This window comes from Mixophyes fleayi, chromosome 8 (assembly GCF_038048845.1).
Source record: "Mixophyes fleayi isolate aMixFle1 chromosome 8, aMixFle1.hap1, whole genome shotgun sequence".
NCBI classification, from domain to species: Eukaryota; Metazoa; Chordata; class Amphibia; order Anura; family Limnodynastidae; genus Mixophyes; species Mixophyes fleayi.
The window spans coordinates 75,412,577-75,951,215 of NC_134409.1; the positions used below are offsets into that span (position 1 = coordinate 75,412,577).

The following is a 538,639-nucleotide window of genomic DNA, read 5'->3' on the forward strand; positions in this document are numbered from 1 at the left end:
GTCCCCAGTAAGCATATGAGTGGAGGGGATGTGTTTTTGAAACTGTCTGGAGACAGGTAATCTCATGTTAATTAGAACTTTTCATCACTGAAAGGCCAACATGTCTATTGATCCTGAAAGGATGGGTAATTAGACTGGCTGGTAGACTTTCTTGTGTGTGTGACTCAGGATGCAGGTGATCACAGATTAATGTGAAATTTGCAAGTTAACGTGCGTTAAAAGCAAGATTATAGAAAATGTTTTATCCTGATGGTAAACATTCAATATAAAAACTCAGACACTGTGGTGCTGTTAGCAGCAATGTAAAAAGGTGTTAAATCCCTCTAAGCTGAGTTATGTGCAGGCTGCATGAAGCACCTGGATTGGTTATAGGGACAGGAGGCTGGATTACCTATTGCCAGGGTAGCTGTGTAAATCTGTATAAAAAGCGGACTGTTTGACCATGTAATGTATTATTATACCATCCATAACTTCTGGAAAGATTGTTAGTTCCACAGACTGGTGTGTAACTTTCCTTATTAGGACTACATGAGCTAATAAAACATCACTGCTTCAAGATCCTGCTTTTGATGACTACTTACCTGTGCTGTAATTCCTGTGACCCACAGCTTAGACCAATATAATTCATTATCCGGTTGTTCGGAGGTTGGAAACCTGCATCCAGTACCAACGTTCTGCCTGCTTCCTGCACCTCTGACCAGTGTGATAGGCCAGGGGGAAACAATCTACAGCAACTTAGATCTTAAGGCAAGAGGTCAGGTGTACCAGCCCAGGTGCCCAGTAAGGGGGTACCATAGCAGCGAAAGTTACCCAGAAGGAAGCGGTTCTAGGTGCCGGTGAAGGAGCCTAATGGTGGCAGCAACAAAAACCCTGTGGCTACTGTGGTTAGAGGGTGCATTTTGGATAAAGAACAGGGGACTGTGGCAAGGCAAGCCAGCTGGTCCCTAGCAACACACGGACAGGGTGGCATAGGAGGTTCATCCTTTCACAGCTAACCTGGGCATTGTGTAAGCCATTACTAAGCAGGGTAAGTCTTTCCCCCTGGTAGCTAACTTGCTGCGTTGGCTGGTTCATTGTGCAAGTATTTTTGTATTTTAGCTTCCAGGCCACATGTGGTCATCTTTGCTAAGCTTCAAAGGCTGGTAAATGTGGCTCTGTAGTTTTTTCTCATTACCCAACATTTTTGCTGGGTGCGTGGTCGCCAGTACTCCTTGACCGGAATAGGGCAATTGGCCCATGATGTTGAGGGACCTATTAGAGGTGCTTGAAGGGGTAGTGCATTATGCGTTTGACTTTGCAATGTTTAGCACAGCTTTGTTAATGTTGTTTTGGTGCCTTCCAGGCAGGCAAATTCATGGCCTGTTTTAGATTTACCCCATCCTCTGTTGTGTTTGCTATGCGTTTAATTATTGCAAAAGGCTTCCCCAGTAGTCTGCAAGATATGCGTCTCAATGCCTTATCCTCTAGGCCAGGGGCAGTGGGTCCTATTGCTCCCTAGGAGGAATGACTTGGTTTACCCAGTTTAAAGATATTTCTGAGTGTATGAAGCACTGTTTGGAAAGCATTTATTTTGGCCACATCCGCAACTGTAGATGGAGTAGCAATTCATTGAGTCCAACTGTTGGGCAGGTGGAAGTCGATTACTTTTGATGTATCTGTGCGACTTCTCTGATATCTTGAATTTCGGTTCTTCCTTTCTGCTCTTTTCTGCTTTCAGGTGACACAGGGCTTTGGTCACTTGTTGCTTTTGGAAGCATGGGTGCAAAAGGATTTTGCCTAATTTTTTGTCTACAAGTGGGCTTGATTGGCCGTTGGTGATAAGTAGGGATGTGCACCGGCGACTTTTGAGGTCTCGTGTTTTGTGTTTTGGATCCGGATTTTCGTTATTTTTGAGGTTCGGATTTGTCTCGCAAAACACTTGACGAAAGGTCTCGGTTCGGATTTAAGGTATTGGATTCGGATTTTTTTTGAAAAAAACATAAAAAGTTTAAAAATCAAGTTTTTGGGCTTATTTTCACTCCTAGGCTATTATTAACCTCAATAACATTCAATAACAAGCATTTCCACTAATTTACAGTGTATTCTGAACACCTCACAATATAGTTATTAGTCCAAAACGTTGCAACAAGGTATCTTTCTGGACTGCGACGAGGAGTGGGTCACCACAATATATATTAAAAACCCTGAACTTTTATGATTCGCACCAATAAATGTACCTGGACTGCGTAGAGGAGTGGGTCACCACAATATCTTAAAAACCCCGAACTTTTATGATTCGCACCAATAATTGTACCTGGACTGCGTAGAGGAGTGGGTCACCACAATATATTAAAAACCCTGAACTTTTATGATTCGCACCAATAATTGTACCTGGACTGCGTAGAGGAGTGGGTCACCACAATATCTTAAAAACCCTGAACTTTTATGATTCGCACCAATAATTGTACCTGGACTGCGTAGAGGAGTGGGTCACCACAATATCTTAAAAACCCTGAACTTTTATGATTCGCACCAATAATTGTACCTGGACTGCGTAGAGGAGTGGGTCACCACAATATATATTAAAAACCCTGAACTTTTATGATTCGCACCAATAATTGTACCTGGACTGCGTAGAGGAGTGGGTCACCACAATATATTAAAAACCCTGAACTTTTATGATTCGCACCAATAATTGTACCTGGACTGCGTAGAGGAGTGGGTCACCACAATATCTTAAAAACCCTGAACTTTTATGATTCGCACCAATAAATGTACCTGGACTGCGTAGAGAAGTGGGTCACCACAATATATATAATAAGAAAACCATCAACTTGTATGATTCGCACCAATAAATGTACCTGGACTGCGTAGAGGAGTGGGTCACCACAATATATATTAAAAACACTGAACTTTTATGAATCGCACCAATAAATGTACCTGGACTGCGTAGAGGAGTGGGTCACCACAATATATTAAAAACCCTGAACTTGTATGATTCGCACCAATAATTGTACCTGGACTGCGTAGAGGAGTGGGTCACCACAATATCTTAAAAACCCTGAACTTTTATGATTCGCACCAATAATTGTACCTGGACTGCGTAGAGGAGTGGGTCACCACAATATCTTAAAAACCCTGAACTTTTATGATTCGCACCAATAATTGTACCTGGACTGCGTAGAGGAGTGGGTCACCACAATATCTTAAAAACCCTGAACTTTTATGATTCGCACCAATAATTGTACCTGGACTACGTAGAGGAGTGGGTCACCACAATATATTAAAAACCCTGAACTTTTATGATTCGCACCAATAATTGTACCTGGACTGCGTAGAGGAGTGGGTCACCACAATATCTTAAAAACCCTGAACTTTTATGATTCGCACCAATAAATGTACCTGGACTGCGTAGAGGAGTGGGTCACCACAATATATATAATAAGAAAACCATCAACTTGTATGATTCGCACCAATAAATGTACCTGGACTGCGTAGAGGAGTGGGTCACCACAATATATATTAAAAACACTGAACTTTTATGAATCGCACCAATAAATGTACCTGGACTGCGTAGAGGAGTGGGTCACCACAATATATTAAAAACCCTGAACTTGTATGATTCGCACCAATAATTGTACCTGGACTGCGTAGAGGAGTGGGTCACCACAATATCTTAAAAACCCTGAACTTTTATGATTCGCACCAATAATTGTACCTGGACTGCGTAAAGGAGTGGGTCACCACAATATCTTAAAAACCCTGAACTTTTATGATTCGCACCAATAATTGTACCTGGACTGCGTAGAGGAGTGGGTCACCACAATATCTTAAAAACCCTGAACTTTTATGATTCGCACCAATAATTGTACCTGGACTGCGTAGAGGAGTGGGCACTGGGCACCACAATAAAATATATAAAAAACCTTCAACAGATCTGCATTACACTACACATACGGCTGCTCCTCCATCCTCTCCATCATATACATGTTGGAGTTTTAGCGTGTGACAACCTCTTGTTTTTGATAATGTCAGTGCATTTTGAATATTTTTCAATTTGCCCCACACCACTGAATGTACTTTATCTATGATACGCAATACGCATCTATCTATCTTGACTGCGTAGTGTGGTGGCCCCGGTACACAATTTGGTACCGAGGCCACAATATAATTAAAAAACCCTCCACGTGTCTGAATTCCACCAAACAAGTATCTGGACTGCATAGTGGGGTGGCCCCGGTACCCAATTTGATACCGGGGCCACAATACCTCCTCCAAACATGGTACAGACAATTCGTCATTGAGAGACCCCAGACAGACAGGGTCGAAGTGTTATTGTTTGACTTTGTAAACCCAAAAAAATGTCCCTGTTGCACATAGTCGTGCAATGAAGACTGACTTTTTCATTTAAAGGCACGATCTTTAAAGTGTAGTGTTTGTAAGTCTAAGTCATATTATACTTTTGCTAAAATTGGTTTATTTTGTTCCTCTTTATGGTAATTAATTAGTAATAGAATTAAAGTAGGAAATAGAATTAAAGTATGAAATAGAATTAAAGTAGGAAATAGAGTGGTATAGAGTTGTAGTGTGGTATAGATAGAGTGGTCCACACAATATAATAATAAAACCCTCAACTGGTCTGAATTCCACCAAACAAGTATCTGGACTGCGTAGTGGGGTGGCCCCGGTACACAATTTGGTACCGAGGCCACAATATAATTAAAAAATTGGGCATCAACTGTCACCGTTGTTTAATATCTGATACACCTAAATATGGACTGCACAGTGGAGTGGCCCCGGTAGTAAATTTGGTGCCGGGGCCACAATACCTCCATCAACCCTCTAAATCCCACTCCACTGATGGCGGACACCGGGCGCACGTCTAACACCAACATTGCAGTTACAGCCGCAGTTATACGCTTTGCAATAGGGTGACTACTATCGTATTTGGTGGTCATGGCAAACGACTGTTGGACGGTCAATTGTTTTGTGAAAGACTTAGCGGTCTTACGACTTCCCCTCTGGGAAGATGACCGACTAACAGCAGCAACAGCAGCAGTGGCAGTAGTAGGCGTACCGCTGCAGGATTCCTCGGATGAATCCCGTATTGAGGAGGACTCAGTCTGGCTGCTGACTTGGGCTGCAGGACTGAATCTGATGGAGATTGTGGAGGAAGTTGACGAGGAGGGTGTTGCTGGTGTGTATCCAACTGGACCACGGGATTTAGGTGTCCCTGTACCGATGAGGGTCCTAGCCCCAGTTCCTGAACTAACCACTGAACTATGAAGGTTATTCAGGTGACGTATAAGGGAGGATGTTCCTAGGTGGGCAAGATCCTTACCCCTGCTTATTTGAGCTTTACATAAGCTACATATTGCCATACATTGGTTGTCTGGATTTGGATAAAAATAACTCCAGACCGAAGAGGTGCATTTTTTGGTCTTCTGACCAGGCATGACGATGGGCTTTTTCATCCCATGGACATCAGCTGTTTCCCCCCCTGGTGCCTCATTTACAATAACCACATCACCATCCTCATCATCAAGTTCCTCCACAGCGCCAGCTACATCATCAATAGCCTCCTCCCGAGCCACCTCTTCCCGTACAGTGATGGGAAGGTCAGGCTTGACAACCACCAACACCCTTGGACTCGCCTTGGGGATTTGTGATAATTTCTCTTTAGAAGGCAGAGTTGTTTGCTGTTTTGTTGCTGACAGCATAACTCTCTTCAATTTTTTGTAGGGGGGGGGAGGAGAAGGAGGGCTAAGATCCGTGGGTGAAGCTGAACCACTAGTCATGAACACGGGCCAGGGCCTAAGCCGTTCCTTGCCACTCCGTGTCGTAAATGGCATATTGGCAACTTTACGTTTCTCCTCAGATGATTTTAAGTTTCTCTTTTTGCTACTTTTTCTTAACTTGGGCTTTTTGGATTTTACATGCCCGGTACTACGAGATTGGGCATCGGGCTTGGAAGACGACGTTGATGGCATTTCATCGTCTATGTCATGACTAGTGGCAGCAGCTTCAGCATTAGGAGGAAGTGGGTCTTGATCTTTCCCTACTTTATCCTCCAAATTTTTGGTCTCCATTATATGTAGCACAAGATACTGCAGAATGTGTGAACTTGGTAATATTGCAGTACCAATGGACTTATACTGCTGGATTGGTTTTGCAAATTTGGTTATAATTATTATATATATTTTTTTTTTTTTTATTTTATTTTTTTTTTACTTTTTTTTTATTTTTAAAAAACTTGGGAATAGTGGGGAAATAACTATGCCCTTAGAAGCACAGAGCACAGGACACAGCACCACTGGACTGAACAGGACACGGCACAGGACCCAGCAGCACTACGGAACTCAGCAGGACAGAGCACAGGACACAGCACCACTGGACTGATACTGCAGAATGTGTGAACTTGGTAATATTGCAGTACCAATGGACTTATAAATTATAATGCTGGATTGGTTTTGCAAATTTGGTTATAATTATTATATATTTTTTTTTTAAAATTTTTTATTTTTTTTTACTTTTTTTTTATTTTTAAAAAACTTGGGAATAGTGGGGAAATAACTATGCCCTTAGAAGCACAGAGCACAGGACACAGCACCACTGGACTGAACAGGACACGGCACAGGACCCAGCAGCACTACGGAACTCAGCAGGACAGAGCACAGGACACAGCACCACTGGACTGATACTGCAGAATGTGTGAACTTGGTAATATTGCAGTACCAATGGACTTATAATGCTGGATTGGTTTAGCAAATTTGGTTATAATTATTATATATTTTTTTTTTTTTTAAATTTTTTATTTTTTTTTACTTTTTTTTTATTTTTTAAAAACTTGGGAATAATGGGGAAATAACTATGCCCTTAGAAGCACAGAGCACAGGACACAGCACCACTGGACTGAACAGGACACGGCACAGGACCCAGCAGCACTACGGAACTCAGCAGGACAGAGCACAGGACACAGCACCACTGGACTGATACTGCAGAATGTGTAAACTTTGTAATATTGCAGTACCACTGGACTTTTACTGCTGAATGTGTGAACTTGGTAATATTGCAGTACCAATGGGCTTATACTGCAGGATTGGTTGTGCAAATTTTGTGGTAATTAAAAAATATTAAAGTAGTTTTTGGTATTTTTTAAAAAAACTTTTTTTTATTTTTTTAAACACAATGGAATATTGGGGAAATAACTATGCCCTTAGAAGCACAGAGCACAGGACACAGCACCACTGGACTGAACAGGACACAGCACAGGACCCAGCAGCACCACTGACCTCAGAAGGACAGAGCACAGCACACAGCACCACTGGACTGATACTGCAGAACACAGCACAGCACAGCACAGCACAGCACAGCACAGAACTAAACAGCACAGAACTAAACAGCACAGAACTAAACAGCACAGAACTAAACAGCACAGAACTAAACAGCACAGAACTAAACAGCACAGAGGACCACCTAACACACCCTCCCTCTACCCTGATCAATGCCCGAGTGAAGATGGCGGCGACTAGCGGGGAATTTATAGGATCCGAGTATCGCGAGATCCGACAACGGGATTATGAGTCAGAGCCTCAGTTTCACTTTTGAATTTGGCGCCAATACCCGGATCTGTCTCGGATCCGACTCGGATCCGCAACGTTCGGGTGGGCTCGGATTTCATAAATCCGAGTGCGCTCATCCCTAGTGATAAGATATTATTTATGGTTTTACCTTCACAGGTGTCTCTTGTTCAATTTCTCTTGTTTCGTTCTCCTCCCCTTTTTTCCTTTCCCTGCCTTTTTTTTCCTGCCAGTTTCCTTTTGGGCCATGTCTCCTTCTGCTCTTTGCTCTGTGCCACTCTATGATGTGTTGGGCTCCTCCTTACTGACATACCCTAATACCTCCCTGATTGGATACAACCTGGCATGGATACATTCCTTATGGCCTGACTAGGTCCGCCTTTATGGGTTGGCTGGGGTTCCTTTGCCGATTAGGGCCTGATTTTGTTATTGGGTGGATTTAGAGGAGTTAGTGAGTGTAGGTTTAGGTATGGTGGTGGGCCTCGGTTCTTGAGGAACCAGACGTGGACGGAAAACACTGTGCAGTCAGTGGCCAATACTTGTGTTGGTTCTGAACCTGTTTGCCTTCGAAGAGTTGGCTATTGTTTCAGTGTAAGTATGGCCCTTGGGGGGTAGGCTTGTGGTTGCGCTCCTTTCAGTTCAGAAAGGTTGCAGGTTCTGGATTGCCCAAGATTATTGATCCCCATATGAAAGTGAAGGATAATATATTACCCACGGTGATTGATATCAAAAGGGTAATTAACCTGCATTGGGATATCCAGTTTTTGGGCCTTGCCATACTGCCTGCTGCTTTCTCCTCCACCATACAATTTTTTGGTCCTAAAATAAACTCCTTTATTTTGTCATAATTATGTCTAGTGTCAATTATTTAAGTAAAATGTTAAGCGGGTAAGAGAGGTTATTTAAGATAAGAACATCAACCATTAAGCAGTTTACATGAAAACTACATGATTAAATGCGACTTCACTGGTCATTATTAAGTCATAATTAACTGTGATGTACTGTATGGTGCTGCCTCCTTGTGGTTATTCATATAATGATGTTCCTATTTCACTTCGAGGAGACAATGTACAATTCAGTAGTGCAATGTATGATGAAGACTCAGTGAACTATCCTTTGAATTTGCTCAGCTCTCTCAACACTCCAGGAATACTGCTGAAATGCAGGCAAGTTGAGTGGTAACAACTGACTAGGCGGATCATGTGACTGCCTTTGTGATGTCACTCAGCTTTGTTATAAATGCCACTGCTCAGTATAGAACTCATATGAGTATGAGCTGTATAAACTAGAGATGGGTTGGGTCCGGTTCTCCGAGAACCGAACCCGCCCGAACTTTGGGTATCCGAGTACCGAGCTGAGCAGCTCGGTACTCTCCTGCCCGTTTCGAATCCAAATCGAGGCCGAACGTCATTGTGACGTCGTCGGATCTCGTGGCTCGGTTCTCGCGATACTTCAACATTATAAATACACGCCTCCACAGCAATCCATCGCCATTTGACAGAGGGAGAGAGCAGGGTGTAGTCACAGGCTGATTAGAGCAGGGACAGAGAATACAATATTCTTATTCCAATTGCTGTAACAAAAATCGCTAGAGAAGAGAGGAGGATAGAGGTTTATTTTATTTTTGTAATATTTGGCACTCCCCAGTGCTTTTGGGGTGTCCCCCATAACTGTGCATAAATATTTCTGGCTGTCAAAGTCATATCTGTCAGCAGTATCTACCAATTAATTATTAGCACTCCTCAGTGCTTTTGGGGTGTCCTCCCTAATTGTGCATAAATATTTCTGGCTGTCAAAAGTCATATCTGTCAGCAGTATCTACCAAATAATTGTTAGCACTCCTCAGTGCTTTTGGGGTGTCCTCCCTAATTGTGCATAAATATTTCTGGCTGTCAAAAGTCATATCTGTCAGCAGTATCTACTAAATAATTTTTAGCACTCCTCAGTGCTTTTGGGGTGTCCTCCCTAATTGTGCATAAATATTTCTGGCTGTCAAAAGTCATATCTGTCAGCAGTATCTACCAAATAATTGTTAGCACTCCTCAGTGCTTTTGGGGTGTCCTCCCTAATTGTGCATAAATATTTCTGGCTGTCAAAAGTCATATCTGTCAGCAGTATCTACCAAATAATTGTTAGCACTCCTCAGTGCTTTTGGGGTGTCCTCCCTAATTGTGCATAAATATTTCTGGCTGTCAAAAGTCATATCTGTCAGCAGTATCTACCAAATAATTTTTAGCACTCCCAAAGTGGATTCAAAGCAGTCCACATATGATCAGAATGAGCAACCAGGTTCTGTCACCAGTCCTGATGTTAATGTTCCCAGTACGTCATCTGGCCAAGGCGATGTCAAACAACAGAGTGTTTCCAAATCAGTGCAAAAAACAAAAACCCCCAAAAAATTTACTGTGTTGAAGCGAAAAAAAAGTGTTACTGAGCAAAAGTTAAGTGCTGATAAAAAAAAAATTGCCAACATGCCATTCTACACACGCAGTGGCAAAGAGAGAATGAGGCCTTCACCTTTGGCTATTAGTGGCAGATCCAAAAATGTTACTGACCCTACAAGTGGTGCACAACTACTGTTACGCGTCAAAGCCGAGCTGCAAGATAACAGTAAGGCATTGGAGAAAAATGTTTGCTCTGAATCAGAAATGACACGGATCCCTGTGGAGAGTCCATCCAACAGTGGTATGTCTAATTGTGAGCATTCTGTTAGTGTACCCATAAAGAAGGGCCTTTTCAGCAGTTCTGCTGATGTGTACCTGAACAGCCCGAGTGTAGCCGCTGATACACAAATTGAGGATGCCACTTTGGAAATAGAAGAGGATGAGGGGGAGATTTATGGAGGTGATGAGGGCGCTAATGAGGATGTTGATGATTATGATGCAGACAGATACCAATTTGCCTTTCTCAATTTCTATTTATATTCTAGATTATACAACAGCTGAATAGTTTTCTATTTTATTCCTAGTAGAGAGGGTATCTGATGCAGACAGATACCAAACTGCCTTTGTCCATTTCTTTGTATATTCAAATTTCTAGTTCTACAATCTATGCAGGCGGCTTTTTTTATATTCAACTACAAGTGGAGGGCGTGGGGGTGGGGGGGGGGGGGGCGCTGATAGCCACCAAAGTACCGTGGTCCATTTAATTCTACTTTCTAGCTCCACAGTCTGTGCAGGCTGCTTTTTTTATATTCAACTACAAGTGGAGGGCAGAGGGGGGCTTAGATAGCCACCAAAGTACCGTGGTCCATTTAATTCTACTTTCTAGCTCCACAGTCGGTGCAGGCTGCTTTTTTTATATTCAACTACAAGTGGAGGGCAGGGGGGGGGGCTTAGATAGCCACCAAAGTACCGTGGTCCATTTAATTCTACTTTCTAGCTCCACAGTCTGTGCAGGCTGCTTTTTTAATATTCAACTACAAGTGTAGGGTCTAATATACACCCAAAGATGATGGCTGCATTGCCAATAATCAAAGATGGAGGAGGTAGACAACTAGGTTTGACTGTATAATTTGCAGACAAGTGTTCGCATTAAGGACGGCCTACCAGGGATTCAACTGTTTTTTCATAATTTATTAGCTTTAGAATTACCTCACTTATCTAAGAAACTGGTGGAGCACAAAATTAGGTTATTTTAGACCCAAAATGTTTTATTTTTTTCAAAAATAGCAAAACAAAACCAAACAAAACCAAAACACACAAGGGCGGTTTTGCAAAACCAAAACCAAAACCAAAACACGAAGGTAATCCAGATCCAAAACCGAATACAAAACCAAAACACGGGGGTCAGTGACCATCTCTAGTATAAACACACATTTTTATTACTTTGACTGTATCTGCTTCCCTTTCAACGCCGACCGTTGTCAAGACAACGGCCGGAAGCCTCTTCAGTAGCGCTGCGTTCTGGCACTCCTAGAAGCCGGGTGCATGCGCGCAATAGATAGCCTGTGGGCTGATTGAATGAAGGGGGCTGAACTACAGGACATTAGCCTGCAACTATGTGTGTTTCAGGGACAAGCCCTGATTGGTCCTGCTCTGTACCAGCAATTACTCTGCAGGTGTGTATACAAGTTCTGATTGGTCTATGCCTGTATTTAAGGCAATGAGGTCTGCTACCTCATTGCCAGTTATAGTTTCTGTTCCAGTCTAATGACCTGCTCTGTGCCTTGTTCCTGTGTCTTGGAAATTCTATTGACTACCCGTGTATGACCCCTTGCCTGGATTTGGACCCTGCCTGTGTTTCTCGTGACCCTGACCTCTGGCTTGTATACCGACCATCCTGTCTGCTCGTGACCCCTGAGCCCGGCTTGTTTATCGGATCTGCTATCTGCTGCCTGCCCTTGACCTCTGCTTGGAATCCACTCCGCTTACCTGGGTTCTCCCCAGCCGGTACGCACTTCACGACCCTCTGTCAGTCTGCAGCCCAGTCTGTCCCCACCATCAGGGGCTCCAGTGAACACCTGATTGGCAGAGTAGACTCCGGGTTGTGTCGTGCCGGCTGGAGGGGTTCCTAACAATTAATTAATATTTTAAGTGATTTATGTGATTTAAGTGATTTATATCATCTTATATCATCATTTAATTAAACTATGTATTATGTAATATTTATTCTGTAGGAGGTGAGCACACTACACTTTTTCTCTCGGAGTATGTTTTGGTGCAATTGGGACTACAGCTCCATCAATTACAGAATAACACAATATTGTAGTAGTATTCAGTGCATCTGATTCCAATTTTCTATATTTAATTTAAAATATTTTTATTTAAAAACATATTTTTTTGTCTGCTTACTAGGGGAGATACAAGTGTGTACATAGAGAGATACTCTTGTAGGGCTGGTGCCAGCGCTCTGTGTGACTTAGATGACTAACCCCCTAAGGTACACCTTCTCCCTCAGGAACTGCACCCATTACCCCCAAGTTCTCACCCTAGGGGGATGCCAACAGTGATTCCACCTTCTGCTCCTTTGTGCCATGCAGGAATCATGGCTCTTTGGTTTGGAGTCATTGCAAAGGGTCCTCCTCCAAGTCTATCACTGTCACTGGGGAGCAGAAGCATTTGTGTTATCCACCTCTTCTGCCCTCTAGATCTATAAGGTAAGGGAGAGAAGGGAGCAGCCAGTAAAAAGTTTTTACAATAAAAAACACACCCTCTCCTCTCCATTCTAAGCCAGTGACTGAAGGGATACTTAATTGAAATCCCTGGATAGCCGGTACTTAGTGTGGGAGCTCTGGAAAAATAAAACACTGAAGAAGTGACCTCATGTCAATCATTCAGTGTTTTAGGAATCCTCTAAACCAGGGGTCCTTCACCCGGGTTCCATGGATAGATTTTAGGGTGTCTGTGAACTTAAATGGAAAAAATATCTTTATTTTCACTAACCTCTAACAGAAATATAACATTTACTTCAATTTTAAATGTAGGCAACAAACCACGGCAGTACTAACAGTACCAGTGACTTTGTCACTAATAGAAATCACAGATATTTTCATATCATATTTGGTGGGTATAGGTGTGCGGGATACCTTAGAGGATCTATAGTCTTCACCAGACTGCCAAATGGATCCATGGCACAAAAAGGTAAAGAACCCCTTCCCTAAACCCTGGTTCCTTTGGCGACTGCCTTGATTTGCCTAGGATTAACACAGGCCCACACTCTTGCAATACAAACAACATGCAGAAATCCTCAAAAAATATATAAAAATAGAATATATATTATTAATATATATATATTTTTTGCAGAACAGATACAAATGAATGTATAGCACTGACAAACTATTGTTTACTGTGCAATCTCCTATGTATACATGTGACCTGACACTTGGCACAGGGAAATGTATATGGCTTAATTTCAAAATTTTGAACTGCAAAACAATCAGTCTTTGGTGGTTACATTGAACTTCACTACAAAATGAAACAATTTTCTTTAAAAAAAATATAATTGGCTGTTGCTATACAGTTTTTTAGTTGGATGACTACAAGGCATATAACAGTGAAAGTCATATGCTAATACCAGTTTAGTTACTGCATGTATGTCATTGCTCAAAGCCTCACACTGCCATTTATTACATTTGTTTTATTTCTAACATTTTTAATGCTAGTAAAAATCATGTTACCAGGTTTGACACTGGAAGCTAGAACTATTGTCATACCACTGTTACTAGTGTTTGCTAACATTGTGCTAGGGTTCTGCTTGTGTTACAGTTTGCGGAACATATTGCATTCTATTAATCGCTGGTAAATGCATTGAGGAAGCCTACAATTACTTCCAAATGCTAGTAACAAATGCATGCTGAATATGTTTACATTTGACATTTATTTTCACTCACAGTTTTACTAGCGTTAACAAGTGCCACTGGGTACCAATCCTGAAAGAACTGGTACTCAAAATTAATTTATTGTAGTTTGCAGTGAAAGAAATGTTTGGGTTAGAGAAATGTCATCACCACATTTCCTACATTCTAATGCAACATGTTTTAAAAGATAGTTGGGTGTTTCACAACTGTGCTAGTGCAGGAAATGTAACTCAAGCAGTTGCAACAGTGACCTGTATTCTCCAGAGTATACAGTTTTACTAGGACCAATAACAGCTGCAAGACCGCCATGGTAAGCACATGTTTACATGCAGTAATTTATCATTTATTATTTAATAATAAGAAAATGCTGCAGATTCTAAAACAATTAACAAATAAAAAAAAAATTAACAATACAACACAATAAACTACTAGGTTATAAACTGAACCTGTTTTTTCTTGAATATTGACGTTAAAGGGAACTATTATTCTAAATATAGGTTAGTATTATTTTTCTATACATGTTCAGTAAAACATATGGATATAGTCTATTATTCACAGGGAATGTTATTACTGTGCATGTTTGTGCTTTTTATTTTCAGTGGGAACTACGGTGTTGCTTGCTTTGCTGAGGTTATATAAAGTAAATTCATAGACACCAATTCTCTTCATACTCAACAGTCAAAGCTAATTAATCTTTCAGTAATTTTGTCTGTACTCTCATCAAATTAACTTTCCCTCCACAAGTCTTAATTAATATTCCATATACACACACACACACACACACACACACACACACACACACACACACTACAGCACATTAATATACATACTGTACATCTACATAAAGACATACACACACTACTACTGATATTTCCAGACAGTGCCTTGTATGAAGGTTTTTGATTTTGTATTCTGGATCACACGATATGCTCAAGTAGAAAACTTTGGACCCCATTCTGGATTATAAGGAGGCAGCAAGTTCTGTTGTATTATAAGATGGAGAATTTTGTATAAGATGTATTAAACACTCGTAGAAGACACTCTAATATGGGATACTTTATAAAGTGAAGATCTATTTCTGGTTAATCTTTTGTGGCCGGTCGGCACTTTAGATTTGTGAGTAAAAATTTGCCATACATTGTTACTGCATCAGTGTACGGGGGGAATTTATTTGGTCACATTACTGTAAAAAGTAACGTGGTCTGTGCAATATTACCAATATTACGATAATAGTGCGCATAATTACCGTTAATACGGTAATTTCAACACTGGCTTTTTGCTTGCGGCTCCCTGTGTTAAAATTATCGTATTAACGGTAATACACTTAGCGCGGTGTTATTCTGGGGGGAATTGAATTCCCCCATAAGATGGTTAATTTGCACTGATTGAATACAATTGTTTTTGAACCTCCATGGTTTTTTTTTCATAATATATTTTATTGTGTAGCTTTTTATGTACTAGTATAAATAAATGCTAATTGTATGAAAGTTTGTTCATGTTATATGTTGACTGATTACTGTACTTGTTTGTGAGTTATTGCTTTTTTAGGCATCTGCTAAAACCCTAAATTAGAGCTGCTTCTTTACTAGCCCTATTTTAAATATCATTATAGCTAGAGCCGGAATATTGTTTGAGGTTTTTCAATGTTTCATACCCTAAAATAATTTTCTTTTCTTGGTAGACAAGTATGTATTGTATATGCCATTAGCCAGAGGGGTTAGAATATGCTATATGATCTGATTCAGAATAATTTAACAAGATTTTCTAAAATATTCTTGCCTACAGTATTTCTCTCTTCCATTCTGATTTTATAAGAATTGTATTACAATGAAGACTTAGATGAACTGCATTTTTTTATGAAGTGGAGTAGTGTTTACATAATGATACATTTGTTACCAGTGCATGCCAGTGTTGGACTGAAGCCTGAAGGGCTTGTATTTATCTAAAACATGAATGACAAAGTCTCTGCCTCTGAAGTAGGGTTAGGGTTTGAGGTTACCATATGTTAATATAAAAAAATGGGCAGACTAGGTGGGCCAAGCTGTTCTTATCTGCCATCAAATTCTATGTTTCTAGTAGAGAATTTGTCTTAGTTTTCAGATTCTTAGATCAATTGATCGACCAATATATTTGATGCATGGTAGTGAACTGAATGTGAACTTTGTTCTACTCTCTATAGCGGGGTTTTGTATTTGGTAATTCGTTCAATTGACTGATACAATATTAATTTTAAAATACAATACCAATTTTCTGTATCTTGTCTAGCGGCATTGGATTTATCAAATGATTTTCTGTCTGCGATGTCCGATGCTGGACTCTGTAAATGCATATGATCATCAGCTGTTGTGGTTTTTAAGTGATGTTTACATGGTATACTGCCCGTTATGAAGTAGGTAAATTAATTTGTGTATAGTAGTTGGTGGTTACCTTATTTTGCTGGTCTTTGATGGCTTGATTTATGGAATTCCCAGGAGGGGTGATCCATCCATCTCTGGAAGGGTTGCCTACCAGTCTTGTCGGTTCAGGTTCAAAATTTCTACAGCCTCCTGGTGCGTGCAGCGGTTTCCGACAACATGTTAATTATAGTGAGTTCTCTGTGTCCACAGCTCACACTGATTCCTCCTTACATTTTTCTGATGTTCCGCTCACAATTAGCTGGTAAGCAATGTTCAGTTATTTTGTCCTGTTAGGTATATTTGTATCCATTCTTCTTATGTGGATAGATAAAATTTGTTGTGGGCAGCACAATGGCTTAGTGGTTAGCACTTCTGCCTCACAGCACTGGGGTCATGAGTTCGGTTCCCGACCATGGCCTTACCTGTGTGGAGTTTGTATGTTTTTCCTGTGTTTGTGTGAGTTTCCTCCCACACTCTAAAAACATACTGGTAGGTTAATTGGCTGCTATCAAAATTGACCCTAGTCTGTCTGTCTGTGTCTGTGTGTGATTGTGTGTCTATATTAGGGAGTTAGACTGTAAGCTCCAATGGGGCAGGGACTGATGTGAATGAGTTAGTGGCGCTATATAAATAAATGATGATGATCGGTGTTAATGCCTCTGATGCATTTTGTCCTAGTAATATGGACTTTTTCTCCTTTTATTTTTTTAATATGAATGTGATGTTGCACTCTTTTAGTTTTCCTTATTTTCCACACTTCTAGGGAATATCTAGGGACTCTGTCATGTTTTTAATCTCTTCTCATCTGAAGGAATGTCATAGAACCTGGAACTCTTGGTTTTGAACTCTTTACCTCCTGGCATTTCCTTATGGAAAGCAGCAAGGCAGATAACACCACTATGCAAGGGTTTAGGAAAAACTAGCATTAGTACCCACTATGACAGGACACCTCATGGTGTCATTTTTGGGCACATTACAGTGACTAAGGGCAGAGAGAAAAAGAGTCCTAAGGTAAGATTAACTCTTGTAGCTAAGGCGCCACACTACTAGGCTGGATAAAGGATGTAGTTGGACTTTGGAGAGATGTCTTGCAAAATTGCTTCTCAAAGATAATTGATCTACTGTCCAAAAGGACCTCACATTGCTGGTAATGCTACTTCTCTAGGGGTTGGCCCCATTAAACATGCTGAAAGTCACTTACATCTCTTGACAAATAAAGGTTCTATTCAACATGACTTTTTTTCTTCAGTTTTGGGAGGGGCCAGGGCAATCTTTCACTGGCCCCTCTTCTATTTCCCTGTTTACCTGCTCATGAGACTCATGGAGACCTCATGATGGAGATCATTTATTTATTCTCATCACCCTCTTATCCCTTTTCCCATCTCTCTAGGGATATTTCTTTCTCCCAAGATATCCTATATCTTGGAATGTACTCATTGGGGGTTCACTGGACTCTACTGGTGTTGCATGCAGAGGAGTCAGCTGTTTTTGAAGGCATGCAAGCAGCTCCCCCTTTTCCTTGACCAGTTCTCTTAATACACTGATATTGCCAGAAGATTACACTCTGGCCACTGTTTATAGAGGGTTCCCTTTTTTAATTGACTCCTCCTGTCACACTTCCTTTTAGAAGCAATGTAAAGAGCATTACCACTCTTCCCAGGCAAGAACACCTGAATTTTGGGCCCAAAGATAATGCCCCCTTTAGTAACTGCTTCTTTTGGCTCTGGTCAGCTTGAGCTAGAGCAATCAGACATATTTTCGCCTTTGTTCTTGTATGTATGTCACTCTAGTTATGCATCAAATCCTCCACACATTTTTGGTAACCCATATACATTCTCTAAAGCTTCAATGTAGTCTTGCAACTTAGCAGCTTTGTTATTCCTCCTAGTGGCATGGATGATATTAGTTGCTGGACATATTTATTGTATGATTATGTCATGCCTGGATACATACTTCTCTTCTCCAGCAGGATTGGACTGTATGCTGGAGAAGATGTGTAGCTGTATGTACCTCTATCATGCTGCAGATGTGAATTTGTGTCAAACAACCTTTCTAGTATCTAATCATTATCTTAGCAGCCTCACTCAGCCTACTGGTTGGCTCTACTACAGCTCCATCTAATATAATCTTATGCTTTAGCTGTTGCTAATAGGTCACTATGATATAATTAGTTAATAAACTGCAAAATCTCACACAAGCAAATCTCTAACAATGCACCTCTTTCTGACTAAACAGTTTATGTAGATAACAACAGTGCAACTGCTCTTTTGTGGGTGCACTTTTTTACATTGGCATTTGTTTGATAAGAGTTCACTATAACTAGAGATGGGCGGGCTCGTTTTCCTTGAAACCGAACTCATCCGAACTTCGGGGTTCCGAGTACAGAGCCGAGTCGGCTCGGTACTCTTGAGCCTATTCGGATTCCAAAACGTGAGGCAAAACGTCATTGTGACGTCGTTGGATCTTGTGAGTTTTGGAATCTATAAATACCGCCCTCCATGGCGATCTAGCGCCATTTCAGAGAGGGACACAGAAGGGGTAGCATAGAGTGTAGAGCATTTGGGCAGACAAATAGATAGAATTGAAAGAGAAGGGGGTAGCAGTGTTAAAGAAAGTAATCAGGGACATTCAGGAGAGCTCCATAGCTCCAGTGTTAAATGTCATTGCAGAAAAATACAAATAATAGTGCTTACAGGGTTGATGTAATTCTGCAGTCCAATTCTACAGTGTTTTATAGGTAACACACAGAAAGGAGAGCTCCATTGGTAATTCTCATTGCAGAAATACAACTACTAGTCCTTGCAGGCTTTTCTTCTAAATTTGCACAAAAAAGTGTATGGTGTTATATACACCTAAAGAGAAGAGCTCCATTGCTAATTGTCATTGCTGAAATACAAATACTTGTCCTTGCAGGCTTTTCTTCTCTGCTGTGTGCCAATGTGTCCTAGATATGGTAGGAACTGCCATGTGTTTGAGTCATTGCTCTGTCGCTTACCATCCAGCCAGGTCGCTGCAGTATTTGTCCTAAAGTGTATGAAAATAATAATGTGACCTGTGAGGTGGTCACAATTGACTACAAATTACTTGAAATTAGTGTTAGGGAAGATTATAATAATGTTGGATCAAAAAAAGAGCAAAATTATGTGATTTTAGCATATTTTAGCAATTTTTCTATAAAAATACAAAACCAAAACCAAAACACACGAGTTTGGTTTTGCCAAAACCAAAACCAAAACACAAAGCTAATCCAGATCCAAAACCAAAACATGGGGGTCAGTGAGCATTTCTAACTATAACACAACTTAACCAATCTTTTACCTGGTTGTACCTGTCTTAATGGCATCTCCGCAGAACTCTCTGCTATGCAATACTGTTGATAGTTGTAGTTCTTATTCATATGCTGCTGCTATTTGATAGGCAAAAAGCATTACACAAACATTTGGTATTTCATATGTAATCTCAAAAACTACATCTTTCCAACAAAGCTTGATGATTCAAAAACCTGTGAAGTAATACATACTGTGCTAGGTGTAAATTGTTAATGGAACTGTAGAGTTGAGTGGGAAGTAATACCAGAATATATGCCTGGATACTGCACCTCTTCTAATGGCACTCTATAAATGTTCAGCTATTTTGCTTATTTCGTATTGCTTATTTATATAGAGTCAATCATATTACGCAGTGCAGGGTCCATTATGTCAGAAGACAAAAAAATAAAAAAACATTATTTTTTCGTGTGGAAGGTAACAAGAGCACTTAGTGAAAATCGATGCAAACAAGGGGAGAACATGAAAAACTACACCTAGATACCGGCCAGGCCAGCTATAAACTCCAGACCCTAGCACTGTGAGGCAGCAATGCTAACCACTATGTCACCATACTACCCTTAAGACATTAAGACAAATAGTCCTTAAAAAGACAGTTAAGTTCCTTGGGGATTGGCAGCCACTTTTAAAGGAACAGCACTCAGTGCAGAGAAGAATAATATAAATCGAACAACAATTAGAAAATACAGAAAAGAAGCTAGTATAAATAAAGTAAAATAAAGTAAAAAATGATATATAAAAATAGATAAATAACTATTGTCACCAATATAAATTGTCCGATGCGATTAGAAAGAGATTTAAGAGCAAATTATAACAAAGTATAACCAATACATACAAAAAGAAAAGAAAGAAAAGGAAAAAATGGGGATCCGCACTCCCTCAATGTAGATAGGATAGAGGCTGCCAGAGGGGACTAGAAATAATAAGGGAAGTTCCAGCCCTTAGAACAAACAATGCGAAGAATGGCGGAAGTCCCCTAGGCGCACATTTATAGTAGAGAGTTATGTGAAATAAGACCTTAAAAGTTTTATTGCTTATAGGTCAACATATAAAAACATTTATATACCTTTGTAACATAAGTGGCAACCTGTAATAGGTATAGGAAACGGATCTGTATAAATAATAGATAAATCAGCATGTGCACAATAAAATATAGTAAACATAAAGCATATATAGCATGGCAGTAAATAAACAAGAGCATTCCAGGGCTCTCAAGCCCAATAAATTAGTCCTCTATGTACGAATCAATCATATTCCATCTGAGAAAGTTATTGGTGACGGAAGGATTGATTCGTACATAGAGGACTAATTAATAATCAAGTGAGTAATCAAATGGTTCCATTCCTAGATCTGGAGATCTATATAGAGGATGATAGGATTGGAACCAAAACCTTTTCAAAGAAGTACATTTCAATTCCTATATTCCTTCAACGAGTAACCATCACAAGAATTGGATTCAAAATATACCAAAAGGTCAATTCACAAGATTACGGCAAAATTGTTCTAAGATAGATCAATATGAAATACAAGCCAATACCCTCAGGGACCACTTTCTAGAAAGGGACTATGATCAGAAAATCGTAGAAGATGCTTTCCTTGCTATTAAGAACACTAATAGGGAAGTCCTCTTAGATAAGAAAGCCAAGAAAAGCGAACTGGTTTTGGTCCCCTTCATATCTAGATTCAGGCGAGACTCTTCAAAAGTAGAGCGAATTTTCAGAAAGCACTGGAAAATTTTATTAGGAGATGAGAAGCTCAAAGTTCTCCTTCCAGACAGACCCAAATTTATATACACCAGAGCTAATAACCTCAAGAAACAATTGGTCAACAGTACCATTCCGCGCAAAACCACTGCCCCCACAAGTACTTGGTTGGGCGAAAAAGAAAAAAGGTTTTACCATTGTAACAGGTGCCATGCATGTAAAATAGGCCTTATTCACAGTACCAAACCCATCACCACCTACATATCCCACACCACTGGGGAGGAACATACTGTGGACAGCAAAAGGACTTGTGATACCACATGGGTCATATATTTACTACAGTGTCCATGCGGTCTAAAGTATATTGGAAGAACAATTAGACAACTCCATGTAAGGATATCAGAGCATCAAAGAAATATAAAGAAAGGGTTTGATAAACATAGTGTCTCAGAACATTTCTGTACCCATCATGCACAGGATCCCTCCTTACTCCAATTTATGGGTATAAAGAAAGTGGACAAATCATGGAGGGGTGGGGACTACAACAAATTGATCTCGCAAGAGGAGTCTCAGTTTATATTCAACCTGAAAACTCTGGCCCCAAAGGGTTTGAATATTGATTTTGAGTTGAGTCATTTTTTGTGATCTCTCCATTAGTTCTGAATAATTTCATTTATCACATCTGCAATACTGATTTATTTATCATTTGTATTATTTATTGCCAAGGTTATTTGAACCATCATACCTTTGTTTAGAGATGTCCCTTATTTGAAAGACCTTTACGATAAAGGTATCGGCATTCAAGAACCCACTTAATTTGGATATAGTTATTATTGGAATCCCTGCTCAATTGCCTTTCATTTATTTTTTCTTTAGTTTATGGATCAGTTATTTATTAGGGGCTATCTAATATCTTCATTGCAATTAACTGTGAGGACAACGTTCACCTTTATAACGAGTTGTTTACAGTGTTATTCTGTTTGACTTTTCTAAAATGCATTCTATCTGACAATCTCATTAATTGCTGTTTCCTATTAGGGATGTGCACCGGCCACTTTTGGTGTCTCGTGTTTTGTGTTTTGGATTCGGATTTGCTTGAGGTTTTGGGTTCGGATTTGTTTCGCAAAACACCTGACGAAAGGTTTTGGTTCGGATTTAAGGTTTTGGATTCGGATTTATTTTGAAAAAAACATAAAAAGTGTTAAAATCAAGTTTTTTTTGTTTATTTTCACTCCTACCCTATTATTAACCTCAATAACATTCATTAGCAATCATTTCCACTAATTACCAGTCTATTCTGAACACTGAACACCTCACAATATTGTTTTTAGTCCAAAAAGTTTCACCGAGGTAGCTTTCTGGACTGCATAGTGCAGTGGTCCCGGTACACAATTTGGTACCGGGGCCACAATATATCACCATCAACTGGTCTCAATTCCACCAAAAAAGTATCTGGACTGCGTAGTGGAGTGGTCCCCACGATATAATAAAAAAACCCTCAACTGGTCTGAATTCCACCAAAAAGTATCTGGACTGCGTAGTGGAGTGGTCCCCACAATATAATAAAAAAACCCTCAACTGGTCTGAATTCCACCAAACAAGTATCTGGACTGCGTAGTGGAGTGGTCCCCACAATATAATAAAAAAACCCTCAACTGGTCTGAATTCCACCAAACAAGTATCTGGACTGCGTAGTGGAGTGGCCCCGGTACCCAATTTGATACCGGGGCCACAATATAATAAAAAAACCCTCAACTGGTCTGAATTCCACCAAAAAAGTATCTGGACTGCGTAGTGGAGTGGTCCCCACAATATAATAAAAAAAACCTCAACTGGTCTGAATTCCACCAAACAAGTATCTGGACTGCGTAGTGGAGTGGCCCCGGTACCCAATTTGATACCGGGGCCACAATATAATAAAAAACCCTCAACTGGTCTGAATTCCACCAAAAAAGTATCTGGACTGCGTAGTGGAGTGGTCCCCACAATATAATAAAAAAACCCTCAACTGGTCTGAATTCCACCAAACAAGTATCTGGACTGCGTAGTGGAGTGGTCCCCACAATATAATAAAAAAAACCTCAACTGGTCTGAATTCCACCAAACAAGTATCTGGACTGCGTAGTGGAGTGGCCCCGGTACCCAATTTGATACCGGGGCCACAATATAATAAAAAAACCCTCAACTGGTCTGAATTCCACCAAAAAACTATCTGGACTGCGTAGTGGAGTGGTCCCCACAATATAATAAAAAACCCTCAACTGGTCTGAATTCCACCAAAAAAGTATCTGGACTGCGTAGTGGAGTGGTCCCCACAATATAATAAAAAACCCTCAACTGGTCTGAATTCCACCAAACAAGTATCTGGACTGCATAGTGGAGTGGCCCCGGTACCCAACTTGATACCGGGGCCACAATATAATAAAAAAACCCTCAACTGGTCTGAATTCCACCAAAAAAGTATCTGGACTGCGTAGTGGAGTGGTCCCCACAATATAATAAAAAAACCCTCAACTGGTCTGAATTCCACCAAAAAAGTATCTGGACTATGTAGTGGAGTGGTCCCCACAATATAATAAAAAAACCCTCAACTGGTCTGAATTCCACCAAAAAAGTATCTGGACTGCGTAGTGGAGTGGTCCCCACAATATAATAAAAAACCCTCAACTGGTCTGAATTCCACCAAAAAAGTATCTGGACTGCGTAGTGGAGTGGTCCCCACAATATAATAAAAAACCCCTCAACTGGTCTGAATTCCACCAAAAGAGTATCTGGAATGCGCAGTGGAGTGGTCCCCACAATATAATAAAAAAACCCTCAACTGGTCTGAATTCCACCAAACAAGTATCTTGACTGCGTAGTGGAGTGGCCCCGGTACCCAATTTGATACCGGGGCCACAATATAATAAAAAAACCCTCAACTGGTCTGAATTCCACCAAAAAAGTATCTGGAAACGCGTAGTGGAGTGGTCCCCACAATATAATAAAAAAACCCTCAACTGGTCTGAATTCCACCAAAAAAGTATCTGGACTGCGTAGTGGAGTGGTCCCCACAATATAATAAAAAACCCTCAACTGGTCTGAATTCCACCAAAAAAGTATCTGGACTGCGTAGTGGAGTGGTCCCCACAATATAATAAAAAACCCTCAACTGGTCTGAATTCCACCAAAAAAGTATCTGGACTGCGTAGTGGAGTGGTCCCCACAATATAATAAAAAACCCCTCAACTGGTCTGAATTCCACCAAAAGAGTATCTGGAATGCGCAGTGGAGTGGTCCCCACAATATAATAAAAAAAAACCTCAACTGGTCTGAATTCCACCAAACAAGTATCTGGACTGCGTAGTGGAGTGGCCCCGGTACCCAATTTGATACCGGGGCCACAATATAATAAAAAAAACCCTCAACTGGTCTGAATTCCACCAAAAAAGTATCTGGAAACGCGTAGTGGAGTGGTCCCCACAATATAATAAAAAAAACCTCAACTGGTCTGAATTCCACAAAAAAAGTATCTGGACTGCGTAGTGGAGTGGTCCCCACAATATAATAAAGAAAACCTCAACTGGTCTGAATTCCACCAAAAAAGTATTTGGACTGCGTAGTGGAGTGGTCCCCACAATATAATAAAAAACCCTCAACTGGTCTGAATTCCACCAAACAAGTATCTGGACTGCGTAGTGGAGTGGTCCCCACAATATAATAAAAAAAACCTCAACTGGTCTGAATTCCACCAAACAAGTATCTGGACTGCGTAGTGGAGTGGCCCCGGTACCCAATTTGATACCGGGGCCACAATATAATAAAAAAACCCTCAACTGGTCTGAATTCCACCAAAAAAGTATCTGGACTGCGTAGTGGAGTGGTCCCCACAATATAATAAAAAAACCCTCAACTGGTCTGAATTCCACCAAACAAGTATCTGGACTGCGTAGTGGAGTGGTCCCCACAATATAATAAAAAAAACCTCAACTGGTCTGAATTCCACCAAAAAAGTATCTGGACTGCGTAGTGGAGTGGTCCCCACAATATAATAAAAAAACCCTCAACTAGTCTGAATTCCACCAAACAAGTATCTGGACTGCGTAGTGGAGTGGCCCCGGTACCCAATTTGATACCGGGGCCACAATATAATAAAAAAACCCTCAACTGGTCTGAATTCCACCAAAAAAGTATCTGGACTGCGTAGTGGAGTGGTCCCCACAATATAATAAAAAAACCCTCAACTGGTCTGAATTCCACCAAACAAGTATCTGGACTGCGTAGTGGAGTGGTCCCCACAATATAATAAAAAAAACCTCAACTGGTCTGAATTCCACCAAAAAAGTATCTGGACTGCGTAGTGGAGTGGTCCCCACAATATAATAAAAAACCCTCAACTGGTCTGAATTCCACCAAACAAGAATCTAGACTGCGTAGTGGAGTGGCCCCGGTACCTAATTTGATACCGGGGCCACAATATAATAAAAAAACCCTCAACTGGTGTGAATTCCACCAAAAAAGTATCTGGAAACGCGTAGTGGAGTGGTCCCCACAATATAATAAAAAACCCCTCAACTGGTCTGAATTCCACCAAAAGAGTATCTGGAATGCGCAGTGGAGTGGTCCCCACAATATAATAAAAAAACCCTCAACTGGTCTGAATTCCACCAAACAAGTATCTTGACTGCGTAGTGGAGTGGCCCCGGTACCCAATTTGATACCGGGGCCACAATATAATAAAAAAACCCTCAACTGGTCTGAATTCCACCAAAAAAGTATCTGGAAACGCGTAGTGGAGTGGTCCCCACAATATAATAAAAAAACCCTCAACTGGTCTGAATTCCACCAAAAAAGTATCTGGACTGCGTAGTGGAGTGGTCCCCACAATATAATAAAAAACCCTCAACTGGTCTGAATTCCACCAAAAAAGTATCTGGACTGCGTAGTGGAGTGGTCCCCACAATATAATAAAAAACCCTCAACTGGTCTGAATTCCACCAAAAAAGTATCTGGACTGCGTAGTGGAGTGGTCCCCACAATATAATAAAAAACCCCTCAACTGGTCTGAATTCCACCAAAAGAGTATCTGGAATGCGCAGTGGAGTGGTCCCCACAATATAATAAAAAAAAACCTCAACTGGTCTGAATTCCACCAAACAAGTATCTGGACTGCGTAGTGGAGTGGCCCCGGTACCCAATTTGATACCGGGGCCACAATATAATAAAAAAAACCCTCAACTGGTCTGAATTCCACCAAAAAAGTATCTGGAAACGCGTAGTGGAGTGGTCCCCACAATATAATAAAAAAAACCTCAACTGGTCTGAATTCCACAAAAAAAGTATCTGGACTGCGTAGTGGAGTGGTCCCCACAATATAATAAAGAAAACCTCAACTGGTCTGAATTCCACCAAAAAAGTATTTGGACTGCGTAGTGGAGTGGTCCCCACAATATAATAAAAAACCCTCAACTGGTCTGAATTCCACCAAACAAGTATCTGGACTGCGTAGTGGAGTGGTCCCCACAATATAATAAAAAAAACCTCAACTGGTCTGAATTCCACCAAACAAGTATCTGGACTGCGTAGTGGAGTGGCCCCGGTACCCAATTTGATACCGGGGCCACAATATAATAAAAAAACCCTCAACTGGTCTGAATTCCACCAAAAAAGTATCTGGACTGCGTAGTGGAGTGGTCCCCACAATATAATAAAAAAACCCTCAACTGGTCTGAATTCCACCAAACAAGTATCTGGACTGCGTAGTGGAGTGGTCCCCACAATATAATAAAAAAAACCTCAACTGGTCTGAATTCCACCAAAAAAGTATCTGGACTGCGTAGTGGAGTGGTCCCCACAATATAATAAAAAAACCCTCAACTAGTCTGAATTCCACCAAACAAGTATCTGGACTGCGTAGTGGAGTGGCCCCGGTACCCAATTTGATACCGGGGCCACAATATAATAAAAAAACCCTCAACTGGTCTGAATTCCACCAAAAAAGTATCTGGACTGCGTAGTGGAGTGGTCCCCACAATATAATAAAAAAACCCTCAACTGGTCTGAATTCCACCAAACAAGTATCTGGACTGCGTAGTGGAGTGGTCCCCACAATATAATAAAAAAAACCTCAACTGGTCTGAATTCCACCAAAAAAGTATCTGGACTGCGTAGTGGAGTGGTCCCCACAATATAATAAAAAACCCTCAACTGGTCTGAATTCCACCAAACAAGAATCTAGACTGCGTAGTGGAGTGGCCCCGGTACCTAATTTGATACCGGGGCCACAATATAATAAAAAAACCCTCAACTGGTGTGAATTCCACCAAAAAAGTATCTGGAAACGCGTAGTGGAGTGGTCCCCACAATATAATAAAAAAACCCTCAACTGGTCTGTATTCCACCAAAAAAGTATCTGGACTGCGTAGTGGAGTGGTCCCCACAATATAATAAAAAAAACCCTCAACTAGTCTGAATTCCACCAAAAAAGTATCTGGACTGCGTAGTGGAGTGGTCCCCACAATATAATAAAAACCCCTCAACTGGTCTGAATTCCACCAAACAAGTATCTGGACTGCATAGTGGAGTGGCCCCGGTACCCAATTTGATACCGGGGCCACAATATAATAAAAAAAACCTCAACTGGTCTGAATTCCACCAAAAAAGTATCTGGAAACGCGTAGTGGAGTGGTCCCCACAATATAATAAAAAAACCCTCAACTGGTCTGTATTCCACCAAAAAAGTATCTGGACTGCGTTATTTAATTTCTTTTAAATAGAGAAAGAAAGAAGGTAGTAATAGAAATGGCAGTTATTTGAATCCCCAGGAGAGTCTAAGTGGGGTGAGCCACAGTGAGATTATTTCCCTCAGTTTCTCTATGTCACGGACTTACCTGATCCCCGCCGCTCCGTCCAGCCGCACTTCCGCATTCAGGACCATGTGACCACACCCGGAGGCGGTCACATGACCACAACCCTAGAGGCGGGGATTTTGAATCCCCTTCAGTATAAAAACCTCACTCTGACACTCGCTGAGTGTCAGAGCAACACTTACCTGTTCCTGGCTCCTGCTCTTCGTGGATTGCAGTGTCTTCCCGTTTCCAGTGTCTCCTGTGTGCTGATCTCTGCCTGTTTGACTTCCCTGGCTCTCCTATCCCTGTGTACCGACCCGGCTTGCTGACCATTCTCCTATTCTTGTGACCCGTGTACCGAACCTGGCTTGTTGACTCCGAGTTGCCTTCTGATTCTGCCTGACTCCATTCCTGTGTACCGGACCGGCTTGTTGACTCCGCTACCACCGCTTCACTCCGCTGTACTACATCTTGAGGCGAACCTGGGGACCGCGACCTGCGACTCCTGGCAGCGAAGCCCACCCCGCCTTGCGGCGGTTCTTGGTGAACACCGGGGAGATCGTTAGACTCCGCACCTCAGGTAAGCCAGTGCTAATCAAGATTAGTAATATTGTATCCAGAATCTGTTACAGTTTGCTCTGACCATGGATACCACAGCTAAAGATCTGTTGGAGCATTTAGTAGGAAGGATGGATAAGCAAGAAGCTAACCAAGAGCAACTTTTAAAATTCCTCAATAGTCTATCCACTCGGTTGGATGTTGTCCAGAACACCCTAGTGGCTGGTGGATCACCTGGGCCGGCAGTGGCCCCTGTACCTCAGGCCGCAGCAGCAGCTTCTTCTTCGCAGCTACGGTTACCTAACCCACCCAAGTTCGATGGAGACCCTAAAAATTGCAGAGGATTTTTAAATCAATGCTCCATACAATTCGAGCTTCTACTTGGGAACTTCCCCTCCGGAAAAACGAAAGTGGCCTATGTGATTTCGTTATTGTCCGGTCAAGCTTTAGCATGGGCTTCCCCCTTATGGGAGAGGGACGACCCCATTCTACATAACTTCAACCTCTTCTTGTCCACCTTCAAGAAAATATTTGATGAGCCAGGAAGGGTGTCCAATGCCGTTTCCGGCTTACTACGTCTCCGCCAGGGAAACCAGTCTGTGGGGCAGTATGCGGTCCACTTCAGAACCATGGCCTCTGAACTTCGCTGGAACGATGAGGCCCTAGTAGCTACATTCTGGCAGGGCCTTTCAGACCGAATCAAAGACGAATTGGTATCCCAGGAACTCCCTACGTCTTTGGACGACATTATCTCCCTCTGTGTCAAATTTGATTTGCGTTTCAAGGAACTTAATTCCGAGAAGGAACAGTTGCGGCGTAGTATGATTCGCTTGGCCCCCAACTTCCAAACCCCTGTTCTTCCCCCTGAAGAGCCCATGCAACCTGGGAGGACCCGCCTATCCGCCGAAGAGAGGGAGAGGAGATTTCGGAACAAGTTGTGTTTATATTGTGGAGAGAGTGGCCATCTTCTGAGTTCTTGTCCCAAACGCTCGGGAAACGACAGGGCCTAACGAGTTCTGGAGCTGTATCGTTGGGCCTCTTTTCTCAGTGTCAGTCAGTTCCCAATAGTAATGATTGCCTGTCTATTCCCATTTCCCTTCAGTTAGGACAAAAGACCCGCAGTCGGCTCTTATAGATTCCGGAGCTGCAGGAAATTTCATTTCTGCCACAGTAGTTAAACAATTCGCTATTCCCACACAAGCCTTGGAACAACCCATCTCTTTGATGGCCATTGATGGGGGAAGAATCCCTGAGGGGTCCATCTTGGTACGCACTATTCCTCTTCTACTTCAGATAGGAGCACTTCATCGGGAGAAGATTTCTTTTCTAGTAATACAGAGATCTACCAACCCAGTCATCCTAGGACTTCCTTGGCTTCGTGTCCACTCTCCCACCTTGGACTGGAAATCTGGTCACATATTGTCCTGGGGACAGTCCTGCTGCTCTCGCTGCCTACAGAGAGTGGTTCCCCCGAATAGTCCCAGACGTACCCAAGAATTTCCTGTGACTCTCCTGCCTGAGCCATACCAAACCTTCTCTGATGTTTTTTGTCAACAAGAGGCCACTAGACTTCCCCCTCACAGAATCTGGGACTGTGGCATTGATCTGATACCTGGTAAACCCATTCCCAGGGGCCGTGTTTACCCCCTTTCCCTCCCGGAGTCTAAGGCTATGGAGGAGTACATCCAAGAAAATCTAAACAGGGGCTTCATCCGCAAGTCTGCCTCCTCAGCTGGGGCTTGCTTCTTCTTCGTAAAAAAGAAAGATGGGGGCCTCCGCCCTTGCATTGATTACAGAGGCCTGAATGCCATTACCGTTAAAAATCGGTATCCACTGCCACTGATTTCTGAATTATTTGACCGGATTAAGGGTGCCACCATCTTTTCTAAACTTGACCTCAGAGGAGCGTATAACCTTATACGCATTAAGGAGGGGGATGAATGGAAGACGGCGTTTAACACCCGAGACAGTCACTTTGAATATCTGGTCATGCCTTTCGGGCTATGCAATGCCCCAGCCATATTTCAGAGCTTTATGAATGAGCTGTTTCAAGACCTCTTGTACCAATCTGTAGTCATCTACTTGGACGACATTCTCATCTTTTCTCAAGATCTAGCATCACATCGTACTCATGTATTGGAGGTCCTCTCTCGTATCCGAAAAAATCAGTTATTTTGCAAATTGGAGAAATGCACCTTCAAGCAGAGACAAATTCCCTTCCTGGGATATATTATTTCGGGCACCGGTCTACAGATGGATCCCACAAAATTGAAAGCCATACTTGACTGGCCCCAACCTTCGGGCCTTAAGGCCACTCGACGCTTCCTAGGATTCTCCAACTATTATCGTCAATTTATCAAGGGGTACTCCTCTCTCGTGGCTCCCATCACAGCATTGACCCGCAAATCTGCTGATGCTGGTATTTGGTCCTCTGAGGCTATACAAGCCTTTATATTATTAAAGTCTCTCTTTTCATCTGCACCCATTCTTCAACAGCCAGATTGTTCTCGTCCCTTTGTCCTGGAGGTAGATGTCTCTTCTGTTGGCACAGGAGCCGTACTATCACAGCGAGGTCCTTCTGGAAAACTTCATCCCTGCGGATTCTTTTCCCGTCGCTTTTTACCTGCTGAGAGGAATTATGGGATTGGCGACAAAGAGCTCCTGGCCATCAAATTGGCTCTCTCCGAATGGAGACATTTACTAGAAGGAGCGCAATTCCCTATCACCATATATACCGACCATAAGAATTTGCTTTACTTACGCACTGCTCGATGTCTAAACCCTCGACAAGCAAGGTGGTCCTTATTCTTCTCACGCTTTGATTTCAACATCACTTTTCACTCGGGATCTAAGAATACGAAGGCAGACGCCTTATCTCGCTCTTTTGATCCAGCTGACATGGAATCCTCGGAAGATAAGAAATTCATTGTAAATCCATGTCAAGTATTGGCAGCTACACACCTAAAAAAGGGTTGTCCTCCAGGCAAAACATTCATCTTGCCACATCTACGCACCCGGCTCCTTCACTGGGCTCATCACTCACTCTTCTCTGGGCATGCCGGCATTCGCAAGACCTGGGACTTATTGTCCCGAAGCTACTGGTGGCCTTCCTTGCTGGAGGATGTGAAGAGATTTGTTGCTGCTTGTTCCAAATGTGCTCAACACAAGACCTCTAGGAAGAAGCCTTATGGATGCTTGCTCCCATTACCCATTCCTGATTACCCTTGGTCACAGATCTCCATGGATTTTATCACGGACCTTCCCCCTTCCAAATCCTGTACTGTAGTGCTTGTGGTCACGTATCGCTTCTCTAAAACAGCCCACTTTATTGCTCTCAAAGGCCTTCCTTCTTCCTCCTCCTTAGCCGATATTTTTATTAAAGAAATATTTCTCCTCCATGGCTGTCCTCAACATATTGTCTCCGATAGGGGATCACAATTCATATCAAAATTTTGGCGGTCTTTTTGCAATAAATCCGGGATTAAGCTTGACTTTTCTTCCGCATATCATCCCCAGTCCAATGGGGCTACTGAGAGAACCAACCAAGAATTAGAGAAGTTTCTAAGAATATTTATCTCTAGTAACCAAGACAACTGGGTGGACCTTCTCCCTTGGGCCGAGTTCGCCCATAACAACCATTTTCATGAGGCCATCTCTAACTCCCCCTTTTTTGTTCTGTATGGCTGCCATCCTAGACTACCCACCTTCTCTCAAGTCTCATCTTCTGAAGTTCCAGCAGTGGACTCTCTGGTTCGTAACTTCTCTGATATTTGGGAACAAACCAAGACAAACTTAAAACAAGCAACTACTCGTTCCAAAAAATTCTACGATAAAAGGAGTAGAATGACTCCAAGTTTTGCAGTTGGTGACAGGGTATGGCTTTCCACCCAGAACATTCGTTTAAAGGTTCCCAGTAAAAAATTTGCTCCCAAGTTTATTGGCCCATTTGCTATATCTGAGATTATTAATCCCGTAGCCTTTAGATTGAGTCTGCCTCCCTCTTTACGCATACCCAATGTCTTCCATGTCTCCTTGTTAAAACCGATGGTAACCAACAGATTCTCCACCTTATCCAGAACTCCTCCTCCTGCTGTGGATCGGGATCAAGTTGAATACGAGATTAAAACTATCCTAGATTCTCGTAAAGTTCAAGGTGCCATACAGTTCTTGGTGGATTGGAAGGGTTACGGCCCTGAGGAGCGCTCATGGGTAAGAGCCATTGACCTACATGCTCCCCGTCTACTTAAATCCTTCCATAAAAAATTTCCTTTGAAATCCTATTAGGTGTTCGGAGTCCACCTTTATGGCAGGGGGTACTGTCACGGACTTACCTGATCCCCGCCGCTCCGTCTAGCCGCACTTCCGCATTCAGGACCATGTGACCGCACCCGGAGGCGGTCACATGACCACAACCCTAGAGGCGGGGATTTTGAATCCCCTTCAGTATAAAAACCTCACTCTGACACTCGCTGAGTGTCAGAGCAACACTTACCTGTTCCTGGCTTCTGCTCTTCGTGGATTGCAGTGTCTTCCTGTTTCCAGTGTCTCCTGTGTGCTGATCTCTGCCTGTTTGACTTCCCTGGCTCTCCTATCCCTGTGTACCGACCCGGCTTGCTGACCATTCTCCTATTCTTGTGACCCGTGTACCGTACCTGGCTTGTTGACTCCGAGTTGCCTTCTGATTCTGCCTGACTCCATTCCTGTGTACCGGACCGGCTTGTTGACTCCGCTACCACCGCTTCACTCCGCTGTACTACATCTTGAGGCGAACCTGGGGACCGCGACCTGCGACTCCTGGCAGCGAAGCCCACCCCACCTTGCGGCGGTTCTTGGTGAACACCGGGGAGATCGTTAGACTCCGCACCTCAGGTAAGCCAGTGCTAATCAAGATTAGTAATATAGTATCCAGAATCTGTTACACTCTAACAGGTTGTCAGTGTTGTGCCTCTTCTTAAAACCTGTGATACATAACTACACACACTCGGCAAAGCTTCTACAAATTATCTGCGGCACAGGAGAGTACCACTGGACTGTACTTTAATAGCAGTACCTATTATTTTTGGGTACAGCAACAGTGAATGATCGTAGTTAGACTTTTAAATAGCAGTACAAGCTAGATTTTTTAAAATTTTGTAATATTCTTTTCCAATTATTTTTGGAAATTTTTTTATTTATTTTTTTAAAATTAATTTTTTATAATTTTTTTTATAAAAATATATATATTTTTTTTTAACTTTTGGATAACTTGGAAATAACAATGCCCTTAGCAGAACAGACCACAGGACACAGGAAATACAGAAAGAAAGAAGGTAGCAATAGAAATGGCAGTTCCTCTTTTTTGGAACTGCACAAACAGTGATGAAAATGAAGGTGGAGCTGGTGGCATGTCACGGTCCTCTTCAGAGGACAATCTCCTGACCAGCAGGTCTTTGCACCACTGTAGACTTGTGTCCACCGGAAACAGAGACACAACATACGCTTTAAACCGAGGATCGAGAACGGTGGGCAGAATGTATTCCTCTGACTTTAAAAGACTGACCACCCTCGGATCCTGGCAAAGCGTACGAAGGGCTTCATCCACAAGAGCTACATGCTTGGTGGAATCGCAGAACCTTGCACAACACGGAAATCATTTTCCAGTGCGCTTGACTCAGGCGCATCCCCACTCCTTTTCCTATGTCGTAGGTGGCTGTGTAGGCTTGAATGGCCTTTTGATGCTCCTCCATCCTCTGCAGCATATAGAGGGTGGAATTCTAGCACGTCACTACCTCTTGTTAATTTAGATTGCAAGGCTTGTAAATACTTTGAAGATAAAAAAAGCAGGCTGCACAGACTGTGGAGCTAGAAAGTGAAATTAAATGGACCACGTTACTTTGGTGGCTATCTATGCCCCCCCCCCCGTCCTACACTTGTAGTTGAATATAAAAAAAGCAGCCTGCATAGACTGTAGAACTATAAATTCAAATATACAAAGAAATGGACAAAGGCTGTTTGGTATCTGTCTGCATCAGATCCCCTCTCCACTAGGAGTAAAATAGAAAACTATTCAGCCGTTATATAATCTAGAATATAAATAGAAATTGAGAAAGGCAATTTGGTATCTGTCTGCATCATAATCATCAACATCCTCTTCAGCGCCAGCTACATCAATATCCTCCTCCCGGTGTACAACATTCACACCTTCATTAGCCAAATCTGTAACTGGACTGTGGGTGATCTTTCCAGCATATGCAGAGGGCGTGCTGCAAATGCTGGATGGAGTCACCCCTTCCGTACAGTGATGGGAAGGTCAGGCTTCACAACCACCAACACCCTTGGACTCGCCTTGGGGATTTGTGATGTCATCTGTTTAGAAGGCAGAGTTCTTTGCTGTTTTGTTGTTGTTGCTGACAGCATAACTCTCTTAAATTTTTTGTAGGGGGGGAGGAGGAGGGCTTAGATCCTTGGGTGAAGCTGGACCACTAGTCATGAACACGGGCCAGAGCCTAAGCCGTTCCTTGCCACTACAAGTCGTAAATGGCATATTGCCAACTTTACGTTTCTCCTCAAATGATTTTAAGTTTCTCTTTTTGCTACTTTTTGAGAACTTGGGCTTTTTGGATTTTACATGCCCTGTACTAGGAGATTGGGCATCGGGCTTGCCAGACGACATTGATGGCATTTCATCGTCTATGTCATGACTAGTGGCAGCAGCTTCAGCATTAGGAGGAAGTGGGTCTTGATCTTTCCCTACTTTATTCTCCAAATTTTTGTTTTCCATTATATGTAGCACAAGAGAGCGTACCCCTAAGCCACACACACTCAGCAAAGCCTTTAAAAATTATATGCTGCACAGGAGAGTACCACTGGACTTATACTGCTGAATCAGTGAACTTTGTGATAAATCAGTACCACTAGACTTATACTGCTGAATCAGTGAACTTTGTAATATAGCAGTACCACTGGACTTATACTGCTGAATCAGTGAACTTTGTAATATAGCAGTACCACTGGACTTATACTGCTGAATCAGTGAACTTTGTAATATATCAGTACCACTGGACTTATACTGCTGAATCAGTGAACTTTGTAATATAGCAGTACCACTGGACTTATACTGCTGAATCAGTGAACTTTGTAATATAGCAGTACCACTGGACTTATACTGCTGAATCAGTGAACTTTGTAATATATCAGTACCACTGGAATTATACTGCTGAATCAGTGAACTTTGTAATATAGCAGTACCACTGGACTTATACTGCTGAATCAGTGAACTTTGTAATATAGCAGTACCACTGAACTTATACTGCTGAATCAGTGAACTTTGTAATATAGCAGTACCACTGGACTTATACTGCTGAATCAGTGAACTTTGTAATATATCAGTACCACTGGACTTATACTGCTGAATCAGTGAACTTTGTAATATAGCAGTACCACTGGACTTATACTGCTGAATCAGTGAACTTTGTAATATATCAGTACCACTGGAATTATACTGCTGAATCAGTGAACTTTGTAATATAGCAGTACCACTGGACTTATACTGCAGGATTGCTTTTTGGATATTTTTTTTTAATTTATTTTTTTTATAATTACTTTTTTTGTTTTTGTTTTTTATAGCTTTTTTTAAAAAAATTTTTAACTTGGGAAAAATGGGGAAATAACAATGCCCTTAGAAGGACAGAGCACAGGACACAGCACCACTGGACTGAACAGGACACAGTACAGGACCCAGCAGCACCACTGAACTCAGAAGGACAGAGCACAGGACACAGCACCACTGGACTGAGCAGAACACAGCACAGCACAGCACAGAACTGAACAGCACAGCACAGCACAGCACAGAACTGAACAGCACAGCACAGCATAGCACAGCACGAGATATAGCAGGACAGAGGACCACCTAACACAACCTCCCTCTACCCTGATCAATGCCCGAGTGAAGATGGCGGCGACTAGCGGGGAATTTATAGGATCCGAGTATCGCGAGATCCGACAGCGGGATTATGACTCAGAGCCTCGGTTTCAGTTTTGCAATTGGCGGGAATACCTGGATCTGTCTCGGATCCGGCTCGGATCGGCAACGTTCGGGTGGGCTCGGATTTCAGATATCCGAGCCCGCTCATCTCTATTTCCTATGCTATTCATCACTTTTATGAATGGATGAATTCATCCACTATTTACCACTAGCGGTATCAGCTGTGTAAACAACCAGCCACGGTCGGGAACAATCAGGGGCTACCATCTGTTCAACCAATCATTGAAAGGGCTTACCCTGTGGGCACCATTAAATACTCCTCATCATCCACACCCGTTTGATTATCCCTGAGGAAGCTACTAGCAAAATGCATTGGATAAGCTACATCATTCTGCTGCCCGTATCTGCTCCAGATCGAAGCTAAGAAAGGACAGTTCTATCTCACCTGCCGCATGCGCATGCGTAGACCGGACCTAGTCATGGCCGCGGTTTGTTCGGCACTTCTATTTGCAGAGAGGACTCGGATGAAAAGGATTATCAGAATGCAAGACACATCAGCCCTAACGCAGGGGCGGATCTAGAGAATACTGCTACCCGGGGCAATGTAGGGGGGGATTTAGGCCCCGCCCCCTTTTTTACATCTGAGGCTGCCGGCCTCAGAGCGGCCGGGCAGCACGCTGGCCCTGCCTGTCACTGCTGAATGGACCTGCACATAATGTGCAGCCGCCGGCAGCAAGCCCCTGGACATCCAAAATATTCAACTCCCGGAATGGCAGGACTACTTTGCGAGACTAAACCCTCTGTCAACAGATAGCTGGCAGATAGCTGGCAATCCGAGGACATCATCCGAGTGAAGACAGACTACTAGCCCTAAATAATCTCCTATACGACAGAATAAAATTAGATTACTGTAAATGCAGTAATCGATACATTCAGTGGGGCAATAATCACGGCTCTAGCAAAGTCCCAAAGAGCAAAATCTTTCTTTGCAGTTCTTCACTCTCTCAGACATCTTCCTATTGGAGCAACCTTTACACATGGTAAATTAGCGGAAGTAAACAAATTCACCCCCTCATGTAAAGGCCCCAGCCCCGCTGGATTTTTAATCTCTTATTACAAGCCTTTCAAACATAATCTTATCCCATGCTGGTGCTAGCCTCCAATGCGGTCTCAGAGGACGTCCCATTCTCCACACAATCCCTAGAAGCTCACATCATAGTGATACCCTAAGAGGTCAAGGACCCATCCCAGTGCCCAAGTTGCCCAAGTTACTGTCCGATTTCCATACTCAATGTTGATATTAAACTTTAAGCAAAACTCATTGCCAACCGACTGAAAACTCTACTCACGGGTTTGATTCATGCTGATCTGGTTGGTTTTGTCCCTGGCTGTGAGGCTAGGCACAACACAACTAAGGTCATCGACTTGGTTCATTCGACACTGTCCTCTAACACCCCAGCCTTGCTTTTATCCACAGATGCGGAAAAAGCATTTGACCATATTGATTGGTCATTTATACGGTGCATGCTTTCGCACATGGGTCTAGGTCCACCAGCGCTTCACAGGATTTTGACTCTCTACCGCTCCCCCACAGCCTGTATTAAAATTGTGAGGCTCTCGGAGCCGGTGTTGACTTTTAATAGCACTAGGCAGGGCTGCCCACTCTCCCTGCTAATTTGTGTGCTCTGTATGGAAGCTCTGGCAGTATTACAGATAGGAGGGGTAGAGTATAAATTAGCTCTGTTTGCGAACGACCTTCTAGCCGTGGTCACTAATCCGATTATATCAATTCCAAAGTCGGTCAAGGAATTTCAGCATTTTGGTTCCCTGTCTAGCTTAAGTCGAAATCGGTGACCCTCAACATCTCTCTACCTACTCATGTAGCTGAGGGTTTCCAACAAGCGTTTCCTTTCCAATGGCACCACCATCATATTAAGTGTTTAGGTGTGTTGATCCCTAGCAACCTGTCCCTTCTATTTGACCTCAATTTTGGCCCTCTAATGACATGGCTCCGAGTAGATCTGAGAGAGTGGAGGGGAAAGGCCTTCTCTTGGATAGGTTGGGTCAACATAATTAAGATGAATGTCCTTCCACGCGTCCTCTATCTTCTACAGATGCTCCCAATCCACATGCCCCATAAATGGTTCCTTGAGCTACAGAGACTGTTGAGAGACTTTGTGTGGGGGGGGACCCAGTTTCAAACATAATGTCCTGTACCGCCGCAGACAACTGGGGAATCTACAACATTTTCCTTCATACCACAATGCAGTCATTCTGGGGAGGATTGTGGAATGGACAATCTCTAATGGTGGGAAGCAGTGGATCAACTTTGAGGGTGCAACTCTGCCCTCTCTGCCCAGGATTACTCCATGGCTGAGCAAATTACCTACCATTAAACATCCCACTATTGGCCCCACCATTTCAAGGTAGTCTAGACTCCTATTACTCACTCACATTTCCTCACTTATATCCCCTTTGCTTCCCGTTTTTGACAATCCACTGTTTCCACCTGGCCAGCAATTCGGTCCATTCAAGACCTGGGCCCAAACTCCACTGGTGTGTCTCCATTCACAGTAATTCAGACCAAATGAAAACTGCTGAACTCAGAAATCTGGAGATTTCTCCAAATTAAACATATTCTGACTTCAGGACTTCAGGTACAGATGCCCAGTCCAATTTGCAAGAATATACCGGGAGGTTCCAAACATTGCTGTGAGGAGGAACCTTTCAAACCATGTAAATTAACCAAACTTTAAACTACACATAAGTCTTTACCTGGTTTATCCTCAATCTAGGTGCATAACTGCGCCAATTTTTTTTCTCTGCTTGTATGCTTTCTCTGCATCTTGTCAGATAAATGCCTCCCTTTGTTTATATCAGGAGGCCCCAGGCACCCCCCTTCATGTATGTTGGGACTGTGCAGTGCTTCGACCCTTCTGGACCCAGGTCATAGCAGTCTCTACAGATATATTGGGAGATGAGGTCCGTGGTAATCCTGCCTTTTGATTGCTAAACGAAACTATCTCTGGTTTGCAATTCAGGATGCGGGGAAACTAGTGCCGCTGAGGAGCTCAACTCCCATCTCCACAGCTGATAATGCCCCATCCTAACCATATTCACAATTAGGTAGCCCCCCCCCCCTGATCCCCAACCCCCTCCCTTTCTTACTTCTTCTTTGCCTTTACTGGCATCTCCTGAGTGGTTTCGCCTTCTGTCTTCTGCCTTTTTCTTTCTCTTTACTCCATCCTTTTTTTGGGAGGGATAAAAACCTATGCATCTGATATTCTTTGCAGAAAAACAGAACCACTCTAGTGAAATGTTCAACTTGACTATGACGAGGCAACCCATTGTTAACCAATTAACCATACTGTACAATTTAATTAAAAAAAAATACATTCATTACCCCAATCTGGCCATAGGCCATTTACGTGGAGGTTGAACAAGCTCCTGATCCAGGAAAATTATAGTAAATCCCAAATCGAGATAGAACTGGATGACTATATACTCCATAACGACATTCCTGACATATCAAAAATCTCACTATGGGAGGCCCATAAATGTGTTATTCGAGGTAAGATGATCCAGCTAGGCACATTCATGAAAAAACAAAAGATAGCATACCGAGACCTACTCCTGGAAAAAATTAAATCTCTTGAAATGAGACACAAAGTCTCTAGAGAGTCAGAAACTCTCGCTGAGCTAGCGGAAGTGAGAAAGACCCTCAATAGGTTGATGTTGGGTAAGATACAGCTGGACTATCGTAAATGCCGAAACAAGTTTTATCAGTGGGGTGATAAGCCGGGGAAACTTTTGGCCCGAGCCCTGCGAACTCAGAGAGCCCAGCTGTATATACCACACATTAAATCAGAAATTGGGAAACTATGCGTTACCTCCTCTGACATAGCTAAGACATTCCATATTATTCTAATCTCTATAATCTCAACAGTAAGGTACTGCCGACAGAGCGCTCTATTAAGCAGGAACGCATAGCTAACTACCTAGAGAGGGTTCAGTTTCCCACGCTAGATATAGACACCATACAAATGTTAGAGGCGCCTTTTACGTCTGAGGAACTAGAGGAAGCAATCAAAACGACACCCTCAGGGAAAAGTCCTGGGCCGGACGGCTTCACAATATCTTACTACAAAATCTTTAAAGCCAAACTGATACCAATCATGCTTCAAGCCTTCAATGCGATTTCCGCCCAATATCACTTTTCCCATCATTCTTTGTCAGCCCACATTACAGTATTGCCTAAAGAGGGAAAAGACCCAGCGCTTTGTCCAAGCTATAGACCTATATCTCTGCTTAATGTGGACATTAAATTATACGCTAAACTTATAGCAAACAGAATGAAGTCACTTTTACGTAAAATTATCCACTCAGATCAAGTAGGATTTGTCCCAGGACGCGAAGCTAGTGACAACACCACTAAAATAATTGATTTGATCCAGCATGTCACCTCTACCAGTACTTCAACCGTCTTACTATCCACAGATGCGGAAAAGGCATTTGATAGAGTCGACTGGGATTTTATGCAGGGGCCACTTAGGCATTTGGGTTTGGGGCCTGTGGGACTGGCAAGAATCCAAACATTGTACACACACCCGTCGGCCAGAGTTAGAGTTAATGGACATCTATCAGAGCCCGTTAAAATAACCAACGGAACGAGGCAGGGCTGCCCCCTCTCTCCCTTGATTTTCATCTTATGTATGGAGGCACTCGCGCAGTCAATTAGAGCAAACCCGGATATCTCCGGAGTCCGGATGGGAGGGAGAGAATTTAAACTAGCACTCTTCGCGGATGATCTTCTTGCAATGCTCACTAACCCAATTGTCTCTATTCCGAACCTAGTCTCAGAATTCCGTATTTTCTGAGAATTATCTAATTTTAAAATTAACTTCTCAAAGTCAGTGGCCCTCAATATTTCCTCTCCACCTCACGTAATTGAAGGCTTGAAGTTGGCTTTCCCCTTTGCCTGGCACCCCACACATATTAAATATTTGGGAGTGATCATAAATAAGGACAACTCAAAGATTTTTGCGGATAACTTCCTACCCATTACTGCAACTGTACGTTCCAACTTAAGGGACTGGCTTCAGAAGGACTTTTCCCTGATGGGTAGAGTTATTATTGTGAAAATGAACCTACTCCCGAGAGTCCTATATCTCCTTCACACACTCCCAATCCATGTCCCCACTTCATGGTTTAACGATCTACATAAGGCTATTAGACATTTTGTTTGGAGGGGCAGGAAACCTCGCTTGAAGCATGACATACTATATAGGCGCATATGTGACGGTGGTCTTCAGCTGCCACATTTTTCAACATATTATGACGTGGTTATGATGAACAGGGTTCTTGACTGGACAAGAGGAGGAGGGGACAGACAATGGGTTTGAATTGAGGATTATGTATAAGACACAGCTATTGATCTGGTCCCATGGCAGTCTTCTCTTCTCAGGACTAAACACCCAACTATCTCCCCTACCCTGGCTAGATGGTCAAAGCTGCGTACTACTCCAAATATTTCCAAAAAACACTCTCCCTTGACGGCACTTTTTGACAATCCGGATTTCCCCCCGGGCCTCGCAAGACAGTCTTTCCAACATTGGATCCAAGCGGGGATAACCCGTGTCGGCCAGCTGGTGGGCAGGTCTGGAGTCATACCTTTTGCCGATCTACAGGCAAAATGGGGCTTACCCAACGTGGAGATTTGGCAGCATATTCAATTGAGACACTTTGCAGGTTCTGGGGGAGTCCGCGAGGAGGCAGGTAGGACGTGCACGCAGTTTGAGACCCTTTGCACAGCGGCTCAGCGCCCCAGGCATACATTATCATCTATATATAAGATCTTGATCGTACATCTATTCAAAGCGCTACCCAAATTCACCAGGGACTGGGAGCTGGAGTTAAACATGGACATGCCTGAGTCAGAATGGGGAGTCATATTTCAGCGCACTCAAGCCAGCTCAATTAGTCTAAGAGTGGTTGAGACACACTACAAAATATTAACTAGGTGGTACCGGTGCCCAAGCCTCTTGGCAAAGATGTTCCCCGGGGTCCCAGACTTCTGCTGGAGATGTCAAGGAGCTTCGGGCACCCCTTTACATATATGATGGGAATGCTCGTAAATTAGAGCTTTTTGGGATGCGGTTATCCTCATCTCCAAATCAATTGTGGGAACTGATTTACCAAATTGCCCGAGATTTTGGTTACTCAACGATACTAATATGCCAGTCTCTCAATACAAAAAGTCCTCGGTAAAATTTCTCAACAGTGCTGCCAAGGCTGTGATACCGGTTCACTGGAAATCACCGCTGGCTCCCACTATAAAAGAATGGTTTACACGAATAGACTTTTATATGGTAATGGATGAGATAATATATTCGGCAGAGGATAAAAATAGAGCTTTCCACGTAATGTGGTCGGAATGGATCGAGTTTAAAGCCACGGGGTTGTTTTCTCAGTGGAATATATGAAACCCAATTGCCCATGCTCTTCCTCCCTACCTCCCCTTCTATCTTTCTATCCCCTATCCCCCGTACTTTCTTTGTTTTATTATTTTTATTTTTATAAGAAAGCTTAAGCAGATATACTCCACTCTAGGTGAACCTGCAATTGTTGATGTGCAACGAAATGCTTGAAGTAAGATATTTTTGTGTTATTACTGTTGCATACATATGTATATGCTGTTTCACTTCAATAAAAAGAGATTATATAAAAAAAAAAAAATATTACACAAAAAAACTGTAAGGGATTCACTTTGCAAGCAATAATCTACCGTGTGTAGACATTCCAACGTGTTTCATTCAAATGCCTGAACTTTTTCAAGAAAGCTATGTGTTCACAGAGATCTGTTTAAATACTGATCTGAATAGAGTGACCAGTTAGACCTGTGATAACAGGGTTGCTGTGGATTGTCATGCATTCACAGTTTTAAACACAGCCAGCACATGATAAAACAAGTTGTAATTAAATAGTTCAAGTGATATATATATATATATATATATATATATATATATATATATATTGTAACAAAGGGAGGCATTTATCTGACAAGATGCAGAGAAAGCATACAAGCAGAGTAAAACATTGGCGCAGTTATGCACCTAGATTGAGGATAAACCAGGTAAAGACTTATGTGTGGTTTAAAGTTTGGTTAACTTACATGGTTTGAAAGGTTCCTCCTCACAGCAAACAGACAGGGTGTGTCTGTTAGTGCAAATAGAAGCACTGATGGGAGTTTTCTCTTAAAGGGAAGGTGGGTGTGTCACCTGCCCATCAACATAAGGCTGGGGGAGGAGTATCATGTATAAAAGCTTGTTTGTATCATTTGTTCAGAGAGACCAACGCTGGGGAAACTGGCTGGTCTTGAGAGAGCTGGTCTATGTCTAGCTAGCATTTAGGGTCTCCATAATTGCTGTGAAAGTCATATGGTGTCAAATACATTTTAACCATCCTGACAATAAAGCTACATAAAAAGACGAAGTTGTTTGCGTGTGCTTTAGCAGTAGCGGGCTCTTGCTACAAGTGGTGTCAGAAGTGGGATGCTCTGGGAAGCAAGTTTCCACTACCCAACCCGCGCAGATGTCTACATGGAGGAAGTACTAAGAAACCCTCGTGAATGTGACCGCTGTGCAGCAAGAGCAGCAAGCTCAGATGCTACGAGTCGCCGAGGCACAGGTGGAAAACACAAGGCTCTTAAGAGAAGAGTTAAGCCAGGTGAGGAATGATAGAAATGAACCATCTGGTCCGGTTCTGCAGAAAATGTCACCAGCTGATAACGTAGAAGCATATCTGGTGTCTTTTGAGAGACTTGCAAAAAGGGCAAAATGGCCTCCTAAAGATTGGGCTGAGAGACTGGCGCCATATCTGACTGGGGAAGCTCAGCGAGCTTATATGGATCTAGATGAGGACCGAGTTTCTGATTATTTGTGTCAAAAGACTGAGATATTGGCTCGCATTGGGGTTTCTGGGCCAGGCTGAGCCCAACGTTATCACCAATGGCGCTATGATAAAGAAAAACCGGTCAGAGCGCAAGTGGCTGAGCTTTCTAAAATTCTAAAGAAATGGCTGCAGCCTGAGGAGAATTTGCCTTCTCGGATTATTGAAGTTCTGGCGATAGATCACTGCATCCGGGGGCTGAACCGCGATTGGCAAAGGTGGGTGCTGCAATCAGACCCACAAACTTATGAAGAGCTTGCCACCGTGGTAGAAAGGTTTTGTGCGCTACAGCAAATGACAGCCAGGTTTGACAATCCTTGCTACAGGACCTAATGGCAAAAATGCTACGTCATGTTTCGAATGTGGTGAGCCAGGCCACTTTAAGGCAGAGTGTCCTAAACTACAAGAATCCATGGACTGTTCCGTGGCACAAATTGGGCCTGCTTTTCTAAGCTGTTTTACCATGATTCCCACATCAGGAAGTCCTTGTTTGTTCCGGGTGACTGTGCTAATCAAACAAAACCTTGTTCTGGCCTTGGTTGACACTGGGAGTGAACTCTCATTGGCTTCCAGCTCTGCCTTACCCGAAACCATAACTTCTCGGTTGCCCAAGGTGAAGGTTCTTTGCGTATATGGCACGACAGAGGAGTATGAAACAACAATACTACCAGTCACACTCAAAGACAAAACCGTAATGGTGGTAGCTGCCATAGCACCTAAACTCCCATATCCACTCATTTTGGGGTGAGACTTCCCACTGTTTAATGAGGTCCTCGGTGAGCGGATCTGGCCGGACATGCCGGCAACTGATGCAACGGTCGGAAGCCCGGTCTTAAAGGAACCGCCTAAAAATCCACAACATCTGGACATCGATCTTTGGGAATCGCCAAACCGGAATACCATCCTGGGGGTCACAGCAGGAGTTCCACAAAAGCATCCACCTGCGGGGAAACATGGACAGTCCAAACTAGCATTGGTCGATGATGGTGCAGAAGAGCCCACCCCGCCTGTCAGTGAGGATACAGACTGGTCCGCAATACCAATTTTATTTCCTCTGCAGGACTTTGCTCGAGACCAACTTAATGATGCCACTTTGGAACATGCCTTTAAAAGTGTGACTGAGGTAAATGGGGTAGCGAAAGCTGCCCAGCCTGCAGAAGGTATGCCATATTTTATTGTCAAAAATAATTTCCTGTATAGAGTTGCTATTGTACAGGGGGAAAAAGTAGAACAATTAATGGTTCCTCAGGTCCATGTACCCCTAGTGTTAAAAGCAGCGCACACACGTCTGTGGGGGACACCTAGGGGAGGATAAAACACGGGAACAAGTTCTGCTTAGGTTTTACTGGCCCGGGGTACACATGGCAGTGAAAAAGTATTGCCGGTCCTGTCCCATTTGTCAGAGAACCTGTCCCCAACCCATGTACAGGGCTCCTATCATTCCAATACCAATAGTACAAGTTCCTTTTGAATGGATAGCCATGGACCTTGTGGGGCCACTGGAAAAATCTGCACGTGGGCACCAATATATACTAGTGGTGCTTGAATATGCAACCAGGTAACCAAAGGCAATTCTCCTACGAAACATAAAGTCCAGCACCATAGCTAGAGAACTTGTATTGATGTTTACACGCTTGGATATACCCAAGGAAATTCTCATAGACCATGGTACTCCCTTCATGTCCAAACTGATGAAGGACATGTGCCAGTTAGGTAGAAGAAGAGAGGAGCAAATATATCATGTTAACCTCCTTAAACCTTGGCATGATGAGGAAACCTCTCCTCAGGTAGTGAGTACTGCCATTGAAAAGTCTGAAGTGCCCATAGAGCCAGCTTTGTCCATTAAGCAGGACTCTATGTCTAACATAGAGATTATCTAAAGCCCATGGCAGGGGCCATCTTAACAACATTATGGGTCCCCGGGAAAAGCAGTGCACCGGGGCCCCTAGATATAGATATAGATATAGATATATAGATATATACAGATACAGATATAGATATAGATATATAGAGATAGAGATAGATAGATGTACTTACTCAGTGACCCTTGAAGGTTTTTTTTGCAGGTTTTTTTCTTTTGCAGGATTATTTATTCTCATTAAGAGCCATGCCTATGTGGCCCCCCTTGCCTGTGGGGCCCCTGGGCAGCTGTCCATCGGGCCCAATGGAAAAGATGGCCCTGGCCCATGGGGAAGCCTCTCATTAAAGGGTATAAAAAACTAAAAGCATTCTACCCTTCATTGTATTGGAACGTATTGGAAACATGTAAACTGGCATGTGACCATCTGATCCCATCTAAAATCCCAATACCCTCAAACTGTATCGATAGAGCTATCTAGCAATTACTACAAATCAATGTGTCAATTTTGAGCACATGTCAACCAAAGAAATGTATATTATGAACCACAAAATTTGCAAAAACATGTCAACAGTAAAACCATTGATATTAGCATGAATCCAACTAACATAATCCTATAGTCGATTTCAAGTGGAGAGTTCCTAAATTATAAATCCAATTCATGATTTATTTTAAGTAAAAAATCCCCTCCTCTCCAGTATTACTCAACCTTCCTAATAGCCAGCAATTTTAAACCCCTAGGATCATTATTGTGTATGGAATTAAAGTGTTGTGAAACACATGTTCACTAACTCACGTTCGCAATTTTCTAATGGTGAGGCCTATGTATTGTAATTGACATGAGCATTCCAGCAGATATATTACATTTGTGCTGTTGCATATAAGAAAATCCTCTATGTGGAATGTTTCATGTGTTGTCCTGAATTCAAAAGTTTTTATCCCTCGTGTATTAGTACATTGCAACATTCTGCAATTGATGCATTCCCCTCTGTGAAGATATGTGGTTCCCATATCACGCAGACACTGTATTAGGGGAAAAATAATAGGTTGATTTATTCTGCAGAACAGGATTAAATACAGCACGGCCCTGTAACGGTAGCAGGTCCAACAAGTGAAGAAATCAGTTCAAATAAATCCAGTGAGATATGTTCCACAGTGCATGTCTGGCAGAGCATCACCTCTTGGCCCAAAGTCATACATCTGTCCGGCTCCCAGGGTAGCCTCTTTTATCACCTCCTAATTCCACCTTGGGAGCTGCCTGCCCAGGGGATTGGTCGGCTGCTTGCGCTATCCAGCCCCCTTCCCTACCGCCCCAGGTGTCTTCCCTCAGGTGACCCCTGCTGGGTCGGGCTCCTGGCTGGCTGGCTGTAGACCTCACTAGTGGACAATAGGGAGCAAACAGAAATAACAATGGTAGCTTAATTCACTCAACTCCTGAGTGTTCCCTCTGGAGGTGGAATTTAACCCCTAAAGTACTTTTCCAAGGAGATGTTACAGTTACTTCACTGATACTTCCTGATAGCAATGTGGCTAAAAAGTGCAGTTCAGGCATGGATTAGATTAAGGGTTTGTAACACCATACACCATGCCTGTTACTTTACACCCTTAATAATAAAAAATAGCCCTATTCTGTTTCTGAAGGCTACCAAGCCAAGTATTGCTACCTGGATTAGTAGGAATATGATTTCGAATGAGTTTAGAATTTAAATTTGGAGCTTTCTTGTATTGCCATGATTGCAATGCGTGTGTGGTGTCTCTCAGATAACAAAGTTGATTTTGAACATAATCCTGAAGATAATGATCCAATATCAGGAAAGGTTAGATGTCAAGGATCCTATTCCCAATATGATTGGCCTTTCAGGAGGATTAAGGGGGTCTTTGTATATTTTGGATAGATAATAGAATACTGGGACTAACAAGTCTAAGGTTTTTCCCATTCTTTCTTTTTTAGAATGCCTAGCTTGTAACCATAATTGAGTAAATGGGTCAAATCCTCCTGAAAATTAGATGAGTGATCTTTATGTAATGGGAGATATGTATCTTGATCACTAAGGATTCTAGAAGTGTCTGTTTTATAATCACACATATTCAATATCACCAGACCTCCCCCTTTGTCGTCCAGTTTTATTATGATAGTGTCATGCTGCTTCAAATTGATTAATGCCTCACTTTCCTTCCTAGTAAGGTTGGGTGGTCTATGTACATCATGTACAGTGATTCTTTCCAAATTATCTGACACCATTTTCTCAAATGTGTCCACAAAATTACCCTTCACCTGATATGGAAAAAAATGTAGATGGTGGTTTTAAGTCTGTTTGCTTATACGAATCACCTTGAAAGTTCTTGTAAGTCTGGATCTGGGGTTGTGAAAAAACAATTTTATTGCAAATTTTCCTAATAAACCTCTGAATATTTAAATGAGTCTCAAATTTATTAAGTTTACAGGTTGGAGCAAACTTCAAATATCAGAAAAGGATTATAATCAATTTGAACCACTATATTTTTGCCAGTAATTACTGATATGGGACAATATTACTAGAATATCAACATATTTATGTAAATTTTTGCTTATTTGGAGGTTGTCTCCCCCTAAGCTGATTATTTAAGATAAGGTGTTCTGTTATTATATATAAGTAAGAAATAAGAGTCATGCACAAGTTTTAAAGTTTTAAAATACTTTATTTTCACTTTTTCACATTTATATTTCGCTGCTTTTTAGAATCAAACCTTTTATCTTTTACTAATAAAAGTTAAGTTTTATTCCAATTACTTGGTACATGTGCATTTAAAATAAGTGACCCAATACTACACAGTGCACCTTTTTAGATCCAGTTCTTTTTTCTCTCTTTTTTTGTTTACTTCTGATTATTTGGCTACTGGATGGTAGCACCTCAATAAAAGAATGATTGCAACATATACATAGAAATGTTGAGAACATGATACCGATAAAATCTATAAAGAGATGTGTAGTTTGTGTATGTAACTAGTGTGAAAACATCCTCCTTTTCTGAATCGAAATGTGGATTATTATAAGCCCAAACGTAATTCATTTCTTATGACCTGAACCTAAATATAAATAATGTAGGTTTACAATTGTGTAATAAATCTCTAAATGAATAATGTAAAGAATATGAATTGGAAACTTTCTTAAAAGTGAACTATTTACAAATGTGAGTGTGAATGTAAGTGTATTTACTGTGTTTTCCTATATGATTGTGTATTTAAACATTGTACGCCGATGTATGCTAATCGCAATCGCACAGGAAACTATTACAACCGATATTTATTAATTTAAAACTTCATCCAATTATTTGACTTCAACAAAATGTTTCAAATTATTAGTGGTTATGTATTGTATATTAAACAAGTATCGCTGGAAAAAGGCATAAAAAAAATCAAGAGAAAAATACTATAAAAAATTGACAATTTACAGTTAATATGAAGTCCATCTGTAGTGTAGCAGCCGTTTTTCTCGTAGAGCTAGTATTGCTCACAGGTACTCGGATGCCCCCAGGTCTTAAGTCTTAAGTAGTAGGAGCTTATGTTTAGGAGCCAATCCAGGAATGATTCAATAGGTTGAGGGTCCAAAGCAAAGTCCAATATTCAGGCAGAGGTCAGGGTAACAAGCAAACAGACAAAGTCCAGTATTCAGGCAGAGGTCAGGGCAACAAAGAAACAAGCAAGGTTCATTATTCAGGCAGAGGTCACAACAGAAGTCAGTCCAAAAATGAGCAGAGTATACACAGCGGTAACCCCTGGCAAGTCAGCAATGTGGATCACAGAAACTGTAACCGGCAGGGAGGCTAAGCCCTCCCTGCCTTAAATACTGCTGGTGGCCAATCAGTGATAATAACTTAATTAGTTCTCCACGCACGTTCCACAGCAGTCTACCCTAGTGCTGGGATGTGGCGAATTGATAGGAGTGTCCTAGCCATTGCTTAGGCGACTGGGACACCCTGGCTGGAAGTGAGTCCTGGGTGTCAAACAGGCAGCCAGGACGCGAGCAGGGGGAACAGTTAAGCTGTCGCAAGTAGTGCGGCAGCTCTTGAAATCATATGTATAAAAAGACAATAGGTCTGTCCATGTGTCTTTCAAGATTAATCTGTGTCCTCCAGGATGTCTGAGAAGACAGGTCAGAGAGGAGCTGCAGAGATGGCTTGTTTGAGGCAGGTAGGTGTAAATACAGAAGTAACTGGCTATGGAGGGAACCTCGGAAAATACAAGAAGGACTTTGCATACATGGGTGTAGCCACAAATGCAAAGCTGTATATGTTAAATATTATTGATCTTTCTTATTACAAAATATATACTACTATTTATTTATACTAGCTTCTTTCCTTATTATTATTATATTTCCTTCTTTGTCTAATTACTAAAAGAAATGCGTATTAAACACCTTCCAAATGCACAAAGTACAAATAGGGAGTATAAACCCTATAATAAGAGACATTTCATTTATAGTCCAAGATTAAGAAATCAATACAGCAATTTAGTATTTAGATCATTTACAGAAGGACCATCTAGTCAGACAGGGTGGCTCTCTGTGTCTGATTACATCATCTTAATTAGAAAATGTGTATTGTATTCCTATGCCTTAATATCCTAAGACACAGAAGAAAGCCAAACTCGCCCACACAGCCTAAGCCTATTCTGCCGGTATAAGAGGAGCAGTTTACTTATGGCGGATTGCTGGGCCATAGCAGATTGCTGGGCCATAGCAGATAGTGGATCCATAGCAGCTTGTAGAGTCTTTAAGTTTGTCCTCCTTTTCAGGGCACTGCAGCCTTTTCCCAGAGTCCTAACAAATGTGCATCTAGCCCTTTATCAGACATAGCTGCAGCATCTTGTAACAGCGGTTGCTTAATGGATGTCTGCTGGGCCGTAACAGTTTGTAGTAAGTCTTTATCAGAAACATCCTCCTTTTTCAACCTAGCACAATATAAAGGGTCATAAGCTACTGCCACACCAACGTGCTCCAAGTTCTGATTTTTGTCTCTCTCCATGTCCACACTTTGACACACCTGTATGCACTCTTTCTGGGTTGAGACAGTTGGCTTCTGCTTTTTCTTGCCCATTGTAACTTGAAAACACCTTTGCATGCTTCTGTTGTTTCAACACAGAAACATGCACTTTACACTGACAATGATTCTCAATAAACTTTTCTCTTTAATGTCTCTTACTTATGCACAGAACCAGGCCACACTCAACTTGTGCTTTGCAGAAATACAAATTCAGCAACATATACTTTTTTGGGTTATTTTCCTAGTCTTAATGAACACACCTGCTTTAGAGCAATTAAACTCAGTCCATGAAAATACTTGATTTCTTTGCCTTTAATCTGTGTCTCATTGGTCTTTGCATCATCATCATCATCATCATCATTTATTTATATAGCGCCACTAATTCCGCAGCACTGTACAGAGAACTTGCTCAATTTGTGCTTACAGTCTAAATTCCCTAACACACACACACACACAGGCACACAGACCAACACACACAGATTAGGGTCAATTTGTTAGCAGCCAATTAACCTACCAGTATGTTTTTGGAGTGTGGGAGGAAACCGGAGCACCTGGAGGATACCTATGCAAACACGCGGAGAACATACAAACTCCTCATAGATAAGGCCATGGTTGGGAATTGAACTCATGACCCCAGTGCTGTAAGGCAGAAGTGCAAACCACTTAGCCACCGTGCTGCCCTACACTTCTATTTTTTCAACACAGATAGCCAGTTTTCGCTGGCAACATTTAACCCCTGTCAAATCTTCATACATACAGCAAATCTGTGTAAATAGTATTTCACAGCAGGAATTATTACTCACATCCACGTGGTTCTTTTTTCCACTGTTGTTGCGTAAACACTCTGTACCTTTTTCAACTTTCATTTTATCCATATGACAAGACATGCACGTAGTTCTTCACGATGTCTGTCCCTTTTAACTTTCCAAGCACACACACAGAGCTGGTTTCTGCAAGTATCTCTAAAACTTCTGCTATTCTTCAAATGCACAGATCTTTGCTAGCCAGTAAATCACAGCAGCAGCAGTAAACCACACAAGTCCAGAGGTTTCAGGTTAACAGCCACAGCTAGTTTATTCACCAGCTTGCAAACAAAACAAATACATAAACAAACTCCTAGCCGTCTGGCTACTAGCTAATACATTTTAGCAAGACCCTCTCTCAGGTGTTGGACCTTGTGTCCAAACACACAGTCAATATATTATTGCTCACCATAGCAGAGTGTCTCAGGAGGCAACTCACCTCCTCCCCAGGTCTAAGACCATGATTGCCTATTCTAGCTGGCTTTTCACAGGCACCTCACAGGTGCCTCTTCTGATCAGTCTCTTTAGAGACTGGCAGACCAGAAGACCCGGATTGGGCCTTATGTATGGAGCTCACCCTTCTCTTCCTCCATACATAACACCAGGGACCCTTACCATGGTTTGTTACCACATGGAAACACTCTGTGGAAAGCTTTTCCCACACATCTACATTCTCCCTGGTGTTTTAAAGCACACAATGCAGGAAGCCTGGGACACATACCTCTGTCATTTATCCTCTTTCCAGTGACTCTGTCATTTATCCTCTTTCCAGTGACTCTGTCACATAATATAAACATTAATCAGGAAAAAGTTGAAAGCAAAAAAATGTTTTTATATATTCCCCTTCCCCCCCAGGAAATCCATTTGTTAGGATGATCCTAATGATCTTAATGTCTACTGGACATAAAATACATTTTAACAGTTGCTCTTGATTGCAAATACATCTTATAGCATGCATACGAGACTGTCAGACTGTGAGATATGGCAGAAAAACAAGTAACTTTGAGATCCTAGAAGCCTTATTCAGATGTGACTGCATGTGCTAGAGTTTGGCGCACCCTTACCATACATTGACTATGGACGAATGCCACTTCCCCACCCTGTTCACTCCCAGAAATTGTAGGTTGTATTCAGGGGAGGACTGGCAAATTTTAGCCCGGGGAGCAAGACTTGAATCAGCAGCCTATTAGGAACATTTTAAAGGAAAAAAAATGCAGGTGGCCCATGACCCAGCCCAAGCTAGCCCACTATGGAAATGGCCCTGCCCCCCAGCCCAGCCTGCCTCTGATTGTAGTAAGTGTCTTTTGTGTAGGTAGATGCAGAGAACATTGCTGCGTTTAATTGCGCATATCCCTGTTCTGGGCATGAATAGATTGATTTTGCAATGCGCACATTGTGTTTTGCATGATGATCAGGCCCGTAAATGCATCATGATATGTTTAGGGCACAAACATAATAAGCATATCATGGCAGTCATACAAGCATCAAGTACTGGCTAATTTTTTAAAATGTAAATATGGAAAGTAGAATAAGTGCATTATTCAATATGATACAGGTAAGATATTTATGAGAAATGAGAAGAGGCTGATGTTTTAACAAGCATTCAGGAAACTGTTTTATCAGTTCATCTAGAGTTATCTAGGGTACACACCCTTCACATTCTCAATAACTGCTGGGAACTTGGAAATAAATACTCTCACAATACAATCCATACTATGCAACATAACTAGACCAATTTTTATTTTTGTGTTCAATATTTGTATTGCTTATCTAACTAATTGCCATCCCAGGCACTGTATCCTTGTACCCGTAAACACCCGCCCAGTGTTTCTGGTATAATTCTCATTGCTGACAGCATAGTTCCCACAGCTCGTATATTTTGCCATTCAAGTTCCACCAGTGCTCAGTCACAGTTATTGTGAAATTAAGTTTATGTGCTCATTAGTAAAGACATCAACAGCATGCTAATAGGTCGCATAGACTTCCAATTCATAGCCTCGCATAATTTCTTCCCGCCCCTGGACTGGCTCAGTGCCGCACTCCCTTCAAACAGCTTCCAGGTATCCGGGATTTCAGACTGTGTACAGTGGTTCAAGTGGTGTATGTATAAATAAGTTCCAAGTAGCCTTTTAAAAAGTATTGCAACTTCAAACTAATAATAGTAGAGGTGATATGAAAATCACCCAATACAAATAGTGAGAATATAGATTAATTTATTTTTTAAAGTCTTAAAATTTTAATTTGAAACTTTTAGGGGTATATTTACTAAACTGCAAGTTTGAAAAAGTGGAAATGTTGCCTTTAGCAACCAATCAGATTCTAGCTGTCATTTTGTAGAATTTCCTAAATAAATGATAACTAGGGACTTGATTCATCAAGGATCTTAAATTGAGAAGTTTCTTATTTCAGTCTCCTGGACAAAACCATGTTACAATGCAGGGGGTGCAAATGAGTTTTCTGTTTTGCACAATACTGACTGTTTTTTCATGTAGCACACAAATACTTAATAGCTTATTTGTACACTGAAATTTAAAGTTGATATTTGTGTGCAACATGAAAAAACAGTCAGTATTTAACTTATGTGCAAAACAGAAAACTCATTTGCACCCCTTGCAATGTAACATGGTGTTGTCCAGGAGACTGAAATAAGAAACTTCTCAATTTAAGATCCTTAATGAATCAGGCCCTAGAATCTGATTGGTTGCCGTAGGCAACATCTCCACCTTTTCAAACCTGCAGTTTAGTAAATATACCCCTTAGTCTTAAACAATCATTCACATGTCAAAAAATAAGAAAAATAATATATTTGAATTATCATTAAACATGAACTCACATACAGCACATATAATACATAATCCATAAATGTATTACAAACATGATTTAAAATACTAATAAACATGTTAAAATAATATTTGGTTATTGTGTGCAAGCACATTACATTTTATGCAGTGTTATGGTTAAAAGCCCCAGCACTCTGCTGCAAACTATGAGTAGCCGACCCCCTCCTTACCTCCTTACTGATCATCATCATTTATTTATTAAGCGCTACAGATTTTGTAGCACTAAAAAATTATCTTACAGATATGACAAACATGAATACAATAAATGTAATGACAGATACAGAAAATAACATGGACTTGAATACAATTGAGTATAATAATTCCTACATGGATGGTCATGAACTAGCAACAATAGCATGAGGTAGTGGAGAATTCAGCTTAACGTTAACTACAAGCTAATACGAGTGAGGATAGCCATCATCATCATCATCACCATGAGACATAAGGCGGAGAAGACCGTGCCTATCATCATCATCATCATCATTTATTTATATTGCACCTGCATATTCCGTAGCACTTTACAATTTGAAACAAACACAGTAATAAAACAATACTGTGTAATACAGACCAACAGAGTGGTAAGAGGGCACTGCTTGCAACCTTACAATATATATAGCACATAAGAGGTTGCGTTCTATAGGGATGGGGTAATAAGAGAAAGTACTTGCTAATGGGGCAAGAGTAAATGTGGTGAATGGATGAGGCAGAAGGAGTGGACGTGAGGGTTTAGGAAGTAGAGTAGACAAGCATAAAGAGGTGAGATTTGAGGGATTATTTTAAGGTTTTAAGCAGAGTCTAGTAATATGAGGCAAATAGTTGCATTGGTGAGGAGCAATGCAAGAGAAGTCTTGGAGATGGGAGTGGAAGATAAATTTAGCCACAGCATTCAGGGTGGATTTAAGAGGCGAAAGGCAGATGTGGTGGAGGCCAATGAGGAGGTTACAGTAGTGAAGGTAGAAAATAATGAGTAAAAGGACCAGGGTTTTAGATGAGTGATCAAGGGGCATATTTTGGCAATGCTTCACAGGTAGATGCAGCAGGTAAGAGGGACTGGAGATAAGAGGTAACGTCAAGGATGACACAGAGGTAACACTTGTGGGAAACAGGGAAGAGAACGATGTTTTTGACTGTGATGGAGATCTGGCAAAGGGTGGTGTCATTAGCTGGGGTGAAATAAAAAGCTCTCATTTGTACATGTTAAATTTTAGGAAACATTGGGTCATCCAGTTGGAGATGCCACAGAGATGGTTAAACATGTGGGATAGGAAAGAGGGTTAGAGGTCAATGGAGGAAAAGTTGATTTGGGTGTCATCAGTATAGAGGTGGTAGTGGCCTCCGAAGGAGAGGATGAGTTCACAGAGAGAAAAGGTGTATATACATCTTAATAAAGAGACTGATACTCCAATTTTATTCTGATCTATGAAGACTGTTTATCATGGAGACAATTACAATTACTATTTACCATAGAGACAATTGAAGAGAAAAAATGCATGTAACAACAAAAGAATGGCAATGTCTCATCTGTCTGAGTTAACAAGCTTGTATTCTTGCACTACAGGGGCTTAACTAATAGGCTATAAGTTACAAGTTAGAAATAAAAAAATATTAACATATGTAACCAGTCTTGATGTGTGGGGGTAGTGTATCCTCCAAGCCCTGCATATGCAGGTGTGATAAAGATGGAGTAATGTTCATAAAGGCGGATGAAGTGATGCACAAGCACATTACTGGAAATAATGAGCAGCAGGTCATCTTTTCATTGTGAATAAATTGTTTGGATTAATTTGGAACCTCACATGTTCATATCTCTAAATATTAGCCCTTTTCTTTTGAAACTCCACAAAAACACTTGTTCTGCTCTCGCTCTCTGCCAAACTGTAACTGGTCCCTTCCGCCTGGGAATCACACATCCTTTCTCCACAAGGGGGTTTTACATATAATTTATAAGAATTACTTTTAAATAGTTAGTTGCTGTTAGATGCAGGTAGTAACATAACTGATCCATGCAACATTATTGTGTTGATATTTTCAAAAGAATATTGCAAGTGAATGCAACTTGAATTCCAATAATGTCACACATACTCCTTATCATTTGGACATGTGGATCTACCCTCTCAAGGCCCCTATGCTGCTCTTGTAAACATGCGTGGGGGCCAGCATAAAAAAGTTAAATTCCAAATGGGATTTTAATTCCTTAATCTTACATTAAACTTACAAAGACAAAATAAAAAATATTGGGTTAGAGTTTCACTTTAATCACGAAAATTTTTATTTTCTGGATTTCATCTGCAAGTGTGAATATTTATTTGCAAGTACACATTTGCTGGTTAGTATTTGAAGGGTGTATAACACAGATTACTCTAGATTAACTGATGAAAACATTTTCTGAATGTTAACTTTCGAACATAGAATTTGATTACAGATAAGAACCGTGCGCCTCATCTAATATGCCTATTTTATTCTTAACATCCTCAGACTCTATTTAATCCTTAGCTTTTTTCCAGCTTTAGGCTAGCCCTATTGTCCCCTACCATATTAGCCACTTCTGGAAGTCTATTCCCCATATCTACTACTATTTCAGTAACTAAATTCCTCCTCAAAGTTCCCCCTAAATCTGCTACCCTTTAACATGTCATTTTCTTCTACTACTTATCTTCCTCTGTTCCATTCTCCTGTATTTTGCTAAAACTATTGGTTTAATTGAAATATTCTATTATATTCCCCTCTCCTTTCTCTGCTTCAAGCTATACATATTGAGGTCCTTTAGCTTTTCCAGTTTTGTGATGTAGACCATGCACCATTTGCAAAATATCTAATTTATTTATACCTTTCTTTAGATATGGCCTCCAGGACTGAACACAATATTTTATGTGTGGTTTCACAATGACTCATATTGTAGCCCAGACACCTCTCTTTTCCTGCTACTAATTCTGTTAAAAAGCATAGTGTCGATTTCCCCTCTCATGTAGCTTTCCCCTTACTGGTAATAATGCCTATGAACCATAAAATAAAGACACGGACACCGACTTAAGTTTGGAATAAAAAGGTCCTTTTATTTATGTTATTATTATTATTTTTCTCTAAATTATTTTATTTAATTTTCTATTTTATTTTATTTTTTATTTTATTACTATCAAACGCAATTTGGACCTTTTCCTTTATATAGGTGGCGAAGAGCAGGGCAGCCAGCTAAAAACAACATAAGCCAATCAGGTGGAAGATCGTCTCCTTTCCACCAAACCATGTTACAACCCTATCTATTGGCCGGTACTTATCGTCTATAAATTAACTCAATACCCCCTGGACTCATACTGGTTAAGCCCTTTCAAGGCAAACCCTGATACTCCTTACTAGAGCACCAACGAGTCTGCTAACGACGAGGGAACCAACACTTGAGTACCGTACGTTTAACAACCATCTGACTGCCATGCTCTCCCACCACCGCCGTGTGTTCTATGGACCGCGCGGCCCGCCACCTAAAGAAAAAACTAACCCCCTCATCTCTGCTTCACCGTAAAACCTAGAACAAGATAGATATTTTCATCAAATCATAACTCTATCGGAGAACCGTAACGACCCCAACCAAAGTGACTGTATTCCCATCTGTTATTCACTTTCTGGAAGAGCCCCTTCCTAATAGAGGGGCCACCCCCGTTTAACCTACTTGCTTCATTAGCTTACCTTTACCCCTCTACGAGGGCCATTTGTTCACAATTTTTATTCATTACCTTTTTTAATTTTATTTTATTTAATTTTTATTTCATTTTAACTCTTAAATAACCTGGAATAGGAAAATTGGTAACCCACATGAAGGTAAAGACCCCTTATAACCCCGGGAGGCGCATACACTAATCAGGCCTTGCCAAGGAAACAAGAGGAGAAAATCCCTTCATGCCCCCGTTCAACACAGCGAGCAGCATGGCCTTGGGTCACCAAGTGATAGAAAAGAAAAGATAAGATGAGAGCGATAGAATAATACTGAAAGATGTGAGGAGATGGCATACTGCGTATAAGAGCCCCCTTCAAAGGCTCATTTGTCAGGTCGTATGTATTTCTTATAGGACTGCGACTTCCATCTCCCCAGCGCTTGAATCTCTGTGACGGATGGCCCTCTAACGGCAGCGGCCGTGGCGGCCCCTATCCTGAAGGAATGTGTACCATAGTCCCCTGGGTTCAGACCTATCTCCCCTAGGGCCCGTTTTAACAAGGCGTTAAACTGAAATTTGGTTAATGGGGTATTATCCCTATGAATTAACCACGAACCCTCCCCTGGGGGCCGGAGAGTAGCAAATTTATTGGCCAACATGACTGGGCATATAGATGTTCCTTGTTGCTCCGTAATTGTTAACCAATGGCCTCTGCCTAACTGATCCGTTTTTGACCGAACTATCTTACAGCGAATCACCTTAGGTTGTAAAACCACATTTCTAGACAGCAAAGCTCCTCGTAAGTCGTTCTTAGATCTGGCTACTAGCTCGCTAATACGAAAAGCACCGTGATACGCTACTGAGAAAGCTAAACCAAAAAGCAAAGCCTCGTACCCATCCACGGCTAAATTACGTAAGACCTCGATCAACCTAGCCAACATTTGGCCGTCAATAGGGCGGCGAGTGTCATTCTTTAAAGGCTGTATTCTGGACCAACCTTTCAACGCCTTAGCTATAATAAATGACTTCGTGGGATCCTGCGTACCATTTAGTCTCGCCATAAATTAAATACCGGCTAACAGGGACCCCATCCTAGCTCTAGAAACCCCCTCGTTATAAAGCTTCCACATAAAACCCATAATAGAGGGGATCTGACCTGAAGCGCCGCTGTAGCCGGAAGACTTGTAACACAACCACCGTTCCCATGCCCCTTGATAACACTTTCTCATTGCCGGAGCCAAGGATGCTTCCGCTAGCCACCTTATCCCTACCGGATCATTTGCCAAACACAAGGGGGACACTGTAAGCTGGTTAAACGGGCCTGTGGGGCCAGAGCTCTAAAACGTTGCCATTCAAACTGAGACAGAGCGTCCGCTATCTGATTATCCACGCCAGGAACGTGTCGTGCGCGAAAACTAATGTCAAACTCTAGACATTTCAACGCCAAGACCCGCAACAAGTTGATTGCCGGGCGTGACGAGGCGCTCTGCTTGTTGATAGCCTGTACCACCCCAAGATTGTCACACCAAAAAACCACACTCCTGCCGCGCAGCCGGCCGGACCACAACTCCAAAGACACAACTATGGGGAACAATTCTAACGCTAGCAGGTTCCGCACCAAACCCTCGGCTTCCCATGACTGCGGCCAAGGCGCGGCACACCACTCCCCCTGAAAAAACGCACCGAAACCCTTCGAGCCTGATGCGTCTGTATGTAGGTCCAGAGACTTATTGGATACTGAGGGAGCTGGCCATACTCGTATACCGTTGAAAAACTTTAAAAACTGGCTCCATATACCTAAATCCTCCCTGATTTCGACAGACAGTCGAACCTGTGAATGGGGACTGCGAAAACCTGCCGTCGCCAGTTGCAACTTTCTACAAAATACCCGCCCCATGGGTATCACTCGGCAAGCAAAATTAAACGAGCCTAACAAAGACTGAACTTTCCGCAAGGAGCAGGACGGAGACGCTATCACTTCCTCAATCAGGTATTGTAATTTAACAATTTTATCAAGGGGTAAACGACAACAACCTTCCATCGTGTCAATTTCTATGCCTAAAAACGCTAAGCATGTGGCCGGACTCTCTGTTTTATCTGCAGCTACCAGTACACCCATCACCCGAAATAGAGCCTGCGCAGCATACAGCGTGTCCTTACAACAAGGGGAGTCAGCTGGGCCTATAAACATGAAGTCATCCAGATAATGCGCTATGCCGCGGTGCCCCGTCCCCGCCCCTACACACCAGTGAAGGAAAGAACTAAACGCTTCAAAGTATGAGCATGAAACTGAACACCCCATTGGAAGGCATCTATCCACATAGTACTCGTCCTGGATTTTAAACCCCATAAATTTAAAGGACTCGGGATGCAAAGGGAGGAGCCGAAATGCGGATTCTATGTCCAATTTAGCCATTCTTGCTCCCTTGCCAAACTCCCTCACTATTGCTAAAGCATCGTCAAAGGACTGGTATACCACTGAGCTGATTTTAGGGTCGATCGCGTCGTTAACTGACTTGCCCGCTGGGTGGGATAAATGCTGAATCAATCGAAATTTACCCGGGGTCTTTTTTGGAACTATTCCGACCGGGGAAATAACTAAGTCTTGAATGGGGGGGATGAAAAAGGACCCACCATGCGACCCAGGCCTATCTCCTTAGCAACCTTCTCCGCCAGAATGTCATGGTGTATATACGCGGAGCGAAGGTTCCTGGCGGCGGAACCCGCCACCCCACTATCAATGGGGAGGCGTAAACCGTGGCGGAAACCCTCTCTAAGGAAAGAGGCCAGCGCCGCATCCGGGTAAAGCGCCAGCCATCTACAGAGGATTGGGAAGTTAATGGGAGAATCGGCCTTAGACAGGACCCCCCGGCCCTCCCCGCCCCCTGCCAATGCCCATGGTGCCCCTAGGGCAATCTTTGAGGGGGTGACTTCCCCTACAATTGGAGCAAACATGTTTGTATCTGCACCCCTCCCCCTCCCGCAGGAGGAATTGTTAAATGCAAAGCACCGGTTCCTTGAGGACTGGGGAGCACCTCGTCTCCCCCCGAACTGAAACCCAATTGATTGCGGAGGGTCATATCCCATTTGGACACCCCCCATTTGGGCTCTATTCAACCTCATCCAGATTTTGACGTCTTTAAAGGCTAGGGGCATATAAGGCTGGCCATGCACCTTCTCGCGAAAAAGCTTATCATACAACCTCCATGTCCCTGGACGCTTACAATTATGCATCTCATTAATCAAATGGAGATACTTCCAGACGTCTATAATTGCATCTGGTCTCGTTTCCAAATAACAGGACGAAAAAACAAAATATCCCGTTAACCAGTTGGAAAAATTTCTATACGCGTCCTCCCCAACTCCCCCCCGTGCACTTGCAGCCGCCAACTCCTTTTCTATGTCCTTTGTTAACTCGAATATATCCACATAGTAGCCCCTTTTAATCTTGTCCCTAACGCTGCGCCTAACTCCTATCATCAGCGCTGTGTTCTCACACTTAACCAGCGGACCTCCTGCCGGCGCTGGGGAAGAAGCCCCTAACCGATCTCTGTGTTTCCTCTTACTACCCCCAAAATGCTCGTTAAGTATTTTCACTAGCTTGCGCTGACCCTGTCTAGGGGAAGATGAAGTGGACTCATCACTTGTAGTTTCAACGGTTGCACTCGACAAAGGGGAATTACATACAGTGTAAGCCTCATACTCACCAGCTGCCCCATGCGCCTCCATTCGAACGGCTTACGCTCGTCCCTCACTGCCCGCTCCGATCTGTTGAGCACCTTGCTGCGTCTCTGCGTACTCTAACTCCTCCTCCCGCTGCTCGAAAAGCGCCGGGCCGCCTTTGTCTGCTGCTTCTGCCGATGAAGACAAGCGCACCTGCGGAACTGGATGAGAAAACACGTTAGCATTTGCGGGAGGCAGACCGTACCGGGTCTGATGCGGGACCCCCCGCTGAGGCACCCACCGAGGGTGCCCCCCCGTGATGTCCCCTGAGACCAGGGGGTGGGGGGACACCCCAGCTCCTATCACCTTGCTGCTCTAACAAGGCGGGGGGGCTGGGAATCCTTACGAGTCGCATTATAAACGGAAGGTCTGGGATGGGCGTGCATATATTGGCCTGATAAGGAAGGGTAAGGGGCCAACCAAATACCATCACCCTCTGGCGAGGTCCTATAATCCCTGGGGGGGTATGGCAGGGACCCATAGCTGTGTGGGTCGCCTACCCCGGGCTGATCGTGCGGCGGCGGACAGTAAGGACAGCTGCCCGATATGTCTGATGAGCCCAGGGCCCGACTAGACTGAGGACCAGGGGCAGGGTCCTGCTGTTGATGCGCTCCCCTGATCCCAGGGGAAAAACTAGCTGGGGCTGGCCCCAGCAACCCAGGGGCCTGATTGGAAGCTATACCTGACCCGACCTGATCACCGGATTCCCGTGAGAAGAGGAGGGGGGAGACCCCAGAGGCGGGGGGATACTTGGGCTGAGGCAAAGTAAGTGAGGGGTGGGAGTAAGTGGACATAACTTGAAGGGCAGGTAAGTGTGGTAATAAGCCCTGAAGACCCTTGTTGTGTGCCAGGGAACTGGAGAGATCTAACGGGATCTGTGTGGAAAGGGCTGAGGGGGAACTGCTACCTACCCCTCCCCTACTAATGCACTGAAACCCTGCTGGCACTATATCCAAAACGACGGGGCCCAAGCCCCTGTATGGGGAGCTGTGAAACTGTGACCTGCCCGCAGTGTAGTGCCCCCCTGCTATCCCACCACTGTACCGAGGGTGCCTCTGCCCGTCCTGCCCGCTTAACCCAGGGAAAGGATGGTTGTCCCCTATGAGCAGCCTTGTAGCCGCAGGAAGAGGGGAAGGAGATCCCCTTCCCCGCGCTAGTACTGCCCGACTGTGCCGCCCCCCATCTCCGGACACGAGCGGCCTGGCCGCCCGCTCCGGAGCCTTGGCCCTCCTGGCGTGACCCAGGCCAGCCCCGCGAGATCCTCTCGCGGCGGCCGAGTCACGTGCCCGCCGGACCACCTGATGGACCGCCCTGCGAACGGACCCACTGGCGGGACCCAAAGCTCCCTGCTGGACTTGGTGGGTAAGAGGGGAGGAGACCACAGGGACACTGAGGGGGAATTAGCGGCGGCTGCCGCACGATGAGGAGGGAGAGGGGAGAACCTGGCCGGGATGGACCTGGAGCGACGGGGTCGGGAGGAGGCCATAACAAAGGAAAGCACCAGACAGGCAAGAAAAAGAAAAAGAGAGGCAGGAGCAGACAACAGAAAATAAAAGACGGGTGGGAAGGGGAAGAGCGGATTCAGGGGAGAGATACAGAAAATAAAAACAGGGGAGTAGGAAAACCTAGGCTACCCAGATAAATGCAATTCCACAGACAACACTAAACAAAGGGGGAGATCCTATCACAAGGAAAGGCAAGACGGAGAAAAAACAAGAGCAGACAAAGGAGGAAAAGCGTAGAAGGAGAAAACAATATCACAGATAAATCAAAACAAAGGGAGAGATACTCAGCCTGCTGCTTCTCGGAATCCGGATCCAGGAAACAGGAAGCTCTCTCTTCCTCCACTGCTGGATACATTCTCTCCACGACCACTCCCACCTCATTCCAGTTGGCTGATTCCATCACAGACTTAACCCCCTGGTGGTAAGTATCATTTATCAGCTCACAACACATGTTTTTAAACTCCTTCGGCTTAATTGGCCTCTCTCATCCTTTTATGCAAACTAGTTATCCTACTGGTTGTTCCCATTGCTTTACTATATTGTCTGCCTAACTTTAAGTCACCTGAAATAGTGACACCTATATCCATTTCCTCATTGGTAGTTGCCATTTTTGTGTCTTTAATACCATAATCAACATTTTAATGTTTGAGACCCTTGTTCAAGATTGAACTATTCTGACATTGAACTGTAGTTAGCAAACATATTCCTCTAACCTGATGAATAAGTTTGTATTATCCACAAAAAGGAATTCTTTTGTTTCATATCATTCATTTTTACTCAAGGGTTTTAAGTTCAAGGGGGGGTGGGGGGGTGGGTTACAACAGAACAAAGAAAGGGGGAAGGGCTACATAGCAGGGATCAGACAGTACAGAATGTTCGAAACACTGATTACTACATTACAAATTGGTAAGCCACAACTGACACAATGTAAACAATTACAGATGACGAAGCTATTCAGACAAATTAAGGGATTTGGAGTCTACACCATCTGGTAAATATAGGAACCTGTATCAAACTCGTGCCAATTATGCCAGTTAAGCAGGGAGGATCCTGCCATGGAATAGGGGAGCCCTGTCACCTCCATTACAAAACTGAACTGGATTTTGCTGACAATTTTGTGGATAGTGGGAGCGGAAGGATTTTTCCCGTAGTTGTAGTATTACTGCACTGGCTCTTTCCTTTCAAGTAGTAGTAACATCAATAAAGATATAGAAGAGAATCAGAATCAGATCCTCGGTACTACACTGGAACCTCTCCTTCTTCTGAATTATTAATTTTGCTACAATTCACTATCATCTACCCTTTAACCACCTATGAATCCAAAAATCTTATTGTAAAATGTATGTCTTTCTCATGAATATTTTATATTTTTGCTAATTCTTCAGTTCTACTTTAAATATTTACATTTTGACAGTTTTAAAAAACTAAGCTTATTAAAAAGTATTAGCTGGGAACTATATGCAACAGTTGTTCGGGTACTATAGGATCCACAAACCTTTTTTGATCACCACATTAATATGGCTGCGGAGGGGATTGTGAGCAGAAGGACCCATAAAAAGTTGCAACCTGTCACATTACATACGTAGCTCCACAATGATTGAACCATGTCAGTTTTACCTGTTATTTTATTTTTATATTAATATAATTAATATTCTAAAGTAATATGTATTATTAATTTTTAGCACAGTACTATTTTTTGGTGATTATTTTTTTTATTGGAAATTAGTAAAATAATCATTATAATCAGCTTTATTAACTAATAGTTATTAAAGGTGTTTCTATACTTTAATGATGGTTACTACAAGCTAAAACCAGTTGTCTTTTTTATTGTTTTGCTTCGAAACTCTGGATTTTATTGGTGATCTACAGTCCTGCCTGATGTAATTTTCATGTAGCTTTTTATTTCTGCATACTGTTAGAATGCAAGTATTGTACTTCCTCTCACCTGCTTCACATAAAGCTTCACATAAAGCAGGAAGTGCTAAGAGAGCCGTGTACCATATAGTCCATGAGAGACAATGCTAAACTGTAACATCTCCCCGAAATTCGGGAGCCTCCCGGAAATTCCAGGAGAGTAGGCAAGTATGTTAAACTTAACAAGGCTTTGAGGAGATTAAATAATGTTTGAATCAATATTATATATATGTACAAATGAATCTGTTTATTACACATTGATACTTTAATCCAAAATAACGAAGGCATGTATATTATTTCTTTCATAGCATTCCAAAAAAAAGGATCAACCATGTATATTGATTTGGGTGAAACTCAGAGTGTTCACACTCATAGTTCTTTGCAATGGTAAGTAAATATTTTATTTTAATGATATAAAAGTGCATTGCATTTTTTGTGAGAGTTAAACATCATGCTATTGTACTGAAATATATGATATTGTAACGTTAAGCCTTAGCAGATTAGTTTTATATAGGAATGCACGGATAGTTTCAATTGCACCTCAGAATGCATTTTCCTGCTGCACTGGTTTCTCAAAAAAACCTATTTTATTTACTTTTTGTTTTACCCAAGCAAATTTTATATAGTTTCCTTTTGGTGGGGATAGGTTGGGATTTTCTTTGGTACCATAGTTGGATAAATACATAGTTGCCTACTCTCCCGGAATATCCGGGAGACTCCCGAATTTTTGGGAGTTCTCCCGGACTCCAGAGAGAGCAGGCAAAAATCCCGGATCCAGCTGTCGCCGTTGTTGAAGATGGTGGGGTCGGGGCTAAATGCGGCATCGTGTCCCTGCCCCCTGCTGCGAATGGCCAAAATTGGGCAAGATTGACAGGGGGTGGAGCCTAATGGCGCACCTCACATGGCCACGCCCCCCTCGACAGACCCCCTCCCGAACTGCTGCCTTCAAAAGTAGGCAAGTATGGATAAATACCTTTTTAATTTATGGAACTTATACAGAGGAAAAGTGGAAAATATTTTACTGACTACAAATTTTACCTTTTCATGATTCTTCTGTCAGCTACTTTCACCAAATTAACTCAACACATGAAATTTATCTCTTAATTTATGCTACGACTGACCTGTAACATTAATTATAGATACCACATTTGAGTATTTGGGTGGATATCCGGTATCTATTAGTACACACACATTATATATATATATATATATATATATATATATATATATATATATATATATATAGTATAAAAGACAGATAACTCAGCGCTAATTATCACCTCAAATGAGAGAATACAATATATAACCAGTCCAAGATAAAACAGTCCAAATCACTTTAGCTCCTGTAAGAGCGGCAGCCTATGAAAGCATGGAACCAGATGGTCAGTCCGGAAATGAAGTAGTAATCACTGCAACAGAAGACAGGCAGGGCACCTCATAGTGTAAAATCAAAATATAAACACTTGGAAGTGTATTAGCATGCGTACCGTAATATTTGGTAAGTAGATCTTATCATGTACTGGGTCATCCTTAGTAGTTGTACCTCCAGACCTCAGTTCAATGCAGAAAAATGCGGAAAAAACATAGTGTAATACTGTATATGTTATAAAACCACGTGTGAGAATGGTAACACCACAGTGTGTCCCAGCCACATATAGTGAAAAGGGTGTTTTTAACCCCAAAGAAGAGAGCCCCTTCACATAAAATCACCAAAGATAAAAATGCAATCTGCGTACCAGAGTCCCTGGAGAAGACAGCACTCTCCAACTCAGTAGCTAAACCAGGATTTCTTTAGTTTAAACTCGTGTTCCACAACCAGCAGTTCCCCCAAATGGCGGCAAAATAGAATTGGAGGAAATGCGATGTAGTATATAGATTGATTTAATAAACAAGGTAATAAAATAACTTACATCGGGTATAAGAAGCAGCATAGAAATAGCAACCAAGCTTGACGCGTTTCGTCTGGATCAATCCAGACTTCCTCAGGAGCAATTTAAGCAATCATGTGTATGATCTAAACCTCCAGTTATTTATGGACCGGATCCGCCATATTGGTGCATGCGCACACCCCGCCCTTCAGTGCGCAGGCACGAGAACCGCAACCAACTTTATTAGTACTCACAGAGATTGAACATACAGCATACCAATGCGCCTTATGTCCGGAGCTTGTGAATGAATTAAACTATACAGAACTTATGAATATATTAAGCAGTACAATCCAAATAGGAGAATATTGCACACAAAAACTCTAATTAAACAAGGACATGACAATTAAACACATAAAACACCAATCTAATAGAATATAAGGTATAACAACCTAGCCATTGTGTTTATAAAGGTGAAGTTTCAATGCATAACAATTATACATATAAAATAGTACCATTCTAATTATTAAGTGCAACAACGAGACAATTGTATTCATGTATAAAGTGCAACAGTATAGATGGAGCATATAAAACAACCAATTAATGTTTAATCTAGACAATGTGATTTATAAAAGTGCGGATTAGCAACTGCAATCAAATACATATATGTAATATACCTTAAGATGAACTATAGCTCATCTAAATCATACAAAATGTATGAATATTATACATCAATCCTATACTTATTAAAAATCATATAACTATAATGATAAAATTCCATAAAAATGTCTAAAAAAATACCATAGAAAACATATATATAAGAGGAGGAAGGGAAAAATGTTTATAGAAAAGGGGCTATTTCGTAATTCTCGTTTAAACCAACCGGGGTCATAGTTCCCACCTCAAAAATCCAAAACATTTCCCTTTGGTAAAGTTTTCTTTGTAAATCACCCCCCCTTGGACCTAATTGTACATGTTCCAGGGCCCTAAAAGTAAGGCTTTTTGGATCACTATTGTGTTTATGAATAAAATGTCTGGATACAGAATGGCTTTCCATACGGCTTTTGATTTTCCGAATGTGTTACTGGATTCGCAATTTAAGGGGACGTTTAGTCTTCCCTATATGCTTCAATTTACAGGAACATTCAAGCATATATAATACTGACATCGTTAGACAATCCATACGATGCCTGATACTAAATTTTTTACTGTTATCATAATTAAAGAAATGAGTCTTGACAGGATTCATGTATTTGCAAACGTTGCAATGATTGCATCTTACAGAACCATTTGTATTGATATGAAAACTGGAGAGTTTTTGAACATTAGGCTCTTTTTCAAGTCTACTTGGGGCTAGTACATCTTTTAGACTACGTTTTTTTCTAAATATCACCACCGGTTTATTCGGAAGGATTTTAGATAATATCGGATCCCTATGTAAAATACTCCAATGTTTATTAAGAGTGGACCTTATTCTGTCCTCACCACTATTGTACTCTGTGATGAAAGGTATCATATTGTTCTTAGTGGGTCTTATTGCATATTGTAAAATTTCGGTTCTATTCTTTTTGTTAATCCTCTTAGTAGCATCCTCTAATGATTTAGTAGGGTACCCCCTCTCTTGAAATCTCCCTGTATATATTGTTAGTTGTTCTTTGAAATTGGTTTCTTGACTACAGTTTATTTTAAGCCTGTTAAACTGAGAATAAGGTATATTATTCTTCCACTTCTTATGATGGCAACTTCTGTAGTGGAGGTAACTATTTGTATCAACTTGTTTGATGACATTTTTAGTCAATACTTTGATATTTACAGAGGTTAAAATGAGATCAAGATATTCAACCTGTACTTTACTAATTGTTGCGGTAAATTTATACTATTAAAGTTATACTCATTCCTACCAATAAAATCCAAGAATTCCTAAAATTCATCCGGGGTACCATTCCAAACCAACAATATGTCATCAATATAACGTTTGTATAGTTTGATTTTATCCAGATATATATTGTGTTGGTATATGCACTTGTTTTCCCAACTGCCCATGTGCAAGTTGGCAAAACTGGGCGCAAAAGTAGTGCCCATTGCCGTACCACAAATTATATATATATATATATATATATATATATATATATATATATATATATTGTGGAACCAACCCCAATATATATTGTGGCAAGAGCCCGCTACTGCAGAAGCACACACTAACAACTTCTTCCTTTTTATGTAGTTTTATTGTCAGGATGGTAAATGTTTTGACACCGTTCAGATTTCTCAGCAAATTTTGGAGACCCTAAACACTAGCTATACATAGTCCAGCTCTCTCTCAGGACCAGCCAGCTCACCCAGCATTGGTCTCCCTGAACAAATGAAACAAACACGCTTTTATACATGATGCTCCTACCCCAGCCTTAGCTTGATGGACAGGTGACACACCCACCTTCTCTTTAAAAGAAAACACCCATCACTGCCTCTGTTTGCACAACCAGACACGCCCTGTCTGTTTGCTGAGAGGAAGGATTTCAGAACATGTAAGTTTAACCAAATTTAAACTATTGCTTTTCATACATAAGTCTTCACTCTAGGTGCATTACTGCACAAATGTTTTACTCTACTTCCCTGCTTTCTCTGTATATTGCTAGCTAAATGCCTCCTTTTGTTACATAGCCCTCCCCCTAGCGTCTCCAAGTAGGGGGACGTGGACTTCGTGAGGAGCGCATATTTTCGTGACAATGCATCTGCATTTTTGTGTAGAATCCCAGGTCTATGTTCTACTGAGAACTTGAAAGGTTGCAGTGCCAAGAACCAGCGGGTAACCTTGGCATTTACCTCCCGGTTGTTCTGCATCCATCTCAATGGTGCATGGTCTGTTATTAAGGTGAACTCTCTGCCTAGGAGATAATAGCGCAGAGCTTCTGTAGCCCATTTTATGGCGATACATTCTATCTCAACAGTGGCATATTTTTTTTCCCTTGGAAGCAACTTACGGCTTAGGTACAGGACAGGATTTTCTACTCCATTCTTCTCCTGTGACAAGACTGCACCTAAGCCAACCCCAGAAGCATCAGTTTGGAGGAAGAACCTCTGGGTAAAATCCGGTGCTTGTAGAACTGGAGAGGAACAAAGAGCTAACCGAAGATCAGACCAGGCGGTTTCTGCAGAATCAGACCAGGTGTCAGGATCTGCTTGCAAGCCACTTGCAGTACATACTGCTTTGTTTGGCAGCTCCTGCCTTTTGACTTTATTAGTGTGTATTTGCAGCAGTACCTCTGATCATCATATCCTGTGGTTACACCTTGTGATTCTTCCTCCTGCATTGTTCCTGTGATTCTACTGCATTAGGATCTCATCATTCATTCTGCTGACCTGTTTCATATGTGAACCTGGGACTTACCTGTGCATTTCCCTCTATATGCTGCCTGGAATCTTCCCTCACCTTCCATTACCCTGCAACAGCTGTATATCTGGTAAACTCTGCAAGATATTAGGTCATCAACTGTTCTCCAGCAATAAACATTGTTTGTTTTTCACGTATCCATGACTCCTCAGCTGTATTTCTACTCTGATCCGTGACAGTATAACCAGCCTACAAAACAGCTTTGGAGTCAGGTGAAAGTTTTGTTTTATTCTGGGACCTTTTTCTGCAATCAAGTTTTCATTTGTTTTTAGCAAAATGTCTGTTTCACCAATCATGGAATTGCCACTGCTACAAACTTTACAGATGGACATTATCTTGCTACGTTCCCAGCTGGCTAAATTTTCTACCTTACTTTTGGACCCACTCAGGAGACTGTCAGATTCTGTCTCTCCTAATTCAGAAGCTGCTGAGCTGTCTCAGTCCACCTTCTCTGCTGATGAACCTGTGCAAACAGCACCTCTTAAAAATGCTTCTACAAATTTGCTGTTTTCTATGAACTATGGGGTAACAAATTCCCAGTACACAGGTGGTCCACGCCCCCATCTGACTGAAGAGGAACGGCGGCGCAGGATAACATACAAGTTGTGTCTCTACTGTGCCAGCAATGCACATTTCTTGCAGGACTGTCCTATCCGTAGACCACGTCGGCCTACTGATCCATCCCCTGTTGCTTTCCCTCTGTATTCCAAAATTGGTTATGCTCCACCATTTCTATTCTCTGGGAAGAGACCCAATCTGCCAGCTCCAGCCGCCTGTCCTGAGGCGCCAGCTCCAGCCACCTGTCCTGAGGTGCCAGCTCCAGCCGCCTGTCCTGATGCGCCAGCACCAGCCGCCTGTGCCGAGGTCCCAGCCTCTCTCTCCTGTGTCGAGGTCCCAGCCTCTGTCTCCTGTGCCGAGGTGCCAGCCTCTGTCTCCTGTGCCGAGGTGCCAGCCTCTGTCTCCTGTGCCGAGGTGCCAGCCTCTGTCTCCTGTGCCAAGGTGCCAGCCTCTGTCTCCTGTGCCGAGCTGCCAGCCTCTGTCTCCTGTGCCGAGGTCACATCTTCTGCCTCCAGCTCTGAGGTCACATCATCTGCCTCCAGCTCTGAGGTCACATCATCTGCCTCCAGCTCTGAGGTCACATCATCTGCCTCCAGCTCTGAGGTCACATCATCTGCCTCCAGCTCTGAGGTCACATCATCTGCCTCCAGCTTGGAGCCTCCTGCCACTGTGTCCGGTCCTGAGCCTCCTGCCACTGTGTCCGGTCCTGAGCCTCCTGCCACTGTGTCCGGTCCTGAGCCTCCTGCCACTGTGGCCGGTCCTGAGTCTCCTGCCACTGTGTCCGGTCCTGAGTCTCCTGCCACTGTGTCCGGTCCTGAGTCTCCTGCCACTGTGTCCGGTCCCGAGTCTCCTACCACTGTGTACGGTTCCGAGTCTTCAGCCGCTGTGTCCGGTTCCGAGTCTTCAGCCGCTGTCCCCAGTTCCGAGTCTTCAGCCGCTGTCTCCAGTTCCGAGTCTTCAGCCGCTGTCTCCAGTTCCGAGTCTTCAGCCGCTGTCTCCAGTTCCGAGTCTTTAGCCGCTGTCTCCAGTTCCGAGTCTTCAGCTGCTGTCTCTGTTTCTGAGCTTCAGCCTGCTCCAGAGGGGGCGCTACCCTTAAAGTCTGCTTCAGAGGGGGCGCTGCCCTTAAAGACTCTTCCAGAGGGGGAGCTGCCCTTACAGTCTTCTCCAGAGGGGGCGCTGCCCTTACAGTCTGCTCCAGAGGGGGCGCTGCCCTTACAGTCTGCTCCAGAAGAGTTGCCAGTTCATGCGGTCCAGCCCGAGTTGCCAGTCTATGCGGTCCAGCCCGAGTTGCCACTCCATGTGGTCCAGCCCGAGTTGCCAGTCCATGCGGTCCAGCCCGAGTTGCCAGTCCATGCGGTCCAGCCCGAGTTGCCAGTCCATGCGGTTCAGCCCGAGTTACCACTTGGTGCTGTCTGCCCTCAGGCTTCTCAAAGTGCTGTCTGCTCTCAGGCTTCTCAAAGTGCTGTGTGCTCTCAGGCTTCTCAAAGTGCTGTCTGCTCTCAGGCTTCTCAAAGTGCTGTCTGCCCTCAGGCTTCTCAAAGCACTGTCTGCCCTCAGGCTTCTCAAAGCGCTGTCTACCCTCAGGCTTCTCAAAGTGCTGTCTTCCCTCAGGCTTCTCAAAGTGCTGTCTGCCCTCAGGCTTCTCAAAGTGCTGTCTGCCCTCAGGCTTCTCAAAGTGCTGTCCCTGCCAAGCCTGCCACCCAGTCGGGGCTTGCTGGCAAGCCTTCTGGATACCTGGTTGCATAGTCAAGCATCACTAGTATATATTGGTGCCCACGTGCTGATTTTTCCAGTGGCCCCACAAGGTCCATAGCTATCCATTCAAAGGGAACTTGTACTATTGGTATTGGAATGAGAGGTGCCCTGTACATGGGTTTGGGACAGGTTCTCTAACAAATGGGACAGGACCGGCAAAACTTTTTCACTGCCATGTGTACACCGGGCCAGTAAAACCTAAGCAGAACTCGTTCCCGTGTTTTATCCTCCCCTAGGTGTCTCCACAGACATGTGTGTGTGCTGCTTTTAACACTAGGGGTACATGGACCTGAGGAACCATTAATTGTTCTACTTTTTCCCCCTGTACATTAGCAAATCTATACAGGAAATTATTTTTAACAATAAAATATGGTATACCTTCTGCAGGCTGGGCGACTTTCGCTACCCCATTTACCTCAGTCACACTTTTAAAGGCATGTTCAAAAGTGGCATCATTAAGTTGGTCTCGAGCAAAGTCCTGCAGAGGAAACAAAATTGGTATTGCGGACCAGTCCGTAACCTCACTGACAGGAGGGGTGGGCTCATCTGCGACATCACCGACCAATGCTAGTTTGGACTGTCCATGTTTCCCCGCAGGTGGATGCTTTTGTGGAACTCCTGCTGTGACTCCCAGGATGGCATTCCGGTTTGGCAGTTCCCAGTGATCGATGTCCAGATGTTGTGGATTTTTAAGACCGGGCTTCCGACCGTTGCATCAAATTCCGGCATGTCCGGCCGGATCCGCTCACCGAGGACATCATTAAACAGTGGGAAGTCTCGCCCCAAAATGAGAGGATATGGGAGTTTGGGTGCTATGGCAGCTACCACCATAACAGTTTTGTCTTTGAGTGTGACTGGCAGTATTGTTCTTTCATACTCCTCTGTTGTGCCATGTACGCAAAGAACCTTCACCTTGGGCAACAGAGAAGTTATGGTTTCGGGTAATGCAGAGCTGGAAACCAATGAGAGTACACTCCCAGAGTCAACCAAGGCCAGAACAAGGTTTTGGTTGATTAGCACAGTCACCCGGAACAAACAAGGACTTCCTGATGTGGGACTCATGGTAAAACAGCTTGGAAATGCAGGCCCAATATGTGCAATAGAACAGTCCATGGGTTCCTGTAGTTTAGGACACTCTGGCCTGGCTCACCACATTCAAAACACTTCAGATTAGATAGCTTTGCACCTGGCCCTCTGTCCATAGCAGTTTTGCCATTGGGCCCTGTAGCAAGGATTGTCAAACCTGGCTTTTGGCGTGGCAGCGGCTTTGGCACAAATGCAGGTTCTTTAGTCATTTGCTGTAGCGCACAAAACCTTTCTACCACGGTGGCAAGCTCTTCATAAGTTTGTGAGTCTGATTGCAGAACCCACCTTTGCAAATCGCGGTTCAACCCCCGGATGCAGTGATCTATCGCCAGAACTTCAATAATCCGAGAAGGCAAATTCTCCTCAGGCTGCAGCCATTCCTTTAAAATTTTAGAAAGCTCAGCCACTTGCGCTCTGACCGGTTTTTCTTTATCATAGCGCCATTGGTGATAGCGCTGGGCTCGGCCTGGCCCGGAAACTCCAATGTGAGCCAATATCTCAGACTTTAGGTACAAATAATCAGAGGCTCGGTCCTCATCTAGATCCATATAAGCCCGCTGAGCTTCACCAGTCAGATATGGCGCCAGCCTCTCAGCCCAATTTTTAGGAGGCCATTTTGCCCTTTTTGCAAGTCTCTCAAAAGACACCAGATATGCTTCTACGTCATCAGCTGGTGACATTTTCTGCAGAACCGGACCAGGTGGTTAATTTCTGTCATGCCTCACCTGGCTTAATTCTTCTCTTAAGAGCCTTGTGTTTTCCACCTGTGCCTTGGCGACTCGTAGCATCTGAGCTTGCTGCTGTTGCTGCGCAGCGGCCACATTCACGAGGGTTTTCAGTACTTCCTCCGTGTTGACGTCTGCGCGGGTTGGGTAGTGGAAACTTGCTTCCCGGAGGATCCCACTCCTGACACTACTTGTGGCAAGGGCCCGCTACTGCAGAAGCACACGCGAACAACTTCTTCCTTTTTATGTAGTTTTATTGTCAGAATGGTTAATGTTTTGACACCGTACAGATTTCACAGCAAATTTTGGAGACCCTAAACGCTAGCTAGACATAGCTCAGCTCTCTTAAGACCAGCCAGCTTCCCCAGCGTTGGTCTCAGTGCACAAATGACACAAACAAGCTTTTATGCATGATACTCCTCCCCCAGCCTTAGCTTGATGGGCAGATGACACACCCACCTTCTCTTTAAAAGGACACGCCCAGCCCTGGTTTTGTTTGCACTAACAGACACACCCTGTCTGTTTGCTGAGAGGAAGGATTTCAAATCATGTAAGTTAACCAAACTTAAACTATTGTTTTTCATACATAAGTCTTTACATTCAATCTAGGTGAATTACTGCACAAATGTTTTACTCTACTACCCTGCTTTCTCTGCATATTGCCAGCTAAAGGCCTCCTTTTGTTACAATATATATATATATATATATATATATATATATATATATATATATATGTTGTGCCCTTATATTAGGGTTGCATCTAATAAACGACTTTCCATTAGAAATCTGTGAGAGGGGGGGGTATGGTGTTTGAGGGGCTACATTTCAAAAAGCATTAAAGCTATTAAACTGAAATTTGGCATGCAAATGAAGAACTGTCCATAGGTGCCGCATGCCAAATTCCAGATAAAAATAATAAAAAATGACAAATTAGGAATAATCTAAATTCCAAAAATCTCTACGTTTTTTTCCACTTCCTGTTTTGCAAAAGTCACCATTTTTCTGGGGTTTTTTTGGAGAGCGTAACTCAGTGTACAGGAGGTTTAAAGACCTGGGGTTTGTTTTATAAGAAAGCTATTAGGGCTGAGGAGTGGCTTTGAGGGTTTAAAATTTTGAGAAAGTTATTTTTTTTTTATGATTTGGTAAAATATGCTCCATTTTAAAGATAGGGGATTTCATAAAATTGCACTTGTCAGTTAGAGGTTTGTGCTGGCTGTACTCAAACTGGCTTCACTTGAGAGCACAAACATAGCTAAGTCTCTGGCTAAGGGATTTTCATCTCTGAGCTGAAGAAATTACCCCCATTTTCTAGCCACAAGGGGGCTGGTTAGTGTTTGGGGATATGGGAGGGGCATCCTGTAGTAGAAATAGCCGAGGCACTGCTCTCAATTGAGAGTTTAATCTCTCCCTGAAATAGCTGTTAGTGAATCCATTGTAAACCTCCCGCTCCTCAGTGACATCAGTTAATTTATTCAAAAGTGCTTTTTGGTACCTGTACTGATCACACTCGGTGGTGATCACAGCGGGGAGTAGATGTGAGGTATCTGGACATAAGCATCTGACATGTCCATCTTTACAAGTGACATGTTCTGAAAAGAAGCTGCAGATAATCTAAACACCTCTCATTGCCTGCTGTGGGCTTTGTTTTACTCATTGGTTCTGATAGATCTAAAATTCTGACCCAAGTCTGCCTGTGGTGTCAAGTATATCTGGAAGCGCTTCAATCAGCTGGAGAGAATTGACACAGACCAAGTTCTGTATACAAGGAATATTCTCTAGTTTATTGATACAAAGATACAAGTTTTTATAGCCTACTGGATAAATGAATCCTACGTCATATGCATAAAATAGTTTATACCACTAGTTTATGAGAAGCGCTACTGATTAACTTTCTCACATATTCTTGAGGTGTTTATTTTTCTCCCCCTTCTAAGGACAAATGCGCCTATTGTTTTTATCTCAAGGGGAGCTGGGGGTATGCAACATCAAGGGCACAGCACCCATACCACCAGCTGGATTTGAAAATGCTCATTGTTTCATATCTTGATACATTTATTTAGGTGTTCTCTATGTCAGCTTAATTTCAAGGGCATAGGCTCACATCAGCAGAAAAATGAATAATCTTTTTTAGCAAATAATATTTCTATGCAAGTTACAATAAAAAGGCTGAACAAAGGCCTTATGAGGCCTTAACAAAAAAATCATATTTAACATTTCCCATCTGTTATTCAATTTTCGGCCCTTTCTCCTCCTATCTACCTAACCTGTCTATTGAACCACATTCTTATTAAGCATGTACATATACACATGTAGAAGGCCACATGTATAGAGTTGTTCCCCTTAGGAATCTGTCAACTCATCCCCTACCAATAACAAGCCTGTGATCCTCCCTGTCTTAACTTGATTTATGAGGAGATGCAATTTGGCAAATGTCCATGTCTAGAAAAGATGGTTTCTTAGTAGGTAGTTAATGAGTCTATAGTTCTGTAGGCCTTGCATGTTCTTCGTTCAGTCTTTAGTAGTTTCTTGTTGCAAACTGTGCAGTTCTTTGGCTTTGCTTGTCCAAATAATTCATGACGCTCATAGTCAGGTCAGGTTTCAGCAGTAATTTCTGTGATCATCAGAGGTTCGGGATTTTCAGTGGTTCCTTTTTGGAGAGACAACAGTTAAGTGTCAGTAACTTCTTAATCAGCCATATATTTAGTATCATTATCACATATACGATCAACAGGATTGCAAAACCCTTTGCTACTAATGCCAATATTTCCAATATCCAACATGAATCATTACTGACAGCTTTACCAATGAGGTTAAGCTTCTTCACAAAGGCATTTTCTGAGTTTACTCTACTATGAGTGCAAATTGTTGAGCACTCCTTCCCATATGTTTTTCACAGTGGCATAGGCAATTTGTCACTTATCTGTCTGTTTCATACTGGGTTAAAGATGCCTTGATCCCTACTTCAGTCACAATTATTCTGGCAAGACATATCAATACCATAAGACAGTCATTTCTATTTATCAGAACAAGACTCCCCTAATTTGAAGACTTTGCAGTGTGATGCATGAATCCAGGTGTCTCTTTCCTGTACTTTCACTGCCATGGGAGTCATCAACAGGACTTGATAAGGACCCTTGTATCTGTGTTCAAGACTTCTCCTGATGTGCTTTCTCATGACCACCCAGCCCCCAGGTTGCAGTTTATTACCTGTATCAAAATTAGGGTCTGGAATGGAGGAGAACATTTGACCATGTATTTCAGTTAGTTGTTTCTGTAATAACGCAGCATAATTCAACAAATCACTATATACATGCTATAGTTGCTATGGCAAATAACAGCCTGTTCTGTTTGCTGTGCCAAACAGTATCTCATTTGGTGTTAAACCTGTGTCTCTCCTAGCAGTGTTTTTTACTGAGTGCAGGTAAACATGAGATCCATGGCAGACCTGTTTCAGCCATTATTTTCTGCATTTTCAATTTCAGAGTACCATTAAGGCGCTCCACACATCCCGAACTTTGGGGTCTGTAGGGGGTGTAAAGGGCAGATATGATTCCCATGTCTTTTAATAGTTTCTGGAATCCTTGCCCCGTAAAGTGTATCCTTCTGTCACTTACAATGACCTCTGGTACCCGATATCAGCAGATTACCTTATTCGCAATTTTCTTGGCTAATGCTTTAGCATTTGCTTTTCTATACAGCCATGTCTCCAGCCAGTGACTAAAGAAGTCGACACAGACTAGCACATTTTCAAAGCCCGAGCATTTGGGAAGTTATATGAAGTCTATCTTTATCCTCTTATAGGGATACTATATCTGGGGTGTGCTTTTCCATGGAGTTGGGACAGACTTACTAGGGTTATTCTGTGCACAGACTAGGCATCCTGCCACTAACGACTGTGCTGCTTGGGCGAACCCTGCTGCTATCCATAACCTGTTAGTGAGTACAACCTTAGCATCTTTTCCCAGATGCACTTTCTCGTGTGCTATATTGGCCATAATGGGGTAAACTACTTTTGGCAGACACAAACATTGACCTTTACATCACTCTCCTTGCACTTCTAGTGCTCCATGTTTTGCCCAAGTCTTTTTCTTATTCTCTGTTGCTTGTCTTTCCATAAGTTGGAGTGTGGTCTGGTCAAACTTGGGGTCGGGGGGTCACCATGTAAATATACTCCCCTTGTGGTACTGGGACTATGGCGGCTTCTCGTGCGGCCTGGTCTACCAGTCTATTGTACTTAGCTTCGGGGGTAGTATCTCTGTGTGTGTCTTCACCTTCATCACTGTCTGGAGGACAGCTGGAATGCAGTGAACAGTTGCTTGTCTTTCCATAAGTTGGAGTGTGGTCTGGTCAAACTTGGGGTCAGGGGGTCACCATGTAAATAGACTCCCCTTGGGGTACTGGGACTATGGCAGCTTCTCGTGCGGCCTGGTCTACCAGTCTATTGTACTTAGCATCGGGGGTAGTATCTCTGTGTGTGTCTTCACCTTCATCACTGTCTGGAGGACAGCTGTAATGCAGTGAACAGTGCCCTGCTATGTTCATCATATTGACTGGTTTGCTTGCTGAACCCATAAGGTCCCTACTTTTCCATATAGGGCTATAATCATGCGCAATTACAAATGCATAACTTGAATCAGTGTAAATGTTTACTCTTTGTCCTTTTGTATATATGCATGCAAGTGTCAGGGCCTTTAGTTCAGCTTCTTTTGCTGATGTGACTCGGTAGAGTCTGTTGAATCACTATTTTTGTGTGTGTGGTTACAGCACACCCTGTATAAGGGACAGGATCTATGTAATAGTGTGAACCATCTACAAAAAAAGTGATGTCTGCATCTGGTAATGGTTTTATCTTTAATGTCAGATAAAACCAGAGATTCTTGTTTCATTAGTTCTATACAATCATGTTCAGAAAAATTTTGTGTTTGCATTTTTTCTTCCCGTTCAAGCTGGGATGGAATTCTCCCAAATCCTTAGGGGAACCCCAATATATACAGGTACTTCTCCCATCTTTTGAAACTTGCTGCAATAAGGCAGCAGGATTCAACATTGTGCACTGCTTAAATGTAACATTACTGGGAGTTAGCAGTGCTGCTTCATAAGGAAAGGCTTCACTAAGGAGCATGTGGCATCCAAGGAAAAGGTTCTTGGTTTCTGAGTTCCACAAGGTTTACACTCATTAGAAGACAGATGTGGTAGCTTTAATTTTTCTGGAAGAGAAACACTTAGCTTTAATACACCTGTTGATAAGCCACATCATCAGTTCTATTAATGTATATAATAAGGATTAATAACAGTCCTTGAAGTACAACATGTATAAAACCTGATACCAATCCTCCTATACCCTTGACCCAATCGGCCAGGTACAGCCATGAAAATGATCCTTCTAGATAAGCATCTCCAGTGTGCTCCTTTCAAAAATGTATATTTCATGTCTTATTTTTTTATAAGTGTTCATCGAACATTTTCTCTGGATCATCTGCATCACTAGTTAAAAAGGTGCAACCCTGTGCTTCAATTTAAATATTTAGGGTCAAGCAGAACCCTCCAGACAAAGCTGTCAGGTAGTCAAAAATTAACCTATTGTCTTGTGTAAATGTAATAATGTGTTGGGCCACAATACTCACAAATACATTTCTGTATTGGGTGTAAACCCCTACAGTCATGGGTTGCTCTTTTCTTTATTTGGTTGGGTTAAACTTTCATATAAGAATTTTCTAATTATGTATAACAAGTTACCCCGTGCATGATACTCATGCATTCTAGTCAAATCAAGCTACTTAAGGTGTTAAAAAGGTTCTTGTCATGCATTTGGGCCATAGCCCAGGCCTCAACCACCAACCACTCCCCACTGTCACCCCCGGCAACCACCAACCATTCCCAACAGTCACTTCTCCTTCAAGAAATATATATATATATTTTTTAAATCTTTATAAACACATTTAACAATTAACAAATTAAATTAAAAAATTAAAAACATCTTAGTATACCAAATTTCAGCCCTTTCTGAATTTTTTTTTCCACACACACTAAGAATTTAGTAGGTCAGTGTATAACTCCGCACAGCAGCTGTAGCTTATTGCTTTTACGCAGGTGGGTGCTGCTGGTAGTATTGGGTCTAATTGTGCAGAGTAGTATGCAAGTGACCTTAGCTTGCGACCATGTATTTGTGTCAGTACCCCTTGTACATGTACACTGACTTCATAACTTAATAACATGAAAGGCTTGTCATAATCTGGCAAAGCCAGTGCTGGCGCTGAAGTTACTTCAGCTTAAAATTGGTTAAACATTTGGTTCTGCTCAGAGGAGAGTATAAATGGCTTGCTATCATTCAGAAATGCTAATGCAGGAGCACATACAGTAAATAAGGATAGTAAATGGTCTTTACAACACTGATTGACTCAAAACTGTAATGAGGATACAAATGAAAACCTTTTCTGCTATGCAAATAGCACATAAACTCTATTATCTCTTTCAAAAACAATGCAATCATTACTCAGCAGAGTCTACGTTATTTAAATCCTTCATTAGTTTATACTTATGTTTGTTGTGGCTGTAAACCAAAACATATTGAAAACTTCTATTTATTGGAAGTTGGATCAATGCAATCTGGATTGCCTAATGGGTCTTTGCAGCTGTGAATAAAAAAAACTTTTGCATAGAGATTAACATTTATTCACTAGGAATTACTGTAACTGTAACATGAGTGTACACTGTTATCAGGTAACCAGTGAACAGCTGCTAAAAGCTTAACTGTGATGCTATGCGTTCCATGCCTTGATTTCCTCAAAGGGCAGTCCCTAATCTCACAAACAGGGAATGTCAAAATGACGAGGCCTGGACGAGTGTTCAAAGCCACTCCTTTCTCATCATCTCTTAGTACCGCCCTCTTGAATGTCACTAATTTGCTTTCCGAATTTACAAACATTCAATCTGGAATCTTGGTTCCAAGCATTCAGTCATTTGAAAGGAAAATTGCTTCTCTTATTGACTTACATTACTCCCGTTAGACACCTCATATTGTGTCTGTAAATCACTCAACATTTTCTCAACAAAATCTCCTGTGACCAAATATTCACACTTATTTCTAGATTCTGTGATTTCCAGGTTGAAAGTACATATATATTCACTTAAATCTTGCGCACAGATGACATTTTATCTCGTAACATTTCTTTAAAGGCATAACAAACCCTCCTGATTTCTGAGAATATTTATCAGCGCTATTTTAACACAGATAAAAACAGGTTTTAATATCTGCATGTAAGCTCACTCCCACAATTCTCAACTTCATTAAAGAGAAAGCTATTTTTCTCAACTTCAGAAACAAAATTACTTTGTTTAAATACAGAAACGGCTTGTTGGATCCCAGCCAGCTTTGTTCTGACGCTAGTAATAATAGTCATAATGTACATTATTTACAATCTTGTCCGACCACTAAATCCTGCAGTGACGGACCAAAGATTTTAAAACTTCTTTTGCATCTCTTTAAAGGCTTTACATTTACAACTGTAACATTTTTTCAACCTTGAAACATGTCTCTTGTAAAACGGTCAAGACAGACAAACACGGATCTCCCTCACACGCAGTAAGACGGAGATTAAACTCACATACAGAGAAAGAAAAATTAACTGCTATCTTCCAGCCTACTGCTGTGGAACTACAAGTAACAGCATTAGACTAAATGCAGATTAGCTTCAACCTGTTACTATCAGTCAGCACTCCGGACATATTTTTTCTCTTGAAATATTGAAGCATACTTGAAGAACCTTTTTATCAATATTACATACATTGCCAGATAACAAAATACAGAGTCCTTCTTATCTCAACACACTGAAATCTTTTACACAGAATAAGGGAGGGGCACATTTCACTCATTCAGCTGCGCAGGATCAAACATACATTTACAATATACAACCTACTTGATTCATTATTCAGCCTCCGATGCATTTAGCATATCCACATATCCAGATCTCTTAACTTTTCTGTGCCACCTCAAACAATCTCTTGGGGTTTAATCTCAATACCCCTTTGTTCTTGTCACATTACCACTTGCAGCACCTTTGTTTCTCCATCCACACATATCAATTCCTTCTTTGGCTATCCCCGCTTTCTTGAAAAATTCCCTACAGACCTTCTACTCCCCTATTTCCTAAAGTCTTTGTGCATCATATCTATGAGGGAGCTGCTGTCATCTGTTTACTATCTATATTACCCATATGGACAGTATTCTGTTGAGTCCAAATCGGGACGCTTATCTAGTTTCTGTGGGTTGTCCTTGCAGTGGACGTCCCGTTCTGTACTGGATGTCCGTGCTAAATAGCTTCTTTGACAGTATCTGGGACGAAGGTCTTTTGGAAATCTCTCCTACACAATTTGGGCAGATTACAGAATCTCCCCTCTTCGATATATCTCTGGGGATGGTGTCTAAAATGTTCACTCAATGTTCAAAACAGTAACTCTCTAAATCCCTCTATTCCATTACATGTTTCTTTGATCAATGTCTTTTGTGACTTTTTATCCTTTATACATCATACAATAGGTACAAACACATGCACTCAAAATTCACTCATCTTTTAAAAATATAATCAACAATACAATTACAGTAAACAAATTGGCTTAATACTGTATTATATTAATCAGATGATACTTGAGACTAGAGATGGTCACTGACCCCCGTGTTTTGGTTTTGGATTTGGTTTTGGATCTGGATTACCGTCGTGTTTTGGTTTTGGTTTTGGTTTTGCAAAACCGCCCTTGCGTGTTTTGGTTTTGGTTTTGGTTTTGTTTGGTTTTGTTTTGCAATTTGTTAAAAAAATTACATTTATTGGTGCTAAAATAACATAATTTAGGTATTATTTTGTAGCTACATTATTATTAACCTCAGTAACACTGATTTCCAGTCATTTTTTATTCAATTTTGACCACCTCCTATGTCACAATATGATTTTCATACACTTGAAAAGAAAAATTGCTGCAGTTCTTGCCAGTGATAACAAAAAGGCCATTGTCATGCCTGGGCATAAGACCATAAATCCACCTCTTAAGTGTGGAATTATTTTTACACAAATCTTGGCAAGAGTTGTCTATCCATTTGTAGCTTTTTTAAAGCCACACTCAGTAGAGGTAGGGACCTTAACCATCTGGGATCCTCATCCATGTTTCGTCATTTTTCAGCGAGTTCTTGGAAAACTGTTGGGAAAATCAGAAACTTAGGTTAAAAAAAATAACAACAAGCATTCCAGCATAATCTACCTCCCTTCTCTCATCTACATCCCAGCACCTGCAATCTTCCCCCCAACACCTTCATAATCAATATCTTCTGAACCAACAATTGGCAGTTAAACAATCCTCTGCAAGAGGAAGCAAGAATGAATTCTGTCACCCAGTCGCAAAGCGGAACACAGACGCCATGGGTACTATACTAGTGTTAGATCTGCGTCCAATGTCCATTATTAATACAGTTGGTTTAAGACATTTATTTGAGGTGTTATGTCCCTGTTAGCAAATGTCATCACTATACCATTTTACTAGAAAAGCTAATTCTCTCCTGTACCGGAAAGTTCCTAAAAATGTCATTATTGGGTGACAAAATGGTATTCTACCCACTGTACACTTAACCACAGATATATGTACAAGCGTAACTGGGCAAACAAACGATTATATGACTGTGAAAGCCCACTGGGTTGGTCAATCGCCTTCCCCAGCATGGACAGCAGCAGCATGTACCCAGGTACATCACATTTTTGAGAAGTAGGCTACTCTGTGTATCGGCAGCTTCACTAAGAGGCATACAGCTGACAAACTGTTCCAAAAACTAAGGGATGTCATTGAAAGATGGCTAATCCTGCTTGGAGTCTCCTGAGTATATGTCATTTCTGATTACGACCCCAATATTGGTCCAGCATTACAGCGGGGTTGAATTCCATCACATTTCCTGTTTTGCACACACTATCAACTTGGTGTTACAGAACTTTTGAAAAATGACATGCAGGAGATGCTGTTTGTGTCCATAAACATTTAGGGTCAATTTCTGGTTTCTGCAACAGCATGTAGGAGAATGCAGCAGCTGCAACAAGACTAGCATTTGAGGGGAATAGTAGTTACCTGTGAAGAAAGTGCAGACACGGTTAGCTTGAGTCAAGTGATTGCCTTAATAATAGATTTTGAAAAAGTGCTACATAAAATTATAGTGTGCAATAAAACAAAGTAAATGTGCTAACTATATTTTAATTGTAGATTAAATACTTAATTTTCTTTGCAAGGATCCCAGACTTATCAACATCTTGTTGGGACTTCTTCTCCTTCAGTTTCTCTGGCAACTGCTTGATGTAAAAGAAATTGCTTTCCCAAGACACCCAGTGGTGATGCAGATGAGTCCGCTCAACATTTTGATATTTACTGTGCTGTAAAAGAATTGCCCAAAAATCGTGACAGCTCTGCCCTAAAATCAACTAGTCATTCCCTTTGGAAGGCCATTATCAGCAATTACATCATACTACACAGACTTCTATGATATTGGGATGAATTAGTATTGCTGGAGGAAGATTATCACTCAACCCTGCCACCTCTCCAGTTTCGCAGTGAGCTATGGTACAATAAAATGTAACTGCAGATTTAGACCAAGACTGTCAGCCCTATTATTTCTATTTCAGCAATTACAATTAGCAATGGAGCAATGAAGCTCTTCTCTTTGGGTGTTACCTAGATAACGCAGCACAATTTGCCTGCAAATTCTACAGACAAGCCTGCTTGTCTTCCTCTCCATCAATGACTCTTAGCAATTGAGCACTCGTCTTTGGGTGTATATTACACCCAAACATTATTAGTGAAAATTATGAAAAATACAGTTTAATCCCCGATAGGCCCTCCACCATCCTTTGCATGACAGATATGACTTTTGACAGACAGAAATATTATTGCACAATTAGGGAGGACACCCCAAAAGCACTGAGGAGTGCTAAAAATTATTTAGTAGATACTGCTGACAGATATGACTTTTGACAGCCAGAAATATTAAAGCACAATTAGGGAGGACACCCCAAAATCACTGAGGAGTGCTAAAAATTGTTTAGTAGATACTGCTGACAGATATGACTTTTGACAGCCAGAAATATTAATGCACAATTAGGGAGGACACCCCAAAAGCACTGAGGAGTGCTAAAAATTATTTAGTAGATACTGCTGACAGATATGACTTTTGACAGCCAGAAATATTAATGCACAATTAGGGAGGACACCACAAAAGCACTGAGGAGTGCTAAAAATTATTTGGTAGATACTGCTGACAGATATGACTTTTGACAGCCAGAAATATTTATGCACAATTATGGGGGACACCCCAAAAGCGCTGGGGAGTGCCAATTAAGAAAAAATAATAAACCTCTATCCTCCTCTCTGCACTAGCGATTTTGGTTAGAGCAATTGCAAGAACAATATTGTATTCTCTGTCCCTGCTCTAATCAGCCTATGACTTCACCCTGCTCTCTCCCTCTGTCAAATGGCGATGGATTGCTGTGGAGACGTGTATTTATAAAGTTGAAGTATCGCGAGAACCGAGCCCCGAGATCCGACGACATCACGATGACGTTCGGCCTCGATTTGGATTCGGAACGGGCGGGAGAGTACCGAGCTGCTCAGCTCAGTACTCGGATACCCAAAGTTCGGGTGGGTTCGGTTCTCGGAGAACCGGACCCGCCCATCTCTACTTGAGACTCACAAATTCGCGTGTCAGGTGCCTCAGACAGACATGAGGTGACCCAGACTAAGAAGACCAACGAGTAGAAATCTACTGACCGCGGATGTTGGGGTTCAATGTGCTGGGAAACCTCCGTTGTCTGTCTTGTAGACTGCTGGACAGCGAATCTCGATGGCGACCTCCAAGTTGATAGATCTAAAATTCTGACCCAAGTCTGCCTGTGGTGTCAAGTATATCTGGAAGCGCTTCAATCAGCTGGAGAGAATTGACACAGATCAAGTTCTGTATACAAGGAATATTCTCTTGTTTATTGATACAAAGATGCAAACTTTTATAGCCTACTGGATAAATGAATCCTACGTCATATGCATACAATAGTTTATACCATTAGTTTATGAGAAGCGCTACTGATTAACTTTCTCATATATTCTTGAGGTGTTTTTTTTTTCTCCCCCTTCTAAGGACAGATGAGCCTATTGTTTTTATCTCAAGGGGAGCTGGGGGTATGCAACATCAAGGGCACAGCTCCCATACTACCAGCTGGATATGAAAATGCTTATTGTTTCATATCTTGATATATTTATTTTTGTGTTCTCTATGTCATCTTAACTTCAAGGGCATAGGCTCACATCAGCAGAAAAATGAATAATCTTTTTTAGCAAATAATATTTCTATGCAAGTTACAATAAAATGGCTGAACAAAGGCCTTACGAGGCCTTAACAAAAAATCATATTTAACAATTCTTCAGCAGAATGTTGTATTTTCACACACACTGCTCCTTCCCAGTGTTGTACTGTACTGCTGTGTGAGAACTCTGCTGCTGAAACCATGGAACTGATCTGACAGTCCGTTTCATCACCTCCTGTCTTGGAGGACTTTTCTGTTAGAATCTCTGTAAAGGTCTGCCTGCTTTCACTGGTGACCAGTATCAACAAGGACTCAAGTTTAAGGACTGGGGAGGTGATTACAGTGCTGCAGGTGCTGGTGGTAAGCACATAAGTACAATGTGGTACATACTGCACCACATTGCTGACTGTCAGAACATGCATGCTTACATACTGCATGCCGCCACTGACTGCCAGAACATGCATGCATACATATTGCACGTTGCCACTGATTGTCAGAACATGCATGCATATATACTGCACGCCGCCACTAACTGCCAGAACATGCATGCATACAAACTGCATGCTGCCACTGACTGCCAGAACATGCATGCATAGATACTGCACGTTGCCACTGTCTGCCAGAACATACATGCATACTGCACTCCACCACTGTCTGTCACAACATACATACTGCACCCTATCACAGCCTGCCATAACGAACATACGCAGTTGCTGGACCCCATCACTGCCTGCCAAAACATACTTAAATACATACTGCACCACATTGCTTTCTGCAAGAACATACATTCTGCACCCCAATACTTCCTGCCAGAACATATACATACATATATTCTGTACCCCACCACTGTCTGCCACAACAGACAGACAGACCCTACCACTGTCTGCCAGAACATACATACTGCATCAATGGCTGCCAGTACATACATACTTCATCCCATCACTGCCTGCCTGCACATACATACATGTGTGACATGTGACAAAAGCTGGTGCGCAGGGAGTGACATTTGAAAGATTCGTTGGTGCAAAGGGAGTGACAAGTGAAAATAGAGCTAGTGAGAATGGGGTGTCAAGTGAGAGACACTGGTACACAGGAGGTAACATGAGATAAAAACTGGTGCAATTGGCGGCGACGTGTGCATGTGGTCGCAAAGCTGGTGGGCAGTTGGGGATATGTGAAAAAAAGACATGCACTGAAAATGGAGGGTACTAGGTTTAGAGTAAATTTAAGAAAAAATTACTTTATCAAAACAATAAGGGACAGGTGAGATAGGCATCTAAAAGAGGTGGTAGAGGCTAATATAGTAGAGCAATGTAAACACTCTTGTTTATTAGGGATTAAGAAGAACCACTTGGCCCATTTAGTTTCCACTATTTTTAACTGCTATGAAATTCTAAGTTCATACATGTATTATCAATATTTTCACTTTACCAAAAGCCATGAAATTCCATAGACAAAAAACCTTATTGTTTAACATGTCCAATTAAGGTTCCTTATACACAATCTACAATGTAAGAAAATGATTGAAACACTTCAACTCAAACTGCAAAAAGCAATGAAATTACGACAAAACATTAATGGAAGTGTTCCTTGCGCAATACAGACATGATCGGCGCCGATTGCACCAGCTTTTATCTCATGTTACCTCCTGTGTATCAGTGTCTCTCACTTTCTTATCTGGATGGGCACTGAGGTGCAATTTCTTGAAATGATTGAATCTATTAATGTAGCAGCTTCACCAATCAAATTTACTTTTGAATATGACTTAAATAGTATCCATTTCTTGGACCTGGTGATCATGAAACAAGATGGACGCCTGACTACTACAGTGTATAAGAAAACGACTGACTGCAACTCCTGTTTGCATGCAAACAGTTTTCATCCTGTGCCATTCAAGAAGGGACTTCCATATTCCCAATTTCTGTGTATTCTCCGCATTAATTCAGATAGCACTCTAGCTGATAAACAACTCACTCAAAAGTCCTTTATACAGAGAGGGTATAAACAGGCGGATGTTTCCAACTGTTTAAATAGAGCACTTGCTACCTTTCAGTCTGCGATTAGTGACTCTAATAATAAGAAAAACAAGGGGGATCGCTTCCTGATTAACACTGGATACACCTTGGCCTCCAATACAATTAAGAAAACTATTCAAACTCATTGGCCGCTTATAGCCACAGGCAAAAATCTACCTCCATCACTGGCTTAGAAACCGATGTTTGACGAGGTAAAAATTTACGTGACTATTTGGTATATACGGACTGCAAAGCAGCATATACTCCAACGATCCAATCATGGTTGCCCCCTATGAAAATGGGATGTTTTAAATGTAGTGGATGTACCACCTGTAATAACTTATTGACTGGGACTCATTTTCAGGACCTTCACACAAACAGGAGATACGCTATTAAATACCGCCTCACTTGTACTTTAGAGTTTGTGGTTTATATCCTCTATTGCCCCTGTGGCCTAGCCTATGTAGGAAAAACGATATGTAGTTTCCAGGAGCGTTTTGCTAATCATAGGTCATCCATTAGAGCGGCCTATAGAGATCAAACATCAGATAAACCGGTTTCAAAACATTTTTACACCTATCACATCAGGTCACAAGTTTGAGGTGCATAATAATTGATCATGTGCCTTCACTGTCCAGAAGTGACAATAGACCCAAAATACTTTTACAACGTGAAGCCTGCCGGATTGCCAAACTGAATACGTTAGCCCCTGGTGGGCTAAACAATGAGAATTATCTTGCTTATTTTTTATAAAAACATTTACATTATGGTTATTTACAGTGCTCTAGTTGTTTGATCTTTGTTTTTATGCTTTCCTTATTTGGTGGTAATATTCTTTTACACTGTGGTTTCATCTTTCTTACTTTTCGGTTCACTATACAAAGTTAGTATATTTTTCGTTTTTTTGATTCTATACACCAGATTTGTGCATAGCTATTTTTTTGGGGATTTAGTGATGTATATTGGTTTGCTATAACAGACAGCATCAAACCTTTATATAGATAGTTTATGCTAATTAGTCAAATGTTTTGTATTATTCTTCCTTAGATTATAACTGAATATCTAATGACATATTAATATCTACTGTATGTAATATATTGCACTTTAATACTACAAAGTATTTTTTACTTATCTAATTTGTTGCAATGCTTAGTGAACAGTTATATATGGACCTATTATATACTAATTACTGCTTGCATATATTGCATCAGTTTTGTCTTTATAGGTTTCTCTGGTATTCTGCTAGCTCACTTAGCTCATGCTTTTAATTTGCATCTACCTTTATTCTTCCTCTAGATACTGTTTTGTTTTAGGGACTCTATATATAGTTGTTTTTTAACATAGCAGTTTAGTTACAGATTATAGTTCTGTGCTGCACTTCATAGCAAGTCTGCAGTATCTATTTCTTTTGCATATATACATTTCTCTATATACTGACAGCTACTTTAGTGCTCATTTGGATCACATATTCTGGCTTTTTTCAACATATGTTTAACTTCTATGGCCATTTTTTAACAAGCAACTTCACGTTGCCTAGCAACATTCAGAAGTTTGCTTTGACAGCATGTGTCAATAGAAGGATTTCTGCACAGCCTTGCAGCTGCATAATCAATCACATGTGATTCTAGATTATGTAAAACAATTTTGTGATATTCTCCCCCATAGAGGGTCTGCTTAGCAGCATGAACAACTTTTTCTGTAATGGTGAGTGACTGATTTTTACAGATAGTAGGTTGTATTCTCCCTGGTATATAGTACTCTGCAGATTTATTAGGAATATCCTTTTTTAAATAATGCTGTTTGAGCTGTTGATTTATTTAAAAAGTTGTTTCCTTCTTGGTGTGCTTTGCACCTTGTTTAGCCAATTTGCACAGCTGGTGATTGTCTGATTGGTTTACTCCCACTGTATAGGGTATACAAGGGTGTTTGGTTCACTGTGGTGTTAGTCTTGATAAAGGGCTGTGTGGAGACCGAAACGTTGACTAATTTTCTAATGGAATAAATACTTTAACAATCTGGAAAAGTCCTGTGAGTGCCTCCTAATTATACTATTCTATATATATATATATATATATATATATATATATATATATATATATATATATTGTAACAAAAGGAAGCATTTAGCTGGCAAGTAGAGTAAAACATTGGCACAGTTATGTACCTAGGTCAGGGGCGGGCTGGCCCGGGGGGTAGGGGGGCAACGGCCCCCCAGGCAGCTCGGTCAGGCCGCTATTAGGGCCGGGGGGTAGGCTGGCCGGCCGCCCCCCCGGCTGCAAAATACTATGCTTTCCCCCACGGCCGCATCCCTTTTCATGTGATGCGGCCGCCTGTGTGCCCCCCGGCCACGCCTCTCCCAGCCCGCGCCTGACCTAGGTGGAGATTAAACCAGGTAAAAACATATGTGTAGTTTAAAATTGGTTTACTTACATGATTTAAAAGCTGCTTCCTCTCAGCAAACAGACAGGGTGGGTCTGATAGTCTAAACAGAGCCAGGGATGGGCGTTTCCTTTTGAAGAGAAGGTGGGTGTGCCACCTGTCCATCAAGCTAGGCCTGTGGGAGGAGTGTCAGGTATAAAACCCTGCTTGTTTCATTGTTCAGGGAGATCAACGCTGGGCTAGCTGGCTGATCTGGACAGAGAGCTGGACTATGTATAGTAAGCGTTGAGGATCTCCATAATTGCTGTGCAAGTATACGGTGTCAAAACATTATTACCATCCTGACAATAAAGAACCATAAAAAGGAAGAAGTTGTACGCGTGTGCTTCTGTAGTAGCGGGCTCTTGCCACAATATATATATATATATATATATATATATATATATATATATATATACATAATATACATGCAAATACATATATATACACATATACACATTATGTATATATATATATATATATATATATATATATATATATATCTGCACATATATATATTAGTGAACCTCAGGCTTGGTTCTCCGAGAACCGAGCCCACCCAAACTTAGCAGATACTAGTACCTTTCGCGCACCCTCGGAATTGAAATCGAGGCAAAACGTCATTGTTACATTGTCGGATCTCGCGAGTTTTGGATTCTATAAGTGCCGCACTCCAAGGTGATCCAGCACCACTTTACAGAGAGGCACAGAAGGTTCTTGACAGTCTCTAGTGCAGTTAGGCAGCGTTATAGCTATAAAAGAAAGAGGAGGGGTAGCAGAGTTCTCTAAGATCTCCAGTGACATTCTACTGAGTTATAGCTCACACAGAAACAGGATAGCTCCATTTCTCCATTGCTAATTGTCATTGCTGAAATAGAAATAATAGGGCTGACATTCTTGTTCTAAATCTGCAGTCACATTGTATTGTGCTATATAGCTAACACACAAGGAGGACAGCTCCATTGCTAATTGTCATTGCTGAAATAGAAATAATAGGTCTGGCAGTCTTGTTCTAAATCTGGTCACATTTTACTGTGTTATCAAAATGGATTCACATCAGTACATAGTAAACAGAAGACCAGGAGCACCAAGCAGCTGCTGGCACTAGTCATTGTGATAGTAATGTCTCTACGTCATCTGCTAAAGCCTATGTTAAAGTGCATAGTGTTTTTAAGTCATGGAAACAAAAATGGAAAAAAACACCTTTTATCTTGGTAAAGAAGAAAAAAACTGTAATCCACGCAAAGTTATCTGCAGAAAAAAAAAAAAATTGCCAACATGCCATTCTACACACACAGTGGCAAGGCAAGAAGGAGGCCTTCGCCTTTCCATGTGAGTGCTAGTTCTGCAACTGTTACTGAGGCATATTTTTGTAAGGTCAGTCATGCCCAAGCAAGATCTTATCATTCTGACTCCAAAAGCGGTGTCCAAATACATTTATGTGTAAAAGCCGAGCTGGCATTAGAGGAAAATGTATGTTCAGATTCAGAAATGACACAAATCCCTGAGGAGAGGCTATCCACAAGAGCTATGTGTAAGCCTGACCTTTCTGATAGTGTACTCATTAAGAAGGCCCCTTTCAGCATTTCTGCAGATGTATGCATGAGCAGCCCAAGTGTAGCCGGTGATACACAAATTGAGGATGCCACTTTTGAATTGCAACAGAATGAGGGGGTTATTTTTGTAGCTGACGAGGACGCAATGAGAATGTTGATGAGGATGATGTTCTTTGTGTAAGAAGAAGGCCATTGTCATGCCTGAACATAAGATCAAAGAAGCCACTTCTTATGTGTTGAATTATTTCTACCCAAATCCTGACAACAGTTGTCTAGCCATTTGTAGCATTTGTAAAGCCACAGTCAGTAGAGGTAGGAACCTTAACCATCTAGGAACCTCACCTATGTTATGTCATTTCAAACGAGTTCATGGCGAGCTGTTAGAGAATCGGAAACTTATGCTAAAATAATAACAACAAGCAGTCCAGCATCAGTGCGGTCCCTTCTCTCAACCACATCCCGACACCTGCAATCTACACCCACAACACCGTCCTCATCAGTATCCTCAGTGATGATCGGAGTTAGTCCTGCATCCAAGTTGCTAAGGTTAAATGACTCCTTCACTATCCTGGATTCCTCAGAAGAATTCTTGAGCGTTGTTCCCACTGCTGCTGCTGCTGCTGCTGCTGGGGGTGGATCTTCATCCCAGAAGCAGACCAAGAAGAAGAGTTTACAACAATTGACTGTTAAACATTCCTTTGCAAGAGGAAGCAAGTATGAAAGCTATCACCCAGTCGCAGAGCGGATCACAGACGCCATGGCGACTATGCTAGTATTAGATCTGCATCCAATATCCACTATTAATGCAGCTGGTTTTAGACAGTTATTTGAGGTCTTCTGTCCCTGTTACAAAATTCCATCATGACACCATTTTACTAGAAAAGCTATTCCTCATCTCTACCAGAAGGTTCGTAAAAATTTAATTATTGGGCTACAAAATGACATTCTACCCACTGTACACTTAACCACAGATATATGGACAAGCGGACTGGGCAAACTAAAGATTATAGGACTGTGACAGCCCACTGGGTTGGTTATTCGCCTTCACCAGCAGCAGCATGTACCCAAGAACCTCACATTTTTCAGAAGCAGGCTACTCTGTGTATCACTGGCTTCACTAAGAGGCAACCACTAACAATCTGTTATAAAAACTAAGGGATGTCATTGCAACATGGCTTATCCCGCTTGGACTCTCCTCAGGATATGTCATTTCTGATAACACTACCAATATTGTTAGAGCATTACAGCTGAGTGAATTCCATCACATTCCCTGTTTTGCCCACACAATAAACTTGGTGATGCAGATCTTTTTAAAAAATGACAGGGACGTGCAGGAGATGCTGTCTGTGGCCTGTATAATACCTAGAAATTTCTGGTGTTCGGCAACAGCATGTAGGAAATTACAGCAGCTACAAGATCAATTTAGTTTACCCGGCCACCAACTGAAGCAAGAGGTGGTGAGATGGTGGAATTCCACCGTGTATATGCTTCTGATGATGGAGGAACAGCGACAAGCCGTCCATGCTTACTCCACAAGCCATGACATTGGGAATGGAATGAGGGGATGTATTTTACTCAAGCGCAGTGGAGAATACTTTCTGTGTTGTGCAAAGTGCTGGAACCATTTGAAGTAGTCACCTGTGAAGTGAGTTCAGACACCTCTAGCTTGAGTCAAGTTATTCCCTTAATTAGACTTTTGAAAAAGCAGCTTGAGAAACTGAAGGAGGAGACTAAACAAAGCAATTGCGCTAAGTATGTCGGACTTGTAGATCAAGTACTTTATTTGCTTCACCAGGATCCAATAGTTATCAAAATCTTGAAATCGGATCACTACATTTTGGCGACGGTGTTTGATCCTAGGTTTAAGAGCTATGTCTTCTCTTTATTTCCAACTGACTCAGATCTGAAGAGATGCAAGGAGCTGCTTGTGAGCATGATGACAGCTCAAGTGTTACATTTCAGGACAGCGTCTCCTCCTTCAATTTCTCACGCAACTGCTGCTAGGAAAAAACTCAGCTTTCCCAAGAGACCCAGGGATGATGCAGATGACTCAGCACAACATTTTGACATCTGGTCTGGTCTAAAAGAATTGACCAAAAAACATGACACCTCTGTCGTAACTCCACCTGATCCTACTATCAATATCCAAAGGATGGTGGAGGATTATTTTAATGACAGCATAAAAATAGACACATCAGACAGTCCGTTTACATAGTGGGAGGAAAAAAAAGGAATTTGGGGACTCATGTACAAACTCGCTTTGCACTGCCTAAGTTGCCCAACCTCCAGTGTGTACTCGGAAAGAATTTTCAGTACAGCCGGGAACCTTGTCAGCGGTCGGCGTTGGAGGCTACTTCCTCAAAATGTGGAAAAGATGATGTTCATAAAAATTAACTACAATTTCCACAAGGAAGGCCTTTCCCACCAAATACATCAAAATACAGAGACTTCTGTAAAGGTGGATTCCAGCAGTGATGAATTAATAATGTGTGAGTAAATGTACACACTGATGAGGGTGAGGATGAGGCTGAGGATGATGACAACAACATCTTGCTACAGTAGAGTTCATTAACAGCACTGTTACCTTAGGCGCCTTAAGCCCATTGTTAGCTTGTTTTGTGGAGGCCCAAACAAACCAAGCACATCAGCCACAAAAGTGGCAGTCCTTGTTGCTGAAGTGCTTGGTTTGTTAAAGTGTGCATGTCCTTGTTAAGATCCAACATAAGGGTGGGTGAGAGGGCTCAAGGATAATTCCATCTCACACCACTTTTCCTTTTAGCAACCGCTGTGTGCCAATGTTACCTACATGTGCTATATACTGTTGTGTGCACCCATTGATGATTCAGATGACTCAGCACAACATTTTGACATCTGATCTTGTCTACTGTAAGAATTGACCAAAATTAGTGACACCTCTGCTGTATCTCCGCCTGATCTTACTATCAACTATCAACATCCAAAGAATGGTGGAGGATTATTTTAAATTTTTTTGAACGGTGTAAAGACAACAGTTTCATTAACAAGGAACAACATTGCTTGCAGAAGTAATGTAAGAATGGATGTCTAAATAGAAGTGTATATGTTTTACCTTCCACTTTGCTGCTGTTTAATCAGTATTGTACTGTCACGGTCACTAGGAGTCTTGACCCAGAATTTACCAGATGTAGCTTTACTCACCAGAGGCGCGGAGTCTAACACAGTGGCTGGTCTTCCCCAGGAACTCCCGCAAGGAAGTATGGGTTTTAGCGGCTTCCACTGTGCAGGTCGCAGCCCCCTGGAGAATATGGTAAATAGACGGATACAGCTATACACAATGAGAGCAAGAGCCTCCTTGAGCTGGATAGGAGGAGGAATGCCAGAAGATTAGGTAGTCTCTGAGTAGTAGGAATAGTAATGACACAGCGAGAATGATGACCAGTAGTAACTGGGAATGAGAGGTTCTGAAGTGCCTAGAATGCAGGTCAATAGTAATAGACGAATACTTCACAACTGATGGCAAAGACTATACGAGCAGCCAATAATACAAAGTAGCAGAGAAGTCAGTGACTAGCAGATATACCACAGATGCAAAGGAGAAACTTAGTCCCGGTAATAAATAACATACAAAGTAGCGAGGAGTGGTCTGCGGCTGACAGGTATTACCACTGGTGTGGAGTAGAGACTTGTCCAGGTGCAGGTAATATTCGAGGTAGCGTGGAGCGGTCTGCGGCTGACAGGTATTACCACCGGCATGGAGAAGAGACTTGTCCAGGTACAGGTAAGATACGAGGTAGCGTGGAGTGGTCTGCGGCTGACAGGTATTACCACTGGTGTGGAGTAGAGACTTGTCCAGGTGCGGGTAAGATACGAGGTAGTGTGGAACGGTCTGCGGCTGACAGGTATTACCACCGGCGTGGAGTAGAGACTTGTCCAGGTGCCGGTAAGATACTAGGTAGCATGAAGCGGTCTGCGGCTGACAGGTATTACCACTGGTGTGGAGTAGAGACTTGTTCAGGTGCAGATAAGATACGAGGTAGCGTGGAGCGGTCTACGGCTGACAGGTATTACCACTGGCGTGGAGTAGAGACTTGTCCAGGTACAGGTAAGATACGAGGTAGCGTGGAGCGGTCTGCGGCTGACAGGTATTACCACTGGTGTGGTGTAGAGACTTGTTCAGGTGCAGATTAAATACGAGGTAGCGTGGAGCGGTCTGCGGCTGACATGTATTGCCACCGGCGTGGAGTAGAGACTTGTCCAGGTGCAGGTAAGTGTCCACAGCAAACAGGAACCACAAACAGGAACAGAGAACTCCTTGGTTACCTCAGAGGAATGAGGACCAAGAACAGGCAAAGGTAATAGGACAGCCGGTGTCTTAAATAGTGAGAAGTAATTAATTATCCAATGAGGAGAGGAACAAGGTTTTAACAGTCTGTAGGTGTGCACATGTGCAGAACCCTGGTCAAGATGGCGGGCGGCCGCGGCGCAAGACAGGCGCCGGCAAGGTGGAGAGAGACCTAAGTCTTGAACCAGAGGAACTAACAGTCCGGTGAGTGACATGTACAAAGTGTTTATAATCTGCACTTTACGTCAAAGGTACCTAAATATATTATAATTTTTTGGGAATTGGAGATGATTCGAAGCTCAATGATGACCTTGCTTTTTGCTGTGAATTTCAATGACTCTTTTTAGTGCATTGTCTGGAACAAGATCCGATATAGTCATGTCAGAGTGATCACAGCCAATTTTTGGACAACTATCGGATTTACCCTTCTGAAGTCTGTTTTCAATCATCCTTTCAATTTCTTGTCTCTCATACGTGTGACCACATACTTTTTTTTTCACTGGGTTCACCATCTCCAACCCGCCAGGGCATCCCGGGCGGGGGCAGAGCTCGTTGCCATGTACTAGCTGTAGAATTACCACAGTTTTCCAAGGAACAGGTAGAGTGATCAAATGAATCATAACTGATTTCATGAGCCATTCTCAGTTTCACTGTACCGGCCGTGTGCTCAGAATGACGGCGATCTCCTCGTCTTCATATTCCAAAGCTTAGTCTGCAGGGGCCGGTGACACACCCATTTGTTTTCTCAGGTCTCTTAGCTGTTCTTTAAACTTATTTATTATTCTTCTGAAGCGCAGTGTATCGCTCGTGTACAAGCTCTCTTAAATCCGGGATCTCATCCAGTGGGTCACGTTTTAACTTAAGTACGGTCTCCTCAACTGCGTCTATTTGTTGCTTTAAATCTCTGTTCAATGCAGCGTATTCCAACATGACAGATTCCATGCTGCCCACATTTTCCGTATCACAGTCTGTCTGAAGCAGATCTAATGACACTCCAGTTGTAATATCCATTTCTGTGTCTACATAAGTTGTGTGGCACTGTTTCCTAAATGTGCTATGACCTACCGTGTGCTTGTGTCGAGGTTCTGTCGCTTAGCATCCAGCCAGGTCGCTGTAATCTTTGTCCGAAAGTGTATGAAAATAATATTGTGACCTGTGAGATGGTCAAAATTGACTGCAAATGACTTGAAATTAGTGTTGTTGAGCTTAATAATAATGTAGGAACAAAAAAAGATAAAAAAATGTGATTTCAGTGTATTTTAGCAACTTTTCTGAAAAATACAGATCCAAAACCAAAACACGCGAGAGTGGATTTGCCAAAACCAAAACACAAAGTTAATCCAGATCCAAAGCCAAAACCAAAACCAGAACACAGGGGTCAGTGAACATCTCTAATGTATATACAGTATATATATAACAACACACAAAGACAGTTGCCAGCGCTTAACATTTACACTGCATATCTGTATGTATGTATGTGTATGTATATATATATATATATATATATATATATATATATATTTACACATATATCTACTATATAAATGCCTAGTGGCGTGTGTGAAAAAAAAAAACAAGCTGCAGCGCCATTTGCTGGGCAGAGTTATACACTGACCTATATATTTCTTGAAGGAGAAGTGACAGTTGGGAGTGGTTGGTGGTTGCCGGGGGTGACAGTGGGGAGTTTTTAACACCTTAAGTAGCTTGATGAAGGATGTGGCGATGAAGATGAAGGATGAGGTGATGGAGAAAAATGATGAGGTGGTGACATGTGGACAAAACCACGTTAAAAAAGGGCGCTTGCGTCGGGAAGTAACGCTCTTCCCCTGAGGAGGCCTGGGCTAGGCCCAAATGCATGACAAGAACCTTTTTAACACCTTAAGTAGCTTGATTTGACTAGAATGCATGAGTATCATGCACGGGTTAACTTGTATATATATATATATATATATATATATATATTGTATAAGTGAATTTATATAAGCTCAGACCTGAAATGTATCATCTCCCACGACAAGCAATCAGCTCATTTCCTTTGTAGCACCCTCTGACACTCTCTCTTTATTTGATCCCACAAATGAAGAGGAAGTTTCTACTCTCTTCTCATGTTCCTACTTAAATTAGTAGGTCCCTGTCTCCTGTGCTCATTCCCCCTCTAACTAAAATCTGTAATCTATCTCTTTCTACTGGTATTTTTTCATCACAATTCAAGCATGCAGTGATTACTCTCATTTTAAAAAAACAAAATTGCCTACACTCGCCTCACACACTTTCTTACATCAAACAACCTACTGGATTCTCTTCAGTCAGGCTTTCGCTCTCAACATTCCACAGAGACTGCGCTGACCAAGGTTGTTAATGACTTGATCACAGCAAAAAGTAAAAACTATTTCTCTCTTCTAATTCTCCTGGAGCTCTCTGCTGTATTTGACACTGTTGACCACTCTCTCCTCATACAAACGCTACAATCCCTAGGTTTTGAAGGCACTGTCCTATCCTGGTTCTCATCCTACCTATCTAATCTTTCACTGTTAATTTCTCTGGATCCACCTCTGCTCCGCTTCCTTTATCAGTTGGAATACCACAAGGCTCAGTCCTAGGTCCTCTTGCTATTCTCTATCTACACCACTTCTCCTTTGGATTTCAGTATCATCTCTATGCGGATGATACACAAATCTAATAACATGACCATAAATCCCACCCCGCAAGCTTACGCCCTAGGTGTAATCCTTGACTAACAACTATCATTTATTCCCCACATCGACTCTATATCTAAATCATTTTTTATATATTTTTTTTTATGCAGTTTTTTTTTTTTATGTATTATTATTATTTTTTTATTATTATTTCTTTGGAGATACATATATGCATGTTGTGTTTATGTATATTGTTTATTATAGAAAGAGATGAGAAGATTAAAACTCTATATAAATATAAAATATAAAAGATAAAAAATACAAATAATAAAAAATAAACAACAAAAATGAATAGAGATTACCCCATCATGATATTCACCGAAGGGGAGTGCTATCATTAAGCCTAATTAGGCAATGAATGTGCGATATCCAATGAGATTGGAATCAGAGATACATTTAAGGAATCAGAGACATGGAAGTTTAAGAGGCTTGAGAAAGTCCACATGTGGTGGACGAAACGCGTTGCCTACAATTCATCTGATTCTACACCTATCTACACTTATTGATTGTCTTCTGAATGAACTAGATGATTTACAAAAACTCTTTTCAGCCGTTTTTCTGCTACATGGAATTTATACAGGTGCGCACCTGCAACACCATTAGGAGCTCATTATAGCCAAACGTGAATCGGAGAGCCAGCGGAGAGCCAGCGAGAGTTTGTGGTCTGCGTGGAGCGACAACAGAGAGACTGTGAGTGCATATTTTGCTAATTTCTCCCGATCCATCTCAATTACTGGCAAATCTCCGTGGCTTCAGTAGTTTTATTTGTCTGGATGGCTACGTGTATATTTCATTAGACACATAGTGTCAGTTATCTGGAGGAGAGATATCGGAGTTACTGCGGGGAGTTTCTCCTGCTACATTACACACTTGATTGAACCTTTAGAAATATCTCCTAAGCTCCGTTTATTATATTTGCTTCATCTACGGCTATCATACACATTCTACCTGGAACGTTATTTGTCTTGTGGAGGAATTAATATACCAATCCTAAATGTCTACAGTAGAATTATGATATTCTAAACGCTTTTCCCTTGAAATGGGAACTAGCTAAGATCTGTCTATGCTTATAAATTCAAAGAGTTTTACTTTACTCCCACTACCGATTTTCATTAGTGGTCAATTGCTAATGGGATTGATGGTCCTTACAACCTTAATATTTCTATTGGCGTTGCACTTGATGTAACGAATAATGGTTCTCAATTAATACATACATCTCTCTACTGTTCATTTCTGAAGTTTTATACACCTTTTTATTGAAGAATGTGATTTTTTATTGTGTAATAAAACGTTGTACTGTATTCCATATTGCCCTGGATAGTTATTTACTTATCACTCAGATAAATCATCGAGGGAGATTCACTACTCTGGAATCATTTTTCAGCACTGTTTTATTTTTTATTTATTTGATATCCTCTGTTTTGGGATGTGACACCATCCTTGTACAGCTGTGTTATCTGATTCCACTGAGTGTTTTCTAATTTTTAAATGAAACTTTCTTAGCGCCAGGTGACTGTTTTGTTGGTTGTTATCTATATTTGTGTCATACACCAGGCTGCTTTGGGAAAGTTTTTTGCCAGGATCAAATATGGCAGATTTAACATGCTGTAAAGATAGATATGTAAGACGAGATCAATTTTTATCTACGCTTGACTTGACTAATTCTATGGAGTCAGAATCTGTGTATCATAAGGTAGACACAGATATGAATAAAGAATTCTTAAGATTAGAAACTTTATTGAAAAGTGAAATACGACATTGGTGGGATTCCGTGTTCCTTCAGAAATATATTGACCTTAAAACAATACCTAGAGGTCTTAGAATTATTAAGAAATCTTCTCTATATGATAATTCAGACTTGACAGCTGAATGGGAAGAGACTCTAGATAGATGTTCTCTAGATCTAAAGCGTATCTTGATTAGATATAGAGAGACTAAAGTGAAAAAAATAATAGAAGAAATAGAAGAAACTCGTGATAATTTGATTCAGTTTAAAGGAAACTCAGATTTCTCTGCTAGAGATGGAAGAATTAATAAACAGGTAGAAACCTATGAGAGAGAGATAGTAGAAAATAAGAAGCAAAAGCTATCGAGAGATCTTGCAGACTATAAAAACGATAGGATTAAGACCTATAATAATAAAAGAACGAGAACCTATCAGAAAGAACCAGGATCCATGGAGATCCACAGAAATAGGACATTTGAAACTGATAATCACGATAATTACTCCAGATCAAACTATAAAGATCGGAGAAGAGACAGAAATAAAAATAAAAATAATCACTTTGAGACTAATAATCAGTATAACCCTTCCAGATCTAATTTTAGGGGTGAGAGTAGAGATAGAAAGAGGAACTTCTATCCAGATAAAACCTCTTGCAGATTCTGCCTTATTCTTGAGAAATCCTCTCCATCTAGAGATGAACAGAGGCCAAGAAGAAAAGATAGCTACCAACAGTTAGAAGCTAGACCTAAATATCAAGAAAATACATCGAATAGGCATTTTTTAGAGAGGGAGGACCCATGGGGGACTTATGCACAGCGAAATCGCTACGAAACACTGACATACAGAACCCCAAAAAGGTCAAGAGATCGAGAGGAAACAGAGGAAGAAAGAGATCCCAAGAGACACCAACCAGCCAAACGAGCATAAAAGGAATTTTTAACCTCTCTAGTAAACCCCTAGATAGAGGTCAAATGAGTCTTCTGTCAAGGGGTCTGAAGTTTGCACCTAGTACAGACCCCAACTTATTTGACCTGTTTACAGAGCTCAATAAATACACTAGGGCTCTCTGTAGACAACGGTTCTTTGCATTCAAAAAGATTATACAAAATGGGAAAGAAGGTCATCCAATTATATTAGATACTGGGGATTCTGAAGGTCTAACCATCCTAGAAAATTTATGGGAAGAAAACAATGTAGAAGAAACCGACAATATACCCCTGTTTGACATTAATAGTCAGCTAGATCAATCTAAGAAAAAGAAATTTAGAAACAAATCAGAATTCTACCCCACCCATCAGAAAAGTTTATCTATTCAGGTTTTCTATCAAAATACCTTAAAAGATTTTAAGATGTTATGTAATAATGGTACCCAAGATAGAAACAAACCAATAGGGAGGAAAAATCTATCTAAATTAGAGAGAAAGGCCCTAAGAACTTTACAAAATGATACTTCGTTGATAATAAAACAGGCTGATAAGGGGGGTGGAGTTGTTATACTGGATAAGTCTGATTATATTAAGGAGGTCATGCGCCAACTAAAGAATTCTATGTTCTATTGTGTACTAAAAAGTGATCCCACTGGTTCTTATCAAGAACAGCTAAGATCCCTTTTGGATAATGTACTGATTGATAAGATAATTTCAAGAGACAAATTTGATTTTTTGTTTCATAAGTATCCTGTTATTCCCATTTTTTATTATTTACCGAAAATACATAAGTCCCTTACTCAACCCCCCGGAAGAACGATTATTTCCGGAATAGGTTCCCTTATATCTAACCTTTCCTGTTATGTTGATCATCATCTTCAGAAATATGTTACTGTATTAAAATCATATATTAGGGATACTATGCATATTCTTGAATTAATAAGACACATAAAATGGAAACCAGGTCTGGCATTTCTAACCTTAGATGTGCGGGCCCTCTATTATATCCAATAACTATAGTAAACCGGTGGATTCTAACTCATATCTGCACTACACCAGTGGCCATCACCGCCCTTGGGTGAATAATATCCCCAAAGGACAAATGAGTAGAATCCGTAGAAATTGTACCAGGTTGGAAGATTTTGAAACTCAAGCAAACATATTACAACAAAACTTTACAGATAGAGGGTATCCAATAGCATTGGTTGAAGAAGCGAAGAAATCTGCTTTTAGTAAAAATAGAGAAGATCTTCTAATCCCAAAAATAGAAAAGAAAGATAAGGGGAGAATTTGGGGACAGAATAATTCATTATGTTTTCTCTCAAAATTTAATAGTAAATCCATGACTATTAGGAAAATCATCGGGGATAATTTCAGGTTTCTAAAGCAAGATAATATCCTGCGGGACTTGATAGGAGAGAGACCTAATATTGTATTTAGAAAGAATCGTAATCTAAAGAACTTTTTGGCTCCTAGTTTCTTTAAACCTGAAATGAAGTTAAACATAGAACCATCCTGGATACCATCAAAACCTGGAGGTTGCTTCAGATGTAATAAGAAAGTTTGCCTTACGTACAAACATATTGTCAATGGGGCAAAAGAAGTTATATCCACCACTAACAAGACAGAATATAAAATCACCCAATTCATTAACTGTGAAACAGTTTATGTGGTTTACGTGTTGAAGTGCCTGTGTGGCCTTCAATACGTGGGAAGGACCACTCGCCCATTAAAAAATAGATTTAGAGAGCATCGTTTAAACATCATGAAAGGAGTTTTGACACATGTGGTTTCTAAACACTTCGCTGAGAAACATAATAGTGATCCATCCTATATCACTCTTATAGGATTAGAGAAAATAGAGTGTACTTTTAGGGGGGGTGATAGATATAGCAAACTGTGCCGGAGTGAGGCTATGTGAATTTTTAGACTACAAACTATGTATCCTGAAGGCCTCAATGAGACGATTGAATTTAATGATTGGCACTGTTAAAAAGAATGTACGAGAATTGGTATTATTTTATTTTAATTTTTATTTTAGTTTATACTATATATGCATATGTATGGTTTCATTGTATTATTGAATGTACTTTTTAGGTATTTATCCTAACATCCAGGGCAATAGATAACGATGCAGAATTCCCTCATGAGGAATTTATGAATTTATATATATTTATTTTATATATTTTTTTTATGCAATTTCTTTTTTTTTTATGTATTATTATTATTTTTTTATTATTATTTCTTTGGAGATACATATATGCATGTTGTGTTTATGTATATTGTTTATTATAGAAAGAGATGAGAAGATTAAAACTCTATATAAATATAAAATACAAAAGATAAAAAATACAAATAATAAAAAATAAACAACAAAAATGAATAGAGATTACCCCATCATGATATTCACCGAAGGGGAGTGCTATCATTAAGCCTAATTAGGCAATGAATGTGCGGTATCCAATGAGATTGGAATCAGAGATACATTTAAGGAATCAGAGACATGGAAGTTTAAGAGGCTTGAGAAAGTCCACATGTGGTGGACGAAACGCGTTGCCTACAATTCATCTGATTCTACACCTATCTACACTTATTGATTGTCTTCTGAATGAACTAGACGATTTACAACAGGAACTCTTTTCAGCCGTTTTTCTGCTACATGGAATTTATACAGGTGCGCACCTGCAACACCATTAGGAGCTCATTATAGCCAAACGTGAATCGGAGAGCCAGCGGAGAGCCAGCGTGAGTTTGTGGTCTGCGTGGAGCAACAACAGAGAGACTGTGAGTGCATATTTTGCTAATTTCTCCCGATCCATCTCAATTACTGGCAAATCTCCGTGGCTTCAGTAGTTTTATTTGTCTGGATGGCTACGTGTATATTTCATTAGACACATAGTGTCAGTTATCTGGAGGAGAGATATCGGAGTTACTGCGGGGAGTTTCTCCTGCTACATTACACACTTGATTGAACCTTTAGAAATATCTCCTAAGCTCCGTTTATTATATTTGCTTCATCTACGGCTATCATACACATTCTACCTGGAACGTTATTTGTCTTGTGGAGGAATTAATATACCAATCCTAAATGTCTACAGTAGAATTATGATATTCTAAACGCTTTTCCCTTGAAATGGGAACTAGCTAAGATCTGTCTATGCTTATAAATTCAAAGAGTTTTACTTTACTCCCACTACCGATTTTCATTAGTGGTCAATTGCTAATGGGATTGATGGTCCTTACAACCTTAATATTTCTATTGGCGTTGCACTTGATGTAACGAATAATGGTTCTCAATTAATACATACATCTCTCTACTGTTCATTTCTGAAGTTTTATACACCTTTTTATTGAAGAATGTGATTTTTTTTTGTGTAATAAAACGTTGTACTGTATTCCATATTGCCCTGGATAGTTATTTACTTATCACTCAGATAAATCATCGAGGGAGATTCACTACTCTGGAATCATTTTTCAGCACTGTTTTATTTTTTATTTATTTGATATCCTCTGTTTTGGGATGTGACACCATCCTTGTACAGCTGTGTTATCTGATTCCACTGAGTGTTTTCTAATTTTTAAATGAAACTTTCTTAGCGCCAGGTGACTGTTTTGTTGGTTGTTATCTATATTTGTGTCATACACCAGGCTGCTTTGGGAAAGTTTTTTGCCAAGATCAAATATGGCAGATTTAACATGCTGTAAAGATAGATATGTAAGACGAGATCAATTTTTATCTACGCTTGACTTGACTAATTCTATGGAGTCAGAATCTGTGTATCATAAGGTAGACACAGATATGAATAAAGAATTCTTAAGATTAGAAACTTTATTGAAAAGTGAAATACGACATTGGTGGGATTCCGTGTTCCTTCAGAAATATATTGACCTTAAAACAATACCTAGAGGTCTTAGAATTATTAAGAAATCTTCTCTATATGATAATTCAGACTTGACAGCTGAATGGGAAGAGACTCTAGATAGATGTTCTCTAGATCTGATGCGTATCTTGATTAGATATAGAGAGACTAAAGTGAAAAAAATAATAGAAGAAATAGAAGAAACTCGTGATAATTTGATTCAGTTTAAAGGAAACTCAGATTTCTCTGCTAGAGATGGAAGAATTAATAAACAGGTAGAAACCTATGAGAGAGAGATAGTAGAAAATAAGAAGCAAAAGCTATCGAGAGATCTTGCAGACTATAAAAACGATAGGATTAAGACCTATAATAATAAAAGAACGAGAACCTATCAGAAAGAACCAGGATCCATGGAGATCCACAGAAATAGGACATTTGAAACTGATAATCACGATAATTACTCCAGATCAAACTATAAAGATCGGAGAAGAGACAGAAATAAAAATAAAAATAATCACTTTGAGACTAATAATCAGTATAACCCTTCCAGATCTAATTTTAGGGGTGAGAGTAGAGATAGAAAGAGGAACTTCTATCCAGATAAAACCTCTTGCAGATTCTGCCTTATTCTTGAGAAATCCTCTCCATCTAGAGATGAACAGAGGCCAAGAAGAAAAGATAGCTACCAACAGTTAGAAGCTAGACCTAAATATCAAGAAAATACATCGAATAGGCATTTTTTAGAGAGGGAGGACCCATGGGGGACTTATGCACAGCGAAATCGCTACGAAACACTGACATACAGAACCCCAAAAAGGTCAAGAGATCGAGAGGAAACAGAGAAAGAAAGAGATTCCAAGAGACACCAACCAGCCAAACGAGCATAAAAGGAATTTTTAACCTCTCTAGTAAACCCCTAGATAGAGGTCAAATGAGTCTTCTGTCAAGGGGTCTGAAGTTTGCACCTAGTACAGACCCCAACTTATTTGACCTGTTTACAGAGCTCAATAAATACACTAGGGCTCTCTGTAGACAACGGTTCTTTGCATTCAAAAAGATTATACAAAATGGGAAAGAAGGTCATCCAATTATATTAGATACTGGGGATTCTGAAGGTCTAACCATCCTAGAAAATTTATGGGAAGAAAACAATGTAGACGAAACCGACAATATACCCCTGTTTGACATTAATAGTCAGCTAGATCAATCTAAGAAAAAGAAATTTAGAAACAAATCAGAATTCTACCCCACCCATCAGAAAAGTTTATCTATTCAGGTTTTCTATCAAAATACCTTAAAAGATTTTAAGATGTTATGTAATAATGGTACCCAAGATAGAAACAAACCAATAGGGAGGAAAAATCTATCTAAATTAGAGAGAAAGGCCCTAAGAACTTTACAAAATGATACTTCGTTGATAATAAAACAGGCTGATAAGGGGGGTGGAGTTGTTATACTGGATAAGTCTGATTATATTAAGGAGGTCATGCGCCAACTAAAGAATTCTATGTTCTATTGTGTACTAAAAAGTGATCCCACTGGTTCTTATCAAGAACAGCTAAGATCCCTTTTGGATAATGTACTGATTGATAAGATAATTTCAAGAGACGAATTTGATTTTTTGTTTCATAAGTATCCTGTTATTCCCATTTTTTATTATTTACTGAAAATACATAAGTCCCTTACTCAACCCCCCGGAAGAACGATTATTTCCGGAATAGGTTCCCTTACATCTAACCTTTCCTGTTATGTTGATCATCATCTTCAGAAATATGTTACTGTATTAAAATCATATATTAGGGATACTATGCATATTCTTGAATTAATAAGACACATAAAATGGAAACCAGGTCTGGCATTTCTAACCTTAGATGTGCAGGCCCTCTATACACATATTCCCCATGACAAAGGGTTAAAAGTTATTAAAGAGGTCTTAAGAGGAGATCAGGGCATCTCAACAGAGTGCAGTGATTTTCTTCTAGATGCCATAGAATTTATATTGACCCATAATTATTTCTCATTTGATTCGGTTTTATATTTACAGACCTTAGCTATGCCAATCTTTACATGGGGGCATTTGAAGAATGTCACCTGTGGGGTGGCCCGTTCGGGGCGAACTTGGTGCTCTATGGCCGCTATATTGATGATTTATTTATAATTTGGGAGGGTGGTTATGATTTGGCTTTGCAGTTTGTTAACTATTTAAATTCTAATGATTATAATTTAAAATTTACCCATCAGTTCAGCCCGGTAGAAATAATTTCTTGGATGTGACCTTCTCTTTGGAGGATGATAGAATTATATCCAATAACTATAGTAAACCGGTGGATTCTAACTCATATCTGCACTACACCAGTGGCCATCACCGCCCTTGGGTGAATAATATCCCCAAAGGACAAATGAGTAGAATCCGTAGAAATTGTACCAGGTTGGAAGATTTTGAAACTCAAGCAAACATATTACAACAAAACTTTACAGATAGAGGGTATCCAATAGCATTGGTTGAAGAAGCGAAGAAATCTGCTTTTAGTAAAAATAGAGAAGATCTTCTAATCCCAAAAATAGAAAAGAAAGATAAGGGGAGAATTTGGGGACAGAATAATTCATTATGTTTTCTCTCAAAATTTAATAGTAAATCCATGACTATTAGGAAAATCATCGGGGATAATTTCAGGTTTCTAAAGCAAGATAATATCCTGCGGGACTTGATAGGAGAGAGACCTAATATTGTATTTAGAAAGAATCGTAATCTAAAGAACTTTTTGGCTCCTAGTTTCTTTAAACCTGAAATGAAGTTAAACATAGAACCATCCTGGATACCATCAAAACCTGAAGGTTGCTTCAGATGTAATAAGAAAGTTTGCCTTACGTGCAAACATATTGTCAATGGGGCAAAAGAAGTTATATCCACCACTAACAAGACAGAATATAAAATCACCCAATTCATTAACTGTGAAACAGTTTATGTGGTTTACGTGTTGAAGTGCCTGTGTGGCCTTCAATACGTGGGAAGGACCACTCGCCCATTAAAAAATAGATTTAGAGAGCATCGTTTAAACATCATGAAAGGAGTTTTGACACATGTGGTTTCTAAACACTTCGCTGAGAAACATAATAGTGATCCATCCTATATCACTCTTATAGGATTAGAGAAAATAGAGTGTACTTTTAGGGGGGGTGATAGATATAGCAAACTGTGCCGGAGTGAGGCTATGTGAATTTTTAGACTACAAACTATGTATCCTGAAGGCCTCAATGAGACGATTGAATTTAATGATTGGCACTGTTAAAAAGAATGTACGAGAATTGGTATTATTTTATTTTAATTTTTATTTTAGTTTATACTATATATGCATATGTATGGTTTCATTGTATTATTGAATGTACTTTTTAGGTATTTATCCTAACATCCAGGGCAATAGATAACGATGCAGAATTCCCTCATGAGGAATTTATGAATTTATATATATTTATTTTATATATTTTTTTTATGCAATTTCTTTTTTTTTATGTATTATTATTATTTTTTTATTATTATTTCTTTGGAGATACATATATGCATGTTGTGTTTATGTATATTGTTTATTATAGAAAGAGATGAGAAGATTAAAACTCTATATAAATATAAAATACAAAAGATAAAAAATACAAATAATAAAAAATAAACAACAAAAATGAATAGAGATTACCCCATCATGATATTCACCGAAGGGGAGTGCTATCATTAAGCCTAATTAGGCAATGAATGTGCGGTATCCAATGAGATTGGAATCAGAGATACATTTAAGGAATCAGAGACATGGAAGTTTAAGAGGCTTGAGAAAGTCCACATGTGGTGGACGAAACGCGTTGCCTACAATTCATCTGATTCTACACCTATCTACACTTATTGATTGTCTTCTGAATGAACTAGACGATTTACAACAGGAACTCTTTTCAGCCGTTTTTCTGCTACATGGAATTTATACAGGTGCGCACCTGCAACACCATTAGGAGCTCATTATAGCCAAACGTGAATCGGAGAGCCAGCGGAGAGCCAGCGTGAGTTTGTGGTCTGCGTGGAGCAACAACAGAGAGACTGTGAGTGCATATTTTGCTAATTTCTCCCGATCCATCTCAATTACTGGCAAATCTCCGTGGCTTCAGTAGTTTTATTTGTCTGGATGGCTACGTGTATATTTCATTAGACACATAGTGTCAGTTATCTGGAGGAGAGATATCGGAGTTACTGCGGGGAGTTTCTCCTGCTACATTACACACTTGATTGAACCTTTAGAAATATCTCCTAAGCTCCGTTTATTATATTTGCTTCATCTACGGCTATCATACACATTCTACCTGGAACGTTATTTGTCTTGTGGAGGAATTAATATACCAATCCTAAATGTCTACAGTAGAACTATGATATTCTAAACGCTTTTCCCTTGAAATGGGAACTAGCTAAGATCTGTCTATGCTTATAAATTCAAAGAGTTTTACTTTACTCCCACTACCGATTTTCATTAGTGGTCAATTGCTAATGGGATTGATGGTCCTTACAACCTTAATATTTCTATTGGCGTTGCACTTGATGTAACGAATAATGGTTCTCAATTAATACATACATCTCTCTACTGTTCATTTCTGAAGTTTTATACACCTTTTTATTGAAGAATGTGATTTTTTATTGTGTAATAAAACGTTGTACTGTATTCCATATTGCCCTGGATAGTTATTTACTTATCACTCAGATAAATCATCGAGGGAGATTCACTACTCTGGAATCATTTTTCAGCGCTGTTTTATTTTTTATTTATTTGCTATTCTCTATCTACACCACTTCTCCTTTGGATTTCAGTATCATCTCTATGCGGATGATACACAAATCTATCTATCCTCTCCTGATTTTTCACCATCTGTGTTATCTCATGTTACTGACTGTCTTTCTGCCATTTCATCTTGGATGTCTTCTCGCCAACTCAAACTCAATCTTTCAAAAACTGAAATAATAATATTCCCACCCAAAAACAGAAGCTTGCTGCCTGACATTTCTATTTCTGTTGATAACATGACCATAAATCCCACCCCGCAAGCTTGCGCCCTAGGTGTAATCCTTGACTAACAACTATCATTTATTCCCCACATCGACTCTATATCTAAATCATGTTACATACATCTAAAGAACATTTCCAGAATAAGCACATATCTCACACAAGACACTGCAAAAACCTTAATTCATGCACTCATCATCTCCCACATTGACTATTGCAATTCCCTACTTACTGGTCTTCCCAAAGTCAGACTTGAAACCCTACAATCTATTTTGCACGCAGCGGCTAGATTGATTTTCCTTGCAAACCGTTCTTCCTCTGCTGAGCCGTTCACTCTCTACATTGGTTGCCTGTATTTCAACGAATCCAATATAAAATTCTTCTACTAACATAAGAGGCCGTCAACAAAATTGCACCAACATACATTTCCTCACTTGTCTCAAAATATCTCTCAACTCGACACCTCCGTTCTGCACAAGATCTGTGTCTCTCTTCAACTCTCATCACATCCTCCCATTCCTGGTTTCAGGACTTTTTTCGGGCTGCACCCACTTTGTGGAATTCCCTCCCTCGCACAGTAAGACTTTCCTCTAGTCTTCAAACCTTCAAGCGTTCTCTGAAAACCCACCTCTTCAGACAAGCTTATGATATTCCTCAACCACCATCTTAATCTCTCGAGGTTACCCTATTACCACCCTCTACACAGCTAACACAAGACAACAACCCTCTGACCAACATTGCTGATTGATCACACAGCCCAATCAATACTTTTACCTTTGCATTCTAGGTGGTCCAGTGGACAATATGATGTAGCACATGACCCTGTGTTTCAAACTCCCATTGTCCCATAGATTGTAAGCTTGCGAGCAGGGCCCTCTTACCTCTGTATGTATTACCCAGTATTGTTTTATTAATGTTTGTTCCCAACTGTAAAGCGCTATGGAATTTGCTGGCGCTATATAAATAAATGTTGATGATGATGATATATTTATATGTATATATATATATATATATATATATATATATATACACACTTATTAACTAATATGTGTCAGAATTACTCTGTGGAATTGATGATACCTGCCAGCAGTTGGCGCTACTGAGGCGCGGAGTCTAACATGCCCCTGGTTTTCACCAGGAACCCCCGCAAGGAGGTATGGACTTTGCTGCAAGGGACGCACAGGTCGCGGCCCTCAGTATCAGTCAGCTGGCGAGGTAACAATGGAGGCAGCGGTGACAGCCCACCAGGATGCAGGATGGAAGAGTAGTCAACAAGCCGGGTCACAACCAGAGGAACGGATAAAGCCAAATCACAAGCAGGAGAATGGTCAGGTAGCCGGGTCAATACCAAATATCAGTCTAAGCCAGAATCAGGAACCGAAGGAGAAGTCAGGAACAAGCCGGGTCTGAATCCAAGTAACAGCAACACAGGAACAAACGCTGGAGCAAGGCTGAAGACCACATACTCTGGCACTAGACATGTGTCAGAGGCTGATTTATTTCCTTAAGTGCCTCCTGATAGGGTTAGGGAGATTTTGGCGGTAACACATGCTGGCTGCAGACAGGTGAGCAGAGATAGCGTCCCGCTGCTAGGCAATGGGACGTGGTTGCTGAGAAGATGGAGGCGTCCGTTTCCTGCACCAAATGTCAGTGCGGAAACGGCGCCTGACAATATGTGTGTGTATATATATATATATATATATATATATATATATATATATATATATATATATGTACATATATATTGTAGTATAATCAGTGGAATAGTTACTATCTTCTTGGTGAATTGCAGCAGTAACCACACAAGTCCAGAGGTTTCAGGTTGACAGCCACAGCCAGTTTATTCACTAGCTTGTAAACAAAGAAAAAATCCTAGCCATCTGGCTGCTAACTTATACATTTATGGAGGCCCTCTCTCATGTGTAGGACCTTATGTCCCGCACACATCAAACCATATGTATATTGTTGCTCACCACAGCATAGTATCTCAGGAGGCAACTCATCTCCACCCCAGGTCTGAGACACTGATTGCTTATGCTAGCAGCTTTTTCACAGGCATCTTACAGGTGCAACTCTTGATCAGTCTCTTTTGAGACTGGTTTACCAGAAGACCCGAACTGGGCCTTATTTATACAATGCAGAAAACTTGGGACACATACCTTTCCCATTTAGCCTCCTTCCAGTGACTCTGTCACATATCCCCCTCCTTTGTTTCAACCTGCGGGTGGAACACTTGTAACCCTAAATACTCCTCTATTTCTTTTCAAAACGTTTAGCTTTATGCTGTAAACTAAATACGAGGGTATTGGCTACAGATCCCTACCAACCCAAAGGAACAATGGATAGTGGAGAAACTGGGGTAGTTGCCAGCAAATTTTTATAATGAGATGTGGAAACATGGCACCGACACTCAGAGCAGGATGATCAACAATCAAAGACCTCTTTTCGAACCTCTGGTTTATTGCCAAGTAAGGATACAACAATCTATTACCAGGTTCTACTGGCTCCTCATTAATAATTTTCACTCGCTCCTTGGCTTTTATTAGAGTGGGGTCTCTTAATTGCTCCGAGGCATAAACATCTTCTTTTACTTTAACACCAGGTGTAGAGTTAGCAGTCTTGACAACATTTCCCATCTCAATAGAACTTACACTCGCCTGCAGTCCATTGCTACCCTTGTCGTTTCCTGACTCGCCAACCACGTTTGATAAAGGGGACACTTCTGACTTGGGGAACACACCCCCTACCACTGTGTCAGTGACATTACCATGTGGGTCTGGGCTATTCACTTTGGCAATCAACTGGGTCTCCACAGCTTCCAAAATTGGGAACAATCTCTTCCCAATATCATATCAAATTTCAACCCAGGAACTAATCACATAGTGACTACCATTTGACCATAATCTGCTTCTACTTGTACCTCAGTAGCATCATAACGCAGTGTATCCCCGTATATGCAGGTTACGCCAACTGTTTTCCCTTGAAGCTTTAAGGGACTCGTCAACTCTGCTTTTACCAGAGAGACCATTCTGTCCAAATCTAGCAGTGCTTTTACTCTTTTACTCTCTACAGAAAGTTCACACATTAATTTGTCAGGCTTAGCCTGTCGGTCTGCAATACAGGCTAACTGGGCACATAAAGACCTTCTATGAGGTACATAAACATTATTACATTGCATAGATTAAAAGGTACATGAACAGTAAGCAGCAATATGGCCTAAGCCACCACATCTAAAACAGGTAATCACATTTCTGAGGCCGGAACCTTCTTGAAATAACTGGCCAATCTTCAGGTTCTGAGCCTACAGTCTCTGTACATTTCAGCTCATTCCACTGCCCAGCACCCTTTTCCCCTTGAACAGTCTTACCAGAATCCGCTGGAGATCGCCGTTTCCGAACTAGAGGCTGGTGGGGGGTGTATTCATTTATTTTGCTGCTGCATACTTGGTCTGTACCACTTTCAATGGAGCCATAGACAAGGACAGGAACTCAGCTTCCTGGCATGGCTGACTTTTCAACACCTTTAAATGTTGTCGAGGCAAGTGGGTATTAATTGTAGTCTGCGGTACCTTTTGAAGCATATTATTAATTTCCTGAATACTTGTAACTTGAGGCTCAGGTAAAATCTTGGATCATCCTAGATCATTTGATTGCTTTTCTTTTCCTGAAACCCAAGTGGAAGGGGTCTCAAAGCCATAGGCATACCTCTACCAGTTGTCCTTCACAGTTGTATTCTGCTGACATTGTCTTGAATAGCTTTAGTAGCGTACTGTAGTTCTTTTTGAACTGTGGACAACTTTGCTAGAATTGTTGGGGTTTGCTCCAGTTGACGTCTATCTTCATTTCCTTTTCCACTTATTGACTCTTGTTGGTCTGCCAGTGCAGATATCTCTATTTCAGCTGGGACATGGGACTCTCTTAACTCTTGTACTTCTGTTTGAGAAGCTCGCTCTTCTAATTGTGCTGTCTGAGCTAGGAGGGTTTCGGCAACCAGCTTAGCATGCTGAATCTTTCATTGTTCATATTGAGTCTTATATTGCTTTCCAACAATTTCATCAGGGGACATGATCTAATTTTCTCTTGTATATCTGGGACTTTGGCATCAAGTTCTTTCTGCAGACTTTCCTTTTCATTCCTCAGTTTTTCTGCTTCCTCTTTTGCAGTTTGACATTGACCTTTATTTGTATTATGGGCTGCAATTACCCTTGCAATATCAGTTTTTAACTTTCCATTCTCTTCAGTGAGCTGCTGTATTTGGGCCCTCCTACTTTTTACACCTTCCTCAAGAAACTTCTTTTCCACCAGCAATGTTTCTCTTTTCTTGCCCAGTTTAAAGATAGATTCTTGTAACAGTAACATATTTGCTTCAAGCTTCTGTATCTTACCTTGAAGATGGGCGATTTCACCGCTCACTTTTTCACTCTGATAATTGTCATGTGCCTTTATCTACTCTTGCTTCATCTGTTCTTCGCATTTCTGCAGCTCTGATTTTAGAGCCATCTCCCTGTCCAACTGAGCTTGAAGGGCAGCTTGCTTAGTAACCTCTCTCTGCAGCTCTGTCCGTATCTCAGTGAGGTCTTTTGTCTCACTCTCCAGTTGCTTCCTGATCACGGCTAGCTCAGCTTTAGCTTTCTTTAACTCTGTGGTCAGTGTGGCAGAGGCTTGCAGGTGTGTTGTCAGCGGTATGTGGTTTTCCTGTAGCCTGGCATTTTCTGATAGGTTAGAGTTTTCTCTGTTTGCCTCCTCTTCATATTTCTGTGACACATCTGCCAACTGCTTCTCCAGTTGTATGATCCTTAACTGCATATCCTTCATATCTATTCCAGCATCATTCTCTCCTTTAGTGTCTTTTTCTCACACAGTAACTTGCCCTGCTCCAGCTCAGCCTTCATGTGATTCTGCTCTGACTCTGCTTATTTTTTGGCTTAGTTAAGCAATGGTCTTCTCGCATGCTCTCTTGGTTTCTGCGTGCAGCTGTGTTGGGACATGACTACTTCTCATCTGCCCCTTTAACTCCTCAGTCTGCTGCTGCAGCATGACTTTCTCTGCCTTCAGCTTCTCCTTTTCCTGAGTAAGAGTACTGCTCTTTACTTTCATTTCATTAAATTCCTTCTTAAGTGTGTCCCACTTTGCATCTGACCTTTTCTTTTCCCTGTCTGCAGTTACCAGAGCTTTTTGCTGCTCTGTCTTCAGATTATCTTGTAGCTCATTTATTTCTCTTCCCATTTGCTCAATACGCTGCTGGTATTTCAAGCATTCTACCTGTGCGGCTTCAAACCCTGTTTCCGCAATTTCTTTTTCTTGTTTCAGCATTTCAATGGCTTGTTCCTGAGACTTTTCTTTTGCTTTAATAGAGCTCACATTTTTACGGAGGGCTTCAAGGTCATGTTGCCGTTCTCTCCGGTACTCCTCTAAATCTAACTGTTGTTGTCTGAAGGCTGCCTGTTGGTGTTGATTTATGGCGGATTGCTGGGCCATAGTAGTTTATAGAAAATCTTTAAGCAGGTACTCTTTTTCAGGGCAACGCATCACAGCCTTTTACCAGAGTTCAAACAAATGTGCATTTAACCCTTTATCAGACATAACTGCAGGATCTTGTAACAGCAGTTGCCTAACAGTTTGCAGTAAGTCTTTATTAGAAACATCCTCCTATTTTAACCTAGCACAATGATGAGGATCATAATCTACCGCTACACAAACGTGCTCCAAGTTCTGATATTTGTCTCTCTCCATATCGACACTTTGACACCCCTGTATGCACTCTTTCTGGTTTGAGACAGTAAGCTTCTGCTTTTTCTTGCCGAATGTAGCTTGAGAAGCAGCCAATTTTATCTTTACACGAAGAAAGCACTTTCTTCATAGAAGGTGCACCTCACTTGACTTAAGATGTGTGGCACTACAACACCCAGCATATGTCTCAAACTTTTCCTTTGCAGAACCAAAAGTTTTTTTTTCTTTTTTTCTTTTAACTTCTGCTCAATAGTTTTGCAAACACATTTGCATGATTCTTGTTGTTTCAACACAGAAACTTCCATTTTACACTGACAAAGATTCTCAATAAAATTTTCTCTTTAAAGTCTCTTGCTCTTTTCTTATGCTCAGAACCAGGCCACACTCAACTTGTGCTTTGCAGACACAACTTCAGCAACATATACTTGGGTTTTCTTCCCAGTCTTAATGAACACACCTGCTTTCCATCAATTAACAAAACTCAGTCTTTGCATTGTAGAAACATATCTGTGCCAATAATATGCTCATATTTCTGAGACATCTTTCTGCTCTTTGTGGAAGTCCCTTGGACACTGAGATAAACCACATCAACTGTAATGCAACAGTTGCACTAATCAATCTTTGTAAACATGGAGAATGACTTCACAAACAAATTTGTATTGACACTGCTTTAGAGCAATTAACAGACTCAGTCCATGAAACACTTCTGTTTTTCCAACACAAACAGCCAGTTTTCACTGACAACATTTGACTCCTCTAAAATCATCATATATGCAGCAAATCTGTTTAAACAGTATTTCACAGTAGGATTTATTACTCACATCATCGTGGTTCTCTGGACCCCACTGTTGCTGTGCATAAACATTCCAATTTTTAGCTGCTTTTATCCACATGACAAGACATGCACGTATTTTCCCACGGTGTCTGTCCCTTTTAAACTTTCCAAGCAAACACACAGAGCTGGTTTTTGCAAGTATCTCCAAGACTGCTGCTTATTCTTGACATGCGCAGATCTTTGTAAGCCAATTCTCCACCATATGTTGTATAATCAGGGGAATAGGTAATATCTCCTTGGTGAACAGCAGCAGTAACAACACAAGTCCAGAGGTTTCAGAATAACAGCCACAGCTAGTTTATTCACCAGCTTGTAAACAAAACAAAATATAAAAAACATCCTAGCCGTCTGGCTACTATCTAATACATTTATGGAGGTCCTCTCTCATGTGTAGGACCTTATGTCCCACACACACCAAACCATATGTATATTGTTGCTCACCACAGCATAGTGTCTCAGGAGGCAATTCACCTCCACCCCAGGTCTGAGACACTAATTGCTTATGCTAGCTTTTTTTTCACAGGTACCTCGCAGGTGTATCTCTTGATCAGTCTCTTTTGAGACTGGCAGACCAGAAGACCCGGACTTCTGTATACAATGCAGGAAGCCTGGGACACATACCTTTCCCATTTAGATTCAGATTGGACATATGTTCTTTTTAAAGTTATACTATTAATAAAGGCATTTGCCCCAACATATGATTAACCTGTTTATTTGGACTGGATAGGAGTGCTCTAGCAACCCATTGCTTTTCTCTCTTTCCTTTTTGTTTTCTCTTATGTTACAAATGGTAAGAGCACCCCCTCATTGAGATAGTGAATTGATATTTTAATGAGGTATATCCTGACTCAGTGCGGATGATTCCCCTCTCTCTCTAACATTTGATTACTGCGTGTTTTTTTTCAGTCTCTGTTATCCAGCACGAGTTTTATGATAGATTATATTGAAACATATCTAAAAATATACTAAGCATATTACAATATATTCAAACATATCTAAAATTAACATATATCAATAGGGGACACCCGTTAATTATCTCTAAATTCATCCTTTGATCATTATGGCTAATTTCAATCTTCAAGCAGATCTTGAAAAAGGGAATGAGAATATGACCATGTGAATCAGGGAGAAAGTGAGTGGAAGGATGATTTGGATAAATTAAAAATTCTATTATTAAAACAAAGTAGGGTATGGTGGAATCTAACCACCACACAGAATTATTTGAAACAATCTCTGACACCGCGGGGCCTTAGACCAAGAGTGTATCCTGCATATCAGCTGGCTACTGCTGAACTTAAAAATGAATGGGAAACCATCTTATTTAAATGCTCTAAAGATCTAATGCAGGTAACTCTTAAACATGACACTCTCATTTTAGATATGTACTCTAAGAAGACAGAACAAATTAGCTCTAAACTTAAAGAATTTGAAAATGAAATTAGTTTCCAAACGACTTATACTAAATATAAAGGGGATTTGGAACAGACTGAAAAATTAATAATGGAGAAGAAAAAGAATAAATTTGCCCAAGATCGTAAAGACTACTCTGAGGGGACCATTTTTAAATGGAATAAAAGAACATTTCAGAGGAACAATAAAGATCCCACTCATAGCTATAGCTCATCAGAGCTAGAAACTTCAGATAGTGAAACCAATAATGGTAGATCAGTCAGTCGGGGTAGAGATTTTTTCTCCAAGAAAAGTCATTTTTTAGAGAACCCCCACAGAATGGGAGACAAAGGAGGATCCATCCAAAAGCCACCAGGAGAGGGGGCAAGAATTTTAAGGGACAGATGACGTTGGGGTTGGAAGGACAATCGGAAATTCAACCAAAGACAATGGAGGGGAAAATAAATGAATAATCCCTACAAATCTATCAGATAAAACTTTAACAAGGACACATTTAGATCTTTTGGGTCGAGGCCTCTTCTTTTCTCCAACAACTCATTTTGATCGTTTTGGTTGGGAAAAAGACCTACATTTATTTATTTGAAAATTGAAGCTGTCTCTTTTTTACAATAAAAATGTATCGGAACTGTCTCTTGATAACTATAACACTGCTAAATCTGTCTCCTCACTTAACAGTATAGAGGAACTGGAAGAAGTTGATGTCTTAGAGCAACTCATGGAAGAACAAACTATAGAATCGAATAATTCTATATCTAATCAGAGACCTATCTGCAAGAAAAAAAATCGACTTTTTTCCCCAAGGATGTCAATTGTCCAGAAATCTCTGTCTTTGAAAAACTAGTGTCACGTGATTTAGACAATTTGAAGACCAATCGTCCTCACACTATCACAAATAATGTAACTAGAGAAGAATATTTATGTTTAAAAGAAATGGAGTTTTGGAATGATGTGGTAATCAAGCCATCAGATAAAGGCGGCAACGTGGTTATTTGGCCGGTAGATATGTATACGCGAGAAATGTACCGCCAATTAAAAGATACCAATTGCTATCGCCACCTTTTTTCTAATCCTTTAGAGGATTTTCAGAAGAAATATGACATTATTATTAGGAATGCTTTTGAATCACAGATCATTAGCAAAACTGAATACAAATTCCTACAAGTAACTAATCCAAGAACTCCAACCATATACCTTTTGCCAAAAATACATAAAAATAAAAAGACCCCGCCAGGTAGGCCAATTGTGTCTGGGATGGTCAGTGTTTTCCTGGATGTACATCTTAGGAAGTATGTCAACTGCCTACCCTCTTACGTAAAGTATACCAGAGATGTTCTAAAATTATTGGATGACATTATAATTGACTCAGACACATGGTTGATAACATGCGATGTGGAGAGTCTGTACACGAGTATTAGTCATTCAATGGGGATTCAAGCTGTGAGATATTTTCTACAGACTGATCAGGACATCCTTTTCAGTGATTTCTTAATTGAGTTACTGGAATTTATTCTGACTAAAAACGGTTTCATATTTGAGGATCATTTTTACCTTCAAACTCGAGGAACAGCAATGTGGGCGGCGTGTGCGCCGACCTTTGCTAACCTCTATCTGGGTCGGTGGGAGAAATAAATTGTGTTTAATGAGGATTTAAAGATTTTCTGACCACATATTAATGTGGGTTCATTATATTAACGATATCCTCATTTTATGGAGGGGAAACTCTTCTGAGTTTGAAGAATTTATTACAATCTTGAACACTAATGATAACATTTTAAGACTGACCCACGAGATCAGTTTGGAGAAAATTAATTTTCTGGATATTACAATCAAAAAAGGGATAGGAGGTGCGGTTGAGACAGACCTCTATCGAAAACAAACAGCCACAAACAGCATTTTGCACAATACTAGTTTTCACTATCCCCCAGTAGTTAGGAATATTCCTAAAGGAGAATTCCTACATATCAGACGGAATTGTACAAATATGAAAGACTTTATAATACGATCGAAAGAACTGAAAGAAAGATTATCTGAAAGGGGTTACAGTTAACGAACCATAAAGAGAGCTTTTTATCAATCCAAAATCCAAGATCGAGATCATCTCTTGTATCCAGTGAAACTGAAAATCAATTCCAATAAAATTAGGTTTATTGGCACCTTCTGTCAAGAGTGGAGAGATATACGGCAAATACTACAAAAACACTGGCCGGTTTTATTGAGTAATGATATTCTCAAAACATCCTTGGAAAAAAAAGTAAATCTAACATGGCGGAGGACTAGAGATTTGAAAGACAGGTTGGTTAGAAGTCATTTCTGTAAAACCAAGAGAACACCACCTACTACCATATGATCATTTAAATGTGGAGGCTGTAAATCCTGTGACTACATGACAAAAACCAAGGAGTTTAGGGATAAGTTTGGAGACAATCATAAAATCAATCAATTTCTCAATTGCAATTCAAGGTGTTATTTATGCCCTTAGGTGCCCGTGTAAAAAATATTATGTGGGTATGACTAGTAGGATCATGAAAACACACATCCTCGAGCAAGTAGGTACTGTAAGAAATGCCAAAACTGATAGAGAGAAATTTAAACAACTAACATCAGTAGCCAAACATTTCCTAAATGTGCATGGAGGTACAGCTCGTGGCTTGGAAGCATTTGCTATAGAACAGATTCACCTAGGTATAAGAGGAGGTAATATGAACAAACAATTACTTCAGAGAGAGAGCAGGTGGATCTTCCTGCTTGATTCCCTCATGTCTCATGGTTTGAATGAAAACACAAACTATACATGTTTTTTGGGTTGATGGGAACGTGATCTCCTATTTCTCACTGTTCTAGCACCCCTTTTTTATCTATACTTCCATACCCTATAAGCTGTCTTTGGGATAATTTTCCTTAAATAGGCCATACTTTCGATAGCTACTATATCAATGGACATCATAGAGCCAATGCTCTATCTATCTCATGTATAGATATATATCCTTATTGATTTTCTTTACCAATTCTTATGAACTACATTGAGGAATATGAACATATAATCCCTTTTAATATTCTCCTCCATTTTTTATGGAATATACTGTGAAATTAAATATTTATATCACTCATTATATGAACATGCTAAGGAATATAAATATTGATATTACGTACCTTATGGTGTTATTTTATTTTGTTTCTGCTTTTTGAGCATATGTACATCTTGTATTTTGGAACTCATAATTACTAATTATATATTATACATTGGGTACATGTAATGTTTATCATCTCATAATATCCCATTATACTATGTGGGGATATTCTGGACAAATTTTGTATTAGATATATACTTTTAAAATATTTTTTTATATTCATGGGACTACTTCATAATGGATCATGTTACATGATTATTAATTTTGTCTATTATATTGTGGTTAGCACTTATTCCATGAATCAATTCATTTTATATATCCCTTCTTGTTCTCTATTTAGTGTTATATGAAGATGCACATAATATATATTTTTTCTGTAGCCATAATCAACCTAATACTATTCCTTTATAGATATTGTTGATTTCCGGGTATCTATTACTATGCAGATATGTGATTGGCTGTCCCCGCTATAAAGACACTCCCAGTGTCTACAATCGGTTCCTCTTGATAAAGCTATTGTTAGTGAAACGTACGTTGGGGGGTTATGGGTAATTAACGTCAGCAGTGACGTCACACCTGTAAGTGTGAGCCAGCAAGCGGCGGTGCCGCCAGCGCTCACTGACCGATAACACTATGCGGTCAGTACTTTAACAATTATTCTCAATAGCGCTAGTTACTTAACCTTAACAGCAGGGTATTTGTTAGATCATTTACGGGACACTGAGAATCTATCTCTTTTCAGTTATCCTGGCGGGAGACAATTATGCTATCACTCATGGGGCAATATTTAAATAGACCAGACCCCGCTCTACTACAAGACTATTGGGTGATAAAGTAACATCATATAGTTCTGCTCTCTGTGACGATTATCTGGAACACTCTTCTATTTGCAGGCTAATGCAGTCCCTCCTTTAGGGAGCAGACAGGCAGTGATTCAGGATAGTCCTGTAGTATAAGTGATATCAGGTCAATCATAGGATTATTGAGATTCTACCTATTTACAGGCATACTAACAATGGGAGATAACATACCTTATCATCGATGGGGGCAATACTTATTAGACTAGACCCAGCTTTAACACAGGACTACTGATTAAACACAGCTCAGTTATGTTATATAGCTTTGATTTTTGTGAGCATTATTTGAATTATTTTCTGACCTGCAGACCTATGCAACCCATGCATTGGATGTACGTATGTGCAGTGATTTCAATAGTACTGTAATATTACACGTAATTGTAGATGCTTGTTTTTCTCCTGTTGGAAGAGATCTTGGATTGTTTCCTAAATATTTTTCCTTCCTTCCTATATAAGACCCTTTTTGTATGACATCTATTTCATGTGGATTATAGCATCTCTCCACCGTATATAATACATCAGGATTGGATTACTTTTGATAATACAATAAATTCCTGTTGTTTAGTTTGGCTCCACTATCCGTGGTATATTTTTTTTTTTTAACTCAAAATTTTATTGCAAATCAAAAAGAAAAAAAAACAAGAACATACGTGACATAAACAGAAAACAAGAAGCTTGAGCAAAACATTCGAGATACATGTATCCAGCAATGTCACCTTCATAACAGAGATATGCATTGCAATATAACAAGTTAGTAATGGGTAAGGAAGGGGAAGGTAAGGCAGTGGGCTTTAGAGGGGTATGGGGTAGGGAATGGGGAAAAGTACAAGATCGTCAGATGAAGTAAACTAAGAGAAGCGTACTTTCTCTCAAGAGAGAGCGCTACCTGGACTGTGAGGTGGCCTTTTTAGAAAAGTGATAGGCTAAAATTAATGTGGGGTTGTGCAAGAAGGAGATTAATCAGAGGGATACAGACTGCAAGACTCTAAGCATAGAGCCAGGGGGCCCAAACCTGGTGGAATTTGTCCTCTTTGTCCTGTAGTAAGGAGGTGATCCTTTCCATTTTGGCTATAAACCATATATATGATCTTAAAAAAGAGATGCGAGGAGGCTCCACCTGCTTCCAAGATTTAGCTATCAGGCATTTGGCGGCCGCCAACACGTGTGAAGCTAGCTTCGCTGAGTGGGTATCAAGGTCTTGTATAGGATAACAAATTAAGAATGACCAAGGGTCCTTCCTAATAGGGCATTGGAGAAGGGAGGAGAGAAGTCTCGCAACCCTATCCCAGAAGGAGGAGATGACAGGGCAGGACCACCAAATGTGTACGAGAGTGCCTCGGTGACCACAATCTCTCCAGCAGTCGGGAGAAGCCGACCGATACATCTTTGCCAGCCTATCAGGTGTAAGATACCACCTATAATATACTTTATATGCGTTTTCCTTGATAAGTGTGGAGATAGAACTAGAGGCCACATTCAGTCTAATGGTTTCCCAGCAGTCCTCCTCCGGGGGCAGGCCCAGATCCCTCTCCCACTCCCTCTCATGTATATTCCCGGCCGTCACCAGTTTCTCTAGTAAAAGACTATACAGGGAGGAGATCATACCTCTTCGCAGGGGGGAAGAGAGGCAAAGAGATTCAAATTGGGAGGAGAGATGGGGCGTACTGTCCGACAGGAGTGACAGGAGGAAATGCCGAACCTGCAAGTATTGGTAGAAAGGCGGATGAAAGTTAGGAACTCTAGAGCAAAGAACATCATAGGGTATAAGCCTTCCGCGTTCAAGGAGGCTTCCTGCAAATCGAAATCCCGCCCTGGTCCACAACCGGGAAAAAGATTGGGACATACCCGGGGGGAAAGAGGGATTATGCCAAAGGGGTATAATATGCAGAGGATTAGGAAAGATAGAGAGATGGCTCTTGCAGGTCTCCCAGATCCGGGCAGCAAATTCCAGAGTTGGAAAACGTTTAGTTAGAGCCTTCCGAATAATGGGAGGAATTCCCCAAAGGCCAGATATACCAGGTATGGAGAGATAGGCAGCCTCCAAATCTGCCCATGAGTGAGATGCGGGAGGAGCAAATGAGGAGACAATTGAGCTAAGCTGGGCTGCCCAATAATAAGCCTTGAGATCCGGAAAGCCTCTGCCTCCACAGCCTCTGGGTTTTTTGAGCACTGCCAGGCTGAGCCTGGGAGACCTGCCCCGCCACACAAATTTAGAAAGGTGTTGTTGCATGGAGTATAATTCAGCTAGGGGTATTCTCACCGGCAATGTCTGAAAAAGGTAAAGAAGTTGAGGAAGGATAGTCATTTTAACCGCGATGATCCTGCCCAGCCACGAAATGATTAGGGTCCGCCAGGAGAAAATATCTGACTTGAGTTTTCGGAAAAGAGCTGGATAATTCTCCTGGTACAGGGATTCGTATGAGGTGGTGATATAGACCCCCAGATATTTCAATTTTTTCTTCTGCCATCTGAAGTGAAAATGGGAGGTGAGATCACAGCAATCTTGTGAAGGCATATTAGGAAATAGGGCCTCAGATTTTGTTATGTTAATTTTATACCCGGACAGGCCGCCGTATCTCGAGAGGAGGCAGAAAAGGTTGGGAAAAGATGTTCTTGGCTGCCGGAGAGTGAGGAGTATATCGTCAGCAAACAAAGAGAGCTTACTCTCCAAAGACCCCATCTCGACCCCTCTAATGTCTGGGGAGGCTCGGATGGTAGCCGCCAAAGGTTCAATGACCAAGGCGAAAATTAAAGGGGAGAGTGGGCATCCCTGGCGGGTACCGTTTCTGATTGGGACTGGGTCGGAAGGAGAGCCATTAACCATGACCTTAGCAGAGGGATGGGAGTATAAGGCCTGGACCCCCGACAGGAAATCCCCGGAGAGGCCAAAGTGCTTAAGAGTATGAGTCATGAACTGCCAGGAGATCCTGTCGAAGGCCTTTTCCGCATCTAAAGATAAAATGATGGAGGGAGTTTTTCTGGTGTTGAGTATGTGAATAAGGTCAATAGTTCTCCTCGAGTTGTCCCTGGCCTGTCTACCGGGAACAAACCCCACCTGATCATAGTGAACTAGCCCAGGGAGCACACTGTTTAAGCGATTGGCCAGTATCTTGGCATATAGTTTCAGGTCATTGTTAAGCAGATATATTGGACGGTAGCTAGCACAATTATGGACATCTTTACCCTCCTTGTGGATCAGAGTTATCCGAGCCTCCAGAGATTCCTTGGGCCAAGAATTGCCCTTCAGGATAGAATTAAAAAGAGTAGAGAGGCGAGGGGCCAGCAGAGCCGCAAACTTTTTATAGTAAGCTGCCGAAAACCCATCCGGGCCAGGAGCCTTACCCGCTTTCTGAGCCTTAATAACCTGCCCTACCTCCTCCAAGGTAACGGGTTCATTAAGACCATCCGCGGCCTGAGGAGTAAGCCTTGGGAGTCGGGCGTTCTCCAGGAATTTGTCTATAAGTTCCGCCTGATTCCGTTGGGCCAAAACGTTGGGTGGTTGGGGAAGATTATACAGTTTCAGATAGTATTTCTGAAATTCCGAGCGGATTAATTTGGGATCATAAACCAGGACCCCTGATGAATCTCTAATAGCCATAAGATTGCGGGCAGAAATTTTAGTCCGCAGCCGAGTGGCCAGGAGCTTATCCGCCTTATCACCCTTTTCATAAAAGCGTTGATTCAGCCATTTCAGCTTGTTGGCCACTCGGTGGGAAAGGAGCAGGTTGAGCTCACCCCTCACAGAGAGAATCTGTTCAAGTACGGCAGGATCAGGGTTGGATTTATGTTGTTCCTCCAACTGCTGGAGGGACGTGGAGAGGCGCACAGTTTCAGCTAATCTTGCTTTTTTGGCATTTGCGGCCAAGGCTATTAGATGGCCTCTAATGACCGCCTTATGGGCATTCCAGAGAGTGGAGGGTGAGATATTTGGTGACTCATTTGTTTCAATATATTCTGATATTAGAGATTTAAGATGAGCTACCGTATTCTGGTTATGAAGGAGGGATTCGTTGATTCGCCAAGAAAAGGTAGTGGGGCAAGTAACTGTGGAGGAGAGGTCTGCCGAAACTGGGGCATGGTCAGACCATGTAATTGAGTGAATATTAGAGTTAGTGAGTTTAAGGGTCAGATCGTGGCTGAGCAGGACCATATCGATTCGAGAATGGGTATTATGGACTGGGGAATAAAAGGAATAATCCCGAGCCAGAGGGTCAGAGATTCTCCATGTATCGTACAGATTATGGAGCTTCATAAAATCCTGCAAAGCCCTGGAGTTCCTCCCATCCCTCCTGTCGGAAAGAACCGTTGAAGGGGCAGATCTGTCCAGATGGGGGTAAGAACTGTATTGAAATCTCCACCTACTATCAATTCTCCTCTACGGACCTGAGAGAGTATAGTTCCTAGGTGTTTAAAAAATTTGTGCTGGTCTTGGTTCGGGGCGTAAATATTCACTAATGTGCAGGGGAGATTATTCAGTTTACCCACTATAATAAGATATCTACCTCCTTTGTCTCTATACGTATCTGTAAGATCGAAAGCAAGACTACGGGAGAAAAGGATTGCCACCCCGCATCTCTTCTTAGTAGTGTCACAAGCATGATAGCTGAGGGGGAATCTTTTAGACTTAAGTTCCGGGTGTAGGTGTTTAATGAAATGGGTCTCCTGTAAGAATACTAGATCACCTTTAAGGGCCTGTAGCGAAGCATGGAGTTTGCCCCTTTTTTGAGGGGAATTGAGGCCTTTGACATTAAAAGATATCAAGCGAAGGGTCATGAGAAATTCAGGGGAGAGGAGTCAGGAAGAGAAAATATGTATAGGAAGTAGGACATCTGACTTGCTAGAGGAGTAGATACCGGGGACGACCAGAACTGGGGGTACAATGTAGAAGTGTGGGGAGGACAGGGGTAGGAGGGCGAGTGTGGTGCGGAACACTCGTCCAGGGTGCTGGTGGGAAAAATGGAACGGTACTCTAGGTACCCGGGGACCAGCTGAGAGCAAGCAAGCTCTATGGGGGGTATAGCTAGGGGTTAGCAGCCGAGAGGGCGACAGGTAAATTGCTGACGGAGGGGGGGGAGGTGGGGACACACCTCCCAGTGGGTCCGCGTGTGAAGGGGGCGGGAAGGGGATGGTGGGTAAGGGCACCTCCTAAACATATACAACAGCTATGGTACATTGTCTAGCTAGAGGGTTCAATGATAGCAGATGGATTATAACATATGCAATTAGGTACCCTTGTAAACATAGAAAGGGATCCCAAAAGAGGGAAAACAAGGAACAAGGATACAACAGACAGAAACATATACGATAACTATGGCACATATTCTGGCTAAAGGGTACAATGCTAGCAGACAGAATGTAACATATGCAAGTAAGTACCATTGTAAACATGAAAAGGAGTCCCAAAAGAGGAGAAACAAAGAGAGAGGAAACAGAAGACAAAAACATATACAATAACTATGGTATGTTGTCTAGTTAAAAGGTACAATGATAGCAGACGGGTAGTAACATATGCAAGTCATAGAATCACAAAGACACACAGACAGGCCTGTTAATGATCCAAGAGGATATATAGCCTTCCGAGGGAGGTCCATGCGGGCAGTCCACTGTGGAACTGAAAAGGCGTCAGGCGTGAGGACGAACCTGCAAACAGAAAGAGCAGAAACAAAGAGGGCAAACAGAGCCGGCCAACCTAGAGCCTGCCAAAATGACATTAGAAACTAGGCAGCATATAAACGTCACAGCAAAGGACAAGTCTCCATGTAAGCCCAGTTCCTTGGAATGCCACCTGCTAGGGTAGACAATAAACAGGCAGATGCAACTCTCATTAAACCCAAATCCCAATGCACCATCCCTGAGTGAGAAATTTCCCATCCTTAGGAAACAGCCAGAGAATTTTAATTTACAAAGTCTTGCGAGGAGTGGAAGACTTCTGGACTGTGGACCATTCACCTCGCGGTGCTCTTTGAGGTCGCGGAGTCGTATCCTGACTACCCGAAGTAGGAGATTGAGAAGTGCCTGCAGATGGGCCGGGACCAAGACCCAGCAGGTGGAGAAGAGCCTGAGCCTCCGGAAGTGTGCGGGCAGAAATCTGACGTTCCTGATGCCAAAGGAAGAGGTGGAAGGGGAACCCCCACCGATATCGCACATTATGATCCCGTAGAACTTGCGTTACCGGGGCAAACTCCCGTCGCCTGGCCAGGGTGGTTGGTGACAAGTCCTGGAAAATCTGAATGTTGTGACCTTCGTATGTTAGGGTATTTAGCTTCCTGGCCCCTCGCAAGACCATCTCCTTGGCCGTGTAGAAATGGAGCCGTAGGATAACATCTCTAGGCTGGTTCTGATCGGACGATCTGGGCTTTAGGGCTCTATGGGCTCTATCCAGTAGCAAGTGGTCCTCCGGGACCTCGGGGGCTAACTGGGAGAAGAGCTTCTTCAGGTATTGGTCCAGGTGGGCAGATTCAACCGTTTCTGGGATGCCCTTCAAACGTAGATTATTCCGCCTAGCCCGATTATCCATATCTTCCTGGTGTTCCTGTACAGATGTCAGATCACTTTGAAGGCGTACAATATCCTCCTCCATTCCTGTCTGAGAGGTCACCACCATTTCCAGTCTTTGTTCAACTTGGTCAGTACGAGCACCAATTGAAGCCACCTCCGAGCGTAGTGAGTGAAGGGCAGTTTGGACCTCTGAATGGACGGAAGATTTAAGCTCTTTCATTTCTTTGATTAGCGTTAAAAAGTCCCGCCTGGTTATCAGGGATGTGTCATCCTCGTCCGACTCAGAGTCAGCAGAAGTGTGAGGGGAGTCCGTCCTTCCACGATGCGGTGTTGAAGTCGATTGCTTTGAGAAATATTGAGGAAGTCCTTTAGGATGAGGTTTCTTGCCTCCCTTAGGCATTGCGAAGGACTAAACAGGAGTAGCGGTATGTCCAGACGGATTAGTAGAGTAAATTACAAAAAACGGACCCACGTAGGGAGGAGGGTTTACATGAATCTGGAGTTGAAAAGTAGTGTAGAAGAGGCTTCCCCCCCTGTCAGCATTCAGGGGACTATAGGGTCATTGAGCACCCCAGGAATCCCGGCACAGGGCCCAATAATAGGTAGAGTGTGGAACGTATGAGTCAACAGCCTAAGGCAACCCTTGCAGGGGAGGGCAGCAGGCCTGGCCGTGTGAGCTATTTTAAGGCACCAGAATTACCCCTGCGTCTATCGCTCTCAAATCCAGGGAGCAATTTTGCTGACTAAATGGTCTCTCAGCTCTTGATGGAGGTGGGCTGGGTGGGCAGATGGAGTTGGACGCGGGTAGTGGCCCTCCCACACTAACCTGCTTCTTTTGGCCTCCTCAGGCGGCTGTATCAACTTGGGACCTCCGGATTGATACACAGCTCTGCCGCTTCCAAAGGGTCCTGTGGCCTCTCCGCCCGTCACACAGGTCCGAACCGGAAGTCCGGGTCCCCGAAACCGGAAGTACGTCTGGCGGGATGCGGGCGGCACTGCAAGCCGCGGCTTCAAGGCCCAGACGTGGAGCGCCAGGCAGCACTAGTCCAGGTGAGGCTGTGGGTCCGCGATCCAGCGGGGAGATGTGCGGTGCCAGGCGGGGGGAGCAGCAGAACCAGGGCCGCAGTCAGGCCTCGTGTGCGCTGCGGGGATCGCGGCCGTCTCAACGGGGGTCCGCCTCGGCAGCAAAAGGGTCCCGCAGGTGCCTGCTTATGCGGGCTTCAACAGTAGCTGAGGTTGGTAGGTGTAGGAAGGGGGTTAAAAGGCTAAAATCGGCCACCTGTTCGGGAGCTCGTCGCACCGGCACCCTCTCGATATGGCTTCCAAGCCACGCCCCCCCTTATCCCGTGGTATATTTTTAATGCACTTTTGTATTTTCTTTTTCACATTTCATTTCTGTTTTCTCTTTTATATTTCGCTTTTTTTACCACAAGGTTTATAGTTTTTTCATCAATGATATGTTTTTTAATATTATACCAGTAATATAGATACTTACTTGAATACATGTACAATATCTGATTATTCAGATTGGAGATATGTTCTTTTTAAAGTTATACTATTAATAAAGGCATTTGCCCCAACATATGATTAACCTGTTTATTTGGACTGGATAGGAGTGCTCTAGCAACCCATTGCTTTTCTCGCTTTCCTTTTTGGTTTCACCTACCTATCATAGCCAGCATTAACTTTTTTAGCAGTTTATGCTACAGTTGCCGTTCTGTGAGATCTAACCAGATGAGTTAACCATCGCTCCCCACAAGCATCAATGAACCTTGGGAACCCATGACCCTGTCGCCAGTGTACCGGTTGTCCTTCCTTAGATTACTTTTGGTACATACTAACCACTGCATACCAGGAAGACCCCACAAGACCTGCTGTTTTGGAGATGCACTGATCCAATCATCTAGCCATCACAATTTTGCCAAAGTTGCTATTTGGGTTCCCAGTATGAAGACCTTGGAGAGTAGTGTCTTTATTTTACACACAGGTAACACAGGTATAAACTAGATGCAGTCAATGGAAAAAGAGCTAACATAAGTCCAATGAAATAACAGGAACAGGATACTAGGATTACCAGGTTTTACTTAGGAAGCAGGAGATGCTGGATAACAGGCACAAATGGAGAACTGCAGCTACAGGAAACTGTATTGTCCAGGTTTAGCTGAGAAGCTGGAGTTACTGGAGGGCAGGTACACTAGGATAGCTGCAGGTACATGATACAGGAATGACCAGGTTTAGCTGTGGTAGCAGGAGACACTGGATGATCCAGGAAAGACTTAGACTGGAAGAAGGTCAGGCAAGCTATGGGAAGAAGTCGGGAGGTCCACAACAGTTCCAGGGGATTAACAAGAGCAAAGTCAAGCAAAGTCAAGGTCAGGGTCACTAGAAAAGATGCACTACCATGAGACAAACAGGAGTCAGATATCAGGAGATGAATCAGGACCAGATCACAGGAGTTACTCAGAGAGACCAGCAGCAGAGAGATATTTGAACTGGCACAGTTTGCTGGAACAGGCCGGACACACATGATTAAACAGGTATTACAGAGGTATTGAGGACCTTATTCAAAATAAGGACAGAGTCCTACCATAGCCCCTCTTTAAGGAGGGGATTCCAGATGCTCTACAGACTCAACATTCAGGCTCTTCTCTTCTTTTTATGCTTGTACTTTTTTGAAAGAACCTTATGATCTGAGTTGGGCAGGTGGGCACAAGAAAAGTAGTTTTCTCAAGAAATGCAAGGATTGGAGATGGGTAGAATTTTTAATAACAGCGGGCCTGATTCATTAAGGAAAGTTAAGTAAAAAAAATTGAGTAAGTAGTCTCCTGGACAAAACCATGGTACAATGCAAGGGGTGCAATTTAGTTTTTTATTATTTTGCACATAAGGTAAATGCTGACTGTTTTTTCATGTAGCACACAAATATCAACTTTAAATTTCAATGTACAAATAAGCTATCAAGTATTTGTGTGCTGCATGAAAAAACTGACAGTATTTAACTTATGTGCAAAATAAAAAACAAATTTGCACCCTTTGCATTTTAACATGGTTTTGTCCAGAAGTCTACTCATTTTTTTTTACTTAACTTTCCTTAATGAATCAGGCCCAGCATCTTTAAAGGCAGTAAGATCCTGCAGTACAGGATCTTTGGAGTCTATGGGCCTGAGTCATTAAGGAAAGTAAGGCAAAAACAGGAGCAAATCTCCTGTACAAACCGTGTTAGAACGCAAGGAGTGTAAATTAGTTATAATTATTTCTGTTAGCCATGACTTCCAACATGCTGGTAATTACTGTAATTCAGCTGTCACTCACAAAACTCCGGTTGGCAGATTCAGTGTTATTAGGGCCTGTTAGAAAGCTTTGTATACTTCATTCTTGTATGAATGAGTCAATGAATTGATACATATTCCTCCAGCATCTTTCATCCCAGTGATTGGGACATTCTCAAGGAGGTGTTAATAGGTTTGTTCCTTTATTTGGATATATTCTTCTATTCAACCTAGCACCTTGTATAATTTTATTAATGTGTTTGCATTGCCTGAACACTAGTTACTTCCTAACCATTGCCGTATTGTGTCTTATATTGCGTATTATATTTTTATTATTGTGGCTTTTGGCCTTTGGTAAAAACTGGTAAAGGAATCCTGGGATTATGGATGGAGAGCAGGGGCGGATTGGAAATTTAAAGTAGCCCATGATTTTTTTTTAAGTGGCCTCATGTGGGCGGGAACAATTGGCTGTAGGTGGGGCAAACACAAAAGTAGGTGGGGTTTAGAGTTACTGGAATTTGGTTGTAGCAACATACACCTACATGTGATGACTTAATACACAGTGGGTCATTTCTAAAGCAATGCAGGAAAAAGGCTGTCAGTCCTGTATTATAATAATACATGAACCCTTTAGCATGATCTGCGACTGGTATATGCCTCTGTACTCAAACTTGTTTAGTTGCCTACTAATGTTTCCACCTGTTATAGGATTCATACATCCTGAACATTTTTTGTTCAGGATCATATCTGACATTGTTTAATAAGTTTAACTATTACAAAACTTGTTGGCATAATCCTATTTAATCAGTTTGCCAGAGAAGCATATGAATACCTCACCGCACTGTTGCATCTTTCCCTGACCTCATGAATGCAAATTACCAGTTAAATCTCTCTCTTTAATATAGAAATATGTGTACTATGAGTTTAAAAAAAAATCTTTTGAAAATAAACCATATAATAAATGGCTATCCATTGCGATCACCACAAAGGTGAAATGCTTCAAGCATCTGCAAGACAACAGCTCTTTTGTAATTTTGTATAAGCCCTAAATGTGCCCAAAGATTGGTGGTGGTTTGAGTTAATAACAGTGCAGGGAGGGTTGGCAGACAATAGCATAAGTGAAGGGGAGAGCTATTCCAAGGGTTTGTTGGTGATGTAAGTGCAATGGAAGAAGGATTAATTATATTGTCAGATCAATGGGGGCTGGCCATATGTTCAACAAAGTGATCTGAGAATGGGATCAGTGCAAGGCAGGCAATGGAATCAGTACAAGAACCACTAAAGCATCGCCAGAGCTGGAATAAGGCTCTGGGGGGCCTGGAGCAAATACACAGGCAAAACTGTGTGCACTACAGCTCTGCCTTCACAAGCAGTACAGTGTGAAGCAGGACATACCTCCCAACTGTCCCTGCAGTCGGACCAAATCCTGTCTAAGTGAGACAGTCACCCAAATTCAGGAGTAACCCACCAGATTCAGGACAGTTGACAGACTGTCCTGCTCTCTCCTACTTGTTCTTGTCTCTTTCACCACCTGTGGCTGCTGGTGTAATTAGCTCAGTTGCTGCTTGTCTGGATCTTGGAATGCTAGAGGTCCTTTTTGGAAAAAAAAAATGGATACATGAAATTTTGAAAACTCCAACCATCCCCGGCATTAAATCAATAGCACCCACATTTAATAATTAGGCCTCCCTCCAGACCAAACATTAAAATAATAGTACTCACATTTGATAATTAGATCTATTTCCCTCCAACCAGTCCCAACATTAAATTAATAGTATTCCCATTTAATAAATTAACTTATTTCTCTTTCTCCAAACAGCCCCAGCTATAAATTAACAGCATTTACGTTTAATATAACCATGTCTCACAACCATTCCCGGCATTAATAATTAATATTCACATTTAAAAAGTAGCCCTCCTCCCCAAACTCTGCTGCACATTCAATTACTAGCCCCAAACCACCCCAGAATTAAATTATGGGTCCCTTTAACCAATATTAATTTAATAGGCCCCAGTATTAAATTAAATTGCCCCACCATCACCCCACAAATAATAGCACACATTAAATAATTAGCAACAACCTAAACATTCCCTTCCCTCATATCACATAATATATTAAGATCCCCCATTCCCTCACACATTATAGCAGCATACACTCTCCTTTCCTCACGGATTTTAGCAGCCCCCCTCCTATCCTTCACACATTTTAGCAGTCCCCATCCTATCCTTCACACACTTAGCAGCCCCTATCCTATCCTTCACACACTTTAGCAACCCCCCATCCTATCCTTCACACACTTTAGCAGCCCCCCATCCTATTCTTCCCACATTATAGCAGCCCTCCCATATTTTCATTCAAACACTTTTGCAGCCCCCATCCTCTCCTTCACACACTTTAGCCGTCCCCCCATCCTCTCCTTCACACACTTTAGCAGCCCCCTCCCATCCTTCAGACATTATAGCAACTCCCCCATCCTATCATTTAGACACTTTAGCAGCCCTCCATCCTATCCTTCACACACACTTTAACAGCCCTCCATCCTATCCTTCACACACACTTTAGCAGCCCCCCCACACTTCATATTCTTTTGCAGCCCCCTCTCTCACCCTTCACACTCACTTTAGCAGCCTCTTCTCCCACCCTTCACACATACTTGACACACACTTTTGCAGCTTCACACTTACCTTGTTGTTCGCACTTGTCATGTGGTGCACGTCACATGTGACCGCTGCTGTACGGAGACTACAGCCCAGCCACAGAGGTAAGGGGAGGAGGGAGGGTGGGGTGGATCAACAGATCTGCGGTCACATTAAGGAAGGTGGCTGGTCCTGGATCCAGCCACCCACTGCCACACTGCCCCCCTAAAGATAGGCTGATTAGCACTTTCACCTGTCGTAAGGTGTTAAAAAGCAGTCAGGCTAGACATACTCTCTGCTCGGCCTGTGGGTAGGGACTGCAGAGTCTCTATAAGAGAAAGCCTGATATTTGTTGTGAATAAACTATACTTGCTGGAACTTCTAATATTTTCTTTTATAGTTTGACAGCCAGGAATGACTTGTGTTTAGTTAGTGCCAGACAGGCAAGGTGTTTATTTTGAAGTTTTATTTTTTCTGCTTAGTAAAACTGGCTAATGCTAGTTGTACCAAAACCGTGTGTGATTTCTTGGCTACTGTACACTACCATCTACCCCAGGAGATGGCATCCGTTCCCCTAACCCAGCTACAATATATATATATATATATATATATATATATATAGATAGATAGATAGATAGATAGATAGATAGATAGATATGCTATTAAGCTACTGAATTAATCAATATACTTGGTAACTTTTACAGCTTAAATCTACTTAAATGTTGCATATTTGAGCTGTATTCAAATATTTGCATGGCAGGGACTTAGGAATTCTGATTATTTCCAATACCAAAATGATTACTACCCGATAAATATCACCATGATAAAGATATTTTTTAGCAGTATAAACCTTTAATCTATGGGGTATATTTACTAAACTGCATGTTTGAAAAAGTGGAGATGTTGCCTATAGCAACCAACAAGATTCTATCTGTCATTTTGTAGAATGTACTAAATAAATGATAAATGCAATCGGATTGGTTGCTATAGGTAACATCTTCACTTTTTCAAACATGCAGTTTAGTAAATATACCCCCATATCTGGCTGAACTATGATCATGACAAAACTATAGTTTGTAAGCTGCAGTACTTTGTAAAATAAGGTTCAAAAATATGTTCGATTATATACTTTATGAAGTCCTATATCTTAGTAATTTTCTTGTTTGTTCCAGCTGCACTGGAGTTTTCTACTGTTCATTGCTGGACATATCACTTCTCAACAGAACCCATGGAATATGAGCATGCTCGAAAATTTTGTCAGACTAACTATACTGATCTTGTGGCAATACAGAACAAAAAAGAGATTGAACACCTTAAAAATACACTCCCCAAAACCCGACCTCACTATTGGATAGGGATCAGGAAAATCAACGGGGTATGGACTTGGGTGGGAACCAATAAAACACTTACAAATGAAGCAGAAAACTGGGGTGAAAGGGAACCAAACGATAAAGGGAACAATGAAGACTGTGTAGAGATATATATTTATCGAGATAAGGATGTAGGAAAGTGGAATGATGACACCTGCACGAAAAAGAAAAAGGCACTGTGTTACACAGGTAGGAATTGTTTTTCTATTCTATAAAAATAATAATGTTATGTATTTATAATTTTTTTATATTATAAATTACTCTTTTTCATTGATATACCACAAAAGGTGTGTAGGTGTGGTTTCAAATTAGTTTAATATACTTTATTGTTGTGAAAGAAAATGATCTGTCTTATAAACACATTTTATTCTTGCAAATAAATATTGCAGTAAGTGTAGTTGAAATTCTTTTTATTATATATCCCCTGGCTGTACAAAAAATGTGTCTGTCTTATAAAATATAAACTTAACTTATAACTAAATATCACATTTATTTATAAATTAGGAGCCTGAAGTAGAGTTAAATGCATTTTACGTAAAAAATGTAGACGTAAAAGGCACTCAAAAAAAGACGCATATGTGCCAGGTTGATATCAAGTGTATATTAAACGTACATGCATCCAACCCTGCATGAGACCAGAGCAAGATATGGCTGTGTTAAGATTCAGAGCAAGTTGTATGCTGTAGAACGTGTGTAGTATAGCTTGCTTGCAGTTGATGCATTATTGTCACTTATGTATTTAATGTTATCATACACAATGTTATGTACTAGGCTACTGCTTCGTCAACAGTGTGCTTTTCATGGGTCAGAATAAAAATATATCAGTATAACTATATATATATATATATATATATATATATAGATAGATAGATAGATATAGATATATATATTTGGTCATCAAGAAGCTGCAGTGAATCATATGAATCGGTGATCACAATGCTACAGGTATATGGGTCAATGGTAAACCTAAAAGTCAAGAGCTTTCATGTTCTAGGCAATAGTTCATTATAGAGAGCTGTAGTGTGTATAAGGGTAGGTATGTTAGTATAAAGTTAGTACTGCACAAGTATCAGATCTTAATGCTTCTATAATATGGATCATAATATTGCAATGTCAACACATGATTTTCATGTAAGCCCCCTCTGTTTACAACAGCATTAATCTTACACAAGGCCATATATTAGGAATTATCCTTTTAACTGGATTATACACAGACCTTGATTGTTGTGGTAAGATTGTCCAAGGCGTTACCCAATGCTGTAGCATAGATTGATGGGGCTCCATGGCAGCGCATTGGAATGGGGCTCTAGTAAGAAGTGCTATGCTGGTTTTTATAATACGTTACATTTTCTGTACTGCAGCTACTACATAAGATATAAGTTATGAATGAACTGCAAGAGTATTAACACTATCAGCTAGTCATGATTTTTAGAGCACACTTAAATAAATAGCAACAATAGGAAAGGCGCACACAGATTTTTACAATGTTGGTGTATTGTTTAGGCGTTGTAGTGACGATAACAGGATAGTTTAGAAATAACATAACAATAAATTAGTTGATGATATCCACAACCGCTGAGCAAAGGTGTCCAATCCCATAAAACCAAGAGTAATGCTAGCAGGTGCTAATTTCAAAAAATTTGCAAAATCGATTGCTTTTAAACATAAATAACACATGTAATCCATTTTTGTCTATTTGCATTAAAAGTGCTGGAGGATTTTGAAGTTCTGTCTATTGGGGGCCCTGGGGCACTACCCCTGCTGTCCCAGCCTAGATACGGCACTGCAGTTACCCCGTAATACACTTCCATCAGGCCAGCCTCCCCAATCGCAATTTTGGATAATTATTTGTGTGTCACACCAGACAATGTCAGTATTGTAATATGTAAGGACAAATAAGCATCAATAAAGTGAAGAACTGTTAAAAGAATGTTTATTGTTGTTTCAATAGGTAAATGCACTCATATTTTTCAGAGATTAAACCGCTTTTTAAGTAGTACTTTCTAGGACACAGCAAGTGTGCATCTTTTGCTGTCTTTGAGTCATGCAAAAATACAGCAAAACAGCGCTGGAAAAAGAGACACTGATCTCAAAATGATGAGTTCATGGAATTAAAATGTATCAACCTTTATTACATACAAAACTAACTATAAAGAACAAAACAATGAAAAGATAAAATACAGTTAAAAAAATAAACGATGAAAGTTTATGAATCAATAGTCAAAAACACACCACTTATAAATACGCATATGTTAAAAATTATATATATATATAAGCTCTGACCAGTGCACTGATCTATTTGTGGTTGAATTATCCATTGTATCCAAACTGCACATATATCAGTATAGTTGATAGTCAATCTGTGGCTGGATCACTTATAAATAAGTTATTGTAATAATATATTTAAATTATTAACACAGTGTGCCAATTTATATCGTTGCAAATGTACTGATTTTTGATACTGTGTATTAGAAATGTACTTATTCTATTATATCGTGTGGCACTGTGTATAGGAAATGTCTTAATTTCTGAGGTATTGATTTGTAACTTCTGAGACAGGATGCCATGATTGGATTTGTATAACTTTTCTAAAGAAAGTACCTCATGTTAATTAGACCTTTAAATCTCAGTGGCCAACACATTTGTTAAACCTTTATACACAGCAGTGGGAGCGCTGACTCTCTGTCTGTGTGGCTTGTATCATGCATCTCAGATACTGTCTGAATAATGCTCAGAAAAGGTTTTGTGATATCGCAGATAAGTGTAAGTTTTGTTAAGTATAAATTGCATTTAAATCCATGTTTGGGGAAACATATTGCATACTGATACTAAAAATAACTCAGACTTCTTGGGGTCAGCAAAGAGTTCAGGGGGCTGGCTTACCCCCTGTTAGGCTGTGTCCAAAACTGTACAAAACAGCACTGGTTTGTGCTGAAATGTATCATTATTGTTCCATCTGACTTTCTGATCACTGGTACCTTCAATCAGTGTGACCTGTCCTCGTCAGGACACTTGAGCTAAATGAACATCACTTGCTTCAAGACCTGGTTGACAACTTCTTCCCTGCTGTAATTTCCTGTGACCTACAGATTAGATCCAATTCTAAACCATTTCCGGTTGTTCTGAGGTGTGGACCCAGCTTTCCAGTACCACCGCTCTGCCTGCTACTCAGCAGCTCTGGCCAGTGTGATAGGCCAGGGGGATCCATCTACAGCTACCCTTAGGAAGAGGTCTGGGTTACCAGTCCAGGTGCACCAGCAAGGGGGTACACTAGCAGCAACAGTTATCCAGAAGGAATGCAGTTCTGGATGCCGTTAAGGAGTCCAGTGGTGGCAGAAGCTTAAACATCTCCTAGTGCGGTTAGGGGACGCATTTGGGATATGGAAAGAGAACGGTGGCAATGTAAGCTCGGTCGGTTCCCAGCAACAACAGACTGGGTGGCAAAGCGGTCCATCCTGTCACACAATCATTAAAACATAAATACTACTAGGGTCTCCTCCTTAATAGGACACAATTAGTTTGTTGTAATTGAACTGGATCTATTTAAAGATCTCGTCAACGTCAGTAATTACGTATTAGCTGGATCAATCAACATAGGTGTTTCACCATTTGAATAATGCAATATATCTTACAGATACATAGGTATGGTTCTATTTTCTTAAACCTTATTCCATGAACTCACATAAACAATAAAAAATATATATTTATATGCATATATGTGTCATGTTTGTAATAATAGAAGTTGCCACTGACTGGTATTGGAACAACTAGACTGAGAGGCACGGAGTCTAACGCACCCACAGTGTTCAACAGGGGCCTCCACAAGGAGGTATGGACTTTGCTGCGTGAGGTGCACAGATCACGGTACTCCCAGTTAGTCCGGGGACATCGCCTGACAGTGCCCCCATCCCCTCTCTCAGAAGCAGCTGTAAGGTTTTTCTGAAATTCAGCCATGAGACGGTGGGCATGGAGGTCTGCTTGGTTAACCTGAAATCTTTCTTCGGGTCAGTAACCTTTCCAATGGACCAAGAATTGGACCTTGCCCCTGAGGGATCATTTTTTAAGAATGGGTTCAACCTTAAATTTTTCAGCCTGGATGGTCTGAATGGAAGGAGGCGTTTTATTGCTGAATTTGTTGAGTAAGAAAGGTTTCAACAATGAAACATGAAATGAATTGTGTTCCCGGAGAGAGGGTGGTAATCGTAGTTTAAATGTTACCTGATTAATCACATGAGAAACAGGAAATGGAGCAATATACCGAGGTGCAAATTTCATGGATGGTACATTGAGCTTGAGATTGCGGGTAGACAGCCATACTTTATCATCAACATAGAGCACAGGGAATTTTCTCTGATGATAGTCTGCAAAGTATTTGTAGTGATCTGAAGTCTTCTGCAATTTTGTTTGTACCTGGGACCAAACTTGAGAGATATTGTGGACCATGTTCTGAGCTGCAGGTACCGAGGATTCTGGTAGCTCCGGCAGGGTAGATAGAACTGGGTGTCTTCCAAAAGCAATATAGAATGGAGTAGATCCAGAAGATTCATGTAAGTGATTATTGTGTGAAAATTCCGCCCACGGAAGAAAATCTCTCCAGGAGGTTTGTTTTTTGAAAAGTAGCAGTGAAGATATGTCTCGAAGATAGGTCCTGGTTGACCTGCTCAGTTTGCCCATTGGTCTGTGGGTTGTACCCTGAAGAAAACTTTACATTGATCCCAAGATGTCTATAGAAGGATCTCCAGAACTTAGAAATAAATTGCACCCTATGATCTGAAATTATCTTGCGAGGACAGCCATGGATGTGAAAGATGTGTTTAATGAATAGGCGTGTCAGGTCAGGGGCAGATGATAAACCCCTGAGGGGGACAAATTGAGCATATTTGGAGAATCGATCCACCACCACCTAAATAGTATTATATTCGTGGCTGCATGGGAGGTCTGTGATAAATTCCATGCTGATACTGGACTACGGAGCTTCAGGTACGGGGAGCAGAAGAAGGAGACCAGGAGGAGACCGTCTGGAAGTCTTATGTTGGGCACATACTTCACAGGTCTTGATTAATTTGCGGACATCCTAGGGCAAAGAAGGCCACCAATAATGCAGAAAGAGGAATGACTTTAAGAGTTTAGTGCGAAGGTGGACATCAACAAATGAATGACCAACAGGAGGAGACAACAAGTTTACCTGTTATTTAAGCATGCATTGAGTGAACTGGAGGTAAGTGAGGTTCTTATGATCTGTGAATACTGAGACTGGAAAGTGGGCTCCCTCAAGCAAATAGAGTGATTCCTCAAGAGCAACCTTAATAGCAAGGAGTTCCTTGTCCCCAATACTGTAATCGGATTTGTTAGATTTAAAGATCTCGTCAACGCCATTATTACATATCAGCTGGATCAATCAACACAGGTGTCTCACCATTTGGATAATGCAATATATCTTACAGAATACTTAGGTGTTGTTCTATTTTCTTAAACCTTATTCCATGAATGCACATAAGCAATAACAAAAATATATCTACTATATAAATGCCTAGTGGCGTGTGTGGGGAAAAAAAAACAAGCTGCAGCGCCACCTGCTGGGCAGAGTTATACACTGACCTATATATTTCTTGAAGGAGAAGGGACAGTTGGGTGTGGTTGGTGGTTGCCGGGGGTGACAGTGGGGAGTTTTTAACACCTTAAGTAGCTTGATGAAGGATGTGGCAATGAAGATGAAGGATGAGGTGATGGAGAAAAATGATGAGGTGGTGACATGTGGACAAAACCACGTTAAAAAAGGGCGTTTGCATCGGGAAGTAACGCTTTTCCCCTGAGGAGGCCTGGGCCAGGCCCAAATGCATGACAAGAACCTTTTTAACACCTTAAGTAGCTTGATTTGACTAGAATGCACGAGTATCATGCACGGGTTAACTTGTATATAAATATATATATATATATATATATATATATATATATTATTAAAGTAATTGTATCGCTTTCAAATGAGCATTGCCCAAGCGATTGTATTGTGTTTCTAACGCACAAAGGGGTTTATTTTAGCAGATGTAAATAGTCAACAGTTCAATACATAATTATATTATGATACAGTACAGTACAGTCAATACCAAAAGATAAATACATACCGCTTGCGCTACGCTGCGCTAACCACGGGCCCAGTGGACAGAATTTACCCTTGAATACTGTGATCAGTGAAGAATGAGGCTGGTGGGGGTGCAGCTATGATTATATATACAGTACAGTGTTACAGAGTGAACAATAGAGATGACGTAGCTTGTTTCTATAGGTCCAGACGTTGGGTGGGTCCAGGGTAAACAGGTCATAGGCTGATTCAATCTAAGGAATCCAAAGGTGGGGGTCGTCTCTCCAGGGGATGTGAGCATTTCATAGCCAGCATCATACAAAGGTTTATTCCCTAATATCAATAACTAAAGTATGCAACGTGCGATCTCTTTGCCGACTGCACTGGACAGTTGCTGATGAATAGGGTTTTAATATGATACTAGACATGCCACCTTTCCTATTATCTGAACCATATATATCAATGAAGTGCACATATAATCATATTATATAAACTAATAATAAACCAAATACTGTCTGCTCATAAATGACTGTGTAATGGATCCAATATGAATATGAATTACATAAATAACTAAATGTTGTCATGCGAGTGTGTGCGTGCGTATTTTACCATGCGATCGCCGTATGCCACGTGTAGCGTGGCATACTGAGTGCAATCGGCCAATAAAACAATATTAACCAATATACTTTAGTTCATCCAATTATACGACTTCGACAATATATATATATATATATATATATATATATATATATATGTACACACCAACAAAGAGGGCACAATGTGAGAGATCTCCCCACTCTCCCGGGAGTCTGGGAGAACTCCAAAAAATTCTGGAGCCTTCCGGACATTCCAGGAGAGTAGGCAACTAAGAGTTAATTATACAGAAGTGGAAGTTGCTTAGTCACTTTTATAGTCTCTTAGTAGGTGTTTGAAAGGCTGGGGTTATCCTGAAAGGAACAACACAGAGAAAAATCCCCCAGCACACTGCTATTGTCAGTCAGCAAAGGAGCTGCCATTTCTACTGTAAATAAAAATTAGAGATGGGCTGGCTCGGTTCCCCGAGAACCGAATTCATCCGAATTTCGCCTATCCGAGTACCCAGCCGAGCAGGCTCGGTACTCTCCCGCCCATTCAGAATCGAAATCGAGGCAAAACGTCATTGTGACGTATTCGTATGTCTGAGCTCGGTTCTCACAGGATTTGAAAAGCATAAATACCAGCCTCCACAGCAATCCATCGCCATTTGACAGAGGGAGAGAGCAGCGTTAGGTCAGAGGTTGTATTAGCGCATGGACAAAGCAGTAATTGTACACCTTATTCTTTCTATTATTCTTTCATTTTGAATCTATTCAATTCTATCATTATTAAATCAAAATCTATTTGCAATTGTTAGAGCAGCAAGACAGAAGGATAGAGGAGGCTTATTTTTCAATTTGTTTGCACTACAAGTGCTTTGGGGTGTTCAATATTACCCAGTGTTTTACACTAATTTTTCTGGCTATCAAAAAAGGTCATATTTGTCAGCCGTATCTATATAAGACAATATTTTGCACTACAAGTGCTTTGGGGTGTCCAATATTCCCCAGTGTTTTACACTAATTTTTTTGGCTGTCAAAAAAAGTCATATTTGTCAGCAGTATCTATATAAGACAATATTTTGCACTACAAGTGATTTGGGGTGTCCGATATTCCCCAGTGTTTTACACAAATTTTTCTGGCTATTAAAAAAAGTCATATTTGTCAGCAGTATCTATATAAGACAATATTTCGCACTACAAGTGATTTGGGGTGTCCAATATTCCCCAGTGTTTTACACTAATTTTTCTGGCTGTCCAAAAAAGTCATATTTGTCAGCAGTACCTATATAAGACAATATTTTGCACTACAAGTTATTTGGGGTGTCCAATATTCCCCAGTGTTTTACACTAATTTTTCTGGTTGCCAAAAAAAAGTCATAGTTGTCAGCAGTATCTATCTAATACAATTTTTCGCACTACAAGTGATTTAGGCTCATTAAAATGGATTCAAAGAAGTCCACATATGAGCAGAATCAGCAACCAGGTTTTGTCACCAGTCCTGATGGTAGTGTTCCCAGTACGTCATCTAGGAAAGGCAATGTAAAAGTACATAGTCTTTTTAAATTAGGAAAAAAACACACACCAAAAATATTTACTGTGTTGAAGCGAAAAAGAAGTGTAACTGAGGAAAAGTTAACTGCCGATAAAGAAAAAATTGCCAACATGCCATTCTACACACGCAGTGGCAAAGAAAGAATGAGGCCTTCGCCTTTCTCTATTAGTGGAAGATTCAAAAATGTTACAGAGCCGTCTGCTTGTACGGTCACTCGTGACCAAGCAAGACCAAGTAATTTGGAGTCTAAAAATGGTGAACAACTACTGTTACGCGTCAAAGCCAAGCTACAAGAAAACAGTAAGGCATTAGAGGACATTGTATACTCTGAATCAGAAATGACAACAATCCCTGTGGAGAGTCCATCCACCAGTGGTATGTCTAATCGTGAGCATTCTGTTAGTGTACCCATAAAGAAGGGCCCCTTCAGCAGTTCTCCTGATGTGTGCTTGAACAGCCCGAGTGTAGCTGGTGATACACCAATTGAGGATGCCACTTTGGAATTAGAAGAGGATGAGGGGGAGATTTGTGTAGGCGACGAGGGTGCTAATGAGGATGTTGATGAGGATGAGGTTGTTTGTGTAAGTCCTGCACCATAGGCAGCAGTTCTGGCACGTGACAAGAAAAACGCCATTGTCATGCCTGGACATAAAACCAAAAAATCCACTTCCTATGTGTGGAATTATTTCTACCCAAATCCAGACAACAATTGTATAGCCATTTGTAATGTATGTCAAGCCACAGTCAGTCGAGGGAGGGACCTTAACCATCTTGGAACCTCATCTATGTTACGCCATTTAACGAGAGTTCATGGCAAAGTGTTGGGAAAAGCTAAAGGTTCTTCCAAAAAAATTACAAGCACTCCATCATCAACTAGGACCCTCTGGTCACCGACATCCCGGCGGCTACAAAATACACCCAACACACCATCCTCATCAATATCCTCAGTAGCGCTCGGAGTAACCCCTGCATACCACTTATTAAGGCTAGATGACTCCTGCACTATAATTGATTCCTCTGAAGAAAGCGTTAGTCCAACTGCTGCTGCTGTTGCTGCTGTTGGGGGTGGAAGGCCAAGATAAAGAGCAGTCCTACATTTCAACAATTAACTGGGAAACAATCATTTGCTAGGGGAAGCAAATATGACAGCAGTCACCCAGTCGCCAAGCGAATCACAGACGCCATGGCTGCCATGTTAGTGTTAGATCTGCGTCCAATATCCACAATAAACGCAGCTGGTTTTTCACAGGTAATTGAGGTTTTGTGTCCGCGTTACAGAATTCCATCGAGACACCATTTTTGCACGTAAAGCTATTCCACAACTATACCAAAAAGTGTGTACAAATGTAGAGATTGCGCTGAAAAATGCCATTCTGCCCACTGTCCACTTAACTACAGATATGTGGACAAGTGGAAGTGGGAAAACCAAAGACTATATGACTGTGACAGCCCACTGGGTTGGTCATTTACCTTCACCAGCAGGAACAGCAGCAGCATGTACACCACTACGTAACATTTGTCACAGGCAGGCCACTCTTTGTATCACCGGCTTCCCTTACAGGCATACAACTGACAATTTGTTACGCAAACTAAGAAATGTGATTGATACATGGCTTATACCACTTGGACTCTCCCCAGGATATGTCATTTCTGATAACGCCAACAATATAGTGCGAGCATTACAGCTGGGTGAATTCCATCACATTCACTGTTTTGCTCACATCATCAACATGCTGGGACAGAGCTTCCTGCAAATTAACAGTGAGGTGCAGGAGATGCTTTCGGTGGCCTGTAAAATTTCAGGCCATTTCAGGCATTCTGTCACAGCATCTAGGAGATTGCAGCAGCTCCAAGAGCAGTTTAACTTGCCCTGCTTAAGCAAGAAGTGGTAACTAGGTGGAATTCCACCCTGTACATGCTGCAGAGGATGGAGGAACAGCGCAAAGCCATCCAAGCGTATTGCACAAGCCATGACATTGTGAAAGGAGGGGGGATGTATTTCACTCTTGCAAAGTGGGGAATCCTTTTAGTGCTGTGCAAGGTGCTGAAACCATTTGAAGTTGTGACGTGTGAAGTGAGTGCAGATTCTGCTAGCTTGAGCCAAGTCATTCCTTTAATTAGACTATTGGAAAAGCAGCTTGAGAACCTAAAGGAGGAGATGAAAGCAAGCAATTCCACAAAGTATGTTGGCCTTGTCGATCAAGTACTTCATTCGCTTCACAATGATCCTCGAGATATTAAGATCTTGAACTCAGATCAGATCGCTACGTTTTGGCCACTGTGCTTGATCCAAGGTTTAAAACCTACATTGAGTCTTTGCTTGAAAATGAGCAAGATGTGAACTTTTGCAAGGAGCTATTGCTCAGCAAGTTGGCCTCTGAACTGGGCCTTGGCTTGACGACGTGTCCTCCTTCAGTTTCTCAAGCAGCTGCTGCTCGTAAAATATAAAATTTCCCAAAAAGAAGCAGGGAAGAAGCAGGGGGCAGACCAGAACAGTTTAAGATCTGGGCTGGTTTGAAGTATTTTTCCAAAAAATGTGTGACCTTGCCCATAACTCCATCCAATACGAGTATTAACATGCAAAGGATGGTGGAGGATTATTTTCAAGAGGTAATTGATATGGAAATGTCAGACAGTCCCTTTCCTTACTGAGAAGAAAAGCAGGCCATTTGGAAACCCATGTACAAACTTGCTTTGCAATACCTAAGCTGCCCACCCTCCAGTGTGTACTCTGAACGAGTGTTCAGCACAGACGGGAACTTAGTCAGTGATCGCCGTAGATGGTTAAATGTGGAGAAAATGATGTTTATAAAAATGAACTACATCTTCCACGAGGAAGGCCTTCACCATCAAAGACATCCAAACACTGACTGTTCTTTAATGACGGATTCCAGCGGCGATGAATTGATAGTCTGTGATGATGATGTACACACTGATGAGGGTGAGGATGGAGCTCCAGATGATGATGATAACATGTTTTTAAAACTTTCATTTAAGTGTAGGGTGCAATCTACCCCCAAAGAGGAAAGGGACTCGGGGCATTTCTAAATCATGTACCATCTTGAAAGGCTGCTGTTTTGGCAATTTATCATTATGGGTAGGGTGTCATACATACACTGAGCCCAAACCGGCTTTGTCCATTTCAATTTATATTGTAAAGTCTATAATGGCTAAATTTTTTACTCTTTTCTACAAGTGGAGGGGGGCCTATAGAGACAGAAACCAAACTGCCTTTGTCCATTTCAATTCATATTGTACAGTCTATAACGGCTGAATTTTTTACTCTTTTCTACAATTGGAGGGGGGGCTATAGAGACAGAAACCAAACTGCCTTTGTCCATTTCTTTACATATTTATCTATAAGTGTAGGGTGTAATATACACCAAAAGACGATGGCTGCATTGCCAATATGCATAGATGGAGAGGAAGACAATTTGGTTTGTGTGTAGAATTAATGAAGGCCTACAAGGAATTAAACTGTTTTTTGGATAATTTATTAGCTTTACAATTACATTACTTATCCAAGAAACAGGTGGAGCACTAAATTTGGTTATTTTATGCCCAAAAAACATTGATTTTTAAACAAAATAGCAAAACAAAACCAAACAAAACCAAAACCAAAACCAAAACATGCAATGGCGGTTTGGCAAAACCAAAACCAAAACCAGAACTCAACGGTAATGCAGATCCAAAACCAAAACCAAAACACGGGGGTCAGTGAGCATCTCTAATAAAAATGCAAAAGTCTCAGTTGCATACATTTGCAAATGTATGTAAAGTGCTCACTGTGTATGTCACCATAAACCTCACATCACACCTTTAAAAATTACTTAAACATTTGCATGCAAATAAACACACGGAGACTTGGATAAGTTATTAAAAATTGAGAGAACTTTTATTATGAGTTTTAATTTTAACTAAACCTATGGTGGAGGAGAAAGGGCACTGCGAAACAGCTCTCAAGCTGGTAACACTATCACACAAGTGAACTGGCGCAAACCACCGTACGTCCACAACCACAGGGGAACAAATCCCGTCATCACTAGCGCTGAGTTGGCGTCAGAGTGACTGCCCCTTTAAACTCACGCTGCCCTCCCTCACCGAGCCGGACAGGGACCCTCCTCACTGAAGGACCAAAAAGGAGTTACTGGTGCCACCTAGGGGACAGTGACCTACGACCAACTACCTGTGCGCCCACAAATCAGCCGCTGAACGCAGTGCCTTCCTACCGCCACATAATCCGGAAAATGCAAAAAACCGAGGAGTGGGTGGGTGGGATCTCGTGCTGTAGGAATGAGGCAGACAGGAAGTGCAGCCTACTATATCAAACAAGGTCCCTCCCCCAGAAACTCACATTGGTCGGGCCCAACCCCAATGTTAACCCCTTCAGGTTAGTGTTCAGCTTATTACAAACCCTGTCACCCTTTAAGTGCGTTCGTCCCATGAAGCCTCACTTGTCATTAAGCCACCCTCCACTCCACAGCACTTTCCTAATAGGGTGGTCCTAACTCTAAACAGTGAGAGTCCCATATTTTCAGGCCATACATATGTGTTTTTAAATTGAGAGCTAACTTATCAGGAAGTACCCGAGAAGCCTCCAAATGGCAATACAGCAACATCACTCCCCATCAGCTGCTGATACCAACATGCTTCTCACACAAACAATACAGAAGTGGAAGTTACTCAATCAATTAATAGGCTCTTAGCAGGTCCCTGAAAGGCTGGGGTTATCCTGAAAGGAACAACACAGAGAAAAATCCCCCAGCATACTACTATAGCCAGCAAGGAGGTTTTCTTATCATGGAATTATATTACTACTATATTTATATGAATAGTATATGTACTATGAATTTTTATGGTTCATGCACTTTCACTTTATTCTGATCATGTTGCATGTTGCAAGCATAACTTGCGATTGAGACATGTGTTAAAAAAAACAGAAATGTCTTTTTCCTTGTTACAACGCACTCGGCAAATCTTAATCTATGTTCGAGCGACTATGACAGTCTCAATAAGCATCTGCAAACCATGTGCAAACCTCTAATTACAAGCTGTTACTATTTTGGTTGTTCGACATGATCATTTTCTACTAATTACACCTGCTCCATGCTTGCCTCAAAAAAAGTCAAATTTTTCAGTCATATCTGCAACTACGTCCCAGTCGAACACGCCCCTTACTGTACATTGAATACATTAGAACACCCCTTTCCTCCCCTGTCATGCTTCTTCAGGAGTAAGGAATCATAAGTGCCAAAAAGTTGCTGGTTTCAATTGCCACAGTTGTGTACATTCACTTTCTGAGCATGTACAGTTTGAAAAATGTACACAGACATTCCTGTTTTCGTTTTAGATTTTGTTCTAAAACCATTTTCATGTCTTCGTTTTTAAAACTTAACATGTGTTTTGGTTTTAGATCTTGATTTAGATAAAAATGGTTAAAAACAGGTTATATCTGGTCATTTTGCTCATACATTAGTTTTTATATTATTAACATTCATTTAAAGCCATTCACAGTCTATTATCTAATGACCATCTCACAACTTTCAATATTTTCACCAATATTGGCCAAAGGCTATAGCAAGCCTGGCTAAATATAGCGACAGCGCAGCAGCACAAACACATGGTAGTTTTAAAAATTATGCAATGCCTATAAAACATAGTGCCACAGCAGTGGCAGATAGGATGTCAGTTTAATAAAGTAAAGGACAGCTTTAAAACATACAGGCAGAGCTATCTTTTCTTATTATAGTTTAGCAGAATCAATTACTTTCATATCCTCCTTCAGCTTCTCTAACTGCTTTTATAGCAGTTTAATTAGTGGTATGAATTGATTCAGGTTGGCAGTATCTGAACTAATTTTATTTGTTAAAAATTCCAATAGTTGAGTATCCGACAGATCCAGGATTTGGGGTTCCGAGATGAACCTAAACACGACTTGATTCTTTGTGCCAAAATCGGATATGAAAACTAAACAAAACGTAATTTCTGGGAAAATAAATATACAAAACTCGCAAGAGTTTTGTATCAATATCTTCAATATGTATAACCCCCCCTTGTTGCCATTTTAGAATAGACAGCGTGTAGGGAGGAAAGGGGCTTGCAGGCTGTGCTCCTAAATTGGCATGTAGAGAGTGACTCGAGTGTTAGACAGGATGAAATATAGAATTTTATTTAGAAAACAATAGCTGTGATTTATCTTTAATGCAGTTTATTTCTGTAGCGGTCAGTCAGTTAGAATAGTTTTCTGATCGATTGAGTTTCAGTCTGTCAAAGCGAAATAAAAAAGTTATTTGTGTGTGCATCACCAGAAGAAGGGTTCCCTTACTATTATATTGTTATGTGTGTTTCTTTCAATACCAATAAAGATTGTCCGTTGTGATCCAAAACACAAAGAGATTTAATACCAAAAGAAATATATAACAGAGTATAACTGATATTACGCTTTCACCATGGATCCAGTAACATAGTAAGGGGTTCACTAACTCTGCTTTCACAAGAGAAATCGTACTGTCAGAATCTAGCAGAGCCTTTATCTTTTTACATTCTATGGTGACTTCACACATCAATTTGTCAGCCTGTTTGTCTGCTTTACAGGTTAGCTGGGCATACAAAGACCTTCTGCAAGGTACATAAATATTATTATTTTGCATAGATTTAATGGTACTTGAACAATTAGCAGCAATATGGCCTAAGCTACCACATCTAAAACAAGTAATTACATTTTTATCACATTTCTTACGAGGCCGGAACTTTCTTGGCATAACTGGCTAATCTCCAGGTTCTGAGCCTACAGTCTCTGTACATTTCAGTTCATTCCACCGACCAGCACCCTTTTCCCCTGGAACAGTCTTACCAGAATCCACTGGAGATCTCTGTTTCCGAACTAGAGGCTGGCGGGGTGTATTCTTCATTTCTTTTGTTGCTACATACTTGGGGCTAGATTTACTAAGCTGCAGGTTTGAAAAAGTGGGGATGTTGCCTATAGCAACCAATCAGATTCTAGCTTTCATTTATTTAGTACCTTCTACAAAGTGACAGCTAGAATCTGATTGGTTGCTATAGGCAACATCCCCACTTTTTCAAACCCGCAGCTTAGTAAATCTAGCCCTTGGTCTGTACCACTTTCAATGGAGCCATAGACAAGGACAGGAACTCAGCTTCCTAGCATGGCTGACTTTGCAACTCCTTTAACTGTTGCCGAGGCAAGTCGGTAGTAATCGCAGTCTGCGGTACCTTTTCAAACATATTATTAATTTCCTGAGTTCTTGTACCTTGAGGCGTAGGTAAAATCTTGGGTAATCCTAGATCACTTGACTGCTTTTCTTTTCGTGAAACCCAAGTGGAAGGTGTCTCAAAGCCATAGGCATACCTCTCCCAGTTTTCCTTAACAGTTGTATTCTGCTGATATTGTCTTGAATAGCTTTAGTACCGTACTGTAGTTCTTTTTGAACTGTGGACAACTTTGCTAGAATGTTTGGGATTTGCTCCAGTTGACGTTTATCTTCATTTTTCTTTTCCACTTATTGACTCTTGTTGGTATGCCAGTGCAGATATTTCTATTTTCAGCTGGGGCGTGGGACTCTCTTAACTCTTGTACTTCTGTTTGAGAAGCTCGCTCTTCTATTTGTGCTCTCTGAGCTAGGATAGTTTTGGCAACCAGCTTATTATGCTGAATCTTTACTTGTTCATATTGAGTCTTATATTGCTTTCCAACATTTTCAACCTGGGATATGATCTTAATTTTCTCTTGTATATCTGGGACTTTGGCATCAAGTTCTTTCTGCAGACTTAATTTTTCAATCCTCAGTTTAACTGCTTCCACTATTGCGCTTTGACATTGACCTTTATTTGTATTCTGGGCTGCATTTACCCTTGCAATATCAGTTTTAAACTTTCCATTCTCTTCAGTGAGCTGCTGTATTTGGGCCCTCCCACTTTTTTACTCCTTCCTCAAGCAACTGCTTTTCCGCCAGCAACGTTTCTCTTTTGTTACCGAGTTTGGAGTTAGATTCTTGCAACAGTAACATATTTTCTTCAAGCTTCTGTATCTTAGCTTGAAGTTGCGGTATTTCAGAGTCCACTTTTTCTTTATGCTGGGCCACTGTCTTTGTGGTTGCCAGAGCTTTTCCTCGCTCTGTTTTCAGATTATCTTTATTCATGGCTGTGTTCTTAGGCAAAATTGTGAGTGAGCCTACTCCCTTGGCTGAGAAGCAACCCCACACATGAATGGTTTCAGGATGCTTTACTGTTGGCATGACACAGGACTGATTATAGCGCTCACCTTTCCTTCTCCGGACAAGCAATTTTTCATATGCCCCAAACAATCTGAAAGGGAATTCATTAAGATAAAATGACATTACCCCAGTCCTCAGCAGTCCAATCCATGTATCTTTTGCAGAATATCAGTCTGTCTCTGAGTTTGTTCCTTAAGAAAAGTAGTTTCTTTGCTGGCCTTGTTGACACCAGGCCATCCTCCAAAAGTCTTTGCCTCACTGTGCATGGTGCCATTCCTGAGCAAGCTCTGCACTAGTGGTGCCTGGTGCCCCGATCCCGCAGCTGAATCATCTTTAGGAGCCTGGCACTTGCTGGAACATTCTTGGGTGCCCTGAAGCCTTCTTCACAACTATTGAACCTCTCTCCTTGAACTTCTTGATGACCTGATAAATGGTTGACTTAGTTGCAATTTTACTAGCAGCAATATCCTTGCCTGTGTAGCCTTTTTTGTGCAAAGCAATGATGGCTGCATGTGTTTCCTTGCAGATAACCATGGTTAACAGAAGAAGAACAATGATTTCAAGCACCACCCTCTTTTTAAAGCTTCCAGTCTGTTATTCTAACTCAATCAGCATGACAGAGTGATCTCAAGCCTTGTCCTCATCAAAACTCTCACATGTGTTAACAAGAGAATCACTGACCTGAAATCTGCTGGTCCTTTTGTGGCAGGGCTGAAATGCAGTGGAAATGCTGTTTTTTGGATAAAATTCATTGTCATGGCAAAGAGGAACTTTGAAATTAATTGCAATTCATCTGTTCACTCTTCATGACATTCTGGAGTATGTACAAATAGCCATCATAAAAACTGAGACTTTGTGAAAAATAATATTTGTGTCATTCTCAAATCTTTTGGCCATGACTGTACAATTGGAGAATTAGTATGTGATTCTTCCAATTAATGAATAATACAGATCTCAGATTGGTGCTTATTAGGGCTTGTAATATTAATGGGGAACATCTTTCAGAGGAAGGTAGTTGGGTGTTCATCAGCAGTTAGAAAAGGTAATGAGGTCATTCAGTGGCAGGCTGGGTGTCCGTTAAAGGACTCCAGCTTTGGCAGGAAAGCTTTTGCGGTCAGCAACTAATACATAAGGTGCTATCGCTGATTGGCTGCAGGTCACTGGCCCTTTTGAAGCAATGTGTCTCTTGCTTACTTTGTGTAGGGGATCCCTTTACCTGTTTTCTATGGGCACGTTATTGTGAGTCCAGAAGGGGAGTAGTTACACTGACACCAGATTTTGAACTGGCCAAATCGTAAAAGAGTATTACCTGGTACCAGTTGTTAGTGCCAAAAGGCCATACATTATTGCAAGAGCTTTCACCACCTCCATAATTTATACAATACATAAACTGTGACCTTTTGCCAAAAATCTATTTGTGTCAGTGCTTTTATCTATTGATGTGAGTATAAGTTTAATTAGGTGGAATAGTTTGTGCAATGAAGAGAGACATCAACAGTATGCAGTTTATAACTTGAATGAAGTTTATGCACTTAGCACACTAAGATAGTGGATTATACAGTTGTGCTGCTGCTGTTGATTTTATAAAAACTTAAGAAAGCAGTGTTTTATGATCAATTGTGTTATTGATATATGTATACATTTATATTTATATATTAAGTGTATGTGTTATCTTACAACATAGGTTTTAGTATTTTTTAGAGAGTGGTTATTATTTAGCTATGTCTAAATAATTTGTTACATTGTGAATGCCCAGTGACAAAGGGAAAGGAGGGAATGTTACCTTGCAATTCAGCCAGAGCTCCACATTTTATTTCAAATTAATACAGTTTGTTTGTTAAGAATACTTTTTCTTTTTTTTTTTTTATGGCCGCTTATGACACTGCCCCTCACACAATTTCTTTCAGATTTGAACACTTGAATTTTAAAAGCAAAAATCTGTGAGCCACACAAAATGATTGTGAGCCACACACACTTTTTGGAGTGTGTGTGGCTCACAGTCAAACACAGCACTCTGTCTTTTGGCCACTTGCTAGTACAGATGTGACACGGCGGGGGGGGCATAGCCGGATTAAGGGGGGGGCACAGGGGGCACGTGCCCCGGGCCCCCCTCTCTCCAAGGGCCCCCCGCCGCCGCATGAACTTTCCTGCTGTCAGTTTTTAACTGACAGCAACCGCTCCGGGCCCCCTCTCTCCGTGGCTTCCCCCCGTCGCCCGTATGACGGGGGGTTTGCGGGCGGGTTCTGGGCTGCTCCTCCTCGTTGGTGGGGGGAGCAGGGTAGCAAAAAAAATAAATAGAGATTTACTCACATGATCGCGGCCGCGCCGGAGTCCCTTCTTCCTCTCTGCTCTGTTAATGCTGAATGACAGGCGTGATGTCATCAAGTCACGCCTGTCATTCAGTGAGGAGCAGCGCGGAGAGGAAGCAAGAAGAGAGAAGACAGAAGAGAGGAGAAGAAAAGAAAAGCTAATAGAAAGGTAAGTGAAGAAAGGGAATTAAGCAGAAAGGCAAACTATGAGGAAAAAGGAGATGAGAGAGGCACAGTTAGGAATAAGGGGAGAGAGGCATAGTAAGGAATAAGGGGAGAGAGGCACAGTAAGGAAAAAGGAGATGAGAGAGGCACAGTAAGGAATAAGGGGAGAGAGGCACAGTAAGGCATAAGGGGAGAGAGGCACAGTAAGGAAAAAGGAGATGAGAGAGGCACAGTAAGGAATAAGGGGAGAGAGGCACAGTAAGGAATAAGGGGAGAGAGGCACAGTAAGGAATAAGGGGAGAGAGGCACAGTAAGGAAAAAGGGGAGAGAGGCACAGTAAGGAAAAGAGGAGAGAGGCACAGTAAGGAAAAGGGGGAGAGAGGAACAGTAAGGAAAAAGGGGGGAGGCACAGTAAGGAAAAAGGGGGGAGGCACAGCATGAGAAAAAAGGGGGGAGAGGCACAGATTGAGGAAAAAGGGGGAAACAGGTACAGTATGAGTAAAAAGTGCGGGAGAGAGGCACAGTATAAAGAAAAAGAGGGGGAGAGAGTCACAATAGTGGGGACTATTAATTTAAGATGGGGTAGTTTGGGGGTGAGTTTTGGGAGAATGAGGTCTCTATTAAATGTACCTATGAATTATTTAATGGCAGTGACAGGTTTGGGAAATAGGTATATTTCTGAAATGCAAATACTATTAATTTATTGCTGGGGCTGTTTGTAGGGAGGGAAATAGGTTTATTTATTAAATATGAATACTATTATTTTAATGTTGGGGCTGGAGGAAGGCTTAATTATTAATCATGGGTGGTATTGATTTAACGCCGGGGCTGGCTGTAATTTTCGAAATCCCCATTTTTTTCCCAAATAGGGCCTCCAACATTCCAGGATCCCGACAAGTCGCAACTAAGGAAACCTGCAGCACAGGTGGTTAAAGTGAGAAGAACAGGTAGGAGAGAGCAGAAGAGTCTGTGAAACGTTGTGATTCTAGTGGGACAATCCTAATTTTTGGTGACCGTTCAATGGTGTACACAACAATGCAGGTTTTTTTGTTTGTAGGAGGGTGCATCAACACACCCATTAGCAATTTTGAATAAATATTGAATAAAATTGTAGTACTATACAATTTTGACTAATATATATATATATATATATATATATATATATATATATATTTATATTAGTCAAAATTGGCATTATGTTATCAATGTTTATTTTTTATGTTAGTTTTAATGTGCGGTATCATTGCTAGTTTTAAATGTGCATTATCAATGGTATTTTTAATATGCGGCATTATTGCTAGTTTTAATGTGTGGTGTCAATACCAATTTTAATGTGGTGCTTTGATGATTGTTTTAATGGACAGTATTTTAGTTTGTGGAAACAATGATTTTTCTTATGCAGACAACCTAGGCGAGCCCTCTGGGAGAGCTGTAAGTGTCATACTGTGGGCTGTAGGTGATGTAACGCAGGATGTGTCACTATGCCCTTAATTTTAGATCTTAGGGGCCCCCCTGTCTTAAGTGCCCTGGGCCCCCCAAAACCTTATCTCGAGAGATCAGGAGAGGATAGATAGATTTGGGTATCATCCGCATAGAGATGATACTGAAAGCCAAAGGAACTTATTAGATTTCCAAGAGAAGCGGTATAGATAGAGAACAGCAGAGGACCTAGCACTGAGCCTTGTGGTACTCCAACTGATAGGGGAAGTGGAGCAGAGGTGGCTCCAGAGAAATTAACAGTGAAAGAGCGATTAGAGAGGTAGGATGAGAACCAGGATAGAGCAGTGTCTTGATGCCCTAGGGATTGCAGCGTTTGTATGAGAAGAGAGTGGTCAATGGTGTCAAATGCAGCCGAGAGATCCAGGAGGATTAGGAGAGAGTAATGGCGTTCAGTTTTAGCAGTGATCAGATCATTGACAACCTTGGTCAACGCAGTCTCTGTGGAGTGTTGAGAATGAAAGCCAGACTGAACAGGATCCAACAGGTTGTTAGCGGAAAGAAAGCGTGTGAGGCAAGTGTAGGCAAGCCTCTCTAGAAGCTTGGAGGGGCAAGGGGTAATTTGAGAGAGAGTTTGGGTCGGAGTTTTGTTTTTTTAGAATAGGAGTAATCACTACGTGCTTTTATAGTGATGGAAAGATGCCAGTAGAGAGTGACAGATTACAGATTTGAGTTAGAGGTGAAATGAGCACAGAAGACAGGGATCTACCAATTTGCGAGGGAATAGGATCAAGAGGACAGGAGGTAGAGTAGGAAGATAAGAAGAGAGTAGAAATTTCCTCTTCATTTGTGGGGTCAAATGAAGAGATGGTGTCAGAGGGTAATGGGAAGGAATTGAGCAGATTGCTTGTCGAGGAAGAGGATACCATTTCTAGTCTGATCTTGTCAATCTTGTCCTTAAAGTAGGAAGCAAGATCCTGAGCACTGATAGTAGATGGAGGGTTCGGGGTGGGAGCATTGAGAAGATATTTAAATGTATTGAAAAGGAGTTTGTGGTTAGATGCCTGAGCTTAAATAGGCTTAGGTGATGCCACCATGCAAATTTGGATACATTTGGCCCCCAGCAGCCTAACATTTTGTGCAAAATTATAATTATAAATATTAGATGTTATAAATTTATCTCATACCTCATGGTTAATTTAATTCAATGAATATGCATATTTTAAAAATTGAAGCAGACTTGTTTTTGGTTTAACAATGATTTTATATTAAACAAAGATGACCAACAAATACTAGTGTGTTTTTTCTTACTCTTTTAGCACCAGACTCTTGACTAAGCCCTTGTGAATCCACCTTACTATGGGTGATCCAAGCACGAGGAATCCAAAGCCAGATGCGCCCCTATGACAACATTCTATCTCTCTTGTTTGGTTGCTTTGTGCCACTAGTTGCTTGAGCAATGCCACCATTACTATGTTGGTGGCTATGATAACTGAAGTTCAAATCACTATGTATTTTGTTTTTTTGGCACTGCAGCTCAAATTGTTACTTGTGCACAGATATTAAGGGGGACAACCATGCGCACTTGCCCCATGCCCCTCCTCTCTAAGTGGCCCCTTATGCCTAATGCCAGAGACAGTTATTTGAATTTTTCAAAGCATAAGGCTAATGGGTTCACAGACTCTGTGGACTGCTGTTTGAGCGCTCTGAAAAGACGACAGACAGCCCTACAATCCAGTGATCAGATAGGAAGTGTATTCACTCCTTGCCTGAGCAACAAGGAGAGAGGAAGCTGCAGAACGGCACCGGAAAAGACAAATATAAGTAAGTAACTTGCACTGAAGCAAGGCTATATGGAGGGGGGGCTGTAAATAGAACTATGTTGAAGGGCTGTAAAGAAAACTATAAGGTGTTACGGACTTACCTCTCCTCCGTTCCAGCGTCGCTCTGTCTATGTCGGAAGCCGCACTTCCGGGTTCAGCGGTAACATTACCGCAACTCGGGGGGGGGGGGGGGGTTGGATTCAAATCTCACCTGGTATTTAATCTTCATTCTGACACTCGGTGAGTGTCAGAGCAACTTACCTGCTTCCTGGCTCCTGTTCCCTTCATGGATCTCTGTGCTTGCAGGTCCTGGCTGTGAACCCCTGTGTACCAGTACCTGCCTGTGTGCCTATTTTGCCTCTCCTGCCCCTGTGTACCAACCCGGCTTGCTGACTCTTCTTTGACCTCTGGTGACCCTGACCCGGCTTGTCTGACATTGAATTGCCTCTGTCCTGTACCTCTGCCGCCAGCCCATGTTCGGAACATGGATAATCTTCCAGCTGATTCTGTACTACATTGCTCTCCTGTGTACCAGTCCCGGCTGTCTGACTATGCTCTCTCTACTTGCTCCTCCTCCCGCTATACTACATCTTGAGGTGAACCTGAGGACTGCAACCTGGACTAAACCCATCCCGCCTTGCAGCGGTTCTTGATGAACACCGGGGAGTTCGTTAGACCAGTGCTAATCAAGATTACTATCAGATCCGGCTTATCTTTTACAGTTTGCTCTGACCATGGATTCAGCGGAAAGGGATCTCTTGGTGCACTTGGTAGGAAGAGGGAAGAAACAAGAGGCCAATCAAGAGCAGCTTCTAAAATTCCTCCAGAGCTTATCTGCCCGGATGGATACGATTTAGAATACCTTAGTGACTACTGGACCTCCGGCACCCGTGACTGCTGCCCATGACCCTCCGCCCACAGCAACAGCTGCTACTTCTCAGTTGCGGATACCTAATCCCCCTAAATTCGATGGGGACCCTAAACTATGTAGAGGATTCCTGAACCAATGCTCCATTCAGTTTGAGCTTGTGCCAGGGAATTTTCCTTCTGAAAGCCTAAGTGGCCTATGTGATCTCGCTCCTGTCCAGTCAAGCCTTAGCTTGGGCCTCACCCTTGCGGGAGAGGAATGAGTATCACGAAAAACAGAAAGGTGTGGTGGCACACAGGCGGGACTTATTATCTATTATTCATGGCAAAATATTGCATCCCAAACTAGATGTCACTGGCACTAGGAGTTCTGCCCAGGATTCACCAGTTGACAATGCTTACCAGAGGGGCGGGGTTTACACAGCGGACCTCTGGGCAGTAGGGTGAATAGTAGGAACGTATATAACAGCAGATGGAGAGAGAATGCCAATGGAATAGATGAGAGTCAGTGACTTGCAGCTATACTGGTAGGAGAGTCAGCGACTTGCAGCTGTACTGGTAGGAGAGTAGAGTGGATGTGAAAAGGTGAAGGAAGGTAACGGGAGAGTCAGTGGTCTGCGGATAGCAAGTTGTACCACTGCTGTGATGAGAAGACTTGTCCAGGTGCAGGTAGGTAACGGGAGAGTCAGTGGTCTGCGCATAGCAAGTTGTACCACTGCTGTGATGAGAAGACTTGTTCAGGTGCAGGTAGGTAGCGGGAGAGTCAGTGGTCTGCGTATAGCAAGTTGTACCACTGCTGTGATGAGAAGACTTGTTCAGGTGCAGGTAGGTAGCGGGAGAGTCAGTGGTCTGCGTATAGCAAGTTGTACCACTGCTGTGAAGGGAAGACTTGTCCAGGTGTAGGTAGGTAGCGGGAGAGTCAGTGGTCTGCGTATAGCAAGTTGTACCACTGCTGTGATGTGGTGAGGACTTGTCCAGGTGCGGATAAGTGGAGGAGTGATAAGAGTCTATAACTGTATAAATACAATTGGAGAGCAGAGGAGCTAGTCCCAAACAGATATGCAGCATCACAGCTAATAGTCTATAGCGGGTATGTATACCGCTGCTGAGTAGAGAGGATTGTCCAAAGAAGATATGCAGGATAACAACTGATAGTCAATAACCAGTATGCATACCGCTGCTGAGTGGAGAAGCTTGTCCAACGAGGATATGCAGGCACAGCAGGAGAGCTGAGAGACTGTAGCGGGTATGGGAACCGCAGGTGAGCAGAGCAGGTAATCCAGCAGACATCTGAAGACACGAGCAGGACACAGGAGTCAGTAGCGGGTATGGGAACCGCCGATGAGCAGAGCAGGTAATCCAGCAGACAGCTGAAGACACGAGCAGGACACAGGAGTCAGTAGCAGGTATGGGAACCGCGGATGAGCAGAGCAGGTAATCCAGCAGACAGCTGAAGAAACGAGCCGGACACAGGAGTCAGAAGCGGGTATGGGAACCGCCGATGAGCAGAGCAGGTAATCCAGCAGACAGCTGAAGACACGAGCATGACACAGGAGTCAGTAGCGGGTATGGGAACTGCCGATGAGCAGAGCAGGTAATCCAGCAGGAAACTGAAGATACGAGCAGGACACAGGAGACACCTTCAGAGACTCATAGTGAATGAGACTCAAGATCAGGCAACGATACCATGGCCACAGGTGCCTTAAATAAAGGAGAGGTGATTGATCCACCAATTAGGTTAAAAGCAAAGTCATAAGAGTTCATGGATCCTGCGCATGCGCAGACCATCAAGATGGCGGACGGCCGCGGCTCAGGACAGGTGCCGGCAGGAAGGATAGAGAACCACGCACCAGCGCAAAAGCACTCAAGGGCCGGAGAGTGACACTAGATAGGGTGCACTCTCATATGTTTTGAACAGTAGATGCACAGAGGGAGAAAAAGGAAACGTGAGAGGCACTCCAATCCCTCAAAAATAGATTTCAAATATAAAACTTCACTTTTATTATATTGCTTTTAAAAGAAAAAACAGCAAAATATTTTAAAATATGAATAATGTGTATATGATGTGTTAAAATTCAAAATAGGAAGTGTACCTCCAATAGAACGTTAAGAGAGTAATCCTCAATAATTGTCAATCTCTCTATTAAATCTTAATCATCAGCTCTCATAATATAATATATATAATACAGTCTGTCTCCAGTTGTCTCTGAAAAGGATAACCTTAAGGTGAGTCTCACTACTAGAATTCTGTTTGTCTCCAGATACAATTAAGCTAGATCATTGAATCCGGGGTATAGTTTCCGCGTGTACATCATGAATACCATTATAATAATACAAACAGATTAAACCTCACAACAGAGGGATAGATTGGTAGAGGCACACTATCATGTAAGACTCCAAGGGGTAAATGTATCATACTCCGGTTTCTTCAACGCTGCCTTGTAAAGGGAAACTTGCCTTTACAAGGCACCGCCGCTTTAAATTTTAGCTGTCATCTCGCGAACTCCCGCGAGTTGAAGAAAACTGGAGTATGATACATTTACCCCCGAATTTCTATCAGTAGAGGATCACACATATCATCTCATCAATACAAGATTAAATCAAATTGTCCCTCAGTTATTGTGTTTTAAATAATATCCCTAACTACCATTGGAGCATTATAGTGGGAATTAATTTTATAATGTCTCATCACATTACTAAGAGAAACAGAAAAACATAAGTTTTGCACTTCTGTCGTGGATAAATCTTTATTTTCTTTTAAATATACTGAATTAGCATTCTTGAAAGATTTGTGATGTTAACAGTGTCAGAGAGAGTGTGTATCATTTACCTCATACTATCTTGATAATAATATATGATAGTATGCATCTGTCTCTAGTCTTATATGTGTAAAGCGCTCAAACCCCTTCCTATATGATTCATAGATTCTCAAACAGTATGACTTCCCCTGCACTCTTTATGATATTATGATGTCCCCCTTGAGTAGAATACATAGTTGTAAGCAAATCATATGAGTAACTAGTGAGCGCATAGTATCGTGCTCATTAAAGCTAGTCCGTAGATCTCGAGTAATGTTATTACCCCTAGACTGCCCATAATGTTATAGTGCTCCCCTCGAGGGAAATAATGATTATACACAGGTCATATAAGCGACTAGCAAGCGCACAATATCACATCTCATAGAATACTGCAGCGTTACTTTCAGTAAGAGACACCAGAGCCTGTCGCCGCTGTCGGGTGTAAGTGACGTCACTGATGACGCCACATTACCCCGATGTACGTTTCGCTCATAGCTTTTTCAAGGTGGTAACCAGAGAGACCTACTCGGGACGTTAATATACCAAGTCCATCCAATCGCCTTACACATATTTGATTGGCAGGTTTGCCAGCAAATCAGAGAGTAGACATGTTAAGATTAACGAGAGAAGGGGGAGAGAAAGAAATAAAATTTCTCTCCTTAATTGCAATAAGCAAATGTATTGTTTTTACTCCCAGACTATCTAATTGTTTACCTCTAGTTATCATATTAAATTCTCAATATGTGTATAATTGCACCAGGTAAGTAGATAAACTCAGGATATCAAGTTCAGTTATGTTTTAATCCCTTCTATAATAAGAAAATAAGGATACACTGCACAAATCATATCTTCAGAGGGAGTAATTTACAATTCATTAGAGAGAGAATATCATTTTAATTAAAAACAATATCTTTCAAACATTGATAAATATTTACACATAAGTTCCATCATTTGTATCATAATTCCACAGCTTTCCACAGGTCGCTTCCTAATTATTACATCCCCAATTTTGAATATCATATTCTATAAAGGGGGGGGGGAAAGATTTTTGGTGGAAGTCCGCATTTTTGCTTATCGATATCAGATCCATGTCTAAAAAAGGGATATATGTCAGTAAACATTTATTTGTGTTCTTTCATATAGTAAACATTTGTTTATCATATGTCCAATATTTGTTGGATTCCTTAACCACAATAAGTGCCCATATAATTACATAAAAACATAAAACGTTACATCTTCATAAGAAGCTTGCATAGCTAGTGTACTTGTTTAATCCTTGTGGCGAGAGTGAGTTAAGCAAGAATATCCACTTACTCTCACGTTGTAGTAAGACTTTATCAAAATCTCCCCCTCTAATTCCAAAATTGACTTTTTCTACGCCATAGCATTTTAAACCCTCAGTGTTACAATTGTGCCTGAGGAAAAAGTGCTTAGCCACTGGGGATAATTTTTTCATATGCTCTTTGTCTCGTTGAGCGTTCCTAATGGATCCAATGTGTTCTAGGTATCGCAATTTTAGTTTTCTTTTAGTTTTTCCCACATAAACTTTAAGACATGGCACCTCAATACATATATGACTCCACTGGTGTTGCAATTAATGTATCCATTAACAAAATGTGTGGTTTCATATTTATCCATAACTTTTACTGTTTTCTCCATATGGACACATGCTTTGCAACTTCCACAACAGTAAGATCCCTTAACGACATCTTGGGATTTCTTTTCCCTAAACTGACTCTGGACTAATTTATCCTTAAGATTTGCAGCACGTCTCCAACTAAAGGACACTCTTTCCCCTAGAATATTTTTTAGGCCCTCATCAGATAGTAATATCGACCAATTTTTCTGAATAATATTCTGGATCTCCTTCCATTCGTCAAAGAAGTCCCCTATAAACCTAGTGGGGTTATGATTTGTTGGTATCTTTGAGGTATGAATAAGGGCCTTTCTCTCCTTTCTTCTCACATCATTCGCAGCTTTCTTTATAATTCTCTTGCTGTATCCTCTATCCCTCAGTCTGCAGGCTAATTCGTTGGCCCGAATCTCATAATCCATAGGATTAGAACAGTTTTGCTTTATCCTAAGGAACTCACATTTAGGAATATTGTGAACAACTGGAGGGTAGTGGAAACTGTTACAATGAAGGACACTGTTTGTTGCTGTACTTTTTCTAAAAAGATCCGTTTCCAAATAGCCATCGGGGGTAAATGTATCAAAGTCCGGTTTTGTCATCTCGCGGGAAATCTGCGATTTTTCAGCTAAAATTTAAAACGGCGATGGCTTGTAAAGGCAAACTTGCCTTTACAAGCCATCGCCGCTTTAAATTTTAGCTGAAAAATCACCGATCTCCCGCGAGATGACAAAACCGGACTATGATACATTTACCCCCAGATCTCTTACGAATAGTAATATCCAGGAAATCGATTTCTTTTTGGCTCATATTAAATGTAAGATTAAGATTATTTGAAGTATTATTCAGAGCCGAAATGAAGTCATGTAATAGATCTTGGTTACCCTTCCAAAAAATTAGAATATCATCTATGTACCTGACCCATAGTAGAACTTGGTCAGTATACATATCCAGATCTCCATTAAAAACAGTATCTTGTTCCCACTTGCCAAGATATATGTCCGCAAAGGTGGGGACACAAGCTGCCCCATAGCTGCACCGAATCTGCAGATAGAAGCGATTGGAGAAAACAAAGACATTTTTGGTAAGTATACATTCTAATAGTTCTACAAGAAAGGCACTAAATTCATAGTCTTGTTCAATACGCAAGAAAAATTTAACAGCTTCAATGCCAACTTTGTGGTTTATACTCGTGTAGAGTGATTCTACGTCCACCGTGACCATCCAAACATCATTCTCAAGAGAGAGATCTTCTACTAATTTAACGACATCCGAAGTTTCCTTAATAATTTCTGTTTCTCTTAGTAATGTGATGAGACATTATAAAATTAATTCCCACTATAATGCTCCAATGGGAGTTAGGGATATTATTTAAAACACAATAACTGAGGCACGATTTGATTTAATCTTGTACTGATGAGATAATATGTGTGATCCTCTACTGATAGAAATTTGTAGTCTTACATGACAGTGTGCCTCTACTAATCTATCCCTCTGTTGTGAGGTTTAATCTGTTTGGATTATTATAATGATATTCATGATGTACACGCGGAAACTATACCCCGGATTCAATGATCTAGCTTAATTGTATCTGGAGACAAACAGAATTCTAGTAGTGAGACGCACCTTAAGGTTATCCTTTTCAGAGACAACTGGAGACAGGCTGTATCTTATACATAATATTATGAGAGCCGATGATTACGATTTAATAGAGAGATTGACAATAATTGAGAATTACTCTCTTAACGTTCTATTGGAGGTACACTTCCTATGCCGCTGTCGGGTGTATTTTTAATCTTAACACATCACATACACATTATTCATATTTTAAAATATTTCACAGTTTTTTCTTTTAAAAGCAATATAATAAAAGTGAAGTTTTATATTTGGAATCTATTTTTGAGGGACTGGAGTGCCTCTCACGTTTCCTTTTTCTCCCTCTGCATGGGAGAGGAATGACCTTATTGTGCACAACAATGCTACCTTCTTGTCTACATTCAAGAGGATCTTTGATGATCATGGGAGGGTATCTAATACTGGCACGGGCTTATTGCGTCTACACCAGGGAACCCAGTCTGTGGGTCAGTATGCAGTCCAATTCAGAACTATGGCTTCTGAACATCGCTGGAACAACAAGACTCTCGTGACTACATTCTGGCAGGGCTTTTCTGACCGTATAAAGGACGAGCTGGTTTCACAGGAGCTTCTCACATCCCTGGATGATCTCATATCCCTCTGTGTCAAGATTGATCTACATTTCAAGGAACGTAACTCTGAGAAGGAGCAATCTCGTCGCAGTATGGTTCACCTGGCTCCTAATTTCCAGACACCAGTACTTCCTTCCAAAGAGCCGATGAAATAAGTGAGGGCTTGTCTATCGAGCGAAGAGAGAGAAGGTTTTGAGACAGGTTGGGTTTGTACTGTGGGGAAAGCGGTCACCTTCTGAGTTCCTGTCCAAAACATTCGGGAAACAACGCCTAACGAGTTCAGGAGAGGTTTCGTTGGGCCTCCCTAGTCAGTCTCCTTCTACCTGCCGTAGTAAAGATAGCCTTATTATTCCAATATCCTTACAGATGGGATCGACTACCTTTTCTAAGTCCGCAATCCTGGATTCTGGAGCCGCGGGTAACTTCATCTCAGTCGCTTTAGTAAAGCAATTCTCCATTTCCACTCAAGCCTTGGAACAACCTATCTCTCTCTTGGCCATTGATGGGGATAAATCTCTGAAGGATCTATTCTTGAGCGCACTACTCCTCTTATTTCAGATTTGGGCACTTTATCGGGAGAGTATTTCCTTCTTAGTGATTCAGAGATCTACGAATCCAGTCATTCTCGGTCTGTCTTAGCTACGTCTCCATTCTCCCACTTTAGACTGGCAGTCTGGTCATATCTTGTCCTGGGGGCAATACTGTCCTACACACTGTCTTCAAAGGGTGGTTCCTAAAGACTTCCCCACACGCCACAGAATATTTCCTCTGACATTTCTACCTGAGCCTTACCAAGTGTCACGGTTACATACAGGAATACAGCCTAGGAGCCACGAATATGGTGAAAACACTCTGTGTTTATTTGCAGAAATGTACAAATAGCAGGTAATCAAGTTTGTAGTAAATACCATGTGCAAAGCTGATGCAGGAAGCAGGAGGTAATATGAACAAATCCCAAGCAGCAAGTAACCAGAAGCATATCAGAAGGCAGGAACAAGTAATAACAGGATGTGACATCAGGATATGACAACAATAACCAGCAATGTGTGCTGGGAGTGACAGGTATATATGGAACACATCCAGGTGCAGGGGATTATGAGTGAGGCAATGTTAACTCCTAAGGAACTAGGAACAGGCACAATAGCAGCACCTCTGGTGATTAGAGGTACTGCTGCAACACACAAAATTAACACAAATAGTAAAGTCTGATAGTCCAGGTTAGGAGCTGCCAGGCAAAGCAGTATGCTGCAGGCAGATTGTGACACCAAGCCTTCACTGACATCTTTTGTAAACAAGAGGATACGAGACTACCTCCTCACAGAATTTAAAATTGTGGTATAGACCTCACTCCTGGTAAACCTGTTCTTCAGGGTCTTGTGTATCATCTTTCTGTTCTGGAATCTAATGCCATGGAGGAATATGTCCAAGAAAACTTAAGAAGGGGCTTCATTCTTAAATGTTCCTCCCCTGCTGGAGCAGGCTTCTTCTTTGTAATAAAGAAAGATGAGGGCCTTCGCCTTTGCATTGACTATAGAGGCCTGAACGCCATTACCATAAAGAATCGGTATACGCTGCCAATGATTTCGGAACTGTTTTACCGCATTAAGGGCGCCACCATCTTCTCTAAGCTTGACCTCAGAGGAGCTTACAATCTCATACGCATAAAGGAAGGGGATGAGTGGTAAACGGAGTTTAACACCCGGGATGGTCATTTTGAATATTTGGTCATGCCCTTTGGATAATGCAATGTTTCGGCTGTCTTTCAAGGCTTTATGAATGAACTCTTCCGAGACCTCTTTTATCAATTCGTAGTCATCTACTTAGACGACATCATCATCTTCTCCATGAACCTGGTATCTCATCGTAGACACGTGTTGGAGATTCTGTCCCCTATCAGGAGGAATCGTCTCTTCTGTAAATTAGAAAAATGTACCTTTGAGCAGAGGCAAGTACCCTTCTTGTGGTATATCATTTCCGGGATTGGGTTTCAGATGGACCACACTAAATTGAGGGCCATACTTGACTGGCCTCAACCTTCTTGCCTTAAGTCCACTCAACGGTTCCTAGGATTCTCTAATTATTATCGCCAGTTTTTTAAAGCTACTCTACCATAGTGGCACTTATCACTGCATTGACCCGTAAGTCTGCGAATGCTAAAGTGTGGTCGGCTGAGACTACCCAAGTCTTTGGTATACTGAAGTCTCTCTTCTCCTCTGCACCCATCCTCAAAGAACGTGATTACTCCCGTACTTTTGTCCTGGAGGTGGATGCATCTTCTGTAGGTACAGGAACGGTGCTTTCACAACAGGATATTTCTGGTAAACTTCGTCTATGTGGATTCTTTTCCCGTCGCCTATTACCTGCGGAAAGGAACTATGGTATTGGTGATAAATAGCTCCTGGCCATTAAATTGTCCCTTTCTGAATGGAGGCATCTCCTGGAGGGAGCACAATTTCCTATAACAATCTATACTGATCACAAAAAGTTTGCTATACTTACGTACAACCCGCTGTCTGAATTCTCGGTGAGCAAGATGGTGGCCTTCCTTACTTGAGGATGTAAAGAATTTTGTTTTAACTTCTTCTGAATGTGCTCAACACAAGACTCCCCTTCCCCCTATTGTTGATCAGGACCAGATTGAATATGAGGTAAAACAAACTCTCGTAAAATCAGAGTACAAATCCTGGTGGACTGGAAGGGCTACGGCCCTGAAGAACACTCCTGGGTAAGAGCTGCTGACCTTCATGCCCCCCGTCTACTCAAACTTTTCCATAAGAAATTTCCCCTAAAACCTTTTTAGGTGTACGGAGTCCACCTTTAGGTTAGTGGGGTACTGTTATGACCTTACCTCTTCTCTGTTCCAGCGCTGCTCTGTCTATGTCGGGAAGCCACACTTCCGGGTTTGGCGGTCACATGACCGCAACTCGGGGCAGGGGATTCAAATCATACCTTGTATTTAATCTTCACTCTGAGTGTCAGAGCAACTTACCTGCTTCCTGGCTCCTATTCCCTCCGTGGATCTCTGTGCTTGCAGCTCCTGTGTGTGAACCCCTGTGTACCAGTACCTGCCTGTGTGACTATTCCACCTCTCCTGACCCTGTGTACTAACCCGGCTTGCTGACTCTTCTTTGACCTCTGGTGACCCTGACCCGGCTTGTCTGACGTTCCATTGCCTCTGTACTGTACCTCTGCCACCAGCCCGAGTACCAAACCTGTATATTCTTCATGCTGAACCTGCCCGCTGAGGCCCGCGACTTGCGACTCCCGGCAGCTAAGCCCATCCCGCCTTGCGGTTCTTGATGAACACCGTGCAGTTCGTTAGACTCTGCATCTCTGGTAAGCCAGCGCTAATAAAGATTAGTATCAGATACGGTTTATCCGTTACATAAGGAGATGAATGCAATGACAACTATAGGGAGGGGGCTGTGAAGAGAACTATAAGAAAGGGCTGTGAAAATAACTATAGGTAGGGGGGATTTAAAGAGAACTATAGGGAGGGGGCTGTAATGAGAACTATAGGGAGGGGGCTGCAGTGAGAGAGACATTGGGCCTGATTCATAAAGGCACTTATCTGCTGATGCTGTGCGTATCGCATGCAAAATCACTCTGCGGATGCCCATAACCAGGCCATATGCAACTAAATGCAGTAATGTTCACTGTATCTACGTACATAACAGACATGTACTACAGCCTATGATTTCTGGGAGTGAACAGGACGTTGAATGGGTGTTCATCCATAGTCAATGTACAGTAAGGGCGTACGAAACTCGAGTGCATGCAGCCACATCCGGGTCAAGCTTTGGCCATCACAAAGTTACTTGTTTTTCTTGTGTATCTCTTGCTCCAGCTACAAGGCTAGTCTAAGTCCGAATTACTAGTTTGACAGTCTTGTATGCAGGGCTGCCAAGAGGGGAGGGGTGGGTACTAATTACCCGGGCCAGGACATGCCAGGGTCCAGGCCCTCACTGCGGATCGTTGTTTTTTTTCGTTTTTTTCATACTTAAACTGTTTTATGTTTTTTCTTCTTTTTTTTTTTTTATTATTTCTTGCGGGGGAGGGGTGCCTCTGCCCCCTTTGTTGGTGGGGGGAGCAGGGTATTTAAAAAAACAGCAAAAAAGCCAAAACAAATGCTCACATGATCGCGACTCTGGCATCCCTCTTCCTTCCTCTCTGCTCTGTTTGCACTGAATGTCGGGCGTTACGTGATGATATTCAGTGAGGTGCGGTGCAGAAAGGACCCAGACAGAAGACGGAAGACAGAAGAGAAGAGATGAGATACAATGGTAAGTAAATGAACGGAGACAAGGGGAGGAAAACAGAAAGGCACCAAGTGTTGAAGAAGGGGGCGGGGAGCAGAAAGGCACAGAGTTATGAAGAAGTGGGGGAAGAGAGAAAGGCACTGAGTGATGAAGAAGGGAGGAGGAAGTGAAAGGCACTGAGTGATGAAGGAGAGGGGGGCAGCATAGCACAGTGATGAAGGAGAGGGGGGCAGCATGGCACAGTGATGAAGGAGAGGGGGGGCAGCATAACACAGTGATGAAGGAGAGGTGGGGCAGCATGGCACAGTGTGATGAAGGAGATGGGGAGGCACAGGCGTGGTTGTAATGAAGGGGCACAGTGTGATGTTGAGGTGGCACAGAGTAATCATAAGGAGGCACAGCGTGGGGATAATGAAGGGGCACAGTAATGTGTATGTGATGACACAGGGGGCTTGTGGTAATGTGTGTGATGGCACGGGGGGCTTGTGGTAGTGTGTGTGTGATGGCACAGGGGGTTTGTAGTGCGTGTGAGGTAGGTGGTGGCTTATTAATGGGTGCTATTTTGTTTGTGGGGTGATGGTTGGGCAATTTAATAGTGGGGACTATTAATTTAGGATGGGGTGGTTCGGGGGCTATTGAATGTGAGGGTGAGTTTGGGGAGAATGAGGTCTCTTTATTAAATGTGAATATGAATTATTTAATGGGTGATGGTTGCGGGAAATAGGTATATTTATGAAATGTAAATACTATTAATTTATTGCTGGGGCTGTTTGGAGGGAGGGAAATAGGTTTTATTTATTAAATGCGAATACTATTAGTTTAATGTCGAGGCTGGAGGAAAGCCTAATTATTAATCGTGAGTGCTATTGTTTTGACACCAGGGCTGGTTGCAATTTTCTAAATGTACCCATTTTTTTTTCCCAAATCGGGCCCCCAACATTCCAGGACCCAGACAAGCCGCAACTAAAGAAAACTGCAGCCACAAGTGGCGAAAGTGACAAGAACAGGTAGGAGAGAGCAGGACAGTCTGTGAAATCTTGTGATTCCAGTGGGCCAATCGCAATTTTTGGTGACTGTTCTGCCCAATGTAAGGGGAGGCCAAGACTATGTACTCTTTACATACATACTGCATTCTTTATATATTACACTATGGTGCTAGATGTCCAGAAAGTCAGGAGTGCTGGGACATATGTCACGTTCCGGCGAGCGGGCACTGCACCTTTGTGCCAATGGTTTACACAACAATGCAGGGTTTTTTTCAGTAGGAGAGTGGCCTAGTGCTTTTCACCTGCTAGCCATGCCCCAATGATACATAACCACGCACTCAATTGAATGAACATAGCCACTCTCACTTTTGTGCTGCCGCTGTGTGGCGGTGCAATTTTTTTTTGCCATGCTCAACTATAAGAGGGGCCCGTGAAGTTGTTGTACCGGGGCCCTGAATTCCTCTTGGCAGCCATGCTCGTATGCATGCTATAATATGTGTTTGCAATCTGGAGCAACTGTAAAATTTTATTTTAGGTTCAGTAGACAAAAGGATCATGCTAATAAATGTATTTCATGGAAAACAAATATAAACAAATTTAATTAAAATACAGTAAAACAAAAAATTAAGGCGCTAGGAATCAATTAATAGTATATGGTGTTCGGACCGCAGCTCCCTTCAAGCAGAAATCTGAATCTGCTTCATAGTAAATAGTAACAAAAAGCAATAAGGGGCGCTGTATCCAACAGTTTCTATTTATTGAATATAATAGCAATACCAAAATCGTTAAATGCAATAAAATAATTATACAAAATCAACATTCAGTGGACATCAAGTGATCCCAAATACAAATCCCCTAAGGATCACAGTATAAAAATGCAACTCACGGGCAACAAATCAGCTGATGCACATGAGCAATAACTCATAGAAAAGGAATATATAACACACACTTGATAGTGGTTCACAGAAACACCTTGATAGATCCGTGTTATCTATATTGGCTATCAAGCGCTGGATCATTGCGCTAAAGACTTTAATTACTGTTGCTGCAGTTGTTGCATGCTAAAGTCTAACTGTGTTATCTTATTGGCTATCAAGCGCTGGATTATTGCGCTAAAGACTTTTTATTACTGTTGCTGCAGTTGCTGCATGCTAAAGTCTAACTGTTTTGCCGATTAATATTAACAGAATCTGGAGAGCTTACATCTGATATAAATCATCAACGCTTATCCATTACAAAGGACCCTCCATTGTAATTAACCGCCTCAGCGGCACTTCTGCACTTGATAAATCATTACAATTATACCAAAGGAATATTTTATTAATGAATGCTATACACCGTTTGTTGCATGAAAAGTTAAATCTGCCCTTGAAACAAGGAGAGTTTATTAGTGCTAATCTGGACATTGCTTGTTCCCTTTATTTTTAGGGATTTGAATCATCTACACCGCTGCAGCGGTTGTATGTATGTTATTAAGCACTACAAGTATTTGCATTTAACCATCTATCAAGGTGTTTCTGTGAACCACTATCAAGTGTGTGTTATATATTCCTTTTCTATGAGTTATTGCTCATGTGCATCAGCTGATTTGTTGCCCGTGAGTTGCATTTTTATACTGTGATCCTTAGGGGATTTGTATTTGGGATCACTTGATGTCCACTGAATGTTGATTTTGTATAATTATTTTATTGCATTTAACGATTTTGCTATTGCTATTATATTCAATAAATAGAAACTGTTGGATACAGCGCCCCTTATTGCTTTTTGTTAAAATTTAATTAAAAACTGTTTTGTCATAAATGCTTATATTATTAACAGGCAACATATATTCAATAGCTTTCTTTCTGTGCATTTGTTTGCAAATGTATATTCCACATAGGCATTGGATGTATCCTGCGGTGTCTTGTGTAGTAGAGCAGAGCAGACCTACACCCGAATTCATCAGCGAACATATTTTCAGATCTGTTCCTTGCTGAATTTGGGAGTATGCAGAGCCGATTTAAGTTTTTAAACAAACGCACGTTGCGCACACTATGCATTCCTTTATGAATTAAGCCCGTTGAGTGGGCTATAATGAGAGAGTGATGGAGTGGGCAAAGACAGAGATATGGAGAGCACATTAGGAGAGATATGGAGGGGCAATGGGTGAGATATGGAGGGAGCAATGAGTAAGATATGGAGGGGGCAGTGAGAGATGAGGGTAACAATACCACCAGTTTTCCTCTCTCTTTTCTTTAATGATAACATTATGCCCTTAATTTTAGAACATAGCCCCCCTGTCTCAAGAATCCAGGGCTACTCAAAGCCTTACTCCAGTCTTGCTTGTGCGTCTGAATTTGGTGGTGCAACAGCCCAATTTATTACCTGTGCATCTAATTTTATTGCTGTTGCTACTGAGTTTGTTGTCTCTGCAGAGAAATTTTCTGTTTGATAAGATCTCTGGCTGCAACCTTGTCAGCCTGAAGCTCATCAAACAGTTGTTTAAGCGGCGAGGGAGGTTGTGGTAAAAATGATGGACTAAGGAGTGGTGGTGGCTCCTCCACATCCTGTGTGGGTTTTCTCATCATTGGGTTTAGCATATACAGAAATGAAAGTGAAAATCACAATGTTTTAAACACTTACACTTAATATATAGTGAACAATATGAGTTTCACATAATTATTTATTAGATTTTCTTTCAAGCAAAGCCTCCACAACATTAGGCAGCACCTTACAGAATTATAATAGAGCATAGTGCATAAAACAGAGGTTAAACTAACACAAAATAAAACAACCAAAGCCAAAATGCAGAAAATTTTATGAAATAAGCAAAATTTGAAATACATATTTTGCTGCAGGTGAGAAAATGAGCCCTATGGTTTTTTTTCTAAATATGGTAGGGTGGCAAGGTAAATGTCAAATATAAAGCATATGTATGTACCTATAGAAAGAGACATGCTCCAAATGCATTACAGGGAGGATACTGTTGAACGGGTTAACCCAGTTCACACATACTTTTCTCCATGTTTGTAAGTGCACTGATTTCTTATAATGTTATAAATTTATTACAGCACATGTTCTACTTGAGAATTATCTTTACTAGAGCTTCACTCTCTCCACTCGCATTGCTGTAGTGACCAGGGTTCCTTCCATGCTGATAGGATCAGCTGACTTCCTGTCACGGGCACTAGGAGTTTTACCCAGAATTCACCAGGTGGAATTTCACTTTACCAGAGGCGCGGAGTCTAACACAGTGGCTGGTCTTCTCCAGGAACTCCCGCAAGGGAGTATGGTTTTAGCGGCTGCCACTGTGCAGGTCGCGGCCCTCTGGGAAGTGTGGTGAATATACAGAACTGTACAACTGAATAGGAAACAGAATGTCAATGATATAAATGCAGAGTCTCTGAACAATGGAAACAATGGTAACACGGTAGACTGATGAGCAGTAATAAAAGGAGGAGAAAGTTCCAAAGTGCATTAGCACACAGGTAGCATACAGCAGACCAATAATGCAGCAGGAGAGTCAGCGACTCGCAGCTATACTTCAGAGGCACGATAGGCTTTAGTCCTAATAACAGGTACCATGCAAAATAGTAGGGTAAGCTGCTCCTGACATATGTTCCCGCTGGTAAATGTAAAGACTTGTGCAGATGCTGGTACAATACTAGATAGCGTGGAGCGGTCTGTGACCGGTAAGTCTCACCACTGATATGGAGAGAAGACTTGTCCGGGTGCAGGTATGTTATAAGGTAGCGTGAAGTGGTCTGTGGCTAGCAAGTTGTAACACTGATATGGAGAGAAGACTTGTCCGGGTGCAGGTATGTTACAAGGTAGCGTGAAGTGGTCTGCGGCTAGCAAGTTTTACCACTGATATGGAGAGACAACTTGTCCAGGTGCAGGTATGTTACCAGGTAGCTTAGAGTGGTCTGCGACTAGCAAGTTGTACCACTGATATGGAGAGACGACTTGTCCAGGTGCAGGTATGTTACCAGGTAGCGTAGAGTGGTCTGAGACTAGCAAGTTGTACCACGATGTGAAGAGAAGGCTTGTCCAGGTGCAGGTATGTAACAAGGTAGCGTGGAGGGGTCTGCGGCTGGCAAGTTGTACCACAATATGGAGAGAAGGCTTATCCAGGCGTAGGTATGTTCCACAGCAAACAGAGAGCACGAGTAGAAACCGGAAACGCCTCGGAGTCACGAGGGAATGAGAACCAAGAACAGGCAACGTTAATAGAGTAACAGGTGCCTTAAGTAGTGAGAGGTGATTGATTGACCAATGAGACTATGAGCAAGATTTTAACAGTCCGTGGTTTCTGCACATGCACAATCCTTGTTCAAGATGGTGGACGGCCGCGGCGCAGAACAGGCGCCGGCAAGAGAGAGAGAGAACCACGTCCCAAACCAGAGGCACTAACCGTCCGGTGAGTGACACTTTCATTCAGGATATATTTTCTGAGCATGCTAACACCTCTCTACAAAAGAGAATATTGTATAACACATAGTATATAATATGCAAGAGCTGTAATATTAGTATGCACAGGTGGATAAAGTGCCAGTGACTAAGAATACTAGAGAAGAGAGTGCCCTGTTAGCGAGAGCTTAATTTGGTTGAGAAAAAATGACCTGCATCTCTGCTTTCTTGCTATGCTGATGTAGCCTATCTTAGTGCAAATCACCCACTCCCTCAAATTTCTGTGGGTAAATGCAGTACATGGTTGCCTGCTCCAGGCATGTCCACTAGAGCTGGCTAATCGCCATCCTCTGGCATATTATTATTTTTATTGTGACAGGATCACTTGCAAATAACTTATGGTATACATTTATTTAAAGGAAATAGCGCAGGGCGCTTATTTATATAATTGCCGATGCATTTATTTTTGATATTGTGTATATTGTGATATAGGAAATCCTTATTTCAGAGACCAGGGAAGAAACTCGTTTGTTTTAACCTTGCTAGAGGGAATGCATGATTTCTTAGGTATATATCTGATACAATGAGCCTTTGTTTAGAAATGACTTGTTTGGGAATATGTATTCTGCAACTGCTGGAAGAAAGGTCTCATGCTAATCAGGCCTTTTGATGTGTCATAGGAAGATGTAATTAGACTTGCTGTTCGCTGTAAGATGCAGGATATCACAGCAAGGTTTTAAGATAACACAGATAAGCGTAAAAATTGTTAAAGCTACAATTTACATGCAATGCATGTAAATCCATGTTTGTGTAAACACATTGCATCCTGATTCTAAAAATAGCCTGTGTCCAAATCAGTATAAAAAGCACTGTCTTGTGCACTGAAATGTATCATTCTGATGTGCCACTGATACCTTTAATCAGTGGAACTGTCCTTGTCAGGGCAGTTGAGGAAAATAAAACATCACTTTTTGCTTCAAGACCCTGCTTGACAACGTTTTCAATATTGTTGTAATCCTGTGACCTGTAGATTAGACCCTAAATCTAATCCGTTCTCCGGCTGTTTCTGAGGTTGGACCCAGCTCTCCAGTACCACTGCTCTGTCGCTACCCAGCAGCTGGCCTGTGTGATAGGCCAGGGGGATCCATCCACAGCAAACCTAATCCATAGTAAGAGGTCAGTGGTACCAGCCCAAGGGTACCAGCACGGGAGTACACCAGCAGCGACAGTTACCCAGAAGGAACATGGTTCTGGGCGCAATAAAGGAGCCCAGTGGTAGCAGCAGGCTCCTCCTACTGCAGCAGGAGTGGCATATTCGGAATAACAAAAGAGGACTTTGACAAAGTAAGCCCAGCCGGTTCCCAGCAACAACAGACAGGGTGGCATAGGCGGTCCATCCTGTCACAATTATTATTATTAGTAGTAGTAGTAGCAGTATTTATTTATAGGGTGCCAAAAAGTTCTGCATTAACCGTACATACTGGTAGTGCAAAAAAGGTAGACAGGTCACATAAGCAAACAAAAGCTCACAAAAATGTGCATAGTACAAGTAGAACTAAAATGCATGGGTCACAATTACAAGCAGTACAAGAAGGGTAACATAAATCAATCATATTAGAATGAGTAATTCTCAGTCAATTACAAGGATGGCAAGGATAGCTGAAGGAGAGGGTTAGAAAGAGGTAGATTAGTTCTGTGCTTGCAAGAATTTACAATCTAAAGAGGAGGGGTTGGAGAGGAAAAACGATGGGGTGACATGTAGAGGTGGTCTGAAATTTTACCCTTTGGCTGCTAGTTGCTGGCTGCTTGGTAGGCTCTGGTTGGCTGCTAGAACCTGGTTGGCTGCAACCATTTTTCTTGCTGTTTTTCCATTTTGCAGTTGTCAATATCTGTCCAAAAATAATCTGTCAAGGATTTAATCTCCTGAATTGACGGTTTTATATAGCAGAGTGTGAAATGAAACTGACCTCAACTGTTTTTTCCAGCTGATTTTTGGCATTTAATTAGCAGTGGCTCTGGTAACACCAGCCTAAGCTGTTTTTCCCCATGGGGAATGTTAGTGCATGAATCATCATCATCATCATCGTCAACATTTATTTATATAGCGCCAGCAAATTCCATAGCGCTTTAGAATTGGGAACAAACATTGATAAAACAATACTGGGTAATACATACAGACAGAGAGGTAAGAGAATCCTGCTCGCAAGCTTACAATCTATAGGACAATGGGAGTTAGAAACACAAGGGCATGTGCTACATCATATTGCACAATGGACCAGCGAGAACGCAAAGGTAAAAGTATTGAGTGGGGGGTGTGTGTTGCAGTTTTGGTCAGAGGGTTGTTGTCTTGCGTTAGCTGTGCAGAGGATGGTAATAGGGTAATCCAGGGAAATTAAGATGATGGTTGAGGAATATCATAACCTTGTCTGAAGAGGTGGGTTTTCAGTGAACGCTTGAAGGTTTGAAGACTAGAGGAAATTCTTACTGTGCAAGGGAGGGAATTCCACAACGTGGGTGCAGCCCGGAAAAAATCCTGTAACCGAGAATGAGAGGATATGATTAGAGTGGAGGAGAGACGTAGATCTTGTGCAGAACGGAGGTGTCGAGTGGGGAGATATTTCGAATCTTGCTTCATTTCAAATGCAGAACCACCATGTTGATTTAGGGACTTAACGGTTCCATGTGGCTAGTCTGTGGTTAGTCTGTGTAATGATATCACCAATCACAATCCCAATGTCATGGTCTTGATGGTTGTTGGGAAAGTACTTAGTCAGTTGCAGGAATGAGAACGAGAAATTTTTGAAAGAAGATGTGCAATGTGGTCAGTTGCCTTGCGGGCAGGGTGCCTATCGGCAATTCATTGAAGTGTGAGTTTATATGGTACCACACAAGTGTTAGTTGTTAATAATACAATCACAGTATGCAAGCCATACATACTGTTAATGTAGCATTAGCACATTTGTCCACAATGTAATTTAAGGAAGTGTCATATACCCAAAAATAGTATATTTACTGTGAGTTGCATTTTACACTAGCCGTATATGTATGCAGGTAAATAAGTAAGCTTTTTGCCTTTTTTTTCTTTTGTACTTCCTGAGTGCATATGTATTCATGTCTAAATAAGCCCCAATCTGTAGCTGTATGCATATGGAAAACTCAAAACAGTTCTGTGGCCGGATCCTGAGTTACTGGCCACTGCACATGTGCAGTGGCCATCTTGAAATTGGCACCAGAGGGGTTAAATCACTGGCGTTAGACTCCGCGTGAAATGGTATTAACGTTTAATATTTTCATTAAAATAATAATGTCTTGTGTGGACAAGTCAAAAGTGTCCATGGAAAGTTTTGACTTGTCCATGGAATTTTTGGTCTCTTAAAATGCTCCTATATTCCTTTCATTCTACATGTCACATGCAATTTTCACCAGCTATTCTTATTCTCCAGCATTTATAAACTATATATAAAAGAGGACTATTTAAAATACAAAATAAAGGAGTACATTGTAATTAAATTCAGTAAAAAACTGCTTGATCAGAAACAGTAGTGCTCCTTGGTCTGTTGCGAAAATATCATTCATGACATATTTACATCATCCGTATCTGCAGAAAAGTGTCCCTGGAAATTTTTTTCAAATGCTGGCAACTATGCACATTCTTTAGTAAGCGGCTGATAGAGCTGCAGGGTAGAATGGTAAGATGGAGGAAGCTTGTAGTCATCCCAGATCACATTTTGCTTATAGAATACGATTCTTGTGTAAAATTGGTACGATTGCCCTATTTATGTAATGTGGGTTATTAATAATAATAATAATAATAATAATAATAATAATAATAATAATAATATAGGGGTTACGTTTAATGTTCTGTTTACATTTTGCTTCATTCCCTTTTTAATTATTTTGTATACATTATTACATATGCTTACTTTTCTTGGATTTACTCTTACTCTTCTGAGATTTTATATTTGACTGCTGAGTAATGTATGTGTGCATTTCTGAATTGTGACTAGTTCCTGCAATCCGGTACCTATACAGCATTCCTGGGGGTAAATGTATGAATGTCCGATTTCTGCAAGTCGCCGGAAATCGGCGACTTTGCAGTGAAAATTTAAAGGGGCGGTGGCTTGTAAAGGCAAACTTGCCTTTACAAGCCACCGCCCCTTTAAATTTTCACTGCAAAGTCGCCGATTTCCGGCGACTTGCAGAAATCGGACATTCATACATTTACCCCCTGGTGTTTGTTCCTGCACTATTCTTGGTATCAGCATTAATGTTATTGATCTCTTTTTCTGCACTATTTTCCAATCTTACTTGATACCTGCACGGCGGGCAATGACCTGTATGGTGTTATCAACAAAGTCCATATTTCCTTGCGACGGTTCCTGCCAAAAACCTACACCATGTTAGATTCCACGCTTCCATTGTGGATAGCATTAAACAAGGCAGAGTGTTTTTCAATCCAGAAGTTCCAGTGCCATATTGAACACCAGCAATCATATCACTAGTACTTGTTGTAATACCATTTCTACTAGTAAAAATGTCCATTTAAGAAGAATGTTTCAGACAATGCCTTCTAAAAAATGCTTCACAAAAAAAACAAAGAACTCTTTGATGTGTTAAGGGAAACCATAATTATAATTATAATTATAATCACTATGACTGTGATGAATTTTGCACAAAAGACAAAAAGATTGGCAACATCCAATTTACCACCTGCACTGGCAAGGAAAAGCTCATACCATGGTCTCACTTCATTAGTATTTATTTATCCTGCTTGTACTAAAATTCTCAATGGAAAAATTAGTGCTTACCAAGATCATGCATCTACTGTAACTTCTAAAACATCACATTCTACCGCTAAGTATTGGTCTGTCATGTCCCAATAAAGCACATCAGAAAAAGAATGCTGACGCCTTAACAAAATGGTGGAGAGTGTGACAAGAGGCTGATGGCCTGATGCAGTGTTGACCTCAAAATGAGAGTAAATTATGCAAAAAAAGCCAGACATATAACAAATTTACGCCTATATGCTGAGCTGTACACATCTTAAGATCCATGCAGGTTGGCACCAGTAGGATAAGCTCACATTTTACACCAGTCAGACGTCACAGACACTGTTATGTCCCACTTATGCCCATGTTTTTATCCACTCTTTTTACGTGCAGCAAATGCATTTGCTATTAGACATCAATAAAGCTTAAAAAAAACTCTCTAAAACAGCAGAAGCAATTCCCTGTCTCATGTACAAAAAACAGTTAAATACGCACACAAGTGCATAATATATGCCCTAGCAACAAAAAAAGCACCAATTAGTGTCAGTGGTGCATTTGCAAACAGCTAATCACAAGCAGTTTACTGTCCTTGACCACAGCAAGTAATATTGATCTCTCAGGTGTATATGCATCTATGTCTTAGGGATATATTATATACAAACTGCAGGTTTGAAAAAGTGGAGATGTTACCTATAGCAGCCAATCAGATTCTAGCTAAATAAATGAAAGCTAGAATCTGATTGGTTGCTATAGGCAACATCTCTACTCTTTCAAACCAGTAGTTTAGTAAATATACCCCTTAGTCTGCATCCATTCGCAATTACGAAAACATGAACTTACTATACTCAGCTGACGTTATAATACCCCCATCCCACTCCATCCCGCCTTTCCAAACACAGGTTAGTGTAATTAGCAGACTGATGCAAATCAAGGACAGACCATGCCCATTTTTTACAAATATTGATGCCTGCTTGTACTAGAATACCCAATGCAAAAGTGAGGTCATTCATCTATTGTATCTTTTCATGTATCACCTTCTAGCTCTAAGTAAAAATCACTTTCCGATCAGGCACATCAAAGAATTAGAAATAGAAATTTGAGACTGAAAAAGAAGCAGTTAGCCTTTCAGGTTATAGTGCAGAGTCCGAGCAGAGGATATAGACAGATAGGGTGGGTTGCGCTACCTCTAGATATGTAGAGCAGCCAATAAACGAACCTGAAAATGTGCAGGAGGGAATCCCTACCCTCCCAAGGGGAAACAGGGTTTGAAATAAATAAATATCAGGTTCTGGGCGCTGATCAGTGTGGAATGTATGGCAGGATAGATAAGTGAAGTGGGATATAATAGATATTTATTGTAACATGGTTTACATGGAACACATTCCGGCCGGAAAAAATATTGTGCATACAATGAACTATATTGTGTTATAAAGGCACATGAAATCACAAATGTATCACAAAAAATAAAAATAATAATATATAACACAAAAAAGGTCACAAAAATTGTATGTATTGTATACAGGAGCTCAAAATTAACGAAAAACAAATGGAAAGTAAAAACACGGAAAAAGATGACAGTCCTGGCTTAACATAAAGCCCGCTATGTAGGCTATGAGCCCTTGAGGATATGGCGTTAATGAATAAGAAGTGTTGTCCAAAGAACCAATGTAAATGTCCAAAAAGGTCATACAAATGGTCCAGGGTGACTTACATATTTTCGTGACACACCATCCCTGAGGAAGCTCACCGGCATTCTAGCTACGAGCGAAACGCGTTGGTTACATAGCGACATATATCTTCCAGCTAAGGACTTTTTATCTAGCATGCTAGATTTTCATTCATTCATCTGAAACATCACTGATCAGGTATTGGTTGGGCGCGAAATAAAGAAGAGAGCGTGCATACGTTGCATACGCCACCTCCGTTGTATACACAGGCTGCGTGCCTGAGATTCTCTCAAATCCACAACCGAGGGACCACGAGACGCTGCCGCATCCCAGGAGGAATCCTCGCCCCGTGAACAACCCTTTCTGCCGAACGAAAATATGTAAGTCACCCTGGACCATTTGTTTGACCTTTTTGGACATTTACATTGGTTCTTTGGACAACACTTCTTATTCATTTGTTTTTCCATTTGTTTTTCGTTATTTTTGAGCTCCTGTATACAATACATACAATTTTGTGACCTTTTTTGTGTTATATATTATTATTTTTATTTTTTGTGATACATTTGTGATTTCATGTGCCTTTATAACACAATATAGTGCATTGTATGCACAATATTTTTTCCGGCCGGAATGTGTTCCATGTAAACCATGTTACAATAAATATCTATTATATCCCACTTCACTTATCTATCCTGCCATACATTCCACACTGATCAGCGCCCAGAACCTGATATTTATTTATTTCAAACCCAGAGTCTGAGCAGAGGCTAAGTATTTTTATGATTTGTATGACTGATATTTCAGGCAGCTTGCACTCAGGGCCGTCTTTCCCATTGGGCACAATGGGCAGGTGCCCGGGGGCCCTGCTTGCACTCCCTTCCCCAATTTACCCAAATGTTTGGAAATGGGAGGATGACTTGTTATGATGGTTTAGAAATTGAGGTTGCTTCTTTGGAAGTTCCTACTATGCTAGGGTTTGAGGAGGGTGATGGTGGAGATAATAATGAAGATGATGATAGTAATGCATGTTAAGTACTTGAGCGAGTTGATGAGGATTATTATTATTATTATTATTATTACTACTACTATTATTATTATTATTACCAGTGTTGAACAGTGGGGAAAAACATGGCATACATTAAACATAGAAAACAAATGTTAGTGAGAGCCATATTTATGAGAGAGCTTACTATGAAATGGGAAAAGGGCACAGCTGAGACAAGAGGAGCAAGTGTGGCTCAGATATATTGATGATTATGTTGCAGTTAGGCAGCCACCAGTACCACCAAATACCCTAGGTAAGTCCACTGTCATTCCCAGTTAAAAGACAAGCCCACCTCTTGGCTGTGGAAGTATTAATATCCCAAACCCAGAAAACATATGTCATGGCATCTGTAGCCTTTGTCAGGCTAAAGCAAGTAGAAGTACAAAACAACTTTCCATCTAACATTCAATAGGATAACTTAGAGGAAAACTGTCTTCTAAATCAATAGTGGTAATAGTAGTAATGGTCAAAAAACTGTCTGCTGCTGTGTCCACTTTTGGAACTGAACTCCATTTCTGTGCCTCTTCATCACTAAAAGTATAATTTTTCCGGTTAGACTTGGTCTCCTTCCCTATCCCCCATTCTTCATCAATTAAATCCCTTACTACCTGTTGCAATTTAAAATGATCCTCAAAGAAATACTACTGAGCTTCATATAAATATATATATATATATATATATATATATATATATATATCTATATAAACACAACAAATACCCAATGCGGGGGCGCGTAACCCACTTCTGTGTACAGAGTCACTATATAATGATGTTACTAATAGACATTAATGGAGTAAACACAAAGTCCAAATTGCAGGAGACAGCCAGTTCCAAAAAAGAGTGATATGTTCCGATGCGTGTCGTCCTTCAGAAACTCCCGAACCGGACGACACGCATCGGAGCATATCACTCAAATACTTCCGCATACCTACTGATAATTATTCTCCCTCCGAGTTTGCCAGCTGTGCGTGCGCGTCATCCGGCACGGAGTTGAAAACAGGTGACTGCACTAGAAGGAGACGACAGGAAGCATATAGCGAATGGTTGGAGTAGCAACACCGTGACACCATCAGAAGGGTCCACCACAGCACGATCAGCACCACCAGCGACATTATAACAGGGTTATTCCTACAAATTGAAGGAATTACATCAGGCGGCCACTGAGAAAGGTCCCGAGATCTCATCACGTCACGGCTTATCACACTCTAGCACACGTGCAGAAGTGGAGACAAGAAGTCAGAATGTTGGCTTGTGCAGTGCCGGATGAACAAAGGGAGATTCAAGTGGTTTTCCAGTGATTCCCCTTATTATCGAGGATTTGGAGATACCTAGAATTATTGGAAACCTCAGCAGTCTTATGGATATGCCTGAAAAGTTTTTTTTATCTGGTACGCTTTATAATTATTAGTGGTGATCACACCTGGGATATCAGTGTGTCGGCACAAGTGTCTTTTCTGATCACTATCTGAAAATCGCAATATATCTCTAATATATTTCTAGTGTGCCTCTATTTCTATCACACTCTATCCATCTCAAGCATTGTTTTTTATTGTGGTAATAGACTATGTGGCGCCCTGTTCCTTCTACCCTTCTTTTTTAGATATATATATCTATATCTATATATCTATCTCTATGTATGTATGTATGTATGTATGTATATATATATATATATATATATATATATATATATATATGTATGTATATATTTATAGATAGATAGATATATATGAAAATTGGAGAAGGGGACACCTGATAGTGCAGTTTTATTGGAAATATAAACCAAAAGTAAAGCGTGGTAAATATTCTGCATACCCCAAATAGGCGTAAGATAGACACATCAGTCAGTGGACGACTTCTTATCATCGCCTCATCAAACTATGTCAATTCTTGAAATCCCCTGATGACCGGTGCTCAATCTGAGTACCATGTGGAATGAATAGAGGTGCCAGAGATAGTGTAATACTTTATAATCAAGGTGACCCAGTGACAAAACACCAAAAGCTTATGTGTGTAAGAGATAGATAAATATATAGAGGCTTATCTGTTTTTGCAGGATCCTGGTATCCCCAGATACTTATGGAAGGCATCAGCTAAATTGTTTCATCTGTCCCAATCTTGCCTCTCTCCTCCAATGCCTTGGCTTAATGTCAAGCATCCAAACAAGTGGGTATACCCATAATGTGATTCACAAGTATATTTGAATCTTTCCAGTATGTTCAGCTAGGAGCTGTGTCTGCGAGTCTTATATATGTCTATATAAGACATGCAATCGCAAGATTGTGGTATATACAAATACAGCGCTGGAGAAGTGGTCAGTCACACACAGATATCTGTCAAATCAGTTATGTTTTATTGAAGCTTAGACACTATTATTTAAACAGATAATATTGCATACTTGGTTCATCTCACGGTTACATGTTTGTGTAATAATTAGCACATTTCTTTTCATTTGTATGTGTAACAGGATGGACCGCCTATGCCACCCTGTCTGTTGTGTTGCTAGGTACAGGCTGGGCTTGTCTTGCCACCGTTCTCTTTCGTTATCCCAAATGTGCCCCTCCTGCTGCAGTAGGAAAAGCCTGCTGTCACCACTAGGCCCCTTAACGGTACCTAGAATCGCGTCCTTCTAGGTAACTCTCGCTTGCTAGTACACCTGGGCTGATACCCCTGACTTCTTGCCTTCAGATCAGGATTGCTAATCTGTGGTCACAGGCATTAAAGCTGGTAAGGAGTCGTCAAAGCAGAATCTTGAAGCAATTATGTTTTATTAGCTCAAGCAGCCCTAATAAGGACAGTTAAACACGAGTTCTGGTACTAGTGTCTTTCAAGAGTTACAGCTGGAATGATGATACATGGTCAAACAGAGTTCCTTTTTATACAGATTCTGACACAACTGTTAGCAGGGGGTAACACCGCCACCTGATCCTAGATGGCTCCGCAAAGACTAATAAATCACATTCAATAATTACCATTAGGATGTAATATATCCTTTAACCATGGAGCTCACACAATTTAAAAATTTACATTAATCTGTTATATCCTAATACTTGTATCCTGAGTCTACATTGTTCAGACAGTTTTGTGTCTCTCTAACAAGGCATGACAACAGGTAACGATCTCTGGCTGAGCCTCCAGGCTAAGGGATGCGTTGGACATTCACACAGCAAAAGGTCTAATTAACATGGGGGACTTTTAGAAAAAATACTCAAATCCAATTTCTTCCCTGGTATACTGTCTCAGCAATAACTACATTTCCTATATAAAAGTGCACCACAATATAATAAAAATCAGTACACTTGCAATAATACTTTAAACAGTAAGAGTTTAAATTACATTTATACAATAAGTTATTTATAAGTGATCCAGCCACAGTATGATATGACCTTCAAACATTTCTGCAAAACACATCTGTTGAAGGAACTTTCTTATCTAAGTTTCTGTATACGTCCTCCTGAGAATATCCTGTTCTCTGAGTTTCCCTTTTGCTTAATATAAAAGATCATTATTTCTTTCACATTCTTAGTTGTTATTATGATTTTATGTATCAATTAACACCATACTTGCCTACTCTCCCGGAATTCCCAGGAGGCTTCCGAATTTCGGGCAGTCCGGAAGAGTAGGAAAACCTCCCGGATTTGCCAATAAATGGCGGGGGCGGGGCTAATTTCATCATTAAGCACCGCCCCCGCTATTCAATGCCGTGAATTTTAGCATTTTATAGTGGGGGTGGGGCTATGGTGACGCGATGACATCACCATGCCCCCTCCTACTCACTGTCACATAACTTCTCCCCCAGGAACTCCTGGGTGAGAAATTTTGAAAGTTGTCATGTATGATTAACACATTCCTTATTTTGTACATTATAACCTTCGAGGTTCTATACTATCTCTTAGTCCTTGGAGCAGTATCTTTCTGAGAGTATTTGTCTTTAACTATGTAGCCTTGTAGGCCTACTTTAAACTATGCCCTATTATCACTTGTTAATTAAAAATGATCAGTTCCATTTTCGCAGCATGCATTTATTTTGAATTAGAGGTGAATATGGATATGGGTGTCAATACTGTTTTATGACACCTCTGTCATAGAGAATTGATAGAACTTACATTTGGCCTTTAGAAGTCCATATTCATTTGCCTTGATACATCTGGCGGTGTGCTTCTCTATGCCCCAGGTAAGGTGGCTGATATGGTGTGGTGCTGTGTGCTGCAGAATTTGGGCCTAAACTAAAGTATACCTCAAACACCAGCAATATACAGTAATCAAGAAGGAGAGATCATTCCAGCAGCTGGTGTTCATAATACAGATGATGGGAGGAAGGTCATAGAAAGGATCAGCCAGACTTATTTTTCAGGTGAGAATGGTTTTAAGTAAGTGTAATTGTTGTGTAATTAGCAGTAACCTTCTTTTTAATTTTAACTATTCTTGTAGAGCCAACATCATTATCAACATCATATGCACAGGTGTTTTTTTTTTGCAAACACCAATAACCTTATTATACGTGTTATTGGTATTATATGGTGGTGTATGCTTTTGGGTGGACACTGTGTGTCCAAAAATTTGAAATGTTTGATATTTACCCCAAGCACTATACACAGGATATGTGGTCACCCCCTAAAGTTAGAAGAGAGGAAATTTCACAACCAGAAAAGGAAAGTGTTCTTTACAGTAAAGGCAGTCAAGATATGTAATTCACTGCCAGGGAAGGTAGTAATGGCATATTCAATTGATATGTTTAAGAAAGGATTAGACAAATTTTTAGTGGAAAAGTCTATCCATGGATATGGCCGTTAATTAAAATGAAGGATAGTAGTGGATACAGGGAAAAAATAGGACTGCAAAATTGGGTCTCTAGGGATTTTACCCGTTCGAAACAGATTGGCAGTTGGTTACTCTGGATCAATTTTCAAATATAAGTGAGGGATTGCAGGAGATCCAAAATAGCTTGAACTTGATGGACTGGTGTCTTTATTCAACCTCATCAACTATTTAACTATGTAACTATATTAATATATTTGTCATGTGCGAAAAGCTTTTGTCAAAAAAAAGAAAAACTACTTTTACAAATGCTCAAATTTCTGTTTACAATGTGCAGAAAAATCAAACATTTACATACTGCATGATTACTGTTTGAACATAAATGATAAACATTTACACCATTATACAGTACTCACCAGCCTTAGGTTGGTTCAGGACACCGACAGGTCTGTGGTGTCTCGAACGTTAACACCCTCAATGAGCTCAATAGGGATTAACTGTTTAAATTCCTCCTTGTAAGATGTGTAGGATATCACCAGAGCAGGACCACCACCTGTCCCTGCAGCTGCTTGCCTCTCATCTGCCATCTTCTCCTTCATTCTCCTTTTGATGTCAGAAATTCATTTTGTGCAGTTCTCTATTGTTCTCTTAATGGGGCCCACCACATTCACACCTTCACACAGGGCCATAACTAGACATTTTAGTGCCCTGAGCGAGAGAGACCACTGGTGCCCCCCCATCTTCATGGGTGTAGATGCTGCCTCCCAAGGGCTGTGGACTACCAAAGGAAGCGTCGCCATCCTACTCTGGGTGGTGTGCCTAGCCTCTTACAAGCGCTAGACCATTCACTAGACCGACTGAAATATATGCCTATTTCCCTGCACCCAGCCCTGATATTAAATTACTAACACCCACGTTTATTAATTAGTGAGTGAACACTTGAGAACACCCTACCCTTAGTCAGTCCTAAAATTGATTGAATAGCATTTGCAGTTCATAAATATGCATATTTCCTCCTACTTGCCCAACATTAAATTAATAGACAATAATTAGGCCCACTCTCTGATCATCTCTCGCCTGGACTACTGCAACCTCCTCCTCACTGGCCTCCCCCACTCTCATCTCGCTCCCCTTCGATCTGTTCTTAACGCTGCCGCTAGGCTTATTTTCCTTTCTTGCCGCTCCTCTTCTGTCTCCCCCTTCTACCTAGCCCTTCACTGGCTCCCATTCCCCTTCAGAATCCTCTTTAAGCTCCTCACATTCACCTACAAGGCCCTCGCCAACTCCACTGCGCCCTACATCTCCACCCTCCTCTCTATTCATGCTCCATCCCGCCCTCTCCGTTCTTCCTCTGACCGTCGCCTCTCTTCCCCCCTTATAACCTACTCCCACGCACGTTTCCAAGACTTCGTCCGCACTGCCCCCCTCCACTGGAACAAGCTCCCTCCCTCAATCAGAACTTCCCCTAATCTGTCCAGTTTCAAATGGGCCCTAAAAACCCACCTTTTTCTTCAAGCCTTTCAGTCTCCCACTTAACTTCCTACCTTATCTTCTGCCTCCGTCTCCCTACTCTCCCTCTCTCCCCTGCGTCTCTCTGTCTGTACACCCCTCCCCTTAGATTGTATGCTCCTCTGAGCAGGGCCATCTCTCCTCCTGTTTCCACCACTTCTAACTCTGCTCTCAGCTACTTAGCCCTCCTCCTCGACGGTCCTCCACCCCCCGTCCCCTCTCGCTTCCTCCTCCCCCCTCTGGGGGTCTCCCTGTCTTCCGCACCCTCTTTCTTGGGCCCCGTCATTTGCGGATACTCCCTCCCCCTTCCCCACGCTCTCTAGCTGTGCATTGAGCTTACTGAGTTACTGTGCTTACTGTTTACTGTACAGTGCTGTCTCCCATTGTATTGTAGTTCGTTTGTCCCTGTACGGCGCTACGGACACCTTGTGGCGCCTTATAAATAAAAATGAATAATAATAGCATTCCAAAGTTCTATTTCCCCAAACTAGACCCAATATCAAGCTATTAGCACACAAATTTCCAGCACATTTAATAGTTATTGCTATTACAGACATCACAGCCTCTTGACTATAATATCTTGTCATATTCAAAAAAAAAAATTTTTAACTATTTATTTTGAAAAATAGCAATGATGTACAGATAACAATCAACAATTAGTACATTTGCAGGAATAGAAACAAAAACAGGGAACAATACAGATCATGAGCATATGTCACTGGTGCTCAAAGTATTTGAGTAGCAAATATCAAAGACAACAACAGGTTGTCATTAAACAGACAGGTAAGTATACAATTGTTATCCAGAGTATTCAGGATACTATAACATTTTACAACAATATAGTCGGGGGGAAAGGGGGGGGTACTGGTCGTCACCGAGAAAGAAAGAGAAATAGCACACACATCCCTTTATCGTCACATTTCCTCATCACTATCCCTCCCCTTCCCCTTTTTAAGAACAGAGACAAATGAATAAAAAGGGAGTTCTTCTTAGAAGGGAGGAGAAGTTACACGAGGTATGGGGTTATAAGTAAAGCCAAGGAGCCCAAATCTGGTGAAATTTATCATCCTTATCATGTAGGTGGTATGTAATCTGTTCCATCCAGGCAATAAACCAAATATAGGATCGCAAGGCCGCCATAGTGGGGGGTTCAACCTGTTTCCAAGACTTAGCTACTAGACATCGCGCAGCAGCCAGGACATGGGAAGCCAATCTTACAGATTGTCTATCATCATCAATCAGAGGATAACAGAGAAGAAAAGACCATGGGTCTTTCCGGATAGGGCATGGGAGGAGGAAGGAGAGAAGGGTCCTAACTCGGTCCCAAAAGGAGGATATTTTAGGGCAGGACCACCAAATATGTAGGAAAGATACCATCTGGCCACAACCCCGCCAACATAATGGAGAACTAGAGGGGAAAATTTTAGTGAGTTTGTCAGGTGTGTAGTACCACCTATAGTATACTTTATATGCGTTCTCCTTCACCAAGGTGGAAATAGAGCTGGTGGCGACTTGGTCTCTTATGATTTCCCAATAATCCTCCTCTGGGGGGGGGGCAGATCCCTCTCCCACTCCCTCTCATGCCTGCCACCTGGAGGTAAGAGTGCATTAAGAATTAAGCTGTAGATAAAGGAGATCGTGCCCATACCCAAAGGTGAAGAGAGACATAGGGATTCAAAGGGAGACTTAAGAGAGGGGAGAGGAGCCCCCCCGAGGAGAGAGCCCACAAAGTGTTGTAACTGGAAATATTCATAGAATTTGGGATGGAGACTTGGATATTTAGAGCGTAGATCATCCCAGGAGATAAAGGCCCCCTGAAATAATAGGTCTCCGACAAATTAACTCCCACAGTGAGCCAGGGACTATAGAAGGCAGAGGAGAGCCCAGGAGGAAAGGCAGGGTTACCCCAAAGAGGTAGAATAGTAAGAGAGGACACTGGTATATTGAGATGGGGTCGGCAGGTCTCCCATATCGCAGCTGTGAATAATAAGGTAGGACATTGGGTGGTGAGGGGAGATCTAGTTTGTTTTGAGAGACCCCATATACTGGACAGAATTGGAAATTTAAGATAGGCAGATTCAATGTCAACCCACAACAGTGCCGCAGGGGGGGCAAATGAGGCTACAATCTGGCTCAGATGAGCCGCCCAATAGTAAATTTTCAAGTCCGGGAAACCCCTACCACCACCTCTGGTGTGTCTCTTTAAGAGAGCCAGCTTAATCCTGGGAGACTGGCCGTTCCAGATAAATCTAGACAGACATTTTTGTATAGATGAAAGGTCCGAAAAGGGGACTCGAACAGGAAGGGTCTGAAAATAATAGAGAAGCTTAGGAAGGAGGTTCATCTTGACAGAAATGATCCTGCCCAGCCACGAGTTGATCAATGAGCGCCAGGAGAGCAGTTCGGACCTGATTTTAGCAAAGTAGTTCTCCCGGTAGAGGGAATCATAGGAGTAGGTAATAAAAATACCTAAGTATTTGATTTTCTTTCTCTGCCACCAAAAGTTAAAGCGGGAGGTGAGTACCAGTCCTTCCGGGGGTCATATTCTAAATTTTAATTTTACTGTGCAGTTAAGATTATTACCAAAGTGTCACTTAAACTCCAAAGTTATATTTTGTATAGAAAATATTTGTTCAGATGTTGTTGGCAGTAGTGCCTCCCATGTTACAGTGTTTATAAACTATTAGAGAGCAGCAATGCTGTCACTCACTCTTGGCTTCTCCATATCACAAAGTAATATCTGCCCCTCTAGCATTGATTGTAGACATGCCACGGACTACATTGTACAGTCACAATCCAGCAAAACCTGGGATAATGTGGCTGATGTGTTAAAAGAAGTCTGTCACTGTGTGTCATATACTCTGTTGTTTCTCACAGTGCAGTATGAATTGGTACTCCCCATTCATCGCACCTAATGTACAATGTCAGACAGAAATCTTTCACCTTTGGATGGGTTGTTAGAGATTTGTCTGAAGGCAGATAATCCAGTGATTTAGTTGTTGCGAAAAATAAATATTTCATGTCTGATGATTGTACCATTTTTTAAACTCCTCCAGGGTCTACAGATCTCTTTACTGTCTTTGTAAGTGATGTCTTTTATGCAGAATCAGCAAAGTACAACAATGGGCTTTATTTAATTACATGAAACAATGAGGTACAGAAACAGATAACAACTAATCACATGTCTGCTAGTGTAGTGATGCAAAGAATAGCTAATATCTGAATTTGACAAAAGAATCAATGTATCAATAAGAATTGTCAGCTGCCATACCACCTTAAGCTTTTATGGTGTATTTTTTGAATTTTTTGTTTGTTTTTAATAAGTGAATGCTTTAATTTATTCATTATTTCTGCCTCAATAACCTTCCCCCCTTAGCTCATTCCACCCACACCCCCTCACTCACTCCCTCCCCCTTCAATTCTCTATACTTACCTTGGCTCTCTTCTCAGCATCCCAACTTGCTGGCTCCTCTTCACTGACAGATTTGTGACATTATCAGAGAAGCTGCAGTGAGCAGAGAGCTGCACATAGTTGCAGTCTCTTTTTAGGGGGCGGGCAGGTGCTGCTCCAGGAGGAAATTGGTTTTGGCAAATAGCGGGCAGCTGTGGCACCCCTTGGTCTTGCGCCCTAGGTGGTTGCACAGGCCACACCGCCCTCATTATGGATTATGGAACTGGCATCACATAATTGTGACCACAGCGGCTTTTTTCTTGCAAGCCTTCCCAAAATGCGCTCATACACTGGAACTAGATTGTGTATGGGGACACAATTCTAAAAAAAGCACGAATTGCGTCCGGTTTTAGCTTTACCCACAGAAGGCCTTGCCTCTTCCTCCTGCTCCTCCTTTATCTTCTCCTCCACACTGTCCCTAGCCTCCTAACCTCTCTTACCTCTCACCATGCTGACAAACACACAGGGGAAAGACAAACCAAAAAACAAATTGGCAAATAAAACACAGGGGAAATACAAAACGACAAACAAATATATTCACAATCGAATGACAGGATTAAAAACAGTAAATACCAAAAAAACAACACTCACCAAAACAATAATAATAATCAACACACAGACAATAAGACAAACAAGGGCAACTAAACAAAATTATACTGAAAAAAAGACACAAACCTCACTTTCCACACATCTTAACACAAACTAAACTCTCCCCTACACTTGCTCACTCTATGCTCCTGAAACCCCTATCAACTCAAATAAGGAAGTAGCCTGCTTTTTATAATGCTAGTAAGGTCAAAATTGTGCGATGTTTTTGCATGTAAAACTTGTAACCAATCAGAAAGGAGTATTGGTTTGAAAATGGCGATTTTCAGCTAAACATGGGTGAGTTTAAATAACCACAAATTACGTAAAGAGAGTAACATCGATTTGGTATTCCAGACTAAAACTCGCTACTTAATACATATGGCGACTTGGGAACTCAAATCGGCGGCTATTGTGATTTGCAGCAATTTTAAATCGCTGGAAAAAATCTCAGCTTGATACATTTAACCCTTAGACTTTTAATGAAAATAATGTTCCTATCATAGCCATTACAAAATTGTAACTTTTTATTAAAACAAAACAAAACAAAACAAAATGGACAATACATATAAAATTTAAATATTTGCAACCCATCCAGTCTGTTATAATGACACACAAGTGTGTCTTAACAAGGGTGGAACACAGCATTGTCAGGCCCCTTTTGAAAATCTGTTGGATGACCCAGCAATGTCGGTCTATTATTTCAAGGCACTTATAACCATACTTTTTACTCTAAGCAACCAGGATAGAAGGCAGCCATATCTGAATGGTAGAGGGATGACACCTGACAGTACTCCCCTCCGCCTTCTTTTTGTCGGGAGCAACATCCAAATGTTGGGCCTGATTCATTAAGGATCTCAAATGAAGAGGATACTCATTTCAGTCTCCTGGACAAAACCATGTTACAATGGAAGGGGTGCAAATAAATGTTCTGTTTTACACATAAGTTAAATACTGCCTGTTTTTTCATGTAACACAAAAATATTTGATAGCTTATTTGTACACTGAAATTTAAAGTTGATATTTGTGTGTTACAAGAAAAAACAGTCAGTATTTAACTTATGTGTAAAACAGAACACTTATTTGCACCCCTTCCATTGTAACATGGTTTTGTCCAGGAGACTGAAATGAGTATCCTCTTCATTTCAGATCCTTAATGAATCAGGCCCGTTGATTGTAGAATCTTCTTAATAATTGAGGAGCATGTAAATCTTGTTTGTCCACCCACAATCTTTCTTCAGGACCAAAACCTTTCCAATGAACAAAAATTTGTTTGCAGCCACGAAATGTACGAGGATCCAGGATTTGGCTAATCTCATATTCATCACCAGTGGCCTGATTCATTAAAGATCTTAAATGCAGAGGATCCTTATTTCAGTCTCCTGGACAAAACCATGTTACAATGGAAGGGGTGCAAATGAGTGTTCTGTTTTGCACATAAGTTAAATACTGACTGTTTTTTCATGTAGCACACAAATACTTGATAACTTATTTGTACACTGAAATTTAAAGTTGATATTTGTGTGTTACATGAAAAAACAGTCAGTATTTAACTTATGTGCAAAACAGAACACTCATTTGCACCCCTTCCATTGTAACATGGTTTTGTCCAGGAGACTGAAATAAGGATCCTCTGCATTTAAGATACTTAATGAATCAAGCCCCAGAAGAGGACCGGAGAGAAGCTGGGGTAGGAGGAAGCTGAAAAAATTAATTGAGAACCAATGGTCTAGAGACACATGGAAGGTGTTATAAACTTTAAGGGCGGGAGGCAGGAGAAGTTTATAAGTAACAGGATTTATGACATGGAAAATTCTAAATGGTCCAATGAAACACGGGGACAGCTTCATAGAGGGTACTTTCAGCCTTTGATTCCTAGTGGATAGCCAAACCTTATCACTGACTTGGAGGGTAGGTATGAGTTTCCGATGACGATCCTACAAGTGATTATAATGCTGAGAAGATTCCAATTAGATTGTGTCACAGAACTAGGAGTGCGTAGCTTACTGGGTTCAGCACAACTCACCAAAGAGGCGCAGAGTCTAACGTGTCCCAGGTCTTCGCCAGGGACCCCTGCAAGGGAGTTTGGACTTCGCTGCGAGAGACACGCAGGTCGCGGTCCTCAGAGGGAGTACCCAGTGAAGCGTGCAAGATGGAAGAGGAGTCAGGCGGTCCGGAACAAGCCGTGCGTATCTAAGAAACAGTAGGGTAATCTGAAGCATGGTCAAAGAAGCCGGGTCAGGTACCAGAAACACGGAGGATGGAGAGTGGTCAGGAACATAGCCGAGTCAATACACAGGAATCCAGAACAGGCGTAGTCAGGAACGTAGCCGGGTTAATACACAGGAGGTGCCAGAGTCTGGAATTTATAGAAGAAGGGGGCAGCGCTACCTACGGCGGTGGTGACGCTGAACACCACCGCCGGAGACTGTGGATCGCGTCCCGTTGCTAAGCCCCGTTGCTAGGCAACCGGACGTCTATGGGCAGAGACAGGCGTCCGTCCCTGTTCGGAGGACGCGGTACAGGGACGGCGCCTGACAGTACCTCCTCCCTCTTCTTGTCGGATAGATCTCCTTTTGAGGAATTGTTTCAATAGACGTGGGGCGTGGAGATCTTCTTTATTCACCCAGGATTTCTCCTCTGGCCCGAAGCCTTTCCAATGAACCAAGAATTGATGCCGTCCGTGAAGGATACGGAAGTCTAAGATGCCACTGACTTAGAATTCTTCGCCCACAGCAGTCCGAATAGGAGCAGGGTGATGGGGCAAATTTATTAAGGATCAGTGGTTTGAGGAGGGAAACATGAAACACATTGTGCATCCTTAGAGTGGGAGGCAGCCGGAGTCTATAGGTTACAGGGTTGATAACATGAGTAATAGGGAAGGGACCAATATAACGTGGAGCCAATTTCTGAGAGGGTGCTCGAAGTTTGAGGTTGCGGGTAGACAACCAGACCTTGTCATGGACCTGAAACAAGGGAATATATCTTCTATGACGATCGGCAGCTTGCTTGTAGCGTTGGGAAGTCTCCTGGAGTTTGGTTTTGGTCACTGACCAAATGCGAGAGAAGTCCCGAATAATGGTATCTGCAGCGGGAACCGGGGATGGAATATGGCTGGAGAAGTTAGGGAGGGTGGGCTGGGTTCCATAAACAACAGAGAAAGGAGTGGAACCTGAGGATTCGTGATGGTGAAAATTATGCGCAAATTCTGCCCAGGGTAGGAGACTAGACCATTTGGACTGGTTCTCTGATGAAAAACATTGTAGGAAGACTTCAAGGTCCTGGTTGACGCGTTCTGTCTGGCCATTGGTTTGGGGATGATAGCCAGAAGAATATTTGAGTTCGGAACCGAGTATCTTACAAAAGGCCTTCTAGAACTGCGACACAAATTGGACTCCACGATCCGAGACAATTTCACGAGGACAGCCATGAAGCCTAAAGATCTCCTTGATGAAGATGGTAGCCAGTTGAGATGCAGATGGAAGAGCAACCAAGGGTACAAAGTGGGCCATCTTTGAGAATCTGTCAACCACAACCCAAATAGTAGTAAACCCGTTGCTAGCAGGAAGATCGGGGATGAAATCCATAGATATGCTCTGCCATGGAAGATCAGGAATAGGAAGTGGTTGCAGAAGACCAGAAGGTGCTAACCTAGGGTTCTTACAACGGGCACAAGTTGCACAGGAAGCCACGAATCCTCGAACATCAGAATGTAAGGTTGGCCACCAAAATCGTTGACGTAGGAACTCATATGTCTTCTTGACTCCAGCATGTCCAGATAGTTTAGAGGAGTGTGCCCACCGTAGGGCTTTGGGTGGCAAATTTGGTTCCAAGTAGGAGCAACCTCTGGGGGTGTTTTAGCAAAAGTTCTGGTAAGAGCGATAATACTGGTGGGGGTAATGATGGGTAGCGGCTCCGAGGGAGAACATAGGTCAGTATTGTCGAATGAGCGGGAAAGAGCATCTGCCCGCACATTTTTGGACCCAGGATGGTAAGTCAAGATTAGGTTGAAACGAGAAAAGAAAGATGCCCATCGTGCCTGACGTGGGTTGAGACACCGTGCTCCACTGATGTAGAGCAGATTTTTATGGTCTGTAAAGACCGTCACAGGGTGACGGGAGCCTTCCAAGAGGTGACGCCACTCCTCCAGGGCTGATTTGATCGCGAGAAGCTCCTTGTCACCGATGCCGTAGCTCTTTTCATGACTCAGGAACCTCTTAGAAAAGAACCCACAGGGGAGGTGCGTGCTAAGTCCGGATTTCTGGAACAGGACCGCACAAATACCAACAGCGGAAGCATCAACTTCTAGAAAAAAGGGTTTCAGTTGGTCCAGCTGGGAGAGATCAGGGGCAGACGTGAAGGCCTGTTTCAGGCGATCAAAAGCCTCTAGGGCGTCAGGAGGCCAGCTCTTAGGATTGGCCGATTTTCGAGTCAAGGCAGTTATTGGAGCAATTACAGAGGAAAAGTTCTTGATGAACTGCCTGTATTAGTTGGTGAACCCAATAAATCTTTGGATGGCTTTGGTACCCTGGGGAAGGGACCAACTAGAAATGCCTGATACCTTTTGCGGATCCATGCGCAATCCGGAGCCTGAAATGATGTATCCAAGAAAAGGAATCTGTTTGACCTCGAAGATACATTTTTCTAATTTACAGTACAGTTGATGGGTACGTAAACGTGATAAGACCTCCTTCACATGACACCGATGGAAAATAATATCCTGTGAGAATATCAGGATATCGTCCAAATAGACAACGACAAAACGATATAAGATATCCTGGAAGACCTCGATGACAAAGGACTGGAAGACTTTGGGGGCGTTACAAAGCCCAAAGGGCATCACAGGGTATTCAAAGTGTCCGTCCCGCGTATTGAACACTGTCTTCCATTCGTCTCCTTGACGAATGCGCACAAGATTATAGGCCCCTCGTAAGTCCAGTTTTGAAAGGACTTGTGCTCCGCTGATTTTGTCAAAAAGATCGGTGATAAGGGGCAATGGATAGCGATTCTTGATGGTAATTTTATTCAATTGTCGGTAGTCAATACAGGGGCGAAGGCCCCCATCCTTCTTTTTAATGAAGAAGAATCCTGCGCCAACTGGAGACGAGGACTTTCTGATGAATCCATGGGATAAATTCTCGGAAATATATTGTGACATGGCTTGACTTTCAGGCAAGGATAGGAGATAAGTCCTGCCACAGGGAATCTGCTTACCCGGAATTCATTCAATCGGGCAATCCCAAGGGTGATGAGGCGGCAGAACCTCCGATCTCCTCTTAGAAAAGACATCTTTAAAGGCCTGATAGGCCGATGGGAGAGTAGTCTCGTAAGGAAGTGTGCGAGTAATACAGACTCGTGGGCGAGATGAGGAGATGCACTGGTTATGACAATGCGGACCCCAGGAGATAACCTCGGCTCGGGACCAGTTGAATTGTGGAGAATGGGCTCGAAGCCAAGGAAGGCCCAGAATTAGAGGATTCACAGATTGTGGTAACACAAGGAATTGGATCCACTCTTGATGTAAGGCTCCTACCAATAGCTGAACCGCGCTCGTGATGCTGGAGATGATACTGTTCCTGACGCAGTTACCATCCACGGCTGTGAGAGTAAGCGGTTGGGGAAGATCCTGGATGGATAATTGGAGCTGTGAGGCAAGAGAGGCCGAGATAAAATTCCCTGCGGCACTTGAATCCACAAAGGCAAAAGTTCGCTGGGGTCCTTTGGTGGTCACAAGCTGGACAGGCATCAGGAGCTCAGGGTTGGAGGTGGAATAGGGAGTGGAAACGGCAACTCCTAAGGCGGCCTCCCTCTTACCGTCTAGGAGGAGGCGTTCTCCGGTCTCCTAGGACAGAGACTTAATACATGACCAGCCTCACCGCAGTATAAACATCATTTCTGATTGAACCGTCTCTCATGTTCTTCCGGCGTCAATCTTGAACGGCCAAGCTGCATAGGCTCTTCCGTGGAAGATATGGGATTTTGAAAATGGTGAGCCAGTCGAAGGGTACGTCTTGTAGAGGATCTCTCTGAAGTTCTCTCCCTGAAGCGGATATTGATCCTGATACACAAAGAAATAAGAGAGTCCAGTTCCGAGGGGAGTTCCCTGGTGACAAGTTCGTCCTTGATTCGATCAGTAAGACCCTGCCAGAAGGTAGCAATAAGGGCCTCATTATTCCATCGAAGCTCAGAAGAAAGAGTGCGGAATTGTACCGCATACTGGCCGACAGACATGGAACCTTCTCGAAGATTTAGGAGGCTAGAAGCGGCAGAGGAGACCCGACCAGGTTCATCAAAAACCTTCCGGAACATGTCGATAAATGCAGCAGAATTCTCCAGCAAAAGATCATTGTGCTCCCATAATGGTGAAGCCCAGGCCAAGGCTTGCCCGCTGAGTAGAGATATCATGAAGGCTACCTTGGTACGTTCAGAGGAGAAGGCTGAAGAGTTGCACTCAAAGTAAATGGCGCACTAATTGAGGAACCCTCTGCATCTTTTTGGATCTCCGTCAGATTTCTTCGGAGGGGGAATCCGGAGGCCAGAAGAGGAAGGAACCACCGGAGCTGCAGCGGAGGGAGCGAGAGCTGCTGGAGTAGGGGGAGGTTCCATTGGGGGCGTTGTTAAGACCCCCTGCAAGGAATCTAATCGAGAGACCACACCTTGGACACACTGGAATAAACGGGCCTGATCCACCTCCTGCTGTTCGACTCGGCGTTCAAGATGAAGAAGGAGCTCCCGCGCAGAAGGCTCACCTGTTCCATCTGACGTCATGGCCAGAGTATATTGTCACAGAACTAGGAGTGCGTAGCTTACTGGGTTCAGCACAACTCACCAAAGAGGTGCAGAGTCTAACGTGTCCCAGGTCTTCACCAGGGACCCCTGCAAGGGGGTTTGGACTTCGCTGCGAGAGACACGCAGGCCGCGGTCCTCAGAGGGAGCACCCAGTGAAGCGTGCAAGATGGAAGAGGAGTCAGACGGTCCGGAACAAGCCGTTCGTATCTAAGGAACAGTAGGGTAATCTGAAGCGTGGTCAAAGAAGCCGGGTCAGGTACCAGAAACACGGAGGATGGAGAGTGGTCAAACGTAGCCGGGTCGATACACGTGGAATCCAGAAACAGAGGTGGTCAGGAACGCAGCCGGGTCAATACACAGGAATCCAGAACAGGGGTAGTCAGGAGCGTAGCCGGGTCAATACACAGGAATCCAGAACAGGGGTAGTTAGGAGCGTAGCCGGGTCAATACACAGGAAGCACAAGGAAAATACAAATAACGCTGGAGCTCAGGAGACCTAATACTCTGGCACTCATTAGGTGCCAGACTTTGGAATTTATAGAAGATGGGGGCAGGGCTATCTACTGCGGTGGTGAACACCACCGCCGGAGACTGGATTGCTGCCGTGACCCGGAAGTGACGTCTGGTTGCCTAGCAACCGGACGTCTATGGGCAGAGACAGGCGTCTGTCCCTGTGCGGAGGACAGATGAAAAACAACGCAGAAAAGTTTCAAGTTTGATTCACACTTTCTGTCTGCCCATTAGTTTGAGGGTGATAGCAAGAAGAAAACTTCAAATCCATACCCAAATTTTTACAAAAAGCTCTCCAAAAGCGAGATATAACTGAACACCTCTATCAGAAATAATCTCCTAGGTACAACCATTAAGTCTGAAAACTTCTTTGATGAAGATGAATGCTGATTGAGCAGCAGAAGGTAAGCCATACAGAGTAACGAAATGAGCCATCCTGGAGAATCTGTCGACGACTATCCAGATAGTTTTACAGCGAACACTCAGGGGAAGATCGGTAATAAAATCCATGGAAATTCTCACCCATGGAGAAACCGAAATATGCAGAGGGTGAAGAAGAAAGAAGCAAAAAGGTGGGCATCTGGAGTAGTTGTGCTGGGCACAGACCGAACAAGCTGCAACAAATTTGTTGACATTTAAGGAGAGGGTGGGCCACCGGAAACGTTGACACAAAAGGGCTTGAGTCTTTTTTACTCCGACGTGACCAGCAAAACGAGAAGAGTGGGCCCAGTGTAATGCCTTGGGTCTCAGGTGTGGTCCTAAGAAAGAACATCCAGAGGGAGAGGTTTTAGGTCTGGTTCTGGTTAAAGCTGTAATGTTGGAAGAATTAATAATTTGCTGATGTTCAGAAGAATCCAGGAGATCAGAGTTGTTAAAAGAGTGTGATAAGGCATCCACTCTGCAACTCTTAGCCCCAGGACAGTAAATAAGTACCAGATCGAATCAGGAGAAAAAGGATGCTCAGCGAGCTTGGCGGGGATTAAGGCAGTAAGCGTCACAGATGAAGATTAGATTCCTATGATCGGTGAAAACTGTAACAGGGTGAATAGTTCCCTCCAGCAGATGACACGATTCTTCAAGAGCAATTTTACAGCTAACAGTTTCTTATTTTTCCGATTCCATAATTGCTTTTGCACTGAGAAAAGCTTCTTGAGAAGAAACCATAGGATTGAGAGCCCGTATTTGTCGTTTGAAAAAGAACTGCTCCAATATCCACAGAAGTGACATGGACTTCTAAGAAAAATGGTTGTAGCTCATCTGGTTGAAAGAGGGCAGGAGAAGTAGAGAATGCTTCTTTCAAGGTAGGATCTTTCAGGAGGCCAAATCTTGGAATTAAATGATCTCCGGGCGAGTGCCTTGATCAGGGCAATAATGTTGGAGAAGCCTTTAATAAATTGATGATAATAATTGGTAAAGCCAATAAATCTTTGAATTGCCTTGAGCCCTTGGTGTTTTGGCCATTTAGTAATGGCGGAGACCTTGGTTGGGTCCATCTGTAGATCAGAAATGAGGAAAACGAGGAAGGAGACTTGTGGTACCTCGAAGATACATTTCTCAAGTTTGCAGTAGAAATGGTTTTGATGAAGACGTAGGAGAACCTACTTAACATGATCCCGAAGAGTTAAGAGATTCTGGGGAAAAAAATCAAAATATTGTCAAGATATACACCTAAAAAGATATATAAGAGATCCTGAAAGATTGTGTTCACACATGATTGGAAAACTGCCAGCGCATTACATAAGCCAAAAGGCATCACAAGATACTCGTCAGGCCAATCTCATGTATTGAAAGCAGTTTTCCATTCTCCTTCACGAATACGTATTAAGTTGTAAGCCCCGCAAAGATCAAGTTTGGTAAAAATCTGGGCACTGCTATCCTATCAAAAAAATCAGAAACTAGAGGAAAGAGGTAGCGATTCTTGATGGTTATACAGTTAAGCAGACAGCAATCTATGCAGGGTCGGAGAGAACCATCCTTCTTCTTTATAAAGAAAAAAACAGCTCCAGCTGGAGAGGAGGATTTCCTAATGAAGCCACGCTGCAGATCCTCAGAGATATATTAAGACATTGCCTTGGTCTCGGGTATAGAGTGGGGGTAGAGGCATCCTTTAGGAACTTGCTTGCCAAGAATTAAATCAATCAGACAGTCCCATGGACAATGCAGAGGCAAAACTTCAGATTCTGCCTTGCTGAACACATCCATAAAGGAGGCATACACTGCAGGTAAAGTAGATTCAGTAGAGGTATTTAAGCAGGATGAACAAGATGACATATGAACAACCTTAGGAAGACAATGTGGATGACTCAGGGAACCCCAGGAACTGAATTGAGTTCGGCCCCAGTCAAACTGGGGGGGAATGAGTGCGAAGCCAGGGCAACCCCAGGATTAATAGAGTGAGGCAGAACCAGAATCTGTATTCATTATTTATGTAATGCCCCTACCATCAGCCGAATAGGTGTGGTGATGCAGAAGATGGAACCGTTGCTGATGCGGTTAACATCTACAGCAGTGGGCGATAACGGACGAGGCAGATTTTCAAGAGGTAATCGGAGCTGAGCAACGAGACTGGCTGAGGTAAAGTTTCCGGATGAACCAGAATCAACGAAAGCTGTAGTCACCAGGGATCCAACACTACCCACATTAGGAATTCAGGGTTGGAGTTAGAATAGGGAGCAGGTGAGGGATCTGCTAGAACGGGATACCATTTACTGACTAGGAGGGAGAGTTTCCCGGCCTCTTAGGACAGGAGCTTAAAACCTGACCAGGAGTTCCGCAATAAAGACAAAGTCTCTGTTTAAAGTGCCTCTCCCGTTCCCATCACCTTGATGCAGGAGGTAATGCCTGCTCCTGGCATAGCTTTATAATTAGAGGGCCAGTAATGAAAGAAATTGACTACTTCTGTTTCCACCATCACTGTGATCCTCATTTTGATGCAGGAGGCATGTGTTAATTGGGTAACTCACTGGCCAATCATTGTGTACCTCCTCCTGCAGCAGACTGAGAAACTGTGACAGAAAATGAAAGTGGTCAGAGCTACTTAAAAGCAGTTTTGCATAGATGTAACCCAGCTAAAAACATTTCAATTAATAAAATAATTAAAACACACCCCATTCTGCTGCCTGAAGTGAAGGGCTCTCCTTGAGCTCCCTATCTTGCTGCAATGGACTTCTATGAGGCTTTTAGCAGCAGACTTTATTTCAAGAAACACAGACTTTCCTTCTAAGATAACCAAAAAACGGGGTGGGGTAGAGATCATTGTGTCTCGAGAAGACAAAAATAATAATAATGACCAGCTTGGGGAAATGCCACAAAAAATAAAAAGCCTACCATTTTAAAATCTACAAATAGCTTACATTTGAACACCTGTCATGTTTTTACTAATATTAAAAGTGAGCATTAATAGTCCATGTGTAAAATATATTTTTTTTAATTAACTCCCAGCATTATAACGCACCTTTACTTCATCATCTTTCTCTCCGATCTATCCCTTACTAATGCCAATGCACCAGTCTTTGTAATTGACTTCTCTGACTTGAAGTCATCTACCTCCCAGTTGTTGGTTTATGTTATGAATGTCTACTGTACATAAAATGCATTTTTACAGTTTCTCTTCATTCAAACACATGTTCTAGTATACATACACGACTGTCATCACTAGTAATGGGCACTTACACCCAACCTGCTGCTGATGCAAAGGATACAACAGAAAAACACATATCTTAGAGATACCCAAAGCTTGAATTGGATGCTGCTGCGTGCACTTGAGCTTGGTACACCCTGACTACTTGTGCCACAGGTGGTAGGGGAGACAAAGTCACACAAACCTCAATCCCACTCCCAACACCCCTGGTACTAACCCAATCCTGAGGGATGGCTAGAAGGCACACCGTGTTTTCCCCAAGATAATCTGGAACTCTCTCCTTGCGTTGGTTCTCCCTTCTGGTTACTGACATGACCACCTCACTTCTGACCTGTCGCATCCACGACACAGCCGCTCCACAGACCTCCACCTGTGGCCTGAACCCCAGCTTTTGAGCCCACCTACTGGGTGTCACTCACCGGACTGTGAGTACCCTTTCTCCTGTATTCAGGAACCGTGGCCGTCCGCCATCCTAAGGGTCTGCGCATGTGCAGCCCTTATGAAACCTTCAGTACCTGTTGCTTTTATTTAATTGGATGATCAGGCAACCCTCCCTATTTAAAGCACCTGTGATCATTACCTAGTTGCCTGATCTTGGAGTCTCATTCCCCATGAGCCTCTGAAGGTGTTCCTGTGTTTCCTCGTGTGTTCTGTTCCAGCTGATTCCTATCTGCTACTACTGTCGGTTCCCAGACCGCCTCAACTCTCCTGTGTTCTGAGTGTCTGCTCTCCGCTGCCTCCATTACTACTGCCGGATTCCAGACCGTCTCAACTCTCCTGTGTTCAGCGTGTCTGCCCTCCACTATCTCCGCTACTACTGCCGGATACCAGACCGCCTCAACACTCCCGTGTTCATCATGTCTCCAGTTTTATTTACTACTGCTTCCAGAGTATTACTCCTTTGATTACTGGTTACCTTTCGTGCGCTGCACCAACCTGATTACCGCTTACATCCTCCAGTGGTCTCTCCTACTGCCGGCGTTCAGCCATTCAGGTATCTCTGCATTTCTCCGTGACAGCCTGCTCTCCTGAACCGCGGTATGCATACTTTCTATTGACTTTGCTATTATATTGCATATCCGCCTGGACTGTGTTGTGTTCAGCTCCGGAGTTCTCCATCTATTGAAGCTATTGTTACTATTGACTTTGTTTCCTATTACCTGGATCTCTATAGTGACTTTGTATACTTCAAGCAGCGCTTGTCAGTTATTATTGTATTGTGGTTATCATCATGGGATCAAGTTCCTCGTGCCTCCCGTGTATCTTCTGTGTTCCATTCATCACCTCGTGCCCATCCTCACATATATATAGCAGTGGTACAACTTGCTGAACGCAGACCACTGACTTCTGTTTCCATTGGCACCTGTTACAAGTATCCTCTCACATAAGCAGTGGTACAACTTGCTGTACGCAGACCACTGACTTCCCCGTTACCTACTTGCACCTGGAATCCATCCCTTCACTATAGACAGTGGTACAACTTGCTACACGCAGACCACTGACTTCACTACCTCCTTTCTACTCCTGGACAATTCTTCTCACTATAGCAGTGGTACAACTTGCTGTACGCAGACCACTGACTCTCCTCACGTCTACTCGTCCATCTGGTTCCTCGTGTTAATTCATCCAAGTCATTACCAGTTGCTGCTAGTCATAGACTTTCCTTGAGCATTCTCTCACCATTTGCTGATTCTCCTGTTCCGTTAGTCACCCTGCTACCAGAGGACCATAGTACCAGCTATATTACTCTGGCAAGAATATCATCTGGTGATATCCTGGGCAAAGACTCCTAGTGCCCGTGACAGTAAGATCAGGCATTACAGACCCAGGATCGGAACCTACAGCTAAAGAGATGCTGCAGTATCTGGTTACCCATTTTGAACAATAGGATGTTCGCCAACAACAATTGCTGCAATGTTGCCAGGCGTTAGCCTCACAAGGAACTTCTGCGCAAAATACCACAGCTACTGTTGATGCTCCTGTGCCTTCATCCGTTTCCCCAGTGCCATCCCAGGTGTCTACTGCTTCCATGCTACACCTGCCTACTCCTTCAAAATATGATGGAGACCCGAAAACATTCAGGGGTTTTCTAAATCAATGCTCAGTTCATTTTGAGCTTCAACCTCACAATTTCTCTACTCATCGTTCCAGAGTGGCCTATCTCATCTCTTTGTTTTCCGGACAAGTTCTCGCATGGGCTTCCCCTCTGTGGGAAAGAAATGATCCATTATTACTAGATAGTGCTAAATTTATTTCCACGTTTCGAAGTGTATTTGATGAACCTGGTCGTGTTATTTCCGCTGCATCCAGCATCCTCCGTCTTCGTCAGGGTTCTCGTACTGTAGCTCAGTACGTCATTCAATTTCGGATACTAGCCTCTGAACTTCAGTGGAACACTGAAGCTTTATTTGCCGCCTTCTGGCAGGGGCTTTCTGATAAAATTAAAGATGCACTGACTACTCAAGAATTACCTACTTCTCTAGAAGATTTGATTTCTCTTTGCCATCGTGTAGACATGAGATTTCGTGAAAGAGAATCTGAAAAAACAACTTCATATAAAGCGCCTCTTCGCTCAAGTCCTCAAGTTCGCCAAGTTTCATCTCCGGTAGTACCTATGGAGATAGGTCGCTCCAAATTAACTTCAGAGGAGAGGGACCGAAGAGTAAAGAATAGACTTTGTATCTATTGTGCTGATTCTTCTCACATGCTCAATTCATGCCCTAAAAAGTCGGGAAATGCCAAAATGCCAGGCCCTAACCAGTTCTGGAGAGGTGAAGTTAGGGTCCCTGGAGTCCTCTCCATGTTCTACGAAATTAAAAGTTTGTGCTTTTGATGTTACTGTTTCCTTTGCTATCAAATCTTTTGTGTCCCAAGCACTTATTGACTCTGGAGCTGCAGGAAATTTTATTTCTAAATCCCTCGTGAATCAATGGTCTGTCACGGGCACTAGGAGTCTTTACCCAGGGATCACCAGGTGATAGGCTTACCAGAGCAATATAGGTGGTATTATGGTACTCTGGTAGCAGGGTGATCATGGAACAGAAAATAGCAGATGATGAGATGCTCAGGAAAGTCTATGACCAGCAGCACTGGTAATATGGAGGTAATAATACACGAGGAACTGTATGGACAAAGGACACGTGAAGGTAGTCAGTGGTCTGCGGTAGCAAGTTGTACCACTGCTATAGTGAGGAGGAATGTCCAACAGAAACGGGGAGGTGATGAGAGTCAGCGGTCTGCGGATAGCAAGTTGTACCGCTGTCTTGAGTGAAGGAATGGAATCCAAGTGAAGGTATCCGGGGAGTCAGTGGTCTGCGTTAGCAAGTTGTACCACTGCTATGTGAAAGGATACTGGAACAAGTGACACAGGGAACAGGGATCAGTGGTCTGCCTCTAGCAAGTTGTACCACTGAATAAATGTGAGGAGGAGCACGGGGAGAGACTGCAACACAGGAGATACACGGGCACCTTAAACTTGATCCACAATAATATGCACAATATATAAATGACTGAACAGCACTGTAATAATAGAAAGTCTCTTGAGGTAATCCGGCACAAGATAACACAGTCAATGATGGCAGTAGACTCAGCGGATAGCAAACTCCAGAGAAGAACCAACACAGTCCAGCAAGATATGCAATACACCAGCACAGTCAATGAGAAGTATGCATACCGTGGTTCAGAAGCAGGCTGTCAGACAGGAGTGCAGAGATACCTGAACGGCAGGAGGCCGGCAGGAAGCGAAGTCCCTGGATGGGTGAAGCGGTAGTCAAGTAGGTGCAGCGCACAGGTAGGTAGACCAGCAGGGAAACGAAAACACAGGAATCAGTAGAGTGTGGAACTGGACTCCTGGAGGACCCTGAAGAATAGCGATGGTCTAGCGGGGAGGTGAGTAGTGAGACACGAATCCAATGCTGACAGGCGGGTAGAGACCAGCGGGAACACAGGAAAGCATGGAGAGTGGATCAGCAGTTGAAGGACGAGTAGAGATGAGGAGAAGCGGCCGCAGGACTCTGCGGACACACGGAGGTAGCCAATAGCAACCAGCAGGTGCAGTAACGATGGCACACGGGAGAGCAGAGTTAAGCTGGTACAGATGATCACGGAGAGTAGCGGATAGCAATAGTAGTGGCAGTCTCGAGGAAACACGGGAGAGTTGAGATGAGCTGAAGACTGAAGCGCACAGAGGCAGCGGATAGGAATCAGCCAACAGTCACGATGAAACACAGACGAGTTGCAGGTTGAAGTCTGTAGTGCACGAAGGCAGCGGATAGGAATCAGCTAACAGTCATGATGGAACACAGACGAGTTGCAGGTTGAAGACTGTAGTGCACGGAGGCAGCGGATAGGAATCAGCTAACAGTCATGATGATGCACAGGTGAGTAGATGTAGATTGAAGACTGTAGTGCACGGAGGCAGCGGATAGGAGTCAGCTAACAGTCACGATGATATATGATAGAGTTGAAGTGGCTTGAAGACTGTAGTGCACGGAGGCAGCGGATAGGAATCAGCTAACAGTCACGATGATACACAGGAAGGTAGAAGTGGTATGGGAACCACAGTATTAGAAGTGGTTTGGAAACCACAGAGGTAGAAGTGGTTTGGAAACCACAGGAATCAGCAGCGCTGAATACACGAGGAAACACGGGAACACCTTTAGAGGCTCATGGGGAATGAGACTCCAAGATCAGGCAACGTGGTATTGACCACAGGTGCTTAATATAGGGAGTGTTGCCTGATCTGCCAATTAAGTTAAAGGAACATACACTGAAGGGTTAGAAAGGGCTGCGCATGCGCAGACCCTCAGGATGGCGGACGGCCACGGTTCCTAAATGTCCGGGAAGAAGCACTCACAGTCCGGTGAGTGACAGTACCCCCCCCTTTTAAAGGTGGGCACAGAACGCCTGGAACCGGGCTTGTCCGGATTTTTGGAATAAAACTTCTTCAGAAGAGCTGGAGCATTAAGATCTTCAGCTTTGATCCATGAACGCTCTTCAGGACCAAAGCCCTTCCAATGAACGAGGAAACGGAGAACTCCTCGCGAAATTTTTGCATCCAATACCTCAGTAATCTCGAAATCTTCCTCCTGATGAACTTGAACTGGCTGAGGTGCTGAAGGAGGAGTCGAGAAACGGTTGATGATGAGAGGTTTGAGCAAGGACACATGGAAGGCATTGGAAATCCGAAGATTCTTAGGAAGAAGAAGTTTAACACACACTGGATTGATTACTTGAATGATCCTATATGGACCAATAAAACGAGGAGCGAATTTCATAGATGGAACCTTCAAACGAATATTTTTGGTAGATAACCAGACACGATCTCCAATTTTTAGTGGTGGAATAGCCCGCCTCTTCTTATCTGCGAAAGATTTATATTTGTTAGGTGTCTTCTTTAAACAGGTTTTGACCTGAGACCAGATATTTTTGAAGGTCTGACAAGCAGTCTCCACAGCAGGAACTTGGGTGGGAGGGAGGGCAGGAAATTCCGGAAAAGACGGATGGTGACCGTAGACCACAAAGAATGGAGTTTTGGATGATGACTCATGGTACATGTTGTTATGGGCGAATTCAGCCCAAGGAAGCAATTCTACCCAGTTGTCTTGATTGGCTGAAGAGAACATCCTTATAAAGGTCTCGAGATCTTGATTGACCCGTTCAGTTTGTCCGTTAGATTGCGGATGGTAAGAAGATGAGAGTGCTAATCGTATGCCCAAGGTTTTACAAAGGGCCCGCCAGAATCTGGAAACGAATTGTACTCCTCTATCTGACACAATCTCAGACGGACATCCATGGATACGAAAGATTTCTTTAATGAAATGTTCAGCCAGAGTAGACGAGGAAGGCAAACCAGACAAAGGGACAAAATGAGCCATCTTCGAAAATCTGTCTACCACTACCCAAATAGTATTATAATTCTTACTAGGTGGCAAATCAGTAACGAAATCCATACTAATATGGGTCCAAGGCTTGGACGCAATGGGTAGTGGTCGCAGCAACCCTGCTGGGGTTCTGCGGGAGGATTTGAACTGAGAACATAAATCACAGGAAGCAATAAACTCTTTGACGTCTCTCCTCATTGAAGGCCACCAGTAACTTCGAGAGAGAATCTCAAGGGTCTTGTGTTCACCGGCGTGTCCAGAAAAATGAGAGGCATGGAACCACGAAAGGATTTTCCTCCTCAGAGTAGGAGGCACGAGGGTCTTCCCAAATGGTAGCATTTTGGTGGACGAAGCAGCCAGCGAGATACATTTGGGGTCTAGAATAGCATGGTTGGGAACCTCTTCAACGTCAGAGGACGTCACAAAAGCTCGAGATAGAGCGTCAGCTTTTTTGTTCTTAGCAGCTGGTTTGAAGGTTATAATTCAAAACGGGAAAAGAAAAGAGACCATCTTGCTTGACGAGGGTTCAAGCATTGAGCAGACTGTAGATATGACAGGTTCTTATGATCCGTGAAAATCGTCACCGGATGGCGAGCTCCTTCCAATAAGTATCTCCACTCCTCTAATGCAGCTTTGATAGCCAGCAACTCCTTGTCCCCGATAGTATAATTTTTCTCTGCAGGCAGGAGACCCCGAGAGTAAAAGGCACAAGGATGGAATTTTTGTTGCTCCGAGCGTTGGGAGAGAATGGCTCCTAAGCCCACATTAGAGGCATCTACTTCTAGGAAGAAGGGAAGTGTCACATCAGGCTGTCGAAGAACAGGAGCAGAGGAGAAGGACTCTTTGAGAATTTGAAAGGCTTGGAGAGCCTCAGATGACCATTGCTTAGTATTAGCCCCTTTACGAGTCAGGGCCACAATAGGAGAGGCAATGGATGAAAAGTCTTGAATGAAGCGTCTATAGTAATTGGCAAAACCTAAAAAACGCTGGATGGCACGAAGAGTAGTTGGCTGGGGCCAATGTAGTACAGCATTCACCTTATCTGGATCCATCTTCAGGCTAACTCCGGAAACTATATACCCCAAGAATGGAATCTGGGGCAACTCGAATGAACATTTTTCTAATTTACAGAACAATGAGTTTTTCCGTAGTCTGGAGAGGACCTCTGCCACATGTTGGTGATGAGAAGGCAGGTCCTGTGAAAAGATCAATATGTCGTCCAGGTAGACAACGACACATACATATAATAAGTCCCGAAAGATCTCATTGATGAAGCCTTGGAAAACAGCGGGGGCATTGCACAACCCGAAAGGCATTACTAGATACTCGTAATGCCCATCTCTGGTGTTGAACGCTGTCTTCCATTCGTCACCGGAACGGATTCTAATTAAATTGTAGGCACCACGAAGATCCAACTTAGTAAAGATCCGAGCTCCCCTGATGCGAACGAATAGCTCAGTGATCAGCGGAATGGGATACCGATTCTTGATAGTAATGGCGTTGAGTCCACGAAAATCTATGCAGGGGCGTAGTGATCCATCCTTCTTTTTAACGAAGAAGAACCCGGCTCCAGCGGGAGAGGTGGAAGGTCGAATAAACCCTCGCTGGAGATTCTCCTGTATGTACTCAGATGTGGCTTGAGTTTCAGGTAAAGAAAGTGGATAGACCCGACCCCTGGGAGGAGTCTTGCCAGGTAGAAGGTCGATCGGACAATCCCAAGAACGATGAGGAGGAAGACGTTCAGACTGAGCTTTATCAAACACATCGGCAAATGAAGCATACTGAGGAGGGAGTCCCGGTGAGGAAGATGAGATGGAAGATTGCTGTACTCTAAGAGGAATAACTTGAGAAAGGCAACGATGATGACATTCAGCTCCCCAAGACGTAACTTGAGGAGTGCGCCAGTCAATCTGGGGAGAGTGACACTGAAGCCATGGAAGGCCTAAGACAATCGGACTTGTCGTAACTGGAAGAATTAAAAACGAAATTTCTTCATGGTGCAGCACACCAATCTGAAGTGTTACTGGAGACGTACTCTGGGTGATGAGACCATTGATGAGACGTGATCCATCTATAGCAGTCACAGTAATTGGTGTTTTTAAAGTAATCACTGGTAGAGACCATTGATTCACTAGGGATTTAGAAATGAAATTTCCTGCTGCTCCAGAATCAATCAATGCCTGTGACTCAAAGGATTTGGTAGCAAAGGAAATCGTAACATCAAAAGCGCAGACTTTTAATTTCCTAGAAGATGGAGAGGACTCCAGGGACCCTAACTTCACCTCTCCAGAACTAGCTAGGGCCTGGCATTTCCCGATTTCTTAGGGCAAGAGCTGAGCATATGTGTGGAATCAGCACAATAGATACAGAGTCTATTCTTGACTCTTCGTTTCCTCTCTTCTAAAGATAATTTGGAACGTCCTATCTCCATGGGAATCACAGAAGGTGAAGCTGGACGAACTTGAGGGGTTGAACGAAGAGGTGCTTTAACAGAAGTTGTTTTCTCAGATTCTCTTTCACAAAATCTCATGTCTACACGATGGCAAAGAGAGATCAAATCTTCTAGTGACGAAGGAAGCTCTTGGGTAGTCAGTGCATCTTTAATTTTATCGGAGAGCCCCTGCCAGAAGGCGGCAATTAATGCTTCAGTGTTCCACTGAAGTTCAGAGGCTAAGATCCTAAATTGAATGACGTACTGGCCTACTGTATGAGGACCTTGTCGTAAACGAAGAATGCTGCAAGCAGCGGAGGTCACACGACCTGATTCATCGAACACACTTCGGAACGTAGAAATGAATTTGGCACTATCTTGTAGTATTGGATCATTTCTCTCCCACAGAGGGGAGGCCCAAGCCAGAGCTTGTCCAGAAAACAATGAGATAAGATAGGCCACTCTGGAACGATGGGTAGAAAAATTTTGAGGTTGGAGCTCAAAATGAACTGAGCATTGGTTAAGGAAACCCCTACAAGTTTTGGGGTCTCCATCGTACTTTGACGGAGTAGGCAGGTGAAGCGTGGAAGCTGTAGACACCTGGGATGGCACTGGGGAAACGGAGGAAAGCACAGGAGCTTCAATATTAGCTGTAACAGTCTGTCCAGATGTTCCTTGGGAGGTTAACGATTGGTAACATTGAAGTAACAGCTGTTGGCGAGCATCCTGTTGCTCCACACGGCTGACCAGATGCTGCAGCATCTCCTTGGCTGTAGGTTCCGTATCTGGGTCTGTCATGGCCTGATCTTACTGTCACGGGCACTAGGAGTCTTTACCCAGGGATCACCAGGTGATAGGCTTACCAGAGCAATATAGGTGGTATTATGGTACTCTGGTAGCAGGGTGATCACGGAACAGAAAATAGCAGATGATGAGATGCTCAGGAAAGTCTATGACCAGCAGCACTGGTAATATGGAGGTAATAATACACGAGGAACTGTATGGACAAAGGACACGTGAAGGTAGTCAGTGGTCTGAGGTAGCAAGTTGTACCACTGCTATAGTGAGGAGGAATGTCCAACAGAAACGGGGAGGTGATGAGAGTCAGCGGTCTGCGGATAGCAAGTTGTACCGCTGTCTTGAGTGAAGGAATGGAATCCAAGTGAAGGTATCCGGGGAGTCAGTGGTCTGCGTTAGCAAGTTGTACCACTGCTATGTGAAAGGATACTGGAACAAGTGACACAGGGAACAGGGATCAGTGGTCTGCCTCTAGCAAGTTGTACCACTGAATAAATGTGAGGAGGAGCACGGGGAGAGACTGCAACACAGGAGATACACGGGCACCTTAAACTTGATCCACAATAATATGCACAATATATAAATGACTGAACAGCACTGTAATAATAGAAAGTCTCTTGAGGTAATCCGGCACAAGATAACACAGTCAATGATGGCAGTAGACTCAGCGGATAGCAAACTCCAGAGAAGAACCAACACAGTCCAGCAAGATATGCAATACACCAGCACAGTCAATGAGAAGTATGCATACCGTGGTTCAGAAGCAGGCTGTCAGACAGGAGTGCAGAGATACCTGAACGGCAGGAGGCCGGCAGGAAGCGAAGTCCCTGGATGGGTGAAGCGGTAGTCAAGTAGGTGCAGCGCACAGGTAGGTAGACCAGCAGGGAAACGAAAACACAGGAATCAGTAGAGTGTGGAACTGGACTCCTGGAGGACCCTGAAGAATAGCGATGGTCTAGCGGGGAGGTGAGTAGTGAGACACGAATCCAATGCTGACAGGCGGGTAGAGACCAGCGGGAACACAGGAAAGCATGGAGAGTGGATCAGCAGTTGAAGGACGAGTAGAGATGAGGAGAAGCGGCCGCAGGACTCTGCGGACACACGGAGGTAGCCAATAGCAACCAGCAGGTGCAGTAACGATGGCACACGGGAGAGCAGAGTTGAGCTGGTACAGATGATCACGGAGAGTAGCGGATAGCAATAGTAGTGGCAGTCTCGAGGAAACACGGGAGAGTTGAGATGAGCTGAAGACTGAAGCGCACAGAGGCAGCGGATAGGAATCAGCCAACAGTCACGATGAAACACAGACGAGTTGCAGGTTGAAGACTGTAGTGCACGAAGGCAGCGGATAGGAATCAGCTAACAGTCATGATGGAACACAGACGAGTTGCAGGTTGAAGACTGTAGTGCACGGAGGCAGCGGATAGGAATCAGCTAACAGTCATGATGATGCACAGGTGAGTAGATGTAGATTGAAGACTGTAGTGCACGGAGGCAGCGGATAGGAGTCAGCTAACAGTCACGATGATATATGATAGAGTTGAAGTGGCTTGAAGACTGTAGTGCACGGAGGCAGCGGATAGGAATCAGCTAACAGTCACGATGATACACAGGAAGGTAGAAGTGGTATGGGAACCACAGTAGTAGAAGTGGTTTGGAAACCACAGAGGTAGAAGTGGTTTGGAAACCACAGGAATCAGCAGTGCTGAATACACGAGGAAACACGGGAACACCTTCAGAGGCTCATGGGGAATGAGACTCCAAGATCAGGCAACGTGGTATTGACCACAGGTGCTTAATATAGGGAGTGTTGCCTGATCTGCCAATTAAGTTAAAGGAACATACACTGAAGGGTTAGAAAGGGCTGCGCATGCGCAGACCCTCAGGATGGCGGACGGCCACTGTTCCTAAATGTCCGGGAAGAAGCACTCACAGTCCGGTGAGTGACATGGTCCCTACCAGTGATTACTTTGAAAGTACCTATTACTGTGACTGCTATCGATGGATCACGCATTATTAATGGTCTCATCACCCAGTGTACGTCTCCAGTAACCCTTCAAATTGGGGTATTACACCAGGAGGAAATTTCATTTTTAATTCTTCCTGTTACTACCAGTCCGATTGTTTTAGGCCTTCCATGGCTTCAACGTCATTCTCCCCAGATTGACTGGCACACTCCTCAAGTTACGTCTTGGGGGTCTGAGTGTCATCATCGTTGTCTCTCTCAAGTCGTTCCTCTCAAGATACAGCAATCCTCCATTTCACCTTGTTCACCGGGACTTCCTCCTCAGTATGCTTCTTTTGCCGATGTATTTGATAAAATTCAGTCTGAACGTCTTCCTCCTCATCGTTCATGGGACTGTCCGATTGATCTTCAACCTGGCAAGACTCCTCCTAGGGGTCGTGTGTATCCACTTTCGTTACCTGAAACTCAAGCCACTTCTGAGTACATCAAAGAGAATCTCCAGCGAGGATTTATTCGACCTTCTACCTCTCCCGCTGGAGCAGGTTTTTTCTTCGTAAAAAAGAAGGATGGATCATTACGTCCTGGCATAGATTTCCGTGGACTTAACGCCATAACTATCAAAAATCGGTACCCCATTCCATTAATTACTGAGTTATTTGATCGTATCAAGGGAGCCCGGATCTTTACCAAGTTGGATCTTCGTGGTGCCTATAATTTAATTCGAATCAGGTCCGGTGACGAATGGAAGACAGCTTTCAACACCAGAGACGGGCATTATGAATATTTAGTAATGCCCTTCGGGTTATGTAACGCCCCCGCTGTTTTCCAGGGTTTCGTTAATGAGATCTTCCGGGACTTGTTATATGTTTGTGTCGTTGCCTATCTGGATGACATATTAATCTTTTCTCAGGATCTGCCTTCTCATCATCAACATGTGGCAGAGGTCCTTTCCAGACTCCGAAAAAATTCATTATTCTGCAAATTAGAAAAATGTTCATTCGAGTTACCCCAGATTCCATTTCTGGGATATATTGTCTCCGGAGTTGGTCTTCAGATGGATCCAGAAAAGGTGAATGCTGTATTACATTGGCCTCAGCCAACTACTCTTCGTGCAATTCAGTGTTTTTTAGGTTTTGCCAATTATTATAGACGCTTCATTCAAGATTTTTCCTCGATTGCATCTCCTATTGTGGCCCTAACTCTTAAAGGGGTCAATACTAAACAATGGTCCTCTGAGGCCCTTCAAGCTTTCCAGTTTCTCAAAGAGTCCTTCTCCTCCGCTCCTGTTCTTCGACAGCCTGATGTGACGCTTCCCTTCTTCCTAGAAGTAGATGCCTCTAATGTTGGCTTAGGAGCCATTCTCACCCAAAGATCGGAGCAACAAAAATTCCATCCTTGTGCCTTTTCTCTCGGGGTCTTCTGCCTGCAGAGTAGAATTATACCATCGGGGACAAGGAGTTGCTGGCTATAAAAGTAGCATTAGAGGAATGGAGATATTTGTTGGAGGGAGCTCGTCATCCTGTTACAATTTTTACTGATCATAAAAATTTGTCATATTTACAGTCTGCTCAATATTTGAATCCTCGTCAAGCAAGATGGTCTCTTTTCTTTTCTCGTTTTGATCTAATCATAACCTTCAAACCAGCTGCAAAAAATAAAAAAGCAGACGCCCTATCTCGAGCTTTTATGACGTCCTCAGACGTTGAAGATGGTCCTAACCACTCTATATTAGACCCCAAATGTGTTTCTCTGGCTGCTTCTTCCACTAAGGTGCTACCATTTGGGAGAACTCTCGTGCCTCCTGCTCTTAGGAAGAAAATCCTTTCGTGGTTTCACTCTTCTCATTTTTCTGGACATTCTGGTGAACGCAAGACTTTTGAAATTCTTTCTCGAAGTTACTGGTGGCCTTCTATGAGGAGAGATGTCAAAGATTTTGTGGCTGCCTGTGAATTATGTTCCTAGTTTAAGACTCCCCGCAGAACTCCAGCGAGTCTGCTTCAACCACTACCCATTCCTTTCAAGCCGTGGACCCATATTAGTATGGACTTTGTTACTGATCTTCCTCCTAGTAAAAAGTGCAATACTATTTGGGTAGTGGTGGATAGATTTTCAAAGATGGCACATTTCGTTCCTTTGACCGGTTTACCTTCTTCATCTACTCTGGCTGATTATTTCATCAAAGAAATCGTCCGTATTCATGGATGTCCTTCCGAGATTGTTTCAGATAGAGGAGTGCAATTCGTTTCCAGATTCTGGCGGGCCCTTTGTAAGACCTTGGGTATCCGATTATCACTCTCATCCTCCTACCATCCTCAATCAAACGGACAAACCAAAAGGGTCAATCAAGATCTTGAGACTTTATTAAGGATGTTCTCTTCAGCCAACCAAGACAACTGGGTAGATTTGCTTCCATGGGCTGAATTCGCTCATAACAACATGTATCATAAATCATCTTCTTAAACTCCATTCTTTGTGGTTTACGGTCACCATCCGTCTTTTCCGGAATTTCCTGACCTCCCTCCCACCCAAGTTCCTGCTGTAGAGACTGTTTGTCAGACCTTCAAAAATATTTGGTCTCAGGTCAAAACCTGTTTAAAGAAGACATCTGCCAGGTATAAGTCTTTTGCAGAAAAAAAGAGACGGGCTATTCCACCACTTAAAATCGGAGATCGTGTATGGTTATCAACCAAAAATATTCGTTTGAAGGTCCCATCTATGAAGTTCGCTCCTCGTTTTATTGGTCCATATAGAATCATTCAAGTGATAAATCCAGTTTGTTTCAAACTTCTACTACCTAAGAATCTTCGTATTTCCAATGCCTTCCATGTGTCATTGCTCAAACCTCTTATCATCAACCATTTCTCGGTCCCTCCTTCAGCACCTCGGCAAGTTCAAACTCATCAAGAGGAGGACTTTGAGATTACTCACATATTAGATGCAAAAATTTCGCAAGGAGTTCTTCGTTTCCTCGTTCATTGGAAGGGGTTTGGTCCTGAAGAGCGTTCATGGATTAAAGCAGAAGATCTCAACGCTCCAGCTCTTCTTAAGAAGTTTTATTCCAAGTTTCCGGACAAACCCGGTTCCATGTGTTCTGTGCCCACCTTTAAAAGGGGGGGTACTGTCACTCACCGGACTGTGAGTACCCTTTCTCCTGTATTCAGGAACCGTGGCCGTGCGCCATCCTAAGGGTCTGCGCATGTGCAGCCCTTATGAAACCTTCAGTACCTGTTGCTTTTATTTAATTGGATGATCAGGCAACCCTCCCTATTTAAACTACCTGTGATCATTACCTAGTTGCCTGATCTTGGAGTCTCATTCCCCATGAGCCTCTGAAGGTGTTCCTCTGTTTCCTTGTGCATTCTGTTCCAGCTGATTCCTATCTGCTACTACTGTTGGTTCCCAGACCGTCTCTACTCTCCGGTGTTCATCGTGTCTGCACTCAGCTGATTCCTATCTGCTACTGCTGCTGGATCCCAGACCGCCTCAACTCTCCTGTGTTCATCGTGTCTGCACTCAGCTGATTCCTATCTGCTACTGCTGCCGGATCCCAGACCGCCTCAACTCTCCTGTGTTCAGAGTGTCTGCTCTCCGCTGCCTCCTTTACTACTGCCGGATTCCAGACTGTCTTAACTCTCCTGTGTGTTTAGCGTGTCTGCCCTCCACTACCTCCGCTACTACTGTCGGATACCAGACCGCCTCAACACTCCCGTGTTCATCATGTCTCCAGTTTTATTTACTACTGCTTCCAGAGTATTGCTCCTTTGATTACTGGTTACCTTTCGTGCGCTGCACCAACCTGATTACCGCTTCCATCCTCCAGTGGTCTCTCCTCCTGCCGGCGTTCAGCCGTTCAGGTATCTCTGCATTTCTCCGTGACAGCCTGCTCTCCTGAACCGCGGTATGCATACTTTCTATTGACTTTGCTATTATATTGCATATCCGCCTGGACTGTGTTGTGTTCAGCTCCGGAGTTCTCCATCTATTGAAGCTATTGTTATGTTAGGAACTTACCTTGTCCCCGTTCCGCTGTGCTGTCAGCGGGGACTGACAGCGGTGTCCATGTCTTCAGCGCTGCTCCTGTTAGCGCTGCCGCACTTCCTGCTTCTCTCTGCTGCTGATCATGTGACTCCTGGGCGGGGAATTCAAACTCCTATATCTTCCCTGCTCTGACACGCTGCCTGTGTCAGAGCAATGTGTTTCCTGTTCCTGGCTACAGTTCCTGTGTCCTGACTCCTGTGAGCCTGCTCCCTGTTAACCCCTCTATTCCTCCTACTCCTGTGTACCTACCTGGCTGTGTGACCGACTATTCTCTGGATCTCCCTCTGGCACCGTATACCTGATACCTCCTGTGTACCGACCCGGCTGTGTGACCGACTATTCTCTGGATCTCCCTCTGGCACCGTATACCTGATACCTCCTGTGTACCGACCCGGCTGTGTGACCGACTATTCTCTGGATCTCCCTCTGGCACCGTATACCTGATACATCCTGTGTACCGACCCGGCTGTGTTACCGACTATTTTCTGGATCCTGCCACGCACCCATTGCCTCCGTGCATCTACCGGTTACTGTTCCAGACCTACTATGCCTGGAATTCACGTAGGCTAATCTGGGGGCCGCGACCTGCGGTTCTTCGGCAGCTAAGCCCACACTACCTTGCGGTGGTTCTTGGTGAAGACCGGAAGGCCGTTAGACTCCGCGCCCTAGGTAAGCCTGTGCTAATACTGACTAAGGCATCAAGATCGTAACAGTTTGCTCTGACCACTATCTAACTGATGGAAGCGACATGGAATCCCACTGCGAGAGTGCTACTGGATAACTTAGCGGCTCAGGTTGAGGAACAGGGGAAAAATCAAGAACAGTTATTACAGATTCTGCAGACTCTGTCTAACAGGTTGGATACGCTCCAAGCAGCTCAGGTGGCAGCTCCTAATCCTCCACCTGCTCCGCCCCACAGCCTGCCCCCGCTCCAAGCGGTTCAGCTGTATCTGCCCCCACCACCTCTCAACTCCGCATACCTAACCCACCCAAGTTCAATGGGGATCCTAAGGAATGCCGAGGCTTCTTGAACCAGTGTGCTATTCAATTCGAACTTTTGCCCGGGAACTTTCCCACACAGAAAACTAAAGTCGCCTATATTATTTCCTTATTGTCTGGTCAAGCGCTTGCCTGGGCTTCTCCTCTCTGGGAACATGATGACCCCATTCTCCATAATTGTGCCACTTTCTTGGAAACCTTCAGACGCATCTTTGATGAACCCGGACGAGTCTCCAGTGCAGCTTCTGGACTCCTCCGTCTGCGCCAGGGTACCCTTACTCTGGGCCAGTATGCCCTTCAATTTCGCACTATGGCGGCCGAACTTCGTTGGAACAATGAAGCTTTAGTGGCCACCTTTTGGCAAGGCTTGTCCGATCGTATTAAGGACGAGCTAGCAGCCCGAGAGTTACCCACTAACCTGGATGCTTTGATCTCTCTCTGTAACCAGATTGATATACGTTTCCGTGAACGCACTCAGGAAAGAGAGAGTTCCCGTCGATCTACCTTCCGTTTGGCTCCTCGCTTCCAAAGTCCTATTACACCGGAGGAAGAGCCTATGCAGTTGGGAAGAGCACGTTTATCCCAGGAGGAAAGAGAGAGGCGGTTCAAGAATCGTTTATGCCTTTATTGCGGGGAACCCGGTCATGTCCTGAGTCAATGTGGGAAGCGCCCGGGAAACGATCGGACCTAACTGATGACGGAGAGACTATGTTAGGTATGAACATTCTCTCTCCTATGGATTCTAGTTTTTCTATCCAAGTTATTCTGCAATATACTGATAAACAATTGTCTCTTCCAGCGCTTATTGACTCCGGTGCAGCGGGGAACTTTTTACGAGCTGACATTGTAGAGCGGTTATCATTGCCTAGGCAACCCTTAGATCCACCTATTGCCATTACAGCTATAGATGGCAGTCGTATCATTGGAGGATCCATTAAGAACAGAACTGTTAACATGTCTCTACGCATTGGAGCCTTGCACACTGAGGAAATCTCCTTCTTAGTCATTCCAAAGGCTATCAACCCGTTGATCTTAGGCCTACCTTGGCTCAGACTTCACTCCCCCACTTTAGATTGGCAGAAACCGGAAGTTCTTGCATGGGGTTCAGAGTGTCATTCCCGATGTCTTCCCAGGATTCATAGACCCGCTATGGGTTGTCTCCCAACACCCTCCGGTATTCCTCCTCAATATCATTCGTTTTCTGATGTCTTTTGTGAAAAGGAGGCTTCCAAGTTACCCCCTCATAGACCTTGGGATTGCTCCATTGAATTGTTGCCGGATAAGATACCACCTAGAGGACGGGTATTTCCATTATCTCTACCCGAATCAGAGGCCATGTCCCTATATATTAAGGAGAATCTAAACAGGGGTTTTATCCGGAAATCCTCGTCACCAGCAGGAGCAGGGTTCTTTTTCGTAAAAAAGAAGGACGGCGGATTGCGTCCTTGCATAGACTACCGTGGCCTCAACGCCATAACGAAAAAGAATAGGTACCCCTTACCATTAATCTCTGAACTCTTTGATAGGATCAAGGGAGCTTCAATTTTTTCTAAGCTGGATTTGAAAGGGGCCTACAACCTTATCCGTATTAAACAAGGGGATGAATGGAAGACGGCGTTCAATACGCACGATGGGCATTTTGAGTATCTTGTCATGCCATTTGGACTTTGTAACGCTCCTGCGGTTTTTCAAAATTTTATTAACGAAGTCTTTCAGGATTTCCTGTATCAATTTGTTGTCATCTACCTTGACGATATTCTTATTTTTTCACCTGATATTATTACTCATCGCCATCATGTCTCCTTGATTCTTCAACGCCTTCGGTCGCATCATCTGTACTGTAATGTGGACAAGTGTGTCTTTGAAAAAACGCATCTTCCTTTTCTTGGTCACGTGGTTTCTGGCTCCGGATTACGTATGGACCCTGAGAAATTAAAGGCGATTTCTGATTGGCCCCAACCGGTTGGACTTAAGGCCATCCAGCGGTTTATTGGATTCTCTAATTATTATCGCCACTTTATTAAAGGGTTTTCGTCTGTTATTGCTCCCATCACTTCCCTGACCAAGAAATCTGCCAACGCTAAGACCTGGCCACCAGAGGCGGTAGAGGCCTTCAAGTATCTTAAAGAAGCCTTCATATCGGCACCTATTCTTCAACAGCCAGATTCTTCCTTCCCCTTTTTTCTCGAAGTTGACGCATCCTCCACTGGAGTAGGAGCTATTTTGTCTCAGAAGAATTCTACTGGAAAGTTTTCTCCCTGTGGCTTCTTTTCTCGTAAATTCTCATCCACCGAAAAAAACTACGGCATTGGAGACAGAGAACTACTTGCTATCAAATTGGCCTTGGAGGCCTGGAGACATCATTTGGAGGGAGCCAGATTTCCTGTTACTATTTTTACGGATCACAAGAACCTGCTTTATCTACAAACTGCATCCTGCCTCAATCCCCGTCAGGCCAGATGGTCGTTATTTTTTTCACGATTCAATATGATCATTACCTTCAGACCAGGGTCCAAGAACAAGAAGGCTGATGCCCTCTCTCGTTCCTTTGATTCTATAGATACCGAAGAAGAGAGTGTTAGGTCTATTCTAGATCCAGAATGTATTTTGGCTACTACTCCTACTCGGGTGATCATTCCTCACGGGAAGACTTTGGTTCCTCCACATCTCCAAACTAAACTCCTTAAATGGGCTCATGCCTCCCGTTTTTCTGGTCATGCCGGTATAAAGAAGACCTTGGAATTTATCTCCCGTAGTTATTGGTGGCCGGCTATCCGTTCGGACGTTCGACAGTTTGTGACGGCGTGTTCCACTTGCGCTCAGAATAAAGTTCCTCGTCAGGCTCCATACGGTCTGCTGCAGCCTCTGCCAATTCCGGATCGACCTTGGAGTCATCTCTCCATGGATTTTATCACAGATTTACCCTCCTCCAGAGGGTTCTCAGTAGTGTGGGTGGTCACCGATCGCCTTTCCCGAGCCGCTCATTTTGTGGCATTAAAAGGTCTCCCTTCTGCTCCTGTTCTGGCTCAACTCTTCATTAAAGAAATTTTCCGCCTACACGGCTGTCCAGATATTATCGTTTCTGATCGAGGAACTCAGTTTGTGGCAAGATTTTGGAGGGCCTTTTCTCGTCTTTGTGGAATTAAGTTAAATTTCTCTTCTGCATATCATCCGCAAAGTAATGGTCTCACGGAAAGGACGAATCAAGAATTGGAGAAATTCCTCAGATGTTTAATTTCAGCTAAACATGATGATTGGGTTGATTTATTACCTTGGGCAGAATTCGCCCACAATAATAATTCACACGACTCTACCTCCATTTCTCCCTTTTTTGCTCTTCAGGGATTTCATCCTAAAGTTCCACCCTTCAAAGAGTTAACGGCTTCTGGGGTTCCTGCAGTGGATTCCCTTCTATCAGACTTCTCGTCTAGGTGGGATCTTATCAAACGCAAATTACTTCACACCTCTGCCATCAGTAAAAAAGCATTTGACAAAAGAAGAAAACCGTCTCCACTACTCACTCCTGGTGACAAAGTGTGGTTGTCTACAAGGAATCTTCGCCTGTTGGTTCCTTCTAGGAAATTCGCTCCCCGATTTATCGGTCCCTTCAAGATCATTGAGGTCATTAATCCGGTGGCCTTTAGATTAAAATTACCCCCTACCTTGAGGATTCCCAATGTCTTCCACATTTCCCTTCTCAAACCACTTGTTGTTAACAAATTCTTCTCTTCAAGAAGACCTCCTGCTGCTATTTCTGCACCAGATCAGGAATTTGAGGTGAAGGAGATTCTAGATTCTCGGATTTCCAGAGGTTCCTTGCAGTTCCTGGTTGACTGGAAAGGTTACGGTCCTGAAGAGCGTTCTTGGATTCCTGCACGAGACCTTCATGCTCCGAGTTTGTTGAAGAAATTCCATACCAAGTTCCCTCTAAAGCCTTATAGGTTGTCCGGAGGCCACCCCTGAAGGGGGGGGTACTGTTAGGAACTTACCTTGTCCCCGTTCCGCTGCGCTGTCAGCGGGAGCTGACAGCGGTGTCCATGTCTTCAGCGCTGCTCCTGTTAGCGCTGCCGCACTTCCTGCTTCTCTCTGCTGCTGATCATGTGACTCCTGGGCGGGGAATTCAAACTCCTATATCTTCCCTGCTCTGACACGCTGCCTGTGTCAGAGCAATGTGTTTCCTGTTCCTGGCTACAGTTCCTGTGTCCTGACTCCTGTGAGCCTGCTCCCTGTTAACCCCTCTATTCCTCCTACTCCTGTGTACCTACCTGGCTGTGTGACCGACTATTCTCTGGATCTCCCTCTGGCACCGTATACCTGATACCTCCTGTGTACCGACCCGGCTGTGTGACCGACTATTCTCTGGATCTCCCTCTGGCACCGTATACCTGATACCTCCTGTGTACCGACCCGGCTGTGTGACCGACTATTCTCTGGATCTCCCTCTGGCACCGTATACCTGATACATCCTGTGTACCGACCCGGCTGTGTTACCGACTATTCTCTGGATCCTGCCACGCACCCATTGCCTCCGTGCATCTACCGGTTATTGTTCCAGACCTACTACGCCTGGAATTCACGTAGGCTAATCTGGGGGCCGCGACCTGCGGTTCTTCGGCAGCTAAGCCCACACTACCTTGCGGTGGTTCTTGGTGAAGACCGGAAGGCCGTTAGACTCCGCGCCCTAGGTAAGCCTGTGCTAATACTGACTAAGGCATCAAGATCGTAACATGTTACTATTGACTTTGTTTCCTATTACCTGGATCTCTATAGTGACTTTGTATACTTCAAGCAGCGCTTGTCAGTTATTATTGTATTGTGGTTATCATCATGGGATCAAGCTCCTCGTGCCTCCCGTGTATCTTCTGTGTTCCATTCATCACCTCGTGCCCATCCTCACATATATATAGCAGTGGTACAACTTGCTGAACGCAGACCACTGACTTCTGTTTCCATTGGCACCTGTTACAAGTATCCTCTCACATAAGCAGTGGTACAACTTGCTGTACGCAGACCACTGACTTCCCCGTTACCTACTTGCACCTGGAATCCATCCCTTCACTATAGACAGTGGTACAACTTGCTATACGCAGACCACTGACTTCACTACCTCCTTTCTACTCCTGTACATTCCTTCTCACTATAGCAGTGGTACAACTTGCTGTACGCAGACCACTGACTCTTCTCACGTCTACTCGTCCATCTGGTTCCTCGTGTTAATTCATCCAAGTCATTACCAGTTGCTGCTAGTCATAGACTTTCCATCTGCTGATTCTCCTGTTCCGTTAGTCACCCTGCTACCAGAGGACCATAGTACCAGCTATATTACTCTGGTAAGAATATCATCTGGTGATATCCTGGGCAAAGACTCCTAGTGCCCGTGACACTGGGGCTCAGGACTTTGGGTGCCTTTCCTGACCATAAAGAGGAGTCTGGTATACTACCTCTTGACAACCTAGCAGTAACTAAGATCAGGGAGCATATGTCCCTCTTGTCCCAGGGCTTAGTACCCTCCTACTCTATCAGGAGCATATAGCTCCTTAACAAAAAAAGCCTAGCGCCCTTCTACTCTATCAGGAGCCTATAGCTCCTCTAACAACCAGGGCCTAGTGCCACTCCTACTCTATCAGGAGCCTAGCGCTTCTCCTAACAAGCTCGGGACCTTGTGCCCAACTCCAAGTAAAGGGCCTTGTGAACAAACACCAACTAAAGGGCCTTCTGGCGTAACTAATGGGCCTGGTGCCCCACTTTAACTAATGGGCCTGGTGCCCCACTAACTCCTATAAGGGGCCTGGTGCCCAACAAAATCTCACTACTGTGGCCACCCTATCTGCTGCTCGGGCCTAATGCCCATTTTGTGGCTCAGGTCTAGTGCCCAGCGTAGAAAGGGGAATAGATGCAAGTGTGGGTGGGGGCCTGCAAGAAGGGCAGCCTAGCAGGACCCTACCTGATCCCCAGTCTCTGCCGCCGTCCACTTTACCCGCCGTGGAGATCTTCACCCAGCCAGGCTCTTTTACGCTTGTCTCTAGCATCTTCTTGGTAGGATAGCTCTTGACCCTTAACCGTTTCCCTGCCACTGCTCACCACCACCGCCATCATCGTCTCTTTCCTCTTCTTTCTTCTGCGCTTGATGACAGCATCTGTTTCTTCTGTCCGGCATCTTCTTTCTTCTTCCTCCGGCGGAGCTTCTTTTCCGACGTCTTTTTTCTTTTTCTGCTCCCAGAGACTTGACATGATGCCATGTGATGTCACTGCTGCGTTGCGTGATGATGATCAGGCTCACCACTTAGCCATTTGAATTTTGGCGCCACAATTGGTGCCGCCGGAGAGAACCGACGTAACCCAAGGTACTCCCCTGAGGGACCTGTCCAGGCAAGTTTCCCACACTTGCATACTCTCAGTTCACTCCCCGTTCCGCCCGAAATTGTATGTAGTAAGGGTCCTTTACACACGAAGATGAATTGGATACACTTGCATTCTCTGACATATAGTTAGTTTCTGGGCATGCGCAGAGAAATTGAACCCAAAATCCAGCACATATTGGCATTTGCGTTTCTTGATGAATCAGGTTCACTGTGTATAAATTACTCTGCAGCAACCCCTAATGACAACCACCGATCATTTACACAAACATAGTAGATAGGAAATTTAGACTGCAGTTGGTTAATCCCATACTCTCCAGGGTACCAGCTGCATGGCTATATAAATGGATACAAACCAAAACCCCATTGTTGTCAGTGCTTATCTTACTATTGCAAATCAGTCTGTTTTTAGCAAAAATTTAAGTTTGGGATATTAATTAATATTTGATCAAGCTATTTAAGTTCATAAATCAATGCAAAATATCCTTATTTCATACACTAGCATCTCTATATCTCCAACTACCTTGAATTGCAATTAAAATCACATGTAACAATGGGCTAGTTTTAAACCACACCCAAATAACCATTAATAGTCTGGATGGACATCAGCTAAGACAATATTAGGCAATATGTGGAAAATAAATAACCCAGCCTTTGGTTATTCCAATCTGACATTAGATTTTAACATAGGCCAGGTTCCCCTGTTTCTTAAGTTGCAGTGGCCAGCAGTGTTTCCTATGGAAGTAATGGGACTGCAGCAATAGTATGCAGTCCCAGCACACTCATAGGATTTAAACTGTTTAATTAAATAAATAAATGAATACATAAATAAGTATCCTGCCTGTCTGTTTTAGGGGTGGCTTAAGTAAACTGCCTATGTGGTTAGTGGGGATGAGGCAGATAAATTACTCTCAGCCTAGTCTTTTTCAGGACTATTTTGCTTGTAATTTATATTGTAGTTGCAGGTTTGGTTTCACAAGTGATGTGGGAACTAAAAATTTATGGTCTGGTGAAAGAAGGTATTAAGTCACCTTAACCAGTCTGCGCCTCGTTTCTCAAAAACTGTGAACTATAAAAACACATACTTTTTTTACCCCTCTAGTTCCCCATATTAACCAGTCATATTTATACTTGTATATATACTATTTTGTACGAAGTTAAAATGTCTGCCAGCATGGCTTTCTTATCTTGCAGACTAGTCCATTGTCTCAGCCTAGGTCCATTGTCTCAGGACTGGTGGATTATTGTCCACCAGTCCTGTATGAATGTCAATCACATCAGGGGGTCTCTTATCTTTGCGTGTGTGTTTGTGTGTGCTAGCATTTGGAAAAGGTCCACAGATAGATCTAGATGATTAATTACAGAGGACTGAATTGTGTATTTAAATGTAATGTGTCTGGATTGGGACCTCACTTGTTTAAACAACTTCTGCCATATAGCCACAGAACAATACCTGTCCCTAATTAAATCAAGGGTGGCTCATCTGCTATCCCTTTGTCTGTATGTTTACCTGTGAAAAGATAAACACAGAAAAGATCCAATCAGGCAGGTCCTTAAACTCTTAAGGAGGTAAATTTTGCCTTTAAAAAACAGTTCCAGAGAACAGCAAATTGGCATTCACTACTCAGAGATAGCTGAAGTCAGGCAGCCGTTGAGATATCTCTGCCCCTCACAGAAAAAGGAATAATCGGTCCCTGGAGTACTGCCTTTGCCCTGATCTACCTCTCCAGGATTTGGGGAGTTGTGTGTCTGCCAAAAGCGGAGTGACAGTGACTCAGGGCCACTACATTTGCAGGTAGCCTTAAAGGAGAGATGGGGAGAAGCATGAATGGATAGACAGCAGTCCCTGAGAGTGACTAGGATACTGGTGAGGTGTTTTCATTATACCCTGTATGTTGTCTGTGCCAGACTGTAGGGTTTCAAGTTATTATTTAAATATGTTTATTGCTTTTTGGTGCTACTTTTTTGGTGCTACCAATATACTTATTTATTTTATTTTGGATATTTGCCTGGATGATTTTGAACCTTGGGTAGGTACCGGGTAGGCCAGCTGTGCAGCGCAAAAGGTTACGTTAAATCCAGTATCCTCACACATGGTATCAATGTAATTAGGAGATATCAGCTTTTTAAAAGTTAAGCCGGTGGTCGAAGTGGACATTTAGAAGTGGCGGTATGAAAATTTTAATGGGAATGTAAGTGAATGGAATTTATTAGTTTTTCAATCAAGGCAGTAGGAGAAGTTGCGGTATAGCATACCACCATATAAACCCTCAGTTCGACCACTGAGTTAAGCAGATTTTAAACACTTCATATGTGTTACCCATATACATTCATATTGTCTTACATCATGAATGTAAAATTATGAATATGACACAATTTTTTTTGGGGGGGGGGTTTAAGTATTGTCATTTAAACCCTAATTTTACCTGAACATGTATTTGTGCGTGACCCAAAATAAAATTAAAATTTCAACTGCCCTCTGAGGTTCAAGTGCTTTGGCAGAACAAAAGATGCAACTAAAGTTAAAGCAGGAAATCCTTTCTCTTGCTCCAGTGTGACTTGTTCTGTGTTCTGTGCTATCAAAGTAGGATGTAGTTGAAATGTCTACATTCATAATGTCGACATTCAAAGTGTCTACACCATATTGTTGACAGTGATAATGTTTACACTGTTATACCTACAAGCTCTCTACATGTTCTTAATGTCTGCACATTTATAATGTCCATATGTAATTAGACATTAGACACAATGTCATAATGTGTACAGGGTTGTAATCAATGTCGACATTCAAAATGTTGACATAAATAAATAAATGTAAGCAAAAAGACAATAAATTATAAAAGAACGGTGTCGCAATTCCCATCCCAACAGCTTAACCAACGCTAGTGCTGCAGACCTAGGCTGGAACTAGCAACATTGGGGTGACAAAAAGCGTGGGGTCCCCCCGAATTTAGTATTACCAGCACTAGGCATGGCACTATAGCATGCATGGCCGGATTAAGGGGGTTGCACAGGCAGCACGTGCCCCGGGCCCCCCTCTCTCTGAGGGCCCCCCGCCGCCTGGGAGGAGCAAAGCGCAGTAGCTAGAAGTCGACGATGTCAAAATGTACACTGCTGGCAAAGAGTTTGTCCATCTGGAGGTGCGAGCCTGTGTTAGGGAGGGAGGGGGTCTTGACACTTACTGATAAGAGGAAGCCTTAGCATTGTAATAGGAGATGTCTAACTGTCGTAAATGCTGTACACTGATCTAATAAACCAGCACGGCTGCTTTGCAGAGCTGACTCCCAGGGTAAGGAGGAGGGGTGAGAGAGCTGCCCAGCATTTGTCCGGTTCAATATACAAGTAAGGAGAGTGTACAGCATAGGAAGGCAACAGAGCCAAGTCCAGGGGAGGCTTAAGTCTGTCAATGACAGCCTGAGAGAGAGAGGGGTTATTTGCTGCTCAGTGGTGCCTATGGTGATGCTTGTTATGACCAGTGGTTTCACAATCTGGCTCAGCAAGGCACCCTGCACCCCGAGGACGCTAGATTTCAGCAATTTGTCAGTGGCATTCATACAACAAACTCGTGCAGCCAGTATACTGGGGGGACAGTCAGACACTGAAAGCAGAGAACCCTTAGAGTGGATAGTCAGGGGTACAGTAGTCCAGTGGTTCCCAAACTTTCTAAGTTCAAGGCACCCTTAGGGTCACCATAATTATTCCAAGGCTCCCCTAAGCAAAAATACTTACCAGGTAGTCCCGTTTTTTAAGTAGTTGGGTCAAAATGACTTAAGATGTATTTAGACCCCTTCACCATCACATTGTGCCTCTGTATCATTGCGCCCCTTCGCCATCTCACACCCTGTGTCCCCCCCTTCAGCGTCTCACTCTGCCCCCCTCCTACAGCGTCACACTCTGCCCCCCCCTCCTTCAGCGTCTCATTCTGCCCCCCCTCCTTCAGCGTCTCTCTCTCTCTGTCCCCATCCTTCAGCGTTTCTCTCTCACTGTCCCCCTCCTTCAGAGTCTCTCTATCTGTCCCCCTCCCTCAGAGTCTCTCTCTCTCTCTGTCCCCCTCCTTCAGAGTCTTTCTCTCTCTCTCTGTCCCCCTCCTTCAGAGTCTCTCTCTCTCTTTGTCCCCCTCCTTCAGAGTATCTCTCTCTCTCTTTGTCCCCCTCCTTCAGAGTCTCTCTCTCTGTCCCCCTCCTTCAGAGTCTCTCTCTTTGTCCCCCTCCTTCAGAGTCTCTCTCTCTGTTCCCCTCCTTCAGAGTCTCTCTCTCTCTCTGTCCCCCTCCTTCAGAGTCTCTGTCTCTCTCTCTGTCGCCCTCCTTCAGAGTCTCTCTCTCTCACTCTGTCCCCCTCTTTCAGAGTCTCTCTCTCTTTCTCTCTGTCCCCCTCCTTCAGAGTCTCTCTCTCTCTCTCTATCTGTGTCCCCCTCCTTCAGAGTCTCTCTCTCTCTCTCTGTCCCACTCCTTCAGAGTCTCTCTCTCTCTCTCTCTCTCTCTCTCTTTGTCCCCCTCCTTCAGAGTCTCTCTCTCTCTCTCTGTCCCCCTCCTTCAGAGTCTCTCTCTCTCTGCCCCCCTCCTTCAGAGTCTCTCTCTCTCTCTGTCCCCCTTCTTCAGAGTCCCTCTCTCTCTCTCTGTCCCCCTCCTTCAGAGTCTCTCTCTCTCTCTCTGTCCCCCTCCTTCAGAATATCTCTCTCTCTGTGTCCCCCTCCTTCAGAGTCTCTCTTTGTCCCCCTCCTTCAGAGTCTCTCTCTCTCTGTCCCCATCCTTCAGACTCTTTCTCTCTCTCTTGTCCCCCTCCTTCAGAGTCTCTCTCTCTCTTTGTCCCCCTCCTTCAGAGTCTCTCTCTCTGTCCCCCTCCTTCAGAGCCTTTCTCTCTCTGTCCCCCTCCTTCAGAGTCTCTAAATAATTACCAGGTAGTCCCGTTTTTTAAGTAGTTGGGTCAAAATGACTTAAGATGTATTTAGACCCCTTCACCATCACATTGTGCCTCTGTATCATTGCGCCCCTTCGCCATCTCACACCCTGTGTCCCCCCCTTCAGCGTCTCACTCTGCCCCCCTCCTACAGCATCACACTCTGCCCCCCCCTCCTTCAGCGTCTCATTCTGCCCCCCCTCCTTCAGCGTCTCTCTCTCTCTGTCCCCATCCTTCAGCGTTTCTCTCTCACTGTCCCCCTCCTTCAGAGTCTCTCTATCTGTCCCCCTCCCTCAGAGTCTCTCTCTCTCTCTGTCCCCCTCCTTCAGAGTCTTTCTCTCTCTCTCTGTCCCCCTCCTTCAGAGTCTCTCTCTCTCTTTGTCCCCCTCCTTCAGAGTATCTCTCTCTCTCTTTGTCCCCCTCCTTCAGAGTCTCTCTCTCTGTCCCCCTCCTTCAGAGTCTCTCTCTTTGTCCCCCTCCTTCAGAGTCTCTCTCTCTGTTCCCCTCCTTCAGAGTCTCTCTCTCTCTCTGTCCCCCTCCTTCAGAGTCTCTGTCTCTCTCTCTGTCGCCCTCCTTCAGAGTCTCTCTCTCTCACTCTGTCCCCCTCTTTCAGAGTCTCTCTCTCTTTCTCTCTGTCCCCCTCCTTCAGAGTCTCTCTCTCTCTCTCTATCTGTGTCCCCCTCCTTCAGAGTCTCTCTCTCTCTCTCTGTCCCACTCCTTCAGAGTCTCTCTCTCTCTCTCTCTCTCTCTCTCTCTCTCTCTTTGTCCCCCTCCTTCAGAGTCTCTCTCTCTCTCTGTCCCCCTCCTTCAGAGTCTCTCTCTCTCTGCCCCGCTCCTTCAGAGTCTCTCTCTCTCTCTGTCCCCCTTCTTCAGAGTCCCTCTCTCTCTCTCTGTCCCCCTCCTTCAGAGTCTCTCTCTCTCTCTCTGTCCCCCTCCTTCAGAATATCTCTCTCTCTGTGTCCCCCTCCTTCAGAGTCTCTCTTTGTCCCCCTCCTTCAGAGTCTCTCTCTCTCTGTCCCCATCCTTCAGACTCTTTCTCTCTCTCTTGTCCCCCTCCTTCAGAGTCTCTCTCTCTCTTTGTCCCCCTCCTTCAGAGTCTCTCTCTCTGTCCCCCTCCTTCAGAGTGTCTCTCTCTCTCTGTCCCCCTCCTTCAGACTCTCTCTCTCTTTCTCTCTGTCCCCCTCCTTCAGAGTCTCTCTCTCTCTGTCCCCCTCCTTCAGAGTGTCTCTCTCTCTCTCTCTGTCCCCCTCCTTCAGAGTCTCTCTCTCTCTGTGTCCCCCCTCTCTCTTGTTAGTTTTTTATTTATTTTTTTAGAGGGTGATCAAGGCACCCTTGTGACAGCGCCGCGGCACCCCAGGGAGCCACGACACACACTTTGGGAACCTCCGCAGTAGTCTGTTCTCCCCATGATACGCAGGACTGAGCACCTCCTTCCGGGATGCAGCTTAAATACAGATGCAGATAAATGTTAGGTTTAAGCACCAGGCACTGGCTCGGCTCAGGAGCCTCGAATATGCACTTCTTAGTCACATCAGGATGCTCACTGTGGTAGAGGTTGATCTCTTTGTACGGGTATCTCTACAGTGCCCTTATTGCCACCACCAATGCATGGCTATCATGAACTAGGAAACCCTGATATTCCTGCCACCCTTGGTACCAGGTGTCACCAGTTGCTAGAGACACCACCTCATACATGTCAACATTCATCTCCTTGTCTGAGAGAGAGAGAGATGTTTTGGGACTATTTATTTATTTTTCAATGTGGGTCTAAGTTTGGGGAGAAGGAGGGTAAATTTATTAAATGTGAATATGAAATATTAATTGTCAGTAATGGTGTGAAATGGGTTTATTTGTTACATGTGAATGCTATTAATTTATTGCTGGGCTGTTTTGTTGAGGGGGGGAATACGTTTTTTAATTAAATTTGTATACTATTAATTTTATTTACTTTTATATTCAAGCCTATTTGCATGGAGGGAGGCCTACTAACAGTGATGCACACAGTATTGTCTGTGTATTTGTCTAAAATTATAGCCATAGTACACTTTAGGGCCCCCCCCTGTCTAAAGTGCCCCAGGCCCCCCAGAGCCTTAATCCAGCTCTGATAGCTGGAATCCCGCAGCGTGGGGTCCCCCTGTCATAATGTCAAATCAGGCTGGTCGGTACAGGGCTGGATTTCCTACGGAGATCGGGTCTACAAAAGAAAATGCAGGCCTCTCCCATCTAGGTGTGACCAGTCCTGTGCTGATAGCACTAGTGCTCATTCCACACTCATGGGGCTGTGGGGTAATATTAATTGGTTAAATGTATAAATTCATTTTGTCCATGGTGCATAACAGGTCTCAGCATGCCCAGGCTGTCATTAAGTGTTTGGGCATGCTGACTCATGTAGTACTACAAGCGCCAGCATAACCATGGCAGCTAGGGCATACTGGCACTTGGAGAACCACAAGTGCTGGCATGCCCTGGCACGCAGGGCAAGCTGGAACCTGTAGTGCACCATGGAAAAATGTAAATAAAACACAGACACAAGTATAAAAATGATTTTAGTTGAAATAAAAACACCCAAAAACATAGCTCATTCACCATCTTTATTTCCCACCTAGATCCATGCTCTTTATCTGTAATATATGCAGGGATCCATGGATTGGCAAAATAATAAACACTCATACACGATGCAATACTAGCTCCTAAGAGCTCCCCGCGCAAATTTGCTCTTAGCAGTGGTTCAGCTATATATATATAACATGGAGGATTTCCCATGACTTGAACTCAGGGCATAAACCCTAGTTTGGCAGCAATGGGGTTGGTTAAGCTGTTTGGGGGAAAGGGGCAAGCTTTTTTTTTCAACATTTATTGCCATTTTTTTACACTTATTGACATTTTTTTTTCTATTTATTAATGTAAACATTTAGAATGTTGATATTACAACCCAGTAGACATTATGACAATGTGTACACATTTTACATGTTGACATTTTGAATGTGTAGACATTATGTATGTTGCCATTTTGTTGGTCAACATTATAACAATGTAAACATTTTCACTATCAACATTATGGTGTAGACATTTAGAATGTTGACATTATGAATGTAGACATTTCATACCCAACCCATCAAAACCCCTCCCCTGTTGAACTTATCATTTTCATGACCAGCAGTGAGAATCTATGGGCTACAGCACAATTTTGCACATTACACTTTATCATTAAAGGAGGGGTTGTTGGATCAGACAGCAAAATAGTTAAAGGCCAAGTAGCCAAAACGTTGTGTGCTTGTGCTCATGGATGCTTGTGTGTGTGTGTGTGTGTGTGTGTGTGTGTGTGTGTGTGTGTGTATGTATGTATGTATGTATGTATGTATGTATGTATGTGTGTGTGTGTGTGTGTGTGTGTGTGTGTGTGTGTGTGTGTGTCTGTGTGTGTGCACATGCAGGGTTAAGCATTAGATGAGGAAAAAGCTTATTCTGTTTATCTTTTTTTGTTGTTTCATAGCATCATGCAAAAAACTATCATGCAGTGGTCATGGGGAATGCATTGAGACAATCAACAATCACACATGCGTTTGTGATGGAGGATTCTATGGATCTCAGTGTGAACACGGTGAGGCTTTCCTTATCATTAATTGCCTTTTTATCCTGTACAGCTATGTAAAGACTGTAATGATGACACACATAGAATCAATGTGCATGTATAATCAGGCATAGGTACTTGTCAGATCGGAAAATGTTGGATACAGGAGCAGGTGAGGTTTTGTAACTGATAAGGTCTTGTAAATCCCAATAGAAGAAAGACATCTTATAAGATTAAATATAACAATTCTCATAACAGGACAAGATTCATCTCTCATATGAGAGAAAGGTGAACTGTAGACATATGTTGGCTCGCCTTAACTACTTACGTTAAATTTTAGTTTACCAGCTAAAGATCTGGAGTAAATGTATCAAGCTGAGAGTTTTCCAGCGGATTTGAAAAGTGGAGATGTTGTCTATAGCAACCAATCCGATTCTAGCTATCATCTTGTAGAATGTACTAAATAAATGATAGCTAGAATCTGATTGGTTTTTCAAACCCGCCGAAAAACTCTCAGCTTGAGACAATTACCCCCTGGTGTGCAAAATAAAAATATTTATCCATGAAGCATGGCCTTACCTGAAATGCCTGAATTTTTGAAAAAGCTTCTTTTTTCTAAATTGTTGATGATAACCTGTCATGCACCAGACCGCAGATCACTTGGTCAGGGCCCAGCGCATTTACCTGTGTGCCCCCGTTGTCCTCCTTCTTTCCGGCACTGAGTGCCGCATCTTGCTCATGGAGACCGCCATCTTGGACTTGAGTCTGCGCATGCAGTCTTTTATTAATTTTGCCCACCAGCAATTGGCTAATTAATAAAATCTTCCAGATTAAGACAGCGCCCTTCCAATGGTGCAAAGTCGCTCTGCCTGATCAGAAGTGGTTCCTTGTGGCTCCATATATCCTATGCCTGCAGACTAATGCTACCACCTGGTATCCAGCACCAAGCTTCCCAGCTCACCTGGACCTCCGTGTTACCTATGCCTTCAGGTTATTGCTACCATTTGATATCCAGCTCACATGCTTCCCAGCTTTTCTTGGAAATCCGGACAACTCCTGCTGCAGATTATTGCTATTGCTTGGTATACAGCTCATAAGCTTCCCAGCTTTACTTGGACATCCAGACAATTTCTGCCTGTAGTTTATTGCTACCACCTGTATCCAGCTTTAACTGGTCATACGGGCAACCTCTGCCTGCAGATTATCTCGATTGCTTCTAGATTCCCTCATTATCTCCAACTGGTCTTGCTTGGTACCCACTCGGAGAACAGCCAGAAATAGCTTTGGCCAAACCTCTTTGTGGGGGTCCCCAGTGAACATCTTCACCCCAGTAGACTCCACGCCTCCCAGTAGGCTAGAGTTAAACTAAGCAGACCACAAGGACTTGAGAGAAACCCTGAATTGTGACATAACCCTTTATATAAAGTTGTATTCACTGATGTGTAGTGATCCTTCAACATATAAAGAACAATTTGTGGATTTAGCATAAAACACTACTAGTCCACCTACAACTTTGTATATTCTGAAAAGATCTGTGCACAAAGTGTATTTACATTATATCTCTTGAATAATGATCTGTCAGTTACACCTTTACACTCATGAATCCTCTTTGTTTGCGCACTAACCTCCTAAATAACATTATTTAACATTTTTCTCAATTTATGAGTGTGAAAAAATGCAGGCTGAAATTGCTTGATGTGTTTATCCTTTTTAGCGACATGCACCTATATCTATGGGTTGCACCTATTTGTACAGGTATACAAAAGGATTAGCTTGTCAGGATGATAGTGACTTTAAGAGAGCAAATATTTGCTCCTTCTTATGGTACAGTGTTCTTTGTTGAATTCAATCTGTTTTAAACATTTACCTAAGCTGGGTACACACTAAAGAATTGTTCAGACCCACATGCTATCTCAAACGATTATGCCTACGACTGAAGGTCCGATCAGTTTGACGATTTATGCATACACACTGACACGATTTACCTTCAGATCTGTGCTCTTCATCTGGTCCTTTGTCTGGTCCTCTAGTCCGGAGAATGACAGCACAATATTCATTCATTCACTACTGTCACATTGTCACACTGATTAAAACTGTCTTGTTATAGCTATCCCCATGTCCTAATGAATTTCGTTAGCTTCTGTGACTCTGAAACGAAATATATTGTCTCAGAACGAACAAATGAATTATTCCTTCTACAGCACTCTCTACGTTTATTCACTCTGACATTCAGTACTAACATTGGCTGTAAAGAGCCCAACTCTGTAAACTCGTCTGCATGAGTGCATACACACTACATGATCGTTAGGTGATTGATCGGAAAAAATTGAACGTCCAACCAAATGAGGCGATAATCGTCTATTTGGGCAGACTTTGGACCATCGTGTCACTACACACACTGACCCGACTTTCGAACGAGCTGTCGTATGTCGGCTGGTTGAGCCGATTATTGGACAAAAACCCTATAGTGTGTACCCAGCTTTATTTTGTAAGTTTAAGAGAGATGTGCTTTCACTTTGCACTGGGACACATAACAGTCCATCCTCATTTCTATGTGAATATGTTCTTTTACACTCAATAGCATAACCATAGCCTTCCAGAAATAAAGCCAATACTTGGTAGTACTTAATAGTTGTTTGTTGCCATGGAGTCTTAGGTGAAGTTGATCTTTATGTCCTGATGTGGCTTATGGTTTATTTGTTTTTCTTTGGGTCGGATTTCTTTTTTTTACCTGGCCTTATTAAGGTTTGTCACAAAAATATATTTTGGGAGCCAGTGTTGGTGGATGAATACAGGAGCAGGATGGTCAAATTAATAATTAATACAAACATATAATTGTAATAGAAGAATTATTTATGCAAATGACTCAATAGTTTATAAAAAAATAAATAAAGATGTACTGAAAAATAAAAGCTGAAAAAAAAAGTTAAGAATTTAAGGATTTAATAATATAAAGAATAGAAATAACAAATCTTAATAGGTGATGAATGGAGGAATAATATAAGAGTTGAAGAGTGGGATATATCAAACTGCAGTTGCAATTGCGCGGTTTGCAAACTGTCATAAAATGGATGCATAGAGCACAATACGTACATAATTTTATATGTACTATATGTTTTAGAGGTATAGTGCTACCTTTTTGCGTATTTGGCTGCACAGAAAGTGGAGCGCCATACTAAATGGTTTAATTTTTGTTTATTTTCCATCACATGGATGCAGTTTCCTGGCCCAAGTTGCAGCACATGAGTTGTGGAGTTTGCCATCTCCTAAAGCAGTGAAATATCCAGTTTTACTTTGCAGTTTGCATATGTGGAAGGCCTGGCAAGATGGACGGTTCTGGCTTTACAGGTTTGACAGGTGTCATTCGGCCAGGCTAACTTGTCTTGTGAAAATAAAAATAATGGAGTTTAAAAAAAGTGCCCTCTCCCTTACTGTTACTAAAGAGCCCAGCTCGTTTAGCATTAGTCATCAGAGGGGAACCGGAGAAAATGTGTTGGGGCTACCTCATCTAGAGAGTACTGGCCTATTGCTGATTAGCACTGGGTTATATTTCGTACTCCTGGCCATTCGGTAGCAGAAAATTAAAAAATTTAAAAATTAAGCTGAGCTCAGCCAATCACTGATGCTCTCAGCCTTTCACAGAACACTATGTATAACTGGCAGAGCGGTGTATGGGACCGCACCTCATTGGCTACCATGGGAGGGCTGGCAAACTTTAGCCCGGGGGGGAAGCACACAGCACTGGCCCATAAGTAACGGCCTATCCTTAAAGGGTGGTTTTTGGTACAATATATATTTATCTATAAAAAAGAGGGTATTTTAGTGTTGCTTAATCCATATATATATATTTTATGCCTAGGTGTAGAGCTGGATTAAGGCTCTGGTGGCACTGAGCACTTTAGACAGGGTAACCCCCAATGATGTAGCATAGTTATCATTTTAGGGAAATAAATAGGCAATACTGTGTGCACTACTGTTAGGTGCACACAGTTCTGCCTTCACGGACAGTAAATGTTGAAGCGGGGCATACCTCCCAACTGTCCTAAGCAAAACAGTCACCCAAATTTGGGACTGTCCCACCAGACTCAGGACAGTTGGCAGACTGTCCTGCTCTTTCCTACCTGTTCTTGTCACTTTCACCACCTGTGGCTACTAATGTGTTTAGATCAGTTGCTGCTTGTCTGAATCCTGGAATGTTGGATGCCCTATTTGGAAAAAAAAATGGGTACATGAAATTTAGAAAACTCCAAACAGTCCTGGTATTAAATCAATAGCACCCACATTTTATAATTAGGCCTCCCTCCAGTCACAATATTAAAATATCAATATTCCCATTTGCTAAATAGATCTCTTTCGCTCCAACCAACTCTGACATTAGATAGCAAACACATTTAATATATAAACCTATTTCCCTCCCTCCAAACAACCCCACCAATAAATTAAATTGCCCCCCACTACCCCAAAAACAAAATAGCACTCATCAAATAAATAGCCCCCACTGGCACTCCACCATTAAATAGCCTACCTCCCACACTAAATTAAGACCCCCCCTTCCCTCACACATTATATTGACATGCTCCACACACACACACACTTTACTGACATCTCACACACACTCTACTGACATCTCACACACACTTTACTGACATCTCACACACACTCTACTGACATCTCACACCAGGGCCGGACTGGACATCTGGCTCTTCTGGCAAATGCCAGAAGGGCCGATGGCCAGATGGGCCGGTTGCTAACTAGCCGGCCCCACTGCTCAGCGCACAGACTGTCATGCCGGAATTCCTGCATGACAGTCTGTGCGCTGAGAAATGGGGCCGACTCTACACTTACTTCCTGGTGGCCACGCGTCCTCTTCTCCCCTCCTCTTCTATGAATGGATCTGGCGATGTCACATGGGACGCGCACCACGTGATAGGTGCCGTCCCATGTGATAGGAGAGACTGCACAGCGCGCCACGGAGCGCACAAGGTAAGGAGGGAGGGAGGCGGTAGTTTATGTGCCAGGGTATGTAAAGTATATGGGTGCCAGGGTATGTAAAGTATGTGGGTGCCAGGGTATGTAAAGTATGTGGGTGCCAGGGTATGTAAAGTATGTGGGTGCCAGGGTATGTAAAGTATGTGGGTGCCTGAGTATGTAAAGTATGTGGGTGCCAGGGTATGTAAAGTATGTGGGTGCCAGGGTATGTAAAGTATGTGGGTGCCAGGGTATCTATAGTATGTGTGTGACAGTGTATCTATAGTATGTGTGTGACAGGGTATGATTATAGAGTGTATGTGTGTGACAGTGTAACTATAGTATGTTTTGTGTGTGACAGGGTATGAGTATTGTATGTGTGTGGGGGCCGGCGTATGACCATAATGTGTGTGTGTGTGGGGGTCGGTGTATGACCATAATGTATGTGTGTGTGGGGGCCGGTATATGACCATAATGTATGTGTGTGTGTGTGTGGGGGCCGGCGTATGACTATAATGTGTGGGGGGGGCGGTGTATGACTATAATGTGTGGATGGGGGGGTCTTAATATAATGTGGGAGGTAGGCTCGTTAATCTAATGGAGAATTGCAGGTAGGGGCTATTCAATTTGTGGGGGGATGGAGGGGCAATTTAATAGTGGGGCCTATCAATTTAAGATGGGGTGATTGGATTTTTAATTTACTGCTGGGGTGGTTTGGGAGCTATTAATTGAATGTGGGGCTGTGTGTGGAAAATGAGGTCTATTTATTAAATGTGATTGTGAGTTATTTAATGCCTGGGGTGGTTGTGGGAAATGGATATATTTATTAAACTTAAATGCTATTTCATTTCTTGCTGGGGTTGTTTGGAGAGAGGAAAATATTTTTATTTATTAAATGGGAATGCTATTTAATGTCAGGGCTAGTTGGAGGGAAATAGATGTATTTATCAAATGTGAATACTAGTATTTTAATGAGTGGCTGCAGTGAGGCCTAATTTTAAAACGCGGATGCTATATTGATTTAATACCAGGGCTAAATTTCATGTACTCATTTTTTTCTCCAAATAGGGCATCCAACATTCCAGGATCCAGATGAGCAGCAACTGATCTAAAGACACCAGCAGCCACAAGTGGTGACCATGACAAGACAGGTAGGAGAGACCAGGACAGTCTGCCAACTGTTTTGAATTTGGTGGGTGACTGACCCACTTAGTCAGGATTTGGTCTGACAGTTGGGAGATATGTCCTGCTTCACACTGTACTGCTTGTTAAGGCAGAACTGCGTGCACCTAACAGTAGTGCACACAGTATTGCCTGTGTATTTGTCAAAAATTTGTCTAATAGCCAAATTACATTATAGGAGCCCCCTTGACTTAAGTGCACGGGCCTCCCGAGCCTTAATCCAGTTCTGGTCAGCAGGAGGAATCTGTGCTCCCAGTTCCGCCCAGGACACAGCCTGCAGAGCAAGCCGAGGAACTCTAAGTCTCATGAGATTTATTAATCTTGTGAGACTAAGAGCTTCCCTGCTCACTCTACAGGAATCTCAGCAGCATCAGAAGCATAGATAAGTACAGTGGGCTGGGGGTGTCATAATGTATCTGGGGAGGTGGCGTAATGTGGATGGGGAGGGTCTGATAAATGTAATGTTTTATTATAATGTATGTATCAACGCATTTTGACCACACCCCCAACATAATGTAGCTACGCCCTTGGCGGCACCGCCACTGCGCTGCAGCACACATTTTTTTCCTGCTTATCAACAGAGGTGGGCCTGCGTGCTTTAAATGCCAGGGCTGATTTTTAGTCCCAGTCCGGCCCTGTCTCACACACACTTTACTGACATCTCACACACACATTATACTGACATGCTGCCCATCCTTCCAGTCTCATGCCTAAACTCCCACCGGTCGGCTACCTCTCTTTCTCATCCCTTCTTCCCTTCTCCCCCTTCCTCGACTCCGTCTCCGTTTCTCCCGTCTCTCCGTCTCATCCATGTGTCTGTCTGTCTTCCCCTCCCTTTAGATTGTTCGCTCCTTTGAGCAGGGCTCTCCTACCTTCTGTTTCCATCACTTTTAACTGCGCTCTCCAGCTACTCAGCTCACCTCCTCTCAGTCCCTCTGCCCTCTGTCTCCTCTCGCTTCTCTCCGCTCCCCTCAGTGACTCTCAACCTGTCATCCGTGCCAACCCTCTTGGGCCATAGTTACCTGCCTATACTCACTTTTCCCCTCCCTCCCTCTCTTTCATGCTGTGCCTGAGCCCCCAGAGTTATAGTGTTTACTGTTACTTGTACTGTGCTGTTTCACCTTGTACTGTGCCATTGTTTGTCCTTGTATGGCGCTACGGATACTTTGTGGCGCCCTATAAATAAAAATTATTAATAATAATAATAAAATCACACACACTTTACTGACATGCTGCCCATCACACACACTTTACTGACATGTTGCCCATCACATACACACATTTAACTGACATGCTGCCCATCACACACACACATTGTACTGACAAGCTGCCCATCACACACACACACACACACATTATACTAACATGCTGCCCATCACACACACACATTTTACTGACATGCTGCCCATCACACACACACACATTTTACTGACATGCTGCCCATCACTTACCTTATTAATCCGCGCGCTGCTACTCACACATGGGACGGAACCTGTCACATGGTGCGCCTCCCATGTGACACCGGGGCTCTGAGAGAGAGGGGAGGGAGGAAGAGCACAGGGACGGAGGGGGGACTGATCGGAAGGATCTGCAGCCAATTATAGTAGGTGGCTGGTCACGGAGGAGGGGCCAGCCATCAAGCAATAGAGACTTGGGCTGTTCATTGAACTTGCCCAAAATAGACTTCTTCTGTCCGTCCCGGGGGGCATGCCCCCTGCCCCCCGGCCCAGCCCACCCTTGTTGGCTACCCAGCTATTAGGGAGCTATGCTCACTTAATATAGTGTCAATTTTATTGCACACTTCATTCACGCCATGGATTTCTTTTTTAATTTTAGTACTTATTTTTTATTAAATACAGATGAGGCACTGCAAAACCTTAAAGCAATTTAAGAGAAAAAGACAAAATAAATCACCTAGTGCTGTCCACGCTCTGACTCCAAAAATGAACACCCTCAGCCAATTTATGCAATCAATAAAAGAGAATGTACAGTATTTTAATGTATAAAGGCATAAAAAGGAGCGCAAATAGCTGCGGATATGACAAACAAGGGAGAGAAAAACATAGGTCAAAAGTGGCAATGTTTACACTCCTTTGCAATTGTGAGCAGTCCAGCACGTGTGTCTAGTAAACGTCTCCCTAAACCTCTCTACCGCTTACCCTACCTCTCGATGTCTCCGTGAGGCCTGGAGGTGATGTGTCCAGGTTGGTCCTCTGGAGCTTGACAGCGCACACGTCTCCTGTATGTTTCCGACGATGTTTTTGCAGCTTCTCTCGGCGGTGGTTCCTGTTACTATGATGTGCTTGATAGGTCAAAAAGATGCAGTCAGTTCAACGCGTTTCATCCACTGGGTAGTTTGTCACGAATACTGCTGCATTGTTAGAAGGGCTTTTTATTCATTCTTCTTAATTGTTTAATTGCTTGATTAAAATAACTATTAAACATGAGGAGATAAAATGGTAATGTTGTCATATATCTGACACAAACCACTGAAAAGTGAAAATTATAGTTATAAAAAAGAGGAAAGAAAGATAAAAAAGAAGGAAAAAACTAAAAGTCATAAACTAAAAAAAATCAAAAAACACCACTTCGTTGAATGAAATGTAAACTTATTCAGTATATCAATCTAAAAGGGTTGCAATACTAAACCCATAAATTATTATAGGAATTGGCTAAGCTCAAAATCCAGATTTAGACTGTGTGGAGCGCACGTTTTCATATGAAATATCTATCTGGATTCAGACCTAGCAATTTTTTGTATGTAATCCCCTCCTCTCCAATCTGGTCTAATATATTCCACTCCCATGAATTTAAGACCTCTGCAAAAATGGTCTGATACGCTGTGCGTTTTGAGTCCTCTTTATATATTATAAATATGCTCAGATATTCTTTGTTTCAATTTCCATTTAGTCATCCCTACTTATTGGAGGTCACAGGGGCACTCCAATACATAGATTACCCCTTCAGTGTTGCATGTTATATGTGTTTTGACTGGAAAACAATGTGAATTACTATTGGATGTCACCTCTTTTATATGTTTTGTGGTCTTAATGCCAAGATGTTTACAGGCATTACAATTCCAACAAAAGAAAAATCCTTTGGAGGAAAGAGTGTCATTATTTCCCAAGATGGGTGGAATACAACTGGTAGTAAGAATGGATTTTAGATTGCTCGTTTTTTTATAGACTATTCTTGGTCTGTCTGAGATGATTTTATTGCAGTCCTCATCCATCTTCAACACATGCCAGTGTTTTTGAATGATGGATTTGAAAACACCTATGTTACTATTGCATTGAGTAATTATCCTAACTTCCTCAACATCAGAGGAGATTTTATCTTTGCATTAAAATAAAGTGTGCCTATCAATGGTTTTGACTTCATCCAGAGCTCTTGTGACTTTGTTGGCATCATAATTTTCTTCAAGAAATTTCATCTGGAGTACCTCACTCTGTTGGTTAAAAATCTCCATATCAGAACAATTCCGTTTAATGCGTCTAAATTGACTACCTAGAATGTTATAAATCCATCTTCCCAAATGGTTACTCGATGGAGGTACAAATTTGTCACAATCCACCTCCTTATGGAAGGTCTTGGTTTTAATTTCCTCATTCTCTATATAAATAGTCAAAAAAGACACCTGTTGTTGGCTTTTTTCCATCGTAAACTCCATATTAAGTTGGTTCCTATTGATGTATTTAAATAAATTCTTCCAAAATAGATACTTCTCCCTCCCAAATAAAGAAAAGATTGTCTATGTATCTTTTCCAAACTATGAGATGTTGCTGGTATGGATTGTTCTCCCAGATACAATCATCCTCCCATTTGGCTACGAATAAGTTTGCGTAGCTGGGCGCAAAACGTGTGCCCACAGCGGTGCCTTTTACTTGATTATAAAAGGATCCATTGTACCAAAAATAATTGTGTTCTAGTATGAATTCTTTGCCACTCATAATGAAATTCACTTGAGCTGTTTCTAATGCTGATTGAGAACACAAATAATAATAGGTATGTTCACATCCCTCTGCATGCCTAATGCAGGTGTAAAGCAATTTAACATCGCATGTAACAAGGTGGTAGGAACTTTTCCATTTGATGCTATCCAAAATCCGCAAAATTGATGTTGTATCTTTAAGGTAACTACGCCGATTTTTGACCAAATCCTGTAAATAGTGATCAATGTAGCCTGATAGATTGACAGTAATACTATTAATGCCGGAAACAATAGGATGGCCTGGGGGCTAGGTCTTGTCTTTGTGTACTTTGGGAAGAAAATAGAAAACAGGGATTCTCGGATGTTCAATATAAATATAGGAATGTTCCTTTTTGTTAAATATTCCCAAATATAACCCTTCATCCAATAATTCCTTCAAGTTTGTTAGATATTGCAAGGTAGGGTCTCCATCAAGTTTTTTGTATGTGCCCTCATCTGACAGGAGTCTCTCACACTCCATAGAGTAGTTATTGACATCCATGACCACTATACCCCATCCCTTATCAACTGATTTAATGATTATACTTGTGTTCTTTTTAAGTTGTTCCATGGCTAGCCTTTCGCCCTGTGACAGATTTTGTTTAGACTTTATTTTATCTGGTAGTAATTCCAAATCCTTTTCTACCAGCTTCTGGAATGTGTCTATACAGGAGCCTTTCACAAATTATGGATAGAATTTACTGTTTGGTTTGAGGTCTGTATGTTGATACCCAGAGACTCCTTTAGCCTGTGGACATTCTTGAGGCTGTCTCACAAAGTATTTTTTGAGGCATAGCTTTCTCACAAATTTGTGTAGATCGAGATACATCTCAAATTTATTAGGTTGTGAATGTGGTGCGAATTTAAGACCTTTTTGCAACAATGATGTCTGATCTTCAGTGAGGGTGTGTTGACTAAGATTAAATATGGAATTTTTCTCTTCCATCGCAGAATTACCAGATTTCTTTAGTTTCTGGTGTTTTCCACCTCATGTGCCTCTCTGTTTCTTTCTTTTTACTTGGGGGGTGGGATTTGCTGCGGAGTTGGTTACCACATCCTCTGTACCAAACAGAAGGCCACATTGATGTTTTCAAGAGAGAGAGAGCGTTTATCTTTAACATTTTATTGTATTTTAATATATACATATTTATACTTATTTATATATGCATACATATGCATATATACATATTTAAAACATATTCATATAATATAAAAAATACTCTATTAAATGGCCATACTCCAGTACAATATATAGTACTAGTTAAAAGTAGAGATGCTCACTAACCCCCATCCTTGCGTGTTTTGGTTTTGGTATTGTTTTGCTATATTTTATGGGGGGGGGCTAAAGTAACATAATTTAGGTATTATTTTGTACCTACATTATTATTAACCTCATTAACAATAATTTCCAGTCATTTCCATTCAATTTTGACCATCTCACAGGTCACAATATGCTTTTCCTACACTTTAAGCCAAATACTGCATATCTGGCTGGATGGTAAGCGACAGAGCAATGACTCAAACACACGGCAGTTCCTACCACATCTAGGAAACATGCAACTAGCGCTTCACGTGTTTCTTGGATAAGTGAGGTAATTCTACAGGTAATACATGGCAACGATCGATCGCTCCACCTGTTTCTTGGATAAGTGAGGTAATTTTACAGCTAATATATGGCAATGAGTGCTCCACCTGTTTCTTGGATAAGTTAAGTAATTCTACAGCTAATAAATGTCAACAAGCGCTGACCTCCAGGGATGTGTGCTTTTATCAGATTCACACCAATCCAGGGTGCCAGACAACGCACTAAAAAGACCTATTGAAATCCAAAGTAAAAAGCCAGTTCATCCGTGAGCTTAGAATCAGCCCCAATGAACTGCTTTAAGGATGCTATTAATCAAAATGACCACCCTACACTTATAGTGAAAGTTACAAAAAAGCAGCCTGCAAAGACTTTACGATAAATAAAAATAACCAAAGCACCTTTTCTCTTTGGGTGTATATTACACCCTACACTTTTAGTGAAAGTTACTAAAAAGCAGTCTGCAAATCCTTTACGATAAATAAAACTGACCAAAGCACCTTTTCTCTTTCGGTGTATATTACACCCTACACTTATAGTGAAAATTACAAAAAAGCAGCCTGCAAAGACTTTACGATAAATAAAACTGACCAAAGCACTTTTTCTCTTTGTGTGTATATTACACCCTACACTTATTATTGCAAATTCTGGAAAATACAGTTTAATCCCTGCTAGCACCTCCCTAAACAAGCTATCAATGGCCTAAAGACATCTTAGACCAACAGTGCTGTGAAGTGAATTCTACACTGTCAAGATGATGTTCATCTTCAGCATCATCCTCACTCTTATCTGTGTGTACATCATCATCACAGACTATTAATTAATCTCTGCTGGAATCTGCCATTAGAGAAGTGTCAGTACTTGGATGAATTTGCCGGTAAAGGTCTTCCTCGTGAAAGATGTAGTTCATTTTGATGAACATCATCTTTTCCACATTTTTAGGAAGTAACCTCCTACGTCGATCACTGACAAGGTTCCCTGCTGTGCTGAATACTCTTTCTGAGTACACACTGGACGGTGGGCAGCTTAGGTGTTGCAAAGCAAGTTTCTACATGGGTTTCCAAATGGCTTGTTTTTCCTCCCAGTATGGAAAGGGACTGTCTGACATTTTGATTTCAATTAACTCTTGAAAATAATCCTCCACCATCCTTTGCAGAAAATTCAGCTTTTTTATAAGGGGGTATTTGAGACCCCAAACACTTTGTAGTGTAAATTCAGAAAAATACAGTGCTATATTCGGATTTCAGCAGTCAGCAAATACAGCTTTTTTATAAGGGGGTATATGAAACCCCAAACACTTTGTAGTGCAAATTCAGATATATACAGTGTTATCTTACAATTTCAGCAGTCAGCAAATACAGGTTTTTTGGACGGGGGGATATGACACCCCAAACACTTTGTAGTGCAAATTCAGATATATACTTTGCTGATATATTACTGTTTCAGCAGTCAGCAAATAGTTTTTTTTAGAAGGGGAGAATATGATACCCCAAACACTTTGTAGTGTAAATTAGGAAAAATGCTTCCTCTATACTCCTCTATTCCTGCTCTATTTCTGTGACCTAACCCTTCTCTGTCCCTCTCTCAAATATCGCTAGATCGCCGTAGAGGCGGCTATTTATTAAATTTTATTAAAATTTATTTAATTTTTATTCTAAAACTCGCGAGATCCGAGATCCGACGACATCACAATGACGTTTTGCCTCGTTTTTGAATCTGAATAGGCGCGATAGTACCGAGCCGATTCGGCTTGGTACTCGGATTCCCAAAGTTTGGGCATGTTCGGTTTAAAGGAAACCGAGCCCGCCCATCTCTAGTTAACATCCCATCAAAATAAGAGTAAGATCATGGGACCATAGTTTTGAGCATTCATTTTTGTTTCATTAAAGTTATCGACATCAAGAATGGCATGGCATCTTGACACTGACTTTGTAGCCGTTGACATGATATTACCTCTGTCCTATTCGCTATTTCTATTGTTTTCTCTGTGATGGGCAATTTGCTGAGGAGTCATATTTGCATAGCGATGACGATCACGTTCACGTTCTCTTTGGTGCAGTTGCTTAAATTTATTAGTATATTCCTAATAATTTAACATTAAGTGCAAATAAACCGAATGGATAGAAAATCGAGTGAATTTGGAATAGCAAAGCTCGTTATAAATGGTTACTGCCACACAAAAAACTTAAATAAACCAACCAAATAAGCCCAAAAAATTAGGGAAATCAAGTTAGTAGGAATAGTCCAGTACAGGAGAGAGTCACTTGCAAACATTTTACCAAATTAGTTTGTGTGTTTTGTGTGTTTAATTATAAAGGAGATGAGCAGTGTTAGCCATATTATAAGGGCACAGTCGTGCCCTTATATTAAGGTTACATTTAAGGGCTGAGGAGTGCCTTTGAGGGTTTAAAATTTTGAGAAAGTTATAGTTTTTTACAATTTGGTCAAATATGCCCCATTTTAAAGATAGGGGATTTCATAACATTGCACATGTCAGTTAGAGGTTTGTGCTGGGTGTACTCAGACTGGCTTCACTTGAGAGCACAAACATGGCTGATCTCTGGCTAAGGGATTTTCATCTCTGAGCTGAAGAAATTACCCACACTTTCTAGACACAGCGGGGCTTGTTAGTGTTTTGGTGATATGGGAGGGGCACCCTGTAGTACTATTAGCCCAGGCACTGCTCTCAATTGAGAGTTCAATCTCTCCCTGAGACAGCTGTTAGTGAATCTGTGTTGGTCGAGTACTGATGGGAATTCCTTCCCTTACCTTGTCTCCCAGATACGAGTCAGGTTCTTTTCTCTTTTGGATATCCGGTGGTCAGGAGATAAATACTTCAATGAAAGGGACAAAGATTGGTCAAACAACTTGATTTTACTGAGAATGCGGTAAGGATAGTTTTGGTAAGCCACCGCGCCACTGACCCCTTCAGCTCAATAGTAATGACAAAATAATGCGTCTGATCAGCATAGAGCACAATAGCATTTAACATATAACATACACCTGGTGAGTATAAGGCAGAATAACGATAACATCTTCAATACACATTGTCTAATAAGGCACACTGGTAATCACAGTTACTACTTTCACGTTAACAATATCTGACTGGTGATGATGCAATAACCATCAATAATAACCCATCAAGACTCTTACGGTCACTACCGCGCCCACTAGAGGGCTACTTCTTATTCAAGTGTTTGGGGTACCGTGCTATTCCCTATGGGTCAGGCGCCCCACTTTTAGTATCTACTGCTGAGTTAACTTGAATTGCAGTGGTACCACTAACACTGAATGTCACACCTTCAATATTAATAAATCAATTCTTAGGTAAATCACATAACATTAACATCATCTAAAACATTTGGTGCACCAATATTATCCCCGGTAACATTACCATATTTTCCACTCAGTCCTGGGCTGACCTGTGCACAGGAATTTGGGTAGTGTTCCAATGTCCTGCAGAGGTTTCCATCAAGGGTTAAGTATTATAGTAGAAAGCAGGGCTGTTGCTCATTTCAGCCACAAGATGGCGCTGTTCTCTCAACAGTCAATGAATATCAGCACATGTGCTCTGCAGCAGGGTATAATGTCCAGATATTAGCACACACACAGGATATAGCTGAAACAACCGTCTTAATTGTTCCCTGCAGCCTGTGTATAGGTATGATCTGGGGGAAAAGCTCTCACAATCCTTCCTTGTACAAGAATGCAATGTCAGTTTTGGATAGATTCTCTCATCACTCTTCCCTCTGACACTGGGGTATGTGCAATACACTGCAGGCTAGGGTTTTACCTGGAGACGGTTCTGCAGTTAGTGGAGATTGTCTTTGGCGCCCCGCTGCGTGTCCCCAGCTGTTCTCCGTCCACTTTGCTGGCAATGTCACAGTTCTGGCAGCAGCTTATCTTCTCTCTGCTCGGCTGCACATCCTCCCCCTTGTTCCTTCTACCATGCTGCTCTCTCCCTCTCCTCCTTCCTGCACAACCTCTTTCTGTTACTCCCCCAGCCAATCAGGGCCTTCATCCTCCTCCTGTCAATCACTCCTGGGCACAAGTTTTCAGGAGCACAATTAACCCTTGTAGCCCTGCATTTTAAAAACATTTATGCACTCCTCTGTGCTGTTCAACAGGGCTTTGGGGTACCACAAATCCATTGTAAACCTCCCGCCCCTCAGTGACATCAGTTAATTTATTCAAAAGTGCTTTGTGGTACTTGTACTGATCACACTCAGAGATAATCACAGCGTGGAGTAGATGTGAGGTACAACAAACAAAATAATAGGAAGCACCTGCGCATAAAACCAAATGCAGCCTCTTATTCCTTCTAGCACAGACCCCCTTATTTTGTGCAGTATATAAGACAACATTATGGGTCAATTTCAAAGACTCAGACGAAATTGTACAGAGTCAGATACATTTAAAGCGCAAACACAAATTTTAAAACATCAATTTGTAGAAAAGGGATACCAAGAGGGAATTTTGGATAAAACTATTAACCAGGTGCAAAATATGAAGTGTGAAAATCTTCTTATCCCTAGAGATAACAAATCAGATAATAAAACTGATGGTTATAAATTTGGTACTATAGTGCCATTTATAACTCAGTACAATACCAACTATAGAGACATTGAGAAAATCATTAATAGACATTGGTCTATATTACGGGGTGATGAAGATTTAAAAGAAGTTATTAAGGAAAAACCCTGGTTTATATATAGAAAAGCCCCGAGTCTGAAGAATATGCTGGTCAGAAGTGTTACTACTAAACCAGTTGAGATCAAAAAGAATATTAAGAGATTTTTTAGATGCGGATCGTGTTCAACTTGTAAAAGTACTAAATGGCATTCGGCAAAAATTACGGAAGTCCAGTCCTATTCCAATGGAAACTTGCACAAAATTGAGGATCTAATAACTTGCAATACAAAAAACTGTGTGTACTTGCTAGAATGTATCTGTGGAACCCAGTATATAGGAAGAACACAGAGAAAATTAAAGGATAGATGGGGAAAACATGTGAGGAATATCAGGAAAGGGTATGAACAACACTCCCTGTCTGCTCATTTTAAGGAAATACATGGATGTGATGTTAATGCTATTAAGTTTTTTTGTGGAATCAAAAAAGTTGTTGGTGATTGGAGAAAAAGAGACTCCAAGGCGGAACTGGCTAAATATGAGATGAAAATTATTTATTCCATGGGCACTTTAACTCCGAAAGGTTTGAATAAGGACTTTGAAGTGAAATGGTTTTTAGAGGAATAAGTAATGAAAGGGTTAACTATATAGGGAGGTACAATATACCCTATGATAATGTTTGAGGTTTAAGTATATTTTAAATCCTGTAGTATTTGGTTTCTATGAAGAGAAATATATTACCCCTCCCCCTCTTTTTTTGAAGCCAGATTGACTATTAATGTACTAGGAATTAAGAATATTTTTTTGAGGATTATGTAGTTATAGGGGTTTTGAAGGGATCATTGTTTCTGAGGAATTATATTTGGGCTAGTCCTTATGTAATTGGATTTGTTTTACTGCATAATAATTTTAGTGTTTAAACAATTCATTGTAAGCACATACTGTCTGTTCATAATGTGTTAGGAGTTAAATGTTTCATTTAAATGGCAATCCGCTAGGAGTGCACTATTTAAGACTGTGTTAATGTTTACCTACTATGCCATGATAAAGATTTAACATTCGAAACGCGTTGGTGCAAAGGGAGTGACAAGTGAAAATAGAGCTGGTGAGAATGGGGTGTCAAGTGAGAGACACTGGTGCACATGAGGTAACTTGAGAGTAAAGCTGGTGCAATCGGCGGTGACGTGTGCATGAGGTTACAATGCTGGTGGGCAGTTGGGGATATGTAAAAAAAAAAGACATGCACTGAAAATGGAGTGTACTATGTTTAGAGGAAATCTGAGGAAAAATTACTTTATCAAAACAGTAGGGGACAGGTGGGCTAGGCATCTAACAGCGGTGGTAGAGGCTAATATAGTAGAGCAATGTAAACACTCTTGTTTATTAGGGATTAAGAAAAACCACTTGGCCCATCTAGTTTCCACTATTTTTAACTGGTGTGAAATTCTAAGTTCATAAATTTATTATCAATATTTTCACTTTACAAAAAGCCATGAAATTCCATAGAGAAAAAAACCTTACGGTTTAACATGTCCAATTAAGGTTCCTTCTACACAATCTACAATGTAAGAAAATGATTGAAACTCTTCAACTCAAGCTCCAAAAAGCAATGAAATTACGACGATTAAGGCAGAAACCTTAATGGACGTGTTCCTTGCGCAATACAGACATGGTATGTCATTACATCCTGTGGTTAGCTGCAGATTCAGCACTATCATTGGAGTGAGATAGCTGTCACTCACAAAATGGTGGATCTGCTAATTCACAGATTTGTGTGTTCACTGGAATACACACATACAGTAGTAGTACATTTTCTTAGTTTACCTTTATCGTAGTTTAGGGTCTCTGTGTCTTAGAAAGGGACATTAGAATAACTTCATAAAAAACTACAAAACAATATATTTGAAATTAGGGATGTGCACCGGCGACTTTTGGTGTCTCGTGTTTTGTGTCTTGGGTTCGGATTTTCGCGATGTTTTGGGTTCGGATTTGTTTTGCAAAACACCTGCCGAAAGGTTTTAGTTCGGATTTAAGGTTTTGGATTCGGATTTTTTTTAAAAAAAGCATAAAAAGTTCAAAAATCAAGTTTTTGGGCTTATTTTAGCTCCTACGCTATTATTAACCTCAATAACATTCAATAACAATCATTTCCACTAATTTACAGTGTATTCTGAACACCTCACAATATAGTTATTAGTCCAAAACGTTGCAATGAGGTATCTTTCTGGACTGCGTAGTGGAGTGGTCCCCACAATATAATAAGAAAACCATCAACTGGTCTGAATCGCACCGAATAATGTACCTGTACTGCGTAGAGGAGTGGTCACCACAATATAATTTAAAAACCCTGAACTTGTATGATTCGCACCAATAAATGTATCTGGACTGCGTAGAGGAGTGGTCACCACAATATAATAAGAAAACCATCAACTGGTCTGAATCGCACGAATAATGTACCTGGACTGCGTAGAGGAGTGGTCACCACAATATAATTTAAAAACCCTGAACTTGTATGATTCGCACCAATAAATGTATCTGGACTGCGTAGAGGAGTGGTCACCACAATATAATAAGAAAACCATCAACTGGTCTGAATCGCACCGAATAATGTACCTGTACTGCGTAGAGGAGTGGTCACCACAATATAATTTAAAAACCCTGAACTTGTATGATTCGCACCAATAAATGTATCTGGACTGCGTAGAGGAGTGGTCACCACAATATAATAAGAAAACCATCAACTGGTCTGAATCGCACCGAATAATGTACCTGGACTGCGTAGAGGAGTGGTCACCACAATATAATTTAAAAACCCTGAACTTGTATGATTCGCACCAATAAATGTATCTGGACTGAGTAGAGGAGTGGTCACCACAATATAATAAGAAAACCATCAACTGGTCTGAATCGCACCGAATAATGAACCTGGACTGCGTAGAGGAGTGGTCACCACAATATAATTTAAAAACCCTGAACTTGTATGATTCGCACCAATAAATGTATCTGGACTGCGTAGGAGTGATCCCCACAATATAATAAGAAAACCATCAACTGGTCTGAATCGCACTGAATAATGTACCTGGACTGCGTAGAGGAGTGGTCACCACAATATAATTTAAAAACCCTGAACTTGTATGATTCGCACCAATAAATGTACCTGGACTGCGTAGAGGAGTGGTCCCCACAATATAATAAGAAAACCATCAACTGGTCTTAATCGCACCAAAAAATGTACCTGGACTGCGTAGAGGAGTGGTCACCACCATATAATTTAAAAACCCTGAACTTGTATGATTCGCACCAATAAATGTACCTGGACTGCGTAGAGGAGTGGTCACCACAATATAATAAGAAAACCATCAACTGGTCTGAATCGCACCAAAAAAATTACCTGGACTGGCTAGAGGAGTGGTCACCACAATATAATTAAAAAACCCTCCACGGGTCTGAATTCCAAAAAAAAAGTTTCTGGATTGCGTAGTGGGGTGGCCCCGGTACACAATTTTTTACCGGGGCCACAATATTATTAAAAAAAACCTCCACGGGTCTGAATTCCACCCAAAAAGTTTATGGACTGCGTAGTGTAGTGTTCCTCACAATATTATTTAAAAAGTTTGCAGCAACAGTCAACGTTGTTTACTATCTGATACACCTCTATCTGGACTGCATAGTGGAGTGGCCCCGGTACTAAATTTGGTACCGGGGCCACAATACCTCCGCCTTCAAATGGTCTGAATTGCACTGCACAGCTGCCTGCTCCTACATCCTCTGCAGCATATACATGGTGTAGTTCCAGCGTGTCAATACCTCTTGTTTTCGACGATGACAGGTCATTTTTATAAATTTTGGTTTTGGCAGCAACAGTCAACGTTTTTTAATATCTGATATGCCTCTATCTGGACTGCGTAGTGGAGTGGCCCCGGTACCCAATTTGGTACCGGGGCTACAATACCTCCTCCAACCATGGTACAGAGCATTCATCATTGAGATCCCATCAAGTATGTTAAAGACAGACATGGTCGAAGTGTTATTGGTTTACTTTGTAAACCAAAAAACTGTCCCTGTTGCACATAGTCGTGCAATGAAGAGTGACTTTTTCATTTAAAGGCTCCATCTTTCAAGTGTAGTGTTTGTAAGTCATATTATACTTTTGGTAAAATTTGTTTAATTTGTTCCTCTTTATGGTAACTACTAATAGAATTAAAGTATTAAATAGAGTGGTATAGAGTGGTAGTGTGGTATAGAGTGGTCCCCACTGTCACGACTGATAGTGGGTGTATGACTGATAGTGGGTACCTGCTGTTGTTGGCGCAACTCAGAGGAAGGCGCGGAGTCTAACGTGCCCCTGGTATTCACCAGGAACCCCCGCAAGGAAGTATGGACTCCGCTGCAGGGACACGCAGGTCGCGGTCCTTCCTAGAGTCCACAGCGAGATACAAGGGGGTGTCAGACAGGCCGGTTCAGCAACGTTCAGGTAGAGGAGGTACAAAGGGAAATCCAGAAGAATGGTGAGGCAAGCCGGGTCGGTAACTTTCAGGGAGCGCAGTACAAAGGCAGAATCCAGATAGGGGTGGTCAAACGGTCCGGGTCAAAAGGGTCACAAGCAGCACGAGGAATGTCAGGAACAATACAGCAACTGGTACACACAAACGCTGGAGACAGGAAGACCTGATACTCTGGCACTGATTAGAGGACAGGAAGAGGTTTAAATAGTGTGGGGATCCAATCAGCATCAGCGCTGCAGCGCTGTCATGCCTGCCGCCGGGAATCACATAGCGTCCCGTTGCCTAGCAACGGGACGCGTCATACTGCTAGGAGATGGATGGCAGGGGGGATCCGGAAGTGATGCGTCTAGTTGCATAGCAACCAGACACGCGGTCAGGCAGTCAGGCGGCCGTGCGGACGGCGCCTGACAGTATACCCTCCTCTTCCTCCTCCTGTTTGAAGGAACTTTTTGAGAATTCTAGGAGCGTGAAGGTCCTGCTTGTCCACCCATGATCTCTCCTCTGGGCCAAATCCTTTCCAATGGACAAGAAATTGCTGTTTGCCACGAAGAATGCGAAAGGCCAAGATCCGACTGACTTCGAATTCAGTTCCAGAAGAGGTTTGTATTGGTGGGGGACGACCGGGAGGTCGATAGAATTTATTGAGTACCACTGGTCGTAGTAATGAGACATGAAAAGTATTATGACATCTCAGAGAAGGAGGAAGTTTCAATTTAAAGCATACAGGATTAATGACTTGCATGATGGTGTACGGGCCAATAAATCGAGGAGCCATCTTCATAGAAGGAACCTTTAGTCTTAGGTCCCGGGTGGATAGCCATACTTGGTCTCCCACCTTTAAGAGAGGAGTGTGTCACGGGCACTAGGAGTCTTTACCCAGGGATCACCAGGTGGTAAGCTTACCAGAGCAATGTAGATGGTAATAGTGTACTCTGGTAGCAGGGTGATCACGGAACAGGCAATAGTAGATGATGAGATGCTCAGGAAAGTCTATGACTAGCAGCACTGGTAATATGGAGGTAATAATACACGAGGAACTGTATGGACAAGGGCAAGTGGAGGTAGTCAGTGGTCTGCGTTAGCAAGTTGTACCACTGCTATAGTGAGGAGGAATGTCCAACAGAAACGAGGAGGTGATGAGAGTCGGCGGTCTGCGGATAGCAAGTGGTACCGCTGTCTGAGTGAAGGAATGGAATCCAAGTGGAGGTATCCGGGAAGTCAGTGGTCTGCGGTAGCAAGTTGTACCACTGCTATGTGAGAGGAATGGAACAGGTGATACCGGAACAGGAATCAGTGGTCTGCCTTCAGCAAGTTGTACCACTGAAAATATATGTGAGGAGGTGTACGGGGAGAGACTGCAACACAGGATGTACACGGGCACATTAAACACGATCCACAGTAATATGCACAATATATATAAATGACTGAACAGGTCTGCAAATGTAGGAAGTCTCTGAAGTAATCCAGCACAAGGTAACACAGTCAATGATGGCAAAAGACTCAGCGGATTGCAGACTCCAGAGGAGAACCAACACAGTCCAGCAAGATATGCAATACACCAGCACAGTCAATGAGAAGTATGCATACCGTGGTTCAGAAGGCAGTCAGACAGGAGTGCAGTGATACCTGGGCGGCAGGAGGCCGACAGGATGAGAAGTCCCTGGATGTAAGAAGCAGGAGTCTAGTAGGTGCAGCGCACAGGTAAGTAGACCAACAGGGACACGAATCCAATGCTGACAGGAGGGTAGCGACCAGGGAAACCAGGAAGGCGTGGAGAGCGGATCAGCAGTAGATGGACGATAGGACTGGCAGCGGCAGCAGGACTCTGCGAACCCACGGGAGAGATGAGATGAGGCTGAAGTGCACAGGAGCAGCGGATAGGAATCAGCTAGCAGTCACGATGATGAACACAGGCGAGTTGCCAGCTGGAGGCTGTAGTGCACGGAGGCAGCGGATAGGAATCAGCTCACGGTCACGATGATGAACACAGGCGAGTTGCCGGCTGGAGGCTGTAGTGCACGGAGGCAGCGGATAGGAATCAGCTCACAGTCACGATGATGAACACAGGCGAGTTGCCAGCTGGAGGCTGTAGTGCACAGAGGCAGCAGCTAGGAATCAGCTCACAGACTTGATGATGAACAGGTGAGTGGATAAGGAGAGAAGGCTGTAGTGCACGGAGGCAGCGGATAGGAATCAGCAAACAGTCACTATGGAATATAATAGCGTTGAAGTGGTATAGGAGACTGTAGTGCACGGAGGCAGCGGATAGGAATCAGCAAACAGTCACTATGAAATATAATAGCGTTGAAGTGGTATAGGAGACTGTAGTGCACGGAGGCAGCGGATAGGAATCAGCAAACAGTCACAATGGAATATAATAGCGTTGAAGTGGTATAGGAGACTGTAGTGCACGGAGGCAGCGGATAGGAATCAGCAAACAGTCACAATGGAATATAATAGCGTTGAAGTGGTATAGGAGACTGTAGTGCACGGAGGCAGCGGATAGGAATCAGCAAACAGTCACGATGATACAGTTGATGGTAGAAGTGGTATAGGAGACTGTAGTGCACGGAGGCAGCGGATAGGAATCAGCAAACAGTCACGATGATACAGTTGATGGTAGAAGTGGTATGGGAAACTGTAGTGCACGGAGGCAGCGGATAGGAATCAGCAGTCACGATGATACAGTTGATGGTAGAAGTGGTATGGGAACCACAGTAGGAGAAGTGGTTAGGAAACCACAGAGGTAGAAGTGGTTTGGAAACCACAGGAATCAGCAGCGCTGAATACACGAGGAAACACAGGAACACCTTCAGAGGCTCATGGGGAATGAGACTCCAAGATCAGGCAATGTGGTGTTGACCACAGGTGCTTAATATAGGGAGTGTTGCCTGATCTGCCAATTGAGTTAAAGGGACATACACTGAAGTATAGGAGAGGGCTGCGCATGCGCAGACCCTCAGGATGGAGGACGGCCACGGTTCCTAAATGTCCGGGAAAAGGCACTCACGGTCCGGTGAGTGACAGAGTGGCCCTCCGATGACGATCTGCAAAGATTTTGTGATGCTGAGTAGCCTTGAGTAAAGCCGTCTTAGCCCAAATGAGAGAAAACTCCCGATAAAGAGTATCTACGGCTGGAACCGGTGAAGAGGACACTGGAAAAGGATCCGGAAACACAGGATGACTTCCGTATACAATAAAGAAAGGGGAGAATCCGGTAGACTCATGAATGTGTTGATTATGGGAGAACTCCGCCCAAGGAAGGAATTGAGACCATTTATTCTGGTTGTCGGAGGTAAAACAGCGGAGGAATGTCTCGAGATCCTGATTGATTCGCTCCGTCTGTCCGTTGGTTTGCGGATGGTATCCCGAAGAGAATTTCAATTCTATGTTCAATCTCTTACAAAAGGTTCTCCAAAACTGGGATGTGAATTGGACTCCGCGGTCCGAAATGATCTCCTTCGGGCAACCATGTAGTCTGAATATCTCCTTGATAAAGATATCTGCCAGACGACTGGCCGTGGGCAGTCCAGTTAGAGGAATAAAATGTGCCATCTTCGAAAATCGATCAATAACCACCCAGATAGTGGTAAACCCTGCACTGAGGGGTAGGTCTGTGATAAAATCCATGGCCACACTTTCCCAAGGAGCATCGGGGATAGGGAGTGGACGAAGAAGGCCTGCCGGAACTCTTCTACAAGTTTTGTGTTGAGCACAAGTAGTGCAGGAAGCAATAAATCTCTCAACATCGGCACGTACATTAGGCCACCAGAAGCGTCGGCAAAGCAGCGATGTTGTCTTCTTTATTCCAGCATGGCCGGCAATGCGGGATGAATGAGCCCACTGCAGGGTCTTGAACCGGAGATGGGGTTCCACGAATGACCGGCCTGGAGGAGGAGAGGACGTCTTGGTCCTAGTAAGGGCTACGATATTAGAAGGATCAATAATATGCTGAGGAACCAACGGTCTTAAACGATCGGAATCGTCAAATGAGCGAGATAATGCATCGGCACGTCCATTCTTGGCTCCCGGGCAGAATGTGAGCTTCATGTTAAATCGAGCAAAGAAGGATGCCCAGTGGGCTTGCCGAGGATTAAGGCAACGAGCCTCTTGAATAAACACTAGGTTCCGATGGTCGGTAAACACAGTAACAGGAAATATAGCCCCCTCCAACAGATGTCGCCACTCCTCCAGAGCCGCCTTGATGGCCAGTAACTCCTTGTCCCCTATTCCATAATTACATTCACTAGGAAGAAATCGTCTGGAGAAAAACCCACACGGGTTGTGTGAGCCAGCCGGAGACTCTTGAAAAAGCACCGCCCCAATGCCTACCGAGGATGCATCTACCTCTAAGAAGAAAGGTCGTTCTTGATCTGGCTGGGACAGAACTGGGGCTGAAGAAAATGCTTTCTTTAACGTTATGAAGGCAGACATGGCCTCCGAGGACCAAACCCTGGGGTTGGCAGTCTTCCTGGTTAAAGCTGTAATGGGGGCTATAATGGTGGAGAATCCCTGAATAAATTGGCGATAATAGTTTGCAAAGCCGATGAACCTTTGAATAGCTTTAAGGCCTTGTGGCTGAGGCCAGTCCAGAATAGCTGACACCTTGGTGGGATCCATACAAAGACCTTGACCCGACACGATGAAACCAAGAAAAGGTACCTGGCTAATCTCAAACACACATTTTTCCAGCTTGCAGTAGAGGTGATGTTTCCGGAGTCTACGTAAGACCTCCTTTACTTGTTCCCGATGAGTCTTCAGATCTTTAGAAAATATTAATATATCGTCTAAATACACTACCACAGAAGTGTATAACAGGTCATGAAAGATATCGTTAACAAAGGTTTGGAAGATGGCTGGGGCGTTGCAGAGGCCGAAGGGCATCACCAGGTACTCGAAATGTCCATCTCTGGTGTTAAAGGCCGTTTTCCATTCGTCTCCTTCTTTGATGCGAATCAAATTATAGGCCCCACGGAGATCTAGTTTGGAAAAGATTTGAGATCCACTGAGTTTGTCAAAGAGGTCGGAGATGAGAGGTAGTGGATATCGATTTTTGACAGTGATGCGGTTGAGAGGACGATAATCAATACAAGGCCGAAGAGACCCATCCTTCTTCTTAACAAAAAAAAACCCTGCACCCGCTGGGGAAGTAGATTTGCGGATAAATCCCCGTTTCAGGTTTTCTGAAATATATTGAGACATGGCTGACGTCTCTGGACGAGATAAAGGGTAGGTCCTCCCTTTGGGGATGGGTTGGTCAGGAGATAAAACAATAGCGCAATCCCAGGGACGATGAGGAGGCAAGATCTCCGCTTCCACTTTACAGAATACATCTTGAAATTCCATATAGGCCTCAGGAAGGTGGGTTAGCTCGGAATGAGCCATTACTTAACATTTTGGAGGCAAGACTCTAGACAGACATTCAAAGCGACATCCTAAACCCCACGACATAACTTGAGCGTGGTCCCAATCCATCTGAGGAGAATGTTTTCTCAGCCACGGTAGCCCCAAGATGAGGGGATTAATGGACCTCGGCAACACCAAAAGTTGGATCATTTCGCTATGAAGTACTCCTACCCTCAACCGAACAGGAGAAGTCACGGAGGAGATGGAGCCGTGAGTGACACGACTTCCGTCGACTGCCGTCAGAGATAACGGTTGGGGCAATGGGTTTAGAGGTATTTGGAGCTGCGAAGCTAGATCCGCCGAAATGAAGTTCCCGGAGGAGCCGGAGTCCACAAAGGCCGTGGTGGAAAAGGTACCCTTGGGGGTGCTCAGGATGACAGCCATCTGAAATTCTGGGGAATTTTCTTTGGAATAGGGAGCAACTGTGGATTCTCCTAAAACGGCCTCCCCGCCACCGTTTAGGAGGAAGAGTTTCCCGGTTTCTTGGGACAAACTCTTAGCAGGTGTCCCGGATCTCCACAATACAGACACAGGCGTTGTTTGAAGCGTCTCTCCCTCTCTTCAAGGGATAATTTAGAGCGTCCTACTTGCATTGGTTCGTCCACTGGCAGGATGGGATTTTGGAACTGGGGTGCTAGCCGTGGTATGAACCGTTTGCCAGGAGAGCGTTCCTGCGTGCGCTCTTGGTAGCGCAAATCCACCTTGATGCACATGGAGATGAGAGAATCTAACTCAGCCGGGAGTTCTCTGGAAATTAACTCATCCTTAATCCGGTCCACCAGACCTTGCCAAAAGGTTGCCACCAGTGCTTCGTTATTCCATTTTAACTCGGAAGCCAGGGTTCGAAATTGAACTGCGTATTGCCCCACGGACAGGTCACCTTGGCGGAGGTTTAACAAGCTGGTAGCTGCAGAAGCAACTCTTCCGGGATCATCGAAGACTCTCCTGAAAGCTTCAATGAAAGAGTTGGAGTTATTAAGAAGTGGACCCCCTTGTTCCCATAAAGGTGAGGCCCAGGCAAGGGCTTGACCACTGAGGAGGGAGATGAGAAAAGCTACTTTGGTGCGTTCTGAAGAAAAGGCCCCTGGGTTGCACTCAAATTGGATGGCACATTGGTTCAGAAAGCCCCTGCACTTCTTAGGATCACCGTCAAACTTTTCGGGTGTCGGGATGCGTACACCGGAGGCCGCTGTAGAGACCGTAACCACACTGGATGCTGTGGATGCCGCAGAGGTTATGGCTGGTGTAGCGGGTGCAGCATTCTGAAATGTATCGAAGCGGGTAGCAATCCCTTGGACACATTGTAGAAGATGCGCTTGGGCTGCTTCTTGTTGCTCCACTCGTTGAGCCAAATGCAGGAGTAGGTCACGAGCAGACGGTTCACCAGACCCCTCCGTTGTCATGGCCAGAGTATACTGTCACGACTGATAGTGGGTGTATGACTGATAGTGGGTACCTGCTGTTGTTGGCGCAACTCAGAGGAAGGCGCGGAGTCAAACGTGCCCCTGGTATTCACCAGGAACCCCCGCAAGGAAGTATGGACTCCGCTGCAGGGACACGCAGGTCGCGGTCCTTCCTAGAGTCCACAGCGAGATACAAGGGGGTGTCAGACAGGCCGGTTCAGCAACGTTCAGGTAGAGGAGGTACAAAGGGAAATCCAGAAGAATGGTGAGGCAAGCCGGGTCGGTAACTTTCAGGGAGCGCAGTACAAAGGCAGAATCCAGATAGGGGTGGTCAAACGGTCCGGGTCAAAAGGGTCACAAGCAGCACGAGGAATGTCAGGAACAATACAGCAACTGGTACACACAAACGCTGGAGACAGGAAGACCTGATACTCTGGCACTGATTAGAGGACAGGAAGAGGTTTAAATAGTGTGGGGATCCAATCAGCATCAGCGCTGCAGCGCTGTCATGCCTGCCGCCGGGAATCACATAGCGCCCCGTTGCCTAGCAACGGGACGCGTCATACTGCTAGGAGATGGATGGCAGGGGGGATCCGGAAGTGATGCGTCTGGTTGCATAGCAACCAGACGCGCGGTCAGGCAGTCAGGCGGCCGTGCGGACGGCGCCTGACACCCACAATATAATAATAAAACCCTCAACTGGTCAGAATTCCACCAAACAAGTATCTGGACTGCGTAGTGGGGTGGCCCCGGTACCCAATTTGATACCGGGGCCACAATAAAATAAATACACCCTCAACTGGTCAGAATTCCACCAAACAAGTATCTGGACTGCGTAGTGGGGTGGCCCCGGTACCCAATTTGATACCGGTTCCACAATGAAATAAATACACCCTCAACTGGTCAGAATTCCACCAAACAAGTATCTGGACTGCGTAGTGGGGTGGCCCCGGCACTAAATTTGGTACCAGGGCCACAATACCTCCTCCAAGTTCCAAGTGTAGTGTTTCTAACATATTAACACTACACTAATTCTAGCACGTCAATACCTCTTGTTTTAAATAATGACAGGGCATTTAACTTTTGATTTAATTTTTTGAATTTGTTGACATTTTGTTTTACTTTTAGAACATGGCAAACGACTGTTGAATGCTCACATAATGCCAAAAAAAGAGTTGCAAGATGGAATTGTCCTTGGGCCCTCCCACCCACCCTTATGTTGTTGAAATAGGACATGCACACTTTAACAAACCAATCATTTCAGCGACAGGGCCTACCAAACAACTGTGGCTGAAATGATTGGTTTGTTTGGGCCCCCATACCAAAAAAAACAATTAATCTCTCCCTGTACAAACTAAACAGGCTCTACTGAGGAAAGATGTCGTCCTCATCCTCAACCTCTGATTCCTCTCCCCCTACAGTGTGTACTTCCTCCTCCTCACACATTATCAATTCGTCCCCACTGGACTCCACAACCACAGGTCCCTCTGTACTATCTGGAGGGCAGTGCTGTACTTCATTGAGGAATTGATTATTCATTTTTATAAACATCAATTTTTCAACGTTGTGAGGAAGCAACCTCCTTCGCCGCTCACTGACCAGGTTCCCCGCTGCACTAAAAACTCTTTCCGAGTACACACTGGAGGGGGGACAACTCAGGTAAAATAGAGCCAGTTTGTACAGGGGCTTCCAAAAACTGCCTTTTTTTCCTGCCAGTAACAATATGGACTGTCTGACATGGCTATTTGGATGGTGTCAGCAAAATAATCCTCCACCATTTTTTTCAATTGTGACAGCATCCAATGCAGCGAGAGTAGACATGTCTGCAATGGTTGGCAGGTCCTTCAGTCCGGACCAGATGTTATCAGCATCCCCGCAGCTGCTCTTTTAGGAAAACTGAGCTTTTTCCTCGCAGCCATAGATGTGGAAGAAAATGAGGGTGGAGCTGTTGGCATGTCACGGTCCTCTTCAGAGGACAATCTCCTGACCAGAAGGTCTTTGCACCGCTGTAGACTTGTGTCCGCCGGAAACAGAGACACAACATACGCTTTAAACCGAGCATCGAGCACGGTGACCAGAATGTTTCCTCTGACTTTAAAAGAGTGACCACCCTCGGATCCTGGCAAAGCGTACGAAGGGCTACATCCACAAGAGCTACATGCTTGGTGTAATCGCAATGGTTTACCAGCTCCTCCCTCACTTTCTCAAGCTGCTTCTGCAACAGCCTGATCAGGGGAATGACCTGACTCAAGTTGGCAGTGTCGGAACTGACTTCTCGTGTGGCAAGTTCAAACGGCTGGAGAACCTTGCACAACACGGAAATCAGTCTCCACTGCGCTTGACTCAGGCGCATGCCCACTCCTTTGCCTATGTCGTAGGTGGCTGTGTAGGCCTGAATGGCCTTTTGCTGCTCCTCCATCCTCTGCAGCATATAGAGGGTGGAGTTCCAGCGCGTCACAACCTCTTGTTTGAGGTGATGGCAGGGCAGGTTCATGCTTTTTTGATGTGCCTCGAGCCTGCGGTAGGCACTGGCAGAATGCCGAAAGTGTCCAGCAATTTTGCGGGCCACCGCAAGCATCTCCTGCACACCCCTGTCACTCTTGAGGTAATGCTGCACCACCAAATTAACGGTATGGGCAAAACATGGGACGTGCTGAAAATTGCCCATATTTAATGCCCGCACAATGTTACTGGCATTGTTTGGCACCACAAATCCCCATGAGAGTCTAAGTGGGGTAAGCCACTGGGAGATAATTTCCCTCAGTTTCTCTAATATGTTGTCAGCGTTGTGCCTCTTATTAAAGCCTGTAATACACAATGTTGCCTGTCTTTGCACGAGCAGCAATTTTGTAGATGCTGCTACTGATGCAGCTGTTGCTGTTGCTGCGGAAGGGGATGCATCTACCCAGTGGGCTGTCACAGTCATATAGTCCTTCGTTTGCCCAGAACCACTTGTCCACATGTCCGTGGTTAAGTGGACAGTGGGTACAACCGCATTTTTTAGAGCACTGAGGACATTTGATCGTACTTCTCTGTACATTTTTGGTATCGCCTGCCTAGTGAAGTGGAATCTCGATGGGATTTGGTACCGGGGACACAATACCTCCATCAACCCTCTAAATCCCACTCCACTGATGGCGGACACCGGGCGCACGTCTAACACCAACATTGCAGTTACAGCCGCAGTTATACGCTTTGCAATAGGGTGACTACTATCGTATTTTGTGGTCATGGCAAACGACTGTTGGACGGTCAATTGTTTTGTGAAAGACTTAGCGGTCTTACGACTTCCCCTCTGGGAAGTTGACCGACTAACAGCAGCAACAGCAGCACTGGCAGTAGTAGGCGTACCGCTGCAGGATTCCTCGGATGAATCCCGTATTGAAGAGGACTCAGTCTGGCTGCTGACTTGGGCTGCAGGACTGAATCTGATGGAGATCGTGAAGGAAGTTGACGAGGAGGGTGTTGCTGGTGTGTATCCAACTGGACCACGGGATTTATGTGTCCCTGTACCGATGAGGGTCCTAGCCCCAGTTCCTGAACTAACCACTGAACTATGAAGGTTATTCAGGTGACGTATAAGGGAGGATGTCCCTAGGTGGGCAAGATCCTTACCCCTGCTTATTTGAGCTTTACATAATCTACATATGGCCATACATTGGTTGTCCGGATTTGGATAAAAATAACTCCAGACCGAAGAGGTGCATTTTTTGGTCTTCTGACCAGGCATGACGATGGGCTTTTTCATCCTATGTGTCACTCACCGGACTGTGAGTGCTACTTCTCGTGTATTTAGGAACCGTGGCCGTCCGCCATCCTGAGGGTCTGCGCATGTGCAGCCCTTTCAAGCCTTCAGTACCTGTTGCTTTTCATTGATTGGATGATCAGGCAACCCTCCCTATTTAAACCACCTGTGATCATTACCTGGTTGCCTGATCTTGGAGTCTCATTCCTCATGAGCCTCTGAAGGTGTTCCTCGTGTATTCAGCTCCTGCTGATTCCTGTTTATTCTATTGTGGTTTCCAGACCACTTCAACTCTCCTGTGTTCATCGTGTCTGCATCAGCTGATTCCTATCCGCTGCCTCCGTTGCTTCTACAGAGTTCCTGCTCACTTCAAACTCTCCTGAGTTCATCGGGTCAGCGCTCCGCTGCTTCCATCTCTACTACTGGATATCAGACCGCCTCAACTCTCCCGTGTTCTTCACGTTTCCAGTTCCACATACTACTGCTTCCTGAGTATTGCCTCATTCATGCTGGTTTATCTGCCGTGCGCTGCACCAACCTGATTACCGCTTCCACCTTACAGTGGTCTCTCCTCCTGCCGGCCTTCAGCCGTTCAGGTATCCCTGCATCTCTCTCTGACAGCCTGCTCTCCTGAACCGCGGTATGCATACTTCTCATTGACTTTGCTTGTGTGTTGCATATCTAGCTGGACTGAGTTGTGTTCTCCTCCGGAGTCTCCTATCCACTGAGATTATTGCTACCATTGACTTTGTTTCCTATTGCCTGGATAGTTATTGTGACTTTGTATATTTAAGCAGTGCTGCTCAGTTATCATTGTATTGTGGATATCATCGTGGGATCAAGTTCTGTGTGCCCGTGTATATTCTGCATTGCATTCATCTCCTCGTGCCCCTCCTCACATACATATTGCAGTGGTACAACTTGCTGACGCAGACCCCTGACTCCTGTTCCCTGTGACACCAGTTTCAAGTATCCTCTCACATAAGCAGTGGTACAACTTGCTATACGCAGACCACTGACTTCCCTGTTACCTACCTTCACCTGGATTCCATTCCTTCACCTAGACAGCGGTACAACTTGCTATACGCAGACCGCTGGCTCTCACTACCTCCTCGCTACTCCTGGACATTTCTCCTCACTATAGCAGTGGTACAACTTGCTATCCGCAGACCACTGACTCTCCTCATGTTTCCTTGTCCATCTAGTTCCTCGTGTACAGTCATCTACTCATTACCAGTGCTGCTAGTCATAGACTTTCCTCGAGCATTCTCTCACCATCTGCTGTTTCTCCTATTCCGTTGTCACCCTGCTACCAGAGTACCATATTACCAATTATATTACTCTGGTAAGTTTGTCATCTGGTGATATCCTGGGTAAAGACTCCTAGTGCCCGTGAAACCATGGACATCAGCTGTTTCCCCCCCTGGTGCCTCATTTTCAATAACCACATCACCATCCTCATCATCAAGTTCCTCCACAGCGCCAGCTACATCATCAATAGCCTCCTCCCGAGCCACCTCTTCCCGTACAGTGATGGGAAGGTCAGGCTTGACAACCACCAACACCCTTGGACTCGCCTTGGGGATTTGTGATAATTTCTCTTTAGAAGGCAGAGTTGTTTGCTGTTTTGTTCCAGACAGCATAACTCTCTTCATTTTTTTGTAGGGGGGGGAGGAGGAGGGCTAAGATCCTTGGGTGAAGCTGGACCACTAGTCATGAACACGGGCCAGGGCCTAAGCCGTTCCTTGCCACTACGTGTCGTAAATGGCATATTGCCAACTTTACGTTTCTCCTCAGATGATTTTAAGTTTCTCTTTTTGCTATTTTTTGAGAACTTGGGCTTTTTGCATTTTACATGCCCTGTACTAGGAGATTGGGCATCGGGCTTGGAAGACGACGTTGATGGCATTTCATCGTCTATGTCATGACTAGTGGCAGCAGCTTCAGCATTAGGAGGAAGTGGGTCTTGATCTTTCCCTACTTTATCCTCCCAATTTTTGCTCTCCATTATATGTAGCACAAGATACTGCTGAATGTGTGAACTTGGTAATATTGCAGTACCAATGGGCTTATACTGCAGGATTGGTTTGGCAAATTTTGTTGTAATTAATTTTTTTTAAAATTATTTTTTTGTATTTTTTTTTATAACTTTTTTAAAAAAATTTAAAACACTTGGGAATATTGGGGAAATAACTATGCCCTTAGAAGCACAGAGCACAGGACACAGGACCACTGGACTGAACAGGACACAGCACACAGGATACAGCAGCACCACTGAACTCAAAATTGACAGAGCACAGCACACAGCACCACTGGACTGATACTGCAGAATGTGTGAACTTTGTAATATTGCAGCAGTACCACTGGACTTTTACTGCTGAATGTGGGAACTTGGTAATATTGCAGTACCAATGGGCTTATACTGCAGGATTGGTTGGGCAAATTTTGTTGTAATTAAAAACTTTTTTAATTAGTTTTTTGTATATTTTTTTTATTAACTTTTTTTATAATTTTTTAAACACTTGGGAATATTGGGGAAATAACTATGCCCTTAGAAGCACAGAGCACAGGACACAGGACCACTGGACTGAACAGGACACAGCACACAGGATACAGCAGCACCACTGAACTCAAAATTGACAGAGCACAGCACACAGCACCACTGGACTGATACTGCAGAATGTGTGAACTTTGTAATATTGCAGCAGTACCACTGGACTTTTACTGCTGAATGTGGGAACTTGGTAATATTGCAGTACCAATGGGCTTATACTGCAGGATTGGTTGGGCAAATTTTGTTGTAATTAAAAACTTTTTTAATTAGTTTTTTGTATATTTTTTTTATTAACTTTTTTTATAATTTTTTAAACACTTGGGAATATTGGGGAAATAACTATGCCCTTAGAAGCACAGAGCACAGGACACAGGACCACTGGACTGAACAGGACACAGCACACAGGATACAGCAGCACCACTGAACTCAAAATTGACAGAGCACAGCACACAGCACCACTGGACTGATACTGCAGAATGTGTGAACTTTGTAATATTGCAGCAGTACCACTGGACTTTTAATGCTGAATGTGTGAACTTGGTAATATTGCAGTACCAATGGGCTTATACTGCAGGATTGCTTTTGCAAATTTTGTTGTAATTAAAAAAAAAATTAATTCGTTTTTTGTATATTTTTTTTATTAACTTTTTTATAATTTTTTAAACACTTGGGAATATTAGGGAAATAACTATGCCCTTAGAAGCACAGAGCACAGGACACAGGACCACTGGACTGAACAGGACTCAGCACACAGGATACAGCAGCACCACTGAACTCAAAATTGACAGAGCACAGCACACAGCACCACTGGACTGATACTGCAGAACACAGCACAGCACAGAACTAAACAGCACAGCACGAGATCTACCAGGACAGAGGACCACCTAACACACCCTCCCTCTACCCTGATCAATGCCCGAGTGAAGATGGCGGGGAATTTATAGGATCCGAGTATCGCGAGATCCGACAGCGGGATTATGACTCCGAGCCTCGGTTTCAATTTTTCATTTGATGCCAATACCCGGATCTGTCTCGGATCCGACTCGGATCTGCAACGTTCGGGTGGGCTCGGATTCAGGAAATCCGAGTGCGCTCATCTCTATTTGAAATACATTTAAATGGTAGAGAAGCCTCTGCTTAGTTTGGATATCAGCGAGCAAAGTTTGCCTTTACATTCCCTTACAAGGCCTAAGCTGACTTTTAACAACAATTCAAGGATACATAAAGCCAATAAGACTTAACTAATAAAATATTTCCCGGTAAACTGCTCAGTAGTATAAACTGAACGCACAGAGAGCACCAGAACAAAGCTGCAAGGGGTATATACATAAACTAAGAATATGCTCCCACAGCAAAATAAAAATAAAAACTAGTTTATTTTAATATAATAATAAAGGATATTGAATGTATTTGTTAATAAAGTAAAAACTTCATGCAAATGGATTGCCAACAATACAAAGTATTTTAAACGTGCAGCGAGTGCTCAAATCAGCATATACAGATAGACACAGATGTTATAATTGCTCAGAGAAAATTAAGGAACCAAAATTAGTCCAGCTGTGGTAAAAATGAAAGGTCCTCAATTGGATAAGGTCTTATTGCAGAAGTAACCAGCTGGTTTACCAAATCCTCAGTTAATAAGAGTACTGATGCTCAAACTTCAGTTATGCACTAGTAAATACTAAATCCTCAATATGAGGTTCTGTTCAGCCAAATCTCAGTACATTCACAAATCAGGCTCTAGTATGTAGGTCCAAACTTGCATACACACTTATATAATTTAACATCCATAAATCAGGACTAAAAGGGATGGCTGTGGGGACTATCATCTGTGTAATCCAATGAACACACAAATCTTTGAATTAGCAGCTTCACCATTTTGTGAGTGACAGCAATCTCACTCCATGATAGTGCTGAATCTGCAGCTAACCACAGGAATCTGCAGCTGTGGTTAGCTGCAGATTCAGCACTATCATGGAGTGAGATTGCTGTCACTCACAAAATGGTGAAGCTGCTAATTCACAGATTTGTGTGTTCACTGGAATACACACATGCAGTACTATTACATTTTCTCAGTTTAGCTTTATCGTAGTTTTATTATTGTAGGATTATTATTTTTAATAAATGCTAGTGGTTGTAATAAGGGTGCTGTGATTTTGTAAACATTTTATTTTGTGGAACTACAGGTCCCAGCCAGCCCTGGGTGTCTGGACATGTTGGCACTTGTGGTTCTCCAAGTGCCAACATGCCCTGGCTGCCATGGGTATGCTGGTGCTTGTAGTTTTACAAGAAGCAGCATGCCCACACTATTTAGGGCAACCTGGCTGGCTGGCACTTGTAGTTCCACAAAACAAAATGGCGTCGGTTTGTTTTTTTATCACTTTATCGCCGTTATAACCCTACACCCACCGCCCAGGGGTGTAGGAAGAGCCCTAGTGCTATCAACACTGGGCTTGGTGTCCCTAGGGGGGGCCGCTCGTTTTTTTCGGCGGACCCCACTCCCTAGGGAATCCAGCCCAGTGCTGAACAGCCTGGGGTTGGCTAGTCATTATGGCAGAGGGACCCCTGCCGCATTCCCTCTGCTATAGTGCCTCCAACCCCCGGCTGGTTTGCCTAGTGCTGGTTCTGTGAAAATCAGGGGGACCCCACGCAAATTTTTTCCCAGATTTTCACGGAACCAACAGTGGGCTTTCAGCGCTAGGGTTAAAGGACAATAGAGGAGGGACCCCACGTTTTTTTGTTTTTTTTAATTCACTGCAGGAACCTCAGAGCACTTTTAGATTTCCCGCCCCCCAGCTCAGTGCAGTGAATAAATTAACTGACGTCACTGAGGGGCGGGAGGTTTAACATGGATTCCCTAACAGCCGCCTCTGGCATCGCACTGAGGGATAAACTTTGAAATAAAAGCGGTGCCAGGGCTAAAAATTATACAGTGTGCCCCCCCCCTCAGACCCAAAACGCTAACCAGCCCACCTACAGCCAGTAAATATCTCTAATATGTGCTCACAAGTGAAGCCACATATACTACACCCAGCACAAGACTCTATCTGACATGCGCAACATTATGAACTTTTATGAAATCTCCTATCTTTAAAATGGGGCATGTTTTACCAAATTGTAAAAAAACTGTAACTTTCTCAAACTTGTGAACACTCAAAGGCACTCCTCAGCCCTAATAGCTTTCTAACAAAACTTACCGCGTGTCTTTAAACGCCCTGTACACCGAGTTACCCTTGGAACTTGGAGTTAGCCAGGAGTAAGTCTTTCTTCCACAAACATAATACACATTATTTGGGAGGACATAAGGTACAGTATGATCATTGATAATATCACATAAAGTTTTGACAAAACTTCCCATGCCTAGTGTCTCCATCTGTTTAAGACAAGTTTCGGCATGGATAACATTCTCACAATAACCTACAGGAACTTTCCCAACTAATTCTCTCTTATGTTTGTTAATATGCCCTTGTCTTTGATGTCCATCGTTATTCCTGGTTATTGGTATTCTTGAGAGGCTCCCATCAATACTGGTGTGGTGAGCTATTGTCTGATAACAAAGATCAGCTTCCCAATTCTCCAGTCTCTTTATATGTGAAAAATTAAGACATAACAACGACCGATCTAAGGAGTATTAGCAAAGCTGTAGACTAGGGAATCTACTGATATTATTTCTCCCTTCTATGGACCTCCATCCCCGTAATTCGACAACCTCAGAGATGTTTAATGGGAATGGTACTAGTCCTACATTATGCTGTCCCTGAATCACATGAGAGCACACCCAGTACTCGGTTTGGGTTAAGACCTTACCCACTAGCGAGTGATAATCATCTAAGGGATGCCCGCCCAAATCCAGATTACTATTGGACTGGCATCCCTGGATGCATTTCTCTTGAACTAGGGAGTCACAGTACTTACAGATACAATATTCCTCAGACAATAGCACCTCACATTGTCTCCCAGCTCCAAAGGTAGCAGATCTTTTCATTACCCCTGAACTGAGTATGGCAACAGGCTGTACTGATTGTTCTAACAACTTTTCCTCCAATTCCACTTCATCAGTATCGCTACCGGACCCTCTCTCTGTTATCTGTTCTCCATCACAGAACTAGAATGTCCTAAAAAGAATAAAAATGAGAAAAATCCTGGAACAAGAAGAGTATAAAAACCACCACTCCATTGCTGCGATACTAGTCTGTACAACGTTCTTGGCTCAGATGTCAGTAGCTGCATTCTTTAGGTCTCCCGCAACAGGGTCAGAAGTGACAGATCTGTGTTGTCAGTCTCTGGTTTTGTCTTGTACCTTCTCCGGGTTGTTGACTTTCCTGCAGTGAGTAGAATGGACCCAAGTGTCTCTTTCTTCTACCTTCAGAGATGTGGTGCTGGTCATCAACACTTGGTATGGGCCTTCCCAACGGTCTGTCAAACAACCTAAACGTAAGAAATTGTGGATCATAACATATTTCCCAGGTTCAACATCATGACAGTTTGTTTTTGGCCTACCAGGTGACAGCATTTTGAGTTTCTGTTGCTGTTGTCTTAGCTGTCTGCACATTTTTATGAGGTATTGCACAGTCACTTAATTATTGCACTTTAAATCATCCTATGGACCAATGATGAAATGAGGTTGTCTGCCAAAAAGTATCTCAAAGGCGGACAGATTAAAAGGAATCTGGGAGTGGTTCTGATGCTATGGAGGACTAGTGGCAAAGCTTATGGCCACGGCAATCCAGTTTCAGTCATTATCTTACTCAATTTGTTCTTAAAGGTACCGTTTACCATTTCCACCTTACCACTGGCTTGTGGTCGGTAAGGAGTATGAAGTCTGCTATCAATTCCCATAAGTTTACACATGTTCTGAAAGATATAACCAGTAAAATGAGTACCTCTATTACTTTCTATAATTCTAGGGATACCATATCTGAATACAAATTCCTGAACAATTTTATTAGCAGTGAAAACAACGGTATAAGTGGCAGCTGGAAATGCATCTACCCAATTAGAAAACACATCAGTACACACTAATACATATTTGAGACTCCTGCAAGGTGGTAATTGGATGAAGTCAATTTGTCTTGCCTGAAAAGGTCCGTCTGTAGGAAGGATATGGGATGGCTCAGTTGGTATTGTCTTCCCGACATTTTTCCTCAAACAAGTAAGCCTGCTGCACACCAGTATGCTCTAACCAGCTTACACATACCTTCTTTACCTAGATGAGTCAGACCAAGTATTTAACCTTGGTCTGACATGGCTGTTATTTATCCTGTGCCACCTTGTGTCCTGTTTGAGAGAGATGAAGCAACAAAAGTTTAGTATCATGCACAGATGACATAAATGAATCAGAACACAGCAATAAATCGTCTACATACTGAATTAGAACAGAACCATTGCTTGGTTGGAAGGATTGCAAACAGTCATGTAAGGCTTGGGAGAAAATACAAGGGCTGTCAATGAACTCCTGGGGTAACCTGATACATGTATATTGCAACCCCTGTAGGAGAATGCGAAGAGATATTGACAGTCAGGATGTAGAGGGACAGAAAAGAAGGCAGAACAAAGATCAATGACAGTGTAATGACTGGCAGATGGTGGAATCTGTATAAGGATGAGAGCTGGATTGGGCACTACGGGGAATTGGCTCTCAACAACTTTATTTATTCCCCTTAGGTCTTGGACTCATCTGTGGCCCCTCCCCCCATTATTCTTCACTGGGAAAATTGGACTATTGGCTTTGCTGGATGTACGAATTAGGATCCCTTGTTGCAGCAATCTTTCAATTACAGGATACACCCCTAATTCTATCTCCGGTTTAAGTGGGTACTGTTTGATTTTTTGAGCTTGCCTGCCACTTTACAGATTGACCATTACAACCTGTCCTTCTTTGGTCAATAGGGAACCTGGTATTTGTGATAACATTTCCTTTACCTGAGATGGACTTTGTGCTAGAACAGTAGAGTGCAGCATTAACCTTTGTGGAGTGTTCAGTAAGTCCTGTACCTTATGTGCAACCTTCCCTAGTATGTCTAGAAATACACCATCAGGGCTACAGTAAATGACATATCCCATTTTACACAATAAATCTCTGCCCAGTAAGTTAGCAGGAGCTGCTGCAATCTAGAGAAATTAATGCTTGGTATGCAAGAACCCGATAGTAACCTTTGCAGGTTTAGTCAAACGGTAATATAGCACTCTCCCCGTTACCCCCATAGCTGGAACAGTTCTGTTAGTAACCTGTAGACTCAAAGGAGAAGTTATCACTGATCTGGCCGCCCCTGTATCCACAAGAAAAGTTTGTGCTATTCCAGATACATAAACTGTCACTGTAGGTTCCTTAAGATTCTCATTTAACCTAACTGGTGGTAGGTTACAGGTATGACCTGACCCCTAGTGTTGGCTATCATTCTCCCGCAAAGCATTTGCTGCTTTGATGTGTGCAGGCAACTGTTGGGAAATCTCTGAGGATTGTGTAGGTCTCCTATCTTGTTGGCACCTATGTGATTTCCTCCTAGGTGGCCAATAACTTCCCTCTCTACAGTAATTGCTTATGTGTCCCTCTTTATGGCAATTATAACACTTCACTGACGTGTATCACTTTTTGTATGTATTATAAGTAGAGATGGGCGGGTCCGGTTCTCTGAGAACCGAACCCACCCGAACTTTGGGTATCCGAGTACCGAGCTGAGCAGCTCGGTACTCTCCCGCCCATTCCGAATCCAAATCGAGGCCGAACGTCATTGTGACGTCGTCGGATCTCGGGGCTCGGTTCTCGCGATACTTCAACTTTATAAATACACGCCTCCACAGCAATCCATCGCCATTTGACAGAGGGAGAGAGCAGGGTGTAGTCATAGGCTAATTAGAGCAGGGACAGAGAATACAATATTGTTCTTGCAATTGCTCTAACCAAAATCGCTAGTGCAGAGAGGAGGATAGAGGTTTATTATTTTTTCTTCATATTTGGCACTCCCCAGCGCTTTTGGGGTGTCCCCCATAATTGTGCATAAATATTTCTGGCTGTCAAAAGTCATATCTGTCAGCAGTATCTACTAAATAATTTTTAGCACTCCTCAGTGCTTTTGGGGTGTCCTCCCTAATTGTGCATTAATATTTCTGGCTGTCAAAAGTCATATCTGTCAGCAGTATCTACTAAATAATTTTTAGCACTCCTCAGTGCTTTTGGGGTGTCCTCCCTAATTGTGCATTAATATTTCTGGCTGTCAAAAGTCATATCTGTCAGCAGTATCTACTAAATAATTTTTAGCACTCCTTAGTGCTTTTGGGGTGTCCTCCCTAATTGTGCATTAATATTTCTGGCTGTCAAAAGTCATATCTGTCAGCAGTATCTACTAAATAATTTTTAGCACTCCTCAGTGCTTTTGGGGTGTCCTCCCTAATTGTGCATTAATATTTCTGGCTGTCAAAAGTCATATCTGTCAGCAGTATCAACTAAATAATTTTTAGCACTCCTCAGTGCTTTTGGGGTGTCCTCCCTAATTGTGCATTAATATTTCTGGCTGTCAAAAGTCATATCTGTCAGCAGTATCTACTAAATAATTTTTAGCCCTCCCCAGTGGTTTGCGCTCAAAATGGATTCAAAGCAGTCCACATATGATCTGAATGAGCAACCAGGTTCTGTCACCAGTCCTGATGTTAGTGTTCCCAGTATGTCATCTGGCCAAGGCGATGTCAAACAACAGAGTGTTTTCAAATTAGTGCAAAAAACAAAAACCAAAAAAAAATTTACTGTATTGAAGCGAAAAAGAAGTGTAACTGAGCAAAAGTTAAGTGACGATAAAAAAAAAATTGCAAGCATGCCATTCTACACACGCAGTGGCAAAGAGAGAATGAGGCCTTCACCTTTGGCTATTAGTGGCAGATCCCAAAAAGTTACCCAGCCTACAATTGGTGCACAACTACTGTTACGCGTCAAAGCCGAGCTGCAAGATAACAGTGAGGCATTACAGGAGAATATTTGCTCTGATTCACAAATGACAACAATCCCTGTGGAGAGTCCATCCAACAGTGGGATGTCTAATCGTGAGCATTCTGCTGATGTTTGCCTTAATAGCCCGAGTGTAGCCGGTGATACCCAAATTGAGGATGCCACTTTGGAATTAGAAGAGGATGAGGGGGAGATTTGTGTAGGCGACGAGGGTGCTAATGATGATGTTGATGATTATGATGCAGACAGATACCAAATTGCCTTTCTCAATTTCTATTTATATTCTAGATTATATAACGGCTGAATAGTTTTCTATTTTACTCCTAGTGGAGAGAGGATCTGATGCAGACAGATACCAAACTGCCTTTGTCCATTTCAATTTATATTGTACAGTCTATAACGGCTGGATTTTTTTGTATTTTATACAAGTGGAGGGGGGCCTAGAGAGACAGAAACCAAACTGTCTTTCTCCATGTCAATTAATAGTGTACAGTCTATAATGGCTGAATTTTTTAGTATTTTATACAAATGGAGGGGGGCCTAGAGGGACAGAAACCAAACTGGCTTTCTCCATGTCAATTAATATTGTACAGTCTATAATGGCTGAATTTTTTGGTATTTTATACAAGTGGAGGGGGGCCTTGAGAGACAGAAACCAAACTGGCTTTTTCCATTTCTTTACATATTTAACTATAAGTGTAGGGTGTAATATACATTCAAAGACGATGGCTGCATTGCCAATATGCATAGATGGAGAGGAAGACAATCTGTTTTGTGTGTAGAATAGGCCTACCAACGAAGAATTAAACTGTTTTTTTGGATGATTTATTACCTCAACAATTAGATTACTTGTCTCTAAAACAGTTGGAGCACTAAATTGGGTTAATTTAGGCCCAAAAACATGGATTTTCCAAAAAAATAGCAAAACAAAACCAAACAAAACCAAAACCAAAACCAAAACACGCAATGGCAGTTTTGCAAAACCAAAACCAAAACACGACGGTAATCCAGATCCAAAACCGAATCCAAAACCAAAACACGGGGGTCAGTGACCATCTCTAATTATAAGTTTGTGGTCATGTATGTAGTTCTTCTAAAGCCTGGATACTTACCATCATTAGCCTATCACTTTGCACCTCTTTCTTCTTATCTATATTTTTTATCATGCTCCACGGCAGACTCTCTAAGTGCTTCTACCGTGATTCCCCTCCAATTAGGTAAAGAGGTTTGTACCCTGGTGTGAGGATACCACCCTTAGCTGGGATGGCAGTTACCCTCTGTGGGATTCGACTCACTCGGGTAGACCAGAATATATCCAAAATAAGACTTTATTACGACAGCACAACACCACAAGACGTTCACAAGTTACAGGGTAAATGGTAGCATGTATCCTACAGGAGCCTCTTGCAGTCAGAACTCCAAAGTCATAATCTCTGTCTCTTTCAGGGTCTTATCCTCCCGCAATATTACCACTACCGATTAGCAAAACAGTTATGGTGTCCCCCAGCCTGGGTTACTGGCTCACACCATCCCTGTCCTGGTAGGGTTTCCTCCAGCGGCACCACAATGCCTGGCTCAGAGTCCTTTTCACTGATGTCTTGTACACCAGGATCCTCCAAACTAGAATAGCTCCCCTAGCATCCTCCTCTCCCTATATTATTTTCTGTATACACAGGAAGTAGGGTCAAATGTCTCAAACCTCCCCTTTACAGAAGGGGTCTCCCAGTCAACAATTTAGCTGCTAGACATACTGTCCCTGTTATCTTGATTAGACAATAGAATGGCTTGACTCAATTAGCTGTTTTGGCTGGATACACTACACATGGGGTTACAATAGTACATCAAGGAATGACACTGCACGCTTACATGGAACAATAAGACTTTTGACACATTATATCAGCAGTGTTACACAATATAAGTCTGTGATACCTTTTGATACAATTACATTTATATTGATACATATTGATACATTTCCCCATGCTATTTCAACCAATATATTATAGGGATGTGCACCGGCGACTTTTGAGGTCTCGTGTTTTGTGTTTTGGATCCGGATTTTCGTTATTTTTGGGGTTCGGATTTGTCTCGCAAAACACTTGACGAAAGGTCTCGGTTCGGATTTAAGGTTTTGGATTCGGATTTTTTTTGAAAAAAACATAAAAAGTTTAAAAATCAAGTTTTTGGGCTTATTTTCACTCCTAGGCTATTATTAACCTCAATAACATTCAATAACAAGCATTTCCACTAATTTACAGTGTATTCTGAACACCTCACAATATAGTTATTAGTCCAAAACGTTGCAACAAGGTATCTTTCTGGACTGCGTAGAGGAGTGGGTCACCACAATATATATTAAAAACCCTGAACTTTTATGATTCGCACCAATAAATGTACCTGGACTGCGTAGAGGAGTGGGTCACCACAATATATATTAAAAACCCTGAACTTTTATGAATCGCACCAATAAATGTACCTGGACTGCGTAGAGGAGTGGGTCACCCCAATATATTAAAAACCCTGAACTTTTATGAATCGCACCAATAAATGTACCTGGACTGCGTAGAGGAGTGGGTCACCACAATATATATAATAAGAAAACCATCAACTTGTTTGATTCGCACCAATAAATGTACCTGGACTGCGTAGAGGAGTGGGTCACCACAATATATTAAAAACCCTGAACTTTTATGAATCGCACCAATAAATGTACCTGGACTGCGTAGAGGAGTGGGTCACCACAATATATATAATAAGAAAACCATCAACTTGTTTGATTCGCACCAATAAATGTACCTGGACTGCGTAGAGGAGTGGGTCACCACAATATATTAAAAACCCTGAACTTTTATGAATCGCACCAATAAATGTACCTGGACTGCGTAGAGGAGTGGGTCACCACAATATATATAATAAGAAAACCATCAACTTGTTTGATTCGCACCAATAAATGTACCTGGACTGCGTAGAGGAGTGGGTCACCACAATATATTAAAAACCCTGAACTTTTATGAATCGCACCAATAAATGTACCTGGACTGCCTAGAGGAGTGGGCACTGGGCACCACAATAAAATATATAAAAAACCTTCAACAGGTCTGCATTACACTACACATACGGCTGCTCCTCCATCCTCTCCATCATATACATGTTGGAGTTTTAGCGTGTGACAACCTCTTGTTTTTGATAATGTCAGTGCATTTTGAATATTTTTCAATTTGCCCCACACCACTGAATGTACTTTATCTATGATACGCATCTATCTATCTTGACTGCGTAGTGTGGTGGCCCCGGTACACAATTTGGTACCGAGGCCACAATATAATTAAAAAACCCTCCACGTGTCAGAATTCCACCAAACAAGTATCTGGACTGCGTAGTGGGGTGGCCCCGGTACCCAATTTGATACCGGGGCCACAATAAAATAAATACACCCTCCACGTGTCAGAATTCCACCAAACAAGTATCTGGACTGCGTAGTGGGGTGGCCCCGGTACCCAATTTGATACCGGGGCCACAATACCTCCTCCAAACATGGTACAGACAATTCGTCATTGAGATCCCATCAAGTATGTTAAAGACAGACAGGGTCCAAGTGTTATTGGTTGACTTTGTAAACCAAAAAACTGTCCCTGTTGCACATAGTCGTGCAATGAAGACTGACTTTTTCATTTAAAGGCACCATCTTTCAAGTGTAGTGTTTGTAAGTCTAAGTCATATTATACTTTTGGTAAAATTGGTTTATTTTGTTCCTCTTTATGGTAACTACTAATAGAATTAAAGTATTAAATAGAAGCGGCAGTTCCTCTTTATGGTAATTAGTAATAGAATTAAAGTATTAAATAGAATTAAAGTATGAAATAGAATTAAAGTATTAAATAGAATTAAAGTATGAAATAGAATTAAAGTATTAAATAGAATTAAAGTATGAAATAGAGTGGTATAGAGTTGTAGTGTGGTATAGATAGAGTGGTCCCCACAATATAATAATAAAACCCTCAACTGGTCTGAATTCCACCAAACAAGTATCTGGACTGCGTAGTGGGGTGGCCCCGGTACCCAATTTGATACCGGGGCCACAATACCTCCTCCAAACATGGTACAGACAATTCGTCATTGAGATCCCATCAAGTATGTTAAAGACAGACAGGGTCCAAGTGTTATTGGTTGACTTTGTAAACCAAAAAACTGTCCCTGTTGCACATAGTCGTGCAATGAAGACTGACTTTTTCATTTAAAGGCACCATCTTTCAAGTGTAGTGTTTGTAAGTCTAAGTCATATAATACTTTTGGTAAAATTGGTTTATTTTGTTCCTCTTTATGGTAACTACTAATAGAATTAAAGTGTTAAATAGAAGCGGCAGTTCCTCTTTATGGTAATTAGTAATAGAATTAAAGTATTAAATAGAATTAAAGTATGAAATAGAATTAAAGTATTAAATAGAATTAAAGTAAGAAATAGAATTAAAGTATTAAATAGAATTAAAGTATGAAATAGAGTGGTATAGAGTTGTAGTGTGGTATAGATAGAGTGGTCCCCACAATATAATAATAAAACCCTCAACTGGTCTGAATTCCACCAAACAAGTATCTGGACTGCGTAGTGTGGTGGCCCCGGTACACAATTTGGTACCGAGGCCTCAATATAATTAAAAAATTGGGCATCAACTGTCACCGTTGTTTAATATCTGATACACCTAAATATGGACTGCACAGTGGAGTGGCCCCGGTAGTAAATTTGGTGCCGGGGCCACAATACCTCCTCCAACTTCCAAGTGTAGTGTTTATAAAGACAGACAGCGTCGAAGTGTTATTAGTTGGCTTTCTTAACCCTAAAATTGTCCCTGTTGCAAATATTCGTGCAATGGACAGTTACTTTTTTATTGAAAGACTCAAGCTTTCAAGTGTAGTGTTTATAAAATATAAACAACAATACAGTAGTTTTAGAGCACGTCAAAAACTCTTGTTTTAAATTATGACACGGCATTTTACTTTTGGTTTAATTTCTTGAATTTTTTAAAATTTGGTTTTACTTTTTGAACATGGCAAACGACTGTTGATTGGTCATATAATGCCAAAAAAAAAGTTCCAAGATGGAATTGTCCTTGGGCCCTCACACCCACCCTTATGTTGTTGAAATAGGACATGCACACTTTAACAAACCAATCATTTCAGCGACAGGGCCTACCAAACAACTTTGGCTGAAATGATTGGTTTGTTTGGGCCCCCACACCAAAAAAGCTATTCATCTCTCCCTGTACAGACTAAACAGGCTCTACTGAGGCAAGATGTCGTCCTCATCCTCAACCTCTGATTCCTCTCCCCCTACAGTGTGTACTTCCTCCTCATCACACATTATCAATTCGTCCCCGCTGGACTCCACAACCACAGGTCCCTCTGTAGTATCTGGAGGGCAGTGCTGTACTTCATTGAGGAATTGATTATTCATTTTTATAAACATCATTTTTTCAACGTTGTGAGGAAGCAACCTCCTTCGCCGCTCACTGACCAGGTTCCCCGCTGCACTAAAAACTCTTTCCGAGTACACACTGGAGGGGGGACAACTCAGGTAAAATAGAGCCAGTTTGTACAGGGGCTTCCAAACTGCCTTTTTTTCCTGCCAGTAACAATATGGACTGTCTGACATGTCTACTTGGATGGTGTCAGCAAAGTAATCATCCACAATTTTTTCTATTGTGACAGCATCCAATGCAGCGAGAGTAGACATGTCTGCAACGGTTGGCAGGTCCTTCAGTCCGGACCAGATGTTATCAGCATCCCCGCCAGTGCCTCTTTCGGGAAAACTGAGCTTTTTCCTCGCAGCCATAGATGTGGAAGAAAATGAGGGTGGAGCTGTTGGCATGTCACGGTCCTCTTCAGAGGACAATCTCCTGACCAGCAGGTCTTTGCACCGCTGTAGACTTGTGTCCGCCGGAAACAGAGACACAACATACGCTTTAAACCGAGGATCGAGCACGGTGGCCAGAATGTATTCCTCTGACTTTAAAAGAGTGACCACCCTCGGATCCTGGCAAAGCGTTCGAAGGGCTACATCCACAAGAGCTACATGCTTGGTGTAATCGCAATGGCTTACCAGCTCCTCCCTCACTTTCTCCAGCTGCTTCTGCAACAGCCTGATCAGGGGAATGACCTGACTCAAGCTGGCAGTGTCGGAACTGACTTCTCGTGTGGCAAGTTCAAATGGCTGCAGAACCTTGCACAACACGGAAATCAGTCTCCACTGCGCTTGACTGAGGCGCATCCCCACTCCTTTGCCTATGTCGTAGGTGGCTGTGTAGGCCTGAATGGCCTTTTGCTGCTCCTCCATCCTCTGCAGCATATAGAGGGTGGAGTTCCAGCGCGTCACAACCTCTTGTTTGAGGTGATGGCAGGGCAGGTTCATGCTTTTTTGATGTGCCTCTAGTCTGCGGTAGGCACTGGCTGAATGCCGAAAGTGTCCAGCAATTTTGCGCGCCACCGCAAGCATCTCCTGCACACCCCTGTCACTCTTGAGGTAATGCTGCACCACCAAATTAATGGTGTGGGCAAAACATGGGACGTGCTGGAAATTGCCCATATTTAATGCCCGCACAATGTTACTGGCATTGTCTGACACCACAAATCCCCATGAGAGTCTAAGTGGGGTAAGCCACTGGGAGATAATTTCCCTCATTTTCTCTAATATGTTGTCAGCGTTGTGCCTCTTATTAAAGCCTGTAATACACAATGTTGCCTGCCTTTGCATGAGCAGCCATTTTGTAGATGCTGCTACTGATGCAGCTGTTGCTGTTGCTGCGGAAGGGGATGCATCTACCCAGTGGGCTGTCACAGTCATATAGTCCTTCATTTGCCCAGAACCACTTGTCCACATGTCCGTGGTTAAGTGGACAGTGGGTACAACCGCATTTTTAAGAGCACTGAGGACACTTGATCGTACTTCTCTGTACATTTTTGGTATCGCCTGCCTAGTGAAGTGGAATCTCGAGGGGATTTGGTACCGGGGACACAATACCTCCATCAACCCTCTAAATCCCACTCCACTGATGGCGGACACCGGGCGCACGTCTAACACCAACATTGCAGTTACAGCCGCAGTTATACGCTTTGCAATAGGGTGACTACTATCGTATTTTGTGGTCATGGCAAACGACTGTTGGACGGTCAATTGTTTTGTGAAAGACTTAGCGGTCTTACAACCTCCCCTCTGGGAAGATGACCGACTAACAGCAGCAACAGCAGCAGTGGCAGTAGTAGGCGTACCGCTGCAGGATTCCTCGGATGAATCCCGTATTGAGGAGGACTCAGTCTGGCTGCTGACTTGGGCTGCAGGACTGAATCTGATGGAGATTGTGGAGGAAGTTGACGAGGAGGGTGTTGCTGGTGTGTATCCAACTGGACCACGGGATTTAGGTGTCCCTGTACCGATGAGGGTCCTAGCCCCAGTTCCTGAACTAACCACTGAACTATGAAGGTTATTCAGGTGACGTATAAGGGAGGATGTTCCTAGGTGGGCAAGATCCTTACCCCTGCTTATTTGAGCTTTACATAAGCTACATATGGCCATACATTGGTTGTCTGGATTTGGATAAAAATAACTCCAGACCGAAGAGGTGCATTTTTTGGTCTTCTGACCAGGCATGACGATGGGCTTTTTCATCCCATGGACATCAGCTGTTTCCCCCCCTGGTGCCTCATTTACAATAACCACATCACCATCCTCATCATCAAGTTCCTCCACAGCGCCAGCTACATCATCAATAGCCTCCTCCCGAGCCACCTCTTCCCGTACAGTGATGGGAAGGTCAGGATTGACAACCACCAACATCCTTGGACTCGCCTTGTGGATTTGTGATAATTTCTCTTTAGAAGGCAGAGTTGTTTGCTGTTTTGTTGCTGACAGCATAACTCTCTTCAATTTTTTGTAGGGGGGGGGGGAGGAGGAGGGCTAAGATCCGTGGGTGAAGCTGAACCACTAGTCATGAACACGGGCCAGGGCCTAAGCCGTTCCTTGCCACTCTGTGTCGTAAATGGCATATTGGCAACTTTACGTTTCTCCTCAGATGATTTTAAGTTTCTCTTTTTGCTACTTTTTCTTAACTTGGGCTTTTTGGATTTTACATGCCCGGTACTACGAGATTGGGCATCGGGCTTGGAAGACGACGTTTATGGCATTTCATCGTCTATGTCATGACTAGTGGCAGCAGCTTCAGCATTAGGAGGAAGTGGGTCTTGATCTTTCCCTACTTTATCCTCCAAATTTTTGGTCTCCATTATATGTAGCACAAGATACTGCAGAATGTGTGAACTTGGTAATATTGCAGTACCAATGGACTTATACTGCTGGATTGGTTTTGCAAATTTGGTTATAATTATTATATTTATTTATTTTATTTTATTTTTTTTTTATTTTTTTTACTTTTTTTTATTTTTTAAAAACTTGGGAATAATGGGGAAATAACTATGCCCTTAGAAGCACAGAGCACAGGACACAGCACCACTGGACTGAACAGGACATGGCACAGGACCCAGCAGCACTACGGAACTCAGCAGGACAGAGCACAGGACACAGCACCACTGGACTGATACTGCAGAATGTGTAAACTTTGTAATATTGCAGTACCACTGGACTTTTACTGCTGAATGTGTGAACTTGGTAATATTGCAGTACCAATGGGCTTATACTGCAGGATTGGTTGTGCAAATTTTGTGGTAATTAAAAAAAATTAAAGTAGTTTTTGGTATTTTTTAAAAAAACTTTTTTTTATTTTTTTAAACACAGGGGAATATTGGGGAAATAACTATGCCCTTAGAAGCACAGAGCACAGGACACAGCACCACTGGACTGAACAGGACACAGCACAGGACCCAGCAGCACCACTGACCTCAGAAGGACAGAGCACAGCACACAGCACCACTGGACTGATACTGCAGAACACAGCACAGCACAGCACAGCACAGCACAGCACAGAACTAAACAGCACAGCACGAGATCTACCAGGACAGAGGACCACCTAACACACCCTCCCTCTACCCTGATCAATGCCCAAGTGAAGATGGCGGCGACTAGCGGGGAATTTATAGGATCCGAGTATCGCGAGATCCGACAACGGGATTATGAGTCAGAGCCTCAGTTTCACATTTGAATTTGGCGCCAATACCCGGATCTGTCTCGGATCCGACTCGGATCCGCAACGTTCGGGTGGGCTCGGATTTCATAAATCCGAGTGCGCTCATCCCTAATATATTACTGTGGAGGCACATTGCATATCATTAGAAGTTCTAACCTCATTACCTCTCAGGTTATCTGTTGACCTAGCTAATTAACATGGGCTGCCAACTAGTTAAATCAGACATTGTTCTGATTACAAACCAAATCTCAGCTGCACCTCATACAATAGACATTTGAGACAAATGGTAATTACATTAGCTAACACAAGAAAAAATGACTGCTGCTGTTCTGATAATTTCACACAGTATGGCAATATTCTTTATATTTATACTACATACAATATCGCAGATAATAGCAAGGGCAAAATGTACCTAATAACATGAAATAATAATACACATAATACACCAATGCTCTTGTGTATATACTTAGACTGTGCCAAGGATTAAAAAGTACATTAAACTGTGAGAAACGGGTGATGAATACAAAGTTCTCAGTCTAGTAGCACCCCGTTTCATCACACCTGGTCTTCAGATTTTCCCTGAGACCACTCATTAGTACTGTAATGTACATCATCCTTTATCTCTGATATCCCTGTGTACTGTATCATTGCTGACAGAACTTTGGCAAAATAATCTGACGCATTTTCACTATCCGTTTGTTTGATAGTAAAAATTTTGCTCTAGTTCATTACTACTGGAAAGTATATGGCCAACTGTGAGATTATACATTTAATATTTTCCGGATTATCATCATCTGTTAAAGACTTATCTTCCTCCAATATACAATCCTTAATAAACTTTTGTATGTCAGTATTGAGAGGAAGACAGGCCCCCAACACCACTCGCCAATCTTTGTTTGTTGGCTCGTGTTCATTACCTAAATCTTTAACAAATTTCTGACATTTGGTCAACTCTTTCCTAGGATCTGGGAAATCAGACATAATTGAATGCAGCTCAGATCTAGTCCATAAACAATGCATTGCTACATGTTTTATGGGAACTACACCATCTTTGTCCGCTTTCCCATTGGGAACTGTTATTGTGCGTACAGGATGTAAACCTATGAAATCACTACATTCTGGATTAAATGGTGGAAAATTAATGTAGGTTGTTAAATATTTTTAAATAAATGTTTGATGTTTAAATGAAGAAAAAAGCAAAAAAAATTCCACACACAAAAGCAATGGAGCAGAGAAACATACATGGGGAGACAGAGAGAGGTACACATACAACATACATTGAAGAAAGAAACACAAAGGGGAAGCAAAGAGAGGGGGAGATGACAGATAGAAACAAACACATGGGGGAGGGGGGCAACAAACGAGGCACACAAACATGGTGGGGGAGTAAGGAGTCAGGTGTGGGCCGAGGAAAAAGTGTATATGTGCCACTCACCTAAGTCAAGGTGAAGGGCGCAGGCGAAACCTGTGCCGTTTACAGTAAAAGGCTGTGAGCTGCCTTATTTTTTCTAATAGGCAGAGTTTGATGTAGAGGAAGGTGGGTCCCTTTTGGAGGCGGAACCACCAGAGCAGGCCGTGTGCAGCAGTACTAGACTGCACGGCTCCTGCTTTCATTTGGCAGCCCCATGATGTGGAAGGGACTACTAGAGAACCTACGTTGAATTCAATTGCTGGCCTCTTTATAGGAGTTGGAGGTGGTGAGTTGGGCATAAGGGTGGTTACCGGGCAAAATGAGAGGTAGCTCAATGTATTTTTTCCTGGAAAAACATTATAAATAAATAGTTATACATGTAACTATAAAGTCCTTATCTCTGTTTTCTCATTCTACAGTTGTACAATGTCCACATTTGTTAGCTCAGCCTCAGGGGTATATGAATTGTTCTCATCCACGTGGAAACTTCAGTTTTCAATCCCTCTGTCACTTTGGTTGTTTGGATGGATTTCTACTTAATGGAAGCGATAAGAGCCAATGTCTATCTTCTGGGAGATGGAGCAGTGAGACTCCACATTGTACAGGTATTGAAATTAATTCATATTGCTTTCAAAAAGGTAAATCAAACATATGTACTGTGGCATGACGTAGAGCTGTAATTTAAAATTATTTAAGGTTTTAACCAGATTAAACTTTAATATACTTAAAGTACGGCCCCCTTCAGCATTGCGACCTGGGCGGTCGCCCTAACTCACAGCGAAGGTTAATAGTGTTTAGACCAAGCACCCGCATGCTTTTTTCAATTTTTTTAGTAAGACTTGAAGATTAGACAGCCAGCGGGTCCTCTCATTGCCCCCTTAATGCCGCCAATTTAACTGTCGCTGTTTTAAGTGTCGTAACTCATAGTGCCTGCATTTTCTGTTTATCATTTTCTATTTATCATGGGAGGTCGGAAATCATATCTGTCACTTTTTACATAAGTGTGAATTTTTTTGTATATCGTTTTAATTGCCTATTGTATTTTATTGACGATTTAACCATTGTCGGAATGATGGATATCGTATTTTTGTACCCCAACCATGTTAAACGTTTCATGATCTCACCAAATTTAATATTCTTGTTTTATATCCTTGAAATTTACTTTAATTTACTTTAATTCAGACGTTTTACTTTCATTCAGTTAATTTGGCCTAGCCTATTGATGGCTTAAATGGTCCAACCCTGCAATCTGCTCACCTACTGCGGCCTGCCTGATTTCAGCGGGCAGCAATGTTGCTGATGCTTCTACTCTGTGAACTTCCCATTCATCAGAATGTAAAGTTCATGGGGTAGGGGTATACAGTACTGCCTGTTAAAGTATTGCCTTAGTAGAAGAGAGGATCACAGTGGTGAACTGTTGGAACCTTCAAGGGACTCATTGCATTAGGGGTATGTTAGTGAACACCACCAAGACTAAGGGTCTTTTGTAGAAAAGATTGTAAGTCCAAAATTGATGCGCAAAATATTGTTTTACATATTGCTCATGTACATTGAAAGGTTGAAAAATAAAAACAAAGAAAACAGTGTGATTCCCCACGAGGAGGTAGACTGTCCTCATATTTTAGATCATTATATATATATATATATATATATATATATATATATATATATATATATATATATATGTATATATATATATATATATATATATATATATATATATATGTGTGTATATATATATATATATATATATATATATATATATATATGTGTGTGTATATATATATATATATATATATATATATATATGTGTATATATATATATATATATATATATATATATATATATATATGTGTATATATATATATATGTGTATATATATATATATATATATATATGTTGTTGAAGTCGTATAATTGGATGAACGAAAGTATATTGGTTTAATATTGGTTTGCCGTGCGTATTGCGAAGCGTACGCCACGTGTTACGTGACGTGGTGCGTTCGCACGGTAAAATACGCACGCACACACTCGCATTATAACAGTTAGTTATTTATATCATTTCATATTGGTTCTGTTACACTGTAATTCAAGAGCAGATAGTATTCGGTTTATTATTAGTCTATATATATATATATATATATATATATATATATATATATATAGTGATTATATGTACATTGTAGTGTTATTAAAGGTTTAGGTAATAGGAAAGGTGTCATGCCTGATATCATATTGAAGCCCTAATCATCAGCAGCTGTCCGGTGCAATCGGCGAAGAGATCGCACATTGCATACTTTAGTTATTGATATTAGAGAGTAAAACCTTTGTATGATACTGGCTATGAAAAGGAGCAGACCCCCTGGAGAGAAGACCCCCACCTTTGGATTCCTTAGATGAAATCAACCTATTACCTGTCTGGCCTGGACCCACCCAACGTCTGGACCTATAGAAACAATCTACGTCATCTCTATTGTTCACAATGAAACACTGACTGTATATATATTAGCTGCATCTCACTGGGGCTCAGTCAACTCTGACACAATATTCTATACAGAATATTGTCCATCGGGTCCCGTGGTTGCGCAGCGTGCGCAAGCGATTGCAGCGGTATGTATGTATTATCTTTTGGTATTGGCTGTGCTGTACTGTACTTTATCATGATATAATAATGTATTGAATTGTTGACCATTTACATCCGTTAAAAATAAATCACTTTGTGCTTTGGACACACATTCAATTGATTGGGCAATGCTTATTTTAAAACGATAGAATTACTTTAATAATTTGGGGGCTCGTGAGTTAGGAGTTACGTTACCGGCAGGTATGCAACGCTTACGATATTCGGTTCCTCAACAAAGGGTGGATGGACGGACGCGTCGTATAAAGCAGGAAAGAACGTAATGCGTCTAATACCTGTGGTTCACTGTGTGTTGCGAAACCGAATGTCCGTTGTTGCATAGACTGAAGGAACGCTAATTAGAATCTAGGGACAAGAAAGAAAAATGTTTCTTTTTATTGTCGTTTTAATGGTTTAAAGTGTATTGCATTGCTGTGCGTATGTGTACTTCCTGCTGTGCGTACGCAAACTTCCGGTAGATTTGCCACGTGGTTGAACAATTGTTTTGATAGTTATTATATGCATAGTATAATTACTTGTGAAAGCCTCTGAGACATTATTACGGTTGTTGGGAACTTTCAATTTTCTGCGCAGAAAAGGTGTATAGTGTGCGATTTTGTAACGTAGATACACTGTTTATTGTTGAGGTGCTCAGTTGCTGTCTGACGAGGCGGATTGCCCAACTGAAGGACGGTATACAGGGCAGGTATACCGAATGTAAAAACGAAGTTTTCGCAAAAGCGCTACCAATAGATCGCAAGGTTTGCTAATAATTAGTATTGGTAGGCAGTGCGATCCGATCGCACCGTTAGTGCGAATTGGTGAAGCAGCTAGGAGGAATTATACTGGAAAGGCAGGTTGATTGTATTAACTTGCGCTCCCAGCAATAATAAACTCAGCAGATTTTTGTGGTTGAGCCAGGCTATCGAGGAGCTGATAGCCCTTGGGGCCCACAGTGATATTTCTGTATTAGGGATCCTCGCCAGGGGCGAGAAAAGCGAGTGAACGCGGCTAAAGGAAATACGTTCACCGAGCATTATAGATCTCTAGCGGTGAGTATAGCAACAGAGTTGAAATTATTTAGTGGAAAGAACAGAGCATTGCGGTGTGTCTGTGTTTCACATTTGGCCGTAAGGAACAGAGCATTGCGGTGTGTCTGTGTTCCGGGTAGAAAGTATATTGTGCAACATGGGTGCTAGGCATACGCTAGAGATTACCAATTTACTGCCTAAGGAAGGTCTTATTGAGTCAGCAAGATTTCTCATGTGTGCAAAATATGGTGCATACGCAACTGTGTATTGTGACACGTGGGTCGAAATGACCAAAGATTGTGATAGGCCTTTCCCAACAACAGGGAGTTTTAATGCAGAGGTGCTAAATACCGTAAAAGATAAAGTACGGTTGATTAAGTCAACGAAAGTGAGAAATGCACATAATCATTGTTTAAAATCGTGGCAAATGGAAGGTAACACGTGGCAGAGCAGCGAACGCACAGCGGAAGTGAGTGTAAGGAAAAACACGTGTTCAGCGGAAGTAAGCGTACCGGAAACAAGCATTCCGGAAGTGTGCGTTGCAAAGCGTGGCGAACTGAGCGCAAACACGCCCCCGATAAATTCGGTCGGGGCGGGAAGTACAGCCAATACCAAAAATGTAAAAACTGTAACTAGTAAGTTGTATGTTGTTTTAAGTAACGTTAAAAGTAATGTTTCAGGACAAAGAAGAGGAACGGTCCCACCAGCAGGGGCAGCTGCTGAAAGTGGTGAGAATAATGAAAAGGTTAACACAGGGGGAGACATCCATTGTACTGCAGCAGTGTAACGAAGAAGGCCATTTCGCAAGAGATTGTAAAAAAGAAGAGAAACAACACGAGTTGAGGAAGTGTTTTCAAGGCAATAAAATAGGACACCTAGCAAAACATTGTGCAGACATGACAGGGACGTGCTTCTACTGCCACAAGAAGGGACACATGAGTAGGAACTGTGTAGAGAGAAGAATGAATACCTGGGTTGGAAATCACATAGACATCCACAAAGGAGGCGTACACTTCTCTCAGAGGTTCCCCTTTAATTGATTGCACACTCTGTAACCACTAATATTCGGGGGGAGAAATATAGCCGACTCTAGAGTTAATCTGTGGCGAGCATTAAGGTGCAAAATGTAGAAAGAAACTTATTTTTTTTAAAAGTAATCTTTGTTGATTTTGTTTGTTCGTTTTATGTTGTCACATGTTTGTTTTCCTAAATCGCTAGCCGACGGCAAAGAATAGAAATGTTTGTTTTGTTTGCTGTTTTAAGATAACTATCTTGTTTTTCTTTTCACAGATAAAAGGGACACAAAAGAAGTATAGACAAGTGTTTAAAAGGGGTGAGATAGAGAAATAGAAGAATTACTCTTGAAAGACTAATTAACAATAGACAATTGGAACACTCTTTTGTTTTAGGCTGCAGTGACTCATGATAATTTGTTTGGCTGAGAATCATTATCCAACAATGAAGTATGTACATACTTTGCTCCAAAATATCGTTTTATGTATTTCAGAGAAAATATGAGTCATTAAGAGTACATTTTTACATTTCTCTATTATAAGTTAGAAAAGTCCGTTGAAAAGGTATGTAGTCAATGAGATACCGAGTTCTTAATGAACAAATGACGGACGACACTGGGTTGCACTGTTAAGAACCCCTAGTCAAGTATGGGGAGGGGTCATAGTTAGCAAATAGCTAAGGGGAACAGTGGAATGAATACAGCCATTTCCCCATAGAGTCAGAGTCCAATCCAGCTGTCATTTTGTTGTAAAAATCTCCCTTTCTACATGTATGTTTCTATTCAAACCTTTGTATTTCCATCATTCATTGCTTTCCTATTTCTCATTCTTTACACAAACGCTACTCTCTCTCTCTCTCTCCCTCTCCCGCCCCCTCTCTCTCTCTACCCCTCTCTACCCCTCTCTCTCTCTCTCCCTCCCTCTCTCTCTCTCTCTCTCTCTATCTCTCTCTCTCCCTCCCTCTCTCTCTCTCTCTCTCTGCTCTGGTAGAGATAAAATCAGACACAGTCTCAACAATGGGGCTAAAACATATTTTTATGATTTTACATAAGACAAATTCAGAGATACACACACTAGATTGACATAAGTTACAGAAACAGTCAGGGGTTTTGTTTTCATGTGTATAGAAACTGCTGATTTTAAGCAGAAAGGTTCTGTTGTGGAAATACGATTCATGTGTTATAGATTGCATATCTGTTTTGTTTTTTTTGTTTTGGCTCGTGCCTCCTGTACAAAAATGTGCCTTTTTATGGATGCACAAAGGGTGGAGACAGGAGATTGCTAGAGGATAGGCATACAGATATGCATCTCTGTGTGGAACATTGGAGTAGGATTTTTACCACAAGATACGACATAATGTGAAACCCTAGAAAATGTAGAATTTTCATGTTTTATAATTTTCACTGTTAGACAGGCATGTACTGGATACTGTTATATTTGAAGAAAGTGTTATAGAAAGAGACCTCTTTGCCTTTCCCACTTAGTCAAGTAGCTGAATATGAGGTACTGAGAATGACATGTGAGTTGGCAGAGGGAAAATCGATTGATATACATTGGTCTTTAGCATTTTTCTAGTCTAGAGGGCGATGTTGAGGTGACTGAGAAATCGTTTTATAGCAATACCAGCACATGATTAGGACACTACATAGAGGACTTTATACAGGGACACAGTTACCAACGGAAGTAGCTGCTAGTAAGGTCCACACTTACACGCACAACCATACATGGCTGTCACACCAGGGAGAACATAGCTGTCAAATAGACAACAGGGTTTTATGTGACAGCTAACAAATCTATGTTTTGTTTGTTTTTCGTTGTATTGTTTTAGTTTTAAAAAGGTGAACACACACACACATGCACGCATACACATATTGGTTAATATAGGAAGATTTGTGTTACCTGAAGGATAAACTGTCTGGAAGGTGAAGAGATGTGGTGAGGAGTCTGGTGGACTCTGGAGAGATGGACAAGGTAGACTAATAGAGCCATCCCATATCCCTCCTGCTGATGGGTTTTCCTCCAGGTAAAACAAATGCACGTCATCCAATTACCACCATGCAGGATCCTCAAGTATACACAGGTGTACCAATGAAAAATGTCTAGGTAGAGGTGTATTGAAATGTGTCTAATGTATTACTGTATCATACTCAAAGCTTTTGTTATTCAATGTGATAGTCCTAGAGTTATAATAGATGATAGGGGTATTCATGTTATTGATAATAGATGTATAATGTATGAGTAGTGGTAACAAATCACATACTTTCAATTAGCCATAAACCAGTGTGAACATAAGTAGTGGTACTCGGTAGAATGAATTGAATAGAATAAGAGTTGGAACTTGATTGAAGTGCCACTAGTCCTTTCCCGCTACTAAAAGATCACCCCTGGGCAGACTCCTAACCTGTCAGTTTTTGAAATGTTCTTGACCCCTCGTGAGATGAGATTGTAACTGGGAGGCTAGGTTAGACCTTGAGAGAAGGTAAATAGTGAGACAGTAACCGAGAACGTCCAAAACACTGTTTCCTGAAAGGTTACACTAACTGTCAGGATGTTGGATCGGGAGAGTAAGTTGTGGAGCAGAAATCTCTTAAGCTTAGGTTATTTGCCAGACAGGTACCAGGTGTAGGCTACCAGCCTCACGGCTTCAAGGGTAGCAGAGACACACTGGTGCCCATACCACCCACTGCAGAGGGGCCAACACTCAGAGAAGGGTCCAAGGGCACTCATGAGTTTGTACTGGAAGGCCTCGAATGCAGTTAGTAGCACCTGAGCCAAAGGCTAAGACTGTTGTCCAGCATGAAGTTGTAGTTTTTCCTGTTTTGTGTTCTCTCATTTCACTCTCTTCTCAGGACGGTTGATTCTTTTGATTATTAGCAGGTGACAGAGACTGGTTCGGGTAATGATAAGGAGGTGTTGGGGAGGAAGAAGTTAGTAGCATAATCAGTCCGGCCAATTACTCTATTCATTTCAGGGGTAAAGGAAAATTTGGAAACCTTGGAGCTTGGAGAAAGTGCGAGGGGCTATTGTCTGAGTAGCATTACGTCCGTAAGTACGGCGACCCCATGGTTAGAAAAGAGACACACCCAGCGATGCCAGTCCAGTAATATTCGGACTTGAGCAGGCATCCTTGAGAATGATTATCATTCTTGGGAGGGTAAGGTTTTAGACCAAACAAAGTGCTGGGCGTGCTCACACGTGCCTCAGTGATTATATCAAGTAGGATTAGTTCTCTTTCCACTAAATATTCTTGAGGTACCTGAACTATGGGTGGGAGGTCACTAGGGGAAAAAGTAGGACACCTAGGTCCCTTAGTCTGAAGTCTCCCAATGCTTTGCAAGCCGATCACTGTTAAATCTGAGCATTGAGAGACTGGGAAGAACGAACAGACAATAGCCCGCCCACAAGGGTTGATGAAAAGAACTGGTGACATTATTAGATGTGTGTATATTAACGCAAGCTGAAGGAGATTGCATATGACATTATTGATAGACATAGGATGATGCTATTGATGAACATGAAGTGTTTAAATGTATTCTGAGCTTAAAGACATGCGTTGGACAGAAGAACCTGTTAAACTTGAAGAACTGTAGTAGAGAATTCTGTATAGCTGATACACGTTCTACTGTACCATGTACCTTTCCAAATAATGTATTAAGTGTTTTATTGCACCCTTGAAGGGCATACAAAAAGTTATCTCCAAGCTCCAGAAGTGTACGGTTTATAGTAAAAGAAGAAGTCGTTTAGAGGATTAAGACTCTCTCTTATGATAACTTGTTTAGATCTACAAACAGTGTGGACATACACCAAAGGGGATTTGTATTACATAACAATAAAACGTGGTACTGAGATCCTGCTTATAACATCTTTAAGGTGATAGTTTATTGTACTATCAAAGGGTGGACTGTTGAAGTCGTATAATTGGACGAACGAAAGTATATTGGTTTAATATTGGTTTGCCGTGCGTATTGCGAAGCGTACGCCACGTGTTACGTGATGTGGTGCGTTCGCACGGTAAAATACGCACGCACACACTCGCATTATAACAGTTAGTTATTTATATCATTTCATATTGGTTCTGTTACACTGTAATTCAAGAGCAGATAGTATTCGGTTTATTATTAGTCTATATATATATATATATATATATATATATATATATATATATATATATAGTGATTATATGTACATTGTAGTGTTATTAAAGGTTTAGGTAATAGGAAAGGTGTCATGCCTGATATCATATTGAAGCCCTAATCATCAGCAGCTGTCCGGTGCAATCGGCGAAGAGATCGCACATTGCATACTTTAGTTATTGATATTAGAGAGTAAAACCTTTGTATGATACTGGCTATGAAAAGGAGCAGACCCCCTGGAGAGAAGACCCCCACCTTTGGATTCCTTAGATTGAAACAACCTATTACCTGTCTGGCCTGGACCCACCCAACGTCTGGACCTATAGAAACAATCTACGTCATCTCTATTGTTCACAATGAAACACTGACTGTATATATATTAGCTGCATCTCACTGGGGCTCAGTCAACTCTGACACAATATTCTATACAGAATATTGTCCATCGGGTCCCGTGGTTGCGCAGCGTGCGCAAGCGATTGCAGCGGTATGTATGTATTATCTTTTGGTATTGGCTGTGCTGTACTGTACTTTATCATGATAAAATAATGTATTGAATTGTTGACCATTTACATCCGTTAAAAATAAATCACTTTGTGCTTTGGACACACATTCAATTGATTGGGCAATGCTTATTTTAAAACGATAGAATTACTTTAATAATGTGTATATATATATATGTGTATATATATATATATATATATATATATATATATATATATATATATATATATATATATATATAAGGGGGTGCTCTTCCAACTGATTGTATGGATACAGCTGAAAGACTAGAGTTGGGTATAGAAGAATGCCAAAAGCACTATAGTCCACTACAGTGGTTCCCAAAGTTTTTCAGTTCGCAGGACACTTAAAGTCACCATAATTTTTTCAAGGCACCCCTGAAAAATACTTACCGAGCAGTCCCATTTTATAAGTAGTTGGGTTAAAATAACGTAATAAGTATTTAGGTTACGACAGAAATACTTAGTTGTTTGCAAAAATAATACACATAAATCCAAGGGAAAAGAATAATTTTATATATTTTTTCAATTGCATTTTTGTCAAAGAATAATTTACAGCTAATACTAAGAGGAATAAGATCAAACAAAATAAAACAACATGTATAAAAATCATCACACTGTGCCCCTTCACCTTTACACTGTGCCTCTTCACGATCACACTGTGCCCTTTCCTCCTCACACTCTGTGCCCCCTTCATCCACACACTCTGTGCCCCCTTCATCCACACACTCTGTGTGCCCCTTCATCCACACACTCTGTGCGCCCCTTTACCCACCCACTCAGTGCCCCCTTCATCCACATACTCTGTGCTCTCCTTCATCCACACACTCTGTGCCCCTTTCATTCACACACTCTGTGTGCCCCTTCACCCACACACTCTGTGCCCATCTTCATCCACACTCTGCCCCTTTTCATCCTCACTCTGCCCCCTCCTTCATTCTTTTGCCTCTACATTGCTGTTTCCTATCAACATTTCCCCTCCCCTTTCTTTACTTACCGTACTTGACCTTCATTCTTCTAATTATTCTGTCTTCTCTTCTGTCTTCTTACCAATCCGGCAGCGCCCGGGACCCAGCATCCTCCTCTCTCCTGCCGCTTCTCACTGTATATGTTGGACGTGATGACGTCACGCTCGACATTCAGTGAAAAGCGAGGAGGATGCCGGGTCCCGGGCGCCGCCAGCATGGTAAGTTTTTTTTTTTCCTTTCTTCCTGGCCATGGCACCCCTGTGACTGCGCTGCGGCACCCCTGGGAACCGCTGGTCCACTAGATTACAATTTATCCTACCACATATTATTACAAACCTAAATCATTTATTGAGGTCTAATTACATTATTCATATTTGATATTCCAGGTACATACTGGCATAATATTAAAAACTTATAGAGTGATAAAGGAAAGAATTGTGCAAATTAAGAATTTCAAACCCTTTTGTTGGGAACGAGAAAAAAATATATCTGATATGGGAACAGTGTGTTATTCTTATATTTATTGAATTGTATTCCTTGTTCACACAGACTCTACATTGTCCCCGTATTTATTTTATATTAAATCAATTCCACACTATATATATATATATATATAAAAGGCTTCCTAAGAGCTATGATTATCTGCTACCATTTTTTTTATATAGCTCTATATTACAGGAAAAACCACAGTTAGTCCTATTTGAATGCTTCTGTGTTAAAAAGATAGAATAGAAGAGAGCCTTATTAGTTATAGATGATTCATAAATCAAAGTGGCCTATGGGCATATTACAGGTTGCAAATAATTGTATGTAGTATAGTGTAATTGCATCGCTATTTCTTCATCACTGTTATCACAGACAAATCTGTCTAGTAAGGACCCACATATCATAGAGACTTATGTCTGGGTTATATCTTATAGTACCTAATTCTAATTATGTTATTTAGATCCTTCTTTCAAAAGGACCAAAATTATCTTAGGAATTTAGATATGAGGTTGCATCTAGTTGTGCCTTATTATAAGTACATTATTGTGTGCAATCTCATATTATTGTCTAAGTCTCATGCCACACTGGCAATAATTTTTCTTGTCAGCATTAGTTATATAATGCAATTTAGGCACTCTACTAATGAGGCTAGCTGCACCATTGTTCAAAAAAATTATCCTAAAATCCTATAAGTGGTCCCTATATTGGATATTTGGTATCAATAAACCCCACAATTATATCTCTAAGGGTCTGCTTATATAGCCCTATTAGCAATTTCAGTAGTGGATCTAAAATATAATCATATTGACATACTATGGGCTAGATTTACTAAACTGCGGGTTTGAAAAAGTGGGGATGTTGCCTATAGCAACCAATAAGATTCTAGCTGTCATTTTGTAGAAAGTACTAAATAAATGAAGGCTAGAATCTGATTGGTTGCTATAGGCAAAATCCCCACTTTTTCAAACCCGCAGCTTAGTAAATCTAGCCCTATGAGTGGTGTGTCCAGCAATCGTGGGACACAGCCGTTGCCGGTCCCAACTACCGGGTTTGTGACGTCACCGGAAAAATATAAAATTTACCAAGGCAATTTAACTCAAAACTTGCTGTGTGTATTTCAATGATTAGTGATGTCATACAGATGTTAGGGTGCATACGTATGGCTATAAGATCCAATCAGAGCAACAATGCTTTGCCAGATTAATGAGTCGACCTGACCAGTGACCAGTATGCCTGTTATCTGTGTTCCTGATGCTCACTGACCCCCATGTTTTGGTTTTGGATCTGGATTAGCTTCGGGTTTTGGTATTGGGTTTGGTTTTGCCAAAACCGCCTTTGCGTGTTTTGGTTTTGGTTTTGTTTAGCTATTTTTTATTAAATTAAATTTTTTTGGGGTAAAATCACATAATTTCGTTATTATTTTGTACCTACATTATTATTAACCTCACTAACACTAATTTCCATTGATTTCCATTCAATTTTAGGAGAGGTAGCATGTATAATTGATCAAGCCAAGCAGTTCATCCACAAGGAGTGGCACTTTTGTGGCTGGAGTGCTTATTTTCTTTTGGCCCTCATAAAGAAGATAACAATGTCACCCACAATTAGGAGAGGTAGCATGTACAATTCATCAAGCCAAGCAGTTCATCCACAAGGAGTGGAACTTTCCCCGCTGGAATCTTCCATTAGAGAAGTGTCAGTACTTGGATGTATTTGCGGTAAAGGCCTTCCTCGTGGAAGATGTAGTTCATTTTGATGAACATCATCTTTTCCACATAGAAAGTAACCTCCTACGTCGATTACTGACAAGGTTTCCGGCTGTGCTGAATACTCTTTCTGAGTACACACTGGAGGGTGGGCGGCTTAGGTATTGCAAAGCAAGTTTGTACATGGGTTTCCAAATGGCTTGTTTTTCCTCCCAGTATGGAAAGGGACTTTCTGACATTTCCATATCAAGTAACTCTTGAAAATAATCCTCCACCATCCTTTGCATATTAATAGTCAGATTGGATGGAGTTATGGCCGAGGTCACACTTTTTTGGGTAAAATCTTTAAAACCAGCCCAGATGTCAAACTGTTGTGGTCTGCCACATCCCCTCTTCTTTTTGGAAAGTGCAATTTCTTACAAGCAGCAGCTGCCTGAGAAACTGAAGGAGGAGACGTCGTCAAGCCCAGTTCAGCGGCCAACTTGCTGACAATGAGCTCCTTGCAATTGTTCAGATCTCGGTCATTTCGAAGCATAGAATCGATGTAGGTCTTAAACCTAGGATCAAGCACAGTTGCCAAAACATAGTGATCCGACTTCAAGATTTTAATAACTCTTGGATCATTGCTAAGCGAATTAAGTACTTGATCTACAAGGCCAACATACTTTGCGGAATTGCTTTCTTTCATCTCTTCCTTCAGTTTGTCAAGCTGCTTTTCCAAAAGTCGAATTGAGGGAATGACTTGGCTCAAGCTAGCAGAGTCTAAACTCACTTCACATGTCACAACTTCAAATGGTTTCAGCACCTTGCACAGCACAGAAAGGATTCTCCACTGTGCAAGACTAAAATATATTCCCCCCTCCTTTCCCAATGTCATGGTGTAACGACCTGCCTCCTGAACTTTTGGACTTTATTATTTGTGTTTCTTTTTTGTGTTGCAGCAGTACCTCTATTCACCAGAGGTGCTGCTATTGTGCCTTACTTGTTTGTATCAGGGGTTAACCTGCCCTGTAATTATTCCTTGCATCTGGGTGTGTCCCTTCTTAAACCTGTCACTCCCAGCATACACTGCTGGTTATTGTTGTCACATCCTGATGTTATACTCTGTGGTCCCTTCCTCCTGTTGTGCTCCTGGATTTATGCTGCTGGAGATCTATCTCAACATACATTCTGCTGACCTGTTTCTTATGTGAACCTGGGACTTACTTGTGCATTTTCCTGTACATGCTGTCTGGAATCTTTCCTCACCTCCCATTTACCTGCAACTGCTGTACATCTGGTAATTCCTGCAAGCTCATTATTTCATCATCTGTTCATACTCTCCAGCAATAAAAACATTGTTTGTTTTTTCACCGTATCCATGGCTCCTTAGCTGTATTTCTACATTGATTCATGACAGTATAACCAGCCCACAAAACAGCTTAGGAGTCAGGTGAAAGTTTTTTTATTTCTGGGACCTTTTTGTTCTGCAATCAATTTTTCATTTATTTTTGGAACATGTCTGCTTTACCAGCTTTTGAATTGCCACAACTACAGGCTTTACAGATGGATATAATCCTGCTACACTTCCAGCTGCCTAAATTTTCTACCCTGCTTATGGACCCACTCAGGAGGCTGTCAGACTCTGTCTCTTCTAATGCAGAAGCAGGTGATTTATCTCCACCAACCCTCTCTGCTGTGGAATCTGTGCGAGCAGCACCTGGTAATTGTGCTCCTACAAATTTGCCATTTACTAAGAACTATGGCTTAACCAATTCCCGGTTCACAGGTGGTCCACACCCCCATCTCTCCGAAGAGGAGCGGTGGCGCAGAATAACAAACAAATTGTGTCTGTACTGTGCCAGAAATGAGCGCTTCTTACAGGACTGTCCTATCCGTAGACCACGTCAGCCTACTGATCCATCCCCTGTTGCTTCCTGTCCGCATTCCAAAATTGTTTATGCTCCACCATTTCTGTTCTCGGGGAGGAGACTCAATCCGCCAGCTCCAGCCGCCTGTCCTGAGGCGCCAGCTCCAGCCGCCTGTCCTGAGGTCCCAGTTTCTGTCTCCTGTTGCAAGGTCCCAGCCTCTGTCTCCTGTTGCGAGGTCCCAGCCTCTGTCTCCTGTTGCGAGGTCCCAGCCTCTGTCTCCTGTTGCGAGGTCCCAGCCTCTGTCTCCTGTTGCGAGGTCCCAGCCTCTGCCTCTTGCTCTGAGGTGCCATCATCTGCCTCTTGCTCCGAGGTGCCATCATCTGCCTCCGGTCCTGAGTCTCCTGCCACTGTGTCCGGTCCTGAGTCTCCTGCCACTGTGTCCGGTCCTGAGTCTCCTGCCACTGTGTCCGGTCCTGAGTCTCCTGCCACTGTGTCCGGTCCTGAGTCTCCTGCCACTGTGTCCGGTCCTGAGTCTCCTGCCACTGTGTCCGGTCCTGAGTCTCCTGCCACTGTGTCCGGTCCTGAGTCTCCTGCCACTGTGTCCGGTCCTGAGTCTACTGCCACAGTCTCTGCACCTAAGTAATCAGCCGCTGTCTCCAGTTCCGAGTCTTCAGCTGCTGTCTCCAGTTCCGAGTCTTCAGCCGCTGTCTCCAGTTCCGAGTCTTCAGCCGCTGTCTCCAGTTCTGAGTCTTCAGCCGCTGTCTCCAGTTCTGAGTCTTCAGCCGCTGTCTCTAGTTCCGAGTCTTCAGCCGCTGTCTCCAGTTCTGAGTCTTCAGCCGCTGTCTCTAGTTCCGAGTCTTCAGCCGCTGTCTCCAGTTCCGAGTCATCAGCCGCTGTTTCTGTTCCTGAGCTACAGTCCACTCCAGAGGGGGCGCTGCCCTTACAGTCCGCTCCAGAGGGGGCGCTGCCCTTATAGTCTGCTCCAGAGAGGGCCCTGTCCCTCCAGCCCACTCCAGAGTTGCGGGTTCAGCCCGAGTTGCCTGTCCATGCGGTTCAGCCCGAGTTGCCTGTCCATGCAGTTCAGCCCGAGTTGCCTGTCCATGCGTTTCAGCCCGAGTTGCCTGCCCATGCGTTTCAGCCCGAGTTGCCTGTCCATGCGGTTCAGCCCGAGTTGCCTGTCCATGCAGTTCAGCCCGAGTTGCCTGTCCATGCGTTTCAGCCCGAGTTGCCTGCCCATGCGTTTCAGCCCGAGTTGCCTGTCCATGCGGTTCAACCCGAGTTGCCATTCTATGCGGTTCAGCCCGAGTTGCCACTTGGTGCTGTCTGCTCTGAGGCTTCTCACAGCGCTCTCTGCTCTGAGGCTTCTCACAGCGCTCTCTGCTCTGAGGCTTCTCACAGCGCTGTCTACTCTGAGGCTTCTCACAGCGCTGTCTGCTCTAAGGCTCCTCACAGCGCTTTCTGCTCTGAGGCTTCTCATAGTGCTGTCTGCTCTAAGGCTCCTCACAGCACTGTCTGCTCTGAGGCTTCTCACAGCGCTGTCCTTGCCAAGTCTGCTGCCCAGTCCGGGCCTGCTGCCAAGTTTTCCGCCCAGTCCGGGCCTGCTGCCAAGTTTGCCGACCAGTCCGGGCCTGCTGCCAAGTTTGTCGACCAGTCCGGGCCTGCTGCCAAGTCTGCTGCCCAGTCCGGGCCTGCTGCCAAGTCTGCTGCCCAGTCCAGGCCTGCTGCCAAGTTTGCAGACCAGTCCGGGCCTGCTGCCAAGTCATCCGCTCAGTCCGGTTCTGCTGCCAAGTCTGCCACCCAGTCCGGGCCTGCTGCCAAGTCTTCTGCCCAATCCGGGCCTTCTACCAAGCCTTCTGCCCAATCCAGACTTCCTGCCAAGTCATCCACCCAGTCCGGGTTGTCTTCTGCCAAAAGTGTCCTGCCCGATTCCCCAGGGACGTATGTTCAACCCGAGCTGGCCAAGTCTTGTGCTAATTCATCTTCTGTTCCAGACTTCCGACCAACTACCTTCAATGGTGATATTCAGCAATTTAATGCTCTTATTAAATTTTGTATTTCTTATTTTCCCTCTGTACCCGACCTCCTTGATACCCAACGAAAGCAAGTATTTTACCTATTATCTAACTTTTCAGGGAAAGCTCTGGAATGGGCAAGCTCCTTCATTGAAACCAAAGATCCCATCTTGTCTAATTTGCAGCTTTTTACAGATGCAGTGATCAAGGAATTTGCTCCAGCACTCGTACTCCCTGCATGTCTACTGTGCCAACATCATTGCCTCTAGTTGCCCAACCCTTGAGGCTACCTGCATGTTCTATTCAGTTTGAGCAATCCTGTGTCCCTAAAAAGAAAGCAAAGAAAAAGAAAGGTAAAAAGAAGAGAGGTGTGACTTCGGGATTCCTGCATTCCTTGGACATGGTTCCCGTTCCTTCTCTGTCCATGGATGAGGATTTATCCACTACATGCCCGATAGTGGACTATGACTATGACACTTTCAAACACTTTTGGTGATTTAGGCATCTGGAATCTGCCCTTAAGGGAGGGGGTACTGCAACGACCTGCCTCCTGGACTATTGGACTTTATTATTTGTGTTTCTTTTATGTGTTGCAGCAGTACCTCTATTCACCAGAAGTGCTGCTATTGTGCCTTACTTGTTTGTATCAGGGATTAACCTGCCCTGTAATTATTCCTTGCACCTGGGTGTGTCCCTTCTTAAACCTGTCACTCCCAGCATACACTGCTGGTTATTGTTGTCACATCCTGATGTTATACTCAGTGGTCACTTCCTCCTGTTTTGCTCTTGGATTTATGCTGCTGGAGATCTATCTCAACATACACTCTGCTGACCTGTTTCTTATGTGAACCTGGGACTTACCTGTGCATTTCCCTGTACATGCTGCCTTTAATCTTTCCTCACCTCCCATTTACCTGCAACTGCTGTACATCTGGTAATTTCTACAAGCTCATTATTTCATCATCTGTTCATACTCTCCAGCAATAAAAACATTGTTTTTTCACCTTATCCATGGCTCCTTAGCTGTATATCTACATTAATTTGTGACACATGGCTTGTGCAATACACTTATATGGCTTTGCGCTATTCCTCCATCCTCTGAAGCATGTACAGGGTGGAATTCCACCTTGTTGACACCTCTTGCTTAAGTTGGTGGCAGGGCAAATTAAATTGTTCTTGGAGCTGCTGCAATTCTCCTACAAGCAGTAGCAGAATGCCGGAAATGTCCCAAAATTTTACGGGCCTCCAAAAGCATCTCCTGCACCTCACGGTTGTTTTTCAAAAAGCTCTGCATCACCAAGTTTATTGTGTGAGCGAAACAGAGAATGTGATGGAATTCACCCAGCTGTAATGCTCGCACAAAATGGTTGGCATTATCAGAAATAGCATATCCTGGGGAGAGTCCAAGTGGCATAAGCCATGTATCAATGACATCCCTTACTTTTCTTAACAAATTATCAGCTGTATGCCTAATAGTGAAGCCGGTGATGCAAAGAGTAGCCTGCCTATGAGAAATGTTACGTAGTGGTGTACATGCTGTTGCTGTTCCTGCTTGTGAAGGAAAATGAACAACCCAGTGGGCTGTCACAGTCATACAATCTTTGGTTTGGCCACTTCCACTTGTCCACATATCTGTGGTTAAGTGTACAGTGGGTAGAATGGCATTTTTGATCCCAGTTAGTACATTTTTACGAACGTTTTGGTACAGTTGAGGAATAGCTTTTCTTGAAAAAAGGTGTCGCAATGGAATTTTGTAACAAGGACACAAAATCTCAATTAACTGTGAAAACCAGCTGCGTTTATAGTGGATATTGGACGCAGATCTAACACTAGCATAGTCGCCATGGCGTCTGTGATCGGCTTTGCAACTGGGTGACTGCTGTCATACTTGCTTCATCTAGCAAAAGATTGTTTCACAGTTAATTGTTGTAAAGTACTAGTGGTCTTCTTCTTGGGCTGCTTATGGGAGGAACATTCACCCCTAGCAGCAGCAACAGCAGCAGCAGTGGGACTAACGCTCAAGAATTCTTCAAAGAAATCAATTATAGTGCAAGAGTCATCGAGCCTTACCAAGTTGGATGCAGGGCTAACTCCGATTGCTACTGAGGATATTGATGAGGACGGTGTTGTGGGTGTAGATTTCAGGCATCGGGATGTAAGTGAGAGAAGGATCCTAGCTGATGATGGATTGCTTGTTGTTATTTTTTTACCATAACTTTAAGCTTTTCCCAACACCTTGCCATGAACTCGCGTCAAATGGCATAACATGGATGAGGTTCCAAGATGGTTAAGCTCCCTCCCTCGACTGACTGTGGCTTTACATATTGTAAAGCAAGACAACTGTTGTCAGGATTTGGGTAGAAATAATTCCACACATAAGAAGTGGCTTTTTTGGTCTTATGCCCAGGCATGACAATGGCCTTCTTCTTGTCACGTGCCAGAACTGCTTCCACTAGTGCAGGACTTACACAAACAACCTTATTCTCATTAGCGCCCTCGTCGGCTACATAAATCTTCCCCTCATTCTCTTCCAATTCCAAAGTGGCATTCTCAACTGGTGTATCACCAGCTACACTCGGGCTATTCAGCCACACATCAGCAGAAATGCTGAAACGGCGCTTCTTTATGGGTACACTATCAGAATGGTCACGAATACACATACCACTCACTGATGGACTCTCCTCAGGGATTGATGTAATTTCTGATTCTGAGCATACATTTTCCTCTAATGCCTTACTGTTTTCTTGCAGCTCAGCTTTCACACGTAACAGTAGTTGTGCACCACTTTTGGACTCCGAATTACTTGGTTTTGCTTGGTCACGAGTGACCTTACAAGAAGAATCCTCAGTAACATTTTTCGATCTCGCACTCATAGAGAAAGGCGGAGGCCTCATTCTTTCTTTGCCACTGCCTGTGTAGAATGGCATAATGACAATTTCTTTTTATCGACAGTTAATTTTTCCTGTATTATAGCTCTTTTTCTCTTCAACACGGTAAAAGGTGTTTATTTGTGTGATTTTTTTTCCCTTCAAAAGAATATGTACTTTTACATAGGCTTTACCAGATGACGTACAGGGAAAACTACCATCAGGACTGGTGGCAGCAGCTGCTTGCTGCTCCTGCTCATATGTGTACTGCTGTGAATCCATTTTAATAAGACCCTACACTTTGTAGTGCAAATTCAGAAATATACAGTGCAATATTCAGATTTCAGTACTCAGCAAATACAACTTTTTTATAAGGGGGTATTTGAGACCTCAAACACTTTGTAGTGCAAATTCAGAAATATACAGTGCTATATTCGGATTTCAGCACTCAGCAAATATAGCTTTTTTAGAAGGGGGTATATGAGACCCCAAACACTTTGTAGTGCAAACTCAGAAAAATACAGTGCTATATTCGGATTTCAGCACTCAGCAAATACAGCTTTTTTTTATAAGGGGGTATATGAGACCCCAAACACTTTGTAGTGCAAATTCAGAGAAATACCCACCCTCCTATTTCTACTCTATCACTTTGCCTGCTCTACCGTGACCTAACCTTTCTCTGGTCCTCTCTAAAATGGCGCTAGATCGCCGTGGAGGTGGGTATTTATTGATTCCAAAACTCGCAAGATCCGACGACGTCACATTGACATTTTGCCTCATTTTGGAATCCGAATTGGCGCAAGAGTGCCAAGCCAACTCGGCTCGGTACTCGGTCGGAACCCCAATGTTCGGGTGGGTTCGGTTTCAAGGAAACCGAGCCCGCCCATCTCTAGTTCCTGTACATTGACCCGGATTTCTTTGACCACATTGTTAGCTGCCTGCCATGCTGACCCTGCTATCCGTTCTGACAACTGATTGCTTTTTGACCTATTTGTTAAGGTTACTAACTGCTGATCATCATCTCTGTTTGGTAATCTTGTATTCCTGATTACTTTGATGTGGGCAACTGCTTAGCCTCCATTGAGTTACCTGACTTTTTGCTGTTTGCACCACTGCTGCTCCAGCGCTGTACTATGTGAACTTGAATCATACTTGCCAACTTTTAAATGTTACGCTCTGGGAGATCCTGGAGGGGAGTTGGGCATGTGAGGACGGAGGGGGCTGAACTCGGTTAATTGCGTCATTGTTGGCCTAACCCTCCCTAATGCGCCATTTTACTTCTGGTGGTGGGTCAAAATTACCCAATACCCAGAGAATCACGTCATGGAGGGTCCGAAATCTGCCAACTTCACTAGGAAGTGGGTAAATGCTGGAGAATGCCCTGCTCTCCCGGGCGACCTACCCAGAATTCAGGAGTCTCCTGGACATTCCTGGGAGAGTGGGCAAGTATGACTAGAATATGTCAAAGAACCTTTTTGCTAATCATTTCTGTTGTAGAATGGACACCGAGTCTAGTTTTATTGTGCTGCCTAATCATCTGTTGTTTGCACCACTGCATCTGTGTTCTGACTTACTGCTTCTTCCTGGGTTTGGGAGTATTCTGTGCATTTTAATGATCAACAGTGAAGCACGTTTTGGTTGTTTTCAAAGCATTAACTGTTCACCATTGCATGTCTGTAACTCAGGAACCATACACTCACTAACTGACAAATTAAAGTTTAATGATATTGTGCTCAAAACATTTTTAGCTGGGTTCAAATGCTATAACTGCTGCATGTATTTGTGCTCAGGATTTTGATATTGTTCAGACATTCCTGTTACTACACATTTCTACTGGAACTGTGACTTTAACCTATACTCCAGGCCTAGTTTGAGTATGTTCCAGAATCCTCTGGGAAATATATTTGAAAGCTGCTTGCTGTTATTTTTCCTTATGAACATTTTAGCTGTTTATTGTTTGTGTCCTGTATACCTGCAGATGACAAATGCTCGAACTGGGGCGCGGAGTCTAACGGTAGGTGTTTTTCACCATGACCCTAGGAGAGGGCATGGGCTTAGACACACCTATTACCACAGGTCTCGGTTCCCAGAACGAGTGATGCAGGAATATAGGTGGAGTCAGATATGGAAGGAATATGACAATAACAGGTAAAGTTCACTGAAGACAATAACAATGAGGTAGTTAGTTGATTCGTTGAGAAGAGCAATCCAATGGAAACGGTATCAATGAAATACCAGTAGATCCGTTCCGATGGTAACTCAGAGCAACAACAGCAGAACCACTGATACAGCAACAGTTCAATAGAAACAAATGTGATGAAGAAAAAGCTGATCCGTTTAGATGGTAACCCAGAGCAACAGCAGATTAGTTACTGGTACAACGACAGTTCAATAGAGTCAAATGTGATGAAGAACAAGCTGATCCTTTTAGATGGTAACCCAGAGCAACCGAAGATGAGTTACTGGTACAGCAGCAGTTCAATAGTCACAAACGTGCTGAAGAACTAGTTGATCCCTTTAAGTGGTAACTCAGGACTACGGTAGAAGAATAGCTGGTACGGCAACGGTTCAGTAGAACGGAAATGATAACAGAGTTAGCTGATCCGTGTAAATGATAACTCAAACAACCACAGTTGGATTGCAGCAACAGTTCAGTAAAGACAGCAATAATGAAAGGCTTGGTTGATCCATTTAAGTGGTAACACAGGTGACAGCAATTGAGTACTGATACAGCCACAGTTCAGTGAAACAGCAATAATGAAGACTTAGCGAATCCGTTTAGCTGGTAGTTCAATGCAGCAGGTGTAGGAGGTTCCTAGTGAAGTTTGGAGTTACAATAGTAAAGCGGAGAAGTCCAATGAATGAAGCTGTAGATGAGACACTGAATGCAGCAGTGGAGACCTGATAAGGCGAGAGTTCCAACAAAGGCACCAGAGATTAAAATCAGCAGATCTTGAAGCAATGATGCACAGCAACCACGGGTAAGTCACACGAGGAGAGCCCAATCCTGACAAGAGTAAGTAACTTGAAGAACAGGATCCAGAGAGCAGGAAATGGGAGGTTTAAATAGTGCTCCAAAAGCATCAAGGCCAATAGGAGCGAGTGGGAGGTAATGAGAGAATAATGATTGACACATGTGTAGAATAGAACCAAATGGAAACTTAAGACTAAAACACTGGATCCAATATACCGTGGTCACCGTTTATGAGACAGAGGTAACAACGCCGATACTCGTCCACGGGACCGGTGTGTGACAGTAACCCCCCTTTTAGAAGTGGCCACTGGACACTTAGCAGCAATTTTGTGCGGAAATTTAGCATAAAACTTTCGTAATAATGCAGATGCGTTGATATCAGAAGCATTTACCTATGATCGCTCTTCAGGGCCAAAGCCCCTCCAATCTACTAAATACTTCACCACACCTCTGGAGGTCTTAACATCCAAAATTTGAGTAATTTCAAATTCCTCCTGTTGGATGAAACTGGGCGTAGAAGAGGAATGTTTACCTGAAGAGAATCTATTGATAATCAGCAGTTTCAGAAGAGATATATGAAAAGAATTAGAGATGCGGAGTGAAGAAGGAAGCTTCAATTTGAAAGAGACTGGGTTAATGACTTGCAGTATTTTATATGGTCCAATAAACCTGGGAGCAAATTTCATAGTACTCTAAGACGGATGTTCCGGGTAGGCAGCCATACTCTGTCTCCAATTTTAAGAGCAGGGACAGCCCGACGTCTTTTGTCAGCCACAGTTTTATAACAGACGGATACTTTTGTTGAGTTGAGTAGAAATTTGAGACCAGATGGAAGAAAAATCTCGTAACAGCTCAGTAGCAGCAGGAACATGGATGGGTGGGAGGTCAGAAAACCTAGGAGGATTAGGATGAAGCCCATAAACTATGAAAAAAGGAGTGGAGGAGGTAGATTCATAAAACAAATTATTGTGAGCAATTTCCGTCCATGGTAACAAATCAATCCAAATGTCCTGGTTAGCAGAGGAGAATATTCGGATGAAGGTCTCGAGATCTTGATTCACCCTCTCTGTCTGGTCGTTGGATTGGGGATGGTAACCGGAAGAAAAATTAAGTTGTACACCAAGAGCCTTGCATAATGCTCGCCAGAATTTGGATGTAAACTGAACACCCCTATCAGACACTTTTTCCAATGGACAGCCATGTATACAAAATATTTATTTGATGAAATGTTGTGCTAAAGTGGAGGAGGAAGGTAGACCTATTAAAGGTATAAAATGAGCCATCTTTGAGAAACTGTCCACTACCACCCAGATGGTGTTATATCCTTTGCTAGTAGGGAGGTCAGTCACAAAATCCATACTTATGTGAGTCCAAGGTCTGGATGGTATAGGAAGTGGTAACAACAGACCCATAGGAGTCAGGCGAGAGGATTTGTGCTGAGCACAAACACTACATGAAGCAACAAAGTCCTTAAAATCATAACGGAGAGATGGCCACCAATAAGAACGAGAAATCAATTCAAAAGTCTTGAGGCACCCAGCGTGCCCAGCGAATTTGGAAGCATGATGCCAGCGAAGGAGTCTTCTCCGAAGGGCCTTGGAAACATAGGTCTTCCCTGGAGGGGGAGATGGAGACGTGGAAGTGGCAAAAAGACATTTAGGGTCCAAAATAGAATGAGCAGCTGGTGGATCCGGATCCAGAGTAAAGTCAATAGCTCGGGAGAGTGCATCTGGAGATTAAATCGAGAGAAGAAAAGGGACCAACGGTCCTGCCGATGGTTAAGACATTGTGTAAATACAGGAGGTTCTTGTGATCTGTAAATATTGTTACCACATGTTGGGCTCCCTCCAAAAGATAGCGCTATTCTGACAACACCAATTTCATTGCCAATAGCTCCTTGTCACTGATGGTATAATTTTGTTCGGCAGGTAAGAACTTCCGAGAAAAGAAGACACAAGGTTAGATGATTGACCACAATCGGTTAGATGATGAACGTTGAGAGAGGACAGCTCCGACGCCAATCGCTGAATCATCTACTTCCAAAAAAATGGCAAAGATAAGTCTGGTTGTCGAAGAATAGGAGAAAAGAAAAAACTTTTTTGAGAAATGAAAAGGCCCTCAAGGCTTCATCTATCCAGTTTTTAGGATTGGACCCTTTCTTAGTAAGGGCTGTGATGGGAGCAACGATACTGGAGTAGTTAGAAATGAATTGACGATAATAATTTGCAAATCCTAGAAAACTTTGGACCGCCTTAAGTGTAGATGGAAGCGGACAATCCACAATAGCTTGAACCTTCTCAGGATCTATTTGAAGACCAGTTCCAGAAATGATGTAACCCAGAAATGGCATGGATGTAGTCTCAAAGGTACATTTCTCAAGCTTGCAATAAAGATAGTTTTTATGAAGTCTGGAAAGTACCTCAGCGACATGTCTTCTATGGGTATTGAGAGTTTGAGAAAAAATGAGGATATCGTCCAGATAAACGACTACACAAACATAGAGTAGATCCCGAAAGATTTCATTCGCAAAACTTTGAAAAACCACTGGGGCATTACACAGGCCGGAAAGGCATCACTAAATATTCATAGTGCCCATCGCGGGTATTGAAGGCAGTCTTCCATTCATCACCGGTCTGAATATGAATGAAATTATATGTGCCACACTGATCTAATTTTGTAAATATAGTAGCGGCCTTAATCCGGTCAAATAACTCTGTAATGAGAGGGATAGGATAACGATTTTTTTACAGTTATTAAATTAAGGCCACGATATTCGATGCAAGGTCGTAATGAGCCATCTTTTTTCTTTACGAAAAAGAAACCTGCACCAGCCGGAGAAACTGATGGTCTGATGAAACCTCTCTTAAGGTTTTCTTTTACATACTTTGACATTGCCTGGGTCTTAGGTTGAGAGAGAGGGTAGACTCGACCCCTAGGTGGATTTTTCCTTGAGATTAATTCTATAGGACAATCCCAGGGATGATGTGGTGGAAGCATCTCAGCACGTGCTTTATCTAAAACGTCGCAAATGATTGGTATTGAGGTGGTAACAAAGATGAAATATCAGATGTTTTAATGGAAGAAGTCTGAAGAGGTCTTACTTTAATTAAACATCCAGCATGACAATGAGAGCCCCAAGCCAGAATATCGAAGGTATTCCAATCCACTGAGGAGAGTGTAGTTGAATCCATGGAAGACCTACGATAATGGGAGTAGTAGTACAGGGCAATACTAAGAAAGAAATATGTTCCGAGTGCAATGCTCCAACACGAAGTAAGTGATTTAGTTTGAAGCCGAATCACACTTCTGGGAAGTTTGGATCCGTCAATAGCAGTAATAACAATCGAAGTTTTCAAAGGAAGCGTAGGAATAGACCATTGAGTCACCAAGGCTTCTGAAATAAAATTCCCGGCCGCACCAGAGTCCAGCAGCGCTTGGGTTTCAATAACAGACGTAGACTCTGTAGTCTCCGGCGCTTAAATTTTTGGATAAAACATACATGTAATGGTGAGATTTATAAGGAAAACACAGATCTCTTAATAAAATCCAGTATTTTACTTCATATAAACATATGTTAATCACATAGTTAAAAACAATCTTAAGGAATATCCAAATATCACTCTTGTACTCTTGTATGGCTTTCCCCAAAAAACTAATAGAAACTGATAAATGGACAATGTCCAATGAATACTCCTCCAAAGTCAGAGGATCCAGGTAGCTTCCACAGGTGTATGTAACTAAGTCGGCAATAGAGAACACTTCTTTCAAATGATATCGTTCAATGTACACAGTATGACTCTGATAAATAGTGAAAATCACTTCATGCAGATGACATTAAGTCCATAATATGAGTAAAAAGATATAGACACTTCTTAATAAATCCGCAACAGCGGCTAATATATCTGTATAGCCAGCGATGCAAAGTCAGGCATAAAAAGCTTACCACAGCAGCAGCTAGCGTAACTGTTAAGCCAACGATGTAAAGTCAGGCAAAAAAGAGCTTACCCATCTCGAGGGAAAAAAACACAAGAATCTTCAATGCCTTCTTACCACATGAGCGGCTCTTGAGTCCAGGCTGTGTTCTTGTGTGGTGCGCACCAGCAAATCCTTCCGGACTGAAACTGAGATGTTAAAAAGACAAGTTCCTCTTTGTAACAAGATATTGACAGCGTCTCTGAAGACATATGAAATAACGATCCTCGCAGTCAATGCACCTGAATTGAAGTGAATACTTGGTAGAAAAAAGGAGATAAGTTTGCGACGCGTTTCGTCTGTCAAAGCAGACTTTTTCAAGGAATATGGTTGTCTCTCTCATCAGTGTCTTTTTATAGGGAAAGATCCTCATTAGCCTAATTAGAGCCATATGTCAGGTGCGATAGTGGGTAATGAAACCTGTGTAGTGATTAGTAGAGCCCAAATCTTGCTGATTATAGCCATATGAGTCTTTAAGTCATTTTTTACTGGATATAGCCGTATAAAAATAAGAGTAATTGTAGGTGTGTGCACATTGTAAGTGCCAACTGTATAAAATACAAATAAACACATATATAAAAGCATACAAAGATATGTGTGCACAAACCAGCAGTTAAAAATAAAAATAATGATTATAAATATAAATACAAATAAAAATATAAACATATATATATATAAAACCATGAAACACAATATAAAGACCTTGCTACATATGTAGCTACCTGAAGATACCCGTGTTACTAAAAAAACACAAAGTAAAATAAAATGAAATACATTGAACAATTCACCTCTATAGGGTTACTAGTAAGTACTGTATACTGCATATAAGGAATGTAGGTACATGTAAACCCAATGGAAATCTAAACTCTCCTATTTATTCAAGTATAGATCTTTATACTTGTTGATATATATCTTATAAGATAGATGTATATTTTTATGAAACGCAGATCCACCCTATTACATAGGGAGATAATGGCATCCAAGGTGGTAGGTAGTTCATGGGATGCTAATACATCTTTAATATGTTCTGACAAACTCTACCAGAAGGCAGCCACCATGGCATCGTTGCTCAAGGATAACTCTGAAGATAGGGTTTGGAACTCAATAACGTATTGTGCCACAGAATGGTTTCCTTGATGTAGTCTGAGAATACCAGCAGAAGCAAAGGTATCCCAACCAGGCTCATCAAATATCCGATGGAAAGTAATTAAAAATGATGCATAGTTACTAAGCAACAGGTCATCTCTCTCCCAGAGTGGAGAAGTCCAGGCCAAGGCTTGGCCAGTTAATAGAGACATAATGTAAGCAATTTTTGTTCTATCCATAGGAAAGTTATGAGCCAATAACTCAAATTGAATAGAACATTGATTAAGAAACCACTGATACAGCGACAGTTCAATAGAAACAAATGTGATAAAGAACAAGCTGATCCGTTTAGATGGTAACTCAGAGCAACAGCAGATGAATTACTGATACAGCGACAGTTCAATAGACGCAAATGTGATGAAGAACAAGCTGATCTGGTTAGATGGTAACTCAGAGCAACAGCAGATGATTTACTGATACAGCGGCAGTTCAATAAAAACAAATGCGATGAAGAACAAGCTGATCCTTTTAGATGGTAACCCAGAGCAACCGCAGATGAGTTACTGGTACAACAACAGTTCAATAGAGTCAAATGTGATGAAGAACAAGCTGATCCTTGTAGATGGTAACACAGAACAACCGCAGTTGAGTTACTGGTACAGCAGCAGTTCAATAGACACAAATATGTTGAAGAACTAGTTGATCCCTTTAAGTGGTAACTCAGGACTACGGTAGAAGAATAGCTGGTACGGCAACGGTTCAGTAGAAACGGAAATGATAACAAAGTTAGCTGATCCGTTCGAAATGATAACTCAAACAACCACAGTTGGATTGCAGCAACAGTTCAGTAGAGACAGCAATAATGAAAGGCTTGGTTGATCCATTTAAGTGGTAACACAGGTGACAGCAATTGAGTACTGATACAGCCACAGTTCAGTGAAACAGCAATAATGAAGACTTAGCTAATCCGTTTAAAGAGTAACTCAGGTAACAGAGGTACCAGAGGTACCAGCGTTATTAGTGTGCCTCCCATTATAAAATTAATTTTACATTAAAAAAAACAAAAAAAAAAATAGGATAAGAAGGGCTTTTTCTGTTTGTATAAAAAACGTCTCTACCATTAAAGAAACATCAAGTGGATTAGCCTCACAATGTGCCCCGGAGTCAGCTTTTAACATCATTGTGCCACACTCCAGAAACATACTGATAGGTTAATTGGCTGCTATTAAATTGTCCTTAGTCTCTCTCGGTCTGTGGGTGTGTATGTTAGGGGATTTAGATTGCAAGCTCCAATGGGGCAGGGTCTGATGTGAATGAGTTCTCTGTACAGCGCTGCAGAATTAGTGGTGTTATATAAATAAATAGATGATGATGATGATAATGATACACAGTGAATGCTTAACCCCTGATCTGGTATGAAGCTTTAGCACAAATTATGTTGGACACATGTATTTATGTTTTATGCAAGTGAATTATATATCATGCAAGTGAATTATATATTTATATTAAAAAGAATATACTTTTAAAGCAACATCACGCTAGATTTTACTTTATTTGTTTCATTACATACATCTGATATTTAAGCATTTTTGGAAGGAGAACAAGAGCATATAACATAAAAACTCGAAAGAACACACATACTTTGTACAACACTTTGCATAAAGGAAACTTCTAGTAAGTGCAATATTAAATATTTGAGGAAAAAAAATTGCTTCTTAAACGCGCACCTTTAAGAGTAATTATAGTGAAATTGTAAGATTTGGGCAACACTAAAGAATACAGCTTGTAAGTGTATTTTCACTAGAGGGCAGCACCATCTTGGAAAAAGAGTAACCTTATCTCACATGAGAGTGGGAAATTTTTATCACAAGATTTTTTGTAATATATTTATTGTTTTGGGTTTTTTTTGGAATTCACATGTGTTATTATGGTTAACAATATCACACTATGTTGAGTTTTTGCTTGTTACATATGTCTACTTTCGTCTACGAAAATTAGAAAATACTAAAACACAGAGTTTTGAAGGAAAAAAACGCACTTCAGAAGAAAGTCATTAATCATTTATGTACTTTTTATATTATTATTCACATTAGTTTTATATTGGGAGGGATACCTATAGCGCTGGAATCTCTTACCTCTTTCTTATATTTTAAATTATATGTTTTTTTTTATTCATAAATAATGTTCACAAGAAAAACTTCCATGGGTGCTTTTCCGATGTTAACCAACTAGGGTTTGCTAAATGGGGGCTTTCTGATATTTAACAAAGAATTTTGAGGGGCAATGTGGACTTTAAATTAATGGCTCATTTGTAGACAATGGAGGGGAGTTGTAGGTAAAGGAGATCCTAATATGGGGTCCTTTAAGGAAATACGTCAAGTATCAAAAATATGTCAAGTATTTCTTGTTTCCATAGCTAAAATAAACTTCTTGAAAATGGAGAGTGCTTAAACTACATTGGTCTCCATAAATATAGCACCTGCAGATAAGTAAGTTTTTATACTGAAAGTATGGCGACCACACTGTTTTCATAATGAAACTCTCCAAAATATGGATATGTTTATATAATTCTGGTTTCCATGAATATGCCGTCTACAACATATAAAATGGTGATCAGTTTATTCAGTTGGCTCCATAAATATGGCACCTGGCATATATAATTTTAATAATATAAAGAAATCAAGATAGGAAACTATTCTAGTCTATAATTAACAGTTTATCTTTGATAAGACCATTGTGACATGTGTGAGTCAGCCTGAAAGGCAATTTGTACTAGAGTATGGCTGACATTATATCATTTGTTGAATGGAATTTGAATGAAATATGTAGTTTGTGACTGTTTGCCTTTGAGTGCAGATGGCCAGAATGTGAAACTGGATTTCATGAAGTTTCTTTGTTATTTTGAATGGATTGAATGCAAGGTATTTGTTATGTGAAACTGTTTAATATGAATTTGGTCAGTTTATGTTAGAGTATGGCTGAGATTAGAGAGTGTGATGTTCCATATGAGAATTGTAGTTTAGATAATAGAGATGGTGGGATTAATATTTGACTGTGTCAAGATTGTGATGTGTATATAGGAAATATATGCATTTTGTTGTAACTTGGTTGTGAGATAGCATTTGGATTAAACAGTATTCTGTGCTGAATATTGTCTAATCTGTGGGTTTGTTTGCTGTGAAAATGAAGGAATTTGTATACAGCTTTCCTCCATACACACTCCCCTCCCCCCGGATACACACATCACACAATATACACACATCCTTAATACAATAGGCACTATTTCATACTACACCCTCACACCATACAATACAAGCTTTTTCACACACCATTACTACAATAGGTGACATACACACAATAATTTATATATTTGTAAACAAACAATGAAAGTAATGTATTGAATTAACATCTATGCTACACTATCCATGCTAATAGAGTAAGCAAAACCTGTTGATGTTGTTACACTGTAAAATACACTCTTTTAAGTCTAAAATTGTTACAATTAGAATAATAATTACATTTCAAAACATTTTAAATGAAGCTACATCTTGTGTGCAGTCTTTCTCAAAAATATATGCATAAGCTTATAATATAATATCGGTCCTGTGGATTTACAACAGAATAGGAAGTGTATTCTTTGGGTAAAACCTGTACTACCTTTTGCAAGGAGTTTGTTGATGGTAATAGTCATAAAAACATTATTAATGGTCGTCAACACATTTGCCAGACTATTAGGTAACCCATTCTCAGTCTTTAACAACGCATGTAACATATTATTTTAATAATAGAATGTAATTACAACAGTAAATCATTCTAGACAACTATTAAGAATATAAACCAGATAAAATTATGATGGCACACTTCTTATCTACTATAATAGAATTTGAAATAGGACAGGATATAAACACACCATTTTGGAATGTTTTTTTGATATATTGATTACACAGCAGTGATCAGAGAATAATTTATGTAATTTCTTGTGCTGGGTCACATCTATATACATATATAATAGTAATTAAGTAATTCAATATTGTATGTAAAGTCTTAGTGCTGGTGTTGTCCCCTTGGAGTAGAATGTCCACCAGATTATCTTTATTTTAGGCATGCATATTGAATCCTTTGTTTTATTGTATAAATAAATATGTTACTACACTTAAGTGGCCTTTGTGGCCTTTTATCCCTTCTAGTGATGGTAATGGCAGTCTGTTCCAGATCAATATTGGAGCCTTCATATATACAAACATTCCCCAGTGATGCATATAGCAGAAATTCTCTCAAGTGTGACATACCAAGGATTTATGACCCAGAGACTCCAATAAATTGAAGTTCTTCAGATAAGAGCATTTTTATTTATATACTTATGAATGTATGCAGCAGTCCAGTAAATTATTATTTATGATTCTTAAAAATACTACAGTATAAGCGTTCTACCAATTTTGTGTTGTCTGCACACATACACACACACACACACACACACACACACACTTGTTTTTATTGCATCTTGAGGACCCATGTCTGGAAAATTACGTATTCAGACACCCTTTTCCTAATGCCCTGTCTACAGAACAATTATAGGGGTATGTGTAGGAGCGGTTTGTCACCAGAGTTACAACATGAGATTTGCACTTTGACTTTGTATAAAGTACTGACACGGACTGCAAGATGGGGAAAGTGTCATGTATTTTGACTGTCTGAGGACATCCACATTCCCGCATACATAAATGAATAAATAATAACAATGGTAGGGAAAGGTTTGTGTATCCTGGCCGTCTGAGGACATCTGCATGCCGCTTACACTAACACTTAGCCATGGAGGCTACAGTCCTGTTCAACCACTTTGCATCATTTCAACAAGTTTAATCCCTCTTTAAAGCTGTTATACAGTTCTTTATGTAGAATTTCATCCCCGACCAGCTCCTACCTATAAGCATGGATGGATCAGCAATGAGGCACGCAAAACAGTCTTGCTTTCCGGGCACCCGGCATGTCTGTATAAACCTCATCAGGTGTTTCTCCACAGCCTGGACCTCCTCTCTGTCTCAGGATTTCCTCTGCACTTCTTTGCAACCTGAAAGGAAGTAGAGTGGTCCATTATGGCTCCGTAAAATACAGAGAAGGCAAAGTTCTTCTGCCTAGCGAAACTGTGTGCTACACCTACCTGTAGAAGACATGGCTGGGCACTGGTCCCGTGTTGCAAGGTCCATACACCACCTCTCTTCTGACTTGGAAGTGTCAACTAAAGGCTTGGCCACTTGTCTCTCTATCATGGGGCATTGCTCATCATCCGACATGTCGCTCTGTAGCTGGACCTGTTCTGAAAAGAAACAGATATGTAAATGACTGAGGTAAAAGTCAAAAGCATACACCAGACACCAGATTTTCCACTTACCGTCTGGATCAATGTGTATCTCGTCCAAATTCTTGCCTTTGAATAATGCCAGTCTGCCACTCTCGAGAGCCATTAACAGTTTGCTGATCTTGGCGAATTGGAGGGTACCTTCTGGGAGTCGGTAATTCTGCCAGTGTACCCTGATGTCGTGCCAAAGGAAGTTTGCCAACTGATCCAGTTCTGTGTCATTTAGGTTGAGGACCTTCGAGAGAGTGGCAATGTGCTTTCGAAGTTTTGTGGAAGACAGCGTGTGAGGATGCTTGGCCCCACACTCTCGGACAAACAGTTGCATGCAATCAGAGCCTCTGAAGTGTGACAAGGCAGCTGGTCTGGCGAACATGTAGACATTTTGACTATCCACTCCACATTTGTCACGCTTTTCTGCGAGAAGTTCTATTGCAGCTTGCATGGCTGGTGTCAGCAAGATGGGGACTTTTGTCCCTTGTTTTCCTCGGATTTCAATGCGAGTGAAGTGCTGGCAGAGCTTCCTCTCAACCTCGAAAAGCGCTAGGAACACATTTTGAAACTTTAACTTCCCTTCTTCCATTGAACAAGATCACCTGTGCCAGGGTGACTTTTGAAAGTAGTGCCCAGTGGTTAACCATAGACTCGGTTGATAGACCACTTTAGTAGGCTTGCTGCTTCTCATCTAGGTACAAGTGCATCTTTTAACATCTTCCGTGAAAAGTAAGAGCTGAGGCATGTTCCACTAGGACTCCTTAAGAGTTTTCAATGCAGCCTATTAGATCAACTCGTTCCTTCTCGCCTCATATAGCTTCCTGAAATTTTGTGTGTTTTCAACGCAGCAGTGCAGCCCTCCATCATGGCTCGGCACTACACAATGCTTGCTATCTTTTGCAGGCCACGCCCGATCTTGAGTGCCAGTGAGGGCGTCTTAAATGTACCTGTCTCTTCATCATAGCCAGCTACGTGTTTCACAGCGTCTACTACATGCAGAAAGTTTGATGGGGCGGTAAAGTCTTCCATCCTCTCCAAAGGGGTAGCTCTTCTGGCCTGTAGCAGTAGCCTGCCCTTTTCTCTAAGCTTCTGACGGATGTACTCGTGCCTGCCAACATCTGATTCGACCCGGTTGAACAGATGCTGTCCCATCTGCATGATGTATCGGTCATTTTTGATTGCGAGGAAGACTTCATTCTGGGTCATGTCTGATGTCAGGTGGAACAGGCTGAGCAAAGTCGCACAGTGACTGTACTTGCCAGGTGTGAGCTTGTTGCCCAGGCTACCATTAACAGTTTGGGCATGCTAGTGTTTGTATTACTACAAACAAACGCGTGTTGCGCTCAGTATGCATGTCTTGATGAATCAGGCCCTAAGAGTTGTGGGAAACACTTGATACATAAGGATGCAGAATAGCAATTTTTCTGCTGGCGGGGAAAGGGCATATTGCTTTTGTAGGGCTGGAGCATTAACAGAAATAATAAAGCAGCCATTGGTGACTGACATTACTGTGCAGTTACTGGTAGTGGGATTTGGCTGGAATGAGAAGAAAAAGTGCGAGGTGGAGTCATGAAACGTGAACCAGTCATGGTAGAAATCTGAAAAGCAGCTGGCATGTATAACTGTCCTTTACCACTGAATATTTTGCTAATTACTTTTACCCATGTATTACTTCAGATTTTTTGCCCCTGCTTGGCCTGTGAATTTACCTGTGGATTATTAATCCTTCTATCTGTGAGGTTCATTGTTCCTTGGCTTTTATAATTCTTATATATTCTTGTTACCATGTATATAGATCAACCTGCTTAAAATGCATAGTGTTGATTCCTTTCCTCATGTACCCAAATTACTTCAATTAAACTCTACATACTTAATACCAATAATAATAATGACACTGATGCCAATGTTAGTTTTGGAAGAAAGATCACAGCTTATTTAAAACCGAATAAAAAAATGAGGTGGCAGAGCAGGGCAGTCAGCTAAAAAGCATATACCAATAACTTGGAAGATCACCTTCCCACCAACCCAGGTTAAACCTTATCTATTGGCCGGTACTATTGTGAGGCAATAAGAGACTATACCCCCTCTGGACTCATCAGTGTTATGCCCTTACTAGGTATCCCAGAGTCTTCTTTACTAGAGCAACCCAGAGTTTAGGGCTTCGAAGGGGACAGTGACCCTTAACCACCAACCGCGTAAGTACCGTCTGCTAACTGCAAGCCGACTGCGAAGCTCTCCCACCACAGCCATGAACCTTTAATGGACTCATGGCCCACCACCCCTAGAAACCAATAAAGACCCCACTCCCGAATAAAGTAGCTCAATAAATAGCCTAATGCTTTCCGTCGTTAAATGAACCCCATCTGTTCTAAACAGGTGTCCTTTATCAATTGTTATTAGGGGATGATCAACGACTGTGCCCTGTAGGGCTCTGATGTTCTGTCTCGCTTATCAATTAATTTTCTTTACCACTCGTGCTAAAATGACGGGGGAAAATCTCCGATCCACATGACAACTGGGGTATAATATTAGACCAACAGATCTTAATTTTTGGCCATTCTGCATGAATATGCTTCAAGTCTTCCTGAATACGAATGATTAAGTCAAGGGATTTGTCTTTACCCACATTGTTGCCACCCAAGTGAAAGACTGCTATATCGGGAACGCCATTAATACTTATTTCCTGTGTTAAAAGGGGGATGAGTTCTGACCATTCCATTACTCGCTTTCGTAACCACCTCATGTCAACTGTGTGGGAAAAAATGTGACCAATTGTGTGCCAAGCTATGCTTTGATGCCCAAAATATGAAAGAGTGATCTATGACCCATATTTGCCTCTTCTTGTCGGCTGGACCTAGGACAAAAGATATATATCTTCATCAACATGTGCAGAAAAAAAGCAGGCATCGAAGCCGTTGCCACTCATAACAAACAGAAGAAAAACTTTCTTTACCAGAGGGCATAATCATCGCCAAGGAGCCTGGGGTCCATCTATTACCAAAGCAGGAATCCAACCTACTGCCACTTAAATAAACCCTCCTTACTAGAGGGAAGACTTGTACGAAGCCAAATAAGGCAATCTATAATAATTCAGCAGGAATTCAAACTGCTACCACTGTATACTGACCCTCCTTACTAGAGGGTATAACCATGTAAAGGAGGCGGATATTCCGACGAAGGTCCCATATTCTGACGAACATCAGGAATCTGATCTGCTGCTACTTTAACTGACCCTCCTTACTAGAGGGGGAAATCAAACATCAAGGAACCTGCTGCCACAACCTGTAACAACCCAGCACACCTCTTCACTTTGAGAGGTCTATCGGGTAACTTCAGGAAAAACTCCCATGCGAGCGATGGAGTTTATCTGGACACACACAGAAAAGGAAGGGACGAAAAGGCAGGTAACCCAAACAAAGGTGAAAACCCATAAAACCCTGGAGGCTCACCACTAATCAGGTCTTGATCCAAGGAAAAAATGGAAAAAATCCCTTCATGCCCCCGTTCAACACGGCGAGTGGCCATGGGTCACCCACCAACAGCGAAGGGAAAATGAGTGGTAAAAGAGGAGAAGGAAGGTTTGGTTAACATAACTTTATGCATCAGGCCTTATATACACCTCCTATAAGTATGTGACTGCCATCTCCCAAGAAATTTTGTAAGGGGGGAATACGTTAGCATGTAACCACGACAATGCACCCTCTTAAAGAAAAATCCCCTTTAATCGTGAATCTATAGTGACCAGGCAGATAGCCAGGTCATCATTGGCGAGAAGGTAATCAGACGCCCACTGGACCGTTGTACCCGTTAACTTTCCAACTACTGGGGAGGGAACAACTATTATAGCCAGCCAGGCAGAGCCATCTGGTACCAGGGGGCGACCATGCCCTATAAAACAAACAAAGGCTACACCAATAGGGACCAATCGTAGTAAATTGGGAGCCCACAGCCATTAGGTCTGAACCATGCCTAGACAGCATCGGACTTCAATCCCTTAAGTGCTGTAACGCTGTGATGGAAAAACAGTCTAAAGCTGTGGCAGTAGCCGGCCCCAAATCTAATGTTTGGGTGCCAACATGGTGCCAGTCAGAACGATAAAGTCCATGGACCACATAAAATTCATCCCATAGCATCACGTTAACCACATGGGGGAGCTGTATTCTGTCAACTTAAAGCCGCATATAGGCAACCAGCAATATAATCAGATAAAGTGGGGGAGTGGGGGGGCCATAGTCCGTCAACTGAAAGCCGCATAGAGGCGACTAGCAAAATGATCAGATCAAGTCAGGGGGGCAGAGACCCTAGGGAAAATATTCGGTTGGTTGCTCATGTCCCCATGATGTGGCCTAACCTGTGTGCCTACCATAAACCTCTGTGTAGCAAGCTACCCATACTGTGTAGCGTGAATGATCCGCTCTGCCATTCCTTATAGCTATTGAATTACCATCTTCCTCCATGCTTTACAGCTTTAATGGAAGAGACTACAGAGGCCGCAGCTGTAGCTGCCCCAAACCTATCTGAAAGGGTGCCAGTGGTCGAAGCCTGTATGCTCAATGGCTCGCTAAAATGATATCAGAGATCAAACAGGGAAACGTGTCTGCATGACAGTGATACCTTATGGTGTCAAAACGCTAAAGACCTTGAATGTGGTCATGAAAAGTTATACTAAAGTAAACCCTAAGCTGTGCAAATAAATTGGGTCAAATCGGCCGCTAAACAGTCAATGGTATAGTGTTCATCTAGAATGTCTGGTATAATATCCTCAAATTCTAAAGCAGTGTAGTGCAAGCAAAAACTAAGATAAGTATCACTTCAAGCAAGAAATTATTATAGGTTGCATGATGGAGATAAGCTCTTTGGCGATTCCTAATTAAGAAAACTTTTATGTTCTGCAACTGACTGTAGGTGTCTAAGGTGATCCACTTCAAATTAACTAATATACCAATTTATGTCACTTTATACGTAGCCAACTGTGCAGCACAAAACGTATAAAAACAGCAGGTAAAACTATATATTATGTCTACATGTGTATGAGCTATTAAAGTAATTTTATCGTTTTCCAATAAGCACTGTCTAAGCGATATTTTGTGTTTCTAAAGCACAAACAATTTATTTAGTAGATGCAAAAGTTTTTGCAGTTCAATATATAATTATAATACAGTACAGCCGATACCAAATACATACATACCACCGCGCCCTTCGCTGCGCTCTCCTGGTACCAGCTATAGTACTTCACTCCAGAAGACTGTGGTCAGAGAATGACTGCAGCTGGTCCCAGCTAAGCTGTATATATACATACACTCAATGTTACAGAGACAAAAATACAGAAGATGTGGCTTGCTTCTATTGGTCCAGGCTTCAGGAGAGTCCAGTGTACTGCAAGTCATAGGCCAGTTCAAACTAAAATATCCAAAGGTGGGGGTCAGCTCTCCAGGGGATGCACTCCGATTTTCCCACCAAGAATCCAGTTTAAACTAGTCTATTCACATTATACAGACAGTATCATTTTAAACATTAATTCCCTAACATCGCAGTCCCGAGCCTGTAGCATAGCCTTAACTTCTGTGCTTATTGACCCAAAGGTGAAATAAAGGACCAATTTGTATCCCTTCGTCATGAGTTAACTATGAGTCACGAATATAAAAGCGTCATCCAGGGGTCTTTGGATTAAGTCTACTGGCATATAGATGATTGAAATTTAGCTCTGCTAAAAGTGAGACCCAGATCATTCTCCGCGCCAGATATATACTAGCCGTATTCATTAATGTAAGGTAGGTGCCACTTCTGCAATGTACCTAAGGGAAGTACATATTGATGGCCATAAATTAAATCGTAAAACGCCAATGCCTGCCAGGTAATGATTATGAAATCAAACAATTCCAGAGCAAGTGGGTGAGTAGCGTAGCTTTCTTGTTACTGTATGAAAGGCAAACACGCATCTTACTGGGGAAGGAAGGGGGGGCTATGCCTTATAAACCATCACCACGATATCCTCGCCATGGATGTAGTCAACAGAACTCCGCCAAATTAAGGTGCTCTATTATCTAGCTCAGGGAGCATGTGTGTAAAGAGCCTCACCCGATTATGCGGACCCCAGCCGTATATGGCAAGTCAGAAATGTACTATAAAGCCTGTTGTGTGGTTTAGTGCAAAATACCGTGTGTGCACCATACTCACTGGGATGCGTTGTCGGTCTCACATGCCTGGAATCCCTCCGCTCATGCACGTCACGCTGAATGCGTCAATCCTCAGCTCTGCTCCACACTAACCGCTGTGAAGAATCTGAAAAAACTGAAAACAGGAGACATGTTATAACCCAGCAGTGGGTGCCCCTAATTTCTGTGGGAGACCAATCACAGAGACTGTTACGCCCTGGGCGAACTGGGGGGTGGGGGGTGTATGATTGTCTGGTATGTAGTTGTCAGGAGTACGAATACAAAAATATACACATGAAATTACCTATATATATATATTAGAGATGGGCGGATCCGATTCCCCGAGAACCGAACCCACCCGAACTTTGGGTATCCGAGTACCGAGCTGAGTAGCTCGGTACTCTCCCGCCCGTTCCAAATCCAAATCGAGGCCGAACGTCATCGTGACATCGTCGGATCTCGTGGCTCGGTTCTCGCGATACTTCAAGATTATAAATACACGCCTCCACAGCAATCCATCACCATTTGACAGAAGGAGAGAGCAGGGTGTAGTCACAGGCTGATTAGAGCAGGGACAGAGAATACAATATTCTTATTACAATTGCTGTAACAAAAATCGCTAGAGAAGAGAGGAGGATAGAGGTTTATTTTATTTTTGTAATATTTGGCACTCCCCAGTGTTTTTGGGGTGTCCCCCATATATGTGCATAAATATTTCTGGCTGTCAAAAGTCATATCTGTCAGCAGTATCTATCAAATAATTTTTAGCACTCCTCAGTGCTTTTGGGGGTGTCCCCCATAATTGTGCATAAATATTTCTGGCTGTCAAAAGTCATATCTGTCAGCAGTATCTACCAAATAATTTTTAGCACTCCTCAGTGCTTTTGGGGTGTCCCCCATAATTGTGCATAAATATTTCTGGCTGTCAAAAGTCATATCTGTCAGCAGTATCTTACCAAATAATTTTTACCACTACAAGTGCTTTGCGCTCAGAATGGATTCAAAGCAGTCCACATATGATCAGAATGAGTAACCAGGTTCTGTCACCAGTCCTGATGTTAGTGTTCCCAGTACGTAATCTGGGCAAGGCGATGTCAAACTACAGAGTGTTTCGAAATCAGTCCAAAAAACAAAATAATTTTTTTTTTTTACTGTGTTGAAGCGAAAAAGAAGTGTTACTGAGCAAAAGTTAAGTGCCGATAAAAAAAAAATTGCCAACATGCCATTCTACACACGCAGTGGCAAAGAGAGAATGAGGCCTTCACCTTTGGCTATCAGTGGCAGATCCCAAAAAGTTACCGAGCCTACAATTGGTGCACAACTACTGTTACGCGTCAAAGCCGAGCTGCAAGATATCAGTAAGGCATTAGAGAATAATGTTTGCTCTGACTCACAAATGACACCAATCCCTGTGGAGAGTCCATCTAACAGTGATATGTCTAATCGTGAGCATTCTGTTAGTGTACCCATAAAGAAGTTCTACTGATGTGTACCTGAACAGCCCGAGTGTAGCCGGTGATACACAAATTGAGGATGCCACTTTGGAAATAGAAGAGGATGAGGGGGAGATTTATGGAGGTGACGTGGGCGCGAATGTGGATGTTGATGATTATGATGCAGACAGATACCAAATTACCTTTCTCAATTTTTATTTATAGTCTAGATTATATAACGGCTGAATAGTTTTCTATTTTACTCCTAGTGGAGAGGGGATCTAATGCAGACAGATACCAAACTGCCTTTGTCCATTTCTATGTATATTCGAATTTCTAGTTCTACAGTCTATGCAGGCTGCTTTTTTTTCTATTTTACTACACATGGATGGTGGGGGGGGGGTCTGATGCAGACAGATACCAAACTGCCTTTGTCCATTTATTTGTATATTCAAATTTCTAGTTCTACAGTTTATGCAGGCTGCTTTTTTTATATTCAACTACAAGTGGAGGGCGGGGGGGGGGGCATAGATAGCCACCAAAATACCGTGGTCCATTTAATTTTACTTTCTAGCTCCACAGTCTGTGCAGGCTGCTTTTTTTATATTCAACTACAAGTGGAGGGCGGGGGGGGGGGGCATAGATAGCCACCAAAGTACCGTGGTCCATTTAATTTTACTTGCTAGCTCCACAGTCTGTGCAGGCTGCTTTTTGAATACTCAACTACAAGTGTAGGGTGTAATATACACCCAAAGACGATGGCTACATTGCCAATAATCAAAGATGGAGGAGGTAGACAACCATGTTTGACTGAATAATTTGCAGACAAGTGTTCGCATTAAGGACGGCCTACCAGGAATTAAACAGTTTTTTTCATAATTTACTAGCTTTAGAATTACCTCACTTATCTAAGAAATTGGTGGAGCACTAAATTAGGTTATTTTAGACCAAAAAAATGGTATTTTTTTCAAAAATAGCAAAACAAAACCAAAACCAAAACACGCAAGGGCGGTTTTGCAAAACCAAAACACGAAGGTAATCCAGATCCAAAACCAAAACCAAAACATGGGGGTCAGTGACCATCTCTAATCTAATATATAAAAGAGAAAATTTGTCCTTCTGTCCTTCTGTCTGTCTTTCTATACAAATCCACATTTTTAAAGCGAAGATCATGAAATTTTGCATATGAGTGTATATAAACATGATGGAGGCAACTAAAAAAATTTAAAATTTAAATTCATTACGGGGTGGGGATGGCAAGGGGGGTAACACCTAAAAATCATCTAAAACAACCATAACTCTGGAATGACTGGAACAATTTACACCAAACCTGGTACACATATGACTTACAGTCTGACAACAAATATTGTGGGGGCAAGACACCCCTAGCACTCCTAAGGGTGGGGGTGGCGAGGGGGGTAACACCTAAAAATCATCCAAAATGACCATAACTCTGGAATGTCTGGAACAATTTACACCAAACCTGGTACACATATGACTTACAGTCTGACAACAAATATTGTGGGGGCAAGACACCCCTAGCACTCCTAAGGGTGGGGGTGGCGAGGGGGTAACACCTAAAAATCATCGAAAATGACCATAACTCTGGAATGTCTGGAACAATTTACACCAAACCTGGTACACATATGACTTACAGTCTGACAATAAATATTGTGGGGGCAAGACACCCCTAGCACTCCTAAAGGTGGGGGTGGCGAGGGGGGTAACACCTAAAAATCATCGAAAATGACCATAACTCTGGAATGTCTGGAACAATTTACACCAAACCTGGTACACATATGACTTACAGTCTGACAATAAATATTGTGGGGGCAAGACACCCCTAGCACTCCTAAAGGTGGGGGTGGCGAGGGGGGTTACACCTAAAAATCATCGAAAACGACCATAACTCTGGAATGTCTGGAACAATTTACACCAAACCTGGTACACATATGACTTACAGTCTGACAACAAATATTGTGGGGGCAAGACACCCCTAGCACTCCTAAGGGTGGGGGTGGCGAGGGGGGTAACACCTAAAAATCATCGAAAACGACCATAACTCTGGAATGTCTCAAACAATTTACACCAAACCTGGTACACATATGACTAACAGTCTGACAACAAATATTGTGCAGGCAAGACACCCCTAGCACTCCTAAGGGTGGGGGTGGCGAGGGGGGTAACAACTAAAAATCATCTAAAACTACCATAACTCTGGAATGTCTGGAACAATGTCTTGGAAGAAGTTCCAAAAAAAAGGGGAAATATATTTTTTCTGGATGCACCCGGAGGAACAGGTAAGACGTTTCTCATCAAGTTGTTACTTGCTAAAATTCGAGTACATTCCAAGATAGCTATTGCTGTGGCCTCTTCTGGAATTGCTGCAACTTTGCTCCCTGGTGGAAGAACAGCACATTCAGCTTTCAAGTTACCGCTTAATCTGGCCCGAAGTGAAACTCCCGTCTGCAATATCACTAAACGAACAGAAAAAGCTCAGATTCTGCAGCAATGTCAGGTCATTGTATGGGATTAATGCACCATGTCACACAAAAATGCTTTACAGGCCCTCAATCAAACACTTTTTAAGAGGCAATGATTTACTAATGGGTGGAGTCACTGTTGTATTGGCTGGAGATTTTCGACAAACATTGCCGGTCATTCCAAAAGGAACAATGGCGGATGAAATTAATGCATGCCTTAAATCATCACATCTTTGCAGGCATGTTCGCACTTTGCGACTAACCACAAATATGAGAGTTTCTCTGCATGGCAACACAATGGACGGTCAGTTTGCTGATCATTTGTTAAATATTGGGAATGGTTTAATGCCGCTTCATCCAGTAACTGGTCTCTTCAAACTCAGAGAAACACTTTGTAACACAGTTGTGTCTTAAAATTCTTTAAATCACGGGCAACGCGGGGTATTCTGCTAGTATACCTATATATCTATACATACTTTTGTCTACATATATATATTTACACATACATATACCAATAGATAAATATACACAAATAGGAACAAACATATAGAAACCCATATTATGACCTACTTATGTACCACTTTCTTGTATTCATATACTTCAAAATTATTTATATATTCATATTCGGAAATGAGACAGGTGGGTTGGGAGCAGCTGCAAAATTGGGGCAAAGGTAAAGCATCTGAACTCCCCAGATTTCGTAAGCACGGAGGTACATATATATAATTTATTCATACAAGCAAAAGGAATTTCTCTTTTACCATCAGGGGGTTACACACACCATTTCCTGAGAAACTAATTAAGCTTGTGTGATGTGCCTATTTTATTGCCTGCCATTTGGATATTTTATTGCATAATAAAGAGTGAGGAAAAAAAATAAAAAATTAATAGGGATCAGCCAGTCTTATTTCTATTTTAAAATTAGAGGGACCTATACTATACAAATAAAAATGGAAAACTTTCATCTAAGTAAGATACCCTAAGGGTACAGAGTAGAATTACCACAGCGATAAGGCTACAACACCAGTCTTTTAAAACAAACTAATAATAATGTTCTTAGAAACATAAAACATGCTCTTCTCTGCATATTTGCCTTCACATGCATATATACATGTTTTTTGGTAGAGTTTGCCATATTGATGCCCAGACTAGCTCAAAGTGAGCCGCACAGGCTTTAGCAGCCAGAGAAAATAGCACACTGGTATCTGCGTACTTCATCTTTGCCAGTCACAGTCTAAATGTCTATATTTTATATAACCTGCTCGAAGCTGGGGTTCAGCTGCAATTTCATAGTTCCTTCATATAGACCATTAATATATTTTTATTTTAATATTATTGATATAAATAATAGAAATTTTTATAAGAAATAATACTGGCTAGAAATAAATTGTGTCACTTCTTTGTACCGTACTTCCAAAACAGTGTAAAAGTGAGGCATAGTTCTACCAATAGAATATTGTTAAAAAGAAAAATACCTGATAAGGGCTTTTCCATGCCATGGATCAGAACATTTGTTCAGATTCCAGGGCAGTAGGAAGCTGTGCCTCACTGATAGGTGCCCTTGCAATGCCACATGTATCAGTAACAGATACACATGGCATTGAAAGAGTGTTTCTGGCCAGGGGAAGGTCCTGCGGGAAGCCACACACCTGGGGGATGTGTCACGCTCCATGGTCTTGCCCCAAATGCATACTATCCAGATTAAGGATCTCTGCAAGTTGGGAGGTATGCATGCGTGGCACCTGAACTCAATACAATACCAGTTTCTGCTCATACACCATTTGTATTGGTATAGAGCACTGCGCTCCATCTCCTGTAATCCTTGGTGGTCTAGTGGGACAGGAACTGGGGCAGTGACGCGGCTGTCCGTATAACGGTATTGCCCATGCGCAAATCCAAAGTGAATTTTCTTCCGTTTTATATGTAGAAGTAAGAAGCGGCATTGGTGCGAGTGAAAGGTGGTTACCTGAGGCGAGACAAGGTGCAGGTCAGAGGTAGATCTAAAGAGCGGGAGTGAGAGTGTTTTGATATGAGATTTGAGATGTATGAAGGGGTGGTGTTGCTTTGTAGATAAGGGTGAGTATTTGAATTGGATTCTTGAGGAAACAGGGAGCCACTGCTGGGATTTGCAAAGTGGTGTGGCAGATGTGGAGCGGTGAGAAAGGAAGATCAGTATTGCAGTAGCATTTAGGATTGATTGAAGTGTGGATATATGGGTGTCAGGATTGTCAAATAGCAGGAGGTGGTAGTAGTCAAGACGGGAGATAATAAGCGAATGGAAAAGAGTTTTGGTGCCATGTTGAGTAAGAAAAGGGTGTATTCTGGCAATGTTTTTAAGGTGGAATCGACAGGACTGGGAGAGTGTCTAGATGTATGGAATAAAGCAAGCGGAGTCAAGTGTGACACCAAGGCAACGGGCTTGGGAAACTGAGGAAATTGTGGTGTTATTAATAGTGAGGGAGATTTGAAGCGAGGTGGTGATTCTGGAAGGAGGGAAGATAATAAGCTCTGTTTGGATATGTTGAGCTTAGTTAGCGTTGGGACATCCATGTGCAGATAGCTGAAAGACAGTTGGTTACACAAGATAGTACAAAAGGGTCATGGAGGCTGAATGAGCGAATTATTATTCCATGAGAAGAGTTGTAAAATTAAAATGTAAAGGACCAAGTACAGAGCCTTGTGGGACCCCACAAGATAGTGGGAGTGGAGGGGAGGATGTACCAGAGGTAGAAACCGTAAAGGAGCGGTTTCATAGGTAAGACCAGGAAAGAACTGTGTCACGAAGGCCAATGGAGTGAAGGTTGTGTAGGAGAAGAGGGTGATCAACAGTGTTAAAAGCAGCAGAGAAGTCCAGGAGAATGATTATGGAGAAATGACCCTTAGACTTTGCATTAAGTAGATCATTGATCACTTTTGTGAGAGCAGTTTCAGTGGAATGTAGGGGACAGAAGCCTGATTGCAGAGAGTTGAGAATGGAGTGAGAGGAGAGAATATAAGACAGGCATTTGTACAGTAATCGCTCAAGTAGTTTGGAGACAAAGGGGAGGAGAGAGGTAGGGCGGTAGTTGGAGAGAGGCTGGATTAAGAGATGGTTTCTTTAGAATTAGTGAGATCAGCGCATATTCAAAGGAGGTTAGAAATGTGCCAGCAGAGAGAGGCAGGTTAGAGGTGGGCATGCAGTGGAGAAGAGGGAGCAGAGAAGTTGGGAGGGAATAGGGTTGAGGGAAAAAGTTGTAGGGTGAGACAGTGAGAGGATGAGATGAGTGTAGAGACTTTATCTTCAGTTACTGGAGAGAATGAATTAAGGGGGGATTGAGGAGTGCAGGTGAAGGGTAGAGTGGGTGGAGTTTTTGGAATTTGGCATGAGGAAAGTAGTAGTGTATGTATGTGCTATTCAGACTAGCAGGCTAATTTAAGATATACATCCACATATTTTGTGGTTTGTAAATTACATTTACACACTTGCTGTCAGAGTTTGAGGTTACCAGTTATACAATAACAGTTTAACTTCAGGGGCATATTAATTATTGTCATCCATGTGTAAACTTCAGTTTTTTTATTGTAATTTTCCTGCTACCTTAAATGTTTTGATTTATTTCTTCATTAGGTACCTCATTAGAGCCAGCAAGGTTTACACAAAGACCAAACATTAAAGTTTCAAACCACAGCACCAATGCTCCTTTGTGGTATCACACGATAACTAGCCATGGTACTTCAATCTAACTGTTGGAACTAAAGCTGGTTTTATAGTATATTTGTTCAGGGTCACCCATAGTCCTACAACAATATCTATAAAACTATCCACATAATATACAGAAAAGTGTGTGTGTGTGTGTGTGTGTGTGTGTGTGTGTGTATGGGGGAGGGGGGGGGCTTGCTTAATGCATAACAGCTGCTGATAAATACATAAAGAGGAGTGATACTGAGCAGTTGACCACATTTACAGCATAGCAAAACAGATCAGAATTTCATATACAGCAAAAATTAGCCTGCATTGCAGTAGGCAGATATGAAAACTAGAAACAGAAAAGTAGAATGTGAATAAATTTAATAAGATGTTAATGAAAGTAAGAGACATAAAGTAAATGTAAATTGTACATTAATATAAATCCCCACACATTGATATTTATTCCTTACATGAACCAGCCACATTACCAAATGAATATTACTCTCCAAAATTAGAGACTAGACTCCCTCCAACTATGCACTTAAAGGGGAGGGGGGGTGTATTTACAGTTCTATTCCCTACTATGTAGAATAAGACACTTTTTTTCTCTCCCCACAAATGGTTTGAAAAACGGGAGACCGTGGCGGTTGGTGGGAATGTATTTGGGAGTGATTTGTGCATTAGGCAACTTTGACAATTAAATTTAAAATTGCAGTGTGTTTAAAGGCAAGTCTTGCCTTTAAACACATTGGCGTTTTAAATTTATCTGTCAAAGTTGCTGAATATTGCCAATTTGCACAAATCGCTCCTTAATACATTTTACCCCCGGGTCTCTCACCTATACTTATAACGAGTAGTGCTTGGGGTTATAAAGTCAGAATTTAGGCGTTAAAAGTATTTACAATAAAATGTGCATGCTTCTAGAATACTAATAATGTAACTAATGACTTTATCTTTATTTTATGCTTTTACAGCTCTACAGTGTCCACATTTATCAGCTCATCCTCAGGGGTCTATGAATTGTTCTCATCGATGGGGAAATTTCAGTGTTGAATCCTTCTGCTACTTTGGATGTTTTGATGGATTCTTTCTTAATGGAAGTGATAAGAGCCAATGTCTATCTTCTGGGAGATGGAGCAGTGAAGCCCCACATTGTACAGGTAGTAAAATTTCATAGAGCTTTAGAAAAAAGAAATTATACAAATAAACTGTGACATGAGGTTTCACGAACGCCCAGCCTGTCCCAGATACAGCAATCTGAACAGCTGGGCGTGACTGGCGTCACCTTAGTCATAAGCAATGAATACACCTTTTCTGCCACCACAAAGGATTTATTATTGTGTCCTTACATTCACCAAAACCACTTATTAATGTTTCACACTTAAATCACATATACATGTAGCGTGAGCCTCCCTGGGCTTCGTAAGTTCATAAAGAATCACGGAGAATGCGCTAAGTAAAATTTATTTAATCTGAAAAATGTTTCCAAGGCTTAGGTATTAAAAAAGAATAACAAGACATGCAATATGTTGCACAAATAAGTTTCAGAAAATAAAATAGGAAATAAAACCAGAGTCACTACTTACTTAGTTAAGACTTGGGGGTAAATGTATCAAGCTCCGATTTTGCAAATTCAGCCATTTTCTCATGGGTGTTTCATCTCGCAGATGTAGTAAAGTGAGAGTTGATGTAAAATCGCCAGAGATGTGTTTCTGTCAAAATCGCTATTTACAAAATCGATAGAGATCAAAGTCCCGACTGTTTGCCACTCTAGCTATTCAAGTCTCAAATATATGAATCTGCGATTTATCAAACTCTCCTGAGTTTGCTTTAAAAACTGCCAAATACAACACGCTGCTTGCTGGGCATGCTGATGCTTGTATAACTAGAAGCATCAGCATACCCATGGCAGCCCAAAATAACCAATCTGATTTCTTCCTCTTTTGTCAGCAGTTTTTATCCCAAAATGCTTGAACTATGTCCATGAACATGAACCATGACAAATTATTTTGGACTTTACAAGCAGGGACTTTGGAATTGCAAATTATTTTGGACTTTAAAAGCAGGAACTTTGGAATTACAAATTAATTTGGACATGGTTCAAGCATTTTGGGATTAAAAGCTACTGACAAAAGAGGAAGAAATCAGATTGGTAAGTAATTTGGGTTTTATTATTTTTAATAAATGTATGTGGTATGAATGAGGGTGTTTAGTATATTTATTGTGGTTTTATTATTTTTATTAAAAGTATTTGTGTCATGATTTCCCAGGTATGACCACGGAGAGAGCGTAAGTGTCACGACTGTTAGTGGGTGTATGACTGGTAGAAGGTACCTGCTGTTGTTGGCGCAACTCAGAGGAAGGCGCGGAGTCTAACGTGCCCCTGGTATTCACCAGGAACCCCCGCAAGGAAGTATGGACTCCGCTGCAGGGACACGCAGGTCGCGGTCCTTCCTAGAGTCCACAGCGAGATACAAGGGGGTGTCAGACAGGCCGGTTCAGCAACGTTCAGGTAGAGGAGGTACAAAAGGGAAATCCAGAAGAATGGTGAGGCAAGCCGAGTCGGTAATCTTCAGGGAGCGCAGTACAAAGGCAGAATCCAGATAGGGGTGGTCAAACGGTCCGGGTCAAAAGGGTCACAGGCAGCACGAGGAAGGTCAGGAACAATATAGCAACTGGTACACAGAAACGCTGGAGGCAGGAAGACCTGATACTCTGGCACTGACTAGAGGACCAGACGCGCGATCACACAGTCAGGCGGCCGTGCGGACGGCGCCTGACAGTATACCCTCCTCTTCCTCCTCCTGTTTGAAGGAACTCTTTAAGAATTCTAGGAGCGTGAAGGTCCTGCTTGTCCACCCATGATCTCTCCTCTGGGCCAAATCCTTTCCAATGGACCAGAAATTGCTGTTTGCCACGAAGAATGCGAGAGGCCAAGATCCGACTGACTTCGAATTCAGTTCCATAAGAGGTTTGTATTGGTGGGGGACGACCGGGAGGTCGATAGAATTTATTGAGTACCAGTGGTCGTAGTAATGAGACATGAAAAGTATTATGACATCTCAGAGAAGGAGGAAGTTTCAATTTGAAGCATACAGGATTAATGACTTGCATGATGGTGTACGGGCCAATAAATCGAGGAGCCATCTTCATAGAAGGAACCTTTAGTCTTAGGTCCCGGGTGGATAGCCATACCTGGTCTCCCACCTTAAAGAGAGGAGTGGCCCTCCGATGACGATCTGCAAAGATCTTGTGATGCTGAGTAGCCTTGAGTAAAGCCGTCTTAGTCTTAGCCCAAATGAGAGAAAATTCCCGATAAAGAGTATCTACGGCTGGAACCGGTGAAGAGGATACTGGAAAAGGATCCGGAAACACAGGGTGACTTCCGTATACAATAAAGAACGGAGAGAATCCGGTAGACTCATGAATGTGTTGATTATGGGAGAACTCCGCCCAAGGAAGGAATTGAGACCATTTATTCTGGTTGTCGGAGGTAAAACAGCGGAGGAATGTCTCGAGATCCTGATTGATTCGCTCCGTCTGTCCGTTGGTTTGCGGATGGTATCCCGAAGAGAATTTCAATTCTATGTTTACTCTTTTACAAAAGGTTCTCCAAAACTGGGATGTAAATTGGACTCCGCGGTCCGAAATGATCTCCTTCGGGCACCCATGTAGTCTGAATATCTCCTTGATAAAGATATCTGCCAGACGACTGGCCGTGGGCAGTCCAGTTAGAGGAATAAAATGTGCCATCTTCGAAAATCGATCAATAACCACCCAGATAGTGGTAAACCCTGCACTGAGGGGTAGGTCTGTGATAAAATCCATGGCCACACTTTCCCAAGGGGCATCGGGGATAGGAAGTGGACGAAGAAGGCCTGCCGGGACTCTTCTACAAGTTTTGTGTTGAGCACAAGTAGTGCAGGAAGCAATAAATCTCTCAATATCGGCACGTACATTAGGCCACCAGAAGCGTCGGCAAAGCAGCGATGTTGTCTTCTTTATTCCAGCATGGCCGGCAATGCGGGATGAATGAGCCCACTGCAGGGTCTTGAACCGGAGATGGGGTTCCACAAATGACCGGCCTGGAGGAGGAGAGGACGTTTTGGTCCTAGTAAGGGCTACGATATTAGAAGGATCAATAATATGCTGCGGAACCAATGGTCTTAAACGATCGGAATCGTCAAATGAGCGAGATAATGCATCGGCACGTCCATTCTTGGCTCCCGGGCAGAATGTGAGTTTCATGTCAAATCGAGCAAAGAAGGATGCCCAGCGGGCTTGCCGAGGATTAAGGCAACGAGCCTCTTGAATGAACACTAGATTCCGATGGTCGGTAAACACAGTAACAGGAAATATAGCCCCCTCCAACAGATGTCGCCACTCCTCCAGAGCCGCCTTGATGGCCAGTAATTCCTTGTCCCCTATTCCATAATTACATTCGCTTGGAAGAAATCGTCTGGAGAAAAACCCACACGGGTTGTGTGAGCCAGCCGAAAACTCTTGAAAAAGCACCGCCCCAATGCCTACTGAGGATGCATCTACCTCTAGGAAGAAAGGTCGTTCCTGATCTGGCTGGGACAGAACTGGGGCTGAAGAGAATGCTTTCTTTAACGTTATGAAGGCAGACATGGCCTCCGAAGACCAGACCCTAGGGTTGGCAGTCTTCCTGGTTAACGCTGTAATGGGGGCTATAATGGTGGAGAATCCCTGAATAAATTGGCGATAATAGTTTGCAAAGCCGATGAACCTTTGAATGGCTTTAAGGCCTTGTGGCTGAGGCCAGTCCAGAATAGCTGACACCTTGGTGGGATCCATACAAAGACCTTGACTCGACACGATGAAACCAAGAAAAGATACCTGACTAATCTCAAACACACATTTCTCCAGCTTGCAATAGAGGTGGTGTTTCCGAAGTCTACGTAAGACCTCCTTTACTTGTTCCCGATGAGTCTCCAGATCTTTAGAAAATATTAATATATCGTCTAGATATACTACCACAGAAGTGTATAACAGGTCATGAAAGATATCGTTAACGAAGGTTTGGAAGATGGCTGGGGCGTTGCAGAGGCCGAAGGGCATCACCAGGTACTCGAAATGTCCATCTCTGGTGTTAAAGGCCGTTTTCCATTCGTCTCCTTCCTTGATGCGAATTAAATTATAGGCCCCACGGAGATCTAATTTGGAAAAGATTTGAGATCCACTGAGTTTGTCAAAGAGGTCGGAGATGAGAGGTAGTGGATATCGATTTTTGACAGTGATGCGGTTGAGAGGACGATAATCAATACAAGGCCGAAGAGACCCATCCTTCTTCTTAACAAAAAAAAAACCTGCACCCGCTGGGGAAGTAGATTTGCGGATAAATCCCCGTTTCAGGTTTTCTGAAATATATTGAGACATGGCTGACGTCTCTGGACGAGATAAAGGGTAGGTCCGCCCTTTGGGGATGGGTTGGTCAGGAGAGAAAACAATAGCGCAATCCCAGGGACGATGAGGAGGCAAGATCTCCGCTTCCACTTTACTGAATACATCCTGGAATTCCATATAGGCCTCAGGAAGGTGGGTTAGCTCGGACTGAGCCATTACTTGACATTTAGGAGGCAAGACTCTAGACAGACATTCAAAGCGACATCCTTCACCCCATGACATAACTTGAGCGTGGTCCCAATCCATCTGAGGAGAATGTCTTCTCAGCCATGGTAGCCCCAAGATGAGGGGATTAATGGACCTCGGCAACACCAAAAGTTGGATCATTTCGCTGTGAAGTACTCCTACCCTCAACCGAACAGGAGAAGTCACGGAGGAGATGGAGCCGTGAGTGACACGACTTCCGTCGACTGCCGTCAGAGATAACGGTTGGGGCAATGGGTTCAGAGGTATTTGGAGCTGCGAAGCTAGATCCGCCGAAATGAAGTTCCCGGAGGAGCCGGAGTCCACAAAAGCCGTGGTGGAAAAGGTACCCTTGGGGGTGCTCAGGATGACAGCCATCTGAAATTCTGGAGAATTTTCTTTAGCATAGGGAGCAACTGTGGATTCTCCTAAAACGGCCTCCCCGCCACCGTTTAGGAGGAAGAGTTTCCCGGTTTCTTGGGACAAACTCTTAGCAGGTGTCCCGGATCTCCACAATACAGACACAGGCGTTGTTTGAAGCGTCTCTCCCTCTCTTCAAGGGATAATTTAGAGCGTCCTACTTGCATTGGTTCGTCCACTGGCAGGATGGGATTTTGGAACTGGGGTGCTAGCCGTGGTATGAACCGTTTGCCAGGAGAGCGTTCCTGCGTGCGCTCTTGGTAACGCAAATCCACCTTGATGCACATGGAGATGAGAGAATCTAACTCAGCCGGGAGTTCTCTGGAAATTAACTCATCCTTAATCCGGTCCACCAGACCTTGCCAAAAGGTTGCCACCAGTGCTTCGTTATTCCATTTTAACTCGGAAGCCAGGGTTCGGAATTGAACTGCGTATTGCCCCACGGACAGGTCACCTTGGCGGAGGTTTAACAAGCTGGTAGCTGCAGAAGCAACTCTTCCGGGATCATCGAAGACTTTCCTGAAAGCTTCAATGAAAGAGTTGGAGTTATGAAGAAGTGGACCCCCTTGTTCCCATAAAGGTGAGGCCCAGGCAAGGGCTTGACCACTGAGGAGGGAGATGAGAAAAGCTACTTTGGTGCGTTCTGAAGAAAAGGCCCCTGGGTTGCACTCAAATTGGATGGCACATTGGTTCAGAAAGCCCCTGCACTTCTTGGGATCACCGTCAAACTTTTCGGGTGTCGGGATGCGTACACCGGAGGCCGCTGTAGAGACCGTAACCACACTGGATGCTGTGGATGCCGCAGAGGTTATGGCTGGTGTAGCGGGTGCAGCATTCTGAAATGTATCGAAGCGGGTAGCAATCCCTTGGACACATTGTAGAAGATGCGCTTGGGCTGCTTCTTGTTGCTCCACTCGTTGGGCCAAATGCAGAAGTAGGTCACGAGCAGACGGTTCACCAGACCCCTCCGTTGTCATGGCCAGAGTATACTGTCACGACTGTTAGTGGGTGTATGACTGGTAGAAGGTACCTGCTGTTGTTGGCGCAACTCAGAGGAAGGCGCGGAGTCTAACGTGCCCCTGGTATTCACCAGGAACCCCCGCAAGGAAGTATGGACTCCGCTGCAGGGACACGCAGGTCGCGGTCCTTCCTAGAGTCCACAGCGAGATACAAGGGGGTGTCAGACAGGCCGGTTCAGCAACGTTCAGGTAGAGGAGGTACAAAAGGGAAATCCAGAAGAATGGTGAGGCAAGCCGAGTCGGTAATCTTCAGGGAGCGCAGTACAAAGGCAGAATCCAGATAGGGGTGGTCAAACGGTCCGGGTCAAAAGGGTCACAGGCAGCACGAGGAAGGTCAGGAACAATATAGCAACTGGTACACAGAAACGCTGGAGGCAGGAAGACCTGATACTCTGGCACTGACTAGAGGACAGGAAGGGGTTTAAATAATGTGAGGATCCAATCAGCTTCAGCGCTGAGCGCTGTCATGCCTGCCGCCGGGAATACATAGCGTCCCGTTGCCTAGCAACGGGGCGCGTCATACTGCGGGGGAAGTGGATGGCAGGGGGAATCCGGAAATGACGCGTCTGGTTGCCTAGCAACCAGACGCGCGATCACACAGTCAGGCGGCCGTGCGGACGGCGCCTGACAGTAAGTGGTTAAAGTGGCTTTATTAAGAACACAAATAACAATCCACCACGGATTGTGGCACAGATATACCGAAATGGAAAGACAGAGCAACAGTTCAATGGGATCAACAATATAGAAGACTTAACAGAACTTGGCAATGCAGACTGGAGATGACAACTTGGTAATGCAGACTGGAGATGACAACTTGGTAATGCAGACTGGAGATGACAACTTGGTAATGCAGACTGGAGATGACAACTTGGTAATGCAGACTGGAGATAACAACTTGGTAATGCAGACTGGAGATGACAACTTGGTAATGCAGACTGGAGCTGACAACTTGGTAATGCAGACTGCAGCTGACAACTTGGTAATGCAGACTGGAGCTGACAACTTGGTAATGCAGACTGAAGCTGGCAACTTGGTAATGAAGACTGGATTTGACAACTTGGTAATGAAGACTGGATTTGACAACTTGGTAATGCAGACTGGAGCTGACAACTTGGTAATGCAGACTGGAACAAACAACTTGGTAATGCAGACTGGAACAAAGCACATGGAAATGCTCACAGGAGTGACCTGATGATCTGGCACAGACTGTTTGAAGCAGGCAGGTTTATATAGGCCTCATGCAGGTGATACAACTCCCAGTGATCAAGGAAAATAACCAAAGTAGCACAGTGGCCCCTTTGGTGGGCAGTGGTACTACAAGTAGAATGCATAACAAATCCAATAGAGTCACTGCAGACAGCAGCTGCAGAATGCAAATCGTGACAGTACCCCCTCCTTAAAGGGCGGATTCCAGACGCACAAATACTAGAGATGGTCGGAAAAGTCAAAGTCATAGTCCAGAATTGGGCATGTAGTTGAGAAGGCTTCATGCAAGGACGGGAAGGGTATAGAAACCACACCACAGGGGAGTTGAGATCCAGGAGAATCTTTCTTCTTCTTCTTCTTCTTCACTTTCTTTTATGGTTTTTAGAGGGTTGCTGGAAATGGAGTGAAGAAAACGATAATCTCAAAGTTGGAGTAGCTGGAGATAGAACATGAGGCATAGATAAAAGACCTGGGAGTGAGATTGGCAAGTGCTGGTGTAAATTCTTCGATCACGGCCTCAGTAAAAAGCTGTAAATCAGACAGAATGGGATCTTGGGTTTCAATTAAGGGCTCTGCGCATTCCAGAGCTTCCCCTGTAAAGTTGGCTAACATGTAAAACACTGCCTTTCGTTGAGTATCAAGGAGGTTGGATGCAGAGGGAAAATAGGACATACAAAATTTAATAAGAGCCTGAAATTGCAGAATATCCCCATTGAAGGTAGGTGGTTGGAAGACTTGAACAGAGGATGAATTCGAATTAGCATGAGACTCGACCAGCTCGGGTTGAACATACATCCCTGGGGACTCTGGTAGGACCCCTTTGGCAGAAGACAACCTGGACTGGGCAGATGACTTGGCAGGGAGCCTGGATTGGGCGGCAGACTTGACAGGGACAGCACTGTGAGAAGCCTCAGGGTGGACAGCACTGTGAGAAGCCTCAGGGTAGACAGCACTGTGAGGAGCCTCAGGGTAGACAGCACTGTGAGAAGCCTCAGGGTAGACAGCACTGTGAGAAGCCTTAGGGTAGACAGCACTGTGAAAAGCCTCGGGGCAGACAGCACCGAGTGGTAACTCGGGCTGAACCGCATAGAGTGGCAACTCTGGCTGAACCGCATGGACAGGCAACTGGGGCTGAACCGCATGGACAGGCAACTGGGGCTGAACCGCATGGACAGGCAACTGGGGCTGAACCGCATGGACAGGCAACTCGGGCTGAACCGCATGGACAGGCAACTCGGGCTGAACCGCATGGACAGGCAACTCGGGCTGAACCGCATGGACAGGCAACTCGGGCTGAACCGCATGGGCAGGCAACTCGGGCTGAACCGCATGGGCAGGCAACTCGGGCTGAACCGCATGGACAGGCAACTCTTGAGTGGGCTGGAGGGACAGGACCCCCTCTGGAGCGGACTGTAAGGGCAGCGCCCCCTCTTGATCGGACTGTAAGGGCAGTGCCCCCTCTGGAGCAAACATTTAGGGCAGCGCCCCCTCTGGAGCAGACTTTAAGGGCAGCGCCCCCTCTGGAGAAGTCTTTAAGGGCAGCGCCCACTCTGGAGCAGACTGTAAGAGCAGCGCCCCCTCTGGAGCGGACTGTTAGGGCAGCGCTCCCTCTGGAGCAGACTTTAAGGGCAGCGCCCCCTCTGGAGAAGTCTTTAAGGGCAGCGCCCCCTCTGGAGCAGACTGTAAGGGTAGCGCCCCCTCTGGAGAAGACTGTAAGGGCAGCGCCCCCTCTGGAGAAGACTGTAAGGGCAGCGCCCCCTCTGGAGCAGACTGTAAGGGCAGTGCCCACTCTGGAGTAGTCTTTAAGGGCAGCGCCCCCTTTGGAGGAGTCTTTAAGGGCAGCGCCCCCTCTGGAGAAGTCTTTAAGGGCAGCGCCACCTCTGGAGCAGACTGTAAGGGTAGCGCCCCCTCTGGAGCAGACTGTAAGGGCAGCGCCCACTCTGGAGAAGTCTTTAAGGGCAGAGCCTACTCTGGAAAAGTCTTTAAGGGCAGCGCCCTCTCTGGAGGAGTCTTTAAGGGCAGCACCCCCTCTGGAGGAGTCTTTAAGGGCAGTGCCCCCTCTGGAGCAGACTGTAAGGGCAGCGCCCCCTCTGGAACAGACTGTAAGGGCAGCGCCCACTCTGGAGAAGTCTTTAAGGGCAGCGCCCCCTCTGGAGGAGTCTTTAAGGGCAGCGCCCCCTCTGGAGGAGTCTTTAAGGGCAGCGCCCCCTCTAGAGCACACTGTAAGGGCAGCGCCCCCTCTGGAGCAGACTGTAAGGGCAGTGCCCACTCTGGAGAAGTCTTTAAGGGCAGCACCCACTCTGGAGTAGTCTTTAAGGGCAGCGCCCCCTTTGGAGGAGTCTTTAAGGGCAGCGCCCCCTCTGGAGAAGTCTTTAAGGGCAGCGCCACCTCTGGAGCAGACTGTAAGGGTAGCGCCCCCTCTGGAGCAGACTGTAAGGGCAGCGCCCACTCTGGAGAAGTCTTTAAGGGCAGAGCCTACTCTGGAGAAGTCTTTAAGGGCAGCGCCCGCTCTGGAGGAGTCTTTAAGGGCAGCACCCCCTCTGGAGGAGTCTTTAAGGGCAGTGCCCCCTCTGGAGCAGACTGTAAGGGCAGCGCCCCCTCTGGAACAGACTGTAAGGGCAGCGCCCACTCTGGAGAAGTCTTTAAGGGCAGCGCCCCCTCTGGAGGAGTCTTTAAGGGCAGCGCCCCCTCTGGAGCACACTGTAAGGGTAGCGCCCCCTCTGGAGCAGACTGTAAGGGCAGAGCCCCCTCTGGAGCAGACTGTAAGGGCAGCGCCCCCTCTGGAGCAAACTGTAAGGGCAGCGCCCCCTCTGGAGAAGTCTTTAAGGGCAGCGTCCCCTCTGGAGGAGTCTTTATGGGCAGCGCCCCCTCTGGAGCAGACTTTAAAGGCAGCGCCCCCTCTGGAGAAGTCTTTAAGGGCAGCGCCCCCTCTGGAGCAGACTGTAAGGGTAGCGCCCCCTCTGGAGCAGACTGTAAGGGCAGAGCTCCCTCTGGAGCAGACTGTAAGGGCAGCGCCCACTCTGGAGAAGTCTTTAAGGGCAGCGCCCACTCTAGAGAAGTCTTTAAGGGCAGCGCCTCTTCTGGAGGAGTCTTTAAGGGCAGCGCCCCCTCTGGAGGAGTCTTTAAGGGCAGAGCTCCCTCTGGAGCAGACTGTAAGGGCAGCGCCCACTCTGGAGAAGTCTTTAAGGGCAGCGCCCACTCTAGAGAAGTCTTTAAGGGCAGCGCCTCTTCTGGAGGAGTCTTTAAGGGCAGCGCCCCCTCTGGAGGAGTCTTTAAGGGCAGCGCCCCCTCTGGAGCAAACTTTAAGGGCAGCGCCCCCTCTTGAGCAAACTTTTTAGGGCAGTGCCCCCTCTGAGTTGAACTGGGGAACCCGGGTTCTCATGGAAGCAGACAGCGTGTCTGGAATGGAGACAGAAGCTTGTAACTCAGAGCTGGAGATAGAGGTTGAAGATGGTCAGAGTCTACGGAGCGGGCAATCCTGTAAAAAATGTACATCACTGGCACAGTAAAGACACAGTTTGTAGGTCCTCCTGCGCCATCGCTCCTCTTCGGTCAGGTGAGGGCGTGGAGCACCTGAAAACCTGGAATTTGTTACAAGAATATTGAAAGGTACTGCTTGCAGAGAGTCAAAGGCAGACAAATTTGGTAATGAAATGTTAGCAGCACAGTTAGACTCCTTACAGCAGGATGTATTAGGGGTGGAAACTGGAAGTTGCTTAAGCACTTGGTTCAGCAAGGAAGATACTTGCGCTATTTGAGTGCGAAGTTGAAGAATGTCCTCTTGGAGCAACTGGAACAGGGAATTTTCAGAGGAAATAGCAGCCATGGTCTTAATGTTGAATACGGAGTAGGCAACTACCTTGGAAATCCTTTTCAAAAGAGATGAAAGCCATGCAGCAGCAGGCTTGGTATTATGGCCAGATCATACTGTCAGGATTTCCCAGGTATGACCACAGAGAGAGCGTAAGTGGTTAAAGTGGCTTAATTAAGAACACAAATAACAATCCACCACGGATTGTGGCACAGATATATCGAAATGGAAAGACAGAGCAACAGTTCAATGGGATCAACAATATAGAGGACTTAACAGAACTTGGTAATGCAGACTGGAGATGACAACTTGGTAATGCAGACTGGAGATGACAACTTGGTAATGCAGACTGGAGCTGACAACTTGGTAATGCAGACTGGAGCTGACAACTTGGTAATGCAGACTGCAGCTGACAACTTGGTAATGCAGACTGGAACAAACAACTTGGTAATGCAGACTGGAACAAAGCACATGGAAATGCTCACAGGGGTGACCTGATGTTCTGGCCCAGACTGTTTGAAGCAGGCAGGTTTATATAGGCCTCATGCAGGTGATACAACTCCCAGTGATCAAGGAAAATAACCAAAGTAGCACAGTGGCCCCTTTGGGCAGTGGTACTGCAAGTAGAATGCATAACAAATCCAATAGAGTCACTGCAGACAGCAGCTGCAGAATGCAAATCGTGACAGTGTGGTTGTAAACAGGGTGTTGTGGTTTTGTAAACATTTTGTCTTGTGGTAATACATGTTTTAGTCAGCCATGGGTGTCAGGCCATGTTGGCACTTGTGGTTCTCCAAGTGCCAGCATGCCCTGGCTGCCATGGGTATGCTGGTGCTTGTAGTTATACAAGCATCAGCATGCCCAGACTGTTTAGGGCACCCTGGCATGGCTGGGACTTGTTGTTCCACAAAACAAAATGGCGTCTGTTTCTTTTTTTCACATACATTTTGCAGTTATTACCCTACTACCCACAGTCCATGGGGGTAGAACGAGCCCTAGTGCTTTCAGCACTGGGCTGGGTGTTCCTAGAGGGGGCGCTTGTTTTTTTGGTGGACCCCACTCCCTAGGGAATCCAGTCCAGCACTGAACAGCTTGGAGTTGGTTTGTCATTATGGCAGGGGGACACCTGTCACATTTCCCCTTGCTATAGTGCCACCGACCCCAGGCTGGTTTGGCTAGTGCTGGTTATGTGAAAAATTTAGGGGGGACCCCATGCAAGTTTTTCCCCGATTTTCACGTAACCAGCAGTAGGCTTGCGCACTAGGGTTAATAGTGGCCGGGCGGGGAAACCCCACGCTTTTTTTAAAAAAAACTTTTATTTGTTTTTAAACTTTTGATGGCCGCGGGGACCTGTGGCTGTATAGACAGGCAGTGTAACAGTGCTATGTTAAGATTATACGCTGCTAGCAAACAGCGTGATTTCTATGGGATTTTTAACCTAAACACGAAAGAGTTAGCTAAACACGGGAGTGTTTGACATCGCATCAAATCGCCAGAGATGACCAGCGATTTTTAAGATCAGAGTAAAAATCGCAGCTTAATACATCTGGCACCTTGGGGACTAAAATTGCGGGTTATCACCCACGATTTGCTGTGATTTTATCTGAAAAAATCGGACCTTGATACATTTACCCCTTGGTGTGTGTTAGGGAACACAATTGAGAAATATGTGACATTTCAGTCTTGAAAGACCCCCTTATGACAATACACACTGTAATGTCTAAAGCAGAAGATTTCAAACCTTTCTCCACATAGCTCTCATCCCTCACCTTTGGAGTTTAGCTGTCAATAAGGACAGATTGATCTCACAAATGTCACAGGGCTTTCGAAAGTGAGCTAGGGATGTCCTGAGCTTTGGAATGTTCAAAGGACCTGATTTCTCACCTTTGCTCGTTCTGCTTGGCTAGATGGTTTACAGCTTCTGCATACAAAACTCTTCTCAGAGATGCTTATCTATCTCTGGATAATTTTAAAAGATTATTGACACTTGCATAGGTTAAAACACATGTCATTTAGCACACGTTGAGATTACATTACAAGGTTACATAAAATATTTACATTGTCATACATGAATTCAACAGAAAATAACAATCAGTCATTAGATATACTACATAATCGTCTCATTAGGTATGACAATACAGCTTTTTAAATATATCAGGAACATTTTGAAAAGGCATTTATCCCTTATTTTCACCAGTGGAGGAAAACATAAAAATGTAAGGTGGTATAGGCAGATTTTAAACCTTAAAAGCAATTACATTAGAATTTGCTCATGAAGTAGTGTTGGTTAGCTATTTTTGAACTGTTTCAGGATTAAATGATGCCTCACAATAGCAAACACTAGTATGAACACTAGGTACAGTATGAATATGTTCTTTATGGATACTTGAGAATAGCTGATCATTTGGTCATCAGCCATACTAGCACTAAGGGTTATTTCTTGGTTTAACAGATATTTTTTCTTTGGCTAACCAAAGCAGGTAAATATTTTCACTCTAAAGTGAGAAGATTTACCTGATTTACCTGCTTTGCATGTTCTCATAATAAACCTGTTATGAATGTCCCACACCACTATTATACCAGATATAATATCTTCTACTCTTATATGATATCATTGTTTATCTCAGATATTTGTAAACCAACTGATATACGGTTTCATATTTGGTCAATTGGAAATCCCCATAGGTTGAATAATAGCTAAATATAATTATAAATGGTATATTAAGTGTATTAAAATTGTATTTTAAAACTATAACATTAAACTTGTATCCCTATATACCATTGCAATTAAAGCTGCACTACCACTTAGGATTTTTTTCTAAGGACGCCCCTTTCATTAGCTAAACTCCTGGGCAATGCTCCAATTTTTCTCGGGGCTCCCTTGTTTTTCTCACAGCCCTAATTGAAAATGATTAGGTGTGTGAGCAGGAGGACCAATTACTGCACTTAGCTCCACAGTCATTTAAAGTTAATTAACAAAATTAATTTTCTGGCTCTGTGTTAAGAAAAGAGGGAGACCTGGAAAGATTAGCTGAATCTAGCTGGGAAGAATTGCAACATACAGCTGTTCATCCTGGGCTACTCTAGCTAGGTGGAGGGGCCACCTTAGGAAAATTATTTCCCAGGTGGTAGTGTAGCTTTAATAACATAATAATAGCTTGATGGCATAAAATGTAATTCTATAGATTTATCTCTATTTCTCCTACAGCTGTACAATGTCCACATTTATCAGCTAAGCCTCAGCGGCATATGAATTGTTTTCATCCATGGGGTAACTTCAGTTTTCAATCCTTCTGCCACTTTGGATGCTTGGATGGATTTCTTATTAATGGAAGTAATAAGAGCCAATGTCTATCTTCTGGGAGATGGGGCAGTGATATGCCACAATGTACAGGTATTAAAATTAATTCAGTGAACTTCTGAAAAGATTAATTATACAGCTGGTCTGTGCCATAGGTATGATGATATCTCATTGTAATACAAGTATATCAAGAACAGTTTTAAAAATATATTTATACCTTGTGATATGTGTTCACCAGTGGTGACAAAGATACAAATTTAAGGTTGTATAGCCAGCAGCAAGAAGTTGCAATAGAATTTTCTTCCAGGGCAAATTAAGTTTGTATAATGGCAAAATTTAAATTTTTCAGGATCAAATGATGCCCACACTAGTCTTCACCACAGCAAAAAGTCCAGCAACTTTGAACTTTTGCCAAGTTGGTCATAGCAAACAAGTATGAATAGTATATCAACACTACAAACATGGTTCTTACAGACATCTGTGGATAGCTGATGATTTTGTTACTTAATCTTCGAGCTTGCATAGTGGCATGGAATTATTTCTTGATGGGACAAGCTTTTTATTTGGTTAGGGTGAGATGATCAATCTGCATTGAATGTTCTCTCAATAATGTCAGGTTTGAATGTGCAACAGAAAAAAACCGACACCACTAATATACTAGATGTAACGTCTTTTTACCTTACATGAAAACATTGTTTATGCCAGATACTTGTAAACCAACTGGTTTCATGTTTCATATATGGCCAATTAGTATTTAGCTTGAAAAGTAGTTAAATATAATTATGAGTGGCATGTTACAGTATGTGTATTAAAATATTTTTTTAAAAACTGTCAAATTATATCCTTATGAACCATTGCAATTAAAGCTGCACTACTTCCTAGAAACTAGAAATCTCTTTTCTTAAGGAGGCACTCTCACTAGCTGGGTCCTGCCACTGCTGCATGCAGCCATTTTTTTCAGGATCCCTTGGTGCTCTTACAGCCCTGGCTAAAAGCCGGTGGGTGGAGGATGTGAGTGGGGGAACCAATCACTCATAACATCCACAACCTTTTAAAGATAGTTAACAACATTTATTTGCCAGCTCTGTATTACTGAACCGGCAGACCCCCGGGAAGGACAACTGCATATAGCAGCCTTCAAGGCTCGTCTGGCTAGGTGGAGTGGCCACCATAAGAAAAGTATTTCCAACATGGTAGTGCAGCTTTAATGATACAAATACAATAATAGCTTAATGCCAAAAAAGTGTAACTCTAAAGACTTTACCTGTATTTCATCCTACAGCTGTACAATGTCCACATTTAACAGCTCAGCCTCAGGGGTTTATGAATTGTTCTCATCCACGTGGAAAATTCAGTTTTCAATCCTTCTGTCATTTTGGATGTTTGGATGGATTTCTTCTTAATGGAAGTGATAAGAGCCAATGTCTAACTTCTGGGAGGTGGAGCAGTGATATGCCACAATGTACAGGTATCAAAATGAATTCATAGGGCTTCAGAAAAGGGAAATTATATGGCTGGACTGTGCCGTAGGTATGATAAAATGTCATTTAAATATATCAGGAACATTTTTAAAAGATATTTATCCCTTGTGATATGTTTTCACCAGTGAAGACAAAAAATAATAATATATGGTTGTATAGCCAGAATTTAGGCCTTAAAAGAAGTTACAATAGCTTTTCCCGTGGGGTAGTTTAGCATGACACAGCTTAACTTTTTCAGGATCAAATTATTCCCACACCAGTCTTCACCACAACAAAAAGTCCAACTCTTTGATCTTTTTCCAAGTTGGTAATAATTAACATATTTGAACATTATGTTAACATTATGAACATGGTTTTTACAAACATTTGTGGATAGTTGATGATTTGAATATTTTACTTCCATGCATCCATGCTGGCATAGAGTTATTTCTTGGTGGGAGAAGCTTTTTCTTTAATTAGGGTGGGAAGATCAACTTGCATGGCATGTTCTCACAATAAAGCCAGACTTGAATGTGCAAAAGAAAACAATATACAACTAAGTAGCAGGGTATGCTTATTAAAACCTTCTTTAAAAAACTGTAAAATTATATCCCTATGTCCCATTGCTATTAAAGCTGCACTACCATTTAAAAATCATTTTTTGTGATGGAGTCCCTCCACTAGCTGGATCCTGGTACTACTGCATGCAGTCAAATTTTTCAGGATCACCCATTAGTCTTATAGCCCTGGTTGAAAACTGGCAGGTGGGGGATGTGAGAGGGGAAACCAAACACACACCTTCTATAGCCTTTTAAAGTTAGTTAACAACATTTATTTGCCAGCTCTGTATTACTGAACTGGCATACCCTTGGGAAGGGTATGCCACCTAGCCAGGCAAGCCATTTTCCACATGGTAGTGCAGCTTTAACAATACAATAATAGCTTGATGGTGTAACTCTAAAGACTTTACCTTTATTTTATTCTACAGCTGTTCAATGTCCACATTTATCGGCTCAGCCTCATGGGTTTATAAAGTGTTCTCATCCATGGAAAAACTTCAGTTTTCAATCCCTCTGCCACTTTGGATGTTTGGATGGATTTCTTCTTCATGGGAACGATACGAGCCAATGTCTACCATCTGGGAGGTGGAGTAGTGATATGCCACACTGTACAGGTATAGAATTTAAATCATAGTTCTATAGAAAAGGAAACTTATTCAGATACACTGTGTCAGTAGGGATGATAATAAGTCATTGTAAATATATCAGGAACATTTTGTAAAATATATTTATCCCTTGTGATATGTTTTCACCAGTGGATAAAAACATAAAAATATAAGGTTATATAGCCAGATTATAGACTTTAATAGAAGTTGCAATTGAACTTGCCTCCTGGGTAGTGTAGAATGGCAAAGTTTAATTGTTTCAGGCTCAAATTATACCCCACACCAGGTCGAACTTTTCTCAAGTTGGTAATAACAGGCAAGTATGAGCATTATATTAACATTATGAACATGTTTCCTACAAACAGTAAGCTGATTATTTGGCTTCTATAAGTTTTCTAAATCAATGCACCATTCATGTTGATTTACTTCTTGGGAACTTCTATGAGAAAGCGAAGATGGCATTAGTGTTTTCTACATTGTCCAGATAAGTCTTAGCTTGGGCCTCACCCTTGTGTGTATGAAATTAACCTGAACAAATGGCCTTCATTTTTTAATGCATTACGGACATTTTTTGATGGGCCTGGTTCAGTATCCTTTGCTGCTTCCAACATTCTGTGACTCCATCAGGGATCTTAGACTATTGGACAATACGCATTCCAATTCCGTATTTGGCTTCCAAGCTTCAATGGAACAATGAAGTTTTGGTGACCACCTTCTGGCAGGGACTGTTCAACAGGAACAAAGATGAATTAGCATCCTGGTGTCACATTTATCGCTGATAAGTGCCTTGCTTCTTGGCCCCTATTGTTGACTGATATATTGCTATATTTCTTGTACTAGTGTTCCTGCAGAGTTATATCCAGTGCTGAATTATTCCAAATGCTGCTACATTCCTGATACAAGTGTTCCACAGAGTTATAACCAGAGCTGCAGCGTATTCTATTGCTGCTATATTTCTGGTTTTCTTTGTTCCTGCTGACTCCTACAACATGTTACAATCCCTTTGCTGATATATTCCTGGAGCTGCCATATCATGCACTACTATCAATTGCTACTCTGGCTGGATCACTTATAAATATTTTATTGTAATAATATATTTAAATTATTAGCACAGTGTGCCAATTTATATTGTTGCAAATGTACTGATTTTTGATACTGTGTATTAGAAATCTACCGTTTTTTATATTATGTTGTGTTGTATTTCTGTATAGGAAATGCATTTATTTCTGAGGTATTGATTTGTAACTTGGAAGACATTCATCATTATCATTATTTGGGTTTGCTAGAGGAAGTCTGTTTTGTTGTTAGCAGGACATGCTAACTAAGTATTTTAATGTGAAGTGTGTGCATGTCTTGTTAGGCAGACAGGAAACCTACAAATGTAGACAGAAAATCTGAGGTTGATGTGGAAGTTAAATAGTGTTAGATGCTAGTTTAAATTATATCCTGATGTTTCAGTGCCAGTTAGGAAGGGGCTGGGTTAACCCCTGCCCACATGTGTGTGTCAAAAACTGTATAAAAAGGTTCCCGTTAGACCATGTAATGTATTATTGTTCCTTCTGATCTTCTGATCACTGGTACCATAAACCATTGTGAACTGTCTTTATTAGGACACTTGAGCTAATAATCATAATTTGCTTCAAGAGCTTGCTTGGCGACTACTTCCGTGCTGTAATTTCCGTGACCTGCAGATTAGACCCAAATCTAATCCGTTTTCCGGCTGTTCTGAGGTTTGGACCCAGCGTCTAGTACCACCGCTCTGCCCGCTACCCAGCAGCTCTGCCCACTATCCACAGCAATCCTGATCTACAGGAAGAGGTCAGGGGTACCAGCCCAGGTGCCCAGTGAGGAGGTACACTAACAGCGACAGTTACCCAGAAGGACCCTGTTCTGGATGCTGCTAAGGAGTCCAGTGGTGGCAGCAGCTTAAGCCCCTCCTACTGCAATTAGAGAGTGCATTTGGGATAAAGAAAAGTTCACCGTGGCAAGGCAAGCCCAACCGGTCCCTAGTAACGCAAAAGATAGGATGGCATAGGCAGTCCATACAGCTTGTGTTACCTCTACCTCACATATGGACTCCAATTAGTCTACACTCCACTTTCAAACCCCCATATTGCCCCTGAAAAATCCATGCAGCTTGGATATAACATTCTTTCTCCTGAAGAACAGGTGAGGAAAATGAAGAATAGCTTGTGTCTGTATTGCGCCACACAAAATGATCTGTATGTCCAAAAGGTTGGGAAACAGCAGAACCTTGCTGATATCAGAGAGGCCATGTTGAGTTAATCTTACTCTTTCTATCTTTTATAACTTTAACATGAATTACCACTCCAGTTACTCTATCTACTCCAGGTGGTTCTTTCCACGGTTCTAGGACTGCTGGGAAATTTGTTGCCTCTATCCTTGGTTTCTAAATATGGCATTCCAACCACAGATTTGGGCTAACTAGTTTGTTTGATGGCCATTAATGGTAGTAACATTTCTGGTGACACCATGTTCTGCTCTCACTCTGCAAGTTGGAGATCTACAGAAAAAATATATTTTGTTTCTTGTTATTCCCAAGCCAATTAATCCTGTCATTATTGGGCCTTCCTTGGTTGTGTCATCAATTTCCAGTCCTAGATTGGCATTCCATTTATGTTATATCCTAGTACCCAGTCTGTTACCATCAATGTCTCAAAAAAAAACTGTTCTTTGTACACATATGCCATTGTGTTCCATGAAATCAGAATGTCTTTTATCTCTGCATTATGTTACCTACTTGGACATCTTCAGTAAGCAATATACTGAGGAGTATGGGAAAACTCCACCTCCTGGACATTTGTATCCCCTATCTCTACCCAAGCTATGTCCACTTATATCCAATAAAATTTGACTCAAAGTTTTATTAGAAAATCTTCTTCTTCGCCAGGTGCTGGTATGTTTTCCATTAAAAGAAAGATGGAAGTCTGTGCCCCTGTATTGATTACTGGGCTTTGATTAAAATTACAGTCAAGAACAAGGATATATACTATAACATTAATCTTAGAACTCATTGACTGTAGAAAAAGGGTCAATCATCTTTTTCAAACTAGATCTCAGGGGTGCTTACAATTTCGTTACCATCAAAAAGAAGGATAAATGGAAGACAGCATTTAACACTCTGGATGGGCATTGCAAGTAAAAAGTAATGCATTTGGATTATGCAACAATCTTCCACAGTTTTGTCAATAGAATATTTTGTGATGTACTCTACATATTTGTCATCATATATTTGTACAACATCCTGAGAGTCAAATGTTAAAGGTCTAATTTGTCTCTGAAGATACCAACTTTATTTTAAATTGAAGTTTATTTTTGAACTTTTCTTATATTCTTGTGTACCACTTGAATTATCTTACCCGAGTTTTGCAAAATTACTCCACTCAATATCTTACTTACTTGCTCCTTTCATATCCTGAATTATAGCCTATTTCAATGCCTCTTACAGTCCAAGCAGGAGATCCTTTCTTTTGCCTTTGGCAGGCTTTTCTCCAACTGACAAGTCAACTCTGCAGCAGTTTGAAACAACCTGTGGGAATAGGAAGTAAGTAATATATTTTTATTTTATTGCTCTCACATAGCTCCACCTAACACTACATTATTGGTTGTAGATGGAGTTATCCTGTAAGGCAGTGGTACTCAATTGGCGGACCAGAGTCTGCATCCAGGACGCTGCCCAGACACACAGGATGATGTTAATTTCATCTCTGATGAAATCGCCTGCTGGGGATGAAACTCGTCAGATTTGTTTTGCAATAGTTCTATTTTTTTGCTGTGATTACCACTTTATCTATAGACAAGCAGATATTGGGCTTTTCTCGGACTTTGCAGTTGGCTAATCAGGAGAGGCGCTACAGCACACTAAGGGGCACATTTATCATGTATCGGGGAAAGTGAGAAATACTTATCAATCCTTATCGCATGGATAAGGATTGATGTATTTCTCAAATTTATGAAAAATGGATCACAGAAACAGCAGTTCCGAAAAACTGCTGTTTCTGTGTTAAAAAAACCATACTCACCACTGCCTCTTCGGTCGCGCTGGCTCCGGATCTTCTCCTCTTCGGTGTACTTGCTCTTCTTCATACAACTGCGCATGTGCCGACCGGAGAGCTTGAGACTGTGACAGGGAGGGATCACAAGATCTCTCCCTGCCCATGCGCTGTCCATCTCTGCTCTCCGGAGCAGAGCTGGACATAACGAAGAACAAAAGTTTCACCTGCATTTCCTATGATGCGTACATTAACCCAACAAGTTAAATTGCGGCCAGAGCAGTCACCATACTGTTGTATGGTGACTGCTTGCAAAAACGATCAGCAGTCAAAAGCAGCAGATATCATTGCGATGCACCGTTAATAAATTTGAGTTGGACACATCGTGGACTAAATTACACGGTAAGTGCATGATAGTGCAGTACCGTTATTTCTTAAATATACCCCACACGGTCTATGCAAGACTATACAAAGCTATATCGGAATTGGACTTTGAAGTCTGGGAATAGACACACCGTTGCGTGTATGGAACCTGTGGAGAATTGGGAACTAAACACAAGTGCAGGTGTACTCGGGGAACTATTTTCAGCAATGCACTCACTATCAAGAGCTTGTAAGAGCCATCGTGAAGGTACAGGTCTGACGGTACTATCCAGGAATCTGGTAAGAGATGTTTCTCCAACTTTGTATCCCACAGATTGCTACCCCCTGTACATTTACATGTGCTTACTCCAGTCAAGAAGCTGGCTTCTATAGTTCAGGACTCTGTATTTATCCATCTATACCTGCTGTAGGAACTAACGGGATCAATTGTCCTGACGCCCTTATAAGAATAAATATATCAGTACTGTGATTTTTATAAATATTGTGATTGATCTTTAAATCTACACATGATCAAAGTTAAATAAGAATTCATAGGTGTACCTATAATCACTCTTTGTGGTTATTCCACATGTAGGTTACAAGTCGTATTTTTATTTGTTGTGTGTATTTTAGTTGTGGATCCACAGCATTTGTGAGGTTATGTATTGTTTTTAACAATAAATTAAATTTTATTGAGATTATCTGCAATGCATAATTGATCTATTGTTGGCTTGAGATACCATTTTTTTTTAGTACACAGGATGGCGTTGCCTGTCTTTTCTTATGGTATTCTGCTGTAGTATCTGATACAGTGGAGGTGCTGTGCGCATGCACACAGCAGTTCCTCCTATCACCGGCAGCGTAAACTGCCGGTAAATAGGAAAAAAAGAGTGCAGCATAGGGGTTACATCACTGGGGCTCCCAGAGTAGACACTGTATGGTGCATCTTAGTGGTGCATAAATATGCATCGCTGCAGTTTGCAGCGATGCATATTTAGGAGCACCTCATCTTTTTGATGCATAGATCCCATAGTGAGATCTCTGCTCTGACCACTGACATTATATCGGCACCTGAAGTGCCAAAATTAAACTTGTTCAGAACGGAACTAATCTGTTCCTCTCTGATCAAACAGCACTCGGCACAGGGCTCAGCATTCAGCACTCAGAGGGGAACTGATGTATGACCAGTTCCTCTTTGGAGAAGTTCAGGTGAATGAGGGGAAGAGTGGTTGGGTGGATAATATTATAAGGATGGAGGGTTTAATGGAGAATGATGATTAAAGGTATTTAATGAAGAATGATTATGATAATAAAAGGGGGTGAATGGAAAATGATGATGAAATAGAGCTAATAATGGAGGATGAGGAATTAAATGATTGATGGATTAATGTCTGTGTGTAAAATAAAATCCTGCTGCACACCTTAATGAAATGAGCTGTACATGCATATGGATAGGAAGTACAGGCAGAGCTGTTATTTCTCTGCTAGAGGAGCCACTATAGACTTATGAATTATGGCGACAATCAATATTTTTTTTCATTAAGGGGGAAAACAAATTAAAATTAACTTATGGGGGCATATTTTATTTTTCATTATATTAAGGTGGCAATATTATTGTATTATTATATTACAGGGGGAATATGTAATGCCACATGTGTGTATTATAAATAATGATTGCCCCCATTAGCAATGAAATAGTATTGCCCCCTTAATATAATTATATATTCATATTGGCCCCATAATATAATACAATAACATTGATGATAAAAAACAAAATTTGACCCATAAGTAAAATATAAAGTAATTTTGCCCCTTAATCAATAAACAATAAATAATGATTGCCCCCATAATCCATAAATCAGTGGTGCCTTCTCTTATGTTTTGAATGGCAAGATAGCTCAAACAGCATGTATTAGCTGTAAAGAGACCACAAGAAAAACTTGGGGTAGTCCCCAGGCGCCTGTACATACAAACAATGGTGGTGGATGAATAAATGAGTAATTTATTTAAACATAATCGCAATGGTGAAATGGAGGCATGAACTTCCACCTTCTTATGCTGCAATAATATTAAAACAAGCACAATGGACATTCAGCAATCTTGCTGGTATGCATAAAGTTCCAAAAGACAGAGAGCCGTCTGTTTGATTCCCTTCTAATAGAAAGTGGTTGCCAAGTCTGAAAGCAATTAAAAAATCGCCATGTGTATAAGGCCCAAACAACAATGGATATTGTAGTCTCATCGACTGTAAAACACAAGTATCCGTCCAGATTGCACAATGTACAGTTAGTAAAAAACAGTATAAGTTGGCAAATGCTCCAAGGGTGCTAACAACTCCGGTACACCACACAAGGGATAAGGAACAGAGAGAGGAGTTGACTCACCCCGCTTCTGCAGGATCTAATCCACAGGTGTCCGTTCGGGGAAGCCGCTGTGCGAGTCTCCGTCCACGCTGTTAGACATCCAGCTGCCGAGTGAAAGTTGGTAGTTCGCGCATGCGCATACGGTTGTAAGTATCCAGTCTGTGTTAGCGTGAAGCCGGCTTGTCAGTAAGAGATTTGAATGCTGTTGATTATCGGTAAATCCGTTTAGAATAGGTAACCTACGCGTTTCATGACATAGACGATGAAATGCCATCAACGTCGTCTTCCAAGCCCGATGCCCAATCTCGTAGTACCGGGCATGTAAAATCCAAAAAGCCCAAGTTAAGAAAAAGTAGCAAAAAGAGAAACTTTAAATCATCTGAGGAGAAACGTAAAGTTGCCAATATGCCATTTACGACACGGAGTGGCAAGGAACGGCTTAGGCCCTGGCCCGTGTTCATGACTAGTGGTTCAGCTTCACCCACGGATCTTAGCCCTCCTCCTCCTCCCCCCCCTACAAAAAATTGAAGAGAGTTATGCTGTCAGCAACAAAACAGCAAACAACTCTGCCTTCTAAAGAGAAATTATCACAAATCCACAAGGCGAGTCCAAGGATGTTGGTGGTTGTCAAGCCTGACCTTCCCATCACTGTACGGGAAGAGGTGGCTCGGGAGGAGGCTATTGATGATGTAGCTGGCGCTGTGGAGGAACTTGATGATGAGGATGGTGATGTGGTTATTGTAAATGAGGCACCAGGGGGGGAAACAGCTGATGTCCATGGGATGAAAAAGCCCATCGTCATGCCTGGTCAGAAGACCAAAAAATGCACCTCTTCGGTCTGGAGTTATTTTTATCCAAATCCAGACAACCAATGTATGGCCATATGTAGCTTATGTAAAGCTCAAATAAGCAGGGGTAAGGATCTTGCCCACCTAGGAACATCCTCCCTTATACGTCACCTGAATAACCTTCATAGTTCAGTGGTTAGTTCAGGAACTGGGGCTAGGACCCTCATCGGTACAGGGACACCTAAATCCCGTGGTCCAGTTGGATACACACCAGCAACACCCTCCTCGTCAACTTCCTCCACAATCTCCATCAGATTCAGTCCTGCAGCCCAAGTCAGCAGCCAGACTGAGGCCTCCTCAATACGGGATTCATCCGAGGAATCCTGCAGCGGTACGCCTACTACTGCCACTGCTGCTGTTGCTGCTGTTAGTCGGTCATCTTCCCAGAGGGGAAGTCGTAAGACCGCTAAGTCTTTCACAAAACAATTGACCGTCCAACAGTCGTTTGCCATGACCACAAAATACGATAGTAGTCACCCTATTGCAAAGCGTATAACTGCGGCTGTAACTGCAATGTTGGTGTTAGACGTGCGCCCGGTGTCCGCCATCAGTGGAGTGGGATTTAGAGGGTTGATGGAGGTATTGTGTCCCCGGTACCAAATCCCCTCGAGATTCCACTTCACTAGGCAGGCGATACCAAAAATGTACAGAGAAGTACGATCAAGTGTCCTCAGTGCTCTTAAAAATGCAGTTGTACCCACTGTCCACTTAACCACGGACATGTGGACAAGTGGTTCTGGGCAAACGAAGGACTATATGACTGTGACAGCCCACTGGGTAGATGCATCCCCTTCCGCAGCAACAGCAACAGCTGCATCAGTAGCAGCATCTACAAAATGGCTGCTCATGCAAAGGCAGGCAACATTGTGTATTACAGGCTTTAATAAGAGGCACAACGCTGACAACATATTAGAGAAAATGAGGGAAATTATCTCCCAGTGGCTTACCCCACTTAGACTCTCATGGGGATTTGTGGTGTCAGACAATGCCAGTAACATTGTGCGGGCATTAAATATGGGCAATTTCCAGCACGTCCCATGTTTTGCCCACACCATTAATTTGGTGGTGCAGCATTACCTCAAGAGTGACAGGGGTGTGCAGGAGATGCTTGCGGTGGCGCGCAAAATTGCTGGACACTTTCGGCATTCAGCCAGTGCCTACCGCAGACTAGAGGCACATCAAAAAAGCATGAACCTGCCCTGCCATCACCTCAAACAAGAGGTTGTGACGCGCTGGAACTCCACCCTCTATATGCTGCAGAGGATGAAGGAGCAGCAAAAGGCCATTCAGGCCTACACAGCCACCTACGACATAGGCAAAGGAGTGGGGATGCGCCTCAGTCAAGCGCAGTGGAGACTGATTTCCGTGTTGTGCAAGGTTCTGCAGCCATTTGAACTTGCCACACGAGAAGTCAGTTCCGACACTGCCAGCTTGAGTCAGGTCATTCCCCTGATCAGGCTGTTGCAGAAGCAGCTGGAGAAAGTGAGGGAGGAGCTGGTAAGCCATTGCGATTACACCAAGCATGTAGCTCTTGTGGATGTAGCCCTTCGTACGCTTTGCCAGGATCCGAGGGTGGTCACTCTTTTAAAGTCAGAGGAATACATTCTGGCCACCGTGCTCGATCCTCGGTTTAAAGCGTATGTTGTGTCTCTGTTTCCGGCGGACACAAGTCTACAGCGGTGCAAAGACCTGCTGGTCAGGAGATTGTCCTCTGAAGAGGACCGTGACATGCCAACAGCTCCACCCTCATTTTCTTCCACATCTATGGCTGCGAGGAAAAAGCTCAGTTTTCCCCAAAAGAGGCACTGGCGGGGATGCTGATAACATCTGGTCCGGACTGAAGGACCTGCCAACCATTGCAGACATGTCTACTCTCGCTGCATTGGATGCTGTCACAATAGAAAAAATTGTGGATGATTACTTTGCTGACACCATCCAAGTAGACATGTCAGACAGTCCATATTGTTACTGGCAGGAAAAAAAGGCAGTTTGGAAGCCCCTGTACAAACTGGCTCTATTTTACCTGAGTTGTCCCCCCTCCAGTGTGTACTCGGAAAGAGTTTTTAGTGCAGCGGGGAACCTGGTCAGTGAGCAGTGAAGGAGGTTGCTTCCTCACAACGTTGAAAAAATGATGTTTATAAAAATGAATAATCAATTCCTCAATGAAGTACAGCACTGCCCTCCAGATACTACAGAGGGACCTGTGGTTGTGGAGTCCAGCGGGGACGAATTGATAATGTGTGATGAGGAGGAAGTACACACTGTAGGGGGAGAGGAATCAGAGGTTGAGGATGAGGACGACATCTTGCCTCAGTAGAGCCTGTTTAGTCTGTACAGGGAGAGATGAATAGCTTTTTTGGTGTGGGGGCCCAAACAAACCAATCATTTCAGCCAAAGTTGTTTGGTAGGCCCTGTCGCTGAAATGATTGGTTTGTTAAAGTGTGCATGTCCTATTTCAACAACATAAGGGTGGGTGTGAGGGCCCAAGGACAATTCCATCTTGGACGTTTTTTTTTTGCATTATATGACCAATCAACAGTCGTTTGCCATGTTCAAAAAGTAAAACCAAATTTAAAAAAATACAAGAAATTAAACCAAAAGTAAAATGCCGTGTCATAATTTAAAACAAGAGGTATTGACGTGCTCTAAAACTACTGTATTGTTGTTTATATTTTATAAACACTACACTTGAAAGCTTGAGTCTTTCAATAAAAAAGTAACTGTCCATTGCACGAATATTTGCAACAGGGGCAATTTTAGGGTTAAGAAAGTCAACTAATAACACTTCGACGCTGTCTGTCTTTATAAACACTACACTTGGAAGTTGGAGGAGGTATTGTGGCCCCGGCACCAAATTTACTACCGGGGCCACTCCACTGTGCAGTCCATATTTAGGTGTATCAGATATTAAACAACGGTGACAGTTGATGCCCAATTTTTTAATTATATTGTGGCCTCGGTACCAAATTGTGTACCGGGGCCACCACACTACGCAGTCCAGATACTTGTTTGGTGGAATTCAGACCAGTTGAGGGTTTTATTATTATTATATTGTGTGGACCACTCTATCTATACCACACTACAACTCTATATACCACTCTATTTCATACTTTAATTCTATTTCATACTTTAATTCTATTTAATACTTTAATTCTATTTCATACTTTAATTCTATTTCATACTTAAATTCTATTACTAATTACCATAAAGAGGAACAAAATAAACCAATTTTACCAAAAGTATAATATGACTTAGACTTACAAACACTACACTTGAAAGATCGTGCCTTTAAATGAAAAAGTCAGTCTTCATTGCACGACTATGTGCAACAGGGACAGTTTTTTGGGTTTACAAAGTCAAACAATAACACTTTGACCCTGTCTGTCTGGGATCTCAATGACGAATTGTCTGTACCATGTTTGGAGGAGGTATTGTGGCCCCGGTATCAAATTGGGTACCGGGGCCACCCCACTGTGCAGTCCAGATACTTGTTTGGTGGAATTCTGACACGTGGAGGGTTTTTTAATTATATTGTGGCCTCGGTACCAAATTGTGTACCGGGGCCACCACACTACGCAGTCAAGATAGATAGATGCGTATCATAGATAAAGTACATTCAGTGGTGTGGGGCAAATTGAAAAATATTCAAAATGCACTGACATTATCAAAAACAAGAGGTTGTCACACGCTAAAACTCCAACATGTATATGATGGAGAGGATGGAGGAGCAGCCGTATGTGTAGTGTAATGCAGACCTGTTGAAGGTTTTTTATATATTTTATTGTGGTGCCCAGTGCCCACTCCTCTACGCAGTCCAGGTACATTTATTGGTGCGATTCATAAAAGTTCAGGGTTTTTAAGATATTGTGGTGACCCACTCCTCTACGCAGTCCAGGTACATTTATTGGTGCGATTCATAAAAGTTCAGGGTTTTTAATATATTGTGGTGACCCACTCCTCTACGCAGTCCAGGTACATTTATTGGTGCGATTCATAAAAGTTCAGGGTTTTTAATATATATTGTGGTGACCCACTCCTCTACGCAGTCCAGGTACATTTATTGGTGCGATTCATAAAAGTTCTGGGTTTTTAAGATATTGTGGTGACCCACTCCTCTACGCAGTCCAGGTACATTTATTGGTGCGAATCATAAAAGTTCAGGGTTTTTAATATATATTGTGGTGACCCACTCCTCTACGCAGTCCAGGTACATTTATTGGTGCGATTCATAAAAGTTCAGGGTTTTTAAGATATTGTGGTGACCCACTCCTCTACGCAGTCCAGGTACATTTATTGGTGCGAATCATAAAAGTTCAGGGTTTTTAATATATATTGTGGTGACCCACTCCTCTACGCAGTCCAGGTACATTTATTGGTGCGATTCATAAAAGTTCAGGGTTTTTAAGATATTGTGGTGACCCACTCCTCTACGCAGTCCAGGTACATTTATTGGTGCGATTCATAAAAGTTCTGGGTTTTTAAGATATTGTGGTGACCCACTCCTCTACGCAGTCCAGGTACATTTATTGGTGCGATTCATAAAAGTTCAGGGTTTTTAATATATATTGTGGTGACCCACTCCTCTACGCAGTCCAGGTACATTTATTGGTGCGATTCATAAAAGTTCTGGGTTTTTAAGATATTGTGGTGACCCACTCCTCTACGCAGTCCAGGTACATTTATTGGTGCGAATCATAAAAGTTCAGGGTTTTTAATATATATTGTGGTGACCCACTCCTCTACGCAGTCCAGGTACATTTATTGGTGCGATTCATAAAAGTTCAGGGATTTTAAGATATATTGTGGTGACCCACTCCTCTACGCAGTCCAGGTACATTTATTGGTGCGATTCATAAAAGTTCTGGGTTTTTAAGATATTGTGGTGACCCACTCCTCTACGCAGTCCAGGTACATTTATTGGTGCGAATCATAAAAGTTCAGGGTTTTTAATATATATTGTGGTGACCCACTCCTCTACGCAGTCCAGGTACATTTATTGGTGCGATTCATAAAAGTTCTGGGTTTTTAAGATATTGTGGTGACCCACTCCTCTACGCAGTCCAGGTACATTTATTGGTGCGAATCATAAAAGTTCAGGGTTTTTAATATATATTGTGGTGACCCACTCCTCTACGCAGTCCAGGTACATTTATTGGTGCGATTCATAAAAGTTCAGGGTTTTTAAGATATTGTGGTGACCCACTCCTCTACGCAGTCCAGGTACATTTATTGGTGCGATTCATAAAAGTTCTGGGTTTTTAAGATATTGTGGTGACCCACTCCTCTACGCAGTCCAGGTACATTTATTGGTGCGAATCATAAAAGTTCAAGGTTTTTAATATATATTGTGGTGACCCACTCCTCTACGCAGTCCAGGTACATTTATTGGTGCGATTCATAAAAGTTCAGGGTTTTTAAGATATTGTGGTGACCCACTCCTCTACGCAGTCCAGGTACATTTATTGGTGCGATTCATAAAAGTTCAGGGTTTTTAATATATATTGTGGTGACCCACTCCTCTACGCAGTCCAGGTACAATTATTGGTGCGAATCATAAAAGTTCAGGGTTTTTAATATATATTGTGGTGACCCACTCCTCTAGGCAGTCCAGGTACATTTATTGGTGCGATTCATAAAAGTTCAGGGTTTTTAAGATATTGTGGTGACCCACTCCTCTACGCAGTCCAGGTACATTTATTGGTGCGATTCATAAAAGTTCAGGGTTTTTAATATATATTGTGGTGACCCACTCCTCTACGCAGTCCAGGTACATTTATTGGTGCGATTCATAAAAGTTCAGCATTTTTAATATATATTGTGGTGACCCACTCCTCTACGCAGTCCAGAAAGATACCTTGTTGCAACGTTTTGGACTAATAACTATATTGTGAGGTGTTCAGAATACACTGTAAATTAGTGGAAATGCTTGTTATTGAATGTTATTGAGGTTAATAATAGCCTAGGAGTGAAAATAAGCCCAAAAACTTGATTTTTAAACTTTTTATGTTTTTTTGCAAAAAAATCCGAATCCAAAACCTTAAATCCGAACCGAGACCTTTCGTCAAGTGTTTTGCGAGACAAATCCGAACCTCAAAAATAACGAAAATCCGGATCCAAAACACAAAACACGAGACCTCAAAAGTCGCCGGTGCACATCCCTAGTTTTTAATCACTTTGCACTCCTTCACAACAAGGATGCCTCATTGCTTTGATTTCTAGGCATCTGTAAGGTGAAGAGATCATGGAGAGGAGGAGATTTCATCCGATCCATGTCATGTGAAGAAAGTAAATGGATCTATACTTTGAAGACTTTAGCACCACGAGGCTTAAATATTGATTTTGAGCTTAACAGTTTTCTTTAATCAATATATGAGTTCACCATGGATCACATTTATGTTTACTAACTGTACATTGTGCAATCTGGACGGATACTTGTGTTTTACAGTCGATGAGACTACAATACCCATTGTTGTTTGGGCCTTATACACATGGCGATTTTTTAATTGCTTTCAGACTTGGCAACCACTTTCTATTAGAAGGGAATCAAACAGACGGCTGTCTGTCTTTTGGAACTTTATGCATACCAGCAAGATTGCTGAATGACCATTGTGCTTGTTTTAATATTATTGCAGCATAAGAAGGTGGAAGTTCATGCCTCAATTTCACCATTGTGATTATGTTTAAATAAATTACTCATTTATTCATCCACCACCATTGTTTGTATGTACAGGCGCCTGGGGACTAACCCAAGTTTTTCTTGTGGTCTCTTTACAGTTCAACCAGGGAGGAGGGGTCCCCCCCGTTTACACTGTCCCCAATTTGGCAGCCATCACCGATTTATACTGGTGTTTGCGCAGATATTATTTATTTTTATGTACAGCATGTATTAGCTAACTAGTCAATCAGAAGAAGATATTAAAAAACTGTCTTTTTTTCTGGTGTTTTTGATGGCAGTTTTAACTAAACCAGTCTTTAGTTAGCGGTTTAACTGTTTTTAATCCGCCACACATCGCCAGTCATTTAACATCCCAGCCTAAAAGCGCCATATAGTAATAGCACTAAACTAAATTGCCGCCACCAAACACAATTCTTGCTAAATCTGGTTTTAAATGTTATTTATAAATGTGCAGAAGTGTTGAGCTTTTTTTTTTACATCATGCTCCTACTTTTTCACAAATATACCTGTTTATAACTGTCAGGATGAGAGCATAAATCTGATATGCTGAAAGAGAATATTGGATGTCAGGACCCAAAATAACTCTTTGCATGAATACCTAAATTAACCTGATCTTCAATTCAGATAAAGGTGTGACCAAATGAGCCCAGGAGCAGGTAATTGAATTAGGTAAACCCTTTGTGCAGAGACCAGCTTAAGATATGCAGATCACAGACATTGTATTTGATCCTGTATTTCCCTAGCTAATTGACTTAGTGGTTGCAAATGTTTGCATCGTCCAATGGGAGGAGATTGAGGGCATTCTTTGCTAAGTGTTGATTAAGCAAACAATAATAGTTGAGAATAATTTCACACTGCAGTGGGAAAACAAGATTACATTAAATCTGCATTATTAAATTCAGTTATGGGGGTGGAGAAGGTGCACTTAGGGAGGCTATCCCTATTTTATAGGTAGATGCACAGCCTTTTCCACTGCTGCAAATTGACTAGCTGATGGAAACACAAACTCATCCCTCTACTTGTAATGCGATGCATTTAGCACCATCCAATTGCAACTTTGAAGGAAAGCACATTTTATGTGATAAAGAAACTTCAAACATTCAAAAGAACCAAATTTTTGCAGGGGATTTTTGTTTCAAAGGTAGGATTGTTATAATCAGGTTTGGCAAACCGGTAATCCAGAGATTAGAACATAAATTATAATAATTATAAGCATTATCAAATAAAACAAACATTGACTTATAGAAAACAAACATTTATCCCCCAGTAGGGCACAGTTTTACCTGTTGAACCTTGTTTTACATAAGGGAAGCTTGGTTCACTTGATAGTTGCATAGTTAACAGATAAGATCTCCTTTAGTCTTCCAATTTTATCTGAAGATCACCTCTCAAGGTAAAGACCAAGGGGTAAATTTATCAAACTGTGGGTTTGAAAAAGTGGAAATGTTGATTATAGCAACCAATCATATTCTAGTTATCATTTATTTAGTACATTCTCAAAAATGACAGCCAGAATCGAATTGGCTGCTATAGGCAACATCTACATATTTTTAAACCCGCAGCTTGATAAAGTTACCCCCAAATCCCTGTCTCCAACTGGTCCCAGGTCTAGATGTGCAACTTCTCTCCCTAGTCTCCTGCGTTCAGAAAGACACACCAAAGCTGGTTATGGTAAAACACATTTTCAAACTCCAGGATATGAATATGTCAAAACACTAGCACCATTTATCTTGTAATTGTCAAAACCGTCTTACTGTCTCCGCACTGATGATTAATTTAAGACATAATGCAGCTAAACTGTATTGTAGAGCAACATGAAACACATTATATTAAGTAAGGCCCTATAGTGGAATTCGGTTGTGCCATTTTTCCTTCTTCCCCTTTTTTTGGACAAGTAGAGCACTTTATAAATAAAAAACTGTGGTCTGCATTCTTTCAGGCTCGAAATGAGCCTTTCTTTTTAAAAAATGCTAATGACTATTGAGTAGAAAAGGATCCTCATTAGTTTCAGGAGATCAGCTTAAAAGAAGGTAAAAATTCTCATTTGTTCCAAAGTACTGTAACAATTAGTATTTTATATTAGGGCTATGGCCCTGAGGAACATTATGGAGATCCTGCTGTTAATTATGTGCTGTGCATTCTAAACAACTGGTGTGTTAGTTTTAACAAAATGGGGAAGAAATACGTGAGTACTCTGCCACTTCTGTATGTTTAAGGGTGCTAGCTACACTACAATATAAATATATATTATGGATATAAAAACAACACCACTGTCACCCCTTGTCTTGTGTTCTTTGTTTATTTTACTTGTATTACACTTTACTGTATTTTTCCATTTAATTTCCTGGTTTCATAGAAAATATAACATAATTATTTCAAATCCAACTTTTCACATGAAAACAGTATGGAGAATATTCAATTAGCACATTTGGGAACTACGGTACCTCAATATTCCGGATTTCTCCTCATAGTTCTATGGGGAGGGCGGGCGTAGAAAAATCTGCATATGTTACATTGCCGTGGAGTGCCTTTGTGACCGTGCTGGAGGCGCTCCGTGGCTAATCATCTCTTCTCCTCATCTTTTCTCCACCTTCCTCTCTCGTGTATCTGACTGCCTTTCCGCCATCTCCTCCTGGATGTCCTCACACTTTTTTCAAAATTAACATTACTAAAACTGAACTCATTGTCTTCCCTAGTTCTAGATTCTCCTTCCACCTTGATCTCTCAATCACTGTTAACAACACCACTGTAAGGAACTTACCTCTCCTCGCTCCTGTTCTCGATCACAGCTGCTTCTCTATTCTTCCGGGCGACACGAGGCTGCGGTCATGTGACATGGAGGCAGGGAATTTGAATACCTTTCCCCTATATCTTGCTCGCTCTGTGTAACGGATTTACTAGATTCACTACTAATCTTGATTAACGCTGGCTTACCTGAGGTGCGGAGTCTAACGATCTCCCCGGTATTCACCAAGAACCGCCGCAAGGCGGGATGAGCTTTGCTGCCAGGAGTCACAGGTCGCGGTCCTCAGGTTTGCCCCAAGATGTAGTACAGCGGAGTAGGAGCAAGATGAGAGTAGTCGGACAGGCCGGGTCGGTACACAGGCAGGCAATGCAGACAGAATCAGGAAGCGGTCTCGGAGTCAATCAAACCGGGTCGGTACACAGGTCACTAGAACAGAAGCGTGGTCAGCTAGCCGGGTCGGTAGACAGGAAGGCAGATAAACGAATTGAGGAAGGAGCGTGAGGCAATCCGGGTCAGGAGCACAGGCAATAAGGAAGGTCAACAAGCCGGGTCGGTACACTGGGAGTCAACACACAGGAAGCAGGAACAAGGGAGGACACAGGAATCAGGAGCCAGGAACTGGTAAGATGCTTTGACACTCTCCAAGTGTCAGAGCTATGTATTTATGCAGTGTCCCATTTGAATTTCCCGCCCTGGTAGCGATCATGTGACCGCCCTATGTAGCGGTTACGTGACCGCCGAACCCGGAAGTGCGGCTTCCGGGTCCGACGGAGCGGCGGGGGAACGTGGAAGGGTAAGTATCGTGACACTCTCACACACTGCCTGTGTCAGTGCAACAAGTTACAGCTTGGCGTCTGGCTCTTTCCCTCTGTGTATCCTGTTCTGATTCCTGGTGTTCCCTCCACATATGACTACTGCCTTGTTAGACCACTGCTTCTGGATTATCCCGCTATCGCTCTCCTGTGTATTCAACCCAGGTATTCATAGTGGTTACTCTGCTAACCTGTGCCCCGGTGTATCCATGCAGTCCTCCTTCCGCTGCGCGCTGTAAGCTCCTTACTGAGGAGATCTCACGAGATTGAACTCTCGCAAGATCTCCTTAGTAAGCAGATTACTGAGCGCCAGGGACGGAGGATTGCAGTGAAAGTCCTCAGCAGCATTGATCAGGCTGGGGGCGCCCCCTCCCCCCGGACCGATCTATAATGCTGCTGAGGACTTTAAAGGGCCCCCTGGATGCCCGAGGCCCCTGGGCTATAGCCCAGTTAGACCTCGGGTTAATCCGGCCCTGACTCCACTGCGCTGGACTAAAATACATTCCCCCTCCTTTCCCAATGTCATGGCTTGTGGAGTAAGCGTGGATGGTTTTTCACTGTTTCTCCATCCTCACAAGCATATAAAGTGTGGAATTTCTCCTTGTTACCATCTCTTGCTTCAGTTGGTGGCAAGGCAAAATAACATGTTCTTGCAGCTGCTGCAATTTCCTACATGCTGTTGCAGAATGCCTGCACTTCCTTGTCATTTTTCAAAAAACTTTGTGCCACTAAGTAGATTGTGTGAACAAAACAGGCAGTTACATCCCTTAGCTTTTCGAACAGGCTGTCATCGGTATGCCTCTTAGTGAAGCCGCTGATATATAGAGTAGACTGCCCCGGAATAATCTGGCGTTGTTGGGTACATGCTGCTGCTGTTCCTCCTGCTGTTCCTGCTGCTGAAGGCAATTCACCAACCCAGTGGGCTGTCACAATCATATAATCTTTTGTTTGCCCAGTTCGGCCTGTCCACATATTAAGTGTACAGTGGGTAGATTGGCATTTTGTAGCCCAATAATTACATTTTATGGAACCTTCTGGTAGAGGTGAGGAATTGCTTTTCTAATAAAATGGTGTCATGATGGAATTTGGTAACAGGGACACGGGACCTCAATTAAATGTCTAAAACCAGCTGCATAAATTGTATATTTTAGACGCAGATCTAATACTAGCATATGTCGCCATGGCGTCTGTGATCCACTTTGCAACTGGATGACAGCTTTTATACTTGCTTCCTCTTGCAATGGTTTGTTTAACAGTTAATTGTTGTAAACTACAAGTAGTCTTCTTTTTGGTCTACTTCTGGGTTGAAAATCCACCACAGCAGCAGCGGGACTAACGCTCAAGAATTCTTCAGAGTAATCCTGGATAGGGGTGAAGTCATCTAGCCTTAGCAACTTGGATGCAGCACTAACTCCAATCACTAGGGAGGATATTGATGAGGATGGTGTTGTCAGTGTGGCTTTAAAAACTCAACAAATGGCTAGACATCTGTAGTCAGGATTGTGTAAAAATAATTGCACACATAAGAAGTGAATTTTTTGGTCTTATCCCAGGCATGACAATAGCCTTCTTCTTATCACTGGCAAGAACTGCTTCCACTGGTGCAGAACTTACACAAACAACATCATCCTCATCAACATCCTCATTAGCGCCGTCGTCAGCTACATAAATATCCCCCTCATCCTGTTGCAAATACAAAGTGGTATCCTACATTTGTGGATCACCCTCTCTCAATCCACTCAATCCATACATCTCCAACCTTCTCTCCATTCACACTTCTGCCCGTTCCCTGCGATGGGACAAAGACCGTTGCCTCACCTCCACTCTGATTATCTCATCCCACACCAGAATTCAGGACTTCTCCCGGGCTGCCCCTATCCACTGAAACAACCTTGCACGCTCTATCTGTCTGTCCCATAAACTGTGCACCTTCAAACGTGCTCTAATGGCTCCCTCCTGTGCAGGGCCATCTTTCCCATTGGGCACGCTGGGCAGGTGCCCGGGGGCCCTGCAGCCCAGGGGGGCCCTCTGGAGGCAGAAAAAAAAAGAAAACCCTGAAAAAAAAGAAGAAAATACTTACCGTGCTGTCAGCTGGCGATCCGGCTCCCTCCCTGGTCTCCTCCTCCGTCGCGCTGGCAGTGCATGTCGGGCGTGACGTCATCACGCCCACCCGACATCCATTGCGGAGCGCGACGGAGGAGGAGACCAGGGAGGGAGCCGGATCGCCAGCTGACAGCACGGTAAGTATTTTCTTCTTTTTTTTTAGGGTTTTCTTTTTTTTCCTGCATCCGGAGGGCCCCCCTGGGCTGCAGGGCCCATATATATATATATATATAATCATTATTTTTTTATTTTTGTATTTATAGGGGCCCCGGTGCACTGCTGTGCCCGGGGGCCCAAGAGGTTCTTAAGAGGGCCCTGCTCCTGTGCCTGCGTTTTTACCCTCCCTTTAGTATGTAAGCTCTTATGAGCAGGGCCCTCTTCCCTCCTGTCTTTACACCTTTTCTCCTCCTCCAATCTCACTGTACTTGCTATCACTTGGAGTCTTGGTTTATTAGTTCACTGTTCTGTTCTGTTTTACACTGTATGGTTCATTGTCTGTATTATGTATGGCACTGCATACACCTTGTGGTGCCTTATAAATAAAGGATAATCATAATAATAACCCTTTGATTGCTGGTGGAGGTCTTGCTAGTCTTTGAGCAGCTAGAAGCTTTGTGTGCCAGTGTGGGACAGTATATTGGGGTCCTATTGCCCATATTCAATAGGTGGTGGCAAACCTGAACTGTGTGGAGGTGTGATCACTGTTAGTGGGTGATTCAGTAGGTCTAAAGTCTGTGTGATGGGTAGAGAGAGACTGCGGGCTGGAATCGTGTGTGACCTCATACAGCAAACACCCCAAAGTCACAGCAGCTGGGAGCATGTTCGTGACAGACAGTGACATGCAAGAGATGCTGTTTGTGTCCAGAAATAATTCGGGTAATTTTCAGCATTCTGCAACAGCATGTAGGAGGTTGCAGCTGCTGCAAGAAGAATTGAATTTGAGGGGGAATGTACCTTAGTCCAGCGTAGTGGAGAATACTTTCCGTGTTGTGCAAAGTGCTGAAACCACTCTAAGTAGTCACCTGTGAAGTGACACTGCTAGCTTGAGTCAAGTTATTCCCCTAATTAGACTTTTGGAAAAGCAGCTAGAGAAATTGAAGGAGGAGCTGAAACTAAGCAATTTCGCTAACTATGTAGAACTTGTAGTTCAAGTACTTTATTCACTTTGCTAGGATCTAAGAGTTATCAACATCTTGAAATCATATCACTACATTTTGGCTTCTGTGCATGATCCTAGGTTTAAGAGCTATGTCATCACTTTCTTTTTAACTGACCCAGATCTGAAGAGATGCAATGAGCTCCTGGTAGGCAAGCTGACAGCTTATGTGGTACATGACACATCGACTCATCCTCCCTCAGTTTCTTTGGCAACTGCTGCTAGGAAAAAACTTAGCTATCACAAGACACCCAGTGGTGATGCAGATGAGTCGGCACAGCATTTTGACATTTGGTCTGGTGTAAAAGAATTGCCCAAAACTCGTGACAGCTCTGTCGTAAAATGAACTACAAATTCCATGGGGAAGGCCATTACCAGCAATTACATCAAAGTACAGAGAGTTCTGTAATTGTGGATTCCAGCGGGGATGAATTAGTATTGTGTGAGGATGATGTACACACTGATGAGGGTGAGGATGATGACAGTGTAGATTGCAGGTGCTGGGATCTAGCTGAGAGAAGGGAGCTAGCTAATGCTGGTATGCTTGTTAATATTTTGGGTAGAATGACATTTCAGCAATTTTATGTTTTTCTACAGTAAACTTTCACCTTTATTAGAGAGGTGTTTTTTTCTTTAAAAATAAAAGATGCAAGATTTTTTTTTCCATTTTTGTTTCTCTGACTTAAAACCACTGTGCACTTGAACATAGGCTTTAGCACATGAGGTAGAGGGATTAGTATCATCATGAGTGAGACTGGAGAGTGACAAGAACAATGTGACTGAAGACTGGAGAGTAACAAGAATAATGTGATTGGAGACTGGAGAGTGACGATGAGACTGCCACCCCTTCTGTTTCTGCATGAGCTATGGCAGAGTAAAATGTCACTGGAGTCTTTTAAAAACACTGCCAGCCCTAATATTTTAATTTCTGTTTCAGCACTAAACACTGTAAGAACACTTACAGCCCTATTATTTCTATTTCAGCTATGACAATAAGCAATGGAGCAATGAACCTCTCCTGTCTGTGTGTGAGCTATAACTGGAGAATTTTAAGAAAACTGCTACCCATCCTCCTTCTGTTTTAGATATGATGCTGCCCAACTGCATTAGAGACTGCCAAGAACGGTGTTACCCCTTCTGTGTCTCTCTGTGAAATGGCGCTGGATCGTCGTGGAGGGTGGTACTTATAGAATCCAAAACTTGCGAGATCCGATGACGCAGCAATGATGTTTTGCCTCAATTTAATTTCCGACAACGCTCAAAAGTACCAAGCCGGCTCGACTTGGTACTCGGATCGTCGAAGTTTGGGTGGGCTCGGTTCTCGAAGCATCTCTATATTCAACTAGTCACTATCTACAGGAATAATTCCAGAGGACTGGAAAAGACCAAATGTAGTCCCACTGCACAAAATTAGAAGTAAGGAAGAGGCAAGCAACTACTGACCAGTGAGCTGTTGAAAGAGAAAGAGTTGTAGAATGTCTCAAAACCAGTATCTTACAGGATCGCAAACAGCATGGATTTACTGGGGAGAGATTGTCAAATAAACCTTATACTTTTTTGACTTTAGTAAGGCTTTTGACACTGTCCCACATTGCAGACTGTACATTACACTTGAAAGCTTTAGATTAGATTTTTAAATGGTTGAATGGGTAGAGTCTTGGTTGCAGGATAGAAAACAGAGAGTTGTAGTAAATGGAGTACATTTACAAGAGGGAAAGGTTACCAGTGGAGTACACCAGGAATCCATACTTGGAAGTTGCTTTTTAATATCTTAATTGGTGCCATTGCAAATGGTATTGAAGGGAAAGTATGCCTTTTTTAAGATGAAACAAAGATATTCAACAGGGTAGACACACCAGGAGGGGTAAAATAAACGATTGATGATCTAGGTAGACTAGAGGAATGGTCAAGAGTGTAACAACTACAGTTTAATGCCAAAAAATGCAAAATCATGCACTTGGGTCTCAAAAACCAAAAGGCTGAATATAGTATTGATGGCATTTTAATGGAATCTACTGAGGAGGGAAGTGATCTAGGAGTCACTATTTCTGGTGACTTAAAGGCAAGTAAGCAATGTAACAAAGCAATGAGAAAGGCAAATCAGGTGGTTGTTTGCATAGTGAGAGGAATCAGTAGCAGAAAGAAGAAAGTAATAATTCCACCGCATAGGTCACTGCTACTGCTTCATCTAGAAAACTGTGTTCAGTTCTAGTTGGCATATCTCCAGAAGGATATAAATACATTAGAGACTGTACAAAGAAGGGCAACTGAAATGGTGCATGGCCTACTATACAATACTTACACAGAAAGACTAAAAGATCTCAATATGTATAGTTTGGAGCATAGAAGGGAAAGGGGGGATATGATAGGAACTTTTAAATATATATCAAATATATCAGGGGTTTTATTAAGGTACAGGAGGAAAACATTCTTCCAAAGAAGAGAAGTATTAGAACATGAGGACATGTGTAACGCCCCCCTGCGGGGAAACAGGGACAGACGCAACACAAACAAACTTACCTTATAAACGATGGTCACCTCCAGTCCGCCTCCGATATCCCAGCTGCGATCCAATCCCAGCAGATCCGCAGCCGCAACCCTTGTCACCTCCAACCACGTCCCTCTAGGAAAGAGACAAAGATTACGGCCGTGCCTACCAGGTAAGGGCTGTCCGAGAATACGGCAACGAACAAGGACACTCTCAGTCCAAGCCCACTTGCCGCCTCCTCGCTTTGCTCTTGTCAAGGGAGGACTACAGGCCCTTAAGACCAAGACCAGTCCGAGGACTAATCCCTTCTCAAGTACCTCACACACCTGCCGGTGAGGGCCTAACCGAATGGGGGAATCGAGCGTGATACTCACCAGGACACTCCCACTTCCGATCCGGTTCTCCTGCACCTCCCCGATAACTGCAGATGACAAGAACACACAGCCTCCCTCTGCGCTCTCAGTGAGACTAAGATGGCACCCACAAAACTGGACTGACTACAACAGCGACCCGACCGTAACAATGTTCTAATGGTCGGCAACGCAACTAAGTCAAACCACTATGACTAACTAGGTGTGGTGCACTAACGGAACTGCTCACTTATACACTACGGGGAACACCAGCCGGTGTTCACGGACTAAACCGGAGGGTGGTTCCTAACCCCCTCACCCAGGTCTAACCAAGGAGACTGTCTCCTTATGATGGGGTCACCCATGGACCCTAAGGACCAGCTGCTTCAAGCCCGGCTGAAGCTCAGTGGAACAGCACACTAACCCGCGGGCCGACTGCCGCACGGAACAGCCGATCGAACTGAGCCGCCCGACTGGCTGTACTCGGGTATCTCACACGTGTCCTTACGTCCGAAACCACAGGTCCACCTGCACGGAACCGGCCTTGGGGACCCTCAATCAGAACCACGGCCGCCCCTGGAACTGCCTCAAGGTGTGCTGCACTGCCACCAACTCACTCAGCCACCCCCTCTGGGAACCAGTGTGACCCCGGGGACCTAAGGGACAGGAAAACTACGTGTGTTCTCCCCTGACTATGTGTATGCTGGTAACTACACTTGTCCCCCCAGCACGGGTTAGCACAGAACAACACAGGAACAAGAGCCTACCCTTAATGGGGGCCTGACGTCTTGCCCCTGGACACAATTACGTAGCACACCCAAAATACTGTAATTCAACAATACCCGCCGCACAGACAGAATACAATATACAGTACTTTGTAAGCTACTTACCAGAGCACACCGCTGCTAGCCGACCAGCCGGTTGGTACAGCACCACAGGAGCCTCCGCTGTACTGTACCTCCCAACTACGTGTGCTCACCTCACACAGGACTGCGCCTACACTCACGAGGCTCCCACGCCTCTATCACACCACCACCAGGGCCTTCTGCCCTTCACACCTCTTGCCCAGTTGCACACAGAGCCTTGTGCTCTGCTTAATGGGCCTCAGCCCCCTCTCTACCTCAGGGCTCTGAGCCCACTAACTAGGACCTTGTGCCCTGCTACCTAGGGGTCCTAGCCCCTGCCTACCGAGGCCTGTGGCCTCCCTAGCTACCTACTAGGGCCTTGTGCCCTTTATAGCTTACGGGCTACCAGCCCCTACACAGGCCCTGTGGCCTTCCTATAGCCACTAGGCCACTAACTGCCTAAGGGCCTTGTGCCCTTGTACCTGGGGCTCTCACGCCCCCTGTCTAACTAACAGGGCCTTGTGCCCTTTTATACCTGGGGGGGCTCTGAGCCTCCTATCTAACTAACAGGGGCTTATCCCCTTTATCAAACAATATGGCCTACTGGCCCACTATTTTTATCAGGGCCTAGTACCCAGGTCCCTGGGCCTTGTGCCCCTAATTTTCCATGCCACGGGCCTTGTGCCTGAACGTGGCCACGGGCCTAGTGCCCGAATTTAACGTTGATACTACTTACCTGCTCTGCGCAGGAATCTCAACTTGCCACGCCGTCTTCTTCCTTCTCCGGGTCTTCCAGACCCTCCAGCCGGCGGCGCCTCTTCTCCTCTTCGGCACGGGTCTTCTGCCTTCTCTGGTGGTGGGGGCGCTCTCAGCCCTTACAAGGGCTCCCCGCCGACGATCTCCGCTCCGCCGGCTTCTGTTCTTGACTCCGCTCTGGACGTCCCACGACGTCCTTCTCTCTCCGCCGCCGACTCTCTTCTGACAAAATGGCGCCACTATATAATATATAAGTCGCCGGCGTGACGTCATTAGCCGGCGCGAGCGCTGATTGGCTCGCGTCGGCGCCAATCTTTTGAATGGCCGGGCGCGAGCCGCGATTGGCTCGCGCATCCGGCCGCTGATTGGCCAGCGGGGAAAGATGAGCCCTGATTGGCTCATCCTTCCTCCACGCACGGGACCTGCAGGAGAGAAGCCATACTTACCGCCGCTGGAGCGCTGGACGGATAGGTCACTTCTTTCTTCCTTCTTCACCCTCTTGCTGGGTACAGGAGCTGGGGACATCTTCTGTCCCTCCAGGGACACGGCGATCGCGGGCATCTTCGCCCGCTTCTCGGGCACCGGGCACATCTTCAGCCCCTCCAGGGGCATCCTTACACAGGCACTGAAACTGGAGGGAAGTAGGTTCAGAGGAAATTTGAGAAAACAATTTCTTCACAGCAATGGTAGTGGGTAGGTGTATTAGCCTCCCATCAGAGGTGGTAGAGATAAATACAGTAGAGCAATTTAAACAAAATTGAGATAGACATTAGGATATCCTTACAAAGAACTAAGGATCGAATAGGGTTTTATGTTACCATAGATTAAAAAATGTGCAGACTAGATGGGTCAAGTTGTTCTTATCTGATGTCAAATTCTACGTTTCTATGTTTCTAAGCCCAGGATTGTGGATCTAACTGAGGGAGTGAGATAATGAGATACACGCAATGTGTTTTAGTATTAAAGGATACGGGTTGCAAACGGAAATACAATTTACAACTCTTCATAAAGTTGCTACTTCAACATAGAAGCAATCTGGATAGTTGCACATGTTTCTCCTGAGCTGACAACCTGTCAACTACAGCCTGCTTGTTGCAACTCCACAATTTGATTTGCTACCACCTGTGTTAGGAATATCAGGTGAAGTTGTAGTAAAAACGTAATGGAGTTTATTGATGTTCAGTGCATAGAATGATGGTTTGAAAATAACCATACTGGAAATTGTAGTAATCAAGAATTATAGGTGAATTATAATAGCCACAATAGTGGGAATAAAAAATATAAAGCTGCAATACCAGTTATAAAGAAAGACAACAGCCAAGTTTGCTATTCACTTTATTAGGATTATATAAACAGAGAGATTGAAAGGCAGAACCAGCAGATTTTAACCTCACATGATTTGACAATTTCACTTTATCATTTTGCTGTTTTTATTATAATAATATTTTAAATATTATTAATAAAGGCTATATTTTAAATAAAAAACAGGTATTTGCAAGTAATATTCTAAGTAATTGACAATTTGAGCCAATAGGTGGACCACATCAAAACCAGTTCTTTTTTCTGCAATTTTCTGATCCAGTAATTAAGAGTAGTCAGGTAAAAACACAGACTTTGAGGTAGTGCAGGAATGAGTCACAGCCAATAGACAATACATGAATATAACACAATATTTGTAGTAATGCAGGTATATAACAAAGTCTCTGTAGAAATTCTAATATATAGTATAACAGGCTTTGTAGCAATGCAGAAATTTACATAGTCTGTACTAGGGATGTGCACTGGCCACTTTTTGGGTTTTGGGTTTTGGGTTCTGATTACCTTCAGGTTTTGGGTTCTAATGGGTTTTGCCAAAACACCCCCCTCAAAGTTTTGGGTTTTGGGTTCTGATTTTTTTTTAAAAAAGCATAAAAACTGCTAAAATCCAGATTTTTGGTTTTTTTTGGTTTTTTTTTTTCACTCCTACGCTATTATTAACCTCAACAACATTCATTTCCACCCATTTCCAGTCTATTCTGAACACCTGACACCTCACAATATTGTTTTTAGGCCAAAAGGTTGCACCAAGGCAGCTGGATGACTAAGCTAAGCGACACAAGTGGACGGCACAAACACGTGGCCCATCTAGGAGTGGCACTGCAGTGGCAGACAGGATGGCAGTTTGAAAAGCTAGGCCCCAAAGAGCACATAATGCCAAAAAAAAGAGGTGCAAGATGGAATTGTCCTTGGGCCCTTCCACCCACCCTTATGTTGGTGAAATAGGACATGCGCACTTAAACAAACCAATCATTTCAGCAACAGGGCCTACAAAACTGTGGCTGAAATGATTGGTTCGTTTGGACCCCCACAAAACGAGCTGGCAAAGAAAAAAAAAGAGGTGCAAGTTGGAATTGTCCTTGGGCCCTCCCACCCACCCTTATGTTGCGGAAAAAGGACATGCACACTTTAACAAACCAATCATTTCAGCGACAGGGCCTACCAAACTACTGTGGCTGAAATGATTGGTTTGTTTGGGCCCCCACACACAAAAAAAGCTATTCTCTCCCTGTACAAAGTAAACTGGCTCTACTGAGGCAAGATGTCGTCCTCATCCTCTGATTCCTCGCCCCCTTCAGTGTGTACTTCCTCATCCTCACACATTATCAATTCGTCCCCGCTGGACTCCACAATCACAGGTCCCTCTGTAGTCTCTGGAGTCCGTGGTTAAGTGGACAGTGGGTACAACCGCATTTTTCAGAGCACTGAGGACACTTTTTCGTACTTCTCTGTACATCACTGGTATCGCCTGCCTAGTGAAGTGGAATCTAGACGGGATTTGGTACCGGGGACACAATACCTCCATCAACCGTCTAAATCCCACTCCACTTATGGCGGACACTGGACGCACGTCTAACACCAACATAGCTGTCAAGGCCGCAGTTATCTGCTTTGCGATAGGATGACTGCTGTCGTACTTCGTGGTCATGGCAAACGACTGTTGTACGGTCAATTGCTTAGTGAAAGACGTAGCGGTCTTACGACTACCCCTCTGGGAAGATGACCGACTCCCAGCAGCAACAGCAGCAGCGGCAGTAGTAGGCGTAGCGCTGCAGGATCCTCCGGAAGAATCCCGTATTGAGGAGGACTCAGTCATGCCAGTGACATGGCCTGCAGGACTATCTCCGATCCAGATCGAAGAGGAAATTGACGAGGAGGGTGTTGCTGGTGTGGATACAACAGGACCAAGGGATTTAGGTGTCCCTGGAATGCTGACGGTCCTAGCCACAGTTCCTGAACTAAACACTGAATTATGAAGGTTCTTCAGGTGACGTATAAGGGAGGATGTCCCTAGATGGCCAAGATCCTTACCCCTGCTTATTACAGCTTTACATAAGGTGCATATGGCAATACATTTGTTGTCCGGATTGGGATAGAAATAATTCCAGACCGAAGAGGTGGATTTATTAGTCTTATGGCCAGGCATGACGATGGGCTTTTTCATCCCATGGACAACAACTGTTTCCCCCCCTGGTGCCTCATTTAAGAAAACCACATCAGCATCCTCCTCGTCAAGTTCCTCCTCAGCGCCAGCTACATCAATATCCTCCTCCTGGTGTACAACATTGACACCTTCATTATCCAAATCTGTAACTGCACTGTGGGTGATCCTTCCAGCATATGCAGAGGGCATGCTGCAAATGGTGGAAGGAGCCACCTCTTCCCGTACAGTGATGGGAAGGTCAGGCTTCGCAACCACCAACACCCTTGGACTCTCCTTGGGGATTGGTGATGCCATGTCTTTAGAAGGCAGAGTTGTTTGCTGTGTTTTTGATGACAGCTTAACTTTCTTAAATTTTTTAGAGGGGGGGGGGTGGAGGAGGGCTTAGATCGTTGTGTGAAGCTGAACCACTAGTCATGAACACGGGCCAGGGCCTAAGCCGTTCCTTGCAACTCCGTGTCGTAAATGGCATATTGGCAAGTTTACATTTCTCCTCAGATGATTTTAATTTTTTTTTTTGATCATTTTAGTGAACTTTGGCTTTTTGGATTTTACATGCCCTCTACTATCACATTGGGCATCGGCCTTGGCAGACGACGTTGATGCCATTTCATCGTCTAGGTCATGACTAGTGGCAGCAGCTTCAGCATTAGGAGGAAGTGGTTCTTAATCTTTCCCTACTTTATCCTCCAAATTTTTGTTCTCCATTATATGCAGCACAAGAGAGCGTACCCCTAAACCACACACACCCGGCAAAGCCTTTAAAAATTATATGCGGCACAGGACAGTACAACTGGACTGGAGTTATACAGCAGTACCACTGGACTTATACTGCAGGATCAGTGAACTTTGTTATATATCAGTACCAATGGACTTATACTGCAGGATCAGTGAACTTTGTTATATAGCAGTACCAATGGACTTATACTGCAGAATCAGTGAACTTTGTTATATAGCAGTACCAATGGACTTATACTACAGGATCAGTGAACTTTGTTATATAGCAGTACCAATGGACTTATACTGCAGGATCAGTGAACTTTGTTATATAGCAGTACCAATGGACTTATACTGCAGAATCAGTGAACACCCCCGAACTGAGTAACAACTGGGGTTATGTGAAATACCCTACCTAGTAAAAACTGGGGAGCGATTCTTGATTGAAATAAGAGGCAATGAGGATAGGTGAAACAAAACGCCAACGCTTCTTGGCTTTTTCAAGGCAAAAGTCTGAAAGCTGTTTTCAATCCAAGCTCCAATGCCTGAGTGAAGATGCCGGCGGACAGCGGGGAATAATATTAATCCGGATCTCGCGAAATCCGACGCGGGATGATGAAGTTTTGCCTCGTTCTGAGTTTTGCGTCGGGGCGGGAATCCCCGAACAGTGCTCGGATCCGGCCTCGAATCGGCACTGTTCGGGGGTGTTCGGATTTCGGGAATCCGAGCCCGCTCAACCCTAGTCTGTACTGTGAATGTCTAGCAGAGTGAGCAATGATAATTACCACAGTCCATGTCTGAGAATACTGTGTAGAGCTATATGAATAACATGTATGTTGCAAATCCAGGTATCAAAAGTTAACACATCCAGTTATCAGGAACCAGGAGACAATAGGTAGCACAGCCAGGTATCAGAAACCAAGAGACAATAGGTAGCACAGTCAGGTATCAAAAACCGGGTTACTGCTGAATGCAGAGCCTACTTGCAAGTTCAGAATCTCACAGGATACAGATACAAAAACCAAGAAGCTAGCATGTAATGCTATTACTGGCAATGAATGCAGGACAGATGAAAGCTTATAAAGTGCAGTTTTCCTTTCGGCATTCAGAGGGAGACATATCTGAAATGTATAACAGAAATGAGTAAGAATGCAAGGCAGAAGAAAACAATGCTCATCCTAACAACGTTCTATGAGATCTGTATGCTGTGCAAAACTAACTCCTAGCACTAGGTTTAATGTACTACCTTAACTGAGAACTCACATTGACACCATGCAGTAAAGTCACAGACAGGAAATCTTACAATAGACACACCAAAAGTTTACTTTTAATGGGGCATGACTAATGGGCCCTACTTGAAAGAGTGCACAATGAGACTATATGAAATTACAGAAATTGTCCTCGGCAGCACTCTACACAACTACCAGTATTGTACACTAAAAATGAAGGAAAATCTCTGAGCACATTTTGGTAGGAAATAGTGATTTTTATGCGGAAACTATATTCAGGGCATGGTCCCAAGTGTAGTAGACCCCCCTGGTGGTCCAGTGGATGTGGGGAGGAAGAAAGGCACCAGCCTGGGGTTCAGACATACAGTAATTGGGAAAAAGTTCTTAATGCCTAAACTGCTGCCAGGAGAAAGTCCAACAGAGAAGCAGAGTCTTGAGGCCGCGATAACTCACTATGAGCAGAGGAGGTGCAAAGCAATATCTGAGAGAATAAAAGTCACCCCAAGTAACAGTAGGGAAGTTGCTAGATCGATATCTCGGAGCAGTGGCTGGAGAGACACTGGAACAGCGGCAGTTTAATAGGAGCAATGGAGATGTAGAACTATAGCTGACCTGATGATGGTAACTCAGAGCAACAGCAGGAGAGTTACTGAACAGCAGCAGTTCAAATAGGAGCAATGGAGATTTAGAACTATAGCTGATCCGATGATGGTAGCTCAGAGCAACAGCAGGAGAGTCACTGGAACAACAGTAGTACATTAGGAGCAATGGAGATGTAGAACTATAGCTGAGCCAATGATGGTAACTCAGAGCAACAGCAGGAGTTCCAGCGACAGTTCACTAGGAGCAATGGAGATGTAGAACTATAGCTGACCCGATGATGGTAATTTAGAACAATGGCAGGAGAGTCAGTGGAACAGCGGCAGTTCAATAGGAGCAATGTGTCACGGGTCCGCGTCACAATTCTGCAACAGGAGTGGTAGGAACGGAGACCAGCCAGAAACTAATACAACTCCCAGTAAGGCGCGGAGTCTAACAAGGAGGAGGTATGCACCAGGGACCAGCCGCAAGGCGGTTTGGACTTAGCTGCACCTCCTTGCAGGTCGCGGCCCTTACTGGAAGCGACCAGTCTAGATTTTAGGGAAACAAGCCACAAGAGTAAGTAGGTTATTCACGAATGGTGATGATGAGTTGCAGGGTATAGCCAGCAGGTTATGCAGGAACAGGGAAGAAGCGCTGTAGAGTGCCAGCACTGCGGACGACTGTTTACCACTAGGGTGGCTGTAGGAATACAATTCAGCAGTCAGCAGGTTACTCACGAATGGTGATGATGAGTTGCAGGGTATAGCCGGCAGGTTATGCAGCAACAGGGAAGAAGCACTGTAGTGTCAACTCTGCGGACGACTGTTTACCACTAGGGTGGCGGCAGGAATACAATTCAGCAGTTTTTAAACTTTGGAGCCAAAACTCCAACCAATAGGGAGAAGGACAGCGGAATTGACAGGTCTGGCCTAGTGATTTTAAAATTAAAAGAAGTTAGCTGTAGACAGTCAAGTGTTGAGTTCATACATTTTAACAGAGAATGAAACACAATTTCTGTGTAAAGCCATGGTGAAAACCTGCAAGATTTGGGTATCTCAAATAAGGCTACACCAAAGGAAAGTACTTTGCATTTTTTCAAATGTAAATTTGCGAAAAAATAAGTATTAGGAATCTCTGGGGAGCAATGGCACAGTATTATGTTTACTGCCTATTTTTACTAGGGTGCATGTGACCTGGTGCTCTGCTTTAAGAACTATAAAACATCAGCACTTGTGCATGTTGTTTGACAGCTCCCTTAACCAGGGTATCAAAGAGACAAGATACAGGCCTGTTATCAGAGTCAGTATGTCAGGCTGTCATGTGCCGGACCCTCTTGCTGACTTACTGGGGCCCGGTGCGATGGTCTGGCCCCCTCCTTGAGGCTCCCCTTCTGCAACTCCGATGTCGCAATCTTCCGATGGTGGCTGCCATCTTGGATTTCGATTCTTCGCATGTGCAGATTCGCCTTTTATCAATCTCCCTGTTCATCCATTGGCTGATTGTTTCTCACTCCCATCATCCTCCAGACTATTTAAGGAACCTGTTCTGTCAATATGGTGCCAGATCTCTTATGTCCTGTTAGCCTGCTTATCTGCTGGACAGTTTGGCTCCTGTATTTCTGTGTATCCCTTGTGACTCCTGGTATCCTGTAACCATTCCTGTTCAGCAGATCCTGTTATCCAGCGCTATATGCTTCTCAGCTAATGCTGGTATCCTGATATCCAGTATTCATTCCTATTCAGCATATCCTGGCATATCCAGTGCTATATGTTTATCAGCAATTCCTGGCATCCTGGTATCCTGTATCCATTTCTATTACACAGATCCTGGTATCCAGTGCTATATGCTTCTCAGCAAATCCTGGTATTTTGTATCCATTCCTAATCCACAGATCCTGGTATCCAGAGCTATATGCTTGTCAGCTAATCCTGGTATCCTGATATTCTGTATCTGTTCCTATTCTGGCATCTTCTTCTGTAATTCTCACCTCTTACTGGAGTACTTTGACCTGCGGGGTGTTAGCAGTGAAGCCCAAACCTCCTTGCAGGGGTGCCTGGTGAAAACCTTCACCCTGTTAGAGTCCATGCCTCTGTGATGGGTGGAGCTAAACCAGGCAGACTGCAAAGAATCCCAACCATTCCTGTGAATTTCCTGAGACAGGCCACTATTATTCAGCACAGTTACAAGTTTCAAGGCAGTAGGTAGGTGTAATAATAAATATTAGAGTTCACTTCCTCAAGCTGTAGTAATATAGCCAGTAACATGCCCAGTAGTTGTAGCTTCCTAAGAACATACCAGTAGCAGCAGTAATGCACAATAACTAAGGCAATAAAATTAATGTCCAGCAATAGGTATAACCAGTAATATGCAAACAGTAGCAGTAAAGAGTATTTTCCCATACTTTCACCAGTAATAATAATGCTAAAATTGTTACCTGTAGTTTTGCCTGATATTGTTACAGGTAGCAGTAATTCCTAATAACTTTCTAGTATCACTATTATCCAATAATGTCACTTGTAGTAGTGAATAATAATGATAATAATAATAATGTCATCAGCTGTTGTAATTCCCAATATTATTACCAGCTTTAGCAGTGCACAATAATATAACATGTACTCATCAAACTGCAGCTTCCTGTTCCAGGCTGTTTGTTCCTCTGGTGGTAGCTCTGCCTCAGCAGCTGTGAGTGTTGCAAATCACTTGACATAACATGAGGGAATGTTCAGAAAGTATGATCTTTGTATGGCAGGTACTGATTGGTAGACTTCAATGGAAGGAACATTCTTAGTGAGAAATGGTTTACTGTAGCTTTAAATATAGAGGGTGAGTATGGAGACTCAAGCAATAACAAATCCAGAGAATAGCCAGTGGTCCAGAGCCAGAGAGTAGTTGCCTGAGAGCTAAGGGTCAGGAGCCAGAGAGGTAGTTGTACAAGAGTTAGGGGTCAAACACAGGAAAACAGCCAAGAGGGTACAGAGTATTGCTTCACAGAGAAAAGCTCAACAAATTGACTCAATAAAAACAAGTCTGCACAGATAAACTGATAATGCAGCAGGGGCAGGGCCATAATCCGCAATTCCCGGAGAATCGCGTCATTTTGGGCATAATTCTACCCGAAGTGGGCAGATGCGGGAGATTGCCATACATTCCCGGGAGTCTTAGCAAGTATGTTTTAACTGTATCTGTGGCTCACTGCTTCAACCCAGAGGGGGGTATTCAATTGTTGCCGTTAACGCTCTCAAACGAGCGCTCTAAAAATATTAGCGTTAATACGGTAATTACTCGCTAAATTTCATCTCGCAGCTCCCTGAGCTGTGAGATGAAATTCAGCGAGTAAACTACCGTATTAACGGTATTTACGCGCATATTACTGTATAAACTAATATTTTTCGAGCGCTTGTTTTTTTTTGTTTTAGCGCGTTAAAAGCAACAATTGAATACCCCCCAGAGTTTGCAGTTCAAGTTTAGCAGCACCACATTCCTCCTGGGTATTAGTGATGTCAGGTGGTATGAAAAACCTTGTATCTGCAGCAGCAGAGTAACTGCACCATGTCAGAAAGACATGTGACTTTTAAACGGTGATCTCTGCATGCTAACAGTAAGTCTTTCAGAGCATATGAGGAATGTGGCACACAGTAAGTAAGATACTGTACTAGCACAGGACCTGACAGGGAGTGTGATCTACAGGTGGAGCATTGGGTTTAGTGTAGAATGTGTAGTGTTCAAACCCTGTGGTAATACTGCCCCATTTACGACATACATGAGAGTTGTGCTGCTTGCTTCGATTTCATCACTGCCAGAGGAATATTAAAAGCCAAGTGTACATACTCAGTGTTGTGTCAAATGTTTTTTTTAACTACAGACTACCCCCTACACTACACAAATAACTTTCAGATGCAGTAAAAGAATGTAAAAAAAGAAGTACAAAAAAATGAATCAAGCGTCCGAATATGTTTGTCCATATAGTGTATTAGCATCAGTGGTGAATTCATAATTAGCCAATCAACAGTGGCGAACTAGTGCTGGCGGCCATCGTTATTATCAGCAGGTATTTGGTCTATGTTAGGTTGCCAAGCCCCCCCCCCCCTCGCCTTGCCTGTCTATTCGCAAGACGACACAAGTATAAGATGTGGGGCAAGTCTCCATATGCATGCAGCTTGTTTTGTGAGCAGTACACATTTGCTGATTTACACTACACAAACCGGCGTATGCCAGGTCAGTATCAAGCCCAAAGTGTCCACACATTTTCCACACATGAAGGCGTGCATAGTTTGTATGAATTTCATATTCTATTTTGGTTCGAGCCAAAGGTTTTCCTAACCAAACTTACAGAATGTTTACTCAACTCTAATTACAGTAAGATGTCTGTTATGCTTTTCATATGTCATTCTTTCTGATACTCTTCATATGTGTCTAGAAATATAGAGGTATAATAAAATGGTTCATTGTGCATACATCTGTATCCTGTTTCCTCATGAGTATTATTCAATTGTTTCGCAACAGAAAATTAACAATCTTTAAAGACAAAATTACTTAGATTGGAATTTCCTACAATACAAGTGAAAGCCTATGATCTTGTTATTGTTTTCTTAAGGATTTCTAATTACATTTTCTGACTTCTAGAGAAAATAATTTAAAAATTCCTTGTGGATATCTTTGAAGGGAACAAAATAATTATGGCAGTGGCTGTAAAGTACAATTTCCTATTTTAACAAAAGGATTCTACAATTAAAAAGTGAATACTAATGAACATTTGAACTTGTGACATTGAGCAGTACAGCAATGATCTATTAAATGATCTATTCATCTGTGAATAGAATAGAAGATTGCTGTACTGCTCAATTTGTACATACAGAAAGCCATGTTTTTGGACCCACACATATGAGAGTCATATATAATTAGGGATGTGCACCGGCGACTTTTGAGGTCTCGTGTTTTGTGTTTTGGATCCGGATTTTCTCGGTGTTTTGGGTTCGGATTTGTTTCGTAAAACACCTGCCGAAAGGTTTTGGTTCGGATTTAAGGTTTTGGATTCGGATTTTTTTGAAAAAAGCATAAAAAGTTAAAAAATCAAGTTTTTGGGCTTATTTTCACTCCTACGCTATTATTAACCTCAATAACATCCAATTGTAATTGTATAACTCCCTGGCGCTTGATCAGAGGGGGTAGCAGGTAATTTTAGGGTCAATACAGAGGTACCAACCTCTACTTTTAATTCTTAGGAATAGTATATGCTTCGGCACTAGGAATAATAGTCAGGTATAAATAAATACAGAGAAATTTATTAACTGCAGTATTTGTGGGTATCACCCTCCAGTATTCATAACACTGACATATTAAAAGATGGCACATATGAGGCTGTAAGCATAAAGACAGACAGAGAAGATATATCACATTTAAGTGCGGCAAACAAAATCCATATTCGCCATACAAACACAAGTCTCTGATAGGGCTGGTAAAGTCCACTAGACACAGAGATACAAAAAAGTCAATGGTAAATAGATGTGGCAATCATGAAGTTTCCGTTAGGCTTGTCAGGCCACATAAACACGGTTTTCTGATAGGGCCACTAAGGTCCGCTGAACACCAGGAGTAAAAATCAACTCTATGCGTGTCATGCAGGTATAAAGTATCCTCAACCACTTCCTCCATTAATTAATTTCACTAACCACCTTAAGTTCACCAAAATTAATCATTAGCCATTAACATAACCACCGTTTTTTTCTCCTTTGTGATATCAAAACTCTGAGTTCTTAATCCCATTCCTTAAGATGTACCTCCTGTCACCTGAACAAATGACTATAAAAGGAAATTATTATTGCTCTCAAAGCAAGATAATTCTAATCCTTAATTCTGAAGAAAATGGGAAGCAACCTAAATCAAACCCACAAAGGAACATTCTGTGGATTAAGGAAATTTAGTTATGCCGTTTTGACTTTGATAACGGGACTTTCATTCCACTTCCCCCCCCCCCCTTTTTTTCTTTCTGAAATAAATATGGAAACGGGGAACAATGGAACCAAAACCATAAAAACTAGCTATATGCTGTAAGGTTTGACATTTCAGTTCATTCTCTCCCTGTATACACGTGAATGTTGTTTATAGATCAAAGGGAGACTAGCTATATGTTGTATGGTACGATACAGTAAAGACCTGCTATATGCTGTATGGTACGATATTTTAGTTCATTCTCTCCCTCATACACGTGGATGTTGTTTACAGACTAAAGGGAGAACCTATCTCCAACCAGAACAGACCAATACTAATCGCCGATTGGATAATCCGGCTGTCCATCATCTACAGGCCCAGCCCAGGTCACTAACCATTGGAGCACTTCCAGGAAGTATTGCATTTAAACTCCAGCTGGGGCCTACAGCACTATATTGATCCCTGAAGAAGCCTAGTGCGAAACGCGTTGAACATAATTGTGCCTCTCAAAGGCACCCTACATATATCAGAAACCGCCGCTGTGGGAAACAAACGGACCCACTTCACGCATGCGCATGCGCATCTCTGCTAGGATTGCGATACTACCCGCGACTTCCGGGTTTGGATTATCACACTTCAGCGGGACGGCACAAGCGTTCATCACATCAGCTACCTTGGCACATAACGGGATAATCTGGAAGGACACCATAGCCCATCTATATTGAGGGTAAGTCCTCTATCACTCAGCCTTTCTTAGGCGCTCTCCATCGGACTACAATGTCTGCTGACATTCCTAAAGGATACTTTATACCTGCATGACACGCATAGAGTTGATTTTTACTCCTGGTGTTCAGCGGACCTTAGTGGCCCTATCAGAAAACCGTGTTTATGTGGCCTGACAAGCCTAACGGAAACTTCATGATTGCCACATCTATTTACCATTGACTTTTTTGTATCTCTGTGTCTAGTGGACTTTACCAGCCCTATCAGAGACTTGTGTTTGTATGGCGAATATGGATTTTGTTTGCCGCACTTAAATGTGATATATCTTCTCTGTCTGTCTTTATGCTTACAGCCTCATATGTGCCATCTTTTAATATGTCAGTGTTATGAATACTGGAGGGTGATACCCACAAATACTGCAGTTAATAAATTTCTCTGTATTTATTTATACCTGACTATTATTCCTAGTGCCGAAGCATATACTATTCCTAAGAATTAAAAGTAGAGGTTGGTACCTCTGTATTGACCCTAAAATTACCTGCTACCCCCTCTGATCAAGCGCCAGGGAGTTATACAATTACAATTATACACTCTAATAGGGTTGAGCTATCCCTATATCCCCCTACTCCCAGGTGGCTGCTTACCCACTGATATTTTAATAGGGAGCGCTGAACATTCATATTACCATTTACAATAACATCCAATAACAATAATTTCCACTAATCTAAAGGCTATTCTGAACACCTAACACCTCACAATAATTTTTTTTTTTAGTACAAAACCTTGCAACGAGGTATCTTTGTGGACTGCGTAGAGGAGTGTTCCCCACAATACAATTAAAAACCCATCAACTGGTCTGAATTACACCCAAAAATAGTATCTGGACTGTGTAGAGGACTGGCCACTGGCCACCACAATATAATATATAGAAAACCTTCAACAGGTCAGAATTACACCCAAAAATAGTATCTGGACTGCGTAGAGTAGTGGGCACTGGGCACCACAATAAAATATATAGAAAACTTTCAACAGGTCTGAATTACACTCAAAAATAGTATCTGGACTGCGTAGAGGACTGGCCACTGGCCACCACAATATAATATATAGAAAACCTTCAACAGGTCAGAATTACACCCAAAAATAGTTACTGGACTGCGTAGAGGACTGGCCACTGGCCACCACAATATAATATATAGAAAACCTTCAACAGGTCAGAATTACACCCAAAAATAGTATCTGGACTGCGTAGAGTAGTGGGCACTGGGCACCACAATAAAAAATATATAGAAAACCTTCAACAGGTCTGCATTACACCCAAAAATAGTATCTGGACTGCGTAGAGGACTGGCCACTGGCCACCAGAATATAATATATAGAAAACCTTCAACAGGTCAGAATTACACCCAAAAATAGTATCTGGACTGCGTAGAGGACTGGCCACTGGCCACCACAATATAATATATAGAAAACCTTCAACAGGTCAGAATTACACCCAAAAATAGTATCTGGACTGCGTAGAGTAGTGGGCACTGGGCACCACAATAAAAAATATATAGAAAAGCTTCAATAGGTCTGCATTACACCCAAAAATAGTATCTGGACTGCATAGAGGACTGGCCACTGGCCACCACAATATAATATATAGAAAACCTTCAACAGGTCAGAATTACACCCAAAAATAGTTACTGGACTGCGTAGAGGACTGGCCACTGGCCACCACAATATAATATATAGAAAACCTTCAACAGGTCAGAATTACACCCAAAAATAGTATCTGGACTGCGTAGAGTAGTGGGCACTGGGCACCACAATAAAAAATATATAGAAAACCTTCAACAGGTCTGCATTACACCCAAAAATAGTATCTGGACTGCGTAGAGGACTGGCCACTGGCCACCAGAATATAATATATAGAAAACCTTCAACAGGTCAGAATTACACCCAAAAATAGTATCTGGACTGCGTAGAGGACTGGCCACTGGCCACCACAATATAATATATAGAAAACCTTCAACAGGTCAGAATTACACCCAAAAATAGTATCTGGACTGCGTAGAGTAGTGGGCACTGGGCACCACAATAAAAAATATATAGAAAAGCTTCAATAGGTCTGCATTACACCCAAAAATAGTATCTGGACTGCATAGAGGACTGGCCACTGGCCACCACAATATAATATATAGAAAACCTTCAACAGGTCAGAATTACACCCAAAAATAGTATCTGGACTGCGTAGAGGACTGGCCACTGGCCACCACAATATAATATATAGAAAACCTTCAACAGGTCTGCATTACACTGCACATACGGCTGCTCCTCCATCCTCTCCATCATATATATGTTGGAGTTTCAGCGTGTGAAAACCTCTTGTTTTTGATAATGTCAGTGCATTTTCAATATTTTTCAATGTGCCCCACACCACTGAATGTACTTTATCTATGATACGCATCTATCTATCTTGACTGCGTAGTGTGGTGGCCCCGGTACACAATTTGGTACAGAGGCCACAATATAATTAAAAAACCCTCCACAGGTCAGAATTCCACCAAAAAAGGGTATGGACTGCGTAGTGTGGTGTGCCCGGAACACAATTTTTTACAGCGCCAACAATATAATTAAAAAATTGGGCATCAACTGTCACCGTTGTTTAATATCTGATACACCTAAATATGGACTGCACAGTGGAGTGGCCCCGGTAGTAAATTTGGTGCCGGGGCCACAATACCTCCTCCAACTTCCAAGTGTAGTGTTTATAAAGACAGACAGCGTCGAAGTGTTATTAGTTGACTTTCTTAACCCTAAAATTGTCCCTGTTGCAAATATTCATGCAATGGACAGTTACTTTTTTATTGAAAGACTCAAGCTTTCAAGTGTAGTGTTTATAAAATATAAACAACAATACAGTAGTTTTAGAGCACGTCAATACCTCGTGTTTTAAATTATGACAGGGCATTTTACTTTTGGTTTAATTTCTTGAATTTCTTTAAATTTGGTTTTACTTTTTGAACATGGCAAACGACTGTTGATTGGTCATATAATGCAAAAAAAAAAGTTCCAAGATGGAATTGTCCTTGGGCCCTCACACCCACCCTTATGTTGTTGAAATAGGACATGCACACTTTAACAAACCAATCATTTCAGCGACAGGGCCTACCAAACAACTTTGGCTGAAATGATTGGTTTGTTTGGGCCCCCACACCAAAAAAGCTATTCATCTCTCCCTGTACAGACTAAACAGGCTCTACTGAGGCAAGATGTCATCCTCATCCTCAACCTCTGATTCCTCTCCCCCTACAGTGTGTACTTCCTCCTCATCACACATTATCAATTCGTCCCCGCTGGACTCCACAACCACAGGTCCCTCTGTACTATCTGGAGGGAAGTGCTGTAATTCATTGAGGAATTGATTATTCATTTTTATAAACATCATTTTTTCAACGTTATGAGGAAGCAACCTCCTTCGCCGCTTACTGACCAGGTTCCCCGCTGCACTAAAAACTCTTTCCGAGTACACACTGGAGGGGGGACAACTCAGGTAAAATAGAGCCAGTTTGTACAGGGGCTTCCAAACTGCCTTTTTTTCCTGCCAGTAACAATATGGACTGTCTGACATGTCTACTTGGATGGTGTCAGCAAAGTAATCATCCACAATTTTTTCTATTGTGACAGCATCCAATGCAGCGAGAGTAGACATGTCTGCAATGGTTGGCAGGTCCTTCAGTCCGGACCAGATGTTATCAGCATCCCCGCCAGCGCCTCTTTTGGGAAAACTGAGCTTTTTCCTCGCAGCCATAGAGTGGAAGAAAATGAGGGTGGAGCTGTTGGCATGTCACGGTCCTCTTCAGAGGACAATCTCCTGACCAGCAGGTCTTTGCACCGCTGTAGACTTGTGTCCGCCGGAAACAGAGACACAACATACGCTTTAAACCGAGGATCGAGCACGGTGGCCAGAATGTATTCCTCTGACTTTAAAAGAGTGACCACCCTCGGATCCTGGCAAAGCGTACGAAGGGCTACATCCACAAGAGCTACATGCTTGGTGTAATCGCAATGGCTTACCAGCTCCTCCCTCACTTTCTCCAGCTGCTTCTGCAACAGCCTGATCAGGGGAATGACCTGACTCAAGCTGGCAGTGTCGGAACTGACTTCTCGTGTGGCAAGTTCAAATGGCTGCAGAACCTTGCACAACACGGAAATCAGTCTCCACTGCGCTTGACTGAGGCGCATCCCCACTCCTTTGCCTATGCCGTAGGTGGCTGTGTAGGCCTGAATGGCCTTTTGCTGCTCCTCCATCCTCTGCAGCATATAGAGGGTGGAGTTCCAGCGCATCACAACCTCTTGTTTGAGGTGATGGCAGGGCAGGTTCATGCTTTTTTGATGTGCCTCTAGTCTGCGGTAGGCACTGGCTGAATGCCGAAAGTGTCCAGCAATTTTGCGCGCCACCGCAAGCATCTCCTGCACACCCCTGTCACTCTTGAGGTAATGCTGCACCACCAAATTAATGGTGTGGGCAAAACATGGGACGTGCTGGAAATTGCCCATATTTAATGCCCGCACAATGTTACTGGCATTGTCTGACACCACAAATCCCCATGAGAGTCTAAGTCCTAAAGTTGCTAAATCCTGCCGCTTCCAGCTGCGCAACAGCGCTCGCATCCGGCCCTTCCTCTCCCAAGATGCCACCAAATGCCTTATCCACTCTCTGATCATCTCCCGCCTGGCTACTGCAACCTCCTCCTCACTGGCCTCCCCCACTCTCATCTCGATCCCCTTCGATCCGTCCTTAACGCTGCAGCTAGGCTTATTTTCCTCTCTCACCGCTCCTCTTTTGTCTCCCCCCTCTACCTAGCCCTTCACTGGCTCCCATTCCCCTTCAGAATCCTCTTTAAGCTCCTCACACTCACCTACAAGGCCCTCGCCAACTCCACTGCGCCCTACATCTCCACTCTCCTCTCTATTCATGCTCCATCCCGCCCTCTCCGTTCTGCCTCTGACCGTCGCCTCTCTTCCCCCCTTATAACCTCCTCCCACGCGCGTATCCAAGACTTCGCCCGCGCTGCCCCCCTCCACTGGAACAAGCTCCCTCCCTCCATCAGAACTTCCCCTAATCTGTCCAGCTTCAAACGGGCCCTAAAAACCCACCTTTTTCTTAAAGCCTTTCTGTCTCCCACTTAACTTCCTACCTTATCTTCTGCCTCTGTCCCCCTACTCTCCCTCTCTCCCCTGCGTCTCTCTGTCTGTCCACCCCTCCCCTTAGATTGTACGCTCCTCTGAGCAGGGCCATCTCTCCTCCTGTTTCCACCACTTCTAACTCTGCTCTCCAGCTACTTAGCCCTCCTCCTCAAAGGTCCTCCACCCCACATCCACTTTCGCTCCCTCCTCCCCCCTGGGGGTCTCCCTGTCTTCCACGCCCCCCTTCTTGGGCCCCGTCATTTTCGGATCCTCCCTCCCCCTTCCCCGCCCTCTCTAGCTGTGCATTGAGCGTACTGAGTTGCTGTGTTTACTGTACTGTGCTGTCTCCCATTGTATTGTGATTTTGTTTGTCTCTGTACGGCGCTGCGGATGCCTTGTAGCGCCTTATAAATAAATATTAATAATAATAATAATAATAATAATAAGTGGGGTAAGCCACTGGGAGATAATTTCCCTCAGTTTCTCTAATATGTTGTCAGCGTTGTGCCTCTTATTAAAGCCTGTAATACCCAATGTTGCCTGCCTTTGCACGAGCAGCCATTTTGTAGATGCTGCTACTGATGCAGCTGTTGCTGTTGCTGCGGAAGGGGATGCATCTACCCAGTGGGCTGTCACAGTCATATAGTCCTTCGTTTGCCCAGAACCACTTGTCCACATGTCCGTGGTTAAGAGGACAGTGGGTACAACCGCATGTTTTAGAGCACTGAGGACACTTGATCGTACTTCTCTGTACATTTTTGGTATCGCCTGCCTAGTGAAGTGGAATCTCGACAAGATTTGGTACCGGGGACACAATAGCTCCATCAACCCTCTAAATCCCACTCCACTGATGGCGGACACCGGGCGCACGTCTAACACCAACATTGCAGTTACAGCCGCAGTTATACGCTTTGCAATAGGGTGACTACTATCGTATTTTGTGGTCATGGCAAATGACTGTTGGACGGTCAATTGTTTTGTGAAAGACTTAGTGGACTTACGACTTCCCCTCTGGGAAGATGACCGACTAACAGCAGCAACAGCAGCAGTGGCAGTAGTAGGCGTACCGCTGCAGGATTCCTCGGATGAATCCCGTATTGAGGAGGACTCAGTCTGGCTGCTGACTTGGGCTGCAGGACTGAATCTGATGGAGATTGTGGAGGAAGTTGACGAGGAGGGTGTTGCTGGTGTGTATCCAACTGGACCACGGGATTTAGGTGTCCCTGTACCGATGAGGGTCCTAGCCCCAGTTCCTGAACTAACCACTGAACTATGAAGGTTATTCAGGTGACGTATAAGGGAGGATGTTCCTAGGTGGGCAAGATCCTTACCCCTGCTTATTTGAGCTTTACATAAGCTACATATGGCCATACATTGGTTGTCTGGATTTGGATAAAAATAACTCCAGACCGAAGAGGTGCATTTTTTGGTCTTCTGACCAGGCATGACGATGGGCTTTTTCATCCCATGGACATCAGCTGTTTCCCCCCCTGGTGCCTCATTTACAATAACCACATCACCATCCTCATCATCAAGTTCCTCCACAGCGCCAGCTACATCGTCATTAGGCTCCTCCCGAGCCACCTCTTCCCGTACAGTGATGGGAAGGTCAGGCTTGACAACCACCAACACCCTTGGACTCGCCTTGAGGATTTGTGATAATTTCTCTTTAGAAGGCAGAGTTGTTTGCTGTTTTGTTGCTGACAGCATAACTCTCTTCAATTTTTTGTAGGGGGGGAAGGAGGAGGAGGGATAAGATCCGTGGGTGCAGCTGAACCACTAGTCATGAACACCGTCCAGGGCCTAAGCCGTTCCTTGCCACTCCATGTCGTAAATGGCATATTGGAAACTTTACGTTTCTCCTCAGATGATTTTAAGTTTCTCTTTTTGCTACTTTTTCTTAACTTTGGCTTTTTGCATTTTACATGCCCGGTACTACGAGATTGGGCATCGGGCTTGGAAGACGACGTTGATGGCATTTCATCGTCTATGTCATGACTAGTGGCAGCAGCTTCAGCATTAGGAGGAAGCGGGTCTTGATCTTTCCCTACTTTATCCTCCAAATTTTTGGTCTCCATTATATGTAGCACAAGATACTGCAGAATGTGTGAACTTGGTAATATTGCAGTACCAATGGACTTATACTGCTGGATTGGTTTTGCAAATTTGGTTAAAATTACTTTTTTTTTTTAATTTTTTATTTTAATATTTTTTATAACTTTTTTTTTATTTTTTAAACACTTGGGAATAATGGGGAAATAACTATGCCCTTAGGACCCAGCAGCACTACTGAACTCAGCAGGACAGAGCACAGGACACAGCACCACTGGACTGATACTGCAGAATGTGTGAACTTTGTAATATTGCAGTACCACTGGACTTTTACTGCTGAATGTGTGAACTTGGTAATATTGCAGTACCAATGGGCTTATACTGCAGGATTGGTTGTGCAAATTTTGTGGTAATTAAAAAAAAATTAAATTAGTTTTTCGTATTTTTTTAAATACCTTTTTTTCATTTTTTTAAACACAGGGGAATATTGGGGAAATAACTATGCCCTTAGAAGCACAGAGCACAGGACACAGCACCACTGGACTGAGCACAGCACAGAACTTAACTGAACAGCACAGAACTTAACTGAACAGCACGAGATATAGCAGGACAGAGGACCACCTAACACACCCTCCCTCTACCCTGATCAATGCCCGAGTGAAGATGGCGGCGACTAGCGGGGAATTTATAGGATCCGAGTATCGCGAGATCCGACAACGGGATTATGAGTCAGAGCCTCAGTTTCAGATTTGAATTTGGCGCCAATACCCGGATCTGTCTCGGATCCGACTCGGATCGGCAACGTTCGGGTGGGCTCGGATTTCATAAATCCGAGTGCGCTCATCTCTACATATAATATGAACTGTATTTTCAATGCAGAAATGATAGATATTAGAGATGTGCGCTGACCACCCTGTTTTGGTTTTGACTGTGGTTTTAGTTGTAAAACTGTTCGTGTTTTGGTTTTGTGACAGATTTTTCCAAAATACTGCTAAAGTTTTTGGTTTTTGATATCGATCTGAATCTAATTAAAAATTGTGAAAAATAGGTAAAATAATGTCATTTTGAGTTGTTTTTTCTCCAATATTACTATTTATAAGATTAATATTTATTTCCAGTCATATCCAGTCTATTTTGTAATGATCCCTTCACAACTGTCTCAAAGTCTGCAGCATTTGCTTTTAACAATTCAATTAAAAGAATAATTAAACTGCATAGGGTTGATATCTCCCTTTCATTGCACCCAAACCTCCTTTGCATGTTCAGACTTGCTATTACTGTAATTGAATAAATAAATAACCACATGGACACCAATGTCCATATGGCAGAAGGTCACAGTTTTTAGTTAAATAAAAATGGTGTTGTTAGAGAGCTTCCAACAATGGAAGGTCATATTGCGGTTACACCACTGGTCCCAGGATATAATCCATTACAATGCTATGGCCTCCTAGTAGCTTCCTAGTAACTAGCTTTTAAAACTAGTGGGAGAGGTCTTCACCTATAGTAACTGCCTTTCTTGTAGATTTGGACAAACTCAGAAGTACTTGGATTCCCCCCAGGGCTTAATTCAACGTAGTAAAAGCTTATGAGCAGGAATCTGTAGCAGAGAGATAAGAGGCAGGGAGTCAGGAGACTCAGTACCCGGATAACCAGGGTCAGGCCAGAGGTTGTGGACAGCAGTGAGCAGGGAGTGTCACAAACAAGTCAATAGGTCGGGATTGGCTGTAAACAAGGATAGTCCAGAAGAATGAGCCAAGAGGTAAGGGGCAATCAGCAATCAAGCTGGGCCCAGAAAACAAGGCAAGGGTCACAACAGAGGGATCAATCAGAGGTATTCAGAGGTTTAACAGCACAGAGAGCAGGTTAGTTATTGCAGGGCAAAAGTGCTATAACCGGCAGAGAGACTAAGCCCACCCTGCCTTTTAAACTGATAAGGATCAATCAGAAATGGGACCAAGAGTACTCCCCCCACGTCCACTCAGGAGGCAGCAATAATTTAAGTAAAGTCACACAGGCCGCTTTCTGTAGTTGAGGTATTGTGTCCTCTGTCATCTTAATGAAGGATTTTGTAAATCTGCCATTGGTACATTTGCTTTCTCTCATTCAATTTAAAAAAATAATTAACCAGTCTATACGGATCTATAACACCATCACATAGTGTAAATCATCAGCCATTATATCTCTATCTATCCATGTATTCTGTGCCAATGCTAAACTCTGTCCTCTTAATTTCTCAGAATGTGGACTTTCAATTGTATTGTCTTGTCAAGACAGATGTTTTTGGCAACCAAATCTGCATCAATGTGAGTTATATACACTATGTAGGAAGGGCAACTATTGGCCTATCTGAACTGTTTTACATATTTCTTACATGTCACTAATAAAACATATAAATATTACTTATACACATGGTTCTTGGAGTCCACCTCCACTGCAAGTATCATACAGTTCCTTTTACCCCGGGATTAGAGGAAACTTCCCTCAGGGGAATGATTTTTCAGTCCTCGCTCCCCATAAATATATACGAGTCCCCTGGTTTGATTCAAAAGGGCAGTATTACTGCACAGATCATATAAGTAAAACAAGGTATGAAAGCTATTCTCTTGGGTTACCGTTGAATGCTCTACCCATCGAAATTTGTATTTTGTGCATGGTATTTGAATTGTTGTAGTATGGGTGCTGGCCATCTTTGTCCTTTGTCTATCATCATCATAATTTATTAATATTGCGGGTAGGTAACTAAAGCCCTGCACTTGGCTACTGAGGAATGCTCTGGCAATGTAATGTGTACTTAGTATTTTAAGTTTTTTAGTATGGGTAAAGGCTCCCTTCGTCTATCTGCATCATCTTTTATTTAGATATCCAGCAAATTACGTAGCTCTTCACAATTGGGTACCTACTTGTATGAATATCTACTGATGCCTTTGTCCATCTTATGACATCTGATTGTTACTGCACTCTCCATGATGCATACTGTGTAATATTCCAAATTTATGTGTGCATAGCATTTCAACATTTTCATCTCTTAAACCTTAAACTAATTTTATTTTGTTGTTTAATTTATCTAATGGTATTGCTTCCGTTGGTGGCTTTGCAGATTACATTTTTTTGCAGCCGCTGCAATGTTCTACATGCGGTCACTGAATGTCAAAACTGCCCAGAGAAAACCCTCACACGCAAACACCATTTTTTTAATATAGATGCCACTGAAAGACCCTTTACACACTGACAAGTATTGAAAAATAGAAAAGATAAGAATATAGTTTGTTTTTGGGTTGTGCAGCTGCACCTCACATGCAAACACCCGTTTTAAATATAGATTTCACTGAAAGACCCATTATAAACTGACAAGTATTGAAAAATAAAAAGATTAGGATATATATAGTGTTTTTTGGGGGTGTGCTGCTGCTGCTGAACCTCACACGCAAACACAGTTTTTTCAAAATTATTTAAGATGTCACTGTCCCACACAAGATTACTTACACTAGAAAAACTTATAATGTTAAAATAAATAAATCTTTTTGTTTTTTGGATTCTGCTGTAATAGTCATACAACAAAAGCACTGTCTACCTCCACTAATTATATTACTTAGTTCAGAATGATATTTAACTCAGTCTTTATACTAGTACTAATATATATGTGTTAACAACAACCAGTAGCCACTAATCTATCTACTCTAAGCTCTCTGAAAGATTGAAAGCAATTGATCGCAATATCCCTCCCCAATCTGTATAATGTTCTCCAGACCTACAGTGTGATATCTAGCTATAAAATAAATTATACAAAATAAGAGGCCATGCTGGTCCATGTCCCCACCTCAAGAGGTTGAGATGTTATGGTCCTCATTCAAATTTAAATGGCAGACCAAGAAAATAAAATATCTGGAAGGCTGTCTTACATCCCACTATGATCTCTTCTATCAGGAAAACTTCCCACTCCTCGTCTCCAAAACACAATCTGATATGGCTTCCTGGAACCGTCTTATTATCTCCTGGCTGGGTAGGATCATAGCTGTCAAAATGAATATCATACCCAAATGGCTGTATCTCTTCCAAACCCTACCAGTTGCGCCAGCGCATGCGCAGCAGCTCCGTTTCGGCAGCCCTGTCCTATACAGCAGCCGCAGCGCTGTCAAAGAAGCATCCGCTGCGGTGCTGTATACAATACAGCACCGCCGCGAACGCTTCTTTGACAGCGCCGCGGCTGCTGTATAGGACAGTGCCACTATGGTGGGCACTTAGTTAGCGGAAGGGGGGGTTTCTGGAGACCCAAAACCCCCCCTGCGTGCGCCACTGCTCCAAGGGTCTCGCTCAATGTTCTGAAAAAGCCCATCTCTGGTGGCGTTAGGGGTCTACCCAACATCAAGCTATATTATCTGGCTTCCCACTTCTCCAAAATTGTTGCATCATATGTGCCCTCAGGTTCCACTTCGTGGCTTGACCTAGAGGTGGCATATATTGCTCTCACTGATTCCACTCCACTATGGGATCTAACCCCTATACACCATCCCTCTCCTTCCAAATTACTTCCTACCATTAAATTTGACATCAGGATTTGGGACTCCTTTAAACTAAAACTCACATCCGTCCAATCCCCCTTGACTCCCATTTGGTTTAATCCTATATTTCCTCCTGGCCTCTTCAAGGTGAGACACCGCCTTTGGACTCAGGCTGGCCTTAGATTCCCATCAGTCTTCTCGAAACAAGGCCAATGGCTTCCACTAGCAGAACTTCAGTCTCGCTCCCCAGCCCGAATGCTTAACCCCTTCGAGTTCTTTCAAATCATCCACTTTTTACGATCCCTACCACACAAATATTTACTACGTCCCCTCACCCTGTTCGAGAACCTTTGCAAACACCACCCCATGGCCAAGGGAAGGATATCACAACATTATAATATCTTTCTTGAATCCACTCTCCACCCTCAGCTCTCACATGAAGTTGACTGGGAGAGGGATCTCGCCCCCCAACACCAGATGAGGAGGCCTGGAAGGACATGAGACTGGGGATAGCCAAAAGCTCCATATCGACCAGACTAAAAGAAAAATCCTATAAAATTTATTATCGCTGGTATTATACCTCCACCCGACTTCATACAATGTTCCCCTCCTCGTCGCTTGACTGTTGGCGGGGTTGTGGCCACAGGGGATCAATGCTATACATCTGGTGGACTTGTCCAGTTATCGCTCTCTTCTGGGACGCGATCTATTACTTCATCAACACTCTATTTGAAGCTTTCGTGGCGAAGGACCCTTGGATTTTTTTCCTTAGTTACCCTCCTCCAGACCTTATTAAATTTTCTAGAAAACTGACTATACACATCCTCACAGCCGCCAAATCCCTTAAAGCCCTTAATTGGGAACGCTGCTCTTCTCCATCTCTCTCCGCCCTTAAAAAGCAAATTTGGCATGTGGCGTTCCTGGAAGAAATTACTTACTACTTACACAATAGAGGTTACGCTTTCAACCAAGTATGGGCTCCTTGGCAGTTCGCAGAGCGCTCGTTCCCCTCTGACCCTTAACGACCTCGTAATGTGCGGCGATCAGGACTCTGCTCCTGCTCTGCCACCTATTTACATATTACCTTCTTTCTGATCACATTCTTGCATCAACCTTTGCGATCTTCCCCTCCCTTTCCCTTCTAATTTTCCTTCACCCCTCCCCCCATTCTATTTTTTTTATTATTGTCTGTTACACCTAAAGAAAAGCAAAAATAATGAAAATATGGTCAATTTATGTTCCAAGTTTTCTAATGACGCCTTCTCTGGATTTCACTACAATGTTAATGTCCTTTTATGTACACATTGTAATCTTCATACTTCGTATTTTATATGCCTTTTATTGTTTGACCATTCAAAATAAAAAAAGAAAAGCAAACTATTCTAGCTGGCTAATCTCTACAGAACAGTTTTACAATAATCACACGATTGCTTTCTATGCAACTCTTTTACCCTGAACGCTATTTTCAGAGCAGAGCACTGCAGCTAACCTCTTTCCTACACGCTGTCTGTTGTAAATTGGCACTTGAGAAAACGAGAGAGGGCTATACATATTTTGCAAGTTTTGCAAAGCAAAACAATGTCTGGAAATGACGTTTTGCCTTGTTTTGAGATCCAAAATTGGTGCATGATCAGTCGAGGATTCACTTGGATCCCCAACTTTGGATCTGATCGGATTTCACCAAATCCGAACCGTTCATCTCTAGTAGATATCAAAAATATGTTATGGTGGTAAAGAAGTTAAATCACGTTGGTAGTAGTTTCCTTTAGATGCATAGTTTTCACATTCTAAACCAATTGTATAGATTGCAGCAGATTTAGCTAATTATTTTATTGTATGCACAAAGCACCTTGTTTGCATTCAGTCTAAACAAACTGCTTCTTTTGTTAAGCTAATTATCTGGTTTACCTAATGATCTACCAAGTTCATAGCTGTATTAAGGGGGGCACGTGCCCCGGGCCCCCTCTCTCTGAGGGCCCCCGCCGCCCGTATGACTTCATCTGCTGTCAGTAATATACTGACAGCAATCGCACCAGGCCCCCCTCTCTCCGCGGCTGGCGCCCCCCCCCCCCCTTTGCCGCCCATATTACCTCTCATGTTGATAATTAGCTGTCAGTTGCTGTCTGACAGCAACTGACAGCAACCGCGGCCATCTGACAGCTGACAATTGCGCGATGTGCGCCCACTCTATCTTAGCAGCACCGCGGCTGCTGTAATACCTAACATGGCCGAAATGGAGCTGCTGCGTATGTGCAGATGCAGCAGCTCCTCCTCGACATAAAGACTCCAGAGACAGTAGGTGAGTGAAAAAAAATTATACTAGTCTAAAACTAAATATATATACAAAACCCTTAATAACATGGGTATTTCTTGATTAAATATGTAAAATGTTGCCACCTATAATAGTATGAGTACATTATATATATATAAAGATTTTATATATATATATATATATATATATATATATATATATATATATATAAATATAAAATCTATCTTCTGGCTACATTTTACATATTTAATCAAGCAATAATCATGCTATGAGGGGTCTTCTTAAATATGATTATTTATTTTATCAGTAGTGTTTTAATAAATATACATTAAACATTAATATTAGGCTGGTAGAGCAAATTGAGTTGCAGATTATATTTTATTAATCATTAGTAAAGTAATTACTGAAGCCGTCCAGTTATATTAAAGTTCGAATACAATTGTAATACATTATGTATAATTTATATTTATATTTATTTATATACACATTTATGTAGTCTAATTAAAGCTTTAATATAAGTGGCAGGCTTCGATAATAACTTTAATAATGATTAATAAAATAGAGGGTCCTGCATGATTATTACAATATATATATATATATATATATATATAAATATATATATATATATATATATATATATATATATATATATATATATATGACACATAAATATGCACAGATATACATAGCTACACACACACATATATAGTCAAAATTGGTGTTACGTTATCAATGTTTATTTTTTATGTTTAAATGTGCGGTATCATTGCTAGTTTTAATGTGCATTGTCAATGGTATTTTTAATTTGCGGTATCATTGCTTTTTTTTAATTTGCGATATCATTGCTATATTTAATTTGCGGTATCATTGCTATTTTTAATGTGCATTATAAATTGTATTTTTAGCGTGCGGTATCAGTGCTAGTTTTAGCGTGCGGTATCAGTGCTAGTTTTAGCTTGCGGTATCAGTGCTAGTTTTAGCTTGCGGTATCAGTGCTAGTTTTAGCGTGCGGTATCAGTGCTAGTTTTAGCGTACGTTATCAATGGTATTTTTAATGTGGGCTTTTGATGATTGCTTTAATGTACAGTATTTTAGTTTGTGTAAGTAATGATTTCTCTTATGCAGACAACTTAGGCGAGCCCCTCTGGGAGAGCTGTAAGTGTCATACTTTGGGCTGTAGATGATGTAGATGTGTCAATGCTTATAGCAGTGGTTCCCAAACTTTTGCAGTTCGCGGCACCCTTAGAGTCTCCATAATTTTTTTTAAGGCACCCCTCCAAAATAATTACCGAGCAGTCCTGTTTTAGAAGTAGTTGGGTCAAAAAATTGTAATAAGTATTTAGGTCAGGACAGAAATGCTTATTTAGTTGTATGCAAAAATGCCCCCTCTGCATCCAGACACTCTGCCCCCACTGCATCCAGACACTCTGCCCTCTCTCACGCTGCCCCCTCTGTCATGCTGTCCCCCTCCTCTGCCCTCTGTCACGCTGTCCCAGCTCATCTGCCACGCTGTCCCCCTCCTCTGCCCTCTGTCACGCTGTCCCAGCTCCTCTGCCCTCTGTCCCTCTCCTCTGCCCTCTCACGCTGTCCCCCTCCATTGCCCTCTCTCACGCTGTCCCCCTCCTCTGCCCTCTCTCACGCTGTCCCCCTCATCTGCCCTCTCTCACGCTGTCACAGCTCCTCTGCCACGCTGTCCCCCTCCTATCACGCTGTCCCTCTCCTCTGTCCGCCTCCTGTCATGCTGTCCCTCTCCTCTGTCCCCCTCCTGTCACGCTGTCCCTCTTCTCTGTCCCCCTCCTGTCACGCTGTCACTCTCCTCTGTCCCTCTCCTGTCATGCTGTCACTCTCCTCTGTCCCTCTCCTGTCACGCTGTCCCTCTCCTCTGTCCCCCTCCTGTCACGCTGCCACTTTGCCTCCTCTGTCCCTCTCCTTTCACGCTGTCACTTTGCCTCCTCTGTCCCTCTCCTGTCACGCTGTCACTCTCCTCTGTCCCCCCGCCTGTCACGCTCTCCCTCTCCTCTGTCCCCCTCCTGTCACGCTGTCCCTCTCCTGTCACTTTGCCTCCTCTGTCCCCCTCCTGTCACGCTGTCACTCTCCTCTGTCCCCCTCCTGTCACGCTGTCCCTCTCCTCTGTCCCCCTCCTGTCACGCTGACACTCATTCTTCTCTGTCCCTCTCATGTCACGCTGTCACTTTGCCTCCTCTGTCCCTCTCCTGTCACGCTGTCACTCTGCTCTGTCCCCCGCCTGTCACGCTGTCACTCTCCTCTGTCCCCCTCCTGTCATGCTGTCACTCTCCTCTGTCCCTCTCCTGTCACACTGTCACTTTGCCTCCTCTGTCCCTCTCCTGTCACGCTGTCACTTTGCCTCCTCTGTCCCTCTCCTCTGCCCTCTCTCACTTTGCCCCCTCTGCCGCGCACCAGGCATAAAAAAATCCAACAGAAACACTTACCAATCAACGCGGCGCCGGGACCCAGCATCCTCCTCTCTCACGCAGTGGCTGTCACTGATATGACAGCTACGTGAGAGAGGAGGATGCTGGGTCCTGATGCCGCGCGGATTGGTAAGTGTTTCTGTTTGGTTTTTTTCAGGGGTGCCGCGGCGCAGTTTGGGAACCGCCGGCTTATAGCCTTATACCCAATGTCGTTATTTTACATGCGTTTAATACAGAGGGGCACAGAGTGTGTGGATGCAGAGGGGCACAGAGTGTGTGGAGATGACGCAGAGGGGCACAGAGTGTGTGGAGATGACGCAGAGGGGCACAGAGTGTGTGGAGATGACGCAGAGGGGCACAGAGTGTGTGGAGATGACGCAGAGGGGCACAGAGTGTGTGGAGATGACGCAGAGGGGCACAGAGTGTGTGGAGATGATGCAGAGGGGCACAGAGTGTGTGGAGATGACGCAGAGGGGCACAGAGTGTGTGGATGCAGAGGGGCACAGAGTGTGTGGAGATGATGCAGGGGCACAGTGTGTGTGGAGATGATGCAGAGGGGCACCGAGTGTGTGGATGATGATGCAGGGGGGCACAGAGTGTGTGGATGATGATGCAGGGGGGCACAGAGTGTGTGAAGATGATGCAGAGGGGCACAGAGTGTGTGGAGATGACGCAGAGGGGCACCGAGTGTGTGAAGATGATGCAGAGGGGCACAGAGTGTGTGGAGATGACGCAGAGGGGGCACAGAGTGTGTGGATGCAGAGGGGCACAGTGTGTGTGGAGATGATGCAAGGGCACAGAGTGTGTGGAGATGATGCAGGGGCACAGTGTGTGTGGAGATGATGCAGGGGCACAGTGTGTGTGGAGATGATGCAGGGGCACAGAGTATGTGGAGATGAAGGAGGGCACAGAGTGAGTTAGCTGTAAATTATTCTTTGACAGAAATATAATAGAAAAAAATATATAAAATTATTATTTTCCCTTGGATTTATGTGTATTATTTTTGCCAACAACTTACTAAGTATGTCCGTCCTGACCTAAATACTTATTACGTTATTTTGACCCAACTAATTATAAAAAACGGGACTGCTCGGTAATTATTTTAGAGGGGTGCCTTGAAAAAATTATGGAGACTCTATAAGGGTGCCGCAAACTGCAAAAGTTTGGGAACCACTGCATTAATTTTAGATCTTAGGGGCCCCCCTGTCTTAAGTGCCCCGGGCCCCCCAAAGCCTTAATCCAGCTCTGACCAAGTTACATAGCTATCTGTGATTGCATTTACACAGCAAGGCTAACACCAATGCGCATTTTGCTCTTGGAAAAAGTGAGCGAAACACGCATCGGCGTTCGCCTCGCTGTGTAAATGCAATCACGGATAGCTATGTAACTAGGTAGTCATGTCAATAATAACCACTAGTTATTATTAGTTTATCCTAGGAGTCTTATGTGAATTATATCGGCTGGATCTTACAGCCGTTTAGCAGAGATCTTTAGCAATTGCCAGCATTTCTGAGGCAACATATGAAGGGCACATTAATGAAATATTTGCCTCCTATTAAAAGAGGCTGTCACTGTATTATATAAGCACAGCTATTGCCTTAGGTGAAATTGCACTAGAGTCCCAACACTTATATATCAATACCATATGTGCTAATTAAATGTCTATAGGGAAAGAAAATTGCCATATTGCTTTCTGTAATTAGCAGCTGTTTAGTTTTGAGGTTTCAAATCATTATTATTAGATAATTGGCAAGATATTGTCACGCCTGAGGATCTGTCTGTACACAGACTGGGTTGTGTCTCTGGAGCTGGACTCGTGACTACGTGGACAAAGCTGGGTGGCCTGATAATGTTCCTCTGCATGTAGTGAATGCACTGGTGCAAATGGTGATTACACTAGAAGGGAAGAGCAAACAGGAACTGGATTGCTGTACCGGACTGTAACTGGAATGCTGTAACCGGACTGCTGGAAGAGGATTGCTATAACCAGAATGCTGGAATCAGACTGGAGCCAGAATGCAGACTGCACTGTCAGAGCTTATAAATAGCAAGACTGCAAACTGCTAGGAACCAGGTTGGCATCTGAAATACAACATTACACTGGCAACAAGTAAGGGCTCCAGGAAGTCCTTTTATACTTGTTGTTGATTCCTGATTGGAGACTGCAATCAGCTGGGCAGAAGCAGCACTCTGAGTTGCTGAGATGGATCAAGTGACTATATCCAAGATGGCAGCTCCCATGGACTGGTTTTGGAGGGAATCTGAAATGGAGGCTGTTATCACCTGATTGGCGAAGAGGAATCATGTGACTGAATCCAAGATGGCCCCGCCGATACTCTGATTCTGGAGGGATCTCTGGAGTGGAGACAGACTGGACAGAATCTTACAGAGAGGTCTGAAACAGCAGAGCCTGAGGACCGCAGGGACAACTTGGAAAGGCAACGAAGAGGTAAATGACAGAAGATGAGAGCCTGGTGTGTGACAGATATGATCATGGATCTCTGAATGAGTGAGATTGTATTCCAATAAGTAGCAAATTTTATGCTCAATTATACTGTTGATGGAGACTCTCTCACCATTTTCCTATGGATATTACCTAACAAATTAAGACACTATTATCGGTGGATATGTGTAACTACCTAGCTAATTGATATCTAGGGGAAAATAATATTGACATCCAATATTAAAATATAAGACATGGTTGTTTGTATATATTTACTACAGTCAAGAATAAAGAGATATTGAATTACAAACTGTATTATCAGTAGAAAGCCTAGAACATTGTACAGCATGCGCCTCATTAAATTAGCAGCATAACAGCACGAATGATAGTGGGGACTTTGAAACAGACGTCATTGCAGCTGACGGGATGTTCATTCGTTGGAACTGTTAAAAGTCTTCTTTTCAAGCTGTCACTATTACCACGCTGTTGTGCATGATGTTATCATGTCGGGCTCTTCCATGTCAGTGTTTTGAGCATTGTGATGATGACTACCCCGCAGACAACATCTTTTCACACAGCAAGGCATGGTGTTGTATTCACCATTTTAATGGGTTTTTTCCTCTATGTCTAATGCAATTTGTTTTTAAATATTTCACTACAAGCTGGATTGAGTTGGAAATTTTCTTTTAATAATACTAATAAAATTTGATTTTTATATTTCAACATATTAATTAATCACAGAGTGTCCCTTATTTAAGACATTCTTTATTTCTTACTTTCCGTATAAGCAAATTATTCTGTTCTGGGTGTACCACCCAACCATTGATCCGATTCTATGGTGATCCGATTCTACTGCTTGCTTGGCTGTAGGGCCCCCCTGATGCAGGTGCACCGTCCCCCACAAAATGTGACAGTTGGCTTGCTGTACATCAGGCCATTCTAAGATGGGCGAAATGGAGCTGCTGCACACATGCAGCAGCAGCAGCTCCTCCCATACCATACCATACCATACCATACCAAAAGAGATGGGGTGCTGTGCTGAACGTGGCTTCCTAGGTGAGTCACACTATCACCTGGAGATTATGTATGTATGTATGTATATATATATATATATATATATATATATGAATGTATGTGTGTGTGTATATATATATATATATATATATATATATAGTAACAAAAGGAGGCATTTAGCTGGCAATATGCAGAGAAAGAAAGCAGGGAAGTAGAGTAAAACATTGGCACAGTTATGTACCTAGGTGGAGATTAAACCAGGTAAAAACATATGTATAGTTTAAAATTGGTTTACTTACATGATTTAAAAGCTACTTCCTCTCAGCAAACAGACAGGGTGGGTCTGATAGTCTAAACAGAGCCAGGGCTCGGCGTTTCCTTTTAAAGAGAAGGTGGGTGTGTCACCTGTCCATCAAGTTAGGCTTGTGGGAGGAGTGTCAGGTATAAAACCCTGCTTGTTTCATTGTTCAGGGAGATCAATGCTGCGCTAGCTGGCTGATCTGGACAGAGAGCTGGACTATGTATAGTAAGCGTTGAGGGTCTCCATAATTGCTGTGCAAGTATACGGTGTGAAAACATTATTACCATCCTGACAATAAAGAACCATAAAAAGGAAGAAGTTGTACGCGTGTGCTTCTGCAGTAGCGGGCTCTTGCCACAAGTGGTGTCAGGAGAGGGATACTCCGGGAAGCAAGTTTCCGCTACCCAACCCGCGCAGACGTCAACATGGAGGAAGTACTGAGAACCCTCGTGAATGTGGCCGCTGCGCAGCAACAGCAGCAAGCTCAGATGCTGCAAGTCGCCGAGGCACAGGTGGAAAACACAAGGCTCTTAAGAGAAGAGTTAAGCCAGGTGAGGCATGACAGAAATGAACCACCTGGTCCTGTTCTCCAGAAAATGTCACCAGCTGATGACGTAGAAGCATATCTGGTGTCTTTTGAGAGACTTGCAAAAAGGGCAAAATAGCCTCCTAAAGATTGGGCTGAGAGACTGGCGCCATATCTGACTGGTGAAGCTCAGCGAGCTTATATGGATCTAGATGAGGAACAGGCCTCTGACTATCTGTGCCTAAAGTCTGAGAAATTGGCTCGCATTGGAGTTTCCGGGCCAGGCCGAGCCCAGCGCTATCACCAATGGCGCTATGATAAAGAAAAACCGGTCAGAGCGCAAGTGGCTGAGCTTTCTAAAATTTTAAAGAAATGGCTGCAGCCTGAGGAGAATTCGCCTTCTCGGATTATTGAAGTTCTGGCGATAGATCACTGCATCCGGGGGCTGAACCGCGATTTGCAAAGGTGGGTTCTGCAATCAGACCCACAAACTTATGAAGAGCTTGCCACCATGGTAGAAAGGTTTTGTGTGCTACAGCAAATGACTAAAGAACCTGCATTTCTGCCAAAGCCGCTGCCACGCCAAAAGCCAGGTTTGACAATCCTTGCCACAGGGCCCAATGGAAAACTGCTACGGACAGAGGGCCAGGTGCAAAGCTGTCTAATCTGAAGTGTTTTGAATGTGGTGAGCCAGGCCACTTTAAGGCAGAGTGTCCTAAACTACAGGAACCCATGGACTGTTCTGTAGCACATATTGGACCTGCATTACCAAGCTGTTTTACCATAAGTCCCACATCAGGAAGTCCTTGTTTGTTCCGGGTGACTGTGCTAATCAACCAAAACCTTGTTCTGGCCTTGGTTGACTCGGGGAGTGAACTCTCATTGGTTTCCAGCTCTGCTTTACCCGAAACCATAACTTCTCGGTTGCCCAAAGTGAAAGTTCTTTGCGTACATGGCACAACAGAGGAGTATGAAAGAACAATACTACCAGTCACACTCAAAGACAAAACTGTTATGGTGGTAGCTGCCATAGCACCTAAACTCCCATATCCACTCATTTTGGGGCGAGACTTCCCACTGTTTAATGATGTCCTCGGTGAGCGGATCCGGCCGGACATGCCGGCAACTGATACAATGATCAGAAGCCCGGTCTTAAAGGAACCGCCTAAGAATCCACAACATCTGGACATCGATCTTTGGGAACCGCCAAACCGGAATGCCATCCTGGGAGTCACAGCAGGAGCTCCACAAAAGCATCCAACTGTGGGGAAACATGGACAGTCCAAACTAGCATTGGTCGGTGATGTTGCAGATGAGCCCACCCGGCCTGTCAGTGAGGATACGGACTGGTCCGCAATACCAATTTTGTTTCCTTTGCAGGACTTTGCGCGAGACCAACTTAATGATGCCACTTTGGAACATGCCTTTAAAAGTGTGACTGAGGTAAATGGGGTAGCGAAAGCCGCCCAGCCTGAAGAAGGTATACCATATTTTATTGTTAAAAATAATTTCCTGTATAGAGTTGCTAATGTACAGGGGGAAAAAGTAGAACAATTAATGGTTCCTCAGGTCCATGTAACCCCTAGTGTTAAAAGCAGCACATACACATGTCTGTGGGGGACACCCAGGGGAGGATAAAACACAGGAACGAGTTCTGCTTAGGTTTTACTGGCAGGGTGTACAGATGGCAGTGAAAAAGCATTGCTGGTCCTGTCCCATTTGTCAGAGAGCCTGTCCCAAACCCATGTACAGGGCACCTCTCATTCCAATACCAATAGTACAAGTTCCCTTTGAACGGATAGCTATGGACCTCGTCGGGCCACTGGAAAAATCCGCACGTGGGCACCAATATATACTAGTGGTGCTTGACTATGCCACCAGGTATCCAGAGGCAATTCCCCTACGAAACATAAAGTCCAGCACCATAGCTAAGGAACTTGTATTGATGTTTACACATTTGGGAATACCCAAAGAAATTCTCACAGATTAGGGTACTGCCTTCATGTCTAAACTGATGAAGGACATGTGCCAGTTGCTAGGGGTTACGGCACTTCACACCTCTGTATACCAACCACAAACAGATGGCTTGGTGGAATGCTTTAACCGCACATTAAAGCACATGCTCAGGAAAGCAGTGGCTCAAGAAAAAAAAGATTGGGACACTATTATTCCCTATTTGATGCTTGCCATCCGTGAGTTACCTCAAGCTTCAACAGGGTTTAGTCTCTTTGAGTTATTGTTTGGGAGACAGCCCAGGGGTATCTTAGATATGTTAAAAGAAGGGTGGGAGCAGCAAGGTCCCAGGGAGCCAAATCTGGTACAATTTGTGTCCCAAATGTATGAGAGGCTAGGAAAGATAGGGCCCATTGTGCAGCAACATGTTAAAGAGGCTCAGGAACGACAGAAGAAAAGTTATGACAAAAGTGCTGTTGTTTAATCTTTCAAGCCTGGGGACAAGGTCCTAGTCCTGGTTCCTACCCAGGAAAGCAAACTTTTCGCCCATTGGCAGGGTTCATATAAAGTTCTAGAGGCTGTCGGTCCTGTCAATTACAGAGTCCACCAGTTAGGTAGGAGAAGGGAGGAGCAAATATATAATGTGAACCTCCTTAAACCCTGGCCTGATGGGGAAACCTCTCCTCGGGTAGTGAGTACTGTCATTGAAAAGTCTGAAGTGCCCATAGAGCCAGCCTTGTCCATTCAGCAGAGACAACAGACTGAAGAAATGATTCGCCGGAACAGGGATGTCTTCTCTTCCATTCCTGGGCGCACTACCTTAATCAAACACGACATTGTCACTGCGCCAGGAGTCATTGTCAAGCAGAAGCCATATCGTATTCCAGAAGCCAGACGGGTGGACGTCAGAAAGGAATTCGAGAAGATGCTCCAGTTAGATGTAATTGAAGAGTCCACTAGTGAATGGAATAGTCCCATTGTGCTTGTCCCGAAACCCAATGGGACAATTAGGTTCTGCAATGACTTTAGGCGCCTAAACAGTATGTTGCAGTTTGATGCCTATCCGATGCCACATGTGGATGAACTAGTGGAAAATCTTGCTGGTAGCAATTATTTAACAACCCTTGATCTAACAAAGGGTTATTGGCAAGTTCCCCTGACTTCCACGGCCAAGCCAAAGACTGCATTTTCCACCCCTGATGGTCTCTATCAATAAATAATGCATACCCTTTGGGTTGCATGGGGCACCTGCCACCTTCCAAAGGGCTATGAATAAATTGCTACGACCTCACACAGCTTATGCAGCTGCTTACTTGGACGATATATTGATTTATACCCCAGACTGGGGATCACATTTAGCCAAAGTTGAGGCGGTCTTAGCTTCATTACGGTCCGCAGGGTTAACAGCTAACCCAGAGAAATGTGCCATAGCCATGAGAGAAGCCAAATATTTGGGGTACATTGTTGGTCGGTCGAGGGCATGTAAAACCCCAGCTAGACAAAGTGGAGGCAGTCAAAAATTGGACAAGACCAGAGAAAAAGTCACAGTTAAGAACCTTTTTAGGCTTAGTAGGTTACTACAGGCGGTTTGTAAGCCACTTTGCCACTAAAGCTGCTCCACTTACGGACATGTTAAAAAAAAGTTGTCCAGATAGATTAACCTGGTCTGACTCTGCAGAAACCGCCTGGTCTGATCTTCGGTTAGCTCTTTGTTCCTCTCCAGTTCTACAAGCACCAGATTTTACCCGGAGGTTCTTCCTCCAAACTGATGCTTCTGGTGTTCTTGTCACAGAAAAAGAATGGAGTAGAAAATCCTGTCCTGTACCTAAGTTGTAAGTTGCTTCCAAGGGAACAAAAATATGCCACTGTGGAGAAAGAATGTCTCGCCATAAAATGGGCTACAGAAGCTTTGCGCTATTATCTCCTAGGCAGAGAGTTCACCCTAATAACAGACCATGCACCATTAAGATGGATGCAGAACAACCGGGAGGTAAATGCCAAGGTAACCCGCTGGTTCTTGGCACTACAACCTTTCAAGTTCTCAGTAGAACATAGGCCTGGGATTCTACACAAAAATGCAGATGCGTTGTCACGAAAATATGCGCTCCTCGCGAAGTCCGCGTCCCCCTACTTGGAGACGCTAGGGGGAGGGATATGTAACAAAAGGAGGCATTTAGCTGGCAATATGCAGAGAAAGCAGGGAAGTAGAGTAAAACATTGGCACAGTTATGTACCTAGGTGGAGATTAAACCAGGTAAAACATATGTGTAGTTTAAAATTGGTTTACTTACATGATTTAAAAGCTGCTTCCTCTCAGCAAACCCGACAGGGTGGGTCTGATAGTCTAAACAGAGCCAGGAATGGGCATTTCCTTTTAAAGAGAAGGTGGGTGTGTCACCTGTCCATCAAGCTAGGCCTGTGGGAGGAGTTATCTGAGTGATAAGTTAAATAACTATCCAGGGCAATATGGAATACAGTACAACGTTTTATTACACAATAAAAAATCACATTCTTCAGTAAAAAGGTATATAAAACTTCAGAAATGAACAGTAGAGAAATGTATGCATTAATTGGAAACCATTATTCGTTACACCAAGTGCAACGCCAATAGAACTAATATAGGTTGTAAGGACCATCAATCATACTAGCAATTGACCACTGGTGAAAGTCAGTAGTAGAAGTAAAATAAATCTCTTTGAATTTATAAGCATAGACAGATCTTAGCTAGTTCCCATTTCCAGGGAAAAGCGTTTAGAATATCATAATTCTACTGTAGACATTTGAGATTGGTATATTAATTCCTCCACAAGACAAATAACGTTCCAGGTAGAATATATTTGATAGCCGTAGATGAAGCAAATATAATAAACGGAGCTTAGGGGATATTTCTAGAGGTTCAATCAAGTGTGTAATGTAGCAGGAGAAACTCCCCGCAGTAACTCCGATATCTCTCCTCCAGATAACTGACACTTTGTGTCTAATGAAGTATACACGTAGCCATCCAGACAAATAAAAGTACTAAAGCCACGGAGATTTGCCAGTAATTGAGATGGATCGGGAGAAATTAGCAAAATATGCACTCACAGTCTCTCTGTTGTCGCTCCACACAGACCACAAACTCACGCTGGCTCTCCGCTGGCTCTCCGATTCACGTTTGGCTATAATGAGCTCCTAATGATGTTGCAGGTGCACACCTGTATAAATTCCATGTAACAGAAAAACGGCTGAAAAGAGTTCCTGTTGTAAATCGTCTAGTCCATTCGGAAGACAGTCAATAAGTGTAGATAGGTGTAGAATCTGATGAATTGTAGGCAACGCGTTTCGTCCACCACCTGTGGACTTTCTCAAGCCTCTTAAACTTCCATGTCTCTGATTCCTTAAATGTATCTCTGATTCCAATGCATTAAATAATTCATAATCACATTCAATAAATATACCTCATTTTCCCCAAGCAGCCCCACATTCACTTAATAGCACACATTATAGTCATATACTGTCCCCCACACACATCATAGTCATATACCGTCCCCCCACACACATTATAGTTATATACTGTCCCCCATACACATTACAGTTATATACTGTCCCCCCACACACATTACAGTCATATACTGTCCCCCCACAAACATTACAGTCATATACTGTCCCCCTCACACACATTATAGTCATATACTGTTTCCCTCCTACAGTCATTGCCCCCTGCAGACATTTTCACTCACCCCCTTCCCCCTGCAGACATTGTTACTCACCCCCCCCTTTCCCCTGCATACATTGTCACTCACCCCCCCCTTTCCCCTGCACACATTGTCACTCACCCCCCCCTTTCCCCTGCATACATTGTCACTCACCCCCCCTTTCCCATGCATACATTGTCACTCACCCCCCCTTTCCTCTGCATACATTGTCACTCACCCCCCCTTTCCCCTGCATACATTGTCACTCACCCCCCTTTCCCATGCATACAGACCACTGACTTCCCCGTTACCTTCACCTGGATTCCATTCCTTCACTACAGACAGCGGTACAACTTGCTATACGCAGACCGCTGACTTCCACCTCCTTATTACTCCTGGACATTCTTCTCACTATAGCAGTGGTACAACTTGCCGTGCGCAGACCACTGACTACCTTCACGTGTCCTTGTCCATCCAGATCCTCGTGTTCAGTTACCTATTGTTTACCAGTGCTGCTAGTCATAGACTTTCTGAGCATTCTCTAACCATCTGCTGTTTCCAGTTCCATTATCACCCTGCCATCAGAGTATCATATACCAACTCTACTGCTCTGATAAGACCATCAGCGGGTGATACTGGGTAAAGACTCCTAGTGCCCGTGACAGTAAGATCAGGCCATGACAGACCCAGATTCGGAACCCACAGCTAAAGAGATGCTGCAGCATCTGGTCACCCGTGTGGAACAACAGGATGTTCGTCAACAACTATTACTACAATGTTACCAGACGTTAGTCTCCCAAAGAACGTCTGGGCAGAATATTACAGCTTCTGTTGATGCTCCTGTGCTTTCCCCTGTTTCCCCAGTGCCATCCCAGGTGTCTACGGCTTCCACGCTTCACCTGCCAACTCGTCAAAGTATGATGGAGATCCCAAAACATGTAGAGGTTTCCTCAACCAATGCTCAGTACATTTTGAGCTCCAACCTCAAAACTTTTCGACTCATCGTTCCAGAGTGGCCTATCTCATCTCATTATTCTCCGGACAAGCTCTCGCATGGGCTTCCCCTCTGTGGGAAAGAAATGATCCGTTGTTACAGGATAGTGCCAAATTTATTTCCATGTTTCGTAATGTATTCGATGAACCAGGTCGTGTTATTTCCGCTGCCTCCAGCATTCTTCGTTTACGACAGGGTTCTCGTACAGTAGGACAGTACGTCATTCAATTTAGGATCTTAGCCTCTGAGCTTCAGTGGAACACTGAAGCGTTAATTGCCGCCTTCTGGCAGGGGCTCTCGGACAAAATTAAAGATGCACTGACTACTCAAGCACTCCCTACGTCTTTAGAAGATTTGATTTCTCTTTGTCATCGTGTGGATCTCAGATTTCGTGAGAGGGACTCTTAGAGAACTACTTCAGCTAAAACATCTCTTCGTTCCACTTCTCAAATTCGTCCTGCTTCACCTCCGGTAATACCGATGGAGATTGGACGTTCCAAACTAACCTCTGCAGAGAGGAATCAAAGAATTAAGAATAGACTTTGTATCTATTGTGCTGATGCGACACATATGCTCCAGTCATGCCCCCAAAAAATCGGGAAATGCCAGGCCCTAACTAGTTCTGGAGAGGTGAAGTTAGGGTCCCTGGAGTCCTCTCCATCTTCTACGAAATCAAAAATCTGTGCATTTGACGTTACCATTTCATTTGCTACTAAGTCTTTTGAGTCCCAAGCTCTGATTGATTCAGGAGCTGCGGGAAATTTCATTTCTGAATCCCTTGTAAATCAATGGTCCCTACCAGTGATTACCCTGAAGACTCCTGTTACGGTGACTGCTATAGATGGATCACGTATTATCAACGGTCTCATCACCCAAAGTACGTCTTCAGTGACCCTTCAGATTGGTGTTCTACACCGAGAAGAAATTTCGTTTTTAATCCTTCCTGTTACTACAAGTCCGATTGTTTTAAGCCTTCCATGGCTTCAATGTCATTCTCCCCAGATTGACTGGCGCACTCCTCAAGTTACGTCTTGGGGACCTGAATGTCACCAACATTGTCTTTCTCATGTTGTTCCTCGTAAAATACAGCAAACCTCCATTTCACCTTCCTCACCGGGACTTCCTCCTCAGTATGCTTCATTTGCCGACGTCTTTGATAAAGCTCAGTCTGAACGTCTTCCCCCTCATCGTTCATGGGATTGTCCGATTGACCTGTTACCTGGCAAGACTCCACCTAGGGGTCGTGTGTATCCACTTTCATTACCTGAGACTCAGGCTACTGCTGAATACATCCAAGAGAATCTCCAGCGAGGATTTATTCGACCTTCTACTTCTCCCGCTGGAGCTGGGTTCTTCTTCGTGAGGAAGAAAGATGGATCATTACGCCCTTGCATAGATTTTCGTGGACTTAATGCTATCACTATCAAAAATCGGTATCCCATTCCTCTGATTACTGAGTTGTTTGATCGGATCAAGGGAGCCCGGATTTTTACTAAGTTGGATCTTCGTGGTGCCTACAACTTGATTAGAATCAGGTCCGGTGACGAATGGAAAACAGCTTTTAACACCAGAGATGGGCATTATGAATACTTAGTAATGCCCTTCGGGTTATGTAATGCCCCTGCTGTTTTCCAGGGCTTCATTAACGAGATCTTTCGGGACTTGTTATATGTATGTGTCGTAGTATATCTGGACGACATACTCATCTTTTCCCAAGACCTGCCTTCACATCACCAACAAGTGGCCGAAGTTCTTTCCAGACTCCGGAAAAATTCATTATTCTGTAAATTAGAAAAATGTTCATTTGAGTTGCCCCAGATTCCATTTTTGGGTTATATTGTTTCCGGAGTTGGTCTACAAATGGATCCAGAAAAGGTGAATGCTGTGTTACTTTAGCCTCAGCCAACTACTCTTCGTGCCATTCAGCGTTTTTTAGGCTTTGCCAACTACTATAGACGCTTCATTCAAGACTTCTCTTCAATTGCATCTACCATTGTGGCTCTAACTCGCAAAGAGGCCAATACTAAGCAATGGTCATCTGAGGCTCTCCAAGCCTTTCAATTTCTTAAAGAGTCCTTCTTCTCTGCTCCCATCCTTCGACAGCCTGATGTGACGCTTCCCTTCTTCCTAGAAGTAGACGCCTCTAATGTTGGTTTAGGAGCCATTCTCTCCCAGAAATCGGAGCAACAAAAATTCCATCCTTGTGCCTTTTACTCTCAAGGTCTTCTGCCTGCGGAGAAGAATTACACCATCGGGGACAAGGAGTTGCTGGCTATTAAAGTAGCATTGGAGGAGTGGAGATATTTGTTAGAGGGAGCTCGTCATCCGGTGACAATTTTTACGGATCGTAAAAATTTGTCATACCTACAGTCTGCTCAATGTTTAAATCCTCGTCAGGCAAGATGGTCTCTTTTCTTTTCCCGTTTTGATCTAATCATAACCTTCAAACCAGCTGCAAAGAATAAAAAAGCAGACGCTCTATCTCGAGCCTTTGTGGCGTCCTCAGACGTTGAAGAGACTCCTAACCACTTTATATTAGACCCCAAATGTGTTTCTCTGGCTGCTTCTTCCACTAAAGTGCTACCATTTGGGAAGACCCTCGTGCCTCCTGCTCTTAGGAAAAAAATCCTTTCATGGTTTCACTCTTCTCATTTCTCTGGACACGCTGGTGAACGCAAGACCTTTGAAATCCTCTCTCAAAGTTATTGGTGGCCTTCTATGAGGAGAGATGTCAAAGAGTTTATCGCGGCATGCGATTTATGCTCCAAGTTCAAGACCCCCCGCAGAACTCCAGCGGGGTTGCTTCAGCCACTACCCATTCCATCTAAGCCTTGGGCCCATATTAGTATGGACTTTGTTACTGAGCTTCCTCCTAGTAAGAATTGCATCACCATTTGGGTAGTGGTGGATAGATTTTCGAAGATGGCGCATTTCGTTCCCTTGTCTGGTTTACCTTCTTCTTCTACCCTGGCTGAACATTTCATTAGAGAAATTTTCCGTATCCATGGATGTCCGTCCGAGATCGTGTCAGATAGAGGAGTACAATTCGTTTCCAGATTCTGGCGGGCCCTTTGCAAGACCTTGGGCATACGATTAGCACTCTCATCTTCCTACCATCCTCAATCGAACGGACAAACTGAAAGAATCAACCAAGATCTTGAGACTTTCTTAAGGATGTTCTCGTCAGCCAATCAAGACAACTGGGTAGAATTACTTCCTTGGGCTGAATTCGCTCATAACAACATGTACCATGAGTCATCATCTAAAACTCCATTCTTTGTGGTTTACGGTCACCATCCGTCTTTCCCGGAATTTCCTGCCCTCCCGCCCACCCAAGTTCCTGCTGTTGAGACTTTGTGTCAAACCTTCAAAAATATTTGGGTTCAGGTAAAAACCTGTTTAAAGAAGACATCTGCCAGATATAAGTCTTTTGCGGACAAAAAGAGACGGGCTATTCCACCATTGAAAGTCGGAGACCGGGTATGGCTATCTACTAAGAATATTCGTTTGAAGGTTCCATCCATGAAATTTGCTCCCCGTTTTATTGGTCCATATAGGATCATTCAAGTTATAAATCCAGTTTGCTTCAAACTTTTACTTCCCAAGAGTCTTCGTATTTCCAGCGCCTTCCATGTTTCCTTGCTCAAACCTCTCATCATCAACCGTTTCTCGGTCCCTCCTTCAGCACCTCGGCCACTTCAAGTTCATCAGGAGGAAGACTTTGAGATTACTCAGGTTTTGGATGCTAAATTTTCGCGAGGAGTTCTTCGTTTCCTCGTGCATTGGAAAGGCTTTGGTCTTGAGGAGCGTTCATGGATCAAAGCTGAAGATCTCAACGCTCCAGCCCTCTTGAAAAAGTTCTATACCAAATTTCCAGACAAACCCGGTTCCAGGTGTTCTGTGCCCACCTTTAAAAGGGGGGGTACTGTCACTCACCGGACTGTGAGTGCTACTTCTAAGGTAGCTAGGAACCGTGTCTATCCATTATAATGGTTACTGCGCATGTGCAGTCCCTTTTAACCTTCAGTTCTGTTCCTTTAACTTAATTGGCTGATCAGGCAACACTCCCTATATTAAGCACCTGTGGTCAATACCACGTGGCCTGATCTTGGAGTCTCATTCCTCATGAGTCTCTGAAGGTGTTCCAGTGCCTCCTCGTGTGTTCAGCTGATGCTGATTCCTGTTTGCCGTTTGTGGTTTCCAGACCACTTCTACTCCTCGTGTTCCTAGTGACTCCAGCAGCCGATTCCTATCCGCTGCCTCCGTATATCTACAGTTACAGATTACTGCAAACTCTCCTGTGTTTCATCGTGACTCCAGCAGCTGATTCCTATCCGCTGCCTCCGTGTGTCCAACAAGTTACAGATCTCTCCAACTCTCCTGTGTTACATAGCTATTGTTCCAGCTGATTCCTGTTAGCTACTTCAGCATGTCTACAGAGTCCTGCTCGTCTCAGCGCTCCAGTCTGCATTCCACCTGCCGTCAGCTGACCCGCTGCCTACTGCTTCTACAGTGTGTCCATTTGTGTCAACTTGCCTGTTAGCATCGAGTCTACGCTCCTCGGCTTCCAGCTCTGCTACACGCAGACCACTGACTTCCCCGTTACCTTCACCTGGATTCCATTCCTTCACTACAGACAGCGGTACAACTTGCTATACGCAGACCGCTGACTTCCACCTCCTTATTACTCCTGGACATTCTTCTCACTATAGCAGTGGTACAACTTGCCGTGCACAGACCACTGACTACCTTCACGTGTCCTTGTCCATCCAGATCCTTGTGTTCAGTTACCTATTGTTTACCAGTGCTGCTAGTCATATACTTTCTGAGCATTCTCTAACCATCTGCTGTTTCCAGTTCCATTATCACCCTGCCATCAGAGTATCATATACCAACTCTACTGCTCTGATAAGACCATCAGCGGGTGATACTGGGTAAAGACTCCTAGTGCCCGTGACACCCATGCATACATTGTCACTCACCCCCCCCTTTCCCATGCATACATTGTCACTCACCCCCCCCTTTCCCATGCATACATTGTCACTCACCACCCCTTTCCCCTGCATACATTGTCACTCACCCCCCCTTTCCCCTGCATACATTGTCACTCACCCCCCTTCCCATGCATACATTGTCACTCACTGCCCCCCCTTCCCCCTGCAGACATCACTTCTCCCGTGCAGTAACTTTTAGTTATTGCTCACCCCAGCCCCCCTCCGCAGTACCTGTCACTATCCCCTGGATGGAATACAAAGAAAAACAGTGCACCAACTTACCAAAGGCTCCTGGGCGGCTGCGTCGGCGTGAAGTGACGTCATCGCGCGGCCGTGCGGAAGTTTTAAAAAAAAAAAAAGAAAAGAAAAAATTGCGGGACTGGAAGCGCAGGGACCGGACCGGTCAATACAGCCATCGGCCCTTCTGGCAAATGCCAGAAGTGCCAGATGGCCAGTCCGGCCCTGGTTGCTAACCACTGACCACCAATGCTTTTGATCGTCGAGCCCTCCACCCCCCCGCGGCACACTGCCGCACTCTCCCCTGCCCCTCCTCCCCATCCCCCATGCTGCTCCTCCCTCCCCCTCCCTCCCTCTCCTCCCCTCTGCTTCTCCCCCATCCTCACTGACTGTCGAGCGTGTCAGTGAGGAGCTGTAGTGAGAGGAACTCACTGCCGACAGAAGAGAAGAGAAGTAGACAGAAGACAGGTAAGTGAAGATTTGTGTTTATGCAGGGACATAGTGGAGGGAGAGAGTGTAATGAGGAGAAGTGTGTGCTAAAGGGGGACATTGTGTGCTGAGGGGGGATATTGTGTGCTGAAGGAAGACAGTATGTGTCGAGGGGGGACATTGTGTGCTAAAGGATAACAGTGTGTGCTGAAGGATGACAGTGTGTGCTGATTGGGGTAATTGTGTGCTGATGGGGGACAATGTGTGCTGAAGGAGGACATTGTGTGCTGTTGGGGAACATTTTGTGCTGAGGGGAAACATTGTGTGCTGAAGGAGGACATTGTGTGCTGAAGTAGGACAGCATGTGTCGAGGGGGAACATTGTGTGCTGAAAGAGGACAGTGTGTGCTGAGGGGGGACATTATGTGCTGAGGGGGGACATGTGCTGAGGGGGGACATTGTGTGCTAAAGGAGGACAGTGTTTTCTGAAAGGGGGACATTGTGTGCTGAGGGGGGTGACATTGTGTGCTGAAGGGGGGACTTTGTGTGCTGAAGGGGGCAGTGTGTAATAAGGGGGACAATGTGTTCTGAAGGGGGGACAATGTGTGCTGAAGGGGGGCTGTGTGTAATAAAGGGGGCAGTGTGTTCTGAAGGAGGGATAGAGTGTGTTGAAGGAGGGACAGGGGGTGCTGAAGGGGGGGCAGAGTGTGCTGAAGGGGGGCATAGTGTGATAAAGGGCACAGTGTATTGAGGGTGCATTGTGATAATAGGTATAGTGATATAATGGCTGGGGGGAAGAGCAAGGTATGTGGGGAAAGCTAAGGTGAATGATGAATTGTCTGAGGTGGAATAGGTGATGAAATAACACCATGAAATAATGGTTATGACAGATGAAGAGCACAGATTTGATGGTAAATCGTGTAAAACTTCAATAGTGTGTACACAGGAATCGGCATGTTGTTTGATCGGGACTTTTTTTTTCAGTCGCTGGTTAAATTGCTAAAAATATTGCATTGTTAGAATTTTCCTATAGTGTGAGCCCTAGAAAGGGTTATGTTAACAATAAAGTAACATTAATAAGGGCTGCCAAACAGTATTGGCACTTTGCTTCCAAAATAAGAGACATTTCCCATTCTTCATTTATGTAGAAAGCAAGCAAAGAAGTAACACTCATTAAGACTTTACCATCAGTTTCCTCATGATTGCCCACTTTGGTACAGTTATTACTGTGTTGGTAGTAGAGACTGAACATTGCTGTAATCAGTGGCTGAAGCCATAAAAGTAAAGGTCTCCCCCTGGGCTGGAAATGCAGTGTTCGAGTCCCAGTGGACAGGTGACAAGCTGGGTTATGGGCACACTGCCTATAGACCACCAGCAACTCTTATTAAATATTTTGAAAAGAGTGCATTCCTAGCCCAGTCTGTCACCACTCCACTGACAAACAAAAACATATATTTGTCACCACATGGGCTGCTATATCCCTCCCCAGCAATACAAGTCTAGGTAGAGTAGTAATAGATACATAACCCCTGCTTTTTCAAAAAGACAGGTACTGATTAGTAACAAACCTTTTCACAAGTCACAACAGACACATGGGGGTATATTTACTAAATTGTGGGTTTGAAAAAGTGGAGATGCTGCCCATAGCAACTAATAAGATTCTAGCTGTCATTTTGTAGAATGTAATAAATAAATGACAGCTAGAATGTAATTGGTTGCTATAGGCAACATCTCAACTTTGTCAAACCATCCATTTAGTAAATATACCCCACGGTGAGTGAATGACTTTGTAATCATGGTCTTCACTTATAGCAGCCCCCTTTCCCAAGAGTTTGTGCAGACAGTAGTAGATGCTTATTCTGAGAGAGATGCTGACACCAAGACAATAGAGATAAAAGTGTTAGGGTAATTTTACCTCTCCTTTATCAAGTCCCTTCAGATATCAGTGAGATTAGATGCTGGTTAACCAGGAGATCAGTAATCAAGACACAGACATGCCAATGTCAAGATAGAACTGAGCTGTGCATATTTTTAGTGGGCTACATTTATACATAAAAAAGCGTTTGATCTGGTTATAGGATAGAAACACATGATTGATATTTTCCTGAGTAAATATAAATCTTCTGACAAAGCTAGTTCGTTCTCTTCATGTCACTTTTATGGGTTCTTCTTATCAACTTTTGTTGGCACCAGTACTCCCAATGTCATCATTCGTTATCCCATGTCCTAGGCCTTCATCCGGGGTCTTTGAGATAGTTCAAGGCTGGAGCTGGTGATTATGCTGAATGTATTTTTAAAGCAAATACCAACATTTTTAACTCCTTCACATATCATTATTACCATTATTGTTGAGGACCCTAGAGATCCTTTCACAACCTCCCTCTTTTTCATAATATATATAAGGTTAAAAATATTAAAGCCTGAAATGGTGAACCTAATGCAGCCCAGACTACTTTTTGTACAGTCTCTTGTGAGACAGCAAGGGTCTCTCACCATTCACCCGGGACCGAGTAGAGATATCATCATTTCTGCCCCTGATTATTCAAAAAAGTATCTTTTCTTCATGCCTCTGCTGTAATCTCTGTATATCTTTTCTGAACGTACATGACATATACCAGTTCCATCCTATCAATATGATCAATACCACAGTGATATTGAGTAGTGGGTGTACTAGTAAGGTAAGTATACCAGTCATAGATGGAGATCATCCAGTAAATACATCCCACCAATGTTTCTCTAAATCATCCTTCAGTTTGGTGGCTAAAGCCTTTAATTCATTACCTTTTATAACCGTTACCATTTTTGCGTGATTGTTAGTATAGTTTACCTGCTTTAAATGTTCACTCAGCATTCTTGTTTCATTTATAATTTTTAGTATTTCCTCTATATTTAAGGTTAATTGAGGCAGACTTAGGTTATTATACTTGAACATTTTGTCTATATGTGACATTTGGTCCTAATAAAATATCAATACTTTCCCTTGCCATTGTAAATGTGTTATATTCATGAGACACCCAGAAAATTGGTAGCTCAGCCCGTAGATTAGTATTATTTTTTCATCATATGTGATTATGCAGACCATTTGAGGGGCTACCTCTATTAGTGTCTCATATTCCTTTGGGTGTAATGCCCATACACAAACACTCGTGTTATGCTGCAGCATGCATGGTTCAAATACTGCAGTTTGTTGTCGGCAAACCGGTCCCATGTCTGTGTTATCACAGAGATCTAGGTTATGTGTCCTATTCTTTTTATCAATGTAATGTCTCTTGAATTCAGGTGTCCATAGATTGCCATCCTGTAGGATCATAGGCATAACTATAAACTTACACACTTGCGTTTCTGTTTTTATGGTGTATGTTTCCAGAGTTCCTGCACAATAAGTCTCTTCACAGCTCACTCTCCTCCCGTCCATTTTGAACCTTTCCTGCTTGGTTACATTAAACATTACTCTGTAAAACAATATATTACCAGCCATCAATTTTACCTGTGCAGTATCTTTCTGCTGTTTTTGATGTAAATATTGGAGAGTACATTGAGTCCAATTTATAAATTTAGTAATGTTTTCCTCTGTCCTCAAAGAACCGAGGGCTGATTTGTTAAATAACTGTAAAAACTCCTTGTTCCATTGTATGTTCTTGGTTAAGGGGTTAAAAACTGTAGGCATCCAATCAGCCTGCATATGTACCAGTTTACTCATATCAGCTCCCGTTTTACTCAGTTTTGTATCAATTACCTCCATATCTATTGTGTTCATTATACCTATTCCTGTGCCTGTGACCCCCAGTAAGGTGTCATACCATTCTCTCCTACATTTCTTTTGGTTGCTTACTGGGAAAGTGATATTCCATTTAATTACTGTTATTTGCTGCCTAACCCCCATTGTTAAGCAGGTGGAAGGTATCCTTACAATGGCATTAGTTACCACTTTTGGCTGTAATTGTAGAATATAGAATTTAGTTCTCAATTTAAGTGTAGACCTCCCCAATCATGTCGTATTGGTACAGACTATTGTTCTATCCTGGTAGCTAGTGGCATTATGGGTTTGATTGTATCCTATTGTGTTGGTTTTATTCCCGCACTGATCTATTTGATTCTTTGCCTCTGTACCTTCCAACCATTTCAAAAAACGTTCTTCACAACATTGTGTCTCGTTTGTGCCTATCAATTCAAATGTACTATTTACTTCTGCTGCCCAAATTACGTGAGTGTATGTTTTTCCTAGAATTTTGTACACTTTCCCACCTTTTATTTTTATACTTAATTTGTCAAATGGCCAAACAAACTGTTGTGTCGCTGTTTTATTTTCTACCGTATCTTCAATTTCCCAACTTTTATTCTCTAAGTAACTTTTAAAACACTCCCCCATTGTTACATATCTCCCTATATCTGAGAGATCATTAATATCCCACCTACATATGGTTAAGTTTGCCTTCTTTAACTCCTCATGTGCATATCCAGTCCCTGGGCAATTTGCTATGTCAGCCTGCAATAATCCTGGAGTAGCTGCCGTAGCTGTAGCTACATAAACCATGAAAAGGATGTATCTGGTCATGATGCTATGTCCAGTGTGACCAGCATCTTCTTGCAGTGTGATACGTGCACCCAGGAGTCTCGGTTCTGGAGTTTCACTGATGTGGGCGTGGTCAACAAGACCTGATACAGACCCTTGAATCTTGGTTTAAAAGTTCTTCTCACGTGGTTCTTTAAGTACACCCAATCGCCAGGTTTCAGCTTATGCGGCTGTAGGTCTGAATCAGGCTCTGGAAGTGAAGAAAATGCTAGAACATGCAAATAGTTGAAATGGTCAGTTAGACTTCTCATATAGCTAGTCAAATCTCCATGTTTATGTTGTAATTGCTGTGGACACCCTCTCTTTGGTAGTGTTCCAAAAAGTATTTCATAAGGAGACAGCTTGCTATTCTTATTTGGCACAGTTCTTACGCTGAACAAGGCTATGGGCAGGCATTCTGGCCATGTTTTTTTTATTTCAGCCATGATTTTCTGAATCTTCAGTTTCAATGTCCCATTTAACCTTTCTACTCGCCCACTTGCTGTATGCCTAGATCTGTCATTATGTGTTGCATTATTTCCCCTGAGAAGTGTGTACCTCTATCTGATTTAATTACCTCAGGGACACCATACCTGCACACAATCTCACCAATCAGTTTTTTCGAGGTTGCTTTTGCTGTTGCCTTGGCTACTGGCCAAGCCTTCGGCCATTTACTGAAAAGATCTGTACAGACTAGAACATATTCATATATTCCATATTTAGGCAGTTGTATATAATCTACCTGTAGTCTTTGAAAAGGATAAAAGGCTTTTGGAGTTGTACCTTGTGACGTTTTTACCCTTTTTCCTGGATTTGAAGTTCCACAGATCCAGCAGGCCTGAACATAGTCTGTAGCAGCTTTATTGAATCCTGGAGCTATCCAATGCTGATGGACCACGCTAGTCATCTGTTCCTTCCCCAGGTGCGGCCGAGCTATCTGTAACATGGGAGGGAATAAAACGGGGGGAAGAAAAAGTTTATCATTCAGTTTCCACATACCAGCACAATCTTCTTGTGCTCCTAATCGTTTTCATCTTTCTTTCTCCAATGATCCTGTTTGTTGGTGAAACTTTTTTAGATCAGTTTAGTCAGGCATTTCTTTCAGTACTGTGTAGTAGTTTCAGGCTTTCTCTTAGCTGCCTTTTTTGCTTCTGCATCTGCAAATATGTTCCCTTTTGTTTCAAAAGTCTCATTCCTTGTATGTGCTTGTATTTTAATTACGGCAACCTTGTGTGGCAATTGCAATGCTCTAAACAAGTTTCTTATTAGACTGGCATGCTGTATGTCCTTCCCACTAGAGGTCTGGAAATCTCTGCTCTACCATATTGGACCAAAGTCCTGCATCACTCCCCAAGCATACCTACAATCAGTGTAGATATTGGCAGTGGTTCCTTCTGCATATTCCAATACCTTGGTGAGTGCCATCAGTTCAGTAGCTTGTGCTGACAGTATCGGTGATAGTGGTCCTGAGTCAACTACTTCATTTTCTGTAGTCACCGCGTATCCTGCAAATGGTGATCCGTTATTGTAATATCTGAAACCATCTACAAAAAGTTCATACACAGCATTAGACAAGGGAGAGTCGGTAACATTTGGAAGAGTTTGTGCTTCCATATCGATAAGAGAGAGGCAATCATGTGAAAGAGAAAAATTGTGGTTAATATTTTCACACAATTCATTGTCATCACCTTCACTATCACAATGTCTTTCTTCTGATGGCTCTTGTTCTTCACTATTATTCCCTCCTTTTGAATCTTAAGATTCATACATTAGGGGTAACAATGTTGCTGGATTTAATACTGTGCACCGTTTGATTATGACATGTGAAGCACTTAACAATACTACCTCATGCTTAGTGAGTCTGGCTGCTGAAACATGTTTTGTTTTTGCTTGTTTTAATATCTCTACCACAGCATGTGGGACTTAAGTGATCAAGGACAATATCTGTGCTTTTGTCTATGAGGATTGCAGCAGCTGCTACTGCCCTTGTGAATGTTGGTGCGCCTTTTATTATAGGATCTAAATTTGCTGAATAGTACACCAGAGGTCTTTGCTTGTGTCCATGTTCTTGTGTAAGGACCCCTGCTGCATGTCCCTGATGTTCATGACAAAAAAGATTAAATGATTTGTCATAGTTCGGAAGTCCGAGGGCTGGAGAATTCATAACGGCCTTCTCAAGATATTGTACTGCGTTTTCAATTTCTTGTGTGGTTGGGTACGGGCCATCCTTTTTTGTACTGTTATATAGTGTCTGCATGTATAAAAAAAAAAAAGACCATTGTCAGCGCTTATCCTTCACACTGCATATCTGTGTGTGTCTAGCAAAATGAAAACATGAGGTATTAGTTCATATTTTTATCAAAAGATTTAAGCCTGCATCCCAACGTCAAGGGAACCTCATTATATGCAGGTCCTACACTGCCCTATATGCTTTAAACACCATTAAAATGCAGTTAAAATCAGATGCACTCACCTCTCAGGTATAGGGGTTTACATCTAGCAGGGGCTGGCTTATGAGCCACACCCAAATGTGCCTAATATAGGCCTAATAGACAGCTGCTATGACAAAAAGGCAATGTCTGCATGTATATTGAGGCTAATGAAATCCAGTCTCTACAGTAGCCAATTAGACCCAAGAAGGCCCTTGTTTGTTTTACAGTTTGAGGTGTTTTTACCTGTTATATCGCTTGTACTCTTTGTTGCGTCAGATGTTTAGTGCCATGTGAAATGCAATGTCCTAAGAAAATTACCTTCTTCTGTGCTGCTTGGAGCTTGGATTTGGACACTCTGCAGCCCTGCTGGGCCAAAAAGGTTAGTAGAGAAACAGTTTCTTCTTTATACTGTTGTTCACTATCAGCAGCTATCAACAAGTCATCAACATACTGCAATAGTCGGGTAGTTTCAGGATATTGCGGTAACCAACCTTGTAAGACAGTTGACATTGCTTGAGAGAATTCTGAAGGGCTGGTGGCCCCTCCCTGGGGCAATCTGGTCCAGCAGTATTGTGTTCCTTCATGCGTAAAAGCCAGCATCTTCTGTGAATCGTTAGTTATTGGTACAGAAAAGAAAGCATTTGCTAGATCTATAACTGTAAACCACATTGATGTAACAGGAATTTGGTTCAGCAAGGTATGTGGGTTTGGGACAATGGGTGTGTTCACAACCAGTCGTTTATTTAATTCTTTGAGATCGTGAATTAACCTGAATTCAGGATCTCCACCCTCTCCCTGTTCTCTTTTCTTGACTGGGAATAAAGGTGTGTTAAAACGTGATCGACACTTCTTTACGATACCTTTGCCTTGGTATTCTTGTAATTGTTTTGTTATTGCTTTATTCTGTAACAAAGTCAAAGGATATTGTTTAACACATATTGGTAGTGTGTTAGGTTTTAGTATAAGTTGTGCCGGGGCAAATTTTAATAGTCCCACATCAGTTTTTCCCTTTGACCATATTTTCTCAGGTGCATCCTTCAGCCACTGTGGTAATGGTGCCTCATCTTGAGATGTGTTTTCACTTGGTTGTGTCAAAAACACCTGTACTGCTGCTTCTATCTGATTAGATATGTTGTCTGGAAGTTGACTGGTGTATTCCATCCCTTCTGGGGTGTATTAAATGCATTAACTGTAATATGTCGGCATCCAGTATATTTACAGGACAAGTGTTTGAAGTGATAAACTCTATAGGGACAGGAGTACAGTCTTTGTTTACTTGTATCTTCACTTTTTTACTTTTCCTAAGGTGTATAGGCTGTCCTGTCAACCCTGATGCTTTTACATAATCTGAGGTCACTAATTCTTGTGGTACTTGATCTTGTCTCAATACTGTTTGGTTTGCTCCCGTGTCAATTAGGCAGTCCAATTGTTGACCAGTGGGCAGTGTAATTTGCACAGTAGTTCCAGGCAGTTTACCTTCTTCAGAGGTGTTTACAATATCTGGACAAGGTGTTAACAACGGAGAGCCATATCTTCATTGATTGCTGCTTATGGTGCCCTGGGGACCGCCGTGTTTTCTTTGCTGCTGCTGCCATTTCTTGTATTTCCTGCAGTCCTTCTTCATGTGACCTGCTAATTTACACCAAAAACATCTGCCAGTCATGTCCTCACCTTGATTCCTTTGTCTTGCACTTACTGTTTCTGTTCCTTTGGGCTACTGCCTTACTTGCCATGTTCCTTTTCCCTGTACCAGGTGTACAGTTACCTGAGGAGTCTTTTGGGCCTTCTTTTCCCTTTTTTCTGCTTCCTGGTCCTCTAGTCCTTCAAGTACCTGTAGCAAAGATGACATTTTCATAGACAATGCCTCAGGTCTGACTGTAAAGAGTTGGCTTCTTACCTCATTCTTTAAACCATTCAAAAGACCATTCTTTGTCTTCAACATTCTTTGACCATCTGGGGTTTCTGTAGAAAAACCATCATCATTTTGTCTGGTTGTTAATTTATCCAAATACATCCTTACTGAATCATTTCTCTGTGTTATGTCTGGTGCTGCTGGTGCTTTTAGCTTTTGTTCATGACACCGCCATTGTACTCTGGCTAGAAATTCAAGACCACTGATATACGTATTTCTTTCTACTACAGGGGGTGCAGGATGAGTAATAGCCCCCCTGTCACCTTCTGGTGCTCTTGCTGTTAACCCCATTATTTGTGTCCTCACTCCTACCCCAAATAATGGTTGGCATACTTGTTGCAGGTCTATCCAACAGGGATTCCACACTGTCTGTATTCTGGTTAAATAGGCAGAAAATGCGGCCGAACGTTTCCTAGGATCTGGTGCTTCCTGTATAATTGTATGCATATCAGATTTATACCAGGGCAAATAGGTTTCTTGTGGGTTAGATAAGTGTCTCCTATTATTAGAACCTTCAGCAGCATTAGCATCAAAATTTGGGTTAGGCACCCTTTATATTCATGCAATACCTGCTTTTCCGATGTTATTCCCTTTCTCACCCCGGATTTGTTGTTTCTCTTAATGGACTGATATTGTGATCCTTCAACCGGCTTACCATCATTGGTATCTTGGAAACATTTTCCTTTTTCCTGCAAGAATTATCTGTACAAGGAGGCGCATTAGATTCTACCTGAATATCACAAAATGGACATTCCTCATAGTCTCCTGGAACACATATTTCACATTGCAAACACTGTCTCTCAGAATAATCATTTATTTCATTATTAGCAGACTGAGAATGGATTTGACTTGGGGTTTGAAACGTGATTGATAGAGTGTTACCTGCATCCACTGGGGTCACTGAATGAGTTTCTAATTGCGAATGCCCCTCTTATGCTTCTAACTGTACTATGTGACCTGCCTGTTGAGGTACTGGTGCTGTATCTGGTCTATTGTCTTTTTGCTGCGGTGGAGCTGTAGGGTCCACATAAGGTGGTGGCATGTCTAATAGACCTGTATCTATGTGTGCATCCTCTCTTCTTTTCCATTTCTTATCTTCTATTTCTAATGATACTGTATACCATATGTTAACCACATCTGCATGTCCTTTTCTGCTTATCCATGCTTTATTAGTGTTTTGAAACCTTTTTCACTTTCCTGGATCTAGTGTACCCTCTAGTGGGAAACCTGCTCTGTCAAATATTTGTTTTATTTTTTTAGAGATTTCTTTCCTTCTCTGTATTCTAATACCTCTGTGGGTTTTATAGACCCAACAACTTTGTTAGTATGTGTCCCCATTTTATTCAAAGTAAATTAATCTCTGAATATGCTGTACTGTCGGGTTGCTTTACCGCATGCACTCTTATAGCAGTTATCTGTATTTTACAGAGAATTATACCTCAATACCACCGTTCAAAAACCTCTTAATTCCTTCTATTCTGGCTGAAATTATTTGCATACTATACAAAAAAATATAAATAGAAAACAAACAATAAGAACAATCATAAAAATCTCTGTTGCAGCTGTATCAATTTTTGCTTTTTTATTTCATATTCACCAGGATATTCTTTTACAATTTCATTACGTAACCCAGGTGGTAATTTCTTTATACTGTACAGACAGATAAGCTTCCCTTCAAGGGGTATGTGATTAACTTGCCAATATAGTAACACTTGAGACCTAAAATACCCTATATTTTGCTTCAATATATATCCTTATTTAAATGCACATTTACCGTACAATAATATTGCTTTGCATTCACAACACATTCAAAAAACAGTTCTATCAATTACAGCTCCCAGTGTAGGAAGAGTATCAGCAGAATGCTTTTTTAAGTATAACAGCACATGAACAGTCTGAGCAATAACCAAATGAATTATTAAAATGCAATTGTGAGTACTTTAGACATGTATTAAATTCAACAATATAGGTAAGGCTTTTAATGCTATCAAACAGATATCTAGGTTCAGGAAATCTCTCTTACCATATACAGATGAACAGCTTTTAGACACACAATAAGAATACTGGACAGAGAGTAAATCAGTGGGAAAAAAAATCACAGCTAAATTTACTCTCCGTGCAAATTTAAGCTGTCGGTGATTCTAGCTGATGCTGCAAGCGTTGTTGGTCATCTGAACAGGTTGTCCGAGATCCTGGCTATTCAAGCCCCCACGTAATGTTAGTGTAATTTTACCTCTCCTTTATCAAGTTCCTTCAGGTATCAGTGAGATAAGATGCTGGTTAACCAGGAGATCAGTAATCAAGACACAGACATGCCAATGTCAAGATAGAACTGAGCTCTGCTCATTTATTAGTGGGCTACATTTATACATGAAAAAGCATTTGATCTGGTTATAGGATAGAAACACATGATTGATATTTTCCTGAGTAAATATAAATCTTCTGACAAAGCTAGTTAGTTCTCTTCATGTCACTTTTATGGGTTCTTCTTATCAACTTTTGCTGGTGCCAGTACTTCAAATGTCATCATTCATTATCCCATGTCCTAGGCCTTCATCCAGGATCTTTGAGATAGTTCAAGGCTGGAGCTGGTGATCATGCTGAATGTATTTTTAAGGCAAATACCAACATTTTTAACTCCTTCACATATCATTATTACCATTATTGCTGAGCACCCTAGAGATCCTTTGACACAAGTAAATCCAAAACTACACAGAAGACTGAACAACAGGAGAAACATAGGTACTCACACAGGCCAGAATTAGATGGAAAAGGTCCAGGGCCAAGCAGAGAAAACTGTTATACACAATGTTCTTTTTGTTGTCTATACTCTTACAAACAAGAGTAAACCACACTTTAATATCCTTCTTGAAAATAGTAACTTCCAAAAATTGAATAGCATTTTTGTTTATTTATTAAGTGAGCCTAACTAGATTATTTAGAGAACTTAATGTCGGCTACCGCTCCCGCTGACCCGCAGCAGGCTCCTTGATCTCACTTACCTGTCTTCCCTGCCTCTCCTGGACAGATGCCGCGATCTTCTCTCCGGCGCCATCTTGCCGCTTCTGCGTATGCGCAGACCCGGCGACTGTCAGTTCATTCATTAATTTATTTCAATTGCTCCCTGCGGACCAATCAGCTGCCCTCACTGATTATTTAAAGCTCCTCCTACACTCCGAGGGTGCCAGATGTTCAAGTTTTGTTTCCTGATCAGACTTGCACTCGCTTGCTCCTGTTCTATTACCTGCAGATCATCGCTGACCACACCAATGTTGCAGAGCATCCCTATCTGCTAAATCCACAGCTCTCTGGACTAGACATGGGCCGGCTCGGTTCCCTGACAACCGAAGCCGCTTGTACTTCCGGAATCCGAGTTCCTAGCCGAGTCCCACCTGTTCGGATTCCAAAACGAGGCAAAACTTCATTGTGACGTTGTCGAATCTTGTGATTTTTTAGACTGAATAAATAGCAGCTACCACAGCGATACAGCGCTATTTGAGAGATGGAGAAAGAAGGGTTAGTTCGCAGGAATTGAGTAGGAAGAGAGTAGTAGGAGGCATTTTTTCTAATTTACACTACCAGTGTTTGGGGTGTCAGATATTCCCCTCTTCTAAAAAAGCTATTTTCTGGTGTTGAAATTGTAATATACCAGTTCTATATATTTCTGAATTTGCACTACAAGTGTTTGGGGTGTAAGATATTCCCATCTTTGAAAAAAAACTATTTTCTGGTGTTGAAATTATAATATACCAGCACTATATATTTCTGAATTTGCACTACAAGTGTTTGGGGTGACAGATATTCCACTCTTCTAAAGAAGCTATTTTCTAGTGTTGAAATTGTAATATTCCAGCACTATATATTTCTTAATTTCCACTACAAGTGTTTGGGGTGTCAGATATTCCCCTTTTTGAAAAAAGCTATTTTCTGGTTTTTAAATTTTAATATACCAGCACTATATATTTCTGAGTTTGAACTGCAAGTTTTCGGGGTGTCAGATATTCCCCTATTTGAAAAAAGCTATTTTTTGTGTTGAAATTATAATATACCAGCACTATATATTTCTGAATTTGCACTACAAGTGTCTGGGGTGTCAGATGTTCCCCTCTTCTAAAAAAGCTACATTCTGGTGTTGAAATTATAATATACCAGCACTATATATTTCTGAATTTGCACTACAAGTGTTTGGGGTGTCACATATTCCCCTCTTTGAAAACAGCTATTTTCTGATGTTGAAATTGTAATATACCAGCACTATATATTTCTGATCTTGCACTACAAGTGTTTGGGGTGTCAGATGTTCCCCTCTTTGAAAAAAGCTATTTTCTGGTGTTGAAATTGTAATATACCAGCACTATATATTTCTGAATTTGAACTACAAGTGTTTGGGGTGTCAGATTTTCCCCTCTTTGAAAAAAGTTATTTTCTGGTGTTGAAATTATAATATACCAGCACTATATATTTCTGAATTTTCACTACAAGTGTTCGGGGTATCGATATTCCCCTCTTTAAAAAAAAGCTATTTTCTGGTCTTGAAATTATACTATACCAGCACTATATATTTCTGAATTTGCACTACAAGTGTTTGGGGTGTCACATATTCCCCTATTCTAAAGAAGCTATTTTCTGGTGTTGAAATTCTAATATTCCAGCACTAAATACTTCTGAATTTGCACTACAAGTGTTTGGGGTGTCAGATTTTCCCCTCTTTGAAAAAAGCTATTTTCTGGTGTTGAAATTGTAATATACCAGCACTATATATTTCTGAATTTGCATTACAAGTGCTTGGGGTGTCGATATTCCCCTCTTTGAAAAAAGCTATTTTCTGGTCTTGAAATTATAATATACCAGCACTATATATTTCTGAATTTGCACTACAAGCGTTTGGGTTGACAGATATTCCTCTCTTTGAAAACAGCTATTTTCTGGTGTTGAAATTGTAATATACCAGCACTATATATTTATGAATTTGCACTACACGTGTTTGGGGTGTCAGATATTCCCCTCTTTTAAAAAAGCTATTTTCTAGTGATGAAATTGTAATATACCAGCACTATATATTTCTGAACTTGCACTACAAGTGTTTGGGGTGTCAGATGTTCCCCTCTTTGAAAAAAGCTATTTTCTGGTCTTGCAATTATAATATACCAGCCCTATATATGTATGAATTTGCACTACAAGTGTTTGGGGTGTCACATATTCCCCTCTTTGAAAAAAGATATTTTCTGGTCTTGAAACATTATAATATACCAGCACTATGTATTTTGAATTTGCACTACAAGTGTTTAGGGTGTCAGATATACTCCTCTTTGAAAAAGCTATTTTCTAGTGTTAAAATTATAATATACTAGCACTATATATTTATGAATTTGCACTACAAGTGTTTTGGGTCTCATTAAAATGGGTTCACAGCAGTCCACATATGAGCAGGATCAGTAAGCAGCTGCTGCCACCATTCCTGATGGTAGTCTTCCCTGTACGTCTGTAATTGAGGAAAAGTTAACTGCCGATAAAAAAAATAATTGCCATTCTACACATGCAGTGGCAAAGAAAGAATGAGACCTGCACCTTTCTCTTAGTGCGAGATCTAAAAATGTTACGGAGTCTTCTTCTTGTAAGGTCACTCGTTACCAAGCAAGACCAAGTAATTCGGACTCCAAAAGTGGTGCACAACTACTGTTATGTGTGAATGCTGAGCTGCAAGAAAACAGTAAGGCATTAGAGGAAAATGTATGCTCGGGTTCAGAAATGACACCAATCTCTGAGGTGAGTCCATGCACGAGTAGTATGTGTAATCGTGACCATTCATTCTGATAGTGTACCCATATAGAAGGGCCCTTTCAGCATTTCTGCTGATGTGTGCCTGAACAGCCCAAGTGTAGCCGGTGATACACCTATTGAGGATGCCACTTTGGAATTAGAAGAGGATAAGGGGGAGATTTGTGTAGCCGACGAGGGCGCTTATGAGGATGAGGATGTTGATGAGGATGAGGTTCTTTGTGTAAGTCCTGCACCAGTGGCAGCAGTTATGGCACGTGACAAGAAGAAGCCCATTGTCATGCCTGGGCATAAGACCAAAAAAGCCACTTCTTATGTGTGGAATTATTTCTACCCAGATCCTGACAACAGTTGTATAGCCAATTGTAGTATATGTCAAGCCACAGTCATTCGCGGGAGGGACCTTAACCATCTTGGAACCTCATCCATGTTACGCCATTTGACGCAAGTTCATGGCAAGGTGTTGGGAATCACCAACAGGCATACAGCTGATGATTTGTTTTGAAACCTATGGAATGTCATTAATACATGGCTTATACCACTTGGACTCTCCCCAGGATATTTTATTTCAGATAACGCCAACAGTATTGTGCGAGCATTACAGCTTGGTGAATTCCATCACATTCCCTGTTTTGCTCACACAATAAACTTGGTGGTGCAGAGCTTCTTGAGAAATAACCATGAGGTGCAGGAGATGCTTTCAGTGACCCGTAAAATTACGGAACATTTCAGGCATTCTGCCACAGCATGTAGGAGATTACAGCAGCTCCAAGAACAATTTAATGTGCCCTGCCACCAACTTAAGCAAGAGGTGTTAACAAGGTGGAATTCCACCCTGTACATGCTTCAGAGGATGGTGGAACAGCGCAAAGCCATATAAGCGTATTGCACAAGCCATGACATTGGGAAAGGAGGGGGAAGGTATTTCATTCTTGCACAGTGGGGAATCCTTTCTGTGCTGTGCAAGGTGCTGAAACCATTTGAAATTGTGACGTGTGAAGTGAGTGCAGACTCTGCTAGCTTGAGCTAAGTCATTCCCTTAATTCGACTATTGGAAAAGCAGCTTGACAAATTGAAGAAGGAGATGAAAGAAAGCAATTCCGTAAAGTATGTTGGCCTTGTAGATCAATTACTTAATTCGCTTCGCAATGATCCAAGAATTATTAAAATCTTGAAGTTGGATCAGTATCTTTTGGCAACTGTGCTTGATCCGAGGTTTAAGACCTACATCGATTCTATGCTTCCAAAGGACCGAGATCAAAACAGTAGCAAGGAGCTACTGTTCAGCAAGTTGTCTGCTGAACTGGGTCTTGGCTTGACAATGTCTCCTCCTTCAGTTTCTCAGGCAACTGCTGCTCGGAAAAAATTGCACTTTCCAAAGAGAAGCAGGGATTACACAGGTGGCAGACACAACAGTTTGACATCTGGGGGTAAATGTATGAACCTCCGGATTCTTCAACTCCGGAGAGTTCAGCGTCTTCAGCGCTTAAATTTAAAGCGGCGCTGCCTTGTAAAGGGAGACTTCCCTTTAGAAATTAGTGTTATTAACTGTTCCTGTTTCCTGTACCCTGGTTCTAACCTGGGTCTTGCTTGTTGCCTTACGTGAGGGCCGTGACCTGCAGTTAGGGAACCGAAAAGTCCAAACTCCCTTGCAGATGTCCCTGGCGAATACCTGCCTTTCTGTTAGACTCCGCGCCTCTAAGTGGGCAGTACCAACATGGGTAGTCTGCAAGGGGACTCCTCAGATGTCTCATTGTCACACTTAAGTTACTGAATACTGTATAATTATCTCTCCGTATCCAACCAAATAAAAATGTAATCGATCTTTTGAATATAATATGATGACTTGCCAGCTTAAATAAATATTTCTGCTTGTAAATATTTATATACATATTAGAAAACATTGGTGCTCTTTTAGATCATACATCTGAACTGGTCAAATGGAGGTAAAATGGTTTCCCAAACTGTTACACTTCATTCTCTAAAATTGCTCTTAAAAGTATCAAAAGCATCATGTTCAACCTGCAAAAGCTTTCTCACTGCTTGGATTCCTTCTTCATGTGGAATACAAGTATATAGCTATTAACTAACATCAAGTGTAACCAAATAGTATCAGAGTCTACGTTGATAACAGAATGGAATGCTTCTAGCTAAAAAAAAAGGGGTATCATTTAGATAAGTAAAAGTTTATTGAATAACAAAAGTTAAAAAAATAATTAAGAAAATGTGAAGGTTATTATTGATTAACTGAGCTATGAATTTTTAACTCCAATGATTGAAACTTTAGACAGTCCTTTATAATTCATGGAATCTTAAAGTTGTTGTAAAATCTCATTCATCTATGCCTCATAATCTGTTATGACAATGGCTTGACCCTTAACAGCTGGACTTACACAATTGTATTGACATCAAATAAAGTTGTATCTCCTGGAAAGATAGATTATGTTGTATCTTACATTGTAATATAATATGTTGATTCACTGTCTGTTGAATGTGTTAATAAAAACATTATAACATTGTGGAACAAAGATATTGCAGGATCTAAAGATTTCAGTATTCCATTGTATGTCTCAATTAGCAAAATGCTCTTTTAACCTAAGTTGTCTAGAAAATTGTAAGTTCTATTAAATACAAATATATACTGAGCATGAAAGGAAAACATATATTTTAGTTAGTTTTTTTATTAAGTGTTTATAAAAGTATTTCAAAAAGTGTTTCAATTACAACCTAACATTGGTTATTATTGCCTACCCATTAAATATTTGTTTTGTTTATTTCTTTAGCCCAGATGAGTTTCCTGTTTCATCAGATGGACCATAGAAAAACTGTATTTATTGTTGGTGTGGTGACTGCTGCAAGTGCATTAACCCTAGGATTATCTTTGTGGTTGATTGGCAGGCGACTTAAAAAAGGTAATTACCGAACTGTTTTCAAAACTATATAAAATGTATCAAATCTCAGAACAAGAACTTCTGGGATTTGAGGTGCAGTGATTAAAAGAAGAATGATAAATTAATCAATTAAATGATTTATCCAGATGAGCACAATTAACCTACCAGTATGTTTTTGGAGTGTGGGAGGAAACCGGAGCACCCGAAGGAAACCCACGCAAACACGGGGAAAACATACAAACTCCTCACAGATAAGGCCATGGTCGGGAATTGAACTCATGACCCCAGTGCTGTAAGGCAGAAGTGCTAAGTGCTACGCCACCGCACTGCCCCAACATATAGTACATAAAAAGTACCACAATACAATAAATTAATTAAAATATAATACTGATAATTATGAAAATTATAATAAAATACATAAATTATTTAAACAACTCTGATACCTGATACCTATGTACCTATGATACCTATGTAGGGCCCTTTTGCATTTTTAGGTGCAGTAAAATATAGTGATTTTGGGATCTCCATCAAATTTAGGCATAATAGGAATGCTTAAGTGAGATGGTGGGTGTTTGAGTAGAAGCTTGCAGAGGCCCCTGACTGCCCAGGGTATTCTGTAGGGTATCCAGCTGACAAGAAAGTTCTTGAAATAATTGCATGAGTAATTGCTCCTGATTTAGCTTTTTGCTTCTTAACTCTACCAACAAGGTATTGTAGGAGGTCACAAAGGGGTGGTTACCCACAGAATCCAAAGCCAGACTATATTGTCGAAGTTAGCATGGAATCTAGTTTGAATTCTCTATTGCCTGCCAAAGTTGGCACTGGCGGGAACTTATTTTCTACAAGTTAACCCATGCATGATACTCATGCATTCTAGTCAAATCAAGCTACTTAAGGTCTTAAAAAGGTTCTTGTTGTCAGACGCCGTCCCCGCTGATCTCCTGTCAGACGGGGAACGGACGTCTGACCTCCCGGCGGCAGCTTCCGGCTTCCCCTGTGTTTTCGGGCGCATGCGCCCTGCCCCCCGCTCCGTTGCTAGGCAACGGGATGCCGCTGCCTTCTCTAATCACCGCCTCCTCCTCTCTGCCAATCAGTGCATCATGACCATTATTTAAACCTGTCTCTGGCGCCATTAGGGTGCCAGAGTAACAGGTTCACCACCAGTGTTCCTGGCTTCCTTATTCTTCATACTCCTGAGTATCCTGCTTCCTGATTACCTGTTGTGACCCCGGCTTGGCGACCATTCTACTCTTCTGTGTGACCCATTCTGTACTGTGACTTCGGCTTGGCGACTATTCCTTTGGATTACCCTCTGTACCTGATATTCCTGATTGCTGTGACCCGGAACCGTCTGACCTTTCTACACTACACTGGTGACTGGCTAATAGGACCGCGACCTGCGTGCCCTGTGCAGCAAAGTCCAAACCTCCTTGCGGTGGTCCCTGGTGAACACCAGGGGCACGTTAGACTCCGCGCCTGTTAGACCAGTTGCGCTAATACCGGTTAGTGTTTACTCCTCTCCAGTATCCCTAGGCCTACGGCCTGACAGTTTACTCTGGCCATGACTGACGGTACCGGAGAACCATCAGCCCGAGATCTCCTCATCCATTTAGGAGTACGGGTAGAACAGCAAGAGGCCAACCAAGTGCAACTCCTACAGTGTATACAAGGGGTGATTTCTCGCCTGGATTCCCTGAGCATCCCTCAGGCAGTGGCTCCAGCCTCAGCCCCTGTTTCTGCTCCTGCTCCAGCCTCTGTGCCTCCTACCGGAGCTGTTGCCGCCTCTAGAACTCTACGGATTCCTACCCCGGAGAAATATGACGGTAATCCCAAAAGATGCCGTGGATTTTTGAATCAGTGTTCCATCCAATTCGAATTAACACCGGAGAATTTCTCATCCGAGAGAGCTAAGGTGGCCTATATTATTTTTCTTTTGACGGGACAAGCCCTAGCCTGGGCCTCCCCACTTTGGGAGCGGAGAGATGGATCTCTCCTCCATTCTGACACCTTTATGGAGAACTTTCGAAAGGTATTTGATGAGCGCGGCTGAGTGTCTTCGGCTGCATCTAGTCTGCTAGCTCTTCGTCAAGGCTCCCTTACAGCAGGTCAATACGCTGTTCAGTTCCGTACATTAGCCTCAGAATTAAGATGGAATAATGAGGCTCTAACGGCTACCTATTGGCAAGGTCTGTCTGATCCTATCAAGGACACTCTGGCTTCCCAAGATCTTCCGTCCAAGCTTGACGATTTGGTCTCTCTGTCTATCAAAGTAGACATTCGCCATCAAGAGCGTTCTACGGAGAAGATCCAGGGTCGCCGTACTGTTCGCCTGGCTCCCCGTTTCCAATCTCCAGTTCTTCCAGCCGAAGAGCCGATGCAAATTGGACGCTCTCGTTTTTCTCGGGATGAAAGGGAACGCAGGATTAAGAACCGTTTGTGTCTATACTGTGGAGAATCCGGACATCTGTTGTATTTTTGTCCAAAGAAGCCGGAAAACTCCACCACCTAGGCAACACCAGGGAGGTTGTTCTAGGTTTCTGTCTCCATTCTCCCTCTCCTTCAAAAGATAACAGTTTTCTGATGCCTATCACCCTCAAGTTTTCGGATATTTCCCTAAAATGTTCTGCATTTGTGGATTCCGGATCTGCAGGGAACTTCATCTCCGCCACTCTGGTGTCCAAGCTTCATATACCCTGCTCTCCGTTGCCGCAACCATTGGTTCTTACTGCAGTTGACGGTAACCGTGTCAGCAACGGTTCCATCACCTACACCACCACACCAGTCCAGTTGCAGGTAGGGGTTCTTCACCAAGAGTGTATTCAGTTCCTGGTCATTCCGCAGTCTGTTAACTCCATCATCTTAGGGCTACCATGGCTCTGAAAACATTCACCACAATTCGATTGGGTTCACGCTCAAGTAACCTCCTGGGGTTCTTCATGTTTCGACCAATGTCTCTTGAGAGTACTTCCTCCTAACCACCTTCCTTGTCTCTCTCTGGACTCCCAGGTCAAACTACCAGAGCCGTACTTAGACTTCATTGATGTTTTCAGCAAGACTGCTGCAGAAAGTCTTCTGCCACATCGGGCATGGGATTGTCCCATTGAACTTATTCCCGGCAAAACCATTCCCAAGGGTAGAGTCTATCCACTGGCTCTTACCGAGACGAAGGCAATGTCCTTATATATCTCAGACAACCTCAGAAAGTTCAACTCGCCCGCAGGAGCTGGATTCTTTTTCGTAAAGAAGAAAGTCGGTTCATTAAGACCTTGCATAGACTACCGCCGTCTTAATGCCAGCGTATTGTCGCAAACAAATAACGATTGTCGAACCTCGATTTGTGTTTCCAACGCACAAAGATTTATTCGCAAAAAGTAGTATAATATATTCAAATGAAGTGATAATAAGTACTGCCGTTACTTATCGCAGGCGCTCTGGATCCAGTGTACAGTCATTCAATCCTGAAGTCTGGGGACAAGATGTCTGAACACTAGATGTGAAGCTGCTGCTTATATGCACACAAGTAAACAGTAATACAATGGAGATGGTATAGCTTGCTTCTATTGGTCCAGGTTTCAGGAAGGTCCAAGGGGTTGTCAATCATTGGCTAGTTCATCCTAAAGAATCCAAAGGAGGGGGTCATCTCTCCAGGGGGTATGCTCTGCTGTTCCCGCCAAGATTCCTTAGTCTTAAGTAGTTCATAATTCCCTATCATTCATAACTTGCGTATGCACTCTGCGATTCCTTCGCAGAGTGAACCGATCAGTAGCAAATGTTAAGAGGTTTATTATGATACCACACATGATATGATTCCTTCAACCTGTTCCGTGTATTTCACTAATATGCATGTAACTCTAGTATAACATATAAATACTACTATATTTCGACATAACTGACTATGTGTTGCAACTACCATTAATGTGTACTATTTTATAAGTATGCATGTTTGTGCGAATGTATGGTAAAAGACTAATTACTGTTGCTGCCACGTGTAGTGGATGCGTACGTCCTTTCACGCCGTAGCGTGCGCTTGTACGACCTAGCGTACCGTACGCATCTTTTCAGACAAAGACAACCAAGTTTGTTCGACTTTAATTGAAATGACTTTATCCAATTTGCTGACTTCGACAGCTCCACCCTTTGATAGTGTAACAAACAATCATCCAATCACCGTTTCAAGTTCAGGATTATACAATACTTCTTCATAGACTATAATCTCGGTATCTGGTACCACCCTTTCAGTCTCTTTCTCAGTGTTACTCCTAGGAGACCATTTTCCACATTTCAACACAGTAGGATCACATTTGACACATAAACCAATCGCTAAGATGACACCCAGTATAAGGAGAAGGAGCTTACCTACACTAGCAACCATTTCCTGTACCCACTCCCCCAGACCGGAGAACCATTTCACAGGGTTCAACCACGAGAACCAACCTGCCACCTTTTCCCCGACCTCATATAACAAAGAATTATGGTTCTTTCAAAATTCCCATTTCAGTTGCAAAATTTCATCCATCTTCCGGTCTATAACCTCTTTCGGGTCATCTGTATTATTGGTGATGTACGTGCAACATTTGACACCGAACTGGGTGGCCAGTGTCGCACAGTACCCACCAGTAATAGAGGTGAGATAATTTAGTACCAGTCTATGTTGCACCAACTCCTTCTTGTACGCTTGTAGCTCCCTTCCAGTATACCTGAAAGTTTCATCATACATCTCGGTGATATTATCTATTAATTTAGCTAAGTCTTGGATATATTTAAAGTTTAATGTTCCCCGAGCGGTCCTGGTGAGGTCTAGAGCAACCATAACTTGAAAACCAGCAGTTTCATTAATCAATTTTGTAGCTATGGGTTCCTCACTAGGAATCATATTTCTCTTGCCACGGTGTTCATACTGTGTGTGTATGTATGGTGTGGATGTAGTCTTGTGAATACCAACCATTTCTTCATGAATAATAGTCATGATTTCAGGAACCAGTTTAGCTAAGAAGCAGAAACCCTTGGAACTCGGAGTCACCCAGGAATAAGCTTTCCTTCCACAAACAAAATACACATCATCAGGGAGAACATAAGGAACAGTATGCCCATTAATTATATCACACAGAGTTTTGATAAAACTACCCATGCCCAGTGTCTTCATTTGCTCGAGACACGTGTCCGCATGGATGACATTTTTACAATTATCTATAGAGACTTTTCCAATGGATAACTTCTTATGTTTGGTTATACGCCCTAGTTTGTGACTTCCATCAACATTCCTGCCTATTGGTGACCTTGTGAGTCTCCCTCTAAAATGAGTGTGGCGAGCCATTGTCTGATCTGATGGGTCAGCTTCCCAATTCTCCAGACGTTTTGCATGAGAGATATTTAGACACAGCAAAGATCAGTCTATGGAGTATTGTTGAAGCGTCAGACTAGGGGACCTAGTGTTATTGTACCTCCCATCTATGGGCCTCCCACCCCTCAATTCGAGTACTTCGGATATGTTTAGAGGGAATGGCACTAGTCCTATATTATGCTGCCTTTGCGGCAAGTGAGAGCACACCCAACACTCGGTTTGGTTTAGCACCTTACCCACCAGGGAGTGATAATCCTCCAAAGGATGCCCGCCTATATTCAGAGTACTGGGGGACTGGCATCGTTGGATGCATCTCTCTTCAACTAGGGAGTTACAGAACTTGCAGATACAATACTCATCAGACAATAGCCCCTCACACTGCCTCCGAGTTCCTGAGCTAGCAGACCTTTTCATAACCCCTGGACCAAGCTTGATAATGGGCTGCTCTGAGTATTCTAATATTTTTTCCTCTGCCTCCATCTCATCCGCATCACTACCAGAACCCTCCTCCGTCCTCCATCCTCCTTCCTCCTTCACAAAAATAGAATGTCCTAGAAAAAGTAAAAACAAGGAAAATCCTGGAACAAAAGAAAAACAAAAACCGCCACTCCATCGCTGGAAAGATAGTTCTGGGGCAACGTCTCTGGTTCAGGTGTCTCGACTGCAGGCTTTAGCTCTCCCGGAACAGACTCACAAGTGACAGATCTATGTCGTCGGTCTCAGGTTTATCTTGCACTTTCTCCGGATTATGGACTCTCCTGCAGTGGGTGGAATGGACCCAAGTGTCTCTCTCTGCAACCTTCAGTGATGTAGTACTGGTCTACAGCACTTGGTACGGGCCTTCCCAACGGTCTGTTGAACAAACTGAACGTAAGAAATTGCGGATCATAACATAGTCTCCAGGTTCAACATCATGACAGTTCGTTTCTGGCTTACCAGGTGACAGCATTTTTAGTTTTTGTTGTTGTTGCTTTAGCTGTCTACTCATTCTTATAAGATATTGTACAGTCACTTCATTATTACACTTCAAGTCGTCTTGTGGACTCACGATCAAATGAGGTTGTCGTCCGAACAATATCTCAAAGGGGGACAGATTTAGAGGAGGTCTAGGAGTGGTCCGAATGCTATGGAGGACCAATGGCAAAGCCTCAGGCCATGCCAACCCAGTTTTAGCCATTACCTTACCAGGCTTGTTCTTTATAGTACCATTTACTCTCTCCACCTTACCACTGGCTTGTGGTCGGTAAGGGGTGGGAAGTCTGCTACCGATTCCCATGAGTTTACACATATTCTGGAAGATATCACCAGTAAAGTGGGTACCCCTATCACTTTCAATGATTCTAGGGATACCGAAACTACACACAAAATCTTGTACAATTTTCTTTGCAGTAAACACAGCAGTATTAGTGGCTGCCGGATATGCTTCTACCCAACCGGAAAACACATCAATACACACTAACACATACCTCAGATTCCTGCACGGTGGTAATTGGATATAGTCAATTTGTATTACCTGAAAAGGTCCGTCTGTAGGAGGGATGTGGGATGGCTCAGTTGGAATAGTTTTCCTGACATTTTTCCTCAAACAAGTAAGACATGACATTGCTTTCTTACCAGCCTAAGAGGAAAATCCAGGAGCACACCAGTATGCTCTCACCAGTTTGCACATACCTTCTTTACCCAGGTGAGTCAGGCCGTGTGCTGCTTTAGCCAGGCTTGGATAGTACGTTCGGGGAGCTACAGGCTTACCTTGTCCATCCCTCCAGAGTCCTGAGGACTCTTGACCACATCCCTTCGCCTTCCAGACCGCCTTTTCCTGCAGGGAACACAAATCTTGCATTTCAATTAATTTCTGCATGTCTAATGTCTGAAAAACCATCATAGTCTCGGTCGATACAGTCATAGGTTGCCCTGCCCATTTAGCAGCTTCGTCTGCCCTGTTGTTGCCCAATGACACTGGGTCTTCTTCAAAGGTTTGGCCTTTGCACTTTACGACGGCTACTGTTCTGGGTAACTGTATCGCTGTCAGAAGTCCTTTTATGTGTTGTGAGTGTGCCACTAGCGTACCTGCTACTGTCGTAAAGTTTCTAGGACGCCAAAGGGCCCCAAAATCATGCACTACCCCGAAGGCGTACCTAGAGTCAGTATATATTGGCTGATTTACCTTCTGCCAACTCACACGCTCTCCTTAGTGCTACTAGTTCCGCCACGTGGGCTGAGTGAGGTGGGCCAAGGGGTTCAGCTTCTACCACATCCTGATCGTCTACAACAGCGTAACCAGTACATAGCTCTCCCGTCTCTGTCTGTCTATGACAACTTCCGTCTGTATAAAACGTAAAATCTACATTTTCTAAGGGGGTGTCACGTATGTCGGGCCTTGCAGTAAAGGTCTGATTCAGGTGTTCCATACAGTCATGATTATTAGTATTCTTGCCTAACTCATCATCAACCAGGGTCTCCTCACCTCCCACCCTTTGTGTCTCTAGAGACACATATGGAAGGTATGTAGCTGGATTTAAGGTGCTACATCGTTTGATGGTGATGTTTGAGGGTGCCATCAGGGCTAGTTCCCACTTTGTGAATCTAGCTGAAGAAACATGTCTGGTTTGGGCTGAATTTAACAGAGCTGATACAGCATGGGGTGTATAGACAGTTGAATTATGTCCTAATACTACGTCCTCGCTCTTACTTACCAGAAGAGCAGTTGCTGCTACACTTCTGAGACATGTTGGGAGTGATCTTGCCACATTGTCCAATTGTGCACTGTAGTATGCTACCGTTCTGCTAGCGTCACCGTGTTTCTGTGTGAGGACACCTGCTGCGCAACCATCAGCTTCCGTACAGTATAGCTCAAAAGGCTTTTCATAATCAGGTATTCCCAATGCAGGTGCTCTAGTCAGACTATCTTTAAGATTAAAGAACGCTTGCTCTGACTCTTCTGTGTGTACAACACGTTCTGGTTTTGAGGAAGAGACTAGCTCCTGCAATGGTAATGCCAGAATATAAAAACCTGGGATCCAGGATCTACAGTATCCACACATCCCCAGGAAAGTACGAATCTACTTCTGGCTCTGCGGCAGAGTCATGTGTTGTATGGCCTCAATCCTGTCGGTTGTCAGGTGTCTTAGCCCCTTAGTGAGGCAGTGTCCTAAGTATTTGACCTTAGTCTGACATGGCTGTAATTTATCCTTTGCCACCTTGTGCCCTGTTTGTGAAAGATGAAGCAACAACAATTTAGTGTCATGTAAACATGACATAAAAGAATCAGAGCACAGCAACAAATCGTCCACATATTGAATTAGAACAGACCCATTGTGGGGTTGAAAGGATTGCAAACAGTCATGTAAGGCTTGGGAGAAAATACTGGGGCTGTCAATGAACCCCTGGGGGTAGTCTGGTCCATGTGTATTGCACTCCCATGTAGGAGAATGCAAAAAGGTATTGGCAGTCAGGGTGAAGAGGGACTGAGAAGAAAGCAGAACATAAATCAATGACAGTAAAGTAACTAGCAGACAGTGGAATCTGCATGAGGATGACAGCTGGATTCGGCACTAGGGGGAATTGGCTCTCAACAACTTTATTAATTCCCCTTAAGTCCTGGATTAATCTATAGCCCCTCCCCCCACTCTTCTTCACAGGGAAAATGGGACTATTTGCTGTACTGGCTTTACGAATTAAAATCCCTTGTTGTAACAGCCTTTCAATAGCAGGATATACCCCTAGTTCCACCTCCGGTTTTAATGGATACTGTGGGATTTTTGGAGCTATCCTACCACTTTTTAGATTGACCATGACAGGGGCTACGTTTGCCATCAGTCCAGTGTCCTGTCCATCTCTGGTCCATAGTGAACCTGGTATTTCCAGCAACATCCCCTTTACTTGAGATGGACTGTGTTCTATAACAGTAGAGTGTAACATTAACCTTTGACGGGTGTCCAACATGTCCTGTACCTCATGAGCGACCTTCTCGGGTATATCTAGGGACACACCATCTGAAGTACAGTATATGACACATCCCATTTTACATAGCAAGTCTCTCCCTAGCAAGTTAGTAGGAGCCGCCGCAGCCAAGAGAAACGAATGCTTGGTATGCAGGGGCCCGATAGTAACTTCAGCGGGTTTAGTTAGAGGATAATGTAACACACTTCCCGTTACCCCCATAGCTGGAATAGTTTTACTGGTCACCTGTAGATTGAAAGGAGAGGTTATCACAGATCGGGCCACCCCTGTATCTACAAGAAAAGTTTGTTTCCTACCAGCTATGTCAACTATCATTCTTGGTTCTTCTCTCTGACTCTCAGTTAACCTCACTGGCTGTAGATTACAGGTATGACCTGACCCCTAGCGCTGACTATCATTTTCCCGTGCAGCATTTGCTGCTGTAATATGTGTGGGTAGATGCGAGTCTTCTAATCCATGTGAATTCCTCTTTGGAGGATATCTACGTGACCCACCCCTCTGTGCATTGAATCTTTCCTTTTTACAATCTCTCATGTAATGTCCTTCCTCATTACAGTTGAAAAACCTGATCACTTTAGGTTTCTTGTTATATGGGTTGTATGCTGGTGGTCGTGTATGCATCCCCTCTAGAGCCTGTATACTTACCGTCATTAACCTATCACTTTTCTCTTCCTTCTTTCTAAAAAGGTTTTTGTCATGCTCCACAGCAGACTCCCTAAGAGAATCTACTGTGATGCCTCTCCAATTAGGTAATGTGGTTTGTACTCTCGTCTTTAAATTTTCTCTAAGGCCATCCATTAATACTCCTACAGCTACCTCTCTTTGATGTGGGTCCTCACCTATTTTGGATATCCCAGTAAACCGTGTTATCGCTGCTATAGCTCTAGCAAAGTAATCTGAGGCTGTTTCACTATCCTTTTGTTTTATGGTGAAAATCTTACTCCAATTTACTACTACTGGAAAATAGATGGCTAAGTGTTTGACAATTTGTTCTATATTATCTTGGTTAATCTCATCAGTCAAGGTGTCATCTTCGTCCAACAAACAATCTTTAATAAATTTTTGTATGTCAGTATGGGGAGGAAGACACGCCCTCAACACTACACGCCAATCCTTATTGGTTGGTTCGTGGGCATTTCCTAAGTCTTTAACAAACTTCTGACACTTTGCCAACTCTTTTCTAGGATCTGGGAATTCAGTCATAATGGAACGTAACTCTGATCTAGTCCAAGGACAATGCATTGTAACATTTCTTAAGGGAACTACACCATCCTTATCCGGTTTCCCATTGGGAACTGATATTGTGCGGACTGGGTATGCACCCACTGGTTCACTGGCTCCAGAAGTCACTACCGGATCTGCTGTTTCAAGATTTAGAACGCTATCACTCCTAGTGATCACATTACTCTCACCTATCTCAGCCATTGCTCCTTTCCCATACTTACGCTGAACCTCTAGCATATTAACAGCATGAGCAATGGCCGAAATCACAGTGAGTTCATCTTCTGATACACTTGTTTTAAACTGGCTTAAAACAGGATACAACTTAGCAATTTCTCTTTTTTCAGTTTTAATAACGGCTGTACTTACCCCTCCCGCCACAAAAGGTGACAGGGGCGCGCTTGCGCTGAGTTCGCCACGCTTCTCAACGGCTACTTCCGCCCTGCGCGTGCTTTTCGCCACGCCTACTTCCGCTGTGCATTCGCTGCTCTGCCACCTGTTACCTTCCATTTGCCACAATTTTAAACAATCATTATGTCTATTTCTCTTTTTCGTTGACTTAATCAACAATACTTTATCTTTTACAGTATTCAGTACCTCTGCATTAAAACTCCCTATTGTTGGGAAAGGCCTATCACAATCTTTGGTCATCTTGACCCACGTGTCGCAATACGCAGTTGCGTATGCACCATATTTCTTACACATGAGAAATCTCGCTGAACCAATAGGCCCTTCCTTAGGCAGTACACTGGCCATCTCTAGCATATGCTTAGCACCCATGTTGAACAACACCAGTCTACACGGAACACAGACACACCGCAATGCTCTGTTCCTTCCGGCCAACAATACTCTTTTATGTGGAACACAGACACACCGCAATGCTCTGTTCTTTCCACCCAACAATTTCAACCCTGTTGCTACAATCACTGCTAGAGATCTCTAATGCCCGGTGGACGTATTTCCACTAGCCGCGTCCACTCGCTTTTTCTCGCACCCGGCGAGGACCCCATACTGTGGGCCCCAAGGGCTATCAGCTCCTCGATACCCTGGCTCACCACAAAATCTGCTGAGTTTATTATCGCTGGGAGCGCAAGTTGATAAAATCAACCTGCCTTTCCAGTATAATTTCTCCTAGCTGCTTCCTCATTTCGCACTAACGGTGCGGTTAGATCGCACTGCCTACCAATACTAATTATTAGCAAACCTTGCGATATTTTGGCAGCGCTTTGCGAAAACCACGTTTTCACATTCGGTATACCTGCCCTGTATACCGTCCTTCAGTTGGGCAATCCGCCTCGTCAGACAGCAACTGAGCACAATGAATAGTAAACAGTGTATCTACGTTACAAAATCACACACTATACACCTTTTCTGCGCAGAAAATGAAAAGTTCCCAACAATAGTAATAATGTCTCAGAGGCTTTTAAAAGTAATTATACTATACACATATAATAACTATCAAAACGATTGTTTAACCACGTGGCAAATCTACCGGAAGTTCGCGTACGCACAGCAGGAAATACACATACGCTAAGCAATGTAATACAGTTAAAACACACAATGACAGTAAAAAGAAACAGTTTTCTCTTTTGTCTAGTTAGCATGCCTTAGACAATGCAAAACGGACATTCGGTTTCACAACACAGAGTAAAATTCAGGTTTTGAACACATTGCGTTCTTACCCGTTTATGACGCGTCTCCACCCTTTGTTGAGGAACCGAAATTGTTAAGTGCGTATTGTCGCTAACCAATAACGATTGTCGAACCTTGATTTGTGTTTCCAACGCACAAAGATTTATTCGCAAAAAGTAGTATAATATATTCAAACAAAGTGATAATAAGTACTGCCGTTACTTATCGCAGGCGCTCTGGATCCAGTGTACAGTCATTTAATCCTGAAGTCTGGGGACAAGATGTCTGAACACTAGATGTGAAGCTGCTGCTTATATGCACACAAGAATACAGTAATACAATGGAGATGGTATAGCTTGCTTCTATTGGTCCAGGTTTTAGGAAGGTCCAAGGGGTTGTCAATCATTGGCTAGTTCATCCTAAAGAATCCAAAGAAGGGGGTCATCTCTCCAGGGGGTATGCTCTGCTCTTCCCGCCAAGATTCCTTAGTCTTAAGTAGTTAATTCCCTATCATTCATAACTTGCGTATGCACTCTGCGATTCTTTCGCAGAGTGAACCGAACAGTAGCAAATGTTAAGAGGTTTATTATGATACCACACATGATATGATTCCTTCAACCTGTTCCATATATTTCACTAATATGCATATAACTTTAATATAAAACATAAATACTACTATATTTCGACATAAATGACTATGTGTTGCAATTACCATTAAAGTGTACTATTTTACAAGTGAGCGTGTTTGTGCGAATGTATGTAAAAAGAATAAATACTGTTGGTGCCACGTGTTGTGGCTGCGTACGCCCTTATACGTTGTAACGTGCCCTTTTACGCCGTAGCGTACCGTACGCATCTTCTCAGACAAAGACAACCAAGTTTGCTCGATTTTAATTGAAATGACTTTATCCAATTTGCTGACTTCGACACCTTAATTACAGTTCGATCGAATCAGAGGAGCCAAGATCTTCTCTAAATTAGATCTCAGAGGGGCCTACAACCTGATCCGCATTCGGAGAGGCGACGAGTGAAAAACGGCATTTAACACCCGTGACGGGCACTATGAGTACTTAGTGATGCCTTTTGGACTTTGCAATGCCCCAGCAGTTTTCCAAGATTTTGTCAACCAGATCTTCAGGGATCTAATGTATCAGTTTGTGATTGTTTACCTGGACGATATTTTAATATTTTCGTCTGATATATATTCTCATCGTCTTCATGTCAAGACTGTTCTTTCTCGTCTCAGAAAATATTCCTTATATTGTAAATTGGGGAAATGCCTTTTTGAATGTTCACAAGTTACGTTTCTGGGGTACATAGTTTCCGGCACCGGTCTGCTGATGGATCCAAAAAAAGTGGAGGCCATTATCAGCTGGCCATTACCAACTGGCCGCAAGGCTACTCAACGCTTCATCGGGTTTCCCAACTATTACCGTCAGTTTATTAAAGGTTTTTCGTCCATCATCTGTCCCATCACAGCTTTAACCTGCAAAGGTGCCTGCAACAAACCGTGGCCTGTCAAAGCTATACTGGCTTTTAAAACTCTTAAAGAAGCATTCCTTTCGGCCCCTATACTCAAACAGCCTGACCAAGGTAGACCGTTTTTTCAGAGATCTTCTTCAGGTACACTGGAGACTTGTGGATTCCTGTCTAAGAAATTTTCCGGGGGTGAACTAAATTATGGAATCGGCGACAAGGAATTGCTGGCCATCAAGATTGCTCTTGAGGAGTGGCGCCACTTGCTGGAGGGTGCCTTACATCCCGTCACGGTAATGACAGACCACAAGAATCTTACTTACCTCCAGGAGGCACAATGTCTTAACCCCCGTCAGGCTCGCTGGTCTCTCTTCTTTTCCAGATTTCAACTTATCCTGACTTTCCGTCCCGGTTCCAAGAACTCTAAGGCCGATGCACTTTCCAGGTCCTTTGATAATACAGATGCTCTCCCCTATCCAGACAACAAGATGATTCTAAATCCGATACAAGTAGTGGCTATTACCAATTCCTCAGCAACCTCTTCCCCTCCGGGGTGTTCGTTTGTGGAAACACATCTCCGCTCTAAATTACTATGTTGGGTACACAAGTCCAAATTTGCTGGTCAAAAGAACGAAGAAATTCCTTTCCAGATACTACTGGTGGCCTAAACTTGCTTCGGATGTTCAGAGATTCGTATCTGCATGTTCGGTTTGTGCCCGCCATAAAGTGCCAAGACAAAGTCCTCCTGGTATTCGTCATCCTTTTCCTATTCCTGACTCTCCCTGGACCAGCATCACGATGGACTTCATCACCGATCTCCCTTTGAGCAACGGCTACAATACCATCTGGGTCGTGGTAGACCACTTTTCAAAAATGTCACACTTTAATCCTTGTAAAGGTCTCCCTTCAGCTCCTAAACTCGCAGATCTATTTTTAAAGAATATCTTCCGTCTCCATGGATGTCCTCAGGAAATCATCTCTGATAGGGGTGTACAATTTGTCGCTAGGTTCTGGAGAGCCTTTTGTACTAAGATTGGAGTCAGTCTCAAATTCTCCTCCGGATACCACCCTCAGACAAATGGACAAACAGAACGAGTGAATTAGGACTTAGAGTGTTTTCTGCGGTGCTTTGCCTCTGATCATCAAACATCGTGGAGTGAGCTTCTGTATTGGGCCGAATTCGCCCACAACAATCTTCTACATTCCTCCTCAGGTCGTTCACCATTCTTCATTATCAGTGGCAGACATCCCACTCCTCCTTTCTTATCCGAGGCTCCATCTTCTCTAGTTCCAGCGGCCGACACTCTCATCCATGACTTTTCTCAAATTTGGTCTCAGACTAAAACAGCACTGTCTACTTCAGTATAAAGAGTAGAGAGCGGCTGATCGTCATAGGAGAGATTCTCCAGTCCTTAAGGTGGGAGACCGTGTTTGGTTGTCTACTCACAACCTTCGACTTAAAGTTCCATCCATGAAATTGGCCCCTAAGTTTATTGGTCCCTTTGCCTTAACACAAATCATCAATCCTGTTTCTTACAAGCTTTCATTACCTCCGTCCCTCAAAATCCATAACACATTTCATATTTCCTTGCTGAAACCTTTAATTCTCAACAAATTCTTCAAAGACCCTGTTCTCCCTCCACCTGTCAAGACATCTTTAGGTGATGAATTCAAGGTTGAGAGGATCCTGAAGAGACGTTTCTTCCAACGCAAACCTCAGTACCTGGTACATTGGAAGGGCTACGGCCCTGAAGAGAGATCCTGGGTCACAGAAGCCGATCTTCATGCTCCTCCTTTCCTTGCTAAGTTCCTGAAGAGAGCTAATCCTTCTCCGAAAGGGAGGAGAGGAGGGGGTACTGTCAGACGCCGTCCCCGCTGATCTCCTGTCAGACGGGGAACGGACATCTGAACTCCCGGCGGCAGCTTCCGGCTTCCCCTGTGTTTTCGGGTGCATGCGCCCTGCCCCCCGCTCCATTACTAGGCAACGGGACGCCGCTGCCTTCTCTAATCACCGCCTCTTCCTCTCCGCCAATCAGTGCATCATGATCATTATTTAAACCTGTCTCTGGCGCCATTAGGGTGCCAGAGTAACAGGTTCACCACCAGTGTTCCTGGCTTCCTTATTCTTCATACTCCTGAGTATCCTGCTTCCTGATTACCTGTTGTGACCCCGGCTTGGCGACCATTCTACTCTTCTGTGTGACCCATTCTGTACTGTGACTTCGGCTTGGCGACTATTCCTTTGGATTACCCTCTGTACCTGATATTCCTGATTGCTGTGACCCGAAACTGTCTGACCTTTCTACACTACACTGGTGACTGGCTAATAGGACCGCGACCTGCATGCCCTGTGCAGCAAAGTCCAAACCTCCTTGCGGGGGTCCCTGGTGAACACCAGGGGCACGTTAGACTCCGTGCCTGTTAGACCAGTTGCGCTAATACTGGTTAGTGTTTACTCCTCTCCAGTATCCCTAGGCCTACGGCATGACACTTGTCATGCATTTGGGCCTAGCCCAGGCCTCCTCAGGGGAAGAGCGTTACTTCCCGATGCAAGCGCCCTTTTTAATGTGTGTTCATGAGGTAAAATTACCTCACGAAAATGAGTTTGAGCCCTCAACTCGTAAATTTAGCCTTTACTACCCCTCCCACGGGGGGAAGGGGTGATGATGGAAGCTAACTGACTTCACTATTCTAATTTTTTTGTCAAATAATGTCAGTATACCAAATTTCAGGTCAATTGGATGAGTCCTTTCTGAGAAAATAGTTTTTTACACACACACACACACACACACACACACACTAACACACGCTGCTACACATGTGTGTTCATGAGGTAAAATTACCTCACGAAAATGAGTTTGAGCCCTTAACTTTCTGAGAAAATAGTTTTTTCCACACACTAACACACGCCGCTAGGCTTTTACTTTTATATATTAGATAATGCTAAGAATTTAGTAGGTCAGTGTAGTATATAACTCCGCCCAGCAGGTGGCGCTGCAGCTTGAGCACTCTGTCACCTGGTAGTTTTTTCCACACACAGACTAACACACGCCGCTAGGCTTTTATATTATAGATTTTCTTAACTACCGTGTATTAGTCTGGTGTGAAAGGAGAGGGTATCTTTAGGAGATATGATTGAGATATGATGAGAATATATGACAAAAATACTAAACTGGAAAGCACATGTCTGTTAACTTAAATCTAACAATCCACAAACACTAGTTCTGCTACTTTTGAAAGATGTCAGATTGAACTTCCTAACATTGCAACCTATTGAAAGCAATGTAATATAGAGCATGATGGCTATATGATAGATAAACCAGCTTAATAATAAAATCCATAGCATTGTTTACTTGCTCTTAAAATTAAATTCAATGTATTTTTCTATAGTTTAAAAGTTCCTGCTGTAATTGCAATACTAAGGGGGCGTGGCTTGAACGCCATCTTGACAGAAGCTGGGAGATATAGCTCTCTCCCCGAAGATCCCAGTATTACACTTTTAGAGGTCCCTAGCGTCGCCATCTCTCTCCTACTGCTTTCTAACATCACCAGGCATCCCAAGAGCACTCAAGTGCCATATTTGGAGACCCTGCTGGACCTCCTCGGCATCCCCACCCACAGATACCACGCTGGACTGCACTACCGTAGGCTGATCCCAGAACGGTCTCCTAGTTTTCCCCTGGCTCCTTACCTGATTCGGAGACTCCCCTGCTGGATCATGTGCCCGAGAGTGACTGGAACAGTCAGAGTGGACTGCGATTTGCGGACGCACACTTCTGGTTTGCGGCTGCGCACTTCCAGTCCTCGGCAGCAGAGAGAGGTGAGAACGGGACAGACGAGCTGGGCAATAAGTGGACTGCTCACCAGGGCTCCCTAATATAAACCTTAGCATTCGCTAGGAATGGACACCCAGTTGCCTCACAAACAAGAGCTAAGGGAGACAATTTCATCCACAGGATTGCCCTGTTGCCGGCAGGGCCGCCGAGAGGGGGGGGCGGGTACTATTTACCCATGCCCAGGCATGTCAGGGGGCCCGGCCCGGGCCCTTGTGCGGGCAATTTTTTTTTTTTTTCAAAACTACATTTCTTTCTTTTTTTGTGGCGGGGGGGCTCGGTCGTTGGTGGGGGGAGCAGGGTAGTCATCATGTCACGCCCAGCATTCAGTCAGTCTGGAGCACAGAGCAGCAGAGAAGACCAAGAAAGAAGAGGGAAGAAAAGGTAAGTGAAGGGAGGAAAACGGGGGTGGGGGGGCACAGAGGGGTTAGAAAATGGGGGGGGGCACAGAGGGGTTAAAAAATGAGGGGGGGCACAGAGGGATTAAAAAACAGGGGGGCACAGAGGGGTTAAAAAACGAGGGGGGCACAGAGGGGTTAAAAAATTAGGGGGGCACAGAGGGGTTCAAAAATGGGGGGGCACAGAGGGATTAAAAAACGGGGGGCACAGAGGGGTTAAAAAACGAGGGGGGCATGGCACAGTGGGGTTAAAAAACAGTGGGGCGGCATGGCACAGTGGGGTTAAAAAACAGGGGGGCGGCATGGCACAGTGGGGTTAAAAAACGGGGGGCGGCATGGCACAGTGGGGTTAAAAAGGGGGGAGGCATGACACAGTGGGGTTAAAAAATGAGGGGCAGCATGGCACAGTGGGGTTAAATTACGGGGCAACATGGCACAGTGGGGTTAAAAATGGGGGGCGGCATGACACATTGGGGTTAAAAAATGGGGGGGCATGGCACAGTGGGGTTAAAAAAACGGTGCAGCATGGCACAGTGGGGTTAAAAAATGGGGCAGCATGGCACAGTTGGGTTAAAAAGGAGGGGAGGCATGGCACAGTGGGATTGAAAAAGGGGGGGGAGCAGCATAGTATAGTGTGATGAAGGGGAGCCAGGTGAAGGGGCAGAAGCAGCATGGAGGGTGCAGTGTGATCATAAGGCATGGCAATGATGAAGAGGCACATTATTGTAATGTTGGAGCTGGAGGAAGGCCTAATTATTAATCGTGGGTGGTATTGATTTAACACCAGGGTTGTTTGGAATTATCTAAATGTAGCCATTTTTTTCCAAATAGGGCCCCCAGCATTCCAGGATCCAGACAAGCCGCAACTAAAGAAACATGCAGCCACAGGTGGTGAAAGTGAGAAGAACAGGTAGGACAGAGCAGGACAGTATGTGAAATGTTGTGATTCTAGTAGGGACAATGGCAATTTTTGGTGAGTGTTCTGCCCAATGTAAGGTCCAGGCCAAGACTGAACTTTTTGTGTACACACTGCATTCTTTGTATACTACACTGTGGTGCTAGATGTCCTGAAAGTCAGGAATGCTTGGACATATGTGACCCTCCAGTGAATTGAGAGCCTAGTGATTTTGATGTGTTAGCCACGCCCCAATGGCGCATTTGCCACCCCCCCAAATGCATGACCACATTTCCTAAAAAATTTACGGTGGCGCAAATTCTTTTACCATACTCGACTATAAGGGGGGCCCCATGAATTTGTTGTACCAAGGCCCTGAATTCCTCTTGGCAGCCCTGGTTGCCGGCTTGCACAGCCCCTGGAGGTCTTCGGATGCCCACCATTCTGTAGTACTCAATTGTACTACAATTGTAATACCCTTTTTGTCTGCATAGGGCCTAAGCAGTATACCATAATATACCATACCACATTGTACCATATGTGATGCTACAGTGCTTTCTACAGTCTTGTTTAAGCACGGTTTTTGAACCGACATGTTTGTGCTCCCGGGTGCCTGGTGGGTGGGTCCTTGTTTCACCACCCCTCCACATGATACCCAGTTTGCCACACACTTTCCCCTGTGGCAAATACTTCCGTTCCTTCGATCAGTTCAGTTTTGTTTCACCCTTTTCCCCCTGAACCTATCCACCTAGGGGTGTAGTACGAGTTATGGGTGCTGTAAACACAGACATTGTTTACTCCTACATAATTATTCCGATAATCAACAGAGCGACATATAAAAAATAACTACTTTCCAGTAAAGAGACACAGAGGAAATTCGAGGAGAGGACATTCTGACATTTACAAATGACGTGCGCGACTTTGTTTTGTTTTTTTAAAGCGGCAATGCACAGACTATGGTAATATTAATTTTATTCCTAACCCTAACCCCTAACCCTGATCCTAACCCCTAACCCTTAACCCTAACCCCTAACCCAAAGGTAACACTTTCTGGGTCCGTGCGTTGCCACTTTAAAAGTCGAAATTTCCAAGTCACGTACGCAACTGATGTCATTTGGAAGTGTTGCGATGTCCTGTGATCGGATTTCCTTTGTGTTTCTTTACTGGTAAGTAGTTCTTTTTTCTATGTCGCTCTGTTCATTATCGGAATAATTATGTAGGAGTAAACCGTGTCAGTGTTTACAGCGCCGATAATTCGAATACCGAGTCTGTTTCCACCTCCAATTAAAAATAGAAGATAAATCGGGACGGTTTATTTTGGTTGGACTTTTACAGAACAAGCCAGTGACTATAGTCTCGGTATATGCACCTAACTCCCGCCAAGTCCTTTTCCTTAAGGAAAAGGACTTATGTGACGAGATACATAAAGTGCGCAGGGGCCAGCTAGTTGTAATGGGTGACTTCAACCTGACTCTAGACCCCAAAATAGACAAGACCAGATCCCAGAGGCAGACAGGCCTGACCCCATCCTTGGCCCCTCTACCGCTTTCCGCAAATTATTTGCGGAACATGATCTATATGACATTTGGCAAGTTCAATCCCCAGGCGCACGGGAATACACCTACCATTCCATGGTCCATAACACATACTCTAGAATAAATATGTTCTTTACAGATAATGGACACTTCAGCACTCTGACACTATTAGCATACTCTCCATCACATGGTAAGACCATGCTCCAATAGATTGGTCCTGGAACCTACAACTTACTAAAGTTCCCCCGAAACCTTGGCAGATGCCAGCTTATCTACTTACTTCCTTTAAAACCCAGGGTCACCCTCTCTGAGGCCTTGTCACAATATATTCAGACTAATAAGCTAGAGGATACCTCTTTCCACATATTGGTGTGCGCTGAAAGCAGTCCTTTGAGGCTCGGCCATTCAAATAGGTGCCCGTTTGAAAAAACAGTAGCTCTTCCACCAACAAACCCTCAAGTCTAGTCTGGCTACTCTGGAACTACAAAACCAGAACCGCCTCTCCAAAGGCCTCCAAAGAGAAATAAACAGTGTTAGGAAACAGCTAAATACTCTTTTTATATCTCGCATGAACTCTTCTATTACTAAACTGCGACAGAAATTCTACTTCACGGGCAACAGAACCAGCCGGCTCCTGACCTGCAAACTTAGAGGTAAACAAGCCAGAATCTAATAAAATCTTTTCATGACTTCAGAGGTAATAAGATCTACAAACCTGCTGCTAAAGCCAACCATTTTGCTAAATATTACGTTAGACTCTATAACTTGCAGGATGACAAGGGCACTATACAACCAACAGAAGCCTCCATATCTGCACTCCTTCAGCACCTGAACCTCCCCTCATTAGATGTAAATAGTATAGAGTCACTCAACCTTCCTTGCTACCAGCGGGAGGTCGAAGATGTTCTCAAACGCCTCCCAAAAGACAAGCCACGGCTTGGATGGTTTTGTTAATGCCTTCTATATCATGTTTAGGAAAAAGCTGGTCCCTCTTCTTACCAAATTATATAACAATGTCTTAACGGGTGGTAGCTTCCAGCTGAGATGCTGGAAGCACAAATTATAACTATCCTGAAATCTGGTAAGGACCATTCCGATTGTAAGAAATATAGACCCATATCGTTACTCTATACTGACCTGAAAATCTATGCTAGGCTGATAGCTGATTGTATGAACCCTCTTCTACCACAGTTGATCCACCTGAACCATTTAGGCTTCATATTGGGGCACCAGGCGTCAGATAATACTCGTCGCAATTTGGATGTTGTGGACCTCCTGTCTGTGACCCAAGAGAAGCTCGTTTTGCTTTCTCTAGATGCAGAGAAAGCTTTTGATAGGCTCCATTGGTTTTATATGAAAGAGATATTGCTTAAATTGGTATACAAGGAAATATACTACATTTTATACTGGCCCTATATCAGGCACTTTCCACGAAAGTATTCAGTAATGGTTTCCTATTCCCCCCTTTTTCTATCACTAATGGTACTAGGCAGAGGTGCCTCCTTTCCCCTCTTTGTTCTTGCCATAGAAACTCTGGCCCACACAATTCGACAGGCCTCTGACTTCCCAGGTATAAATCTCCACTCATACACACACAAACTGTGTCTGTTCACAGACGATGTATTCTTATTTGTCACCAGCTTGGAGAACTCGTTGTCAGCCTTGAAACATATCTTGGACCGCTATAGTGCGGCCTTATTCTACAAACTAAATATCCCTTAATCTAAGGCCCTCCCTATCAACAATTCCCTTTTGTGTGGGTTCAGTGAAGAGACAGTAACAATCAGATGTCATTAGTAGATATTTCAGTAGATATTTAGACAAGTAGATAGTCAATTGTAAAGAGCTAAGTAATTTGCTGTCACTATATAAATAAATTATGATGCTGACAGACGAAGGTGGCCTGCACCCATGCTAAAAAAACTATGCACACAATCATCATCATCATCATCAGGTATTTATATAGCGCCACTAATTTCGCAGTGCTTTACAGAGAACTCACTTCTATCAGTCCCTGCCCCATTGGAGCTTACAGTCTAAATTCCCTAACATACACACACACACAGACAGAGAGAGAGACTAGGGTGAAATTGATAGCAGCCAATTAACCTACTAGTATGTTTTTGAAGTGTGGGAGGAAACCGGAGCACCTGGTGTTGTGAGGCAGAAGTGCTAACCACTAAGCCACCGTGTTGCTACATTTTTAACTGGCCAGAGCATTCATTGGTAGCCAATAGAAGGATTTTCATACCTTGTTTTACTTATATGTTCCATGCTGTAATGCTGCCCTTCTGAATCAAACCAGAGGTCCCGTATATATTTATGTGGAGGGAGGGTTGAAGAATCATTACCCTGGGGGAAGCTTCATCCAAACCCAGGGAAAAAGGGACTACCCGAGACTTGCAGTGGAGGTGGCCCCCAAGACCATGGGTGGGCTGGGTCAAACCTACAAAATCAATTTTGGGCCACCTGGTGAATGCTATGCAGGCAGCCTGTCATAGATCTCAAACAGAAGTACAGCTAGGAGTCACGAATTTGGTGAAAACACTCTGTGTTTATTTGCAGAGAGGTATTAACAACAGGTAATAAGGAGCAGTGATAAATACCAGGTTCCAGCTGATGCAGAAAGTAGCATGAATGTCCAGAAACAACCAGGTAAACGGTAATGCAGGGTAGCAGAGGGTAGGTATTAACAACAGGTAATAAGGAGCAGTGAAAAATACCAGGTTCCAGCTGATGCAGAAAGTAGCATGAATGTCCAGAAACAACCAGGTAAACGGTAATGCAAGGTAGCAGAGGGTAGGTATTAACAACAGGTAATAAGGAGCAGTGAAAAATACCAGGTTCCAGCTGATGCAGAAAGTAGCATGAATGACCAGAAACAATCAGGTAAGGACAACAGGAAATTACATCAGGATTGGACAACAGTAAAAGGACATCACAGGATGGGACAATAATAACCAGCCATGTGAGCTGGGGGAAACAGGTTTAAATGGACCACACCCAGGTGCATAGAATGATTGGTGAACAGGAAGGTTAACCCCTAATGCACACAATAACAGCACCTCTGGTGAGTGGAGGTACTGCCAATACAATACAATAATAGGACAAAAAGGCAGGAGCTGCCATGCAAAGCAGCATGTAGCGCATAGGCTCAGGGCAGATCGTGACAGTACCCCCTCCCTTAAGGGCGGATTCCAGACGCCTAATTACCAGAAATGTCTGAGTTCATCGGAATCATAGTCTACAATTGGGGGCCCGGCAGAAAAGTCCTCGTCCATGGGCAAAAGGGCAAAGGAGGCCATGCCAGTTGCCAGTTCAAGAACTGCAGAACCTCCTCTCCTCTTACGTCCTCCTCTCTTACGGGACTTTCTCGGAATTGGGGCCTGAGCCAACTGAGTGGAGCACAAAGGTATCTCTTGGCCAGGTGAGATGGGTGGTACTGGTGATATTGCAGAGGCCCCGCAAGATGGTATAGCAGGGACAGTTACGAACTTGTTGAAAACTGCCTCAATAAAGGATTGAAAGTCCGATAAAATGGGGTGATCCTTCTCAATAAATGGGTTTGCCCAATCTAATGCCTCTCCCCTAAAATGGGATATTAGAAATAACACCTGTCTCTTAGGGCTACTAACAAGGCTTGGTGTGGAGGGGATCTTTGAAGCAAATAACCTCAGAAGGGCATTAAGTTGGGAAGGATGCCCCTCAAAGAAAGGTGACGGTTCAGACTTGGCATCCTCGGTAACAGATGGCTCGGACATGGCAGACGACTTGGCAGCAGGCCCGACAGGAGACCCGGACTGGGCGGCAGGCTTGGCAGCAGGCCCGGACTGGGCGGCAGGCTTGGGAGCAGGCCCGGACTGGGCGGCAGGCTTGGGAGCAGCCCCGGACTGGGCGGCAGACTTGGCAGGGGGCCCGGACTGGGCGGCAGACTTGGCAGGGGGCCCGGACTGGGCGGCAGACTTGACAGGGGGCCCGGACTGGGTGGCAGACTTGGCAGGGGGCCCGGACTGGGCGGAAGGGCAGTGGACCCGGACTGGGCGGAAGGCTTGGGAGCTGGCCCGGACTGGGCGGAAGGCTTGGGAGCACTTTGAGAAGCCTGAGGGCAGACAGCACTTTGAGAAGCCTGAGGGCAGACAGCACCAAGTGGTAACTCGGGCTGAACCGCATGGACTGGCAACTCGGGCTGGACCGCATGGACTGGCAACTCGGGCTGGACCGCATGGACTGGCAACTCGGGCTGGACCGCATGGACTGGCAACTCGGGCTGGACCGCATGGACTGGCAACTCGGGCTGGACCGCATGGACTGGCAACTCGGGCTGGACCGCATGGACTGGCAACTCGGGCTGGACCGCATGGACTGGCAACTCGGGCTGGACCGCATGGACTGGCAACTCGGGCTGGACCGCATGGACTGGCAACTCAGGCTGGACCGCATGGACTGGCAACTCTTCTGGAGCAGACTGGAGGGACAGGACCCCCTCTGGAGAAGTCTTTAAGGGCAGCGCCCCCTCTGGAGCAGACGGGAAGGGCAGCGCCCTCTCTGGAGCAGACGGGAAGGGCAGCGCCCCCTCTGGAGCAGACTGGAAGGGCAGCGCCCCCTCTGTAGCAGACGGGAAGGGCAGCGCCCCCTCTGGAGCAGACGGGAAGGGCAGCGCCCCCTCTGGAGCAGACGGGAAGGGCAGCGCCCCCTCTGGAGCAGACTCGGAACTGGACACAGTGGCAGGAGACTCGGAACCGGACACAGTGGCAGGAGGCTCGGGACCGGACACAGTGGCAGGAGGCTCGGGACCGGACACAGTGGCAGGAGGCTCGGGACCGGACACAGTGGCAGGAGGCTCGGGACCGGACACAGTGGCAGGAGGCTCGGGACCGGACACAGTGGCAGGAGGCTCGGGACCGGACACAGTGGCAGGAGGCTCGGGACCGGACACAGTGGCAGGAGGCTCGGGACCGGACACAGTGGCAGGAGGCTCGGGACCGGACACAGTGGCAGGAGGCTCCAAGCTGGAGGCAGATGATGTGACCTCAGAGCTGGAGGCAGATGATGTGACCTCAGAGTTGGAGGCAGATGATGTGACCTCAGAGCTGGAGGCAGATGATGTGACCTCAGAGCTGGAGGCAGATGATGTGACCTCAGAGCTGGAGGCAGATGATGTGACCTCAGAGCTGGAGGCAGATGATGTGACCTCAGAGCTGGAGGCAGATGATGTGACCTCAGAGCTGGAGGCAGATGATGTGACCTTAGAGCTGGAGGCAGAGGCTGGCACCTCGGCACAGGAGACAGAGGGAGTGGGTGCCTCAGGACAGGCGGCTGGAGCTGGCAGATTGGGTCTCTTCACAGAGAACAGGAATGCTGGAGCATAAACAGATTTGGAGCGCCGAGAGGAAACAACAGGAGATGGTTCAGCAAGCTGACGTGGTCTACGGACAGGACAGTCCTGCAAGAAATGTGCATTGCTGGCACAGTAGAGACACAGTTTGTTGGTTACTCTGCGCTGTCGCTCCACTTCGGTCAGATGGGGGCGTGGCCCACTTGTGAACCGGGCATTAGTTAAACTGCAGTTGTTAGTTAAATGCAAATTTGACATGGTATTATTGCAAGGTGTTGGCGGCACGGATTCAGCAGCAGACAGAGTTGGTTGGGTCAAATCAACAGTATTAGATTTCAGTGAAACAGTCTCTGATAGTCTCCTGAGTGGGTCCAAAAGCAAAGTGGAAAATTTGGCCAGCTGGGAGCGTAACAGTATAATGTCCATTTGTAAGGTTTGTAGCAGTGGTAATTCCATGATTGGTAAAACAGACATGTTGCAAAAGACAAATGAAAACTTGATTGCAGCAAAAAAAGTCCCAGAATAAAACAAAACTTTCACCTGACTCCAAAGCTGTTTTTTGGGCTGGTTATACTGTCACAGATCTCAAACAGAAGTACAGCTAGGAGTCACGAATTCGGTGAAAACACTCTGTGTTTATTTGCAGAGAGGTATTAACAACAGGTAACAAGGAGCAGTGATAAATACCAGGTTCCAGCTGATGCAGAAAGTAGCATGAATGTCCAGAAACAACCAGGTAAACGGTAATGCAGGGTAGCAGAGGGTAGGTATTAACAACAGGTAATAAGGAGCAGTGAAAAATACCAGGTTCCAGCTGATGCAGAAAGTAGCATGAATGTCCAGAAACAACCAGGTAAACGGTAATGCAGGGTAGCAGAGGGTAGGTATTAACAACAGGTAATAAGGAGCAGTGAAAAATACCAGGTTCCAGCTGATGCAGAAAGTAGCATGAATGACCAGAAACAATCAGGTAAGGACAACAGGAAATTACATCAGGATTGGACAACAGGAAAGGACATCACAGGATGGGACAACAATAACCAGCAATGTGAGCTGGGGGGGGAAACAGGTTTAAATGGACCACACCCAGGTGCATAGAATGATTGGTGAACAGGAAGGTTAACCCCTAATGCACACTATAGCAGCACCTCTGGTGAGTGGAGGTACTGCCAATACAATACAATAATAGGACAAAAAGGCAGGAGCTGCCATGCAAAGCAGCATGTAGCGCATAGGCTGAGGGCAGATCGTGACACAGCCTATGCAATCTACACATAGTTCTCTGATCACAGTGCTACAGGGTTCCTCCTCTAGACTATGGGAGCCCTATAGCAACAAATTACTTGCAGATTGTTTGATAAAAAAAATCCTAGTCAGCAGCTTGTGGCTGTTCCATAATATTTACAGCAGAGAGCAGTGTGTCTGGCTGTACTGATAGGGAGGAAGGAAATTTGAGGTTTTCAAATGGAAATTGACAATGTAATTAGATACATAAGGACCTATTGCAGTAAGAAAACCAGTGCAGTGGTAAGTCTTTCCAATAACCCTCCTCCATTATATAGGGATATAGTGGGCACTTGGTCCCATTTCTGATTGATCCCTATCCGTTTAAAAGGCAGGGTGGACTTAGTCTTCCTGCCGGTTATAGCGCTTTTACTCTGCAATGGCTAACCTGCTCTCTGTGCTATGAAACTTCTGAATAGCTCTGATTGATTTCTGTTGTGACCATTGGCTTGTGTTCTGGACCCTGCTTGATTGCTGGTTGTCCCTGACCTCACTTCTCACTCTTCTGGACTATCATTGTTTGCTGCCAGCCCCGTCCTATTAGCCTGTTTGTGACACTCCCTGCTCGCTGCTGACCCAAGAGCTCTAGCCTGACACTGGTTATCCGTTTACTGAGTTGCCTGACTCCCTGCCTCCTATCTCTGTGCTACTAATTCGTGCTCATAAGCTTTTACTATGTTGAGTTAAATCGTGGGGTCGTACCTACGAGTGTGTACAACTGTGCGGGAAAGGCGGCTGCTATAGGTGAAGACCTCTCCCACTAGTTCTAAAGCTTATGACAGTTACTAGGAAGCTGCAACATAATTGATTGGGTGCAATGACAGGGAGATATCAACACTATGCAGTTTGGTTATTTTTTTTAATTGAATCGGAGAATGCAAATTCAACAATGGCAAAGTTATGAAATCCTTCAGTAAGACAGTTCGCTGCAGACTTTGGCTAAATATGGTGCAACAGTGGGACAGTTGTGAAGAGATCATTAGAAAAAAGACTGGAATGACTCAACATTAATGTTAATGCTATAAATAGTAATATTGGAGCAAAAACAGTTTAAAATTACACGATTTTACCAATTTTCCAGATTAAAAACCAAAACCTTTCACGATTTTTTGGCAAAACCTGTCACAAAAACAAAACACAAACACGTTTTAGAAACAAAGCCAAGGCCATCTTTTCCATTGGGCACGATGGGCAGCTGCCCCTGGGCCCCACGGGCAAGGGGGCCCCCATAGGTACGGCTCTTAATGAGAATAAATAATCCTGCAAAAGAAAAAAACCTGCAAAAAAAACCTTCAAGGGCCACTGAGCAAGTACATCTATCTATCTCTATCTCTATCTATCTATATATATATATATATATATATATATATATATATATATATATATATCTGTATCTGTATACATCTATATATCTATATCTATATCTATTTCTAGAGGCCCCGGGGCACTGCTTTGCCCGGGGGTCCATAATATTGTTAAGATAGCCCTGAACAAAGTCATATCCAAAACCAAAACACAGAGTTCAGCACACATCTCTAATTTAGAGTAGGTCACATCTCCAGATATGCCTCTTAAAGGGGATATCATTTGTGGCTCCTGAAGTCCTTATGTAAAGGTTAGCTGAGATAAGCAGTGCGGATTTTGAGAAGACAGATCTGAATTTTGGCGTACCGAGACAATTTAAATGTGATTAATATCTTTTATATGTAGTCTTCCCTCCTGTTCGCATCTGCCATTTTAGAAGTGATAGCATGTGGGAGAGAAGGATGGCTGCAATTCCAGTCCAATCCTCTACAAGAAAATTGCTTGTAAAGAGTTGGTCAGGGTGAAAGAGGCTATTTATATTGCAATAGCTGTGGTTTTACTGCAATTTATTTAGAGATCAGACTGGTAGAAGTGTGTGCTCGTCAATTGGGTGTCAGATGGTGAAGAGTAGTGCCTTCTGGTTGTTATATAGTACAAACATCTGAACTATTTAGTGGAGAATAAACAGGGTGCTGTTTGACTGTGAGCAGCACATCCCAAAAAACAAATAGATTTCTTGCTTTTAAAATCCAAAGTGTTTCAAGCTGAAAGTAATTTTGTGAGGGACAATATCAGTGACCTCTTTAGTAAATAGACAAAAAACAAGGGGCCTGCGCAATGTGGGTTCGCCCCAGAGCGCATGTAATTCGGTTCTGCGTATGCCTGAATTCAAGAAGGATCGGATCTCAAAATACGTTGCTTAATGAATCCAATAGTTTATGTGACGTAAAAACTGGCATGCGTACCACGGTATCTCTCTGTGTATTCCTTTGCCCCACTAGCTACTTCACGAGCACACGTATGTTTGAGTATGCTCTGCATTTGTATTGCCGGTCGTGAAAAATCACCATGTTTTAAATAGGACCATTGGCGCTTCAGAGATCACTTTGCCGTGGAGCTCTTCGGGGCTAGTTAAGCGTCGTCTGCCAGGGTTTTTTTTTAATTTACGAACAATCCCGGGATGTATTACAGATGAAAGACCCTTGATGTAGGTGAGCAATAAAGAGGGTAAATGAGGGTTGTTTAAGAGTGTTTTTATGTCAATAAAAATCATGTCTCTACTTGTATCTGTGTTTTATTTACATTTTCCTTTGTGCACTATAGGTCCCAGTGGACACATTAGTTTATTTATAAAGATTGGGATCAGAGCCCCTCTGATCCCAATTAAGTGGGCTTTATCCCAGGCTGCAGATAACATGAGATGGGCAATAGATTGATTTCAACAGCAAACAAACAGGCCTTTGATAGGGTTTCCTGGCACTTTATAATCGGTACTCTCAAAGAAATAGGCTTTCAAAGCCGATTCTTATGAGTAGTTGTTGCATTGTAGAATAACCATTCTGCCTCCAGCCTTGATAACGGTGCCACCTTGGTTCCTTTCCCTATTGAGAATGGCACCAGACAATGCTCTCCTTTCCTTTTTGCTTTCTTGCTGGAATCACTGGTGGCTAGGATCTGCAATAATTTCAATATAACAGGCATATGAGCTGGACCTCGAGAAAATATGCTTACCTTGCTGTTAATACGTTTTGAGCAGTGTAGATTTTTGTAATTTGTAGATATTCTGTTTAATGCACGGTTGCTTAGTGGTTAGCACTTCTGCCTCACAGCACTGGGGTCATGAGTTTGATTCCCGACCATGGCCTTATATGTGTGCAGTTTGTATGTTCTCCACATATTTGCATGGGTTGGGGAACCAAAACATACTGGTAGGTTAATTGGCTGTTATTAATTTGCCGTTAGTTTATCTCGGTCTGTGTGTGTGCATGCTAGGAGATTAGATTGTAAGCTCCAATGGGGCAGGGACTGATGTAAATGAGTTCTCTGTACCTTGCTGCGGAATTATTGTCACTATATAAATAAATAGATGATGATGATGATAATGAGGTTTTATATTTTTAAGAAATTATTTGACATGTAGGTTTAATACAAAACAAAACAAAAATTATTTTGAGTGCAGCCCACCTTAATCTATCTACTTGTCTAAAATGACCATCCTATCAGCCAGTGCCATTATGTTTTATAGGGATCATAGCATGCTTTGCACACAAAACCTGGTTGTTCATCATCATCATTCTTCTCATCCTTTCTGCATAGTAGTGCTAGCACATAATGCCAGGTCATTCACAGGCAAGCTACCTTTTGTATCGCTGGTTTCAAAAAGAAACATTTTGGTGTCAATCTGTTGAAAAAACACAGGAATGTACAGAAACTCAAGAAAGGAAGAAGAAAATGTTCAACATGGTGCACTCTGTCAATTAATTCATAGAAACTTATAAAGCTTAATCCTTTATTAAAGTTATTATTAAAACAAAATGTATATTCCTGGATAATCACTCTGGATAATCACCCATAGTGAAATATTAAAAACAGCAAAATTAAAAACATGCTGTGAAATGTGCAACTATTGTGTGATTTAAAATGGTAGAAAAACTACTATGCCTCGCTATGTAGTTGAATATTATAACAATACTGAATTCATGTTATATTGATATGTTTTTATTTTTTGTGTTGTAAGAATATATGAAATACTTAACTGTTGCAACTTAACATTTGGAAACACATTTGCTAATAATGTCCACTCATTCCTAGTTCAGTATAAATGACAGACTCTGATGTATGTGATTCTAAGCCCATATAGCAGGCTTAATTTAACTGTTAAATCCTCACAAACTGAAGTATATTTCACTGCTGTGCTTACTAGTGTCTGAATTTTCTAGGTTCTTAAATTAATTCCTGCCGTTTCACATATATAGACACATTTGCTAATAATTTCACTCATTCTTAAATCAACATAAATGGCAGGCACTGGTATATGTAGTTCTGAGCCCGTGTATCAAGCTAAATTTAGTTGTTAAATAATTATAACCATCACCAGCACATATCATTACTAGTTAAAAAAAAAAAATTGAATAAATAATAAAAAAATGCATACTCCTCCCCTACAAAGTGTTATAACTTTTCACTGGCTACCACTAAAGCAGGGAGACAATAAACATGGGGTAGCATTCAGCATGTAGCTATGCCAAGCTAGGCTTGTCACACTATAATTGGGAGACCCACAGAGTGTGCAAGTGATATTGAAGATATAATAAGTTGTCACGGATATTTGCCTGCATAGCCTGTGACCCAGGTTTTGAAAAAGCATACATTTCCCCCCACCCTCCTAGGAGGCTTACAGCTTGGACATAAGCCAACTGGACAGTCATAAGGACAGTGAGGCGGGCTGTAAACTGATTGCACCTTTTATAAAGAATTTAAACAACTACGTAGACATACCTATTTACATTTTGAGACTTCATTTTGTTGTATTCCTTACCTTCCAATCTATCACCACATCTGAACCATGGAGAAAGATGAGTTTATATTAAGTAATGGGGAATATATAATTATAATATTTAGAATGCAATCTTCCAACCAATAGCTATTCTTCATGTCATGTAAAAAAGCAAACTATTACCAAATTTGATGGAACACAATCATAAGATATGAAATATTACACTAATCAGTGTGAACACTGTTTAATCAGCTAAATAATTTGAGAAAAAAGAGTTCAGCAAATCTTGAATCATCTTAATCTAAATCAATAACATGTCAGGTGGCTTTACTAAGAGACAATAGCATTTGCGTGAGTTAAATAGCTACAAACTGTAATATTAAGTTTTATTGATTTTAAACATTCAAAACATTAATAAAGTGATATTAATTGAGCCAAGTAATTTTTAATTATTTCTCCTTGTCTACTAGGTAAAAAGAAAACAAGGTAAGTCAGTTTTATTTGGTTTTACTCTAAAACATATTGAGAGTAATTTACTAACATATAAAAGCTAATTTTTCTTTTGTTGCTATGGCTTAGTGCAAATTTGCACCTAAGTGCAATGTTGGAATTATATGTCCACTCATTCTAAAACATATTCACCTTGACATCTTGTCAGCCATTCACAGATATAGGTAACTTAAGTAGTAATGATAAATTTCCTCTTAGAAGGGAGGGGGGTAGAAAAAATTATTGGCCCCCACAACTAGAGAGTACTGGCCCAATGTTTAGTAGCACTGGTTCCCTGCTGTTACCCCTGGCTGCTCGGTGCCAGGGTTATACTATTTATATATTGTAGTGCTCTTGTCCACTGACAGCCCATGACTGTTCTTGCATGATGGTGCTTGTAGAACTACCTTCACATTGGTGCAAATGCATATGAACACTTATAGTGCACACATAGGGCTAGATTTACTAAGCTGCGGGTTTGAAAAAGTGGGGATGTTGACTATAGCAACCAATCAGATTCTAACTTTCATTTATTTAGTACTTTCTACAAAAAAATGACAACTAGAATCTGAATGGTTGCTATAGGCAACATCTCCACTTTTTCAAACCAGCAGCTTAGTAAATCTAGCCCTATATATTCATCTAATATGGGTGAATAATATGCTCATTTATTATGGGTACACTATAATCTTTTGTTATGGGGACATGTATAAACTTATTATTGTGGGCACTTATTAGCATATTATTATTGTTACTACAAATTATTACCTTATTGGGGGCCAGAAATAGTATATTACTTTTAGGAGTCATTTATAATGCACATTTGTGGCACTATAGCTGTTCATTAAAACGAGTCCCCCTGTGTTCTATAGCTCCAGCGTCAAAAAGTGTTTATAGGCTGTGTAGTGCCACAATAGCTTGCAGTATATTTTCACAGCATTACCCTGGTACCTAATGGTCAGGGGTAACAGGAGGGGCCAAGTGCTACTCAGCATTGGGCTGGTACTCGCTAATATTTTTGCCCCTCTACCCCCTAGAGGACCATGGCCAATGCTGAATAGGCTTGGTTTTACATAATGTAAGGGAGAGGTCATTTTTTTAAAAAACTTTATTTATTTAAATGAAATTATACTAGTATGTTTGGCAGGCCTGTTAAGCTGTGCACAGTACACCCCACTAGGCACTCCAACTAGGCTAAGGGGAGCCGTATGCAAATCAGGGGTTTGCAAACTGCCACATATCAGGTGTGGTTTGTGTTTTCAACCTCAAAACGCCAGTATAGTAAATCCATTTAAATCAAATTTTTAATTAACTAGCAAAGACGAACCAAACAACAAAGAGGGACCCAATAGTAATCCAAATCTACTACAACTTTTCTAAAGTGTCAACCCTGATAATATGCACCAGAGAAGTGGATAATTAGACATAAAGGGCCTGATTCATTAAGGATCTTAACTTGAGAAACTTCCGATTTCAGTCTCCTGGACAAAACCATATTACAATGCAAGGAGTGCAAATTAGTATTTTGTTTTGCACATAAGTTAAATACTGCCTGTTTTTTTTATGTAGCACACAAACACTTGATAGCTTATTTGTACACTGAAATTTAAAGTTGATATTTGTGTGCTACATGAAAAAACAGGCAGTATTTATCTTATGTGCAAAACAGAATACTAATTTGCACCCCTTGCATTGTAACATGATTTTGTCCAGGAGACTGAAATAAGAAGCTTCTCAAGTTAAGATCCTTAATGAATCAGGCCCAAAATTATGATAAATCTAATTAAGAAGCACAAAAAAGCAGTAAAACATAAAACAATCTAATGTTCAATCTCCAATATAATTTTTATCAATCTTTCTTTGTTTTTAACCAGAGACTACACTACAGGACATTTATAGAGGAGGATAAAAAAATTGTTTATAAAAATACTTGATAAAGAGCACCTATCCAAAAACTGCTGCCCAAGAAACACAAACCAACGTCATCTTCATCCACCGACCCATTGCTGCCATGCACATCAGCATCATCACTCAATTGTCATACTTATCAATACTACAGTATCACATACTGCTGTTTCAACACTGCCACAACACACTAACGGGCTCATTCTGAGTTGGACGCATATGCTTCCAAAACTAAGCTCTAGAAAAATCCATGTAAAAATAGTGTATTTAGGCCCATATGAGTCTTACACATCTCAGGATGTATCCAGCTCTGCAATAGTCGCATATGTGCAAGGTTTATGCCAGCTGTACTTACACCCAGATACAGTTACACCCAACCAGGTCATAAGTACAAGAAAAGTTTTTAAGATTAGTTTTGATAGCGTAAAATGTTGAGACTGATGGGTGCTGCTTGCTGTCTCCGGTGATGGGGTGCAGGACGCGCGGTGCCATCTGACCCATCTGGAATGTCTACTGCATATGCGCAATGCTCCTTCCTTACTGCATATGAGTGTCGTAGTGTTGCATGGACGTGCAATACTTAGCTCCTTGTATATCTATCCTGATTCCATAAAACTGCTTAATACATTTATAGCGTGTATCTTCTATTCAATAATCCAACATTCTGGTTAATAGACATTGTGTGGATTAAACTCCTTACTCACATCTGTTGACACCTGTTACAATCTAATAATCATCTACTAATATAAAATGCATTTGCTATTAAGTTTGATTTAAATAAAAAAAAACATATCACAGAAGCATGAGCAATGGAGAAAGCACTTTCAGCTTCAGAGGTGAATCCACAATCATAAAAAGCTAGTTAATGCTGGAGATCATCTGCGTGTATTTGCACAATCCCTCAGACACTTTCAAGTGATACTGTACTGACAGACTGTATAATCATCTCCATGCAGGTCTGTATCAGTTCGCAATTGCACAATCACACCCTTACTCTACTGGGTCTTCATTTACACACCACTTACCTCCCCTGATCCGCCTCTACAATCGTAAGAAGGCATAAGTGTGAGACCTACATCGGGACGTAAGTCGACGCCATTTTTCTGGTCATGGAAAGTATAAATTTGCATATTTTCCGCTAAGCAAACTAGTGTATGCCCAACTCAGCATGGGCTCCGAAAACACTATGGTCCTGATTCATTAATGGAAGTAAGGCAAAAAATGAGTTTTCTCCTGGACAAAACCGTGTTACAATGCAAGGGGTGCAAATTAGTTTATTATTTTGTACATAAGTTAAATACTGGCTGTTTTTTCATGTAGTACACAAATTAGTGATAGCTTTATATGTACACTGAAATTTAAAGTTGATCTAGGACATGCCCTACCCCAACTATAAATCTGCCATCACATTTTAAATTTACCTCCCCCTCCAATGCAACATGGTTTTGGTTTCCTTTCCTTAATGAATCAGGCCCAATATGTGACTGCACATAAAATTACTGTCGCCTATATCAACGCCATCATCATCATTTATTCATAAAGTGCCAGCAAATTCCATAGCGCTTTACAATTGGGGACAAACACAGTAATAAACAAACTGGCTAAAACAGACATAGAAGTGAGAAGGCCCTACTCGCAGGTTTACAAATTATGGGATATTACTTGACTGCCTTTACTAAGAGCCATAAATATGTATAGTGTCCTGGTATACTCATGATAGTATATCCTGCTTTTTGCCTTACTAACAACATCTTAGCTTATCACATGTCAAATTCAGAGTAAGGGGTCAATGAGAAGTTGAAGTGGTTTTGTTTTAAAACAACCAATAATGCAACACTCAATGGGTCTGATTCATTAAAGGACGCATACTGAGCGCAATGTACGTTTGTTTTAAATTGCACATAAAATAAGTATACGTATGCCCGAAGTACATGTAATTCAAGGAGTGGATCTGAATATACTGTATGTGTGGTGATGAATACAGGTACAGGTTTTTTTTGCACTGCTCTATTTCACAAGACACTGCAGGATACTTCCAATAACTATGTGGAATATATCTTACAAAAGAACATGCAGAAAAAACATATTCAATTAATGTCATATGTTAATAATATACGTAGGCATTAATGATAAAACATTAAAAAAAATTAAAAGTTTTTCTTTTCATGAAATACATTTATTAGGATGTTCTTCATGTGTACTGTACATAAAACAATTTTTTACAGTTGCTCCTGATTGCAAACACATCTTCTAGCATGCATACACAGCTATCATCACTAGTAATGGGCACTTAGGCTACACCTGTAGCTAGAGCTAGCGATAAGACTGAGAAACAAGTACTTGAGAGATGCTCAGAGCTTGAATCGGATACTGGTGTGTGCGATTGAGTTTGGCATGCCCTTACAGTTCAGTGCCTATGTGCACATGCCCCTTCCCCGCCCTGTTCCCTCCCAGTAATCGTAGGCTGTAGTAATTGTCCATTGTGCTCGAACATGAATTGAAAATTGCTGCATTATGTGTGTTTGGTCCAGTTCTGGGCATGCATAGATTAATTTTGCGGATTATAGGCACCAAATCGCCATTTACATCCCTTAATGAAGCAGGCATAATGTAATCACATTTATATAATACCTACCTTTGTTTACAGTAAAATTTCTAAATTAGATTGTCATGCAAAAAAATAACGATAAAAACCACTGCAGTTATGGCCAAAAGTTTTGAGAATGACACAAATATTATTTTTCACAATGTCTGTTGCATCATTTTTTATGATGGCAATTTCATATACTCCAGAATGTCATGAAGAGTGAACAAATGAATTGCAATTAATTTCCAAGACCCTTTTTGCCATGATAATGAAATTTATACAAAAAACGACATTTCCACTGCATTTCAGCCCTGCCACGAAAAGGACCAGCTGACATTAGGTCAGTGATTCTCTCGTTTACAAAGGGGAGAGTGTTGACGAGGACAGGGCTGGAGATCACTCTGTCATGCTGACTGAGTTAGAATAACAGACTGGAAGCTTTAAGCGGAGTGTGGTGCTTGAAATCATTGTTCTTCCTCGGTTAACCATGGTGCAGTCATCATTGCTTTGCACAAAAAAGGCTTCACAGGCAAAGATATTGCTGTTAGTAAGATTGCACCTAAATCAACTATTTATCGGATCATTAAGAACTTCAAGGAGAGAGGTTCAACAGTTGTGAAGAAGGTTTCAGGGTGCCAAGGAATGTCCAGCAAGCACCAGGACCGTCTCCTAAAGTTGATTCACTTTTGGAGGGTGGCCTGGTGTCAAGAAGGCCAACAAAGAAGCCACTTCTCTCCAGGAAAAACATCAGGGACAGACTGATATTCTGCAAAAGGTACAGGGATTGGACTGCTGAGGACTGGGATAAAGTCAATTTCTTGGATGAATCCTCTTTCAGGTTGTTTGGGACATCTGGAAAATCGCTTGTCCGGAGAAGGAAAGGTGAATGCTACCATTAGCCCTGTCTCAAGCCAAAAGAAAAGCAGACCATTAATGTGTGGGGTTGCTTCTCAGCCAAGGAAGTGGGCTCACTCACAATTTTGCCTAACACAGTCATGAATAAAGAATGGTACCAAAACATCCTCAAAGAGCAACTTCTCCCAACCATCCAAGAACAGTTTGGTGTTGATCAATGCCTTTTCCAGCATGAAAGAGCACCTTGCCATAAGGCAAAAGTGATAACTAAGTGGCTCGGGATCAAAACATCAAAATTTTGGGTCCATGGCCAGGAAACTCCCCAGATCTTAATCTCATTGAGAACTTATGGTCAATCCTCAAGAGGCGAGTGGACAAACAAAAACGCACAAATTCTGGCAAACTCCAAGCATTGATTAGGCAAGGATGGGCGGCCATCAGTCAGAATGTGGCCCGGACGTTGATTGACAGCATGCCAGGGCAAATTGCAGAGGTCTTCAAAAAGAAGGGTCAACATTGCAAATATTGACTCTTTGCATAAACTTAATATAATTGTCAATAAAAGCCTTTGCATTTATGAGATGCTTGTACTTTTACTTCAGTATACCATAGCAACATCTGACAAAAATGTCTAAAAACACTGAAGCAGCAAACTTTGTGAAAACCAATACACGTGTTCTCAAAACTTTTGGCCATGACTGTACTCTGCATCATCAAATATTATTTATCTGAAAGCCAAACACATTTTTACTTACCTTCCTGACACACACACACACACACACACACACACACACACACACACACACACACACTTACATACACTTGATTTCATTTTGAAACAACAATGGCAGGAAATGTGTAGGATCTTAAACAGTAAATCAGTCATCCATTTTTCTGTATAACTTGGGTGTGGGAAAGGACATTTCTTAAGAAATACAAGTCCCCATATCAATGTAAATGAGTTTTAAAATAAAACACATTAGTCTATCACAGCTAACTTTTCTATTATCTGTTGGCTTTAAAGAATCAGTCAAACAAAAAAAATAAGCAGAACATCAGTCACTTCTCTCTTATTTAAAGGACATTTTTACATAATTACCATGTGTAAAGACAGTCATGTAAAATCCTATAAGTACATTTTAACAAGTACTAATATGTGATTTTTTTTTCCTGCTGTTCAGAAAGAGGACAACTTTGCAAATTGGCTTAATCGCAATCAATAATTAAGGTAGTTTATAAGAACACCATAAAGACAGATGTAGACCCTGACTCTGTATTTTATTGTTCAGGGGAAATCTGATACCTTTTTTGAAGATCAAATGCAAAATCAAAATTTGTATATTAGAATCAAGCAAAAGGGGCCTACATAATACAGTTCTATATGCTATATGATGTCCTGAAAGCAAAAAATCTGTGTCCTGAGTACAACCACAAGGAAACCAGAATTCAAATTTTACGTTGATGAATTCTTAGAAATTCTAATAAACACTAGTTTTCGGGAAGGCTCCTAGATAGGACTAGCGAAATAAAAACACTAGTAAAACAAAAAGGTAGCACTGTATCCAAACCACAGTCATAAGATATGGTACATAGAAAATATGGATAGCTAGTCCATTTACTGTAGCAAGGTGACAACAAAATAATAAAAATACTGACAATTCAAATTTATGTTATAGGAGCAAATATTACCATACCAGCCTGTGTACTGTGATCTCAGTACTCCAGCCCTCAGTAGTACTTCCTGTGACTCCGCTTCCACAGTCCAGGACAGAGGGTCCACTACAGGGCGTATGCATTATCATTGATCCAGCTTCTGGGTACTCAGGCTAGTAAGGACCTCAGCGCTTCAGTTTACTGCTGTAAACCTATTCTCGTCTAGTATTCTGTCCTCCTGGATCCTCCAGACTTAGCTGCCATTCACCCAAGAACTTACCTGCACTTACTATCCAGTAGTCCTTCACTGTTTCACGGTTCCTCTTCAGCCTGCTCAACTCCTCTTAGAGGGCCGCGACCTGTGGCTAGAGAGCAGCTAAGCCCATATTCCCTTGCGAGGATCCCTAGTGAATACCTCTTTACCGTTAGACTCCGCACCTCTCTGGGGGTAAGCTTATTCTGAGCAAACCTCAATGTCTATTTCCAACCCGAACTCTGTGACAGTGTCCCCCGGAGCCTTAATTCAGCTGTGAAACAAGATAGTCATTATTCTTTATGCAGCAAACATATTTTGCATATTTATAAAAGATTATGAGTCACAGTTATTGTACTAGGAGGCACCTTAGTCATTTTCTTATTTTTTATAGATTTCTCACTGTCCTGAGTGAATAAACAGGAGTTAAAAAACAATGGCAGCAACCCAGATTCAAGGGTGTGCTTCTATACAATCAGGAATACCAAAGTACAAAAACGATAATCCCTTGGTGCTAAAATTACGGTGAAATGATAACCACTACGCAAGGTCTGCGTCCTTGCAAGTGAAATAGAATATAACAAAAAAAGCTGGAGGGGTAACTCAGATCACCAACACAAAATGACAACTAATGCACTGTGGTCATAAAAAACACATTTATTAAAACTGATAATAAAAATGGATATATTATCACTGTTGAAATTGCGCTAAAAACAATACAAAATGGGAGTATTGGAACCAAATTATCAAATGGATATATAGGTGCACCTATAATGCAAGATTTGTATCATTGAATGTGATTGTTCCAAACATTCCAAACATTCAGTAAACAATAAAACGATCATATATGAGCCATTGAAAACTGATAGTCTCAGATACACAGCGTGGGGTATTATAATATGTTTCCTAGACAAATCCGGACTGTAGGGAAGTAGCAAACACAGTCAATATAGTGGAAGATGGACATACAACTGTATTGGAGGATAGGCAATCCACACTAAAGGGCATGAGAAGCGCTTTCTTACCAGATACTTAGACAGTGTCTCAACATTCAGTCTGTGCTTCTCTGCTCCATCCGTGCCTGTGTGCTGGTAGGTGTTATCAAATATAATTCCCTTCGGAGAAGTTTGACCTGGTTAAAAGTTCCTATAACTCCACGTAGTTGAGAAGTGCACATTGTAGCGCTTCAAAGTTCAAATGCCAATTCTTTGTATGGTAGTAAGGTACTGCTCCCATGCAGGTTTTATGGTTGAATCATGTAGGTATTGACCTAAGCGGTCAATACCTACATTATTCAGGTCAATACCTACATGATTATTATTATTATTATTATTATTATTATTATTATTATCAGTTTTAATAAATGTGTTTTTTATGACCACAGTGCATTAGTTGTCATTTTGTGTTGGTGAGCTGAGTTACCACTACAGCTTTTTTTGTTCTATACAATAAGGACTCCAATTTAAGCAAGGACATTAAAGAGGATTGTTTGGAGACTATTGGTCTTGTAAGGCTGGGTACACACTACAGGTTTTTCAGCCGATTATCGGGCTAATCACATGATAAACGAATGTTCGGCCCGATATCGCATTAATGTGAACGCTCCAACGATGAGCGATTATCATTCCAATGAACATCGTATTGCTTGATTTGATTTTCAAACCAAACTAAAAATCTCATTCAACGATGGAACAATGTCATTACAATCCTGCAGTGTGTATGCACTCACTTCCGTCAGTTTCCATAGATCTCTATGGAGTGTGCTGAGTCACGGTCTTTTCAGTTAATGGTTATGACAGATGAAGAGCACAGATCTGAAAGTAAATCTTGTAAAATGTGGTTGGTGTGTACACATGAATCGGCATTTCAATCGTTGGTAAAATCGTTTACGATATAGTTTTGGGAGCAATTTTCTGTAGTGTGTATCCAGTCTTAAAGGTTGAAGGATTCAAGTGCCAGACGCTATTTGTGTATTGTACATATGTATATAGCGCCGGCATATTCCATAGCAATGTACAGTTGGGAACAAACACAAACAAAATGAGACTGGGTGCTACACACAGACTGAGAGGCCTTGTATGCCAGCTTACAATCTTTGCATGTCAAATCATTATTATTTTCTCTACCTATCCATATAAACATATAAAATGTGATAGGAGGTCCAAAGTGTCTCTCAGATAAGTTCTTATTTATGATTTATTTGTACATGTTCGCTTTTGTGGTTTGTGTGGTTTGAGCACCATCTCATTCAACAATGTGTCACTGTGCAGACGCCATCTCTTTCCCTTTTCTTTCACACAGAAATACACCACACACACACATACACACACACAACATGCACACTCACATCATGCCAATTCAGTATGGGCAAAAGACTGCAGACAGAAATATATCTAATTTTATATTTATTATGTAAATATCTTACATTTTCTTTACATTTTTTTCTTTTCTTTTCTTTACATGTTTTATTTTTGCTTACAGGAAAAGTCATTATTAAAATACTGAAGACGAAAAAACATCAACATTGAAAAATGCTTTTGCTTACTTCATGGCTGACCTGAAAATGAGAGAGAGAGATGGTACCAAATGTGTTCTACATTATTCTGAAATATGTTTCTGGACTTTAACACCACAATTATTAATCTGTATAAGAAAGCACAAAACAGGCAATTGCCAACTTTTTTTACTAATTCATCATCATTTATTTGTAGGGTGCCACAAAAATTTGCAACATTGAACAATCAGAATAAAATCATGCAAAATACAAAAAGCACATATAAAGGAAACAAGTGCATTCGACAAAGTAGATACAGACGTGGCACGGAGAGTAGAGAGAGTCCAGTTGTAAGAGGTTACTAAGATATCTAGAAAACTACAGCAGAAGTCACATATTTAGCTTTAACCATATGACCAATTTGTAGGAGATATGACTTTTAATACAAATATATTTTCATCAAAATTTGGCAATATGTTGCAAAGACATCTATAAAAAAATAAATATCTTTTAAAATTGTTGTCTCTGTTTCTATTTTTATCTTATTGTTAAAGAATTGCACAAATAGAACTATCATATTTTGTGTATATTTATCTTAAGAACAACATATGACTCATCATTATCATCATTTATTTATATATAGCGCCAACATATTCCGTAGCGCTTTACAATTGGGACAAACATAGTAAACTAAGAAACAAACTGGGAAAAACAGACAAAGCTTGAGAAGGCCCTGCTCACAAGCTTACAATCTATGGGACAATCGGAGTCTTGATATTATCTTTATTGTATAACAATTCACATGGTATAGTTCAGTGATGGGCAAACCAGTCTTCAAGGGCCATCAACAGTTCATGTTTTTAGGATTTCTTTAATCATGCACAGCTGAGTTTATCTATTTGGCTGGGTCAGTAATTATCCCACCTGATTCTACAGACAGAAATCCTAGGATTTCACCTCCCCCAACAACTGCACTTTGCCAGCAGTGAAAATTCATCACTACTGGCTGTGCTGATGTGGTCTTTTTGGTATCAAATGGCTTCCAAACAATTCCTACCTTGCCCTGAGCATACGTTGATCGAGGGCAAGAAGAGGGCATTGGTAATAGTATGCGCTCACAGGCATTTTGGGAATCACTTTTGGATTCCTGTGACTGGAACTGGAATGCTGGACTGGACCCAGATTGCTGGACTGGACTGGAACCAGAATTCTGCATCAACCTTAACCGAAATGCTGGACTGGACTAGAACTGTAATGCTGGACCAGACTGGAACTGGAAAGCTGGATCGGATTGCTGGACCGGACTGGAACCGGAATGCTTGACCGGACTGGATCCAGAATGCAGACTGCACTGTCTGAGCAGGACTAAAAGAGAAGACTGCAAACTGCTGGAAACCAGGTTGGTGCCTGAAGAATCAATTGTGCACTGGCAATAGGTTTGGGTTCCAAGAAGTCCTATTATACTAACTGCTATCACCTGATTGGAGGCTGTGGTCAGCTGAGTTGAAAGGGATCAGGTGACTGGATCCAAGATGGCGGCGCCCAGACACTGGTTTGTAGGGATCTCTGTAGTGGAGACAGACTAGGCAGCATCCTGCAGAGAGATCTGAGACCAGAAGAGCCTGCGGACTGCAGGGACAGCTTAGAAAGACGGCAAAGGAGTAAGTAACAGGACCCGAGAGCCTGGTACGTGACACCTTTTTTAGACAAAGCTATGGGGAAGGATCCTTCATCAATTGTAGATAGTAAGTAGTGAATTCCTAAAAAAAAACACTTTGTTGTTTTGAGCCTCACTGATTGCGGACAATTGAGAAATGGAGAGCTTTTCTGTGGTTCCACTTCAGATCCTACAGCTGCAAAACTGTAGCCCAAAAAGGATATACAAGGTATTTGAAAATCATATATTACCTTGATGCACATATGCTGGACAAGATGCTTAGAAAGAGCAGAAAAATTAAATTTTATGTTATTAAGTTAACTAATTAAGTTGGAAGATTGAATCATGAAAGGAAGATGATTGATTTAATTGATGAAGCTTTGGAACACTGGTAAAGCTATACTGAAACCAAACCAATGGTATGGAAATATATATGTGTTGGCCACCCGTAGTGTGAAAGACAGTTTTCACTCATACGGCTTACATGTGCAGGAGTGATGAAAAGTCCCCACAAATGTCCAGTTTGTTTGTTTTTAAAATAAAGATGAGATGATTGGTAATATTTTGTGGAATAGTCTATAAAAGGCTTTAGTTCCTCTTTCTGATGAAATGAAAGAAAATAACAGATCTAGACATAAAAATAGAATTCTGAAAGAAACCACTCTCAACATTGTGTAGTGAATCATAGCCTTGTGTTTCATGAGGAGATAGAGGGTACAGTCGATCTGAAGGAGGGATTGTGTCTGGAATGACATAATGAGTCAATCTTATATAAGGTGAGAAAGTAAGTCAGCAGCTCTTGTCTTGCAGAAAGCCTCAGAAATTGTAAAGGTTTTGAAAATGAAGCACAAAAATGTCATTATCAAGAGTCTCATATTTCCTGGAGCAATATCTGAGCAGAATTCCAATGAAGAATATGATATGTGCCAGAAAGTAACACCCAAGATTACTTTCACAACGCCATGCACATGTCTTTCGGTGGATATGTACTGTATACCAAGAAGCAAAGGAATCCCTTACTACTTTGTTTTACAAAGTAGTTTTTAACACTGGATGTGTTGCCAAGGGCATGGCAGGAATTTAAAGTAAATCCAATGAAATTCCCAGCAGCTTTTGACTCCAAAAGGGGCATAAGATAAATGATTTTCCAGAAATATATTAATACTCACTGGAAAAGAAACTTAACATCGTAGATATAGTCGATTTCTGTGCTTTGTAGTTCTTTCTTCTTCAAAGATACATTAACTTTATATGAATAAATTCATTCAGTGATGGACATATGTTATTTTCTGAAAAGCAAATTAAGATGGAAAGCACTGAATGGGGATAGAGAGAAGCAGTCCTGCATTGTTTTTGTGTATAGTAGGATAAAATAAAAACTGTAGAAGAGTCATAAGTATAAGAGTGGAATTTTATTAAGCTACTCAATCAGTCTGCCAACTAGCTGTCAGTCAGCTGCTCTCCAAATAGACAATAGCTTTTATCAGTTACACATTTTAACAGAAATGCAACAGCTAGTGGGGTGAGGGTGGACACATCTTGATTCACATTTACATAAGATCACAGGTTATCAGATCAATACCAAAATCACACAGTAAACAATAAGGGCACAGTCGTGCTCTTATATTAAGGTTGAGTTTAATAAACAGCATTCCTTCATGTTAATTTATTTGAGGAGGTCATGGTGCTTGAGGGGCTACATTTTAAAAAGTATTATAGGTATTAAGTTGAAATTTGGCAGGCGAATAAGAACCATCTATGGGTGCCACATGCCAAATCTTAGAAAATAAAGAATAAAAAATGACAAGTATAATAATTCCTGTTTTGCAAATAGTCACAGTTTTTCCGGGTTTTTGGGGAGAGCATAACTGAGTGTGCAGAATGCTTTCACAAAAGGGGTTTGTTTTGTTAGAAAGCAAGAGCGACCATGGAGTGCCTTTTAGGGGTGACAAATTTGAGGAAGTTATAGTTTTTTTACAATTTGTTAAAATATGTCCTATTTTAAAGATAGGGGATTTCATTGCATTTCATTGCGTTGCATTGCGTTGAGTTGCGTATGTCAAATGGAGGTGTGTGCTGGGTGTACTCAGAGTGGCTTCACTTGAAAGTACAAATGTGGCTGACATCTCTCGCTAAAAGATTTTCTTCTGTGAGCAGGAGAAATTAGCCATTTATGCCTGCTACAGGGAAGATGGCTAGAGTTTTAGGGGCTGCAGGACACACATCGACATGTCTAGTCCTGTCATTTAACTCATTGTAAAGTATAACGGGTCCGTGCGGTGCCAGATGCAGCGGTTACAGAGCTCATTTTGAATCTCCTGCCCCTCAGTGAATTCAGTGTGAGAGCCAGGACCAGCGTTCCTAGGTTGCATTCCCAGCTGGGGGGAGATGCCTTGGTGACATCATTGGGCAACACACCAATAACATGACGCCCAGCCATAGCTCTGCCCCCTGTATCCGGTCGGGCTTTTCAAACAACAGAAGGAGTGAAAACAAAGGTTTAGTTTGTTGTGGGACACAGGCAGAGACACCGGGAAAGAGAAGCAGCAGCAGCTGCAGGACACAGAGGAGATTCCAGGAGAGAAGTGTTTTCCGGCAGAGGAAGGGAAAACAAGCAGCAAAGGAGTGCATTACTAGCAACAGCCACCAGGAAAGGAAGAAAGACTGTACAGCCGGTCTACAGGGGAGAGCAGCCGCGGGAGGGCTCTCAGTGACCAGGGAGACACAGGTAAGTGCTTTTTGTCTTTGTGTGTGACACAGTGTAGTCCTGGGCCTCCACCCTTAGCCCCCATCCCTAGCCTCCTAACTCTTAGGCCGGCCATCCTTAATCTCCTCTCCTTTAAGCTTAGTCCTAGGCCTCCCTCAGCCCCAGGCAGCAGCTCGGCCTCTCCCAGCCCCAGGCAGCAGTTCTGCCTCTCACAGGCCCAGGCAGCAGCTCGGCCTCCCCCAGCTTCAGGCAGCAGCTAGACCTCCCCCAGCCCCAGCCCCAAACACCAGCTAGGCCCCTTCAAGCCCCAGGCAATAGCTAGGCCTCACCTACCTCCAGGCAGCCGGACTGTATCACCTATCCCCATGAACAGATGAGCAAGCCACCCCTAGCCTAACGCCCGTAGTGAGTGTATCTAATTGACGTATTGTGATTATATGCCGTATTGTGACTGTATACTGTACCCCCTCCCTCTGTCTCTGATTGTTCCTTTGTTGCATTGTTGCTGTGTGATGCATCTCTTGTTTGCGAATCGTGCGCAAAAGATAGCTGTCAGGGTTGGTGTGCGAGCAAGCGAGTTTAGATGAGTAGTAGCAGTTAGGATAGGGACAGCCTAGGTAGGCAGACTGTGTTCTGTTTGCAGGCATTGGTTGTCAGACAAGGGCATTGGAAGACCCCTGCGAGTGAGAACCCCCTGGAGCAGCAGGGACCGAGGGAGTTGCCGTAATGGACCAGCTTCTGTAAGTATCATCCGGTGAGGGCTGTTCCCCATGGTGCACTCACCTTGCGGAACTGCCCTCCCTGTATTTCACCCCACCCCCTTTACAGCAAAACGAGTGCCCGGCATACGAGACGAGGGTCCCTTGTCCCTGTTGCATTCAGGTACTCTGACATTCCCCCCCTTCTGCACAGATGCTGTCCAGGAGAAAGGAAACGCTCCTGTAGACAACCAGAGACCGGCACAATTGCATAGGGTAAGTGTGAGTTCCTTCCCCGTCCCTGGCCCCCACTGGAGATTTAAAAATGCTGGTGGTTTATAATGCTTGGCAATCCCCTCAGGAAATATTTCTTATATTCCGAACACTGAATATATCTTTACTTTAATGCCATAGGGGTTATGGTAGTATAGCTCCGTTTCCGAACATCAGGCAGAGTGATTCAAAGAGAGATAGGTAATTTGTTACCGGGCAGGTGACTTTATTTATTAATATACTGAATTGTTCAGGAAATAGCCCATTTAGAATGGATATGGGGGAGGAGATAGAGCGAGAGGATAATAGAGAGAAAGTAAACACAGTCTGCTGTCACTTGACTTCTTAATTAAAAGCCCACAAGTTAGACAGTTAATTGAGTTTCTCACAAGTAAATATAACTAGAGCTGTATTTGAAAGCTTCTTGAGGGTCTGTTCCACTTCCCTCTCGTTCCCTCCCTGGGACACAAGACACTCTCACCATTAGCCTGTTTTTGTTATCCACATCAATAATTTGGCAATGACTTAGCTGCAGATGCTAACCGAGAAGCTCTGTCCCTGAAGTGAGAGGACAGACACTTTTCCCTGCAGCTGCCGTCCATCTGTATCGGTCTCGTGCTGCAGTGCAGTGATCATGTATGTCTGGATTACTGTTCAATGTAATTTTCTGATCAATTGTCACTGAAACATCAGAATCATCAGAATGAGCAGAGCAGGTAACCTAATGCCACATCCCTGTCGCTGTGCATATGTGAGCCAGCATCAGTTCCTTTCAATTATCCACTCAGATAGGTTAGAGCGGCTGAGTACAAATGCTGCAGGAAAATGCTGTGGGATAGAAGCAGCAGGAGAATTATGTAGGCACATTTTCCCCATCAAGTGTTATTACTACAATGAGTAATGGTCTACATCTGTGTGACCAGAGAATGATTAAGGGGGGGAAACCAGGACACATACCAGGCACCCCACCTCCTATCACCCCCCCCCAAGTTGCAGGACAGTGTGGTAGTGGGTGGCTGGCCCTCTCCTACTGGACCAGCCACCACTTCATTCATGTGGCCACGGATCTAATGACCTGACCTTCCTTCTCCTGTGTGGATGCCTCCAGTGCTTGCAAAAGCCAAATATCACATGAGATGTGCACCACATGACAGGTACAGTGCCATGTGTTTAGAGATGCAAGAGACAGCAGTGTCTGAAACAAGTTAAGTGTGAGGGAAAGGGGTATACTATTAGAATGTGTAAATGAGGGGGTATGTTAATAGAAGGTGTGAGGGAGGGAGTGGTATGTTACTGGAAGGTGTGAGGGAGGGGGTGGTATGTTATGAGAAGGTGTGAGGGAGTGGGTGGTATATTATTAGAAGGTGTGAAGGAGGGAGGAATGTTACTAGAAGGTATGTGGGAGAAGTGCATGTTACTATAAGGTGTGAGGGAGGGGGATATGTTACTATAAGGTGGGAGGAAGGGGGATATGTTACTATAAGGTGTGAGAGGCAGTATGTTACTATAAGGTGTGAGGGAGAGGGATATGTTACTATAACGTGTGAGGGAGGGTGTTGTTTATTATTAAAAGGTGTAAGGATGGGAAGTATGTTATTGGAAGGGAGTATGTTATTATTAGGTGTGTGAGGGAAGAGGGGTGTTACTAGAAGGTGTGAGGGAGGGGGTATGTTATTAGGCTGTGTGAGGGAGGGGTGGTATGTTATTGGAAGGTGTGAGGGAGGAGAGGTTTGTTATTAGAAGGTTTGAGGGAGAGGGTAGTATGCTCTTAGAAGGTGTGAGGGAGGGGGGTATATTATTAGAAGTTTTGAGGGAGGGGGTGGTATATTATTAGAAGATGTGAGAGAGGGGTATGTTACTATAAGTTGTAAGGAATTGGTGTATGCTGCTATAAGGTATGAGGGAGTATGCTATTTTATTTTTGGGCTGATGGTTGGGCTATTTAATTTAACAGTGGGTTCTATTAGTTTAATGTGAGGTGACAGGAACTGTAATTTAATGCTGGGGTGACTTAGGACTGTCAATTGAATGTGGGGCTGAGTTTGGGGAGAAGGGTTATTTATTAAATGTGAATATGAATTATTTAATGCAGGGGATGGTTGTGGGAAATGGTTATATTTATTAAATGTAAATGCTATTAATTTATTGCTGGGGCTGTTTGGAGGGCAGGAAATAGGTTAATTTTTCAAATGGGAATACTTTTAATTTAATGTTGTGGCTGATTGGCTGGTAGGAAATAGGACTATTTATCAAATGTGAGTACTATTATTTTAATTTTGTTGCTGGAGGGATGCCTAATTGTGGATGTGGGTACTACTTCAATGCCACAGTATCACGTGCCGAGGAATCGAGTCATATACCCGATCCTCGGCTTACTTACCTTCTCCTGCCGTCTGCTCGGTCCGTGCTGGGCGCCACCATCTTTCCGCAGACCTGATCTGTCAGTTATGCTGTCCCTCTTCCTATTGGTTAGGAGTTTTGGCTCCAAAGTTTTAAAGACACTTCCTCCCTGTCCTCAGTGCCTGATCTGCATGTACCTTCCATGGGTTCCTGGCTCCAAGTCTACTTCTCATCCAAAGAGCTGACTATCAACTGGCTGCACTGCTGTTCCACCATCCGTGTATTCTGCCGATTGCTGTATAGAATTCCTGCTGCCACTCCAGTGGTAAACAGTTGTCCGCAGAGCTGACACTCTACAGCACTTCTTCGTGTCTCTGCATAACCTGCCGGCTACATCCTATTATTCATCATCACCATCCATGGATCTTGCTGACTGCTGTATAGAATTCCTGCCGCCACTCCAGTGGTAAACAGTTGTCCGCAGAGCTGACACTCTACAGCACTTCTTCGTGTTTCTGCATAACCTGCCGGCTATATCCTACAATTCATCATGACCATTCGTGAATCCTGCTGACTGCTATATAGAAGTCCTGCCGCCACTCCAGTGGTAAACAGTCATTCGCAGAGCTGACACTCTACTGAAATTCTTGGTTTCTCCTTTATCTGCTGGGTACATCCCGTAACACATCTCTGCTATTCGTGAGTAACCTGATACCCTTGTGGCTTATATTTCTCATATATCAACTGGTCGCTTCCAGTAGGGGCCGCGACCTGCATGGGGGTGCAGCTAAGTCCAAAGCACCTTCCGGCTGGTCCCTGGCGAATACCTCTCCCTTGTTAGACGCCTTACTGGGAGTTGTATTAGTTCCAGGCTGGATATCATTCCTTACCACTCCTGTCGCAGTATTGTGACACGGAACCGTGACAGTAAGATCAGACCAACAACATGACGGATCCGGCTGGGGAACCTTCGGCCAAAGAACTGTTCCAGCAACTGCTTAATCGGGTGGAGCAACAGGACGCTATTCAGCGCCAATTACTCCAGGGATTTCAAAGTCTCTCGGCTCGCATTGACTCTTTGCAGCAAACCCTTCAGCACCCGATGCCGCTCCGGCCCATACATCTACCCTTCATATTTCAGTACTGTCTAAATTCGATGGAGACCCCAAACTGTGTTGCGTATTCCTTGATCAGTGTTCTATACACTTTGAGCTTCAGCCGCAGAATTTTCTTACCCAGAAATCAAAAGTTGCCTTTCTCATTTCGCTGTTATCCGGCCAAGCTCTAGCTTGGGCTTCCCCTCTTTGGGTAAGAAACGATCCACTCCTGACAGACAGTGCGGCCTTCATCTCAGCTTTTCGTAAAAATCTTTGATGAACCCGGGAGAGTGACCTCAGCAGCTTCTAGGATTTTGCGCCTCTGCCAATGCTCCCGTTCGGTGGCCCAATATGCTGTTCTTTTCCAGACTCTATCCTCAGAACTGACACAGAACAACGATGCCTTGGTGGCTACCTTTTGGCAAGGCCTATCAACAGGGTCAAGGATGCCCTTGCGTCACAGGAACTTCCAACCACCTTGGAGGCTATGATTTCCTTACGTAATTGGGTGGACCTCCATTTCAGAGAGAGAACAGCCGCAAGAGACATTTCTCGGTGCTCTTCCAACAGAATAGCTCCTCGCTTTCCCCATCCTCTTGTGGAAGACGAACCTATGCAAATTGGACGATCACGACTAACACCTGAGGAACGCAAGAGGAGAATTAAGAACAAACTCTGTCTGTATTGTGCCGACTCCGGCCATCTTTTGAATGCCTGTTCCAAGAGGTCGGGAAATGCCAGGCCCTAACCTGCTCCGGAGAGGTCAGATTAGGGCTGTCCAAAGCCTCTCCTCCTTTTTAAATTCCCAAAGTCTGCTCCTTTCCTGTCACCCTCCATGGACCTCTTGGTCCCCTCCATACTTCTGCTCTCCTCGACTCCGGTGCTGCCGGGAATTTTATTGCTCTTTCTTTGATTTTACAGGGTTCCATACCTATAGACCCCCTGAGGACTCCAGTTTCCATTTCGGCTATTGATGGCTCTCGCATTGCTAACGGAACTGTTAAGTTTTGTACGAAACCCATTACCCTTCAGGTTGGAGCTTTACATCATGAAGAAATCATCTTCCATGTACTTTCTGCAACCACTTCTACCATCATCCTGGGATTACCTTGGCTGCAACAAAATTCCCCTTCGATGGATTGGTCTTCATCTCAAATCCTTTCTTGGGGATCAGATTGTTTCCAAAAATGCCTAACTAGAATCCAACCCCTTAGAGCGGTCTCTACCAGCCCTGAAGCTAACTCTTTAATGTTACCTAAACAGTACCACTTCTTTCTGGATGTCTTCGACAAGGTCCGTTCGGAGACATTGCCTCCTCACCGCTCCTGGGATTGCCCTATTTTACTCCTGCCTGGAAAGGTCCCTCCCAGAGGTCGTGTATACCCTTTGTCTCTACAAGAAACCAAATTCATGTCCGAGTATGTCAAGGAAAATCTGCAACGTGGCTTTATCAGACCTTCCACCTCCCCGGCCGGTGCAGGCTTCTTCTTCGTAAAGAAAAAGGATGGATCTCTAAGGCAATGCATCGACTACCGGGGACTCAATGCTATTACTGTAAAAAAACGCTACCCGATACCATTCATCACGGAGCTCTTTGACCGTATTAAAGGAGCCCAGGGGGTAAATGTATTAAGCTCCGGGTTCTACAACACCCGCGAGTTCAGCGTCTTCAGCGCTTAAATTTTCCCTTTACAAGGCAGCGCCACTTTAAATTTAAGCGCTGAAGACGCCGAACTCGCGGGTGTTGAAGAACCCGAAGCTTAATACATTTACTCCCAAGTCTTAATACATTTACTCCCTGGGCTCCTTTAATATGGTCAAAGAGCTCCGTGATGAATGGTATGGGGTAGCGATTTTTTAAAGGGAAGTTTCCCTTTACAAGGCAGCGCCGCTTTAAATTTAAGCGCTGAAGACGCCGAACTTGCGGGTGTTGAAGAACCCAAAGCTTAATACATTTACTCCCAAGTCTTTACTAAATTGGACTTAAATGAGGAGCTTACAATCTCATAAGAATCAAATCTGGGGATGAGTGGAAGACCGCTTTTAACACCCGCGACGGTCATTATGAATACCTTGTTATGCCATTTGGTCTGTGCAATGCACCCGCAGTATTCCAGAGCTTTGTTAATGATATATTTAGAGACCTTCTCTATATCTGTGTGGTCATGTACTTGGATGACATCTTAATCTTCTCTCAAGACATCTCATCTCACCGTCTCCACGTGGCAGAGGTTCTCTCCAGACTACATCACAATCAACTATTTTGTAAACTGGAGAAGTGCTTCTTCGAGCTCCACCAAATACCCTTCCTTAGATACATTGTATCGGGGTCTGGACTGCAAATAGATCCAGACAAAGTCAAAGCCATCCTGGATTGGCCCCTTCCAATTGGTCTCAAGCCCATTCAGCGATTTATAGGTTTCGCTAATTACACAGGTCTGCAACCAAAAAGTTGTTTTCATAATTTTATCTGATTCTTATGTTTTTTGGTGCGCTGAATTCGAAAATGACCACAGTTTTTTCCTGGGACGTCAGGTTTTTTCACAATGGAAATGTGCCTTGGTCAAACAGGTAGCTGGAAATCGCTAAATTTCAAATTCATCATACTCGGGGGAAAAAAACTGAACATGGAAAAACAAATTTATTTTCACTGCCAGTGCTCCCAAAAACATGAAAATACATGTTTATTGGTCCTGATTGTGATCACTGCATTGTTGAGTGTGCTTGCTAGGGCCTGCCCGGACATGTTCTTTCATGCATTAACTTGTTCTCTGATTCCTCCACAATCTTGTATTTCATTTCAGTCGTCATCCTGCTATTGTCTGTGTGGTTCAAAATTAGTGCAATGCCTCCAAGAAAGTGTGTAAATTCACCTTACAGTTTCTGTTTCATATGTGGAGAGTTCATGGTGAAAAAGCAGCAGTTGAATATTACGGATTTTGTTAAGAAAGTTTATTTAGTTTATTTTAAATTAAAACTTGGGTACCAAGATAAAGTTTGGGCTCCTCATAAAGTATGTAAGCGGTGCGTCGAAGATCTTGGTAATTTGCCAAAAGGCAAGATAAAAACTTTTCGATTTGTAATTCCTATGATGTGGCGCGAGCAAAAGAATCAAAGTGATGATTGTTATTTCTGTTCCTGTGATGTGAAGGGGTACAATTCAAAGTGGAAGTGCACCATCACGTATCCCAATCTTCCTTCTGCTATTCGTCCCATTCTCCATGGTCCAGACGTCCATGAGCCCGACCCTCCTACAAACCTGGATGAAGTCAATTGGCCTGACGAGAATGGAACTGTACCTCAGCCTGAAGATGGATCAAGTTCTTCAGATGTTGAAGTTGACAAACCAAAACTTTTCTCGCAAGATGAACTCAATGATTTGGTGAGAGACCTAGATCTACCTAAGCAATCTGCTGAATTACTTGGTTCTAGACTTAAAAGCAAAAATTTGTTGATGGAAGTTACATCTTTTGCATGGTACAGACATCGGGAAAAAGACTTTCTGTCTTACTTTTTTCATGAGGGCAATTCGGTGTTTTGCTCTGATTTAGAGGGGTTGATGGCTTGGTTCCACATTCAGTATGATTCTTCTGAAGAGGTGGGTTTTCAGCGCACGTTTGAAGGAGCACAGAGTAGGAGAGAGGCGGATGGAACGAGGGAGGTAATTCCAGTGAAGGGGTGCTGCACGGGAAAAGTCTTGGATTCTGGAGTGTGAAGAAGTGATAAGAGAGGAGGAGAGGCGGCGATCATTGGCTGAGCGCAGGGAGCGGGCAGGAGTGTGTATGGAGAGGAGGTTAGAGATGTAGGGGGCAGTAGAGTGGGAGAGAGCCTTGTATGTGGTGGTGAGGAGTTTGAAGAGGATTCTATAGGGGAAGGGAAGCCAGTGTAGGGCGAGGCAGAGAGGGGAGGCGGAGGAGGAGCGGCGTGAGAGGAAGATGAGTCTTGCGGCCGCATTGAGTACAGATCGGAGGGGGGAGAGATGTGAGTGGGGGAGGCCAGTGAGGAGGAGGTTGCAGTAATCCAGGCGGGAGATGATGAGTGCATTGATGATAGTCTTGGCAGCATCCTGAGAGAGAAAGGGACGGATGCGGGCGATGTTGCGAAGTTGGAAGCGACAGGCTTGGGCAAGGGAGTGAATATGGGGGGCAAAAGAGAGAGAGGAGTCGAGGGTGACACACAGGCAGCGGAGTTGGGTGACAGAGGAGATGGTGGTGCCGTTGACGACAAAAGAGAGGTTATGGTGGGATGGGAGTCTGGACGGAGGAAAGACAATGAGTTCCGTTTTAGAGATATTGATTTTGAGAAAACGCGCAGACATCCAGGAGGAGATGGCGGAGAGGCAGTCAGATACACGAGAGAGGAGGGTGGAAGAAAGATCAGGGGAGGAGATGTAGAGTTGATACTCTACTCTACTCTTCTTGGTACTCAAGAAAGTGGGTTATCAAAACCAAAACTGTTTGGTATGTGGGGATTTAAAAGTATTGTGTATGCTGCTGGGACAACAGGCTGGGTACACCAAGTACCTTTGTTTTCTATGTTTATGGGACAGTAGAGACCGACAAAATCACTGGAAGCAAAAAAATTGGCCACCAAGAAGTCTAGTTGTTGGTGAAATGAATGTTCTCAGAGATACATTGGTACCCCCTGAGAAGGTTTTATTACCACCACTCCATATAAAATTAGGATTAATGAAGCAATTTGTTAAGGCACTTCCCAAAGATAGCGAATGCTTCAAGTACTTGGGATCCAAGTTTCCAGGTTTAACGGAGGCAAAACTGAAAGAGGGGGTTTTTGTTGGCCCGGTTATTAGAAAACTCATATCCGACAAAGACTTCATCAGTTCAATGACTCCAACTCAAAAAGAAGCGTTGGTTGCCTTTACGGTGGTCATAAAAAGCTTTATGGGAAAAAAAAAAGGACCCAAATTACAAGGAAATGTTGAAAGCGTTCCACAAGCTTGGTTGCTCCATGAGCTTAAAAGTCCATTTTCTCAACTCACACCTAGACTATTTTCCTGAAAATTTGGGAGCAGTGAGTGAAGAGCAGGGAGAACGTTTCCATCAAGATATAAAAGAAATGGAAAGAAGGTATCAAGGGAAATGGAGTGTTACGATGATGGCTGACTACTGCTGGATGTTGTACAGGGATCTTCTGGAAGCCACCTACAAGAGGAAAAGCTCAAAAAGAAGTTTAGAGTTTAAAAAAAGACGATTTCACAAGCAATCTACTTGCGTGTGGTGTTAATTTTGTCGTCACCTGTACAAATGAGTTAATATTTTTTAAATGATGACTACCCGTTTGTTCGAAAACCTGACGTCCCAGGACAAAACGGCTGTCATTTTTGGATTCAGCGCACCAAAAAACGTAAGAATCAGTCAACTAAACCAAAATAGCTGTCCAAAAATATTTTTTTGCAGATCTGTGTTATTATAGACGCTTTATCCAAGGATATTCTTCCATTGTTGCTCCTATTGTAGCGTTGACACGCAAGGGCTCTAACCCTAAATCTTGGCCTCCAGCCGCTGTAACGGCCTTCGAGTTCCTCAAAAACGCCTTCTCCACGGCACTTATCCTCAGACAGCCTGACAGCTCATCACCATTCCTCCTGGAGATCAATGACTCCAACATTGGCATAGAGTCCGTTCTCTCTCAAAAATCACCTGATGGTCAACTTCACCCCTGTGCATTCTACTCAAGAAAGTTCCTCCCTGCGGAGGTGAACTATATCATCGGGGATAAGGAGTTGCTGGCAATCAAGGTATCTTTGACTGAATGGCGTTACCTTCTGGAGGGGGCACTTCATCCTGTTACCATCATTACAGATCATAAGAATTTATTATACCTACACACCACACAGTGTCTGAATCCCAGGTAGGCTCGTTGGTCACTCTTCTTCTCCCGCTTTGACCTTCGCATCACCTTTAAGCCGGGGAGTCAAAATAAAAGAGCTGACGCCCTATCCAGAGCTTTTTCCTCATATATGCCTCAGGAGGAATACCCTTCTCGTTCTATCTTGGACCCTACCTGCCTCCTGGGCACCAGGAGGCTTCGACCTCCAATTCCTCCAACGGGAAAAACATTTGTGTCTACTTGCCTCCGCCAAAAACTCTTTAAACATTTCCATGCTACCCTCTTTTCTGGTCATTCTAGAATTCGCAAGACCACTGAATTAATTTCCAGACACTACTAGTGGTCAACTATATTTGTATCCAGATTCTGGAGCTCCCTCTGCAAGTTGTTGAATATCAAATTTAATTTTTCTTCCGCCTACCACCCTCAATCTAACGGGCAGACCGAACGTGTTAACCAAGACTTAGAATCTTTTCTCAGAATGTTTTCCTCGGCCAATCAGGACAATTGGGTGGATCTTTTACCTGGGCTGAATTTGTCCACAATAACGCCTTCCACGAATCTACTTCTGTGTCACCCTTTTTTGTGGTCTATGGACATCACTCTTCTCTTCCAGAATTTACTTCCCTCCCACCCACCCAAGTTCCTGCTGCTGATGCTCTTCACCACAACTTCCATTCTATCTGGACCCAAGCAAGATCTTGTCTCAAGAAATAATCCACCCGCTATAAATTAGCTGCGGATAGAAGACGCCGAGTATCTCCTCCCTTTAAAGTTGGAGATGGAGTCTGGCTCTCCACCAAAAATATACGTCTCAAAGTGCCATGTATGAAGTTAGCGCCTCGCTTTATTGGCCCTTACAGTATCTCGGGTCATCAATCCTGTATCTTTCAAGTTGCGATTACCTGCTTCCCTTCGTATTTATAACTCGTTTCATGTTTCCTTATTAAAACCATTAAGGATCAATCGTTTCTCTTCAGTACCGCCCTCCATCATTCCTAAGGTTGATCAGGAAGAGGAATTCAAGCTTAAACAAATCCTGGATTCCAAGTACTATAAAGGTGGCGAGACATATCTGGTAGATTGGAAGGGGTACGGCCCTGAAGAACGGTCATGAGTACGGTCCTCCGACATCCACGCACCAAGACTATTGGAAAGCTTTCACAAAAAATTTCCTTTGAAGCCCAATAATAGGCGTGCAAGGTGCCCACTTTTAAAGGAGGGGTACTATCACGCGCCGTGGAATCGGATCATATACCCGATCCCCGGCTTACTTACCTTCTCCTGCTGTCCGCTCAGTCCGTGCTGGGCGCCGCCATCTTTCCAGGTCTGCGCATGCGCAGACCTGATCTGTCAATTATGCTGTCCCTCTTCCTATTGGTTAGGAGTTTTGGCTCCAAAGTTTAAAAGACACCTCCCTGTCCTCAGTGTCTGATCTGCATGTACCTTCCATGGGTTACTGGCTCCAAGTCTACTTCTCGTCCAAAGAGCTGACTATCTACTGGCTGCACTGCTGTTCCACCATCCGTGTATTCTGCAGACTGCTGTATAGAATTCCTGCCACCACTCCAGTGGTAAACAGTTGTCCGCAGAGCTGACACTCTACAGCACTTCTTCGTGTCTCTGCATAACCTGCCGGCTACATCTTATTATTCATCATCACCATCCGTGGATCCTGCTGACTGCTGTATAGAATTCCTGCCACCACTCCAGTGGTAAACAGTTGTCCGCAGAGCTGACACTCTACAGCACTTCTTCGTGTCTCTGCATAACTTGCCGGCTACATCTTATTATTCATCATCACCATCCGTGGATCCTGCTGACTGCTGTATAGAATTCCTGCCGCCACTCCAGTGGTAAACAGTCGTTCGCAGAGCTGGCATGGGGTAGGCATCATTTGGTTTTGTTTAATGTTTGTGGGCAGCACAGTGGCTTAGTGGTTAGCACTTATGCCTCACAGCATTATCTGTGTGGAGTTTGTATGTTCTCCCTGTGTTTGCTTGGGTTTCCTTCAGTTGCTTCAGTTTCCTCCCACACTCCCAAAAAAAAAACATACTGGTAGGTTAATTGGCTGCTATTAAAAATTGCCCTTAGTTTCTCTCAGTCTGTGTGTGAAAATGTTAGGGGATTTAGATTGTAAGCTCCAATGGGGCAGGGACTTATGTGAATGTTTGTTGTACAGTGCTGCGGAATTAGTGGCGCTTTATAAATAAATAGATGATGATGATGATGTGGACACTGCATTCAGTTTACAAAAATCATTACAGAAGCTTAGGCTGCCATCTGGTTTCGGGATTAGCACCAGGGCTGCCATCAGAAATCGTGGGGCCCAGTACAAATGAAACAGGCAGGGCCCCCCGATGAACGCCCCCACCCCTCTTGGTGAATGCCCCCCCCAAAAAAAACAACAAAAACTTAATTTATGACATTAAGGGACAAAATAACTATTATCCCTCATATCCCTCAAGAAATACAGCTTAACCCATTATCATTCTTGGAAGCCTAATCTCCTACAAAATTCAGAGTAAAAACAAATGTGATAATAAAATATCTTTAAAATATACTTACCCAGATGTTGCAGCTGCTGCTTCTTGCTCCTTATTCTTACAGCGGCGGCGGGAACATCAGTGTGATGTCAGGTCACACCACACCATCACTCAAAATTCTGGAAGTGGCCTCACATGGGCGGGACCAAACAGGGGGCTGGTCCAACACAAAAGTAGGAGGGATTAACTCGATTATCCATAACCACATCAGTTATCAGTGGCAGGTGAGGCTAACGCAACATGCAGTGAGTGGTAGGCGAAGTCACAGTAAGCAGACACAAAGAAAGGTTATAAAGTATTGTGCTACACCCCAAGTATTTATTAATGTAGAACTGAAAACTGCCATGTAAGAGGAGTGTGACTATATTGTGTAAACAAAAAGACATTTGACACACCGCACAGACAGGCCATGCCAGCCTCCTATCTATAAGAAAGTCATTCATTCAGAGGTCCCTCTCCCCTTCCTATACCATCAAGCATTGAATTCTGACTAAATTGCTCCTCATGTGTGCGAGTATGTGGTAGGTAAATTATATTGTAATCTACACAGGGACTGATATGCATGAATAAAATGCTGGTGTTCCATACAGATGTACAACATGTTCATAATATTTAACCATATATTGTAAGCTTGCGAGCAGGGCCTTCCATATATTGTAAGCTTGCGAGCAGGGCCTTCCATATATAGTAAGCTTGCGAGCAGGGCATTCCATATATTGTAAACTTGCAAGCAAGGCCTTCTCACCTCTTTGTCTGTTTTACCCAGTTTGTTTATTACTGTGTTTGCCCCCAATTGTAAAGCGCTATTGTCACAAGCCACGGCGGTACGCCGCATCCTGGAGTGAGTTAGCAGCCGGGAGCGTGCTTTAGTTTCTATGCTCTGTTATTATCCTTGTGGCATAGATGTAGGAGGGTGTAGGGACATCCTCCAACACCAGGGGAAGCTCTCATATGATTTAAACTGGTTCATTTATATTTTTATACATGCTTCCTGGTTTATGTTATTACCTATGCTAGTTCTAGCAATTCATTAGCTGCCTCCTGAGGCTGATTGTCAGCCCTGTCCTCCTCTGTCCTGATTGGCTCTTAGTACTATTTAAGGCAGTGAGATCTTAACCTCACTGCCGATTATAGCTTTTCTGTCACAGTTCTGCTGACCTGCTTGCTCCTTGTTCCTGTCCTGTGGTTACTCTGTCAGACTTCTCGTGTATGACCCCTTGCTTGGATTTGGACCCTGCCTGTTTTGCTCGTGACCCTGACCTTTCTTGTCTGTATCTCGGACCTTGCTACCGTGCCTGTGACCTCAGACCTCAGCTTGTTTGTTGGATACGCTGTCTTCTGCCGGCCCTGGACCCTTGCCTGGACTTCACTCCGCTTTCCTGGGTTCTCCCCAGTCGGTACACATTTCACAACCCTCTGTTAGTCTGCGGCCAAGTCTGTCCCCACCACTAGGGGCAACAGTGAACACCAGACTTTCAGAGCAGACTCCGGGTTTTGCTGTACCGGTTAGAGGGGTTCCTAACAGCTATGGAATATGTTGGCGCTATATAAATAAATAAATGATGATGATAAAGAGTTACAATAATAAGTAAATGCTCTGCAGAAAGGAACTGTGAGTTTCCAAATTTGCAGGATAATCCATTCAATACCTAATGAATTTACTCACAGTACCTGCTTAAAAGTGATCAGGTAGAGAAATAAAAGAAAGATGCCAGTGCTGGAATATTGCAAGGACAGCAGCACTGTCAGAAGTGAGAGTACCACTGTTCTGCAGTAGAATAAAAGTGTAACATGGTCTCCTAACAAGAATAAATTCCTTAAATACTACCAAATAATGAGGATGAAATACAATTTTGGATGTTATAAGACATAGAAAGATGACGCAGTAGGCTGGCAAGCAGATTTACTCCACAAGGAAATTCTGTTGCCAATGATGATCTGATATTAGCTCAGTACTCTCTCAGAGTGTTCAATTCAGGTCACTTACCCATAGGAGTTTTCAGAACACTTCATTAGGGTGTGCACCCAGGGACACAGAGTGAGGGATACTCTGTGCCGCAGCTTGCTGCCGAAAGGGGGTGTACAGCAACGTCTAGGGGGAGGGTGCCTAATAGTGCCCCCAGTTCATATAACGCCAAACAATAGTGCCTTTAGTTCATATAACACCAAACAACAGTCCCTTCAGTTCATATAACACCAAACACCAAGCAATACTGCCCCCAAATCAATCACATTACATGAAACAAGTGCCCCCGGAACATATTATGCCAAGTAGTGCACCCCAGATGATAATATGCCACACAGTAGTGTCCCCAGATAATATTATACCAAGTAGTGCCCCCAGATTATAAAATGTCACAGTAGTGCCCCCAGATGATAATATGCCACACAGTAGTGTCCCCAGAAAATATTATGCCACACAGTGGTACCCACAGATAATATTATGCCACACAGTAGTGCCCCAGATGATAATATGCCACACAGTAGTGTCCCCAGATAATATTATGCCACACAGTTGTGCCCACAGATAATATGCCACACAGTAGTGCCCCCAGATAATAATATGCCACACAGTAGTGCCCCCAGATAATATTATTCTAAGTAGTGCCCCCAGATTATAAAATGTCCCAGTAGTGTCCCCAGATAATATTATGCCAAGTAGTGCACCCCAGATGATAATATGCCACACAGTAGTGTCCCCAGATAATATTATACCAAGTAGTGCCCCCAGATTATAAAATGTCACAGTAGTGCCCCCAGATGATAATATGCCACACAGTAGTGTCCCGAGATAATATTATGCCAAGTAGTGCACCCCAGATGATAATATGCCACACAGTAGTGTCCCCAGATAATATTATGCCACACAGTGGTGCCCACAGATAATATTATGCCACACAGTAGTGCCCCAGATGATAATATGCCACACAGTAGTGTCCCCAGATAATATTATGCCACACAGTAGTGCCCCCAGATAATAATATGCCACACAGTAGTGCCCCCAGATAATATTATTCTAAGTAGTGCCCCCAGATTATAAAATGTCCCAGTAGTGTCCCCAGATAATATTATGCCAAGTAGTGCACCCCAGATGATAATATGCCACACAGTAGTGTCCCCAGATAATATTATGCCACACAGTAGTGCCCCAATTCAAATTGTGACACACACTACAAACGCTAAAAACGGTTCTGTAGTCCTTTATGTGAGTCAACTCACCTCTCACACTGATGTTGTCCGTTCCTCAGTGGGTAATAGAAGAGCTGTGAGCAGCCTATCTGAGCTCCAGGATGTTGAGCTACATGGGATCTCTCTCCCTCCTGCTTGTGCTGCAGCCCAACCTCAGTGAAAAGCAGCCTAGTGATTTACTTCCAGGACTGCTTCACTGTCGACCGTCGGGGCGCCTCCTTGTGGTCGGAGTAAAAGCAACATGCATAAAAAGACCGGAATGAATGAAAATGAAAATATAAGAGAGACGCCGGGCCCCCTGGTGACCCCAGGCCCGGTACAAGAGTACCCCCAGCAACCCCCTGATGGTGGCCCTGATTAGCACTATATGGCTGGACTACTCACTGTTAGACTCTTCTATAACACTATGTTATACCTTTTTTTACCTTTATGGAAATAGCCTCTTGCTTGGCTTTGGGTATCCTATATGGTTTTAAGTTGACCTTAACCCCAGTCCTGTAACAATGTCATGTTTTATTACAGCACTTTGGCCAGGTAGGTCTGTTTTTTATGATGAACTCCTTAGTCTCTTTACTTCAGGAATTAAAGAACATTGGGTTTGATGGGCCTGGTTTAACCTATACTTCCAGGGTTTTATTAGTTTAACATGGTAAATTTGCTTGGGCTTTCTTTTTTACTGGCTGATACACTTAATAGTTAACTTCATTCACTTTTTCCCAGACGGGCCCTGCCATTTGGTCAAATACTTGCTTTTAGCAATCCTCTAGGGTATCTCCCATATAATAGATCAAACTGAGATAACCCTTTAGAGGACTGAGAAACTTCTCTAATGGCTAGTACCAAATATGGCGACAAATAGTCCCATATTTTCTCATCTCTGTTTACAACTTTTTCAAGCATGGTTTTTAAGGTTTTGTAGAATCATTCCATCAAACCATCAGTCTGGGGATAATAAACTGAGGTCCTGAGGTGAGTTACTTAAAACAATTTACACATCTTTTTCATGATTCTAGACATGAAGGGGGTGCCTTTATAAGTAAGAATTTATATAGGTTTTCCTGCCAGCTGAAAACACACACCCATTCTCTTGCTTTTGTCTTGTTAAAATAATGCACAAGGGGATTACTTCGGGATAGCAGGTAGCATAATCCATGAATGCTAGGATATACTGATGCCCCCCAGAGTTTGAAAAGGGCCTAACAAGGTTCATGGCAATCCTGTTAAAGAAGGCCTGTATAATAGACATGGGCATCAATGGGCTCCTAAAATGGGGTCTGGGAGCATGATACTGGCATTTGGGACAGGAAAACAATAATCAGATACCGCTTATACACCCCCGGTCAATAGAACCGATGTAAGATCCTTTCAGTGTTTTTTTTTTCCCTAAGTGTCCTGCTCTGATGTCACCATGAGCTAGGTCTAACACAGTTCTCCTTTATGAGCGGGGAACTACTAGTTGTTCTATCACATCGTCACCCCTATTGTCATCTGGTTCAGAAGCTCAATACGAATGGTCATGTGTTGGTACGCAAAATTGTCATCGGGTTCTACTGGCTACCAATTAATGACTTACTGTTATGATTTGCCTTGTATCTTTGTGTGCATTTTACCTTGTGTTATTATTTCCAATATTTCCCTGTGTGCATATTACCCTGCAGTACCTGTGATTCTCCAGAGGTGCTGCTGTTCGGCCTTTCCTACTATCAGGGGTTAACTAGCACTGCTAGTTAATTATCCACACCTGTCTGTGGCCTATATATGCCTGCCCTTTCTAGAATCCTTTGCTGGTCATTGACGTTCCTAGCCTGCTCATGTGTCTCTGTTCCTGGATTACCTGCATGTTTCTGGCTACTACTGCAAACTGGTTTCAGTTAAGTTATTTGCTGCATTTCATTATTATTTACCTGTTGTTTGCCAAGATCTGGAAGTCCTTTTGTTTCATTCAGGCTGAACTGTTTACTGTTTATTTTTGCCTACCCTGGACTATACTTCCTCTGCAATAAACAGTTTAAACGTTTATATCACGTGTCTAGCTCCATGGCTATAATTAAGGAATTGGTTTTGAACAGAACCCTAACAGAATGACCAGCCAAAAAGAAAGCCTTGGAGTCATGTGGAAAAACCTTGCTTCAGATTTCTCCTGGAACTCTCATTGCAATTGATTGCATTTGTTTTCTCCCTGCAAACATGTCTGCTCTACAAATGGCTGAACAGCCTCTGCTACAGTGTCTCCAAACGGACATAATTCTGTTACGCTCTCAGCTGGCTCAATTTTCTGCTATACTTTTGGACCCACTCAGGAGACTATCCGAATCTGTTTCTCTGAAATCCCATACCATTGATTTGCTTCAGCCAACTCTGTCTGCTGCTGAATCTGTGCAGCCAGCACCTCATAATAGTACTATGACAAATTTGCATCTAACTAACAACTACAGTGTAACTAATGCCAGGTTCATAGGTGGTCCACGCCCCCATCTGACCGAAGCGGAGTGATGGCGCAGAATAACCAACAAACTGTGTCTCTACTGTGCCAGTAATGTACACTTCTTACAAGTCTGTCCTCTCTGCAGACCACGACAGCCTACCAAACCATCTTCTGTTGTTTCTTCTCCGCATTCTTGATTTAATTACACTTCACCTGTTCTGCTCCCTGGGATGAGACCCAATCTGCCAACCCCAGTTACCAGCTCTGTGGCACCAGCTCCATCCTCTTGTTCCGAGGTGCCAGCTCCAGCTTCATGTTCCGAGGAGCCAGCTCCAGCCTTCTGTTCTGAGGCGCCAGCCTCTGTCTCCTGTTCCGAGGCGCCAGCCTCTGTCTCCTGTTCCGAGGTGCCAGCCTCTGTCTCCTGTTCCGAGGTGCCAGCCTCTGTCTCCTGTTCTGAGGTGCCATCCTCTGCCTCCAGCTCCGAGGTGCCATCCTCTGCCTCCAGCTCTGAGGTGCCATCCTCTGCCTCCAGCTCCGAGGTGTCATCATCTGCCTCCAGCTCCAAGGTGTCATCATCTGCCTCCAGCTTGGAGCCTTCTGCCACTGTGTCCGGTCCCGAGTCTCCCGCAGCCTCTGCACCCGAGTCTCCTGTTACCGTGCTGCCCAGTTCCCAGTCTTCAGCCGCTGCCTCCAGTTCCGAGTCTTCAGTTGCTGCCTCCAGTTCCGAGTCTTCAGCAGCTGCCTCCAGTTCCGAGTCTTCAGCCGCTGTCTTTGTTTCTGAGCTACAGTCTTTTCCAGAGGGGGTGCTGCACTTCCAGTCTGCTCCAGAGGGGGCGCTGCCCTTCCAGTCTGCTCCAGAGGGGGCGCTGCCCTTCCAGTCTGCTCCAGAGGGGGCGCTGCCCTTCCAGTCTGCTCCAAAGGGGGCCCTGCCCTTCCAGTCTGCTCCAGAGAGGACCCTGCCCTTCCAGTCTGCTCCAGAGAGGACCCTGTCCCTCCAGTCTGCTCCAGAGAGGACCCTGTCCCTCCAGTCTGCTCCAGAGAGGGCCCTGTCCCTCTAGTCTGCTCCAGAGAGGGCCCCGTTCTATGCGGTTCAGCCCGAGTTGCCAGACCATGCGGTTCAGCCCAAGTTGCCAGTCCATGCGGTTCAACCCGAGTTGCCAGTCCATGCGGTTCAGCCCGAGTTGCCACTCTATGCAGTTCAGCCCGAGTTACCTCTTGGTGCTGTCTGCTCTGCGGCTCCTCACAGTGCTATCTGCGCTGCGGCTCCTCACAGTGCTGTCTGCTCTGCGGCTCCTCACAGTGCTATCTGCGCTGCGGCTCCTCACAGTGCTGTCTGCTCTGCAGCTCCTCACAGTGCTGTCTGCGCTGCGGCTCCTCACAGTGCTGTCTGCGCTGCGGCTCCTCACAGTGCTGTCTGCTCTGCGGCTCCTCACAGTGCTGTCTGCTTTGTGGCTCCTCACAGTGCTGTCTGCTCTGCGGCTCCTCACAGTGCTGTCCACTCCGAATGGTGTGCTCAGTCTGGGCAATCCGTCCAATGTGCCCAGCTTGCCGTCCCAGTGAGGGACTCCTGCTCTGCCGTCCCAGTGGGGGACTCCTGCTCTGCCGTCCCAGTGGGGGACTCCTGCGCTGCCGTCCCAGTGAGGGATTCTCCAGAGACTGCTGCTCAAGTTGGGGACTCCCCAGAGTTTCCTAGTGAGCCAGAATGCCCAGATACCTCTTCCAAGTCATCAGATCCTCCTCCAGTCTTCATTGATGGAGACATCAAACAGTTAATTTCGGTTCTTCAGCTTTCCATGAAACAGTTTCAAGACTCTCCAGATTACTTTGCCAACCAATTTAACCAAGTGGGTTCTATAATCACGAGTTTTAGAGGGGAGTCACAGACCTGGGCCTTCTCCCTTCTAAATTCCGATAACCCCATTATCCATAATACCATGAACTTTGTTAACGCTGTGTGCAAGAAGTACTCTCCATCAACAGTTGAGTTTCCTTGTCATAGTTTTTCTGTTTCCATTCCGGTCTGTGTTTCAGCTCCTATGCTTACTCACAAATCATCGATGTCCGTTGCTTCCGTTGGTCAACCTATATCTTCAAAAAATAAAAAGGACAATCACAAACAACAAACCTTGGTTACTGGCTTCATGGGCATTTCACCATCTTCTCATAAAATTAACAGTCCTGTTCCGACTCTAGAATGGGACACAGATTCTGAGTCTGAGATTGATACATCTAGAGACTTGGTTGATGAACTTGACAATTCATTTTGTGCTTTCGAAGAATTGGCATTTGTCTGCACTCCATTGCAGAAGGACTCAATTATGTCTCCTAGAAAATCCCGCAAGAGGGGTAAGCAGAAGAAGAGAAAAGCCTGAAAGAGACTTTTTATGGAGCGTCTGAAATCCGCTCCTGTAAGGGGGGGGGTGTAATGTTATGATCTGCCTTGTATCTTTGTGTGCATCTTACCCTGTGTTATATTTTGCCTTGTTTCCCTGTGTGCATATTACCCTGCAGTACCTGTGATTCTCCAGAGGTGCTGCTGCTCGGCCTTTCCTACTCTCAGGGGTTAACTAGCACTGCTAGTAATTATCCACACCTGTCTGTGGCCTATATATGCCTGCCCTTTCTAGAATCCTTTGCTGGTCATTGACGTTCCTAGCCTGCTCATGTGTCTCTGTTCCTGGATTACCTGCATGTTTCTGGCTACTACTGCAAACTGGTTTCAGTTAAGTTATTTGCTGCATTTCATTATTATTTACCTGTTGTTTGCCAAGATCTGGAAGTCCTTTTGTTTCATTCAGGCTGAACTGTTTACTGTTTATTTTTGCCTACCCTGGACTATACTTCCTCTGCAATAAACAGTTTAAACGTTTATATCACGTGTCTAGCTCCATGGCTATAATTAAGGAATTGGTTTTGAACAGAACCCTAGCAGAATGACCAGCCAAAAAGAAAGCCTTGGAGTCATGTGGAAAAACCTTGCTTCAGATTTCTCCTGGAACTCTCATTGCAATTGATTGCATTTGTTTTCTCCCTGCAAACATGTCTGCTCTACAAATGGCTGAACAGCCTCTGCTAAAGTGTCTCCAAACGGACATAATTCTGTTACGCTCTCAGCTGGCTCAATTTTCTGCTATACTTTTGGACCCACTCAGGAGACTATCCGAATCTGTTTCTCTGAAATCCCATACCGTTGATTTGCTTCAGCCAACTCTGTCTGCTGCTGAATCTGTGCAGCCAGCACCTCATAATAGTACTATGACAAATTTGCATCTAACTAACAACTACAGTGTAACTAATGCCAGGTTCATAGGTGGTCCACGCCCCCATCTGACTGAAGCGGAGCGACGGCGCAGAATAACCAACAAACTGTGTCTCTACTGTGCCAGTAATGTACACTTCTTACAAGTCTGTCCTCTCTGCAGACCACGACAGCCTACCAAACCATCTTCTGTTGTTTCTTCTCCGCATTCTGGATTTAATTACACTTCACCTGTTCTGCTCCCTGGGATGAGACCCAATCTGCCAACCCCAGTTACCAGCTCTGTGGCACCAGCTCCATCCTCTTGTTCCGAGGTGCCAGCTCCAGCTTCATGTTCCGAGGAGCCAGCTCCAGCCTCCTGTTCTGAGGCGCCAGCCTCTGTCTCCTGTTCCGAGGCGCCAGCCTCTGTCTCCTATTCCAAGGCGCCAGCCTCTGTCTCCTGTTCCGAGGTGCCAGCCTCTGTCTCCTGTTCCGAGGTGCCAGCCTCTGTCTCCTGTTCCGAGGTGCCAGCCTCTGTCTCCTGTTCCGAGGTGCCATCCTCTGCCTCCAGCTCTATGGTGCCATCCTCTGCCTCCAGCTCCGAGGTGTCATCAACTGCCTGCAGCTCCAAGGTGTCATCATTTGCCTCCAGCTTGGAGCCTTCTGCCACTGTGTCCGGTCCCGAGTCTCCCGCAGCCTCTGCACCCGAGTCTCCTGTTACCGTGCTGCCCAGTTCCCAGTCTTCAGCCGCTGCCTCCAGTTCCGAGTCTTCAGTCGCTGCCTCCAGTTCCGAGTCTTCAGCAGCTGCCTCCAGTTCCGAGTCTTCAGCCGCTGTCTTTGTTTCTGAGCTACAGTCTTTTCCAGAGGGGCTGCTGCCCTTCCAGTCTGCTCCAGAGGGGGCGCTGCCCTTCCAGTCTGCTCCAGAGGGGGCGCTGCCCTTCCAGTCTGCTCCAGAGGGAGCGCTGCCCTTCCAGTCTGCTCCAAAGGGGGCCCTGCCCTTCCAGTCTGCTCCAGAGAGGACCCTGCCCTTCCAGTCTGCTCCAGAGAAGGCCCTGCCCTTCCAGTCTGCTCCAGAGAGGACCCTGTCCCTCCAGTCTGCTCCAGAGAGGGCCCTGTCCCTCTAGTCTGCTCCAGAGAGGGCCCCGTTCTTTGCGGTTCAGCCCGAGTTGCCAGTCCATGCGGTTCAGCCCAAGTTGCCAGTCCATGCGGTTCAACCCGAGTTGCCAGTCCATGCGGTTCAGCCCGAGTTACCTCTTGGTGCTGTCTGCTCTGCGGCTCCTCACAGTGCTATCTGCGCTGCGGCTCCTCACAGTGCTGTCTGCTCTGCGGCTCCTCACAGTGCTATCTGCGCTGCGGTTCCTCACAGTGCTGTCTGCTCTGCAGCTCCTCACAGTGCTGTCTGCGCTGCGGCTCCTCACAGTGCTGTCTGCGCTGCGGCTCCTCACAGTGCTGTCTGCTCTGCGGCTCCTCACAGTGCTGTCTGCTTTGTGGCTCCTCACAGTGCTGTCTGCTCTGCGGCTCCTCACAGTGCTGTCCACTCCGAATGGTGTGCTCAGTCTGGGCAATCCGTCCAATGTGCCCAGCTTGCCGTCCCAGTGAGGGACTCCTGCTCTGCCGTCCCAGTGGGGGACTCCTGCTCTGCCGTCCCAGTGGGGGACTCCTGCGCTGCCGTCCCAGTGAGGGATTCTCCAGAGACTGCTGCTCAAGTTGGGGACTCCCCAGAGTTTCCTAGTGAGCCAGAATGCCCAGATACCTCTTCCAAGTCATCAGATCCTCCTCCAGTCTTCATTGATGGAGACATCAAACAGTTAATTTCGGTTCTTCAGCTTTCCATGAAACAGTTTCAAGACTCTCCAGATTACTTTGCCAACCAATTTAACCAAGTGGGTTCTATAATCACGAGTTTTAGAGGGGAGTCACAGACCTGGGCCTTCTCCCTTCTAAATTCCGATAACCCCATTATCCATAATACCATGAACTTTGTTAACGCTGTGTGCAAGAAGTACTCTCCATCAACAGTTGAGTTTCCTTGTCATAGTTTTTCTGTTTCCATTCCGGTCTGTGTTTCAGCTCCTATGCTTACTCACAAATCATCGATGTCCGTTGCTTCCGTTGGTCAACCTATATCTTCAAAAAATAAAAAGGACAATCACAAACAACAAACCTTGGTTACTGGCTTCATGGGCATTTCACCATCTTCTCATAAAATTAACAGTCCTGTTCCGACTCTAGAATGGGACACAGATTCTGAGTCTGAGATTGATACATCTAGAGACTTGGTTGATGAACTTGACAATTCATTTTGTGCTTTCGAAGAATTGGCATTTGTCTGCACTCCATTGCAGAAGGACTCAATTATGTCTCCTAGAAAATCCCGCAAGAGGGGTAAGCAGAAGAAGAGAAAAGCCTGAAAGAGACTTTTTATGGAGCGTCTGAAATCCGCTCCTGTAAGGGGGGGGGTGTAATGTTATGATCTGCCTTGTATCTTTGTGTGCATCTTACCCTGTGTTATATTTTGCCTTGTTTCCCTGTGTGCATATTACCCTGCAGTACCTGTGATTCTCCAGAGGTGCTGCTGCTCGGCCTTTCCTACTCTCAGGGGTTAACTAGCACTGCTAGTAATTATCCACACCTGTCTGTGGCCTATATATGCCTGCCCTTTCTAGAATCCTTTGCTGGTCATTGACGTTCCTAGCCTGCTCATGTGTCTCTGTTCCTGGATTACCTGCATGTTTCTGGCTACTACTGCAAACTGGTTTCAGTTAAGTTATTTGCTGCATTTCATTATTATTTACCTGTTGTTTGCCAAGATCTGGAAGTCCTTTTGTTTCATTCAGGCTGAACTGTTTACTGTTTATTTTTGCCTACCCTGGACTATACTTCCTCTGCAATAAACAGTTTAAACGTTTATATCACGTGTCTAGCTCCATGGCTATAATTAAGGAATTGGTTTTGAACAGAACCCTAGCAGAATGACCAGCCAAAAAGAAAGCCTTGGAGTCATGTGGAAAAACCTTGCTTCAGATTTCTCCTGGAACTCTCATTGCAATTGATTGCATTTGTTTTCTCCCTGCAAACATGTCTGCTCTACAAATGGCTGAACAGCCTCTGCTAAAGTGTCTCCAAACGGACATAATTCTGTTACGCTCTCAGCTGGCTCAATTTTCTGCTATACTTTTGGACCCACTCAGGAGACTATCCGAATCTGTTTCTCTGAAATCCCATACCGTTGATTTGCTTCAGCCAACTCTGTCTGCTGCTGAATCTGTGCAGCCAGCACCTCATAATAGTACTATGACAAATTTGCATCTAACTAACAACTACAGTGTAACTAATGCCAGGTTCATAGGTGGTCCACGCCCCCATCTGACTGAAGCGGAGCGACGGCGCAGAATAACCAACAAACTGTGTCTCTACTGTGCCAGTAATGTACACTTCTTACAAGTCTGTCCTCTCTGCAGACCACGACAGCCTACCAAACCATCTTCTGTTGTTTCTTCTCCGCATTCTGGATTTAATTACACTTCACCTGTTCTGCTCCCTGGGATGAGACCCAATCTGCCAACCCCAGTTACCAGCTCTGTGGCACCAGCTCCATCCTCTTGTTCCGAGGTGCCAGCTCCAGCTTCATGTTCCGAGGAGCCAGCTCCAGCCTCCTGTTCTGAGGCGCCAGCCTCTGTCTCCTGTTCCGAGGCGCCAGCCTCTGTCTCCTATTCCAAGGCGCCAGCCTCTGTCTCCTGTTCCGAGGTGCCAGCCTCTGTCTCCTGTTCCGAGGTGCCAGCCTCTGTCTCCTGTTCCGAGGTGCCAGCCTCTGTCTCCTGTTCCGAGGTGCCATCCTCTGCCTCCAGCTCTATGGTGCCATCCTCTGCCTCCAGCTCCGAGGTGTCATCAACTGCCTGCAGCTCCAAGGTGTCATCATTTGCCTCCAGCTTGGAGCCTTCTGCCACTGTGTCCGGTCCCGAGTCTCCCGCAGCCTCTGCACCCGAGTCTCCTGTTACCGTGCTGCCCAGTTCCCAGTCTTCAGCCGCTGCCTCCAGTTCCGAGTCTTCAGTCGCTGCCTCCAGTTCCGAGTCTTCAGCAGCTGCCTCCAGTTCCGAGTCTTCAGCCGCTGTCTTTGTTTCTGAGCTACAGTCTTTTCCAGAGGGGCTGCTGCCCTTCCAGTCTGCTCCAGAGGGGGCGCTGCCCTTCCAGTCTGCTCCAGAGGGGGCGCTGCCCTTCCAGTCTGCTCCAGAGGGAGCGCTGCCCTTCCAGTCTGCTCCAAAGGGGGCCCTGCCCTTCCAGTCTGCTCCAGAGAGGACCCTGCCCTTCCAGTCTGCTCCAGAGAAGGCCCTGCCCTTCCAGTCTGCTCCAGAGAGGACCCTGTCCCTCCAGTCTGCTCCAGAGAGGGCCCTGTCCCTCTAGTCTGCTCCAGAGAGGGCCCCGTTCTTTGCGGTTCAGCCCGAGTTGCCAGTCCATGCGGTTCAGCCCAAGTTGCCAGTCCATGCGGTTCAACCCGAGTTGCCAGTCCATGCGGTTCAGCCCGAGTTACCTCTTGGTGCTGTCTGCTCTGCGGCTCCTCACAGTGCTATCTGCGCTGCGGCTCCTCACAGTGCTGTCTGCTCTGCGGCTCCTCACAGTGCTATCTGCGCTGCGGTTCCTCACAGTGCTGTCTGCTCTGCAGCTCCTCACAGTGCTGTCTGCGCTGCGGCTCCTCACAGTGCTGTCTGTGCTGCGGCTCCTCACAGTGCTGTCTGCTCTGCGGCTCCTCACAGTGCTGTCTGCTTTGCGGCTCCTCACAGTGCTGTCTGCTCTGCGGCTCCTCACAGTGCTGTCCAGTCCGAATGGTGTGCTCAGTCTGGGCAATCCGTCCAATGTGCCCAGCTTGCCGTCCCAGTGAGGGACTACTGCTCTGACGTCCCAGTGGGGGACTCCTGCTCTGCCGTCCCAGTGGGGGACTCCTGCGCTGCTGTCCCAGTGAGGGATTCTCCAGAGACTGCTGCTCAAGTTGGGGACTCCCCAGAGTTTCGTAGTGAGCCAGAATGCCCAGATGCCTCTTCCAAGTTATCAGATCCTCCTCCAGTCTTCATTGATGGAGACATCAAACAGTTAATTTCGGTTCTTCAGCTTTCCATGAAACAGTTTCAAGACTCTCCAGATTACTTTGCCAACCAATTTAACCAAGTGGGTTCTATAATCACGAGTTTTAGAGGGGAGTCACAGACCTGGGCCTTCTCCCTTCTAAATTCCGATAACCCCATTATCCATAATACCATGAACTTTGTTAACGCTGTGTGCAAGAAGTACTCTCCATCAACAGTTGAGTTTCCTTGTCATAGTTTTTCTATTTCCATTCCGGTCTGTGTTTCAGCTCCTATGCTTACTCACAAATCATCGATGTCCGTTGCTTCCGTTGGTCAACCTATATCTTCAAAAAATAAAAAGGACAATCACAAACAACAAACCTTGGTTACTGGCTTCATGGGCATTTCACCATCTTCTCATAAAATTAACAGTCCTGTTCCGACTCTAGAATGGGACACAGATTCTGAGTCTGAGATTGATACATCTAGAGACTTGGTTGATGAACATGACAATTCATTTTGTGCTTTCGAAGAATTGGGATTTGTCTGCACTCCATTGCAGAAGGACTCAATTATGTCTCCTAGAAAATCCCGCAAGAGGGGTAAGCAGAAGAAGAGAAAAGCCTGAAAGAGACTTTTTATGGAGCGTCTGAAATCCGCTCCTGTAAGGGGGGGGGTGTGTAATGTTATGATCTGCCTTGTATCTTTGTGTGCATCTTACCCTGTGTTATATTTTGCCTTGTTTCCCTGTGTGCATATTACCCTGTAGTACCTGTGATTCTCCAGAGGTGCTGCTGCTCGGCCTTTCCTACTCTCAGGGGTTAACTAGCACTGCTAGTAATTATCCACACCTGTCTGTGGCCTATATATGCCTGCCTTTTCCAGAATCCTTTGCTGGTCATTGAAGTTCCTAGCCTGCTCATGTGTCTTTGTTCCTGGATTACCTGCATGTTTCTGGCTACTACTGCAAACTGGTTTCAGTTTAGTTATCTGCTGCATTTCATTATTATTTACCTGTTGTTTGCCAAGATCTGGAAGTCCTTTTGTTTCATTCAGCCTGAACTGTTTACTGTTTATTTTTGCCTACTCTGGACTATACTTTCTCTGCAATAAACAGTTTAAACGTTTATATCACGTGTCTGGCTCCATGACTATAATTAAGGAATAATAGGGTAATATGCACACAGAGATACAAGGCAGATCATAACAATATCTCTCTCTCTATTATATCATTATGCACCATGGAAGGAACCAATCCAGCTTTAACAGTAGACGAATCATGAGGTCTCAATATTCACCTTGGCAGTGACATAGTGCCTGGTGTCACCATGTCTACAAGTTAAACCAACAGTTGTTTGCTGCCATGTTAAGGAGTTTAATAACCCTGATTTCACATGGTTAATTGCACTTCCTGCGTCTAATAATGCCTCTATCTGGTTGCCCTTCGTTTGAATCGCACATATTTGTTTTTCTGGATCCACTGGAGGTAAAACACCTGGCAAAGAAAGACATTCTTCGACATTCAAAAACAGCTTCACATTGTATGGGTTTTTGTATGACCGGACAATTAGCTATAACATGTCCTAGCATACCACACCTAAAACATTTAAGCGCATAATTGTCAATTCTTTTGTGTGGTGAGGACCCTCCTGACCTCACTGACCAGTCTCTTTATTTTTAAGGTTTCTTAACCGCCCAGCACATTTATCCCCCAGAACACTCTTACAAGGTAATGCTGAAGTTTGCTGTCGCAGGTCTAGGGGGTGCTGCAGTGCAATCAACAATTACTCTGCTACTAGATACCTCTCCACCATCTAGACCAACTTGTTAGCAGTCTCCATGGCTCACCCACTTGCTCAAAACCACTGGTAGAGACCTTATATACCAGGCCTTGATAACTCTTTCCACCGTCTGTGGACTGGTTAATGTCTTGGGTTGTAACCACTTCTTGGTCAGGAGGATGAGATTGTGCATCTGTAAGCAAACTATTTTATCCAAGGAGTAACCCCAGGGAAGCACTTGTTGCATTCAAACCAACAGTGTAACTCCCAGGGGAGTCAATATTTCATAGTCCTGAGCATCAGCAGCACTCAGATCAAAATAGGCTTTTTGAGGCTCTCCTGCCAGAAAATGTGCCAACAGGCAAGCCCACTGTTCTATAGGACAATCGCCATTCTCCGCAGTGCTTTCAAAGATACTGAGATAGGCCGCCACGTCATCAGTTAAAGTAATTTTTTGCAGAAAGTGACTAACTCATATGGTACTGGAGCAACGCGCTGAGCTATAGGACACACGTTTAGCCACTGCTGTCTACTGTTGTACTACCTCAGTCAAGGTTACATGGTCTTAACCCTGCAGATACAAAAAGCTAAAGCAAGAAATAGATATGAAAGACCAACAATATTTTAAACAGGATTTTCTCTCTCGCCTAAAATTTCTAGTTATGGTTCTGTCAAGAAATGGTAAAACTAGGAGTTGTTCTTGTCTTGAAGGCTGATGCAATGTCATGATAGAAACAATGACAGCTTGAGGCATTACAATACATCTCAGCCTCTTCCATTGTTTACATTGGTTGCCTTAAAAACAATTCACTTCTCTGACATTTAGCATCACTGATCAGCTCTGTGATGGCAGGGCTTATTGACTCATTGGGATTGGTTTCATGAGGCTTTAATATTCTGTCAGCAGCACACTCCCATTGCCTGTTCTAGCATTAGCTTTCTCAGGCATTGTGCTCTATATCCGCTTTGCTGTCTGTTGACTCTGCTTACTTCTTGCCCATTCCTGTATGCCGCTTATCCTGGCCACGGTTTGTGAGCCTTACTATTCTGTTTGCCACATGCTACTATTTTGGAATGTATCTAACTAGTCTCCCTTCAATTTTAAGTTATTAAGTTACCATTTCGGGGTAAATGTATCAAGCTCCGATATTGAAAATCCAGCGATTTTTCTTGAGGGTGTTTCATCTCGCAGATGTATTAAAGTGAGATTTGATGTCAAAATCGCTATTTACAAAATCGATAGAGATCAAAGTCCCAACTGTATGCCACTCTGGCTATACAAGTCTCAAACGTATGAAACTGCGAACTCTCATGAGCCACTATTAACCCTAGTGCTGTCAGCCTATTGCTGGTTGAGTGATAATCGAGGAGACCCCATGCAAATTTTTCCACGATTTTCACGCAACCAACAGTAGGCTGACAGCACTAGGGTTAATAGTGGCTGGGCAGGGGGGCGGGGGCTCACGCTTTTTCTTTTTTAAAACTTTTATTTGTTTTTAAACGTTTGACAGCCGCAGGAACCTGAGGCTCTATAGACAGGCAGCGTAACAGTGATGTGTTTACTATACACGCTGCTAGCAAGCAGCGTGTTGTCTATGGATTTTTAACCTAAACACAGGAGAGTTAACTAAACACAGGAGAATTAGCTAAACATGGGAGTGTTTGACATTGCAGCAAAGTGCCAGAAATGACCAACGATTTTTAAGATCAGAGTAAAAATCGCAGTTTCATACATCTGGCACCTTAGGGACTAAAATCGTGGGTTATCACCCACAACTTGCCGTGATTTTAACTCGCTGAAAAAATCAGACTTTGATTCGTCCTAGCAGAAATAAAGACTTGTAAGTCCTTCAAATTTGCCATTGGACTCCTTTTAGTGTTAGATCTAAAATTCTGATCCAAGTTTGCCTGTGGTGTCAAGTATATCTGGAAGCGCTTCAATCAGCTGGAGAGAATTGACACAGACCATGTTCTGTATACAAGGAATATTCTCTGATTTATTGATACAAAGATATAAGTTTTTATAGCCTACTGAATAAGTGAATCCTACGTCATAAGCATATTCTATACCATTAGTCTATGAGAAGCGCTACTGATTAACTTTCTCACGTATTCTTGAGGTATTTACTTTCTCCCCCTTCTAAGGACAGATGAGCCTATTATTCTTATCTCGAGGGGTGCTGGAGGTTCATCTCCTATATGCCACAAGGGCACAGTTCCCACACTACGAGCTAAACATGAAGCTACTTATTGTTCTCATATCTTGATACATTCTTCAGGTGTTCTCTATGTCAGCTTAAACTCAAGGCCATGGGCTTACATCTGGTAAAACTGCAAATCAGCAGAAAAATTAATAATCTCTTTTAGCAAATAATATTTCTATGCAAGTTACAATAAATTGCTGAACAAAGGCCTTATGAGGCCTTAACAAAAAATCATATTTAACAGTAGCTTCCCTGATCACTGTACTCCTAGCTCTGCAAAAAAGCAATAAATCCCTAGGATATGTAGTGCAAACTAATTACTTACGGCCCTCAACTCAAACAGATCTCATCCACAACAAGACCTATATATAGAATATACAGTCACACCAATACAATATTGAGAAGACATTGGCTGTAGTAATTTAAAGCTTTTCCTAATTATAAAAAGAACATATAAAAACAACAATTATTGAATCCAATAAGTCTGTTGAGTTGAGTCTGTTTTTTTCCCTCACAGTTCAGATGTGGAAAGACTTGTATAAATGTAGTTCAAGCATTGATGCTTTATTTTGCTGTTATTTTCCTGATGATGTTGAATCTTCCTCATATCATCTGCCATAGAATGTGTATATAAAAAACAAGAAAATACATTTCATAGTGCAACCAGTCTTGATTGATTAAAAATTACTATTTTAAAGTGAAAAACCAAGTAGTATGTTTGAGAGCAGTGAAGGCTTTAAAAAGAATGGAGCAATGATAAGAAAGCACTCATTATATGTTTTAATGAGTGAGTATAAGGGACAGATGTTTGGTGCATTTTGAAAAGAATAACCAATAAAACACCTAAACATTTCAAAAGTATGGACATTTTTACACGTGATGTTTATTGGGGGGAGGGGGGGAAGGTTCTCACCATTTTCCTGGAAGCACACATTACTTTTTTGGCACAAACTTCAAAATTAGGTGGAGAAAGCATTAGAGAAGCCTGAATCTAATCACTCACACGAACCCCAGTGTTGGTAGAGGAAGTGTGTCTTGAGACAGGAAAATATTCTGTATTTGTTCTAAGATGAAACCGAATATGTGAAGCTAGTTTAAAATGGTAAGCTGAACTTTTAATTTTTAAATAAGTAAATGGAAATGATAGGTTTAATTTGCTTTATGTGTGTGTAACACAGACTGCTATAAAATATATATATATATATATATATATATATATATATATATATATATATTCAATAAGCATTAATTGTAGAAACAATAATGAAAAGGATCATATTTACAAGAAGTAGAAAAAAAATTATTTGGTAGTTGCTAAACCTATAAATAATAAGTACGGACTGGAATAAAGGTATAAAACTTTCATTTATATACCGAGAAATGCATGCGTTAAACAGCATCATCATTCTGATTTTAAGATTGGTGCTACAGTATATAGTAAGGGCAAAAGAATGAGTTGTTTGAATGAACCATCAAGTCTGATAAAACTCCAACCCTCAATAAATTAAAGATCAGTAGACGTGTAATTACTATTAACTGGAAATGCGCTGAATTTTTGCCTTAATAGTTGCTTTAATAATCATGTTACTGTCCCTCTGAATAACAGTTGTTGACCCACTGAATTTGTTCTTTAGTGTAAAGAGTATGCATAAACACAAACTAAGGTGTAAGCCTGTCTCACTAATGGAAGACTAGAACTAAACATACACACCTAATCTGGAGATCTTTTTCAGAAAGCATCCACTGTGGTAGGGGATATTTATTCAGCAATGTAATTTTATACGTTTTATTCTTCACAGGGACAATACTGTGAATGAAATTTATTTGCTTGTCCTAGTCAGTAGTAAATAAGACTGCACTTAAATCAACCTATGAAGCATGATTTCTGCCTGTAAAGCAGATTTTTCACTGACAAAGAGATGATTTGCAATTCATTTTTTTATCTGCTGCCTGATGACTGAAGTTCAACATTTACACCCTACCAATTTATTTGCAGCATTAATGACAACCAAGATTAATCTGTAAACAAAATATATTTATTACTGCAAAACTAAGATGATTTTTACTTGGATGAAAATGGCAAAGTTACAATTCATATTCTCATTACACAGTATATATGTCTTTAGGATATATGTTTGTGGCAGGTTTTTAGAACTGATGCATTATTAGACATAACGGTGTCTCATAAGGATTCTGAAGACAGGTATGCTGTACATTTTAACCATGAGTATATAGCAATGTGTAGCATATCTATTTTTTAATTTGTGATATTAAATGTAAATCAATATTTTGGTGTTATTAAGTTTTTATATGAATTTAATGACCATTCTCCCTCAAGAGTTAACTGCATTCCACAGTGTTTAGCGCAAGCAGCAGAGATAGGCACCAAGAAATTTTGTGAAAAGTGTGCTATGTGTTTCTATCATAAAATAGCAGGAGGAAAACCAATAACAATGAATTCCAGCTGACATTAATATCAATCAGTAAATAACTAATTAAAATATGGTTTATGCTGCAACTTTTAATGAATAATACAATTTCCATCTTACTTTTAATACTATTAAGAAGCAATTTAAGAGATGTCACACATGTGTCACAAAAGTTAAAACTGTGTTTATACATGTTTGTAATATTGCTACTTACTGTCATCTCTTCCATGACTTATATATATATATATATATATATATATATACATATATATATTCCATAGACAAAAAACCTTACGGTTTAACATGACCGATTAAGGTTCCTTACACACCATCTAAAGCATAAAAAAAACTATTGAAACTCTTCCACTCAAACTCCAAAAAGCAATGAAATTACGACGATTAAGGCAGAAGCCTTAATGGACGTGTTCCTTGAGCAATACAGATATGGTATGTCATCACATCCTGCGGTTAGCTGCAGATTCAGCACTATCATGTAGTGAGATTGCTGTCACTCACAAAATGGTGGATCTACTAATTCACAGATTTGTGTGTTCAGTGGAATACACACATACAGTACTATTACATTTTCTTAGTTTAGCTTTATCGTAGTTTAGGGCCTGGGTGTCTTAGAAAGAGACAGTAAAGCAACTTTATAAAAAATTAGTAGAGATGGGGGGGTTTTCCCTTGCGCTCAAGTATACCAATGAGTATCAGCAAAGTGTGGTGAATAAGTGTGGCTGCGGAGGGTGGATGCTACGAAATGGGAGCCAACTTAGAAGATGGGAAAGGACAGAATGAGGCAGGGGTGGCAAGGTGAAATAGCAGCATGTGTAAAAAATTAGAACTACAAAATCCCTACAGAGCATTTTTCCCTCCAAGACTGTGCCTGCTTATTAAAGATACCTGCAGAACAAAGCTCATCACTAAACAGTATCTGCTCCCGAAAGATCCCTGCAGAGTATTCCTCCACCCAAAACACTTCCTGCAGCTGACAGACCCCTGCAGAACATCCTTACACTCAACATACTACCCCCTCCTAACAGATCCCTGCAGAGCATTCCTCCCACCAACACTGTAACTTCTCCCAGCAGATGCCTAGAGAATATCCCTCCTCCTGAAACACAATACTTGCTCCCGACATACCCCTTGCAGAGCATTTCTCCCTGCAAGACTGTGCCTGCTCCTAAAAGATACCTGCGGAACTTAGCTCATCACCAAACAGTATCTGCTCCCGAAAGATCCCTGCAAATCATCCCTCCACTCAACATACTACCGCTCCTGACAGATCCTTGTAGAGCATTCCTCCCTCCAATATTGTGCCTAATCCTAAAATATATCTGCAATACATTCCTCCTCACCAAATATGGTTCCTGTGGCTGATGCATTTGGATTACACTATTGTGCAATTTGCTAAAATAGTCTTGATGGTTTTATGTATCCTTAAAAGTTAGCTTAGGGTTGTGAAAGAATGTAATGTCAGACATTGCTTACTGAAAACCAAACTAAGTAGAGGCTTATACATCAATTTAATTTAACTCTATTGTTATTTTGTAGTTCTAATTTTTTATGAAGTTGCTTTACTGTCTCTTTCTAAGACACCCAGGCCTAAACTAATAAATGTAATAGTACTGTATGTGTGTATTCCAGTGAACACACAAATCTGTGAATTAGCAGATCCACAATTTTGTAAGTGACAGCAATCTCACTACATGATAGTGCTGAATCTGCAGCTAACCGCAGGATGTGATGGCATACCATGTCTGTATTGCTCAAGGAACACGTCCATTAAGGTTTCTGCCTTAATCGTCGTAATTTCATTGCTTTTTGGAGTTTGAGTGAAAGAGTTTCAATAGTATTTTTTATGTTTTAGATGGTGTATAAGGAACCTTAATCGGACATGTTAAACCGTAAGGTTTTTTGTCTATGGAATTTCATAGCTTTTTGTAAAGTTAAAATATTTATAATTTTCAAATTCTATGTATCTAAATGTGAAATCACCCACCCTCTGCCCACCAACAATTCTCTATCACATGCCACCTGCCCCCTAAATTATTACATGCCCCTCCCACTGCCAACCAGGTTCTCTCACATGATACCTACTTTACTCACATGCCATCTCTTGCTTATCAGCCTTTCACACATATGAGCCCTTGCTGACCAGCTACTTTTTTATATGCCACCACCTATCAACTAGATTTTCTCTCACATGCCACTCCCTGACCATAAGCTTCTAATATCTGCCCTGCACACCAGCTATTCTATCACATGCCACCTCATAACCAACAGCTTTTCGCTCACATGCCACCCAACTCACCAGCTATTCTCTCACATTCCAACCTCTTCTCTGCCAGTGACAACTTCACAATTTAAAGAGCCTTCTCCGATCTCTGTACAAAATAGAGCCTTTTAGTGAAACCTGCACCACACAAAAAATCTTCTAGTGACCCCTACACATGATAGAGTATCCCATAATAAAGAGAATATTCATCTGACCACTGCACAATAGGTAGCGCCTTCACTTATCCATATACAACACAACACAGAGAGCCATCCTCTGGCCCCTGCACAACACAGAGAGCCATCCTCTGGCCCCTGCACAACACAGAGAGCCATCCTCTGGCCCCTGCACAACACAGAGAGCCATCCTCTGGCCCCTGCACAACACAGAGAGCCATCCTCTGGCCCCTGCACAATACAGAGAGCCATCCTTTGACCCCTGCACAATATATATAGAGCCATCCTCTGACCCCTGCACAATATATATAGAGCCAGCCTCTGACCCCTGCACAATATATAGGACAAACTTACTTAAAGGGTGACAGGGTTTGTAACAAGCTGAATAATTACCTTGTGTGGTTTAACATGGGGTGGGTACCGACCAATGGTGGCTCACGTAGGAGGGACCTTGATAGAATATAGCAGGCTGTACTTCCTGCTTGGCTTCACTTGCAGCACGAGATCACACCCATCCCATCCTTCAATTTATTTGGGTTTTGAAAGTGGGGGTAGGAAGGCACTGCGTTCAGCGGCTGATTAGTGGGCGCACAGGTAGTTGGTCGTAGGTCACTGCCCCCTTTGAAGCATCAGTAACTCCTTTTGGTCCTTCGGTGAGGAGGGTCCCTGTCCGGCTCGGTGAGGGAGGGCAGCGTGAGTTGTAGGGGCAGTCACTCTGACGCCAACTCAGCGCTACGTATGTAGGGATTTGTTCCCCGTGGTTTGCGGACTTACGGCTGTTTGCGCCAGTCCACTAAGTGATCTTGTGTTATCAGCTCGTGAGCTGTTCCACAGTGCCCTTTCTCTGCCACCATAGGTTTAGTTAACATAAAATCCTTACAATAAAATTTCTGCCATTTTTTAATAACTCATACAGGTCCACGTGTCTTTATTTGCATGCAAATGTTTAAAGTTTAAGGTTGATGTGAAGTTTGTGGGAACATACACGGTGAGCCCTTTATGTGACCAGAATCATAATGTAATAGGTAAAATCCATATGCTGTAATTGCCATATGACTTCAAAATCATTGTTAGTTTCCTTCCGAAGGTGTTAACCTTTGCACATTGTAAATATCCACATACATACATTTAATTTTCATTGTTTGTACTAACGGAAGACCACTATGCAGAAACCCAGATGGTGTTTGTCTGCAAACCTGTGTGCTGTGTCTGTGCAAGACTGACCAGCAGCTGATGCAGCTCCTCAGTGGCGCACACAGGTGGGGTTTCTGAGTTTCTAGAAACCCCCCCTGTGCTTACTAAGTAGCCACTGTCCTATACAGCAGCCGCTTCTTAGACAGCGCCGTGGCTGCTGTTTAGGACAGCACTGGTGAAACAGAGCTGCTGCGCATGCGCAGCAGCTCTCTCTCGGGTTTTTTTTTTTGAGTCGGCGGGGAGAAACCCCCCCCCCCCAGGGGCAAACGCAGGATTCTTAAGGGGGGGTTTCCAAAAATAAATAAATATATATATGCCCACAAGCAATATTGTATGATGTTTTGATTAATAGACCAAAGAGATTTCTGGTAAGCCTGCAGGGTATGCAGAGCTGTGTGATTATATATAAATATTCTATTATAGGATTACAAATGTAGAGGATTCCTACTTTTTTAATCCTATAATACAATATTTATATATAATCACACAGTTCTGCATACCCTGCAGGCTCACCAGAAATGGAGTCTTTGGTCTATTAATCAAAACACTACAGAAGATTGCTTGTGGCCAGTATCTGAAGCTAGAGACAGTGCTATTTTTCGATTAAATATTACAAATATCAATTATAAGCCCTACCGTTAGTGCCCCAGAGAAGCCAGCCAGTGATGTCATCCCGGGAGATATGTGAGGGAGGAGCTGCTGCGGCCACGCATGTGCAGCAGCTCCATTTCAGCGATGGGGAATTGTACAGCAGCCGTGGCACTGTCAAAGAAGCATCCGCGGTGGTGCTGAAAAGGGAAAATGTTTTGCATGTTTAAATTCATGCTTTTGGGCCCATTCGATTGCGGAGGGGAGGGGTTTCTGGAGAACCAGTAATCCCCCCTGCGTGCACCCCTGAACTTTATAGATCTCCCAACATCCAGTGGTATATTTATTGACACAGCATTCACACTGCATTGATTGGCTGCAGGCTAGGCAATTCCTACAATGCCTCTATTCTTTTGTGATGAACAGACAGACAGCAAGTATATATTGCACCAAGTACATGTCAGTTGCAAACATTTGCATTCCCTTTCTTTTAATGCCATCATGAAAATATATTTTTATTTTTACGATATCCTGCTCTTTATGCACACAAAAATACCAGGACACTTTTGTGGAGCCCATTTGGAATATAGTGCAAAGTCTTTTATTTGAGCTTCATCCATGGGTTCCTGTTTTCCAAATTGTCTCCAGGTAAACCTAAAAATGTATAAACCTCTCTCAGCATATTTGTGCCCAACTTAAAGTAGCTTTACTTCTGCTGTCAAACATGGATTAGTCTATAGAGCAGGAGCATCCCAGTACTAGTACTGTCAGTAGTAATAATTTTTCATCGTTTAATAGTAAAAAAGGATACGTGGGAAGAGAGTGTAAGAAAGGGCGCTCCAAATCAAAGCATTTGTCAATCACAAAGAAAACATCAGTTCTAGATGTAAGTATTAAGGGAAAAGTTTCTGATGAATGTGGGGATTTGTCTAAAAAAACACCTTTTGCTAGTAGTAGCCCTTGTTTTGCACATACTAGAATGCCCAAAGCAAAAGCGAGCCCAACATGGTCATGCATCTTCTGTAACTTCCCATGTACCACCTTCTGCGATCCTTTCACCTAATCTCTGATTGTTTCCTTTTTCCCTGCATCATGTGAGGTGAATTATTTTACTGAGGAGGAATTGTGTGTGAAAAGTACAATCAATGCTGTGTTTAAGAGATGTAATTAGAAAAAGCTGTGTTATATGCTGCATTCAAGTAACCTTAACCATACTCGCCAACTCTCCCGGAATGTCCGGGAGTCTCCCGCACTTTGCGAGAGTCTCCCGGGCTCCCGGGCGAGTGTGGCAATCTCCCACATCTGGATAATTCTGCCCACTTCCTAGTGAAGTGGGCAGAATTAAGTCCCAAACGCGATTCCCGGTGAATCGCGGCATTTGGCCCCGCCCCCAGCTGTCAAATGACGCGTTTTGCGTCATCACCTCATGGGGGCGGGTCCAAAATGACACCATTTTGGAGCCCCGCCCCCCGTTACGCCCACCTCCTCCGCAAGCTCCCGGATTTGACCAACAGAAAGTTGGTAAGTATGACCTTAACATGAGTGCATTCACAATGGGGAGTGGTGTTGTTGGTGTGAGACACAATCTGTACTTTATTGACTTGTTTGTATTATTTTTAAAAAAAATTGCACTATATTTTTTGTTTTTCTCGTTGTGCATGTTATATTGGAGTTGATCACATTGTGATACGCTGAAGGTGACAAGTGGGCTCACAGGCTCAAGTGTTAGAGGTGGTACCTTTACGAAGTGAGTTCTTGTTCCGGTCTTCCTCTCACACCTGACCTGCAATAGCACCCACCATGACAGAGAGTCAAAGATCTCCCAAGCAGTACACAGATTTAAATAAAAAATGATGCCAGAGGAGCAATTGGGCTAAAGAAAGTGATGTTTTTTTAACTAGCTTTTAGGCAGTCAAACTTGCCCCTCCCCCTAAAATAAATAAGTAAATATATACATAAGTAAATATATACATAAATAAAAAAATATATACATACACACACACACACACACACACACACACAAATATATGTGAATAAGTTTAACCTCTTAATAATTTAATACTTAAAAATGCCTGCAAATTAATTGATGTCAAGTTAGGAGAAAAGCAAAAAAAAAGGAGCAAATTTACACCTTGGCAAAACCATATTTCATTGGATGGGGAGCTTAAATTAAAATATGGAGACATATTTATATTTGGGATAGCACATGTTCTAGATCAACTTATATTTCAGTTTAAAAATAAAGCTAGCAAGTATTTGTTTGCTACATGAAAAATCAGCCAGTATTTTCCTTGTGTGAAAAAGCATAAATTATCACCCCTTGCATTATAACATGATTTTTCCAGGAGCAACTTTACTACTTTTATTGTTTTGCTCCTAACGCAGCATCGGATCCCTAATGTGCAATCTAATTCGAGCTGCAGCCTAGAAAACTTCGGGCCTGATTAATTAAGGAACATGCGTATTTTGCGTAAAGTCGCTCTGCACCCAGAACCAGGCCATACACCAGTGAAAGCAACCAAAATCCAATTCATCTTCAAGGGCAAAGGACCCTTACAACTAGAGATGCTCACTGACCCCCGTGTTTTGGTTTTGGTTTTGTATCTGGATTACCGTCGTGTTTTGGTTTTGGTTTTGTGAAACCGTCATTGCGTGTTTTGGTTTTGGTTTTGGGCCTAAAATAACCAAATTTAGTGCTCCACCTGTTTCTTGGATAAGTAATGTAATTGTAAAGCTAATAAATTATCCAAAAAACAGTTTAATTCCTGGTAGGCCTTTATTAATTCTACACACAAACCAGATTGTCTTCCTCTCCATCTATGAATATTGGCAATGCAGCCATCGTCTTTGAATGTATATTTCACCCTACACTTATACTTAAATATGTAAAGAAATGGACAAAGGCAGTTTGGTTTCTGTCTCTCTAGGCCCCCCTCCACTTGTATAAAATACCAAAAAATTCAGCCGTTATAGACTGTACAATATTAAGAGAAATGGACAAAGACAGTTTGGGGTCACTCTTTGTATGACACCCTACCCTTAAGGAGAAATTGCCCAAACAGCAGCCTTTCAAGACGGTACGTGATATGAAAATGCCTCAAGTCCCTTTCCTCTTTTGGGGTAGATTGCACCCTACACTTACATAGAAAGTTTTAAATAGATGTTATCGTCATCATCTTCAGCTTTATCCTCACCCTCATCAGTGTGTACGTCATAATTACAGACTATCAATTCATCGTCGCTTGAATCCGCCATTAGAGAACAGTCAGTGCTTGAATGTCTTGGATGGTGAAGGTCTTCCTCGTGGAAGATGTAGTTCATTTTTATAAGCATCATTTTCTCCACATTTTTGGGACGTAACCTTCTACGGCGATCACTGACTAAGTTCCCTGCTGTGCTGAACACTCGTTCAGAGTACACACTTGAGGGTGGGCAGCTTAAGTATTGCAAAGCAAGTTTGTACATGGTTTTCCAAATGGCCTGCTTTTCTTCCCAGTAAGGAAAGGGACTGTCTGACTTTTCCATATCAATTACCTCTTGAAAATAATCCTCCACCATCCTTTGCATGTTAATACTCATATTGGATGGAGTTATGGGCAAGGTCACACATTTTTTTGAAAAATCCTTCAAACCAGCCCAGATGTTAAACTGTTCTGGTCTGCCCTCTGCGTCTTCCCTGCTTCTTTTTTGAAAATTTAATTTTTTACGAGCAGCAGCTGCTTGAGAAACTGAAGGATGACACGTCGTCAAGCCAAGGCCCAGTTCAGCGGACAACTTGCTGAGCAATAGATCCTTGCAAATGTTCACATCTCGCTCATTTTGAAGCAAAGACTCAATGTAGGTCTTAAACCTTGGATAAAGCACAGTGGCCAAAACGTACTGATCCGCCTTCAAGATCTTATTAACTTGAGGATCATTGTGAAGCGAATTAAGTACTTGATCGAAAAGGCCAACATACTTTGCGGAATTGCTTGCTTTCATCTCCTCCTTCAGTTTCTCAAGCTGCTTTTCCAATAGTCTAATTAATGGAATGACTTGGCTCAAACTAGCAGAATCTGCACTCACTTCACACGTCACAACTTCAAATGGTTTCAGCACCTTGCACAGCACTGAAAGGATTCCCCACTGTGCAAGAGTGAAATACATGCCCCCTCCTTTCCCAATGTCATGGCTTGTGCAATACGCTTGGATGGCTTTGCGCTGTTCCTCCATCCTCTGCAGCATGTACAGGGTGGAATTACACCTAGTTACCACCTCTTGCTTAAGTTGGTGGCAGGGCAAGTGAAACTGCTCTTGGAGCTGCTGCAATCTCCTACATGCTGTGGCAGAATGCCTGAAATGGCCTGAAATCTTACGGGCCACTAAAATCATCTCCTGCACCTCATGGTTATTTCGTAGGAAGCGCTGCACCACCAAGTTGATGGTGTGAGCAAAACAGGGAATGTGCTGGAAATCACCAAGCTGTAATGCTCGCACTATATTGTTGGCGTTATCAGAAATGACATATCCTGGGGAGAGTCCAAGTGGTATAAGCCATGTATCAATCACATCTCTTAGTTTGTGTAACAAATTGTCAGCTGTATGCCTGTTAGTGATACAAAGAGTGGCCTGCCTGTGACAAATGTTACGTAGTGGTGTACATGCTGCTGCTGCTCCTGCTGGTGAAGGTGAATGACCAACCCAGTGGGCTTTCACAGTCATATAGTCTTTGGTTTGCCCACTTCCACTTGTCCACATATCTGTGGTTAAGTGGACAGTGGGCAGAATGGCATTTTTCAGCGCAATCTTTACATTTGTACTCACTTTTTGGTAGAGTTGTGGAATAGCTTTACGGGAAAAATGGTGTCGCGATGGAATTTTGTAACGCGGACACAAAACCTCAATTAACTGTGAAAAACTAGCTGCGTTTATTGTGGATATTGGACGCAGATTTAACACTAACATGGCAGCCATGGCGTCTGTGATTCGCTTGGCGACTGGGTGGCTGCTGTCATATTTGCTTCCCCTAGCAAATGATTGTTTCACAGTTAATTGTTGAAATTTAGGACTGCTATTTTTCTTGGCCTTCCTCTGGGCTGACGATTCACCCCCAGCAGCAGCAACAGTGGGACTAACGCTTTCTTCAGATGAATCAATAATAGTACAGGAGTCATCCAGCTTAATAAGTGGGATGCAGCTCTAACTCCGAGCGCTACTGAGGATATTGATGATGATGGTGTGGTGGGTGTATTTTGTAGTCGTCGGGATGTCGGTGAGCGGAGGGTCCTAGCTGATTATGGAGTGCTTGTAATTTTTTTGGAATAACTTTCAGCTTTTCCCAACACTTTGCCATGAACTCTCGTTAAATGGCGTAACATAGACAAGGTTCTAAGATGGTTAAGGTCCCCGAGTGTGGCTTGACATACACTACAAATGGCTATACAGTTGTTGTCTGGATCGGGGTAGAAGTAATTCCACACATAAGAAGTGGATTTTTTTGTTTTATGGCCTGGCATGACAATGGCCTTTTTCTTGTCACGTGCCAGAACTGCTGCCACTGGTGCAGGACTTACACAAACAACCTCATCCTCATCAACATCCTCATTAGCGTCCTCGTCGCCTACACAAATCTCCCCCTCATCCTCTTCTATTTCCAAAGTGGCATCTTCAATTTGTGTATCACCGGTTACACTCGGGCTGTTCAGGCACACATCAGCAGAACTGCTGAAAGGGTCCCTCTTTATGGGTACACTAACAGAATGCTCACGATTAGACATCCCACTGTTGGATGGACTCTCCACAGGGACTGGTGTCATTTCTGATTCAGAGCAAACATTATCCTCTAATGCCTTACTGTTATCTTGCAGCTCGGCTTTGACGCGTAACAGTAGTTGTGCACCACTTGTAGTCTCTGTAACATTTATTGAACTGCCACTAATAGAGAAAGGTGAAGGCCTCATTCTCTCTTTGCCACTGCATGTGTAGAATGGCATGTTGGCAATTTTTCTTTTATCGGCACTTAACTTTTTCACAGTTGCACTTCTTTTTCGCTTCAACACGGTACATTTTTTTTGGGTGTGTGTTTTTTTGACTGATTTCAAAGACTGTGTAGTTTGACATCGCCTTTCCCAGATGACGTACTGGGAACACTACCATCAGGACTGGTGACAGAACCTGGTTGCTGATTCTGCTCATATGTGGACTGCTTTGAATCCATTATGAGCCCAAAGCACTTGTAGTGCTACAAATTGTTTTAGATAGTGCTAAATATTATTTTTTTAGACTGCTGACAAACAGGACTTTTGACAGGCAGAAAAATTAATGCAAAAGAATGGGGGACACCCCAAAAGTGCTTGGAGTGCTAAATATTATTTTTTTAGACTGCTGACAAACAGGACTTTTGACAGCCAGAAAAATTAATGCAAAAGAATGAGGGACACCCCAAAAGCGCTTGGAGTGCTAAATATTATTTTTGTGGACTGCTGACAAATAGGACTTTTGACAGCCAGAAATATTAATTCAAAAGAATAGGGGACACTCCAAAAGCACTTGGGAGTGCTAAATATTATTTTTGTAGACTGCTGACAAACAGGACTTTTGACAGTCAGAAAAATTAATGCAAATGAATGGGGGACACCCCAAAAGCACTTGGGAGTGCTAAATATTATTTTTTTAGACTGCTGACAAACAGGAATTTTGACAGCCAGAAAAATTAATGCAAAAGACTTGGGAGTGCTAAATATATATATTTTTTAGACTGCTGACAAAAAGAACTTTTGACAGCTAGAAAAATTAATGCAAAAGAATGGGGGACACCCCAAAAGCACTTGGAGTGCTAAATATTATTTTTTTAGACTGCTGACAAACAGGACTTTTGACAGCCAGAAAAATTAATGCAAAAGAATGGGGGACACCCCAAAAGTGCTTGGAGTGCTAAATATTATTTTTTTAGACTGCTGACAAACAGGACTTTTGACAGCCAGAAATATTAATTCAAAAGAATAGGGGACACTCCAAAAGCACTTGGGAGTGCTAAATATTATTTTTGTGGACTGCTGACAAATAGGACTTTTGACAGCCAGAAAAATTAATGCAAATGAATGGGGGACACCCCAAAAGCACTTGGGAGTGCTAAATATTATTTTTGTAGACTGCTGACAAACAGGACTTTTGACAGTCAGAAAAATTAATGCAAATGAATGGGGGACACCCCAAAAGCACTTGGGAGTGCTAAATATTATTTTTTTAGACTGCTGACAAACAGGAATTTTGACAGCCAGAAAAATTAATGCAAAAGACTTGGGAGTGCTAAATATATATATTTTTTAGACTGCTGACAAAAAGAACTTTTGACAGCTAGAAAAATTAATGCAAAAGAATGGGGGACACCCCAAAAGCACTTGGAGTGCTAAATATTATTTTTTTAGACTGCTGACAAACAGGACTTTTGACAGCCAGAAAAATTAATGCAAAAGAATGGGGGACACCCCAAAAGTGCTTGGAGTGCTAAATATTATTTTTTTAGACTGCTGACAAACAGGACTTTTGACAGCCAGAAATATTAATTCAAAAGAATAGGGGACACTCCAAAAGCACTTGGGAGTGCTAAATATTATTTTTGTAGACTGCTGACAAACAGGACTTTTGACAGCCAGAAAAATTAATGCAAATGAATGGGGGACACCCCAAAAGCACTTGGGAGTGCTAAATATTATTTTTTTAGACTGCTGACAAACAGGAATTTTGACAGCCAGAAAAATTAATGCAAAAGACTTGGGAGTGCTAAATATATATATTTTTTAGACTGCTGACAAAAAGAACTTTTGACAGCTAGAAAAATTAATGCAAAAGAATGGGGGACACCCCAAAAGCACTTGGAGTGCTAAATATTATTTTTTTAGACTGCTGACAAATATGACTTTTGACAGCCAGAAAAATTAATGCAAAAGAATGGGGGACACCCCAAAAGCGCCTGGAGTGCTAAATATTATTTTTTTAGACTGCTGACAAACAGGACTTTTGACAGCCAGAAAAATTAATGCAAAAGAATGGGGGACACCCCAAAAACACTTGGGAGTTCTAAATATTATTTTTTTACACTGCTGACAAATAGGACTTTTGACAGCCAGAAAAATGAATGCAAAAGAATGGGGGACACCCCAAAAGCACTTGGGAGTGCCAGAAACTGCACAAAAACCCTCTTCTATCCTCCCTTTACTGCTGTAACAACTGGTATTAAGATTAGAATGGTATTGATTAGAAACAATAATGTGTGGGGGGAGGGGGGGCGCCGCTGGTGCTGGTGTTCAGGGTGGGAGCAGGGTAGTGGGGAAGAAAAAAAAACACAGATACTCACCAGTGATGACAGCACTGGCGTCCCTCCTTCTTCCTCTCTGCACTATTTACACTGAGTGTCAGGCGTGACATCATCAAGTCACGCCTGACACTCAGTGAGGAACTGTGCAGAGAGGGACAAGAAAGAAGACAGAAGAAAAGAGAAGAGAAGAGAGGAGTGGGAAAAAAGCTAATGCAAAGGTAAGTAAATAAAAGGAGAAAGTCACACCATGAGGAAAAAGTAGGGAAGAGAGGCAAAGACACCATGAGGAAAAAGTAGGAAAGAGAGGCACAGACACCATAAGGAAAAAGTAGGGAAGAGAGGCATAGACACCATGAGGAAAAAGTAGGGAAGAGAGGCACAGACACCATGTGGAAAAAGTAGGGAAGAGAGGCACAGACACCATGAGGAAAAAGTAGGATAAAGAGGCACAGACACTATGAGGAAAAAGTAGGGAAGAGAGGCACAGACACTATGAGGAAAAAGTAGGGGAAAGAGGCACAGACACCATGAGAAAAAAGTAGGGAAGAGAGGCACAGACACCATGAGGAAAAAGGGGGGGGGAGAGAGACACAGTATGAAGAAAAAGGGCGGAGGGGAGCAGAAAGTCACAGAGTGATGGAGAGGGGGCAGGAAGGCACAGTGTGATAATGGGGAGCCAGGTGAAGGGGGAAAAGCAGCATGGAGGGCGCAGTGTGATCATAAGGGGACAAAACATGGTGATGAAGGGGCACAGTAATATGTATGTGATGGCACAGGGGGCTTTGGGCAATATAGTGTGAGGTAGGTGGTGGCTAATTAATGGGTGCAAGTTTGTTTGCGGGGTAATGGTTGGGCAATTTTATAGTGCAGACTATTATTTTAGGATGGGGTGGTTTGGGGGCTACTGAATGTGAGGGAGAATGAGGTCACTCTATTAAATGGGACTATGAATTATTTAATGTCAGTGATAAGTATATTTCTGAAATGTAAATACTATTAATTTATTGCTGGGGCTGTTTGTAGGGAGGGAAATAGGTTTATTTATTAAATGTGAATACTATTATTTTAATGTTGGGGCTGGAGGACGGCCTAATTATTAATCGTGGGTGCTATTGATTTAACGCCGGAGCTGGCTGTCATTTTCTAAATGTACCCATTTTTTTTCCAAATAGGGCCCCCAACATTCCAGGATCCATACAATCCGCAACTAAAGACACCTGCAGCCACAGGTGGGGAAAGTGAGAAGAACAGGTAGGAGAGTCTGTGAAATGTTGTGATTCTAGTAGGGACAATGCCAATATTTCATGTGTGTGTATGTATATATGTATATATATATATATATATATATATATATTTATATATTAGTGGCCCCTAAACTTACCTGAACTTAACTGATTAAGTTCAGTGATTCTTTTTTCCATTGCCATGGGCCCCCTTTTCCCCTGGGCCACCGGGCACCTACCCATCGTGCGCAGTTGGAAAGATGGCCCTGGTTCACTGGGGGAGGAGGTGGCCATCGGGGGGGCCCTGCCTGCTTCATTTGTACTGGGCCCCACGATTTCTGATGGCGGCCCTGGTGGAGGCTGGTATTTATGCTTTTCAAATCTCACGAAAACCGATCTCAGAAATACGAATACGTCACAATGCCGTTTTTCCTCGATTTCGAATCCGAACGGGCGGGAGAGTACCGAGCGTGCTCGGCTCGGTACTCGGATAGGCTAAATTCAGATGAATTCGGATCTCTGGAAACCGAGCCCGCCCATCTCTACTCTACTCTACAGCCTACTATTTCATTGGTGAAACGGGGAGGGGACTGGGAATTTCAAAGGTACATATTTTTCTGTCGTATCACTTACATTAGCTACAGGTCGGGTGTAAGTGCCGACAACTAGTGAAGACGGTCGCATATGCATGCTAGAACATGTGTTTGCAATCAGGAACAACTGTAAAAATGCATTTTATATAGAGTAGACCTTAATAACATCCTAATGAATGCATTTTATGGGGGGGATTAAAAAAAACTTTTTCCTTTTTTAACTGTTTTATCATTAATGACTATTATTAACAGGTGATAATCACTGACTACTTTTTTTCTGTGCGTTCCTTTCAGACTTTATATTCCACATATGTATTAAATGTATCCTGCAATGTATTGTCCTCTACATGAGAGTGCACATAGGCCCATTTTCAACAACAGACATATCTTTACATCCGCTCTTAGTTGAATGTGGATGTGCGTATGCCCGTTTTGGGTGCGTTTTTAAAGAAAATGCAATTTACGTTCCTTTTCTGTGCCTTAATGAATCAGACTCATTTCTAAATGCATCAAAGTGGCTTATGTTGTTTCTCTTATTTCTGGAGAAACTCTAGCCTGGACCTCACCCATTTGGAAAAAGCAAATTCCCATACTTGCCCACTCATTCCCAAATTCCAGATATGTCTCCTGGACTCCCAGGAGAGCAGGGTATTCTCCCACATCCTGCCCACTTCCCAGTGAAGAGGACAGGATGGGAGCCTCCATAACGTGATTCATGGTGCACTGCGTCATTTGGCCTGCCGCCTGCATGAAAATGACTCTTTCGCCTCATTGCATCATGAGGGAAGAGCCAAATTGATGTGATTTTCCGCACCCCACCCCCTTCTGACCTCACTTTTCAGCTCCCCTCCGAGATCTCCATCTCAACTGAGTAACATGTGACTGCAGCAGACACATGATACTCAGTCAGAGACCCAGAGCAGCAGGAAGGACTGCTGAGTCTGCAGATTTCTATTAAACATTTCAGGATTCCTTTGTGCCTCTTCACCATGGAGGTGGTGGTGGAAGTCTTACTGGTGTCCCCCAAAGTTTGGCACCCTAGGCAGCTGCCTAATGATTTGCAAATAGTAATACTGAATCTAATAAGTTGTCGCTAACTAAATGCTAAATGTAAAATCTAATTTTGATCCGAATACCGTTCAAACACTTTCACTAAACAATCAGTTTGATAATATAGTGTTAAGGTTTGAGACATAGCCGGATAGCGTGAAAGCATCCAAATTATATGTACAAGCTGGTTAACCCAACAATATACTATCAATCAATCCGGTTGGGTAAAAGATTGAAATAAGGATTCAATGCTGGGAATACATATTAAGAGATTAAATATTAATCTAGTTTAATATTCATGAGATATATTGTTATCAGAAGCACAAGTGAATTAATGAATGTGTGTGGTAAAACAAACGGCATGGTGATTGAGTTGCAGGGAATAACAATTGTATCATTCTCTTTTAACAATATGGCTGAAGATTGAAAAAAAATTATGATTAAAAGTTCCCTAATATGTGGATATGAAATCATTTTTTATTTTTATATTAAATGTTATTCTAATCCATCCAGTGGAAGGCCCAGAACAGGCTCCCCGAGTCAAAGTTTTGGCCAGCGTACACCAACGGGAGGTCTGCCCAGAACACAACCCCCTAGTAGGTCTTCTGGGATCCAATGTTACCAGTCTGTGAAATTTATGTCCAAATCCATCTAGTAGAAAGCTCAGAACAGGCTCTGTGGGTAAATTTCTGGCTAGTGTACACCAACGGAAAGTCCAACCGGGTCTCTAAACCCCTTAAAATCTGCTTGGGATCCAACTAGACCACCTCATGTTGGTTTCATCTGAATGGATGCAGGTATGTGGAAGATATTTGCCTACAAACAAAGAGATATATATATATATATATCTATATTTATTTATATATATATATATATCACTAACAGATCAGTTAAAACCACTAAGAAAAGTCTACTCAAAGCAGACATTTACTCTACGATCAATTTCTTATTTTGTTTATTCGTACAATTAGTGAGTTATGTACAATATATTATCCCGAATCTAATCTCTCAACAAATTAATTTCTTCTTAATTTATGGCTTGAACAAAGAAATGTGCTGGACTTTACTTTTTAGAACTAGAACAGCATTTTCGTGTTAAAAAACTGGAATACATGGATACATGAATACATGGAGCTTATAGAAATCATGAGGAGAAAAACAAACACATTGTACGTCTCATTCTTCTTCGCTGTCTCTCCTTTCTTGCACCAAATAACAGTTTCCTGTCACAGGCACTATGAGTCTTTGCCCAGGATATCACCAGATGATGGACTTACCAGAGTAATATAGTTGGTACTATGGTTCTCTGGTAGCAGGGTGACAACGGAACAGGAGAAACAGCAGATGGTGAGAGAATACTCAAGGAAAGTCTATGACTAGCAACAACTGGTAATGAGTAGATGAATGTACACGAGGAGCCAGATGGACAAGGAAACGTGAGGAAAGTCAGTGGTCTGCGTATAGCAAGTTGTACCACTGCTATAGTGAGGA

The 538,639-nt window shown here is 42.7% G+C and overlaps 2 protein-coding genes across 12 annotated transcripts in view; both read left to right on the forward strand.

Annotated features, from left to right (window-relative positions):
* Positions 1-14,080: 14,080 nt before the first annotated feature.
* Positions 14,081-484,773, forward strand: SELL (selectin L). 9 transcript variants are annotated; one of them, XM_075182749.1, is made up of 13 exons: positions 14,081-14,167; positions 66,197-66,275; positions 137,675-138,061; positions 236,768-236,875; positions 289,684-289,869; positions 336,560-336,745; positions 350,860-351,045; positions 352,235-352,420; positions 353,401-353,586; positions 442,202-442,330; positions 474,491-474,506; positions 477,371-477,498; positions 484,244-484,773. In XM_075182749.1, the coding sequence occupies exons 1-12, from the start codon at positions 14,165-14,167 to the stop codon at positions 477,465-477,467; spliced, it is 1,749 nt and encodes a 582-aa protein (XP_075038850.1). In that variant the 5' UTR covers positions 14,081-14,164; the 3' UTR covers positions 477,468-477,498; positions 484,244-484,773. The 9 variants fall into 9 exon arrangements, with proteins under 9 accessions (XP_075038850.1, XP_075038851.1, XP_075038852.1 ...); XM_075182750.1 differs by having other exon boundaries at positions 350,860-351,039; XM_075182751.1 differs by lacking the exon at positions 477,371-477,498.
* A 35,516-nt stretch (positions 484,774-520,289) lies between these two features.
* The window catches only part of LOC142099370 (P-selectin-like), a 416,714-nt gene continuing 398,364 nt past the window's right edge, over positions 520,290-538,639 (forward strand). For all 3 annotated transcript variants that reach the window (XM_075182758.1, XM_075182760.1, XM_075182761.1), the window contains exon 1: positions 520,290-520,423. In XM_075182758.1, the coding sequence (XP_075038859.1) occupies positions 520,421-520,423 (3 nt within the window). In that variant the 5' untranslated portion in view covers positions 520,290-520,420. The remainder of the gene's footprint in view (positions 520,424-538,639) is intronic.

What these genes read in the sequence shown, in the direction of transcription:
- SELL (XM_075182749.1), top strand. An exon ending in ACTCATAGTTCTTTGCAATG is followed by an intron (nt 66,276 to 137,674) that starts GTAAGTAAATAT and finishes TGTTTGTTCCAG; the next exon opens with CTGCACTGGAGTTTTCTACT. An exon ending in TGAGACTCCACATTGTACAG is followed by an intron (nt 289,870 to 336,559) that starts GTATTGAAATTA and finishes ATGCTTTTACAG; the next exon opens with CTCTACAGTGTCCACATTTA.